This window comes from Panthera onca, chromosome F1 (genome assembly GCF_046562875.1).
Source record: "Panthera onca isolate mPanOnc1 chromosome F1, mPanOnc1 haplotype 2, whole genome shotgun sequence".
NCBI classification, from domain to species: domain Eukaryota; kingdom Metazoa; phylum Chordata; class Mammalia; order Carnivora; family Felidae; genus Panthera; species Panthera onca.
This window is the reverse complement of record NC_138355.1, coordinates 45,595,736-46,149,343: the sequence shown is the minus strand read 5'-3', so window position 1 is coordinate 46,149,343 and position 553,608 is coordinate 45,595,736. Positions and strand designations below refer to the sequence as shown.

The following is a 553,608-nucleotide window of genomic DNA, read 5'->3' as shown; positions in this document are numbered from 1 at the left end:
AACGCAATCGCTTTTTCCCATAAATCTCAGCCAAAGTGCGCTACTAATCTGGAGGCAGAAGACAGTAAATATTGGGGCTACCAAGATACGGAGCCGAGTGATAACAACTCCATCCGAGTGTCTACTGTGTGCTTACTATGGATATGATGCTTTTTGCCCATCCAGCAGCCTAGACCAATGGTTGTTAGGGGATGGTCCTGGGACCAGCAGCACCAGCAGCACCTGGAAACTCGACAGAAATGCAAATTCTTGGAAACCCAGCAAGACCTACGGAATCAAAAATAGTGAGTCCAGAAGTCGGTTTTAATAAGCCCTCCAGGTAATTCTAACGCAAGCGAACATCTGAGACCCATTCATTGGTTTAGATTGTGGCGAAGGGGTCACTGAGTCTGTGAGTCACAGTGATGATCCCTAAAGTGTTTTACAGTTTTCCAATCGCTTTTACACCTATCACGCCATGCTAGCCTCACTTCAGTCCTACCAGGCTATGAGTTTCCTGACTCTGTTCTGTCCTTTTTCCCATTCCAACCACTCATTTTCATGTGTATCCTGGAAGAGCCCAAGTTGTTAAGAATTTACTTCAGTCAGGCAGCTACTTTCTAAACTAGGCAGCTCCGTTTTTAGAAGATAGGAATTTAGGATGGGCTGGGAATGCAGAACCACCCTCTACATCCACTACACGGTATCAGGCACAACGCAGAAAAACAAAGCTTTACTGGTACTCTGCTGTTAGTATTTTCAATGGTGAGGGAAAGACAGAATGCCAGTGAAGAACGAGGCAGGACCAGACAGAACCAGTGGGAGCAGATTCCCCTGGTGCTGAATGTCAGGCAGAATAGTCTACTGCCCTCTACCAGACTCCTGGCTAGCCCTAGAGAAATGCAGGGACCCCTACCAATTGAATCGTGTCTCATTTCTCTCCTAGGTCGAAGTTGGCCTTAACTTTGATTTTTTTTTTTTTTAATTATCAGACATACATAGCATGATGGTCAAATTTCCTATTTGTGGCCATATTTAGCGAGGTGTAATGCAGGTCAATAAAAAGGAGCCCTGTGTTTAATGAAATCAGCTAATGCCATACGTTCCATTTGGGAGAAGCAATGTAGGATGGTGGTTAAGAGCTTAGACTCTGTGGCCAGACTGGTTGAAAGCAAATCCTGGCTCCGCTCTCCGCTCACATGTGACTGGGGGCCAGTTATCTAGCCCCTTTATGCCCCAGGTTCCTGATTTGGAAGTGAGGATAATGACAGCACTTATCTTATAGGGTGTTGGGTAGTAAATGTAAAGCAGTTAGACATTGCCTGGCGCAGAGTGAGGGCCATGGCTATTATCAGAGAGGTCATCCAGTTTCCAAAGCGTTACACATTCCACTCCAATGGTTCTAACCTTGGGAGTTCAAATGCTTCTCACCCAGTCCAACTTTCTCTGTGTTCATACTCATAGAACAAATACACTACTGCCAAAGAAATATGGGTGGGAGGTCTGTGTAGAGACCTGTGTTACATACAACTGCCAGTTTGAAGCCGATGGCAAATTTTCAGTAGCCAGAGTAAATTCTTGAGTACCTAAGATAAACAGAACTTGAAAGGAGTTGGATTGAGATTCTTTTGAAAGGATGGATCGTTCTTGTGCTCTAGGCTTCTTTGGAAAAATATAGGCACATAGGATGTCTTGATGTTCAAGAGAAGACAAAAATGTGCAGATTTGCGATGTAGGAGATTATGTTTGGTATGCAAGAGTAGATTTTCCATTTTTCTTTGACACCGCTGCTTAATTACAAATAATAGATAACATGGTGTCTCAGGAAGAACGCGGGTCTTGGTGTTAGACTGTCCATGTGAGAATTCCAGTTCTGTTACTCCCTGTGTATTCTTGGGCAACCAACTCACTTAACCTCTCTCACCCTTGGTTTTGTCATCTATAAACAGGCGCTAATAAGATCTATTCCCACCTGGTTATCCTAAGGATTAAAAATAGATAATGCACGTGAAAACATTCAATACATAGATGTTCTCAGTAAACCTGAATAAAACAAAAATAATTAACAGATTTATCTAAGCCCCCAGTCTGCCGCATGAAAAAAAGAATTATCTCACTAAGCTTAATGCTTTTTGTGAAAGGAAATCCCAGTTAGGCTAATGAAAGGGGGGTGGGGGGTCTCCTGGTAGTATCCTATAGACTAAACCAGTAAATATATAAACAAGAAGGATAAAGATCAGGGTTATGGAACGCTGCTCCCATGTCAACAGCCAGCTCAATTATCTTGATAAACTGATGAAGCTTTAACTATAGAGGATAAGGTGCCAAGATCAACAGGTAAGCATAGAGTAAGGTTTTTCTTTTCTTTTTCCAAAAGGCTACTCTTTTTGCCATTAGCAAGGGGCTTGCAGATTATCCAAGAAAATTCTGTTTCCTACTCCATAGGAATTCTTTAAAAAACATTTTAAACATCAAATGGGTAATACTTGTCAGCTGTTTTAAGCTTTAACGCATAAGAAGAGCGCTTAGCTTAGGAAGTAAAAGTACTCTCTACTGAGACCAGATATAATAATTTTCATCACTGTATTTCGATACCAACATCATTATAAATATTCCTTTGTTAATGTCATTTTCCTCTCTTCCTTTTAGAGATTTCCACTGCCACTCAATGCTCCCTTGAAAAAAAATTGGGTTCCGTTGGGTTAGGAGAAGTAAACTATGCAAATAATCGTCAGGGAGATTGGCTGGATCGCCGAAGACGTCACAATCCCACCACCTAAATACAGGCTTTTTATTGGCTGTTCTAAGAGGCAGCCGGACCGGGCAGGCTCTGTCTGCATCTCTTGTGAGTTGGAGAGAGCTCTGAGTCTATACCAAATTTTATTGTTTTTTTTTTCTTAAAATGTACTCAGAATCATTATCTACATATTGTTACATTCTCCGTGTTATTCCATATGGAAATATGTCTTAAGCAAATATTTTAAGTGACTACTTCCCATTCTATCAAGTGACTATATCGTAGTTTACTTAACCGCTATCTATCTTATTCTGGGATACTTAGTTGTTTCCATTTTTTTTTTTTTTTTTTTTGCCTTTAGAGATAAAACTGTAATTACTATTTTCATTCAAAATTGTATATGTTCTTTCCTCCATAGCATAGAGTCTCTGATCCCTAACTGGCTGTTTTAAAAGAGTAGAACCAAACACATTGCCACTCTGCGACCCTGTCTCTCACAGCATCCCCAAAACCTGCATGGGAGATCCCAATGTTCAGCTCATTCCCTGGATTTGTCAATCTCCTAATCTGTGTTACAAAAAGGTGGAAGTTCCTACATCTCATTTTCAGGTAGGATGCATATTCTTCATTCTGGGTGCTTGTTGCTCTGTAGTAATGAGAGGAAAGTCGCAATAATCATGACTATGAACAGAGGAGGTTTGTGAAGTGCAAACTTAAACCCTGATTGTACTGCTCTGGGTGAACGCCTGGGACTGGTAAAATGGCTGCCTTGTGTCCCTTTCCATCTCTGTAGGGAATCCATACAAACCTCTGCACGAGCTGTTACTTAAAGCTGAAAAGGCCAGCCCTTAAAAAAAAATAATGATAAAAATGACAGAAGAGAAAAAAGGGAAAAAGAGAAAATATCAGCTTTGGTCAAAGAGAATCAGTTTATTATTTTACACCTGAAGATAGATATCTATGGCAGTTACATCGATTATTCTACGTGGTACTTTTAGATATGATAATAAGAGCAAGGAGTTACCATTGAAAGAGAACTCAGGTGTTTGGGCGTTTTGCTAGGAACCTTGTGAATGCTGTCTTAATCCCCACAACAGCCCTGCAAGGTAAATGTTATTCCCACTGTACAGGTAAGGAAACAGGCTCAGGGAGATTCTCGCACTTTCATAGGCCTGAAATCTGCCCCCTGCTCTGTCCGACTCTTACCGTAAAAAAGCGTCATAGCTCACCCTTCACAGCCCTAATTTTCTGAGCCACTCCTGTGGTAAAGAATTTACCAGTGAGTACCAGTCCACTGTTAAATATATCTGCATTCACTCAAAGAAATTTATGAAACACATTTCATGTACAAAGGCTTTACAAGATGCTCATGGAAGATAGAGAACAATAAAAGACACTGGCCTCGGCCTTTGGACTTAAAGTCCAGTTGGGGAAATAAAAGGCACAAACAAAACGTGAAACAACAAAAGATTGAAATGGTGCTGTCTGTCAGCATTCCGGGGGGGGAGGGGGGGGGGTGGAGATGATTAATTAAGTACCTGAGCAAAGGGGAGAGAGAGGTCTCTACAAGGGATTGAAAAGAACTCTGAGGTAGAGGTATTTACACACATTTATCCATATCATGGGTGTTAAAAGAATACAGGGGCACCTGAGTGGCTCAGTCGGTTAAGCGTCCAACTTCGGCTCAGGTCATGATCTCACAGTTTGTGGATTCAAGCCCCACATCAGGCTCTGTGCTGACAGCTCAGAGCCTGGAGCCTGCTTTAGATTCTGTGTCTCCTCTCTCTGCCCCTCCCCTGCGTGCGCTCTGTCTGTTCTCTCTCAAAAATAAACATTAAAAAAATTTTTTTAAAGAATACAATGTTACTTTATGATGATTCATTCGGAAATCTTGAAGTAGGTAAAAACTATATAACTCATCTTGAAAATAGAATCATTCAATATTTGGATCTCTTTAGTTTTACATCTGCATGTTATAGAGTTTTTATGGCATCGTAGTGATGGGAAAAACATTTTTGTCTTTTCATTCTCGGAGACCATAGGCTAGTGATTCCCAAAAAGTATGGTGCATTGGGGCGCCTGGGTGGCTCAGTTGGGTAAGCGGTGGACTTCGGCTCAGGTCACGATCTGGCGATCTCACGGTTTAAGGGTTCCAGCCCCCCATTGGTCTCAGCTGTCAGTACAGACGCCAATCAGATCCTCTCTGTTCTGCCCCTCCCCTGCTCGTGTTCTCTCTCTCTCTCTCTAAAATAAATAAACATTTAAAAAAAAAATCTTAAAAAAAAAAAAAAGTATGGTCCATGGATTACCAGCGACAGAAAACACCTCGGAATTTAGTTATGTACGCAGCTCCCCAGGCCCTACACCACATGGACGGAGACAAAATTTCCAGGGGTGTGGAGCTTGAAACGTGCACTTGAAACAAGGCTCTGGGGTGATTCTTACGCACATTGAAGTTTGAGAACCACTGATGTAGGGCAAGACTTGGTGGGTCACATGTATCATAATTTTTAATTCAATAAACATGTAGATCTATTTCAAATCGGAAAATCTGGAACGCTTCACGAATCTGTGCGTCATCCTTGCGCAGGGGCCGCGTGAATCTTCCCTGTATCGTTTCAATTGTAGTCTCTGTGCTGCCAAAGCGAGCGCAGTTGATCACATTTTTTGATAGATTTGTGAATTCATAATATCTGCTGTTTATTGAGCGCTTACTATTTGCCTGTCAAAAACTCTCATTTAGGCTAAAGACAAACTTTGTAGGTGAGTTCGTAACCTCCGTTTCACAGATGGGAAACTGAGGCTCAAAGAGAATGAGAACTTGGCCAAGGTCACCTGACTAGGAAGAGCTAGCCCAACCGGTTCTGCTTGCCTTCAGTGACTATCCCTCTCCCACAATGCCCACTGCACTGTTGCCTAGGCTATGCTATGGCCACCACACTTATTAATAACAGCAACAGCTATCATTTGAGGGCCTTTCATGTGCCATATAATTTCAGCTTAAACCTTTCTGTAAGTTCAAATGGTACTTTGCCAAGTAAGTTGACTAAGATGCAGAGATATTAGTATATCTCTCAAAATTACTGTCCACCCGTTGAAACAGGGCTTTCTTATTCTGGTATGACTTTTTCCCATGTTCACTTCCTCTTGACTGTTTGTAAAATCGTTTTTGGCTCTGTCAGGACTTCCTTTCCTTGGTGTAATATATCCTGACCCTTTGCAGCTAGTTTGGAATGGCAAACCAAGAGTTGAAGTGTAGGCTCTCTTTCTAACAGCTCCCACACTTTTTCCCAGCACAGGAACGGAGAGCTACAGTCTGAATCAAGGGGGAAGTGTCAGTTGCTTGGAAAAAACCTGATCTTGTGACTGCAAAAAGAAAAACACAACTTAATCAAGGAAGCCTTTCCTGGGGAGGGGGAATCACACTACCCCATGTGAGATCTTATTCTGGATTATGTCATAGATCATTTTCAGGGAGTTTCATATGGCCCCAGGACATCCCCAAGCAGACAGAGGGACAAAGGGCTGTTTTCATTGATGAATCCATCCGGGCTTGCCTTATGCCTCTCACAGGGTTCTGGTGGAGGAAGATAATATTCTCTTTCAAGATGCAATGACTTAGTACAATTCAGTAATATAAATAGCTAAAAATATATAAATGTCTGCACCCTTTCACCCAGTAATACCCTCCTGGAAAATAATTCAAAAGAAGAAAACAAAGCAACAACACAACAGAAAATATATAAAGGAGCATTGTTTATTGCAGTGGAAAACCTGAAAGGACCTACATGCCCAAGATTAGGAAGTGGGTGAATAACAATGGTGTAAGAATGTAATGGAATGTTATGATGCTATTGAAAGAGATATGTATGATAAGTATATAGAAACACAAAAAGCCTTTTTGAAATAACCTAAAATGAAAGCATTAGAATGAAAAATTGTCTTGAGCTAGAATAAGAGCTCCGGAGTCAGGCAAACATGTGTTATTAGGTATATGGACTTAGACAAACTGCTTAACCTGAGTCTCAGTTTCCACATTTAAAGATTATAAAGATATAAAGATATAAAGATAAAGATTAAAGTATCCGTCTTTCAGGGCACCTGAGTGGCTTAGCCGGTTAAACATCCGGCTCATGATTTTGGCTCAGGTCATGACCTCACAGTTTGTGGTTTCCAGCCCTGAGTTGGGCTCTATGCTGATAGCATGGAGCCTGCCTGGGATTCCCTCTCTCTTTGCCCCTCCCATGCTCATGTGCGCACGCACTCTCTCTCTCAAAATAAATAAACAAAAACTTTAAAAATAAATAAATAAATAAATAAATAAATAAATAAATAAATAAAATCCATCCTTCCAGATTTATTATAAGAATTAAAGATGATATAAACTATATGGATAAAATTTGGGTAAACCACGGATAAAGATAGGAAGGGAGTGCTAAGAAAGAATTGTAAGTTTTATGCTAGGATCGTGGACTATTGAAAATTTCATCAGAAATGTACTTATTTTTATGTCTTAAATGTAATACAATTTTTCCCTTCTCTTCCTCCGTACCCTTTTTTTTTAAAGTTTATTTATTTATTTTGAGAGAGAGAGAGATAGCGAGCAAGCAGGAGAAGGGCAGAGAGAGAAGGAGAGAGAGAATCCCAAGCAGGCTCCACGCTGTCAGTGCAGAGCCTGATTCGGGGCTTGAACTCACAAACTGTGAGATCATGACCTGAACTGAAACCAAGAGTCAGACGTTTAACCGACTGAGCCGCCCAGGCGACCCTCTTCCCCCATGCCCTTAAAAAACTGCATATGCCCTGTGTAGGAAGTGTGTGTACGTCTCATCAGGAAACTTGCCTAAGTGGATTCCTAAGTCCTATTTGGATAAGGGTCCTGATTCCTCTGGAATCAGCTCTAGGAAAATGATAGGAACCTTAAACACTGACATACAGAAAGGTGGCTCAACTAGGTTCCAGGACCTGTTTTCCAAGCACTTAGAGGTTTATGTGACACTTGATAGATACTGGTCTCTGTCTCTACAATTTGGGGGTGGAGAAGGTTCTCGTGACCGGGATGCCTTCATCCACCTTTGCTTCAGAATGCTACTTCCCACCTCCATTAAACCACTTTCCCTGCAGAGCTAGATTCATGAGCCAGGGGGTAGCAGGAGGATGATATGAAAGAAATATTTTCTTTTGGCTAATATATACTGAGGACCCTCTTTGTATGAGGCATTGTGTTCGGCACATGTAAATACCTACTAAGCCAGTTGGAATATGTCTAGAACCCAGAAAACCTTCTAGGAAACCTCTATCAGGATAATGTTGACATAGAAAAGGTATTTCATGTGGATTTCCATCTATCCATCTTCATCCAAGATTAGCGGAGAGACACAAGAATAAAACTTGTGGCGACGTTTTATTCTGGCCAAGTAAGGAAACTAACCAAAAATAGATTCCACTGAAAATGTCAGGCAACGGGGTGCAAAAAGGGTGAAAAGCCATTTAGACTTGAAAAAGCAATAGCAATCTTCTAATCTTACTGATGAGAAATGAATTGTGGCAAAACTATGTCTGAGGCTGCTTCTAGTAAGCTTTGGGTCAGTTACTTCAGTTACTCTAAAAAAATTCTGGAAATTTTGCTCTACTTGGCAGTAAAACAAAGATGATTTCTACCCGGGGTTATACCAAATTCTTTTTAATTGATTGTTTTTCCTCCCCATGTTCTGCCTCCCAACAGCCAGGGATGCCACTGATGAAATATTCAGCATTGGAATGATATTTGATGTATAATTAAATAGGATACATTTAGCAGTTCAGTTTTATAGACCTTTCATGTTCAGGTTAATAAATCTTCACAGAAGGAATCTCACAAACAAGACCAAAATATTTTTGGGAATGCTATCCTCCTTGGAAAAATACAGAATACTGAACGTAATTACTGTATATAGGAAAGAAAACATTTATCAAGCACTTTTATGTGCCAGGCAAGGTACTAAGTGCTTTACACATTATTTAATTTAATCTTCATGACCCTGTGAGATAGGTATTATTAGCTCTGCTATACAGATGAAATAACTGAGGCTCCAAGCAGTTAAGTAATTTGCTTAAGGTCACAAAGTATGTATGAGCATATCCAGGGCTGGAACTTAGGTCAGATTCTGACTCTCGTGTTTTTCCTTAAATTTTTACAGGAGTTCATTTCCAAAGCGCTTTCATTTACCATGGCTCATTCCATCCTCCCACCAACACAGTGATGTTGAACACAATCATAGGATTCTCTCTTTTAACAAAAGTCACAGAGACAGGGTCAGAACCAAGGCTTACAGCAATCATAACCTCAGTGAATTTCTATTGAGTGCCTTCTATGTGCTGGTCTCTGTATTAAGCATTTTTAATAGTTTTTCCCATTTTAATCTTCATAATCTTTTGAGGTGGGCACTATTATTATCCCATTTGATGGATGAGAAAACCAAGACTCAGAAGGGCCAATCTCTTGCCCAAGTTTATACAGTAGCCAGTCAGGACAAGAATTTAGGTTTGTAATAATGATAACACAATTGATAAAAGCAGTTGCCATTTATTGAGCTCTTCTCCTGTGTTAGATGTTGCTTAGAAATTTTTTTTAACCCTACATGCTTTGAGATTTACAATTGGCATTGCTCCTTTAAAAAAAATATTTTTAAGTAATCTCTATACCCAGTGTGGGACTTGAACTTAAAACCCCGAGACTGAGAGCCACATGATCTACCTACTAAACCAGCCAGGTGCCCCTGGCATTGCTCTTTTAATGCTCACCATTTTCAGATAAGGAAAGAAGACCGAAAGAAAATAAGTTAATGTCTCCAAAGCATACAAATGGGAAGGGGTAGAGCTAGGATTTGAATGCAGGTCTCTTTGACTCTTAGACCTATGTCCTTAACCATGAGACTTTGCTCACTCCTGTTCTGTCTCTATACACCCTTGCTACCCAAAGTATGGTCCCCGGACCAGCAGCATTGGCATCCCCTGGGAACTTGTTATAAAGGTGGCACCCCAAGCCATGCCCCAGACCTACTGAATCAGAGATGTATTTTAACAAGATACCTGCATGATTCTTGTGCCTGTTAAACTTTGAGAAGCACTGCTCTGCAGCACTGTCAGCATCTCACACACGCACACACACACACACACACACACACACGTACGTGGGGGAGGGGCAGAGAGAGAGAGGGGAACAGAGGATCCATCCGAAGTGGGCTTGGTGATGGCAGCAGTGAGTAATCTCTACACCCAACACGAGGCTTGAACTCACAGCCCCAAGATCAAGAGTCCCGTGCTCTACTGACTGAGCCAGGGGGCACCCCCAAAATTCTTGGATTTGTGATTGTGATTTTATGTTGCACAATAGAAAACAGTTATTCTTTCTCTTAGTAAACTCGTTCCTCATTCACGCTGCAGAAATAAATGTTACTTTTGGTGTTCTGCAAAAGTGCCTGATTCCCACCTACATTAACATAAGGATCTAGACTCTGGAATCTCAGGGCACCTGGCTGGCTCGGTCAGGAGAGAGCATGCGGCTCTTGATCTCAGGCTCATGAATTTAAGCCCATATTGGGCATGGAGCCTACTTAAAAGAAATAAAAAGAATCAAAATAACTAAATAATATAAAAATACATAAACTTAAAAAAAAAAAGACTTTGGAATCTCTCTAGAAATCAAATCATCTAACCGAGAGGAACTTGTCTTGGTTCCAAGAGGAACTTGTTCTTACTGGATAGTAGAAACACGAGTGGTTTTATGTTCTCCTTTGTGCTTTCCCGAATATTTAAAAATATCTAGAGTGAACATGCATTCATTCAGCAAATATCACTTAGTAGGAACACCTACTAAGTGACAGGCACTGTTCTAGGTGCTGGAGATAGAGCAGTGAATAAGCCAGAAAAAAAAATCTGTGTTCTAGATTGGTGGTGGCCAGAGGCAGGGCAGGGGGATGGGGCAACGTAGGTGAAGGGAGTCAAAAGGTATAAACTTCCAATTGTAAAACAAAGAAGTCATGGCGATGTCACCTACAGCATGCTGACTAGAGGTAAAAGTACTGTATTGCATATTTGAAAGTTGCTAAGAGAGTAAGTCCTGAAACTTCTCATCACAAGAAAAAATTCCATAACTAGGTATGGTGATGGATGTTAACCAGACTTATAGTGATGATCATTTTGCAATATACACAAATATTGAATCATTATGTTGTGTACCTGTAACTAATAAATTTCAATGTCAGTTAATTTCAATTGAAAAAATCTTGGGGTGCCTGGGTGGCTCAGTTGGTTAAGCATCTGACTTCGGCTCAGGTCATGATCTCATGGTTAGTGAGTTCGAGCCCTGCATCGGGCTCTTTGCTAACAGCTTGGAACCTGGAGCCTGCTTCGGATTTTGTGCCTCCCTCTCTCTCTTCCCCTCCCCTCCCCTCCTTGTGCTCTGTCTCTCTGTTACTCAAAAATAAATAAACATTAAAAAAAAAATCTCAGGGGGCCTGGATGGTTCAGTTGGTTGAGCATCCAACTCTTGGTTTGGGCTCAGGTCATGATCTCACGGTTTGTGGGTTCAAGCCCCGCATCAGGCGCTGTGCTGACAGTGTGGAGCCTGCTTGAGATTCTCCCCTACCCCTCAAAGTAAATAAAGTTAAAAAAAAAAACCTCTGTCCTGATGTCAGTATCTTTTGGTTTTTCCTCTTGGTATAGTCAGATTCCTTGAAGAACACAAGTCACGTTTCCTCTCTGGAAGGTAAATGTCCGGTAGCCAGAGATCTAGGAATTGAATGGAAGAAGAGGGCTGGGAATCTTAGCATCCTATATCCATAAATCCACTTAATCTCCTTATTTATACGGAGACTCCTATTCAACCATCTCTGGAGAAGAAATACTTCAGTCTCCTTTTAGAAGAAGGAGGGCAGCAGTTGAAGAAGGGAGCAGTAACCTGGAGATCTTAAATAGCTTTAAAAATTCTTATTTTGACCCATGCCCAGAGTACACCCTGTAGACGGCCCGCTTTTCTAGATCCCCACAGTGGGCGGCACGGGGACCTACTGTGAGTGATCAAGTGTGGAGACTTGAGGGAGTCTGCAGTATAAATCAGGTGGGGTCTCAGTTTGGTTCCATTTTGGATTTAGGATTCAGGTTCTCCAGGTTGGCAACTTAGTTAATGCTTGCGCATCTGCTTTCCAGCTTCTACTTTTCTTTGTTTTTGTTTGTCCTACTGACTCCACTCATTATTGTGGGTTCATGCTTTAAAAATCCCGTCAGTGGGGAGCCTGGGTGGCTCAGTCGGTTGGGCGTCCGACTTCAGCTCAGGTCATGATCCCGTGGTCCGTGAGTTCGAGCCCCACGTTCGGCTCTGTGCTGACAGCTCAGAGCCTGGAGCCTGTTTCAGATTCTGTGTCTCCTTCTCTCTCTGACCTTCCCCCATTTATGCTCTGTCTCTCTCTGTCTCAAAAATGAATAAACGTTAAAAAAAAAAAATTAAAAAAAAAATCCCATAACTGGGGCACCTTGGGTGGCTCAGTCAGTTAAGGGTCTGACCCTTGGTTTCAGCTCAGGTCATGCTCTCACAGTTTGTGGGTTGGAGTCCTGTGTCATGCTCTGTGCTGACAGCGTGGAGCCTGCTGGGGATCCTCTTTCCCTCTCTGACCCTCCCCAGATTGCTCTCACTCTGTCAAAATAAATAACAAAAATTAAAATAAAAAAAAATTTAAAAAAATCCCATTCCTGTCATTTTAGTGGTGTTCTAGGAGAGAACAAAAACGGATCTATGTGTTCATCCTCATTAACTGTTTAACTTTCATCACTTAAAAAAAAATGTTTATCGGGGCACCTGGGTGGCTCAGTCGGTTGAGCGACCGACTTCGGCTCAGGTCATCATCTCACAGTTCGTGAGTTCGAGCCCCGCGTCGGGCTCTGTGCTGACAGCTCGGAGCCTGGAGCCTGCTTCGGATTCTGCGTCTCCCTCTCTGTCTCTGCTCCTCCCCTGCTCACACGCTGTCGCTCTCTAAAAAATAAATAAAGTTTTTTAAAAATTGTTTTTAAAATCTTTATTTATTTTTGAGAGAGGTGTGTGAGTGAGCAAGGGAGGGGCAGGCTCAAACCCAGGAACTGATGAACTCATGAACCCATGAACCATGAGACCATGACCTGAGCAGAAGTTGGATGCTTAAGTGACTAAGCCACCCAGGCACTCCAACTCAGTTTTAAGGAACATTTTCCTATCCTAACTTGAATCCTCTCTTGACACCATTTAAACTTTCATTCTCTCCCAGTTGTCCTTGGAACTGGATGTTTGAGTAAAATATGTACTTTCACATGTAGCTGACTGTGATTTAGGAAGAGTTCATGTTATCCTCATATTTAAGATTTTAAGTAGCAGGAAACAAACAAAATGATCACTTTCCTCAGCAGATCAAAAATAGAGATGAGACATACACATATGCAAATTGTGAAATTATGTATGTTAAATTATGTAGAAGCTTTGTGATGGCAGTATTGTTTGTAATACCAAAAGACTGCCAAAAACCTAAAGGCCTATCAATAGAGGACTTGTTAAAGAAAACATACCAATCCATATGGTAGCATATTTATACAGTTAAAAAGAATGGGGCAGATCTTTATATTTTGGTACAGGAGGGCCTGGAAGGGCAGAATAGAGTAAGTATACTGTGCTATCATCTGGGTTTTTGTTTTTTTTTTAATTTGTTTTTAACGTTTATTTATTATTGAGAGACAGAGAGACACAGAATGTGAGCAGGGGAGGGGCAGAGAGAGAGGGAGACACAGAATCCGAAGCAGGCTCCAGGCTCCGAGCTGTCAGCGCAGAGCCCGACGCGGGGCTCGAACTCACAAACTGCGAGATCATGACCTGAGATGAAGTTGGTCACCCAACCAACTGAGCCACCCAGGCGCCCCCATCTGAGTTTAAAGACACATACCTACACCTCCAAAAGGGCTGCCTCCTGGGAGGCGAACTAGGTGACTAGGAGACAGGCTAGAAGAAAGACTTAGTTTTCCCTTGTATAACCTTTGTAGCATTTGAATTTATACTACAGGCTTATATTACTTATTTTTTAAAATTTTAATGTTTATTTATTTTTGAGAGAGAGAGAGAGAGAGAGAGAGAGAGAGAGAGTCGGGGAGGGGCAGAGAGAGAGGGAGACACAAAATCTGAAGCAGGCTCCAGGCTCTGAGCTGTCAGCACAGGGCCTGATGCAAGGCTCAAACACACACTGTGTGAGATCATGACCTGAGCAGAAGTCGTAAGTTTAACCGACTGAGCCACTGAGGCGCCCCATTCTTTTAAAAATAAAGTACTGACAGGGGCGCCTGGGTGGCTCAGTTGGTTGAGCGTCTGACTCCTGGTTTGGGCTTAGATCATGATCTCACAGTTTCGTGGGTTCAAGCCCCGAGTCAGGCTCTGTACTGGCAGCATGGAACCTGCTTGAGATTCTCTCTCTCTTCCCCTCTCTGCCCCTCCCCAATTTGCCCTGTCTCTGTCTCTCTCAAAATAATAAATAAACTTAAAAATAAAATAAACTAGGGGCGCCTGGGTGGCGCAGTCGGTTAAGCGTCCGACTTCAGCCAGGTCACGATCTCACGGTCCGTGAGTTCGAGCCCTGCGTCAGGCTCTGGGCTGATGGCTCAGAGCCTGGAGCCTGTTTCCGATTCTGTGTCTCCCTCTCTCTCTGTCCCTCCCCCGTTCATGCTCTGTCTCTCTCTGTCCCAAAAATAAATAAACGTTGAAAAAAAAATTTAAAAAAAAAAAAAAATAAAATAAAATAAACTACTAATGAATAGTTTTTTAAAGAATGAACTCCATGGCCTTTACCTAACATAATGCTCTCCCTCACGACTTCCACCTTTCCAAATGTTACTTCTTTAAGATAGTTATTAATTCCCAAATCCCTTTCTGGACAACTCTAGCCCGAGTACTCTCTTATCTGATCCTCTTTGTTAGAAACTATTGTGCGTGGAGGAATGCCTGGGTGGCCCAGCCGGTTGAATGTCTGACTTCAGCTCAGGTCATGATCTCAGAGTATGTGAGTTTCAACCCCGCATAGGGCTCACTGCTCTCAGTGCAGAACCTGCTTTTGATTCTCTGTGCCCCCCTCTCTCTGCCCCTCCCCTGCTCGTATTCTCTGTCTCTCAAAAGTGAAGAAACATTAAAAAAAAAATGAAATGATTGTATGTGGCAAAATTTTCACACACTGATTTGCTACCTCGCTGCTGCTGCTTCTTTGAAGTAGTATCAGCCATCTTGTGTTAAACGTTCCGTTTTGTATTTTCATTTGTGTTTTACTGAGTCTTTTAGAGGTTGCATGGGGGTCTTGCAAAAAATGAGGAGTGGCTGGTGGAGAATATGTAAGTAAAAGGGAAGGAGCGCAAAAGAGTCTGAGGCTCTCTCCAGACCTGTAGTCCTTCACACCCACCTACCAAGCAGAGATTCATGCGAACCAGTGACCCCTTTTCATAAAATACTAAAAGCCCCCTCACATTTTAACATTGAATTAACCCAATTATCATGACATCACTCTGCTAAGAGCCCTTGCACTCAAGGGATGAGAGGTTGGGAGACAGAAGCAAACATTTTGAAGCAAGATCAACAAGCCTAGACCCTTATTTCATAGATCCCAAGACAAGACGCTGGAGGCATTCAAACTCAAACTCAAGTCTCCTCTTAAATGCAGTTGAACTACACGATCCAGCAGAGGTCTGGCCTGGGTGAAAGAGGGGGATCTTTGCACAGCAAGAAAGACAGGAAAACTCTGTGCCTGGAGAAGAGGGGAAGAGAAAGCAGGAGGTGAAAAGGAGGTGATTGTGAAGTTCTGTCTCCTCTGTAATTGTGTCCAGGGCTCTGTGGCAGTCTGTGGCAATAAAAGTCTCTATTAGCAGAAGCCAAGTTGAGATAATCAGAACTGGTTTGGAACTGCAAACCTCAACTTCCCCTAACCCAGCCCAGTCCCTTTACTTCCAGAAACCAATGGACTTCGGTTTAAAGCTCTTTAACGACCCTTTCACATCCCCCTTTTCCACACCTGGAGAGAAAGAGGGCGCAATATAAACAAGAACCGTTTCCCTATTTTTAGGGTATTTTCAGTCGATTCCCCAGTTTCTACTGTATCCGGAAAGTGAGAACCGTTTAGGGTAGCCATGGAGACATCGTTGGCCTCAGTCTTGTTTCCTTCCTTCTCTCTGCTATTGAAATGTTTTGCTCTGATTTCACGAAGACACCCCACTTCTGCTGACGCGGGATTCTGCAGCCTCCTCTCTCTCCTCTCTATGCAGGGCGCGGGAACCCGTTTTGAAACGAGGGGAGCGTGTGCGCACAAAAACGGGCGAGGTTCCACCGGGAGTCAGCCCCGTCCACGGTCTCCAGGTTTCGGAGCCCGCCCAGACTACAAATCCCAGGAGATCCCGCGCAGGGCCTGCGCGCTCCAGTGATCCTTCCCTCACTCTGCCGGAGAGTGGAGATAAAGGTTCCGTTAGCGGCGCACTGCGGGTTGGTTTGTTTTCAACGGCGGTGACGGAGGTCGGAAGCCCGGCCGACTGCAGGCGGGGGCGTCAGGGGGTGGATTCCTCCTCCCCGAAGCACTGGGGGGCGGGGAGGAGGGAAGCGGGGCCGGCGGGCCGGGGACCGAGCCGCCAGGACAGAACGGGCCGGGGCGATGGAGGGCGACGGGGTGCCGTGGGCGAGCGAGCCCGTCTCGGGTCCCGGCCCGGGCGGCGGCGGAATGATCCGCGAGCTGTGCCGGGGCTTCGGCCGCTACCGCCGCTACCTGGGCCGGCTGCGGCAGAACCTGCGCGAAACCCAGAAGTTCTTCCGCGACATCAAGTGCTCCCACAACCACAGTTGTCCCTCCTCCCCCACGGGCGACGACGGCGGGGCCGAGCGCGGCCCTGCCGGCGACGTCGCCGAGACCGGGCTGCAGGCGGGTAAGGAGGGCAGCCGCGGCGGAGGCAGGGCTGGAGGAGCAAGTCGGAGGGCGGACCGCACCCCTGTCCCTGCAAAACAAGCCGGGAAGGGGCGCGAAGTGGGAGAGGGGCGGCGTGTCCGGGTCCCCGGGCCTGGGCCGGCCGGATCCGCGAGGCCGTGGGCGGGCATCCCCCGGGGCGGGGGTGGGCGAGGGGCGCTCGGAGGCCGGCGGGAGTGCCAGGAGCGCGCTCCAGCACAACTGGCCGTGCGCAGGGGCGGGGAGTGGGGGTGGGAGGGGGTGGGCGGCTGAGGTCGGAGACCCGCCTAGGGATGGAGGAGTGTGGACGCCCGGAGGAAGGGCAGCAGGCAGGGTGCCCCAGGAGCCCGAGGAGTCCAGGGAACTGTAGTGGATTGTGTATGTGTGTGTGGTGTATGTGTGCGTGCTTACGTGAAATGCTTTTGCACGAAAACTGAAGAAGTAAGGGGTGTACTGTAAATGGGGCTGGGGTCGCTAAAGGAAATCCCTATCTGACGTGCCAGGGTGCCTGAGGGGTTGCTCGTGCTTATGGCGAAGAAATTGGGGAAGAGATCGGGTTGTTGTTTGGTCCTGAGACTTCGTGACTTGATTCTCCCTGGGATGTGCTAGAGTCCCTAAAGCATTTAAAATCGTGCAGGGCCTTTGATCTTTCCCAATTTCTTGCTTCCTCTTCAACTGCTTTTTGGTGGCGATCCGGAGGGTTTGTTAAGTAGCGCGTCTAATTAGGAAATAGGTGGGAAGGGAGAAGGGACTGGCATCCCATGTGGACAGGTACCCTGGGGACAGCACAGCAAGTAAGACAGTGGGTTTAATTTAGTGATTCTCAAACTTAAGTGTGTACTCAAACCAAATTAGCCTTAAAAATGTCTCATGCTCTACCCCACAGATGGGGACGGTCTCGTGGGTGGGTCCTGAGAATCTAAACATAAAACGCTGCGGGGATTCTGTTGCAAGTGGTCTACAGACACACCTGTGGAAGCACAAATGTAGATGCTAATAGCGAATTTGAACATGAGGCTCAGACCAGAATGAATTGTTGAGCTCTTCAGAGTTTGTGCGTTGGGTTCTGTGTTTCCGAAGTTGCCATGTTTCATATCCTCCAGTTGTCTGAGACTCCAGAAATGGCGATGAAAGAAAGTAAGATAATAAGAATCTGATCTGGTCCTAAATAATATTCTTCCACTTAGTGAGCTTGGAAGTAATACAACGGGGAGGAAAGCACGGTAGCTTTTCTGGAGTGGTGGTTTGACATCGTCAGCCCAGAGATTTGCCGTTCTGAAAATGGACCTATAGAGGCTGTCAGAAAATTGGCAAGAAGGGCTAATGTTTTCAGAGATGATCCTCAGAATGTGTACTTTAACCCTCTCCCATAGCAGTGCTTTCCAGCAGCTTTCCTGCTCCCAGGTTTTTCTTAGAGCTTACCTAAAAGAGTCCTCTGTCGCTGTTATTTGATAACAATTGTTTATTTTAGAATCACTACCGAAGGAGAGAAAAAAACCATCAGGGAGTAGATTCATCGCAGAGAGATGGAGGTTTTCAAGGCACCTTGACAGGCTCTTGTTTTTATTCTTTAAAAAGCCAAGTTAAGAAAGACAAACGTACCCTTTGAATTTTGCCTCACTGGCTTTTCTAGTTGACTGCACCACGAACTAATCTTTGCGTACTGTATTTTTTTCAAAAAATTTTTAATGTTTATTTCTGAGACAGAGAGAGACAGAACACGAACAGGGGAGGGGCAGAGAAAGAGGGAGACGCAGAATCCGAAGCAGGCTCCAGGCTCCGAGCTGTCAGCACAGAGCCCGACGCGGGGCTTGAACTCACAAACTGTGAGATTGTGACCTGAGCCAAAGTCAGTCGCTCAACCGACTGAACCACCCAGGCGCCCCTTTGCATATTGTATTTAACTCTCTTCACCCTCTGGAGTCTATTCATCTGAAACAAAAACCAGGGTAGGGTGCAGATGACTGGACTGGGAACAGTTTGGTTTTGTTCCAGAAAGTGCTCCCATTCCCATCCCTATGGAGAGTTTTATCGTTGGAGGTGAAAATGAGCATCAGGGAAGATCATTGAGGTGGCGCCTAACTCTGTATGTTTTGGGAATGGCCATTTTCCCAGTTGTTTAGGTAATTGTGTTAGAAAGTAGACTTAAAACCTTACTCCTTAAAAAGACAACTACCTCTTGTGTCCTCCTTTTACGGGCTATCGTTACAAGGTCAAGTCCACTCAGAGACTGTCTCAACTTTCTTTTGTGAATGTTGGTTTCTGAATAGGAACTTGGAATATCAAGAGAAGGAACACTGAACGTTTTTTTTTTTTTTTATTTACTTTATTTCACCCATCCCTCCACCCACCTCCCCTCTGGCAACCACCAATTCTGTTTCTCTCTCTCTCTCTCTCTTTTTTTTTTTTTTTGCTTATTTTTTGTTTGTTTGTTTGTTTCTTAAATTCCACACATGAGTGAAAGGAACACTCAATTTGTAACTTAACAAACCTCTGGAAGGTTTTAATCATCATTTCAGAGTGGAAGTGTGCTTTTAGTTAGGATGTAGTGTTGTATTTGAGCAACTGAAGATCATCTAGTAACTCTAAATTTTTATTATTTCACTTTTAAATCACAGAGGAGATGGGAAGAATGCCAAAATACTGCTTTCTTATTAATTTTGACAGTTTTGTATTTATTGGGGGGTGGCAGGTTAGAGGGTTATGTAATGGACATGATATTTCAGAAGCTAAAACGTAGGTGGGATTGAACTCTTAAAATAGGAATAGCTTGGCCCATACAGAGCAAACAGAATTGCAAGTGAAATTTCTTTGATTCCATTCCTCCCCTGCTGCCCAAATCATTGGCCTTCTTTTCACTTAAGTCTAGGGGATGAGAGTCCTTTTATCTGTTGACTTTCCTCTGTCAGAGGCTTTAGAAGTAACGACATGAAGGCTTTGAGAACTTCTTTGAAAAAAGGCAGAATGGAGTGTCACAAAGTAGCAGGGGGAAATTTTTCGTGTTTTGTGATCCAAAGAGTGCTTCGCTGTTGCAACATATCATAGAGGTATGAATTTTAAGAAATTGGAATGACTCAAATGTGTCTGGTTGGAATGCCCTCTTCTGTGCCGCATTCCTCCAGTCCTGCTTCCGCATCACCGCTGTGCTGTGTCAGTTTCCTCGTTGTTGGAGCCGCTGGTTACAACAGCGGTGCTCGCCTCTAGGGTTGTTGGGAGTTAATGCACGTGTTCAGAACGGTGCCTTATAAGGTGTTGTGTAAGTATTAGCTGTTATTATTCAATAAACATTTAGTACTTACCTCTAGGCTTGTTGGGAGTTAATATATGTTAATAGTTGTGTTTAGAACAGTGCCTGGCACCTTGCTGTGTATGTGTTCCACAGTAATATTATTCAATTATTATTCAATAAACATTTAAGTACCTGGGGAACAAAGAATCAGATAAAGATATTGACATTGGCCTTAGGTTAGTGGGAATCAGTCTTTCCCTTCTATACTTTTCTCCTGAGAAAGAAAAAAAAGAATTGTAATTATTATCATTACGGTGCACCTGTTATTTGTTTATGCTGGATGAGGGATGAAAAGAGCTAGGAGTCCTGAAGTCAGTCCTCTAGAAAGGTACAGCCTATCTTCAGCCATATACATATGCAACGCCCAAAGCAGAAAAATGGCACAAAGGTAAGGTATGGCTGGATTATAGGCATTTTATGTGAGTTACAATTCTTAGATTTAAAAAAAAAAATTTTTTTAACGTTTATTAATTCGAGAGAGAGAGAGAGAGCGCAAGCGGGACAGGAGCAGAGAGAGAGGGAGTCGCAGGATCTGAAGCAGGCTCCAGGCTCTGGGCTGTCAGCACGGAGCCTGACATGGGCCTCGAACCCATGAACCACAGGATCGTGACCTGAGCTGAAGTCGGACGCTTAACTGGCTGAGCCACCCAGGCGCCCCCCCAGTTCTTAGATTTTTATAGCTCTTTGCCTTTGGTTAGCAAACAGCTTAGTTTCTTCAACATTCTTCTCCCTCTTTTTTTTACACCTAGTATAAACTGGCTGCCAGTATTTAAAAGAAGAGGAAAAGCACTATGTATTTATTTGAAAGAGACATTTTTCTTGGACTCCTTAGACAGAAGTTGGTATAGGTAATAAAGTTCAAGTGGCAGAGTGACATCTGGGAAAGAGACAGAAAATTGGGCGAGAGGAGATTCCTTATAGCCTAGTTTCATGTGGCTGCCTCCTTCGTGGGGCTGAGCAGCGGGGAGAAGTCGGGTTGTGGGGTGAAACAGTGAGAGACGGGGACAGGGGTGTGCTTTCCAGTAGTTTTCCCTGGTCTGTTTTAGAAGAGCTGCCTCAGCTTTTCAGTACATCCTCAGCAGACATGGTGTTGTAATTGTGGTTCTTACTTATTACTTTTATTAGCCCAAGTGTAATGAAAACTTTCACTTTCTCTCACAAGTTTCTTCCTAGATGGAGGCATCACATAGTGGTCGAGAAGCAGGTACCAGCATTTCCATCAGACCTGGTTTCCTATTGTAGTTCAGCCTCCGATTCACTGTGTGACTTGGGCTTTGAGTCTTGGTTTCTTCATATGTAAAATGGTAGTGATATAAAATGCTGTCTATTGTATGAGTCCATCTATGGGAAATGCCCAGAATAGGCCAGTCTGTAAAGATGGGAAGTATAGTGTGATTGCCAGTGGGTGAGGAGAGAGGAGGATTGAGTGACTGCTAACGGGTATGGGATTTGTTTTTGAAGAATGAAAAAGTTCTGGAACTAGATAGTGGTGATGGGTGCACAGCTTTGTGAATATGCTAAAAATACTGAATTATACCCTCTAAAGGGGTGAATTCGTACAAATACATACATACATAAAATGGGAGTGGTCATGTCTACCTCCCAAAGTTGTTGTGACAACTAGAGATAAATACTCTAAAGCACTTAGCACAGTCATATGGTTCGTGTTAAATCTACACGGCTGTTTGTGTGTACGTATGTAGTTTGAGCTGGAGCCGGATTCAACCCCACGTCTCTACCTACACTCCCAGTCAGTTCTGCTTCTGTGACTCGTCCCTTACTCTTCCGACCTGCCCGTGAGAATATAAAATGCACCCTGGCAGTGGAGAGATTTTGTTCTACATGAGTCATAACCCAGGCTCCGTAGCTTGCCATGGAGCTATAATTGACTTCAGTGGGAGACCTTATCTGATTGAATTGAGTGTAATGTGACCCTACCTCCTCTAGCCTCGTATTCCAGTTTCCAGCCCCTGACATTTAGGGTCCCAGGCTCCAGTTTGCTGATTTTGCTACCTCCGGTTCCCTGGGGGGAGCCTGGGAAGAAGTGGCTTCTCCCAAACACAGTAATAACTCTTTGCACCTTTTCCCTCTACAGCCTTTCCCTTCCTAAGCTTCCTTTCCTAGGGTAATCTGTTTCCCATGGCACAGGGCAGCTCACTATTAGAAAGGGTCGGATAATTCTGCCTGCCTTTAAAAGAAAAGACATGATTACCTTCACGATTTGCAATATGTGTAGTTTAGTCTTAACTGTCATTACTGATTTCAGTATACTTAGCTCTTCAGCCTTGCAAGTGGTTTTTTAATGTTTATGTATTTTTGAGAGAGAGAGAGAGCGTGCATGAGCAAGGCGGGTGGGGGGGGAGGCAGGTTGCTGGTGCAGAGAGAGAGGGAGACACAGAATCCGAATAGGCTCCAGGCTCTGAGCTGTCAGCACAGAGCCCGATGCGGGGCTCCAACTCGTGAACCTCGAGATCATGACCTGTCGGACCAGTCGGACGCCCAACTGACTGAGCCACCCAAGCGCCCTGCAAGTGGTTTTTAAAGAAAGCATGGATTTAAACAAAAATCCATTCTGGTCTTTAAATTTTGTTTTGCTCTGTCTGCTTTCCCAGCACCTCCTCTTTCTTAATGCTTTTATTCTCTGTCTCACTTCCTGCATTAAATGTACTTCTCAAAAACAATCTTTTGAAAATAAAACCTCAAAACATATGTTGTCGAAGTAAAGGGGAATATGAATTTCCCCTTGTACCTGTTGCTCAATTCCTGTAGACTCTGGACATACAGAACATGTTCTGTTTGCTTCTGGGATTGCTACAGGTATCTTTGTTTTATCCCGTTTACTAGATTGGGGGGTAAAGACTGTGTTTTATTCATGTTTGTACCCCCTGCAAAGCCCGCCATAATGCTTTATATATAACAGGCAGATAAATACCTGTTAAATATTTCCCCGGATGGTAGATATTGGAATGCTGCTTTTTCCACTTCAGAAGGGCATTTCCCACACCCTCCCCACCCCCCATGAAAGACAGGGATTTTTGTCGATTTGCCCACATTTTACTAGCCGGGCCCCTAGAAAAGAACAATGATGCGTTTGAGACATGACTGATGAGGCTAGGTTGCATTCTGTGCTGATACTCAAATGATTTTCATGCCCCAAAGATGGAGTTGCATACAGTCCCAGTAGGCCAGAGCTTCACCATGATAAGGGAAGTAAATCCTCAATATTCATTCACTCAACAAATCTTTATTAACGCCTGACTCAGTACTGGGCACAGGACATACAATGGTGAACCACAGACCCACTAATTGATGCTGTTTCAAGTTGACGTTATGCAAGGAGGGATTAGTGTTTCCTCGCGTTCCCTCCAGAGGATTTTCTACAAATTGGTTACCTACTTAACTATTAGCTGTCTGTGAGGGCTTGGGCTAAGGCGTATGGGAAGTTGTAAGATTAAACGACATTGACAGAAAAAGGAGTTGAGATGCTTTGCTAATTCTGACAGAGTTCAGGATAATTAGCCCCGACCTGCCTTTGATGGAGTAATTATAATTGTGTTGTTTGTGTGGCTCAAAAGCAGAATGCATTGGGGCGCCTGGGTGGCTCAGTCGGTTGAGCGTCTGACTTTTGATCCCAGCTCAGGTCTTGATCTCAGGGTCGTGAGTTCAAGCTCCACATTAGGCTCTGCGCTGGGCATGAAGCCTACTTAAAACAACAACAACAACAACAACAAAAAAAAACTGCATTGGCAAAAGTTATCGTTAGAGCGTCTTTTGCCTTCATATCTTTTCTCAGACTTCCTCAGAGGGAAGCCAGCGTGAAGAATACGAGATACGTGGGTACATGAGGTTCTCTCCACATGTGTCAAGACCTAAGGGGAATTTGCTCCTTAACGTCTCATAGGAAAATAGTTCATCTCTAAGGATGAAGACTTCTGCTTCTTCTGTGGTCCAGGGAGTCTGATGGTGTTGTTCCTAGCAAGGGTACAGAGGGTGAGTCCATGTGGAAGATGCAGTTTTTCTTTCTGGATTCTCTCAGAGGTCTGACCGGAGTCCCCTGAAGGATTTCTAGTCTAAGTATAGGCCACCCGATGCTTGAAAATTGATTTAATTCTTTGCCAAAAGGAGAATCGATGTAGCAGCGGTGGAGATATGTGCCCCTTGCTTAGAGCCATCAGTCAGCCTCTCTGGGAAAGTCCCCTTCTAGATGGTACTCCCAAGTCCAAACCCAAACTCTCTGAAGGAAAGTTGGTCAGAGCATGGGGACTCATTAGTATGGCCTGTGGGCCCCTGGCTGAAGTGCCCATCACGTGTGGTGCCTTTTTGTGTCCTCTTTAGCAGGTGGCGTGAATGGTTTGGACCGACTCCCCGGCCTTGTGCCATGCGCTGTGGGAAGCTTTAGACCACAACTCTCTTTGGAGTTGGGCTTTGTAACGTGCTTCCGTTCCCTGGGGTGGTGTTCGCTGGGCAGGAAGATGGGAAATAGGACTTGAGGATTGTTTTGCTTTTCACTTGTCTAACTAGTCATGCCTCAAAGCTGTCCTGAGGAATGATGATAGGTTATGTACCCGTAACAGCTTTTGATTAAACACACACACACTCACAAAACACACTTGCTTTATTTATTATTTTTTATTTATTTATTTTTTGATTTATTTGTTTATTTATTTATTTTAATTTATGGAATTTATTGTCAGATTGGTTTCCATACGACACCTGGTGCTCATCCCAATTTTTAAATTTATTTTTGAGAGAGAGACAGAACGTGAGCAGGGGAGGGGCAGAGAGAGGGGGAGACACAGAATCCGAAGCAGGCTCCAGGCTCTGAGCTGTCAGCACACAACCCGATGCAGGGCTCGAACTCACGAACCGTGAGATCATGACCTGAGCTGAAGTTGGACGCTTAACAAAATGAGCCACCCAGGTGCCCCACCTCTTTTTATTTTTTAATGTTTTACTTACTTTTTGAGAGAGAGAGCGCAAGCTGGGGAGGGGCACAGAGCGAGGAGCGGGATAGAGGATCCAAAGCTGGCTCTGACAGCACAGAGCCGGATGCAGGGCTGGAACTCACGAACCATGAGATCATAACCCGAGCCAAAGTTGGACGCTCAACTGACTGAGCCACCCAGGTGCCCCTCACTTCTTTTTTAAAGGTGCTTTTATCCCTTTTCTTTGTTCAAATGTAAAGAAAAAGAACAAAACAGTCCAACTTCAGCTTCATCAGATTAAGAACTTTAGTGCCTTATTTATGCTGGACATATTTTATAGCTTAGTGTTTTTTACCCTTTCCATTCTATATATGGGGAGAGAATTACATTTCCCAGGGGTTTTTTTTGTTTGTTTGTTTGTTTTTAAATCAAGCCAAACTTTCCAGAGCAAAGACTAAGGCCCTGTCATAAATGCAGCTAGATTCAAGACTAATTTGAATAAAAGCTCACTCTTCATTTAAATTAGAGGGACAGTATCTGAACCAATATGGAGTTGATTTTTTGAAGAATATTCTGTACAGCATACCCTAGCCTTAACTTTTAATATTTTGGAGATATGCAGGGGTGAGGAGGAATGTGTGGGGAGGGAGACCGGCCAGGAGGAGAGAAGACATTCTTATTCTTTCAGCATACAACACCCCACTGGGGGATCTCCGTCTCTCCTGATTGAGAAACTGGCCTGCTCGGCTGCCTCTCGTTCCGTGGGCAGAAATGGAGTGGTTCTGTGGCTCAAACTTGGAAGAGAGTTTGTAACTGTGGGACACAAGTGGTTACAGAAGAAGGACACCTGTACTCCAGAAGAGGTGGAGAGGTGGTCCCTACTGCCGAGCAGTCAGAAGGGACCCCTGCAGGCAGTGCAAGGTCATGCCTCTCTGTGCGGCTCTTGTTCAGTGAACTGGATGGTTACCCGTAACTTTCAGAGGTGTGTCCTATCCTGGAGCATCTTTGTCGGTACTGCTTAGTCTTGAGGATTTCGGTTCTAAATCTGATCCTGCACAGCTTACTTAGATTAATGCCTTGAACTCCCCTGACTCAGGGCAAAAGTAAGGGATAGTGAAAAAACTGTTACTGCTTTAATTCTGTTATTACTGTATTTGATGTGTGTGTGTGTGTGTGTATGTGTGTGTGTTTTACCTATTGGGTGGTGGTTGTTGCTGTTGTTGTTGTTTTTCTGGTAAAATTCTGTCTCTCCATCTCCTTCCTGTGAGATCCAGAGCTGGATACAGTTTGCTAGGTATCCTTCTGGCCCATTTAAACAAAATTACTTTGAAATAATTTTAAATTTACATAAATGTTGCCGGAACAGTACAAAGAGCTTCTTGTACCCACTTTGTGCAGATTCCCCAGTTGTTAAAGTATTGCTTTTGTGTTTGCTCATGTTCTCTTTCTCCCTCACTCTCTTTCTCTATTGTATCTACTCTTTGTCTGAACCTTTTGAAAGCAAACTGTAGACAGGTTGTTTTCTCTCCTCTAACACTCCAGTGTGCCGTTCTCCCAGCCAAGGACGTGCTTAGCGTGTAACTCCTCAAGTCAGGAAGTTAACTGACTCAGCGCTACCATCCAGCGCTCAGACCTCGCCCGCGGTTTGCCAACTGTCCCAAGAACCACGCTTTTTGTTTCTGATTCAGGATCCTATCCAGGAACACGTATTGCATTAGTTGTCATGTCCCTTGAGACTCCCTCAACGTGGAACAGTTCCTCGACCTTTCCTTGGCATTTATGTCGACAGGTTTAAAGAGTAGGTTTTATATTCTATAGGATGACCCTCAACCAGGATCTGTTTTGTCCTCATGACTAGACTCTGGTCCTGAGCTTTTAGCAGGACGGGGCGTGGAAACGATGGAATGTGCATCGCGTCAGGGGTACCTGATGTCAGCCCCCCATATCTGGAGATGTTAAGCTTGGTCACTGGTCATGTTGGTGTCCTCTGGGTCTTTCCACCTTAAAGTCACCATTTTTTTTTTCCCCTTTGCAGTTGGTTAGTCTTTTGCGGGAGGTGTTCTAAGATTTCGCTGAGAATCTTGTTTCTGAAAACACCTCCCTCCACCGGACCTTAGCATGCACTGACAGCTCCCTCCTGCCTCGGTGCTGGTGTGTGTGTGTGTGTGTGTGTGTGTGTGTGTGTGTGTGGTTTTCACAGCCGTCATCCCTTCTGGCCATCATCCCTTCTGTATTTTGTAGTTGGTATTCTTGTAGTAAGGGAGAGTTTTCCTTTTCTTTTTTTGCTTAGCTGTTTCAATCAGTGTGGACTTGGACTTGGGATTTTTTTTTTCCAATAGATTATGATCTCTTATCATTTAAGAGATTTTTTTATGCCTAATGGACCTTGATTTGGTCAGTGAACCCCGCCCCCTCCCCCCTCTCCCCCCCCTTCCCTTTGAGCTGGTTCCTGTGTCCTTTTGACTCATTCCCACCATGGACTCATTCTTGATGATTACTAGGTGTGGGAGGCTGGCTCCCAAATGACAGAAGCTAAGCCCTCTGTGAAGTTTGGGGTTGGCCTCCTTGGAGGAACTGCTTCCATCTCTGCATCCCATAAATTACAGCTTTAGCTGCCTGCTGCCTGTCCCTTCCCTCCGCAGGGTGACAGCCTCAGGAGCAGTTTTGCCCAGAGGGAAACTTGTCAGCAGGCTGCTAAGTGTGGGCTCTTCATTTCACAGCTCCCAGGGAATATAAGCTTCTGGGGGGATGCCATCTCCCTCTTCCCAGGTGCCAGGACAATCTTCTTCTTAAAAGTGGTTAGAGTGACACCTGGGTGGCTCAGTCAGTTAACTGTCCGACTTTGGCTCAGGTCATGATCTCATGGCTCATGAGCTCAAGACCCACATCCGGCTCTCTGCTGACAGGTTGGAGCCTGGAGCCTGCTTTGGATGCTGTCTCCACCTCTCTCTGCCCCTCCCCTGGTCATGTACTCAAAAATAAACAAACATGAAAAAAAAGAAAAAAAGAAAAAATCTTGTCAGAGAGACCTCAACGTGGTCTCTAGGTAGGATAACTTACTGACGTTTCTGCCAGCCTGACTTTTCAGCTTTCAACAAGAGCTTTGGCTGCTCGAGAACATTTCAATCTCTCATCTCCAAAAACCATTTTCTCCAGCCTCAATGTACTTGTGCCGTTTGGTCTTGAAGATTCTGAGACCAGACTACCTAGGCGTACGTTTTCCTTAAATTCTCCTGTGTTCCTAATGTCTCCTCTGTAATTCAGAATCCTTTAAATTGAGCTGAAGGTCAGAGCTTGTTTGGGAGTGATAAATGAATGTGTCATGACAGAATTCTTTCTCTCCGCTCCTGGGATTTTTGTAGCCCAATACCTTGGCGCTTGTACTAGAATTTATGGTAGTGGAAAACTGTATAACATTCATTTCTCAACTTAGCATTTGTCCTTTGCTCTTGGCACTCGCAGTTCCTAAGAAATAAAAACGCCTCACTGCTTGTTTGTGGAAATGCAGATTTGGATCCACTGATTGCCTCAGCAGGTTATTAAATCCTCCCATAAAATCCCGTGTATGTCATTCACTTTTGGAGACGACTGTAAGTTCGATGCTGAAAGTGAGGTAAAAACACTTTACCCAGCGGAGGGAGATCCTTGGGTACCAGGAGCAAGGATTGCAGTAGTAACTATTGAGACCTGAATTCACTCTAAAGCCCCGCCAACCCCGCCAATTGCAACCTTGGTGGCGATTATAGTATTGCAATTGTGAGTTGCAATAGTATAAGGTGAAGGTAGAGCCCATTTCGCCTCCTCCATGTAGTGCCTTCCCTACCTTGGCCATGGACTGCCCCTTTCCCTGGCCTTCGCTAACCTCTTGAGTGTATATTAGTGATGGGAATGGAAGACAGGCAAGGAGCGAGTATTGACCTAGATCCCTTGCCATTACTCCAAAAACAATTCAAATAAAGTGTCTATCCTAATGGGTCACTAGAGACGTAAAAAGGTCATTAGCATTTCTTCCCTCCAGTTCTCCCTTTTTATCATCGTCCAAAACTGAAACATAAAGGATAATAATCCAAACGGATAAGAGGAGCATGACAAATTTTTCTGAAAAGCACCTACCTTTTCTTTTAGAAAAGGGGCTCTAGAGACCTCCGGCATAATAACAACTCTCTTTAAAAGCGTGTACCAACCAGCTAGTGGTAACACTGCGTTGTTACTGTGTTGTTTTTCCCCCACGGGCTTTATTCCTCCTGATTTGGGGCAGTTTTCAGAGAGACTCTGTCAGTCCTCTTTAAATCGGGGTCCTGCAATCACCAAATTGTGTTTGGCCCCAAACTGGGAAAAATGTAGTGGGTGTGGGGGAGGAAAAATTTCTCCTCTGTCTTTCTGGAGTCTTCAGCCAGGCCTAGGAATTAAACCGATGTTTGATGGGTACACAAGAGAAAAACGCACACATTTTATTACATTTTACATGTACATGAGAGTCCCCACAAGAGCTGAAGGGCCAAAGAAACAGAGCTGAGCATATATAGACTGAATTGGACAAAAAGAAGTAAATTATGAAAACGTGACAAGGCAGAGGAGCTCGGGCTAGAGCAGTTAGTGGTAGATAAGGGTTAGGCTAACAAGGCTTATTTGTACCGATTTTTCTTGGCCTTGACTCCAGGTCTCTGGTGATAAGAACGTTGCTTTCCTTCTGGTATAGCGAGTTCATCCTCCAGATGGGGGTTTTATCTCCTGCTTTCAGGAAGAAAAAGGGGAGGTCACAGCGCCCTTCTTATAGTGCCGTGTGTCAAATGCCTTGAGCTCAAAACACCCTTATGTCAAAGTGGCACATTTGGGGATGGCATATTCCACCATCCGTCAAGGTCACTGTCTATTACCAGGTGTTGAGCTGACCCCCTGAGACGTAGGTCCAGCTCCTGGACCGTCCTGTGTACCATCTCTCGTCTGCTTAGATAAATGGAGAAACGTGGGCTCTGTTTTGTTTTGTTTTTTACGCTACTGGTTCCTCATCTATAAATGGGGATAATAATGGTCCTTGTCTGGTAGAATTGTGGGCATTAAACATGATGAAGTAAATAAAGAGATGTACTTAGAAAGGGCTTAGTAAGTGTTACTGTGGGGGAGGAAAGTAATTTTTCCTCTGCTCTAGTGGGTTCTTGGCCGAGACACCCCTGAGATAAAAAGACACATAAACAGGAGAAGAGCAAACACCTTAAATGTGTATACCTCCCGTGTATACCGTGTATAACGTGTATACCTCCCATGTACGTGGGAGGGAGCAAGGAAAAACTCTCCAAAAAGGCCCACGCCACCACCCTAAACATCATCTCCAGCTACAGACAAAAGACGTTGGGGGTGGGGAGTCCGTCCTGGGAGGTCACCGAGAGAAGCACTGTGAACGGGGTAAACGTTTGTTCTGCATTAAGATAAGAGTTTCTAGAGATGTAGACTCATCTCTGTCTTCCTGGTACAGAGAGGGAGCCGCCCTTGCGAATGGAGATTTCCCTCCTACGGCTGTAAATGTAAATGTTTCTTACAAAAGGGTAACTTGTACTCAGTTTTCAGAGAGCTTCACCTGTGTCTGCTGTTTATTTTTAAATAGCCGGCTTAAAATAAATGCCAGAGAGGCATATTTTGGGGTGGTCTGTTTTGCTCCCCATTCACTGTCGCAAACAAATAAACCAAATGGGTTGCTACTGTAGGTCCTCTCCTCGTCCTCCTTCCAGGTGGAAACCTTTGTTTAGAAGGAACCCTAACCAAGACGATCTGTATTTAAGAGGCATCGAGAGAAGAAGTAAGAGCCTTGGCTTGCACTTAAGACAATTTCATTCGAATTTGCCTGCAGCTAGCGTTGGCAGGGTTAATGTGCTCCCGCTGAGAAGTCCTGCTGGTCCCTTCTGGCAGCCCCATATGCAGATGCTGTTATATTAATTACAAAAGAGAACCCGATTAACTCAGAAGTCCTTTAAGTGTCAGTGAGACAGCTGCTCCCGCTCTGAAGCCGGTTTTCTTCCTCCTTCCTTCGCTGCTAAAAATGCACTCTCCATAGATCCTCGGAACCCCTGGCTAGTTTAGTCAACTTTTTGATCTGCAGTTCTCTTAGTCCAGGGAGAGCCTGCCTGATTCAATTCACAGATAAAACAACCAGACCAACCACCCATCCCCCTCAGTGGGTCTTCTTTGACCCGTTAAAACCTGATGGCGCCCTGGAATTTTTGGAGCTGGAAAGGATGTTGGAGATGATGTCATGCGGCTCTTTGAGTTCACAGATGAGATATCCAAGGCCGAGGAAACTCAAGCGAATTGCCAAAGTCACCGAGCTAGTGAGCGGCGGAGCCTGGGATACACTCCTCCCTCCGGAGCCCTTTGCCGAGAGAGGCGGGTTGTGAAATGATCTAGGGTTGACTTTGTTTCTGTCCGTGCCCTTGTTCAAATGTGGTACACCTGTGTCAGCGATCAATGAAAAAGCTAAAGAGTAGTGGCAGAAGCAAAGGGCTTGAATAGTGACGCGTTGAAAAACAGATGGCGAGACCCACATGGAAGATTTTTCTTCAGTCCACTAGTTGCACGGAGAGCCCAGCAGAGTGCCTGGAAACACATATTAGAACTGGGCTCAGCACCAGCCCCCTCTCCCACTGCAATGGTCTATGGTGGTTTGACCCTAGCTGGTTTATTTGTGGTGGCTGTTTGTGTCACTACAGAGATTGGGGAGGAGGGTGATAATTTGGGTCAGATGATTAACGGGGTGTGTCTCCTGTGGTTTTGGCTGATGGAGCATGTTTTACTGGCTCTCCTATAGTTGGCCCTTTGTCTCAGAGGTTTTGTGATCTCTCCCTCTGGTCCTGAAAAGTGATGAGTTGGTTTTAGTTCAGCCATTTGGTTGGTTTTATCCACTCTCCACGCTCATTTAGGTTTATTTTTTTTTTTTATTATGTGTCAACTTTTGTTGTAGGAGTTACGAAGGTTGTCCGTGTGGACTTTCACCTGGACACCTATCTATGAATCCGAGCAGCACTGGGGAAAGAGGAAGGGATAGAAAGTGTGGGTGAGAGGGACTCTAGCTGGCGAATCTATCCTTCTCACGGCTCAGACGGACACCACTGGAGCTAAATTCTGTGAGGTGAACGGGTCGGCCTTATTCTGTTGTCCAGGTCCAGTCTCCATGTTGACATGAAGGTTTTTAGGAATAACAGTTGCCCCTAAACTATTCACCATGGTACTAGACTTTTCTGAGTACTTGCTGGAGCTGCTTACAGCTTTCTGAAGATAATTCTCCCACAATAAATAGATTCTTTTTTTTTTTTTTAATTTTTTTTTTCAACGTTTTTTATTTATTTTTGGGACAGAGAGAGACAGAGCATGAACGGGGGAGGGGCAGAGAGAGAGGGAGACACAGAATCCGAAACAGGCTCCAGGCTCCGAGCCATCAGCCCAGAGCCTGACGCGGGGCTCGAACTCACGGACCGCGAGATCGTGACCTGGCTGAAGTCGGATGCTTAACCGACTGCGCCACCCAGGCACCCCCACAATAAATAGATTCTTACACCGAGCAAGCAAGTGCATAAGCCAGAGTACTTAACGAGGAGTCAGTCACTGTGCTGGGTGTTGAGGATACAGAGAAGAATATGGCCCTTCCTGCTTATGATCACTATAAACAGATAACTAGAATTGACCATGATAAGTGTTGTTTAGATAAAACAAGATAGGAAGGGACTCAGGACTAGCCCATTGCTACTTGCTAGGTGGTCACACAAACAATTGACCAAGGCCCCCTCCTCTCCTCTCCCTTTCTCTCCCCACCTCTCCCTTCCTTTCCCCTCCTCTCCCCCTCTTCTCCCCTCTTCTCCCCTCTTCTCCCCTCCCTTCCCCTCCTCTCATCTCCCCTCCCCTCCTTTTCCCTCCTCTCTCTTCCTCTCTCCTCCCCTCCCTCCTCTCCTCTCTCCTCCTTTCCCCTTCTGTCCTCTCTTCTCCCCTTTCCCCTCTTTCCTCTCCCCTTTCTCCTTTCCTTTCCTTTCCTTTCCTTTCCTTTCCTTTCCTTTCCTTTCCTTTCCTTTCCTTTTTATTTTTAGGTAATCTCTACACCAGCATGGGGTTCAGACTCACAACCCCAAGATCAAGAGTCACATGCTCTACCGACTGAGCCAGCCAGGCACCCCTTCCCCTTGCTTTTAGATTGTGGATCAAAAAGACTAGACCCCTTGCTGGTATGTTACTCTTGTGCTTGGTAAATACCTTGCACACAATTAGGCACTCTGTCACCACTCCTTTCTTTCTCAAAGCAACCCAGCTCTTTCCCAGGAGAGTAGATTTCCCTGTCTCGGAGTCCCGTGTTGCTGATGTACACGTGCAGGCTGGACTTACAGTCAGTCCAGCAGGTGCTGGTCTTAGAGACACGCATGAAAGGAGGGGCCTAATGAGACGCACAGAGGGGTCTGGGTAAAAGCAGACTTCTTGAAACCTTTTGGTGGTGCCATTTGTGGAAGAGAAGGAGGTTTGAGGATTTGTAATGGGACAGGTACATTCCGAAGTAGAAGTGCTTCTTAAACAAATTAGACCTCCCTTACATGAACAAAGTAAACAGCTCATGGATGGTTCAACAGCTCATGGTGAGATGACTGAAGTGAATCCCTTTCAACATTTCAGTGAAGGTGTGTGTGGCTGCCCAGAGACCAGCCTTCTTACAGCCTAAGAACCCAGGGTCCGGGCCTTTCTGAACAAACGCAGGGGCTGCCTGAATCCTAGGCAGGAGCGGGCACCAGCACCCGAGTCGGGAATGATTGCATTCAGAGTCTGAGTGTTTCAGGTCGATGAATTTCTGGTTCCTTTTCCCAGGCAGAGGTCTCTCATACTTTAGGAACATAAACCGAAGTCTCGCCATCCATAAACCGAAGGAATGTGATTTGGTCAGGCGATATTGATCTTAACTGAGCACCCGAAATTTTAAGAGAACAGATGACTTGGCAGCTGGGATGCCGTCACCCGCCATCAGAGAGACGAACTGGAAAAGATTCTGGAGCTTCGGCAAACTTGAATAACATTGCATTTTGATATATGTATATGTAAAGATTAGCTCACACATTTAGTTATAAAATATGTCATAAATGAGGAAGATAAGCTAACACTGCAGATGGTGGAGACATTTAAAAGGGCCTTACGTTCAAGTGTTCGGTCTTCTGTCACAAAGGTTTTCATTTTCACATGTTCAGGTACAGTTTCTCCTTGGGTTCCCATCCTGATTAGTGTAATCCTTTCTGGCTCTGTCATGTCAGTGATCTTGTGATTGTGGTTGAGTCCTTGTATACTCCTTGACCCTCCACTGGATGTAAAAGGAAGGGGAAGGGATCGGGTCACTGCCACCTTTCTAGGTAGAGATGCCTGCTCTGGGGACAAACCACGGAGGGGACTTCTGTTTGATATTTGAGGAGCCTGTTCTGATTGAGATGTTTTCCTGATGTCTTGTCCAACCAAGGGCTTCTGAGATACTTCTTCCCTAGGGCCCGGCCGTCCTGACTGGGTCTCTGTGCGAGTCTCTGTCTACCCCTCCTCACTGTGTCTCTGTACTCTCCTTCTCACCCTCTCCCTCCCCAACCAGGCCAGCTGAGCTGCATTGCCTTTCCAGCTAAGGAAGAGAAGTACCTCCAGCAGATTGTGGACTGCCTGCCCTGCATCTTGATCCTCGGCCAGGACTGTAATGTCAAGTGTCAGCTGTTGAACCTGCTGCTGGGGGTGCGGGTGCTTCCCGCCAGGCTGGGCAGCGAGGAGAACTGTAAGCTTCGGCGCCTCCGCTTCACCTATGGGACTCAGACTCGGGTCAGCCTGGCACTCCCGGGCCAGTACGAACTAGTGCACACGCTGGTTGCTCACCAGGGCAACTGGGAGACCATCCCTGAGGAGGACCTGGAGGTCCAAGAGGACGGTGAGGACGCTGCCCATGTTTTAGCCGAACTGGAGGTGACGATGCACCATGCCCTCTTACAGGTACCCGTCTCGTATTCCTTCAGTGGTGCGCGCACGCGCGCGCGCACGCACGCGCACACACACACACACACACACACACACACACACACACCGGCTTTTCCTGTAGTTGAGCTCTCTCAGAAAGTAGTTTGGCCCTCTATAGTCTGGGCTCTGAGCATCAGCCAATAGAGCACATAACCTGGAAAGTTGAAAGCCAAGGCCACAGCAGTGCCCATCCCTGCCTCTGCTACCCTGCTGCAAGCCCCTGCACAATGTACTTTTCTCCTTGCCCCCCTGTCTCCTTTTCTGCCACAGAAGGAATGGGCTACTTGCACCTCAGGCTTTCACAGAATAACCATGGTCAGGGCTAGAAATCCTTTTTCATTTCTCAGCTGGAAGGTGTTGCCAGAATCCCTTTCTAAAAGGAACGATAAGGTAATAGATTATTCACGCTCTTATTAGAGCCGAGGCCAAGTGAAGAATCTTGTGAGTTTTTCCGTAGACCTGGCCATTATGTACTAAGTGGGACAGGCCACGTCTCCTACTTTCTAAGGAGCTCGGGAACCCGAGAGCAGGTCTGGCTCAGTGTAAGGAGATACGGAGATCCCGTCATCTGAAGAACGTCTTTGCTTCTCTTTTGAAGTGAACTCCCGAGAGAGGGCTACACCTCTTGGAGCATCTTCCGACAGATCATATTGACTATCTGGTATTCCTGTCTCCACTTAGGAAGGACTCAGCTCTTGTGCTGGCTTCCTCTGCTACCCTCTAGCTAGGACTGGGCTGACTGATTAGACCGAGTGAGGCTCGGCAAAGAAGGTGACTCTGTCAGGGGTCAGGAGTGGGTAAGATTAAAAGAATGCAGACCTGCTCAGAAAGGAAAGGCTAGTCTAGCAGGACTAGGACAAGTGCCGGAAAGGAAGGGCTAGTCTAGCAGGACTAGGAAATTTGCTGCTGCTTTCTCGTAGCCTCCTTACCTACCCCTGTTCTAAAACGCCTGATCTTCTAGTCAATGAATGAGTCCTTTGGTTGTGACCATGGCCTCTGAGACTTCAGAAGTAGAAAGTGTCATCTCATTTTCTTCCAGAGACCAGATTTCTTTTATCTTGATAAATGCTAGAGGGGCTGTGTGCACAAGCCAGCGTTTTCTCTGAGCTGAGTTTCGGCAGCGGCTTTCCTCTGTTTTCACACGGAGAGCTCACGATCCTTAGCTCCAGGGTTGCCGAGAGGGTTCTTGGAGGACCCTGATGGTAGCTCTGACGGTAATCCTTGTTTATTGACCGAGGCTGCTCAGTTGACCCGCGAACCTTCTTCACAGTTCACGAATACTTGAGCCATACACAGTCTTTCTGTGATATACTGGCCTGGTCTGGTTCTTTCAGGTTCCAGTGGCTCAGTGGTTTTCAGACTTTCTCAGAATTTCTTAGAATCTCATTCATTGGGGTCACCTGGCTGGCTCAGTCAATAGAGGATGCTACTCTTGATCTTAGGGTTGTGAGTTTGAGCCTCACATTGAGTGTAGACATTACTTAAAATATACGTGAAGGATTTCATTCACCGTAAGAAATAACATTTTAGGGGCGCCTGGGTGGCTCAGTCAGTTGGGTGTCCGACTTCGGCTCAGGTCATGATCTTGTGGTTCGTGGGTTCCAGCCCTGCATCTGGCTCTGTGCTGACAGATCAGAGCCTGCAGCCTGCTTCGGATTCTGTCTCCAGCTCTCTCCCCAGCTTGTGCTCTGTCTCTCTGTCTCTAAAATAAATAAACATTAAAAAAAATAATAAAAAAAAGAAATAACATTTTATATCAAGACCTAGTACATATATGTGTGTGTATGTGTGTGTGTGTGTGTGTATGTATACACGTATACATATTGACATAAAATTTCATGAAAGAATACTTTTACTTTTTGCAAAACACACTGTTATCTTCTCTATTTGATTTCATCTAGCAAAAATGATGACAGAAACCTACTAAACTTGATGTTGTGAGGTGCTACATTATGACCTGCAGCTTAAAAAATACCGTTAGATGGCTGGTATAACTGCTGTCTGCTGGGCCGTGATTCTCTTCCTGTTCTTGTCTTCTTTTTTATTTATTTTCTTAATGTTTATTTTTGAGACAGAGAGAGAGAGAGAGAGTGAGCAGGGGAGGGGCAGAGGGAGAGGGAGACACAGAATCCGAAGCAGGTTCCAGGCTCTGAGCTGTCAGCACAAAGCCAGATGTGGGGCTCAACTCACAAACCCTTGAGATCATGACCTGAGCTGAAGTCGGACGCTTAACCGACTGAGCCACCCAGGCGCCCCCCTGTTCTTGCCTTTTAAAAAACAATCTGGGAATGTGAGCAAAGCCATGTGCGGGAGAGGCACGTCCTTTGATTGATTTCTCTGGATCCCTTCATCTTATTGGCTTTAATTTTTAATGCTCATTTACTTTTGTGCCATGAATTGAAGTACTTCAAGCGAGCACTGGACAGGAAAGTGAGAGCCGTTCCCCAGGTGCACGTCTGAGCACTCATCTTCCTGAGAAGAGCCCCCCTTGCCCGCCCCCGCGGTGTGCTGAGAACTCAACTGAGGTACCGGCAGAGGAGGTCACTTGGTTGGGAAGTCGAGCCACCAGATCAGCTTCTCTCTCTGCACAACAGAAATATGGATTTTCTTTCTTGAGGAATATTCTTCACCAGTCTTGAGGAATTCTCTAGGCTCTTGTGCTCTGTTTCATGTGGTTTGTGAGGCTTCCTTAGCCAGTGTTTCTCCGGATCTGCTTTCGTCTCCAGTGGTTTTGATGTAGAAATAGCAACGGACCCCAACGGTTCTACGTTTGGAACCCCTTGATGCTGTGCCTCAGAGAAGCCTTAGTTGCCTTTGTGGAGCTCCGGCCTGCTCCGCCGCTGTGGTCGGATTCCTGTCTTCATTAAATTCACGGGCCTCAGTGCCGGGAGCTTGCTGCCGGGAGCAGTTCACAGCCACCTTGAAGATTTTTGTGCCAGTGAAAAAGATTTTTCTTTTGTTTAGCTCTGGTTATTTTTGGGACCAGTGAGTTAGCTCTAAACAGCCCTTCCATTTGGTTTTGCAGAGGGTGATAAAGAAAGGAAGCACTTAGCTCAAGGAAACCAAGATTGAATTAGGGGAAATGAGATGTTCATTTTCAACTGTCAATTTATCAAAGCAGAATTTCCCCCTACCCTTGTATACAATGGTCATTCTTCTAGTATGGTACTTTAAAGCTCTCATAAATTAGCCGTTTTTAGTTTGTTCCAGAATATGCTGACCCACACGGCCCCTTAGTGTTTGGTATTCCCAGCTTTGTAGCTCTGGGTCCCCTGAGATTCACAGTTCATAATTCAGCAGCAGAGGAACAGAGTCAAGCCGTTAGTTTCTGTAACCTCGTTTAGTGTTAAAACATAGTCCTTTCCAGTTGGCGACGTATTTCACCATTCGCCACGCTCACTGGATCTGTCTCCACGTACAGACTTCCCCTTCCCCACCCTTACCCCCTCTCTGGCACGTACACTACCACCTTCTCTTACAAGTCCAGTGGAACATGGGTGTTTGCTTCAGAGTTTCCTCAGTCTGGAGTGTGTGTGTGTATTTTTCCTGTGAACACCTATGAGAAAAGGAGTAGAAAGGAGCTGAAATGATTCAACTTTCTGAGTCTGAGCCGGGACTCCTGCAGCCTGGCTGTGGCGTTTCACTTACGGTGGCACTTACAGAACTGACAGTTATTCTGCTGGCCTGTGTGTCCCCACCCTTTGGATGAATGTACCTGTCACCTGGCAGCCAGACTGCCACACGCTGACATGGCCATTGGCTCAGGGTGATGTCTGGTAGGGTATCTTTCAGGGAACTGAGGTAGACTAATGTTTCTAGGCAAGCTCTAATGAGTTGCAAGTAGACCTTTTTTTTTTCCTCACTACTTTTAACTCTAACCAGTTGGAGTCATAAAGTTTTCTCTTTATAACCCTCAGCCAGCAGCTAGCAATGGGCATAACCTATTAAAAATTTTTTTTTTAATGTTTATTTATTTTTGAGAGAGAGAGTGTGAGCAGGGGAGGGACAGACAGAGAGAGAGACACGGAATCTGAAGCAGGCTCCAGGCTCCTAGCAAAATTTTAACGTCCAAATTTACGAAACAGTGTTGCTGGAAAATCAGCTTCTCTCAAATTTTTGTCTAGTCATTGGCGTTTATGATGGTGCCTTATAAAACTCAACTTGTTGTGTGTTGCTTCCCTTTGGTTAGACACCATATCTTCTCCTGAATGTCTTTAGGTGGAAAAATAGCGGTGAATTGGTAAAAAGTCACAAAGAAAGCCGGGTGAAGGTCCTGAGGGCAAGAAGATACCTTTTAGGACTAGGAGATAGTATGTGGAATTAGGTTAAAAAATGGCCATTCCAAGGCAAAAGACCCAAAGTTGGGGTTAATACGTATGAGGGAGAGAATGATACTCTAGAGAGAGAATCACAGTAAGGAAACCATGATTTTATGGGGCAAAGAGAAAGGAGAACTAAAGTGTCATGTTAATAAAGGGTATCGAGGTTCAGGCAGATGCGAAAGTATAAACTCCTTCCAGACTGTGAGCCTGTACTCGTCCTATTTAGCTTGTCTCGTGCCTTTCCCCTACACACGCTGACATATGTAGTGGGCCGTAGCCATCCAACACGTGTGGCTCTCAGCCAAGAGACCCGCAGACACCTACTGCAGGTTAATTTACCTGGTAAGGGTACGGGTGGTTTAGAGGCAGGTTGGCTTTTTGTGGGTTTTTTTGGTTTTTTTCCATGCTCTTGAAAAAGGAAAAAGAACGGCTTGAGTCTGAGGCTGTGTTTTCTCAGATCACCACCAGCGCTTCAATTTGCGGCCTTCCAGGGTTAGCTCTTAGGGAGAAAATCTGCCAGAGATTATAGTCTTCATCTTCCTCTTTCACCTGTTTTCCAGGATCACGTCTACCTCTTTCTTCGGCCCGGAGGCTTCCCTCTGTGTTTTCACCAAGAGCTCTGCGTGTTTCACTTTGAGTCGAGGATGGTTGGGGTGGGGATTTCAGAGACTCAGAGGCCGAAAGTACTGTCAGCAGACAGTTGGGGTTATTAAAAATACTCTTTTTGACTTCTTTCCTTGGCATCTCAGTTGAGTCCCTGAGGATTGTCTCACGGCAGAGCCTTTGCTTGGTAGGATATACTTTTTAACCCGGGAACTAGGATTGTTAGGATCCCTAAAGTCACCTTGTCCATCCCTTATCCTTCTTTCAGAACTTCCCCAACGTCAGCCCGGACGGTTCCCGACACACAGTGGACCTTCGGTAACTGCTTAAACATGCTCTCTGTAGTCTGTCGGACCTGGATTTATGTGCTGGCTTTGTCAGTTAACTGTGTGGCTGTTCTGGTTCCCTCGTTGGCAAGGGGGTGGGGGTGACAGTCCGTGTCTTTGAGGACTGGTGTGAGGCCTAAATGAGAGGGTGTGTGTCAAGCACTTAGCACAGTGTCTGGCACACCGTCAGTCCGTCCCCTCCTCCCTGGGTGTCCTAATCAGTGTCCTCGAGAAGAGAATTTCCCTCCCCGTCAGTTACCAGTCCTTTCCCTGACAGCCATGTTGGCACTCCTTCCTCTTGTCCAACCTAAGTCACTCTGGTTCCAGCTTACTTACAGTTATTATCCTGCTCTAGTTAGAGACAAAGTTCTTCATAAGTCATTATGAAATACTTCTGTAATGAAAGAAGAGAAAGATATTGTTAAAAGGTAAATAATACAAAGGGTAAAGTTACAAAGTTAGAAGTGAAAGGTTTCCCTTCCTTCTTCTCTCTTCCTCTTGCTACTACTTTGTCTCTCTGCTTTGATGAATGTAGTGACAAGACAATAAAGCTTCCGATTCCTGTTGTTTGTTTATTATTTGAGAGAGAGAGAGAGAGCAAGCCTGAGCAGGGGAGAGGGGCAGAGAGAGAGAGAGAGAGAGAGAGAGAGTCTTAAGCAGGCTTCAAGCTCAGGACAAAGCCTGATGTGTGGCTCAGTCCCACAACCCTGGGATCATGACCTGAGCCAAAAACAAGAGTCAGGCACTCGACTGACTGAGCCACCCAGGTGCCCCCAGATTCCTGCTTTTATCTGTATCTATGGTACTGGATGTTTGGATCACTGTTGAATACAGCTGCAAGGCAGATTGCACAGAGGCTACTCAGTATATCTTCAGCAAGGCATTTTCTATAATGTAGCAAGGATAGAGAGATATTTTCCTTAATATGTAATTGACATGTAAGAGTGATCGTTCTTGGAACCATATAAAGATGAAGAGGAATCATCCTGTGTGAAAACAAACAGGAAAAATCTCTCAACAGTCCTGTGAGAATGGTGGGGGAGGAGAACGGATGGTAAAGGTAGATAGAACACAGGGACAGGGATTGAGGTCGAGGCCACGTCGGTTGTGTACTTCTTTTCTGTGTGATGTGAACCTGAGGTCAGAACTGTAGAGAAAGCAAAGACATCTGCGACCTACCTGAGTATATGGCTGTCTTCTGTTTGAACCATCAGTTAATATACTCCTCCTCGGCCAGAACTGAGTTTCCGTGATGTGCCATGAACCATAGATTAAGGAGTCTTCCCCAGTAAGAGCCAGTGTTCTTAGGAAGTGGTCAGGCTTCTTCAGTGATTGAGCGATTTCTTCTTGGCATTTAAGATAATGTCATTTTACATCAAAGATAAAACCTAAGAGGTCACTTCTGGTGTTTGCAGGGTAGCAACCTCCTTTCTGTTCATTCTCTTAATGTTGTCAAGAAAAGTGATGGTGAATATACCAACTTCTGCAGATTCTGTAGATTTGTGCAGAATGCATTCTACAAGAGAAATCTCTTTAGGAATTCACTGTGACTCACAGTGGGAATTATGGGATACTCTTATGATTCCCTGAGATTCTTTTCCCCTGATCGAGTTAGGAGCAAAATGCTCACTTACTCACTGCTTTATTCTTAGAGTAGAGGCAAACAGCAACTGCAGATAAATGTGTGGGATACGGGTTGAAAGACAGCAGATTTCACACATGATTACTGAAGAGTAGTGAAGGCATCATTTGTTCATCCATCCATTCCACGTTTGTTTATTGGATGCTCACGAAGCGCCAGGCACTGATTGAGGTGCTAGGAAGGAAGACAGCTTCCAGGGAACAGCCCGAGATCAGACCTCCCTCTCACGTGGCCATAATAGGGCCCGGAACAGGTCTGGTTCCTCCTCTCTGTATTAATTATTACTTTTTTCACTCCCTGTCTCCGGGAGACAGTGCTGGCTTCCCTTTTTGTTTATAACTGTCAGGGATGAGTCATCCCTTCACCGTAAGTGTCACAGAATCACATAGCACGTTCTAGACTAGTATGTGCTTCTGCCAGGACGTCAGGCCGCAGCTCTTCTTTGCCTGTCTTCTAGCAGCCACGATGGCGCAGCGAGACCAACGGGGCGAGGTTGCTCACTGGGGAATCGAGGAGCAGGAGCACAGTACTTGGTTTCTATCCATTTTCATTTCATACATCTATTTAGGAGCGGACACCTTCTTTCTAGGTGCCAGCGTACCGGGCAGCACCTACCATTAGAAAGCCCAGAATCCATTAAAAAAAAAAAAAAAAAGAATTTGCACCTCTGAGCACACAAAGTCAGCGCTCTCCTAAGAAGGATTTTGGTTGTGCAGATGGACTCCGCGGCTTTCGGTTTTCTTGCATATACAAAATGGACATTGAAAAAAAATTTTCTTTACGTTTCTTATTTTTGAGAGACAGAGAAAGACAGAGAGACAGAGCATGAGCAGGAGAGGGTCAGAGAGAGAGGGAGACACAGAATCCAAAGCAGGCTCCGGGCTCCGAGCTGTCAACCCAGGGCCCGACACAGGGCTTGAACTCACGAACTGTGAGATCATGACCCGAGCTGAAGTCAGACACTTAACCGACTGAGCCACCCAGGCACCCCCAAAATGGACATTTCAAATAGACACTGATTTTAGAATTTTAAGAAAACCCTTGAAATAAGCAAGCAAAGAAAATGATTCCTGAAAGCTTAGAAGACTTTCTAAAGAACTCCTACTTTACGCTTTCTTCTCATAATATTCCTATAATAAGTGTGATTGGATTATAGCTTTAAAAATGTATATGTTTAAGAAAGGTTTGTAAGTTTAAAATATTTATTTGAAAAAACATATTCACCTATAATTCTCTACCTTATTATAACTTTTCATTCCTTGGGATTCTCTTCTCGTCATTATTAAATTATTATGTATTATAATGCTGGCATTCAGGCAATTATGTCTTCTGCTCTCAGCCTTACAAGTTCTTACCCACTCTTTGAATATGCCCTCACGAAGTGATTCATGCTGTAGCAGTGTGACTCAGGGTAGTGAAAGGGGGTTTGTTTGGAACAGTGGGATGAGTGTCAGACTAGTCTACCAACCAGAAGACATTTCCTGCATTTCGAGGCATAGATGAAACAGCAGATTTCTTTTTGGCCTAGGCTTAGATGGAAAGTAGGTGGATTTTTAGTGTTTGCTCAAATCATAATTGGTGAGATGCTAAAAGCACTTTTAGCTTTAGGGAGTTCACAGCGGCCAGCCAGATAACAGTTATGTGACCCATCTGTGAATTAAACTTACTAGTTATTTACTGGGGAAGATGAGACCTTGTGCTTTTCTGGAGATGGGAGATCTCTCTCTCTCTCTCTCTCTCTCTCTCTCTCTCTCTCACACACACACACACACACACACACACACACACACACACACAGATACACACACAGACACACACACACACACACAGAGTACAAGAGACAATAGGCTGGCATTTTCTAGTCCTTTCCTACTTAAAAGGTCCCAGGTTTTTATTTAAAAATGTTTTTCATCAAAAATGCCTGCTGCTCAGTCAGGTAAGGAATAAAAACAGAATATCAATCTGAAAGAAAATAAACAACTGCATATCTTTTACATTTCAAATGAAGTAAATTTGCAACATCTGACAAATGTTAAGGGCACAAATGAGCAGATTCGCGCTGACTTCTTTTATAACTCTGTCAAATGTGCTAGAATTCTGTGGAGGATTGATTTGGAATTGCAGATCCCTGAAGACATCGGGAGTTAGTGTGCCTGCAGCGGTGATATGGGCATGAGTCTCCGGGTTGACCCTTAGGTCTGGGATGCCGGGCAGAGTAGACAGTTTCAAAGATAGAGAAAAGCAGCATGTGCAGTGGATGGAAATATATGCTCTTAACTGCCTCAGGATCCTCAGGAAAGAAGCAGAGCACAGGGGCACCTGGGTGGCTCAGTCGGTTAAGTGTCTGACTCTTGATTTCGACTGGGGTCATGAGTTCGAACCCCGAATTGGACTCTGCTGACACTGGAGCCCGCTTGAGATAGTCTCTCGCCCCTCGCCCCTCCCCCACTCGCACGCACGCACGCACATATGTGCGCATGCTGTCTCTTTCTCTCAATATAAATAAATTAAAAAAAAAAAGTAGAACACAAAACAAAAACTGTTGGCTAGGAAAGGACCTGTAGACGTTTGTTTCTAAACCAAAGCTCGTGCTTGAAACTCACTTTAAGATCTTGGGTATATCCGTTATGACTGGGTTCAATCACATGTAACAGACAATCTGAAAAACGGGCTTGCTTAAACAAGATAGAGGTTAATTTTTTTTCCCTCGTGAAAGAAGTCTGAAGCTAGGCTGGTGTGGCGGCTCTGCGGTCGCCAGGGACCCAAGCCCCCTGTTTCTTTTTGCTCCATCATCCTCAGTGCTGGCTTCTACCCTCAGGTTTGCCTTAGGGCTGCGGGGCTGACGTCATCTTGCCACTGGCAAGAAGGCTGAGGCCAGAGAGCGTGCTTCCTGGGAGGGTCAAACCCCCTCTAAAGAGTTCTCCCAAAAGCCCCGCCCCGTTATTGGCCACCTTGTCTGTAAAGACCATTGCCTTCCCAATAATGCAGAGGCTAAATACTGGATAGGCAAACCTCAGTCTTGTTGTACCAAGTGATCATGAGAATGAAGGTATTACCAAGACTTAGGTGGCTAAGACTTTGAGATACCTGCAGACTTTTAGAATAGGACAGTAACAATGTTGGCCAAACCTGGTTTTTAGTTTGCTGCTTGATTGACTCAACAATATTGAGGCCCATGTGTTAGGCACTGGAGTTACAATAGCGAACAAGGTGGACATGGTCCCTGCCCTCAAAGGGTTGACAGGCTAATAGGGAAAATGGGTTTTCAAAAAATAAAGTATAAATGTGTTGAACATTAAGGAAAGGAGAAGTAGAGAGTGCTTGGGATTATGTTCGAGGAAGGACTCTCTAGGGCATGACATGAGTACACAGGCAGGTTGGAAGCCCGCTTGGGAGTTGGTCTGGGAGTTAGCTGGCTCTGAAAGGTTGGGCAAGTGCAATGAGCGAGGACTGGAGTGGGAGGAAAGTTCCAGACAGCCTCACTCCTGAGCTGATAATTTCCACAGCACTTCTTTCTCCTTCCATTACTTGTGTTACTCCTTCATCGGAGGGTATCTATAGGTGTTTCCAAACAACGAGGGAAGCCAGGAACTAAATTCTTTTTTTCTGAAGTGGCTGAAGAGACGGCCATCCTTTCTACTGACTGCTTTCTCTCTCTAGACAAGTGCCTGTCTGCACAGGCTGCACCAGGGAGTGTTGGTAACCCAGGAAGGAGTTGGACAAATGATGGGGGCGTACCGAAGTCCCATTGGCCCATCACAGATCTGGACTTTGGTCTCAGTGTGGGACTCAGGGGAGGCAAGGATTGGTTCTGACCCTGAAGTGCTGATATGACCCCCCCCCCCCTTCCCCTTCTAGGAAGTGGACATTGTGGTAGCACCGTGCCAAGGCCTCCGGCCTGCAGTGGATGTTCTGGGTGACTTGGTGAACGATTTCTTGCCTGTGATAACCTATGCACTCCACAAAGATGAACTCTCTGAGAGGGATGAGCGAGAGCTTCAGGAAATCCGAAAGTATTTCTCCTTTCCCGTATTCTTTTTCAAAGTGCCGAAGCTGGGCTCGGAGATCATTGCCTCCTCTACCAGAAGACTGGAGAATGAAAGGTCACCGCTCCATCACCAGCTGATTGGCCTGGGCTATCTGAGCAGCAGTCACTGTAACTGTGGGGCTCCTGGCCAAGACACTAAAGCTCAGAGCATGTTGGTGGAACAAAGTGAGAAACTGAGACACTTGAGCACGTTTTCTCACCAGGTGCTACAGACCCGCCTGGTGGACGCGGCCAAGGCCCTGAATCTGGTGCACTGCCGCTCCCTTGACATCTTTATTAACCAGGCCTTTGACATGCAGCGGGACCTGCAGATTACTCCCAAACGTCTGGAGTATACTCGAAAAAAGGAAAATGAGTTGTATGAATCGTTGATGAATATTGCCAACCGAAAGCAGGAGGAAATGAAGGACATGATTGTCGAGACGCTGAACACCATGAAGGAGGAACTTCTGGATGATGCTGCCAACATGGAATTTAAAGGTAGGTCCTAGAGAGCTGGGCGTGGGCTACTGGGACCAGAGGATTCTTTAACCCTTTGCTAACCTGAAATTGAGCCAATTAATTCTGAGGGCCAAAGGAAACTCAGGAGGATCTCATCTACCCAACCGTCATTAGCAGGAGCCCACCTTAAATCATTTAGCCAGAGTGGCCTCCCTTGTTCTCAGAGGCCTTCCTGGAAGATTCCGCTGTCATTCCTTCCCAGGACTGGCAGTCCAGCTTCTGGTAAGTTCATCCTAATAGTGCTCTTTAATCTCCAGTTTGTGTCTGTATCCCCTTGACCTTGATGGAGCTGGAGAAGAGCTCCAACTGGAGAAGAATGTTAGTGGAGAAGAATTCTTCTGGAGAAGAATGTTACTAAGTCATGCTTTAACCTTGGCTTTAACCTTCGGCATGGCCCATGCTTCCTTATTGGTCCTTTCTGTGTGTGTCGTGATCTCATTTTCTTTCCAGGCTGCTCCCGAAACCCAGCTCAGGAGGATTTCCCAAAGTCCTGTTTTCAGCTTTTCTGGAAGCCCCATTCTTCATGGATGGCTGTTAAGAAAATTGGGGCACGGTGATGGGTCAGGTCTTTTGGGGCTGACGTTTAGGTGTGGCTGACCTTGCATACTGACTGGTCTGTGGACCTCCCTGCAGGAACGTGAGCCCTACCACCTGTTCATTAAAGGGAAGTCCTTTGCAAGTTACCCTTTGGGTTCTCAGTCCCGGCTGTACATCCAAATCTGCTGGGAGGCTCTTTGAAAATATAAATGTTCGATACCACCGCAGAGCACTGCAGACCGATTAATCAGAATTCCTTTTCTTTTCTTTTTCTTTCTTTCTTTATTTTTGAGAGAGCAGGCGTACGTGAAAGGGGAAGGGTCAGAGAGAGAGAGGGGGAGAGGATCCAGGGAGGCTCTGTGCTGTCAGCACAGAGACCGACTCAAGGCTCGAACCTATGAAGTGCAGGATCATGACCTGAGTCGAGACAAGAGTCGGACACTTAACTGCCTGAGCCATCCAGGCACCCCAATCAGAATTTCTTATGTGAGAGCTAGCATCAGTTTTTTTTCTTTTCTTTTCCTTTCTTTTCTTTTTCCTTTTCTTTTTTTTTTTCCAGTCTCCCTGCGGATTCTGTACATTGCCATCTTCTTGATGAGGGAACTGAGGCTCAGGCAGGTTAAGTAATTTGCTCAAGGTCACATAGCTACTGAAGAGTAAGGGCAGAATTTGAATCTAACGGTCTTATTTCTGAGTTAATTTCCTTGCTTTCCTGCTTCTTAATCTGTTTCTGGCTGCTGCCGCCACCGTCGTCCTCATAACCGGCTCCCAAGGCTCAGCCTGGTCTCCGGCTCTTTGCTTTCCCTCGTCCTGCATCCGGTCTGCCGCCGGGTCCTGACGAGTCTTCGTCCCTGTTTCATATCTACCTTTGCTTTTCTGCTGCCTCTTCTTTAGTCTGCCTGAACTACTGTTACCTGTTGCTCCCCCGGACATCTTTCTCTCCTTTCTCCAGTTCATCTTTCGCGGCTCCCTGTTCCTACAGACTAAGTTTAGACTTATGAGCCTAGTGTTAAAGATCTTCCAAAGTCTGACCGACTTTCCTCTTCCTCTTTCCCAATGTGCACCTTCCTGTAATTTCTATTTCAGTTGGTCTCAACTGCTTGCTGTCCTCCATATGCTTCCTTTACTTTTTCTTTGCTCCTGTTCTGCCCTAAACCCAAAATGTCTTTTATTTGGGAATTTCCAAATCCTACCTAGCCTTCAAGGCCTCTTCTAGATAACATTTTCACATCTCTTACAGCAGATAACACAGAGTCTGTGGATGGTACCTCTTCAGAGCCCGAATGAGCGTGCGAATGATGGTATACGGCCGTGTCACGCTTATACAAAGGACATAGAGTTGACTCTAGCAAACACAGGTGCCTTATCTCTTACAGGTCTTTCTAAAGATGAGCAAAGATACGTCTTTGGTGAATTCCCCCGTAGGGAGGACTTGCAGTGGAGATGCTAGGAGGGCTTCTGACTCACCGAAACAAAGCTGGCACATCAGTGCCAGTGGCACAGAGCCCTTGGTAAAGGTGGGCAGACCGTGAAATATTTGACTGTATATTAGGTGCCAAGTACACCAAGTTTGGTGCCTGGGAAGCGGTGGTTAGTTCAACAGACGCAGGGGGAACTGGGAGCGTGTAGATCAGACGTCTGGCTCTGTTAACTGCATGATGGATTTGTGAAGCCACTTCCGTACTCGGCTGTGTGTTAGACGAGACTTGCATGGCTACTACTTAACCTTGTTCTAAGTTCTTCCTGGAGACCCTTGATGCAATAAGTAAATTTAGAAGAGGCCAGAAGATTTACCAGCTGGCCTGGGGAACCAGATTTCTGGTACCGTTTTTTTGTTCTGTTTCATTTTGTTTTGTTTTGTTTAAATAAAGGTAATGCAGGTATGCTGGCTATATGGCATACACACTTCAGAAAAGACTTTTGGGGTACCTGGGTGGCTCAGTCAGTTAAGCGTCTGACTCCGGCCCAGGTCATGATCTCACGGTTCGTGGGTTTGATCCCCACGTCGAGCTGTGTGCTGACAGCTCGGAGCCTGGAGCCTGCTTCAGATTCTGTCTCTGTATCTCTGCCCCTCTCCCACTCGTTCTCTCTCTCTCTCTCTCTCTCTGTCTCTCCCTGTCTCTCTCAAATATAAATAAACATTTGAAAAATGTATTAAAGAAAAGCCTTTTTTTTTTTTTAAAGGTAATACCTACATACATAGAATAGTTAGGTCAAAGGGAATGTAGGTGATTTTGTTGATTTGTTGGTTAGCTTAAAATTCTGATAGATTAAAAACAATTTTTTTTGTTAGATGTTATGGGATCTCCTCCAAAAGAGGTAGCACCGATTTAAATTCCCACAGTAGACATGAGAGTGCCTTTTTAGGAGTGGAGTTTTTGCAGGTAACTTGTCTTCTCTTAAGTTCCGTCCTCTGGCTGGCAAAACAGATTTCTGATTCTGGGAGGTAGCTGGATGGTGACAGTGTTCCAGTTTTACTTTTTACTTATCTAGCAATTGATCAGTGCTGAATCTCCGACTCTCGGGTTTTTCCAGGAACTAGGCAGTGTGAAAGGTTACAAAGGTTTTGCAGTCCCTGAGCTTTGGGTTCAAATGCTAGCTGTATTACTTCCTAACCGTACCGTACCCTTCCGGGTGCCGCCTTTGTCCTTTCTTTGAGACTGTCTCCCAACCCGTAAAATGTGACCAATAATACTCACCTGACAGGGGCGCCTGGGAGGCTCAGGCAGCTGAGTGCCCGACTTCGGCTCAGGTCACGATCTCACGGTTTGTTGAGTTCTAGCCCCACATCGGGCTCGCTGCTGTCAGCGCAGGGCCCGCTTCTGATCATCTGTCTCCCTCTCTCTCTGTCCCTCCCCCTCTCATGCCCTCTCAAAAATAAAACATTAAAAAAAAAATACCCACCTGACAAGGTTATTGTGAGGATTAAATTCGATTGCATATATAAAATACTTAGTATGGTGCCTGTCAAATGGTCTGCACTCAATAAATGATCCTCCTCCTATAAATGCGACATGAAAGCTGACAAAAATCAATGGGCTCGTTCTAGACACAGATGCTTTTTCTCAGTATTCTTAGATGCCTAAGTAGTAGAGGATCGCATGGCCCCGGATCATACTGAAGGTCAGAGCTCGTCAGCCAGCCGTGTCTTTTACAGCCATCGTGCTGGTAGCTCCTCGGCTTTGGTTGGGGGAGGCCCTTATTCTCAGTGCCTGCCCCTTCCTCTCACAGCCCACTGGCTTCTTTCTCTGCCTCCATAGATGTCATTGTCCCTGAGAACGGAGAGCCAGTGGGCACCAGAGAAATCAAATGCTGCATCCGACAGATACAGGAGCTCATCATCTCCCGGCTTAATCAGGCTGTGGCGAACAAGCTGATCAGCTCAGTGGATTACCTGCGCGAGAGCTTCGTCGGCACCCTGGAACGGTGCCTGCAGAGCCTGGAGAAGTCCCAGGATGTCTCAGTTCACATCACCAGTAATTATCTCAAACAGGTACTCGCAGAATGGCCAAGATACCGTGTCACAGGTGACGCACAAAGCAGACACCACACAGAAACCCAGCCTCAAGTTAGCCCGGAGTTGCCCTTTCACCCCTCTGCCCATCCCCTTTGAATTATATTGAACTTTTCCGTCACATGAGCACTGCCTGTCAGAGGGGCTTGTGAGCTGCACAGTCGCAGTTCGGGTGATGAGCTAGAAGGTGAAGAGGGAAGGAAAGGGGCCCAGAGAGCCGCAGAACCGATGATGCACCTGCGTCGACTCTGCACTCGTATCGATGGGTCTATTTGGGAACCTTGAAACTGGACCCTGCCTTAAGTAAATACTATTTATCACATTTTCTAATCAGCCCCTCTGCTCAGGGCGTATTGACTTTGGTTTGTGTGTTCTCTTCCAGATCTTAAATGCCGCCTATCACGTCGAAGTTACGTTTCACTCAGGGTCCTCGGTTACAAGGATGCTGTGGGAGCAAATCAAACAGGTGGGGCTTGCTTAGAGAAACATTCTCTGGCCCTGGTTGGCTCAGAACCTTAGTCACCAATAGCAGCTGATGTCTAGGATCTTCTGTTGGTGTAGGTAGGTGGCCGTTTGCCCCGATTTGCCTGTCCAAGACAGTTCTGGTTTATGCCAGCTCTGAGATAATTAGGAACGGAGCCACTTTAACGCTTGAGAATGGTGCGTTTAAATATTTTATGCAGCCGTAAGACTCTCCTTCACTAGCTTCTTCAGATTCCTTTCTCCCCAGCCGAAATGTTTTCTCAGAATCTTAAGCCTGGCTTTCCTGCCAGAGGCCATTTGTGTGGTTTCTTTTCTGGAATTTGATGTGGCTCTTATTCCATACTGAGTTCAGAAAGGGAATTCCGGGCGCCCCCGGCGCTGACTGTATGTAGTGAGGGTTTGTGAGCCCGTAGACTAGGCCTAGTGTTCTTTGATGCTTTCCTTTGGTCTGAGCCCTGATTATGAGGTAGATGGAATGGGAGAGGAATCTTGGCCTTCACGTGGCTGCTTTCTTACTAGCCTGCTCCTAACGAGTGGGTAGCCCAGAGGGGAAGGGCGTTGGCTCTTTCTGGTGGCTCCTGTCCCTACCCTTGCATGTTCTTCCTCTCTTCTTCCCCGCAGATCATCCAGCGTATCACGTGGGTGAGCCCACCCGCCATCACACTGGAATGGAAGAGGAAGGTGGCCCAGGAAGCCATCGAGAGCCTCAGTGCCTCTAAATTGGCCAAGAGCATTTGCAGCCAGTTCCGGACCCGGCTCAACAGTTCTCACGAGGCTTTTGCAGCCTCCTTGCGGCAGGTGCGTATGTCGGAAGAGAGAGAAGAGCCTTACCTGTCGAGCAATATTTTGCCCACTGCTCTGCGTGTAATTTTTCTAAAATCATCAGTGTATCTTCTTCCTATATGTTAAAGGATAATATCATGTTATAGGAAGTTTCATCAGTACATTTTTCACGTGGAGATCTTTCTAACTCTTGGGAACATGAAGGGAACTCGGTTAATTTCTCCCCATTTCACCGAGTGAGGAATGAAAATCAAGGGGTAGGAATTTTATTTATTTAGTATTTTAGAAATGAGTCACAGAGGAGGATGACTTTGTAGCTTTCACACTGGTTCACAGTTATGTGACATGTGCTTGTCCCCTCAGAGTGTGCGCGTGTGTGTGTGTGTGCACGCGTGCACATGTGTGTACGTGTGTATAGAGGGGAGGGTGTGGAGATGGCGCATCCAGGAGGCAAAGTGGTTATTTATCGAGAGCTCACTGGATGCCAGTGTCGGAGCTGTGTTCTGCACAGCTTGGGTAACTCTCTCAGTTGTCCTCAGCAGGTAGATATTATTGTCCCCATATAATAGGTGAGGAAGCCAAACTAGGGACTTGGAAAGTCACGTGTCTTCTTTCTGTTTCTCTTCCAGCTAGAAGCTGGCCACTCAGGTCGGTTGGAGAAAACAGAAGATCTCTGGTTGAAGGTTCGCAAGGATCATGCCCCCCGCCTGGCTCGCCTTTCTCTGGAAAGCCGTTCTTTACAGGATGTCTTGCTACATCGTGAGTCCCTGTCTTTCCCAAGTAAATTGGGAGAAGTTTCTGGATACCTGGCGTTCGCATGTTCTACCTCTAACGCTGTTTCCTTGCAAAGCTACCTAAGCACCCACTGATGGGTTTTTGAAACCCTAAAGTCTGTTTGGTCCCACTATTTGTTACAGAATCCATTTCTTTTTTTTTTTTCTTTTTTTTTTTTTTAACGTTTATTTATTTTTGAGACAGAGGGAGACAGAGCATGAACGGGGGAGGGTCAGAGAGAGAGGGAGACACAGAATCTGAAACAGGCTCCAGGCTCTGAGCGGTCAGCACAGAACCTGACGCGGGGCTCGAACTCACGGACCGCGAGATCATGACCTGAGCTGAAGTCGGACGCTTAACCGACTGAGCCACCCAGGCGCCCCTGGTCCCGCTATTTGTATAGTTCAGGTGACATGACAGGTTTATTTAAATCAAACCAGTTAGGGGGCACCTAGGTGGCTCAGTCGGTTAAGCGTCTGACTTTGGCTCAGGTCATGATCTCACAGTTGGTGGGTTCGAGCCCCACGTCAGGCTCTGTGCTGACAGCTCAGAGCCTGGAGCCTGCTTCAGATCCTGTGTCTCCCTCTCTCTGTGCCCCTCCCCCCCTTTCAAAAATAAATAAACATTAAAAAAACAAATAAATCGGACCAGTTAGGGTACTTTCTACTAGTTTCCAGTACTGTCAGAATTACAACTTCCTACTTTTAGGTCTGTGTCTAAGAATCCTTTTTTTTTTCCTTTTTTCTTAAACAAGGTATATATTTTCTTCATAGGCAGTCTTTAAGGTTTTATTTTTAAGTAACCTCTACACTCAACGTGGGGCTCGAACCCACAACCCCAAGAGCAAGAGGCAGGCTCCCATTCCTCCTGCCTCATCCCTGTCTCTGTTTTTCATAGGTAAACCTAAACTGGGTCAGGAACTGGGCCGGGGCCAGTACGGTGTGGTGTACCTGTGTGACAACTGGGGAGGACACTTCCCGTGTGCCCTCAAGTCGGTCGTCCCTCCGGATGAGAAGCACTGGAATGACCTGGCTTTGGAGTTTCACTACATGAGGTGGGTTCTCCTGTCGTTCATCCCTGTGGGAAAAGATCCAGAGAAGAAGCCGGAAGCCGACACGACTTTTGTACCAAGAGCTGCAGCGTCCCTGGTCTCTCCATTCCTGTGCCCCAGGGTGTCGTGGACAGTATTTCTGGGTTTGTTCCAGTCACGTGCTCTCTGCCAGGCCTTCAGTGGCTTTGCTTGCCCTCTCCCCGCCATCCTGATTTCTCACAGACTCCGTCTCCCGTTGGACTTCTTCCTTAGTCCTTGCGGCCCGTCCGTCTCTAGATTCCGTGACGCTTTGTCCTCGCTGGAGGCCGTTGTCTTTCCCTTTCCTCTGTACCGAGGGCCGGTCCCCCTGGACCTGGACTGAGGGTGGTCCCTGGGGTATCCTTTCCCCCGTGGCGGCACGCTGTGCAGGGTGAGACCGGAGCACGGCAGCCGCGGCCTCTCTCGTTCCCACCAGGTCTCTGCCGAAGCACGAGCGCTTGGTGGACCTCCACGGCTCAGTCATCGACTACGGCTACGGCGGCGGCTCCAGCATCGCCGTGCTGCTCATCATGGAGAGGCTGCACCGGGACCTCTACACCGGGCTGAAGGTGAGGCGGGGCGAGGGCGTGACCGCGCAGCCGGAGCCACGGGGTCCTCCCCGGCCTGTCATCCCTCCTTGTTTGTCCGGGCCTTCTAGCTTTCACGACACGTTGTTGGAATAGTCAAGCTTGATTACCCCAATCCGGAAAAACCTCACAGACTTCTCAGAGTCTGATTTTCGGCCCAGAACGCTGCCGGTTCGCCACCGTCACCTCTGGTGATGGTGGTACAAACCTAGACTACGCGGAGGAGCAGAAAAGCATCCTAGAACTTTGCTGTTCTTCCTCCTTTTTTCGCTCTCGAGGGATGAGCCACTTTTTGTCGTTTAACCAGCCAGTATTTATCAGTGACTCCTTTTTGTCCAAGAGCCTGTATTAAGCACCAGAAGGGGATATCAGGAGGTGCGATTGCCAGGGGCCCCCGGCTGGCTCGGTCAGTGGCGCGTGTGACTCTTGATCTCGGGGTCAGGAGTTCAAGCCCCACTTCAGGTGGAGAGCTCACTTTAAAAAAAAAAAAAAAAGTCTAATTGTCAAAAGCTTCTAAGAGACTTGTAGTCAGTGAGTATGTCATGAGGATTTGAGTTTGGTAAATATACCTTGATGGGTAAAATTTGGTAGAAGGAAGAGGCCACACTAGGGGGAAGGAGGAGCGTAATGCCCTCCACCTGAAGGACACTGGTCGTGTTGGAGCAGCTGTCTGGGACTAGAAGAGCGTGATGTGCAAAGACATGTTGAGAACAAATTGTAGAACACCAGAATTAAGAATTTCCATACAGGGGCGCCTGGGTGGCTCAGTCAGTTGAGCGGCCGACTTCGGCTCAGGTCACGATCTCACGGTTCGTGGGTTTGAGCCCCGCGTCGGGCTCTGTGCTGACAGCTCAGAGCCCGGAGCCTGTTTCAGATTCTGTGTCTCCGTCTGTCTATGCCCCTCCCCCACTCATGCTCTGTCTCCCTCTGTCTCAAAAATAAATAAACATTAAAAAAAATTTTTTTTTAAAAAAGAATTTCCATAGAATTCAAATCGCAGTCTAGACCCTGAAAAGCTGTTGAAAGATTTTGAGTGAAGAGGAGATACGGTCAGTCGGATGCTCAGTTTCCCTCGCCCAAAGCAGCAAGGGAAGTAGAGACGCTCGTTTCTCTGGTCCCTACACTGGGGCTCAGTGGGGCTGGGGGAAGCTAACCCCAGCGCATGTGGGTAGGTCCCTTCTCACAGATGCCTCTCATGCCAGTTTATGTGGACGCTTCTGGATATAAGACAGGAATCTCTAGAAATGATCGCAGGAGCCGTGGAAACTCAATAGGGTCGAGAAAATGACTCTCCCGGTGGCTCTCCCTCTTCATTTCAGAGGAGTTAAGCTCAGCACTGTCTGATGCTTTCCCACAAGAGGGCTAGAGAACTGAATCTCAGCTTCTGGATGAGTGATGTAATGTCCTCTGGAATTCAGGAGACCCTAAGTTGGAGGCCCGGTACAAGTAAGATGTGTGAGTTTGGTATTTGAATCTGTAAAGCCAAACCTGGGCCAATGAGGCTTACAATGCAGCAGAAGTCATTCTGCCTGAGAAACCTAGAAACACCTTTTTTGTAAAAAATATGTTTTTATTTTCTCACTTAAAAAAATGTTTAAGTCATCTCTCTGCCGAACGTGGGGCTCAAACTCATGACCCTGAGACTAGCAGTCACGTGCTCCGCTGACCTAGCAGCCACGCACCCTGAGACCCAGAAGTACTCTGGGTCTCAAGGGCAGTTCCAGAGTTTGTTGGGGGTAGGGGATGGAAATGAACTCATGCGTTCAGTTGTTGGACTGTGCCTCTTGTAGTCCTGTTTGGGGCAACCCCTCAGCCTCCTCCTCCTAACTTCTTTCCTCTTCCCTTCTTCCCATCTACTCTCTGCGCTTGTCCTGTGTGCCCTGGTGCAGGCCGACTCTCAGTGCCCCGCAGAAGGAACTCTTAGTTGGTTTAAGCAAGTTGGACTGAGGAGTTGTCTTGTTAGTGACACGTGAGCCCTTTTGTCTCCCCAAGGCTGGGCTGACGCTGGAGACACGTCTACAGATAGCCCTAGATGTGGTGGAAGGAATCCGCTTTCTGCACAGCCAGGGACTTGTCCACCGTGATATCAAGCTAAAAAATGTCCTGGTGAGTAGAGCTGTTTCCCCGAGATAACGCCCCGCCTCCGTGGGTTAAGTGACCTTGGGAGGGTCCCCACGAATGTGAGTTTGATCATAGGAAGAGGCTGCCGGAAAAACAGTGGATCGATGGGATCTCAGACATAATGCTTGGGGAGCGTGAAGCCGCATCATAGACTGAGCGTACGTTGCTTAAGGCTTTTCCTCCGAACACTGTTGAAAAACTTCAGACTTACAGAAGAGAAAAGAGTGGTACAACGACCACATATGGTTCACCCGGATTCATATTCTCTTTCTTCTGGGTTAGTCTCTCTCTGTTCCTCAGTCTCGCACACACGTACGCACACTCTTTGTTCAAGTATATGAAAGTAAGTTGCAGATAACACGTTCCTAAGTACTTGAGCTTGTATCTCCTAAAAAGGACATTCTTCTGTGTAATTAAAATGCCATTATCACACCAAAGAAATTTAACATTGTATAATGCTGTTAGTTAACATATTAACATTTCCCAGTTGTCCCAAATATGTTTAGTTACCCGAATACGGTCATTTGTTTGTGTGTTTGATCCAGGGTTCGCTCCAAGGGTCGTACAGCGTACTTTGTTGTCATGTTTTTTATCCTCCTTTAATCTGGAATAGTCTTTCTGCTCTTTTGTGCTTTTGTGACGATGCGTTCGAGGCTTCCAGGTCTTGTTATTGCTTAGGGTTTGATCACAGGTGCTGGATGAGGGCTGAGATGGGTAAATGCATCTTAAAGGTAAGGTGGTTATGTTCCGTTATCTCAATTGTAGAGACTCCTCTGACATATTTTCTTGACACTGTGTTGCATTATCATTGAGGTGTTTCTGGCAACAGGTACATATAGAGAGATGACAGCAGTTTGGGGGGAAGGGAAAGATCGTCCTAAAATCATAGGCCGAAACCTAAGAGACTTATCTGTAGTCAAATGAGACGTAGATTTATTCTCTTGGGCCTTTGGGAAAGGAAACTGCAGGGAATTCAGGAAACTCTCCTCAGCTCACCAGAGGACCTCAGCCTTCTTACTTAGCAACTTTCTGCCCCGGGGTCTGGAGGTCAGAGAAGAATAATCTGGAACCAAAATCCTTTCCTCCGTGTCCTTCACTTATTCGTTCTTCCTAGACTTACTAAGTTCCTGCTATGTGCCAGGCAGTGTGCTAAGTGCTAGGTATACAAAGACGAAAAGGCAGCCCCTGCCCTTAGGTTGCTTACAGTCTGGGGGGAAGATGGGAATGGGAACGAGTCTGGAGACAGGGAGGCAGGAAGCAGGATTGAGGAAGCGCTCCTGGGAAGTAGACACCCGCTTCAGAGCTTGAGTGTGCCCCTGAGCTTGAGTGTGCACCTGAGCGTTACGTGCAGGGTCAGACGCAGGCTGACTCTTGCCCTGCTTTGTTGGCAGCTGGACAAGCAGAACCGTGCCAAGATCACTGACTTAGGGTTCTGCAAGCCAGAGGCCATGATGTCAGGCAGCATTGTGGGGACACCAATCCATATGGCCCCTGAACTTTTCACAGGTAAGCTGCAGGGCGGGAGTGGGCCTCAGCAGGGCTCCATGCTTTAATGAGTTCTACCTCTTGCTTAAGTAGTATCCACAAGTAACTACCGGCCGGTCTGGGGCGGGCAAGGGAGAGCCAGGGGAGGGGAAACCTAAAGACAGGTAGGGGGAAGGTGAGGAGGTGAAGGGGTGAGAAGGAGAAGCGTAACCAGGAGTCACCAGGTCTGCTTTTGGACGTTTCTCTGGGCTATTCGTGCCGTGGTTGCCATAATCAACCGGTTAGTTGATCATAAAGTCCTGACTGAATAACTTCTGTACATCAGGAGTTGGCCCTGATCATCAATGAACTCGCTGATGACAGAGATCTATTAAGAGAGGTAAAACAATTAGGAAGCAGCATCAGACTGTGTGACCAGGTGCTAATTCGGGTGCTACGTGATGTGATGCTGGTGTTCAGACAGGTGGTAAGTGAAGGTTGAAATGTTTGATAGTTTTATGGTAGGAGATTTGGGGTAGGACTTGAGTCAAGTCCGGGAAAATTGGTATGTGGGCAGGGCATTGCTATTAAGCATGTTCTTGGAGCTAGGCAGTGCGAGTACGGTTTTTCATATATTTTGTTCCATTTAATCCTCACAGCAAGTCTGTGCTGCCGCTGATGCATTTTTGTGCCCGTGTCACGGGTAAAGTTAAGTCCAGACCGGTGAACATCAGAAAGCCACCCCACAATGCTGAGCTAGAAATGATGGAGCTGGGATTGGAATCTAGGTCTTTCTGGCTCTAGAATCTAACCGGGTGTCTGGAAGGAGAGAACATTCTGGAGGCTGGGGAAAGGGAAGTATGAGGAAAATTGCCTGACAGGGGACAAATCCCTGTGGGGAGTAAAAGCAAACAAGGTTGGAGATGAAACACACCGAGCTTGAAATCCACACCGAGGAAGAAAGTCTCGTTGTGGAAGAAATACCGGAACTTGAGCTTTTGGGGCGCTCACGTGGCTCAGTCTGTTAGGCGTCTGACCTAGGCTCAGGTCATGACCTCACGATTTGCGAGTTCAAGCCCCACATAGGACTCTCTGCTGTCAGCACAAAGCCTGCTTTGGATCCTCTGTCCCTCTTCTCTCTTCCCCTCCCCACTTGCTCTCTCTCTCTCTGTCTCTCTCAAAAATAATTTTAAAAATTTGAAAAAAAGAACTGTGCAGGCGGGGGATGAGGACACGTTCACGGAAGGTCAGCTTAGCAACGGGAGGTGGAGGGGCTTTGCGGGGCGAGAACCAAGGCAGGCAGACCAGGGGTTTGGGTCTCCAGGATCAGGCTGGTAGCAGCACTGACACAAAAAAGCCGTGCCAGATTCAGGATCAGTTCACGGGAGGAACGGGTGGGATTTTGTGGTTAACTAGGTGTTGATGGTGAACAGCAAAGGATGACCAGACGAGGACTCGAGAGTTTGAGCCTGAGGGGTTGGGGGGGGGGGTCGTGTCTGTGCCAGGGAAGAGGGGACGGTCCCGGCAGGCCCCTCATCAGCGTGGGGAAGAGTTAAAATGAGCCGTGTACGTGGCCTGCTCTCGTTGGCCTCACACACTGGTCCGGCCCCGGTCCTTCCCTGAGTGATGGGCATGAGGGTGGGGGTGAGTGGGACCCACGGCGGACTCAGCACACAGTCGTTTTCTTTCTCGAGATTCACTTCTTGGAACATTTCTCTCCCCCCCCACGGTTGTTTTCTTTTGGCTGCTTGGTATTTCACTTCCCTTGATTCTCTGCAGTCCATCCTGTTGCTGTCAGAAGAATCTTTCTGAAATAGGTTCTTCGTGTCACCTCCTGCCCTAAAACCTAAAGGACCTCATGCTGCCCATTGAATCCAGACTTTTCTGTCTTTTAAAAATCTTTATATTCTGAGGTGCCTGGGTGGCTTAGTCGGTTATGTGTCCAATTCTTGATTTAGGCTCAGGTCATGATCTCATGAGTTCGAGCCCTATATTGGGCTCTGTGCTGACAGTGCAGAGCCTGCTTGGGATTCTCTCTCTCTCTCTCTCTCTCTCTCTCTTTCTCTGCCCCTCTCCCTTCTCTCTCTCTCTCTCTCAGAAAGAAAACAATAAACTAAAAAAATCTTTACATTCTAAGGGCGCCTGGGCGGCTCAGTTGGTTAAGCGTCCTGACCCTCTTGATTTCAGCTCAGGTCATGATCTCACAGTTCGTGAGTTTGAGCCCCCACATCAGGCTCCTGCACGCCTGCTTGGGATTCTCTCTCTCTCTGTCTCTGTCTCTCCCTCTGCCCCTCCCCACCAACCCCCCTCAAAAATAAATTAACTATTTTTAAAAAATTTAAAAATCTTTACATTCTGGTTCCAATCTGCTCACCCACCTGTGTTTCCCAAGCTTATTTCCCCAATCCGACCCGTCAGGATGGGTCTTCTTGGCTGTTCAATCAAAATCAGAGGCCTGTCCTCCTTCTCCTTTGTCAGGCTCTGGTCTTGGCCATCCTGGTGTCTCGCATCGCCCTTCCTGTGCTGTGGTTTTGGGTAGAAGATGGGCGTTGTCAGCGGTCCTGCCTACCGGGGTTGCTGTGGGAGATCATGGCTGTTAAAAGCTTTAGACAAAAAGGCGTGATGACCTCTGCAGACCCAGTTATAGGGGCACAGCTGATCTCTCGCCCCGGCTCACTGCTGTCGCCCTTTCTTGCTGTAGGGAAGTACGACAACTCCGTCGATGTCTACGCCTTTGGCATCCTCTTCTGGTATATCTGCTCGGGCTCTGTCAAGCTCCCCGAAGCATTTGAGAGGTGTGCCAGCAAAGACCATCTCTGGAACAATGTGCGAAGAGGTAAGAGCCACAAGCCCTACCCTGTCCCGACCCCGCCCCGGCCCCCATCGAGGGGAGACTGAGACCAGGCCCTGCAGCCGGGCCTCCTGTCACCCGCTCCGGCCGTCGCACCGCAGGGCCACGTACCGTCAGGGAATCCGGGGAAGACACCGAGGTCGCCCCTTTGCTTTCAGGTAGCATTGCGCTGAACCGTGTCAAGGCTTTTTTTCTTTAAAATTTCCAATTCTTCTACTTCCTATGCCAGTGCGTTCCAGTGTTCTGTCACCGTTACTGTCAGGTTCTAACCTAGGTGTCTGCAGTCGATGCCAGAACTCCTGAGCCCCACGTGGGCCATCGGTCTGCAAGCCGGTCAGGCCTCGTGGTGGCACCGGCCCCGTCGCTGACTCTGGTCTTCTTTCCACGCGCCTGTCTCCAGGGGCCCGGCCGGAGCGTCTGCCCGTGTTCGACGAGGAGTGCTGGCAGCTGATGGAGGCCTGCTGGGACGGCGACCCTTCCCAGAGGCCCCTCCTGGGCATCGTGCAGCCCATGCTCCGGGGCATCATGGACCGGCTGTGCGCGTCCGCTTCGGAGCAGCCGAACCGGGGACTGGATGACTCTACTTGAAAGCAAAGACCTTTCTCTTTTACTCTGTTTCTTTCCTTCCCCTCACCTGTTGGCCGTGGGAAGAATTGGACGTTTATTCAGAGAGCTCCCGAGGGAACTGATGCCCGCTGGGCAACTTGAGACCTTCCCAGGCAGAGGCGCCTGCCAGGTAGCGAGGAGCTCGCTGGCCACTGGGGCGCGTTCAGCGGCTCACCGGTGCCCCACACTATCCCGTCCGCACAAGATCGTGAGGGACACATAAACACTGAAGAATGCAGCGTTCCAGCCCCAGAACTGAAAAGGAGGCAAATGTCACCATCGTCTGCTCACTGTATGTTGCTAAGACAAGTGGGGCACTGCGGTGGTGACAGTACTAAAAATTAGAATTTTTGTAATTTCGGCTCTAGCTAGGAACAGTTTGGTTCTATCCAGTCGTCAGGACCCCTGGAAAATATGAACTTGGTTCTGGGATTGTAAGAACACCGGAACAAAAAAATAACTTCCCACTACCTGCAGCCGGAGATCTCAGGTCGCAGCAGCCAGAGGCCCCGGTGAGGGAGCTAGAAACGGAGCTGTCTGCTCCTTATGGTGCCAGCGTGTTTACATTTATGGGACCGAATATCCCTGACTTCTGGGGGAGGCTTTCATGGGTTACATCACCAAGAGGCTGCATAAAGGCGAAAAAAATGAAATGTGTGTGTATGCATATGTGTATATATACATATGCGATTGGATTTTGAGTTACTGGCAACCCCAGGACCCAATCTCTTTTTCTTCCCTTCATTCTTGACTTTTTTCCCCCCCTTTGGGTTTCAACATGGGGAAGGTCCAGTTAACATGGTACCTGGAGATGAGTGTCTGAGTAACATTGACCCATGTGGAGTATCTGGTGAGACCTGAGAAGGGGCAGTGATCTGGAGGCCGTGAACTTCCACGCAAACCTACTAGAAAGATACCACATTGTTTCTAAAACTTAAAAGAATCAAAAACTCTCATTTTTGTGTTTGAACCTAACACACTGATGTTTTTAAACTTGGGTCAGTGAGCTTTTTCACCAAGATCTCTTTCGCAATTCGTCCCTTCTTTTTACCTTGTTTTGAATACAAGGCAAGAAGACAAGCACCAGATGAAAAAGAAGAATGCTCTTTGTAGCTCTGTGTGTGCTCCTCGCCCTGTGTGTTATCCTCTGGGGCGGTTCCCCTCCCTTGCAGTTGGGACACACACAGTGTGAGCATTTGTCAGGAGGTGTACACAGTAAGAAATTCTGAAGGGGAACAATTTAAATATCGGTGCCTCTCAGATCTTGACTTCGAGCCTCTCTCCACCAAAATGGTCCTCTAGATTTAGAAAACCAGGCGGGTGAAGGAAGAGGCAGTGGAGGTGAGGAGCCTCTGTCGCATCTGCCTAGTCCCCAAGCACTGTGGTCTGTCCCTTGTGCCTGACCTCCAGCTCTGTGAAGCAGGTCCCTGAGTAGATGTGTAAGAAAATGGGCGGACTCGCTGCTGGAATTTTGTAGGGTTGTTTCCGAGAGAATGACCATCTCTTAAACATTAACGGAGTAGAAATGGAATCTAAAGTTCAGTTTTAACTCTTTGGCTATCCCGAGCTCGGATTATGATACGTTTGAGCACAGTAACCCTCTAAGCACTTGGAGCCCTTCAGAGACTCCACATAGTGCTAAAAACTTTTCTACTTGCAAACGATAAAGTGAGACACCCAGTATCTTTGGGTTCTGTGAGCGCCAGCCAGCCTTGTGTTGGTAGAATGTTCGGTAGGTCTCTTAACACCTATTTATAGCTTTACTTCTTCAAATCATCACTCCGTTCTTGTCACGTTAACTCGTTTGTCCTTCTGGAAACAATGATGGGGCTTCCAGGAAGCCAGATTTCAAGTTTAAAAAGGAGAGGTGAGTAGTGTCTACCTGCCGGAAAAACAGTCTCAGTGTCTGTTCTGTATGAGATTTCATAAAGGACTTCTGTGCTTCCCTTTTGCAGCCGGTCTTCCTTTACTCTAGCTGGGATCAGGAATCTGTGCTTCCGTGCTGAAGTCATTTTCCTAACATTCTTCCAAAGTCTTAGTTCTCACCCCCATTCACAGGGAGGGAGGGTCGCTTATCTTCCACCCAGTGTCCCTTGTCAGCTCTCAGACACCAGTTTCCTAGCAGATTTTTTTGCCTGAGTGAGGAGGAAGGAGGATGGGAGGGACCAGTGCTAAGTAAGACGGTAGTTGCGTTAACAATTCATTAAAAAAAAAAAAAAAAAAAAAAGTATTCTGAGGAAAGGTGCAAAATATTCCTGAAAATCTCCAGGCCAGCCAAAGTCCACATATAGATATTTGGAGGTGTTATTTAAACACTCAGCAGGCTGAGTGCAGGAGTGCATATATATAACACACTGCATACTTTGCTTTTGTTTTATAACATTGTCCGCTAATTTTGGATCCTTTGTTCCTTGGCACCCGTTGTTACTACGGTGATGGGATGCCATGAAATGTACTGTACTGTATATTACTTGGGAAGACACTAGGTATTCAAAGAAGTCTGGGGGGCACTTGGGCTATAGAGGGCTCGACAAGACCAAAGTCCTAACGATTTTCCCTCCTAGATTTGGTTGTATGTGCTCCCGAGCGGCGAGGTGAGATTGTGGCTGGGGAGGAGGACGGACGGGATGGAAGAATGACCCTCACTGTGTTCTGTCCTTCTAATCACTTCATCAGGGCGGTTTACCCCAGCCCGAAAATGATCACCTGGCCATTTTTAATGTGCTTGAAGTCCGGTCCCTTACGTGACTTCAGAACCGAGTGAGGGACCTTCTTGCAGAGCAATCAGAAAAATAGATGAAGCCCGGAGCCCCGCAGTGGCTGACACTGTGCCCAGGGAGCTGGCAGCGAGGGCAGTCTGGCATGACTTGAGGAATGCTCGCCTGGGTGAGGTTTCCACAGGCACGCGGCTCGCGGGTTGAGCGAGCCTTCCACTTCTCTGGGAAAGAGGGCAGTGTTGGTTCTTTCCGGACCAAAGAGAATCACTTATGACTCCATCAGTTTCAAGGGAACAGAGCCCAGACAGCAGCTTCTCCTGATTTTTTAACACTAAAGTTCAGGGAAACGTTGAAGGAAAGGCTATTATTAACTACGACAGATGGAAACGGGAACGGTAGAACTCTCCACCAGTCCCTGTCGGCATTTGGATGCATCTTTACCTGAGCTGCCAAAGAGGGGCCAGAAGTCTTTCCCTGATGAGAGAAGAGGTTGGGGTGGCAGGGCTCCAAAGTGATAACTGCACTGCATGACACTTTATTATTATTATTATTATTGGCTTAGTATTTAGCACTGAGAAGCCAGGAGGGATCGGTGATGACAGTAGCCCATGGGGAGTAGAGATTCCCTCTGGCCTTGCTCTGGAGAGAAGGCACGCCTGGTCTCCCATCTGGCTAACCAGGGAGACTCCAGCCAGAGTCCATACTGCTTCAGAGCGGGATGAATGGCCCTTGACGAGTCCTTTGCCAAAAGACTAGTTGCTTCTTTGAGTTTTCAAAGCTTGATTTTTGGATTTGCTGGATCAAGTAACCCACTTTTTGTTTAAAACAACAACAAAAAAAGTGGATTGCTCCTTCTAACTCGGGGGGGAGTGGTTAGGGCCAGTGCTGCGGCAAAGTGGATAAGGGGGGGGGGGGTAACCTTCAGAAACTCGTATCGCACTCTCCTTTGGGGGTTGCAAGTAGCACTACTGTTCCTAAAAGGGTTTTATGTTTAACTACATCCGCTTTGTCAACATCCAGTCCAGTTGAGAGGAGCGTAGAGACCATGTGAGTACCTGGCGTTGGGGGAGGCCACCTGACTCGGAGGGCTGAAAAGAAAATTGGTCTGGATGGCTTGTTGTCTTTTACCTTTATGTAATATTTTTATTTGTTTCAAAAGGACTAATGTCTATTACAGTGTTAATAAAAGCATAACGTACTGAGTGTGTAGAATGAAAGTGCAATAACCAGAGGACGTTACGTTGGCCCAAACCCAGTCCTTCTCCTCTCCCTTCTTGTGCTGCCTCGATCCGGAACATGGCACACAGGACCGCGTTGTGTTTTTACAAGACGTGACTTTGGGTTAAATCTTCGTCCAGTGTAACTTTGAGCGGTCAGGTTTGGTTTTATAGAGTATCCTGTATACTTGTTGGGATGTACAGATACCACATGTGCTGTATAATAAAGATCACATTCACGTTTTAGTTGACATCTCCTGGGCTTTGTTTTCCCTTCCCTCCCCAGGTTAGGAAGACGCCCCCTATTCGTTCCGTTTCCACTGGGACCTCGGCAGTCAGAGGCCTTTCGGTGTGCCTTGGAGAGCGACGGAACGTCTTACTGCCCCAGGCACGTTGCTCTGGACTTCTGGGTGCCTGGCCTTACGGCTACCAGAGGGTGGGGCAGGCGGATGGGAGGTAGGACAGCAGAGAAGATTGGGATGAAGTCGAGTGATAGCAATTCACTTTTCAGAGCCTCTTCCTGGATTCACAGCCTTTTCCCCAACTTCTTTTCAGCACGAACTTGCAGCGCGCTGAGCCCAGGCGTGGGCCCGGCTCCTCTTTATTTCACTGTGAGAGAATGGAATCTATATGCTGGTGTATCTGCATTTGGAATATTTGAATTTCCTTTTTAAAAGGTTAAAAAAATTTTTTTAAGTTTATTTGAGAGAGAGCAAGAGGGAGAGAGAGATTGTGGGAGGGGCAGAGAAAGAGCGAGAGCGAGAGAGAGAGAGGGAAAATCCCAAGTAGGCTCCACGCTGCCAGTGCATAGCCTAACGTGGGACTTGAACCCATGAACCGTGAGATCATGGCCTGAGCCGAAACCAAGAGTCAGATGCTCAACTGACTGAACACCCCCCCACCCCCGCCCAGGCGCCCCAGGCTATTTGAATTTTTTATTTAGGCTCACCCCACTGTTCAGAGCTGCTTGCCCAATACGCCCCGTCATAGACCCCTAGCAGCAGAGTGGCACCACCTGTAGTCACCACGGAATGTCAGCCAGCAGCTTGCGGGTGTGTTTGGTGGGGTTTGGGGTTACCGGATTGCACTTGTGCGGCTGCGTCACTTTTTGCTACAACTGCCTGTGATGTGACAGCAACACGAGTTTGGCCAGGAGGTGGCAGCACACCCTAAAATACAGTTGACATGTTTGTGATGGACTCCGGGTGCCAGGGTTGGAGCTGAAGTTCAATCTGGATGGTTCTCAGCCAGGCCCTACACAGTAGACGTTTCTTGCAGATAAGCCTCTTAGGCTGAAGAAACTTTCCACTAGCTCCAGCCACCCTCACAGTAAATGCCTCCCATCTTATATGTACATACTCTCTGTTCTAGTATAAAGTTCAGCACGACTGAGTTTGCTTCACTTTTTCTCTTCCCATGATTACTCTGCAGAAAACAGCTCGTGTTTTGCGCATTTTTAGAGTGGGCGTGGTTTCCCAACAACACATCCCTCCTCAGGCTTTTTCCCTTGAGTAGGGCTACCGGGGTGGCCTTCCTGGCCCTGTGTTTGGGTGGAGTTCAGAGGGGAGGGAGGGGCCGCCAAGTTTCTGAACATTGTTAAATTCAATTTCACAATTTTTGCCTTCAGCAGGATCCCAAGGAGTCCACAAAGTAATAACTGAACAACCTCCTTTCAAGTGCAGTTATGATTGGCTATGAACTGGTTGAGGCCTTTTAGGGCCCTCCTAGGGATGGGCTATTCCTCACTATACCCTAAAGGTAGCATTTCAAATCAGTGGAAAACCAGACTATTTTATAAAACTGGCTATCCACTTGAGAAAAAAAAAAAACACGCAAAAGAAAAAAGATCTAAATGTAAAAAAAGAAAACTATAAAGGAACAAGTATTTCTATATGCTAGGCACTATTCTAAATGCTTTACATATATAAACTCACTTAATCCCCACCACCACAACCCCATTTTACTAATGAGAAAATTAAGGCACAGAGAGATTAACCAGGGTTATGCAACTGATAAATGCCAGAGCTGGGATTTGGACCTAAGAGGTCCAGCTCCAGAATTTCTCCTTCTACAACTAACCACTACACCATGCTGCCCCTGGGGGAAAATGCATGTAAATACGTTCATGTATAGTTTGGGGGCAGGGAGAACTTTCTTGAGTGTGATCAGGAAACTAGCAGCCATAAAGAAAAAACATAGAAATTATAAAGAATGTATATGCAGCCAAAGACACCAAAATCAAAATTTAAGATAAATCACTAATTTGGAGAGAATGATTGCGGTATATAACTGATAATCGTTATGTTCATATTTTTTTTTTTTTGAGAATGCACAGGGGAGGGGCAGAGGGACAGGGCGAGAGAGAATCTTAAGCAGGCTCTACACTCAGTGCATAGCCTGATGTGGAGCTTGATCTCACAACTGTGAGATGATCTGAGCCGAAATCAATAGTTGGATGCTTAACTGAGCAAGCCACCCAGGCACCCGTAAAATGTTCATATTTCTAATACATGAAGAAATCAAGAAATAAAAAAATCTACAAGCAAATTGACTAATGCATTTGTTATTACTGTCATTTAAAAATTTATTTTGTGTGTGCGTGTTTATTTTTGAGAGAGAGGGAGAGAAGGGAGGGGAGGGGTAGAGAGAAAGGGAGACAGAGGATCCAAAGCAGGCTCTGAGCTGTCAACACAGAGCCTGACACGGGGCTTGAACTCACAAACCGTGAGATCCTGACCTGAGCCGAAGTTGGACACTTAACCGACTGAGCCACCTGAGCCTGGGCTAATACATTTTTGAAAAAGATGTGCACCCTTGAGGGGCCTGGGTGGCTCAGTCGGTTAAGTGTCTGACTTTGGCCCAGGTCATGATCTTGTGATCCATGAGTTCGAGCCCCGTGTCGGGCTCTGTGCTGACGGCTCGGAGCCTGGAGCCTGCTTCAGATTCTGTGTCTCCCTCTCTCTCTCTCTCTGCCCCTCCCCCACCTGTGCTCTGTCTCTCTCTCTCTCTCTCAAAAACAAATACACATTAAAACAAGTTTAAAAAAAAAAAAAGTAACTTCGTATGACTCCCGTTTTTTGGTAAAAATGCCTTCCGTCTCCCATAATCCCAAATTAAATAGAGATCTAGTCCATCTCTGTTTCTATATGCACAGAAAAAATTTGTGAGGATACATACACATATCAAACTGATAACAGTGGTTTTCCTAGGGAGAGAACTCCAGCTTTAGTGTATTGCATTTCTGTTACTGTGTGAACATCGGTTTTTCTTGCAATTTAAGAAAGTGAATGGCGAGTACCTGGGTGGCTCTGTCAGTTGAGTGAGCGTCCGACTTCAGCTCAGGTCATAATTTCGTGGCTTGTGAGTTTGAGCCTCACGTCGGGCTTGCTGCTGTCAGCCTGTCAGTGCACAGCCCACTTTGGATCCTCTGTCCCCTTCTCTCTGCCCCTCCCCCGCTTGTGCTCTCTCAAAATTAAATAAATATTAAACAGACAAAGTGAATGAAATGGCTAATTCAAGGGAAAGGAAATAGGTATTGGAAGGTATCACAGGCGCACAGAGAATCGGTGGATAGGATCCGTGGTAGATCTCCAGGCGACCACCAAGGGCTTCACTCCCTCACGAGGTGACAGGAAGAATGTCCTCACTGGGCTCAGCACAGGCCTCGGGCCCATCGCTTAGCTGTCTTGGCTCTCAGCCCCGTCCTGGCCACATGTGACGAGGAACTCAAGCAAGGGCGCCACACTCTTTGTACCTGGACCGGGAGAAAGATTCAGCAAGCCTGTGGCTGGCCCTCCTCACGCTTTACCCTCCTCACCCTTCCCTTATTCACTCTTTTCCTCTTGTTCACCCCTCTTCTCTCACTCCTGCTCCAAGTGGTCTTCAAGAAGCCAAAGTAGAGGGAGAAGAAAAATCTCCAGGAGAAGGAAAGGTGGCATAGGCTAGCAATCTACTGTGTTTCAGTGACTATGCCCAAGGGGGGGCTGGCTTCCAGGAGCAGAAACCCTGTGACAGTAGACCTGTTTCATTTATTTGCGTCTAATGTTTATTTATTTATTTTGAGAGAGAGAGACATGAGGAGGGAGGGACAAAAAGAAAGGGAGAGAGAATCCCAAGTAGGCCGTGTGCGGTCAGCAAAGAGCCCAACACGACCATGAAGTCATGACCTGAGCCAAAACCAAGAGTCAGATGCAACCGACTGAGCCACCCCGGCACCCTGGTGAGCCTGTTAAAGAAAAAAAATTTGGGGTGCCTGGGTGGCTCAGTTGGTTAAGCGTCTGATTCTTGGTTTCGGCTCGGGTCATGATCTCACTGTTTCGTGAGTTCAAGCTGTGCATTGGGCTCTGCACTGGTGGCATGGAGCCTGCTTGGAATTCTCTGTCAACCTCTCTCTCTGCCCCTTCGCACTCGTGCTGTTTCTCTAAAAATAAATAAGTAAATAAAAGATGGGGTGCCTGGGTGGCTCAGTCTGTTGAGCTGCCAACTCTTGATTTCGGCTCAGGTCACGATCTCACGGTTCGTGGGTTTGAGCCCCGTGTTGGGCTCCGTGCTGACAGTGCAGAGCCTGTTTAGGATTCTCTCTCTCTCCCCCTCTCTGCCCCTCCCCTGTTTGTGCTCTCTCTCTCTCTCTCTCCCTTCCTCTCAAAACAAATAAATAAAACTTAAAAAAAAAAGTCAATTGCTTTCCTATATACCAGCAATAAACAAGTAGAATTTGAAATTAAAAGACATAATACAATTTAAATTAGCACCCCAAAAATTAAATACTAAGGTATAAATCTAACAGGAGTATGTATAAGATCTCTGTGAGGAAAACTACAAAACTCTGATGAAAGAAATCAAAGTAGAACTAAATAAGTGGAGAGATATTCATACTGATGGATAGGCAGAGTCAGAATCGTCATGATCAGTTCTTCCCAACTTGCTTTGCAGTTTCAATGCAATCCCAACAAAAATCCTAATAAGTCATTTTGTGGCTAGCCACAAATGAACTGTAACGTTTATATGGAGAGGCAAAAGACCCAGAATAGCTAACACAATATTGAAGGAAAAGAACAAAGTCAGAGGATTGACATCATGTGACTTACGATAAGGCTCTGATCACAGTTCATGAGTTCAAGCCCCACATCAGGCTCGGCACTGACAGTGCGGAGCCTGCTTGAGATTCTCTCTCTCCCCCTCTCTCTGCCCCTCCTCCACTTGCTCTCTCTCTCTCTCTCTCTCTCTCAAAAATAAATAAAATCTTATAAAAGCTACACTAATCAAGACAGTGTAGTATTGGTGAAAGAATAAACAGACCCACATAAATACGGTCAGCTGATTTTTGGCAAAGGAGCAAAGGCAATACAGTGGAGAAAGAATGTCTTTTCAACAAGTGGTATTGCAGTAACTGGACATCCACATGCAAAGAAAAGAACCTAGGGGCGCCTGGCTGGCTCAGTCAGTAGAGAATGCAACTCTTGATCTCGGGGTTGTGAGTTTCAGCCCCATACTGGGCGTAGAGCTTACTTCAATGAAAATGAATCTACACACAGACCTCATACCTTTCATAAAAGTTAACCCCAAATGGACCACAAAATCAAATGTAAAATGCAAAACTACAAAGTTCCTAGAAGTGGGGTACCTGGGTGGCTCAGTTGATTGAGTGTCTGACTCTTGATTTCAGCTCAGGTCATGTCTTGTGGTTCGAGCATCAGGTTCTACATTGACAGTGTGGCGCCTGCTTGGGATTCTCTCTCTCCTTCTCTCTCTGCCCCTCCCTACCTCTGTCTCTCTCTCTCAAAATAAATAAAATTTCAAAAACTAAAAAAAAAAAAGTTCCTAGAAGTTAAAATAGGAAAAATGCAGATGACTTTGCACATGAAGGTCTTTTAGATCCAATACCAGGCATGATCTAAAAAAGAATTGATAAACTAGGCTTTGTCAAAATTAAAATGTGAAAAACTCCGTCAAGAGAATGAAAAGACAAGCCACAGACTGGGAGGAAATGTTTGCAAAAGACAAATCTGGTAAAGGACACCTATCCAAAATATATAAAGAACTCTTAACACTCAATAGAAAACAATCTGATTTAAAAATAGGCAGAAGATCTGAACAGACACCTCACCAAAGAAGATATATAGATGGCAAATGAGCACAGGAAAAGATGCTCCACATAATATGTCATCAGGGAAATGCAAATTAAAACAAGAGATACCACTATGCACCTATTAGATTGGCCAAAATCCAGAAAACTGACAATACCACAAGCTAATGAGGAACTTTTCATTGTTGGTGAGAATGAAAACTGGAAGACAGTTTGGTGGTTTCGTAGAAAACTAAACATATTCTTACCATACAAACCAGTGATCATACTCCTTGGCATTTATCCAAAGGAAGTGAAAAGTATATCCACACAAAAACCTGCACATGAATGTCTTGGGGAGCTTTGTTTCTGATCGCCAAACTTAGAAGCAACCAAGATCTCCTTCAGTAGGTGAACAGATAAATAAATGTTGCTGGTGCATCCAGACAATGGAATATTATTTGGTGCTGAAAAGAAATGAGCTGTCACGCCATGAAAAGACAAGGAGGAAACTTAAATGCATTTTGCTAAGTAAAAGAAGCCAATCTGAAGAGGCGACATATTGGATGATTCCAACTATACGACATTCTCGAAAAGGCAAAAAACAAAACAAAAAACAAACTAACTAACTAAAACCCCCACAAAACTACGGAAACCATAAAAGGATCACTGGATGCCAGGGGTTGGGGGGTATGCAGGATAAGTAGGCACAGCCCAGAGGATTTTTAAGGCAGTGAAATTACACTGTATGACACTATAATGGTGGTTATATGTCATTATGTATTTGTCAAAACCCACAGAATATACAACAAACAGCAAGAGTGAACCGTGATATAAACTAAGAACTTTGGGTGATAATGACATGTCATTGTATGTTCATCAAATGTAACAAACATACCCCTCTGGTGGAGGCCATTGATAATGGGGGGGACTATGCATGTGTGGGGGCCGGTGGTAAAGCTCTGTATCTTCTGCTCAGTACTGCCATCAACCGAAAACTGCCCTAAAACATAAAGTGTATTTGGGGCACCTGGGTGGCTCAGTCGGTTAAGTTCTGACTTCGGCTCAGGTCATACCTCACCGCTTGTGAGTTGGAGCCCTGTATCGGGCTTTATTGACAGCATGCAGCCTGCTTCAGATTCTGCGTCTCCTTTTCTCTCTCTGTCCCTCCCCTGCTTACGTCCTCTCAAAAATCAATAAACATGAAAAAAAAAATGTTAAAAAAATAAAGGCATTCACTCTTGCCTTAAAAAATATTTAGGGGCACCTGGGTGGCTCAGTTGGTTGAACATCTGACTTCGGCTCAGGTCATGATCTCACAATTCATGGGTTCGAGCCCCTCGTCAGGCTCTGTGCTGACCGCTCGGAGCCTGGAGCCTGCTTCAGATTCTGTGTCTCCCTCTCTCTCTGCCCCTCTCCCTCTCACGCTCTGTCTCTCTCAAAAATAAATTAACATTAAAAATAAATAAATAAATAAATAAATATTTAAACTAGGAATAAAAAAAGAATTGCTAACATTGCTGAAATGATTAACATCATTTTATGATGTTAATGTGATATCAATGGTGAAACCTGATAAAGATCCTGTGAAAACTATATAAACCAATCCCAATTAAAGATGCAAATTCTCTAACTAAAAATTCAGCCATATTTCAAAAGAACAATTGATAACCAAGAGAGATTTATTTAAAGAGAACAAAATTGTCCTCTATCAGGAATTAATCAACATATTACATTATATAAACATATTTGTTTGAGAAGTTAATCAACCATTCCCATAAAAAGTCTATGTAATGGGAAGCCTGGCTGTCTCCGTCAGTAGACCATGAGACTCTTGATCTCTGGGTCATGAGTTTGAGCTCCACATTGGGCGCAGAGTTTACTTAAAAAAATAAAAATGAAAGAAGTGCTTAGCGTGTTCGTGTGACAAGAAAGTGCCAATGTGGCTGGAGAAGGAGTTTCAGGATATGAGAAGTAGCAGGTCAAATTAGCTGTGTATCATTGCTACATTTCATTCATAGTTCATCACGGGAGTTTATCGTAATGTATCCATTCCAGAGTCCAAGTTATTTGGGTTGTTTCCCATGTTTTGTTATTATGAACAACACTGCTATGAACATGCTTGTACATCTCTCTTGATGCACTTGTGCAACAGTTTTTCCTCAATATATATATAAAAGTAGAATTTCCTGGTCATAATACATACAAAACTTCATTTTCACTACATAATGATAAATTGTTTTCCAATGTGGATGTACCCATTCACACTCTTGAGAGAATTCTCTCACAAGACTTTGGAGTGCTCTTTTTTTGCCAACTTTGTGGTTGTAAAATATCTCATTGTGGCTTTAATTTGCATTTTCCTGATTATTGAGGAGATTGGGCACCTTTTTTTTTTTTTTTTTTAATGTTTACTTATTTTGAGAGAGAAAGAGAGTGTGAGCAGTGGACGGGCAGAGAGAGAGGGAAACAGATAATCCCAAGCAGTCCCCATGCTCAGAGGGAGCCTGACGTGGGACTTGATTTCACAACTGTGAGATCATGACCTGAGCCGAAATCAAGAGTCTGCCTCTCAACCGACTGAGCCACCCAGGCACTTTCCTCCAACTTAAACAAACAAACAAAAAAACTGGCTCAAGCTCACAACCCTGAGAATAAGAGTTTCATGAAGATCCTTTTCATATGTTCTTTTGGGTGGTGTCTCCTTTTTTGTTGTTGTTGTTTTGTGTCGTCACAGAGCCTGACGTGTGGCTCGATCCCACAAACTGTGAGATCATGACCTGAGCCGAAATCGAGTCAGATGCTTAATCAACTGAGTCACCTAGGATCCCCTCTCCTTTTCTTCTTATTTTTTTAATGTTTATTTATTTTTGAGAGAGAGAGAGCAAGCAGGGGAGAGGCAGAGAGAGGGGGACAGAGGATCTGAAGCAGGATCTGTGCTGACAGCAGACAGCCTGATGTGGGGCTCGGAATCATCAACCATGAGATCATGACCTGAGCCAAAGTCAGTAGCTTAATTGATTAAGCCAAACAGACGCCCACCCTCTCCTATGTAAAAAAAAAAAAAAAAAAAAAAAAAAAAAAATGGATTTGTAGGGCGCTTGGCTGACTGGGTCAGTAGAGCATGTGACTCTTGATCTTGAGGTCATGAGTTCAAGCCTTGCATTGGGCGTGGAGCTTAAAAAAATGGATTCGTATATCTTTATGTATTCTGGACATGAGCCCTTTCAAGTTCTCTGGATGAATAAGCTTCTAAAAGAGAACATCTCAGTTTCTGGGAGCACCACAACAGAAGTCTCCACACCCCCTAGCAGATGAGATGAACACCCTCAGTATTTGGATTCTGGCCTGGGATGAGCTAGACTTTGGATTCTGTTTATAGAATTTACAGAATAGATTCTGTTTATCCACTGAGGGTGGAGATATTGGGGAATAAACTCTTCTTCCATCCCACTGTACAGATTTATTGCCAAATAGTACAGTTGCTTTCTTTCCTTGAAGTGCCCAGAGCTTGAAGTCTGACTTGTATAACAAGTCGTCTTAAGTTTCCCTTACAAAAAAGGTAAAATTAGAGGGTATAGAAGGAAAAATGGGTAAATGGGGGGAAAAACTACAGTGAAAATGGCACTAGGGGCTTTATCTAATGTTTTTTAAAGGGCTTGAATTTGAAATTCATCAAGTATATTAGCATCCAGTCCAGTAAAGATGATGAAAATGATTCCACTGGCTTGGAGAGTCAGAGAATTGCGAGGAAACAACTTGCTATCTTCACATAATGTTTTTTATTGTTATTGTTACCTTTTCCTTTAGGCAGTGTTTTCCTTTGTTTTTTCAAAGGAACAACTGTGGCTTTTCTTTATTTAAAGCAACTTTGAATGATTTTTTTGGTTTTAGAAATGGTTTTTAAATCTTTTCAGTTTGAAAGTGTTCCCTCCCAACACAAATGGGGTCTGAGCATTCTCGGGGCGTGGAATTAGTTAGGACCTCTGTAATCAAAAAATGCTTTGGGACAGCACAAGCAAAAAAGCTTATCTTCTATAAAGGCCCAGGGATATTTCACAGAAGGAGAGGACGTAATGCAGCATGTTCTCAGGAACAAATTGGATGCAGAAAGTGTTATCTTTGACTTGCTTCTGAACCTCTGCTTTATTATTCAATCTGAAGCCAACCAGCATGGTTTCCATCTTTTAGATGCCAATAGCCCTCTCATTCATATCTGCTCTCTTCAAGAGATGTGCCACACTATGGGGGCCACTTAGTCCTCATTCCAAATTCTTGGGAAAGGAGTCTAATTGGGTCCTGCTTGGGTCAGGGGCTTATCCACAGAGCAATCAACTGTGGCCTGGGGTGAATAGGGTGCATCATGTGAATGAGGCTTCTCTTTCTGCTAACTTACGGTTGACAAGTGGAGGCGCACTGAACTTGCTACCTCATTTGTGGGGCCCTGTGCAAAATGAACATACAGGGCTCCCTTGTTAAAAAATTATCAAGGAGGGGCGCCTGGGTGGCTCCGTCGGCTAAGCGTCCGACTTCGGCTCAGGTCATGATCTCGCGGTCTGTGAGTTCGAGTCCCACATCGGGCTCTGTGCTGACAGCTCAGAGCCTGGACCTGTTTCGGATTCTGTGTCTCCCTCTCTCTCTCTGACCCTCCCCCGTTCATGCTCTGTCTCTCTCTTTCTCAAAAATAAACGTTAAAAAAAATTTAAAAAATAAAATAAAAAAAAAAAAAAAAATTATCAAGGATTTCAAGGTGCCTGGGTGGCTCGTTGGTTAATGATCCGACTCTTGGTTTCAGCTCAGGTCATGATCTCACGGTTTTGTGAGTTCGAGCCCCGCATCGGGCTCCATGCTGACAGTGTGGAACCTGCTTGGAATCCTCGGTCTCCCTCTCTCTCTCTGCCCCTTCCCCACTTGTGCTGTCTTTGTCTCTCTCAAAATAAATAAATAAACTTAAAAAAAAATATTAAGGATTTCAAGATTGCAACAGTAGAACATTAAACCAAGGGTGGAGCCCTTCCAAGTGTAGGGCCCTGGGTGACTGTGCAGGTCTCCTGCCAAGAAACTGCTCCATGTTCTGGACCTGGAGGAAGAGCCTCCAAAAGGAATTGTCAAAACTTGAAATCAGTGATGCTTGTTTTTGGAATTCATAACTTAGACGAGTGTTATGTTTTCCACCTTTCCCCCCTACTTCTTATCCCCTCCTCAGATCCAGTAACTTTATGTGGAATTGCTTCTTGAGTGTGAATAAGTTGGCTTTTTAAGTCTTTTGTCTCTTCCTTTCTATTATTAGGCAATGATCTTCTAGAAGGTTGTACAAAGTGTGCATTTGACTTGGTGAGTCATCTTCATAAGAGCTGATGAAGGAGTTAATGTCCTTTTTTTAAAAAAAAAAAAAACTTTTTATATTGAATTATTTTAGACTTACAGAAAAATTGCAAAAACAGTCTTGAGAGTTTTCATATATCCCCCCATCTTCCCCTAATGTTAACATCTTACATAACTATAGTACAATAATCAGAACCAAAAAGATTAATGTTGCTACAATACTCCTAACTAAAGACCTTTCTTGAATTTGACTAGGTTTTTTGCTACTGTCTTTCTCTTCTGCTAGGCTCCCGACCAGATCCCACATGGCATTTAGTTATTTCTTAGTCTCATGCAGTCTTTGAAAGCTCTTTTGACTGTCTTTCCTGACGCTGACTTTTTTGAAGAGTATTGATCAGTTATTCTGTCAAATGTCCTGCAATTTGAGTTTTCCTGATGTTTTCTCTTGATGAGGCAGAACACTGCGGGTAATAATGTGTCCTCAATGCATCCTATCAGGTTCATGATGTTGCTTTGTCTTATTACTGGTGATGTTGACATGATTAAGGTGGTTTCTGCCAGGTTTCCCACTGTAAAACTACTATCCTTCCCTTTGTAGTTAATACGTATCCTGCAGGAAATATTCTGAGACTATTCAAATTGTGTTTCTCTTCAAACTTCTCCCTACTCGTTTTAGCACTCATCAATGGAGCTTGTGTGCAATAATTACAGTGTTTAGCTAATGAAGATATTTTCTGCAGTTCTTTTTCGTCTCTAGCCTTGTGGTACCCAACCTAGGGCTCCACTAGTTGCTTTCTTCCCATTCTTCTTTTTTTTTTTTTTTTTTCCCATCCTTCTCAGTGTAGCTATGTTTTTGACTTATAATGGGTTCATTTTTTAGTATTTCTTATTCCATTTGGGCTCTCTCCGCATCCCAGTTGGTTTTAGTTATGTCATTATTTTGGGGGTATGTGAGACACTACCACTGCTCTAAGAGGCACAGCTATATGAATATATACTCTGAGTATCACTACCTCCTCATTCCTGCTACCCCATTTCATTTACTCCCTTTGTCCATCTTTCTCCCACCTATCCTCTATAGGTAGCCACTTGCCTTGGTTTCCGATTTATCTTTCCTGTACTGCATTTCTTTTGCACAAACGAACAAATGTGCTCTGTTTTTTTATATTCCTTTCTTTCTCGGGGCAGCATTTGTGCTTTGCATTTTTCACTTAGCAATATGTCTTGGCAACTGCTTTATATCAATTCGTAGAGTTCTTCCTCATGTACTAATTTTTAAAAAAGTTTTTTCATTTATTTTGAGAGACAGAGCAAGGGCAGGGGAGGGGCAGAGAGAGAGGGAAGGAGGGAGGATCCCAAGCAGGCTCCACACTCAGCATGGAGCTCATCACAGGGCTCGATCACACGATTGTGAGATCGTGACCTGAGCCCAAATCAAGAGTCAAATGGGTGGGGCGCCTGGGTGGCTCAGTGCGTGGAGTGTCCAACTCTTGGTTTTGATTCAGGCCATGATCCCAAGGTCATGGGATCTAGCCCTGTGTCAGGCTCTGCGCAGGTGTGGAGTCTGCTTAAGATTCTCTCCCTCTCTCTCTCTCTCTCTCTCCCTCTTCCCCTCTACCTGCTCTCGTTCTCTCTCTGTTAAAAAAAAAAAGTCAGACTCCTAACCCACTAAGCCACCCCTTCCTCATTTTTTTAATAGCTGCTGAGTATGCTATTGTGTAATGTACCACAAATGTACAAATACTTAGATTGTTTCCAAATTTTTGCAATTACAAATAATACTGCAATAAATCACCTTGTGTATATGCCTTTTTTGTTTTAATTAATTAAATTTCCTTCTAATCCTTCTTGTCTCCGGGGAACTGAGAGCTGTGTTGATGTTACTATTTCATGTTTTCTTTCTTAGCTCTGCCTATCTTTGAAGTCTGTAATCTCTCACAATAAGCATGGATTGTGGTCGAGTACATTTTCTGAGAAAGTCCTCACTCCCTGACTAGGCCAATAATTTGGGGGGCACCCCCAGTCTTATACTACAGTAATGGTTCTCAATCCTGTCTGAACATGAGAATCTCTAAGAATCTTCTAAATATATCAATGCCTAAGAATGCTCTAGGCAGATTTTGCAATTAACGCAGAATCTCTGGGTGTGGGACTGAGGCACCTGTATTATTCTGAGGTGCCCCAGAAATTCCAATGTGCAGCTAAGGTTGAGAACCACTGGGTTAAATCCTTGGAATGTTACAAAAATCTCCTGGCCTTCACCATATTCCGTGATTTGATCCTTGCTGACTGGGAGGTGCTCCGCTCAGAAAATTCCTGATACTTACCTGTAGGAGACGTAAATACCAGCTGGCTTAATTTAGGGAGAATCTGTAAAAGTATTTAATGAGATGGAAGTTCACCCTAGTCAAGAATTTTTTTTTTTTTTCTCATATGAAGTCTGAATGACAGCTAAAAGTTGCTTCAAGCCAAGAAGGAAAATTGTTAAATTTCCTTTTCTCCCCTTCAACATACAAATCTGGGTACCTTCCTTTGTAGTTGGTCTATTAATACACTTCAACTAACACTTGTAAAACAGAGTCCACCAATTATGCTGTTTTTCATCAAATCAGAGCAACCGTGACTTGTAAAACACAGTTATCTTATGTAGCACCGAGAAAGAAAAAACCCCACTGCTAAATAATTATGAGGTATAATTAAATGTAAGAGATTTTTAAATGTGGGGAGCCACATTTAATATACGCATATTAGAATTGATGAAGTGCGGTCGATCTTTGGCCTAAACCTCTTCTGTGAACTCCAACTCAGTATGGTCACTTGAATTTCTCACAGGCCTAACATGCCCCAGTCTGGACTCCCCATCTATCTTGGCCAAAGCTGTTCCTTTTCCTGCATTGTCTGCTCTGTCAAACGGAGCACCCCCTGCCCCCCCCCCCAACTAGAAACACAGAAGTCATGTCAGACTCCTGACCTTCTTCGCTTTCCAAATACAAAAGACCTTTCCATTGTCAGTTCTGTCTCCTACCCCTCTCTTGAACGCATTGCCTTCCTCTTTCCCTCTTTCCTGGCTTTGAGTCGGGTCTTCCTCGTCTCTCCACAGGATCACTGCAGTGACCTCCTACCTGCTTTCCACTTCGCGAATCAATCCTACTCCACAATATCCTCGTTTTCCTTCTCAAACATCAATCCGATCATATTATTCTTCCCTTAAATTATCCTCCAAGACAAATACGCCATTCAAAGAACAAGCAAAGTGAATGAACAGGCCACCCTACAGAAGAAACTAACACACATTTATGCATGTGAAAAGTTCATCACGAAATAAATGTCACAATGACATCTCCCCGCTTATCCAATTGGCAGAATTTGAGAGAACTGGTAACGAATGATTGTAAGAGTGTCTGCACACTTACTTACCGTTGTTGGCAGTATAATATTTTACATGGCATTTTGGCAACGTTTTCGATACGAGAAGGAACGCAAACTGCCTAACATCTCTGAGCCTCAATCACTGTATTTGGTCCAATGGGGCTGAGACCTCCCTTAAGGGCCTCAAGGAAGGGAGGTAATTCAGCGGAAAGGGATTTGTAAATAATAATAGCTAAAATTTACTGGGCGCTTGCCGTTTGAAGCGCTTCATCTGTGTTAGCTCATTTAATCTTCACGATAACCCTGTAGGTACTAGCATTATCATCACCCCCAATTTTACATAGAAGAAAACTGAAGCACAGAGAATAAAACGTTGCCCAAGGGGCGGGGTTAGTAAGGGGTGGAGCTAGGATTATCGGCATTAAATCTAGAGGGTGATCTAGCTCGAGTCCTGTTTTTACAGTAAGCCTACACCACTCTTTTCCTTCTGATAACCCACAGAACCCACAGTTGAAATCTGTTGATAAAAGAATTTGTTCTTCGTTAGCAACCATCAACTGGCCTTCTCTAATTGCTTTGTGTATCTCACCACAGTCCTGCCGGATAGAGCTCGTGAGAACTCAGCCCACCTCTCATTCCAATTCATTTTCAGTGTCCTGGTCAACGCTGGGTACACGGTAAAGCCTGAGACAGAGGCCTAACAAAAGCTATCGTACATTTCTGTGGGACCAATGGCGTATCTTTGCAAATAGGAAGTAATTTTCCCGAGACTGAAACATACACAAACGACCACGCGCCTCGGGGACTATAGCTCCGCTCCACATCCGTGCACCACAGCCGACCTTTCCCGCTTTCCTACATCCGTCGGACTTTGCCCGGAACCTTTCTTGAGGGCATCGGAAGCAGCCGGCCGGGACAACGCGGCTGAACACACAACACAGGAAGGACTAGTAGTCTAGCTATATGCCTGAAATTTCTCGTTCGCCTACATGATTCGGGCGAAAACGGCCACAAATTACTGCACTTCTTAAAGTACTAAGTGACGATAGCTTTTTCGCTCCTTAGTCACTATCATACTCAAGTGATTCCGAGTTAGTTCTTCTTTTTGATTAGGCGTATGTATGGACAGCTCATTTGAAACGAACAAGGAAGGCGGGGGAAGAAAGCGGAAGCCGCGGGGTCTTCTAAACCAGAAAGTCTCCGGAGCCTGCGCTAAGCTATTTGCGGCGGCCCCCACTTACACGCACATCTCAGAAAGCAGGCGGTGGGGGGAAAAGGCGTCGTTCCTGGAGCTGAGACCAGGCGGCCAGAGTCCTCAGGGATGAACCTCGAGTTGCTGGGTGAGGAGGGCTGTGGTTGCGTTTTAGAAAACCCTTTGGTTTTGGAAAGGAGGGAACCTGGTCGGGAGGGACTCAGGCTGCAACCTTAGGGACATAGTTCTGCTGTGGATCATTGGGCGCTCCTATTATGGAGCAGCAGCGGGAGGAGGCAGCCCAGCTTCTGCCTGAGCAGAATGCATTGCCTTTCCCGAGGCTACTTTCAGATCAGTTGTGGAGCGGCAGGGACAGTTTGTGACTTCGATTTGATCACAGGGATCGAAGGTGCTGAAGTAGCCCAGAGCAGGCAGGACCAGAGTTATTGGAAAATAAGGAATCTAAGGATGTGAGGCTTAGGTGAAGCTTTGAAGACTTGTCAGGGGTTTGGGTGCTTGGACAAGTTAGATTGTTTTGTAGAAACACGGGATGCCCAAGGAGAGGAACTTGAAGATCTAGTTGAAGTCTCTTATTCGGCAGGTGAAAAAAGTCTTAGACAGTAGTGATTGGAGGGCACTGAGTAAATGGCATAGTTGGCACTGGAATCCAGTTATCTTGGCTTCCCATTTAAGCTCCTTAACTACCAGGGACAGTGTGTAAAACACTGAGAGCTACAGAGGCATTTGTCTTTTGTCACCCTCTCTTTGGGTGATTTTTACCCCTTACCCAAGTTGTTTAAAAACCGTGGGTCCTTTCTTCTAGGATTTCATTTGGGGTTTAGCATGATAGCCGAGGGATGTCTGAAGTTTTCCAGAAGTCCTAAATGACTTTCTGTAAAGTTTCTCTTAAAAAAAAAATTCAGAAGCTGTACTGGATGTTTAAAGGGCCCCCAAGATTTTTCAGAAATAGTTTTTACCTTTAAGGAGCTTTTTGTTAAGCAGGGAGATTAAGGTGATTATGTAAATAGCCATAATATATTACAGAATGCAGGCAGGCCTTTAAGAGTCATTAAGTCTAAGAACACTTAGAAGAGCGAGTGAATATCTTTGGGGCAGGGGAAGAAAGGTAGCCAGGAACAAAGAAACCTCTGGAGGAGTTGGAGTTTTGAGTGGACATTTAAGATTGGTAAAATATTGACAGACTGAAGTGTGAAGATACGTGGAGGAGTGCTTGTTAGGAATGTGCTAAGACATCAGTGAGAGAACACCTAAAGAATGTTCCTGCTTGGCCAGGTTGTGTGTACTGTGAATAAAGAGAAGGCCAAGAGATGGGGTTGCTGCCATCTGTTTTGTGGAAGCTCTTGAATGCCCAGCTGAAAAGTCTGTGCTTTTTAAGGAAGGTAGGGCAGATGCATTGAAGGGTTTTTGACCTGGTAAGTAACTTAATCAGAGCTATGCTCTTTCTTTTCTTTTCTTTTCATTTCTTCTTTCTTTCTCTCCTCTCCTTCTCTCCTTCCTTTCCTTTTCTTTTTCTTCCTTCCTTCCTTCCTTCCTTTCCGTCTTTCTTTATCTGACAGCAACGTGTTGTTGAGCCTTGGATGGTGTGAAAACAGTTTGGAGGGCCAGAGTAAATGAGTGATAAAGAAGGTCTGAGCTAGGAAATGGAACAAAAAGACACTGAGGAGGTAGAGTTGACAGAATCTGAAAATTGCTTGCATGTGGTGGCAGTGCTGGTGGTGAGGAACAGTCAAGTGAAAATGATGGGAGCCAATGACGGCATTACTGGCAAACATTTAAGGAAATTGGGAAGAGACAACATTGAGGGTGGATCTGGGGTTCAGGAGATAGGTTTAGATTTACGAGAGTGATCTGTAATTTTCCTACAGGTGGGCTTATTGAAACCTTGTGAGTAGTTGACAAGACTAAGGGAGAAGGTGGGAGGGGCAGAAAAAGAAAACTGCTGAGGGCAGAATCTTGGACAATGACCTATATTCAGGGGTTATGAGGAGGAATAAATGATAGATTAAGAGTTACATAGTACTTACTATGAGTTCGGCATCTATATTTTTTAAAGATTTATTTATTTTTGACAGAGAGCAAGTGGAGAAGAGGCGGGGGGGGGGGGGGTGGGTGGGACGGAAGATCCAAAGCGGGTTTTGCGCTGACAGCAGAGAGCTTGATGTGGGGCTTGAACTCACAAGCTGTGAGATCATGACCTGAGCCGAAGTCGGATGCTCAAACGACTGAGCCACCCAGGCACCCAGAGCTAGCGTAGTTTTGAGTGCTTCCGTATGTTTGTCCTTGTCCAGGTGGAAGAGGATACAGGTTGGTTGGTTTGCTGTCCAAAGCCTGCTGTAGAACACTTGAGACTGAGAAAGGCCTGCTCTGTATAGTCCTAGGCAGTCCTGCAGCACCTTGAGCAGAAATCAAATCACCATCATTTTAGGAAGGTGTGGGAGGTGGGGTGGAGGCTAAAAGTCGACCCTTGTTTTTAAAAACTTAAGGATGGGGGGCTCCTGGGTTGTTCAGTTGGTTAAACGCCGGACTCTTGATTTTGGCTCAGGTCATGATCTCAGTTTTGTGAGGTCGAGCCCTGCATTGGGCTCTGCGCGCTGACTGTGCAGAGCCTGCTTGGGATTCTCTGTCTCTGTCTCCCTCTCTCTAGCTCTCTGCCCCTCCCCCGCTCATGCTCCCTCTGTGTCACTCAAAATAAATAATAAAATAAAAAAAGTAAAAAAGAAATTTAAGGATGGAGGAAAGGTGTTAGATAGGCTAGTACGTTGAAAGAGATAGCAGAATCACAGTAAAGGTTTTTTTTTGAATGATACAGGAGATTCGTGACAGTGAAACTTAGGAATATTTAGCATTGGAAGGTTAGACAATTTAAAGGAAGGCTGATCCAGAAGATACACATTGCTATGGAAGTGACTGAGTTTTAAAGGAGAAAGTTCACGATTGCAGCTAAAAAGCAGAAAGGAACAGAAGTGATGTGACTGTGGGAGCATGCAAAAGAATAGCTGGCCGGATAAAGGAAAGGAATAATGTGTTCTTAATTTGAACAGGCAAGGTACTGATTTTACTTCTGCAATCACTTAAAAAAAAATTTTAACGTTGATTTATTTTTGAGAGAGACAGAGACAGAATGCGAGTGGGTTAGGGGCAGAGAGAGGGAGACACAGTGTCCGAAGCAGGCTCCTGGCTCCGAGCTGTCAGCATAGAGCCCGACGCGGGGCTCGAACTCACCGAGCTGTGAGATCATGACCTGAGCCGAAGACGGACGCTCAACCGACTGAGCCACCCAGGCGCCCCTACTTCTGCAATCACTTTTGAGCCCTTGCTGCGTATGAGACAGTATGCACTTGGAGATACAAAGTTAAAATACGTGTTTTTCAAGCTTATTTTTATAACTCACAGTAAGAAATGTATTTTCTATCACAACCTATCATATATACAAATATATATGTTTCTCAAAATAATATTTTTTTAAAGATTTTTTAAATGTTTATTTTTGAGAGAGAGAGAGCGCGCGCACGTGAGAATGAGCAGGGGGGGAGGGGGGTGCAGAGAGAGAGGGGGACAGAGGATCCAAAGCAGGCTCTGCACGCTGACAGCAGTGAGACTAATGTGGGGCTCGAACTTGAACCGCGAGATCATGACCTGAACCGAAGTCTGACGCTCTACTGACTGAGTCAGCCAGGCACCCCTCTCAAAATTGTGCTTAATCCTTGTCACGCTCAATGTCCTCTTTCATTTTCTGTTCTAAAGTTTTAAAAAACTTGTTGGGTGTCACTAAATTGATTTATCCATTTGTGGTGGATTGAGTCCTACTGTTTGAAAAACATTGAAATAAGATACACCAGGTGGAGGTGTGCACAAAGCAAACTGTATTTGCGGCAAATAAGGAGATCACGGGGAGTGACTTCCAAAGCTACGACTCTGAACAAGGATGCATGGCTCCCTCTTTATAGGGTTAGGATGAATTTTTTGGTGGGAAGCCGTATCATCTCATGTAGAGGCGGGCATAAGCCTACGGGGCACGTTGGGGAAACATACCTGTACACGCACTGCTGTGCAAATGAGGCTTGTGTTCCTCCTTGAGCAGAGATTTTTAGTATTACAGTGAGTAATTACAGTATTACAACTTTAGTTGGAGGTCCCTCCGTGGGCCTTCTACACAGGCACTAGCCAGGGGTTCCTCTCTAACCCGTCGGGGCCCTGTCTCTTGAGGGGTGGTTTCGGTTTCCAGTTGCCTGAGTGAAGAGATCACCCGGAAAGAAGAACTTAAGGAAAAATGTGGGACGTAGGTTGGTGAGTACAAGCAGGTGGGCAGTAAAGGTCAGGTCTTGGGGCCTGGCCGGTGACCGTAGTTGTCACTTAGTAGTGAACAGAGAGGGCCTCATGACAATATGTAAAAGACCTTAGTACAGAGTCTGACACCTGAGCCTTCGGTAAGTGGGAGCTGCTGATGCAGGTTTGAGCTCTTCAAAGAATGATGAGCCAGCAGGGGCGTAAGTCTGGAAAGCTCGCTGAGATTCTTTAATTTCTTGCTTTTCCAATGAACAAATACAGCACCTACTTACCACAGCAGTGGAGACAGTACAGACATGCGTACGGAAAGAATCGTCTTTCTCCCCTTCCCCAAATGGTAACTGTCTAGTGATTATCCTTTTCTAGCTTATTCCTTGCTCATACAGACATTTAAACACATTTGTTAGGGCTTTGTTTCAGCTTTTTTACAGAAATAGAACCTTTTTATACACAGTATTTGAAACTTTCTTCACTTATCACTATAGGATATTATTCCTACACATTAGGAGATACTAGATCCGATGGTTTTTAATGTGTTCATGTAGATACACATTCATGATAAGTAATTTTAATTGTGAAATTTACATGCTTTTTTTTTTTTTTTTAAAAGAAAGTGGTCTTTTTTCCTTGCCTCCTCCTTTTTGTTGATAATCCCACATATTTCCTTCCATATTTTTCTCTATGTTTATGTATACTTTGTGTGTGTGTGTGGATGCACATGGTAAAAAACAATGAGATTATATAATGTACACTTTGTGGTTTGCCTTTTTTTCTACTTAGTAACACCAATGCAGATTTCTCTAAGATATTTGTGTAATTTATTAGTATATTTGAATACAGCATATTTTATTCATCCATTACGCTATTAATGTGCATTTACCTTATTTCCAGTTTGGGGAGGTTTTCTTTGGTTTTTGGCCACCTAGAAAACAATACTTTAAAGTATCTGTACTTTGTCCCATTGTTGTGTTTACATCTGTGGAGATTAGATTTCCGACTGTAGGATTGCTGAGATGAAGACTGTATATGTTTTGCATTTTTTTTTTAATGTTTATTTATTTTTGAGAGAACACGAGCGAGGGAGGGGCAGAGAGAGAGGGGGACTGGATCTGAAATGGGCTCTGCAAAGCGGGCTCAGCGCTGACAGCAGCGAGCCCCATGCAGGGTTCGAACTCACGAACCGTGAGATCATGACCTGAGCCGAAGTCCTGCTCAACTGACTGAACCACCCAGGTGCCCCTGGGTGGTGGTTTTTTTTTTTTTAATTTCTTTTTTTAACGTTTATTTATTTTTGAGACAGAGAGAGAGCGTGAACGGGGGAGGGGCAGAGAGAGAGGGAGACACAGAATCGGAAGCAGGCTCCAGGCTCTGAGCCATCAGCCCAGAGCCCGATGACGGGCTCGAACCCACGGACCGCGAGATCGTGACCTGAGCTGAAGGCGGACGCCCAACCGACTGAGCCACCCAGGCGCCCCTAGTTGAACTGGTTTTAATATTGCACCTTTTGGAATGAGAATCGTCCATGTTTTTGATAGATTTTTATCGTTTATTGTAGTCTTCTGTTCCTTTTATTAGAAACGATTACGGAGTTTTAGATGATTTCAGCATCTAGTGATAGGATTGTATGGCTGGTAGAAACATTCTTCACTAAGGCAGTACATCAGAGTTCATTATGCCGTGGAGGTGTTTGGGTGCTGTAGCCCTACCCCTGGTCCTTTTCCCCTCTCCTATACCATAATGCCTTCTTAAGCGGTACAGTAACACTCCAGATGCTTTGTCTTTAGGGTTTGATTATAATTGTAAATGCTGCTAGAAGTTGCGATTCAAGTCTGCAGAATCTAAAGGTGAAATGCTATGTACCATTTATGTTGAGAAAATTGTTGTTTTCTTTTTAGTACTATCACCATGAAGCTGTGGTATCAGTTATGTTGGTTTTATAAAAAAAACTGATATTTTTTTTTTTTCCTGCACGGAAATAGCTTGCATAACGTGGTAATTATCTGCTGCTTGGGATTTAGGAGAAACTGGTCACAAAATCCTTAAGGGTCTGCTGTGTCGTCCCCCCCCCCCCCCCCCCCCACACACACACACACACTTTTAATGGTATGTCTTTAATAGGCTTTCAATGTGTTCTCTACTTACTGATCCAGTCAAGGATTTTTCTTCTGTAATCAGTTTTGTCAGATTTGGAAATGGTGCGTTTTGCTATAGAAGTCACTCGTGTTTTTTGTATCAAGTGTGTTATGAAGTTCCATCTCTGACTGGGGTTTTGTTTCTTTTTGGCATCCACGTCTCTGGGCATCTTTTTCCCTCCTGCGTGGTCTTTAAAACCTAAGAAATCTGATCATGACATTAAATGGTAGGTGGTGGCAAGATGGAGCATATGACAGGGGTCTTGAGCATTCTGTGAGGAAAGGGCCTTGTGCTCCTATAATCCTGCCTGACAGCCGTCTTGCTCAGGCCCCCCAACAAAACTGCCCCGGATTAGCCTCGTCTTTTTTATATGTCACTTTCTCGTTGTGCTCCTTTAAACTCCTTATTGTTATTCTGTTAACTAGGATGATCCTCAAAAAAGAAAAACCCACCCGAGAAACATAAACCGGAAATACAAAACCAGTAGTCTGTGTTGAGAGGTAATCAGACATTAAAATGATCCCTGGATTCTGGACTTTCTCAGAATCTTCTATGTGGTTTTCCCTTATCACAACACAGAAGGTCACACTCTGCTCCTTCCAGAGTACTTTATATTCCCAGATTGTGGTTTTTTGTTTGTGTTGTTTTTAATTTTTGGATAAATACTTTTTTTTTGGTTTGTTTCTCACCCATGTGAATATAGATCTATCTTACTGATTTGGAAAGATGTATAGGTTACATTGTTAAGGAAGCAAGTCCCATCGTATGTGTCATGTTTTATTTAAAAAACAGCTGTAAATATATGAATGCTTATACAAATATATGCTTATAGATTTGCTTATACAAATAAGCATATAGAAACATATGGAAACTTGTACCTTGCTGAGTGGGTTGCAGGGAGGAAACTACCATTTTTTAATTACGCATTGCTGTATTACTTACACGTATTAGTTTGGTAACTTGAGAAAAGTTCTTTCAAAAACCTCTTGATCTGGTTTCATCATTTCAGTTCACCCTTTTCTTTCATAATTGAATGCAGTCAGCCACCGTAAATGTGGCTCACATTAGATAATCAAGATAATTACCTTCTGGGGACATTTACCTTCAGTTTCATCCCTCTCAGTGTTCTTTACTGTAGGGCCTGTGTTTTGATTAGCTTTACTGTTTTCACTCTTTGGTTTTCAATTTTTATAAAGGACAGAATGTAATAGAACTGGTTTCCAAACTTTTTTTTTTCTTTTCTTTGTCAAAGCACTGGGCTTCTTTTTTTTAAAAATGAAATCTTACTTGAGTGCCCTGTGAAACAACTTTCGTGGACCTGTAGTTCTCAGAGTATAGTTTAAGAGCCACCATAATGAAATACTTAGGTAATTGTATAAGTAAATACCGACAAAGACGGTGTTGCTGTGGATGTGAAAATTCGGAGAAGCAGGCAGTAATCATTGCCATCCTCTGTAGCTCGAAACATTTGTTATTCCCATGTGGATGCAGCATTTCATACAGGAAAAGCATTCAGGGGTATTGGCACCCAAATGTTGTATGCTTAAGAACTTCATATAGAGAATTGCATCTTTAATCAACTACCAGATTATGTTACAACGTGAATGTCATTCTTAGGAAGGTAAATGGTCACTGCTGGTTGGCTGCTATTAATGAGGCTTTAGAGAGTTCATTGGATAGGAGACGTGAGACTGGATTTTTTAGTTTGTAGTTAAAAATAACCATGATAACCCCATTACCAATAAACCCCATTATGTTTATAGGTAACATTTTTATGAAAAATAACGATTTTCTAAAAAAAAAAAAAAAATAGAATAATAGCATGGTTTTACAATTTTACAAATTGTCTTTAATGCTTGCCTAAGTAGAAGTTGGCAGAATTCTCGCATCTGCTTTTGCATTCACTCTGTTGCAATATCACTGATTGGGGGGCCTCAGGACAAGTCATCTGTAAATGTAAGCGATATTGAGAGTAAAGAGTCAAATGCCATCTTGGTTTGATAATGAAAATAAGTGTGACCCCCTGAAGTCCCGGGCCCGTCCAGGCAGTTCCCCGTCCACGCTTTGCGAACCACTGCATCCACCAGCCCTAAGCGGGGGCGGGGGGAGGGGTCCCTCCACGTGTTGCACATGCTCCATGAACTCTTTCTTTGCTTTGTTGCAGAGTCCTTTGGGCAGAATTATCCAGAGGTAAGAGTATAGTATTACTGTGAATTTAGGAATATGGTAACTGGCTAGCTTTTGTGTTTGGGTGGAAAATGTAGTTTGATCCCCTCACCCCCCCCCCCCCCGCCTTTTTTTTGGACAGCATTAAGTGTGGTGGTACCTCTTTTGCTATAATAAGGAACTCGGTGCTTTATTTCGCGGAGAGGGGAAATAGGCAATATTGGTGGAAAACCTCACCATAATGTTGTAAATCTTAAATAGTTCATTTCCCAGTAAATTAAAAAAAAAAATACTTGGAAGGATTTTTCATAAACTGTACCATCACCTGTACATAGATTTTTTTCTGTGTTTTTCTATTTTGAATCAGTGTTTTTGCATAGTAATAACGTGTGTGCTCTAAGTGTGCTTTACACTTTTTTAAATGTAAAAATGTTTTGTAATACTTGGAATGTGTTTCAGTATAGTCACTATGGTTTTAGTCATTATTTTAGTCATCATAGTCATTATTTAAAATTTTTTTTTTTTTAACATTCATTTATTTTTGAGACAGAGACAGAGCATGAACGGGGGAGGGGCAGAGAGAGAGGGAGACACAGAATCGGAAACAGGCTCCAGACTCTGAGCCATCAGCCCAGAGCCTGACGCGGGGCTCGAACTCACGGACCGCGAGATCATGACCTGAGCCGAAGTCGGACGCTTAACCGACTGAGCCACCCAGGCGCCCCCATAGTCATTATTTTAAATGGCTTGATAGGAGTATAAAATAACGTATGTGACTTTCCTAATGTTGCACAGGCAGGCTGTTCTAGTGATTTTGTTTTACATTATTTTTCTTGAAATAAACCTCAAGAACTATGATAACTGGGTCAGTACCATGGCTCCTTTAACGAATCTTGTTATATTTTGCCTAATTGCCCCTCACAGTGTGCACAGAGTTATACTGGTAATGTATGAGATTTATTACATCTGTTTCTAAACATTCTCTGTTAGCTCTTATAAATATTTCCTTGTTCTGTCTAGCTTAATAAGCGTAAGAACACATACAGAGATTATTTTGGTATGTGTCGTAATGTAAATTAAACAGAAGCATCACAGATGAGAGAGAACCTTGAAGAAATAATTTGGCTATTATTGGGTATTATTGTGTATATTCTTGTATTTGCTTTAATTTCTAGGAAGCCGATGGAACTTTGGATTGTATCAGCATGGCCCTGACTTGCACCTTTAACAGGTGGGGCACACTACTTGCAGTTGGCTGTAACGATGGCCGAATTGTCATCTGGGATTTCTTGACGAGAGGCATCGCTAAAATAATTAGTGCACACATCCATCCTGTCTGCTCTTTATGGTAAGGAATTTTAACATGATATGTGGAATACGACTTGAATTAGGTGGACGGATGCCAGCTGTGTAATTGCCAATCTCATTTTACTAGATATTTTAATATTTAGAGTTTTAAGTATTCATTCATTAGTAGTACCGTTTCTCCTAGTGTCTGTAGACCTTGAACCCGTGCTGTCCTCGAAGCACCTTTGTGGGGGAGAAATTCACTGTACTTGTGGATCCAAATCAGGCCCTGTCTGAGACTATTTCAGGACTGAGATGAGATATTTACACATGGCAGCTGTAGTCCTGTTTTTGTGATATTGACCTTTTGTTTAGAATAGAAAATCTTGTGAGGAGGGAACCTTGGAAATCCTCTACTGCAGCTTTGTCCAGGTCCTTGAGTTCCAGGAGTTCCACTGATCACTGTCTGTTCCTTCACTGAATTGTAGTTCAGCTTTTCTGTCAAATAGATTGAGCTAAAATCTAATATAAATAAATGCCCATTGATTTCTTTCTTCCCCTCGGAGACTACTGTATCTGCTTTGGAAGGTTTTGTTGTAGGGCACCTCTTCTTCTAACGGAACTTGGGACCCAAAACAGTACCCCATCAGATCTTTTTTTTTTTTTTTTTTTTTTTTTTTTAACGTTTATTTATTTTTGAGACAGAGAGAGACAGAGCATGAACGGGGGAGGGTCAGAGAGAGAGAGGGAGACACAGAATCTGAAACAGGCTCCAGGCTCTGAGCTGTCAGCACAGAGCCTGACGCGGGGCTTGAACTCAGGAACCGTGAGATCGTGACCTGAGCTGAAGTCGGACGCTCAACTGACTGAGCCACCCAGGCACCCCAAGTACCTCATCAGATCTAATGGAACTGTGACATATTTCCTTTTGTGTAAATGGAAGTGGCAATGACATTGTAAGGCCCTGGATGTGGGGAGGCCTGAACCCCAGTCTAGATTTGACGGCTAATGAACTAGCTTTGGCCAAAACTTGTCTCTACTATGCAGAATGAGAGGACCAGCCTGGATGATCCATTAGAGCTTTTCCATTTCCTTTGCATTTCGTATTTTTCTGTTGTTGTGTTTTTGCAATATTGAAATAAATGCGAATGTTTTTAATAGCTTGATTAAAATCTATATAATTCACATACTATACAGTTCACTCAAAGTGTACAATTCACTGGTATTCTTTTTCTTTTAAAGTTTATCTGTTTATTTTGAGAGAGAGTGGGTGAATGAGCAGGGGAGGGGCAGAGAGAGAGAATCCCAATCGGGCTCCATGCTGTCACTGCAGAGCCTGATGCAGTACTTGAACTCAAGAGCCGTGAGATCCTGACCTGAACTGAAACCGAGTCAAGACACCCAACTGACTGAGCCACCTGGGCGCCCCCAATTCACTGGTTTTGTATATATTCACAGAGTTGTGCAGCCTCATCCCAATCTTAGCACTCCTACCTGTTAAAAAATATACATATATTTTTATTGTAAAATAATATATAATCATGTAGAACATTACGGAAAATATAGCAAAACAGAAAGAATTTGTGTCTCCCATAGTACTCTGTTACCCAAGTATTACTACTGTAAAGATTTTATTATGTTTCTATAGTTTTTTTTAAGTATATTTATTTTGAGAGAGAGAGAGTGTGTGTGCACGAGTTGGGGAGGGGCAGAAAGAGCAGGAAAGAGAGAATCCCTAGCAGGTTCTGCGCTGTCAGCGCAGAGCCTGATGCGGGGCTTGAACCCACGAACCAGGAGATCACTACCTGAGCCAGAATCAAGGGTCAGATGCTTAAGCGACTGAGCCACCCAGGAACCCCACTATATATGGTTTTTGGAGAACAGAATTTGTAATTGTAATGTATTCTATTTTATATTTTGCTTTTTTCCTCCCTAATCCCGTCCAGACAATTTCCTGCTTACATAGCCTCTAAACACTTTTTTATGGCTATATATGTTCTCATTGATGAACTGTAATTTATTTAACAATTCTTTGGTTCTCTGCTACATGTTTAGTGAATGTCTTTGTGCATAAACTTTTTCACTTATATATTCATTCATTCAGCAAACACTGAACATGAATTACGTACCACGTGCAAGTACTGAAGCTTCATGGGTCCTATACAAGAACTGTTTTTGAGATTTAGGGGAGGCAAAGGAGGAAATGACCCATGTACTGAGAACAGTGGTCAGGAAAGGCTTCCTAGGTGAGATAATTTCTAACTTCAAACCTGTAAGATAAGTAGGTATTTGCCAGTTGTAGTCCAAGCAGAGGACGCTGCACAGGCACAGGTACATCAGCTTCAGACAAACGCAGGACGATGGGGAGCTGTAGGTAGTTCAGGATGGCTGGATTGTGGTGCGGGGGATGGGGTACGGCAAGAGCCAGTAAACAGATCCCCAAAGAGGACTCTGTGTGCCATACTGTGAGTTTGAACTTCACCTTGTAGGTAACTGTGAAGTCATTAAGATATTGTAGGAAAGAAAATGACACGATGAGCTTTTTATTTAAAAAAAAAAAAAAAATCTGTAAAAAAAATTAAAATGAATTTAAAAACCTCTCTAAATAAGCACGTGGAAAGGGATGCCTGGGTGGCTTGGTTGATTAAGTGTCTGGCTCTTGATTTCAGCTCAGGTCATGATCTCGTGGTTCATGAGTTCGAGCCCCACATTGGGCCCTGCGCTGACAGTGCGGAGCCTACTTGGGATTCTGTCTTCCTCTCCCTCTGTCCCTCCCCTGCTGGCTCTGTCTTTCTCAAAATAAATAAAAACAAGGTTAAAAAAAAAAGAATAAAATAGCCCATGGAAAAGAGATTGAAGGGGACAGAGAATGTAGATAAGCAAAGCCCAGGGATCCAGGCTAGAGATGATGAGCACGGTTGTGGTAGGACCGGAGCTGAGTGCTGCCGATGGAGAATGGACAGAAATAAGAGTCCTAGTCCTTAGCAGACAACGGAGAATGAGGGAAGTGGGAGATTAAAAGGATCCTCAGATTTCTGGCTTGGATGAAGATATTCATGGGGAGGGGGAAACGGTAGTTTGACATCATGGTTGCGTGTCTCCTATTATTTTATTGCAAATAACTTGTTTTATGAGTACCTTCCTGTGAGATGGTAAGTGCTGTGATTTATGAACCTTGTCTGCCGTTTTACTGCTATGTTCCCAGCTTCTGGTTGTTTTTTTTCCCCCCCAGCTTCCGATTTTGTACCACCTTGTGGAATTTGGAATTGTAGAATATATTGTTGTTGGGTTTTTTTTTTTTTTTTTTTAATGGGAGACCCTCTCTTACGTTTCACTTGTTTATAGTTTAATTTTAAATTAAAGATTTTTAGTTAATGATTAATTTTAAATTAATTTTAAAAATGGGATCCCCCTCTAATTTAACAGAAATACAAGGTTGCTGTGGGGGGAAAAAAGGATATTATAATACAAAAGGGTTTAAAGAAAAAATGGAAGAACTGGCACTCAGTTCTGTAGTCAGATCGTGCTATAAGGCTCACAAGAGCAACAATAAAAGCTGTCCCTTGTTTCTCCCCATGCCAGCCCTCTGTGCTTTCATTTTTTTGTCTATTTCTTCTGATACTTATCTTCATATTTCTAATTAACATGTATCTTTGTCTTGGCTTGTTAATTTCAGAAATTATCCACTGACATGCTGTTACAGTATTTGCAAGTTTAGCTCACTCTCTTTCCCTTCACTGAAATGGGGTGGATCGCTGGTTTTTTTGTTAGGAACCCTCAACAAAAGAGCGTCTTCAAACCTCTTCTTTTTTTATGTTCACGTTCTCTGAAAGGATCCTCTGCTGGTCTTTCTGAGGGGTTAGACTGCAGGTGTTCTAGATCTGGTGGGAGAGAGTCCTTTTGTATGCAGACATGCTCTTGATCCCTTTATATTCACTTCCTTATTTTACCCCAGCCTTCCCTGTCCCCTTCAGTCCCAGGTCTGGGAATACATTCATCTTGTCTCTGACACAAATAATTGTTAATGGTTTTTGAGCACTCGTCATGTGCTAGTCATTGAGCTAAGAACTGTATATATACTGATCTTAATTCTGTCAACAGTCTTCTGCCAGGTAGATAATATTGCTCCCATGTTATAGGCGAGGAAATTGAAGCTGAGAGGATGTAGAACTTGACTAAGATCACACAGCGAGAATGTGTAATGTGTAGGCTTCAGGTTAAGTCTGACTGTTGAACCTGCGTTCTTAACCACAGAGGTATATTGCCTGCTAAGTTCCTCGGTAGCAGCGTCTCTTCTTTGCAAAATTTGGATAAATACTGGTTTGGGGTTTCTTTGTCCCTTCTGTTTTTCTTTCTTCTTTGTTTTTTAAATTTTATTTATTTATATATGTACATATGTATGTCCCTTCTGTTTTTCATTTGTTCCCCCCGCCCCCCGCCGCCACCTTCCTGTGGGTTTCTCGAACATTTTTTAGAATTCCACTTTATCTGCAGTAGTCCCCCTTACCTGTGGTTTCCCTTTACGTGGTTTCAGTTACCTGTGGTCAACCGCAGTTAGGAAGCAGATGATTCTTCCTGACATACTGTCAGAAGGGCAGTAGCAACCTAATGCTACATCACGGCGCCTACATCGTTTTCACTTCCTCCCCTCACACAGGCGTTTTATCATCTCAGATCATCACAAGAAGAGTGGGTAGAGTACATTAAGAGATTTCAAGAGGGGGAGACCACATTCACGTACTTTCCATTACAGTATATTGTTAAGATGGTTCTATTTTATTATTAGTTATTGTTAATCTCTTAACTGTGCCTAATTTATAAATCAGACTTTATCGTGGCTGTGTATGTATAGGAAAGCACAGTATATGTGGCATTCGATACTATTAATGGTTTCAGGCATCCATTGCAGGGTCTTTGTATCTGCCATGGAAAAGAGGGAACCGCTGTAGGGGTGCCTGGGCGGCTCAGTTGGTTAAGCGTCTGACTTTGGCTCAGGTCACGATCTTATGGTTTATGAGTTCAAGCCCCTCATTGGAATCTGTGCTGACAGTGTGGAGGCTGCTTGTGATTCTCTGTCTCTCTCCGCTGCTCCCCTGCTCTTGCTCTCCTCTTTCTCTCTCAAAAATGAATGGATAAACTTTATTAAAAAATAACAAAGTGGGAACTGCTGCAGGATATTTGTGTAACCTGAGTGGATACTAGGTATTATGTTGTGTACACCTGATTTATCACCATCCACTGGCTGTTGACATCTTCCCAGTTCAAGTGAAGTGTCGAAACCTTACCTCTGTTTACCCTCTTTCATGTATAATTGTTGTAAATATTTCCTCTGTATGCTTTGAGACCCACATAAGACAGTGTTACAATTTTTGCCGCAAATATCAAAGCTAAAGAGAAAAAAATGGATGTTATAAACCTATATTTTTACTCTCTTCATTGTTCTTTTTCCCTCGTGATCGAAGATTCCTTCTTTTACCATTTCCTTTCCATTTAGAGAACTTCCTTGAATCATCCTTTTAGGGTAGATCTTCTGGTGACAAATGTTTTGATTCCCTCTTTGTTCCTGAGGGATATTTTTGCTGGTAATAGAATCTGGGTTGGCGGTATTTTTCTTCCAGCACTTGCAAAATGTGTTCCTTCTACTTTTTTCCAGGGTTTCTGATGAGAAATCTTCTGTCATGTGAATTGTTCCCATAGGTAAAATGTCCTTTCTCTCTTGCTGCTTTCAGGATTGTTTTTTCTTTGTCTTTAGGTTTCTGAAGTTTGTCTCTTTGTCTTGGAGTTGATTTCTTTGAGCTCACCCTGTTTGATGTTTGTTTGCTCAGCTTCTTGAATCTGTAGGTTTTATATCTCCTGCCAAATTTGAGAAAATGTCAGCCATTATTTCTTTTTTTTTTTTTAATTTTTTTTAACGTTTATTCATTTTTTTGAGAGAGACAGAGTGAGAGCAGGGGAGGGACAGAGAGAGAGGCAGACGCAGAATCCGAAGCAGGCTTCAGGCTCTGAGCTGTCAGCACAGAACCTGATGTGGGGCTCAAATTCACGAACTGTGAGATCATGACCTGAGCTGAAGTCAGATGTTTAATCGACCGAGCCACCCAAGCGCCCCAGCCATTATTTCTTTAATACTTTGAAGCCCCCTTCTTTCTTCTCTTCTTTTAGGACTCTGATGGTGTGGATAGTAGATCTTTTATTGTAGTTCCACAAATCCCTGAAGCTCTGTTCATTTTTTAGTCTCTATTTTCTCTAATTCAGATTGGCTAGTTATTATTCTGTCTTTCAGTTAATGGATTCTTTCCTCTTTTTTCTCCATTGGCTGCTGAACCCGTCTATTGGGTTTTTTATTTTAGTTGTGTGTTTCACTTCTAAAATTCCCATTTCGGAGGCACCTGTGTGGCTCAGTCAGTTGAGTGTCCAACTTTGGTCAAGGTCATGAGCTCATGGTTCATGAGTATGAGCCCCACGTCGAGCTCGCTGCTGTCAGTACAGAGCCCGCTTTGTATCCTCTGTCCTCTCTGCCCCTCCCCTACTTGTGTGCATGTGTGTGTGTGTGCACGGGTGCGCGCTTGCTCTCTCTCAAAAACAAACAATTTTTTTAAATAAAAAAAAAAAAAAAAACTTCCTATTTCAGCTCTTCTTCTCTATATCTTTTATTTCTTTGCTGAGACATTCTGGGTTTTTTTTGTTTGTTTGTTTGTTTTAAGCATTTTCATAATGGCTTGTTACAACATATTTATGATGACTATTAAAATTCTTGTCAGATAATTCTAACATGTGTGTCTTCTCTGTGTTAGCATCTGTTGATTGTCTTTTGTCATTCAAGTTGAGCTGTTTTTTGTTCTTGGGTCGATAGTGATTTTCATTTGAAACTTGAACATTTTGGGTATTGTGTTTTGAGATTGTAGAGGTTATTTAAATCTTGTGTTTTAGCTGGCCGCCTCTGACACTATACCAGCAGAGAAGAGAGGGTGCCATCTTGTTAACTGCCAGATGGGTTAGAAATCCAGGCTTCTCATCTGGCATCATTATGCTGGGTGGGGTTGGAAGTTCAGCCTCTCCACTGGCCTCCTAGGCTGATTCCATCCTGGCTGGGAAGCATAGGAGTGTCTTGTTCCTCCTGTTCCCCATGTGGCCTCCACTTACACTGTAGTGGGAATCCTCATTACAGGCTGGTGGGTATGGAAATCTGGCGGCCCACTGAGCTTTATCTCACACCAACACAGTTAGTGGGGAAGGGTGCCTTGCTATACCCAGGCAAGAGTGGAGGTCTAGATTCTATTTAGACCTCGTTGACTGGGATGGAGGTGGGGCTGCAGTTTTTCGAATGGTGATTGCCGGGATAATTATTGCCTAAAACTTTTCTGTCTCTCTGGGCTGTCCTTTCCTGGTCCTTTGGCTCATGAAAGCACACTCTTCTTGAGGCTTTATTTGTGTGATTCCATTGGTGTTACTGGGTATTGGCTTCTCCATCACTCGGTCTGGGATATATAAGGCAAAATAAAATCCAGGGAACTTTCTGTTGTGTCATTCCTCATATCTTGTAGTCTCTAGCCAGTCTGTCTTTTCTCTTTCTCTGCCTTTCAGAGTCTTTTTGTTTGTTTTATGTGTATTGTCCAGGGCGTTTAGCTATACTTAGCAGGAGGAATTCATTCCTTTTTTAGTTATTTTAAATAACAGATACTTATTTTTACTGTTTTGTTTACACTGTGATGGTGCTGTTTCTGAGACAACCTCAGAAAGCTCAGATACTCCCTGCTCTCCCCCAAGGGGGGGAAAATACTTGTTATGTCAACACTTAAGGGCTAGCAAATTGTAGACTCTTCTAAAACATTTGAGTTTTTATTTCCTGGAGTCACTTGTAGTGTTATCTTGAGCTATGAAGAGCTTTGGTTACTACATATAAAGATGTCATGTAGACGTTCTTATTTATTGCTTAGTTGGGAAAGCTTGTTGTGGATTTGAGTGCATGCTAAAAAAGGAAATATTTTTGACCCCCGCAGCTAGGGTGGTGTGTGTGACTCTGCATTTTTATCCATGAGAGCGCTACAGTGTACTTTAACTTAGAATATGTGCTAAATTCTTTTTTTTTTCCCCCCTCCAGCTGGAGTCGAGATGGTCATAAGCTCGTGAGTGCTTCTACTGATAACATAGTGTCACAGTGGGATGTCCTTTCAGGCGACTGTGACCAGAGGTTTCGGTTCCCTTCACCCATCTTAAAAGTCCAGTACCATCCACGAGATCAGTATGTTAATCTGCGCTGTTCTTTCCTGGGGCAGGGTCTGATTCTGTATGGACTAGCTCCAGGCTCATGACAATTTCAGTTTAAGGTTTTAGGAGGCAAAAGTACACATCTCTTCAAACCTTCTACATAAAATAATGTTTCTGTCTAGGTTGGCTCTCCTGAATAGATTTTAAGGAGAGTGAGTGCTCTATAATTAAAAACTGGCCAATATTAAGACGTTGGAAGCAGGCAGAGGTAGGAATAAGTATAATAACTGGTCCTTGACCTGGAGCTTTCCACGCCTCCCATCCCTCCCTACCCCTGCCAGTTATTTGAATTTCTTTTGACGGAAATAGTTCAGTATTCCAACTACATTTAAGAAAAAGAGTTACCCACCATTCCATTACCCAAACATAACTGTTTTCATTTTTCTGGGTTCTCTATTAGTCAAGGTCTCTTTAAGTATAAAGCTTGTTATATCATGCTTTATAGCTCACAAGGCACTTACGTGCGTATGAGATATACGTAAATGTGTATTTTTACATGGTTTTAGTTAGTTTGTTAGTTACTTTGTTGCATACATATTTCTACTAGTTTGCTACCACTTCATATTTAATTTTAATGATTACATCCTGTTGCTGTATTCAGTTGTTTTTGTTTCCCTGTTATTAGACACTTAGATTTTAGGCCTTTCCGCGTTTGAAATTTGCTTGGGCTGGGAGAGTTGATGAAGGTAGTGACAGGCATCAGGGAAAAGGGCAAGAGAATTAGCCTTCTGATACCAAAGCAACAGCCAATGTACTATTCATATTTTTAAACAGGAACAAGGTTCTCGTGTGTCCCATGAAATCTGCTCCTGTCATGTTGACCCTTTCAGATTCCAAGCATGTTGTTCTGCCGGTAGACGATGACTCCGATTTGAACGTGGTTGCATCTTTTGATAGGCGAGGGGAGTATATCTATACAGGAAATGCAAAAGGAAAGGTAAGCCTGGAAGTTAGTGAAATAAGCATCAGTCGTTCATATTTACTTGTTTTGCTTCCTTTGACGTTTCTTTTATCCCTGGACTACGCATGTCTCCTGCTGATGGCAAATGTAGCCTGTTTTCCTCTCATGCCTTCATAATAATTTCTGTTCTTTTGATTTAGCGTGGTGAGGGATTAATTCAGCCTTAGGAAGGGGTGGAAGGGCCTTTTGCTGGATGCTAGTAATGAGGGGATGTTACTCAATTATAAAAGTTAAAAGTCATAGCATAAAGTAGAATACATCTGTTGAAAATGTTTTAATGCCTGGTTCTGTAAATCTTGTATAATTCAGGCCAGCTTAACGTAGGGTTTTGTGAAGTAGAAGTCAGGTTTAGCTGGGCTTTCAGGTCCCTTTTAAAAACTTAGAGTTTGTTGGGGCGCCTGGGTGGCTCAGTCGGTTAAGCGGCCGACTTCGGCTCAGGTCATGATCTCGCGGTCCGTGAGTTCGAGCCCCGCGTCGGGCTCTGTGCTGACAGCTCAGAGCCTGGAGCCTGTTTCAGATTCTGTGTCTCCCTCTCTCTGACCCTCCCCCGTTCATGCTCTGTCTCTCTCTGTCTCAAAAATAAATAAACGTTAAAAAAAAAAAACTTAAAAAATAAAATAAAATAAAAGCTTAGAGTTTGTAGTTCCATTAGGAAACTTGATTTTTTTTTTTTAATGTTTGTTTATTTTTGAGAGAGAGAGCGAGCACGGGAGGGGCATAGAGAGGAAGAGAGAGAGAATCTCAAGCAGGCTCCACACTGTCAGCACAGAGCCCGTTACGGGGCTCAGACTCATGAACCATGAGATCATGACCTGAGCTGAAGTCAAGAGCTGGACGCTTAACTGACTGAGCCACCCAAGTGCCCCTAGGCAGTGTGTGTGTGTGTGTGTGTGTGTGTGTGTGTGTGTGTGTGTGTGAGAGAGACAGAGAGAGAGAGAGAGAGAGCGCGCGCGAGAGGGAGATTGATATTGGGGCATACAGGCTAGTGTAATTTCATGACTGTCTTAGAAAGTGGCCACTTTTGGAAATTATGGTAAACTACACACAACATAAATTACAACATAAAACTTACCATCTTACCCATTCTTAAGTGTACAGTTGAGTCATATTAAGGACATTGACGCTACTATGTACCGATCACCACCACGTATCTCCAGAGCCTTTTTCATCTTGCAGAACTGAAACGCCACTTGTTTACCAAGGACTTCTGTTCCTTGCTCCTTCTCCAGCCCCTGGCAGCCATCACCCTACTTTCTGTCCCTCTAGATTTGGCCACGCTAGGTACCTCCTGTAAGTGGACTCATACAATATTTGTCTTTTGTGCCTGGCTTATATCACTTAACCTGATGGCCTGAAGTTATATCACTTAGCCTGATGGCCTGACGATTCCTTCATGCACAGCGCAGGCCAGAATTCCCCTCCTTCTCGTGGCTTCGTATGTATGCCCCACCTCTTGTGTTCCCACTCGTGTGTTGATGGATACTTTGGTGGCTTCCACCTTTTGACTATTGTGAATAACACTAAGCATTCTATTTTAAGAAAAGGTTAAGACACAGTCCTTTATTTGAAGAATTAAAAGGCGGTACCCGTTAATCAGGTTGAATACATGAGAACAGAAATGATAATATTTCTACCCAGCTTTAGAAATAGAAGCCAGATCTAATTACTTGAAGTTACCAGAATGCTTAACTTTCTTTTTTCCCTTTGAACTTTAGATTTTGGTCCTAAAAACAGATTCTCAGGATCTTGTTGCTTCCTTCAGAGTAACAACTGGAACAAGCAATACCACAGCTATTAAGTCAATAGAGTTTGCCCGGAAGGGGAGGTGAGACCTTGTCTTTTTAGGGACAGTTTTAAAAGTGAGTAGAATGTAAACATACATTGAGATTCACAGTTTTTGTGTCTATTATGCGTACATTTTTAAGAAAGTTTACTTAAAAAGTAATCAAACTGTCAGTATCTGGTTCTTAAGTCCATAAAGTGTTCCACATTGAACCAGCAGTCACTTCTTCTTTCTCTGGAGGTTGTCGGGCAGTCCTTTTACAGAAAAGATATCTGGGTGGTATGTGCTTAGACCTACAGTGTCTGGCACATGGTAAGCACTGGGCAAAGTCAGCTCTTCTAATAATCAGAATTGATGTCACAGAATTCACATAGTAATTGAACATACATTCTATTTACATAAAGTCTGTTTACCTTTTTAATGTCAGGTGTTTTTCTGGTAAGTTTGGTTACCCAGCTAGAAGTACGTAGGTCACAGAAACGACAAGAATCAGGTTGTCAGTGTCAGGAAGAGAGGTGACAGTCCTCCTGTTTTGTGTAGGACCATTCGTGTGTACTTTGAGGACATTGATGTTCAGTATTCTCTTGAATTAAGAAAAGGTTGGTTAAATCTGTAAGAAGGTAGTGAGATAACTTCTGTGTTAGATTTCCAGCGTCACTATAGTAAAAATTTGAACATTTTAAGATGACAGATTTAGTTTATTAACTCATTAGGAAGAATACGTTATGTACAAAACAGGCCAGGAAAATGAAGTATTCACATACATCTATCAGTTGGTGAATTCAGCAAGCTGGTTTCAGTTTAGAGGTCTTGGATTTCAGTCAAACACTGAAGATTAGTTGGTGCATATAGGGTTCAGGGATACACGCAGAGTATACAACATATTTTCACTTCAAATTGTATTTTGGTTTGGAAGGTGATAGGTAAATACATAACTACTCTAGCCTATCACTGAGTCTCTTCTCAGTTTATTAGTTGTCTTATGGTACTGTTCTAAGTAACGGTTAGTAACGGAAAATGTTAACAGAAGCAGATTTCTGACCTTCGGTGTTGATATTTTTATCCTTTCTCTAGTTGCTTTTTAATTAACACAGCAGATCGGATAATCCGGGTTTATGATGGCAGAGAAATCTTAACTTGCGGAAGAGATGGAGAGCCCGAACCTATGCAGAAATTACAGGACTTGGTAAATAGGTACGTCTCACAACCTGGGAGACCACGGGATAGTTCATAACCTGGGCTCAGCTTCTGGTTCTCCTTGGGTACTTTCTTTGTCCTTCAGAACCCCGTGGAAGAAATGTTGTTTCTCTGGGGATGGAGAATACATAGTGGCCGGTTCAGCCCGGCAGCACGCCTTGTACATCTGGGAGAAGAGCATTGGCAACCTGGTGAAGATTCTCCATGGCACGAGAGGAGAGCTCCTCTTGGATGTAGCTGTGAGTAAAAGGAGAGGTTGCTGTCGTCACTGACGTGCAACACATCATCTCGGATCCATTCTTAGAGCCGATTTTTCTTTCCTTCCTTAAATTTAGTGGCATCCTGTTCGACCCATCATAGCATCCATTTCAAGTGGAGTGGTATCTATCTGGGCACAAAATCAAGTAGTAAGTCTTTTTCTGGTTTAATTGCTTTGAAGCTAGACACCCTTTCTTTATATCCAAGAACCTTACAGTTAGTAAGCTAAAAATGACCTGTTTAATTTCTTTTGCATGTACTTCTTGTAACTTAATTAAGTATAGATGCAGTTTTGCTTTATTTTGGTGGGAGAGATTTAGCCCAAAGCTGATTTACTAGCTCTGTTTTCAGGGAGAAAGCCTGTTGTATTTTTCTGTTACTCACCTGAGAGAGAGTTCTCTTTTGCTCTTCTTACTTTCAGCTCAGTTAGTTTCTGTTTTACTTCCCAGTTTTATTTTGAATACCTTTACTTTGTAATTTGCATACCCCTAAGAAAATGTTAACGTTTTACCTGATCATTTCATCCTAAGAAGATTAAAGATGACAGTTCTTATGGAAGAACTGTGGTTAATAAGAGAATGTTTAAGATCGAAATACCTTAAGATAATAAAACCTTACAGATGCCTGATTTTTATTATCTGCCAGGTTTGGTCTCCGAGTTCTGCGTCTCTTACATCCTCCGATCTTTCACTTATATCAGTAACGTGTAGCTCATAGACTGCTGCTGTCTCATGTGGTTAAGTAGTGTATTTTGTCTGTGGCATAGGAAAATTGGAGTGCATTTGCCCCAGACTTCAAGGAGTTGGATGAAAATGTAGAATATGAGGAAAGGGAATCAGAGTTTGATATTGAAGATGAAGATAAGAGTGAGCCTGAGCAGACGGGTAAGATTTCTTGACTGCAGTCTCTCTTTCTTCAAGCTCACGCAGTTTTTTGTTTTTTGTTTTTTTAATTTTTTTTAAATGTTTTTATTTATTTTTGAGACAGAGAGAGACAGAGCATGAGCAGGGGAGGGGCAGAGAGAGAGGGAGACACAGAATCCAAAGCAGGCTCCAGGCTCTGAGCTATCAACACAGAGCCTGACGCAGGGCTTGAACTCACGGACTGTGAGATCATGACCTGAGCCGAAGTCGGATGCCCAACCGACTGAGCCACCCAGGCGCCCCAAGCTCACACAGTTTTGACAGTGTTTCAAGAGTCTTTCGGTGGTAGGCACTGACGGAGGGCTTCCATGGGCATTTTTCATTTTTCCTAGGGTTCCACAGCACTCCTGCCATTTCTGTGTGTGTTTCCTGATTAATTGCACATGGTTAAATGAGGATTTACATGCGGCACGTAGCAGTGCTCGGCATGGGGGTGGAAATTCAGCATGTGTTTGTTGAATGATTAAGTATACTGAACTATTTGGTTTTCCTTTTTTGTTTCTCTGGAATTTTAGTGTATGGATATCATTAGGCTGCAAGTAAAAAGCAGTTTTATACTTCTTCTCATACCTCCACTGTGTTTTTCTCCTGCAGGGGCTGATGCTGCAGAGGATGAGGAAGTGGATGTCACCAGTGTGGACCCTATTGCTGCCTTCTGTAGCAGGTGAGCCACCTCTGCACGTGAGACCTCAGGGTGCTGCTGCTCCTGCTCCCCCTCCTCCTGGCTGTTCTGTCAGCCTTCGTTCATTAGTTCAAAATGATAATGTCTTTGGTGTACAAGAAATCCCGTCCCTGTTCCCCTGATAGAGAATCTTAAGAAAAACTGAAATAATTCATTTATGCTGTTTATTTTTATGACTGATTTTATTATCGGTATAGTCAGATTTCCCTTAACTCATCTTGGCTTTCTTAAAGTTCTAGATCCATACCTGTTGCTTATGGTTAATATAGGTGATTCTGCCCTAGAGGAAGGGTTCATGGTTTAAGCAACTGTCTCCTCTTTTTTCCAATCCCTTGGCTGATCCTGTTCCAAATAGTGATGAAGAGCTGGAAGATTCAAAGGCTCTATTATATTTACCCATTGCCCCTGAGGTAGAAGATCCGGAAGAAAATCCTTATGGCCCCCCACCGGATGCGGTCCAAACCTCCCTGATGGATGAAGGGGCTAGTTCAGAGAAGAAGAGGCAGTCTTCAGCAGATGGGTCCCAGCCACCTAAGAAGAAACCCAAAACAACCAATATAGAACTTCAAGGAGTACCCAATGATGGTAAGAGCTGCATCTTGCCCCTGTTGCCGAACAGACATCACTGTTTCCTCTCCAGCACAGTCTGGTCATTTCCTATTTGAGGGATTTTACCTTGAAGGAAATTTCCCATGAGTCTTTCCCTTTCCTTTCCTTTCCTTTCCTTTCTTTTTCTTTTTAATCGCGTCTTCCAGCTTGGTAATGATTTCATCTTCTTTTGCTTCTCTTTTAAATCAGAGAAATTATGCCTTCTAGTACTTGGCCTAAGTGACAGCTTTCCGTCTCCTGACATCTGGCTCAGAGTGCTTCATTACACCATTCTTCTCTTTCCCTGTGGAGTGGTGTCACTAGGTGGTAAAGTACTAGTCAGGCCTGGATAATCTTTGCATTGTTCCTGCCTACCTTTGCAGTCGGACTCCAGAAGCCTTTATCATCGCCTCTTGGGATAGGACGGGGGATAGGTTGGATGGTGCGTGCGTGTGTTTACTCCCGAATGCCATCCGTTCTCTTCTAGCTAAGCACACACGAGTGACTTGTGCAGCCGTGCGTCTCCCTAGGGTGGAGTATGCCTGCTTGCTCCAGGCAGTGTGGTGTTTGTTGATCACTGCTGAGTTGTGCATCAACTCTGCAAGTTGTTTCACTGTTTCTGCTTTACAAAGGAGAAACTTTTAGGCTTTGAGAGGTCAAGGGGCTTGCCCAAGGTCTCGGGCAGTGGTGTAGTCAGTATCGTTGCCCTGGTCTGTCTGGTTCCAATGTCCAATTCCCCTCCTGCTCTCACAGGCCAGTGTGCCCGTGTGCATCCCTGGCCTGGCGCATGCGATATGTCGTCAGTGTGTTTTTCAGCTACCTGGCTGGTGTAGAGCTGCCATGGGATGAACCATACAGGCCATCTGTGCTCTTTGGTCAAGCAACTATTTCCCATTTAGCGGCCACACTCTTCTGTAGTTTTAGAATCACTGAGAGCAAACTTTCCTCCTTGTATTAATGGATCTGGGACCCGAGAGCAACACTCTGCTCCCGGGTAGTCACAGCGTGCGGCGCGTGTCTGGTTGGGGTGCTGGGATGGGCGGCGTGTGGATCCCTTTCCGTGCCTCTCTGTCCTTTTACAGAAGTCCATCCACTACTGGGTGTGAAGGGGGATGGCAAATCCAAGAAGAAGCAAGCAGGCCGGCCTAAAGGATCAAAAGGTAAAGAGAAAGATTCTCCATTTAAACCGAAACTCTACAAAGGGGACAGAGGTTTACCTCTGGAAGGATCAGCGAAGGGTAAAGTGCAGGCGGAGCTCAGCCAGCCGTTGACAGGTAAGGACACACTGGGAGCGCTGTCTGGCTTGCTTCGTGGCCTTGCTTTGTACAGCCCCTGACTCCGTTTAACTGCAGCGTTCTTTCCCTCCTCTCCTTTTCCCAGTGGCAGACATTCTCTGAGTTTCAGGCTGCTGCCAAGGGCAGGCAAAACCAGATTTGGCTTAATTCAGTGGCTCTTAACCTTGGGTCTGTAAATAGGTTTCAGGGGATCTATATTCCCCTGATATTACATGCAAAACATTGTGTGAATATTTTTGTGGGAAAGATGGCCATAGCTTTCATCAGATTCCTGTAGGAATCCGTGAGCCCCGAAAGGGTAAGAACCCCTGGTTTAATTCATTTCTTTGCCTGTGTTCGCTTCCAGGTTTTTGTTTTGTTTTGCCTGAAATGAAAGAGCCAGACAGATAACCAGAAGTGTATAAAGCTTGCTTTATGCAGCCCTAGCTGTTTGTAGCGTTTTGTCTTTCTTTAAACTGTTCACATCCCAGAGGCGGGGGTTCTCTCTCTCTCCGTAGTCCAGAAGCAGTGACAGAGCTGTCAGTAGTCCCGTCACGTTGAGGAGGAAGGTGAGATGGTTTTCCAAATAGGATGAGATTACCACAAGAGACCGCAACCGTATCTGTGTAGCTTCTTAACTCCTAAGCCTTTGAAACTTACTGAGTTTTCTCACTTTGCTTGAGGGAGGAAATTTTGGGGGGGATGGAGAACAATCTTAATTTCCTGTCAAATACTTGTGAATGCAGGCCAAATGGTCTCTTGTTTGGAAAATAGTAATCAAATTAGAGTCCATTTCTATTCAGACATGACTGGGTTTTGGAAAACGTATGTATGAGCTTCCTTCCAGGAAGCCTAGCTTCCCTGTGGCTAGGTCAGGAGACTCAGAGGCAGGGCTGATAAAGTGTCAGGGGTTGTATTCAGATTTTATTCCTCAGACTTAAAAATTTAAAAAAAAATTGTTTTTTAACGTTTATTCATTTTTTGAGAGACAGAGACAGAGGGTGAGTGGGGGAGAGGCAGAGGGAGAGGGAGACACAGAATCCGAAGCGGGCTCCAGGCTCCGACCGGTCCGCACAGAGCCCGACGCGGGGCTCGAACTCACAAACCGCGAGATCATGACCCGAGCCGAAGTCGGATGCTTAACTGCCTGGTGCGTCAGGCACCCGCCCCATCCTCTGGCTTTAAAATTTTAACTCCAGCGTGTGACCCCAGCTGTGCTGGCGTGACACGCTGCTACAACGTGGAACAGAGTTCGTTGTTTGAGTTACACCTTCAGTCAGTTGATCGTGATGAACATGAGTTCTCTTCCGTAGAGAAGCTGAAGCAGACTCAATTACTCACTTTGAGTATTCCGCCTCACGCGCTGGATTTAGATGTTCCGTTTTCACAGCCAGCGCGTGGCACTTACAGCAGCATTGTTTCCCCAACAGCGCTATTTATGTTGTTCACCGGGGATCGGTTACCACCTCTACATTCAGTCCACTGAAGGCTCTCTCTGTATGTGTTTTAAAATAGCCGGGATGAGTTTCATGGCCATTGCCAACAAAGATTGCAGGCCAGTAATTGATTCATGTAAATACAAACGATCCTTCTATAGCCTAGTTCTGGTACAAGCTGTGGCCACTACAGAAACACACGGTTTACCTTTAAATAGATTTCTCTGGCCTAACGAGCTGAAATGCTTGAGGCTGATGTAAAATGTGGCCAGACATACGGACTTGATTGAAATACTCTAGGACCTAGTCTCCTAGCTTCTTCAAAACCTGCCAGTAATGAATCATTTGCTTTTTAATAGTCAGTGTATGGCAAATAAACCACTTAAAAGTTTTTGAAAATTCACATTTCCCTTTCTATAACTCAGTGATTTCAACTTTTAATTATAGTTGATCTGATCACTAGCAGTGAGGTAAATATCCCTGGCCTTTCTTCAGTTGGGTTTCTGTCACAGACCCCGTGAACCACTGTTAGATTTGACAGCATAGAGTACAATAGCAGTGTTGTTTCTCAGATGGACTTGCAAAATGTCTAAACGAGAGTCAAAATCAAATGTCAAAAAGTTTGGTCAGCCATTTTTATTTCCTAAAATTCTCAAAACTTCTCAAAATACTGAATACGGTTTGCAATGACATTTTCAAGTATGTGTGTAATACATGCTTCAGTAGTAGAAGTTAGTGTTTCGAAGCTCCTGGCAAGAATGGATACCATTATCTAGAGCCTATTAGAAGTTAATTCCTACTCACTGTGCTGACAAGGTTAAATTAGGTAGTGACCTCATTAAAGGCTAGAACTTGTATCTCGGAATAGCGGGGGGCTGTAAACCGGACTTTTATTTTCTACATTATTTTTAGTAGGTGCTCGGGTTGATCAGCCTTAAATAGAGGCAGCTGTTCTAACAGCTTCATCCTTAAAATTTTTTTTTTATGTTTATTTATTTTTGAGAGAGAGACAAGAGCGTGAACGGGGGAGGGGCAGAGAGAGAGGGAGACACAGAATCCGAAGCGGGCTCCAGGCTCCGAGCTGTCAGCACCGAGCCCGATGTGGGGCTCGAACTCGTGAACCTCGAGATCATGACCTGAGCCTGAGTCGGACGCTCAACTGTCTGAGCCACCCAGGTGCCCCATTACAGCTTTATCCTTTAGAAGGACTAGAGGGGACTTCCACGCCAGGGGGATGATAGGTCTTTTGACATCACGCAGACAGAACTACTGCTCAGATGATGCAAACACTGCACCGGCCTCTCATGACTGTGCAGCTCACACTTCCCCGCGTAAACTACATTTCCTTCCTCCCGTTTTCGCCTTTCTTCTCTGGCCCCGTTCCTTGACTTTTTCCTGAATGGAAATCTCCCAAACCGCAATGGCCAGATGAAACCAGAGAATGCTGAGGAGCAGGATTTAGAAAACCTCAAAGGCGGCCATTGTGGTTTGCTCCCAAGACCTCCTCAGAAGGCTGCACCCAAATTCACGGACTGGCTGCGGTGTGGTTTGGGTCTTTATGGAGGCTGCGCATCTGGGGGAGAATGGGGACAACTCCATTAGGCCTCTTGAGTTTCAGGACAGCCTGTTGGATCTTTTGTGTGGGATTCTGAGGTAAAACCTCTTTGGCATTCGAGTTTTGTGTTCTTCCGTGCCTCAGAGATGTTCCATAAAAAGCGATGTGCGGTCATTGTAGATTTTCAGGAGATACTAAGATACGAAACCTGATCCAGATGCCTGAGGTTGAAGCATCTTCAAAAATCAATTCAGTGGGAGGATTGTATTTGCAGAGCCAAGCTTTGCGGATCTCCCCTCTCCCCCAGTGCCCTACTTTTGCATCAGAGCCAAATTGTTTGAAAGGATTACAGGTGCAGGCTGTGTTGCTGCTCAAGGTAGATAAATGGCCACTGTTTGTTAAAATGTGCAGTTGACCGGTTACTGATGAAGCTATTCGATAAGCCCTAACTGGGCCTGATAAAGCTGATAGCCTGTTGTGTGTTGCAACAGGAGATTATGCATTTTGAGGGAAGATTAGAAGACACATAGACCTGTATAGGAATGATCTGGCCATCTCGAACTTGGGCCTACAGAAAATTCTTCCCTGTCAAACAGCTCATTGGTGTTAAATAGCTTCAGTGGACCCACATCCGTGAAGACATGCCTTCCGTGATGAATGAGGACCCGTCAGCGAAGCTTACTTAGCAATGGTAGCCCTGAGTGAGCTTTGGACTTTTTGGAAAGGCCAGATCCCCATCATCGACGCCATCTCTGTGATTTCCCCTAAGGTACCTTATTAGATTCTCTCCAGAGTACAGCCCTCAGAACAGAAACTTGAGATTGAGCAGAACCACCAGGGCCCTTGTTGCTGTGTGACTGCTCAAAGACCGCCCAAGAACTAGGGCTTCTCGGCAGTAAACAGAATCCGTAGCCAAGTGTGACAGAGTTGTGGCACGTCGCACACATGGTCTAAAGGCCTCTTGTAATGGTGGGCACGAAGAAGTTGGTATGTACCTAGGGCTCGTGGGGGTGGCGAAGGCCAAAGCGAGCATTGGCGCTGCTTCTGGGGGCACACGGGCACCATGTCGATTTCCCTGCGTGTTGCCACACCGCTGTCCCAGGCCTCTGAGCCACCTCCTGAATCCGATTGTTTTGAATGCTTGGTAGGGGGTGAGGTTTTTTTTCCCACTTCGTCTCTCTCTCTCTCTCTCTCTCTCTCTCTCTCTCTTTTAAGGTTTATTTACTTATTTTTGAGAGAGAGAGGGAGAATCCCAAGCAGGCTCGTCACTGTCAGTGCAGAGCCTGATACGAGGCTCTATCTCCGGAACCGTGAGATCATGACATGAGCCGAAGTTAAGAGTCAGACACTTAACCAACTGAGCCACCCAGACTCCCTATCCCACCTCTTCTCTCTCTTTTTTTTAAATGATCAGTCTTTTAAAGGCTGATATATGAACTCCTGCTAAAATCAGACAGTACTTGGATATTCTTTCTTATTCTTTGTGATCTTATTAGCGGACTAAGGTAACGTTTGAAAGTTAATATCCAGTTTTTCTTAGACTGCCTTGGCTTTGGCTGCCACTGGGAGGTACCAGTGACAGCTGTTCATCATGAGCTCAGTTTCTGTGAATTTTCTGTTCTTGGCGATTCCTTTATGTTGCAGCAAAATAATACAGATCCTTGGGGCAGATTTTTAAATAGCCTGGAGCTCTTCTCATACTGTTTCTCTATTTTATCTTGCTCATAGTATTATTGCTTACTGTGGTTTTGGGTTGTTACCTGATACCTCAACAAGCCTTTGTGTGTGACTTTTTTTTTTAATTTTTGTTTTAATGTTTTTATTTATTTTTGACATAGAGAGCACGCGCGCATGAGCAGGGGAGGGGCAGAGAGAGAGAGAAAGGGAGACACAGAATCTGAAGCAGGCTTCAGGCCCCGAGCTGTCAGCACAGAGCCCGACACGGGGCTCGAACTCACGGACTGCGAGATCATGACCTGAGCCGAAGTCGGACATTCAACCGACTGAGCCACCCAGGCGCCCTGGTTTTTTTTTGTTTTTTGGTCTGTCCACATAAATGAGGACGATACAGAAACATTAACTGACCTCAGATAATCAGGGTAATGTACCTCATTAGTCATCTGGAGTGCCCATTATTAATACTATTGATTTATGATCAAACCGGTTTTTCCTGTCGTGATTAAGGCTTAAAATGTTAATGCTGTGTTCATTTTTAAATGGCTAAAAGTAGATTGTTCAGGGTACCTATGGGAACAATCAGTGAAGCTGGCCTTAATGTGATAAAGGCATGGTATTGAGTCCTGTGCAGTACATTCTTCTGCTGCAAGCATTTTTTTTTTTTTTTAAATCAAGAAGTTTTTACGTTTTACGTTGAGAGATCTGAAAAGTGCCAGATAAACTTTTTATCTTACTGAACTGTATAAAGTTGAAATTTGATTTTTAACAACGTAGCATCCAGGAGAGTTTATATCTCATAATTGCTCGTTTGTCCTGAGGCAGTTGGGGCTATATTTTTATTGCCGGTTTTCATCCGTGCTTGAACTTTTACTTTAAAAGTCAGGTTAAAAGCAAAGTTTATAAATGGGTACTTTTCTTTCATAACTTGGACATTGTTTTTTAACCATTTTATACCTTCAAGTGGCATGTCCTCCCCCCCCCCCCCCCACATTCCAGATGACATCTGGGAGGATTTTCTTCACCTTGTTCTCTTCTTACACTTCCTAGTTAATATTTCACAGCAGCCCATTTAAGGATATCCCTCAGAGGTTGAACAGCTTCTGTGGAATAATCAGGGAAGTGTTCGTTTGATTTTACTATTCAGGATTTTATTTATTGATCGGTTGTTGGTGCATAGAAATGCCGACAGTAGGTTTCATTCACGTTTCACCATATTGGGTTCTAAGGTGATGAGAATGTCAGTCAAGGAACAGGGGTGCTTGAACGACGGTCTGTTGCTCATTGTTAACCACTTAGTGACTGATTAGTCTAATATAGGAAGGATGAAAAGGTGTAGCACCCTAGAATTTCCTTTCCTCAACTTACTGCGCTTTTTGGATTGTAAAGCATTTGCTTAACCAGGTTAGAAAACGGTTAGCAGCTTAGCAAATGTGTAGAACTCTGATCATTTTGCTTTTATTCCCCTTTGGGGCAGTGCTGAGGAAAGTATTGGGGTGGGGGTTTGGGATTTGGATTTTTCGTTGCTTCAGTAAAGGGTAAATGCGATTCGGAGTCGGTTTTCACTTAAAGGGGGAATTCTTAGCCCACGTGTGCGTGTCAGCCGTCATCCGGCATCCGTCAGTACTTGTGTGCTTGCAGGCTACCGGGCGAAGTTGATGCTAAAAGAAATCTTTTTGTGTCTAATCTCTTTAGCAGGGGGAGCAATCTCAGAACTGTTATGAAGACCCTTGAAGTTCTTCGTTCTTCCCCCACTTTGCCATCATGTGGCCTCTGGACACTGTGGTCAGTCATTTGAGATTGACTTTAATTTAACACAAAGGCCTCTACCTCCGACCTAGGAGGTGGAAGGAGCGAATCGTATGTTTGAATGAAGAAGTGAATTATGGAAGAAGAGTATACGGCCCTTCCCTTCCAAGCAGAAGTCCAAATAGGCTCTCAGGAATGAGGATTCGTGAAGATATCAAGCAGGAGTTTTGACTCATTCAAGCTTCAATGCTTAGTTCTGTTGCTGGACAAAAGAGACCAGTGTTGCTCCTCTTAACTGTTGTACCCGGGATCATTTTGACCTGACATTTCCTGTCTCCTGTTAGCCTTTCATCCTCCATGCATGTCCTCGAGTGGCTTATTCTTATCTGAAGTTTTGCAGCCGGTGTCCTAGAAAAACTTCTGTTGCGTATTCTGTCTTCCATTTTTAAACTCCCTCTCTCGCCACATACCTCCTCTATTTCCATTTTGCGTACAGAGGAGGGGCAGAAAAGAAAGTGCTTGAAAGAGTTCGTTTTCAGAAAGGGAAGAAAGATAAGAAAGGCCCCCTCTTCTTAACATACCCCATTTTGCTCAAGAAGCTGGGCTGTAAGAGGGTCAAGGCTTTTCTTTGTTTTCCTGGCATTGCATGGTTTCCTCCAGTGGTGGTTCATTCTCACTAATCATGGTTTTTGAAAATAGCTAGTCTCATCCGTCTGCAGCAAAGAATCGTCCGTAGTTTACACTGCTTCGCCTGCACTGGCTTACGGAGAGGGGAACAGACCAAGGGGTCTCTCGACAAGCTGCGTTTTTATTGGGGTGGGGGATCTATGCAAACGACTGAAGTCAGACCGTCCGAAATCAAAGCAGCAGTGACAACATAGTTCAAATCAAAGATCAAGGAGAAAAAAAAATTTTTTTTTATCATTGCCTGTGGATAGCCGTCCTTCCCATCGGTCATTACGTTTCTCCCTTCTTGTATTCCCGCTCCTTCTCCCTGCCACCTGTTGTCAGTCTCTTCCTTTCTGTGAAAGGTTGCTTAGCTTTTGAAGAAAATTTTTTACTTTCTGCTTTTTGCTTTTGCTGTTCTTTGTATAAAAAGTAGCAAATTGGATGGACGCATCCATGAGGTGTTTGAAATTCTCTGTAAACCCAGAGTCCAGAGACCAGGTGTGGAGAGGGCTGGCTGGCCCGGCAGGAGGCGCTTACCCTGGGTGGCCAGCTCCGTGGTTTTCTCAAAGGAGAGTGTCAGCACTGTGCTTCTTGTGAGCTCCACCAGCCGCTGGGTGCTTCTGTAGCCGGCCGGACAAGTTGATTATCTTTTGGATTTTAAGAGCGCAATCAAAGTAGACATACATCAGGAAGAGCCTCTTTCTCCCACTCCATCTTTTAGAACCAGAACATTCAGTAGTTGAAGTAAGAGCGCCCCCTGAGTCAATTGCAAAATGTCTGTAGTTTTAGATGCCACCACTTTTTTCCCCTCAGATGTTTGTGAATTTCATTTTGTATTTCACATCAGACCGGTGGTTGAGGTTGGCGAGTGGCTCTTTAGACACGTGTTTTGTTGACCTTGTTTCCATTCCATTTCTCTGTGTGCTGTGCACCGTCACAAGCTGTGTGACAACGGAAGGCTCTGCCCCACTTCCTGGACGAAGTAACGCGGTACCCTCTGCTCGTGCACTGGGACGTTTATGCCGTGTCCACCTCCTAAGCCGGCTGCTGAGAAAATCAGCTTCAGCCCTGTCAGGTCGTCTCTGGCAGCCGTTCCTAATAATTATTTATGCTTTGGAATTTCTTTCAGCTCCTGGAACTTTCTCTCCAGTTTGATTTTCTCAGTGTGTACAACATATGCATATTCTCTTCTCTTTTGTCATTCCTCCCCTCCCCCATTTCGTTTTTTAATGTTCCATAGTTTTGTACAAGATGAGACTTAGCCTTGGGTACTTCTTGCTGAAGCTTTAATGCTTTGTAAATAAAAGCGGATGTTTATTAAAGAACAGGTGTAGATGTTTGTTTGTAGACACTGATCGCTTCCGAAACTCACCAGCCACTTTGATTTGTAGGACCAAAAATGCAGTTTACTGTTGCTGATGTTCGATCTTTCTGTGTGGAGATGCAGACCTGGGAGGGGTACGGCGGTGGTCGCGGAGTCTGGAGTTCGGCCTCTAGACGAGATTATAAACAAACAGTTGAAGAAGAGAGTTGGTATTAAATCGCAAAGATTGTCTAGGAATGATCTCTCCAAATTTTTTTAACTCTAAGTGTGTGTGAGTGCTTGATAGAGGCCTCAGTGCCGGGAGATATTCTGGATGTTACAGAAATGCATGCGAGGGCATTCCCTCCTTCCAGGCATCTTTCTTAAAGCATAAATACCATTGAATCCCTCTTTACTAGACTTAAAAAATCTAGACTAAATAAAACTCATTGAAATAGCTTTCAAACCCATAAAGTCAGTTTAAGTCTTTGATTTTAATCATTGTCAAATTGTCAAATTTTAGCAGTGTCTACTGCTAATTTTTTCTGTCCTGTGACTAAGAATCCGTCTTTGACATCATAGCTGTTTCATAGCAACCTTGACCTGAGTGAATGATGAGCTCCTCTGGTCTGTAAAGGGAGGGAGTAGGCCAAGAAGCAGGCAGGATTAGGTGTCTTCTTTCCTAGAAGACACCTTCAGTGCCCTTGGGAAGGAAGCATGGTAGAATGGGAGAGAGGAGCCATACTGGGCATATTCCGCTCTCCCCTCCCCCTGCCCTTGCTGATAAACATTTGGATTCTCAAAGGGTGGCTTGGTCCTTGTCTTCATGAATTCTCATTTCTTTCTTTTCTTTTTTATTTTTTTTTTAATGTTTTTTTTTTTTTTTTTTTTTTTTGAGAGAGAGACCGAGCACAAGCAGGGGAGGGGCAGAGAGAGAGGGAGACACAGAATCGGAAGCAGGCTCCAGGCTCTGAGCTGTCAGCACAGAGCCCGACACGAGGCTTGAACTCATGAACTGTGAGATCATGACCTGAGCTAAAATTGGAAGCTTAACTGACTGAGCCCCCCGGGCGTCCCCATGAATTCTCATTTCTATTTAAAATTTCTTACACGTGAACAGTGTTTCGCACTTTACAAAGTGTTTTCGTGTACAGTTTATCATTTGATGCCCAAGGTGACCTTCCTGAAGTCGGCAAGGAGGTCTTAATTTACAAAGGAGCAAATAGAAATCGAAATTGAGGAAGGATCAGTCAGCTGCATCCCAGTCCAGAGTTCTTAATCCTTTTTTTACAGAAGGTTTAGGAGACTTTAAAATCAATAAGAACTTAATGCAACATAATTTTTTTTTTTTTTTGACTTGGTATTTGATCTCTTACTTGGTCAGATTTAACTGAGGTTTTGAAGCTCGTTAATTTGGATCCCACACCTTGGAGAGGAGGAGCAGGGGTAAGGAAGAATGTAGCTTCACTACGCATTTGACGTCATTTGGAAATTCGCTTCAGCTCCTGAAGTCTCTTCCCGAGAGGGTGGATTTAAATTCATTACAAGGGCCTGAGAAGAACGGAGACTGGTGAAATAGTCACTAACAAGAGCAAGTAAAGCAGCGAAGTTGTGACTTTTTTTCCTGCCTCGTGGCCTCGCCCCTTTGCAAGGACTGGACTTGTGTTTTATTGAGTTGCAGTGTTTCGCCGACAGTGGGTGCTGCGCCCTGTCTTGTGACACTGAACGCTATCTCGTGTCAAAGGAAGTAAGCTGTGATATCATAGAGGATTCACTTGGAACTCTGCGGGGTGCTGGCTGATGGTGATGAGATGCCCACCGAGACATGAAGATTTCAGCTGCTGGTCTCATCCTCGGGAGCCTGGTGTTAGCCTTCTCTCTGCCTTTGGTGGTGACTTTGCCAAAAACACTGGCCATCCCTAAGAAGCTGCAAGAAGCCGTGGGGAAGGTCATTGTCAATGCCACAACCTGTACTGTCACCTGTGGCCTTGGCTACAAGGAAGAGACAGTCTGCGAGGTGGGCCCTGATGGTGTGAGAAGAGAGTGTAAATCTCAGCGCTTAGAATGTCTGACCAACTGGATCTGTGGAATGCTCCATTTCACCATTCCCAAAGGGAAGGGATTTGAGCTCAGCTGTCTGAGTTCAGACATCCTGGAGATTGGGCAGGAAGCATTCCGGTTCACCTGGAGACTTGCTCGGGGTATCATCTCTACTGATGATGAGATCTTCAAACCCTTCCGAGCCAGTACCTACTTTGTGAGGTTTCCCTCTGTTCAGGAGTACGACTCTGGGACATACCGGTGTGATGTGCAGCTGTTAAAAAACCTGAGACCTGTCAAGAGACTCTATTTTGGGCTGCGGGTCCTTCCCCCTGACTTGGTGAACCTGAATTTCCATCAATCCCTTACCGAGAATCAGAAGTTAGTTGATAAGGGCCTGGAAGTGAATCTAGACAACCAGTCCGAGCCTCGCCGCCCACGGTGGAAGAAGAAGGTGGCTGTAGCCTTGGGAATAGGAGTTGTCGGTGGAGTGGCTGGTGGTGTATTGATGGCCATTGCTCTGGGCTTTGGGCTGAGGGTGGTCTATAGAAGTGCTGGCCTTGAGTCCTTAAAAGCCCTGAAGGACTGGCTGCCCAGGACCCTGGACTGGCTGTTTAGGAAGCCAAGCTAGCTCTTCAAAGGATTGTCTGGCTGAGTGATTGTGGCTCAGCCAGGGGGGAGGGCTTCCACTGCCAAAAGTGAGTGGGGCCGGGGGACAGGGGCAACACCATGGTAGCGTGATGGGCAGTGCTCTGCCTCTCCGTGTCCCGGGTGGATCTCTTCCTGATCTTTCCTGCCCACGTGGCACCTGGGAAGCCTGAGTGTAGGCCCCTCCCCTGTCCCCGGGAAGAAGATTCTGTCTTCAAGCTCGCAGTCATTATCTTTCACAATTTGAGGCCTCTCTACCTCCATCCCTTCTTCTGGGTGGTATAATCACATAAAGGATATATTAATAGCTTGTCTAGTGGAAACCTGTTTTTCCTCTTCAATAAAAATAATTCACAGTGGCTGTGTATCGACTTGACCTTCTCTGCTCTTTAGTAAAAATCTCCTGCATATGTGTAAGTTGTCCCATAATCAACCTAGCTCTCCTCTTTCTTAGATTTCTTAGACATTGAGCACATCACTTTGGAGGAGGGCATATGCCCATGTGTGGCCAAGCCAAGGCGATTAGTAATGGCATCTGACCCGGGTATGTAACAGTCACTCAATACATTGCTCCTTCTCTACGCCCCCGGTGAGCCCTCTGTGTTCAGTGTTAAAGACTCCTGGTAAAACGCTGGACCCTTCACCTGGTAGGTTTCCCCTGAACAAGTTCCTTGGCTTGCCTCCTGCTCCTGTTGTTCTAGCTCTTGCAGTGCCCTGACGTGTGTGTTCCTGGAAAGGTCAAGTGTGTTGGTTTCTTCCAGCAGCCAAGGCTGTCCAAGGAGGCACTAAGACCTTCCTACCTCCGTAGGAAATAAATCCTAAGACCCTCAGAGGCCATTGAGGCAGTGTGAGGTAATTGGCTGATGTCAGGAAAGAGGCTCAGCCACCCCCTGAGCTCATTCCGAGAGAATTAGAGCATTTCTTCTCCTCACTTTTCTCTAGCTGCAGACATGGTAGCAGATAGGAAGACTTGGACTAGTGGTTCTCTTCTCTAGCTATGTGTCTGAATCACCTGGATAAACTTTTGAAACATAAGATTCCTGAGCCCCAACCCTGAGGATGCTAACTCAGTTAAAATCATGGCTAATGGCTCATTACCATTCTATTAAAAACAATTTCAGGGGCACCTGGCCGGCTCAGTCGATAGAGCGTGTGACTCTTGGTCTCCGGGTCATGAGTTTGAGTCCCACGGTTTAGCTTAATTAAAAGAAAAACATTAAAAAATAATTTCCACGCCATAGAAAAGTGGAAAGAAAAGTTTGATGACAACCCGTAGATCCTCTGCTTAGATTCACCAACTGTGAATGTATTGCTACATATATCTTTCTGAATAGATGCTGATTTTACTGAACACTTGGAAGTTAGGCACAGACATTGTGACCCTTTACTCCTAGATCGTGTTTGCATCTGCTAATAAAGATTCTTCTGTACAACTGCAACATCTTCACACCTAAGAAAGTGAACAATTCCCTAATCTTGCGTATGGTTGTTACTACTCTGTCTTGCCCAACTTCTAAAATCTGATAGCCTTTTAACGTTTGATCCAGGATCGAATGAAGGTCCACATATTACCTTTGGTTGTTTCTCTTAAGTCTAGTTTTACAACAGACCTCCTGGGTTTTTTGTTGCTGTTTTGCATGACGTTGATCTTATTGAAAAGTCTAGCTGGGCCGATCGTCCTGGATAGTGCCCCACAGTCCGGGTTTGTCGTCATTGTCACATGACCGGATTGCGGAGGAATGGATCTTCAACATTTTTTGATGACAGCTCCACACAAATGATGTCCACTGCTCACCACAGGTGCACGGTGTCGGGTGATTCGTTACCGATACGATACGCGTGACGATTTGGTTAAGGTGGTGACTGCCCGGTCTCTCCAAAGGTGTATTTTTTTTTTTCCTCTTGTAATCACTTATTTGTGGGACAATACTTTGTGATGATCTGGTTTCCTAAAAGCCATTAATGCCTTGGAATCCATTCACGATCCTTGCTTATTACCTGCTGGGAACTGCAGAGTCTTTAATGTGCCCTTGCTGTACTTATTAGGCTGCATTTTTCTGTAAAGAAGAGCTACTCTTTATTTTTGAGCTCTCCGTGGATTCTCTTTTTTAGTGCATTATATATAATCCATTAATGTCTCATTTCTGGTGTTTAAATCGTCCCCAATTTTGGCCAGTGGGAGTCTCTTCGCTCGTCCTTTTATTGTGGTCCCATTTGACCCGGAGCATGTCCTTGCTTTCTAGAACCACAAAATGCCTCAGATCCACATTTGGACTTTGCTTTCTCCGAGGGATTCTGGTTTCCTTTTGGTGTGGGCAACAGTATTTAGAAGCCAAGGTCTGGTCTGGGTGCTAAATGCACTCACCGCCACTCACCTAAGAACTCTTAGGTTCTTCCATTGCCCCAGATACACATAAATCTTAGGAGTTCAGAGCATCTCTGCTTTTCAGAAGCTTTATAGGTAATTCTGGTGGAGAGCGAACATTGAAGACCACTGGTGTAGGCCCACGCAAAGTCTACAATTTACTGTAGACTTATTTTGAAAAGATCTTAAATCTTCCACACCCCCTTTCCCCCATTCTCTCTACCTCAGAGGGAACGGGCTCCGGAAGACCTGGGTTGTGCTTCTGTTTCTGCCCTTGACTGTAGCTGAGCGGGTGGACTGACCCACCTGTGTGTGGGGGGGGGGGGCAGGTGAGCGCGGTCCTGCCAGTAAAACTGCTGGAAGCCGTGAAGGGCTGGACATGAGTTAGAGAAGGTTTCTAATGAAGCACCTTCGTTTGGCTCTGGACAGTGTGTTCAAGCCCTCAGGAGAGCGCCTGCTATCCTTGGAAAGACCATAAAACAGGATCTTTAATGAACTCCGTGTGATGTTGCTGAGGGGGGAGGAGGGCTCAAGGGGCACGTTGCCCATTGTACAGATGGAGAGCCAGACCCAAGAAGAGTCAAGTGGCCCGTGCGGCCCCTGTTGCAAGCCACTAGTCGAGCATGGGATGGAATATTGTGCAGCTCTAGGCTCATGGCCTTCTGTGCTTTGGGCTCTTGAATGTTGACTCAGAGGATGGGAAGGGATTGAACAGGGAAGAGGAAAGGGAAAAACAAACCCCAAACGCCTCCAAGGTGTTATTAAAGACCGGAACTCAGTTCAGTTTACTGAATCCCGTGCATGTAGTCCGCCTCTGGAGGGATGGTCAGGGCCATGCCGACTGACCGAAATTTAGGTTCCAGGCTGGCCGGTGCTCCCAGCAGCCCCTCTGGATGCAGAGTGGAAGAAGGGATTAGCCTATCGCACAGCTGTCCGCGCCGGCCCCTCCTGGGGGCTCAGGGGGCCCTGGGCGCATCGCTAAGCGCAGAGGAGCAGGGCCTCCGCTTGCCCCCGTCTCCCTCTTCTCTGGGGAAGGCGGTGGGGCGCAGTCAGCACGGAGCCCTTCCGCTCTGTATGGAAAGACTCGAACGCGGGGCTGTGCCAGTGGGTCTCTGTGCACGTCTCAGAGCTAATGGAAGCTCGGCAAGTGTTTGTTGAACGCAGGGGAGAATATTGCAGCTGCAAAATGTTGAGTAGGAATTCAGATTTTCTTGGCTGCTGAGAGCAGAGACTGGCGGCAACCTTGCTGGTTGGCGGCCACTATAACCCTGCAGGGAGAAGATTTCCCTTTGGTACCGTTGAGTCTGGAACTGTCAAATGTCTTAGAAATCAGGGAAGCCCAAAGCAATACCGTCATGAGCAGTGTTTGCTGCCCCGTGTTAGGTAAAGCCAGCGCGGCCGGCAAGATGCCTGCTTGCACTCTGCTTAGGCCATTTTTTTTTTTTTTTAATGTTTTATTTATTTTTGAGACAGAGTGCAAGTGGGGGAGGGGCAGAGAGAGAGGGAGACACAGAATCGGAAACAGGCTCCAGGCTCTGAGCTGTCAGCACAGAGCCCGGTGCGGGGCTCGAACCCACGAACCGTGAGATCATGACCTGAGCCGAAGTCGGACGCTTAACCGACTGAGCCACCCAGGCGCCCCTGCTTAGGCCTGTCTTAAAGCCCCTTGGCCCAGTTCTTCCCCCTCCCAGGCCTGCGTGAAGCAGGAGGGGCTGTGTCTTGTTCCTTCCTTCGAGCTGACTGTGTGAGGGGGAAGGCATCAGCCACAAGACTGGGGTTCGAGAGCAGGACAGGAGGCGTGCTTCGGCCCGACAATAAAAACACCCACGGCAGGTGCCAGCTGCCTCAGCAGGTTGAGAAATCATCTTTATTTAAGAACTGCCTGCTACCAGAGTCAATAAATAACTACCATTACAAGAAGTACAAGAGAGACAAACGATAGGCCAGTGGAAGTGGTTCCATTTCGACAAAATCGGGGTCAAGTTGGGGGTCCAAAGAAGCCCCAGCCCTCGCCCGGCTGTGAGACTAAGCTATGCAGGCCCTGGATGGGGCTGGGTAAGTTGCAGTCTAGGGGCCAAGGCAGGGTGCACCCCAGCTAAGGACACTCGGCTTCCTGGGCCTCGGGGCAAAGTTATCTGACCTATTTTTTTCCTCCCCAGCTTCCCTTTATTATCCTGCCTTCCTAAAGTCTATGACCCTATATACAGCTACCGGGCACCTCTCTCTATGGAGCTTTTAGAAGTCCCTTAAAAATGCCCACCTCGTCCCTCACACCACCCCAGGAGCCTCTCTGGCAACCTCGTTCATCCCAGGATGAAGCCCAGGGTCGGTCTGACCCGGGGAAATGGGGCACCACACTTGAGCCTCAAAACCAGGTTTGAGGAGAAGTCTAGCCCTCCCACCAACCCGGAGATGCCCGGCCAGCCGTCCCACATCTGAGCCAGGAAGAGAAAAGGGAGTCCTCTGGGCAGGGGGGAGATCAAGGGAGTAAAGCATCCTCAGCCAGCTTGGGTTCTTGCCCCGAGGGGACTAGATGGCCCCGGTGCTGTCTTCCACTCTTCCCCGAAAGAGTGCCTGAGGTGAGCCTTCCCCCCTGGTGACACGGCTTGCACTACCCCTGCGGGAAGAGGCTGCAGCAAAAAGGGGCTGCAAGACTCCTCCGGTGCTGATCTAAACCTCAGCCCTGGAAGGACATCCAGCAGCATGTCCTCACACCCCCAGACTCCACCTCACCTAGACCCCAGGCCAACAGCTGTCAGAATTCCTCCAAGGTCCCTAGAAAAGGAAGAAGCCTCTTGACCACTCACCTTCGGGCCTCATTGCAGAAGCTCTTCCCGGTGTCTAATCTCAGATTTCCTGTTATTTTATCAAAAGGGAAAAAAAAGCCCCTCCTCATGGCCTTTCTGTTCCGTGGCCCGTCTGTACCATTTGATGGCCTGGCTGGGCCGCGAGACCCATCTGGAGACAGCTCCTGTCCCCCTGAGGGTGAGGTATACGTCGAGAGCAACGGGGACCGAGTAGCCAAGACCCGGGGCAAAGGGACCTGTAGGCTGAGCCGAAATATACGCAGGACAGAGAGACACTGTCCCCCTTGGCCCCGAAGCAGTGCCTGCAGGCGGGCTCTGTCCCTAGTCCTCAAGGCACTTACCGGCCACTCAGCTGTGGGGTAAAGTACTTGTTTGTGGCCGGCTGTCTTCCTTGTCGCTGCCGCCGAGGCCGAGGCTTGGCGTGTGAGAGGGGAGAGATCCCAAATCGAGCACTGAGCACAGCAGGAGTGAGACGCAGCCCATCGGAGCAGAGATGAAAACGAGAGGCCCCTCGGGCAGGAAGGGCCTCTCTTGCCTGCATGCAAGCTCCCGTATGATAAGCCACCTCAACAGGAGGCTAGTCTATTCGATAAGCTTGCACGTCCTCAGGTCCCCTACTGTCTTACTAAACCTTACTCCGTACTCTGCCTGAGGTCTCGGGTGCAGGAGCCTGAGTCTTAACATATAGCTCTGCTTCTTCCCGACAAGTCTGATTAGGTTTTCCTGGGCTGGGTTTCCTAGGTTTTCCAGAGGGTCTCCTTTCCTCCCCTTTGCTAACGGGCCTCATTAGAACTAAGACTCTTGGTCATGAGTGCCTTTGGACTCAAGCAAGTTTAGGGACTGCAGTCTCCGGCTGTACCCGTGAGGTCCTGGGCCAGACCAGCTCATCCCTCTGGCCCCAGCATCTAGACACCTGTCCTCCTGTTTCCCCTGCTGCAGCCCAAGGCAGTGAGGAAAGACTCAGCTAAACCTTGGAGGAAGGTTTCTTCCCCTCGGCGTCCCCCTTCTGATAGAGCTGAGGACAGGCCCGCTCAGAGCCACAGGGGGCCAGGAAGGGTGCTAGACCGCGTGGGGTCTCCGTGTTCAGAATGTGGTCATTTAGCTGAGCCCGCAGCACCTTGCACGGGGGTGGGGGAGATGGATAGGGGCAGGGGAGGAGGGTTTGGTCAACGGCTCCAGGGAGGCAGTCCTGGGCCGGGGGTGGGGTGGCGGGTGTAGCAGTAACCCGGAGAAGTGGTGTCGAGCTGACGTTTTAAAAAAATTGTAGCGGGTAAACATCAACATAAGCCTGCCCAGGAAAAGAGAGCAGGACTTAAAAGTTAAAAACCCATAACAAAATAGAGCTCTAACTGTAAACTACAGAAGCCTGGCTCTGGGGTCCTTGGCGGGCCTATCTCCGACAAGATGCCTGTCCCACTGCTCTATTGTGTGAAGGGCCACCTCTCACAGCACGGGCTCTGGGGCTTCCTGGCTGTGCCAGCACTGCTGCCTGGATTCATGAGATTCCTGTCCTTGCTTTGGTGCCTTTTCTTGGAGCAAGGGGAAGGGCGGCAGAGGGCGGAGGGCCCAGCAGAAGCCAGACTCGAGAAGCGAAGGATCGCTATCTCCTGGCGTCGGCCGGCGCCTTGGCCCGGGACCCAGCTGTGCCAATCACCCCACCCGAACCTCTTGAAGCAGGATTTTCATAGCCCACTGCCCTTCTTACCACCTTCTTAACCAGGCAGTAGCCATTCAGCACTGCCCCCTTCGTCGGGACGGACAGCCTGGGTAGGAAGGTCAGACAGGCTGTGTGACCTCGGGAAGTCCCTAACCCCTCCGTTTCCTCATCTGTAAAGTGAGGGGCTTGGGCGAGTTGGGCTCAGAAGCCTCCTCCAGCTCTGATGTCCTGTGACTGGTAATGTACCCAGAGCCCCTGCTAGGATGCCCCTAAATTTATTAGCGCCTTTTTCTTCAGAGGAAATGAAAACGAGCAGTCGGAGGCAGCCTGGGGGACAGGTCCTGCCAGGTGGTCCAGGGTATTCCTGGGAGCAACCAGGGCCACATGTATCCTTTGCCCTTCTCAGAAGACTCTCGGCTCCAGAATACCCAGAACCGATGCGGCCTTACCGTCCCAGGCTTGAGCGAGTCAGTGCTGGAGAGTGGCGGCCTGGGGCCTGCGGGCTGAGCTGGAGGAAGTGGATGGGCACACAAGTCTTGTCTCCTGTCTCCTGTCCACACCCTCGAGGGGCCGTGCAGGATGGGTCTTGGTGGGGTGGGGGACCTCCCCGAGATAAGCCCTTTAGTCACTCAGCCACCCGTCGTGGCTTCTGTCACTCCGGGGGTGATAGGGTCAGGTTGGCAGTGTTGGCTGAGAGGGCAACGTCACCTGCATTGGGACTGTGCCTTCGGGCCAAGCCTGGTGCCCCTTTCTACCAGGTGTCTCCGCTCCTCAAACCCTTTTGGCTCTTACCCCCGACACTCTGGAATATCATCCCCTAAAGTTCAGGCTCCTGGCCTCGGACTTTGGGGCACTGGTTTTCTGCCACCTGCATAGGTAGCAGGGGCCCCTAGGGAGTCATCAAGGGCAATGTCAGGGTCCAGCCGTGCTGCCCCTCGAGGAAGTAGGGGAGTTCTTTGTCCCGGGTTTGGCCCTATCCTTAGGCCGAGGAATGTTGATGTCTGTGTTTCATCCTACTGCAGGGCATTTGCGTCCAGTGTTCCCACCGGGCCCCACACCCCGCTGTCAGGGGACAGAGTCCGTCTGTGGTACCAGAGCGCCCTCTCCCCCGATGTGCAGACACACATTTCAAACCCCCTTCTTCCCCTGGGCCTGTTGCTTCCATCCAGGTGCCCCAGAGGACCCAGGCATAGCGTTCGGTATCATCATGAAAGTTGCTGCCTGGTGTCTTTTGACTTAAAGAAAAAAAAAAATCCTTGCGCGGGTTCTATCCTGTGGCAGAATATGAAATATCCTACCTCCTATGAAAAGGGCACTGTTTAAAATAGGTATTGAAAACCAGCCATTCTCAGGCACAGTGTTGAGCCACCTTGGCATCAGAAAGGGACCAGGGCCAGCTGGCTGCGTCCATCAGAGGTGGGTGTCCGGCTGTGGCAGAGAGGGAGGGGCGCCACGATCAGAGCTCCAGGTAGCCTATGAGGACCAGCATTGCCACGGACGGGGAGAGGATGGCACCGGGACGCGGGGCCGGGCGGATTGCGGAGTTCTCCACCATCATGCTTGTGCCTGAAACCAGCAGGTGGAAGAGTGGGGCTGTGTCCAGTGGGCTCGGGGCCGGCCTGCCCCCACCCCACCCTCAGGACAGGATCCAGACCTTTGCTAAGGAGACTCAGGGTGGGCCACTTCAGGGCCTGGAGGTGTTCTCAGGCCTATTCCTACAGCATGTTGTAAGACCTTTGCTTCTGCGGTCTTCAGACTGGCCCTGCACCCCATGAAAGGAACACCCTCCTCTGTGACCTTCAGGGATGTTGGGGCTGGGGGCCTGGCAAGGATGGTTCTAGCACCTGTTACACTTGGTTCCTGCCTACCTTCCCCTTTCCCCCGGGGTTCTGGCTGGGGTTGGTCTGGGTGGGAATGAGTCCTTCATCAGGCATCTAGACGGACCCTGTTACTCCTGGGGGATAAGGTTTGGGGGAGAGACAGCACCTCCATTCCTCACGATGTGGACTTCGGCCGGGATCCCGTCCCCTCCAGGTCCCGTGGTCCGAATCTGTACTAGGGCGTGGCCGATGTCTTCAGGAACTGCGATTTCTATCCAGTTCTTGCTGGTGAGGTGAAGCGTGGGAGTTGGGTGTAAGTCATTCTGGTAGAGCATCTGTGGGGAGGAGGTTAGCCAGGGGGGCTTTACTTACACCCGCTGATTCTTCTCTCTACCCCAGCTCTGGGCACTGGGAGGAGCCCAGCTGGTCCTGGTCCTCGCCTTTCCTGTTTCCCATTGACCAGGGCCTGGCTCTCGAACAAGCTCCTCACTGATGGGAGGAAAGCTTGCAAGCCGCTGAGCCGTCTTTGCAGACTCCCCAGGCTGGAAGGGCCCTCGGACTTCACCTGGTGCGTCAGCACTCCCTTGAACCCTGCCTTCCCGCAGTCACGCCTTCTGCCCCCTCTCTTACGTCTCTGCTAAAGCTCTGCGTGTATTTTGTGGCTCTGACCGTCACAAACTCTGCTTATGTCAGACTCAGAGCCCTCTTGCTATTGTGTCCACTGGAATACAGATGCACCATTCCCTACCATTCACTCCCTGGCTGATCCCTTCCTTACCTTATAGCCAGTGACCGCAGACTCATTTCGGAGAGGAACCACAGGGTCCCACTTGATACTAAGACTCGAGCTTGAGAAAGTCCAAGAGATGTTGCCAGGAGGCCGCTGTGGAGCTGCCGGAGGAGGCAGAAAGTTGGGAAAGGTTCCAAATGATTCTTCACCAGCCATCCCTTTGCCTTAGCCAGCCTTTTTCTAAGTGTCCGGCCCCAACAGGACTTACACCCAGAACCTTCTATCACAGCTGCCTAAGAAACAAACCACATGAAAATCCAAAGGCTGGAGAAGGGAGAGGTGCTTCAGAGGTCAATGAATTCTACTCTCTCTTTCCGTTTGTCTTGCTGCCTTGTTTCTGTCCAGCCCGGGGTTTGTGGGCTAGAGCATTTGTCTCTATCGCCGGGGAAAGAGTGGTCCTAGGGCCACCCCCACCCCAGCAGACAGACTCACGGGGCTTCATGGTTGTGGCATTGGCAGAAGGGCTCGCGGGCCCGGTGCCTGCCCTGTTGTAGGCCCGCACGGTCACATGGTACTTGGTGTTGGGGTGCAGGCCGGTGACTCGGGCACTGGTGTCCAGCCCTGCTGTCCTCACTCGGTCAGCGGCTGCTTCCTTGTCCCCGGCTTTCCAGTAGCGGATCTGAAGGGGGCAGGGGTACCTTAGGGTCAGCAGTCGAGCCCAAAACCTCAGGGTTACCGTGACCCTAGCCCTGGCCACCTACGTTCTGTTCCTCTCCTGCTGACTCTGATCCCTGTGGCTCAGTCTAGGGTCTCAGAACCTGGGCTCTGATCATGAGCTCCAAGGTAGCAGGGACAAGTGTGAGTCGCGGCTGCCTTCTTGGTGCCCAGCAAGAGCCCCGTCCAAGGGAAGCGCCCAACACGTGGGAGGAATGAGGCGGTGAGTGGCCCAGGTGATGCGTGGGGATGGGCACGGACTGTACCTAGTGATGGCCCGTGGGAGCCCAACCCCACTTAATTATCTCAGGGAATCTCAGGGGTGGTGGGGGGTACTGTGCTAAAGAGTATGAAGTGCAGGGGCGCCTGGGTGGCTCAGTCGGTTAAGCGTCCAACTTCAGCTCAGGTCATGATCTCAAGGTTTGTGAGTTCGAGCCCTGCATCGGGCTCTGTGCTGCAGCAGCACCCGAGTCCCTGCCTGACCCTTCTCCCTTATGCAGTGACATTTCTTGCCTGTCCTTCTTCCCTTCCTGTTGCTCCCTCTTATTCTCTGTCCACCCCACAAGGTGCCCCAGTGTGGAGTCACTGGGGGCTCAGAGCTCATTCCAGAAACTGCTGGGCCCACAGTTCCCAGGGACGGGGTGACAGGCAGGCACAGAGAGGGGGCCGTGCTATTCCCTGCAGGCTGAGAATGCGAGGCTAGCCGGGCTTTGGCATGAAAGGGGCAGGCCGTGTCCCTTCCAGAACCTTCCATCTCCTCCCCTGGGCTCGCACAGCTTCCAGTGCTGGCTCTAGGCAAGCACTTAACTTCAAGGCCGTCCACGGGCCAGTCTTTCGCGCTGGACATCAGCCAGGGGGGCTCGGTTGGCTAAGGCTGCGCGGCCAGGGTGGCATAGACTGTGTCAGTGAATGAGTGACCCCAGGAGGAATGACCAGTGAGCTGTGAGGGGCCCCCGGCCCCCCCTTCCTCCCCAGGCCCCAGGACAGTGCTCACCTCGTACCCCAGGAGGATGCCATTCATGTCTTGCTGCACGGGTTCCCAGGTCACGTTCATCTCTGAGGATGAGACCCCCTTGGCCCAGACCTTGGTAGGGGCCACCCTGGGCTCTGGGGATCGATACAGAATGGGTTTGGATCCCCCAGGCCTCCCTGTTTCCTACAGAGAATCTGCCAACCAGGACTGCCCTTGCTTAGGGATTTTGAGAGCCCGGGCCCAGAATGAAGCCGCGTGGGGGTTCTCACAGCGACCTCCAGGCCCACTTCTCTTTGCAGAGCCTCCCTCCTCCTTCTCCCAGGCCTGAGGGGGACACGAGGGAGTGAGGGATGAGGCCAGGTGCCCTTCTCCCCCCTGGTGTGGAATCGAGGTGGGGTGTGAGCAGCACGCTCCCTCCCCCCACCCCACGGCCCGGCAGCTGTGGATGGGGCGGCCCACCTTCCTCAGCGGAGTGCACCAACGTGGTGAGGCTCTCGGGCCCATCCCCGCGGCGGTTGTAGCTGCGGATCTTGACCTCGAAGGGCGTGTAGGGCTGGACGCTGTCATTGCTGTAGACGAAGTGCCGGGCGTCGGCGCCAGGCACCCGGGCGGTCTGCCAGGTGGTGCTGCCCTGCCTGCGGAAGGACAGCAGGTAGCCGAAGCCGTCTCCGTTCTGGTACTCCCGCGACATGGGCTGGGGGGCGAGAGCGTGTGGCATGGGCGAGGGGCCGCAGTGGGTGCGTTTCCCTGCCCATCCTCCGGCCCCACCCAGCCTTCGCCAAGAGGGGTGGCCCCGGGACTCGTGTGCCTTGGCGGTTTTCATCCTGCGGTGGGTGCGAGGGGAAGGGACAGGACGTGGCCTGCTCTGAGTTGGGATTGCACGGTGGCGCTGTCTGGGTCCTCTCTACACGCTGCTCCAATCTGGACATGAGTCAGGATGGGTGGGGGGCAGGACTGTCTCTGTCCTCTGTCCCTGCAGCTTACCGTCCAGTTGACGATGAGCTCTCCGGGGGCTCCACCCCCTCCGCTGAGTCCTGAGGGTGCCACTGAGGGGGCTGTCGGGGCCAAGGGACACAGATGTGGCTTGTTAATGGGCAGTGAGGGGGCAGAGGCCCAGAGCCTGTGCCTGTGAAGCAGACTAGGACGGGGACATCCCTATCCCTTCAGATTGGCTCTAATTTTGTCTTCCAACAGGCCCTCTGGATGTGGAGTCAAGGCAGACCCGACATCAAATCCCACCTCTGCCACTTACTAGCTGTGTTTCCCTGGGCAATTCACTTAACCTCTCTGAGCCTCTGAATCCCCGCTCCGTAAGATGAGGATAATAGTGTTTCTCTCAAAGGTCTGTAAGGAGAATACAATCAGACAGGACAATGGCGAGCTCGTTTGCCTGTCCACACTCCGTAATAGTAGATGCTCTATCAATGATCTGTCTTCTCTCCTGTCGGCTTCAACTAAATAACAGACAACCCCAGTTTGCTTTAAAATAAGGGGAATAAATAACCGAGAACTGCAGTTAATGCAAACAAATATTTCTTTGGGGTTGCAAAGTGTCTGATTAGGATTTTGCTTTTCATGGCAGGTTTAATTCCCTAATTGTCTCTAGTACTCAACATGGCTGATATTAAAATAAGACCCTTTAATTAGATCACGAATCTTGGCAGGGGGTAACTTGGCTGAGGGTCAAACATTTCTGCAGAGAATCCAGCAGTGGGAAACTTATCCCTGGATTCTGATGACGGCAGTTCCTGGCCTTGTAAGGGGTGCTTCAACACGCGGCCCCTGTGATCCTGTGAGGTGGGCATAGCACCCTTTTCAAGTGGAAAGACCAAGGCTCAGAGCAATTAAGTGACTTGCCTAAGGTCACACAGCTAATAAGTGGCACGGTTCAAATTTGAACTCAGCTCTTCTGATTTCAAAGCCCATCATCTTTCTTTTGCCTCCTCCTTGTCTTTTGATCACCAACTGGGATACCAGAATGGAGACCACGCCCTACCCTGCATTTGATTCTCTAAGAAGTTCGATCAAAGAAGGTGCTCCTTCTAGAATTCCTTACTCAAGAGAGGTACCAGTTCAAAATGTTGACTGACTGGACGAGAGTCGGCCTGGGGCACGTGGGAAACCATGTTTAAGGGACACAAAAAGACACCCTTACTGCATGTCAAGGGTGGGAGGCCTGGGTTGGGCGGGCAAGGTCCTGATTCCACGTTGCCAGTCTGAGGACCCCAGGTCTTCTGGACCTTCATCTGTGAACGTCTCAGAGGGTGGGGGATGTGTGCCTCTCCTGAGTTCTCTCCCTTGCCTTCTCCGCTCAGCTGGGTTCTGACACCCACCTGCTTTTCAGGGAGCTTGTGGGAAGATTGTCCATTCCACCTGCTCCCCAAGAAACTGTCTAAAGGACTTAGAGACACTGACTGCTTCCCTACACACACACACACACACACACACACACACACACACACCCCTTCCTCATTAACGGATTTCAGCGGCTCATGCACTACTAGGGAGGATATCTGCTCATCACCCCATGGTCCTCAGTTCAAGTTCGGGCTCTGCCAGTGTGACACTTTCCTTCTCCAGACTTTGATTTTTTCCATAAAAAAATACTTAAACCTTTTATTTTAAGATAACTGTAGATTCACATGCAGTTGTAAGGTTGGCCCAATTTTTTTACTTCTATTTTTTTAAAATGTTTATTTATTTATTTTGAGAGAGAGAGAGAGAGAGGGAGCAGGGGAGGGGCAGAGGGAGAGGGAGAGAGAGAATCCCAAGCAGGCTCTGTGCTGTCAGCAAAGAGCCCAATGTGGGGCTCAATCCCATGAACTATGAGATCATGACCTGAGCCGAAATCAAGAGTCGGATGCCACCCAGGTGCCCCAGGTTGGCTCATTTTTTAAAATGAGGGATTTGGGGTGCCTGGGTGGTGCAGTCGGTTAAGCACCCGACTCTTGATTTGGGCTCAGGTCACGATCTTACGGTTGTGAGATCGAGCCCCACATCAGGTGCCGAACTAGGAGCCTGTTTGGGATTCTCTCCCTCCCTCCCTCCTTCCCTCTCTCTCTCTCTGTGCCTCTCCTCCCTGTCTCTCAAAATAAATAAACATTTTTAAAAAAGTAAAATGCAAGGAGGGGTTTGGACTAGAAGGTTCTTGCAGGGCTCACAGGCCCAGGCGATGGGCCAGGGCCCAGTGCGTTGGGCAGTGCAGTTGCCCTGCCTAGCCTCATGTCCCTTTCTCGTTTCTTTTGTTAGAGTCCGAAGCCTGGTGAGGAGGGTTGGAACTCCGCGTGATTGTCGCCCGCCTGGGGCTCTCTAAGGAGGGCTTGGGTCTGTGCCCTGACGTTGCCTGTCTTTGGGACACCTCGGGCTCTGACCTGCTTCCTTGGTCCGGATTTTGCTGGAGGGCCCACTGGGTTCCCCAGTGCCCAGGATGTTGCTGGCTAAGACCCGGAACTCGTAGTCCATCCAGGGTGTGAGGCCCAGCACCTGGGCGGTCTCGGCATTGCCCTCGATGTTGGCGGGATCTGCAAGGCACCCGGAGTCAGTGTGCCCGCACTCGTTAGTTAGTCCGGACAGGAAGGGCAGGGACTGGGACCGACTCACCTCATTGTATTCATGATGGTGCCTGCCATACACTTAGTGCTCAACACCTCTTTTGGAAACAATGGGAAAACTAGTAGACTCCCCTGCCTGGGAGCCTTTGTTGATGCTGGGTGCATCAGTGGGGGCCCCAGTAATGATCTGCCAATGCTCCAAGGACACAGACTGAGCGCCTCCCTTCTCCAGTTCTCTTCCCCTCTCTTGCCGTCCACGTGACCACCTCCCCCAATGGCCCAGGAGCTCCCTGCAGTCAGAGGACCTCAGATTGTCCCTCTTTGAAGTTCCAGGCTCAGCCAGGCCTCATCAGCAACGATCTAGGTGGAGCCTCACACTTACTGGTCCGAACCTGCTTCCACTTCCCTGCAGGTGGAGTGCGAGCTTGCAGGGTGTACTTGGCAATGGGGCTGTGGTTGTCAAAGCCTCGGCTCCAGCTGAGCTGGACGGTGGTGTCGCCAATGTTCCTCACCACCACACCTCCTGGGGGACCCGGTGGACCTGCCCCAAAGAGAGCACACTGGGTCAGAATTGGGCGGCCTCAAAATTTGGGCCAGTCTCCTCCAGGCTGGCTTGGGCTGGTGCAGTACCAAGAGGCGGCAGCAGAGGGCGCAGCAAACACACATGGGGACAAGGAAGGCCCCCCCCCCCCTCCCCCGCAGTGCGTTGCAGGGGTGGGGGGGGGGGGGTGTAAGGTGGGAAAAATGTGTTCAAGGCTGGAGGGGCTCACAGAGGCCTTCACATAGAGATGTGTACAGATTTCCCAGCACTGGGCTTTGAGAACTTCTGGCCTCAGCAAAGTCCTTCAGTCTTGGGAAGTGGATTTTTAAAATTCACTTAGGACCTTTGAAGACCATGGGATCAGCTGGAACTTCTCTCAGAAGCCCTTCCCCCCGCAGCTTTTGGGGAGAGGAGGGGAGTTAGGGAGCGAAGGTCAGAATAGCCCAGGTGGCCTCTGAAGGAGTCGGGCTAGGGGTGGGGTGGGAAATGCCATCACCTCGGACCAGGACCGTGGCCTCCTTGGACGCACTGTCCACCACCGTCTGGGCCATGCACGTGTACTTCCCGCCGTGGCGCAGCTGGGCATTCAGGATGGTCAGATCCCCAACCGTCTCCTTCTGCACGTGGGGGACAGGAAGTGGGGGGTGCAGGTCAGGGGAAGGAGCCCCTGGCTAGCGCAGCAAGCTGTGAGCCACGAGGCAGGGCTCGGAGTCCCCTGCTCCATTATATCCACGGACCCCCCACCCCCCCCGCCCAGGATCTCAGAGTCTCTGCTCGGTGGGTGGAGTCAGCTTCTCCCCACTTAGGACCCCGGGACTAAGCAACAGTTTATAACTGAGGACAGTCAACCATGGTCCGAGTTAATGATGTCACTTGCCCTGGGCTCAGGATAACAGGAACCGTAGTGGGGAGGGAGTCTTGCTGGGCGCCTGGCATTTCAGGTTTGTCCCTAACCCTCTCCTAAATGCACAGCCTTCGAGTGGAATGCTGGGAACTGCCCGTCTAAGGGAGGGCGTTTCTTCCGAATCCAAGGGTAAGCTTGCCATGTATGGTGTTCCTGAGGGAATGGGGAAAGGCTTTGGGGGTGCTCATGGTCAAGGACATCTTGGGTCCTCTGTCCAGAAGGAGGGAGGAGCCATGGGTTGTCTGGCCTCAGGCCTTACCACACTGGCCCTCCGGTAGTGACCCCCAGGCTTATCCACGTCGATGGGGAAGTCATCCAGGGTCCAGATGAAGGTGAGGTCCATGGTGGGGTCGTGGGAGGCGTGGCACTGCAGGGTCAGGCTGTCCCCCAAGTTGACATCAGCACTCGAGGGGGCCAAAGTGATCTTGGTTGCATCTGCCAAACAAAAGAAGGCCCCGGGGTGGATGGGGGAGGAAAGAGGCCCAGGCAGGGGGAGGGGGGCAGGGTGAGAGGGTGTGTCCTAAACCCCAGGAGAGAGAAGAGGCAGCATGGCCAACAGGATCTTGACCTCCCAGCAGCCCCACCAGTGTGTGAAAGGGAGGCAGGAGTAGATTCTGGATGGCGGTGGGGAGGTGGTCCCAAATGAGGTCCAATCCTGGGGTAGCCTCCAAGCCAAACCCAAACGCAAATGAAGGTGGGAACATAAGAGCAGGGTGTCGAGGAGGGACTGGGACCCTGTGGTGGCTGAGCCACCCACCCTCCTCCAAGCCACACCCCTCACCTCGCACAGACAGAATGCCCGTGCTGTTGGCTTTGCCCATGAAATTCTCAGCAAAGCAGGTGTATTTGCCTTCATCTGACCGACTGATGTTTCTTATGATCAAGGTGCCATCTGGAGTTACGGTCACTCTGCAGCAAGGAGAAAGCAGATCTGGCCAACCTAGGGTCACCCTGCAGCCGTCACGGGAAGGGGACTCGCCTTCGTGGTGGACGGGGAGAGGCAGGAATTGCTGCGGGTAGAGTGGGGTTTGTACCTGCTGCTGTTGACCAGAATCTCGGTGCCTTTGCTCCAGAGCACCACAGCCTTCGGGGCCGCCCGGGGCTGGCAGGGGATAACGATCTCTCCCCCGCGGGCCGCGGGGATCAGACGCTTTACGGGGTTCAGCCTGAAGTCGGGGGCCAGTGCTAGAAGGAAAGGGGGGTGCCCTGCAGTCACCCAGGGAATCACAGCAGTACCCGTTGCCCTTGATGAAGATGTCAGCTGACTGCATGCTGAGCGTTTTACCTACCCTCCAAGGCCAGTCCAAAATACACTCAGGATCCAGCCCTTCCTGTCACCCCTACCCCCCACTGCCACCACGCTGGTCCAAGCCACCAAGTCCCCTGCCAAACTATTGAAAACCCCCCTAGGAGGTCTTCCTGTTTTTACATTTTCTTTCTACAGTCTCCTGCTCCAGCCAGCAGCCTGGCATGTCTTTTAAGAAACTTAAATTTTGTTTTTCTACATTTATTTATTTTTGAGAAACAGAGAGAGACAGCATGAGCAGGAGAGGGGCAGAGAGAGACGGAGACACAGAATCAGAATCCGAAGCAGGCTCCAGGCTCCGAGCTGTCAGCACAGAGCCCGACGTGGGGCTCGAACCCACGAACCGTGAGATCATGACCTGAGCCGAAGTCAGACGCTTAATCGACTGAGCCACCCAGGCGCCCCTCTTGTAAGAAACTTAAACATGCACTCAGGATGAAGTCCAACGAGGGCTCACAAATACGACCCTGCCTCTCCCCTCACATCCCATGCCGCTCTCCCTCATTTATCATGCTCCAATCACCTGGGCCATTTTCTGCCCTTTGAGGATGCCAAGATTTTTCCTGCCCCAGGACCTTTGCACTTGCCATACGTTTTGTTTAAAAATCCCTCAGATCTTCACATGGCTGGCTCCTTGTTAACGCTCAGGTCACACCCCAAATGCGTGACTTCCCCAAAGAGGTCTCACCTGACCATGCCATCTAATGGGCCCACCTCACTCCTACCACTCTGCTAGATTTTTAAAAAATGTTTATTTATTTTGGAGGGAGAAAGAGAGTAAGGGACGGGCAGAGAGAGGGGAACAGAGGATCCAAGGGGGGGGCTCTGCGGTGACAGCAGAGAGCCTAACGTGGGGCTCGAACGCATGAAACGTTAGATCATGACCTGACCTGAAATCGGATACTTAACCGACTGAGCCACTCAGGCATCCCTAGGTTTTCTTTATACTGTGTTTTTGATGGCTGTCCAAAATCGTCTTATGTAATTATTCGATTTTGTGATCATCCCTCTGTCTCCACTGCATTGTAAAATGCTTGAAGGAAGAGACCTTATTCATGTTCACTCCTTAGGAGGTGTTGAATAAATACGGTTGCATGAACAAATAAATGAATGAGTCATAGTTAAGCTCACTCCAACTTGATGAGGTAGGTATCATTACATCCATTTTGCAGATGAGAAAACTGAGGCCCCACGAGCTCAAGTCACACAACAAAGAACCCTAGCACCAGCTGGCATCTCCAGGGCACCTGTTATGTGATGGCCAGGTCCTCTCTGCTTTACCTCGCTCTCATTTAGTCCTCTAAACGGCAGTATGAGGGCAGGACTGTTATGGCCCTCATTTTATGAATCAAGAAATTGAGACACAAAGAGATTAAATTGCCAAAGAGATTAAACCAGCTGAAGGGACTGGTTTAAACACACATCAGATCGACTCGGTTTCCAATGACTTTGGCCACCTCTTTTTCACTGCAGCCAACACTTTCCTTAACTGTGCCAGACCTGGAACAAGTAAGAGACTCTGTCTTCTGGAAGCTCTCAATCTAGCATCTCATCTCCTTCCTTAAATCCCTGTCTTCTACTCAGATGCCACTGGAAAACTAAGGGGAGCCGCCAGCATGTGTTTGTGTGTTTAGAAATGCCGCAGCTCAGGGGCACCTGGGTGGCTCAGTCAGTTGAGCGTCTGACTCTTGATTTTGGCTCAGGTCATGATCTCACGGTTCATGGAATCAAGCCCTACATCGGGCTCTGCGCTGACAGCGTGGGGCCTGCTTGGGATTCTCTCTCTCTCTTCCCTCCCCAACCCCCCCCCCCCAAATAAATAAACTTTAAAAAAAAAAAAAACAAAGGAAACTGCTGGAACTCAGAACTCCTCTAGCCCCCGCCTATGTGTCCTTGCTGATGTCCCCTGCCTCCCCGGGCCCTGTACCTTGCACGGCCAGCTCCGCGCTGGCGTAGATGGTGCCGTGCTTGTTCTCTGCCACGCACTGGTACATGCCCGAGTCTTCCAGACTCAGCTTGGAGAAGCGCAGGTCCCCAGCCAGCACCTCTACACGGTTCTGTGCAGAAGGGGGCAGAGTAGGGGCATCAGGGCCACTGAAGGACCGGGGTGGAGGGGCAGGTGCAGCAGAGATGCTAGACCGCCCCTCGCCCGCCGAGGGGCTCACAGGCCCTGTCTCATCTCGGGGCCTCCTGGAATCCTAGGACTGAGATCCGCCAGGCCCCCCTGTATGTCAGCCCACTGAAGCCAGAGGGACGAGGTGACCTCCTTGGGACCACACGGTGATTTTGTGACTGGGTTGTGCCTGGATCCAGGTCTCTGGACCCTCTAGTCAGGCCTCCATCCGGTTGACCCGCCTGTGGCCATGTGAATCTGGGAGGGAAAGAAGCACCTGGAGCCGACCACCCAAAGTGCCCTAATTGTCCCAGAGAGGCTGCCAGTGGTGGAGCAGGGTTGTGGGGAGCGGGCAGTCTAGAAGGCGAGGGGACCAGGTGAACAGAGGACGGCGGTTGGTGTGGGGGAAGTCCCAGGGCGTCTACCTGGGAGGTCAGAGGCTCCCCATTCCGCAGCCAGCGCACCGTGGGCCGGGGCTTGCCGGCCGCCGCACAGCCCCAACGGAGGTTGGAACCGATGTCAGCCTCCATGTCTGAGATCACCTTGAGCCACTCGGGCTGAGCTGTGGGGAGCAAGGGAGAGAAAGGCCGGGGGTGAGCTGGGACGAGCCTCCCTCTCACCGAGGACCAGGATTGCAGGGCTGCAGTTCCGGTGATGGACAGCAGAGGGCGCCATCAGCACCCCGGGAAGGGCTTTAGGGGGTGTGAGAAGCAGGCCGAAGAAAGCCCGCACTTTGTGTCTGTGCCAGTGGCTGTTTGAGCAACTTGGATCATTCTAAAGCCTTCCATTGCTTCCCGCAACCCTGCCTGAAGCCCTAGCTTCTTCTCTCCCCACCCCCAGTGCAACCCTAGGGCAAGAAGGCTTAAGCAAGGGGCCACCCAGTCCCCTCCCTGACTTTTGGATCTGCTTCCTCAGGGATGATAAGAGTGAAGTCGGGGGGGGGGGGGGACAGGGGGCCCCAGCCCTGTACCCTGCACGATGATGCGGCCCTGGACGGTGTCGCGGCCCTTGGAGTTCTCCGCCTCACACTCATAGGTGCCCTCATCCTCGAAGGCGACGCTCGGTATCTGCAGGGTGGGCTCGGCTGTGGCCCACTGGGGGGACAAGGAGCCGTCCACTTTACGCCACTTGATCTGAGGGACAGGGCTGGTGGGGAAGACAGAGCCAGAGCGGGTTTGCTGTGCTAAGTAGGCTCCCCTGTGTCTGCAGCTTCTCACACACAGATCCTCCCCTGAGGTGCCGGGCAGGTGGGGGGTGTGGACAAGGGCCTGGGAGGGGACAGAGGGAGAGAGGCAAGGGGGAAGGGAGGGGCCTCTTCCGGACTGGCCCAGAGCACAGGTGGGAAAGTGGCAAGAAGTAGGGCACCTCTCTCCTCTCCTCTCCCCTGCAACGATTGGGACCCCGGTGAACTTGGTCTTCCGTGCGGTCTGTACCCTGAAGCTGGCTTGCTCTCCCCACCCCCACCCTGCACTGGCCACCATGCCTCTTCTGGGACTGCCCTCCTCAGCGGTGGCCTGTAGCCTGGGATTTGAGGGGGTCCCCTCCCGCCTCTCCCCAACAAGGCCTTGCCTCTGCTTTTCAAGAGAGCCGTGGTCATTAGCAATCTGTAAATACTAAAACGACTTGAGTATCAGTGACTCTTAAAGGGTTCAGTTATGAACCTTCCATGTGCTTTAAATATGAATTTTCTGGAAGTCCAATAACTTTTCACAAAGCAGGGGGCATCCTGGGTAACCACAGGAGGTATAAGGGAAGAGGGGACCAATGTACAAATCACATTAATTGTTCTACAGGCATCTATTTGAATACCTCCTATTTGCTTAGCCCTGTTCCAGTGAATCCTTTTTCTAGGAGAGAGGGATTTCTATCACAATTGTTAAAAAGATAACTCTTGGGGCGCCTGGTTGGCTCAGTCGGTTAAGCAGCCGACTTCGGCTCAGGTCACGATCTCGCGGTCCGTGAGTTCGAGCCCCGCATTGGGCTCTGTGCTGACAGCTCGGACCCCGGAGCCTGTTTCAGATTCTGTGTCTCCCTCTCTGACCCTCCCCCGTTCATGCTCTGTCTCTCTCTGTCTCAAAAATAAATAAACGTTAAAAAAAAAAATTTATATATATAAAAAAAAAAGATAACTCTTGCCATCCATAGAATACTTGCTAAATGCCAGGCCCTGTGCTAAGCACTTCACATAGAGGTACTACCATTATTACCGTGTACAAATAAGGACACAGAGGCACAGAGAGGTTAAGGGTTTACCCATTGTCTCCCAGCCAGCAAGTGACAGAGCTGGGGGTTGAACCCGGGAGGCCAGACTGGGGTTCGTACCCAGTGCTACCTGCCTCCGGCCTGGGTGTTGCATAAGCGGCCTGAGCTTGGCAGACATTGCTGGGAGGACCCACTATGTGTCAGGCCCCTGGTGTGCATGACGCCCCACTCAGAGACAGAGTGCTGAGTGAGTGGTGGTCACCACCCACTGGGATCTCTGCTCGACCCTGCGAAGGGTCTGCTACAAAGATAGCAGAACAGGAGCCCGCCTGCCCTCTCCCCGGGGTCACCCGTGCCCCTGAGGGGGCTCTGACACGCTGCGCCCTGGCCTGCTCCCTCCCTCCTCCGCCACTCACTTCCCAAAGGCGAAGCACTCCAGGGTGACCTGCTGTCCTACCAGCGCGTAGGTCTCTGCCGGGAACCGGGCCTTGATGCTGGGTGCAAAGAGCCTGGTGTCTGGGGAGAGAGGGAGTTTGCAGATCGGATGCAAATGAGGCGGGCTTGAGGCTCGCGCGCTCAGGGTCTCAGCACAGCTCAGAGGCGACTCCTTCTTGACCTCGGTTCCCCATGGGGGCCTGGCCAAGGGTCTGAGGCTTTGCAGCCGGGGGACCGAGGGGTCCGGGCCCCAGACCCCAGGCTTCGCAAGCCATCCTTCGCCACCTCCAGGGGAGAACCCTCTTTCCCAATATCTGCTGACCCTTTCAGCTCTCTCCTCCCCGCCGTGCCCACCGACCCTGACCTTCAGCAGCCAGGTTGAGTTGAGCGAACTTGCTGAAGACGCTCTTGGTGGAGAAGTCCATGTGGCTGGTGGCCAGGCAGGAGTAGTTGCCCAGGTCTGAGGCGTTGGTCCGGGCAATGTACAGGTTCCCCGTGGTCTGGGACACGAAGTGACGCCCGTCCGTCGGGATGAAGTTGGGGAACTCGTTGAGGAGCCAGCGGTAGGACAGGCCTAAATAGGACGTGGGGGGCTGGGGTTGAGGAAACCGCGGGGCTCTGGGCTGACGGGGCAGCTGTGGGGGGAGGCCCTCAGCATGCTGGGGGGGGATCTCTAGACCTAGTCCTGAGAGCCCCGTTCTCGGAGCTGGTGCTGAGGGGAGACCCAGAAGGAAGATGTGACTTGACTTTACTCCTGCCCTTGGGGTGCTCCCAGTCTGAAGGAGGAGGCAGGGCACAGAGCTAGCGAATGACAGACTCATTTTGAGTCAGACACAAAATCATTTTGAGTTGGGGACCCAGGGATCGGTGCTTCCAAGGGTCACTCACCGCCTTTTCCTCCCCTGCTGAGTGGTTGAAGCCCCTCTTGTGCCCTATGTCTAACCTCGGGCCAGGGTCCCGACTCACCTGGGTAGTGGGCAGGTGGGTTACAGGGCAACATCACCCCCCAGCCTTCGTGGGTTTTCACTGGGTCTCTCTCCTCCTTGGAGAACTCCTGCAGAACTGGAGATAAAGATCCGGTGCTCGGGCACCGTCCTCCAAGCCTGGGGGCCTCCCCCAGTCCAGCCTCCGTGGGAAGCAGTCACCTGCCCTTTCTAGACACTTTCCCCAGCTCCCTATTCCCCTCCCCCGGAGCATCCTGGCACCCCCGCGGGTCTCACAGCCGAAGCGGAGCACAGCCTCCCTGCTGACGATGGTGCCCACTGGGTTGGAGGCCAGGCACTGGTAGACGCCGGCGTCCTGTGCCTTGGTGGGGTTCATGATGACCAGGTTGCCCCCTACCAGCTGGTGGCGGGAACCTGGCACCAACTTCATCTCGGTACCATTCATCTTCCACCTGCAAGCGGGGGCAGAGGAGGAGACCATCCTGAGTGGCTGGACCCTGCCTGGTGCCAGGGCTGGTGTGAGGAACAACGTCACGGCTGCCCAGGGCGCCCCCCCCTTCCCCGGCGCCCACCGTCGGGGTCTCACCTATAGGTGGCTGGAGGGCTGGCCCGGGCACGGCACGCCAGCGTCACCTTCTCCTCAGTGGATTCCTCCGGGAACAGCAGACCGAGGGGCTGATCTTCAAAGACTGGCCCGAAAGTGGCCGGGGATCCCCGGGCTGAACTCCAAGCTGTAGGTGGGGGAACAGCACCAGAGGCCTGAGGGCCTGGGGCCCAGTAGGGCAGTGCCGTGCAGTAGAACTTTCTGCAGTGATGGAAGCTTCCGTTTTCTGCCCTGACCAATACGGTAGCCATCAGCCGCCTGCTGTCAAGCCCTTGAGATGTGGCTGGTGCAGCTGAGGAACCCAATTTTAAATTTGACTTAATTTTAGTTAATTAAAACTTGAATTTCAGCTGGTTGGGCAGGTTCCGGCTGGCCAAGTTAGTCGAGTCAATCACCCGTCCTACACTCGGGTATTAAGCACCTGTTGTGTACCTGGCACTGGGCTAGGCTGTGTGGCAAAGGTGACTAAGACACAGCCCCTCTTCCTCAAGGGACCTGCATTCTGGGGACGGAGACACTAAAGACGGGACAAGGTGGTGAGGACCATAAAAGCAGTGGGAGTTCTAGATGCAGGGGCCCTCAGGGTGGGACCCGCTGGCCTGCAGGGTGTGAGATGCATGGGAAACCACTGGTTAAGGAGGCGGAGAGAGAACGTGCGTCCCTGAAGCCTAATGTCCCTTCCAGCCAGTGATCTGGCTCTTGGCCTCTTATTAGCTGTTACAGACCCCTTCTGAGCCTCAACAGCATGACCTGTGAAATGGAAAGAATGCGAACTCACCTCCCAGGGCCTGGAGGAGGGTTCAGTCTGGCACAGGGTGTGTGCTCTGAAAATGTCTGCCGGACCCAAGCCATGGGGCAGGGGGAGCTTAGGGGGAGAAGGAAGGCTTCACGGTGGTGGAGGGGGTGCAGGTTGCTTTGGGGGCATTTTTCTACGAGTGAGGTGTGATAATCCAAGAAAGAAAGGCCCGGGAAAGGGAATGACTTGTTCACGGCCACAAGGCAAGTCTGTGGCACACGCGGGTCTAGATCCCGGCCTCCTGAATTTGCTGAGCAAATGAAGTTTTCATGCCTGGCCCCTTCCCAGGGCGGATGCCTCTTTCTTTATGCACCAGGGCAGGGGACACTGAGGCACAGAGGCCGGCGTTTCACACCTGTCTTCCTTCCCACAGGGGTGGGGAGTGGGCTCTCTTTGCTGACTCATGGGGCCAGCCATGCCTTGCCTTTGTGGTATCAGGCAGGGGCCAGGCCACCCCTAATTGCCTCCTACCCCCACAATCCAGCTGATTTCAGGCCCTCCTTGGTGGGTCGTGGGGGCTGGGATCCCCATTAACCAATTAGTGCCTCCTGTCCCAGCGCATCCAGCTGTCAGCCCTGTTCCAGGGGTGGGGGGGGGGTGCACCCCCGTGCCACAGCTGAGGCCCAGCCCTGGCCCCTGGGGAATGAGGGCAGCTGTTAAGCAGCTCTCAGAATGAGGAAGGAGGCCGGGCTCCCTGAAATGGCACCCCCCCTCCCCCTCCCCCTCCCCACCACCCATCACTATCCCTCCCTGCCGCCATGGGGCCTTGGAGGCAGCTATGGCGCCCGCAGCATCTCAGTTGGAGAGCCCAGCTTAATCCCAAGTTAATGATGGTGGTGGAGGGGAGGGACCCCTGCCCCAGCTGGGGCTGCCAGGATGGGAGGGAAAGGAGGGGTGACGGGGGCAGCTAGGCTGCTGGGAACCACCTTATATGATAACAGCTTCCAGTAGCTCTGTGGGCATGGCAGGGGGTGGCTGAATGGGCCTGGGGCACACTGATGCTTTAAGACGGGCTTTCTTCCCGAAAAACCTTTGTCCTCTGCACTCAGCCATGCCCACACCCTCATCCACATATGTACATTTCCACACCTCTCACTTGCACACCCTTCCTCACACGCACACACACATCACATATATACACGTACCTCTCTAAGCTACTCCAGTGGACAGATACGTGTTCCCATGCGCATCCGGCTACACACGTATATGTACGTGCTTATGTATATATATCCATATACCCATAATAATAAAAGCAGGTGCTCTTTATCGAGTGCTTGCTCTGTATCGGATCCCACGCTCCATATTTCTTGCGCATAACCTCTTTACAAGACAGCTATTGCCACTTCCTTATTTAACTAATGTGGAAACTGAGATTTAGGAAAGTTAAATAACTTCTCCAAATCACACAGCGAGAAGGAGCAGATCCATGGATCTGGACCCTGGCCAGCCTCACCCACAGCCAGCCATCCTTAACCACAGTGTCCGTGATTCTTGACCCCGCTTCCCCATCGGAACCATCAGAGGCTCTGGCCCATCCCAGAGGTGCCGAATCACAGCGCGTCGCGGGCCCTGGGAAGGGCAGCTGGGGTCGAGAGCCATCACACTTGCTGTGAGGCTTTCCACGCGCATTCGTCATCCCCCCAGATGTCGCACCCGGTCCACACAACAACCCGCTGACATTGCCACCCTCTGAAACATCCACAATCACAGTCTCGTTCACCCCACACCTTCCTCTGAGGCTGCGCTCACACCCACCCACACAAGGCCACCCCTCCTTGCTGCCCGTGTCCCTCATCCTCTCTGATTCTCTCTTCTCTGATTCCCTGTTCTGGCAACGCTGCCCCCGCCCCGCCCGTCCCCGGTGAACATGGGCATCGGGAAGCTTGTAGAAGGGGCCGGAGAGATGAAAATGTAGGGGGGCTTCCTCGCTGCCTTTCCTTGTCAGGGTGCCAGGGACCCAAGGCTGCTTCTCCAGGGCAGCTTAGCCAGGCGAGCCCAGAGCCGAGACACCTTTCTGGGAGGGCCGAGAACAGGCGATGGGGTGTTCCACTCGTGTCTCTGGAGCTCGTGGGTGTGGCAGACCAGGTCCCCTCTCCTTGGGCTTTCCTGCATCTCTGGGTCTGAGAGCCCCGCGGCTGCCCACACCGCCTGCCTCAGATGCCGAGGTCCCGGCACTCTTTCCCGAGGGAGGGCGGTGCTGAGGACCCCAGGCTCCCCTCCACTGCTCTCTCTGGGGTGGCTGTCCCCTGTTCTGCGCAGCCTGGACTCCCCACCCCAGCAGCTCCTCTGGCCTGGTGGGCCCCGGGCACAGGTAGCTAGGCCTGAGAGTGGGGTTGCTGGAAGGCCCCCTCCAGCCTCTGGGTCAGCTTTATTTCCTAGCAGCCTCACTGACTTGGGTGCAGGACTGGGAGGCAGTTAGGACGGAATGAGAACGTCTGAAAGTGTGCCAGTGGCGTCCTCCCCTGATGAGACAGAGGACCTAGAACGTGCTGGCTGCAGCCTTGCAGGGGGTGTGGGGTGGGGAGTCAGAGGCTGCTACAACTCCGGAAGGGTGGTGGGGGATGGGTCCTTTTTCTCCCATGGGGGCCTTTAAGGAGAAAAGAAGCATCTATTGATCTGGGCTGGGGGTCAGGACAGAGAGGCCAAGCGGTGGTCTCAGCAGGTCCCTCCAGGTCCCTCCGTGCAGCAGCAGGGGGCTGGGGGACCTCCCTCCAGCTCTTGGACAGGCTTGGTCTCTGGTACCTCCTTCTTGGTACACTCTCCAGAGTGGGATCTGGGCCCACACTGCCCTCTTCTGCCAGCCCCCCTCCTCCCCTCTCCCTGCCTTGCAGCACCCTTGGCATGGGATCCTTTGCTTGGGTCCCTTTGGGCAAAAGGCCACCCCCCTGCTGTGCCTCATTTCTCCTCACATCCTGTTCCACACTAGGTCCGTTGGCCAGGCTGCAGCTCGGCCCTGGGGAGCCCTCCTAGAGGTTCGTGATACTGATCCCCATCTCCTCAAGTCAGAGGATGCTAGAGCAGCAGTGCCATCCAATAGAACTTTCTGTGATGATGGAAACGTTCTATAATCTGTGCTATCCAATATGTGGCTTGTATAACTGAAGGACTCATTTTAAATTTTAATTTAATCCCAGTCTAATAGTTTCATGTGGCTACCATATTGGACAGCGCGACTCCTCAGAGGCAGCGGCTCCGGGCTGATATCACGGAGATCCAGATGTGCCGTGATCTTGCTGTGTGGGCCCAAGGCAAGCCACTTACCCTCTCTGGATCCTGCTTCTTCCACCTACATTATGGCGCGACTCATTCCTTCTAACCTCAGGGGGAAGGTAAGATCCACAAATGGGGACATTTAAGCAAAGGAAGGGGCCTCAGAAATCGAAGTGCCGCGGCAACGCAGGGTCAGTAATTTCTGAAGTCATCGCTACAATAATAGCAGTGATATAACGAGATGATCACCCTGCTGGACTTTGGAGCCCAGATGAGGCCTCTTACCTGGAGAGGAGACAAGGGCCACAGTGACTAGCAGCAGCAGCAGCAGGTGTGACTTCCTCCTGGTGGGTGTCCCCATGGTGAGCATTCTGGGCAGAGATGGGGAGCTGAGGAGGGGATCCTCAGCTCGGGGAGGGGAGAGTCCAGCTGGAGGCTGAGAAGGACCTGGGGAGGCAGAGGATGGGGAGGCCTCTGAGTCGGGGAGCGCCCCTCCTGCCTCCTGGGTCTGCACTGTTTTCACCCAGGCCTGGAATTGCATTCATCCTCCCCAGGGTTGGGGGGGGGAGGGGAGAGGGGGGAGGGAGGGAGGGGGAAGGGGCTTGGCTGTTAGCTAGGAGCTCTTCCCAGACTGAGTGCCTAGTACTGGCCCCCTGGGAGTCTGGCTCTGCCCTGTATATGCCCTCCCCCCACCTCCCCTGCAGCCGGCAGGGGTTGGCTCAGGAAGTGAAATCAGTGGCTAATTGGAGGCGAGAACCCAGCTGCCCCTCACCCCTTAAGAGATCTTGTTGTGGGGTCCGGAAGACAACAGGGCGGGGCCTGGGGGTGGGGGTGGGGAACACCTTCCAGCATTTGGGGCCCAATTTCCCCAGCCCCTGCCCCCTCAGCTGCCTGGGTAGGGGGCGATAAGCCCCTCTGGAGCCTTCTTTGTTTTATTTTTTGAATGTTTTTTAATTTATTTTGAGAGAGAGGGAGAGAGAGAGAAAGCTGTCATCGCAGAGCCTGATGTGGGGCTTGATTACACGAACCATGAGATGATGACCTGAGCTGAAATCAAGAGTCAGACTCAGACTCTTGGCCCGCTGAGCCCCCCAGACACCCCCTTCCTTGTTTTTCTAGCAGCGACTGGTTCATTCCCACCCTCTCACCTGGGTCCCCGGGTGAGGCACTTATGTTGTGTGTACCATGAAGCCATGACCTTGGCCCCCATCAGCAGTTCTCCCCAACTAGGTGGGCTAATGGGCCCCCACAGGCCTTCTGGGATGAAAGAGTTACTGAAGCTCCCAGAGGGTTAAAACTGTTCCCTGGGGCGGGGGGCACCCAGAGCAAGTCAGAGCTCCCCCTCCATCGGCAGGGGAGATGGGGCCTCATCCTGAGAGGGGCGGGCAGGGCCAGCCTTTCCGTCTGCTCCCCATCTCCAGGCTGACATTCTGAGGTCTGGGTGGGAAGTGTGGAATCTCAGGGGTCTGCTTTCTGGTTATAGAGGGAGACTGGGTCACTGGGCCCCCAGGGCTCCCTGTCAGAGCTGCTCCAGGGAGCGGGTAACCCAGATGCACATTCTACTTCTCTGCCCTGTGGCTTTCTAGAATCCTGAGGAGGAGGAGGAGGAGGAGGAGGAGGAGTAGGAGGAGGGGACTGGGACTAGGGGACAGCCTGGCTGGGGGGATCTTCCACTACCTGGTGGCAAGACCCACACCATCTCTGGGTCCGAGTGTCCTCATCTGTAAAATGGGTGCTCTAAGGTCCCTTGTAGCTCTGAGACTGCAATGCTGCCTGACTGAGAGTGCAGGGTGGCCAATGGAATGCTGTCCCCTGGATGGGGGTGGGGGGAGGTCGGGGGAAGAAGGCAGGCTACGGGCTCCCGGGGACCAGGGCAAGGTCTGAAGACCAATGCCAAGTTCAGGATCTCCCTGTCTCACTTCTATTCCTTTGGAAAGAAAGGGCTCCCAAACCCTTTTAAACTTCAACATCCGGCCACCCACATCCTTTCTCTGCCTCCTGAACAGCTAGAGCTGTCTCCTGAAGGAGCTGGGGGAGGGGAGAGAGAGAGAGGGAACCGGCGCTGGGGTTGGTGGGGGGAGGGTCGGCAGGGAGGCCACTGGCTGAAAGCTGGGTGTCTGTCGGTGGGGGTGGAGGTAGGGAATGGTGTTTCAACACGTGGCACTCCCTCCTCGGCCCCAACCCCGGCCTCATATCCACTTCCCTTTGTGGGGAAGCCACCGGGTGTCACCTCTCCCCGACCATGCACCCTTCTCTGTCCTGGCCACTTTCACTTCCGGACTTGAACCCGGCAATTCTGCCCTTGCCGGGAAGCCCCTCGGATGCCCCCACGTGCACATGGTTAGATGTCAGCTCTGCTCTTGACTAGACCCTTGGAGCCCACCTGTGGAGGTGTGTCTGCCTCCGATTGGAAGTTTGTGAGCTCCCCCAGGGCAGGCACCGGCTTCTTCATCTCGGTGTCCCCGGTGCCTAGCAAAGCGCCCTGTTACTTGTGTGTCCCGTTCAGCTGGTGGAGAACAGCTGCTATATCCCCCTGCGGCCAGTGGCGGCACGAGGTCGCACATCGAGCTCACCAGAGAGCCCGTCCCCGTTGCTCCAGTTTTCAGTGCCCCCGCAAGGGCAGGCCCGGGGGCACACCCACACACGCCCTCACACTCTCTCTCATGTGTTCGCTCACACCCTTTCTGTCTCACACACTCTCACATGTGCACACACACTCTGCCTCTTACATACTGCCTCATACACTTTTACACACTTCACACACTCCCACCCCCTTCCCCACCCGTCTTCACATACACACTCATGTATCTTTACACACACACACACACACACACACACACAGCCTCGGGTCTCTAGGGTCAGCAGGGTGTTTAGTCATGGAAGAATCTAGAAGTATGGCTCTGGATACTGTACAAACGCAGGGAGCTGTCCTCCTGACGGGGAGCCCCTGGGGCACTGTGAGCCATCGCAGGCTTTGGAATCCACAGGCCGGAGCCAATGATACTGCTTTGTCTCCTCACAGCTTTGTGAGCCTGGACAAGTTACTCCTGGTGGAAGGGCCGGTTTCTCCACGGAACACTTATTTTACGGGGCTGTTCGGAATGTTCCGAGAGGCAATGGCGCGCCCTGCAGGAAGTCTCTGGCTATTTGGACTTGCCTTGGGGCCACGGTTTGGCTGGGGGAAGGGAGAGAGGAGAATAGGGCTCCAGATCCCTTCCCCACTTAGCCAGAGCAGCTCCTCTGGAATCTGCTTCACCTCCTGGAAGTTCCCTTTAAACAGAGGGTTCTGCAGCTCCAAAAAGTTTGAAAACGCCTGGTGGTGCTCCCGCACCACGTCCTGAAGTCTGGCTCAGAGAAGGTGCTCGATCATTGTTTGCTTCCTGCCCTTTGTCTGCCTGCCAGTCCTGGGAGCTCAGTGAGGGGGCAGGGTGCGGACTCGGGGAGGAGCTTCGGCTCCAGGCGCTTACCCTGAGTGTGCCAGAGCAAAGCAGAAACAGATGACCAGGGAGCTGGGGCTGGGGCTGGAGACTTCGGGGCAGGTGCCCACCAGCAGTGCTGGAGAGAGAGAGTGTGAGTGTGTGTGCACGTGCGCGCACACACATATGTGACGTTTATTTGCATCCATGTGCTGTGTCTGTCTGTATGCCCCTGCGTATATGTGTGGTCTGGTCTTTATGTGTCTGTGTATATGCACGTGTCTGTGTCTGTTTATGAGTTATGTCTAGTCTGTGTGTGTGTGTGTGTGTGTCCCCACCCAGCACAGGGCTTGATGACCCAGTTCCTGCCTTGTTTCTCTGAGATCCACCAGGAGGATCACTCCCCCTGGAGCACTCGTCACCCACAGTGGTCAGAATATGTTATCACTTACCATAGGCATACATCATGAATAACACAATCCCACTGCTCATTGCACAGTTTAGTTTAATCCAGACTTTTATCAGTCACCTTGGGCTAAAGGGCCCTGGGCACCCTCTGGGGACTGAGACCTGTAGGCTCAAGAGACAGGGGTTGGAGAGGGGTTGGGATCAGTGTGCTCCTGGAGTGGCCTTTGGGGAGCACTAGAGACCAGTCAGCCCAATCAGATGTACCTTGAGCTCCGCTGTGTGCCAAGGCCTTGTGCGAACACACACACACACACACACACACACACACACACACACAGCCTGGGTCACACACACCAGGCACTGTGCTAAGCACTGGTGAGAAAGTAATGAAAACACTGCCTTTTGCAGAACCTTCTGACCCACTAAGTGTGACCCAGTTGTCTCCCTATACCATCTGCCCTATGGCACATTCTAGAATGCCCAGGGTGGAGGGTGCCTTTTTGTCAGGAGCAAGGCAGGAGTGGAGCTATGCCAGGCCCAGAGCCGGCCCTTGGAGCCCTGAGCCAGCCAAGCCTGGCCCAGGCCAGCTGCCCTGGTGCAGGGGTGCAGGCTGGCACCGGCGGGCATGGGCTGGCACAGGCGGGCACAGGCTGTCACCATCAGGGGCTGGTCCCGTGAAGCACCGGCACATGGGGGAATGGACTGCTTGGGGGTTCAGGGGCACAAAGGAGGCAGGCTGAATTGCTGGGTGTGGGGAGACAAAGGGCCTGGGGGACAGTGACAAGAAGGAAGGGTGTGAGTAGGACTCTGGCACATGACAGGGTTTTCTGAGCTGAGGACCCCTGCACAGAACCAGTCAGAAAATGAAATATACACTCTGTCTAAATGCTACACCTTGGGACCCCCAGATCCTGGCCCTGACTCTGCCTCTCTTTCCCCCTGGATAATAGAGATTTAAGTGTTGAGGGATTTGGCGACTTTTATATGGGTGGTGGTGGGGAAGGGGGAGTTTGGAGCCCAGTTGAGGGCAGAGACTAAGTGACTTATGAGCCAACAGGCACTGCAGAAGCCCTTCAGGTCCCTGCCCTCCTCTGTCCTGCAGCTCAGTACGGTGGTTAACACTGCCAACCGGCCTGGCCCTTACTAACCAGTGAAACCCTAGTATTTAACTAACTAGTAGAACCCTAGCTCTAACATTCATTACTTAACCTCTCCAAGCCTCAGTCTTCCTCTGCAAAATGGGCTTAAGCAGGGACCCTTGGGAGGTCAGCAGCATTCCCCGCCCATAGTAAGTACTCAGAAAAGATCGGATCTTACCACGGACAGTCCTCACAGAACCTCTAGCACGGGCTCCAGCACACGTGTCCCTAGACTCTGCCTGAGTCAGACTCGCTCCCACACAGTCATGACATTCGGGCTGCGCTCGCAAGTGTTTAGGACACTGACAGACTCCCACAGTCTCCCTGGGCCGGCGCCCTCTTCCCCTCTGCCCCACAGGGGCAGCAGGCTCGGGGAAGCCCCAGCAAGCAGGCCACCCCAGACGAGGGCACCCAGAGTCACATCCAGATAGCATGTGCTCAGGAGAGCACCTGAGCCGGTGCTCCCAGCTGGTACCTCTCCTCAACCACCCCCAGCTCCTGCCTGCGGGGTCCAGGATGGGAGCGGGACTCTGTCTGGGAAGGGGACTGCCACCTGGGACAGGACCATTGTCCTCCAGGAAGGCCTGAAACACTCTTCACCTCTCTGGAGGGACAGGAGTCTGCAGTGACCTGGTGGGGCCACATGCCAGGTGGGTCAGGAGGGCTGTGGTGGGAAAGGCTGGTGCGCTGAGCTGGAGGAGGTCCTTAGGACAGATTTGGGCAGGATAGGAGCCTCCTCAGTCCCCAGGGGGGGACAGGGACTGGGTGGGGACAGGGAGCTGGGTCTCTCCCCAGGCCCCTCTGTGTGCTCCCTCCCTTTCCACCCCTCAGTTTTCTCTGCAGGCTCCTGGTACTAGCAGCTGGTTCTGAGGCCCCAGCCTGTTCCCTCTGGGGAGAGCTGTAACCCCAGGCTAACGTTTGTTTGAGCTTCCCACAACGAGAGTCTGGCCCCTCGTCCCCTTCATCTGCCACCTGGATTCTCTGGCGCTCCTGCCCTGGCCTTCTCCACCGGAGAGACTCCTCGAAGTGGGGAGTGGACAGAAAGGGGAGCCCTGCGTCCTCCTGGGAGGAGCTCAGGATAAGGGGCAAGCCGTACCCAGACCCAAGTTTTCCCCACTTGCCTGCCAGCGTGGAGTGGGGCAGATTGAGTGAAGGCTTTGGAAGGACCATCCCTTTCTGAGAGGCCAGGAGTAAGGATGAGTGTTTCCACTCGGTTCTAGAGAACCACATTAGGAAGAAATGAGCAGCCCAATCTCCATATGTCCCCTGATCTCTGCAGAGAAGAGACTCACCCCCCACTCCCAATTCCCTGACACTTTCCTAACTTCCCTGCAGGCTGCTTCAGAGCCAAGCCTGGTGGGGGTGGGTTCAAACCCCTTCCTCCCCACAGGCTAGTTTCCGCTCTGGGCCCCAGATTAACTGTGCCTCCTGGGCTTCGCTGCAGGAAGGCCGCCCTCCAGCCAGAGGCGGGATGGGGGGCCTAGTGATCTAGGAGGCCGGCAGGCATTGAGAGGATGTGGGCTGGAGCTGGAGGAGACCCAGCCTGTTCCTGTATCCAGATGGGTGAGGGGGGGTGGGGAGTGGAGGGATGGGCTGAGGGGGTGCTCATTAGATGAGAAGCATGCTGAGGTGTGCCTGGGCCTGTCCTGGGATGGAACGTGGTCAGCTTGGGGGGAGGACATCACATCCTCCCTTTGCATCCTTCGCATCCTCTTTAGGGGAAACTGGAAACATGGGCTCATTTTGTAGCAAGAGAACTCATGAAACTAAAGGAAGAATTTCTTTACTCCAAGATGATTACCCTCAGGGCACAGAACCCATGGAAACTCCCATGAATGTTCCAGGTTAGTAACCCGCTCGCCCTCCCCCCTACCACGGCCTGCGAGGTGAGTGGGGGAGGTTGGTCCAGATTAGGGTGGTTCAGAAAAATGAGAGGTGACTGGTCTGCAGGAGGGAATGAAGAAGAGCCATCCCCCTGTTACCATTTGAAAGAGCATAACCTGGGGCCAGAAGGAATTTACGGGGGCCCTCCAGCCCCACCTCCGCCTCCAGTCAGGACTGTCTGACCGTGGACCAGACCCCAGTTCCCAGAGCCTCCTAAGAGTCACTGGAGAGGACATTGCCCTACCTCCTCATGGCTCCTCTTCCTGGTTAGGAGGTGCCTTGAGCAGTCTAACTTCAGTCCTTCCTGCTTCACTGGAATATCCTTTGCTCTGGTCCTTCTTTCCCTTTGTATCACTCACCTCTTGTTCAACCCCCTGGTTCTGCCCTAGGAATCTCTCCCACCCACTCTAGGATTTAGAGATTGTCTTTGAGATATGCTTTCTCACACCCACTTGGCTTGAGGATGTCTCTGGGGGCGGGGGTAGGACACATACATACCTCCTTCAACCCACTCCAAACGTATTGCTTCCCTCATGGCCTCAGAGTCAGAGAGGATGCCTTGAGGGCACCCCCTTCTGTGTGCTCGCTCCTGAGGACTAAGTTTGGTCAGTCAGAGACCATATGTACAAGCATCCCACTGAACACAGAGGCCCATCCTACGTGCGTCTCTAGTTGAACAACAGCTGGCAGAGAAGGTGCTGGAGTGGAGTTGCACAAGTCGTGAAACCTGGCAGGGGCAATGGTGTGGAGGTAGGTTGAGGGCTGAGGCTGGAGGAGTGAACTTGGCCAGGGAAGGGAGTGTGAGGGAAGAGCATGGCCAAGTGGGTAGAAGAAGATGAATGGGAAGTGAGAGAGTGGTGGAGAGAGCAGGGGACCCATCTCCTCTGTGCGCCTGCCTCTGCTTCCCTCACCAGAAGGGCAGGTGAAACTTGGGTGACTTTGATGCCCCCTTTGCATCCATCTCACCTCCCGTCTCCGTCTCCCTCTTGCTGGCTGAGGTCTCCTAACAGATCCCGTGGGAAATTAGGAATAACATTGACCTTGTGGCAAAAGCCTTGCTTGAGTGATTTTGCAGCCTGGCTAGAAAGGGGTTAACTGATGAGGCACCCTGGGGAGAGGCTTGGCTGTTGTCTTCTCCAGGGGCAGAACTCCCTCCTCCCAAGGTCAGAGGTCAGGGCACCATTTCCCTGCTCCACCCCCAGGAGCCGGGGTCCCATCAGCCTCTCCCACAGGTGGCCCACTGCTGCCCTTGATCTCCAGTGGCCTCCCCGGTCTCTCTGAGTGTGAATGGGAGGCTAAGTGGACAGAGGGTCTCTCGGGCCAGAGGGTTGGGAGGTGAGGTTGGGGCTGCTGCCCAGAAGGAGATCAGGAGCTCACTGAGGGGATTGGGTTATTTGGGCCTCTCAGACCGGCTCTGAACAGAGGGAAAAAGATGCTGTCTGGGCTGGGAAGGGAGTTGGGGGCAGGGAGGTGTTGGGGGGGGTTGGGGGGGGGGTGGTCAGGCTGAAAGGAAGGGCGGTAGGGTCTGACCAGTCACAGAGAGGGGGGAATGTTAAGGGCAGGTACTTTGGGGCCCCGGACAACCTGCTCTTCTCAAGGGGCGACCCCACCTCAGTCTGCCTGGATTCCCACACCCCCAGACAACCTTGACTGACAGCTTTTCCTCCTGGGACGTAGGCTCAGCCCCAGTGGTGTGCAGCTACAGGGTCCCAGCTTTGTCCCCATGTAACACCAGGACTGTCCCCTTCCACAGGCACTGTGTCACCTGCCCCCTTTCTTGTTTCCCATATGTGGGAATCCTTTCTGGAAAAGGCAACAGTATTCAGCCCTGGACACTGGCTGGGGCTGCTTCCCCGACCTCCGATGGGTGGTGTAAGCCCCATGGTGCTGGGCAGGATTGCCCTCTCTTTCCGGCCCCCCTAAACTGAGCCCTCTCTTTCCAGACCCCCTAAACTGAGCTCTCTCCCCTTCTACCCTTTCCCTGAGTGAAAGCCAAACTTGATTCCAACCCTTCCCTCCCACCAGTGAGGAGGAGGGGAGGGATCTGAGGAAAAGAAGATTGGTGTGGGGAGGGGGGGAGGGAAGAAAAGGAATTTCAGCCCCGGTGGTCCAGGCTTCTCACCCTTTGGGATGTGACTTGCCTCGGTTTCTCCTCCCTAAGTCCCCGCTCCTGGACAGGCCTCTGCCCAAACTTGAGTTCCACTCTCCCCGCTCTCTTCCACAGCCTCCCCTTCTAACTGAAGCAACACTTTGCAAAGAGGTCACCCTGCAGAAGCACACTCAGGGCCACCTCAAGTCTGGGCAGTCAGGCTCCTTTTCACCCCGGGACTTCTGGGGGGAAGGCCGGAGTCTGGGGCTTGGCCTCGTGGACTATCTGGCCCTGGACCCGGGCCCCGGGCAGGCCCCGGGGCCGCTGCCCTCTCCGTAGGCAGGTGTTGCTACAGGCTGGAATTCTTTGACACTGCTGGGGTCCAGCCTCCCGGTCAGGCTCGGCCTGCCAGGGCCCTGTAGGATGCCACCCACGTAGACAGGGTGGAGGGGACCTCCCGTCCGGTGGCCACCAAGGGGCTGGGGTGAGAAGTCAGAGGGGCCCCCCAGCCGGCTGGGGCTCCTGCTCTGCCCCTGCCCCCTCCCAAGTTGCAAGAAATCGGAGCCGCAGCCCCTGCCCCGGGAGCACCGGGAAGCCTCCCCCCCCACCCCCCCCCCCCCCAGGCTGGAGGAGACAAAAGCGGTTGGCACCTACCTGGGGTGGAAGAAGGGTGTTGGCTGGGGCAGGTGGATGCTGCCCGGGGCGGTGAGCCAGAGCCGGGCCGGCCGCCGGCCCCCTGGGCCGCCCTCCTCTCCTCCCCGGCTCGCCTCAGCCTCAGCCGCTCGCTGCTGTCCTGGTGCGGCGGTGGCGGCCGCGGTGGCGGTGGCGGGCGAGGGCGCTTGTGTGTGTGCGCGCCCGGAGCCACTGCAGCATCTCTGCATCAAGATGTGCTCCTCCCTCTCCCAGGCTCCGCTCACTGGCTGGCTCCGGTCCTCAGCCAACGCTCGGGGGCCCTGGAGATGGCTTCCTTCTGCCCCCCTCCCACCCCCTTCCCGTCCCCACCCTTCTGGCTTTACCTCATTTGCTGTCATTTAAGGACCAGGGAGCAAGCCGGGGCGCCCGCGTCTTCCATAATGCATGGGCCTCCTGGCCGCGGGGCGCTGTCTGGCCAGCCGGCCCCTGCCCCCCCATCGCTGCCCAGCGCAGAGCTGAAGGGGCCGAGACGGGTGCGGTGGGGAGGGCAGAGAGAGTGGCTCTTGCCCCTCAAACCTTGGACACCCGCGGAGGCCAGCTCTTTGCTTCCCCCAGAAGTCCCTCGCTGGGCTGCGGGAAGACATCCAAATCAGAAATCTCCAGCTTGCTGTGCGGGGCAAGTGGGGTAGAGGGGATCCTCCTTTGCCCGACCCTATGTCCCATCTGTATTGTTCCCCTCGCTTATAAAAGTAGCGGGGCTCTGTCAAAATAGCCAAACGTTAGAGGAAATTCAAGAATAGATAGTGAAGGGGCCCCTGGGGGGCTGAGTCGGTTGGGCCGTTCGACTTGGGCTCAGGTCATGATCTCGCAGTTCACGGGTTCGAGCTCCGCGTCTGGCTCTGGGCTGACAGCTCGGAGCCTGGAACCTGCTTCGGATTCTGTCTCCCTGTCTGTCTGCTCCTCCCCTGCTCGTGCTGTCTCTGTGTGTCTGTCTGTCTGTCTCTCTGTCTCAAAAATAAATAAACGTGAAGAAAAATTAAAATAGTGAAAGTCCCTTAACAAATCTGAGTTACATGCCCCCAGGCTTATTATTTTCATGTATATAATGACATGGGCTATTAGTATTACTTTATGAAAACGGGATCGCACAATACAGCATGATTTGCAAACTATTTTTAAACTATATAATAGATTTGGGACACCTTTCCACATCAATACTTACGGATCCAGGCCCGTTTTTAACCAACCAGCAGTGTGATGTCACGAAAAGCTCACTGGATGGGGGGGGGGGGGTCTGAATGTCTGAAGGGTAGTCTGGGCTCTGCTACTGATTGGCTGTGTGTGCTTGGCTAAGTGTCCTGCCCTCTCTGAGCCTCACTGGTAATCTGAAGGGGTTAAAGACGGCCAAGTTTCCTGCCGCCTCCGAGATGCTAGGTGCTCATCCAGGTCAGTGGCACATCTCTTCTGCTCTGTTCTTGTCACGTGGGGGGTGTGCCCAGGAAGGCGGGGGCCTGGAGGTGGAGGGACGGCCATCTGCAGCAGCCTCCAGCGCTGTCAGGCTGTCACTGTTGTCTCACTCGCCCCTCTGCTCCACCTGCTGTCCGGCTCACATAGGCAAGACCAGGGAGCGGTCCAGATGCTGAAACAGCTGGGAGGGCCAGGCCAGCCTCGGACGTTGAGCCGGCCATACCTGTCCAGCCTGGAGCGCAGCTCCGTGTCTTCCGGAGTGGAGGGGGGCCGTGGGGGCTCGGGACAGACCTGGGCTCAATGAGAGGACATAAAATGGGGGAGGTTCTACTGCCCAGACTCCGAGGCCAGAATGCCTGCCCAGGTCCCATCTGCTCCCCCCTCCCGTCCTTCTGTTCCGCTCCAAGGGGCTTTCCCGGCCCAAGAGCCTGTCTTCTTTGTTCCTGACGGAGAGCCATCTCATGGTGCTTCTTATCCAAGATGTTTCTTGCATCCTTCCCTTTCCTGCCTCTGTCCATACTGTCCTTGTCTGTCTGTCTGTCTGTCTGTCTCCCTAGGGTTGGCATGTCAGCCCTGAGCTTCTGAGGTGAGCCTTGCCCCCTGATGCTATCTGGGTCAGCTCAGGCTCTGAAGGGAGGGCTTCAAGTTCTCTCTAGGCAGAAAACGGCTGCCAAGAGAGGAGCTGGCATGTCGGCGGCCGTGGGGCTGACGGGCCAGGGGATTGGCTGACTCAGGGGCCAAGGGTCTGGAAATGCTTGCAAAGATTGCTTTCGATTGAGACAGCTATCCTTGTGACTCTATTTTCGGACAGCTGCTGCCCTTGCCTCGGGGGCTGGGTGCTTGGAGAGGGCACAGGTTCCCTCCCAATCAGATCAGCACAGGTGACTTGAGTCTCAAATTCTCTGATCCCTCTGTAACCTGCCTGCCCTGCCCCAGGTGGGTTCCGACAGCCACAGTGAGAGGACTCACCGAGTACTTACAGACAAGAGCACTTACTAAGCCTGGATCTCTGTGGGGACACGATTCCCAGTTTCATCTTCTTGCCCGTCTGGAGCTCTCAGCGGAGCCTGGTACAGATGGATTCGGGGGGTTACCGGGGATCCTCACTACCAGCTCCTAAGGTGCTCCTGTTCCCGAGGAGAGAGCGGGGTGGACATTTGGGGGTCCAGGCTGAGTTTTGCCTGGGGGGTCAATTTGGTAACAACTCGAGTATTTCATAATATTATTATTAACTATTATGTAAGTTCTTCGCAACAATTCGAGTGTCTCCAACGGGCCGGGATCTGTGCTAAGGGCTTCCACTTGACGTATCCCCCCCACAGGGTTCGTGTCATTATTGTGGTTCTCACCTTACAGAAGATGCTCAGAGAGATTAGGGAACTTGCTCAAAGTGAACAGTGAACAAGCAGAGAAGCAGAGGCTGCCTGGTGCGGTTCCGGCCCCCCTGGTTTCATCACTATGCTGTGTGCGCCAGCCACCGGCTACTCCCCTTCCAGGGCTGGTGGGGGGGCTGGTCAAAGCAGGGGGCAGGACAATTTGCCTGCCAGATCCTGGAAGCCTCACTACAAGTCACTTGACTCTAGGGGGCACCTCTCTCCTCTGTGGCTAACCAATGTGTCTTCATGGAGTCGGGAGCAGGACACCGCATCCCTCAGTAGAGTCCCCACAGACCACCCCCCCCCAGACCGGGCAAAGCAGGACCCGCCAAAGACGATCAGGTGGCTCATCAAATGAGTCACTAATTTGCCTGTAAACACCCTGGGAGAGGGCGCCCCCAGGAGGCATCTTGAGGGCCACCCAACCCTTCCCAGACCATCTGCTCTTCCCTTTGCAGCTCCACCAGATCGATAGGGGATAGTGGAGTCTATGCATCTCCGAATGGTCAAGGAAGGGCTGGGGCCCCGGCCCAGGGCGCAAGTGGGGAGGGAGCTGGGACCCGCCAGAGCCCCTGGGGCTCTGATGGTGCTGAGGTCTTATGTTTTCCTGGCCTCTCCAGCCACCCGCACCTTTACCTCTGGCTTCAGACTCCAGACCGTTTCCCGGAGCTCTCAGGAGACCATGTGTTTACAGAGTGGCATCCCTGCCTGCAGGAGTGGGGGGGTTCCGGAGCCACAGGGTGTGGTCTGTCTTCAATGTACCCGTGCTTTTCTGCAAGCGGTCTACTAGCGGTAACAGACTTGACCACGCACAGCTCTGGGGGAGGGTGACAAGGCAGTTTGGACAGAGTTCTGAATCAGACCGGCTTGACATGCAGTCCTGCTGTGTACAAGCCCTGTGGTCATGGGCAGGCCACCCACCACCTCGGAGCCCCAAGTTCTTCATCTGGAAAATGGGGATTAAGACACTAACCTCACTGAGCTGCCACGAGCCTTGAATTACGCATGAGGTATCTGGCATGGTGCCACGCACACAGTAGGTGCTCAATGAATGTCATGACTTCCCTTTGTGCCTCTCGGGGATTCAGCCTCCCCATCTGTAACACAAGGGTGTGCACCTGTGGGGCTGAGCCCTTCTCTGCTGCGATGGGTGGGGTGGCCCTGGATTTGCCCTCAAGAGAACGGGACTCTGTCTCAGCTCTGTCACTCTTAGCCACATGACATTGAGCAGATCGCTGAAGGACACTTAACTGTCTGAGAATCCACTTCCTCATCGATAAAATGGGAATAATCCTATTCCTACTTAGGATGATGGTGTGGACATGTGGATTCAACATAATGATTTTTATTCTTATTTTAGAGAGAGAGCACAGGAGTGGCGAAGAGGGGCAGAGGGAGAGAGAGAAAATCTGAAGCTCAGTGAGGAACCCAATGCAGGACTCGATCCCTGCACCCCAACATAATGATTTTTTTTAATGTTTATTTATTACTTTTGAGAGAGAGAGAACACGAGCAAGGGAGGCACAGAGAGAGGTACAGAGGATCTGAAGCAGGCTCTTTGCTGACAGCAGGGAGCCTAATGAGGGGCTTCAACTCACAAACTATGAGATCATGACCTGAGCTGAAGTCGGACTCTTAGCCGACTGAGCCACCCAGGTGCCCCCCGTAATGATTTTTTAAAGTGCTTTTTGGGGGCACCTGGGTGGCTCAGTCGGTTGAGCACCTGACTCTTGATTTTGGCTCAGGTTGGGATCCCAGGGTTGTGAGATCAAGCCCTGCGTCAGGTTTTGCACGAATAGCGTGGTGCCTGCTTGGGATTCTCTCCCTCTCTCTTTGCCCCTCCCCCGCTTGTGTGTGTGCACGTGTGTGTGCACATGTGTGTACTCTCTCTCTCTCTCTCTCTGTCTCTCAAAATAAATAAATAAACCTAAAAACTTTTTTGGGGGGCGCCTGGGTGGCTCAGTCGGTTGGGCATCCGACTTCCGCTCAGGTCACGATCTCTCCGTTCGTGGGTTCAAGCCCTGCCTCAGGCTCTGTGCTGACAGCTTAGAGCCTGGAGCCTGCTTCCAATGCTGTGTGTCTCTCTCTCTGCCCCTCCCCTGTTCATGCTCTCTCTCTCTCTCTCTCAAAAATGAATAAAAACGTTAAAAATTTTTTTTAAATTTAAAGAAAAATAAAAGTACTTTTTGTGTGGCCAAGTGCCACACAAAATACTGATTATTGTTCCCTTGATTGCGCAGTGACCGAAGGTAGGGATGATCTCGTGGCTGTCTCCAGTTGGCCCCCGCCCTCCCCCTCAGCACAGCGCCTGGTGCCTGGTGGAGACCACAAGTCCTTGCACGCTAGGTTGACGGCAGTTCAGATGCCAGGGAGAGAGGGTGCTGGGAGGGGGTGAAGGTTTGGTAGGGAGGGAGGGATGTGAGCCTCTGGAATTGGGCCTGCGTACGCAGAAGAGGTGAGGCGTGCGTTCCTGGCACGGGGGTGTCGGGACTGGAAAGAACGTGATTTGTGAGGGGCCAGGAGGAGCCACGTGAAACTGAGCAGGGGGAGCTGGTTGGGGAATCTCAATAGTCTGTCTACATTTGCCTTCCTAATTTTGCTTGAGGGCCAGAAGGGGTCTGCGGCCTGGAGGGGCCTAATTATTCTCTTAGCCATTTCGACCCAGGGCTCTTGGAGCTTCTTTTTCAGGCTTATAATAGACGATGCTAATGTCCTTATTAATATTTAATAGTAATAATGCTAATAATGCCCTGCATTTATGTGGTTTCTCCAAGGAGCTCAAGGAACCCTGAGTTCTTTTTTCTAATGAAACAATTTGGCCAATGTGGAGGGTGGGGGGTGGGTGGGGGCAGTGGAGAGAGACTGAGTCATGGAGAAAATGAAACACAGAAAGGTCAGACGGTGGGGCCAAGGTCACAGAGCGGTGGGGGTGGAACCGGGGGTAGGATTGGGTGCTTGAGCTCCCTGCCTGGATGGAGCTCTGCCCTCAAGTCCGCCGGGGCATTGGGGTCTGAGAAGGACATACCTGGTGGGGGCATCTTTTGGTCCTGACAAGACCAACTGTCCCTGGATGGGGGCAGCTGTGACTTTGGACATGGGCTGGGATGGACATGGGCTAATGGACAGCCACGGAGCATGGGAACCGGGGCAGGTGAGGACATGGGGAGCCCTTAGCCAGACTCTGCTGGCCTCCCGCAGCCTCAAGCCAAACCCTTGTTTTCCAGGATCCCTGGATATCTGATGCCTAACCTCTTGGGAGTGTCTCCAGTCGACCCATGTCAGTGCACAGACCCTCTCTCTGCTCAGCCTGCTTGTGCTCCCTGGGCTGTCTTTATATTCCCCACCATCATTTGTTAGAGCCAAAAAACACACCCCAAATCTGCAGTTATGCAAAAAAAGTAGCCCATTAGAATTTTGAGGCTGTGGTCTCTCACTGCCCAGGGAGCTGCATTTACGTAAGACCAGTGAGCAGGGCCCTCTTGAAAGAGACAGTGCAGAGCAGAGCGGAAGGCAATGGGCTTTGGAGTCAGACAAATACTAATGCCAGTTCCACCCAATCTATTGATTGGCCGAGTGACCTTACGTTTCCCCAGGTCTCTATTTTCTCATCTGTAAAATGGAGGCGAGGCCATCTGTCTTAAAGGGTTGTATGGACCAGATGCAGTGACATGTGGGTTTGTTGGACTGCAGGAGAGGGGGCAGTGGGAGGTTCTAGCACCCTCACAGGGTGTGTCCGGGGTGGGGGATGCCAAAAATGGTGTCCTGATCTGGCCGTTCCTGAGACGTGACCTCAGCGAGTCTCTGCTGGCTAGCCCCCCTCCGTTTCTGCCCGTTTCTGAGTTGTCTTCTTTAGCCATTGATTCTGTGACCCACGTGATAGCTGAAGTTCTTTTCTGCTTAAAAAAAAATTTTTTTTAACGTTTATTTATTTTTGACAGAGAGAGAGAGACAGAGCATGAGCGGGGGAGGGGCAGAGAGGGAGACACCGAATCGGAAGCAGGCTCCAGGCTCTGAGCTCTCAGCACAGAGCCTGACGTGGGGGTTGAACCCACAAGCTGAGAGATGATGACCTGAGCCGCAGTCAGACGCTTAACTGACTGAGCCAGTTCTTTTCTGCTTGCGACGGCCAAAGTCTGCATCTGCTGCCTGCAACCGAGAACCTAGATTGATTTAGGACTTAAAGCTCCTAGCACAGTGAGTGCCTGGAAGAAAAGAAGTGTTCAATAAATGATACAAACTGTTAGAAAATTGTATTCATCCATCCATCTATACAAACATACATACATCTCTCCATGTCTCCATCCATCCATCTCTCCGTCCATCCATCTCTCCATCCATCCATCCATCCATCCATCCATCCATTTAACAAGCAAATATTGAGTATCTCTTGTATACTCAATACACTAACCACTGTATCAAGTGCCAGGGATACTGAGGAGAATAGGACAGACACAGACTCTTGAGATGCCCACAATGCAATGGTGGGAGGACATGTAAAAATAATCAAAATATAATCCCGTAAGAGCTGTCGCTCAAATTTGCACAAAATATCATGGAGGGTAGTGAGGAGCTTAGTGAGGCTCAGGCACAGAGAAGGTATTCTGAGTCCTGAAGGAGGTCTCTGAACCCACCAGGTGTATGCAGCGCGGGCTGGGAGGAGGGAGGGAGGGTGTGGTTCCAGGAAGTAGTAAGAGCCTGTACAAAGGCAGCAGCTGAACGTGGAGAGCTTGGGGAGGGAGGGAGTCTCATGACCTCGCTTGACGTTTCAAGAAAGGAAGGAGGAGGCAGGCAGGGTGGGCCAGTCCAGTCCATGAAGAGCCTTAAGAGCCCTGCAGAGGCTTTATCAAAGAGCAGTCAGGAACTATCGGAGCGGTCTGAGCAAGCAAGAGGCAGGCTGAGACATGTACTTTGGGGTGGCAGGGAGGATAGAATACACAGAACAGGTGCAGACCTGGAGGCAGGGAGGCCAGCCAGTCAGGCATGGTCAGAGGAGAGGTGATGAGGACCTAGAAGGATCCTTGAGCATGGGGCTTAGACCTGTGCCAGCCAGCCAGAAGTCCTCACTTGGATGCCAGTGGGCCTCTCACATCCCAACCCCTGCCCCCCCCCCCCATTCCCCTTGACGGTCAGTTTCATGTGTCAACTTGGCGAGGCTATAGTAATTTAATTAAACACTGATCTACGTATTGCTGTGAAGGTATTTTCTGGATGTGGTTAACATCTGCAAAACCTTAAAGAGATTACCCTCCATAACGTAGGTGGGCCTCATCCAATCAGTTGAAGGGTCTTAAAAGCACAACTGAGGGTTTCCTGAGGAAAAAGACATTCTGCCCTCCACCAGCTGCATCAGCACTTGCCTGGGTTTCTAGCTTTCCTGCTCCTCTACAGAAAACAGAACCAGCCCCCACAATTGTATAAGTCACTTCCTTGAAATTAATCATATGTATGTGTCTGTCTGTGCATATGTACACACACATACCCATAGCCTACTAGGTCTGTTTCTCGGGCGAACCCTGATTGATACACCTCCCCCTGTCCACCTGCTACTCCTCTTGGGTTCCCTGCCCCCGTGAATCGCACCCTCCGGACCTTCACATCCTCACCACCAACCCTGTGTCCTGCCAACCATCCGGGCCTGCCGCTCCTGCCCCTCCTGCTTCTACCCCACGCCTCCCTCCCACAGTCTTAGCTCTGACCCTCACAGTCTCCATCTGAATTCTGGCCATCTCATCCACACCAGGCTTCATTTCCAGTCTCAGCCCCTCCTACCCACCCTCCAGACTGCAGTCAGAGCGAGCTCCCTGAAATGCAAATCAGAACCTGTCACTCTCCTGCTAAAAATCCTTCAGCTTCTCCTGCCTCCAGGTTGATGCCAGGGTCCGTCCTATGACACAGATCATCGTATCTGCCCCTCCCTTTAGCTTTGCCTTTTTCTCTTGCCTTGCGCAGTTCACTCTTGCCACATTGCTCTGCCTGCCCTTTCTGGAAGGGGCTAGACTCTCTCGTTTCACCCTTTTAGGACTGTTCCTGGTTTGTAACAGTCATCTTTCTCCCTTGGGGATGCCTGTTTAAATCCTCCTTGCTCTCAAGAATTGGCCCAGTGATCACCGACTCTTTCTCAGGCACTGACCAGCCCTGACCCTTTGTGGAGGGCATGCCTCTCCCTGCTCTGTCCAGGATGGGTGTCTCCACCCTGGGTCTCATAGCTCTACTCTCAGCAGAGCATCTGGTGTGCAATATATGCTTGTTAAGTGAATTGATGAGTGGGACATCCATTCCTCTGCGGTTCCTCTGGGGTAGGGGTGGAGGAGACCGTGTTGGGGCACAGTTGGCCCCTTCTCCTCTTAGTCCTGGGTGCCCAGGAGGCAGGGCAAATACCAGCCCATTTAGTGCAAGTTCCTTTGAACAGATGCAGCACCGCCCTGGAGCCTGGGGAGCCTGAGCTACGTTCAGCCCCCCAGCCACCCCCTCAGCCAGATGTCGCCGTGCAAGGCACAGTCACATGTGCTGGCCCAGTCTGAAGGCCTGTGGCAGGAGCTGTCTCCAGGGCCAGAGAACGAGCCTGAGGTGCCGGGCCTCTGCCTGGAGAGGCTGCGAGGTGGGTGCAGACCTTCCTGGGAGACTGAGGTACGGGGCTGGCTTTGTGGGTAAATGAATTAATTTATTAATTAAAATAATTTTAATAATTATTTCTTATTAATATTTTTTGAAGAAATGCCTAGCATTCTCATTTTGCATGAGGCCCTGCAAATTCTGTAGTCAGTCCTGCTGAGTTTAGTGGGGTCGCCCCACTAAAAACAGTACCCGGAGTTATTGGGCCAAAGGGACTGGGGGTGGCTGACTCCCTCCACCTCCTCAGAGGACCAGGACCCCATTCCAAACTTCAGCTTCTGCCCTGGGCTTTGTTAATTTCGTAGGGGCAGGTCAGCAGGAACTTTGGGGTTTTGATTCCTTGGAGATCCACGAAGCCAGGAGCATGGTCCCTTGTGCTAAAAAATGAATGCGTTTTACAAATTCATTTTTTATTTACTTATTTATTTTTAACGTTTATTTATTTATTTTGAGAGAGAGAGAGTGTGTGTGTGTGTGCATGTGCATGTGAGTGGAGGAGGGGCAGAGAGAGAGAGAGAATCCCAAGCAGGCTCCGTGCTGTCAGCACAGAGCCAGACGCGGGGCTCGATCTCACAAACCATGAAATCATGGCCCGAGGTGAAATTCAGAGTCAGAAGCTTCAAGGACTGAGCCATCCAGGTGCCCCACGTTATACATTTTTAAGTGGTTGAAAAAATAAAAAGAAGACTATCTGATGACCCATGAAAATAATATGAAATTCAAATTTCAGTGTTCATAAATAAAGACTTACTGGAACGTGGCCACACGTGTTCATTTATGGACTGTCTGGCCGCTTTCAACTTAAACCGACAGTTGAGTCCTCGCAAACGGAGGTTTGCCAAACGTAGCCAAGCCATCCCTTAGTCACCCGGAGCCTGGTGGAGATGGCAGTCACTGGCCCTCAGATGTCAGGCTTCTTTTTTGCCTTAGCTCCGTGGTTCTCCACCAGGGGACCTCTGGCAATGCCCGGAGACATTTTTGGTCCTCATGACAGGGTGCTTGGGGGTGGAATGTCGGCTTCTTGCATCGATGGGGAGGTCAGGGATACGGCTAAACACCCTGTAATGGAATTAACCGGCAGGAGCAAGGTTGTCAGCGGGAACGAGGTTGGCAATCTCCGTGTGGAAGCTCAGGACGCCGACGCGGCGGATTCCTGGTGGGCCTTCTGGGCTGAAGAACTGGCCAGAACTCCCACTGCCCTGCAACTGAGCGCCCAAAGACTGCATGTATAGGGTGTGTGTGGCGGCGGGGAGGACAAGGAGGAAGACCAAGAGAAAGGCTTTGCCTTCCTTGGCCCCTCGAAGCTCCTAAAGCTGTCAGGGCCCCAGGCGGTCCTCAAACGGAGGCCTGGCCTCTTTCCTGAAGTCCCCCGAGGACAGACAGGCGCTCCTCTGCTTGGGCAGGTGAGCCCCGTCCTGGCAGGGGCTGGATGGTTACGGAGGCTGCCAGACAAGCCCGGAGGGAGGGGGTACAGAGAGGCATTGGAGGTGCTTCCAGGGGACTAGGTGAGTGAACAGGGTGACGGGGAGTGCGAGGTGTCGGTAGCCTCGGGGAAGGGGTTGGCACTGCTCCCCCCCTGGCCTTCTGCAGAGTGACAGGAACAGATGCGGTGACTGTCAAATGAGATGCTCCTGGCACTTTGGGAAATTGCAGAATGAACAAAAGGAGGGTCACTGTCAGGAAACACAAGCAGGGGCGCAGTGTGTACAGCTGGGCTGGCCTCTGGGGACTCCCTTTTCTTGAAGGGCAGGGAGCAGGGGTCCCCGGCCTGGCCTCTGGGCTGCTGGTGGGTTGGGAAAGGGCGGGCAGGCCCCAGGGGCAGGACGGGTGCGGGTTAGAGCCAGGGCCAGGGTCAGGCTGCACATGGCCTGGAGTCTGGTAAGTGGCAGGGCTGTCTGGAGGTCATCTCATCTCTCCTCCGGCCGCTGGGTCCAGCCCCGGCAGATGGCACCTTGCCAGCTGAGGATCCAAGCAGAGGGGCTCTCAGCAGGAATGACAATTCACCAGCTGTTACTTGCGAAGCCCCCGGGGGAAGCAGCCGGGTTCTCTCGGAAACTCCACGGACAAAGAGGCATGTGTCTGAGGGTCTACGGGAGCCGCGCCTTCTCTGGGTCGACGGTGGGCAGCGGGAGTGGCTGGAACAGCCGTGGCCTCATCCCTGAGGCTTACCTGGCCTGCCTGGAGAGGCCGGAGGCTAAGATTGGCACTGTGTGGCCAGCAGTGACTGAGGAGGTAGGGCAGGTTAGAGGCAGGAGGCTCGGACTCCGTGCTCCTAAAACCTATTAAAAGAACAGGAAAAGAGGGGTGCCTGGGTGGCTCAGTCGGCTAAGCGTCTGACTTCGGCTCAGGTCATGGTCTTGCGGTTCGTGGGTTCGGGCCCCACCCTAGGCTCTGGGCTGACAGCCTGGAGCCTGCTTTGGATTCTGTGTCTCCCTCTCTCTCCTCCCTTCCTCTACTCGCACATGCTCTCTCTCAAAAATAAACATTAAAAAAATAAAAAAAAAAAAAAGAACAGGAAAAGAGAAGGGCACTAAGCAATTTCCCAAGTGGGGATGGTTTTAACTGCATTGTGGAGCTAATTTAGACCCGAAGAAAACTCTTTCTAAGACCGAGGTGTGGGAGGCCAGACAAGTGACAGAGAAGCTGTGGAATCTTTCCCAGGTGTCAGGGACTTGCCTGCTTGGTCTGGTGGCCAGGGTTGGCTGAAGTTCCCCCAGCCAGATGGTCCTGGGGCCCAGCTTTGTCCTCGCTTGGCACACCCTCTTCTCCCTTGCCCCTGGAGCTGTAGCAGCTGAAGTATAGACGGGAGACTAGGGGCAGGGAAGCTGGGGACTCCTGACATTCTAAAGGCATTGGTTCAGAGAGGCTCCCCCACCCCCACCCCGCCCCCAACAGGAAAAGCCTGCCCTGTCCATCCGGGAAGTGAGCTGGCCATCAACTGATGGCCAGCCGTGACTGGAGGGCGAAGGACAGCAGACAGATGCAAGGGGTCGCGCCCTTCATTTGCTGGAGTGCCATCCTTCTCCCTGTCAAAGATCTGGGTGTGGGGGGAGCCAGCCGACAGATGCACCACGGAGGAGGGGGGGGGGCCTGCTCTTCCCTCTTCCTTGCTGGTTTCCCGGAGCCTGCTGCATTGTTAGCTGGTGCCCCCGGGGGACAGACTTCAGATGGATGGAAGCGGGTGTGTGTTTTGTTTTGTGGGGTGGGGGGGAAGTCTCTGAGCCAAGAACCTATTTGGCTAATGAAGTCGTAATTACTCCCAGCTCACTAATAGGATGAAAGCAAGGGAGGGGGGCTCCGTTAAAAGCCACTGATGGACCCAAACGAGAGGGTGCCTGACAGCTCTGAAGAGGCACTAGAGGGTCGGAAATGGAGGGGCGCCTGGGTGGCTCAGTTGGTTGAGCGTCCAGCTGCGGCTCAGATCACGATCTCTCGGTCTCTGAGTTCGAGCCCTGAGTTGGGCTCTGTGCTGACGGCTCGGAGCCGGGAGCCTGCTTCGGATTCTTTGTCCCCCTCTCTCTCTGCCCCTCCCTCACTCATCCTCTCTCTCTCTCTCTCTCTCTCTCTGTCTCAGAAATAAGTAAACATCAAACAAAATTTTTTAGAAATGGAGAGGAGTGGGAGTCAGGGTTGGGGGAGGGAGGAAAGCAGGTGCAGAGGCTCTGCCTTGGTTTATGGTTTGCCTATTTTTCGGAACTAAGGTTATACCTATGTGGTCCTCAGTTTAGGATAGGACGAGATTCCCCAGAATGACCACACTGCTTCTTCCGGCCCCCAGCTTCCTCAGAGTGGCCTAGCTCCCAGCTGTCTGCTTCAGTGGGGGGCTAGAGGGCCCCAGAAGAGTCTAGGGCATCTGAAGATCTCAAGCTACTTCTTTTTTTAAAAAAAATCTGTTTGAAGTTTATTTATTTTGAGAGAGAAAGAGAGAGCGTGTGAGCATGTGTCAGTGGGGGAGGGGCAGAGAGAGAGAGAGAGAGAGAGAGAGAGAATCCCAAGCAGGCCCCAAGCTGTCAGCACAGAGCCTGACTTGGGACTTGAACCCACGAACTGTGAGATCATGACCTGAGCTGAAATCAAGAGTCAGAGGCATAACCGATTGAGCCACACAGGTGCCCCTCGAACTATTTCTATTGGCTTTGGAATGGCTATATTTGTCAGTTTGTGTATTTCACCCCACCCTGGGAAAAACTCTCAGCCCTTTCCGATACAGTCCGGCCATAATTTGAAATGGGAACCTGCTTTCCCCAAGGAGGCATTAGCTACCGTGGAAGGGAGGGCCGGCGCATTCTCTGCGTCTGGGGGGTGGGTGGGTGGGGAGCCAGTTTGGGATTTACATCTGATGTGGGGGTCTGTGGAATGAGGGGATGGACCGGGGCTCACACCAGCCCTGACGTTCTGTAGGTCTAGGCGTGTGCACGTAACTGAGAAGGGACTGGGCCTCCTCCTGCTCAAGACTGTCCCTGTGGCCCCCGTGCCTGCACCGTCCAGACCTCCCCAGCAGTTAGCCAGCAGCCTTGACTCTCCCGGCTACACCAGGGCACGGCACTGTGGACAACATGGAAGGAGGCCCAGGTGGCTTTAAGGAAGGACTTTATTTTGTTTTTTATGGAAGTTGCTGCTGGGCCTGGGGGTGGAGAAGGAGGGTAGATTTTAGCCCTTCTGGACCTCCAAGAAGATTACAGGGATGGGTTTTGCCAAATTCCCCTTCCCCGAAGAGAAATGCTGCTGGTGTTGAGAAGGAGGGAGCCGTGTGGCCTGGAAGAGGTGCTTTTTCTTGCCCTAAGCTTGGGAGTTGGGCTCCTGAATCCGGGGGAGAATGTCTTCTGGGGAGTGACTAGCCCCCTGACCCAGTCCCACTGGGATCAGGGCTGTGAATGCTCACCCGGGGGTGGGGGCATTGGCGGAGTCCTGTCATTCTCTCTTAGGACAAAGCCGGGCTGTCTGGATGTCTGGCCTCATCCTCTTCTGCCACATGGATTGCCTGGTGGGTAGAGGGTCGTGCTGTGTCTTAACAGCCAGATGGGAGCTATAGAAGGAGCAGGAGGGAGGGTGGGTGGTGGAAGATGGACAGTCCTTTCCGATAAATGAGAGTGGGCTCCTAGACTTTAAAAAGAGACAAGAGCACTTAGGGGACTTAGGGAAAGTTAATTAATGGGGCTGTAGAATGAACCTCTAGCTCTAAACGCTCATCACCGACCCTTACATCCAGCCACTTGGAACCTGGCAAACTTGCTTTTAGGATGACAAACACTGCCTGCCCCCGTGCCCCTTGTCAATACCACACAGACTAAACCACGAGCTGGGCAGTAAATACAGTAATGCAGCTGGCTTGAATGCAAATGAGGCCTGCTTCCTGTGCAAGGGACCACTGGGTCCTAAGGACCAGCAGACCACCCACTGCGTGGGAGAGGCAGGTCTGGGCACCACAGATGTATAAGCAGGCATGAGTATCGGAGCCTGCCTGGAAGGACGGGGAGGACTTTTGTAGGAAGATGAGGATAGGGAGAACATTCTAATATGCAGAAGGGGAAAGCGGAAGGGGGTTCATTCATTTATTTAAATTAAAAAAAAATTTTAACGTTTATTTATTATTGAGAGAGAGAGACAGAGCATGAGCGTGGGAGGGGCAGAGTGAGGGGGAGACATAGAATCCAAAACAGGCTCCAGGCTCCGAGCTGTCGGCACAGAGCCCGAAGTGGGGCTCGAACCCACCAACTGTGACATCATGACCCGAGCCGAAGTCGAATGCTTAACCGAATGAGCCACCCAGGCGCCCCTCATTTATTCAAATTTAACAAATTGTTATAGAGCACCTATTAGGCATCAGGCACTCTTCTGAGAACTTTCCACATTTTTTGAATGTTTATTTAGTTTTAAGGGAGAGAGTGTACAAGCTGGGGAGAGGCAGAGAGAGGGGGGACAGAGGATTTGAAGCAGGCTCTGCGCTGACAGCAGTGAGCCCAGTGTGGGGCTTGAACCCACAAACTGGGAGATCCTGACCTGAGCTGAAGTCCGCTGCTCAACCTACAACCACCCAGGCCCTTTCTACATTTTAACTGATTTCATCCTTACGCCAACCTATGAGAGAGCTACAGTTACAATCCTTGTTTTGTAGGCGAAGAAACTAAGGCAAAGAGAGGTTATGTAACTTGCCTGAGGTCACACAGCTACACCTGAGCCCTGGCTCTTCTCTTCCTCATGCTCAAGGCTGACTTGGAACAGGATGAGTGCCTTTGGCTTCACTGGCCCCTCATCACATGACCACTGAGCTGCGCGGCCCCCACAACCCTGTCCTGGGCTCTCCTGGGCCGTCTTGGGGTGGAGTCGGGAGCCTGTATGTGCTACCACGTCAGAGCCAAGCAGTGAGGGGCAAATCGTTGAAAGCCGAGAGGCGGCTGATGGGGCACGATGCCTTTGACGCACAGAAGCCGGGCCCAATTCTTCACAGAGATGCCCATTCATACCCGAGTGGGGCGGTAAAGGTGGAGGTTTTAGAATCAGAGAGACCTGGCAGTTAGTTCTGGCTTTGTCATTTACCCCGGGGCAAATATTAGCTCTGTGCAGCCAAAGCTTCCTCTTGCATAACAGGATATAACGCTACCTGCCTCAGCGCCTCAGCAAGCTGGCGAGAGGGTCACAAGGGAGAGTTTGCATAAAGTGCACATCACTCTCCCCGCACAGACGGCGGGCGTCAATGTCATTAGTTACTCTTGTCCTCTGAAGTCACTTAATGTAAATGTATTGTGACCCAAATGCCATCTGGTGCCCTCTTGCCTCTTTGACATCAATGAAAATGGATCAGTTCCCCGCCAATGCCACGGTCTGTGAAAGTCAGAGGCTCTCCCACAATGTTTGCTAATTCTTGGGGGTTGGTGTTCTGCCCCCTATGTTGTCCTGTGTCTCTGCTTCCCCCTGCATCGATTTGGATGTAGAATTCATCAACTTTGCGAGTTTTTATAAAAGATCCGCTCACGCGGAGCCAATTCACCAATGGGGTACACTTGACTGACAATTCGGGGGTGGGGGGAGGGGCCGCATCCCAGAGTACCCGGCCTTGTCACTGTCCCGCTAATCTAGTGGTCCTCAGACATTAGCTTGCATCAGAATCACCTGCAGTGTTGGTTAAAACACAGCTTCCAGACCTTCTGATACAGTTGATCGGGGTGGGGTTCAAGAATTTACATTTCTCTAAGTTCCCAGGAGACTGTGATGCTGCTGATGTGGGGACTATACTTAGAGACCACGAATCTTACCTCTGCCTGGCTCTCCTCCTCATCTGCCCCCCCCCACCCTTGCCCTGGAGCTCCAAAAACTACCCCCTCTAATCATGCAGGACTCTCCTGCTGTCTACCTGCAAATTCCCTTCCCAGATGGGTCCCGGGTCTTCTGACGAATAGCATTCAGCCGTGTTAGAGGGCAAGTGTGATTTTAAATATATACTAAGTAATTTCGTTTGTTTCGGAGGGACCGTTCCCCCGTCTACACAAAGCCGTGCTTCTCTGCCTGGGGTCCGGGGCTAATCAGCAGCAAGTTCAGGGGCGGGGGTGGGGGTGGTAGTGGAGGTTGGGCCGCAGCTGTGGCTCCAAATTGCTCTGAGCCCCACTGCCTGGTCCGCGCTCCAGCAGGAACTGACATCAAACAAATGGGCTCTGATGCATTAAGTGGGGGGGGGGGGGGGGGTGAAATGGCCCTCCCCTACCTTCCTCCACCTAATACGGTTTTGAGCAGTCGTGGCTGCCTTGATGAGAGCTGCCATAATGAATTCCCAGATTCCATCCCTTTGGGGGCAGCTGGCCAAGATGGGGTAGAGCCTTCGCTCTTAATGAAGATGGGAAGATGACTGGTCCCCTCCCACTGGGTCGGATAATCCAGCTCCAGGCTGGAGATTAGCATTTCTAATGGGCTGGGAGGCACAGCCTCCAGGAGACAGGGATGAGGGATGACAGATATTCTGGGAATCCCTTGGGCCCGGAGGGGAGACGGCCGCTTTGTTTGGCCCCAGCTGAATTGAGGTTGGCTTTCTTCAAATAAGACCCTCTCCATTTCTGTCACCTTGAGTCAGGGGGCTCCTGCTCCAAAACCGGCCAGTGGACTGCCCCCTTCCCCCAAAATGTCATGTCCAAGTCCAGTATCCAAACATCCCGTCTCCAAAGAGGATGACACCGGTCTGGAACTCACCTGGCCACTTCTTTCAAAGGAACAGCTGTCTTCATCGTTCGTCCGTTCACTCATTCATTCACATTCGTTCATTTTGTCCGTGCTGGGTGCCAGGCACTTGCCTCTGGATGCACAGATGACAAAACGTCTCAAACTCAGGATGTTCACAGTGTAGTGAAAGAAACAATACGTGTATGCAGACCCTCTGGGAGAGATATAAAATAGTGCTCTGGGGGCAGAGCGAGGAGGTCTAAACCAGACTGGCAGCCGCACGTGTGTGTGTGTGTGTGTGTGTGTGTGTGTGTGCGCACGCGCACGTTCGGGCTACGTTGGATAGCGGGAAGACTTCCTGAGGCAGTGCTACCTGGGCTGATTGTTAAAGATGTGTGACCCAGCACAGAGGCCACTGCCTGCCTTCAAGGAGCCCGGGAGGGAGAGATGATCTATACGGAGAAAGGAGATGGGCGGGGTTTGGAAGAGGAGGGAGGAAAGAGCCTGGAATCAGGAGTTGCAAGGGCCCGTTGTGAGCATTACTTCAGTGATTACGAATTATCCAGAAGAAGGGGCATGTGGAAGGTCGGGAGGAGGATGTATCAAACAGACTCACCTTTGGGCCATCATTCATTTGTTGAACCCACATTTATTGAGCCCTTTGTCCTGGATGCTATAACATTGAATTTTTTTTAAAGTAAACTCTAGTCCCAACGTTGGGCTCGAACTCACCACTCTGAGGTGAAGAGCCTCATGCTCTACCAACTGAGCCAGCCAGATGCCTCTATAACATTGCTTACTTGACCGTCTCTTAACGATAGTCTGAGCTTCTCGAGGACCCGAACTCTATCCTACTTACCTTACAGCATTAACTGGCACAGAGTTATTAATAGTTGCTTTTGAGTGGACTCGAATTACCAAAGCAGGGAAGTGTGAGAAACCATCGTATGTTAGGGGGAGCAGAAAACAGATTGAAATGGCCAGAAATTGGGGCATATGTGGAGGAGTGGTGAAAAATGAGGCTGCAGAAGGAAGGGTCAGATCACAAAAGGTCTAACATGCCAAGCCAAGGCGTTAATATTCTATCCCCTTATAGGGGCACCTGGGTGGCTCAGTCTGTTAAACATCTGACTTTGGCTCAGGTCATGATCTCACAGTTTGTGGGTTTGAGCCCCTTGTCGGGCTTTGTGCTGACTGCTCAGAGCTGGAGCCTGCTTCGGATTCTGTATCTCCCTTTCTGTGCCCCTCCCCCGCTCATGCTGTCACTCTCTGTCTCTTAAAAAAATGAACAAACATTTAAAAAATTTTTAAAAGATGGGAATGCAAGCTGGTGTAGCCACTCTGGAAAACAGTATAGAGGTTCCTCAAAAAACTAAAAATAGAACAGCCCTACGACCCAGCAATTGCACTATAAGGCATTTATCCATGGGATATAGGTGTGCTGTTTCAAAGGGACACATGCACCCCATGTTTATAGCAGCACTATCGACAATAGCCAAAGTATGGAAAGAGCCCAAATGTCCATCGATGGATGAATAAAGAAGATGTGGTATATATATATATATATATATATATATATATATATATATATATATAATGGAGTATTACTCGGCAATCAGAAAGAATGAAATCTTGCCATTTGCAACCATGTGGATGGAACTGGAGGGTATTATGCTAAGTGAAATTAGTCAGAGAAAGACAAATATCATATGACTTCACTCATATGAGGACTTTAAGAGACAAAACAGATGAACGTAAGGGAAGGGAAACAAAAATCATATAAAAACAGGGAGGGGGACAAAACACAAGAGACTCTTAAATATGGAGAACAAACAGAGGGTTACTGGAGGGGTTTTGGGAGGGGGGATGGGCTCAATGGGGAAGGGGCATTATGGAATCTACTCCTGAAATCATTGTTGCACTATATGCTAACTAATTTGGATGTAAATTTTAAAAAATAAAAAAAATAAAATTAAAAAAAAAGAAATAAAGACCTGAAGAAGTTTAAAAAAAATAAAATTCATTAAGTGTTTAAAAAATTTTTTAAAAAGATTCTATCCCATTGTAACAGACTGAAGGTGTTGTAGCCAACTTGAAGATTTTAAGAAAGAAGTGACGTGATCAGATTTGTATTTTAAAAGATCCTTTGGGCTGTAGTTTCCAGCGGGGAGGAGGTAACAGGAGTGTCAAGGACACTGTCGATTCAAGATGAGGCTTGGACTACTGGTGGGACAGTATACATGGACATGGGCACATTTCAGAGCTGGCTTGTGAAATTGAGAGCAATGACGAAAGTTCTTTCTCGTATTCTAAGGAGTGAACAGGGAGGTTCAGGAGGAGTAAGACCTGGAATCTGCCCTTATTTTATTCATTCCCCTGTGAGTGTTTTCACTCTTCCTTCCTCCCTCCCTCCCTTCCTTCCTTCCTTCCTTCCTCCCTCCCTCCTTTCCTTCCTTCCTTCCTTTCTTCCTTCCTCCCTCCCTCCCTCCCTTCTCTTTCTTTCTTTCTTTCTTCTTTCTTTCTTCTTTTTTCTTTCTCTTTCTTTCTTTCTGTCTTTCCTTCCTTCCTTCCTCTCCAGCTACTTTCAGGGAAGTGCTTTTTTTGCATGATCCTGATTCACTGCACTCTCCCCCTTTCGCTGTCCTCTCTCCACAAAAACAGCTCCCCACCCTCCTTGGCTCTTCTCTCCCAGAGTTCTGTGGCTCAAGTTATGCAAAGTGTTGTGTTGATCCTCAGATCAATTTCCTAGGTGTTCAAAAACGTTTCGGTGTTGATGTAGCTGGATTTCAGGGACGAGACAAGCTCAGGGTCTCCATGCTCCTCTGCCATCTTTGCAAATAATCAGCCCTCATTTTAATCTAATGAGACAATAACCCCGCAAGTCACCGTCTGTTCTGAGGACTGGTGAAAGGACAGTAAACACAGGTGGGATGGAGAGTTACTTGGTTGTTCTTTATCCAGAGGAGCTGGACTTGTAGACCATCAGTTATCTTTCTACACTACCAGAGCCACCTCCCAGCCCCGCCCACTCTCTAGCCCCCACACCACGCCAAGGAGAGGGAGTTCCAATGTCTGGGGGTCCCTTGCCATTCATCCTGCGGGTGATGGGCGGAGGGCCACTCCTCAGTGAGAATTAGCACAACTCCCGGCCGGAGAATCAAGAAAGGGGGCGTAGCTGTTGAGCAGTGCCCCTTGACCAACACAGCCCTCTCTGCTTCTTTCCCTCCCCATTAGCTTGTTGATTGAGGTTCCTCTGAGTCTACTGACATTTGTGGTTTGTTGTAGGCAGTATTATTCATTATTTCAACAATATTACATATGCTGGTATTCTCCCATCTAAGGGCAGAGACACAGAAACCTTCACTACTCCCCTTCTCCCAGCATCCCCAACATGGCACTTCTTTTTTTATTTAATTTTTTTAAGTTTATTTTTTATTTTGAGAGAGAAAGAGAGAGGGAGTGAGAGAATGAACAGGGGAGGGGCAGAGAGAGAGAGAGAGAGAGAGAGAATCCCAAGCAGGCTCTGTGCTGTTAGCACAGAGCCCCATGTGTGGTTCGATCTCATGAACCATGAGATCATGACCTGAGCCAAAATCAGGAGTCTGGAGCTTAAATGACTCAGCCGCCCAGGCACCCCCACAACGTGGCACTTCTTTCTTTTTTTAATTTTTATTTATTTATTTTTGAGAGAGACAGAGTGTGAATGGGGGAGGGGCAGAGAGAAAGAGGGAGACACAGAATCCGGAGAAGGTTCCAGGCTCTGAGCTGTCACCATAGAGCCCGACGCCGGGCTTGAACCCACAAACTGTGAGATCGTGACCTCAGCCGAAGTCGGACGCTCAACCGACCGAACCACCCAGGTGCCCCTTTATTCCAACATGGCTCTTCTTAAATGGTGCGTAAGCACACTACGGTCGTATTGAACCAGGGTATCTCCATGGCTGTACGCATCGCCACATGAGTCACTGTACATTTAAAGCTCAAATTGTGCCAACAAGTCTTCCAGGGTAAGACCAACTTCAAGATGGGGGCTGGTGTAGCAGATTCCCTAAGTGTGTGCTGTCTGGTGTCCATGGAAAACCCTTTTGATTCACTCTGTTGTTAATGCCAACACCCCTCTCCCTCTTTCCATTAAGTGTAGAAAATGAACAAATCGTCTGGCCAGAGTCCATTTTGAACAACTTTTATTATACGTTTAGTGTTCTCTATACAAAAGAAATCAGTTGTTTTTTTTTTACAGTGATTCAAAAAAAAATTCTGAATAATTTGGCCTTTTCATTGTTCATGCAGTCAGTTTATAAGTCCACGTATTAGATGGTCCTCCACGGCCCGGAAGTCTTCCCTGCTGAAGGTCACGCGTGACACCCTCAGATTCGCATCTGTCGCTGACAATGTTGGTTAATGCAAAATAACTCGCGAAAAGGAAAGAACATGATGTGAGAGGGGTTAAAACAAGGTCTGCCATGGAGAGTTAAATATTTAACCAATGGAAAAAAGATCAATTTGCAGGTGTGCGGGTACGCGGGAAGGCATGGGATCGTTGGGAAAATATATGCCCACCGAAAGGAACAACTTGGAATGGTTGTGGGAGGGGGCGTGTGCTGGGAGAGGCGGGGCAAAAGGTCCTCTGGGGCCAGCGCGGGTTGGGGGGGCGGGACCAGGACAGAAGGCGGCCACGTCACGTCACAGGCGACTGATGCTCAGCTCAGGAGGAGTGTGAGTTGGCAAAGAGCTGGGAGCTGGGCAGAGGGACAACACTGACTGAGGACGTCGAATTTGGAGATCAGAACAAAAGAACAGGGGCAGGGCCATCCAATCGGCATCGTTTTTGAAAAAGAAACAGAGTAGGGCACAAAAGTCTGGATTTCTTCTCCCAGATTTTTGTGTTTATTGCTTCACTGAAGTCTTTACATGTGCTGAACTCCGGCCCAGCGGATCCCTCAGCACCCCGTGGCCGAGAGCCGGGCGGAGAGAGTGCCCGAGGGACACAGGATGCTGCGGGCCCCAAGTGTCCTGAAACAAGAGATAACCACTCTAGAGTACAGTCTAGACTTCACAGTGACAAACGCCAGTCAGCTCGTCACTCTCTCCTGGCCTGGGTCGGGCCTTAACGGCGCAGCTGGCTTCACCACAGGCTGCCACAGACTGACTGATCTTGGCCTCAGAAAAATCCTTTGTGTCTTTCATTTTGGGAGGTGTACGGGCAATGCAGAAGTGATAAGAGGTACGGAGAGCGAACCAGCGGGACGGATGTTAAGTTACACCTCTATTTCCAAGGAGGCAGCTGCGGTGAGATGAAGGAACCCTGGACAAGGAGTCAGAAGGCCTGAGTTCAAGCCCTACCCTCACCCTGATTTACCAGCCATGTGACCTTAGGCCAGCGCCTTCCCGTCCCTGGATTTTAGCGTCCTTGTCTGTACAATGAGTCATTCCCATTAGATCAGCTCTGTGATTCCTTTGCATGCTGAAATCTGAAGCTACCAAAACTACTCACCTCGGGACCTACTTCGTTGCCACCCTCATCATTCCAGAACTTCTATTTAATGCTAACATGTTGATAGAGGTGCGCTGATTTGGGGTGTGGCTTGAGACACTGTCTGGTGGGGTCTTGTGGCTTCCCGGCATGGTTGTCCTTTCCTGCTGATCCTTCTCTGAACCTGTCTCAGGAAGGCTGCTCTCAACAAGGGGGAGAAGGAAGTGTGCTGGCCTGGCTTGGGCTGAACGGGCCAGCGACAGCTGGAAGGTTGGTCTAAACTCCCATGGGATGGACCCTGCCTGGTGTAAGGGATGGGGCTGTCCAGGAGGTCGGCTCTGCCTAGGGCACGCACGGTCTACTCCTGACATTTCAAGGTTTTTCATTCATTCATTTGACTCCTCTGATTTTTTTTTTTTTTTAATCAGGGACCTCCCTACATGTTTCTCCTAAGCCACCATGCAAAGCTCCGCCAGGTGATTTCTTCCTAGCAGAGCTGTGTGTGTTCGGCAGGGGCTGCAGGAGTGGTGAGCACAAGGTGTCACCAAGGGGGAGCAGGCCCTGTGCCAGCCTCCAGTGCCCTCCCACTGAGAAGTGACTCTCTGGCACCGGCCCTGCTGACCGAGAGCCTGGGGAGCCCCACCTCTTCTGTGTTAGTGAAGCAGCCTTGCAAAGACTGAGGCAAAATGTTCCACTGCTTCCGTCCTGTGGGCTGTTTGTGACTCTCTGTGGCTTGGATCTGGTCCTGCAAGGGGCTCCAGGAGCCTTAAAGAGCCGCTGCCCATACTGCTTCTGGGGAAGGTGCCCTCTCCTTTGGGTCAGACCCCTTCTCAATTCTGCCTGCAGGAATCACCCAAACGGGGTCCAACCTGGGCGGCCCCCCTCCCCCTGCCCTGAGCGTCGATCGTACCCACACTTCACATCTCATCTCAAGCGGGCCAGGGTGTGAACTCACGCTAAGGCAATGTCATAATCCATAGCGTTCCCTCTGAAAGTGCCACCTTGCTCTGTGCGCGAGCCAGGTGTGGGCATGCCCAGGCGTGGCTGCTGGGTGTGCGCAGGGCAGGCGGTCCCTCAGCTGGACAATCCACAAAAGGACTCAGATCTGTTTCCGGCCCTTTTCTCAGGCTGTGTTCAGGGCGACTACGAAAGCCGTATCCGGCCCAGGTTGCAGATACCCCATGCAGGGTGAACGGTGTTGGCACTGGCTGCTTCTTGGACAGGTGGACACTTCTCCAGACGTTGGGACTTGCCAGGAGGGGGGTGGACCAGATGCCTCCAACCTCCCAGGGCAAAGACAAATGGAACGGGAAAAAGCTAGTCTGGTTTTCCCTTAACCTAACCTTAACCATCTCCTCAAAGCAAGGTAAGGAAAGGTGGGTCCCCTTCACCAGAACCCAGGCGAGGTGGGAGGCAGCTGTCTCCCGGCCCTGCAACGTGCCTCCTCCGGCACTGGCCGCCCTGCCCCTTCAGGTGGGCCCTTGCCCCTTGGTGGGGACAGGTATTTAAAGGCGGGACTAAATATGGGAGACGGCGGCACCAAAATTACAGACAAGTCGAGCAACTTGCCCCCAAGGGCAGCTCAAAGAGGCTCGGGAAGCGGTACTGGTCCTGAACCCCACCCTGTGGTCTCTGACCATCCTGGTCCTGAGGTCTACGTGGTCCCCAAGGCCATGCGCTCTCTCTGAAGCTTCTCCCTTTGAGCCTGGAGCCGCTAGTGGCTTAAGCATTCGTCATGCTCCAGATCAGTGCCCACTGTGGACTGTCAGCCCTGTGAGGCGGGCGCCGCCCCCGACTATTCACCATGGTACCTTCTCCAGGTCTCGGAGCCCAGCTCAGACTGAATGTTCGAGACTACCTGGAGCCCACGAACGGACACTCGGACACTCGAGGAAGGCCACAGCTCCTGTGGCTGAGCACAGCAGGTGGGACGGCAGCTCAGGCGGTGGGACTTCTAGAGTGGCTGCAAGATGACCCACACTTCCCCCGCCCCCCACCCCCAACAGCCAGGCAGGCGGAAGCACCGTGGAAGCACTGCCTCGTGGTTGGTACGTTTGCAGGTGGTCGCTCGAGAGCCCCGGCTGGCAGGGAGTGCTGGGCCACACTGCCTTCCTGCTGAGCTGGGTGGGCTCCACTCTGGGCTCCCTCTTCCCGCGAGGGCTGCTCCCTAACCCTGCAATCCACACGCCTCAGTATCTCTGCCTGGGGAGAACGGGTTCCCCGGGCTCAGGCTGGCTCTTGCCTGCCGGGAGGGCTGTGATGCGGGCCGCGTTCAGTATCCCCAGCACGACAGCCTCTCAACGCGGCTGCTGGCCCTGCCTTCCTACGCGGAGGGGGATGGCTCAGAGCTGGCGGGACACAAACGAGGAGCGGACAGCTAAGGAATCCTCTCTCCCCAAGACCCCGTGGCAGCACAAGCCCTTCTGCGGTCACCGGCTGTGCGGCAGTCACGGGACATCGCACGGTCCTCCCGCCCTACAGGCCTGCTTTCGGTGCAGTGAGTTCACTGGTGTGTGTGGTAACATGGAATGAGGGCCTGAGAAACGGGCTAGTCTGCTCAGATCCAGAGTGTTTTCTGGAAAGGCTTGTCTTTGAATTCAGTTCGCAGGCACTCTTCCCTGACGTTCCCTTGAGGGACTCTGGGCAGACGCTGCAGGCATGCCCCGCTGTATCCAGGCAGGTGACAGAGGAAAGCCAGGGGAGGGGGCCCCTGAGCTCACTCCTAGCCCCCCGTTATTCACCCTGTCCCCTTTCACCACGAGAGGGCTGCCCCCCGGGCTCCTAGGCTGCAAGCCTGGCCACGGCCTGGGCCAAAGGACAGTGACTTGCCCTCGGGTTCAAATAGCATAATTGGCTCAGCTCTAGGCTATGATTTCTCACCTGCGGACAGAGTGTGTGTGTCTATGGGCTTGACCCTCACTGACTGCTTATTAAGTGATGCAAGCAGTGCTAATACCTTTGTGGCTTGAACGTGTGGCAGACGATGGTTTAATAAGTTCTCTGAAGGACACAGCCCTGTTCCTGCCCAGGCTGCCCCCCCACCCCCGGCAAGCAGCTGGAGGCTCTAATCTGACGCTGTGCGTGTGGCCATTCCTAGGGGTCAGCCTCACCCTCCCGAAACCGACTCTAGCAGCAGCCACAGCTACCGGGCTGCTCTTAGGCTCAAGATCTCTCTCTGAGGCTAGGTACCTTTGGTTTCAAAAACGGATTAGGTGGGGAGGACGAAGGCAGAGCCTTCGGTCTCTGAGAACTGCGGTCCGCGAGGGTCTCCATCTGGGGCCACGGGTGGCAGGGCACGTGTCGAGCGGCTGCTTCTGGTTCTGCTGTGACGCTCGCATAGGCCGCCCCGGTCTCCTTGAGACAGACGTTGCTGGAGGCTTCAAGGCTTGCAGGGAGGGGCTGGGAACCTGGGAACTGCAGGGCCGGAATCAGAGCTGCGTAAGGCATATGAAGGGCGCGGAGTCCCCAGGCCAGGCTCTACAGCACTGTCAGCGCGGTGTTCCCGCGGGCTCTCCTGATATGTAAATACCCCAAGGAAAGGACACACACTGGTTCAGTCTCAGGGGCAGCCGGGCCCCATCCACGCACCGTGTAAAACACCGGTTTCAGCATCGTACAGAATTGAGCGAGATGCTATCTGCTAGAGGCGAAAGGGGGAGCACCACCTGTCACCCCCAAACACACCAGCAAAGCTTTTGCGTCACGTGGTCCCATCTCTGTGAGGACAGCGGTGGAGATCCCCGACCAGGTGGTGGGGGGGGCGCCCTCTGCCCTCCACGCAGCGGGCCAGGTCCCCTCTCCCACATCCTGGGTTTCACTGATGGGGAAGAAGGAGGTCGAAACCCAGTCCTTTTCTTCTCTCTGGAGGTGAGCCCAGCTCCCCAGGGACCGGACGCCCGATTTTCTTCTGCTTGAGGTACACGGTCACTGGAGTTGAAGTCTTTCCCATCAGCGCCCAGTCCTGTTCCTCAAACTCCTTCTTCAGAGTCAGTGCGGTTCTTGTCTTGGACGCTCTGGAGGAAGGGGCAGGGTGAGAGCAAGGAGCAAGAGGTAAGCCCACCTCCCGAGTGACCCAGAGCGAGGCGGGGCGGCCTGCCCACTCTCTCCCTGCCAAAAATACTGTCATTTTCCAGAAAGGAGCCAAGCCCAGCTCAGCAACTGACAAGGCCAAGGCGAACGGGTTGGGGGCAAGGGGAGGCATATGGCGAGAAAGGCATCCTTCGGAAATACATTGGCCCAGTGGTGGTTTGAATACTACAGCTTTTCTGTCTGTTCTTTTACAGATCGATCCTTCTGCCTCTCTGGGGGAGAATCCACTCATTCTTTCCTCATCCAGGGACATTTGTTCACCAGGAAAAGAAAATGGAGACGCTGGGTCTGGGCAGAGGGTGGGGAGATGCACAAAGCAAAAACAAAGACAACGCAAAGGGCCGTAACCAACAGAAACTGGTGAGTGTGTATGCCAAGGTCAAGGGCGGGCAGCGGGGGTGGGAGGCTCAAGGTGGCTGTGAAGCTGAGCAAAGGACTGGGGTCCCTCCAGCTGAGCTTAGCCAGGACTCTAGCTCTCCCACATGGTGGCACCTCGGGGGTGCAGGGGGGGTCAGCGGGAGGGGGCTTGTGGTTGGCTGGGTGGTCACTGGTCCTCACAGCTTGGCAGACCCCCACGTGGTACCCTTGTCCCTGAAGGTGGTGGTGGCTGTGTGGTAGGTCTGTAGTGGCTTCATCTCCCCCTCTCCCCTCCTCCCACTTGCAAAGTAGTGGCTGTGCCCTGGGCGGAGGGGCTCCATCAGGCCAGAGAATAGATGGCGTTGACAGGTGACGTGGCCTCCGAACTTTCGTTGCCCTCTGTCTCCTCCTTGTCCTTTTTGACCGTGTACTGGCCGATGAAGGAGCCGTCCTCGTTGAACTGCCCCTCGCCACCCTCGCCATAGTCCACCAGGCTGTCGTCACTCTCCTGCTGCTTGATGGTGCCGTCCAGGGACGTCTGGCTGCCCTGCAGGGGCTTGTTGTCCTCGTCACTGGCCAGAGAGAGACAGAGAATCAGGGCCTGGCCCAGCCCGGTGGGGCTGAACCCAGGCGGGGCGGAACAGGGCCGCTGGCCTCTTGCCAAGCCTATGTACTACACAGCTCAGGGAGGGTAGGACCTCAGAGGTCATCAGTCAACTCCCCCCGGCCCTCCCCTGCCTGGCTGGTTGACAGAAGGGAGCCCGAGGCCTGGAGAGGACAGGCGTCTTCCCCAAGCTGAGCCGACAAGTTGGTGCAGAGCTGGGCCTGGAGCCCACACTTCTTTTCTCTTTCTTTCTTTCTTTCTTTCTTTTTTTTTTTTTCTGGGGATTATGATTTTAATTTTTTATGGAGCCCACACTTCTGGACTCCTGGTCTCTTCAGGAGGCTGCGCTACTCTCTGGGGTAGGAGTGGGCAGAGGACAGCCACCCCAGAGCGAGGAGAGTCGCGTGCTTGTCAGACCAGGCAGGGCCAGAAGGGTCAAGGAGCTGGGGCCCCAGTCGCATGTGCGTCACTGCGTGGCTCTGTGGTCTTGGGAAAGCCTTTGCTCTCACTGGGCCTTAGTCTCTCCATCAAGAGGGGCTGAACCAGCTTTGACTCTCTGTGATCTGTGTGGCTCTGTCTAGAAAGGCTCTGTCCTTGACAAGAAAGCAACGGGCCGGGGCCACTGAGAAACAAACTTCTCCCTGCCTCTGCCCTTCTCGTCTTGGTGTGGTTTCTGTCGGCTCTCTGGTTTACCAGCGAGCAGGTGCTCTTGCCTGGGGGCAAGCGAAAGAGGGTGCAACGCGGGGAGGGGCACGCACACGAGCGTGTGTCGCCAGCAACTTGAGACAAAGCCCGGCGAGTCTCAAGGGGTCCTGCCCAGCCTCCTTGGAGGCCCCCGGGTCCTGCCCCTCAGCCCCTCCTGGGCAAGGGGAGCTGGCAGGCTGGGGGCTAAAGCGGCATCTCTACCTGCTGGGATGCCTGCTGTGCCCCGCCCCCCCCGGAAGTGAGACACCCCCAGCAGCCAGTGTCTGCTCAAGCGCCACATCCCCTCCCTTGGCTGCAAAACTCTCTGCCCTTTTGGCTCGGAGGGGGGAACAGGTGCTGCTGGCTGCACTTCCGAGGGGAGACGGCCCCCCCGCAGGAGGCAGCCGGGCCACCAGCGGGAATCTGGGTCCCGGCAGGCGGGACCACAGCGGTGCCAGGCGGTATGGGCAGACACACAACGTCCCCTCCCTGGCCCCCGGGCCACGCTTAGCCCTTTCTGGACGTGTGTGGAAACAACCGGCTGAGTTGCCATTAAGGTCGGCACTGCGTGTTGGCTTCTAACAGCAGTGCTGGGCAGGGACAGCTGTCAGGGGAGGGTCTGGAGCCAGAGCCTGAACTGGGTGTTAGTAGATGGAAAGCTATTAGCCCGCTCCCTCTTGTGCCCCATTAACTCCGCCTGCGTTCTCTGATGGCAGCGCTACGGGAGAGGCAGGCCTAGTGAGGCAAGCAGGTCTCTAGGGCTAACCTGAGTCTCGATGGGGAGTGGGGCTCACGTTTTGAAATGAGCAGCTTCTAATTACTGGGTTCTTGGTCCATTCACCGACCTTCTTCGCATGTACTCCTTCCCAGGAGCGTGGGGATTGTGTCTATGTGCTTCTAGGGGATTCCAGGGACCTAAGCCAAATGCGGCCAATGGCCCAGCTCGGGTGGGAGGCAGAGGGAGGGGTCCTTGGTGTGTCAGATTCTTGTGGAGAATGAGGATCTCAATCTGGGAAGAAAGACCTCTTCTACGGGAAGCTCGAAAAGAACCAGAATGACAGCGGGGGGGGGGGGGGGGGCCTAGACACCTGTCCGCCCATCTTCCCCGAGACCCTGGAGAAACAGGTGGGCACACAAGGCAGAGAGAAGCAGACCCACCAGAGAGGTGCTTCACTGCTGAGCCCAAACCGAGGCGCGTGTGTGCGTGGTGTGTGGGCCCGTGGATGCATCTGTGTGCGTATATCCAGCCTCAGTGTGGGTGGGCCAGGGGAGCGGGTGGGGAGAAGGCAGGTGTTCTTGCCCAACAGCTTTGGTGTCTGGGGGAGGAGAGGTGCCTGAGGAAGCAGCTTCTCATAGCACAGGTTGCCTGGCCCTGAATACGAGGAGGGCCTCACCCCTCTTCTATGGCTACACTGAGGGTCTGGGGGAGGGAAGTTCCATGTCCTTCAGAACTGATGGCCAGGGAATAGCTCTCAGCCCCTGGGGAAGATGGGCCCCAGCAGGGGTGCTGAGGACAGTCAGGAGAGGGGCCTCTCGTGTTTGCCCTTTTAAGAGGCTCTTGGAGATGTCGGGACTGGATGGATGGACGTACGTAAGCGTCCCGATGGACTCCTGGGTGGGCAGTGTCTTTGCCACCCGTTGAGCTGACTCTGCCTGTCCGGCTGCTGCTGAGCACAGTGGCGGAGGCCGAGGATAGGATAAGGAGAGGTCAGGGGAAGGCGGGGTGATGTCACCCCAGGGAGTAACAGGGTGGGGGTGGGGAAGCAGGGCTCCGATCAGAGCATTTCTTTCCGCCCACCTTGGTCTGGGAATGAGACTCCAGGACCCGCCCAGCATCTTTCCTTAACTCAACATACATTTGCCATCAAAAGGGAGATTACAACTTTGTTATGCCCGATATGAAGGCCCATCCAGGTCTGAGGGGGGTTGTGATGTTGTCCACTAGCAGTAGCTGGAAGTCGGGCCCCTGGCTTCTCCAGCTGTGCCACCAGCTCACTGGGTGGCAGATGTGGGTGGGCGTCCTGGGCAGGTCACTTCCCTGCCTGGGCCTCAGTCCTCTGATTTGAGACGGGCACTGGCCAGAGGCCTCTCCAAGGCCTGTTCTGGGCTAGAGCCCAGAGATATCATTCAAGTTCATGAGGAAAAGGTCTAGAACCTCCCCACCCGCCACATCCAACACTACCCCTCATTTCTCACGGAGTTGAGCTCTCAAGACAACGTCCATTCCCTGGGCGGTTGTCTACAGGTTCAGGGTGGGGGTGTGGGCAGAGAGAAAGCCAACAGCTCGTTTCGTAGCAAGGGGGTTCCCAGCATGTGCTCTCACAGTAAAAAGGTGAAAACATACAAATAAGGAGCTCGAAAAAATCTGAGTTGTGCAGCTGAATGAATGAAATGCTGTTCCTCAAATCAGCGTCGGTCTTGCCTTCAAGGTCAGCCGTGTCTGGCACAATCAGGACGAGCAGAGGCCGTCCGAGAGGCAGAAGTGACAGACCAATGGATGACAAGGGGGAAGTGAGGACAGCCGCCTACCCGACGCGAGGGTGACCAGGATCAAACAGATCACGCACCTGTAGTCAAAGGAGCCATCCTCTTCCTTGGGGTCTTCAGGGCCAAGGGGAACATCCTTCTTTTCTCGCACTTGGTCGGTAAGAGAAGCAAAGACACAGACACGATGATTAGGCCTCTGCTCCTTGGGACCCTGACTGCACGGTCAAGGCACCGCCTCTGGGCTCAGCAACACTCTCCCTCTCAACGAGGCGCCATCAATGCCTCCCTCGTCCTTCCCTGGTTTCACCGGGTGTCAAGTTCATGGCGCCACTGCTTCCTCATGGCTGCGGTTTCTGCACATCTCCACTGGCAGCTGAAATGTCCTCCCACCTGGCTCCCCACCACCTCTCCGTGAGGTTGGCCACAAACACCCAATGGATGCGACCCTCTCTTGGTCTGCCCTCTCTTATCATAATTTGCGTCTGTCTCTTAAAAGCCCCTAGAAGAGTGCCCTGGGCAGAGGGCAGAGGGCCCTATGCTCTGTACGCACCTTCAGAATGGAAAATGCTTTCACATCTGTGACCTCACTTGTTTGTGCCACTCCCTGTCCCTATACCTCCTGTGTGATTTTGTACACACCCCTCCAAGGCCCTGTTTCATGCTGTGACGTTCCTTCTGTGCCCAATGCAGTGTGTTGAGGGACAGATCATCTTTCTTCTGGTGTCCTGAGCACTCAGCACAGAGCCTGGCACACAATGGACACTTACACGGATGGCTCTTTATGTGTCCTTCCTGAGGTACAGGGCAGGAGAATCGCCCCATTTAAGGAGAGGGAAACTGAGCCCTTGGAAAATGAAGAACATGTCACGTAACTAATTAGTAACTGAATAAAGTCTAGAGTGAAAGCTAGAGCCCAGGCCTCATGGTTCACTCATCTTTCTACTGGACCAGGGCCCTACCCTGTATCTGGAGGGAAGGCAGTAAGCCTTGAGAGCTTTCTGGAATGGAACACTTTCTACACGGGCAAAGGAAGGCTCAGAGTTTATCTGATGAGTGGGGGGTTGGGGGTGAGCTCAGTAAGGCCGTTCTACTCCCTGACTCTAGAGCTTTCTCTCTTATAGAAGAAAAACAATCCCAACGCAGCACAACCAAGTGAAAGAAAACATCATTTGCCAATGAAGAATTAGAATTTCCTGCCCTTCCTCACAGACGTGTGCCTCACTTCAAGGAGATTCTTTAGAATCCTGGGGTCTGAGGGAATGTGGGCAGGGGAAGGAAATAAAAGAATCTTTTCTCTGAGTTGAGTTTTAGGGGGCCCCCGGAGGAGGACTTGTTTAGAGGCCGGGAGAGGCAGGCATTTGGGGAGCACGGGCTGTGCTTTAGGGGGCAGGGAGTAATTTCATTTTGCAGACCAGCAGGATTTTCACTCTCTGGGTCATCCATTATCCTGTCTCCTGTCATCCTACCCACCCCCTCACAGACAGATGGCTTTCTTGCCCCTGTTTGAAAAACAATCAATATTTCCAGAAGCAAGAATGCCAGAGGTCCTTGTCCTTGACCTTGGTTTGTCTGGGCTGGTGGTTCTTGAGGCCCCCAGAAGAGAAATGGCGCTTTGGGACTCTCTGGGAAGCCCAAAGCTCCTTCAGGACCGAGGGAGTCTGAATCACGCAAGCCACCCCTCAGCCTCTGCCTGCCCTTCACGCAGGAGCTCCTGAGCCTCTGTTGGGGTATCTGTCATTACAGCCCAGTGACCGAGAGCCTCACGGGTGTGCTTCTTCCCTCCAGACCCTCCCCTCTCCATTCTCTCTCTCACAGAGAAAATGCCTTTCTTCCTTCCTCCTTCCTTGGGACACAGGATCCTAATGGGATTCAGGTTGAAACAAGTCCATTTGCTAAGCAGATGGATGGTGTGCCAAGGGGAGGGAAGGTCATTCTTAATAGGAGCTAGCGTTCCTTCTAGTCCCTCTTTGGAGCTGCCTGGACCACGCCGTCCGCCCACCTCGGGCGAGCTTAATTAACTCGACTGCTCTCCGGCACCTCTCAGATGCACAGACCAGGCAGGAGGACTGTACGTCCGAGCTCGGCAGGGGTTGGGCTCACGGGGAGAACAGAAACCCCCCGGACCCGGCAGGGGACCCGGCGGCTCCCAGGAAAGCCTGCCAGCACCACCCCCCCAAGCCCACTCGCCTGTTACATCTTACCTGGGTACTTGCCGCCTCGACTCCTCTTGATGAAACAGACAATGAGCAGGATCAGTACCAGGAGGGCGATGGCGCACATGAGCCCGATGAACCAGCCCTGGGTGGCGATGTCCGCCTGGTTGTTGGTGTAAGCTGGTGGGGGAGGGAGGGCCGGAAGCAAACACGTGAATGATTTCCCACGGGAGAAGGTGAGGAGGGGAAGGTGAGGGAAGAACGGCTACTTCACGTCGATGTTCCTCCTGGAGCCTTACGCTACCACCTAGCAGCCCTCTGGCCCAAACTACCCCACAACAGGGACAAAGAGAAAATAATTAAAGAGCCAAGGTCGGAAGGTCAGAAAAGAGGCACAGGAAAGGGGGTAGAGGGAGCAGAATAAGCAGCAGAAGGCTGAACAGGTCCTTCAGGAAGGGAAAGTGTCCTAAGGACGGGGCATGGCGTTCTTGCAACCCAGACGGCTGGTCACAGCCCGGTGGGGACTGAGGGAAGGCCGGGATCGGCCCCGGAGGTGCGATTCCCCACGGACGAGCTTGGGGTGAGGAAACGGGACTCTGCTACCCACCAGGGAACGGGGGCCATGGTTAACATGGCAAAAACCTGTCGGAAGAACACCTTCGCAGGCCTGCACAGGCACAGAATGGCATCCTTTCCCACCAACCTGGCCCCAAAGCCAACCGGGCTTCTGGGCAGTGGGTCTGGGCAGGGTGTGGCTCCAGGATGCCCTTGCCTTCCCATGCTCCCCCAACTGGATCGGGCGCTCCCTGACAGCAGAGACAATCCCCGTTCGGGTACCCGGATGGGCTGGCGGCACGGCGGGGGCCGGGGCCGTGCCTTCAGCGTCCAGCCACTTGCAAGCCATTTCCAACGCGTGGAGGTCCCCCCCGCCCCCGCCACCAATCCCCATGACAATGAGTCCCTCTCTGTCCCTTCCCAGTGCTCGTGAAGACATGTCCCCGTGTGGGCTGACCCCTTCACAATCCAAGGGGCACTTGGGTGGGCCAAGAGGACAGCAGCTCAGGTGTCCTCTGTAGGTATTCTGGATGACCCAACGGTTGGCATGAGGGTTTGGGAAGGGGTGTGGCGTGGGCAAAACCCACTCACCCTACTCCTTTCTGTGGATTAGAGAACAGCAGCGGCTCCCAGCCTGCCACAGAAACCGAGACTTGGGAGGAGCGGCAGGATCCAAGCAACTGAGCCAACTCAAAGTAGCCCCGGGACCAGCCTGGTGAGCCGAGGGGCGTCTCACAGAGCCAGGTGACAGCAGGGTCCCAGAGAGCCCATGGAGCCCCGGGCCAAGGCACGGGACCTCCTCCTGGGGACGAGCACGAGGAACAGAGGGGTGACCAGGAGCCCTCATGCTCCAGGGTCTCCATCACATGCTTTTTTGTGGGGGAGGGGTCTGGGTGCGATCCTACCCTTTGCTCTTCCTGGGCACAGAAACTGTCTTTAGAGCCTTCTCTGTGCCTGGGCAAGGGAATGCACCAAGAAGAGGGTGGACAAATGGGGCAGACTGACAAATAAATGCTTTCGTGCTCTCTGTGCTCTGGCTGCCCTGGCGTGATTACCCGATCTGTGTATGTTGTGCGGGGATGGCCCATCCCTCCCACCCCTACCCCTGCAGGCTGTTCCATGAAAGGCTGCTAGAGAGATCCTCCCCAAGCCCCTCAGAGGAGCAAACCATTTCCTTGCTTCAACCCTCCAATGCTTCCCATTGTTACTGGGTGAAAAGCTAGATTTCTGTCCTGTCCTGGCAGGCCCCACCCGAGCTGGCCCCGGACATTTCTCCAGTCCGGTCTTCTACCCTCACTCCTCTAGCCGCACTGGCCACTCATGTCCCTACCTCAGGGCCTTGGCATCTGCCGCTCTTTCTTCAGACGGCTGCCTCGGCAAATGTCACCTCCTCTTAGAAAGGCCTTCCCAGACCTTCACAGCTAAAGCCAAAGCCCCCTCCCCCAACCAGCCACTCGGGTTTCTCTCTCTCACAGCACCTGTTCCCACCGGATACGGTCCCACTATCACAGTGCACACAGAAGCACCTCCTGTGGGCTAGTCACGGCTCTGAGTACGTCTCCACCCAGCACCTAATTCGACCCTCACCATCCCATCAGGTAGGCTTTATTAGCTCTATTTTACCGATGAGAAAACTAAGGCACAGAGATTTTACGTGATTTGCTCAAGGCAAAGAGCTCGTAAGCTACGTGTTCCTCGACTAGGCCTTTGCTGCTGCCTGCCCATCTCTCCATCCCCCTCTCATCATCCTCCCACACTGCTCCTCCCTCTCCGCGCTGCCCCACGCTACCCTCTCCCTGGGTGGGCGGCTTCCCCCCTTCCACTCGGGTGACCACCGAAACCTCAGAGTCTCCACAGCTGTCCCTTCCTCCATGGCACTGGTGGCAGCTCTCCCTTCCTGGGTGGCTCAGTCCTAGAAGGACGTCAAGCCCTCCAGCATCGTCCTCTTTGCTGCCTCCTCCCTTCTGCTCTTAAATACAGGGAAGCTCCCAGCATCTTAAAAGAAAAACCCTAGAGGCAGCCGCCAGTCTTTTCAGCTCTAGCGCAGGCACTGTCCTTTTACAGGTGAACTCCTTCACCTTGCACGGTCTCCAGTTCCTGTCACCATTTTTCTCCGATCCCGACGGGAAAACCTCAAGCCCCTCTCTACTCAGTGTTTCAACTGCTATCGTGGAGTGGGTCTTTCCCCAAACCACCTCTACAGCCTTGGCTCCTCCCCTCACCTGTCCTCCGGTCCTGACTTTCCAACGGGGCGATCCCTTTGTTCACCTCGCATTGTCCCTCCAGCCAGTTCTGCAGCTGTAAGCCCAGTGTTCCCAGCTAACATCTTCCCAACATCTCCTCCAGTGCTCTGTTTTCTTGACACATCGTGTATTATGCTCCCGGGACACCTTTGTCATGCCTGGCCTTCCGGGCACTTGGTTCTTCCCCTCCCCCCCACACACACCCATGCCCTTCTTGCTCTCTACCTTTCCACATTCCACCCCGCCTTCCCGAATCTCCCACTCCTCTGGCTTACAGCAATCTCAGAATTCACCCCTGTCTACTTCACGAAATGTAATACTCAGTTGCTCTGTTTCCTGGGTCCTGATTTCCAACTATACTGTTAAAGGCTTGAGAACAGGGGAGTCTTTGAGCCCCCCCTAGGGCTTAGCACGATGCTGGTCACATAACAAGTAGGCGGTGAACACTTATGAATGATCAGTTTAATCCTAATTTAATATGGTTAGCTTGGGATACCGACCGGGGTCACTGGGAAATTGGCTTGGCCGTGCGCCACACCCCGAGTCTGGATGGTGGCTCCTGTCCTTTGCAGAGCATTTGGTTCGTAGGTGTGCAGTGACCTGTTTGCTCCCCTACCACCTTCATGATGCTTGTTCTGATATACCCCCACAAGCCACCTCCACGAGCCTCTTGGGAGAGAAGCTCACAATTCCAGGGAGAGTGGCCACACGGGCAAAGAATTTTCTGTGAGGTTTGGACACAGAAGCCTGTTCAAATCCAAGTGGGTTTTGTAACTATGAGGAGTGCTGGATGTTAATTAAATTTTTTGTGGAGGTCATTTTGCAATATATACATATATCCTATCATTATATTGTACGCCTGAAACGAATACGATGTTATATGCCAACGATATCTCAGAAAGAACCCAAACCCAAACCAAGTGGGATCTGAGGTAAGGTGGGTTCAACTGGACCCCATCAAAATGATTTAGTTTCTCAAGTACCGAGAGCAATTTAGGACCAGATGAGCTCACGGAGGACGTGACCCGACGGAGTGGGCTCTGAGAGACGGAAGGCACTGTAGGGAGGTTTCAGGGTATTACATTTGGCCGCCGACACCATTCTTAATCGATCTGTTCAACGTGTTTCAAGATTCCTAATGGACACAGTAATGACAACGTTCAAAGACCAGGGTGCGCTTACACTCACCACCTTCCGCTGGAACAGGGAGCCAGAACAGCACCTGCTCATCCGGCCCACGACGTCTGGCCAACTCAGGTCCAAGTGCCTCTGACTCTAGACCAGAGGCCATATTTTGTGTGCCTTCCACACCACACCCTACAAGACCGCTCAGAAATAGGCCATTCGTCCGCAAGACAGTTCTCACGACTCAAAAGCCAGTCACTCAACGTCCGCAGAAGAATTACATTTCACAAACAGGGGGAGGTGAGCAAACAGAACAGGGGCAGACTTCCTTCAAATGCACTTAGGCTTAGCTGCTCTTACTTGAGGACCATCCGATGCCTCTGTATCACCACCGTGCCCCATCCCGGGTTTCTTCCAAACACAGCAGAAAACTGACCACAGTGAGGTCCCCTAATGTGCCTCCTCCCGCTTTCCTGAGGTCTGAGGCAGTCTGCTGTCTGGCCCACTGTCAGCACCTGCGTACTGCCACCTCGCCCCACCCTGCTGACCCCAGCCGACCCCAGGACAGAAGAGTTCGTGAGCCCCTTAGAGTCCAGGGCTATGTGTGTGTGGCCCCTTGGGTCTCTTTGGCTTTAAAAGCTTCAAGGAGGTGATTAACTTTCCATGTGGGATCTTTCCGGTGAGGGTCAGGGAACCAGTTAGCATTCCTCGTGGTTTCCTTCTATTTCCCCCCTGAACCACTGCTGCGTGTCTGGGTCTGTGGACTAAAGTGATGGCCTGTGGTCACCTAAATGACCAGTGGTCGGACCCAGAGATGCTCATAAACTCTTGCTTTGATGAGACCCTGGGACCTAGGGAATCGTGTGAAGTTGGCTTTGGACTCCACCCGCAGGATACACAGCGTGCGTTTTCGAAGGATCCGGACACACACAGGCACACACAAACTTGAGAAAAGGAACATATTTCCTTTCCCCGTGTGGTTTGCACATAGTAATTTCTAGCCAGCCAGTGAGGTAAGCGAACAATATGTACTCAGAGCTCGGGTCACAAACCCGCCCACCCCGGCGTGCACCCGGAGGAGTCTGGGAAAACTCACTCTGAAAGCAATCTATCAGGATCAGTCTCTCCAGACCAACCACAGGAAAAGAGAGAAGAACACTGAGTCAATGTTCAGAAGTGTATTATTATCCATCATCTTTTTTTTTTCTCCCCGTACCGCACGTTTGATACCTAGAGGCAGACTGGGACATCCCTGAGGGCGGGGACTGGCCCTTTTCTCTCTGGTTCTTTCTCTTCAGCCCTCACTCTCAGCCCCAGGACTTAGTCCCGGGAGAAGTCTAGAAGCAGACTGCACTGGCTTTCGTAGCCTTCCCTAGGAGGCGGCTCCAGGCTCGAATCTTATCTGTGCCTCCTGCCTCTGTGCTGGACTCAAGTTGATAATGAAACAAAGTTAAACGCACGCGCCGATGAGCAACAGCTTGAGACCCCGCCTGGGTCGGGCAGAGCCCAGCCACCTGCTCTACTTGGTCAACTGTCCAGTTCCCTTGCCTGGCTCCCAAGCTGGCCTGGCCCCTCGCTCAGACATCCTGCCTGAGTTGGCTGGGCTAGCCTCAAGCAGGCAGCCGGACTCAGACTCCCTGAGTCTTGACAGCATGAACTTGGGCAGGATAGGCCGGAGGCATGGAGAGGAGGTTGGAACGTCCAGACCAGGAGGGACCAGGCTAGAAGGGGTGGAGTGAGACATTTATACAATTGGGTGGTGAATCTCAAGATGCAGGCTACCAGGATCAGCCTGGCCACAGGAAGAGTAATGAATAACGGAGTCGACATTCATACGGTCATATGAATCATTGTGTGTTTCTCCCCACCCCCGCCATGCTCATATCTCCTAACTTGCACCTGATTAGGACATCCTGGGGGCAGGACCTGGTCCCTTTCTCTCTTTGGTTCTTTCCCCCACCCCCACCCTTTGCCTCAGGGCTTAGCACGGCCACCGGCCCCGCTGACCGTGAAGATACACACAAACAGATGAGCAGGTGGCCTCAAGTCTCCAGACTGCCTGCCCGCCCAGACCTCATACCATTTACTGAGCCCCTAGTGGCCTGTTCATTTGGCACACTGAGGTTGCTTCTCTAGCTACAGCCGAAGTCCCTTTCGAGCCAGGACTATCCTCCCCCCGGAGAGCTCCTTCCTCTTCCCCAGCATGACAGAAAGTCAACTACTTTTAAGCCATGGCAAACTGGGGACAAAAAAACTAAACCAGGATAAAGCCCCGAACAATTCGTGTCACACACTTTGGAACTTTTTTTTTTTTTTTTAAACAGATGACAGTGGCAGGGCAGTGACACACATGCCGATGCTGGGAAGATTTCTGGGTCAAGACCCTTGGGTGGCCCTATCCCTTAATTCCACGTCCTGTGCGCACAGGGCAGGCTGCTCTGCACTCCGGCAGCCCCCAGACCCTCTCGCAGCGCCCACGATCGCACACACACCAAGCCCTCGTGTAGCTGGCACAGCCGGGGGCCAGGCGGCCTCCTCTGTCCTCGTTTCTTTCTGACTCCCCACGCGTCACCACAGGGTCAGAAGGGCACTTTCCGCTTCCGCTGTGCATGCACTCTGGCTCCTCCTGGCTTTCTGGGAGCTGCGGACTAAGAGCTGAGACACGCCATGCAAGGTGGGGAATGGGTGGGATGAGTCTTCTTTCCAAGGAGAAGAGACAAGCAGGAAGCTGAGATGGAATGAAATGCCCCATGCTTGCAGGGGACGGCCAGGCCAGATCCCCTCTCACCTGTACTGGTCATAAAGGTGATGACGGTACTGCTGATGCCCTCGTTGTCCCGGGAATAAACGCGCAACGTGTATGTCATCCCGGGATAGAGGTCTGTCAGCTGTATAGGCTGGGTCTGGGCCTTAACAGGGACAGTTTTTTTCGTATGGTTGCCTGGGGAACAGAAACCTCAGTCAGCCTAGGGCCAGGCAGGAGGAGCCGGGGAGGCAGTGCTTAGGGTCCTGGTCACCTGTCAAAGGCAGAAGCGTGGGGGATGGGGTCGGGCCATCGCGCAGACTAGGAGGTCACCAGGCAGCGCCACCAGCCTTTCCAACGTGACGCCGACTCTCCTACGTGACGGCCCTTCAGCCAACGGCACTATTCTTTCTCAAGCCTTCTTCCCCCACTACAGCCTTGGCACTAAACGTGATGACCTACTTCCTGCTCCTACAGAGCAGGTCAGTCAATGCTCTGTTATCCTGGGGGTGACAAACTTCCCGCGTGGGAGCTTTCTGGCGAGGCTCGGAGAGCCAGTTAGCACCCCTCATGGTAACCGGAGGGGAGGCAGGACTCCAGTCCTTGGCTCTCACTGCCGGTTTCACCTCTCATTTCTTGCTGTGTGGAGAATCCACACCTCAGGAGAAGGGAGCGCCCTTGTTATCGGGGTGTAGGGCGAACGGTGGTTATAGGAAGCTGAAATAGTAAGGGCCAAACTAGGGATGAGAGTCGGTGGATGTGAACCCTTCCGACCACGGAGAACTAAGACTTGGCTTTGCTCGTCCCTTAGAGATCTTCTGGCTGGGTTAGCTGGTTTAGTCGCTAGACAACAACATGGTGGGGCTGAGTCCTCAGGAACAGGGGCCTTCTCTCAAAGAAGGAGATACGTTGACCACCCCCTACAGCGTAATGAATATGACCCTTGATCCCAAGATCCAATAAAGAGTGAACAGCTCAGCTCAAGCCACCAGCTCTCTGCGACAAGCGACCCTGGTCTGTGCCTTGGACCGTAGGGCACTGGCATCCCTCTGTGAGCAAAACACCGTGGTACCCAAAGTCTGAACTGAACTAGTGAAGAAACCAGAAACCAGACACTAGTGGATTCTGAGTTAAGGAAAGCCACACAGAGTGAGCTTTGGCTCTTATGGGGGCTATTCGGAACCCTCATCCTGGGCAGGAAACGGACGAAGGGCCCCACTACCCGGGTCCTCCCCAGCACATGCAACCCTAGACCTCCACTAATGGCTTCGGAAGCCCTCTTCCTTCTCCTTCGACTGCTGTTCCCACCCCACTGCCGCCTGAGTGCGTATCGATTTCATTAAGTCATAATTAAGCCGGGCTAACAGGCCCCTCTGAGCCTGGGGGAGTTCACAGGATCTCTTTAATGGCGTCTACGCTACCCACCGCAGCTGCCGCCGTGCCCCGCTCAGCAATGCTTACTGTCGATGTACTCAACCACAAAGTCAGTTCCGGGCCCGAAATTGTGCTTCCAGGTGATGTTGGCCCATTTACTGTTGGGGAGGACCGTGACGTTCCATATGGACTGCCTGTCGGGGGCTGGTGGGCAGGTTAGAAGAGGGGTTAGTGATGAGGAGACAGGCAGCTCCGGAGACACACGCGTGCACACACACATGCACACACACACATACACACGCGTGCGCGGCTCGGAAGGGGAAGACTCAGAAGTGGCTGTGCGGGGGGCCCGACAGCGCTCCAAGCTGCAGCCTTGGTGGCCAGGCCAGAGGTCGCCATCCAGGTACGAGCGGGCGCAGACAGGAGGACCTGTATGTGAGGGAGAGCTGGAAACTGTGTGTCCACACAGATGGGGGTAGGAATGAAAGAGGGGGTCTTGATCCATGCCATGGGAGGCTCAGACCTGGGCTCTTTCCCTTTTTTGATCCTTTGTCATGGGTTGGAATGGTGCAGTAAAACCCGGACGCTGGGCAAAGCTCCCCTGGCCATCCTACAGACAGAGGGGCAAAGAGGTACCAGCCTCTCTCCCTTCAGCTACAGACACTCTACAGGAAGGACAGCAGGATCTTTAGAAACCCCTCAAGAGTCGTGATGTGTAGAAAGTTCAGGACCAAACGTGGGAAAGCCTTACAGGGCTCCTGAACCGGGAGGACGGTAACGCAGACAGGTGATTCGGGAGTCCCTGGGTCAGCAAGATCCTGGATTGTCTGGAACATGGCCTCAGATTAAGGGGACTTGGGGTCAACAACCCCAGGGTCCCAAGTAGAGACAGTATGAGCCCCTCCTCTCCCTCTCATGGGCTAGATGGGAACCAAAGAAGAGAACTCCTTCTTGACCCCCAATCCCCAGCGTTTGAGACACCAGAAGAATCCAATTTTTTTGGCTCCTCGGCACTAAATTGTCTCTCAGGCTTGATCTCCATGCAGTACGGAAGACATTAATTATCTAGTTCCTATGAGCTGGGAGCCACTTTATCAAAGCCACCGCACTGTCTGAAACCATAGCCTGTGGACAGGAGAGTGGCACTAATCTTCAAACGTAATCATTTTTCAAGAGTCCCAGCAGTCTGATTACCCCATTTCCCGGCAAAGATTTAATGGTGGAGTACTAGCATGAAGCCTTGTATTTCAAAGACTTTACAAGTGTGGCTCCTGTATATTTTATTAGCATGCAAGGGGGCACTGTCACTAACTCACTTGTCAAATATAAATGAATAGAGTACATTGGTGATGCATTTATTCATTATCCGTTTGACATGTGACTGAGTCTGCAGGGCTGGGGAAGCGATAAAAGAGCTCCTGGTCTTTACTTCAAAGGGGGTGCCTTCTCTACTACAACCTTGTCAGTTGCGGGGGGTGCCTTCTCACTACAACCTTGTCAGTTGCGGGTTGCCCCAGGTGAACGATTCATGTCAGGTGAGGGGCCAAGAAAGAGATTCCACTGATGGCACCACAGGGCATTCTCCATGGGGAGGGCAGAAGATAGGCTTCTTTACTTATCTGCCAGGTGTTTCCATTGTACTGGCGGCTTTAAGCCACCCCAAATCCCAGCTCCTTGGAATCTCACGACTCTTGCTAGTGGGAATGAATTATGAGAACTCATGATTTGGGAACTTGAGCTTCTTCTTCCTCAGCTCTGGGGCCTGGAAATAGCCAGAGAATTTGGGTTTACACAGTTTGGCCACCAATACAACACTGACCCAAATCTGACTCTCGTAAAGGGCGTGGAGACTGGGGCATGACTGGAGCAGAATGACACAGAGGTGGGAGCTGGGGGAAGGCAGTGCCACTGCTAAAGAACTGAAAAGCTCAGAGAGGAAGACCAAGAAGGAGAGCTATCAATTACTATAAAGCACAAAATGCGTGAGAGGAAGCATGGATTGTTCTGCGGGCTCCCAGAAAGGGAGAATTAGGGGGTATCCCCTGAAATCTGAAAGAGACAAGTTAAGGCCAAATAAAAAGCCCCGTTTCACCCTAAAGGAAAGGAAATTTAGGAAACATTTGGTCCTAAGATATAAGACATGAAAAAGCTGAAAGATGGTTAAAAAAATCATGGCTGGCAGAACCACTCTCCTGTACTGAGGGAAGTGAGGATGTTTGCGGGGTGTCCCCAGGCTCTAAAGATAAACTCAGGGGCACAGGCAGGTCCTCTGCAGCGTCTTGGGCAGTTAGAAGTCGCGTGTGAGCATCAATGGGGCTAGTCCTATGTGGCAGCAAGGCCGATCTTTCCAGAGGGCAGTGACTCTGCTGGGAGGCAAGGTCCAGTCCCCTTCTTCCTTCTCTGTGCATCTGTTCTGTGACCTCCAAGCATTCACGGGGACACAGGGCCCTGCTATCACGCAAAGATGCCTCATCGTGGCCCCAAAGAACACCCGACACCAAACTACCGGTGGGAGCTTCTGATGGCCTGCCAGGCTTCTCCTCAGCCAACTTCTTCCTAAAGTCCGTATTGTTTCAATTCTGGATATTGTATCTTTAAAGCAAATCCATGCCTTCAAGGCCTGAGGAACACCGTGTCCCCGATGTATCACTCGCCTCCCCTTTGGGCTCACGTAATTGAATTAAAGACAACACTCACACGGTGCATTAAGCCTCCACCCTCATTCAGGTGCTGAGCCGTGAGGCCTCGGAAGGTAAAGGGACTTGCCCAGGACGCAGAGGGGTCTACAGTCCTACAGCTGCTGGCGGAGGGCTCTGGATGCCTCCTGCGTCCCCTGCCAGCTGCATCACACTGATTTTATAGCTGGCCCGTGGGCTCTGTGAACTAGAGGCCCTCCCCTGGATGGTAATGAAAGAGTGTTTGATGCTTGGTTCTTAGAGGGACGGCTAAATCGCCCAGGGGTTCTCCTCATGCTGGAAGGACAGAGCTTCCTGGCCTGGCTGCACACGGGACAGCACATTTTCTGGGCTCAGCAGGCCAGCCCTGGAATCAATTCTTAAGGCTGCGATTCTCCCTTCGGGTGTGCATCTAGGGGCGTGGGCGTTATGGGGCTCCCTGGCAAGGCTCTTTCCCGGAAGCTCTTCTTTTAAAAAAAGGGGGCGGGGGGCGGCCGGAAGCGTGCTTTGTTGGGAGACGATGTGAGCGAAGTCAGGGTTCGGGGAACAGAGCTGCCCGGCAGGGCTGGCCGCTCTCCACGCCTCAGCCTTCTATGTCGCAGGGCTGAATGCGACACGGCCGGGGCAGGAATCCCTCTCAGGCCAACTATCCGGGCTCAGGCCCGCGTCCTCTCTCCCTTCCAGGGTGCTCAGCCCTAAGCTGCTGCTTAGCGTGGAGGTGGAGGCGGCCCTCCCATCCGGGACCCGGGGACCCTGCCTGAGGAGCGTGGCCCGCTGTGAACACAGATCTGAGGCTAGAATGGGGACGTGGAGAGCCGCCCACGGATGGGCCGAGGTGCTCCGTGCCCCCGGACTACCAGACTGAGAATCCTCGCCACGTGTGCCTTCAAAGTGGAAACAAAGGGCGGTGGTGGCCAACGGCATCCCAGACCCGCCCCCCCCACGCGGGGAGCCTCCCGCGGAGGGATCGGGGCGCAGGGACAGTGGGCAGTACCGGATTCGGGCATCTTAGTCCCGGAGGTGGTGGCGGGAGGCCTCTCCGTGGTGGCGGCGGCGGCGGCAGTGGTTGTAGTTGTGGCGGCGGTGGTGGTGGTGGTGGTGGTGGCGATGGTGGTAGGTGCGACACCTGGGATGGTGGGGACTGTGGTGGCTTCGGTGGTGGCAGCGGTGGCAGTAGCGTCAGTACTGCTCACAGCGCCCGTCGCACCCACCGGAGTCGGGGGCAACGTGGGAGGAGCTGGGAGGGAAATGTAAAACAGCCGAGTCCGGTTGGTTCGGGCGTCCCCGGCCTGGCCTCGCGGCCCCCGCGTGCAAGGCAGGCAGCCCGGTGGGGAGACGGGGCTCGGTACCCGGGAGCCCCCGCAAGCGTGACGGACCGGGTCAGAGGATCACGGGGAGAGGACACAGCCATGGGCGAGGAAGAGAATGAAGCCCCGTGCGTGTTTCATTTTCTTCGCATGGTCTGTGTGGCTCAAAGCGCCCAGCATGCACCCGGCCGAGGGTGAGGGTGAGGGTGGTGATGGGAAAGGACCCGCACCGAGTCACTCCGGCCCCAGGCACGGTTTGGGGTCCCAGGCCAGCGCCACCCAGACACAGGCCAGGCAGCAGCCCTGGAGCTCCAGCCTTGGAGGGGGGCAGGTGGCCGGCTGTGTCCCGCAGCAGCACCCCGACGGCTCCCATTCCCAACCATCCGCTCCCAAATTCCCCTTTCTCATGGCTGCTCGAGTTCTGACACCCCCAAACCCAACCAGAGAGAGAACAATCCCCACTCTGTAGGTCGGCCTCCCAGCGTGGCCCGCGTCTCCTGTCTCACTGTCCACCCCTCCCCAGGCACTCAGCTCTAGTCCATGGCCCTGCCTCTCCTCCCTTCTTCTCTGCCCAGTGATAGTCCTCCCGAACGTGTAGTAACTCCTCTCTTCCCAGCACATTTGGGTTTCCCCTTCACGTCAGGACGTGGGAGGGACACTAATGCTGCCACAGCATAGTCTGTGCTTGGTAGATGGAGAAATCCCAGGACGCAAGCGAGATACATTTGTGGGTTTCTTTTTTGCATAAATCTGCAGGGGATTGCTTCAGATCTCTGCTCACTCTCACACCTTCGTCTCCCATCCGAAGCTACCCTCGACGCTGGTCAGCCCCAGGGGATTAGGTCTGTCTGTGTGACATCGCTTCCATAGGCTTGCTTTCCTTCTACAGGAGGATCATGGCAGCTACCAAAGGGCTGTCCTGTGACCCTCTCGTTCCAATATTGCCAAAGCCGAGGTGTGAGAATGATGGGGGCAAATCAGAGACAGAGCCCCGTCTCCTCTTGCCATCTCTTGTAATCTGATCAGGGTCGACTTTATGGGGCAGAACGCAGGGATGTTAAGATACGAGACACTTGTAACTCCAGAGGAATAGCGACATCCCAGGCCTATCTCTAAATCTCTAGAAGTTTAGGAAGAAAATAAGCTCACTGCCCGGGATGGGGCCAGGGCAGGGAGGGAGCCAGAGAGACAAGTGACAGGGAGCTTTTCTCAGGGGAGAATGAAGACACCCTAGGCCTTTTCAACAAGAGTCTGACCAACAAAAGCCCTTTCATTCCCCTGGGTGTCCAATATTACAAGTCCCCATAGAGAAGGAGGGGCTGTTCTGGGATCCCAACTGCTTCCCTATTTGCAAGATCAGAGGCAGTGCCGGACCCTGAGGCTGCTGACAGCAGAAGTCACATTGGGTGGCCAAGTATGTCCCATGCATTCCAAAGATTCCTGGGCAGGGTCAAAGCAGGCAGTGCTATATTCCCTATACCTCCTGACTCACACATCAGGAAGGATGTGGGATGGGGACCATTCTCCCTCCCCACTGTTGAAGCAGGTCCAAGGTGGCCCCAGGCCTAGAAAGCTCAGTGCTATAAAAACTCAGCATGAGGGAATTCACCGATCACACTCACCAAGACCTACAGACAGACACACGGAAAAGCCCGAGAGATCCACAAGGCCAAGGTCAGCTCTCTCCCAGAGCTGGCCCCTTGCAGGTCTTGTGCCATGGACACACATGGACTTTTCCTGCTGCTCTGTGCTGCAGGAAGGAAACCTGAGAGGCTGTCTTGCCCATCGGGGCAGGTCTTTCTCTGATCTGCTTCCTCCTCAACAGGGTATTTTCTAATAATTTCTGGCAAATACAGTGTTTGCAGGGCCCCCCTTTTCTATGACCACTTAAAAGGCACCATCAATAAACTTTGGGAAGACGCTCCTTTTGAGTTAAACTTATCCCACTCTGTGTAGTGCAGACCTGGGCAGTGGTGTTGCATTTCCGGGGCCCCCTGGATCAATGTCATTTCCCCCCAAAGCTGTACACACTCATGTGCCCCTTAGTTCTTATGAAGTGGAGACACACACTACATCCCACAGGCCCACAGCTAGGCTCGCACGCACCTCCCCGGGCCGTCCCCCGAGCAGCTTTAGAGACAGAGACGCTAAGAGAGGCTAGGTGAGGGCCCTGCTGGTCAGAGACAAGAACAGGAAATGACTTTGAGGATGCTGCACTGTCTTGTCCCTGTCCTCCAATGGCTCCTTCCACCAAGCGTGACCAGAAGGAAGCATTACTGGCGAAGGCCACCTAAATGCTTTTCCTTCAGCTCAGCGGCAGCAGCCTCGGGTTATTAGGGAGAGGGGGACAAGAGGCAAGGAGTGGCCTCCCAGGCGCCCTCCCAGAGGGTGCCCGTCATTGGAGTCACCATGGAGGAGGCAGCCCCAGCTGGCTGAGGTCACAGCTGGCAAATCAGTGTTCTCTCTGGCCCACTCATTAGCTGCATCTATTGTCCCATGGCCGGACAGGGCCAGACAGACAGGGAGGGCAGAGGCGAAAAGGAAAGGCTCTGGGTCAGGTGAGTGAGTGGTTGGAGGCTCCTACAGGCGCGAGGGGAAGGCAGGTTTTCACGGGGAAACCGTCCAGCGCTCAGGTCAAAGGGGATCTAGAGGATTTCGTCCCCTGGGGTGGGGTTCGGGTAGAGGACAGAGGGGCTTAGAGACAGAGTGGCCCACAGGCTGGACAGGCATGCTGCTGGGCTAAGAGGGCATCTCTAGTTACAGCAGGAATTATGGGCTGGAGAACCATGATTCTGTGCACTATGTCCGTCAGTGATCGGTGGAGAGCACCAGCCTTGACCCCAGAACCTGTCACGGGGCTGCCCACCAAACATTTGCAGCTCTAAGTCACAGACGAGGACAGCAGTTTCCAGACATTCCAAGGTGGAGGGTTCAGTCCAAACATGTCCACATGGCGCGTGGACTACCCTGGCCAAATCACAGATGGCCAGGGCAGATGGGCAGCAATCCTTAGAGACCACAGGCACAGGTGCACGAGAGGGGTTATTTTCACGGGGTAAGGTATGAACAGATCAGCCTGGGGTAAAAACAAAACAAAAACAAAACAAACAACCACCCAGGTTTGGGGAAGATGAGAGGGAAGGGAGCAGTGGGCTGGATAACAGGCCCGTGTCAAAAATGTGGAACCTGGGCTCCATTGCTTGGCACCTGCAGATTGTGCAGAAGGTTCTTATGAATTTAAAGCTGAGAACAGCTGGTGCCATCAGCATATCTCATTTACAAAGAAGCGCAATGTGCCTCTACCAGCATGTCATGTGAAGCTGGAGTCCAGGAAACACATTTGACAGAGGGACAGAGCCCCTGAGCTCATTGTGCATGCCACGGTGGGCTTGGATCTTTTCTAAACGGGAAGCGGAAAGTGGGGGGTTTGGAACGATCGCTGTCCCTTGCAGGGGCCACTCGTGAGAGGGGCAGTCCAGAGTGGCACGGTGCTCACTGAGCAAGGCAGACCCCATGCTACCAGACCCGTCTGCCTTGGGTCCCAGGGTGCCAGATGGTGGTGGTGCAGGGTGGGGGGGGGGGGCGGCTGGGAGCTCTGACCCACGAGCTTCAAGCTAATTCTCTTGGTGCCTCGAGTCTCCCCTTCTATGTTCGCTAAGCCTGCTAGGCCACCCCGAGCACCTGCTAGAATAGTTCCAGAAGAGACCCGTGTGCAAACTTGAGTCAGAACGTCAGGACAATGCCCAGAGTACAAGGATGGCCTTCTCCACGGTCCCCGGGCCCAGGACCTCTCTCGACTTCCTATTCCAGAGGAGGAGTTCTGACCCTGTGCGGAGGCCCTGGGACCCACCAGCTTGGCTGATGACGGGGAGCGGGGAGGAGGGGCCTGGGGGAGGGAGGGATGATGGCGGCACACCACCCACAGGTCTGGCAAAACAAACAAACGGAAGGAAGCGGGTGTGCAACAGAAATAGAATCAACCTAAAACGGGGGTGGGGGATAAATGAGTCAAGGGGGGGAGGCAAGCAAACTAGGTAACCCTCCATAAGCCAACCCTCAGATTCCTCACCTGCTTCTCCATTCCTCCCCTTAAGAGCTTAAGGAGGCTCTAGTGACCCCCTGCCCCACAGCCTTTGCTCTGCCAGGGTGAGCCTTGTCCTCAGCTTCTGAGGAGGGCGGGGGGAAGGAACCCTGGGGTCCCCTGCCTAGCTTCTCCAGCTTGCGGACAGGCCTTCTGTGGTGGTGACGCGCCCTCTGGTGTCCTCGAACCCACAACATGAGGGCTTGAGAGGAGCCATGTGGTTAGCAGGTCATTTCCTAAGCCGGGACCTGCCTGCCCACTCCTCCCTTCTGCTGTGCCTTTACCTCCCGGACCCTGAGAGTGGAGGCTGTTCTTAATGCTGAAGAATCTGAGAAGCTGGGTTTCTAAGGGGCGAGGAAACAATCAGCCCGTGGTGCCCGCTAAGACGCCAGGTCCTGGAGCACCTGGCCCTATCCAAGGACAAGCTCACTCGTCGTCGCTGACCAGAACCCATGGTAGATGGCAGGGCTGGTGCCGGGCCCCCATGCAGCATGCGTGGTCGGCATGCACAGCGTGCTCACCCGTAGGTCACCCTTTCAGGGGATGGCAGCCTGACCAGCAGACGGGGGCCAGCTGCTCTCATTCATGGTGCAGCATTCCTTCGAGGGGCACAGCTGGCCACCCAAGGGCTGTGGACCCTCTCTCTGCGTTCTGAGATGTCAAGCCTAGGCGAGGGCCCAGGTGGGTCAGGGGAAGTAATCGCTCAGCTTCTAAGAGACCTGCAGGTGCAGAGACTGGGTCTGGAGCTTCTGTGTGTGTGTGTGTGTGTGTGTGTGTGTGGCCCTTCCTGAGCCATCCCAGGAGGCCAAGAGTAAGTGAAGGGAAGAGGGGGTGTTTGACCTCCTCCGACCCCTCCCCCACACACATCCTCCTTGCCGGTCTGGCTTCCCAACCACTGAAAGGGTGAGCGGGGAGCATGCCTTCATCCCGAGCCTCTCCCTCCTTCTCCACCCTGGCTGGGCTGGGCTCCGCCTGCACCGTCCCATGCCATGCCCATTACCTCTGCTGCTGGTACGGTACCTGCGGTTGGAGTAGCTTCAGAACACAGCGCCCAAGATGGCCAGAGAGAGGGAGAAAGGATGAGAGAGGGAAGACAAAACAGAGCACAGGTGAAACCACGGGACAAGCAAGCAGAGGAGCGTCTGGCTCAAACCTGACCCAGACAGTGTGGCCAGGTGCTGGCTACTGCCCCGAGGATGCCAGCTGGTGTCCAGGGCTCATGTTCAACTTCCCTGGGGCCTGGTATGTTCCTACAGAAAATTTCCACCGGGATCTGGGAGACCTTTCTAATACACTCTGATTCCACCTCCACTCCAAGACTATCATCTAGGAGGTGGCCGCAGGGACAGTCTCGAGTGGTTTGTTCCCAGCTCTTTCCTCCAGGGTGCATCCTTCCCTGGCTCGGCTGATCTTTATGAGGCAGGCTGGGTGCCCCTTCCATCATGCCAAGAATTGAGGGCATAAGGCGTAGGTGGCAGAGCAGGCCACCAACCCCCGTAGAAAGGACGGTTCCTGTAGATCTTTGGGGGAAGATGGTGTATAGTGTTGGGGTGGATGGAGGAGGGGCGAGCCTATTTCGCGAACCCTCCCCCACACCGTCTCAGCCTTGGAAGGCCGGGAACCGTAAGGCCGGGGAACCGTCACAGATTGTGGCCCTCAGGCCCGGCTCCTGTCCTGAGGGTCTGCTATCCTAGTTTTTTCCCAACAGCTGTATTTTATGAAATAAGAAACCCAACTGTGGATTGAGAGCCCTAAAAGGAATTCCTGAATTTACTGCAAATCCCTAAATTGAGAAGAAAGTCTCTCTTTGTCCTCTTGTCCCCTGGGGCTGCAGAACTTATCCTGTGGTGGTCGCTAGGGCTGGACAATGGGGCTTTGTTTATCTGATGTTCTGCATTGGGCTGGAAACGGGGAGGTTACAAGAGGCTCTCTTTATGTCTCTCGTTATAGAATTAAGCAATCAGGAAAGTGCACTCTCCCGTCTGGCCAGGCCTTTGGGAAGAAGACTACATCAGCCACTTGCCCAAAGTCCCCCAGCCCGAATAAACTGCCTGAGTGCCCAGAGGGTTTGACGAGCACACTAGGAGGGGGACTTATAGGGTGGCTCACTCCTGGTTTACAAGACCACAGAGGGACACAGGAAGGATTGTCAGCCTTTCTCCAGCTTGTCTGTCCCCTCTCCCGCCTGCCTCAGCACTGGCCTGCTGGCCCTGGGGGTGGGGCTGGGGAGGAATGCAGGGCTGCTGGGAAGCTAAAGTGAGGGCCCAGGGCAAGGCAGGCAGCAGGCCTGGGCCAGCGACGGAAGCAGAGGCTCTGCTGGGGTGGGAGAGGGTACTCAGGAGGTCCCATCTGGGCCAGGGGCAGGCCGTCGGACCTCAGCCTGCTGGGGTAAGCACCAGACAGGGTAACCTGTTGTCTGCTTCACTGCCTCTCCTGTGAAGTGTTGCCTTGCAGGACTCACCCCTCCTCTGCACAGCCACCGACTTGAGAACAGCAATCAGATATCCTTGTGGCTGTCTCCCCTCCTAGGCGGTAGCCCTAGTTTTTGGCACAGTGTCTCACACCTCAGGTGCTCAGGAAATGGCTGTTGAATACCCTACTGTGCCTCTGGAGAGGCAGGGGGTCCCCTCCTTCTGGAGAGGGTCTGCCAACATCAAGGTTTCTGCAGCCTGGCATCCCTGAGGTTCCGGGAGCCGGCACGGGCACAGGTGGGCCTGGAGCCCCCTCTAGTGGACGTCTCAGGCAGGCGCACTCTGCCGCTGGAAGACGCCAGGTGCCAGGAGCTGAGAGCATTTGTGCCTCAAGAAGCTGGCTTGGCCAGTGGCTGTCTCCCAACGCCGCCCCCCCCCCCCCCCCCCCCCCCCCGCCCAAGGACCTGACAACTCACTCGGCTCAGGCTGCAAGCAGGCCCTCTTCCTTATTCCCCCAGAGAAGGCAAGGTGACAGATGTTAAGTAGCTGAGAAAATCAAGACAGAGTTGGGATCAGGTCTGACTACAACCATCTAAGAAGATGTGAGTTTTCCAGATACCTGGCCAGCACCTACCTCTCAGTATATGAGACGGGCTCTCTTGTATCCTACTGGGGGCTGGAGGACCCGCTGCCCTGTTTTCTTTCCATCCCAGGAGGCTGTCAGGTCAGGGTGTTTCTCTAGGCATCTGAATTAGCTGGGACCTTTCATCCCCAAGGCCGCCGTAATGCACCTACCTTCGTTCGGGGGTGCTGGTGACTCCTCTGTGGCTGCTTCCCCAGAGCCCACCTGCGTCCTGGCACTGAGGGTAAAGCGGTAGCGCGACACGGGGTCTGCTCTTTGCATCGTGAACTTGGTCTGATTGGGAGAGAAGTTTTCCACTATCTGCTTTCCTAATTTGGTTCCATTAACTGGGGAGAGATAGGTAAGTGGAATTGAACTTCAGCAACATTGACCGTGGTGGGTTGTACAGTCTGCAGCTGGGAGAAGAAAGCCTTCCCGACTCTGCTGGAGAGGGCACATGTGGGACCTGCCCTGAAACCTTAATGACCCGGGGGGTAGGGGATTTGGGTTTAAGGGCAGAGCGGTGGGCAAGACCCCTCCGTCTCTCCCTCCGATGACACGCCAGGGTTAATGCTTTTTCACTGATCTCATTATCTCCAGCTCACTGCAAAGTTATGTGGCTGATGCTGAAAGATTTAGTTTATAATCCCCAGGCCTTTTCAACAAGGACAAAACTTGAGTTCCTTTCTTCCTTTCAAACAGAACTAGGGCACAACCAACTAGAGCTTTTGATCATTAATGCCTCCTTTGTAAAAGGCCTATTCACTATACCTCAAAGGGGGACGGTCAGGTCCAGAGATCGATTCAGAACCGCACAGAAGCACACAGTTGGCTATTAAAATTGTCAACCGCACCACACCTGGCCCTCTGAGCTTCCCAATGCGGTACAACATCACCTACTTTAGAAGGCTTACAGCTTTTCAAATGTGATGACACCCCTGTCCTTGCATGGTGACACTGAGATCTTAAGGTCAGGTCTTCCCTACTCAGGCTCTTGACGGAGTCGCTCTATATACAGCTGCCTTAACATAAATGACACCTTGTTTGGTGTCCCCAAGGGTCGTGTGGATTCCCTTGCATGTAGTCTGCCCCATCGGAGGAGGTCAAAACTGCCTCTCCTAGACTTACTGCTGGGTGTTGGAGACCCTAAGATCCCTGAGGGGCCGACTTGCACCCCTCATTAGACCAGGAGCTCCCTCGGTCTCGCCTGCCTCTCCTAATCCCATGGGGAACTTCTCCCAGGTGCCTCTATCCCTCTGCAGTGCCCTTTGCACCCATAGGCTTCCTGCCTCGATTCCTTCGTGAGTTGGTGAGAATGGGGTTTCCGATTCCCAGATTAAGAGAAAAAAAGGGCGGAACGTACAGGCCACGTATTTGAGAGTATATCCGATCAGGATCCCATTGGGGTGTTCTGGATGATCCCATTCCAGGTTGATTGTCTCCAGGTTGGGCTGCCGGACTCGGAAACGCCTGGGGGCACTGGGTACTTGGGGAAGGAGGAGAGGGCAGGGGAGATGAGGGGGAGGAGGGAGGCAGGATGAGGAAGCACACAAAAACAAAGCACAAGCATGAAGGTGTTGACCTCTGGGTAACCCCCAGGCAGGATAACTGTCACGCCGGAACCCATCAGAACCACAAGGGGGCCAAAGCCCACCGCCCCATCCAGGATGCTGCTTCCCCCAGTTTAGGACAAGCATGGCTCAGACTCGGTTTAAGCGGGGAAGAAGTCAGTCGAGTTTTCCTTTAGCAACTACTGTGGATCCGGCACACGTTAGGCTCTGCTCCTGCAAAGATACCTTCCAGCTGGCAGGGGACCAACCACAGCTGTTTGGCACAGAGGCTGTGGTTCCTAGGCTTCAGACAAGGATGCTCACCGCTGGGTGCCAGCAGCAGGCAGGCTCCGAGCCGGCAATGCGGGGTGCACGGGTGAGGAGAAAGAAACCCAAGATGGGATCCACGGACAGGGCACCAGGAGCGGGAGGGACGCGGAGAGGCCGAAGATGAAGAGAAAATGAGGGGCTGGGACAGATAGGAATAAAGAAAACAAGAGAGAAGAACGAAGAAGGAGGAAGAGAAGAAAAATGGGGGGAAAGCAGTTAAAAGGGAGGGGGAGAAATGGAAGAGGGCAAAGCAAATGCCCAGCCGATAAGCTTCGCAGGCATCTGCCTCCCAGGAGCAGGCGGACCGTGAACCAGCATCAGGGCGCCCCCTGCGGGGCCACTGTGCACACAGACCAGCTATCCCGATGGAAACTTCTGGATTTACAGTGCCGAGAGAGCTCTGAAGGTCCTGGGTGCTTCCGGCGGTCAGGGTGACCGTGCTTCGGCCTCTGGAGGTGGGGGTAGCCCAGGCTCCCCCAGCACCTTTGCGGGGGTCAGTCTACCAGCCTGTCTGGAATGCGGTCAGCAGATGGCACAGCTCTTCTCTTGAGACACAATGTCCTGTCAGGGCAGGCCACCCTGGAGGTGCTGGCGTGCTGTGGGAATGGCAAGAGCTGCTCGGCTCGCGGGACATCAGCTTCTCGGGGTCGTGCAGAGGTCGCCTTGTAATGTCCGGCCAAGTCACTTGGGGGCTGCTCCAGGCCCGCCTGGACGTGCTACCCTGGTCCTGCCCCACCCCGAAGAGCTGTGGGTCACACCTACCTCCTTCCGGGGTGGTGAATTCCTTGGTTTCACTGCGAGGCCCATCGCCTCTCCCATTGACCACAACCATCTCCAGCTTGTAGTTACTGTAGGGGAAGAGGCGGGACACCACGCCACGGGGGCGGTCACCGGGGAAGCTGGCTTGCTGCCTCTTCTGAGACACCCACAGGTTCTTCAACAAGCTGCTCTCCCTCCAGTAGTAGGCCTTCGGGACAGAGGCAGGCCGGTGAGGGGACGGTCAGGTGGAGCGGGTTAGTTGTTAGTGCCGATGGTAGTGACCGGTCTTCCCTTTGCTTGCCACGGGCTCCGAATCCCGAATGCCCTCATCAGTCCCCCTAGGGCTGGGGGAGCGGCCTTAGAAGCCCTGTTCATCAGCCACTAGCGAGTAAGAGTTGATGCGAAACAAGAAATGGGTGTTTCGGGCTCAATCGTTTTCTGAGCCACATCGCCTCTCTGGGTTAGGCAGGTTGGCCAAAGTTACTGATGGCGATGGTCCATTATGAGACTTATTTCCAAGCTGGGAACAAGTTGCTCAGGGAGTCCATGCTGGAACCACAAATATGAGCCCAGGGTCCCGGCATGGAAAGCTCTCTTCTGTGCTCAAAGACCACATCACCTTGAGTTGGATTAGTATGGTTTAGATCGGCAGGAAGCAGAAGTTGAAAAGTAACAGGTTACCCCCAGAAGTCTGAATATGAGAGCTGATTTAATCCTTTGAAGCCAAACGTTTTCTTTTAATATTGTTTGAAGACCTTTAGAATGGGATAGACACGTGTCCAAGTCAGGGGACGCCAGGCTGTTAAGAGCTTGGACGGGATGGCCTTCAGAAGGTGGTAAGTGTTATAAGTAGAGTCGAGAGAGTTTGGGACACAAGGAACAGTTAGCAGTAGGTAAGAAGGCCCAGGTCAGGCTGCCACACCAGCGTCACTTGGGCCTCCAATGGCAAAGGAAGGAGGAAATCCACACTTAAGAAGGGGGCCCAATGGGAGCTTAGCCAAGAAAGCTTCCAGGCAAGTAGGTAAAGAGTGCAAGTCAAATGCTGGGGAAGAGCTCATTGAAGTGTATATATCCTCTTGCCTCCTTCCCCTACCTACCAAATTCATGTCCGCAGAAGAGACTGATTCCCTCCATTCTGCCCCCAGTTGTCCATCAGCCAACTCTCAATGACCTCTAAGTCACAGAACGTGAACTGTCCCATGCCTACAGCCTCCTTCGCTTCCCAGGCAACTTTTAAATAAAGTAAGGGAGAGCCTGGCAGAGCCTGGGTTTTCTCTCCCGTTTCCGCACCTCGGCCTACCCTTTCTAAGAGGAGAGACCAGTGAGCAGAAATTGCTCACAGGCAGGGAGACCAGGAGAAGCCGAGGGCCTTCATAATCCATATGCTGGATGATCCCGAGTTGGCTGAGGCAACAGGGAAGGTCTTTGGTGGCTCTCCCTGTTAGCTGGGGTTTCATGAAAGCAGGCTGGGTGAGGCAAGCAGCCCAGCGGGGGCCATTCGGAGAGGGGAGGAGTGTAGCTCAGGGGTGCCTCAACACTGCTCCTAAGATACATGTGTGCCTGCTCACACATGTACGAGAAGCGTAACGTGCTACGCAGGGCCAACCCCGACCCACCACCCTTCCCGTGATTTTCTGCCGAGCAGAACCGTCAGCACATTTCTTGCAGGCCACACCTGGTAATTTTTTCCTGGGTGTATTTTTGAACCGCTAACACTAGACATCATCTTCGTGAATCAACTCTGGATCTAAAAACTATCCCTAGGACCCCTTCCAAGGATCTCATGGCCTGCGTCTGCTACCCCCTTGCCCTGGTTAGCAAGCTGGGTGGTTAGGCGGGGCTGAGAGCGGGTTTCCTCACTCGGTACTCTCTGAGTTGGCCCTGCACCGTGTCGGGATAGACGCGGTTCCACTGAAGGCTGATGGCTGTGCTGTTCAGGACTCGGATTTTAACGTCAGTGGGCGCAGCCCTGGGATCTGCAATGTGTTGGGACAGAGAACTGGTTATACAAGCAGGGCTGCCCCCTGGACTCTAGGGTCCCCTCGGACTTGTTCTCTGCCGGCCTGTGCCTCTACCCCACTCTAGACTGGGTACTCCATGAGGGCAGGGGCTATGACTGCTCCATGAGGCTGCACTTGCGGGAGTGGGGGAAAGGCCAGGGCAAAAGGGTGGCCATCTTGGTGGGAGGGATCTACTTACATGTTTAGAAGGCAATTATTTGCTACTCTCAGATGCTGGGAGCACCCATTTGCCCCTTCATCCCATGTGCTACCCTTCCCCACCCTGCTCTGTGTCCCAGCAGGCTACCCTCTCCGTACCGTGTCAGCTGGTCCCCTTGTTCCCGGGCTTCTGGAAGGGTTTGTTCAATAGGAGAGCTCAATAGGAGACCCCAGGGCAGGAGGAGAGGGAGGGTGGGTACCTAGTCCCCTGCCTGCCTCTCTGCGGGGCTCAGGTTGACGGTGGTGTACTTTTCTATCCAAGGGCAGTCCTGGTTGTGGGGACTCACCTGTCCCCTGACCCTTCAAGGCTCAGAGTGTTATACTGGGGTTCCACTGTTGCTAGCCCAGCGGGCAGCATGGTTCCTGAACCCTGTCCTCACATTAGAGACAGTCCCCTTTGAGTGATATTTGTTTCCTACCAGGACCCTGCAGGAGACATCACCCATAGACGAAGATGCCCTAACCTAGTTCAGGACGGGATTCTGACCCTTGAGTACCTGAAGAAGACAACCCACCCCTCCCTCATGACTGATTCTTGCCTCCATTTTCTGCACTGTGCTGCCAAAGCTGTTCTGCCCCCGCCCCCCCCCCCCCCCCCCCGCACCTCCTCCAGCAGAGCACAGCCCTCGGGGGTGGGCAGGTGCAATGGAAACTGTGGGCAGGTCCATGAAGTTCACGACTAGACCCTGCTTAGTCCATACTCACCAGCCAGTAGTTCCTGCCAGTGTCCTGTCTGGAAGTGTCTGCCACCACAAAGACGAGGAGCAGGATGGACAGAGAGCCTGCTGATACCCTCCACGTATTCCCAAGTGGGTCCAGGAAAGTGGGGCCCGGGGCCCAACCCTCACTTCTTTCCATCTGACTGCGACACACAACACTGGCTCGACTCTTGACCCCAGTATTGGCCCTTGCAACTCCCCAAGACTCTCCTCTTCCCTTCCTTCTGGTCACCCCGTCCACCTACGTGATCTTTTCTGGGATCAGACGCAGACCCATGAGGGCATGGATCGCCCTGACTGGGAGGGGCGCCACCAACCCCCCTGCTTTGCTCAGCAGCCTACTGAATTGACGTGCTGTGGACAAGGAGGCCACTGCTGTCTTAAAAGCCAGGCATATACTTCCATGTACATGCCCAGAAACTTGTTGGTTCACTGAGGCTAGCCTCCAAAGAACTTCTCTTTGTAAGCCACACTGGGGATGCCAGCAGGTGGCTGGTCTGGATCATTCCAGACTAAGTCTCTGGAGACCGTCTGCATTTCTTGAGGTCTCCCCTGGGGAGCCAAGAAGGAGTCTGGCCTGGGGCCCTGCTTCCTGCGGAGGAGTCTAATTATGGCTCTTTGGGAGGGAGAGTCCCGAAGTCCTGGCACTAGCAAGGCTTGGCAGTAAGGTAGATTCGAAGGCCCGGCTTCTATTTTCCAGCTTGATATCTGCTATTGTGTAATAATGGCAAGGTTGTTCCCTCACAAGGCCTCAGGGTTCACATCCATAAAATGGGAGCATTGGACCACGTGATGATGCTCAAGAATTCTAACTAGCATTTGTGTGATGACATTTCTGCTCCTGACATTTACAAGGGGCCTGTTGCCCGAGTTCACCATAGGGGATTTCTCTTTCCGGGGAACCGACTGTCCTCCCAGGATGTTCTCGGAAGGCCCCATGACCCGCCCTGAGGTTCCTGGTCTGTGAGGCTGGCCTTGCGCAGCCAGGCTGGGAGGGTCCTTGCTAGCGGATGAGGGAGGGTACTCACAATCTTCCCCGGAGTAGCCGATGACAGTGTCTGGCTCAGGGCCCTTCCCAAAGTCATTTTCAGCCTGGACCCGGATCTCATAGGGTACGTAGACAGGCGTCTGCCCCACCACGTAGCGGGAGCCCCACACCGTGACGTTGTTCCACGTCTCTCGGGTTTCTCTCCGCCGCCACTTGACGATGTAGCGCAGATTGGGGCCAAAGGCAGAGGTGGCATTCATGGGCTGAGCGGGGAGAAATTGAAGGCAAGGGTGGAGCCCAGACCCGCCCACTGCCTGCGCCCTCCTTCTGTGCCAGGCACTCTGCCCCCATCTGCACAGCACTGGCTCCCTCGCAGCCCTGGGAGGGTGTGCCACCCCCACACTGAGTCCCCAACAGCCAGAGTCCTATGAATTCAGCTGCATGTAGATTTTCTGTGACAGGCTTCGCCCAAGACCTAGTCACTCTGACTCCCAGAGCCACCCGCATCTGCAAGTGCACAGGGAGCCAAAGTTGCAGTTTCAACAGGACTCTCCTGTGACGGATCAGTAAGAACAAAACAAGGAAACAACATGATACTCTCTAAAGTCGGAGAGGGATGAGTTGTGGTTTAGCCACAGCATGCCTGCTGCCACTGGACTCAAAATTCCAGAACTGACTTGGGTTCTACCAAATCCATGTGTGACCATCCTGTCGTTCCCAGCAGCTAACGGTGGGTGCGACACTCTTCTCTGTTCCCTGAGGGCATGGTCCAGGAATCGGTCCCCTGGGAGCCCACACTACAGAGCTGTAGACCAAGAGCCAGTCCTTGCAAGGTCCTGAAGATGAGCCCAGTGTCTTGAATCTGGGCTCAGCCCAGCTGCCAGGGCTGCTGTGAGGCCGAGCCCTCAGAACGATGGGGACGGCCGTCATCCCCAACGCTGTTATCTCCCTGCTTCTGTTACTCATGGTGGCAGCACAGAAATGTTAATATTTCAGTGGCTGAACGTGCACCTCGCAGACTTGGAAGTGGTTTGCAGCAAAAGTCATTTGGAGACCACGTATCCCAATTTTGGTTGGGAAAATATAGTCGGTGAGCCAAAATGAAGATGGGATTTTTTTCAACCCTGGCCTGGAGGGAAGCTTTTATTTCATCTAGTTCATTCCTGGACCAAAAGGAAGCCTGCACTGAAAGAACCTCGGATACTGGTCTTCCTTCTACCCCCAACCAGCTCCAGTGGGAAGGCCCCAGAACACGCCAAAGCTAGGTATACACGTTTAGGCTAAATCTTTTCTAGAATCCAACCTAAACCCCTCCTTCTTCTAGAGAGTAGTCCATTTTATGTCTGCTGGTACTCTCTCTGATTTTGCCAGACGAGCTGTCTATGTTCCTTGGTCACCCCTGCTCCTTCCTCCTGTCTTAAATCTTGCTTTTAGACATGTTCCTGTTTGCTTTCTGGATGTCCGGTGCAGAGAGTGGCCTTGGGTTCGCAGGGGTGTCGAGAGCAAGGGCTTCCAGGTGCTCAAGGCCAAGAGAGCAGGCCCATCAAGACGGGGGACTGGGAGGGACCCTTACCGTCCACGTGATCTCCATGTTGTTCTTTCTGGTCCCTTCTCCCTTCACGTCGGCGGGATTGGACTCAGGGGCTGGAACCCAAATGGATGCAAAGTTCAAGTCCAATTCGCTTCACCAGAGCACAGTGAGCCACCAAACTCTCTCCCTCCCACCCGACCCGTCCCTTCTGTGTTCTGTCTTTTCTCAGCATCTCTCCACGCTCTAGCCCACAGGTAACTGAACCCGCTCCGCTGTTTTCTCATGTGTATGACGTGCCTTCCTAGCTAAGACTTAACCCCCTGCCCCTACAAGCAGCACTAATTTCTTTTGAATTTTAATCCCTCGCCAGACGGCATTTATCATAAGGCTTTCCATACTTTGGATGGTCCAGACAGCTAACTCAATGTGGATTATCCCCTTCGTGGATTATCTACTAAGTTTAATACCAGACTGGTTTATCCCCGGCATTTAACATTTTGGGGGAGCAGCCCCATGCTCAATGAGCTGGTGTGTTTTCAGAAATCTAAACACGACCCCAAGTGGGATAGGAAAAGAAATCTGACATAACACCGGATTACGTATTTCTACTGCAAATCTCTGCCCTTGCACTTCCCTTTAAGGCAGATCACCAAGAATTATTAAGGATGTTAGTAATAATAAGACATCACAGCCAACATTTGCTGTGTGCTCACTAGATGCCAGGCATCATGGGAAGTACCCAAACCGCATTTTCAAATGAAACCCCCGTGAGGGAGGAGGTGCCGCTATTCCCCTGATGAAGAGGTCGAACCTCGGAGACGTCAAATAACCCGCCCACGTTCGTTCCTGCGGCCAGAAACTGGGGGAACTCCGTTTGACCTCAGGGCACCTGGTTTCAGCGCCCGGTCCGTCCGCCCTCGGGTACTCACGCGCCCCGCTGGTTCGGTAGCGCTCGGAGGGGAGGCTGGGGTGGCTGCTGCCCACCTCGTTGATGGCAATGACCCGGAACTGGTAGTTGACGTATGGGGACAGCTGGAGGACGGCGGAGTTGACGCTGCCCGGGAACTTGGAATGGTCATGCCAGACCCCCGGCTGGAACTGGTCCTCTTCGAACTGGACGACGTAGTCTGAGGGGGCAAGGAAGACGGCGCTGTTTGGGAGCTGAGCTAGCAGAGTTCTTCTGCCAAGTACTCCCTCGTGGTTTCCGCTAGTCTCTATCATCTCCCTTGGGTGGGCAAAGGCACGCACCAGGTTCCTCCCAAGACACCGAAAGGGGAACCGAGGCCTCCGTGTGCTCTGGGAACAGCCCAGGGCACGTGTCAAGTGGAATAGAAGCAGGACCAGAGACCCGGTCAAAGCCTCCGGCTGCTACCAGAGACCAGGCTGCCATCCCTCCCTCGCTTCTGGATCAGAGCGCGGGGCCCCTGGCTGACCTGTGATGGGGCTGTTGTTATCGTCCCCTGGGATCCACGTCAGCCTCACGCTCCTCTCGGCCAGGTCGGTGAGCTCCAGGTCCCGGGGTCGGTCCGGCCGTCCTGGCAGTAGAGGAAGAACACAGCACGCAGGACTCCCCAGTTAGAGGCGTCCCGTCCTTGTGCTGGCCCCAGCCCTGGACACTGTCCTATGACAGGTCCCTGATGGGCTGTGGTCACCGCCAGCAGGAATCGACCCTGGCCTGCCCCATTCCCTCAGGGGGCCAAGGTAGAACAAAGAGGAGACTCCAAATTCCACCCCCACCCCAAAAGCATCAAAGGATGTAGGGCACAGAGAGAACTGGGACCGACCTATCCCATTTCTGTGGATACTCTTAGGTGCAAGTGTTTGGCGAATGCTGCCCTTTTCACGAGACCCATGCTTGTGACCCTTGGGAAAGCTGGCGAGGAAGTGTGGGGTTTTGTCTCCTTTTCTCTGGATAATTACCTTCTACTCTGCCAAGGCTTTGAGGGGGCAGGGGTCTGGGAGGGTGTCTGGAGTGCTGAGTGAGGCAGACCGGTTAGGCGCAGGGGAGGGACAAAGGCAGAGGACCGGGCCAGGGAGGAGACAGGGACTTAGCCTAGAAGTTTCAGTGGTGGACAGCAGGACAGAAACGTCCCGCAAACATCCAAACAGGGGTGGGGGAGGCACCTTTGGGGGCTCCAGTCTCACCGGATTTCCTCAGTGGGTGTGAGGGCCATCCTGGCCCGGGGGTAAAGCTACCTCACCCCGGACCGGTGTGGTACGCATGCCGTTTCCCCACCCTGGCTCCTCGACCCAGTTATTTCTAGATTCTGGCTGGTTGCTGGGAGGATCCGGAAGGTGAGTCACCCGAGCCCACGTTCGTGTTTGTGTGCACACGTGTAAATGCAGAGTGTGAATAGGTACATAGCAGCCGATGTGGAGAGGCCGCGAACGAGATGGGCCTACAGAGAACTTGAAGCGGGTGGGCCCTCCCGACAGCAGCCTACACGCTTCTGCGGCCAAAGCTGTGGGGACAGAACGGGCCACCACCGGGAAGCGGTGAGCGTGGCCACAAGTAGGGGATGGGGTGGAACAACAGCCTCACCTGCGAAAAGCGTGGGAAGCCCGGAGTAGGGCTGCGGCGGGGCTGGGAGGTGCGGGCGGGACCCTGGGAAGTGGGGAGCGTTACCCACTTGCCTACGCACCGCACAGCCTGTCCTGTAGCACCTTCCTCCTCGGGCTCCACCCTCCCTGCTACCTAGAGAAGGTTCTGGCGAGGGTCCCGTGATTAGTACGAATTACCTTTGGGCAGGGCAGCCAAACGGTTAGTTGGAGTGGCCTGATCAGCTGCAAAGGTAAGACGGGTTATCCAGGTTAGCAGGTTATCCAGGGTTACAGGTGTTCCAGAAGGATGGGAATAGGCGGCCGAGGCTTGAACAGCTGCCCCGGGCTGAGGTGTTCAAGGCACAGCTTCACCTGCCCTTCCACGGAGACCCCCCCCCCCCCCCCCGCCATGTCTTATAGAGGTCGTCTTGTTTCTTCCACGGCTGGCGTGGGGGCAGGGGGACTCGTCTCCTTCCCATCCCAGTGCCACCGTGTGCCTAGAACCACCGTCCCGGCAGCTGTGTACCACCACCGCAGAAGAGGCAGGGTGTACCAACAGCAGGGGCAATGGGACGCCCACAAAGAGGACAGAGGTGATGAGGCGACACCAGGGGATGTGCCTCCCTGGATGGGAAAGGCTACCTTCCTCTGGGGTTAGGATGGCTTAGTATTTACAGTCTGGCCCGGACACAGGGCAGGACGTGATGGAATCATTTTGCTAAGTGCACCGCGTCCTGTGAAATCCCCTCAAGAAACCGGAGGTGGGAGGGGGAGGGAGGCTGGCAGAGGGCGTTCCCAGAATAAAGTCAAAATTCAGTCTCGCTTCAACGATGGACTGTTTTCACTGGCGTAGCGGTAGAGAGGCAGCTGTGAAGTCGGTAAAAATGATCACGAGAAGAACCCCCTGTCCACCTTCCCTCTCTCGCTCAGGAACCCTTCAGCTGAGGATTTGGGCGAGTTAATGGTTCCACTCAGGAGGTACGGTGTCCAGCCCAGCACGTTCTGAAAGGAGCAGCTTCCTAACCCTCAGATCAAATGGCAGGAGACCACCGTGCCTGACCAGCCCGCTGACCACAGGCAGGGCCCTGGGAGCCGTCCAAGGCCCACAGCTTCTCTGGCCTCGGGAAGGGGTGGCGGGGGCGGGGGGGCGGGGGTCAGAGCACGTGTGAGCGCTGGCAGTTACCTAGCACAGTAAGGTAGGCCTTGGCCAAGTCTTGGTCCAGCTCAGTGCTGGCAACGCACGTGTAACTCCCCTGGTCTCGCTCAGCCACACCAAAGATGGTCAGGGAGTCGTCCTCCTTCTTCATCCTGCAAGGGCACCAGGGAGGGGTCGGGAGGAGGGCGAGCGGGCAGACAGTGGGGGGCTGGGGGGAGCCCCGGGCACTGTCTGCTTTCTCCCTGGAGCGGGGGGGTGGCAAGTCAGAGAGGGGAGCGTCACAGGCCGGCCTGGGCAGCCACAGCCCCTCCCAGGCGACAGGAGGCCCCCCTCTCAATGCTGCGAGAGAGGCACGGTCCTCACTGTCACCTGGCGCCCTGAGGTGCCTGACGGAGGGGGAAGGGGAAGTGGGTGAAGCGGGAGCGGCCCTGACCCACGTTCCTTGCGCTCGAATGCCCCAGTGGCCATATCGTCTGTGTCTTTCCTGTGCTGCGCTCCCCTCCCAAATTAGGACACAGTTAGGTCCACGCCTCAACAGGCGGGCTGGTATCCCTCCTCTTCCCCTACTTCTGGCTCTCACTTCAGCCCAGGCCAGTCTAGCACCCAGGCTCAGGCCAGGCGCCCTGGGCTCCTCTGAGCTCTCTCCTGCTGAGGGAGGTGGGCACCACGGAGCAGGGCGGGCTGGTGGAGCTCTGAGTATCCACTGAGTGCACGGATGCCTGCGCCCGTCTGCAGGGTACACCCCTGGAGGAGCGAGATGATCGTGGAAACCGCTGTTCCCCACGCGCGACCTCAGGGCTCTGCACAAACACCCCCGGGGATGTTAGAGGGTACAACAAAGAGCCCCGTGGAGGAAGGCTTGGACCAGCCATTCCCAACATGGACTGCACATTAGAGACCCCCATGGGGACTTTTAGACACTATCAATGCTTCCCCTTCCCCTACATCACTTAAATCCGGACGCGGGAGGCTGGGGTGGTCTGGTAAGAGTCCAAGTTGCCTGCGGGCTCGGAGGCCCCACGGGCGCTCTGGTGGCCGGCGACTCGGGCTTGCCCTGCCCTCTGCTGGAGAACAGGGGCACTGCAAGCAGGTCTGAGGACGTTGCCGCCAGCCTTGCCGAGACTTGCAGGGAGGAGGAGAGCATAGGGAGGAGGAAAAGGGGGGAGGAGAGAGTGGAAGAGAGGAGGGAAGAGAGAAAGGAGTGGGAAAAGGAGGAGAGGGAGAAGGAAGAGGAGGGGAGGGAGGGGAGAGGCAGAGAGCTGGGGGGAGAGGGAAAGAGGGACCCGGGGTTGGGGAGTCACTAATGCTGCCACGCCCCTCTGCACGCACGACACAGGTTCCCTGTCCCTGGGTTCCTCAGTGCGTCGCCAAGAGCAAGGGGGAAGGAAATGGTCCCAGACTCGTGGCAGGGAGAGAGAGGGAAGGAGCAGAAACCTGTTTCCGATGTAAAGGGGCTCGTCATCCTTCAGCCAGGAGACCGTGAGCTTCAGGGAGGGGTCGTGCTTCACCCGACACTCCAGCTGCACCGTGGTGCCCCTTTTGGCGACCTGGTCCTCGGGCATCCGGTAGATCCTGGTGGGGTCTGTGGAGAAGCCGAGGGAGGTCGTCACTGGCGTGGCCTCTGCCCACCACCCCACGTGGCCTCACCGTGTGACGCGCGTGACCTCAAGGTTAGACCGACCACGGAAGGTGGCAGAAGGTCACATTCAGTTATATGAATGAGTGATTCCAAGTAGTAAACAATCCCCAAGTCCTTTCTATCCGGCTTGGGAATAGATGATGCACTTTCTGGGGTGTAGTGGGGTGTTGGTGGGGTCTCAGGCTTCCCTCTTTAATTCCACATGGACCAGGCTGAGAATGGCTCGGTGTTCCCAGCACCCAGGCCAGCTGGAAACCCTCGAGGACACACAGACGCACAGGGAGGGTCCCATCAGGGATCAGACATTACGTGTGGTGCATTTTCAAAGGGAACAGCGCACGGGAATCGCTTTGCGGTGATGGCTTCCTCGCCTGCCCCCACACCGCCCTCTACCTACCAACCCTCTCTTTTACCTTTGACCTCCAGGCGGACCTGGTTTTCAGCTTTGCCCAGGATGTTGGTGGCGACGCAGGTGTAGATGCCTTGGTCCTCTTTGCGGATCATCTTGATTTCCAGGCTGCCGTTCTCATAGACATGGTAGTTGCCACCATCCAGGTTGCTGCCTTGCCCGTTCTTAAACCTCACAACAGAGCAGCACAACACGAAGCATACTGAGAGGACTGGCCCAAGGGAGTGGGGTGGCAACCTCTCGAGAGGCTGTGCGGGCAGCCTGGAGCCTGAGCCCCGCAGGGTCCACCTCCAACCACTGGGCGACCCTGGCAAGTTTTCTTCTCTGCACAATAAAGGAGGGCACCTGGGTGGCTCAGTCGGTTAAGTGTCCAACTTTTATTTTGTTTAACGTTAATTTATTTTTGAGAGACAGAGACAGAGCATGAGTGGGAGAGGGGCAGAGAGAGAGGGAGACACAGAATCGGAAGAAGGCTCCAGGCTCCGAGCTGTCAGCACAGAACCCGATGCGGGGCTTGAACTCACGGATCATAAAAATCATGATCTGAACCGAAGTCGGACGCCTAACCGACTGAGCCACCCAGGCGCCCCAAGTGTCCGACTCTTGATTTCGGCTCAGGTCATGATCTCATGGTTCATGAGTTTGAGCCTTGCATCGGGCTCTGTGCTATCAGCAGAGCCTGCTTGGGATTTTCTTTCTCTCTCCCTTTGCTCCTCCCCCACTCTCACTCTCTCTCTCTCTCTCTGTCTCTAAAACTAACTAAATAAAAAATAAACGAGGGGGCTGACCTCAGTGATCTGCCAACTTCCTCCTGGCTTCCACCCTTTAATGTTCCCAGGTCTTACTGAATACCTAATGTGGACCTGATGGGAACGGGCACCATAAGATAGGACCCCAGGGGGGACGCCTGGTCTCCTAAAACTTACCATCGGAGTGTGGGGATGGGAGACCCAAAGAACGGGCAGTCCAGCCGCGTCCGGTTGTACAGGATCACCCTAATGAGCTGGTTCCGGGGTGACAGCATCCGAGGGGGCACATCTGCAAGTCCCGGAGAACGGGTCTTGGCTGGGGGGGGCCAGCTTTTCCAGCTACCAGCCCCCCAGTTCTTCTAGGTGCCTCGGTGGCATAGCAGCTCTCCAATCCCCAACATCCCTTCCCCCGTCAAACCTCCTCCTTTAAGAAGCCTCTCAGGGTTGGGTGAGGAAGGAGGAGGGTCACCCATCTACCCTCAGCCTATGCTACATCTAGTCCGGCTTCTGCAAAGGGCCTCCCCAGATTATCCAGCAGGTTCTATAACTCCCCCTCCACAACCCCAAGGCATCTCCCGGTCGCCTCTGCCCTCTCCCTGCTCTGGGAGGGACACCAACGGATTCAGAACCATTTCCTACCCCCAGGACACTGAGAACGCAGGCAGAACTGGCCTGGATAGTGGAAGGGGTGAGACAGGTCCCTCCCCGTCATCTGGAGGGGGAAAGGGCCCCAAACCGACTTCTAACAGGGAACTAATTGTCCACACATCCAGATCCATGGGTCCGACGTCCCTCATCCTCCCCAGAAAATTCATCTTCAGTGTCCATGCTTCTCCCATCCCGCCGCTCTCTTACCCCACCCAGCCTGGCTGACCTCTGGAGAAGAACACCCAGGGAGGCTGCACTGAGGGCGAGCGGAGGGGTGCACTCACCCAGCACACTGACGAAGGCGTTAGCCAGCAGGTAGCCGTGCTCGTTGGACGTGTTGCACTGGTACACAGCCCTGCTGCTGATCTGGGTGTCCCGGAAGATGATGGTGTCCCCAGCCACCTCGCGGTTTGGGTTGGGTGGTGCCGCTTCAGATAGGAAAGACGGTCCACGTGAGCAACAGGAGGGGCAGGGTGGAGGTACTTGGGGCTCTGGCCAGGGCCCCCTAGGACGACCGGGGTGCTGTGGAAGAAGCACCAGAAGTCCCGGCTTCCGGCTCGACTGCTGCCTAGCTGTGTGACTTTGGGCCCATCATAAACCCACTGGGGTTTGTCCCTCAGTCTGTCCCATGGGACTGTGAATCCCTGTTCCTCCTATTCCGCAGCTGGGCAGACGTGGTTGACAGCATAAGCCGCGGCAACAGAAAGGGGTTTGAATTCTAACCGCATCACCTGCCGGCTTTATTCAGTTGCTGAAGCTCCAGCATCCTTGTGTGCGGGATGGGGATGATATGTCACCCTGAGGGGCTCTCAGGACGGTGACCTGAGATGTTATGCACGCATAAACTCATCAGCAGAGGCCTGGCACACACAGATTATGATGGTCGTTATTATCTTAATCCAATGTGTGCACACCCAAATGTTTTGAAAAGGACAAAGGAAAGTACAACCGGATGGGACCTACCACCTTCCCATCCTCTCAGCAGAGCATTCTTCAAACATTCCGAGTTAAACCCATAAGCCAATGCCTGTTGAAACTGAATGAGTCCCTAGGTTTGCCAAAGCTTCCTGATCATCCCAAGAAACGTATCCTAAACCGAGAGAGAACATTTGCTCCCACGGTTCTTCTAGTACGGCTGGCTTGTGATGCAGACAGCCAGGGCTGAGGAGTGGCTGTGGGGTCTCAGTCCTGCTCACATGTCAGTCTGGGACTGGGACAAACCAATAAATCTTTCTGGGCCTCATTTCCCTTCTCTGTCAAACGGGGGAGAATTACTCCCATCCTACTCTGAGGAGCTTATTAAGAGAATGATAATAAACATTTAAAAAAAGGGGGGGTGCCAAGTGGCTCAGTCGGTTAAGCATCCGACTTCAGCTCAGGTCATGATCTCGCGGTCTGTGAGTTCGAGCCCCGCATCAGGCTCTGTGCTGACAGCTCAGAGCCTGGAGCCTGCTTCAGATTCTGTGTCTCGCTCTCTCTCTGTCCCTCCCCTGTTCATGCTCTGTCTCTCTCTGTCTCAAAAATAAATTAAAAAACATTTAAAAAATTTAAAAAATTTAAAAAAAGAGAATGATAATGAGCTGTATGAATAGTGTTCTAGAAGTGTAAAGAATTGCCACTTTCCCAGCTTTTGCTAGAAGGTGACTTTCTGCTCTAAGATTCCTGGGCTGGACCGGGTGCCTTGGCTTGGATGGTCTGTGAACCCATCCAGCATCGCTCAGACCCACAGCAGCAGTGGGCCGAGGGCCACCCCAGGTCTGGCCCCTCAGGCGCCACTCCACAGATAGCAAGTGTCAGCCCGGAACTGGGGAATCAGCAGGAGGTAAATGAAGACACGGTCAGCATCCTTATCACCCGTCCCCAAGTCCCCACTCAGCAAAAAGGCACAAAGAAGTCAACGCCAGCAACTCCAATGCCTCCTTCCCTGACAATTCTCATGGAGCCCACTTTCCTCTCAGTCACTCCCCTTAAGTGACCGGTGACCTTTCCAGGCTCAGTTGCAAGTCCTGGGCTCTGCATTTATTTAATGGTGCTGTGAAGTCCGGTGCCTTTGTCTGCCCTGTTCCCAAAGTGCTGTCAGGACACAACAGCAGAGGGCAGGTGGCGTCCGTGTCTCTGCTTGTGCCCAGTGGAAGGACACTGACGGGTGGGGGAGGAGGAAGGTATGTGCTCAGCACCGGACGGTGCGGGCATGCTGCACTCTCACGGAGATCCACAAGGACATTTTCTAATGTGAACGCAACTGGCGAGAATATGACGGGAAAACTCGACCAACAGCCCCATCTGGAAGGGGCCCTGGAATCACCTACTCCAGCCATCGGGCAGGATGCAATTTCCCCAAATCTGGGCATACTCATTAACTGTGCTGGCGCATCTCTGCTGTCATGGGGAGGTTCTTCCTCACATCCAACCTGCTTCTCATTTCGCCCTCAGCAGAGAGCGGGGTCTGGGGAACTACCGACAGGTTTCCTGTCCTCTCGCACAAAGGTGAGGCAGATTTCCTGTCTCTTGAGATGTCCACAGGGATGGGACGCTCCAGAAGCAGCAGCCAAGGGGCTGTTCTTTGACTTCACTTCTGGGACCACTGGGGCTGGCCCAGAGGGATGGGGATCTGGAGCCTCAGCAGAGACAGGAGAGACAGCGGAGTCGGGTGAGACCACGGCTCGTTACTTACATTGCAAAGGTTCCCCGTTTACCATCCACTGGACGGTGGGCTTGGGGTTCCCATTGGCTCGACACACCAGTCTCCCGTCCTCACCAGGAGCCAGGATAAGGTTCTTGGGTTCGTCCAGCCAGTAGGGAGCAGCTGGAAGACAAACACAGTGCAGGCAGGGTGGTTAGTCGGCATGGGGCAGGCCGAAGACACCAGACCGGCTCCCTCTAGGAAGGCAGGAGCCCCTGGGTGCCAGCTCCAGGCCCTCACCACCTGCCCAGGGCTCATCCTCATGGGATGACTCAGTCCAGCCTGCCTTTGGCTGGCTTGGAGCCACAGATGCCACCCGGTCTATTTTGAGTTCGCAGAACAATAGTTCTAAACTGGGGCCGCTCGTTAGAATCCTCTGAAGAGCTTTTAACAAACACGGACACTGGCCTGTCGGAGACCTATTAAGTCAGAATCCTCAGGGGAGGAGGCTTGGGCAGCAAATGCTTTTAGAGCCCCACAGGTGTTCATGATGTGCACCCAAGGGCTCGAGCCAGGGAGGGTGGTCAAGTGCGCACGGGGCTGGCCCCTCTGGGTTTCTATGGCTATCGCTGCAAGATCTGACCATTTAGAAAAGACCTCGTATTTATTCTTTTAGACACTGGGCTCTGGTAGGGCAGCGCTGGCTAGCCCTTCTAATTGTGGACATGTGGACTTTTTTCTGAGAGGTTCCTTTGCATCGGATTGTCAAAGATCTTGATGCCCCCAACAAGGCCAAGAACCCTCGGTCCGAGTGTCGTGCTGAGACCAAAGTCACAGGATCAGCTGACCACATGCTACGGAAGTTCTTGTACTATTGGCATCAGACCTCACCGTCCCCACCGTCCTTTCGGCCCCGGGCTGAGAGGCGACTGGTGCACCCTACCCACTTGTGGCGGGGACCCAGAAAGGCACGTGCTTTACTGCCCGCGATAGCTCAGGGGGGCCATCCGCGCTCGGGGGAGAGGGACGTGATTTTTTTAAAAAACAATTTGGGTCGTGATAATTCCCCATTTGTAAAAAGAACCACACACAAGTACACAGACAGCACAGGGCCAAACGACACGCCGTGAATTAAAATGCAAAAGTAAAGAAAGACAAGGCTCTGGGTGAAATCCAAATGGACCATGGAGGTATATTCTTGTGGAGGGAGCCCTGGGCACAACAGAGAGGTGGGTGATGGTCAGGGTGGGTCTCTTTCCCTTAGTACCCACCGTGTACACACACACACACACTCTCTCTCTCTCTCTCTCTCTCTCTCTCTCTCACATCCACGGGGTGACACCGTCCCTGGCAGGTCACTTACCACGAACCAGAGTGTTGCTGGGTCTCCCCTGCTCACCCGGCCCGCCCCCCAGAGGGAAGGGTGGTCGTGGCATGTAGGGCTGGCAAAATCAGCATAATGAGAAATACACACAACGTACCCTTTACTCTCACCGAGATCGTGTGCCGGATGCTGCCCATCTTGTTGGAGGCCAGGCAGAAATACTCTCCAGAGTCCTCCTCGGAGACGTTGGTGATGCGCAGAGCCTTGTTAAAGTTCTCAAACTTGGCCTTGTCTGATGGGAGGTCCCCACCTTTCTTGTACCACGCGATATCTGGTGTTGGGCTGGGAGAGGGACCAAGCGGGAAACACAGACTCATCACCAGCTGCGGCCCTGCTGTTCTTCTACAGAGTCTGGGACACCCAGGTGACCTTAAAGTGGACTTGGGCCCAGAAGGACGCGTGTCCTATGAGAGCCGACCTCTCCCATACAGAGGGGACGCTCGGCTGCAGAGCACTGAGGGACTTACGTAAAGTCACGTGAGGTTCTAACACACGTCCAGGATGCCTACCCATCTCCCTTCCCCATTACCCATGAAGGAAACAGCCAGAACGGGATGGAGAGGACGATGTTTTGCCCCCCAAACCGTGGCAAGAACAGAGCGTGCACAAACCCCCACCCGTGTCCTCCCGGAGGGTGGCCAGAGGTGGGGGTGCGAGCTGTACGTACACCCCAGAGGCGATGCACTCCAGCACGAGGTCCATGCCACGCAGTACCATCTGACTGCTCGCCGTGCCCTGGGGGTACATGAAGCTGGGGGTCCTTTCTGCAACTCCTCGGGCTGAAACAGGATAGAAGGAGCTCTCATGAGCCTCCTGCCCAGAGGGTGGACCCAGCTAGGCCAAAGCGGTCAGGCTAGAAAGAAGTGTCATCACGCCCCCTGCTTACTCCCTTACCCTCAGAGGCACCAAGCCCCGGACCCTCCCAGCTGAACCCCCCCCCCCCCCCCCAGGGGCCGGGGCATCATTAAGAGAGGTGTGTTAGGAAGCGCGGGGCTCCTCGGCCCCACTGGCACATGTGTGTGAGCACATCTAAGTTCTGAAAGGCTTTGGCAAGAGGAGCCCGGCTTCCTCCCTTGTTAGGAAAACCCCTCCTTCCCGGGAAAGGAGGAGGGGGCTGCCCGGGCAGTGAGCAGTTTATTCCTGGAGCATCTTGTGTTGGGACCCCAGAGGCCAATGCAGTGGCCACCACCGGGAGGCCGTCTCAGCAGCAGCGGATGAACGAGAAGACCTGTATTGGGCCACAGGACAGACAACCTGCTCTTTGCGACCCTGGAGACAAGGAGCTGGGATGAAGCCACAGAGACCCAGATGAACAGTCAGAGATGCAGGAAGCATTATTAATGGCTTAGCAAAGACATGGAGAGAATGAATGAGCAGAGATGACAGGAAATCACTCTGGGGCCAAGACCATTCTGCTTCTTCGCTAATGACTCTGGAAGGGGGCTGGGAGGAGGGTGTTAATTGGATGTGAGAGACTGGGGGAGGGGGAGTGGGGAGTGGCAGCCAAGATGGGGGAGGTGATCTACAATTCAACTAGGCGGGAGCAGCCATCAGTGACGTGCATGTGGGTTTGGAAGGCCTGGTGGCTCGCGGAGATCGACACGGCCAGGATGGCCGTTTGGCTGTGGACGGGGTCATGCAAGTCCGGGCACACCCCCAGCACAGCGGACCCCACCTTACCTGTGCCTCACCTCTCCCCGGGAGCTCTGGGCACAGTAAGACGGAAGGGAGAAGAGCAAGGGTTTTCCCACCAGGAGCCCCAAAGCAAAGGGAAGCTGGAGGAGGCACCCCTGCCCAGAGGTGTAGGGGTCTTAGACTCAGCTGGAGAGGTGAGAGGAAGAAGGCAGGCAGAGCTGCCAGGGGCCGGGAGCCCTCAGAGATGCCTGGAAGGGGAACAAGGGCATCTTCCCGGCGGGGGCTGTGAACGGGTGCTGGCAGCGAGGACAGAGTGGCGGGGGAACCCTGTCTCCGCGACACCGGTGTCTCCTAAAGGAGCTTGTTGGACAGGCTGGTGCCCGGCTGGGTCAGCAGGGCTCCCGTCTTAGAGGCACTCAACTTCTCTCCATTAGCCATCGGGGAGTGCATTTCCTAGAGCTGGTGTCTATTTTATGCTTTTGTCAGGGGAAGAAATGATGAGAGTTAGTTAGGCGGCTGGCACAACATGTGGCACACAGCGAGCGTTCAGTCGGTGTTTGTGGGATGGATGGATTCGAGGGGAGAAGGGAACAGACAAGAAGGCAACAGTTTACCCCGCGTGTTATCTCTCTTTCTGCAGAGGTCCTCATTTGTCCCACCGGCACACACATATACAACAGTGGCTACTGAACGGGTTAATCCATTATGGGGTTAATTGGTTACCGTCTGTAACTCTTGTGGCAGCCAGCTCTCAGTCCCAAGGAAGCCTGATACAAAGCAGCAGCTTCCTCCCACCCGTTATCGTGGAATCACCCAAACAGTCAAGACAACACAAGGTCAAGGGAACTATGAGGAGAAGGAGCTTTCAGGGCAGGTGGCTCTGGTGTGAGGTTGATGAGTCTGTTGAGTGCGGGGAACCCCCGGACTACGTGGGAGAGCCAGCTCAGTTGGCATACTCCTTCCACGCAGGGACAAAATCTGCAGAAACCAGCCCGAGACCCTGTGGACATTTAATTCACACCATAGCACGCAGCACCACAAGCACACTTGGCCAGCAAAGCAGTAAGTATGGGACGGAGGAGAAATGAACAGAGTCTCGCTGTGGGGACCTTGACAATGCTGGGAGCTGTGACTATAAAAAGGTTATAGCAATACTCCCGTTCGTAGGATGTGGGCTAGCAACCACAGAATTATCCCAAAGGAGGAGAAGCTACTGGGAAACAAGCCAAGGTTCAAAAAATATAGGGAAGAACATTCTAAAAGTCAGAGGCAATAATCAGGGCCACCATTTGGTGAGCATTCATGACGGGCCAAGCCCGGGCTAACAGCTCTCTCTAGACGTCATAGTCATAGTCATGTTCATCCTCACAACAAACCTGGGGGGGACCACCTCCATTTGCACCAGAGGGAACTGAGGTTCAATGGAGTCCACAGACTTGGCAAGGTCACAAGTCAGTTGTGTTTTGGATTCTGGACCATTTGGCACCAAAGTGTGTGCTCTGACACTATACTGTATCGCCTCTTTAAAGATGGATATCCCATCTGTCCCTGCTTCTGACAGCCAGCTTTGGGAGTATCTTTCTTACTCAAACCAAAGAAAACTGAAATCCAAGGGCAAAAGAGGTGAGGGAGAAAGACATTTTTGTCTTAGCGAGCTGCCCTGATGAACCTCTTCCACTATGTTTTCCTTAAATATCGTTCCCATTGTCTTAGCTAAGAGGCCATCCCTCCTCAGTGGCCATTAAATAAAGTCAAGCCCAACGTGGAAAAGAAGCTGGGAATGAGGAGGCTCCAAAGGCATCTCAACTGGATTCTTAAGGCCACGGAAGGCTTGAAGAGGAGTCAGGGTGACACACGGTATCATGAAGGGTTGAGAAGGCTGGACCCAAAGAAGAGGTTATGAAAAACTGGTCAGCTGCAGCAGGTGCCAATTTATGATAGGATAAATGATAATTTATGAAGGATAAGCCAGCTGGTGGCTTTGGGGGCCACTGCTCCCAAGGGAAGATGGCTAATTTCTTTCCCTGGAGAAGTAGACTCAGGAAGAGTCTCCAAGACAAAGGTGATTACTCTATAGGACCCTAAATGGTAGAGGATGACTGTCTCCTAGGGTATCATAGGATCTCACCCACCCTCATTGAGGTGGGGATTCAGATGATGCTTCTCTTATTCTCCCTGTTCTTCAGGGTTGGGGTCAGATCAAATACCTGATCAAACTCAGAACCCAGATGCCAAAGCTCATGTCGGTGGATTCAGGAAGAGCTTCCCACATGGGCCCCTCTGACCTCTAGCCCAAGGACAGTCCATCCTTTCCTACTCTCCCAGGCTGTGGTTCAAGAACAGGCTCGTGGGTTTCTAGGGGAATCTGGCCGGGGGGACACCTCAAGAGATGATACTGCCTTGGCCACCTTGGCTTTAAAGGGCCAATGAAAAAATGTTTTGGTCAACTCCTGTGAGAGGAAAGGTCAAGACTGCTGACAATCTGAGTTGCCCCCCTCCGTCAAGTACTGTGGGTTAGCAGAAGGGAGTTCAATGCATCGGATGTATCTAAGAACCTCTGCCAGAAACAGCTTTTAGGGGCAGCTGGATCTCACATTTGCTGCTTTCAATTCTCGGAATTAAGGACTCATGAGGTTGGATCCGTGGTATCTCATCCACCTCTCTGGCCCCAGGAACAGCTGACCAAACAATCCCAGAAGACAAAAAAAATCTCTTTATCTAGTAACATTTGATACCTTCCACTGCCAGGAAATCTCTTCCATAAGTATAACCCAAATCCCTTATGCAATAGTTGGAGTTTTTGTGTGTGTGTGTGTTTTTTTTAAAGCAGGCTTCATGCCCAGCACAGAGCCCAGTGCTGAGCCCAAAGCGAGGGCTTGAACTCACAACTATGAGATCAAGACCTGAGCTGAGATCAAGAATCGGATGCTTAATGGACTGAGCCACCCAGGCACCCCAGTTGAAGCTTTTTTTTTATTCAGTTCTCAGCACAGCTGAAGATCTGAATAGCTTTTGTTCTTCTAGTCTGCCTTCAAGTTCCTCCCTCCATAGTACTTTCTTCCCACACTTGGGCTAGCCTTTCTTCCTTTGGCTTCTCTTCAGGTTCTCTATGTCCATCTTAACTTGAGTCAACACTAAACCATTCCCTTCAGTACCAGTAATGTGCTAACACGTACTAATCATTGACGTGTCTGACACCGTGCTGGGAACCATACGCACGTTACCCTGGTTAACATTCATGACAATTCTCTGGGGCCTGTAACATACCCATTTTACAGATGAGGAGATTAAATGACTTGCCTGAGGTCACTCAGTGGTACCTCCCGGAGTCTGTGTTTAATTCAAGGAAGGCTGTCTACCTTCGAGTGCATACTCTTCTCTTGCCTGGGTGAATTCCAAGTGGCAAGCTACAATCTCAGACCAGCTCCCCCCTGCCACCGAGCAGGTCATTGGACATTTGGCGTATGTTCAGAGGGTACCAAACCATTGTAGAAATCACTAGAACAAAATGCCGTTATGGGGGGCCAAGCAGACAGATGCGCTGGGCATTTTTCATTGCATTGTCTCTTTGTCCAACTCTGCACTCAGGAAGGACTTCATCTTCCTTCCTTTTCACTTTCTATTTCTTTTTAGAAGCATTCAACCTAGCTGTCCTTTGTTCACCATGTGCCTCACTTTGACTTTACACCTCTTCCAGCTGGCTTCATCCTTGGGCCAACCCCATTCATTCTACCTTGGATTGAGGAGAAGGCGGTCCATCTCCATTGTGAGTTCTTGTGAGCTTTGCTTCGTTTCATAGCCCTGGATGGTTCTTACAACTCCCACTCATTCACCTGTAATCACATCTACCACTAGTCACCAAATTTAAGTGGCTGGAATCAGTCAAACTTATCCCATTGATAAAACAATGCCTCCCTGAATAGTTTATCTTACACAAAGCAAGCAGTTTGGACCAGATGGTCTCTAAGGGACCTTCTGGCTCTGATACACTCTAGCTTCGAGAATCCTTCCATAATAGATTATCTGAAATCCAATTTAGAGAAAGGCACATTCCACACCAGTGCTCTGGGGCTCTTGACACCACGGTAGTTGGCCCCATTATTTTGAAAACAAACAATGCCCAGAATCCAACAAAGGTCCCCTGCTTCCTTGGGCAGTAACTCTCTTTGGCAGAATCTCAGTGTGGTTCTACCTGTTTGATGCCAAGTTAGAGCCTTTGCCTCTCTCCCCGGCTCACACTCCCCCTTCCCACCCCCCACTCCAGACCCCAATCATTGTTTATATTAGCACATCACAATGCAGACACTTCCTATCTATTTGAGCCCACAATGACCCCCCTGGGGACCTACAGCCTCAGCTTCCAAGGCGTAATGGATGATGGGGGCCAGCTGCCTCGCCAAAGCCAGTAAATGATGTTTCCTCTGGCTGCTCAAGGGAAACAAGACATTCTTGAGCCATGGTGGGGGGTGGGGGCTCAGGTGTGGAAATAGCTAATGACTCTACTAATCAGCTTGAGCGACCGGTTGTGGGCTACGTCAGAAATATGCCTCATGGAAAGTGTCCCATGACTTGCAAGCGTGTGGGTGGGTGGGCACCCACCCATTTGTGCACACTGCTGGAGGAGGCAAGAGACCCAGGCAATAGAGCCACGGATGATGGTCCATCTTCCTTTATACTTACCTTAAAAGAGAACTCAGCAGTGAACTCTCACTCATATTTGCCAGATGGATTTTAAAGACACACGGAGCCTGTGACACGGCACCCCCAGTAACTAAGGCTAGATTGCAGAGCAGGCAATTCACATCCAGACGCGTAGGAGCTAACTAAATGTACCACAAAGCTTTCCGTGTACTGTAAACCACTAGGAGGAACCAGACTTCCGTCTCCTCCTCAACGTGCGTGCGGACGCATCTGTCCTCAGATGCTCTCCATCCATCCGCCACTGATTCCTAAGATTCTACTGAGTCCTCCCAGAAGCTCTTCTGAAGTCCTACCCTGGTCTGACCAACTGTCAGCCCTGCCACCCGGCGTGAGTTAATGACACGGTATCAGTCGAGTTAGGCAAACTGGGGTTAGGACAGGCAAGGTTACTCCCAAGGTTACCGCGGCGACTCACCACTGTATATGTCAGGGTGGTTTCTTAAGGACGAGTCATTATAGGGGTTGTCTGCAATAAACAAAAGAAGGTGAGCAAACAGGAGGCCACGGAGAGCTCACGGAGGCATAAACGGGGAGAGAACAACAGAAACGCAAAGCCACGAAAACAACCGGTGGTTTTTTTTTTTTGGCAAAGGAAAGACACGGCAAATTTGAAAAGGAAATGTGCCTGGTGAAGAACAAGCAACATAAAACAGCCCAAAAAAGGGAAGAAAAGGTTAAATCCTGCAAAAGAAGGCAATAATAAGATAAGTTTCTTTTTAATGAAAGAAATTAGGCTTGACCTTTAATGGCTTGATCCTATGTTTCCAATCAAATGAGATAAGGATTAGTGGAATCCCGCAGCGGTCTTTTGAACAACTTCCCATCAAAATCCTCAGTGCCCAGGGCTCTGGATCAGGCCAGCTCTTGGGGGGGGGGGGGGTGGTAGCGCAGAGCCCTCCTTGAGAAGGTAAGGTACAGTGGTGGGAGCTCAGTGAGAGAAGACAGTCCAAGAGATACAGTTCATCAACAGAGAGAGAGAGAGTGAGATAGAGAGACAGAGAGAGAGGGACACAGGGGCCCTTGGCCGCTCCCGGTGATCACGGGCTGCCAGCGAGAAGCACCCGGCCTCCCCAGCCCACCTGACCAGCGGGCACCACCCTGGTCTCTGAGATGTCACTGCTGGCAGAAGGCCTCCTTCTACTCCAGGGAGGCAGAGAGAGCCAGGCTGCGGTTCAGATTTTCGGAAGCGAAAGGGAGCCTGGGACAGGAGAGAGAGGGTATGGGCTAGGAGTTTTACACTTGGATGGGAGAAACCCGCTGACCAAGCTAGAGATTCAGAGCTCCTAGACTGGCTGGGGCTGAAGTCATCCCTTCAGCAGGAGGTCGGCGGCTTTGGTTCCGACGTTAGGTAATTAAGACCCTTGGGCATTTAATCCTCCGTGAAAGACATTTTGGAACAGGGCACTGAAGCATGCCAAGGCTGTGCTTTTCATTCTACCGCCATCCCCGTCCAGCTACTGGGTTCAAGTTTTGATGGTACCAACAGGGGGTGGGGTGGGGGGTACAGCCGACTGGAAGCCAAGCAGACAGCCCTGAGAAGCCAGGGACAGAGTCCAACCGCCCGAGGGAGGCAAGGCGCTGTGCCAGAATATTTGCATATTTGAAGACAGATCAAATCGTGTTACAACCGATTATAGAGGCTGTGAACACTCTTCGCTGGGACCGTATTGCATCGCTTCCCAAATCTGCTTAACATCCACTAGGGGAGATGTGCGATATTCAGAACTATCCCTTAAGATGGGGCATGTTGAAAAGTCCGAGCCAGTCTGGAGAGTCGGCTTGGGTTCACCCGGAGCTAAGGGTGGGATTCAGCCTGCCGCGGAATGAAGAGGCAGGGTGGCAGAGGGGAGGAGGGGCTGAGGCTGCCTTGGGAGGGGACGGTCCTCCTCTGGCTTGGGAGGACAGGGGCACACAGCTAAAAGGGCCCTGGCTTCATGCTCCTAGGCTCCCATGCGACCAAGGTGAAACAGAACCCACCTCTTTGCAGAGAAGTGATACGAGCTTGGAACTAACCTCACGGTTTGTGGATTCTGCAGCACAGCTGAGAAATTCAGGGAGGCTTTCTGACTCCTAAGAGTGTCACTTAGATTAGAAGTGACATTAGAAGGAAGCAGGCTTAGTGCTTCACTGTCTGCTTCAGCAGAGAAGCCTCCTCCTTCACCACGGTCACCTCTTATTGTGGCAGAAGGCACCCAAAGGGACCTGTTCCGGTGTGGGCAAAGTAGGACACGCACATCTTTGTGAGCCCGACTCTGCTGTTTGTCTTTGACCGCAACCCAAAACAAATTTGAAAAATGATTTCAGATCACCCAGTGTTTTGTATTAGATACCTTTTCCCCCTTCCTTTTACGTAAGTAGTGCAAACTCAGGCATGATGAGATTGGTTTCTTCCCCCACGGGGCAAACGGTGGTGGAGGGGCATGGTGAGAAGAGACTTTGAAGCTGTCCTAGCATGGCTATTTTGCCTCCCACCCCCAGACCTGGTTCTGGCGGTACAAGAAAGAGCCTATGTCCTTTCCAGGCAGGAAAGCAGAGAGAGCACAACTGTGCTATTTTAAGCAACTGTGCCCAATTCTGGGCTGGCGCAGATGCCCAGAACTTGCTCCCAGCCAAAGCTGCCCCTGGGAGAACTCCAGGAAGCAGACGGGGTTCTGTTCTCATCACCTGGGGGGTTCTCGGCATTCGGAGGAAAGAGTTTTCAGTGGCGAAGGGGACCCCAAAATGAAGCAGAAATAAATATCCTTTTCTTCCTCGGGTACAGAAAAGGATGTTTCTGGAAAGTCGAACTTCTAAATGTTGAGAATCTCTAGCTGCCTCATTCCACAGAGGAAGACGCTTTACCGTTTCCATCTCCCTGCGTGCACCCCACATGACACTGAGGACCACAGAAGGTCACCTGACTCACTCCCCCAACAGGAGGCTGACTTTCAGCATCGCACCGGGCAAGCAGAAAGGAATCCAGGTGACGGCACCGAAGGCCGTCCGGGGACTGGCTCGGTGAGCATCTTGCCCTCACTGCCCAGCACTGCCGGCCGCATCCTGGCTCCAGAGGCCACTCCGAGGTCCTGGGCAGACCACACTGTCCTCCTCAGCTCAGCCAGCTGGCAGCTGATTGCTCCTGACGTGCACTGAGACACTTCAGGCAGCCCAACTTTCTTCTCTAAGGGTCCCCTCTGGGCCTGGGTCCGGAATAAGAAAGCCAGCGAGGGGCAGCAAGCAGAATGAAGCTGGGTCATCCTGCCAGGAGCACGCGGGGCTTTTCCTGGGGTTTCTGGCCATCCTATTGGTTAGCAAATTATGGGCAGCGTGACACCAACTTTAGAACAGTGCGTCGGGAGCTGCAGAAGCGGGGGAGATGGGCTGGAGGAGGGTTCAATGGGGTCCAGAGAGAAAGAAGATGAGGGAGGAGAAAAGAAGAAAGGAAGAAGGACGGAGGAAGAGAGTGAGAAAGCAGAGAAGGAAATGAAGAGAAAAAAAAAAAAAAAAGAAGAAGGGAAAAAACTTCCATACAGGAGAAGGGGAGCAGGAAGAAAGCTGTTCCTTGGGGGTCCACCCCGATGCCCAGCGGACACGGAGTGTGGGGCTGGGGGCTCTCAGTACCACCTGCTTCCATCACTGGCAGGGACCGCTGAGGAAAGACGACAGTATGAGGGGGCCAGGCCCCCAGCTGTCGTGAGTGAGGAGTGAGCTCCCCCGGCCTCTCCCCGCGCCCTTCTGGGAGGTGTGTGGGCTCTGGGGTTCGGGCTGTTTTCCCCCACCTGCGGCAGCTGCCGGTGCCTATGTGATGCCATTTGCCTGGCCTCCCCCAAAACCACCACCGTCCACGGTGTGGAAAACGGCATTCACAGCTGAGTCCGACAGACTGAGGTCTCCTCTCGAGAAGGCCTGTTACAAACCCACGCTGCAAACTACCACGGCCACTTTGAACCCAATGCCCTAAAGCAGGCTGAGGACTTGAAGCCAGAGCTCCAGGCCGGCGGGTCCCCGGCAAGAAGTATCTCTGTGAACTGACTAGGTTTCCTCCTCCGTGGAGGGCCACCCGTGCTAAGCGGATCGGGAAATGCCGACTCCCCTTGGCACCAGCCAAACGGCGTCGGGAAATAAAAACGGCAACAAATAAAACCAGAACATAAGTCTGCAACTTGCAAACGCAGTCATTCCAGGCGGTCCAGCGTATACGTGTTACAGAATCAAGCACAATTCATGGCGGTGTCCCTACTCATTTGGCTATTCTGTACTATGGCTTTATTCTAGAAGTACAGACAACCATACAACGGCTAGACATAAAAGAAATACTCAAGCTGCGTGCACGAGAGAGATGCCAGATGGCCACTCGAAGCAGTGCTTCTCCGATGCCGCTGTGTGTCCAGGGCACCTAGAGAGCTAATGGAGAACACGGAGGCCGGGACCGTGGAGGCAGGTTAGGGCTGAGCCTGGGATGGTTGCCCAGTTGGCCAGGTGACTCGGACTGACACCGAAGCTTGAGAGGCACTGACTTAGAGTGGGACCAAGTTTAACCCAAGGCTTCAGAATGAAGAGATGTCGTTTCAAGTGGCTCGAGTGGCTGAGGCACAATGAGCCGGGAGGATTCCCTGGTCAGTCTCGGGGACAAGGCTTCCCCCAGACCCAGGTGCCTGGGGCTCCATGAGCTCAGTGGGCTTGTGCCCCTGGCTCCTGGCCCCCGGCAGGGACCTGCACTTACTGGTGAGGACCTTGAGGGTGAACGCGTTCTTCTGCTGGATGGTGTGGGTAAAGTGGAAGCGGGCATTGCAGCTGTAGTCTGTCTGCATATCTTGCAACATCACGTTAGAGAAATACAGGTCTCCGTTGTGGCCCTGGGAGACGCGCTTGTCTTGGGTGATGGGCTCCATGGCTATTAGGAAGCAGAGGTACAGAGGGGGGTTAGCAGTAATGGTAACAGTAATACAATCATGATAGTTCTGGCAATCGAGGACCAACAGGGCGCCCGGTGGGTCAGGAATTCAACGTTATTTGGTCTAATCCTCTCAACTCTGAGGCAAGGCTTATTCGCATTTTACAGATAAGAGAGCGGTGGATTTAATGATGTGTCTGGGTGGATTTAATGTGTCCTGCGTTGCAAAAGCAGTGACGGAAGGGCAGGATTCAGATTCACACCGGTCTGCCCACCACACCCATGCTCTATGGCCATACTTTTCCGCCTCCTGTTCATGCCAGAAAAACTCTGGCCCCGAGCCAGAGGGAGGGATTTGCTTCCCAAATCAAGAGTCAAATTCACTCGTTTTCTATCTGAAGCTCTTACTCCCACCAGCACTACCAATTATAATCTCGAGATACATACTAATCAATGATATGCACCATCAATTATAGGGTGTTTCCTAATTTCAGTGATGGTTAACACATGAAAATGGTGCTTTTTAGAATTAGTGACATCCTGGGAGTGGCTGAGGAGGCTGACTACATTATCTATGATTTTTGAAGCATTAGACGTAAATTCAAACTCTTTCCTACCCTGCCCCCCCCCACAATTGTTTATTAAGTCACTATTTCTTTTTGTTTTGAAGTTTATTTATTTTGAGAGAGAGAGCACACGCGAGCAGCAGGGGGACAGAGAGAGAGGGAGAGAGAATCCCTGTCGGTGCGGAGCCTGACTAGGGGCTCAATCTCATGAACCGTGAGACCAGGACCGGAGCCAAAATCAAGAGCGGGAAACTCAACTAACTGAGCTGCCCAGGAGCCCCTGAAGACGCTACTTCTTAAGGCTCAAAGTTAATGATGCCAACCCTTCAACGATGGGCTGGTCGGTTCTGCAAATCATTTACCCAAGATTTACTGTAGGCCTACTGTGTGCCAGGCACTGTGCCAAGTATTGAAAGGCTGGGGAGGCAGAGGGAGCCAGATCAGGAAGGGAAAGAAGTCTGGACTTCATCCGAGGTGATGGAGGAGACAGTGAAGGGCTCAGAGAATACAAATGAAACTATCAGATTCATTTTTGGGAAGACCAAGGAGGCCAGTTATGGCTGATTATGGCAACCCAGGGAAATGCGGATGGTGGCCTGTGTTGGACAGATGCCAGCAAGGGTCACGAGATCTGCTCGGGAGGCAGCATGGACATAAGCTGGTGACGGGAGTGATGCAGGGGATGAGAGGGTCTGAGCTGTTAGCTAACTAACCAACCCTCCAGCCCGTGGCCGGGCAGCCTTCCCCAGGCGTATGCACCATGGTGATGTAGCGAGAGAATGAATGAGGGCAAAGCCCTCTGTCTGCAAAACAATGCGCAACTCTGCCTCCTCGACAGGCAGCCTCTTTCAGAAGCAGGCCGCTAAAAACTCGGGGATGGACGGAAGATGCATGATAAGCAGGCAAGCAGGCAGATCTATACATTGAGTGATGGATGGACAGACAGGGGAGCAGGTACGGAAGGAGGCGGAGGGGAAGCCGGGAAGACACAGACAGCGGCGCTCCAGTCGCCTTTATAACTCACGTCCCCACTTATTTTGGTTGAAAATGTGGGAAGAAACAGGTCCAGAGTGGTGAAGAGTCGCAGTCCAAAACAGAACCGAACAAGCTCTCGACGATACTCTGTCCCTCTGCAAACACCGTCTCCCTATTGCTCCTTTATCAAAGGTTACATCCCTGTGCCTGGCTGTGTCCCAGTAAATCCAGACCGACCAGAGATTGAACCACGAGGCTTTCTGTCAACTCACCATCATCACAAATATTACTGAGCACTTTACTGTGCATCTGGCTCTGTTATAAGCATTTTGGCTGTATGACCTCATTTATCCTAACAATGGTCCTATTAAAGAGGGACAGCGATTAGCCCTATTTCTTCCAGAAGAGGAAACTGAGGCCCAGAGATGTTAAGCAACTTGCTATCAGCAGTCAGGCTAGGAAATTAGCCTGAGCGGCCTCTCACCGTGTTCTCAGCCACGTGGCCCCTTTACACCGGCTTCTCACAAGTGAAGGCCTTCCAGCCTTGGGCAAGCCCTTCCCATTTCACACACCCACCCCCCTCCTTAAGATTAAAGTAGAAATCAAACGCCCCCCAAGACTTACAGCTGCTCATCCAGAAGATGACTGGGGACGGAAGTCCGGGTGGGGGGTTGCACTGGAGGGTCAAGGGAGCACCTTCTTGAACCACGACAGGGTCTAGGTTTTCCTTGGGCCACAGGGGAGATTCTGGGGAGAGTCAGACAGAGGCGGGTGAAATGAGGGGGATGGCTGGGGCCGAGGCAAGGAGGAGGTTAGAGGCAGAAGTGCAAGGGGGAGAAGGACAAGGGGAGATGGGAGAACAAGGGAGTGGGGAGAGAGCCCCCGTGGGTCTAGGCGAGGTACAGTGAGAGAACAGAGGCCATTTGTCTAAATAAATACACAGCTTCAAAGGCTCCTCTCCTTCCTCTCCTCCTTTGCCCAGAAGGCAGGTGAAGTTGCTCAAGACTGGTTTGGTAGCCTCCTCTCCCAGGAATCTTTCTGAGTAGGGGGAGGTGCGCTCCTCCTCAGAGGCAAACAGCAAGCAAGACTTGCAGGGCACCAAGGCAGCCAAGGGCAGGGGCGGCCTTTCTGGAATGACCCTCCATGCTCCCCCGCCATTTCCCCAGAAGCAGGGCATGCCGGTCCCCCCTCTGCCCATGCTACTCACTGGACACCTGCAGGCGGATCCTATTGGACAGGGCCGTGCCAAATTTGTTCCGGGCAAAGCACTGGTATTCCCCCTCATATTCCTCGGGCCGCCCCCCACTGCGGAAGTCAATCACCAGGGTCCCGGATCTCCTCCTCATTGACACCCGGGGGTCCTTGGCGATGTTGAAGAACCTGCTGTTGCGAGTCCAGTGGAAGCTGTGTATGATGGGGGCGGGGGACGGGCGCGGAGGGGAGAGGCAGGACCACAAAGAGAAACAGGGTGAGCTCCGGGCTCCAGGTGAGAGCCTCGGGGCTCTGGTCCCTGACCCTGTCCCATAACCGCACCTCCATACCAGTGGGTCCCACCCTGGTTGAGCGGCAGAACTGACTGGGAAGCCTGATAAAATGCAGAGTCCTAGGTGGCAGTCAGATGACCGTGTGGGGGGCATGTCCCTGACATTAGCGCTCTTACCCAGCCAAGGCTGGGAGTCATGGCTGGAAGTGGTAGATACCCACATAGCCACCGGGGGACAATGTTCTTTGCGGGAGCAGGCAGGGACTTTTAGTTTTTATTTATTTTATTATTATTTTTAAAGAATACTTATTTCTTTTTGAGACAGAAAGAGAGAGGGCGTGTGTGAAAGTGGTGGGGTGGGGCGGAGAGGCAGAGAGAGAGGGAGAAGGAGGCAATCCCAAGCAGGCTCCACACCATCCACTCGGGGCCTGACTCGGAGCTTGATCCCATGAACCATGAGATCGTGACCTGAGCCAAAAGCAAGAGTCAGATGCTTAACCGACTGAGCCACCCAGGTGTCCCTAGGCGGGGAGTTTGATTTTTTGTAATATTTCACCCAGGCCAAGCACATCGGGGAGCTGGCTCTACCTCTCCTGTCTCATTCGATAACCAACTCTAAAGCCAAAGCCAAAGAGCAATGGCCCGGGTTATCCACGCTCCTGCTCATGGGTGCAGAAGACAGCAGTGGCCGCACCTTCTAGCCCAGGAGGGCCAGCTTTGAAAGAACAAGCAGCCCTCACAAAACTGAGCCCAGAGGGGAAGACGCTAGAATCTCCCTCTCCTTCTGGGGGGGTGGGGATGTGTGCACAGCTGTCCAGAACATAACTTAAAAGAAGCAGGAGTGGCTGCTCAGTGTCTCAGAATCACTGTTACTGCAAAGGAACCGTGGGGGGCAAAGACCAAACTTCAGAAGTAAGGCCATCCATGCCCTGCCTGACCCTGCAGGGTGACCCTGTTCCTTCCACCCTGGGTGAGAGAGAGGCCTTGCTCGTTCTCAGGCTCACGCAGACCAGGTGGGGGGTGGGCAGAAGAAGGCTGCCATATACCCAAGGCTCTGTCCTGCCTCATTTTCCCTGACAGACACCTGCACGGGGTCCTGTCATGTTTGGTCTGAATCAGGCACGAGGCTCTGGAACAGTCCAGCCTGTGGAGGCTGCTCTGAAGACGGGGGACCAATAGCAGAACATCTCTGAATCTCCAGGGTTTTCTGTCTGCTGGAGACAAACCTGGCCTGGGGGTGGGGGTGGGGGGTGGGGGCAGTGCAGTCAGAGGCCTGGGTTTAAATCTAAGCTCTGCCCTTTTCAATCTGGGAGACCTTGGCAAAGGGGCGTAATATCTCCGTGCTTCTGTTTCATGTCCTCTTCTGGAGGACGGGGGTTCTTCTCTGAAGGGCAGGGGTGTGGTCTCAATGCCCTCTTTGCGGGGCCCCTTGGATTTACCTGCCAGCGCACTCACCTGGGGGCCGGGTTCCCCTTTGCTTCACACTCAATCAAGATGTTATCACGGGGATCCACGATGTGGTCCTTCACTGACTGCTTGGTGATGGTCGGGGGCTGGGACACTGCAACAGCACAAACAGGGAGCGGTCAGGGTTGCGGGGACCTGCCGGGGGCCCCGGGCTCGGGGAATGGCTGAAATTAACATCTTCAGGAGCCATAGGACAAGCAGGCAAACGGGTGGCGGGCAGTGCCTCCTTTTGGGGACCCAGCTCCTTAAATGGGGCCGCAGGAAAGGGGGTTATGCCAAAGACTGAGCCTAAGAAGAATCCCTCGAAGATCTCATGGGATCCCTACGAGAAACTTTTGTTTTACCCATTCTTCTATCCCAACACTCAGTATGATGCCTTGTGCACAAGAGTTCTTGATATATGTTTGTCGAATGAATAAAGGAACCCAGCGCAGGTCACATTCCAGAGCCTAGTAGCCATGATGGTTCTGAGCCCTGGAGGGTCAACAGACGGCCGAACTGTGGGGAGGCTGAAGCTCACAGGTTCAAGTTCCCAGGGCCTGGGCCCAAAGAACCAGCTCCTCTCACGCTTGGTCCCCACCTCCAGTGTTCTCCCCGGTGCTCCTTGCCAGCTACCTGAGGGTGGGGAGTGGAGGCCCTTCTTACCCACCTGCTCCTCTGCCCTTCCCAGCAACAGGAATCTCCGGGTGGATGGCTGCGTCCCCGTGTGGTAAGGGACCGCACTACAGGGCCCTGGTGTCAAGAAACCCCCAGCAGGCAGGGTGGAGAGGCGGCTGATCCCCCCCCATCTTCTCACTTGGCCTTCTCCCACCCTCCCTGCTGCCCTCCTACCTCCCAGAGGCACAGGTGCACAGAGGCGCCCAGGGGACTTACGCTCATTCTGAATGCTTGCTGTTAGTTCCGATGGGTTAGCATTGTGAGGGGGAGAAAAGAAGACAGAGGTTATAGGTTATCGTACACGACTACTCGCCCAGGGGTCCTCACGCCCCAGCCTGCTGGGAGAGTAGGGCTGCAGCGCTCGGTGGGAGAGCCACCCAGAGGTGGGGATGGACTCAGCGAGCACTTCACAGAGGCGACATTTCCACGGGGAGCTCAAACCAAGCAGTTGAGCAGAAAGACCGGCTTCTCATCAAGTGGTGTTGCCGGGAAAGCCCAACTATCGAACGGGACGATGCTGCTGGAAAGAGGCTGGGCTCTAAAGATGCCGTCCACCCTCTCTGGACGCCATTGAGGAAAGCGGGCCCCCTGGCCAATGGTGCCCGGGCGAGGCTGAGGCTGAGAAGCCTGGCAGCAGCAGATCTGAACCAGCGCTATGAGGCAAAGCCCACACGGTCCACAGGCCTCGCTCCTTCCGCTGCACCTTCTTCTCTGTCCCACATGCAAGCACCTTCTTGCCTATCCTTTGGAAAATTCTAGGGACCGATGAATCACCGCGGCTCTGCTCATGGCAGAAATACGCTGCCCTACGGAAATCCCTCTTCCAAACAAGTGCAGGGATGAAACAGAGCCCACCACTCCTTTCTGTGCTTTTTACGAAAAGGATAAAGAGGCAGGTAGCAAAGGTCTGCACACCTGAGATGTGCGGGTGCTCGTGTACAGGTGTGTGCATGTTTGAGGTCGGGCTTCTCAAACCTGACAAGTGTATGAATCACCCAGGCTGGCGGGGGGTGGGGGGGTGGGTCTGGTTAAAATGCAGATTCTGATTTAGCAGACCCTGCGTTTCTGACAAGCTGGTGGTCTGTGTACCAAGCTTCGAACGGCAGGATCTTTGATGGTCACGTGCTTCCTGGGGAGGAGGTCTTGGTTAAAATTCGCAGAAAGGAGAACATGTGTTTCTGTAACTTCGTAAGATGTCCCTTCTTTATGGTTCTATCGTGAAGTAACAGGCTGTGCGTATGTCACGCTGGTGCAGATATCAGATACGTGTTGGTGCTGTGGGCTGACTTCTTCAGAGTGGGTGCTTCCCCGGGAAGCAAAGGCTGCGGGGGAGCCAAGGTGACCTTGAAGCTTTCTGACTCAGCCGCAGTGAGTTGTGGAAGAAGAGTCCAGGGGCCCAGAGAAGGGCGGTGTGCAGCAGGCAGGGCTAAGGCAGGACCAAGAGGTTCCGGAAGAGTCACGAGAGAGAAGACAGACATGGGAGAGGAAAGGTGGAGTGTGGCAGGAACGAGTCCCCTGCGATCCACACTGTTGGTACATGAAAGTCTTGAGTAAGACCCACGAAAAGGTTCAAAACAATTCTTTCAAGTGGGCCAGGGTTGTGTGTCTGCTGGGGCACTGAAATATTTTATCTGCTTTGCCATTTGCCTGGGTGCAGCCTCGGCAGGAAACAAAAAGGAATGAAAAGTCTGGGGAAAAGCAGAAATCTGTGGTTTCTGAACACGTGCCCCCGGGAACTCCCCATGATGGCATCTTCACCCATATAAGATCTTCCTGCCAGGGGCCCAAGAAAGATAGTTCTGGAAAGCCAGTGTGGTTGGGCATGGAGGAGGAGGAGGGGAGAACGGGCCATTTTCAGGAGAAGTAGGCCCTTTGACCACTAGCCCAGGCCTGCGGTTTCTTCATCTCAAGACACAGTTGATGTCTCTTGGGTCCTCACACACAGTGGAGGGCTCTGTCCTTGTCCTGGCAGGGGTTTTGCTTTGCCCACATGGCCTTCAAGCCTCTCTTTTATAAAATCAAAGGTTGGCTCAATGGAAAGAGCCCTAAGACATTATCCAGGGAATCTCAGATTCTTAGAAGGGAAGTCACGTAGCAAATTTGCTGCAGAACTGGAATAAGGACCAGTTCTCCTGTAGTCTGGTCCAAAGCTCCTTTCACAGATCCGTCCTTGGCCAGAGAGGTGGGTGGGCCAAGTGGGGCCCCAACACTCTCTCCTCCTTGACATTCTGGACAAAGGAGAGTAAGGAGGGAGGTCTTGGGGGGAGTGGAGACCCTCAGAGCTGGCTGGATGCTGTCCCCAGCCCCACACTGAAATCAGGCCAGGGGCCTCTTGAGAGTCTAATTCCCTAAGGAGGTAATGACATCTGCAACCGTCATTGTGCCACCAAGGAATTTATTACAGAGACACAACCAAACCAGAGGACAAGCCACCATAGGGAGATGACTGTGAGGACCGCGTGCCTGGGGACAAGGGCAGCCTACTTAGTCCTGTGACAACCCCCCCCCCCCAAACCCTCTGTTACACCACCTGCCCTTCTCTCCATCTATAGAACTTGCTGGTGATGTCAAGTGGAAAATGAGTTTGCTCTTCTGTCTTCCAAGGGGGAGGAAAAGTCTTCCAATGAGCTCTGCAGGGGGTAAGGCAGGTGCCTGCCCCATCTGCAAGGTTCCTTTATACATGCACTTCTTCTCTTTCCCTGGCTGGTATTTACAGTCCCTGGCACCCAACCCATCCCTGAAGGGTGTGTGTGTGTGTGTGTGTGTGTGTGTGTGTGTGTGTGTATTGAGGTCGTCCTGCAGCACTATTTGGGATGACAGTGAGGAAGAAATGTTCCTCCCACCCCGCCGTCTCCTCTGTGGGCTCCTAGGAGAAAAATGCCCAGTCCCTTGACGTGGAGAGGGGGACAGAGGGGCGAGCTGCCAGCAGACTCACTTTTTGGCAAACCCACTCTTGTTGATGAGGCGACCCTTTGCTTTCTTCAAAGGTCACGCTGTTCTCCTTGGGGCTGGTGAGGGGGGTGAGGCGGGTGCGTGTGACTCTGTTGGCACAGCGGCGGGAGCTGGAGGCCGGGGCTTCAATGAGGGATTGTGTAGCCGCCGGGGGCTATTCCAGGAAGCCTGCTGGGCCCAAACTCCCCAGAGCAGAAGCAGTGCCCCGGTCCTCAAGGCACAGATAATGCCCCCTGAAGGGGCAAGCGAGCGGAAGGGCACCCCTGACAGGGCAGCCTCTAGCCAGAGCCCCCGCAGCCTCTCCCAGAAGAGTGCCTGGCCTTCACTTCTCCCACATCTGGGCTCTTATGAATAACGCTGCAGTGAACGTGGGGTGTAGGCATCTCTCTCTTACCTTTTGTGACAACACGGATAGGCCCTGAGGACCTTACGCTGAGTGAAATTAAGTCAGAGAAAGATCCGGTATGTTCTCACTCTATGTAGAATCTAAAAACTTCACACTCAAAGAAACAAAGTAGAATGGTGGTTGCCAAGGGCTGCGAGGGGGGCGGGAAAGTGGGGAGATGCTGGTCAAGGCATACAAAGTTCCAGCTCTAAGATGGGTATGTTCTGGGGACCTAACGTACGGCCTGCAACTGTAGTTAACAGAACTATATCATACACCTGAGAGTTGTTGAGAGAGCAGATCTTCAAAGTTGCCACCCCATACACACAAAAGGTAATTATGGACGTGTAAACTAACCCATGGGGTCATCATTGCGTAATGTATACGTGTAGCAAATCATCAAGTTGTACACCTTAAACTTACATATGTTGTATGTCAATAAATACCTCAATGACTCTGGGGGGAGAGGAGTAAGAACGTACGGTCTTTCCCCAGCCCCTCCCACCGGGCCACGGCCTAGGGTGAAGAAGGAAGGGTGGGCTCAGGTAACTTGGGGGGCACCTGTTATGCTGGGCCCAGCAAGAGGGGAAAACCTGGCTGAAGAGGACCTCTTCCCTGGGCAACTGGGTCCCCTCTGAAGGGCTGGCCTTCTCTTGTCTTGCATTCATCTTCTGTAGGCTTATTCTGGACATGTCACCAGGGCCACTGAGCCTGCAGCCGGCAGGGAGGTATAGGGCATAGGAGGCATGCTTCGGGCAGGCATGATGAGTTTCCTGTTGTGCGGCGGCCCGGGGCACCAGGCCTGGTGTCACAAAAGACCTCACCTCCTCATTCAGAGAGGTGCTGTAGTCATGCGCTGGCCCTGCCACTTATGAGCTGGAGGGAACGGCTTTATTTCTCTGCACCTCGGTTTTCTAACCTGTCAGCGAAAGATGAGACTCAGAGGAGATGCTTCTAAAGCACTTAGCTTTCAGCCAGACATGTGGCAGCTGCTACTCTGGTGAGTTCCAAGAACTAAAAGCAGGTGGGATTAGCAGAGGGAGGGGTGGGACATACCGAGTGCCAACCTGGTCATCAAGTTGTACCTCTTACAAGGAAAGGTCTATGTTTGCTTCAATGCATTTCCGGAAGTAGGGGACACTCGAGGCCCTCCTCACGGACACTGAGGTGGGGAGATGGTGGGGGGGGAGGTCAGGGCACTTGTGGCTCTTTGCCCCACACGCGGTACTCTGGAGAGACTGACTGCTAGCTCACCTGCCCATGGCTCTGGTAGAGCTTTAGAAATCCAGATTCCTAACAAAGATGTCAAAGCCGTCTATTTATAAGTTCTTCTTGAAGGAACCCCTCACCCACTAGCCCCAGGGATCAAAGTGGCAAGTGAATGAGTGAGGAGAAGCAGCAGAAGGGAAATGAGCCTTCACCACTTCTTTGATAACCCAATTTCCTCTGTATCCCTCTGCTCTCCAGGGCCTTGGCCTTATCGTGCTCCTTATTAGACTGTCTGCCTGGGATTGTTAATGAGAGACTCTTCCTTGAGCTATCAGTGGAGATGGTCTCCACGGGAACAGTTCATGTCATGACCCCCCCCCCCCCCATTCAGTGAACACACACACGCACACACACACGTGCATGCACACACACATACATGCACTTGGGGCTATTGGGAAGGCAACAGGGCCTTGCCCGTCTTGTTTCTGGGTCCTTATAGTTTCTGCTGGCCTTCTCTTACCCAGAAGTGGCCACTCCTCTGGGCAGTTATTATTTGTAGGGTTGAGTGGGGAGGGGGGCGCTGAAGTATGTGTAATTCTTCTCCAAGCTATGCTGACTCCCGGCCCCAGGGTCTGGCTTTGGAGAGCTCAGTGGGCACTTCTTGGAGCCTGTATCCCTCTCCCAGCCCTCCTTAGACATCTGTCACCTGGACAGAGCCCAAGTCAGCATCGGCATCATGTGGATCCCATCTATTTCTGGAACCAGGACACAGGGGACAGAGGTGGTATGCCCACATCAGAGCACTGGAATGCCAAGACATTCCGGTGGAGGTGTCAGAATGGCGGCAAAGGGGGGTACGCAGCTAAATGCAGGGCCATGGAGCATGGCTGCCAGTCATTGAGCCACTTACGAACGTAGCAACAGATATGGCCGCAAGAGACATGGCTGTCAGCATCCCAAACCCCTTATTTTATGATTCTGATGGCCAAATAATGCCCCCACCGTGGGAAACAGAATGATACAGATTTTACTTTCCAACTTCGCCATGGGCGAGGCAAAAACACACAGAGGGAATCAGCGCCTGGGTTTTGGACCCTGGCGTTAAAATGGAGCTCTACTTTAATGTTTCATTTAGCCCCAGCCTTCTGCGAAATAATTCCCTTCCCAACCCTCCCCAGGCCATCCATCCTGATTAGTCCAGCCGCGAGGGCCTAGGATCCAGCTCAGATATTAGGAAGGCAAATGAGAACTATCCATTGCACTTGGTCCTTGGAAACTCCATTTTGATGGGCAAGTCAAGACTGCAGAGATCGGAGGGAGGAGAGTGGAGGGAAGAACTCCTGAGTGCCACACTGACTTTCAAATCTGCCACCTCCAGCCCTGCTCGGCAGGCTCCAGGCAGCCCCAGCATCAGCTCAGCCACAGTCCTCAGAGATCGTGCCGCGCAATTCGTCTCACATTCCCAAACGCGGATCTGCTTCCGTCAATTCTTTGCAGGGAAACCCAGCTCTGCATCCAGAATCACTTCCCCTCTCCCCAGCCTCTTCCAAAGTTGCTCTTCACTCCCCGCCGACCTCCCATCCCCTCCCAACTCCTCTGCCCCAAATCAGGAGAATCAAAGAGGATGGGGCAGGACTCACGATCCATAGGAATCTCGATGGCCCCGCTGAGGCTGAGGAGGCAGAGCAGGAAGGCTGCGTGGACCCAGGGCGGCGGCTGCTGCTGCCTGGCCATCCTCAGTACTGGGCCCCGCTCCCTGCTCCCCGGCCCGCGGGGTCTTGCTGCCTCCAGCAGCTCTAACTGGGCCTCTCGGACAGAGTTCAGCTGTGGAAAGAAATACAATGCCAAGTGAGTTTTTCTTGAACTTGTGGTCTGTTCTAGCAATCCTCCGGGGCCTGAAGGACTCCAGGGTCCTGTTGGTCACAGACCAGTGTTCTAGAATAGGATTTCTTAACCTTGATGGACATGTGGGACCCACAATTCTCTGTGTGGGGAACTGCCTTGGGTATTATTGCAGGATGTTTCGCAGCATCCCTGGCCTCTATCCACTAGATGCCAGTAGAACCCACTCCTGCCTCCAATCGAAAATGTCTCTAGACATTGCCAACTGTCCCCTGGAGGACAAAACCGCTCCCGGTTGAGAACCACTGTTCTAGAAGGAAGGGCAACTCTGCTTGGAATAATCCTGGAAACAAACACTGTCCCACTGGTCCAGCACCTAGAAGATGCCATGCACTAGGCCAGTGAGAAACACATGAATCTCATAGCTTCTAGGAACCCTATGTGTTGTATGGGCCTGGGTTTGAGTGAGTCTGGGGTAGGGCACAGAGAAAAGATCACACTGATGTCCTCTGATCCAGGGGCAGAGTGAAGGCAGCTGCACTGAGGGTTAGGGGTTAGACAGGTGGAAGCTGGTTACTCATTGGACTTTTTTTTTAAGTGAATTTCTGCAGATATTTTGTGCACAAAGGTATGGTGGCCCTGATGTTGTCCCTTTAGAGATAATGGCGGTGCTGAGACTATGACCCAGAAGAAGGGGCTTCCAGGGGGTTGGTAGAATGAGCGATATTATGACCACCCAATGCTCACATCCTCAAGCACAAGAAATCATTCTAAGGCCTGCAAGGGGAAGGATTAAAAATGGCTGCCCAAGGGGCCTGGGAGGAGTCCTTAAGAGATAAACCCTTTTCCCCTCCTCCTGAGAGAGAAAAGCAAGAATGGCTAAGGTGGGTGGGGGGGCGAATGAAATAGATAAAGGGGATAAGAGTACACTTATCGTGATGAGCACCGAGTCATGTGTAGAACTGTTGTCATTATATTGTGCATCTGAAACTAATACGACACTGTATGTTAACTATACTTGGAAAAAAAAAAAAATGAGATACAGTGCTTTAAGACTGCCACCGTTTCCAGAACATAGGATCTTAAAACTTGGTCCAGTTTGCTGTTCTGCCATGGGGGCCAAGTCAAAGAGGATGGCTGGAGGCAGCTCCCCCAGGATGCTTCTCTCACCTGTACACCACCACCAGCTCCCATCTGTCCTGACTGAGGCTGTCGGGCACAGGAGCAGGGCTCCAGGGCTTGCTCCTGGGAGACAAGGTTATGCTTCTGAAGACCCGGGGGATGAGGACCCTCCCCTGTGCCAGGATGTGGGGCGGGCTAAAGGATTCTGATTCAGATTTCAGCAGTTTCTGTCCTGGACGCTGGGCCCAGCAGCAGCCCCCAACCTCACGTGTTTCTGGACCCCATCTACTTCCTTCCCGCTGCTTCCACCTTGGTTTCAGTCACCATCAGTTCATGGCAGCGACCACAGCAGCTTCCTGAGTGGTCTCCCCACCTCCACTCTTTTTTTCTTTTTTTTTAAGATTTTGTTTTTGAGTAATCTCTACACCCAACGTGGGGCTCAAACTTATAACCCCGAGGTCAAGAGTCGCATGCTCTACCAAATGAGGCAGCCGGGTGTCCCTCCCCACTTCTACTCTTACCCCTCCGACTCATTCTTCACCCATCACCAGAGGTGTCATTTTCTAAAGTGTGGATACAAATATGCCAGGCCCCAGTCAACTCACTAGCTCACAGATGCCTGACTGTGAAATCCTCCCTAATGGAGTCCCCTCTCCAACCTCCCCTCTCATCACCCTCCCTCTGTGTTCCAGCAAGTACTGGTCATCTCCTAGGTCCCATCATGTGTCGTGCTCTGTGACTTCTACACAGATTAGCTTCTGTCTAGAACATGCTTTGAATCTGCCCTCTCACGATTTTTGCCAAGTGTGACTTGTGTGTGCCTCGTCTGTACTCCTGAACACCATTTGTGGCCCCCTTGTCAAGCACTTGTCACTTCGTATTCATTGTGTTCTTTCCAAAAGCCACTCATCTGTACCCTCTATTAAAAAAGGAAGGCTCCATAGGGAAGGTGCCTCATTTTGTTTATTCCTAGAATCTAATATGGCAGGCACTCAAAAATATGTGATGGATGGATGAAAAAATGAGCAAATAAATGGCTGACTGAATGAAATAAACCACTTAGATCACATGTTTTTGTTTTGTTTTTGTTGTTTAAACTCGGGTCTCCCCAGAAAACCAGCAGGCGGCTCAGGGGAACACATGCTTTGGACCTGGATGGCATACTGTGGAGGCTCCCCTCCAGTGGAGGAAAAAACTCCCTCCCTCCCTAGGCACTGCACTTGGGCCAGAGATCAATCAGCTAGAAGAGGGTCAGGGGAGTAGAAATCTCTGAAGGAGGAAAATCTGGGTGGACGGCGTCACAGCACGTCTTTGGTTCTTCCTCCAAAGATGGTCTTTATACAGACAAAGGAAGGGTCTGCTAACTCCCCTCCTTGGGTCGTACATCTCCAAAGACCAGACTCAGGCTATCAGGCTGACACCTTGTACTGAGAGAACCAGCATGGGGTGAGGCTCAGCATTCCTTCACGTAGGACAGTGGGGATGGTTTGGCTCCCGTCTTGGCTTCATGACTGCCATGTTTTGTTCAGGAGCTGTCCGGCAACAGGAAGTGATGGGCAGGAGAAGGGTATCTTGTTCTGGGAATCTTGATGGGCATAAGAAGCCAGAGCTATTCACTAACTAGAAACACACTGGCAGGAAACCAAAAAAAGCCCAATTATTTGGGGTGCCTTTAACTCACAATTTTAAAACACGGTAGAGAAAGTTCTTAGAGATAATCTGGTAGCTGTTTGATAATTCTCTCTCCCTCTTCTCTCTGGAATCCATTTTTTCCCAGTAAAATCTTAAAAGAGGAAGAGACTTTTAAGATCATTTTGCTTTATGAAATCCCCTTACTTTTCAAATGAGAAAACAAGAGCCCAGCGAGGGGAAGTGATTTGCTCAAGGTCACACAGCTGGTTAGGGGCAAAGCCAGGAAAAGAACCCAGATCTCCTGACTCCTCACCCAATTTCCCATCTCTCCATATGCAGGAAAGTTCCAGAGTAAAGTTGCTATTTAAAAAAGAAATGCTCTGGATCCTGTGTCCCTCCTGCCCTTGCCCCTCCCCTGCTCATGTGCTCATGCACGCTCTCTCTCTCTCAAAACAAAAACAAAAACAGAAACATTTTAATATAAAGTCAATGCATCTTTTTTTAAAAATATTTATTTATTTTTGAGAGAGAGAGACAGAAGGTGAGCAGGGGAGAGGCAGAGAGAGAGGGAGACACAGAATCCAAAGCAGGCTCCAAGCTCCGAGCTGTGAGCACAGAGCCCGATGTGGGGCTTGAACCCATGAGCTGTGAGATCATGACCTGAGCCAAAGTCGGACACCCAACCAACTAAGCCACCCAGGCGCCCCCAAAACAAAAGCATTTTAAATAAAAAAATAAATAAATGTGGGTGCCTGGGTGGCTCAGTTGGTTGAGTGTCTGACTTCGGCTCAGATCATGATCTCATGATCTCAAGCCCTGCATCAGGCTCTGCTCTCAGTGTGGAACCTGCTTCAGATCCTCTGTCCCCCTCTTTCTCTGCCCCTCCCTTGCTTGTGTGCCCTCTCTCTCTCTCAAAAATAAATAAAACATTTAAAAATTAATCAATTAATTAATTTTAAAAATGTAGTTTCTTTAAAAAAGTAAACAGAGATTTATCATCTGACCCCATATTTCTACTTCTAGGTATATGCCCCAAAGAGTTAAAGACCAGTACTCAAACAAGTCCCTGTGTGCACATGTTCATAGTAGCATCATTCATAACAGCCAGAAGGTAGAAACAGCCCAAATGTCCATCAACAGATGAATACGTAAGCAAAATCACAGTACGGACATTGCACGAACTATCACTTGGCCACAGAAGGCAGGTGCTGACACCTGCTACAACGTGGAGGGAACCTGAGATGGTTATGCTCGCTGAGAGGAGCAAGACACAAAAGGTCACATACAGAATCATCTCATTTATATTGAAGATCCCAAATAGGTAAGTCCATACAGACAGAACACAGGTTGGTGCTTACCAGAGGCAGAGGGGAAGGGGGAACGGGAAGTAACGGGTATGGGGTTTCCTTTCGGGGTGATGATAATGTCGGGATGAGGAAGGGATTCCACTGGAGTAGAATAAGAACTACTCGATTGAGGTGATGGCTGTGCATGCTGTGAATGTCCTAAATGCCACCGAATTGTTCACTACAAATTGGTTCACTTTCTGATATGCCAATTTTACCTCGATAACAAAGAAACGTAAGTTTCGGTGTCTTTAATGTGCTCATAAAGATAAACGGCAGAAGAGGAGGAGGTGGGTTATTCCACATGGGCATATAGGCACCTTCAGCTCCCGGAGCCTGGTCCGCTCAGCCTGGAGGAGAGGCACACGGCTTGTAATCCTTCCCGTACATTCTGAAGGACTCTCCACCCATGTCTAAGGAACAGGAGTGTTAACTGGTGTCCGGGCATGTGGATTCTAGTGTTGCACTCAAAGAAGTCAAGGCAGAGTGAGGAGGGAGATGTCCTGCCTGCAGGTACCCCCACATCACCAAGGGTTACAGTTTTCCTATCCCGATAACCAGGTAGGAAAGGCCAAGGGCAGGGATGTCTAACTGAAGGCAGGTAAGTGCATGCTTCTAATCAAATCTTATTTCTTACGCTATCTTGCTGTGTGGCCCAGTCACAAAGTATCTCAGGTTCCTCTCCCATTAGGGGTAGGTAGAGAATGACATCACTCAGGGGCAGGTGTGGGGGTGGGTGGAGAATGCCATCTAACTACAGAGCGTCCTGGGGAGAAATAGGGAAAATCCCATATCTGGTGAGAGGGCAGATGGGGGCTGCAGGAGAGGGGCCGTGATGACTGTCTTGGAATGCTGGGAGAAGGTGTGGAATTTTTCCGTTTGGCTCCACGAGGGAAAAAACTAGAATCGAATGGGAGAAGGTTCCAGAGAGGCAGCTGCTGCTCTGCGATGTTAAGGAAGAATAATCTGATAAATGTAGCCATCTTACAGTACCATCCATGAAAGTAAACACTCTACCCACACATACTACCGATACAATGTGTCCGAAAGATCCTTTTACATCAAATCAAACAGGTTAGAGGTGGATCGTAAGGATGTAAAATACATGAAAAGGAGGGCTATTGCAGGAGGAGAGAGTGAGGAAAAGAACAAAAACAAAACCACAAGAGAAATCTTGTGTGGGCTGATGGTGTACTACTATACGCTGCGGAAGACGATTAATTCGATGCTTGCACTTCTGAAATCCTCCCCCTGCCCTGCAACCCCTGTGTGAAAAAAGACGAAAAGAGAGAGGGAACAGAGTTACCCACACATGGAATGTTCTGCCTGGTGAAGTACTGAGCTCACTGTTTCATAAAGAATCCAAGGAGCATTTGGCCAGGTGCTGTGCTGACAATGTACCCACACGGGAAGGAGCTGGATGCTTCTCAGAAACTCCTGGGCACTATTTAAATACACAGATTCCTGGACCCTCAAACTTCTAGGCAGGGGCCAAATCGGGCCTGCAGATTTAAAAAACTGGTTTGTTTTTTTTTTTGAATTTGAATGTCCTTAGAAATTCTGTTATCTTATGTGGGATGCTTCCTTCACTTAGGTAACCTCCCTGAACCGAAGCTTTAAAGTTTCCGGAACTTTAAATTTGCAAGCCTTGTGGGAGATTCAGATTCAAAATGTCTGAGACGGGGCCCAGGAAGGGTGTGGGAGTCGGGTGATGGTCAGCCATTGGTGCGGACTGCTGGACACGACAGCCTCTCTTGGTCAAGTTCGAGAGCATGGTCTGTGCGGCATGACTGTCTTGAGTTTGAGGGGTGGGGGTTACGGGCAAGTCCTGAACCTTCAGACCTCTGTATTTCTCATCTGAAAAACTCACACAGGACTATTCCAGAGGGCTTCTGGGATGACTTAATACACAATTCCTACTTAAAGCCCTTGGCAAAGCACAGGGCCCAGAGTGACGCTCAGTACGTGTTAGCTGCTGCCCCGGGGCGGGCTTTGAGTTCGCAGGATGAAGGAAACATCCCGGTTACCTACGTGACGTTACTGGTAACAGCGGCTACTAGTAATAATTATCCACCCGCAATCAGTGTGCTTTCCAATTTTTCCTTCTTTCTGGATCCTGGTTTGCTTTCTTTCCCCAGACTGGGGAGCCCCTGGGGTTGGCACCACAAGCTGTCCCCGGCAGACGGTTGAGAGGCCCATGGCTCCCACAAGCTGTCATCACCGGGAGCCCCCCACATTCCCGCAGCCCCGTTCTGGGCGGGGCTGTGCCAGTGGTCACAACACATCTGTGATGATGGGAGGAAAGACTGGCGGGGCTGAAACGTGGCTCAGCTGCCAGTTCCATGTCTCCGAGAGCAGAAACCACCCCCCCCCCCCCCCCCCCCCGCCGGGACTGTTGGGTGGCAGTCGGCAGGCCACTCATTCATTTACCAGATCTGGCAGCAGGTGCTGCTTTAGAGAATATAACACAAGGATGAGAGATAAGGTCTCTCTGCTCTGGTGGAGCCTTCTTTCCAGTGAGGGAGACAGGAAATCGGCAGTGAACAAAAACAAATCAGGTAGCAGTAGGTCCAGTGAAGAAAACACAATCCGACCCGCACACTCGGGCGTCTGCGGCGTCTCATCCATAATCACCGGAATATGGAGGCGACCTACATGCCCTTCATCCTTCAGTAGGTGAACGGATGCATAAACTGTGGTGCATCCACACGACGGAGTACTATTCAGCGCTAAAAAGAAATGAGCTATCAAGCCACGAGAAGACACGGAGGAAGCTTAAATGCGTATCACTAAGTGAAAGAAGCCATGGGAAGGCTGCGTACAGTATGATTCTATGTCCCTAGGTGACATTCTGGAAAAGGCAAAGCTATGGAGGTGGTAAAAAGATCAGTGGTCGCCAGAGGTTGGGGGGGGGGGGGGGGAGAAGGAATGAATAGATGGAGCACAGAGGATTTTCAGGGCATCAAACTCCTCTGTATGAGACGATGATGGTGGGCCCATGTCATTACACATTCGTCTAAACCCACAGAAGGACAGCACTGGGAGTGAACCCTCATGTCAGCTACGGACTGTGGGTGATTAGGATGTGTCAGGGTGAGTTCATCACTTGTTACAACTGCACCTCTCCGGTGGGGGGTGGTGCTAATGAGGGAGGCTGTGCGTGTGTGGGGGTAGGGGGTGTACGGGAAATCTCGATACCTCCCAGCTTGATTTTGCTGTAAATCTAAAAGTTCTCTAAAAAAAAATCAAGTCAATAAATAAAGAAAAAGAAGAAGAAAAGAAACCCCAATAGGCTGATGGGGTAAAGGGAAGTGAATGGTCAAAGAAGGCCTCTGTGAGAAGGGGACATTTGACGGAGACCTAAATGGCAAGGACGAGCCAACTTTATAAAGGTGGGTCAGGAAAACATCCGGGGCCAGGGGAACCGCTTGTGCAAAGACCCTGTGGCAGGAAGTAGATGGGTAGGTGAAATCAACCAGTGTGGCCAGCTCTGAGGATGAAAGTAAGGAATTTAAATTCCATTCTAAACACGCCAGGAGGCTACTGCAGGGTTCTAAGTGGTGGTTGACCTGATGAGAGCTGTTCTCAAAGGCCACCCTGGCTGCTCTTTGGAGGGCGGCATCTAGACAGGTGGCAGTGGAGGCAGGGAGACCCTCCGGGGTGAGGCCAGCGTCTTCACTTTCCAACCCAGAAACTTCACCACTGTTTCAATGAAACCACCCAATGCAGCCAGCCTCGCGGCCACCCCGGGGTTTCACACCAAGTATTCAGGGTAAGGAGGGTACACCTGAAAGATTTCTCAAGAACCTTTTAGTGCCAGGTTTTTGCATTGGGTCAGAGGAGCCTGGTGGTTTCTTTGGAAGTGCCAGGGACCTTCTCCAAGGGAGGAGAGCATTTGGAGAGGGAGGAACAAGCGGGACTTCGGCCCCCACCCCCACTCCACTCTCACCGGGGCTGCTTCAAAGTCCCTGTTTGTTGATATTGGGTTTTGCATGAGGTCTTATTTGAAGAAAGGACTCCGTCAGTAAAACAAAGAACTGGAAATCCTTGTGCAGCAGTCTGACTCTCCAAATGCAGAAAACCCCGAACCCATCGGCGACAATGCGTGGGTGCAACAGCCAGGCGCGGCTGGGAGGAAGGACGTGGCAAGCCGTCAGGTGTCCCAAGGCTCGCATCTTTTGCGTTGAGGTCTGCGGTGCTCTCTGGGCTCAGGGGGCTTCCTGGGACTGCTTCACGATCCCCAGTCCCCCAGGGGGCAGTGGGGGGGGTGTCTCCGTGTGTAACACGAGGATAATCTAACACCGCGGAAGGCAGAGGGGAAAGACCTGATTCTTCATGCCACCGTTGGTGTCGCTGACGGGGCATTCCCTGAAGCCAGCCCTAACTGTGCATCTTCCAACTGCATATATATTTATATTACAAATTCCCTTTAATTTTGAAGCCGGCTGGAGTCGAGTATTCTACCACGTGCAGCTGACAGCGCGCTGTCACGGTCAGAAATGCCCGTGGGACGTTAGCTGGATGCCTACGCTTCCCATGGCCTCCACTTTCTGCGTAAAAAGGGTCCCTCCCTCCTCCTGCCGGCGTCTGCTGGACCCAGGCCCACCCCTCCGCAGAGACCCGCCCTTGACCATCCGCTGTCCGCTCCACATGCTCCTGAATCTCCCAACTCTTCTCCAGGCCTCAGCAGAGAAACACCTTCAAGTTTCTCTCCTAACAAAAACAAAAGATTATTCTCTGGATCCCACAGCCTCCCTACATACACCTGATTTGTTTTTTTTCCTTCTCTCTCTTCTCATGAAAGTTTGTTTAGAGAGTGGACTATGGCTTCTGCTTTTATTTCCTGAGTTCTCTTTCCCTCCTCCAACCAGACTCTGGAACGCTCCCTCCAGACCTCCCGTTGGCCTCCCGACGGCCGACTCTAGCGTCCTTAGTCTTTATCTCGCCAGACCTCTTGGAGGCGGCATCGGCTTCCGTCAACCACTCCATCCATCCCTCCTCACATTCTTTTCTCCTTGGCCTCTGAACCACCACTTCCGGCCTCCTCTTCTCTCTGGCCCTTCAAACTTCCGCAGCAGCAGTGATCACCTTGCCAGATCCTCTCCTTCTGCCACGGGCTCGTCGTGTTTCCACTGGGGTCCTGCTCCTCTGTCTCTCTTCCCTGTCTCTGTTGATGGCCCCCACCCAACTTGCCCGAGCCAGACACCTGGGAATCACCCTGAAATCCCACCGCTGCTTACACCTCACACGAGGCACCGAGGCCCTCTCGGTGTCTCTCACCCCCTTTCCCTTTCCCGTGCTCCCACCCTCTTACCTTTGATCTATGTCATGCCTCGTGGACTACTGCAGTAACCCCCCCAGCTGGTATCTTTCCAGGTCATTCTCCATGTTGCTTTTACAGTGATTTTTCTAAACCCCTGTCTGAGGCTGTCAGTGCTCGGCTGAAAACGCTTCCATATCGCCCCATCAATCTACACGGTCAGACTCAAACTCTTGCGTGCAGCAAGGCTCCAGGAGATCAGACTCCTGCAGGGCTCTCAGACCCCCTCCAAATGCTAAATGCCCCGTAACTGACACACCATTTACAATGTCCACATTTTACATGTGCCATCCTCGGTGGCTGGAAAGGCCTTCCCTCCTTGTCACGTGATTAATTCCTACTCCGTCTGCAACATTGCACCACTCAGGCATCTTCTGCTTCGTGAATAATTCCTTGTGCTCCCCCACCCCCACCCCCGCCCCACTGCTTGCCTCCATTTCTACTTCACCTTACACCTGCCTCTCTGGGGCACTTAGCACACCGGTAAAACTTTAAATTAAGGGTCGGAGACTTCCTCTGTAAAGGTCCAGATCGTAGGTATTTTCCGCTTTATGAGACATACAGCCTCTGTCACAACTGCTGAACTTTACTGTTGTAGTGAGAGGGCCACCATGGCCAATAAGTGAGCGAATGGGCATAGCTATGTTCCAATAAAACTTAATTTACAAAAACAGGCAGCGGGCTGGAATTGGCTGGGGGCGGGGAGGAGGGGGGGGGGTCGCAGTTTGCTCACCACTAGCTTAACTCGTCTCTCCTCTTTGTGGCATTTTTGAGGCTTAGCCCATGCCCTGATCATTCTTGTGTCCGGTGTATGCCTGGAAGGGGATATTTACGGAGTAGAAGACCCAAGTAAAGTCCTCAATCCTGCCACTTACTTTTTTTTTTTTTTAATAAATTACTTGTTTTCCGAGCTTTTAAAAAAAATTTCAACCATGGAAATAGATATTCCTGCTTTGGCTGCTTCCAGTGGTTGTGGTTGGAAACGCAGATGGATAAAGCATAGGAACATGAGACACCACACCAATTAAGCTGCTCTCACTATGCTTATCGTGTTCCTTCCTGGTGACCTCAAGCTGACTCCGACCCACGCAAGACTTTTCTTTGGGTATTGGGTAAACTCGGGTCCGAGAGAGGGCCTGTGACCTGCCCATCAGGGGGCTGGTCTGGGCTCAGTCCCAGGCCACTCTCTGCATAGCATCTGTCGCCTCTGGGACCCAAGATTCCTCCCCAGGGTGAGGTTCCTCAGACCACACCTCCTTTGCCTGCCACTCCACGCATCTTTCTCCCAGATTCCAGATGCCTCTGCACCCAGTGTGAGAGAGTGTGCGTGCAACAGGCAGATGGCTTCAGAGTGGCCAAGGACCACTGAGATTTGAGGATATTTTCTGAGTTAGGGTCACCAGGAGCTGATGACTGACCGGTAGTGGGTGGTGAGAAGAAGGACGGCATGAAGGTTCCTAGGTCGGGAAACTGGATGAGGATAATGCTAAGGATCGGTATCAGAAATACAGAACAGGGAATGAATCTGTTCGTGGTCGGGCACAAGGAGAACGAGCTTGGAACCGAATATGTTCAGTTGGACGCCTCCGAGCCATGAACAGAGCAGTCCTGCAGGTACTTGGAGGCTGGGCTCCTGATTAATGCCTTGGGACGTACCGACAGATGAGTGCTATGAGGCCACATGCTAGCAATTAGTGCCTGGAATAAATAATAAAACGACGAGAACAATACGACCCACACCAGCTAAGGAACACATTCAGACATCACTGCCACAGGATGTTGTGAGGGAGCAGAGATAATGAAAGCCCAACAGAGCCTACGTAAAACTCCACCATTGTGCATCAGATTTAAAAAAAAAAAAAAAAGGCAGCAGGCTTATTAACTATAGCTGTCCGGAAGCAACCTCTTCAGCAGTCAGAGAGAGAAGCTGAAACACAAGAGGAAATAAAGGCACATCGAAGTAAGGAGTGGGGCAGGGCCAGGCGTGTGGGGCCCGAAAGAGCTCAGAGGTGTCCCACGCTGGGCCGGAGGGCTCACGCAGACAGGCAGGAAGCCCTTCTTAGCTGGGACCCCAGACTCAGAGCTAAGGTATTTCTCAGCTCGTCTGCTCCCCATACAAACGCGTAACAGTCACAGCTGACTTGTACATAAATATAAACCAGCGTCTCGGGTTATCACTATGATAATAACCACATTCCCGCTCACCTACTGCCTTCTTACTTATAGAACAAAGAGCCAGCATCCTGCCCATGCTCACCCTCTATCCTGTCTGTTCTCGGCAGGAAAACTGGTCGAGGAGCCGGCCTAAGAGGCACAATCTGCGCTCCGTGGGCAGCTCTCACGCTAATCGCAGCCTCTGCTCCAGCCAAACAGGCACCTTCGGCGACCTTGACCTTTGCTCCCACTTCACCCAGGCCACAATGCTACTCCCTCACTTCTCTCCAGTGCAGCCCCCCTTCTTTACCAAGGCCCCCGAGTGGCAACCCCTTCCTGACACCAGCCCTGCTTTTGCCCTGAAAATAGGCTGCATTTCCCTTGTGTTTCCCGATGCGCCACCAAACTCTGTTCCAGCAGTCATTGCTTCCTGCCCGTGGGATTCCCATGTCTGTCTCCTGCATCGAACTCTCAGCTTCTTTTTTTTTTTTTTAAATGTTTTTATTTATTTTTGAGACAGACAGAGACAGAGCATGAGCAGGGGAGGGGCAGAGAGAGAGGGAGACACAGAATCTGAAACAGGCTCCAGGCTCCGAGCCGTCAGCACAGAGCCCGACGCGGGGTTCGAACTCACAGACCGTGAGATCATGACCTGAGCTGAAGTCGGACGCTTGACTGACTGAGCCACCCAGGTGCCCCCGAACTCTCAGCTTCTTGAGCTCAGAGCCCATGTCTTTCCTCCCTCCATAGGAAGACAGTACAAAAAATATGTGTGGGATGAGTAGCTGACCAGATACTTCCTATTACTGGGAGACAGTTATCCCATCGGCAAATCCACATATGACAAATCCTTGGCGAATATCAACAGGATGAAACCATTGTTAAGATATAAGTCTGATAATGAAAATAACCACAGTAACCCAAGAAGGGCATCTCACCAGCATCCTCTCGGCCCACACTCTCATCTCCTTTTTTCTGAAATCTTCCCCCTCCCCGTTCTCAGAGCTTTCTGTCCGATCTGTCAGGGTTACGCTGTTTTCTTTACCCCACAGACAGGCCCTCAGAATCTAGGGGCTCAGCTGTGCCAGGCACTAGTCGCAAAACTGCTGTCCCTTCCACTCCCAGCCTAACTGCCCCCTCAGCCCTGAGGGCGTCAGCACAGCTGCCAGGGTTCTGAGGTCCACCTGCAGCGGAGGGACTGCTGTGGGTGCTACAGGGGACCCTCCTCACCGCCCCCCCCTCCTGCCCTCTGATCCCCACCGCCACCTCCCTTCCATCTCTCTCCTGCCAAGGAATAAACGATTCAACAGATGGTGACCTGAGCCTGCTCCGCTCCCTCTGCTCACAGGCATCTAAAGGCCAGGGGGTGGGTTTCCTAGGAAACTGGAAATGCCCCCTGCTGCCGATCATCAGCCTGTCCCAAAGAGCCAGAGCGCCAAGCAAGTAGGAGAGAGACAGAGGGATCTCTGGAGGAAGACAAGAGTTGAAGGGGAAGCAGCAGGGAGGAGCTCCCTGGCTGCCGCTTCTGGGAGCACCTGCCAAAAGATTACATCTCCCCACGTCCCCCTCCTCACCCCCACGGAATGACCGCATGTTTCAGCATCTAGAAGAAAGCATCTGCCCACACAATCCTCCCACCTCCCGCTCTGAAGGGCTGTCTGTAACTACACCGAACCCTCTGGGGCACCGGGGCTTGACAGCCTAAGAAAGCACTCACCAGCCTGCTTCTTCTAGATGCTGGCCTCTCCCCACGCCCAGGGGGAGAGAGACCCAGTTTCCTCGCAGCCGCAGCCGTGTGGGGTCGAACCAGTTGTCTTGTGGGATTTTCCAATAGCCAAGAAAGCCTAGTATATGGGATTCGACTCCCCCCTTCTCCCACCTCCCTTCCCAGGGTTGGAGGGGGGTGGTCTCCATCTGCTCGGTGGCTGTCTCAGCCTTGGCTCCCTTTCATTGTCAGGGGGAGAGATCTGGGAGGAGTGAGGGGCTGTGTGTTTAACCGTTGATAGTGATCCACTTGGTGACAGGGACAGGGGCGCCCAGCAGACCCGGCCCCTCCTCTCCCTGCCTCAGCTAAGTTCACAGAGGCCACAGGTCTCAGGGGGAATGGGGGGTGGGGGGAACAACAGTATCAGGTGACCCTTGATTCCTGCCTGGGGAGGGGGCCGAGGGGGACACCTGGGTTTAAGGTTAGGGATTTGGATGAAAACAGCTGTTTCCTGCTCAACACCCAGAACTGATCTGTAGATTGAAACCCGAACCACTTGGCTATTTATTAAATCGGGAGCGAGGGAGGGAGGGAGGGAGGGAATGGGAGAGAAGAAAGGGGGAAGAGGACTTTCCCTCCAGGTGACCGCCGTGAATGTCTGCTGAATACCCAGTCTTCGCACCAGGCTCCGTAGGGGCACGCGGCACTTACAGGGCACCCTGGTACTCATACGCCTCCGGGCAGGCCGGGGCCCCCAAAGAAGCTGCACCCACCAAGAGAGTGTAGCTCCTTCCAGGGTGGGGAGGCGCTGACATCTGCCTGTCATGGCATAAGTGGCTGGGTCACTAACGCCATGGGGCTTGGACACGGAGACCTGCGGTGTTCTCTTTCGTAACTGCACGGTGAGCGTCCACCCCATAGCCTTTGACCATCTACTCGTAAAAGACTTTTCTAGGTTGTTCTTCCTTATTTTTGTTTTCCCATCACAACAATGCCACAGTGAACATCCTCGTACATGGAGCCTGACACTTGGAGGAAGAGGGGTTGCTGTATCGTCTCATCTCTTTGACTCCAGGCCAACTGGAGCCTGGCACGTCTCAGCCTGGCCTGGCAAGGGAGCCCAAAGTATACAGGTGGCCTGGTCCAGAGCCCAGCCCTGCTGACAGCTCCCATATGGGCCAGCGGTTGCTGGTCACACTGGGAAGAACCTGCCAGTACTATAATCCAGCCAGCTGTCTGAAGTTCTCGGGGGCTGTGCGTTTTCTCCCCCTTATTGTTGTCGCTTCTTGGTTCGTCCTCTGAGAGGCAGGACTAGGAAACACGCATGGAATGGAACAGTCTCTCCAGCGTCGCCAGCGTAGCTGAGGGCTGGCGGATCTAACATGCTGGCTTGAATAAGGTTTGTGGCTATTTGTGACTTCCTACGATTCAGGCTCCACTCACTGGCCCTGCGTGTGATTAACTGAGCTCTGACCAGTCTCCTTCTGTATAAAGACTACCTATAAAGGAAACGGAAGTTAACACGTAGGGTGTGCGGACTGCCTCCACCTCAGAGCCATCAGCATAAACCAAACTGACACCAGGAAAGATGGCCTCGGAGGACCCCCTTGGAGAGGAATCCTGGCACCTCCAGGAAGGAGGAAGGAGCCCCCACCTCCCTACCACTCAGCATCCTAGCTTCTCCCTGTCTGGCTCCCTGTCTTTTACCCTCAGGGAGAAAGTTTCACAGCAATTAGACGCACATCTTTCTTCACAGCTGGAGAGAGAGGATGGGGAGGCTCCCACCCCCTCTCCGAGTGGGTGGGGAAGACATCCAGGATGGCAGCAGCTGCCTCCCTGGGGCCTGCCATTAAAGGAAAGTGGCTCAGCGCAAGGCTGGAGGGGAAGTGATCATAATCCTCTGTGACAGGCCTCCAAGGGTGGGGCCCAAGATTTGGGTAAGGTAAGAAGGAGGGACCCAGGAGGGAGAAGAGATGAACACTGAAGGTAAAAGGTCAGAGAAGGAGGCTTGCATTTAGTATGACAAGACCCAGGGTCACAGAGGTGAGTCACAGAGTTGTCACGCGACCCAGTAACGCCACTCCTGGGTATGGACCAGAGAGTACTGAAGACACACATCCACATGAAATCTGTACAGGAACGTTCACGGTAGCATAATTGATAATGGCCAGAAAGTGGAATGATTCAAATGTCCCTCACCCAATGGGTGGCTACATAAAATGTGGCACATCCATACAACGCGGTATTGTTCAGCCATAAAAAGGAGCGAGGCACCGAGGCATGTTACAATATGGATGCACCTCGAGGACATCATAATGAGTGAAAGATGCCAGTCGCAGAAGACTACACATTGTATAATCCCATGAATATAAAAAGTCCAGAGTCGGTATATCCATAGAGGTAGAAAGTAGATTAGTATTGTCTAGGGCTAGAGAAGGACCAGAGTGGAGGGAGGGGGAGGGATCCCTAATGGGTAGGGGTTTTGTGGGGGTTGGAGGGCAAAGGCAATGAAAATGTTCTAAAACTAATTTTGGTGATGAGTGCTCAACTCTGTGACTATATTACAAATCACTGAGCTGTATACTTTAAATAGGCAAATTGTATGGTATAGGAAATATATCTCAATAAAGCTGTTATTTAAACTATCAGTAAGAGAAAAGAATTACAGGGGTACCTGGGTGGCTCAGTCGGTTGAGCACCCGACTTTGACTCAGGCCGTGATCTCACGGTTGGTGAGTTCAAGCCCTGCATCAGACTCTCTGCTGTCAGCACAGAGCCTGCTTTGGATCCTGTGGATCTAACATGGGTCCCCTCCTCCACACACACTCTCTCTCTCTCTCTCTCTCTCTCTCTCAAAAATAAATAAACATTAAAAGAAGAAAATAAAATACTTTAAAAAATAAAGAAAAAAGAATTACATAAGGACTGGGAAGGCTCTTGTTACAAAACTGTGATATTTTAAAAAGGAAAGTTAATGATAAAATTGACAAACACAGTTTCAAATGTTCAAAGGGATTTAATGAACTAAGTTTCTTAATGGGATCAAACACGTTTGTCAAAATTTACGAGATTTATGAAGAAAACTGTAACATTTGTCAGTTGAAAAGTTTAAGGAAGAATTCGGCTTGGGGATTGAGAATTTTAACATCATGGATATTGATTTAAAACAAAAGATGGTGGGGCGCCTGGGTGGCTCAGTCGGTTGGGCGTCTGACTTCAGCTCAGGTCACGATCTCACGGTACGTGAGTTTGGGCCCCGCGTCGGGCTCTGGGCTGATGGCTCAGAGCCTGGAGCCTGCTTCCAATTCTGTGTCTCCCTCTCTCTCTGCCCCTGCCCCATTCATGCTCTGTCTCTCTCTGTCTCAAAAATAAATTAAAAAAAAAAAAACGTTAAAAAAAAAAAACAACAAAAGACGGAAGGCTAAGTTTTCGTATGCCACCTTCGGGAGTCACAGTTTTGTTCCTAACTCCATAGAAAACTGCAAAATGCTGTACAGAGGGAATGTCGCGGAGAGAACAGGTAGGAAACCCCATCCCTTTCAGAAGCTTTCCTAAGGGAAGACAGCTGTGCAAAACCTCAGCCATCTTCCTTTCAAATGTAGCTTCCTACCCCAGGCTCTGAGCAGTGGGCTCCCAGGCTCCTTGAGTGGGGTGTTCCATTTGAAGCCCAGGCCACTGTCCACACGAGGACCTACCATCTGGACCCATCTGCTCCCAACGTCAGTCATGTTAAGCTGCTTACCCCGCCCTCTATTTGTGGGATTCTAAGCCTGGTTTCAACAGACCAAGGTTCCGAAGCCATTTGAAAACCACAGACTGAACTCAAGCAGGAAGAAAAGAGGGACAAGATTATAGGAAAGCTTGTTTGGGGTGCAGGAAAGAGGGAGGACCTTCAGTCCCTTAATCAGACTGTGAGCTTTCTGAGGGTGAGGGCGGTGGCTTCTAGGTCTTTCCTGCATCCTTCACAGGAATAAACTCCAGCTCAAAACAGAACAGGGCTGGGCTTAATCAATAGAGGTGAACGATGAACTAGCTCGGAAACCATGCAGACCAGGGAAAACACACTAGAAATGGATTCAGAGATGGGGCTTCAAGAGAACGTATGTGTAATTCCTCTGGCACGTGGAAAGGGCATGAACTTGGAGCCACACACCTGGGCTTCAGTGCCACCTCGGCTGTCCACAGGCTGCGTGATCTTTTTTAAGTTTATTTATTTATTTTGAGAGAGACAGAGAGGCAGAGGGAGCGCGCACAAGCAGGGGAGGGGCAGAGAGAGAGGGAGAGAGAGAATCCCAAGCAGGCTCCTTGCTGTAAGCACAGAAGCCTAACGTGGGGCTTGATCCCACGATCCGTGAGATCATGACCCGAGCCAAAATCCAGAGGCGGACTCTTCACTTTAGACTTAGCCACCCAGGTGCCCGCTGCTGCATGGTCTTCAGCAATGTGTTTACTCTCTCTTAGAGCCTAAGTTTTCTTGTCTTTAAGAGTGGGATGAATACACTTAATAAAAGGTTGTTTCCATGATTAGTTCTTTTTTAATTTTTTTAATGTTTGGTTATTATTGAGAGAGAGAGAGAGACAGAGTGAGAGCAGGGGAGGGACAGAGAGAGGGAGACAGAGAATCTGCAGCAGGCTCAGTGCTGATAGCTCAGAGCCTGACGCAGGGCTCAAACCCACGAACCACGAGATCAGGAAGTGAGCCAAGGTCAGATGCTCAACCGACTGAGCTACCCAGGCTCCCCTCAGTGATTATTAATTCAATGAACTGTTGTGAGTTAATTCATTTTAAATCAATTAACGGGCTAAGTTATATGTATAGCATCTAAACCAAGGCCTGGCACAAACCCAGCATTCAAAGTCACTGGTCCTTTCTCCCTTTTTCCCAAGTTATGGCCAGTGTATTGCATCGCTACATAGCTTTGGGCAGGTTGGGCTTTGGAATACGGAAGTCTACTTTGTAGATGTATGAAATGCACACCAATGCCTGTGCAACTAGCCTTGGCTCTGTGGCCAAGGAGTTAATATCAATCTTAAAGCTAACATATGGTGATGTGCACAGTAGTTGCCTGCTTCAGACCAGAGGGCAAAGGAGGCTCCTGCAAGATCCCAGGCTAGCCAAAGCAGCGGTGGGCCCCTTTCTTTCCTGCCTCTGCTGGGGTCTTCTGATCCCAAGCCCTTCCTCTACCCCTTATTCGTATCAGCTTCATCCACCAATGCCCCATGGCCAATGGGTCAGCCCCAGAGAGGGAGCCATGTCAGTTCTACGGAGGTAACTTCCAACCCGCTATCCATATTGGCGTAGCAGCTGAGATTCCAAGGACAGCACACACCCAGCTGCGTTTTAAAAATTCCCGTTGGGCTGCTAAAGGGGCACAGGGAGGAAAGGGCTAAGACAGCAGGAGGGAGTGGCATCTGTCCCCCCTGTCTCCCTCCAGCCCCCTCCATTTACATCCCAGACAGACATCAGTCTGGATCCAACTGCCACCCCGGCAGGCTCCTGCAGGCCGGGGGTGTGAAAATGCAGGAGCCTGGAGGAGGGAGGTGGCACAGACAAGGGAAGGTTGTTGCCTGCGTTGGAAGATGCACCACGTGTCTGCGAGTCTGCTGCAAAGCGCTGGCAGCTACAATGCTTACACGAAAGATCGGCTCCAGCGGTGCAGAGGAAAGCTTTGTGTCTTGTGCCCTGAGAAGTGCGTGCATCAGCACGTAGAAGGGGCTCCCTTTGCTACAGATGTGGTCCTCTTATGAGAAATAGAAACTCAGAAGCGACTTGGTGTCTCCAACTCAACAGCCCAGCTTCTGCTGAACAGGTGGGTTTAGCGGGGCAGCAGAAAAGGCTGAGGAATGGAGAAGAGAACGCATCATTTCGGCAGAAATGGTGTAGACAGCTATTAGGGGAATAGCTTTGACCTACCTCACTGCTGCTACCACGTCTCCACACCTAGCCTGTAGATCTCAGCGCCCCCAGGAGAAGGGGGCTAAGCATGGGCACTGCCTCAGGGGCCTGGGATTGGTCTTGGGGCAAAACAGTTCCTAATGAAGACCCATGGCCCCTCGCGATCACCCACATGGTGTCCTGAGCCCATGCTGTCCGAGGTGGCCTGTTATCGTGTTTCTGGAGAGAGGAGGCTCGGGCAGAAGGGCTTAGGAGTGTGAGTGCAATTAACCGAACGGATCCATCTGGGAAACTGAAGGCCTGGAGAACCGAGGGGTTTCTCTGTCTTGCGTCAGAGGGCAGGTGTCCGTTCTGAGCGCCTGGTGGGGACCCGGAGGTGGAGCGCGGGGTGGGGGAGAGGAGGGAGGGGAGCGAAGAGTCTGAGTGGGGAAGGTGCCTCACGTGGGGAGGGAGGAGTGTGCTGGCAGCAGATGCCTGGGGCAGCTCCAGATGGCAGTGGCCTCAGAACAAAAGGGGAAGAGCCAGAGGGAAGGAAGACCCAGAAACAGAGGACTTGCCCCATGAGGCTTCCGCAAACAGATTCCCCCCTGGAACCTGGCTGGAGGCGGGCTGAGAAGAGGCTACCCAGAGTTTCGGGGAACACTTGGAACAGGCCACCCCAAACCCAGCTGTGTGGGTCCCACGGCTGGACTGCCCAGATTCAAATTCAAAGTGCTGCTGGCACTTTCTTAGACGTGCAGCTTTGGGTACAGGCCTGAAACTTCCCGTATTTCTGTCACTGATAAAATGTGAATGATAATAGGCCCTATTTCGTAGGTTTGTTGTGAGGATAAAATGGAAAATGCACGTCAAGTACACAGCACAGTGCCCGGTGCATATAGGGAGTACTCAGAGCGCTGACTATTATAATGACGATTATCGTCACCCCCTAAAAAAGCTGGACCAGCTCTCCTGTTCTCAGAACTTACTGTTCCCTCAACAGCCATATGTGCCTGCTCACATGTATTCTCTGCACTCTTTTCTTTTCTTTTCTTTTCTTTTCTTTTCTTTTCTTTTCTTTTTTTTAAGGTTTCTCTATGTGGCTGCAAGTCCTTTGACCCTTTGACCCCTCGTGCTGTGCAGGTACCTCTGCCTGGAGGCCACAGTGCGGTGTCACGGCAAGAAACAGCCCGTAATTCTGGGCAACTAAATTCTAGAATAGGCTAATACATTTTGTGGACCCCTGGAGAAATAACTTCTTGAGCCTCAGTTTACTCATCAACCAAATGGCATGAGGACACCAGCCTTGCTCGCACCCCTGACTTGTCATGAAAGTTGAATGGCATAATGAAACGGACACACTATAAAAATAAAGCTTGGAACCAGTGTTAGGGATTGCTGATCCGATTGGAAGTGTTCCGACGTGCGAGCTAGCACAGGTTTGCTCGGCATCAGGCAGCGCTGCGCGCCTCAGGGCGAGACTGGGGCTGCTAGCCAGATGTGCTGTCGGGCTGCGAAGTTGCTATCACCTGACAAGGGAGGGGCTCCTCAGGCGGGGGTCTGGGGGGGCCACCTACGGTGCCCAGGGAGGGTGGTGACGGGCTTTGGGGGGCACAGGGGGGAGACTGCATGCAGAGAGGGGGCACGGTAACACAACAGACGACCTCCGGGTTCTGTCGCAAACCTGGGGGTCTGTTCCCGTGCTGTGTTACCTATCTTTACATGCTCATGAAAATAGCTTGGTATATACCACTTTTGCAATCAGTGTCCTCCAAATACAGTAAAACAAAAGAATGGCACCTCCCCCACCCCCAGTGTCAAGCAGTACGTTCAAGTTCGATACTTAGTAACAATGATCCATTGAAAAGCCCCGCATGGTCATTTGGAATTCCCAAGCGGTCCCTGAAACCTGACAGTGTCGGAAGCCAGTTGTGGCCCCCAAAAGGCCCACACAGAAACTACTTTGATAAGACAAGCATATCTGAGCTCTGTTGATAGGATAAATAATAGTAACTTTCATTTACTGAACACCTGTTACATGCCAGGCATTGCGCAGGGCTCTTTATACACTTAATCTTTACAAGACGTTCATTACCGTCCCCATTGTATAAACTCAGGCCTAGAGCAGTTAGAAACGTTCCTAAAGTCACCGAGCAAGTGGAGCTGGATTGTGTCCAGATCTGGAATCCATGTCAGCAATGCTCTACTCCCACCTTTTGACCCACTCCCTGCATTCCCCTCCCCGCTCTGCTCTAGCCCCATCTCCAACTCCTGGGAGAACAGAAGACGTCTGGAAAGAGGGCTGGAGAAAGACAAAATGCCATGAGACAGAGGTGCCCAAAGCCAAGAACGAGGAAACCTTTCCCTGTTCAGACCTCTGGGTTGCTAGCTTGTGATCTGTCACCAATAACTCCTCGGTTAAAACTGTAGCCCTCTCTTCCCGCATTTCTTCCCCTGCCACCCCAGCCTGAGACTAAAACAGGAGCCGTGGGGCAGCAGGAAATTCTAGCCGAGAATGGAACAATGCAGGCCGTGCATACAGGGTCTGCGTCAGTGATGTCGGCCGCGGGTTGGCTTACTGCGCCGTGGACAGCTGTCCATCTGCCAGGGCCCAATTCCCCGCCCAGAGGAGGGGTTCCCAGACTGCCCCCCATATGCTGAAGCTGTCATTCAGGAGGCTCCCAGGTTGTAGAGGCCAGGCTAAGGGGGAGGGTTGGGGGTCACAAAGCTGTTTCCCAATCTTTCAATTCAGGTGGACAGTTGGGACAATGACAAGACTAATGTCGCTGACTGCATCTGCTGGACAAAAGGAGTAAATGCTTCCCCAGTGCCAGCCTCCTTGCAAAGGAGAGCCTGGAGGTCTGACTCTGTGGCCGACTCTAGGGAGAAGGAAGGGTATGTCCTTTCACAAGACTTTGGGGGCCAAAGAACCTTGGCTCATCAGAGAGAAGGGGCAGGAGGCAAGATTCTCCCCCCACCCCCACCTCTCAGTCTTATGCACCAGCCCGAGTGCTCACACACTCACCGTCTCTGCCTCATTCAGCCTCCTTCTTGCAAAACCAGAGGCTCTCTTCCAGCCCACAGCAGGAAGGAAAACTCCAGGGTCCCAAATTGCACATAAGTCAATCAACCTGTCACAAAGCAAGCACAAAGAAGAGCCCCAGGGTCACTCTAGGAAAGGAAGAGAAAAGGCTTTGTGGTTTGCAGCCTGTTCATTCACTGGGAAATTACATCTTTGTCCACAACCATTTGGAAAGTTTTGCATAGCACAATGACATCTTTGTTTAAAGAGATTCAAGGTGCTGTGCAAGAAATGACAGTGATTCTGCAAGGTGCCTAAACGTGTCAGACTTTGGTGGTCTCTCTCATTCCTAAGATCGTTATTAGTGAGTGCCCTGACATCGAGATCTAATTGCGGATTCCCCATCACCTAAAGGAGTTAAGCTGTATCTTGGAGAATTTCTCTTGTACCTATGGGGGAATTTACACATAATTATCTCATTAATTGTCTTAACTTAGGAGAACTACTGTGTTTTTCTTCCCCACCTACAGGTAACCAAACTGAGCTCACCATAAATAAATCTATAGCATGTAGAAGTGAGAGCTAATTTTAGGGTCAGGGGACGTGAATTTGAAGTTCTAGTTTGTTATGACATTTAGGGTAGATCATTTCCCTGCATGTGTCTCATTTTCTTCACCTGTAAAGTGGGGAGAAGGTACTGTAGAGTGAGTCAGACCACCAGGCCATTAGTTAGAATTTGCAAGTTCAAGCCCAGTGCCAGTCCCGCTGGGCAACCATTTAACCTTTCTCCGTGCAGATGACACATCTCACTTAATCACTTCCTTTAACATTAAAAATGTGTCTGCAGGAAATGATAAAATCCACCTTTGTAGAAGGGAATGTGGCAACATCTATCAGACTACACATGCACTCAGTCACTCTTTGACCTGCAATCCCAGTTCTAGAAATCCATTTGAAATATATCCTGTATACCTATGTTGTGATCTCTACTAGCAAGTGAAGAAAAACATGATAGGAAAAAGTGTGCTTAATATGGTATAATTTATTCAAGAAAGGGGCAGGAATGCACAGGCAAATATGTATTCACTTATTTTTTTAAAAAGATAATAAAAGGATAAAGCGTAAAATAAAAATTAAAAGACCTACCGGGTAGGGGCGGGGGATTGAAGTGGACAGGACAGGGACAGAAACTGGGCTTTGAATAGAACTTATTTTGTGGATTTACTTTGGAACACGTAAATACCTGACACACTTATAAAAGCACAATTACTGTTTCTAAAAGAAATGCCTAAAATTAAAATAAAATCCACAAATGAGTTTATGTGTCCAGTTGGTTGGCCCTACACACACAGAAACTAAAACACAGTAATTTGACTCTATATCCTTGGAAAGACACGGCTAAGAATAAAAAGAACTGCCTCTTTCCTATGCCATCCCAACCCTAAACTGTTTTCAATAATCATATTACTGATGTTACTGTTACTCTGAGACTTTTGTAATATATCGTGGGATAGGTCAAATGAATAATAATACTGATATTGCTGAGAAAAAAGGTGTTCTTCTTGAAAGGTGCTACAGATGTAAGATTGAGAGATCAAGTAAAAAGTCTGTAGCCCTGACTGTGAACTGGAGTATCAATATGAACTTCATATGTTTTATCTGTACATATGTGTACACACACACACACTCACACACACACACACAAACCCACACACTCCCTAGCCTTGTTCACTGTAATACCTAGAAACAAGGATCATCCCAGTAAGATTGAGCACCCCTGGTGATCTGTTTAGGAACTCTAAACACTATCCCCCCACAAAGAAATCAGGCTTCTTTGAAGAAACATCTGAGGCAGTAAATGTACAAGATGAGTCTAGAACATCTCGTCAAACCAAAAAAAGCAAATTCAGTGTCACAGACTATAAGAATCATGCCAAAAGGACTCAAAAGTCAACTAGAATAAGGTTTCCTTGGTCAAGCTGAATAGCAGTAAGGATCATATCTGCAATAGATTGAAACATAACAAATATGTTATGAATCCCTAAGAATAACTTTTAAAACTCCACACAACCCATCTTGAGGATGTTAGGGAAATACTTCATTATTGTGAAAACAGGTCAATAAAGCAAAAGAAAAAAGGGTGGATAGAGGTATAGCTGACACAAGACTGGCCTTGTACTGGTGACTGTTGCAGATAATGATGAGTACATCAGGTTCATTATATTAATCTCTTCCTTTGCAAAACATTTAAAAAAACAATTTTTGTTAATTTTTTAAAAAATGTTTTTATTTGTTTTTGAGATATATAGAGAGAAACAGAGTGCAAGTGAGGGGAGGGGCAGAGAGAGAGGGAGACACAGAATCTGAAGCAGGCTCCAGGCTTTGAGCTGTCAGCACAGAGTCCCATGTGGGGCTAGATCCCATGAACTGTGAGATCATGACCTGAGCTAAAGTCAGAAGCTTAACTGACTAAGCCACCCAGGCACCCCAAAATAAAAATAAATTTTAAATGTTAGATTGAGAAACAAGAAATCATTAGAATGCTAATTCTTGAAATCCTTTGGAACTATAGTCATTTAATCCTAACAACAATCCAGTCTGATGACAAAGGATGCAAATATTATTATCCCCATTTTACACTGGAGGAAATAGGTGTAATAAGCCCATTGAGTCAGTATTCAAACCCACATGTTCATATCCCAAAGGCCCACTATCCCACACCTGCCTCTTTAATACCCCCATTTGTATATCTGGGTTAATAAAACTTTCCTTGCCTGCATGAGGGCACTGGGAGGGCTGCTATGAGATAATGTATAGGAAAGCACTTGAAAACCAAATCCTTGTACAAATATTTTACTGTTATTTGAAAATTAGGGATCACATTGGCCTTATGAGTATCACATTGCTGTGAGTATCAAATGAGAGCTGTGATTTAAAGAGAGATGGACAGATATAAAGACAGACAGATAACCTTAAAGATGAGGAGGTTATAATCACTACCAATGTTTTTATTTATCATCATTGTTCACAGGACTTCAGGGTTAAGTGAGAAGGGAGCCTTGGAATCCATGATGAAGACTCTCCACCTGACCCAGGGGTAGGAAGTTTCCAGGATGGACACCTGATGCTCTGGGGAGGAACCATGATCAACAAAGACACTTGATGTCCAACAGGCTGCAAGAAGAGTGGCTCTCAGTCACAGATGGGTGGGGACCACTCCCAGGTTGCTGGGCACTGCCTCCAGATTCCAGAAGGCCAGACACCTTCTGGGTTCATCTGAATGAGGCCTGCATTACAGGGGGCCACAGTGGGCAGTGGAATGTGTTCCCCAGCGACAAGAAGAAGGCAGAGTATGTCCAACTGATGACCAGAAGGAATGTCTGCCAGCTCCCAAACTGTTATCTCCTGGCATTCCTACCTTAATGTCTGCCTGGGGAGTGTTTACAGATTTCTTCTTAACAAATGTTTATTCTCAGATTGTCCTGCCCTCAGTCACAAAATAAAAGTGGGTCTGGGGAATCTCCAACACTTTCTTGCCTTAGAATCTTATAATTGTGTAAGTGTGTATTTCTGAAGACATATAAAATCGAAATTTTCCTGAGTCTTGGTTCATGCCCCTTCTCCCCCTGGATATTTAGTCTGTGCACAGGGAATAAAGACTTATTCTGTCTCTGTCACTATTTCTGATCATGACCTGAGCCGAAACCGAGAGTAGGATGCTTAACCAAATGAGCCACCCAGAAGTCCCTAAGCTAAGCATTTAAAAAATTATTTTACTTTTTTTTTTAATATGTAATCCCTTCACATGATATGAAACTCACAAGATACAAAAGAGTATATAATAAAATATATATAAGTATATGAGTATATATAAGTAAATTCCCCTTCGAACCCCAATCCCCAGCCTCCCAGTTCTACTCAGCCCCTTTCCCTGGCCACCCACTGTTACCAGTTTCTTGTGTATCCTTCCAGAAGCTGGTGGTATATGCATAGCTATACCTTTTTTAAAAAATTACAACATATGATACATATTTTTCATCTACCTTGTTTTTCTCAGTTAGAAAACATCTTATATATCTTTCTGTATTAGCTCATGTAAAACTGCTTTTAGCAGTGGCATAGTATCCTATTGTATGAACATATCCTAATTATTTGCTCCATCCTTTACTCTCAGACAGTTAGGATATTTGTGATCATTGGATGCAAAAAATTGCTGCAGTACAGATCCTTGGATATATGTGATTTCTCACACTTGCAAGAATATTTTTGGGATAAGTTCTTGGATGCAGAATTTCTGGGTCAAAGAAAATTTGGCCAAACTGCTCTCCATGAAGGCTGAGACAAGCACTCCCACCAGCAATATTTGAGTTTCTGTTTCCCACTTCTCCAATATGGCGTATTACTAGGTTTTTTTTTGGTCTTTGACAATCTAATGCACTGAGATTGGTGTCTCTTTTGTGGTTCTCTTATTAGAGTGAGGTTGAGTATTTTCCTTTTCTTTATTTTTACTTTTTTAATATTTATTTATTTTGGGGGTGAGGAGGGGCAGGAAGAGAAAGAGGGAGAGGGAATCCCAAGCAGGCTCCATGCCATCAGCACAGAGCCCAACACAGAGCTCAAACCCATGAACTGTGAGATCATGACCCAAGCCAAAGCCAAGAGTTGGACACTTAACCCACTGAGCCACCCAGGTGTCCCTCCTTTTCTTTAATTGTTCCTATTCTTTGCCCATTTCTCTACCAGGCAGTTGGTTTATTCTTAGCAATTTGAGGGAACTTTTTATTTACTAGGAAAATTACCTCTTTATCTGTAAGAGGAGCTTGAAATTGTCCACACCATTATTTTTATCCTGACTTTATTTGTGCACTAAATACAGACATTAGAGAAGAAAAAAAGTTTCAAGTCAATAATGGAAGGTCCCACATCAAGAAAGTAGAAAGAGAGGACCAAATAAACCCAAAGTAAGTGGAAGGAAGGAAGGAAGAAAAAACAGAAATCAATGAACTAGAAAGCAAAACCAATATAGAAAATCAATGACATGAGCTGGTTCTTTTTTTTTTTTTTTTTTTTTTTAACATGAGTGAGTTCTTTGAAAAGATCAATATAATTGACAAACCTCTAACAAAACTGAAGAAGAGAAAAAAAAGATGACACAATTGCTAATATCAGAAATGAAAAAGGAGAGGTCATTAAAGACCTTCCAAACATCAAAAGGAAAATAAACAAACACTATCAACAACTCTACACAAATAAATTTAAAAACAGTAGAAATGGACCAATTCCTTGAAAATGCAAACAACCACAACTCCCAATATGTAACAGATAATTAAATGGCTTTATAATAATTAAAGAAGTTGAATTCACAATTTAAAAACTCCCAAAAAAGAAATTTTCAGGCTTAGACTGCTTCACTGAAATATTCTAACAAACTTTTAAAGAAGAATCAACACCAATTTTAGAAAAATCTCTTCCATACTATAGGAGACAACACTTCCCAATTCATTTTATGAAGCTATATTACTCTGATACCAAAATCAGACAAAGACAGGAAAAAAGAAAAGAAAAAGAAAATTCAAGATCAATAATACCTCTCATGAATATAGATACAAAAATCCTTTAAAAATGTTAGCAAATAGGGGCACCTGGGTGGCTCAGTCGGTTGAGTATCTGACTTTGGCTCAGGTCATGATCTCACAGCTCATGAGTTCAAGCCCCACATCGGGCTCTATGCTGACAGCTTGGAGCTGACAGCAGCCTGGAGCCTGCTTCAGATTCTGTGTCTCCCTCTCTCTCTCTGCTCCTCCCCCACTATCTATCTATCTCTCTCTCTCTCTCTCTCTCTCTCTCTCTCTGTCCCAAAATAAAAAAAAACATCAAAGAAATTAAAAAAAAATATTAGCAAATAGAATTTAGCATTGTATAAAAAGAATTGTAACTATGACCAGGTAGTTCATTCCAGGGATGCAAGGCTGGTTTAATATTCTAAAATCAGTCAAAGTAATGTACCATATTAACAAGTTAAGGAAGAAAAATCACATGATCCTATCAATCAATGCAGGAAAAGCATTTGACAAAATTTACCACCCATCATGATTTAAAAAAAACTCTCAGAAAAAAAATTGAGAGAAAATTCCTCAACTTGATTTTTAAAAATCTACAAAACATCCACAGCTAACATTATACTTAATGGTGAAAGACGGAATGCTTTCCCCCTAACACTGGAGACAAAGCAAAGATGTCCACTTTCACCACTCTTATTCAACATAGCACCTGAAGGTCTAGCAAGTGGAATAAAGCAAGAAAAGACAGTCAAGGGAATACAGGGCAGAAAGGACGAAATAAAACTATTTCTATGTGCAAACAACACAATGGTCTATGTAGAAAACCCCAAGGAATCTACAAAAAACAAAGCAAACAACAACAACAACAACAAAAAACCATTTGGAACTAACAAATGGAATCATCAACACTTTAGGATACAAACCAAGCATTTAAAAACCAACTGTAGGGGTGCCTGGGTGGCTCAGTCGGTTAAGTGTCCGACTTCAGCTCAGGTCATGATCTCACGGTCCATGAGTTCGAGCCCCGTGTCGCGCTCTGTGCTGACCACTCAGAGCCTGGAGCCTGTTTTGGATTCTGTGTCTCCCTCTCTCTCTGACCCTCCCCCATTCAGGCTCTGTCTCTCTCTGTCTCAAAAATAAATAAACGTTAAAAAAAAAATTTTTTTTAAAACCAACTGTATTCTACATACAAGCAATGAACATATAGGAAAATTAAAAATACAATACCATTTACAGTCCCTCAAAGAATGAAATACTTAGGTATAAAATGAACAAAACATGTACAATATTTGTATGCAGAAAAGTACGCTACACTTACCAAAAAAATCAAAATCTAAACAGAGAGACAGGACATGATGCTCATGGATTAGAAGACTCAACACGATAAATATGTGAATTCTTCCCAAATTGATATACTGGCTCAATGCGATCTCTATCAAAATCCCAGCAAGATTTTTAGTAGATACAGACAGATTGTTATAAAATGTATATGGAAATACAAAGGGACTAGAATAGCTAACACAATCTTGAAAAAGAAGAAACACATGGGAGGGACCCATCCACCCAACTGAAAGACTCATTATATAAATCCAGCACTACTGCTAAAGGAACAGCCACATGGATCAACGGAACAAAATAGAGAACCCAGAAGTAGACCCACACAAATGTGCTCAACTGCTTTTTGTCAAAGATGCAAAAGCAATAGGGGAATGGAGGGAAAGACAGCCTTTTCAACAAATGGTGCTGGAGTAACTGGACATCCATAGGACAAAAAAAAGAAAAAAGAAAGAAAAAAAAAAAAGAATCTCATCCCAAGTCCTTATACAAAATGGACTCAAAATGGATGGTGGACTTAAATGTAAAATGCAAACCTGTTAAAACTTGTAGAATTAAAGCAGGAGAAAATCTTTGAGATCTAGGGATACACAAACAGTTCTTAGGCTTGATGCCAAAAACATGATCCATAAAATAAAAAAGACGATAATCAGGACTTCACCAAAATTAAAAACTTTGCTCTGCAAAAGAGGATTAAGAGTGGGAGAAATCACACATATGACAAAAAACTAGTTCTAGAATATATAAAGAACTTCCAAAACTCAGCAGCAAAGATGCAAACAATCCAACTGGAACACGGCCAAAAGACATTTCACTGAAGTAGATACTCGGATGGCAAATAAGCACTTGCAAAGGAGTTCAACATCACTAGCCACTAGTGGAATGCAAATGAAGCACACAATGAAAAGGGGGGGAAATGAGCCATCACTACAGACCTATCAGAATGGCTAAAATAAAAAAATGATGGCAACACCAAACACTGGTAAAATGTGGAAAAACTAGATCCCTCATATATTGCTGGTGGAAATGTAAAATGGTACATCTGAGTTACAATATAGTTTGGCAGTTTCTTAAGAAATTAGACCTAACTGTAAGATGACACAGCAAGTTCACTTCCGGGCATTTATCCCCAGGAAATAAAGACTTTATGTTCACACAAAAACCTGTACAGCAATGCATATAGCAGTTTTATTCATAATACCCCCATATGGAAACAACACAGGTATCCTTCAATGGGTGAATGGTTAAACTTGTGGTATAGTACAGTGGAATACTACACAGCAACAAAAAGGGAAGAATTATTGATACGTGTGGTAACTTAGATAAATCTCCAGATAATTATGCTGGATGAAAGAAGCCAATCACAATATTGTGATTCCATTTATATAACATTCTGGAAATGACAAAAATTATAGAAATGGAGAATAGATTAGTGGTTGCCGCAAGTTAAGGAAGGTAGGTTGTGTTGGGAGGAGATGGGTGTGGCTTTAAAATGTCAACAAGAGGGATCCTTGCTGTGATGGAAATAGTTTTGATCTTGACCATATATTATCAGTAACCTGGCTGTTAGGTTGTGCTACAGTTTTGTAAACTACTGGGGGGAGCTGAGCAAAGTATATGAGGGATCTATTTGTATGATTTGCTACAACTGCCAATGAATCTATAATTGTTTCAAAATAAAAAGTTTAATTAAAAGTAGCTTTCAGTTGAGGGCGCCTCGGTAGCTCAATCAGTTAAGCGTCTGACTCTTGGTTTTGGCTCAGGTCATGATCTCACAGTTTGTGGGTTCAAGCTCCACGTCAAGCTCTGCCCTGGCAGCTCAGAGCCTGTTTGGGATCTCTCTCTCTCTCTCTCTCTCTCTCTCTCTCTCTGCCCCTCCCCTGCTCATGCTCTCTCTCTCTCTCTCTCACACACACACACACACTAAATAAATAAACTTAAAAAAATAGTTTGATTCTCTTTGTATTCTGTATAAATAACTGTATCATCTATAAGCAATCATAACATCTCTTTCTTTCCAATTTTAATACTTCATTTCTTTCTCTTGGCAGATTAAATTTGATGTTAGTCAATGCAAAAACAAATTAGGAAGAAAAACCTACTACCACATAAATTAATACAAACTGGACAGAAATAATTTTTTTAACATATTCTCTTATGGGCTTGCATGGATTACAGAATTTTGACAGTATTTCTAAAAACTCAAAACACTTTCCCAGATGTATTTAAAAGTTATTTCTCCTCAAAATAAATTGCCCAGGGCTGAGCATCATGAGTGTTCAACAATGACATTTCCAAGAAAAGAGATTCGCTAACTTTCCTTGATAACTTGCTTCAGTGAGTGGATCTCACATTCCAAAGGTGCAAAAAAATCCAGCTAAAATCGGACACTGTTATTTCAGTACAGCTGGACCTGTGTTCTGAAGCCAAAAGAGGTTCTCTAACTAAGGAAGATGGGCATTTGCTCTGGAAAGTTCAAGATAGATGTGAGCGCTCGCAACCACAGATCCAGCAAAATTAGACCAGTCCAAACACAACAGCAAACAATGTGGAGAATCAGTCTCTTCAGAAGGTCCCCCAGGTGATTGCTGGTGGTGGTGGAGAATTCAGCCTCAAGTGCGTCTCCACAGCTATGCCTGCCCCCGAGTCAGCAGGAAAAATGACCAGGAGGGCTAGGTGGCCCTGCACGGCCATTGGAAAGACACTGGTAGGAGAATAAAGGACAAACCACAAGTTGGGGAAAAAATGTTTAAAAAACACAAATCTGATAAAGGGCTGGTCACACAATATGCAAAGAATTCTCAACTGAATAATTAGAAAACAAATAAACCAATAAAAACAGGCAAAGGGTCTAAACAGACACTTCCGCCAACGAAGATGTATTTTTGGCAAATCCACACACAGAGAGATACTCATCATCTTTAGTCAACAGCGAAATGCAAACTAAAACCACAACGAGATACCATTTTATACCTGTCAGAAGAGCTCAGTAAACAAAAAAGTTCATAATACCAAGTCCTGGTGAGGATGCGAAGCAAATGGAACTTGCATATTGCTGATGGGAATAAAAAATGGTACATCACTTTAGAAAACAGTTTGGCGGTTGTTTAGAAAGTTAAACACACAGCTAATATATGAACAAGTAATCCCACTCTTAGGTATTTATCCAAGAGGAATAAAAATATATGTCTACATAAAAACATACATGTGGATATTTATAGTAAATTTATTCAGAATTGCCAAAAACTAGACACAAGCCAAATATCTGTCAACGGGTGAGGGGATAAACAAACTGTAGTATATAATGCAACAGAGTAGTACTTATCAATAAACAAACATGATCTACTGATACATGTAGCGAGTTAGAGCCATCTCAAATGCAATGTGTTAAGTAAAAGAAGTCAGTCTCAAAAGGCTACATACTGTATGTTTCATTTGTGTGATATTCTAGAAAATGCAAACTGGGGGCGCCTGGGTGGCTTGGTCGGTTAAGCGTCCGACTTCAGCTCAGGTCATGATCTCACGGTCCGTGAGTTCGTCGGGCTCTGTGCTGACAGCTCGGAGCCTGGAGCCTGTTTCACATTCTGTGTCTCCCTCTCTCTCTCTGCCCCTCCCCCACTGCACTCTGTCTCTCTCTGTCTCAAAAATAAATAAACGTTAAAAAAAATTTTTTTTAATTAAAAGAAAAAGAAAATGCAAACTGGAGGGACATAATAAGGACTGGGGTCAGTGGGGAGAGGATTAACCAAAAAGGGGTACATGAGAACTTCTTGGAATGATGGAGAGGCTCTATATCTGGATGAGGATGGTTATTACATAACTATATGTGTTTGCAAAATTCATAAGGCTCTACACCTAACACAGGTGAATTTTATTCTATGTAAGTTATACCTTAATAAACTTCACTTGGAAAAAATTTTAAGGTACATGAAAAGACAAGACCCAGGCGGAGATACTGGGTATGCACACACCTGACAAAAGATTACCATCAAGAATATATATAAAAAGCTTCTGTAAGCAAATAAGAGAATAGCAAACCAACAGAATTAAGGCAGGAGACAAACTGGAATATATGTGGCTAATAAACATATTGGTGATCTGGGAAATGCAAATCAAGAACATAATGAGATACCAATTTATACTCAGTTAGCAAAAATTACTAAGTCTAACCATATCAAGTGTTGAAAGACGTCGAAGATTTCTTATACATTGCTAAGGATACAACCGCTTTGGGAAACGTTTTACATTACCTCCTAAAATTGAACATTTACCAACTATGATTTAGCAAATCTACTCCTAGCTGTGTACCCACAAGACACTCTTGTACATGCACAGAAATGTTCCTCGCAGCCCTATTCATCATAGCAGAAACCTAGCAAGAGCCCAAAAGCTCATCAATGGAGAAATGGACAATTAAACTGCAGTAGAATCAAACAATGAAATATTATGCAGCAGGCGAAATAAGAGTGCTATGCAGTAAAACTATATAAGAAGCAAAGAGGAAAAGAAAAAAACAGGATTCAAGATAGCAATTACTATAATTCAAAAACAAAACAAACACCCTGACTCAACAATGGGCAAAGGGGGGCGCCTGGGTGGGTCGGTTGGTTGAGCATCCAACTTCGGCTCAGGTCATGATCTCACGGTTTGTGGATTCAAGCCCCGCATCTGGCTCTGTGCTGACAGCTCAGAGCCTGGAGCCTGCTTCGGATTCTGCATCTCCCTCTTCTCTCTGCCCCTCCACAGTTCATACTCTGTCTCTCACTTTCTCAAAAATAAATAAACATTAATTTTTTTTTTAATGGGCAGAAGACTTGAGTAGACATTTCTCCAAAGATATACAAGTGGCCAACAAGCATACGAAAAGAGGCTCAACCTCACGAATCATTAGGGAAATAGAAATCAAAACTACAATGAGATACCACCTCATACCCATTAGGATGGCTACTATTAAAAAACAAAAACAAAACAGAAAATAGCAAGTGTTGGTGAGGATGTGGAAAACTGGAACCCTTCCACATTGCTGGTGGGAATGTAAAATGGGGCAGCCTCTATGGAAAACAGCACGGCAGTTCTTAAAAAAACTAAAAATAGAATTACCATATGATTCAGCAATCCCATTTCTGGGTGTATATCGAAAAGCACTGGAAGCAGTGTCTCAAAGAGGTATTTGTACGTCTATATTCGTCCCAGCATTATTCACAACAGCCAAAACGTGGAAGTAATCCACGTGTCCAGGGATGGATGAGTGGATACACAAAATGTGGCATACCAATACCACGGAATATTACTCAGCCACAAAAAGGAGGAAATTCTAACATGGGCTACAACATGGATAACCTTTGAGGACATTATGCTAAGTGAAATAAGCCAGTCACAAAAGGACAACTACCGAATGATCCCACTTCGATGAGGTACCTCGTGTGGTCAGATTCATGGAGACAGAAGTAGGAATGGTGGTTGTTCAGGGCTGGACGAGGGGGGAATAGGGTGTAGTTGTTTAATGGGTATGAAGTTTCAGCTTTGCAAGATGAACAGAGTTCTGGAGATCAGTTTCACAACAAAGGGAATGTACTTAACACTACTGAGCGGTACACTTAAAAATGGTTAAGATGGCAAGTGTTCTGTCATGAATATTTTATCACAATTAAAAGTGTAAAAAATTTGTTAAGTAATGATTACTTCTGGTAGGAGGGAGGTAGAGAAGATGGGTTGGTGGTGGTGGTAGTGGAATCTGAAGCTTAGATATTTGCTAATCATGAAAGTTCTATCTTTTGTTGTGGGTATGGGTTTACAGGTACTCACTATATAGATAAATAAATGGATGGATGGACAGGAGAAAGTTGGGAAGGAGAGAAGAAAAGGTGATGGAGGGGAGGGGAGGGGAGGGAAAGAACAGGAATAAAAGAGAAAAAAAAACCAGCAGGACATGCAGGACTGATGATAAGAGTGAGTCCTGAACCAAAGATTACGGCTAACCCAAGGCTGTGCACCTGAGGTCCAAAATAAAAGAAAGTTTGTTCTGATGGGTCAAAGGAATCTTAGATTATCTACAATGAAAGGGATCTCAGAAATCTCTAACTGAAGCCCATCGTCCAATGTGATGAGAAAAGTAATACAGAGATACGTGAGAAATGTGAACGAAGCTCAGAGATGTTTCAGTGCTCTCTCTAAGGTCACACGGCCATGTATATTCTAACCCTTTTGCAGTTATGTTTGGCAACAAAAGGCAGCAGAGACAAGGGAAAGGTAAGAACATTCACTCCTAGAGCAACCATCCCTCTTAGTCCTTAAAACATTCCTCTAAGAAAGGCATTATTAGTATTCTACACATTAGAAACCTGAAGCCTGGTGATGTTAAATGCCTCATCTAGGGGTTCTCGATTGGTGAGTGGCACAGCCGAAACTCTAAACCATGTCAGTGTCCCCAAGGCCCACGCTCTTTGATGCCATGCTGAAATCCACTTCACAGCAATACAACAAAATTTCAACCACTGCTTTGTGAATGGCCATGTGGAAGACGCAAGGGTGAACAAACCACACACCTCTTTGTGATTATCTCAGAATCCTTGTTGTTATTCCCAAGGGGAAAAAAAAGGAGAGTGGTCATAACTGGTTTACATATGCAATATGTCTTGGCTTTAAAATATACAATTAATCAGAGACAAATTTGTACTGATAACATGACCTGCCCAGAGTAATATTTTGCTTTATGACACATCTCTTCCTAAGAAAGATAAGGCAGGTAAGCCATAGCAGCTGGACCCCCAGTCCCATGACTAGGACCTACACAGAAATGATCCAGTGAAAGAGAACTTCTGCTTCAGATGGAACAAACAGTCTTGGGAAACAGACAGGAGGAGCCAAGGGGAGCACCCAACAAAGGATGAATCACAGATGTGGGAAACACCTGTGATTTTAGACGATGCTTTCATTCCCAACCAGCCCTCAATTACATCCTCCACAGAACAAGCTAACAAATGGATAGGGGGCTATGACGCAGAAGTCATTGTCAACAGAGGCATTAATGTCATACCTGCCCAGCCACAAGCACACGGGGAGAGGAAGGACGCTCAAACCAAGATCGCTCTGTACTTAGGGCCAAGGGGCAGGAGCGTGGGACACAAGGCAATTGGACACAAGGCAAATTTCTATTGCCACCTTATTTCTCATAGATACAACCTGGTAAAATCTCTTTTAAAAAGATTGTGGTAAAATATACAATACAAAAAATTTACCATTCTAACCATTTTAAGTGTACGTTTGTAGAATTAAGTACATTCACACCGTTAAGCAACCATCACCACCAGCCAACCAAAGAATTTTTTATCTTCCCAAACTGGAACTCCATATCTATTTGGCAATAAATCTACCCCCCTCTCCTTAGCACTTACAAATAAATAACTCTTAAGTACTTGCGATGAAGTATTAAATTTAGTCAAAAACAGTGGGTGGACTGCAGAATCAGCTAGTCAAATTAGCTGTAAGTTCACAGAAGCAAAGACACCACCCCGGTCCTCTAAGACTTTATCAACATGATGGGCCAGTGATATTCTCGATTCCTTGTATTTAGTTGGCTAAACCCACAACTCTGGTTAAATCCAGCTCTCCACCTATTCTGTGCCTACACCCACGCGATGGACGTGGCCGAGGAAATACACACCTCCACGCTGTCTGGCCTCACTTTGGATTCACGTTCTCTAATCTCCAGTGGGCATCTGATAATCAAATGGATCGCCCCCTCATCTGCCCTCCAAATGGCAATTCGTACCTTCCCCTTTCTTCTTGAACCCCCACTTCTCCCTCCCCATTCTTTTTCTTTTGTCTTAATTTTCATTATGAAGTATAATGAAGCTCCATGTGCACACCAGCCAACCTCAACAATTACTGACCCCAGGCCAACCACACATCATCTGCATACCCTGCCCCATGTCTCCACTGGATTATTTTGAGGTAAAACCCTGTCATTGCATAATTTCATCTATGACACTTCAGCATCTATCTCTAAGGGCTGACGCTTTTATGAAACAGAACCTCACTAACATCACAACTCCAAAATTAGCGATAATTTTTTATCATCAAATATCCATTCAGTGCCCAGATTTCCAATGGCCTCACAAGGATCTTGGTTTTTTGTTTTTGTTTTTTGCTGTTTGTTTGAATCCAAATTCAAATAAGGTCCTAAGGTCCTAACTGATAACATTAGTTCATATGTGTTTTATGTCTCTTTTAAATCTATCTGTTTCGTATCTTTTTTTCCCCCTTACACTTTAATTTTTTTTGTTTTTTTTCTTTTTTTGAGAGAGAGAGCGCACACACGCAAGGGAGGAGCAGAGAGAGGGAGAGAGAGAGAGAGAGAGAGAGAGAGAGAGAGAGAGAGAGAGAGAGAGAGAGAGAGAGAGAGAATCTTAAGCGGGCTGCACACACAGCACAGAGCTGACTCGGGGCCTGATCTCACAACCTTGGGATCATGACCAGAGCCAAAATCAAGAGTTGGACACTCAACCGACTGAGCCACCCAGGCACCCCCCCCAACTGTATTTTTTAAATAAAAAAATGCTTTCCCATCCTTTTGTCCTTGGCTGATGGCCATGTTTATTCTTTGATAAAAAACAGAAGCAACAAAGGGAACTTTGACCGGTGCCAGCCCCCCACTGACGGCCTCCCTGCTTCTGTGCTCCTATGTTCCAGCCTCTCTCCTGCTCCTGGGGGTGAACTATCTGGGCTTGGGACCCCATCCCCTCTCACCTACTTGGCGACAAAGCTGCAGCAATTCTTCTCTTCCTCCTGCCTCATCGAATTTTCCTTGCTCACTGGATCTTTCCCACCAGCTTACAAACTTTGCTGTGATTTCTCCCAATCTCAAGAGCCTTGACTTGTCCCCACTCTCCTCTCTGGCAACTGCCCTGTTTCTCTTCCCTTTACAGGATAACTCCTTACAAGACCTGCCCACTTTTAGGTCCTCCAATTTCTCTTCTCCAAATTTCTCTGAAACCCAGTCCAATCAAGATTCCAACCCCCACCCCCACCCCACTCACTCAAGGTCTTATCAAGGTCTTCTCAAGGTCACCTCAACAGTTTAAGTCCAATGGCAAATAAGTCCCTAGTTCTCATCTTTCTTGACCTAACACAAGTGGTCACTCTGTCTTTCTGGAAACGCTTCTTCCCCTTGGCATTGAGAACAACACAGTCTGGAACAGTACAATCTCCACAATCTCCTCCTTACTGCTTCCTTATTATCAATGTCCTTATCAGTGTATTCCTATTAATCAGTCTCTGGTGCTGGTTCCTCCTCTTCTTCCCAACTTCTGTTAGAGGGCTATGTCCTAGGATCTCTTCCCTTGTTAAGCTCTCTGCCTTGGTGACCTCATGGAGTCTCATAGCATTAAATACCGTCTATATGCTGGAAACTCCCAATTTCAAGCCTCTAGCCTGGAATCCTTCCACTGAACTTTGGACCCACATATCTAACTGCCTACCTGGCATCTCTCTTTCCCCGACAACATGTCATTCGAGTTAATGATTACCCTTCTTCCAGGCATTCATGATAAACCTTTAGCATCATCTGTGACTCCTCTCCCTCCCTCTCACCTCACACCTGAGCTGTCAGCAAATCCTATTGCCTATTCCTCTCCTTCTTTTCCCCTGGTCCATAGCACCATTCTTGCCTGCCATCTTCTTTTTCTACCTCACTTCTTTGTTCCATTGCCTTTTTCTCAGTAAGTGACTGCCTAGTCACACTATCTAAAATTGAAGACCATTTTGCCCCAACACTCCCTATCCCCCTTATACCTGCTTTATTTTATAACTCATTCATACTTGCTACCTCCTAATATACCACATATTTCTTTCCCTTGTTTATCACCTGTCTTTCCTCATTAAAATGTAAGCTCCTTGACATGCAGGGATTTTATCTACTTCCTGCTTTATCTCTGACTTCCAGAACTGTGCCCAGCCCATAGAAGGGGTCCAAAAATATTTGTTCAACAAATTAACATATTTATACATGGAGCTAAAGTAAAAAGTGTTTCTTCTACGCAGAGTTCCCAGATTCCTTTGAACCTCCCCAGCACTTAGAATATGAAACACAGCAGTTAATATTATGTATTACTGCCACATTCTTACTCTTCTCTCGCCTACTAAACTCTGAGTTTCTTTGAGTCTGAGACCTGGCTCCGTATCTATCCTTCCTCCCCCTCAGCCCTGGCACAAAATTGATCATCAATTAGCTGTTCCTACTGCTCAGGCTCTTGGGTCCGAGTAAACTCAATATTTATTTTGGATACCTCTATCTTTTATACTTTAATGAACTTTTTTGTTTTCAGATATATATATATTTTTCAATATTATCAACACCACAACAAGGTGAGGAGAAAAGGGAAGGGTATCCATTTTCCCTTCACTGGTGATTAAATACTTTAAAAATTTCGGGATGTCCGGGTGGCTCAGTCGATTAAGGGTCCGGCCTCAGCTCAGGTCATGATCTCACAGTTCCCGAGTTTAAGCCCTGCGTTGGGCTCTGTGCTGACAGCCCAGAGCCTGGAGCCTGCTTCCAATTCTGGGTCTCCCTCTCTCTCTCAAAAATAAATAAACATTAAAAAATTATAATGCTTTAAAAGTTTCAAAGCACTTCAACATATTCACTTCAACTGGTCTTCATAACTACCCAGCATGGAAAGTATCATCATCATCATTTCCACCTTACAGGTAAGAAACCTGAAGCTCACATGATTATTAAAAATCCTTTATCTGAGGGCAAATAGAATGACCTCGTCCAATGTCATCCTTGGAGTAGGAGAGCTAGTAATTGAACCTGGGTCTCATGATTTCAGTTCATGTGGTCTTGTCTGTCCACCATGCTTCCCTAGTTTAATACCAATGGGAACATAGTGGTCCTGGTAGCAGAGAACAGGAATGGAGGAGAACTTGATGCTCAAGGAGATATGGAAGTCATTTGTGGGACAAAAGCAAGAACCTCCTGTTTAATCCAACATCTTGTTCAGTAAATCTCAAGCTCTTCTTCTTTCTTGCCTGCTGTCAGCAGTCATGGTCTCCAGGGGAGGTGTTGGGGAGGAAGGGCAAGGAGACAGAAGGATCCCCTTTTTGCCAAGACCAGGAAAATATGCCACACGCTAGACAGTGTTCTAGAGCATAAGCTGGAAGGCACAGCTGTTCTCTAGAGGTGGGAACTGGCAAATGTGTCACCCACTACTGGTGCCACGGGCCGTGGCAATGCAGGGGAGTGTGAACTGTGAGCAAAGTTGGCGTTCGGGTGAGGGGAGGGGGGAGCGATGGCCTGAGTGTGGCCCAGCTACCTGTCTCAGCTTCAGGAGTTACCTCCTTCTCTCCTGCCAGGATTGCAAGTAACAGCCTAAAATAAACCCTGGGCAGAGAGAACCCATTTAATTAAGAGGAGCATGATCGGGGACATCACTGTCTTCATTGACTTCTACTTTTGCAGATGTGATGAGCACGTGTTGCTTTTGTAGCTGGCCAGGAAAAAGCAAGAAGAAGCAAACTGTCATCTTCCAAAGTCCTGATGGCAGCGTGGAATCAGGAGTGCTGTGGTGTTTTTTTGTTTTTTGGTTTTTTTTTTACAGCTTTGGAAACTTTGATGATTGTGCTGCCTTCTGTGTCTCCCATCAGCCTGGAGGCTCCCTGGGGCAGGTGTGTTTCTCCCCTTCAGTCTGGACTTCATGAAGACAGGAGCTGTGCCTCCCCCAGCACACTTGCAGCTCTCTGAAGTCAGGGACTGTGCCTTTCCCATTAGACTGGAAGTTCCCCAAAGTTAAAGGTCATACCTCCCAATAGCTTTGGAAGCCCCTGAGCCCCAGGGCTCCTACCTCCTCTTTTAACCTCCCCTACACCAAGGACAGGGATCTGCTTTCATTCTTCACTGGCAGTGGCTGGATTGGTCAATGTGACCTCTTAGAAATAAGCGAGACACTTGAGACCTGGTGGGTCTCCTGGGAAGAGATCCTCTGAGCTGGTGCCAATGCCAAACCTCACATATCTGGATTGCAGAGCACACAGACTGTGCCTGGTCTCTCTTTCCCTTCCTGCCTTCTGGCCACGTGGGCACTGATGCCCCCACCACGAGCAGACAGAAAGGAGGGAAGCTAGGGCTTGCTCAGCCTAGCAGCACAAGGGAAGGAAATAACCCTGGTTTAGTCATATTGCACTTCACTCTGACAATTCACCAATTCAAGCTTCCTCTCACAGTCTAATGGCAGGAAAAGTAAAAAGGTTCTTTTTGAAAGAACCATCTATTTGTTCAGATAACAAGAGTTATCTGTATGATGTATGGCGTCTCCGTTTGTACTGTATCTCCTAAGAAACTTGTACCCTGTCTCCCTCCGTCCTAAAGGAGGGAAAAAAAATCTGTGCTCAAATGGCATTTATATCTTTTCTGACTTCATGAGTTTTCTTATTTTATTCCGAATGTAATCATCTTGTTTTATGGGAGCCATTTTATTATAAGATCATTCAATCTTAAATACTACAGAGATGCTTTAAAATTATATTACATTTCATCTTCTTAATGACCTGAGAAGACAAAATCATGGAGGGGATCAGAAAACGGGCTTTGGAATTAGAGACCCAGATATAAATTCCAGCTCTTATTAGTTTACCAATGAGCTACCAGCTGTGTGGTCTTGGGCCAATTACTGAACCTGTCTGAGCTCTGGTTTATTTCCTCATCTATAAATTGGGGACAGTATTTGTCTTCAGTCCACTCACTCTGGATTTAAATTCTTTACACTGGTTTACAAGGCTTCCCCCAGCTGGCCCTCAGCTCTGACATACTGTGCTTCACACCCCAGCACGCACAGGCTGCTCCCTCTGCCTGAGATGTGCTCCACCTCACCTTCCACCTGTTATCTTCTCTTCTGCTGGGTCCTCATCATTTCTTAGCTTAAAAGTCACCTCCTAGGGCGCGTGGTTGGCTCAGTCGGTTAAGCATCCGGCTTTGGCTCAGGTCCTGGTCTCGAGGTCTGTGAGTTCGAGCCCCGCATCGGGCTCTGAGCTGTCGGCACAGCTTCGGATTCGTGTCTCCCTGCTTCGGATTCATGTCTCCCTCTCTTTCTGCCCTTCCCGTGAGCTTTCTCCATCTCTCTTTCTCTCTTTCAAAAATTGTTTTAAAAAGTCACTTCCTCAGAGAGCCTTCTTTGATTTGCTCTCCCAGAGCAAGCTGAATCCCGGACTGCTGGCAGTGCCTCTCAAACATCTTTGCACACACAAATGTATCACCCACTGATCTTGTTAAAATGCAGCATGTCTTGGTGGGCAGGGGGGGCTACATTCTCCCAACAAGCTCCAGGTGATCTGATGCAGCTGGGAGGAGCACCCTTGAGAGTGTGGCAAAGCACCCACACACACTTGTTTAATGCAATCGGTCTTTCCTGCTAGACTAAGTCCCCTCCCCAGGCCTTGGCATAGTGCCTGGATAAGAAGCACTCAAGAAATGCTTGACGATTGCACTCGGCAACACCTGTAATGTTTCTAGCCCAGTTTCTGGTCAGAGTAAAAGACATTCAATAAATAATATCAGCCATTTATAATAATATCGGGTACTGACTATAGTATGTCCTTTACTTCTTCTTCCACCCCGACAGGCAAGGATTCCTACAAGGGTCCTGGACACAAAACCAAGTCCTACAAAGTGTTGAATGGATGCCTAAAGGAGCAAAGGAAAGAGAGACCCTGGTCCGTGGCCCTTTATGAGCATCCAACATACGTAGAATGGCACAATGAATGCATCGTCAGCCTTTCATATAAACCCAAACCCTCCCTTCTACCAATTCCTACTTGTGGTTAGGAGCACAGAGTTTAAACACAAACAACAGATACCAAAGAGTTACTGAGAAATCCCCAGAGCAAACAAGCAAGTGACAGCCCAGGAAGGAGGGTATTGTTTTAAAAATTATTTCCTTAGTCCTCAAAGAACTGGAACAAAGCAGGATTGTGCTGGCTGCCTCCCCTGCAAGAATTCACATTCTAGGCCTGACTAAATGCCAGTCTAAATGCTTCTCAGAATACAATTACTAAACCCACGGAGCAGCAGTCCCAGCGGGGGGTGCGATGCTCCCCTACCACCAACTCTGCTGCAACTTCAGGCAATAAGCCTCAGTTCTCTGCATTCAGCTTTTCCAATGACCCCACCCCAGCTCCCCCGCCTCCATTTTGTTCCTTTTGGCCCACTCCTTGCTGCCTCCTTCAGGCCAGGGAGTGGGCAGAGCTGTGTGCAGTTCAGAAGCTTCTACACAACACAAAAATCTCAAGGAAACCAGTGCATCAGGCCATTTCCCGGCAACTTATCTCGTTTGCAGAACCAATTCCCTTCATTCTCAACCTCCTACGGATTAGGGAGGAAAGTGGAAACCCAGAGAAGGCTCTCCAAGGCTCTGAACCTACAAGTAGGTAATTATGGGGTTCGAGGGGTCAGCTACGTAAAGGGGGTTGGAAACATCAACCCTCAGATTAAAATGTGGCATCTTAAATATTTAAAAAATGAGTAAGTCTGTGAATGCTAGTTTGAAAATGCAGCTGTGAAGAAAATGTTGTAAGGAAATTGAATTAAAGCCAAAACAACCAGTATTTACTGAGAAAGAGACTTGGAGGGGGGCAGTAAATAGAAACAAATAAGATATGACATTGCCCTTTATGCTTTACAATCCTGTTAGGAGGTGGATAAAATATATAGGACGTAGTGAGTAACAATGTAGCATTTAAGCAATGCCTCGAGGCTACAATATCAGAGGTATAACCTGGAAGTAAACATCTAAAAGCCAAATGAACAAGGCAAGTGTTTCTGTTCATTGTCAGTCCATTTAGGAAGACATCTTTTTTTTTTTTTTTTTTTTTTAATTTTTTTCAACGTTTTTTATTTATTTTTGGGACAGAGAGACACAGAGCATGAACGGGGGAGGGGCAGAGAGAGAGGGAGACACAGAATCGGAAACAGGCTCCAGGCTCCGAGCCATCAGCCCAGAGCCTGACGCGGGGCTCGAACTCACGGACCGCAAGATCGTGACCTGGCTGAAGTCGGACGCTTAACCGACTGCGCCACCCAGGCGCCCCATTTAGGAAGACATCTTAAAGCCCACTACCGTCAGCTGACATTCTGTCTCAGCCACTCCAGCCACATTCAGTGTCACCAGCAAAACTCAGGATGAATGAATAAAGGCAGTGAGAGTGGATGTGCCATCAGGCAGCACCCAAAGAGCAAAGATACAGGGGCAGCAGTGTTCGGAGTCCCGAGGTACAACAGCAAAAGCACACCGAGAGTGCAGACAAAGAAGAAACTGCAGGAGGTTTATGGGCAAGGGTGGGGGCTGACAGGAGATGGGATGAGGCTGTTGGGCAAGGTGTTAGTTAGTCTAAGTCTTGGATGCTGGAGAAAGGGGCAGAGATGGATTAAGTCAAGAGGAAAAGGCACAGGTCATTTGGTAATGGGTTGTGTCTTGAGCAACAGTTCAAGGCTGGTCTCCAGGGCTTGAAGGATGCCAATCTGAATGGAGAGGAAAGTTCACGTAGAAGAGTAGTGGGAGAGGAGCTGGAAAGAATGTGGAAAGCTCAAAATGCTGGGTTAGAGGTTTTTTGTTTTGTTTTTTAATTATGCAAGTCACACGGAATACATTCTTGCAGTAAAAGTCTCAAACAATGCACATGACATTAAGGAATGCCTCACCCAAGTACCCTGTACAGAGGCAACAACACTGTTGTTGCTGGCTGGGTATCTATCCTTTTATCAGATTCAGACTTCATGTCACAGGCAATGGGGACTCTCTGGAACTTTCCGAGCCAGAGATTGCATCCAAATTGCACACAGTCAGCAGACGTAAGTAGGTACTTCTGGAGTGGTGTAAGGTACAAGGTGGAAGACAGTGAATGGGGGTAGGAAAAAGGAGAGTGAGCATGCCAGCATCGAGGTTGACAGATGGGAACTAGACCAAGGGAGACTGATCAGAGACAAGAGGACAGGCGGTAGGAGATTTTAAAAAGGAGGGGCTGAATGGGAGACCAGGAGTACAGAAGACAAGGTCCATCACAAACACAACAAAGATGATAGGAATGCAGGATTTTCTAAGTTGGGGGTAGCTGCACCAACCAAGATGGTGAAGGAACTGGTTCCACTATCAGTTTAGAACCCAGAGGGCTGGTTCAGTATCCCAAGCAGAAAAGTCCTCCAAGGAGTAACAGAGTCCAACAACAGGTGGTAGGCAGGAGGATTGGCTCAGATTTTAAGATCTGACCTGTTATCTGCCTCAGTGGTGAGATAACTGTTCTTGATACGTAAGTACTCAATAAATGTTGAACTGAATGTTTCTTTTTTTTTTAGTTTTTTTTAACGTTTATTTATTTTTGAGACAGAGAGAGACAGAGCATGAATGGGGGAGGGTCAGAGAGAGGGAGACACAGAATCTGAAACAGGCTCCAGGCTCCAAGCTGTCAGCACAGAGCCCGACGCGGGGCTCGAACTCACGGACCGCGAGATCATGACCTGAGCCGAAGTTGGCCGCTCAACCGACTGAGCCACCCAGGCACCCCTGAACTGAATGTTTCTAAACCTAAGTCACAAGGACCAAAATATGAGTAAGGAAGACACCACTGATTTCCTTCCAACAGCCATTCCCTCCTTCTTCTCTAGTTTATGGGGCACCATTTTTTTTTTCTGGTGGTACCATGCCCAGGGAAGGTGGATCTTGCTCCAGCTCCAAGGGATGAGCCATGATTTGGTTAAGCCACACATGGTAATACCATTCCCCTTTGCTAGTAGTTGGGTTTAGGGATGGACATATGGCCAAGTTGGCTGATGAGGCATAAGAGGAAGTCAGCTGGGGAAACTTCTGATGAAGATTTTTATCTCTGTCAAAGATACAGCAGAGGCCTGACATTTTATTCCTACCAAGAACTTGACTATTTTAGGACATGCTGCTTGGAATTATGGCAGCCATCTCAAAACCATGAGGTGATAAATGTAGGAACTGAGAGTTGACAAAGTAAAGATACCAAAGTGTAAAAAAAAAAAAAAAAAAGCACAGGTCATTGACAATCAAAGTCCTGCTCCAAATTGCGAAACCACCTACCTCCAGACTATTTATTAGGGGAGGTCATCCCGTGTCATTTTACCTAAGCCTCTGCTATCTGGGCATTCTGATCACAACCACCTGAAGGCAGGCAAATGGTAATTGGTGAGATAATCTTTAGCTTTCCCTAAGACCTTGAAATGTTTAATTGGGCAACAAAGTTCTTGCTGTCTCCTGGACTTAGTGAACAAGAGAAAGGAAAGGGGGAGAAGCTGGACAGGGCAGGGGAAAAGCCTAAAATTGCTGAAGCAGCCTAGGAAGTAGTAAAGTCAATTCAGCTCAAATCAGTGCATGCAACTCAATTTAATTTCACAAACATTAATTGTGTGTCTTCTAAAAGCCCTTTGGGGAATTAAAAAAATGAACAACACATAGCTCACTACATTCCAGGAATCTCTCTCCCTTTCGTTAGCAATTGTAGGTTAAGTCCCAGGCCCTACTGCTAGATCACTTCTTGGTCCTCTTCAAAGGTTCTGTTTCCTTTCCCTGTTTCCATTTCCCAGGGTCTGACTCTTGGTGATATTGTCTTCTGAGTCTCCACAGCCCCCCTCAAGAGTCTTATCTCCACCAATGGTTTCAACCTCCTGCTGCTACTCAGTCATGATTCCTTTACTGATTTCTCATGTTCTTCCTTCTCACCCAAGATTAATTTCTAGTTATGTACTGATCTTCTCCACTTGGACCTCCCATAGGTACCTTAAAAACAACATAAGGGGACCTGAGTGGCTCAGCTGGTTAAGCATCCAACTCTTGATATTGGCTCAGGTCATGATCTCACAGTAGTGAGATTGAACCCTACGTCAGGCTCCGTGCTGAGTACAGATCCTGCTTGGGATTCTCTCTCTCCCTGCCCCTACCCTGCTTGCATGCCTGCGCTCGCTCTCTCTCTCTCTCTCTCTCTCTCTCTCTCTGAAAATAAATAAAGGTTAGGAAGAACCCCAACATAATTAAACCAGACCTATGATCTTCTCCACTAACCTCCTCCTCTTCCTTATAGTCACATTACCAGTAAACAACACCTCATCCAACAGGTTCTCCTGGCCAGACTTGAGAATCAGACTCCTCTCTCTCCAAGCCTCCCACACCCAATTTCTATCAATTTTAACTCCGAAGTATCTAATTACTCTGTCCCTTCCTATTCATGTTTCCTGCTGTGCTTTAATTCAAGTCTCAACCAGATCACTACAAAACGTGATAATTGTTTTCCTGCTGCCTAACGTTTGTCTTTGAGCTTCTGGCAAGGTGTAGGCCACGGTTTTGCTTTGCTGTAGCCATGGAAGCTGCAGGCTCCCTTAGGACCTCAGAGCATTTGGGTCAAAAGGCTAGGCGGATGTGCTGTAGCCCAGCCAGCTCACTGATGGTCAGTAATCACATGGTCTCTTCTTTTCATTCTTGGTTCCAGGTTGCTTTGGGGGCCCTGCTCCCAGCCTTGTCCCATCTGGGCAGGTCAGGTGAGTGAACATCAGCTGATTACGGCAGGACATCACACTGTAGGACTCTGAGCTACTGCATCTGCTTCCAGTGCTTGGGACTGAGTATAAAATGTTGGGCTGCCTGTGGCATGAAGGCATGACATGTGATTGGGCTAGGGAAGAGCCCTGGGGTGTCTAGAAAGAGGAAAGCACCTAAGCTGGAGAAGCAGATGGTCCATGGAGAAGGCAGGGACTCAACCAAGTGTCACTGAAGGGCATGAGCAACTTAGACAGGGCTGGATGGCAGGAATCCTGGGTTCCGGTTCTTACAAAGTCATTTACCTCTCTGGGCTTTTGTTTCCCTTCTTCCCAAAAGAGAGGTTTTGCAAAACAAGACTCTGCATCACAGCCCAGGCTCCCCAAGCTTAAGTGATTCTGGATCCTTCTTCCACCAGAAGTTCAAGGAAGGAAGAGGTTAACTATTCCAGAGGGTAAAGAAGGCTGACTGTAGCTGAGCAAGAGGGGAAAGGCAGGAACATATATCTACTTCATTAGTTATATGCGTAAACTGAAATGTGTGTCATGAATCCATGTGTAATGCAACTACATATTTCTTTCATATGGTGCAATGCTGTCTAAGAGAAATATAATAACACAAGCCAGATATGTAATTTTTAATTTTCTAATAGTTGTATTAAAAAACTAAAAAACAGTTGAATAGAAACAGGTAAAATTAATTTTAATGTACTTTATTTAACCCAATATTCAAAATATTATTTCAACATGTAGTCAATATATAAATATTATTAAATGAGATGGTTTACGTTAGACATAGTTATGAAGTCTTCAAAATCCACTGCGTGCGTAGTTTACATTTATAGCACATCTCAGAAGAGGCCAGCCACATTCAAGTGCTCAATGAGCCTCTTGTAGCTAGTTGCTACCGTCTCGAACAGCACAGCCCTGGACCAATCAGCTGACAGCAGCACATGCCAGACGAGTGAGGCTATATTAGATCATCCAACTCCATATGGGCCACCAAGTGACTGTAGCCACATGAGTGACTCCAGGCATGACCATCAGAAGAATGTCCCAATTGAGCCTGGCTGAAATTGCTGACCCACAGAACTGAGAACAAATGCTATGGTTGTTGTTTTAAGTTTGGGGATGGCTTGTTACACAGCAGTAGCTAACTGACACAGTAGCAAGCGATGCTGTTACTTTTACTGAAGAACCCAGTCATAAGAGTTCAAGGAAGCAAGGAGTTAACTATTCAAGAGGGTAGAGAAGGCCACTGTAGCTGAGCAAAAGCAACTTTCCCAGGTAGTAGGTGTCAGAGAATTCACTTTATTCAAAATCTTTCCATTTTTACCAACCTCGAGCTACCTTCTTATGCTTATATACTGCTTACTATGGGGTTCAATTATTTATTCAAATAAAAAAAAGTATGACAAGCCTATACCAATACAAGGCACATGCTGGGGCTCAGTAGTAACAGAGGACCGCACAGAATCTCTTTCCCTTGGCTAGGTCAGGTGCAGGGCTTCATGGAGGCCAGGACTGCAGAAGAAAATGGTTTCCCCGTGGACTGGGTGAGTCCGAACAGAGGTTTGGCCACGGCAGAGTAAGTGGCAGCTGTAGCTGTTTACCTGGGCGTCTCTGGTCTTCATATCCATCTCCCATAGGGAAACTAATAATGCTTCTGGGCTACTCCTGCCCCAACCTCCCACCCCATTCTACACCCCACACTTTTGCCACTATTGAAAGAAAATCTTTCTTGCCTCCTGTCCACAATGGTGTGCAGGTTATGTGGTCAAGTGGCTCTCAGCCACATCTATTTCCAGGGCCGTTGGCCTTTTCTTCCAGTCCCAGACACTACTGTAGTGACCGGCTCTGTGAGAGCTACCCGCTTCACATGGGTACCACCAACAGTGCCTAGACTAATTCCCATTTCCTATGACTCTTGCTTCCATCCCTAGGGCTTCTTACTGGCACTGGGGAGTGAGACAATGCAAGGCCACTCAGGGAGCCCAGCCATGTGCCACCCAGAAAGGCAGAGGCAGAGACAAGCCTTCCACCATTGGCAGAGGGTAGCCCTTCCTCTCCCAATAGACTGTCTTGAGGAGCAGTCAGTTTTTACAGACCTGAAAGACTGAGCCACTGGTTGGGCTTGATCCAGAGAGGTGATCAGATCAATAACGTATCTTCACGTCCTCACCCTCTTTCCCTGCATCTCTCACTTTTTCCTTTACTTCTGCTCTCTGAGATTATGCTCCCTAACAAGGTTGTAGCACATAAGCCCTTGCCTTTGGCTCTGGGTTCTAGGGATTCCCGGCTAAAACGCCAAGTTATTGAGAATCTTGTCTGGGAGGAGATCTTTATGTTCTACCCTGAGGTATGACTCAAGGCACCTTATGTCTAGCTGCTTCAGTGGGGACCCAAAATTCTTTGGCTCTCAGCTGAGGTAATACCTTCTCTGCCCACCCCACTATGCTCGCCCAAGATGGCCTGGCCCATTACCATGGCACCAGGGGATGCAGACGCACTGTCATTCTCCTTATATTCACGTCTTGGAAAAGGCCCCCCACTTTCCAAAGATACAGACACCATCTTGTAAGTACTTTTACTTAAGATATTTAAAACGCTTCACTTCTCCCCCACTCCTGGTATTACATCATGTCTAGTCAGGAGCAAGAGTTTGAGATTCACAGGCTCCCTTTATTCACCTAGAACATGATAGGGTTGTCTGCCCAAGGCCTGCCCTGTATTGCTGCCTATATTTTCATGCAGAGCAGTCTGGTCTCCTCAAGCACTCTGGAGGCTCTGAGATGTCACACGCCAGGTGTCACACAGCTATGACTGCTGGGCTGCTCCCAGCACAAGTACCTAAATGCTCAACAAACAGCACCTGAATTAATAGATGGGGGAAGGGAGGGATGTTACCAGGCAGGTATCTCACGGCCTCTGTCTGAGGGGATTTAAAGCACTGAACAACTCTTCTCGGAGGTCTACTGCCCAGAGAATCAGCCACATTTGCCTGTGTGCTCTGCCTCTCCCTAAGCAGATGTATACAGACAGCTCTCAGAGATGGGGGAGGCCCACAGAGACTTTGCTGGTCTCATCTGAAGATTCTGCAACAGCCTACAGGAAATAAACATTCTCTCATTTTTACACACAGAGCAGCAGGAAAGAGTACTCAGCTCCCGGAGGGGAACTGCTTTTTTAAAGCAGCAGCAAGATGCTGAGATAAGGTGGGGTCTGGTTCCAATTAGCACCAAGCATTGACGTTAACAGACCAATTTGTCCTCTGAAGACCCGATGATGGCTCCCAGCAGCCAGACAGATATCACCAATAACCACCCAGTATATTTACCTTCCCTGGTTGATTGTTCCTGGGACCTGGGCACTCTTACAAGCCCCCATTCCCACCCGAGGGAAGGAAACAAGGGTACTACACACTTGGGGGTGGATGTCTGGATTACCTCCTTCCAAGAAAATGGCCTGGAGGAAGAGAAACATGAAGTCCCGGATCTGACAAGCCGGTTGCCAATGTGTAGAGACAGGTCAGTAAAAGTGAACTGTTAACCATCAAATTCCATACAAAATCAATAAAAAGGATGTTATTCTTGGCCAATAAGGATTCCATGGGTTAACTACCAGATCTGCTTCATTTTCTCTCTGTTAATTTGGATAATGGGGCACGAGAACTAGACCAAAAGAGTAATTTCTGATGACATCAATAATGGGCGTCTTGTTGTTTTAAAAAACATTTTTAAGTGACCTAGTCACTCCGTAAGTGAACCGGGCACAGTGGAAGTGAGAAATTGACCCACTTTCAGGAATCCACTTTGCTTGCTTGCTATTGCTTCATTGATAGAAGGATTCTGTCAATCAACCAGGAAGAGAATGCTGTGTAGTCTTGATTTTCCTTAAACTTAAAAATACCGTGATTTTGGTTTTGAAGTTTCACAACATCCTCTCGAGTCAGCTGAAGAGACATTTGGGTTTTTGCAGACTTGGGCTAGAACCAAGTTGACAAGCCTGGAGCCTGTTCCTTCTTCTTCAGCCCCCAGCGCCCTGCTGATTCCAAGAGTCTCTAGATCCCCCAGATGAGGGGGGATCCCGAGGAAGACGCGTTCTCCAACCCTCAAGCTGGCACCTATTCAGAAGCAGAAGGCACTAGACTTCCCAACTGCCCTCTCTATTTCCGGGGCAACGTGAGGCTCCCCGGAGGTGGTGTAGCCCCAGACACAGGTGAGTGGTGGCAAAAACCAAGCAAAGTAGTTGCTATTTTGTGCAAAACGCCCAGCCTGAGAACCCTGCCTGACCGCATTCCAGCCCGTCTGTCACACTCATCCATTAATTCTGTAAGTATTTCTTCATCTCTACTGTGTGTGAGGTCTTTCCCCGCTATCCCCTGGCATGCTGCCTTCCAGAGAGGACAGTCCTATTCCATCCAGAGAATGGACGGGGCAGTGTGATAGGGTTGGACCCATTCGTTCCCGACTTCGTTCTGCAATGCAGTGGGAATGGTCTGAGGCTGGTGAGCTTTGGTGAACTGGAATACAAACAGATAAATGCCCAAAGACAAACACGAACGGACACTGGTGACAGTGACATCAGAGCAGAGTCCAGGAGAAGAAGAGAGACAACTGAAAGGCTACCTGCAGCCTCTGGCAGTAAATTGTGAATAACAGGGTTGCTCTGTCCCCAGGCCTCAGGGCAGCCGATCACCTCCCAATGCCAACAACACAGGGGCGAGAGCCGAGGACTATTCAGACTCTGTGAACCACAAATTTGTCCATAGCAGATCCTTAAGCTCCCAGAAGCATAAGCAAAGCAGGTTCCTCAGAAAATTAAACACAGAATTGCTGTTTGATCCAGCAACTCCACTCCTGGGTATATACCCAAAAGAACTGAAGGCAGGGACTCAAACAGATATTTGCACGCCCACGTTCACGGCAGTATTATTCACAATAACCAAAAAGTGGAGGCAGCCCAAGTGTCCGTCAACAGACGAATGGATAGACAAAATGAGGTACGTACATACGACAGAATATTGTTCAGTACTCTTTTAAGTTTGTTTGTTTGTTTGTTTCGAGAGAGAGAGACAGAGGGAGAGGGAATCCCAAGCAGGCTCCGCACTGTAGCACTGAGCCTGGGGTTCAACCCCATGACCATGAGATCATTACCTGAGCTAAAATCAAGAGCTGAACGCTTACCCAACAGAGCCACCCACGAGCCCTGAATGTTATTCAGTTTTAAAAAGGGCGAAGGGGCGCCTGGGTGGCTCCGTCGGTTAAGCATCCGACTTCAGCTCAGGTCATGATCTCGCGGTTTGTGAGTTTGAGCCCCGCGCTGGGCTCTGGGCTGACAGCTCGGAGCCTGGAGCCTGCTTTGGATTCTGTGTCTCCCTCTTTCTCTGCCCCTTACCTGCTTGTGCTCTGTCTCTATCAAAAATAAATAAATGTAAAAAAAAATTTTTTAAATAAATAAATAAATAAAAAAGACAGAGGGGCGCCTGGGTGGCTCTGTCGGTTAAGCATCCAACTTCAGCTCAGATGATGATCTCGTGGCTCATGAGTTTGAGCCCCGCATTGGGTGAGCCCTGCTTCCTCTCTCTCCCTTTCTCTCCCTCTCTGCCCCTTTTGGGATTCTCTCTCTCTCTCTCTCTGCCCCTTCTTTCTGCCCTTCACTCACTTGAGCCCTGTCTCTCAAATAAATACATACATACATACTAAAGAATAAATAAATAATAAAATCTAAAAGCTAAGGAATTCTGATATGTGGTACAACACAGAGGAACCTTGAAGACGTTACACTAAATGAAATGAGCCAGTCATAAGAGGATAAATTCTGTATGATTCCACTTCTCTGAGGTGCCTGGAGTGGTTAAATTCAGAGATAGGAAGTAGAACCGTGGTTACTGGGGGGCGGGGGGGGCGTGGATCTGGGGAGTTACTCTTTAATGGGGACAGAGTTTCGGGTTGGGAAGGTGAAAAAGTTCTGGAGATGGATGGTGTTGATGGCCGCACGATGTGTGTGTACTTCACATTAAAGAACTGCACGATTACAGGTTGTGTAGGTTTTATCACAATAAAGAAGGCAAACTAGACACAAGCTATTTCTGTGGTGAGATGAAAACTCATGACTTGGTGGTACTAAAGGGGATGACAGGCCAGATCATTTGAAATTAAGAAGGTTCTGTGAAGTCCTCAAAGCCGATGGTCATGTTAACCAGTCTCCAACCAGGAGAGTCTAGTTTGAGAAGCACCAGACAGGGCATATAGGATGCCTGGATTCCACTGTCAGCTGTGTAACTAGACTAGTTACAGAGCCCCTGGCAAGGGAGGCACTTCTCCCCGTACCTCAGTTTTTCATCAATCTGTACAACAAGGGTGTTGGATTCGATCACCAAAACCCCTTCAGTTAGGCCAGGGGAGTATACTAAAAATGGAGTATATTGGGGCACCTGGGTGGCTCAGTCGGTTAAGTGGCCGACTTCAGCTCAGGTCATGATCTCGCGGTCCGTGAGTTGGAGCCCCGCGTCGGGCTCTGTGCTGACAGTTTGGAGCCTGGAGCCTGTTTCAGATTCTGTGTCTCCCTCTCTCTGACCCTCTCCCGTTCATGCTCTGTCTCTCTCTGTCTCAAAAATAAATAAACGTTAAAAAAAAATTAAAAAAAAAATGGAGTATATTAACAAAGCAAATTGAAAAGCTCCCTAGACATACCAAATCAGAAGACGTGTGAGAGCCCAGAAGTCTGGGTGTGAACAAGCCGAGATAGTTCTGAGAACCACTGAGGCAGGACATTTTACGTTTTTATGACAGATACTGATCCGGACAAGCCACATCGTTAAGAAAATAAAAAGCACAAACACCCAAACATAAAACAAACGCATTAGGAAATGAACAGGAATAAAGAGGATAATCACTTTTGTAAAACATGAGGTGTAAACAGAAAGGAGCAAGTTCATTTTTCAAAAGTCAGAATTAATGTGTCCAAAGGAGTGCTGTCCTTAAAATCACAAGAGGCGACCACCTGCGTTCTCAGGAGGTTGTTCCTGCTCAAAAAATTCTTAAAACTTTACACGGCGGGGGGGGGGGGGGCCTGGGTGGCTCAGTCGGTTGGGCATCCGACTTCAGCTCAGGTCATGATCTCTCATGTTCGTGAGTTCGAGCCCCACGTCGGGCTCTGTGTTGACAGCTCAGAGCCTGGAGCCTGCTTTGGATTCTGTGTCTCCTTCTTTCTCTGCCCCTCACCTGCTTGTGCTCTGTCTCTCTCTCCCTCAAAAATAAACACTAAAAATTAAAAAAAAACCACAAAAACCACTTTACTTGGAATTGACTTCCGAGTCCACTTAAAGCACAAAAAAATCAGCCTCCTTTGTTTGGAACTAAAAGTATCTGCATTCAGTTCGATCATATCCTTATTGGCATGACATATGTACACTACATGACTTACTGTCCTGATGAGGAAATCAGCTTCCTCTAGAAGGAAGAAGACTGGCCCTACATTGAGGATATTGAAAGTATGTGCCCCAGCTCCAAGGCAAATTCCAAAGCAGAGCTCAAACGTGTTTCGGATAATGGCAGAATTGCACGTTTGGCATCCCGGAGTGCCCATCTGGGAAGGGGCGACGCTCACGTTCTCCAAGCTCAGAGCTGAGAGCTGGAGCTGGGGACCCCCCCGGTCAGCACTCGCCCGTCAGAGAGCGGGGCCAGCGGGGGCCATTTCACAGGTGAAGCCGCTAAGGCCAGAGGGGCCCAAGGATTTGCCTACAGCTGTCACACAAACAGGTGGAACCAGATGTGAGCTTTCCTAGAGAATCCTGAACAGGCTAACTGCCTTTGAACCCACTGGTAAAATTGGGGCTGGACAAGAATGATAGGCCCGGCCCACCAGGCTGTGATGTCAAATCAGAAGAGGAGGCTCCAGGCCAGCCACTTTCTTCATCGAACAAAAGACTCTTTTGAATTTACTGAATATTTTGGCACCAGCCCTGGTCAGTTCTTTCTCCTTCGGTGGGTTGAAAAATATTCCTAGCATCCCACAGAGTCCAGTGAGAGCGGAGCGGGTGGAAGATTCTTCCTCTGTCGGGCCACGCAGACGCTCTCGTCTTTGAGAAGGAGGCTCCGGTGGTCTCTGCCCCCAGGAGGGCAAGGTGACTGTGAACATTCCCCAGGCTACTGGCCGCCCGGCCGTGGACTTCCTCCTTGAAGCCCACTGTGTTATTCTCAAGTGTTCACTTAGGGAGAAAAGGGTGGGGAGAGATACTAAAAGTGGAATATTACTTTGCATACATATATCAAGCTTTACAAGACCTTGAAAGTCACCTTCTTCCCCGACAGGTTTCTCCCCAACACCCTTATTTAGTCGAAATATCCCCATTTTAGATTTAGGTCTATGTTTTGCATGGTCCTCTCTTTTACGTATCCTTCTCTTTCTAGTGAGACCAATGCCCAATGGCTGGTGTGTGTGATTCTGTTTATTTTCTTTTTCAAAATATTTATTCATTTTTGAGAGAGAGAGAGCACAAGTGGGGGAAGGACAGAGAGAGGGGGACAGAGGATCCTAAGCTGGCTCTGTGCTGACAACAGTGGGCCCAGCGTGGGACTTGAACTCCTGAACGGTCAGATCATGACCTGAGCTGAAGTCGGACACTCAACTGACTGAGCCACCCAGGCGCCCCAATTCCCTCTATCTTCTATAACATCCAGCACTGTGTTGGGCACAGTGCAGGCACTCAGCCATCATGTGGTGAGGACCACGGTGCTGAGTTACGTTATCACGAATACCTACTAGGGGCTGGGCACACGGATAACTACTCTACTGATATCTCAGGATCTCCGTGAGTCGTCATCACAGCGTGGTCTGCGAGGTGCTTTTAACTCTACTTTTTAGATAAGGAAACTGAGGCTCAGAAGGGTTGAGTAGCCTGTTCGAGGTTAGGGGGAGGGGCTTGGGTGCCAGTCTGTCTCCTGGGCTCCCAAACCAGAGCTCTTCACACTCAGACATCACTCACTCCCTCCTCAAGGTCCCAAATTAAGGAGGTAGAACAGGCCTTCAGCATCTTCTACGTCAGGCATCCTCCCTGCCCCAGCCCCCTTCTGCTTGCCTCCGCACAGTCCCATCCTCCAGGCTGGGGACGGGGCAGGAGGAAGGGGCCTGAGAACCCAGAGGGTGATTTCGGGAACGAGCACCACGATGAGTGACCCTGGAAACACTTAGGGCAGATGGGAGGGAAGCTGGCGGACAGAGAAGGGTAGAGCCCTGCCGGGCACGGACCCCTCCCCTCCGTCTCAGGGCCACGCTCTACACACACTTCACCTCCACCGCTGGGCATCCTGTGCCCGTGCCTTCCACCGCTCCCAACGGGGTGAGGAAGCCACATCACAGCCACGTGTCCAAGGAGAACAAGTGTCACTCCAGCAGACAGCGGGATATGTTTAACCTCCCAAAGCAGACCTTAATACTTCCGCGCGCAGTGTAGAAACCAAGGTGCTGAGACCCTGTGGCACGTATCTCACGGCCACCTGGGCCCCCGACACAAACAGGAGGTGGCAGAAACAGCACGGAGCGAGTCCGGGTCCCAGCTCTCCGGTTACTCTGGGCCTCAGGCACCTCATCCCTACAGCAAGGAGGTCACTGCGTGGTCTGTGAAGGGCGTCCCAAAGGCTCAGGTCTAGAGTTCGGTGACCAGGCTGCAGACAGTGGAGAGCTGATTCCGGAGATAGGGCCTTATCCTGGCACACTCCCTGGGAACTTGACCCTGCTCCCCCTCAACCACAGGCAGACTCTGACAGTCTTCCAAGGAAAATGCTGACCTCTGGCCTGGTTGATTCCCAGTTAAACAAAGGACCGCAAGCTGGTGAGCCCAGGACTGTCGTCCGAGGGCTGGGTCATCTTCCACCTGCCAGCTGACTCTTGCACAGACTCCACACCCCAGCTGCACAGGCCACGGCGGGGGGTGGGGCGGTGTTCTCTGGGGGGCCGTCATGCCAACAAGACTTCAGTGAGACGTAAGTGATGGGGAGGGGGCCAGAGAGCAGGGTTTACGGGTCATCGCTCCAGTGCAGTCCCAGCCCCGCACGGCTGTCACTCAAATCCAGGCTTTCGGGGCACGAAAGCTGGTTCACCTGGCTCTGTCCAAGCTGAGACTCCACGCAGATAAGTAGATATGCTGGGATCCAATGGCCCGTGGGGGCTGGCCCCATATGGCCTCCTACCATGATAAACCAGACCCTGAAAGCAAGTCAATGCCTTTCTGTCCTGTACAAGGACCTGCCCTTGTCGGGGCACCTGGCGGCTCAGCCAGCTAAATGTCCGACTCTTGATTTCAGTTCAGGTCATGATCTCACAAACTGTGGGCCTGCATCGGGCTCTACCCTGTCAGCACAGAGCCTGCTTGGGATTCTCTCTCTCCTCTCTCTCTGACCCTTCCCCCACTCACATGATCTCTCTCTCTCTCAAAATAAATTAACTTAAAAAAAAAAAAAAAAGGCCTGCCCCTTTCTTTCAACTTGCCGCTCAAGGTCTACTTTCCAGAAAGTTCTCCCGAGGGCACCTCCAATGCTCCCTACCCCACAAGCTGTACGTACATGATTTCCAGGACCTACACACGGGTCCTCCAAAGGTAACAAAAATCCCCCAACTTCCATGATTATAGCTAAGTAACTCCTGGGGTGTCTATACCCCATGTGAGAGATACTGTCTTAGGAAACCAAAATCTAATTTTAAGAAGATGTCTTTCAATCACAAATTAGAATCGCAAGTGAGAAGTTTTATCTTTACAAGTGGTAGAATAATATAAAAGCGGTTGTCAACATTCTCAGAAAATTCAGTGCGAACCCTGAGCTACCCAGTTTGTCACTCATTCATCCAATATTTATTGAGTACCTCCCAGGTGCCAGGTGATACTCTTAGCCATGGGACCCAGTGCTAAACAAGGCATTGTCCCTGCACTGGAGGAGTTGACTGTCCAGCGGGGGAGGCAGGCAATGAAACAGTAGACTAGTAGATGGCACAAGTGCGGTGAAGAAAAGTAAAGCAGGCAGAGAGGCTAAGTGAGGGATGTGGGAAGCCCGGAGGGGCTGCTTGCCACAGGGTGGTCGGGAAATGACACCACAGCAGAGGTCTGAGTAAATAAGGTGGCACAGGGAGGGAGCTGGGAGGTGATGGAGAAAGACAGGCCCCAAACAAGGCAATAGCAAGGAAGGGCCCCGCTGCACGAGCCAGCCAGGGTCTCAGGAAGACCCCAGGGCCCAGCGTGGCAGAAGTGGGGGGAGCCTCGGGGAGGGGCGGCCGTAGGGAGTCCCGAGGGGCAGGAAGGGCCCCCGTACGCACCCCGGACACCTGCGAGGCGTCTGACTTCATGGCAAGTGTGAAGTGACAGGTTTCTTCACCCCTGTCTCTGTCCACTCCCCTGAGTCCTTCGTGTACCTCTGGTTGTCCCCACCAAACGGGAAGCTCACGGAGGGCAGGGGCAGTGTCTCTCCCCTCATACCAGGAGTGCCCAGATGGCACAAACTATGCTCCTCCTACCTTCCCTGCAGCCTCCAGAATAGAGCCCCACTCGCAGTGACGCTCCACTGGGTAGCGCCTCTAATCCAGAAATGTGCTCCCGGGTCTGGGGGGCTATGAGCGTTAGCTCTTCCAGGCCTCCAAAATCAGGAGGAAAAGGAGAGGACTGAGCATCCAGCACCAATGGACAGGTCCCCCATGTGTCACCTAAAGCCCAGTGACTCTGCACAGGTGTGGCCCACCTCAGGTACACCGCCCCTCCCAGGGCGGGCCACCTGGGGTCCTCGAGGCCCAGGCACCACTCAGGCGAGGCTGGTCCCCCCGTCCCTCACACCGTGGCTCCACAGTGGGGACAGAGCAGACACCAGGCCTCACAGCACTGCAACAAACAGCTCCATGCCTCCAACTCTGCACTGCCCCAGGGGAGCCCCAGTGGCCCGTATCCATAGCAACCATCAGCTATGAGTTGCAGTCCCCCGAGGACGGGCAGGCAGCCGCCCTCTGTGCTGGCCTGTTCTGAAAGGACAGACACGTTTGTCTCACCAGTTTGGGACGCCCGCCATTCCTGAAAGAGGTGTCTTCATCCATTTTCATGTCCCCTCTCTCTGTCACCAAGGTCCAAATGGACACGGTGCATTGATCTGAAGACAGGATTTTCTCTGGGGTTCTATATGAGGCTGATCCTGCCTCAATCTTGCTTTTCAATGACCTGGGAACCCAGGGTGGGGACCACGAGGGAACAAGACCAAAATGACATAACCGGAAGGAACTCGAAACGTTCCTTCCTCCTGCTTCTGGTCCAGATGGTGCCTCACACCTGATCTCACCGTAGAAAAATCTGTCTTTAGTTTTGAAAATAAATTAAAAAATTAAAATAAAAAAATCAGACTGCTAATAATAAACACTTCTCTTTTCTCTCAGTTTCTTTAAGGAGAGCCCAGCCCTCACATCTCTTTTCGGGCAGGCAGACAGAGCCTTCTAAGTTTACCTTAACCCTGCAGGTTATGGCTTACACGTGGGCAGGGCTGAAGAGCTGCCTGGGGTGAGTGGAAAGAGGTTCATAGGTTGTCTTTTAAAATAAAACATTGACTAGGGTGCCTGGGTAGCTCAGTCAGTTAAGCGTCTGATTCCGGATTTCGGTTAAGGTCATGATCTCAAGGTTTGTAGGTTCGAGCCCCACGTCCAGGTTCTGTGCTGACAGTGTGGAGCCTGCTTGGGATTCTCTCTCCCCCCGCCGCCGCCCCCCCCCCCCCGCCTCTCCCCTGCTCTCTCTCTCTCTCTAAATAAAAAAATAAACTTAAAAAATTGTTAGATAAATCATTTACTGCCCCCTGCTAGAGACACTAGCCAAGCTAATCATAGAAAATACGTTCAAACTCACAAAGCAGGCTTCCATGCAGAAACTGGGCACACGGAGCCGGCCTCACCCCAGAAGGACAGGGATGGCACCACCAGCTGCTCCTGTGACCGGGGGCCCCACTCGCCCCGAGAACCCCAAATCACCTGATCGCTGGACAGGGTCAGCCCAGATCCGAAACTGCTCCTCTCCTCTCCTTAAAACTACCTCTTTCCGTCCCACCAGCTTGAAAGACACCAAACCTTTTTAAATAAAACTCAAACTCTTCATCCCTTGCCACAGCCTCAGGAAAGAACTCTTTCTCACGTTCCAGTCTTCACTCCTCCCCTCCTCCCAAAGAACTGCCCTGTCTTTGAAATAAAAATCAATCCCACAGTCCTCTATAAAGTCCAGAGGGAAAATGTGCCATTTGGCTGCCCTCAATCCTATGAGGAAGCACATCTGGCGGGGTTTTACAGAAGCACATTCCTGCAGCCTAAGAGACAGTCCCGGCCCCCTCGGCCCTCTCCTGACCTTGGGTCTTCCCCTGCCTATACTCACGGTGCACAGACAGGGCAACATGAAGCCCCGCTTTCCTCATCCGTAAAATGGACGTGATTGTACCCATCTTACAGATCGCTTGGGGTGGGGTGGGGGGTCTAAGTGAGACAATGTACATAAAGTACTTTGGCAGCATCTGGCACATACAAGTGTTGGTTGTTACCAGTCCTTATTTTTGTGGACCACAAACTTTTTGAGAGCAGATACCAAGGTTTCCTGGTTGGGTCTGCTGCATCTAGCACAGTGCCTGGCACACTGTGGATATTCATTAAATAAAAAGGGAAAATGTTTGCTAAATAAATCTAGCTGAAGAGGCTCTAGGCTTATTTCCCACCAGTCCCTGTTCCACCGCAAGACAGCTTTGGCTTAGCATTGTTCTCCTAAGGGGACAGTTATCCTCACATAACCTTCTCTCTTGCCGCTCAGGAGAATTCCAATAAAATCAAACAGTAGGAGGAAAATGCTCTAAGAAAGGGAAGCCTCTCTGCATACCACCCTGCCAGGTCCCGCCAGGCCTCTCAAAAGATGTGCCCTCCTCCCCCTGCCTCCTGGACGGTGTTCAGTAACCAGCTGAATAATGAACCATCAGAGGGGATTCCAACCGGTGGCAATTAACACTCTTCCAGCTGGGAAGAGATTTAGCTCTGCGATTCCCAGACCTGCCGAGTCCCCTTCTCTCTTCCAGAAAACACCAACTGCTGCCATATCACTTGGGAGGACCCCACGGATCAAAAAGAAGAACCTGATTGATGAAACAAGACAGGCCAAGTGTCCATAATTATTGAAGCTGGGAGATGGGTATATGGGGATTCATGATAGTGTTCTCTACTTTTGTATATTCTGAAAAACAACCCAAAACCTTAATTAATAATTCCATATTTTACCAAAACTAGGGCAAGGAAGCCTAAAGGACTGCTCTTTTCAAATCATAGGGGAAACTCCAGGCTTGGATTTCCATTGTAAAGAAAACGTCCAGGAAATTTCTGTGGCTCATTTTCATCTGAAAGACCAGGGAGGTATTTAGGTGGTGTATAGAAAGAGTGTTGGCCTCAGTGAGCCTGGGCAAGTGACTTAACTTCTCGGAGCCTCTCCTCAGCTTCCTTACCCTTAAAACTCTGGTTGTGACCTATCTCATAGGACAGCCCTATAAAAGGATATAAAGCAAGCAGTACCTTGGTAGCACCTTGAACGGTACCTAAGAGCACAGGTATCTGATAGCACATAATAGATACTTGACAAAATTTAGTTTCTTTTCTCTCCTTGAAGAAACAAAGATGTTCTACTGTATTCTTATATTAAGAAGCTTAACGGACTCAAACTCCAAAAGTCTGGCAGGGGCCAAGAGTAACTAAAACACACTGAAAAAGAAAGCTTCTAGAAAAAAGAACTCAAAATTCCATTGCCTGGAAAACCTAAGTGCCCACTACCCATCAAACACTGAAGTATTTGAAGGGTACCATGCCACAGGCACCAACTTAGAGGAGACAGGGTACCAGGCTAGGGGAGCATGAATGCACACCACTCTGGGCCTTGGGCAGCAGTGAATTTAAGCAGGAGGAGCTGCTAGGAGGGGCTGCTGAGCATTTAAATACCATAATGACTCAAACCGATATTTGTATACAAACGTTCATAATAGCAGCATTATTCACAACAGCCAACAGGCAGAAACAACTCAGATGTCCATTGACAGATGAATGGATAAACAAAATGTGGTCTACCTATACAATGAAATGTTATTCTGCTTTAAAAAGGAATGGAATTCTGACACTTGCTACAACATGGATGAATCTGGAAGACGTTATGCTAAGTGATCCAAGGCAGGCATGCAAACACTACATGATCCTACTTATATGACATACCTAGAGCAGTGGGATTCCTAGACACAGAAAGTAGAATGATGGCTGCCAGGTGCCAGGAGGAGTGGGGCAGGGGGAGTTAATGGGTATGGAATTTCAGTTTGGGAAGATGATAGTTCTGGAGATGGATGGTGGTGATGGTTGCACAATGATGAAAATGTATCTAATGCCACTGAACTGTACAACCAAAAATGCTGACAATGGTAAACTTTGGCATGCAGATTATAAAAAGGTTCTTAAGCTGAAAACAATCAAGACCCAGAAGACTCTGGAAGAAACATTGATCTCTGCCTCCTACATATACACAACTGCCTAAAAGAATTTAGTTTCTTTTCTCTCCTTGAAGAAACAAAGATGTTCCAGGAGAAGCTCTATCACCACAGACAACTACGTTATGATATAAACTAGATAGGGGAGACAGGGAGGAACTTAGTAAGGCCTGATTGATCAAAGTCTTCCATGTCCCATTGTTTCTGAGTGGCACAGCAAACATTTGTTTACCAAACTCTTTTTTCATCTTCCTGTGAATTGCATTCCTTCCCTTTGAAGTCCCAGACCCCTACCCCTTCTCCTTATATATTTGCCTGACTGTCTTTGGATTTTCACGTCTGTGTGGATTCCCTATATGTATGAAATTAAATTTGATGTTCTCCTGTTACTCTCTTTCATCTCAATTTAATTCTCATTTCAGCTAGAAGAATCTTGACGGACATGGAAAAATTTCTTCCTCCCCAACAGTGTATTTTACCACAGAGAAATAATGATGATGATGATGATGATGATGATGATGATGATGATGATAAGAATAAGAATAAGAAGAAAAGAAAAAATACCATAACGACAGCATCTTGGCTTTAGTTTTTATCCATTTTCCCCAAGAGATAAAAGCACCCTTAAAATATCCTTAAAACATGCTCACTTGCAGAGATGATGGGATCCCAGAAGGGTTATGCAAAATTGCAGCAAATCCTTAGCACTGTGTCCTTCTCTACCAGGTTGGCACTGGGTCTTGCCACTATGTAAGAATCAGTGTCATGTGCTACCCTTCCCTCCTGCCCCAGGAGAGGGGAAGCTGCAGACCTGAGCACAAGGAGAAGGGTGTGGTGTGGTCAGCCCCCGTCCCCAAGACAGCCAACAAGCCAGGCTCCTTATTTGTCCTCCAACACATCCTTGCCAGGCAGGACACACACAGGCTGGACCTGAAGTCTGCTTCCTCTCCTTCCTTGACTCTCAATTCATTTAAAAGAACCCCTGAGTTTCAGGGGAGCAGCTTTCACACCCACCTAGATGCAAAGAATGGCAGCGACAGTGGTAACAAAGCCTGTGGCAGGAGAGAGGCCAGCTCAGTTGCCTGTCTACCGCCACATTACCCAGGCTTTCCCTCTCAGAACCCCACATCCATTTCTCATGGTTGAAAGTCATCCCCCACATCTTGAGTTCTGCATCCACAGCCCAGAATTCCCCCAAACCTCCTCTCCCTACCATTTCCCTGGAGTCAGTGCCAAAGCAGAGGGAAGAGAGTGATCTTTCTCCTGCCACAGACCCAAGGCAGCAGTGGGCTAAAGGGCTCAAGAGGGACAGAGAGGGTGCAGAGATGGGAGATCCCCTGGCAGGGGCCACGCCTGTGCAGGAGTCTCAAATAACTTATTCTCCCCTGAGGCTTATCTATCCCTAGCAGCAACAAAGACCATATTGCACACACATGGATATCCAGAACAGGCAAATCAATCTATAGTGACAGAAAGCTGCTCTGTGGTTGCCTGGGGCCAGCAGCTGGGGGGGGAGACTGCCTGCAGATGGGATGAGGGCATTTTCAGGGGTGATGAAATATTCTATAACTTGATTGGAATGGTGGTTACATGGGTATATGCATATGTCAATCTCATCTGACTATACCCTAACAATGAGTACATTTTATTGAATGCAAATTATACCCCAATACAGTTGAATTTAAGAGTGAAAAAATTAAAAAACCTAAGAGCTCGGGTACAAGAGTCACATGCTTTAGTAGTAATTTAGAAGGCAGATCTTAAAGGCTTACGCAGGAAGACAATGCATCCCAAATGACCGTGCATTTACCAGGCGATTCTATGATTCTACGCTGAGTCTAAAGGGCCTGAAGACCCCTCCTCCCTCCACCTCTCCCCACCAACCCCCAGAATTTCACATTCAGGCAAACAAAGACCCCATCAGACCTCTCCTCAGGCTGCTGAAAGTTGAGTTCCAAACGCTCCTCAGAACTGGTTAATCACATCCTGTCTTGGGTAGAGATTTGTGTGTGTGTTGGGGGTGGGGGGGAACAGGGCAGCTGGCACCTACCATTGGCTCTTGGGGTATGTTTAGGCCCATTACCATGTCACTTACAACGTCTTCCTCTACAAAGAGCCCCCAGCAGGGGAGCTGAGGGGCATGGGGAGGGAGAGAGCCCTGAGAACAGCCCAGAGCCTGGAGATTGGAGGCAGTTACTGCTATGGCTTGTGCAGGTTTCTGGCCCTCAGGCCTCTGGCGCATCTGCAAACAGTTTGCAGAATGTTCCCTCACAGACTGTTTTTAGGGAGGAAAAGCACTTTAACTTTCTAATACTGTATTATTCAGGTACTTCCAGATTCCTTATTCTGTTTTTTATTCCTCTTCTCCCAGCAAAACACAGTGTTTCCCAGCATGTGTGGTTTGTGGGAAGCTGATGGCTTCAGCAGTGTGGCCGCATTGCTGGCCCACCCTGGAGGCTGATAGACAGTGGTTCAAGGTCGGGGGGGATGTCCCTTTTTCCCTTCAGAGGTCCACAACCAGGGAATGGGAGTTAGGAGGAAGGGACATGAGGAGGACACTTGGATTTGTTCAGAGTCAGAAATCCAGCTCCAGGGTAGTCAAAATTCAGATGTGTCTTCATACATTAACATGTCCTGTCCAACCCACCTTCCTCTTGAGGATACGTGGTTCTAGGAAAAACAGAACCACACTCAGATCCCGGCTCTCCCACTTAATCACTGTGTGACCGAAGGCAAGTCACTTAACCTCTTTGTTTTCCCTTCTACAGGTAGAATGGGGATTGTGGTATCTGACTCATCAGGTTGTCCATGAGACTGCATGAGGAGATACATCAAAAGCACAGGGCAGTGACTGGGGCGGCCAGAAAGCATTGTATCACCCTCCTCACTTAACTCCCTCATGCTGACCCTGCTCAGTCTGGAGCCAAGTGGAAAGTTACCTCTCCTTTTCAAAAATGACCATCAATGTGGGGCTGACTCTATCACAGGGCCCTGCTTTAAGCTTCCTATGCCAGAGGAGCAGTATGCAGCATTCGCCCGGAGATGAGAATGTGGGTCCTTAAGAACTTTTAAATATCAACAGATGTTTGCTTTAGTCGTGCAAAGTGTCCCTGAATCCCCGAGAAGTAGAAACTGGGCGACGTTCAGCCCAGGGACAGGGGAGAGGTGGGAAAAGGAGAAGGATGCTGGCAGAGAAAGGAAAGGGTCTGGGGCAGATGCAATCAGGACAAGGGGCCGAAGAGGCGGAGAGAAGAAGGTGGATGCGGGACGGTGGGCTGGATGTGCAGTGCTTGGAAGCAGGGCCCTGGAGAGCCCATCACGGGGCAGAAGGGAGGGCAGAATAAAACCATGATTCAATCCCAGGCCCCCGAAACAGCTGGTAACGGCCGAGCTGTGGGGAAGACGTGCGAAGTCAGAAACAGGAAATAAACCAGAAGTGGACTCTTATCTCTGTAGACCCAAAATAAATGGCGATGAAGGCAGCCCAGGGAGCAGGGGTCCTGGACCCTGAGCACGGGCCTAGCACTGGCTCCTCCAGCTAAAGGGAATGGCAGTGGGACGCAGCCAGAGGACCGCTGGGTTATTTAACCTGAGTCAAGGTGAGGAGCAGAACTCCTAGTGCTTGGTGAGGCCACCTCCCCCACGCAGGCCCGGGACCCGGTGTAAGACAGTGCGGGGCTGGGTGGGAGAGAGACCGAAATGGCTGTACGGCCCTGGATAGAGGGGTCTTCCTCCCTCCTCCTGTGCTAAATGACTTCATGGATTAGTTCATTTACCTTCACAGAGTCCAAGAAACAGGTGCTATTAATGTCACACTTGACAGATGAGGAAACTGGGAGGTCAACCCGCCAGGGGTAGAACTTGGACAGGAGCCCAGGAAGCCCGACACTGGAACCCATGTGTCTGACCACTCCCACACACCACCTCCAGGTGCTGGTGCACTCGCTCCTCACTGCACAAATCAAGGGAGAAGAGACAGGACTCCCACCCCCGCACGTCCTTCTCTGAGGCTGCCCCCATGGTGCAGATCAGGGTGACAGAGGGCAAGAAATGGGGTGAGTGGCCCTGCAGGCGCCTGGCTGAAGGAGCCCCCATCCCACCCAGATGGCTTGTCAATTCCACCTCAGCTCGGAGAGCCCCCAGCAGCGGTCCCTAAGCACACGTGAACTATAGATGCTTACATCCTATGGAAGGGGTGTGGTTCCAGGAACGGAGCCCTAGCAAAGCCATGGATTTCTTTCTGGGTGAACAAGACACGTCTGACCTAAAGACCAAAATGAAAAGCCTATTAACCAACAGGCTGCTCCAGAGACGCCTCTCTTGGCATCTCTTGGCTTCCTCTCCCTACCTGGTGAATGCTCAGCAACCTCCCCCCTGCCAGCCCTTTTTCCAGGTGCCAAATCCCAGCTGGGTGCTTGGCGTGCCCGGAGGCTGCTGATTGGTCACACCCTATGCTACTGATGCGTGGTCCAGCATCTCTCATGGACAGGCCCCTGACAGAAAATCCCTGGCGTGGTCATCAATTCAGAGTCCAGGCTGCAGGATGGCCCCCTCCTGAAGTGCTAGATGCTCCTCAAAGATCTCCAAGGAAGATTCCACACGACCCCTCTGCTATTGGGAAGTCCTTTTTTTTTGCATTTGATCTCAGTCCGTCTTGTTTTCCAAAACAAAGCATGTGGCTGCCTTCTACTGGGAGGCAGCCCAGCCCAAGGGCTCAAGAGAGCAGGGGCTTGAGCCGGGATAGACCACTGGCTTGGTCATGGACAATGGGACACTGGGCAACACGCTTAACTTCTCTGGGTCTCGGTTTCCTCAATTCTAAAAGGACAGCAGCACAGATTGTTTGTTGGGAGGTTGCAGGAGACAACAGATGTCACGTACTCGGAGAAGTGCCTGTCCCAGGATAAGTTCTCAGGGAGTAGTCGCCTGTTACAGTTACAGTTGCCAATGGCTTGCCCATCCCTGGGAAAGGCCACCTTGCCTACCCCTCCTGGTACACAGCGGGTATGTCTTCTCGAGACGGGAGTCGCCATGGCATGACTCAGCCTGCCTGCCTCTCTGAGGAAGGTCCTTGTCCCTGTTCCTGGATCATCCAGGAACCTCCTGCAGCAACTGACAACCATAAAACAGTCAGTAGGAACCCCCCAAAATCTTGGTGGAAGACGCCAGGTCATTCCTCCAGGCCAGGTGCCCAGCCGGGCGGACTGTAGTTGGGTTGACCGTGCACACTCCCACTCCTGACCTCCAGAGGTGTCTCCAGCTCTGGTGCCCTCTCTTAGTACAACAGCATCCAGGCTGGCACATAAATCACAGAACAGTGCTCCTAGGAGCACGCAGATGCTTCTAAAAATAGTCACCGCCTCTTCAGACCGTGGGAGGGGAAGGGAAGTGACTGTCCACAGTGTCTGCAGGCGTGGAGAGCCCAAGTTGGAGCTACAATTCCCTGCAGGGCCACCTCCTCACCCCACAGCCCTGCGACCAGGATCAGGGCAGGCCATCCAGGGATGCAGTGCGCTCAAGGAAGCCTGCATTGTTTGCTTTGTGCACTCGGGTAAGGGAGGGGCCTGCACAGCTCCGAGACCCTGACACTGCCCTAGGGAAAGGTCTGGCCTGCCTTTGGGGAGATTTTCCCTTTCCGGTTTGAGCCTCCAATAACCTAGAATCATCCCATTCTGGCTCTAATGCAGCCTCAAACCTTCCTGGGTTAAGTAAGGTCACAGAATCCTCAATTCAAACAAAAAGTTCAAGTCACTGAGTCCGAGCCCTGCCCCAAGGAGCCGTGTATCCATGAGGAGGGCAAGAGAGACAGTCCCTGCCACCGGCCTCCTTCTCCCTCCCAACTCCCAACCAAACTAGCACGCAGTCCTTCGAGTTGGTTTGAGAAGGAAATGTTTCCTAAATCAGGGGAGCTCCGGGCCAGAGCCACTTACAAAAGCCAAAGGGAGCACCATTAGCTCCTGACAGAGTCGGGTGACCCACGTCTGCCCCGGGCCCTGCTTTCCTCTTGTTTTGGCTCAACTCTAAGTGAAGGGGGACCGGGATTCCCTGAATCAGAACCTGCTCGGCATCCCTAGAAGCTGGCGGAAAGCAAAACCGCTTGGTCTCCCTCCTTCCCAACCAGCAGCTTCTGCGTTCCTGGGCTGAGATCCAGAGACGCCAAGACTGAGACGGACAGGCTCGGCCGGAGGGAGAGGGCTGTTTTGGGACGGTGGGGCCCAGAGCCAAGGGCTGGGGGAGAGAAAGGGAGGGGCTCAGGAAGGCTAACCCAGAGGGACAGGTCACAGAGGTAATACGGGCTTTGCAATCAGAGGCACAGCCCGAGTCCCCCCTCCGCCAAATGCTCTTCAGCACCTCACCTTCCCAGACACCTGTCACTCCTCAGGCCGAAGCTCCCTTGCGCAGCCTTGTCCCTTGCCGCTCTGCCCTGAAACTGCAGCTAATCCCTCATTATCGCTTCTCCCCCTTCTGGCCTGCTCGCTTCATGTTCCACATGCTAACACCAGGCCGGTCTGCTTCTTGCACGAAGACCTTGCACACAAACACAACTCCAGCATCGTCAGGAAATGAGGAACCGTCCTAGAACAGGCCACTCTGGAGACTTTGAAGGGCACAGCAGAAGGACTCACCCGGAAGGAGGAACGGGGTGGGGCAGGAGGCCAGGAGCAGGGGGGAACGGACTACCCCACCTGTCTCCTGAACGAGTCGAGCTCCGGTTCATCCAGTGTCGTCTCAGTCTCCCTCCATGGGGACAGGTGGGGATGGAAAGCTAGGCGTTTCTTAGACCCCAGGCCATTCCAGTGGGCAGATGGAGGCCTGAGCAAAATCCCAGCTGGACCCTGGGTGCTGGTCTCAGAGCAGACGCAGCAGCCCTGCCCTGGGTGGAATCAAAATAATTCCTGGTTTCCCTGCTCCTTGCCACCTCCCACTTGCCACCTCCCCAGCCCTCCGTGGCAGAAACAGGGCTTTATTATCTCAAGCCCACCGCGTCCTCTGAAAGTGCTGTGAATGGAATCCCACACAATACACTCGTTTATTAATAACCACTCAGCCCCCCGCCCCCACCACGGCTTGCTCATTCGCTCCCCGCCGGGTCCCCCTCATGCATAATGGAGGAGTTATGTGGCCCATGGCACAAGCCAGGCTGTGCTGCTCAGGCTCTGAAGGGATAGACCGAGAGAAGTACCAGGCTGGGCCAGGCTCCCCGAGGCAGGGGTGGGAGGAGGAGCAGAGCCCCCAGTTAAGACGAGGAGATGTAATGTTTTGTGGGTGGTATCGGCCCCCCCCATATGCATGCCCTACCCCAACCCAAGCCGGGATGACAGCAGGTCATGTAACATTTATTCAACACCCACCCCGCCCATCCAAGGCCCCGCAGAGGACCAGGGCTCTCTCAAGGTCAACATCAGCCCACTCGTCCACTTCTGCTCTAGGGCCTCAGGACAAACTTCTCTCTCTTCTGCTCAACAGCCCATCACTACATTTGACTGCAGCCATGTACCCTCCATCCAACACTCCAAGTCTTGTCCAGACCGCACATCTCCAGTCCTGCCGGCTGCCCCCCATGCAGCTGCTTCCATCCCTGCACTGTCCTGTTCCCCTTGTGATGCCACACTTCTGACGGTCAGCCTTTCTTTTTTAAAAAAATTTTTTTTACGTTTATTTATTTTTGAGAGACAGAAGCAGACAGAGTACGAGTGGGGGAGGAGCAGAGAGAGAGGGAGACACAGAATCCGAAGGAGGCTCCAGGCTCTGAGCTGTCAGCACAGAGCCCGACGCGGGGCTCGAACTCACAGACCGTGAGATCATGACCTGAGCCAAAGTCATACGCTTAATTGACTGAGCCACCCAGGCATCTCTCAGGCTTTCTCTTAAAGTGTAAAGGCCAGCCCCCCCCCCCCCATCCTGATGGTAAGAGTGTGCCTTGCTAACATTCTTCTGGAGAGAAATCTGGAAATGGATCTAAAAGTCTAAAAATGTTTATGCCTTGTTTCATAAATTCTACTTCTGAGAGTAGATCTTCGGTAAATAATCATGGATAACCAGAATATAAAAGTGAGTCACACAAATGTTGATCAAAATATTGTTTATAATGGTAAAAAGTCAGAAACCGTGTAAACAGCCATCACCAGGGGAAATGATAAACTGGCATGTCCATGGTTTGGCAGGAAGTAGCATGTGACAATAAGGGTTCTAGAGCCAGAGGCCTGGGTTCAAAATCTGGCTTTGCCATTTACTGGCTGTGTTACCTTGGACAAGTTAGTTAGCCTCTCTGTGCCTCACTCTTTTTATTTGTATAATTGGGTTAATGATAGTATCAATCTCAAGTAACAAAATTCGATGAATGATAGTTCGGGACACATATGACAAATACCAAAAAAAAAAAAAAAGAAAGAAAGTTGGATTCTTACTACTATCATAAGCCAGGAAATATTACATAGTTATTAAAATGATGAGATAATGTAGAATACTATTTTATTTTATTTTTTCATATAATTTACTGTCAAGTTGGCTAACATGCAGTAGTTTTGGGGGTAGATTCCCGTGATTCATCGCTTACATACGACACCCAGTGCTCATCCCAACAAGTACCCTCCTCAATGCAGAATACTATTTTAATGATATGAAAGACTATTAAGTGAAAAGAGCAGATTGCAAAAACACAGTAAGAATGGCTTTTTGGGTGGCGAAATTATGGATAATTTGCGTTTCTTCCTTTGCGCTTGTTTATATTTTCTAAATTTTCTGCAAAGAACACAAGCTACTTTCATTAATAGGCAAAGGTATCTTAACAGTATGGTGCAATCGCCCGCGCACAAGACAGCCCTGGTTCCGCATGCTGCCGTTCCTCTGGGGAAGCTCACCTTGCAGTGAGTGCCTCTCTGACCATCGAGTCCCATTACTGCCTCATACTGAGCTTTAAGTCAACAGTGTAGCCCCCTGGCCCCAGCTCCCTCCTGCCCCACAGCCTGGCCCCAGACTGGCCTTTTCCCGGGGGGGCTACTGTTGAGCCATTTCTCATCCTTATAATGAACTCGGGCTAGTGGAGTTTGTAAGAATGTGGGAAGGGGAGCTGAGAAAGACACAACCAAAGTGGAAGGTGTTGGCCCTTAGGTTCAGAGTCAGAAGAGGGGAGCACCCCAGGCTGGGCGGGGGGCAGAGGGAGCCCATTTTCCATATCAGCAGGGTAGACGGGGTTAAGGGAGAGACCAGATTTGTCCCACACTGAAGAGGAACAAAAGGAGGTTAGATTCTGAGGATCAGGCAATCATCCAAATGGGGGGTGCCCAGTGGGTAGGGCTGTCCCATTGCTTTGGAGTTCTCCTGGTTTCTGGAGGCTTCTTTGGAGGCAGCCATACTGGCCAATCCCTCAGAGCCAGCTGTGTCACAGCCTCCTTCTCAACCAAAGGCGACGCCCCCTCCCCCGCCCACCGAGTGCAGAATGGGGAGTGGGAAGGGGGTGGCAGCCAGAAGGAAGGAAGGCAGTAGGGAGCCGGGGGAGCTGCTCAGGCTGGCCGGCCTGAATGTGGGTCACATTTGCAGAGGACAGCCCACACCAGGACAGGATGGCTGGGGCCGTGGAAACAGCTGGTGTGCCTGCAGGAGAGCTCCATCCCATCCCAGGTCCCAGGCGGGGCTCCCCACCCCCACGCCCCGCAGGCTCACCCCCCTGCCACCCGCTGCCCTCCCCTGAGAGGACACGTGTGCCAAGCCCAGTCCGCCCGCTCTTCCACACCAGAAGAGATCAGCAATAAAATGATCTGGGGGACGGCTGACCTTGCCAGAGTGTGGCCAAGGGACTGCCTACAGGGACAGGCTGGGTGAACCTGGGGCCCTCAAACTGCAGTCGTTAGCTGACTGCTGACTGACTGTGCCGGCTAAGGGTCTAGTTTCCTCTCTGGGTGCCTCATGATCACTTCCTGGGATGGAAAGTGAATTCCATCACAACAGGAAATTTGCAGTCGTGAAGTATTTCGTCTGAAGGATCTGAGCAGCACTGCGGGTGGCCCCTGTCAGAGGAGCTGTGGAAATCCCAGCGGGAGAGCCCCTCTGTGGGCCCACCCGGCGCTGAGACCCCAGGATCACACGGGGCTGGCAGTGGCCGTCCAGAAGGAAGCCATTCAGCAGTGAGCTGGGAGGACACAGTGAGGAACCCCCACAGCAGCACGGCCCGAGCCCGCACCCACTTGAGTCTGTGTCTGCCTCTGCTGTGGTGTGACTGCTTCGTGGGTGTGTCTGTGCTTGTGCCTTTGAGCATGCGTTTGGGAGTCCGCGGGGAAGCACACAACCTCTGCGCCCCTGGGAACCTCTTCAGTTCCCTGAGCCTGAACACTTCAGTTCCCAAGTGTGTGGCCCAGTGAGTGGGAGCAGTCTGCTTGGCTGTGTATGTGTAACTAAAAGTGTTTCACGGTATGGATAAGTCTACCTGCTTGGCTTGGTGGGTATATGTGTATGTCTGTCCCATAGTGTGTGTCTTGTATGTGTGACTTATATTATTAGTGTGGTTTGATATGTGCGGGTACCTGTGTTAGTGTATCTACAGGTGTTCCAGGACATGTACGTGGTGTTGAATGCAGGTGTCCTTCAGTTTTCAGGATAGTATCTTCTGTCTATGTGAATGTGAGTGTGTGTGTGTGTGTGTGTGTGTGTGTGTGTGTGTGTGTTCAGTAAGTCTCATATATGGACATGTGTTTTGATGTGTGGGTGTCTTGCATGTGTTTGTCCTGGTTCCTATATGTATGTTTGGAAGTGTGTATGTCTCCTTTGATGTGTGAACTGTATCTGTGTTTCTGCACATGTGTGTGCATGTGTGTGCAGAAGCAGAAGCAGAAGAGGATGGGGCAATCCCGTGGTCTCCCTGCATTACCAGAATGTTCTCTGGTCAGGAACGACACTGAATGACTCATCCCCAGGCAAACCCTGCAGGGGCTCCCTGTTTCTGCAGAATAAAATTCACCTCCCCCAGGCTGATATCTAGGAAACTCCTTGTCAGCATCCAGTAATCTGACTACACTTGCTTTTCTCCAAATGCCTGGAAGAGCCCACCTCTACCTCTGCTTTTTATGTTTCTTTTCCTGGCGTTCCCTCTTTTCATTTCTGCTCAACAAAATCCTACTCATCCTCTAAGGTCCACTGTCAATGCCACCTCCTCCAGGAAGCCAGTTCAGCCCTTTGGCTGGACAAGAACATTTCGGCCTCTGGTTTCCAAAGCACATTATGTATACCCCTCGCTAGGCACAGATCTTGCCCTCCTTTATTACAATGATACGTGCAAGTATTTCCTCCCCTATTGGACGATGAACAACACATAGGGGCTTCATCTTGACCTTTGCAGTTCCCAAGGTGCCCGGTTCCACGTCTGGTACACAGAGGCCTGCAGTAAATGTTTACTGAAATATATGACTTGAGTTTGGCTACCCGGCAAGCTGAAAAAGGAAGACAGCAATCACTGCCCTGGGTAAACTGGGTAAACACAAGCCCCGGTCTGAGAGCCTGCAGGGCTAGGAACAGCCATTTACCCTCCTTGGACTCAGGCTGCGTCTGAAGGAGCTTCTTCTAGGAGCCAAAGAAGGTCAGATGGAACAGCTCTGCTAGCTTCTTCATTCTTGGGAGGCAGTTACCTAAGCACCGATCTCTCTCAGGAACTAGGCACAGCTCCAGAAGCTTCATCCACACTGGCATTCATATGGCTGACTGCTGCAGCCAGGACAGAGTCCAGTTACCAATTTTCCTTTGGCAATTCTACACGCACATTCCAAATTCCAATGTTCTCTCCTGTAGGCTGAGCTTTGGTGCTGGAAAGATGCAGCCCACCAGCCAGATCTCCGGGCTCTGGAGCTGAGGCGGCTGGCTGCTGCTGCTGCTGCTGGGGCAGGAAGCAAGCAGCACTTTCCAACACTTGGTGCCAGCAGAAGGAGCACCTGAACAAAGATGGGTATGCCTATACGGTCCTTGAAAAATGCAGCAATGTGTGACTCATAATCTGGGGGCAACCCACCAGAAAGGCTAAAATCTTACAGAAGAACTGACATTGCCAAATGTTGATAAAAGATGTACAGCTGGAATTCCCAGGGATTGCTGGTACAAGAATATATTGGCATGATCACTTTGTAAAATAGACACTGGGTATTAAAGCTGAACATACTTATATCCTATGGCACAGCGGCATCTCTGGGTATTCACCCAACAGAAATCAGTACTTATATCCATGAAAACATATACCCAAAAGTGATTATACTGAAATATATACAGAATTGCAAGAGTCCCTGAATAGCCAGAACTACCCTGAAAAAGAACAACAAATCAGAGACTCGTATTTCCTGATTCCAAAACTTACTATAAAACGATAGCCGTCAAATCAGTGTGGTCCTGGCATAAGGACAGACACACAGACCAATGGAATAGAATTGAGAGTCCCATACATCTATGACCAACTGGTTTTTGACAAGAGTGCCTGGTCCACTCAATGGGGAAAGGACAGTTTCTTTAACAAATGGTGCTGGGGGAGCTGGATTTCTACATGTGGAAGAATGAAGTTGGACCCCTAATTAGAAGCGCTAAAACCATGAAACTCTTAGAAGAAAAAAAGAGATAAATCTACATGACCTTGGGTTTGATAACAGATTCTTACATGTGACACCAAAAGGTCAAGCAACAAGAGAAAAAACAGATAAATTGGACTTCATCAAAATGTAAACCTGTGCATCAATGGACATTATCAAGACAATGGAAAGACAACCTGCAGAATGGAAGAAAATATTCGCAAATCATACATCTGGTAAAGAATACCTAAAACTCAACAACGAGAAGACTAACAACCCAACTTAAAAACAGGCAAAAGACTTGAGTAAACATTGCTCCAAAGAAGATGTACAAATAGCCAGGAGGCAAGTTTGGCAGTTCCTTAAAAAGCTAAACATAAAATTACCGTATGAGCCAGTAATTCTACTCCTAAATATGCACCCCAAAGGATGGAAAACAGGGACTCAAACACATGCTTACAGACCAATGTTCATCACCGCATTATTCACACTAGGCAAAGGGTGAAAACAACCCAAGTGTCCACGGATGGATGAGCGGGTAAACAAAATATGGTACATCCATACAATAGAATAGTATTCGGCCATAAAAAGGAATGGCTCTCTGGTACACGCGCCACAATATTGATGAATCCTGAAAACATCATGCTAAGTGAAATAATCCAGACACAAAGGGACAAAGCTCATATGATTCCATTTATAGGACGTATCCAGTATCATCAAATTCATACAGACAGAAAGCAAATTAGAGGTTACCAGGGGCTGGGGAACAGGTAATGAAGGGTTGTGCTTAATGGTGACAGAGTTTCTACTTGGGGTGATGGAAAAGTATGGAAATCGAGAGTGGTGATGTTTGGATAACATGGTGAAAACACTAAATACCACTGAATTGGACACTTAAAATTGTTCAAATGGCAGGTTGTGTGTGTGTGTGTGTGTGTGTGTGTGTACACATATTCAGTTCAATTTATTTATATATTTATTTATTTACTGCAATGAAATATTTTTTGAAAATCACTGCAGCATCTTGCTCTGCTTTGCTGTCAAATTCATCAATATCTGACCCCAAATAAGTGATTGTGGAGATAAATGAGACAAAGACGTGAAATAGGTTTCAGAAGTGCTATTTTCCCAGACGGGATATTCTTTAAACCTTGGAGTGAGAGGGGATCTATTCTTGGCTCTGAAATTCCACTGATCTTATCCACTTCTGGGGCCCAGTTGTAAAGTGGGGACAGTGACACTCGCCTCCAACCTGTCTCTGAAATCTAAGAGCCAGACTAGGCTGCCCTGACCGCCCACCTTCCCTCCAGGCCTCTCTCAGATGTCTTCAGTTCCACTCCTTTCACTGCTGACTCCACCTTTTTGAATGAGGAGGAAAAACACCACAACCCAGTAGGTCAAAGAGTCCCAGGACATTGGCCTAGGGGCTGTGCCCAAAGCTTCTTTGCCAGACTTCCAAAGCTGGCTACAATATTTAACCTTCAAAGGGAAGCCCTGGGTTGTGCAGGTCACAGCAAGAGACATGGCTATTTAAAAATTTTAAAACTCAACTCACCAAAGACACTAGTTCACCTATACTTCTCACCAGCCTCCCTCCTCCTCACTGTCCCCAGAGATGGAGAATGGCCCCCTCCTAGCCACACTGATGGCAGTAAAAACCTGTCTTCTAATGCTTAGGAAGATGGGGATGCTATTCTAAGCCTTTGGGTTCCCCCACTGACCTTTCGCTTCCCCAGCAGCTTGGCAATACCATTTTATGTTAACCATCCCACCACACTCCCAGGCTATAATTTGAACTTCATCTTCTTAAAACTCCTAAAATGCGTATCTTTCTTTGATTTCCTGGAGGTGTACATAAGTCAATAACCATTCACGTCATCTTTTTATTGTATGCCCATAAAGCCTTCTGACTGATCATTTAAATGAACACACCAGAATTCATACATTTAAATGAGCATCGCCTCTTTCAAAGACATCCCCTCGGGAGGCTACATCCATATTCCAATACTGCTCCCGCCCATGCTTAGAACATTTCTGAAGCTTCTCTTTTAGAAGTGCTTTCAAAGCCTATAGCATATTCTTTTGATGGGCCCCCATGGTGGCAAATTTCTATCCTATGAGGATAGATTTGATTTTATTTTTCTTAAGTTGAAAGATCAGGCCAAGAATGAAAACGATGGTGGGTGATGCAGACGGGAATACTGTATCATGTCAAAAGCAAAGAATGCTTATCAAGGAAAGATCTCTGAAGACTGTGCCCGGGGAGGATGAAACAAGGTTTTCTGAGCACTGGCTCCATGACAGGAACAAATGTACAGCCCCCAAACGGTGTGGCTTTGGAGGGCAGCACATGCATGGGTCACAAGATCTGGTAACATCATTAAAGACAGTTGCCGCCACTAAATTGCTTTGTTGTGTCCACTCATGTCACTGTGTCTTGACCAGGGGTTAGGAACTAGAAAGTTTCCGAAAGTAGCTGCTAAAGGCCATAGCCTAGAGTGGGCATAGGGAGGACGGCCCCCTCTCTCAAAGGAAGATCAAGTCTGGCATGTGCCAAGAAGGGGGCGAAGTCTGGCAGTTCCTCCGTAAGCTAGACATTGAATTATCATGAGGCCCAGAAATCCCAATCCTAGGTCTACACTTAAAAGAAATGAAAACAGGGGCGCCTGGGTGGCTCAGTCGGTTGGGCGTCCGACTTCGGCTCAGGTCATGATCTCGCGGTCTGTGAGTTCAAGCCCCGCGTCAGGCTCTGGGCTGACAGCTCAGAGCCTGGAGCCTGTTTCGGATTCTGTGTCTCCCTCCGTCTCTGACCCTCCCCTGCTCATGCTCTGTCTCTCTCTGTCTCAAAAATAAATAAATGTTAAAAAAAAAAATTAAAAGAAATGACAACACGTGTTCGACCAACAACTTGTCCGCAAATGTTCATAACAGCACTCTTCACAAGAAACAACCCAAACATCCATCAGCAGATGATGGACACGCGGAAAGACCACCCATTATATGACTCCATTTATATGAAATGTCCAGAAAAGGCAAGTTGGTAGAGTTAGAACAGAATAGGCTAGTGGTTGCTCGGGGCTGGGGGGGGGGGGGGGAGGGAGCATGGGGAGTGACTGCTTAATTGGTAGGGGGTTTCCTTTGAGGGTGATAAAAGTGCTCTGGAACCAGACAGTGATGATGATGCATGGCACGGTGAATGTATTAAATGCCACTGAATTGTACACTTTAAAATGATTAAAATGGCAAATTTTTATGCTATGCGTATTTTATTACAAAAAAAAAAAAGAAAAAGAAAAAAGCCGCGGGCAGTTTCCATGCTAATCCCTGGCAGGAAAGTGGGGGGTGGTAGGCGGAGGGCAGGGGTCCCAGCCCTGGTTGGGAGTGCGCTCAGGCAGCAGTGTTGAGACCTTCCCAGGTAGAAGAACAGAAAGGGAGGTGCAGGGACACTGGCCCTCAAACCAGGGACAATCAGCCATGTGCCCTGGCCCTTCACCACAGCAGTACACTCAACCCTGTGACAGCCCCTTCCCAATGAGGACTCGAGAGAGCCATGTGTGGAAAAAGATGCCCCGTGCGAAGAGGCAGGGACAGTTCCCGACATAGAGCCAGCAAAGGACATTTCTAATACAGCCGGTTTTCCTGTCGACTCTAATCTCTGCCTACAGCATCATGACCATCTGATTAGGACACCACTGCCATCTCCTCCGGGCCATCAGGGCTGTGAGCCTCTGGGCTGGGGAGGGGGCAGGGAAGGAGTGTCCTTTCCCTGGAGATAAAGCTCTTCTCTCCACCAGCAGCTGCTTGTCGTGCGGGCAACCCGGGCCACACTCCTCCGCAGGCCACCACCCCGCCTTCCGCAACTCCCCAAGAAGGCTCACAGATGCTCCCCAGGCACGTCTGCAGCTCTGGCTTGAGGCTTTATCAGGAAACTCACACCCCAGCCAGGCAGCTGAGGCTGGTCTCCAACCACCCAGCCCCCTTGGCAGCCTCCAGCTTAGGGGTATGTTTTCCTAATCTCTGTGCATGAGGATTTACAAATTCGGAGAACAGAGAAGACTCTTGGCAGCAATTACAAGACTAATAACATTAAGTCTTAAATGGTTATTACAGACCCAGATCCCTTATTAGTCATGACAGCCAGTGAATCAGGGGAACGGTGAATTGTAATGCGTATGAAAAATAACTTTAAAAATTCAACGGTCTCAATCACTGAGGCTCCGTGCAGCTGGTGGACGTAAGACTCAGTCCCTGGGAAAGACCGGGACAGCCCCCAGAGGGAGCCTGCATGGTGTGAGGGCCTGCTCCTGACTCCCCGGGGCCTCCTTCAGACCTCTCTTTCATTCATTACACAACAAAGCGCGCGTATGCACAGTGCACCTACTGTGTGGCACCTTGGGGCTTATGGTGGGGAGGGCAGACTTTCTGGCCAGCAGCGTGCTCCTGGCGTCTTCCTGTCCACCGAGGCCAGAAGGAAGGAAGGAAGGAAGGAAGGATCAACCGCTGTAGCCAAAGACGGCAGAGCCAAGAATGACTCACCCCGGGGGTGGGGGGGTGGGGGTGGTAAGGCTGGGGAAGGCCCTGTCCGGCTGCCCTGCTTGGGCGCATCTCTCTGGGGAAGCAGGCACCTAGCGCGGCGAGGGTGGTGAGAAGGCAATGCATTGAACCTGTTAGCAGAGGTCGAGAGGCGGCATAAAACAGGCTCCGAGCAATAGCACTCAGAGCGCTTGCACGGAGGCAAGAGGCCTGGTGGCTGGGAAGCGAGGGAGACGACCCTTCGAGGGAGTCAGGCTACGGCCCTGGTCATCTGTCTGGGGCCACACAGGGCTGGGGAAGGACCGCTGTCGAGAGCCCAGGGTCCCGACGCCGAGAGCGGGCACAGTGGTGTCATCCCAGGCGCGGGCAGCCTCCAGTCCACAAAAAAGCTCCCGAGACACACAAGAAAAGCGAGGGGGAGGGAGAGACGAGCCGGGGGAGGGGAGGCAGCTCTGAGAGGCAACTGTCAGGCCGACCAGCCCGCCCGTTGCCATGACAACGCCCTCCTGCGTGGCATCCAGGAATAAATTATTGATTGTGGACACTGCTTTCCCGCCTCCCCGAAGCCCCCAGTGCCCTCTTCGCTGCCACCATTTCTCTCCCCTCCTCCACCTGTTCTGCATGTGCCTGAAAGCTGGTCTCTCTGAAACCAAACAGGAGCCCAGAAGAACCACAAGTGCCCCCCCAGCCCCCCATCTCCTCCCAGCCTCTCTGCCTCCCTCGCCATCATGCACCCTTGCTGCCCTACCCCCGCTATGGGCAGAACCGTGCCCACACCCAACTCATACATTAAAGCCCTAGCTCCCAGTGCCTCAGAATGTGGCTGAGTTTGGAGACAGGGTATTTTAAAGAAGTAATTAAGGTAAGTGAGGTCACTAGGGTTGGCCCGAATCCAACACGACTGGTGTCCTTATAAGCAGAGAAGATTTGGACACAGATGAGTAGAGGGAGGACCGTGGGAGGACACAGGGAGAGGACGGCCATCTACAAGCCGAGGAGAGGAGCTTCAGAAGAAACCAACCCTGCTGATACTTTGACCTCTGACTTCCAGCCTCCAGAACTGTGAGGAAATAGATCTCCGTTGTTTCAGGCCCCAGTCTGTGGCACTTTGTTATGGCAGCCCTAGCCAACTAATTAATCGCCACCCCAAGAAGGACCCTCTTAAAGCCAGCTGTCGGTTTGGGGGTGCCCAAAGGGGCCGGAGAACTCTGAGATCACCTGTGTTCACACAATGGGCTTCAGGGGTCTGGAGCTGGTGGACAGGGCATGTGAGAGGGAGGACAGCCCAGCCACAAACCAGCCAGCAGACCTGGAGCTGGGAAGCCAGGGCAGGTGGGGCAGGACGCTGCAGCTGTCCCGGCTTCCTCCACTCAGGATGACCAGAGCAGACTCATCCAACCTCTCAGGGTCCAACCCCTACCCTCAGGGAACCCGCGGCTGAATGAAGGTAGAACCAGTGCGAGCCACGGAATGGGAAGGGCTCGAAGCAGCTAAGGCTGCTGGCCCAAGGTGGGTGGACTTCAGGGCCTGTTTCGAATAACAGAAAGCACCTGCTGTAGTGAGTCCGGTATGTAAAACTGTGAGGGGGGGATCTTTCAGTCACAAGATAAGCACTGGGGGAGGAAGCGGAGAAACGGGAACCCTAGTGCCTCGCTGGTGGGGATGTAAGGGGTGCAGCTACAGAGGGTGTTCCTACAGCCCGGCGGTTCCTCCACAATTGAAACAGAGATACCATACGACCCTGCAATTCCACTCCTAGGGATATACCCAGAAAGACGGAAAACAAGTAACTCAAATTAAGTACACGCGCACATGTTCGCAGTAGCACTATTCACAATAGCCAAAAGGTGGAAACAACCCCAAAGTCCGTCAGTGGATGAACGGATGAAACAAATTGTGATACCTCCATACAACAGAATATTATTCAGCCGCAAAAAGGAATGAAGTCCTGACACCTGCTACAACATGGATTAGTGAAAACCAAGTGAAAGAAGCCAGACACAAAAGGCTCCACAGTGTATGAGTTCTTTAACACGAAATGCCCAGAACAGGCAAATCCATACACACAGCAGGTCAATGGTTGCCAGGGGGTCGGGGAAGGGGAAAGGGGGAGCGAGGGTTTGATGGATATGGGGTCTGGGGTGATGAAAAAGTATTGAAACTAGAGAGAGGTGGTGGCGGCACAACACTGTGTATCTACCAAACGTCACTGAATTGTTCACTTTAAAATGGTTAATCTTAGGGGCGCCTGGGTGGCTCAGTCAGTTAAGCGTCCGACTTCGGCTCAGGTCATGATCTCGCGGTTTGTGAGTTCGAGCCCTGCGTCAGGCTCTGTGCTGACAGCTCGGAGCCTGGAGCCTGCTTCGGATGCTGTGTCTCCCTCTCTCTCTGCCCCTCCCCTGCTGGCACTCTGTCTCTCTCTGTCTCAAAAATAAATAAATATTAACCCATTTTTCAATGGTTAATCTTATGACATGCAAATTGCACCTGAATCATTTTTTTAAGTTAAGCATTAGGTGTATGGGAGATCATTCCAGGCTCTCTACCTTTGTGTATGTTTGACAGACATTTACACACACACACACACACACACACACACACACACACACACACTCTTCTCATCTCTCCTTGGCACTTTTGTGACCACCCCTGCCAGGACTGGTCTCCTCCTTGTCTAGCAGCCCGCACTGATGTCCTTGAAGCCCAGCTTTGTCTGTGGAGCTCTGTCTGCACCAGCTCAAGGTAGCTCTCCCACCCTGACTCCCCGCTGCTAACATTTTCTGTCTCTATGTTCACTTTTTTTCCCCTCTGTTGTCCAACACTCTGACTTTTAACTGATTCTTCCAAATGGACTAGAAGTCCTTGAGGAGAAAGGCCACCACTTTTCATTTTTATTACAAGCAGGGAGCCAGAGTGTCAGCCTATTGTCGCCAAACAGACCAGAGCCATTTATTGGCGGTGTGGAGAAGGGCAAGATACTTTCATCCCTCTGAGCTTCTGTTTCCCCCATGCAAACAGAAAATAATAATTACAGTGTCCTCGTCGTGTCCTTGTGAAGGTGAACAAGACAAACATACATGAAAGGCCCAACAGAAATGGTCTTTAGCAAATACCCTCCTTCTACTCCTCCCTCCTGAAGATTCGTTCATGGCCAGTCCCAGACATGCACGGTTTCCATTCCGGCTGCCTCACTGGCCGGTCCCATAGTAGCTGCCGCGTGGCCAGTCATGTCAGCAAGTGGAGGCTCCGGGCCTCACGGCAGTCGGGCTGGGGCCCCGGGCAGCGAAGGCTGGAGGGCCAGGGAGATAGCGTGCTCCCAAGCAAGGCCGGGTTAGAACTGTGTCTCTCTGGCCTCTTTCCTTCCAGTTTTGAGTGTAACTAGGTTTGATTCAGAGCCTGGGATTCAACCCTCCACGGTCAGGTATCACTCCGGCTCCCCTGACTCAACAGAGACACCTCACCCTGCAGTTAGAAGCCTCCTCCCCAAGCCTCCTTATTCCTAAAAATCTCTCTCCTTCTTCTCCATATGTCAAAATATTGATCCTTTAAGGCCCACCTCAAAGCCTGCCTCTTCCACAAAGCCTTCCCCAAGGACTCCAGTCAATAATGGCCTTTCTCCCTCCTAATCCCATTACTGTCCAGCGACTCCCAGTTATACTCAGTTATGTCCGAGCACAGAATAGCGTTCCTGAGTCTTTTTCTGCAGGTGTAGATCTTACTCCTACAATGAAATTATAAACTTGAGGAAGGGGCTCAGTTTCCTACACATGCTTTATCTGCCCTCTGCTAATGCGGAGCTAGGACAGCCCATTGCTGGAGTCAGGAGGACATCCAACAGGTCGCTCCTAAACCAAATGTAGGTTGTAGATTATCTGGGGTTTGGGCTTTCTGTAGCATTGCTCCCATCTGTTAAGGTGGTCATAAGCAGCGAGCCAGGCTGCAAGGAAGAGGCACGGAGGAGGTGTCCACTGACAGCGCAGAGAAGGCTTTGGCCCGGGTGAGGCCTCAGGTGTGTCCCGAGCCCAAGTCCAAGGGCCCTTCCTCCAGACCAGGCCATCCGTGACTCCTTCAAAAGTTGCTGCCTCCTCTCCCCCAAACATGTAACTAAAATTCTGATGCCACTTAAGACACACCGGGCTCTATTCCTCACTCACTCACTGAGCCTGAGTCCCAGAGGCCTTCATCCAGGCTCCCGGAGTCCTCACAGGGCTGTAAGGAAGCACACAGGAGGCCCTGCAGGTACAAGAACGCTGCACACTGTAAAGCGTGAGATAACGTAACACACTATCGGTAATGCACGTGCTCGACAGCTGTTGGATGAGCTGGGTGAACGTGCCTTGCATGCCAACCCGCTAGAATGCCTTCTCAGAAGGCGGTGGGTCTGAGGCGGTAGTGGAAAAGAGCTTCTCACCAAGGACTTCATCAGGGGACTGAACAGCTCCTGCTCAGACAGGGTTGGGAGGGGACCCTGGCGGAGAAAAGACCAGGGCTTCTGGCTAAACACACCATCACCCGATGATCCCCTGCCAAGACAGAGGTGCAGAAATGCTCCCGGGCCGGGCAGGTCTGTGCTAAACTGGGACTGTGGCTCCTTGTGTGGCTGAGATGAAGGAGCGTCGAGGGGAGGGCTGTCTGGCCTGGAACCACTCCTAAGGATGGCAGAGTGAAAGGAGACACTCGTCCTGAGGAGCAGCAACCGGAAGGTTAATCCCAGAGTGGCATACACCCACCTGTCCGAGGATCCCCTCCCTCCTCGAACTGCAAGCCTGCTGGGAATCAGTATGCTGTCCCTCACTGCAGGTAATTAGGTCAGCTTAGAGGATTTCCCAGGTCAGGAGGAGGGTGGGAGGCGGCAGCTCAACCAGGCTCCAGTGTCTCGGTCAAGCTCCCACATGTGGAGCTGGCCCCCTCCCCCAAGACAGACACTCAACTGCTGTGTGAAATGTCGGCCACAAAATGAAGGGACCTGGCGTGGGGTAAATGGAGGAAAGCGGGCTGCCCACACACAGGCCCCGACTCACAGGTCCCCTGGATGAGCCCACCTCCCAAGGAAGGGAATGAACGAGAGGACTCTAAGGATTTTGGCTCTTGCTGAGTCTATGAAGAGGTCAGACAGAAAGGCTAGAGGGTGGGAGCAGGGAATGGTCAGCCTAATGGCAGTCAGTGAACCATCTAGCTGCAAGATTATGCTCATGGTCTAGTCTAGGTTTGAGAGACAGTCAGGAAGCCTGCCCAGAGCCCCTAGAAAGGAAGAGCAGAGAAGCCAATCAGCTCTCCTGCAGCCCACCTCTCTCCAGCCCTTCCCCCGTCCCTCAGGTGGGCTCCCCACTGGCAGCAGAGATCAGTGTGCCTGGCAGACTCCCCTCACCCCATAGTGGGAGCAGCAAGCAGAGAGGGTGTGTCCCGAGAAGCCCAGCTGAGAAACTCATTCACACCCTCGCCATGGGGATTCCCTTTCCTCTTCGCACTCTCCAAGTGGGCAAGCCAAGAGCATCAGAGACTTCTCTCAACTTGCCAGTGAGATATGGAGGGGCTGGCACGGGTTTGACACAATACCAGGAGGTATGGGCTGTACGGACAGTTGTATTCGGGATACGCACATACACAGCCAATGTCTCCCCTAGACAGGAACAGAATACAAAGAAGTGGCTCAGGGTTACACACCCTATGCTTCCGTTGGCCTCATCTTAACTGCACCCTCAAAATGGTAGGGGAGCCAGTTCCTGAGCCCTGCTATAGACAGGTGCAGAAGGAAGGTCTTGGCAAGGGCTCCAGGAGGCGAGTCAAGCCTAAATGGAGTAAATGGGACAATGGGACGTGCACACACACGCACACACGCACACATAGGAAATGACCAAAGTTGAAAAGGATTAACATAAAAATATAAGCTAATGTGATTATGGGGAACTAAAAGCAATCAATTATCTGCAGCAAATGTTCGGACCAAGGCCAGCTTATTTTCTGAGCCTGAGTGCCTTCTAGGCTACCCACCTCTGCTGTGAACTCTGAGTATATAAAAGCATTTGTTTTCAGCCTCAACAAAAGACAAACCAGGAAGGTTAATCTGTGTAAAAATAAATATCGCTCCTAAACCAAATGTAGGTTGTAGATTATCTGGGGTTTGGGCTTTCTGTAGCATTGCTCCCATCTGTTAAGGTGGTCATAAGCAGCGAGCCAGGCTGCAAGGAAGAGGCACGGAGGAGGTGTCCACTGACAGCGCAGAGAAGGCTTTGGCCCGGGTGAGGCCTCAGGTGTGTCCCGAGCCCAAGTCCAAGGGCCCTTCCTCCAGACCAGGCCATCCGTGACTCTTCCAAAGGCTGCTGCCTCCTCTCCCCCAAACATGTAACCAAAATCTGATGCCATTTAAGACACACCAGCTAGCTCACCAGACAAGGCCAGTGAGCGTCCCCACAGTGCCACAGCAGGGTTCCTGGGAGTCCTAGGACCAGGCCCCAAACTCATCTGTCCACAGACTGACCTCTAGCAAAGACAACTTGCAGCTGGCAAGAGAGAAAAGGGTGTAAGGTCCACCTGGCTGACCTGGTTTCTGAGCCTCCCTGGCAGGCCCCACCCATGGAGGCCAACAGAGCAGGCCATCACCCCAGCAATGAAGTCAACCGGCCTCAGCTTAAACATACCCGAAAACCCAGAACTCAATCCTCAAGGGGCTTCTCACTCCCCTTTCTATTCGGGGGCAGTGCTAAGAGACCAGGTGATGTCTAATGTCCCTTCCCACTCTACGATCTGGTGACTCTAATGGTTAGACAGTTTTCGGGTAAACTGGACAGAAGGCTGCTCTCTGATTACAGTTCTGACATCTGGACTTTCAAAGAACGTGTCTAATCCCATTTCCAACAACAGCGGGCAGGGAAGGGGGCACACTGTGTCCCCCACCCTCAGCCAAATTATTACACTCTCCTGTTCTTCATCATGGTTTTCAGAGCCTGCACTATTCTAGAACCCTAGTGTGTCAGAGCCAGAAGGAATCTCAGAGATTGTTCTTGCTAATGCTTTCCATCCTTTAGCTTGTAATCACCCTAAGGAAATGTTAACATTATTTGGTTATTTTTGCATGTTCTGAAGTTTAAAATATGCCATTTTAGGTCAGCTTGTTATTATAATGTTGTCCTTTCTTTCTTTTTTAATTTGAGAGAGAGAGGGAGAGAGAAAGCAAGTGAGTGTGAGCAGGGGAGGAGCAGAGGGAGAGACAGAATCCTAAGCAGGCTCCTGATGTGGGGCTCGATCCCACGACCTCAATCCCATGACCCTGGGATCACGACCTGAGCTGAAATCAAGAGTTGGACGCTCAACTGACTGAGCCACCCATGCTTCCATTACTATAAATTTTATAACATGTCGTTTTAATTTTTTTTAACGTTTATTTATTTTTGAGACAGAGAGAGACAGAGCATGAATGGGGGAGGGTCACAGAGAGAGGGAGACACAGAATCTGAAACAGGCTCCAGGCTCTGAGCTGTCAGCACAGAGCCCGACGCGGGGCTCGAACCCACGGACCGTGAGATCATGACCTGAGCCGAAGTCGGACGCTTAACCGACCAAGCCACCCAGGCGCCCCTAACATGTCATTTTAATACAATCTTTAATGATGGCTATCACATGCACAAATTCAACTTTCCCCCTCATTTCGCAGGTGGCACAGATTGTCCAATTTAGTTCGGATTAACTAGAGAAGAAGCAGCATGATTTGTTAACACATTTGTAGATGTCGCATTATATTATGTCAGCCCTGGGGGATCAAATTCCATTAAAATAATTTAATCAAATGTTGAGGTATAAAAATAGACCAGCACTGGCGCGCCGGGGTGGCTCAGTCGGTAAAGCGTCCGACTTCCGCTCGGGTCATGATCTCGCAGTCTGTGAGTTCGAGCCCCGCATCGGGCTCTGTGCTGACAACTCAGAGCCTGGAGCCTGCTTCGGATTCTGTGTCTCCCCTTCTCTCTGTCCCTCCCATGCTCATTCTCTGTCTCTCTCTCTGTCTCTCAATAATAAATGTTAAAAAAAAAAATTAAAAAAAAAAGTCAAACGCTGCTCTCCCATCCTGAAGTTGGAAATTCTTATCCTTGGTCCTCTGTAAGTTTTAAATTTTCTTTCTCAAAGAGAGAAGCCTTCAGACTGATTTACATGCACTTCTCTGTTACCGGTGTAGACAGTGTTTATTTTCAGTGAATGAAAATCTACTTCCAGTATAATTATCACTTTTTTGAATACTGGAAACATCTTGATGTGCTATATAAAAACTCTGGTCCGGTGAATACAATCTGGTAACCATAATGATCAGACAAATTTGCAGGATTATTATTATCGTCATCATCGTGCTCCTCATTAACTCTGTAAGGTTCCATATGTCTCCCATCTCCATTCATGGCTCATCACGGATAAACTAAACAATAGATGGCTAAGACGAAAAGCAAATTAAAACCCAGAGGCCAAACCCACCCCTGCAGTCAGTCGGCGGCTGTGTTTGGCACATAGCGTACCACCCAATCTCCTGGAACGCGTCACACTTCACACGCTAGGACAGCCCCAATCTGTTTCATAGTAAGGAGGGGAAAATGGAATAAAGGTGTTAATCAGTTGAGCTGGAGTCAGGTGCCATTTTAGCCCCTGGAGAGCCCCCAGAGCTTTAGAATCACAGGCTGGGAGAGGAGTTTTGTTTAACCGTCACCTCACTTGGGGCCGCACTGGATTTTCTAATGAAGAAACTGAGGCCTGGAGAGAAAGGCTGGGTGGAGGTCACCTGGCAAGTGCGAACAGAGCAAGGGTTGGTATCGGGGGGCCTGAGCGCCCTCCTCTCACTGTGCACCGGAGCCCATTCAAGGGTAAGGCAAGGTCAAGGGACCAGACAGGACGAGATGGGAAAAGGGCCCTAGAACTCAGACTGTGTCCTGTTTGCCTGGTTACCCCACCCAGTGCCAGGCCCAGCTCTTTCCCCACGGGAGATACACAGTAAATGTTTATCGGATGAATATATGGATGCAGTTGTAGCAGGGTCAGGGTTTGTGTTCTCAGTGCCCCCCCGTCCCAAGTCGTACACTGCCTGCTCTTGTCCCCCGCTTTCCATAAAGTCGGGACAGTTTCAGTCTTGTCAGGAAAACTGTCCCTTACCATGCAGCTGCTGGAAATTCCCAGAGAACAGGTGACCAGGATATGGACAATATGTCTGGAGCACTGGGCTGGGCATCCAGAGACCTGGGTATGATCCCAGCTCTGAAACCAAACAGTATTAAGACCATTATTATTTTCCCTCAGGCCCTGTCCCAGTCCGTTTGGGCTGCTATAACTCAGCGCCAGACTAGGTGGCTTGGAAACAAGAGAAATTTATTTCTCACGGTTCTGGAGGCTGAGAGTCCAAGATCAGGTGCCAGCGTGATCAGCTTCTGCGAGGGCCTTCTTCTCGGCTGCAGACTGCTGACTTCTCACTGTGTCCTCACTTGCTGGAAGGGGTGACCTGGCCCTCTGGGGTCTCCTTTGTAATTGCAATTATCCCATGAACGAGGCCTCTGCCCACATGACCTGCTCACCTCCCAGAGGCCTCGCCTTCTAACGCCTCACCTCAGGCATTAGATTTTCAACACACAAATTTTGCAGGGATGTACACATTCAGACCGTAGCAGGCCCCTGCTTACAAAAGTGACTGGATTCAGCCGTTCTCCGGGTGTGGGCCCTGAACCGGCAAGAGTGGCATCACCTGGGAATTGTCAGAAATGCGTATTCTTGGGCCCACCCCACACCTCCCGACTCAGAAACCGTGAAGGTGGGGCCCAGCCACCTGTGTTCTAGCAAGCCCTCCAGGGGACTCTGATGCAGGCTGAAGTCTGAGCATCACAGACTAGCCCGTCTTTAAGGTCCATTGCAGCTCTGACAGTTTCTGGCCCAGCCAGCACAAGGAGGTGAGCACGACAACAGCAAACACCTGCTGAGCTTTTGCAGCACCAAACGCTCCCCTGAGCGCTTCACATCAAAGAATTCCATGCCTAGCAGATCTCAGTAGGGAGGCTCAGACACATATGTGGCCAGGAATGAGGCCGTATCTTCCCAGCCCTGGCTGCCACCCTCCGAGCCTCGTTTATAGGCCCAGAATAGAAGCCTAAGAAGCAGGCTGGAGGCAGACACCAGTTCAGATGTGTGCAAACACACAGCATTTCCCCCGGCCAACTGGTCTCCCTGGGGACATGCCTGCCCCCAGGCACTCCAGGACTCTCATCCCAACGTGTCAGACCGGACTTTTGTGTTTTAAACAATGCAGGCTGTTCAATAAATAATGGCCTGCATGGTGTTATCACTGATTATCTGGCTTATTAGCAGTCAGGGCAAGAGTGATAGTGTTTCTCAGTTGTAGGTGAAGGATCAGAAGGGGGTCTGTAGCCTGGCAGCAGTGAAACATCCTAGGAGGGCCACAGACCCTCCGTGAGCCCCTGTCTGTATCCTCCCCAACCCCTACAGCCAACGTTAGCAACACCCTCAAGTCAGAACAAGATTAACTGAAAACGCACCCATAAAATCTTAATGGTTGCCATTTCCAAATGATCAGGCTTTCTTGTTTGCGGAGTTTTTGTTTGTTTGTTTTCAATTTTACAACTTTTACCTTTATCACCAGAAAACTAATGTTTAAGAAATAAAAAGTCCATCAATTGACGAATGGATAAAGAAATTGTGGTTTATACACACAAGGGAATTGTACGTGGCAATGAGAAAGAATGAAATATGGCCTTTTGTAGCAATGTGGATGGAACTGGAGACTGTTACGCTAAGTGAACTAAGTCATACAAAGAGAGATACCATACGTTTTCACTCTTATGTGGATCCTGAGAAACTTAAGAGAAGACCATGGGGGAGGGGAAGGAAAAAAAAAGTTAGAGAGGGAGAGAGCCAAACCATAAGAGACTCTTAAAAACTGAGAACAAACTGAGGGCCGATGGGGGGTGGGAGGGAGGGGAAAGTGGGTGATGGGCATTGAGAAGGGCACCTGCTGGGATGAGCACTGGGTGTCGTATGGAAACCAATTTGACAATATATTTCATATAAAAAAAAATAAATAAAAAGTATAGTAAAGTGTACTTTACTATATGCTTTACTTTAATAAAAATTACCAAAAAAGTAATGGCAAAGGGGATTGCCTCCAACTCACTGAGTCCCTGGCGACCTTCTAAGGGGTAGTGCTAGGTGTTAGTTCCTGGCCAAAAGCGGGTGGCAAGGAGAGGATGAATTCTCCAGGATAAATTCTTCCCTCCAAGTCTCAGTGTGTCCCTCTAGGAAATGGGGAAATTATCACTGTGTCCAGTGCGTTCTTGGGAAGACAAAGGCAGAGCCAGAGGTGGGTCCCCCAGACCCCAAACTGCCCTCCACCCCATCTCTGAATTTATGTTATCAGCATCCTAACTGTGACTAACAGCTGAATTCCTCTGCCTCTAGAGATCCTGTGAGCTTTCACCTCAAAACAGGACAAACAGACGATCCTGAAAACTGCCCCCGCTCCTTGCTCCCCATGCCTACTGTCTATAGGGAAAGAAGCAAAATATAAAGTGGCTTGTCTTCAAGTGGAAATGGAGGTACATCGAACATGGGGCTAGAAGGAGTCACTCGTAACCTACAGGGTTTGCAGGATTTTCTAGAAAGAATGGGTAGAAGGGAGTGGAGAGTGGCAGGAGGGAGTCAAGTCCTCTACAAACCCCGGAATTCCTAAGAGCACCAGTGGGTGAGGAGACATAAAGGAAAGGAGGCTGGTGGATTCTCAGGGAAAGGGCCAGCTGGGACGCCCCCCTGCCTCTGCAGCCCAGAGCAAGTCAGCAGCCCCATGGTAAAAAGAGAATTCGGTCTGGCCCTCCTTCCTCCATACTGTCTCACACTGTCATCTCTGGTAAATGACTGGTGGGGCGTGGGGCAGCAAAGTTATTCTACAAGAAGACAGGTGGTGAGAAATTCCTGGGTAACAGCTGGGAGGCTGGGTTCTGCCCCTGGCTTGCCATTGGGTTGTTGCACAGCTTTGAGTGAGGCCCTTCCTTGGGTTTCATTTCCTCCTATGAAAAATGAGGGACCTGACATAACGAGGTCCCAAAGTCTCCCCAAACTCAGACTTCTAAGAATCTCATGAGATACTAAAGGGCTTCCTCATAACCCAGGAATCTATTAGCTTCTCATATCTGTGCATTTCTTACTCCAACAGGAGGGAATAGGGCCTCTACTCAGAGTTATAGTGGAGTTTGTGGCTGCGAAGGATCTTCTCAGTGTTCACGATAGCACGGACGTTGATGAAATCTGATTGGAATCAGAAGGATCTGAGTTGAAGCCCTAACTGCACAGTATACTAGCTGAGAGACCTCAGGAAAAAGCCGCTCAAGTACATGGGCTTCACGTTCCTGTAAAACAAGGCTACTGAAAATACGTCATAAGTGAAGTGAAGTGTTAAAAGCCCACAGCACGTTGCCTAGTATATAGTCGGCTCTGACTGTCTGGTAGCTGCCATTATCCTAGCCTCACTCTTCTTTACTGTTCTGGCTATGACAATAACCAGGGATGGGAGAGGTCAGGGCCACACATGCTTCGAACACAGCACACCTCCTGTCCTCCCGCTGCTGGTCAGGCTGCTAGCCATGGTCCACTTACACACATCTGCAAGAAGAAAACCACGGGGGCTCCTAAGAGACAGCTACATATCTGTCCTGGTTCTTTCAACCCAGAACCAGGTGCCACTGGAGAAAGAGGTCTCTTACTATTTCAGGAAGCTTTACACCTTCCTTTCCCCATCTTCTCTTTCACACACACACTCACACACACACACACACACACACGCACACACACGCACACACACACACACACACACACACAGAGTCAGGGGTCTTCCATCGGTACCATGGAGAATTCTATGACAGACTGGGGCAAAGGTTGAGCAGGTGCCAGCTACCCAGCTGTGCCTGACTATAGGGCTCAGAGCAGCCTGCACAAAACAAATAGAAAATGAACAAGCAAGCTAGCCAGCAGCCACACAACCAGTGATGATGCAAGAAGACAATGGGCTCTTCCCAGGCCTGGCCACCAAGTCCCGTGGCTGTTGAGACTAGGACTTGAAACCCAGCCAGAGCTGGCAGGGTACAGTGATGGTCACATGGTATTCTGGACCAACGCTGCTTGAACTGGAAGAGGTCTTGTGTTGGATGGATGGCTCTCCATCCCCCACCCAGGGATCCAGGGCTGCCTTATGCTAGACACCAGCTGAGACCTGAGTCACAGGAGAAGTCCAGGAGAAAGCTAGACTAGGAATCCATAGGCCAAGAGTCAGGAGGTGGATACATGGCCTTGACTCTGCCCTGATTCATGCTTCTTCCTCAACTGATCACCCAACTCTCTGCTTCGATTTCCTCACCTGGAAATGATATATTCCTGGTCGGTGTGGCCAGGGGTATGATAAGGATACAGTTAGATCAGAGGAAGACAAGGGGACCAAAATGAATTATGAGAAATGAACTCACATTCCCAGGCCTCAGATATGCATCTCACATCTACTTCTGTTTTGCTGATTAACCTTGTGTTCGCTTCCTCACCATCTCTGAGCCTCAGAAAAGTCACCCTTCCTCCCTGCTACCCATTGGCCCTGTGGGCGTGGCCAGCATGAAAATTAGGAAATTTGGTCTTGAGGATAACAAGACAGTCCATTTCTTCCCAATTTCTGCTCCCCCCACTCCACTTTTGGAGGCACTCCCTAACAAGCTTGCTGGAGCAGAGGAAGAGTAAGAACTCCATCTTTCGAAGTTCTGCTCCAAATCTCCTCCTTGAAATTGTCCAGGTTGCCATAGAGTAAATGAACTCCCTCTGCTAAACTGCAAGAGCTCTGTGGTCAGAACCAGCCATCTGCATCTATCCTCTATGACTTGTGCAGTTAGCTATGTTCACCAGGCACAGGTGTGTGCTTCGTCAACTAGAATGCCAAGTGCAACCAAGGTACCAGCAAAGACTGCCGCTTCTTCTCCCTATAATTCTCACGGTACCTGGCACACAACTGAGCACCTTTCTGAGGTTCAAAAATATTTTCTATCGTTCACGCAAGGCGTTAGGGCTACCAGAATAAGGCAGGGCACGAAGCTAATATAAGGAAGGAGGGGGAGGTATCAAGAACTCACTTTCATGGGCCACTTCTTACTTGGCAGGTGCTGGGCAAAGGTGCATTATCTAATTTCATTCTAACAACTCCATGCAGGGAAAGCACCACTTAACTCCCCAGTTTACAGATGAAAAGTTGGGAAGATTTAAGTCATTTGCCAAAGGTCATACAACTAGTGAACAAAGAACCTGATTTCTTGTGCTATTTTCCCCTTCTAAGAGCAAACGCATGCCCTTGGACATTCCACAATGGGATTTGGGAAAAACAAACCTGGGGAAGGAAGAAAGGGGAGGAGGCAGACAATTGACCAGGAGCAAACATACTCAAGCCAGCAGAGTATCTTTAGCCACCTCTGAGTGTTCCTTGGCCCGTTTTGGTCTATCTCTGACATGCCAGCATCTGGGCAGGCCCCAGATGATGTCACAAGCCCATTGAGAAACAAGGCATTCTTGCTCTCAGAAGCCCCAGCTGCAACTTCTTGGGGTGCCATTTACAAGCTCTCTCTTTATTTCTCAAGGTTTAAGAACACAAACAACCCAGAGGATATGTTCAGACAGAGTTTTCCCAATCTGACTCAGAATGGGGCCAGCACCTGATCTAGACCCTGAACTCGCTCTCACACCAGCTTTCTAGAACCTTCCTGTAAGGCCCAGGCACACAGCCTTCATAGTCTTTTGAGTGAAAAGACCCCAGATCTCTGCAGTTGGTTGGGGGCATTTCATGGTGTTACAACAAGGCATCATTGGTAGCCAGCCTTCCAGGTGACAGGGGATTCATTTTTAGCCTAGGCCTAACTGAGAATCTTTATTCCTACCAAACAGGCAGCGTGCTGACCACGCAGAACCACAGACAGGAAGCATGGTTCTCAGACACAGAAAACCCTGGGGACACTCAAAGAGAAAAGAGAGAGAGAAAAAGCCCAAATGGCTTAAAAAATAAATGAGGATTACGCAGAAAAAATATCGAAGCAACACAGTGGACATACACTCTGTACTTAAAACTAAACTCTGGACAATTCACAGAGCTTAAGAAAGTTTTGGGTGTTGTAATACTGGCCCTGATACAGGAAAGTAACATCCCAGCACAGAATTTCATGGAATACATAAGAGAGAAATCAGCCAAATTAGAGCACAGCAAGAGGATGAATGTGGACCAGACATGAACAGAAAGTTGCATCTCAGTGAGGAGCATGAGATATTTATACCCAAAGCCCACCATGACATATTTGTAGTGCCTGTGAAGTCATGCTGGGTTTCCTATCTAGTTTTCCCAGTATGGAATCAGTCTCAGCCAATACCTGATAATGCCCCTGAGTTAAAGAACGCTTCCAGGAATACACAGACAAGCACTTGGAGGAGGTGGATCCCTCTGTAGCTGGTCGAACCATGCGAATCAGCCCCCCTCTACCCTCTTTTTTGAACAACTTAGACTGACTTCTGCCAGGATGCATCCTTGTTATCATGGCAACTTCTAGCTGAAGCTAGAGAGGTGAGCAGGAAGACAGCAGGCACGGGACCTCCTCTCCGTGCTGATGCCATTGGAGGAGATGGGTCCCCCTACCCCCCGCCCCAGGATGGGAGCACTAGCACCAGGTGATGAAAATATCCTGTTGACATTACACCTGTGGATAGGAGAAGCTCATGGGGTTGTCCCCCCTTTTGTGTTTCCATTTTCTTTTAGTACCAGAATGAAAGGTAAACTTAGGCAGGCAAAACAGAGGAGAGCTGGGTTTGGTGGCTCTATCAAGCAGGGCGGGGACCATGAGGGCAGATGGTGATTCTTCTACAAGAGAAGATGTCACACAGCCTCTGCTTTGGGGCCTGAGGCAGATTCCGAGCAGTGACTCTACAGTGCAGCGTTGGCCAAGACTCAGAAGGCTCCGGTGCCATCGACTAAAACATTCCCTCATAGAAGACTGGATTTTCTGGGATACCCAGGCTCTTATCTCACCCTTCAAAACAAGTGACCCACAGACAAGGAAGCTCCTCAAACCAAGGCACCATCAGCCTGTGCTGGAACCCAGAGCTGCCTGTGGGGGTAATGAGCCAGGATTAGGAGCCTCTGGAATCAGATCCAATCCCAGCTCTGCGACACAGAGCTGTCCCGCTTGGGGCAAGCTGGTTCCCATTCGGAGCCCCCATTTTCTCAGTGTAATCAGGATCATAACACCTGGTCCAAGGGCTGTGATGAATCAATGAGATGACAAAAGCCAAACATCCAACACAGTCCCTGACACAGAGTGGGTGACCAGTCAATGGCACTTCCCTGAGCTCCCTTGCTGTTCTGTAGACAGAGGCACACATGGTGGGACCTGAAAGGATCTGCCAGAGCAAGAGTTGGAACCAATACCTATAGCTTAGTTTCACCACTTTAAAAAATGAATTCTTACACAATCACTTGTCTGCATAACACTAGTGTTTACAGAGCCCTTTTTCCTACGTTATTTTCTATTTAAATAGCCCTGTCAGCTAGGCATTATTATTCTCATTTTACAACTGAGAAAATCAAAGCTAAGGAAGGTTAAATAACTTGTCCTAGTCCCTTTGGTCTTCAGATCCTTAATCCAGTGCCCTTTCTGCCATTCCACACTGGAATAATCATCCATTCAATATAGATTTCCCAAAAGTGTACTCGGTTCCAGGCATGGTTCCAGGACTGGGTGCCCACTTTGACTTGTCACTCCAAGAGTAGAAATGGCCTGCTCTAAGCCAGCCACATTCTTTGATCCCTCATGGCTGATGGTACATCCATGGGAACCGTGGCCAGAGTGATATATGGTGATACATCCTGCTGTAACCGGCTGAGTCGACCACCCACATGCTGACTGGTAATCTTCTATAAGACATTCTCTGCCCTTGAGGCATTTACAGTCTCTTGGGCTAAGGAAGGCACAGCCAGGTGAAAAGCATATCAGAGGGAGGGAAAAAACCATCCAGAAAACCAATGGTTCTCAGCCTCAGCTGTATATCAGAATCACTTAGGGGCCTTTTAAGACATTCTGGTGCCTTGATCCAACTCTCAGAGATTATGAATTATTTGGCTGTAGAGTGGGTCCCCGCCACAGCATATCTGAAAATCTCCCCACGTGAGACGAACATGTTTCCAGGTTGAGAATCCACATATAGGGCCCTGCCAATCAGAGTGTGGTTTGCTGACGGGCAGTATTGGCATTACCTGAGGGTTGGAAAGGAATGCAGACACTGGGGCCCAATCCAGACCTAATCATTCTGCCTCTGCCCTTAAACAAGACCCCACGTGACTTGTGTGCTCACAGAGGATGCAAAAGCACAGGCTCTTTCCAGTGAGTCAACCAGAGAAGTGCCTCCCGCCCCAGCCCCAGCCCCAGCTGGGAGATATAGCCCACCTGCTCCCTGCCAGGCAGTGCACACTCCTTGAGGGTAAAGCAGGGGGGCTCAAGTGACTATAGGGAGCCATGCCACCAAGCTCTGCTTTTCTTGTTTCCCCCAGAGCCGCACCTGGGCCTGCATCATGGGGCTCCGTGTACAAGAGCTGCAGGAGTCCCAACAAACCCTTTTCTGTGGCTAGAAGGAAGTCTGAGAGCTAGACACTGTCACCATTTCAGTGACCAGAAGAAAAAGGAATTTCTTCCCCTTCCACACATCACTCTCCCCCTTCCTGAGGGCTCTTTAAGGAAGAGGCGAGTTCAGGACAACACTGCCTCAGCCCAGCCCCAGTGAGACAGCGAGCTGCCCTACCAACCATAAAGGCAGCACTGTCCCTGCAGGCATGGAGGTGGCTGGTACCAGCTACGCTTCATGAAGAAGGGAATCCTCGAGAGAAGGCCAGACAAAGACACACACAAAATCTGGGCCCTGCCAGCATCCTGCAACCCACTCCCAGCTTCGTATCCCTGCTACCACTTCTGTCTTTGTTGCTGTCTATTAGTTGTGTGTCTGTGTGTTGTTTTCACACGTGCCTGCCTTTGCTTTCTCATTAGACTGAGAGCTGCCATCCTGCTCCTCCTTTGTCGCTGCCCACAGTACCAAGTACAGAGACTTACGCCCAGCAGGGGCTCAATAAATATTATTTGTATTCATGTGCACACATTTTCTAGGAGTCAAACCCATAGCTCCGGGCTAAAACAAAGAACTCCTCACTAGCAGGCGTTTATTAAGGATTACTATCAGCACATTGACATTCTGTGGGAGAATACAAGAAAACTCTAAGGCACGTCTTCAAAAAGCATGCACTCTGGTTTAGGAAATCAGATTTATACGTGCTAAGCCTAAGACCAGAGACCCAAGGGAATGAAGCATGTTTATAAGGCTAGGCATGTCTATGGACACCAGCATGTGCCAAAACAATGGGTATTTTCTACTCCAGTCTTCTGACAGGTTATTCTTACTTACTTACTGATTGGCATTTTTAAGCATTTTTTCCCTCTGGTCCCTCTACCACTCATCCATACTCCCCATCCTGGGCCATGTTCACTAAAGTAGACAAACAGGATGTAAAGATGCCTAGAGTTAGAAGGGGAGATGGATTAAGACCAGAAACTTCTCTCTGCTAGATGCCCACAAACATCCAACACAATAATATATCATCTGTTTGCCACCTCACCCCACAGCCATACACACTGCATTGCTTGCCCGTTCAAGGCTCCAAAAAGTCTCGGACAAGGTCCCTGGGACCCCAGCCAGAATATAAGGAACATGCTCTCTGCTCTTAACAGGAAAACCACAGTACATCATGTATAGTTGTTCTCACTGTGATGATAAGAAAGCCAGGGAAAAACTCTAGCCAGAAACAGACTTCCAGTCAGATTTAGCATGGAGCTTTCCCAGCAATGTATCAAACTCACCCACATTCAAAAGTCCACTTTGCTCCATGTCTAAAAGGTTAGGTATGACAGACCAGTAACAAGGGTTATTTTTTTAATGTTTATTTTCTTTGAGAGAGAGAGAGAAAGAGAGAGCACAGATGAGTGAGGGAGAGGCAGAGAAAGAGGGAGACGGGGGTTCCAAAGCAGGCTCCATGCTGTCAGTGCAGAGCCCGATGTGGGGCTTGAACCCACAAACCATGAGATCATGCCCTGAGCTGAAGACACCCAAGGGTTCTTTATTTTTTAATGTTTATTTATTTATTTTTGAGAGACACAGAGAAAGAGAGAGGCAGAGAGAGAGGGAGAGAGAGGAAGCCCAAGCAGGCTCCACACTGTCAGTGCAGAGTCTCATATGGGGCTCAGTCTCACGAATGGTGAGATCATGACCAGAGCCGAAATCAAGAGCTGGATGTTCAACCAACTGAGTCACCCAGGCACCCCTCAAAGGTTCTGACTCTAGAACTGTGCAGCCCAATACAGTAGCCCACTAGTCACACAAGGTCTTTAAAATTAAATTAAATTAAAAATTCAGTTCTCACATTAGCCACATTTGAAGTGCTCATGAGCCACATGTGTCTAGACTACCATGTTGGAGAGGGCAGATATAGATAGAACATTTCTATCATTACAGAAAGCTCTACTGGACAGCACTAATATCAAGCATTTAAATGTTTCATTTGAACTAATGAGTAGGGTACTCTGGGAACTTCTGTTGCTCTCTCCATGTTTGCTGGAGAGGTTTTAGGTACTCTGAGATGTTGAGTAGAGGGAGTGAATTTTCACAATGAAAGAAGAAATGTCCTGAGATTCTCATGTAAACACAAAGACTCTAAAGCAAAATTTACAAGGCTACAAATTGGGTCATTTTAGCATGCATATGTGCACACACGTGGTCTTTCTTTAAGAAGGCTGTTACTAGCTCCCCCAATCCATACTTTTGCTTTCATTACAAGGACTGCGAAGTCACACTACCTAGTCCTAGCCAGAAGTGTTTTCTAGATCCCTTTGGGTTACTCTAAACATTCTCTGTCTTTACCTTCTAACCTGGCATCACTGGGGAGAAAAATCTTTCAGAGGGCAGGTCAGCACCCTGGACAGCAGCAAGCTCCCTGCCAGCACCCAAGAAAAATTCCAGCATTCCCCTTTTCTCAAACATCCCTTCAGAAGAACAACCTCCCAGACACCACCCCAGACATTGAGCAAACTCAGTCAAGAAGCTTCAAATACTCCTCACTAATTCCCAGACAAAGTCCAACTACTCAGTCAGAGTCAAGATTCTCTGCAGTCTGGCCCCAGCCCATCCCTGCAGCTATAATTTCCACTGCTCCAGCCTGGCCAGTTCAATGCCTGACCAAAGCTTTCCTCCTGTAAACCTCTGATTATGCCCCCTTCCCCCACCAGAAAGGCCCATTTCCTTACCTCTACCTATTCAAATCCTACTTATCTAGGTCCATCACTAGAGCCCCAAACCAGCCTCCGCTTCTCTTCAAAACCTTACCAAAGGACTTAGTCTATATTAATTTTCTCTCTTCTCTGATATCCCAAAGCATTATTGGTTTAGACAATGCTTTAGGGAGCTTAATTACTTATTGTCTTGCAAAATTACTGGGTTTATATGTCGTTTTTAAAGTTCCTGGTGGTCCAGTATATGGAAGAACTACCTCTGCCAGCAACTAGCCATGTAGCCACAAGCAAAATATGTAACCCTTCTGAGTCTGTTTCTTGATCAGTAAAATAATGATCTTGGACTAAACCATCTCTAAAATTCTATGAGATTAGGGATTCTTTCAAAACAAGAAGCCATCTGGAAGTGTGCTATGCAAACAGTAGAGCCTTTGAAGACTGACTGCAGGTGCCACAAATACATATATATATATATATATATATATATATATATGTGTATATATATATAAACAATGCACAGCAGGGCTTGAGTCAGTCAGAGAACTCTGGTTCCACTCCCAGCATGTGTCCCAAAGCCTTCAATTCCACCCAGTGTGTGATGACGATCAGAAAGAGATCTAATCTCTGTCCTCACCTACATCAGCATAGGAAAATTGCCTGTGGCCTCAAAGGCATTTTCCTTCACAAAGAACATGTTGCCACCACCGTGTGGAAAAACACCACACAATGGGTAATGTAACAATGTCTCTCATACAAACACACACGTATAGATCAACCAACACCTGACAGCAGTATTAGCTTCACCACTAATTATGCATAAGCCCAGACAGACTCTGGAAAAGAACAAAAGACATAATCTTTGATGATGCCCCAAAATAAAACTCCAGCTAGTCTCACAGGTAGAAGTTCCAAGGGGGACAGAGAAGTGCTTAAAATTTCACCTCAATATTATATGTCCTGACAAAATGATATTATAATACCTCCTGGTGTTTAAAATCTGATTCTCAAAGCATTCAGCTTATGGATCGACACACAATAAGATATGAGGATGGTTCATCCTCTTTTGTACCTGGAGAAATTAAGGCCCAGAAATGTTTAACAACTTTTGTGTTGCAAAATAAAAATCAAACTACAATCTGAAGGTAGCTGGGAAAATTTCACTAACATAGGCAACATGCACACACAAGCACAGGCACACACGCACATACACACTCTCAGGGAACTCTTCGTAATATAAAGAGACAACTTCTGAAACTCACTGAGCCCGGAACTGGAAGATTCCACTGACTGCTTGCAAAAAATGCTATTGCCAGAGCAAATTGGCCAGCATCAGTAAAGAAGGAGGGAACTCTCACCGGGAAAAGTCCTTGGAATTGTTCTGCCAGCCATTCACTCTCATCCCAGAAAATCACAAGATCAGAAAACAAAACTTAGCATCTGGTCAATCCACCCCCATTAGCCTAAACTCGATCCAGGACAGCGAGCTCAGCACAAAGACCATCCTGTTTCAGGCCCTTCCCCGAGCCGGCCATCCTAAGTTTTCAGAGAAGGAAAGCAGGGAGACTCCAATACAACCAGGTTAGAAGGGTAAAGACGCCAGCACACAGGGTCCTCTACAATTACATCTCAGTATACTGCTCCAGACATAGCCCTCACTAATGAATTCAATGCACCTACCGCCCAAGCCATGCCATTTATTCATCCTGACTCAAAGATCTGCTGCACATTTCTATTCTTACTCCAGGAGCTCCGATTATTAAGTCTTCAAGTCTTGGTATCTCAAGACCTCAAGTACTTCCTCTTGCAAGGGACTTTTCCAGATCACCCAAGCCCAATATCATCTCCTGCCAACTGTCTGGAATCAGCAGATGTTTCTTATATTTGAACATACATCTCCTTTCTACTTTAGGATGGAGACAGGGTCTCCTGAACCTCCCCATTGCTCTAGAAGATGGCGCAGTACTCTACATACACACAGCAGGTGCCCAACAAATATTGGGTGAGAATGATGACAACGACAGGACTTTCTCCAGAGGTTCATCTGCCACTGAAGGGCAGAGCTAGGTGTGAAGTTACATACATGGGACTGGGTGGGCCCAACAGAAACAGCCCAAAAGGAAGTCCACATGACAGACAATAGCTCACACAGCCTTCCTCCAACTTTGGGTGCCAGGGGACTTTCCTCGCTCTGGGACTGAGTGGGAAATCTTCCTTCCTACCCCTGAGCCGCTGATCCCAGGCTGTTTATCTCGTTAACTCTGTTTATTGTGATCCTGGTAAGAGGTTCCGAAGCCCTCCAAGCCCCTCTCTAATTAAATTCATTAGAACAGATTGGGGCTTTCTTTCTGCATCTCAGAAAAATTAACAACACGATTAGCATCATAATGACGGGGAGAGGGGCTGCCAGGGAGGCCTTTCAGGAGGGGCTGGCCCAGCCTGGGAGTGTGGAGGAGCAGGTGAAGGAGGAGAAGACAGATGCTCAGGCACCTGCTTCCCAGAGAAGGGAGCTGCAGGAGCGAGGAGGGGCTGACAACAGCCTAAGGGGATGAGCCCACCACACCCCAGGCCCTCTAACTTTTTCAAGGCATGACAATTGGGAGAAGAAGGGCAGGGCAAGAAATTAATCACTGACATAAATTCCAGAGACATGAGCTTCCGGGACAAGAGACTTCGAGCAATCTTCTAGTTTTCCAGAGAGAAAGAAACACACGTAAGCTCTGCTAATGATGGGGCCGGAAGTAAAACATAAGCCCCTCTTTTCATGATGCTGTTCTTTTCCTATGAGATTTTACTGCAAGGACCTGGAGAGAAGAGGCCAGATGAGGCAGGTCACTTCTTTCCCAGAGAACCTGAACCCATCAAGTTTTCGTTTATACAGGCTGGTGGGTTCCCTCATCTAGAATACTCTCCTCTTCTACCAATTCTTTAAGGTTCAAGCTAGTAGTTGATGAGTGTTTGTTACCAGCCAGGTACTCTGCTGGGGCCTTCACTGCCTTATCATATTTAATCCTCGTAACAGCTCTGCAAGGTTCATATTGATATCCCCAGGATCCAGATGGGGAAACGGCAGCTCCTCACCCAGTAAATGGAAGAGACAAGGTGTGGACGTAAGTCTGTCTGACCTCAAAGGCTGATAGTTTCTATTATGCTGATCACCTCCCTGACTCCAATAGCCAGACTGAGGGATCACTCCTTCCTCTGAAGTTTTACCATCCAGAGTCTGAAGACTTCAATATATACTGTCTTGCCTTATTCCCATCATCTGTTTCCATTTATGTCATCTGCTTTCCCTATTTGAAAGCAGAAACCTTTCTGTTTCTGTATCCTTCAGAAGGACACAGTAGGTACCAAAATGTGCATGCTAACTGAGCCTTTCTAACAGATTTTCCTAGAGAGCCTGGGGCAAGTGGAATAAAACATCCCAGTTTTTTATTTTTCCTCAGGGGTAGGGGGAGCTTAGCATAATACATAGGAGAGGTGCATGGGCTTTGATGTCAAACAAATATAGGTTTAAATTCTAGCTCTGCAATTTCCCTGCTCTACAATCTTAAATAACAACGTTTCCGAGCCTGCTTTCTTATCTGTAAAACCAGGATCCTAATGATACTTCTTTTAGTAGGTAAACCCTTATGAAGATTAAACAAAAATGATGCTATAATGCACACAATAGAGTGCCTAGCACATAGCAAGCAATCTCTAACGATGGCTATTATATTATGACACTTGTATTTTTCTTGGCTTGCCTCAAGACCTAAGGAAAGGAGGGTGGCTCAAGAGTTCTTGAGTTGGCTGGCACAATCTGACTGGAGCCCCAGGTCAGCAAAGCTTTAGAAGTGCCTAGTCAAGTGCGCAGCATAGCCATTAGCTCCCAAAGGCCACCCGACCCCACCCCCACCACTGCAGTCCCAAGGACCAGGCTATATGCATCCAACATCTGTCCTTGCAGCTAGGTGCAGGCTCTAGCTGGGTATTTTGAGTAAATGCTCAAAAGTTTGACATCAAGATGCTCTGGCCGAAGTAAAGGTACAATCACTCAGGTCTTACTGCCCACCGTGACCCCTCAGCCATGCTCCTACAATGCTAGGAACTCATCCAACCTCTGTTACAGCATTTCTTGTACTGAATTTTTATTTGTTTTCATTTCTGTCTCCCCAACTCAACCTATACACCCAACACCTAGCACAGTTCCTGGGATATATTCAAAGACTCAGGACACACTAATGAAATGAACTAAATTAGGTGTGTGGGAAAGAAGGATGCTCCTCAGACAGATAAGGCTGAGGGTCTCTATCCTTACATTCCTTCCCAGTTCAACTATGATGTCCATGGTGACCTGTGCTCAAGGGTATCACTTCAAAAACCTCCCCTCCCCCACCCGGACTTCTCTGGTGACTCCTAACTGACTCTGACCTCCCCAGAACTCCAAAACCCTTCCCCACATATGACAGCTTGCAGTGTTTCTACTTCTCTTATTTCCGACCATGCATTTTTACACGTACTTGCTATTTCCCCATCAGAGAGGAGCTCCCAGAGAGCAGACACTGGGCCTCTTTTCCTCTGACTCCCTCTAAACATTCTAAGCATACCCAGACCACCCTTTGCCCCTAAAACACAAGGGCTTAGGAGATGGACATGGGAGAGCTGAGTAGCCTTGATCTTGTCCCAGAGTGCCTTCTGGGTGCCCCTCATCAGGCTAAAGCAGAACCCAGTGAGGTTCGGCTGCACAAGGAACATCTCTCTTCCCCCTAAAGCCAGGGATCTGTTAACATCTTTCATCTCACCTCCTCCTCCACCCTTTTCTCCTCACAGTCGACTTCAGGGCCAGCCCTGACCTACCATTCCGGGTAATATCATTCAGCCCTCCTCATGGTTCTGGAGGAGAGGAAGCTGATGCCACTGGAGTGAAAGATCCGCTGTCCAACATCCTTGTCCAGATGTTCTCGCTCAAGCTTATCTATGGTATTTGTCTGCTTGCTTGTCTCTCTTTCCATGACACTGAGAGCTCTGGGACATCAGACCCTGTCTCACTCTTCATCTCTACAATCCCGCACAGAGCACAGCAGCACACTGCAAGGGTTCATTAGTATTTGCTAAATAAATAAGTACGTAGTCGACCTTACATTCCTCTCACTTCCCTCTCCTCACAGCCTCCAGGCCAAACCAACTGAGCACTGAACTTCTCTGCCTTCTCCCCTTCTGGTTTCCTAAGGATTTTTCCCCCTAAAGATTAAGTGATGATCCTCACATCCCAGTTCTTGGATGGTCTTGGAGCAAAGTGGTGCGAAGGGAAGGGAACAAGTCACAACAACAACAGCGTAATGGGGGCTTGGAATTCTGTCCCTCAGTCACTGCAGACACAGGACCCTCTTCTGCACCTCCCCCTCAGATATCCAAGCCAGAACTCCCCTACCCCAGATATCAGCCACTGGCTCAATGTGCCCCTGAAAGCAGCAGCCCAGGAAGCCAATCTGCTTCAGCCCACAGGGAGCTAGCTACGTCTTGCTCTAGCTCTCCGGGAGCCAGCTCCTCTTTCTACGTGCCTCAGTTTATCTCTGTGCAGCCTCTGCGATGCCAGACAAGGATGAGGGGTGAGATTCGTTGCACAAAACTAGAAAGTATGTACATTGTTATCAGAATCCCCATCCCCACCCCCCACACCCCCACTGAACCTGAGCCCCAATCAAGCATTTCAACGTCAGAACCTGAATCCAATCAGCTCTCCACAACAGCTCCAGGTGATGCCTCCTCCCCCGACCTGGAAATGCCTAGGGAAGCTTCCTGCCCCGCCCCCTATGATGGGAGGGGGCACAGAAAGGTGACGAAGTGGAGGACAGCCATCCCCTAGCTGTATGCACCCCCTCCCTTGCCAGGCAGTGCCTCAGTCCCATACAGAGTTGTTGCTCATGAGCTGAAGTCCAAACACTTGGTTTTCTAAAGTGAGGGATCCTTATGGCGACGGGACAGAACCCAACAGCAATGCGCTCTCAGCCTCCAGTTTAAGCCTTGGGGATTTAGCTGATGTCCCCAAGACAGGAACCAAGACAGGAACTGGGCTGTCATTCCCTGTTTCAGGGGGGCAACCACAATTTGTAGGGTTAAATGTGAACGAGTGTCTTTCCTTATTTGTGTTATTCTCATTCTTTCTCTGTATCTACACACACACACACACACACACGCACACACACATATTTCCAGCTGAATCCAAAGAGGGAGATATTAATCCCTCAGGAGTGCCAACTCAAGAAAGAAAGAAAGAAAGAAAGAAAGAAAGAAAGAAAGAAAGAAAAGAAAAGCAATCAGTTTCCCAACACACACACAAAGAAGTGTCAACTCAGTCAAAACAAAAGGTTAGAATGACACTCCCCCCCCCCCAATTTCTTTCAATTCCTCCTGCAGTGCAATCCCACCAGATCGAATCATCCCCAAACCAGAGGAGAGGATAGGTCTCTGCCTTCCTTCTTCTCCCTGCCCCTGACTCCCACAGCTGGTATGGCCCCTATGCCCAGGGGCTTCCACTCTCCATACATTATCCCTGGGCTTCTCCTTATGTCTCAAGTTCAGTGGCTTCTGAACCTGCCCGTCTCTAGCCCCAAACAAACAATTCAACTCCTGCCCAACCTGTCTCAAAAGCCTGTCTGCCCTTGCTGGAGATTTGCTTGGGCCCCAGCAGGGCTCACCACAGTTCCAAGGGTAGATAAGACATTCCAGGGCCTCATCCCAGGGAGACAGACGGGCTGGAAAGGGGCACTTGTCATCCATTCCTCTAGACTGAGGGAGGAGGCATCTCTGTCCAACACACACACACACACACACACACACACACACACAGCACAGTGCCAAATGCCAAGGAAGGAATCAGGAGCAGAACCTGGCTCAGGGCAGGAGAGGGGCTGCCATGGGGACCAGAGTCTAGGTGATTCAGCACTCCGCCCTCTCTCAGCCCAGCCCATGGGCCACACTCATGACAGCTCCTGATGCCAAAGTGCTGACTTGGAGGCTGAGGAAGAATTCTTTCTAAAATCCAAAATTCTGCAATGCTCCAGTGAGGCTCCTCATCCAGGCCTTTCCATCCCAGGGCTCAGAACAAGACCAGGAAGAGGCCCTCAGCCATTCCCTTGGACCCTGCCTCTTGCCCAACCTAGATTCCCTATGCTTAGCACTCCCCCCACCCCCCCACCCCCCAGTCCATCTAGGAAACAAACCTGAACAGCCAGGGGAAGAGGGTGGCTGAGGAGGAACACAAGAGGCCTACGAACCCTCAGCATCCTTCACCCCCAAGCCATGAATTGAGTCAAACATGCAGAAAGGGGTTATAAGAGGATTCCGCAACAGAGACTACATCGGGCCTTCAGAGCCCTAGGCCTCCCCAAGCAGGAAGGAGGGCCCCAAGGCAGGTGATGGGGACTCAGTACAAGCTGTGGGGCTACATACAGCACCAGGAAAGGCAAGAAAGAAAGGTGATGGGTGGCAGACCGGCTAACAGCCAAGGGGGAAAGCTGGGGTTCTTGAGAGGGACTATGTATGGTGCAGGAGGAAACCAAGAGGCAGCTGGGAAAAGGCTGGGACAGGGTGTGCAGGGGGACCTGGGGAAGATAGAAACTGAGGGAGCAGATGGAGAGACAGGAACCCGGAGTGATGCGGGTAGGAGGTGGGGACGAAGCCAGGGGAGGCCAAGGAGAGGGGCTGATGCGAGGGGTAGGAAAGATGGACGGGATGGGGTCATACCAAGTGGGGTGTGGAGGTAAACAGGTATAAGGTCAGGGCTGTGGATGAGGCAGGGACGGAAGGGAAGGGGAAAGAGGTCGAGGATGCAGAAAGGGGGAGGGGATGCGGCCAATGAGACAGAAAGGCTGTTGGGGTGGGCAGGGGGGTGGGAGCTGAACGGGGGTGGGTGCAGATATCCACAGAACAGGATGGATTCAGGGCAGGTGACGGTGTGGAGACGAGAAAGGACGGGGATGTGAGCAGAGGGGGATGGGGACAGGTCGGGGGATGGAGACGGACAGAGGAGGGCGGGAACGAGGGGGTGTCGCTAGCTGGGTTTCCATGACCCCCGTTCTACCCCACCCCCATCTCTCCGGTATCCGCGCTCGCCTACCTCCGAGGGCTCGGGTGCCGGCCCCGGGCGCAGTCGGTGCTGTCCGCCGCCGGCGCCGCCACTTCCCCCGCGTCCCCTGCAGCGCCTCTCACCGCCAGCCGCCGCATTAGGGCAGAGACCAGCCCGTGCGCGTCCCCGGACGGCCGGCGCGCCCCCGACACCCTGCGTGCGCGCCCTCGCGCCCCTCCCTTCGCGCGCCGAGCGGGGACCTGGACGGAGGAGGAGGCAAGATGCTCGGGGCCCCGCCTGGAGCGTCGCGGAGCGATTCGCAGGGCCCTTGCCGGTGAAAAAAAAAAAAAAAAAAAAAAAAAAAATGCCCACTGGCATTGAAAATGATCATAATTGAAGCCCCCACGGTATCACGTTTTGTCCTGTATATGCCCCCTCCACCATCGGGCTGTGACTTCTTGGAAGCGGAAATGGGCCTGAGAGCCTGTGTTCCCAGGGAGACTTGCTTGTGGTAGCCTCTCCAGGGACGTTAGTTGATAGAAGGATTGTTGAATCCCGAAATGAGGACGTGAGAAAGTTGTGACTCCTTCCGGGGGTTGCGTGGTCGTTTAAAAATAGGAGATTGTGTCCTGCCCTCTGGGGGCTCAGGCCCTGTCCCAGTCTTGAGATAGGGTGGAAGAAGTCCGATGACTGCAAGGCCCAAGATCTCAGTGTTCGTCCAGGTGCCATGACTAATTCTCTCACAAGCGCAGGGCACTTCCTCACTGTCCTCCACCGAACAATGAAAAGTTGATTGGATGATCCCTTCGGGTCCCTTCTGGGGCCGACAGGGAGAACGTGTCGGACACAGGCGGAGACGTGAGCACAGCTATTACCTGAAACAGTGGACAGATCTGAACTGAGGAATCATAGAACCTTAGTTTTGGTAGCTTCCAGTCCCGTCCCCCAACCTGAACCACAGTTCCCTCCACAGACACCCTCTGAGGTCTCATTCGAGGCCACATGCAGCTGCCTTTTCTGCTCCCACGGCTCCTGCCCTGTCACTACCTTCACTGCACTGTCCCCACCTACCTGCCTGTCTCCTCTCCAGCTTGTGGGAGGTGGGAGAGCAGGAAGTCATCCTGTTCCCCATGCTTTCCCAGCCCTAGCACAGACTAGGTGCTCCATAAATGCTTGCAGAAAGGATGAGTGACCACTAATGGTAGATGGAATCCTCCAGGCAACCGACAAAATGTTGAACTCTTCAGTTGGCTGCTTTGAGATCTGCAACCAGAGCTATTGGGTAAAGACAATGGGAAACGGAGGAAGGTCCAAAGGGCGGGGCCTCAAAGCGTAGCTGCCCACGGGCATCAGGGACCCTGGGCAAACGTTTCTGCAGGGCCCCTGTGTATACACACAATTTGATTTCACTCAAAATTGTTTCTCAGGACTCTTCTGGCAGACTGGCCTCATGTAATCCTGTGAATGAAGTAGTCTACCTCCTGGAGCTGGGCCTGACCACAAGGCCCTGGGATGACCCTGGGGCAGCCAGACCTAGAGCTTCTGGGGGGCTGGCCAACCTGGGGCTTCTGGTCAACCCCTGTGTGGCGAGGGAGAGAATGTACAGGGTTGGAAAATTCTCCGAAGGGGAGAATCTGGAAACTGAGGCGCCCCATCCAGATGACACTACTGACCCCAGTCGGTCCCAGGCACTGGAGGGACACTTAGGAAACTTGGAGGAAGGTGCTTCAAAGCACCAGGGCCCCTCAGGCCTGCACCTAGGACAGGATCCCCCCTTACCTTCCCTACCGGAAGTGTCCACATGGCTGGCTCAGTGGGAGAAAGAAGATAATTTTCCTTTTCTAAGCACTCAATTTCTTGTATATATCAGTCACTTGCTTTTTACAGTGCTAGCAGGTAGATATTTTATAGGCCGTATTGCATAGTGGCTGTGGGATCAGCCCTAGAGGTAGCTGGCTAGGGTTCAGACCCCACCTCCGCCACATCAGATCTGGGTCAACTTGGGCAATTTGCTGATTTTCCTTTTATTTCTTTAAAAAATATAATTAAAGTTGGGCGCCTGGGTGGCTCAGTCGGTTGAGCGCCCGACTTCAGCTCAGGTCATGATCTCGCGGTCCGTGAGTTCGAGCCCCACGTCGGGCTCTGTGCTGACAGCTCGGAGCCTCGAGCCTGTTTCGGCTTCCGTGTCTCCCCCTTTCTCTGCCCCTCCCCCGCGCATGCTCTGTCTCTCTCTCACTGTCTCACAAATAAATAAACGTAAAAAAAATTTTTTTATGAAAAATATATATATATAATTAAAGCTATACAAGCATGTAGCTGAATCAGAGTCAAATTATTCTATGAGATTTCTTTCTTTCTTTCTTTTTTAACTAGGCAAAGAACTTTATTAATGTTGTTTCAAACTTTATTCCCAGGCTTCTTCAGCTTAATTAGCTGCGAAGAATGAATTGTATATAAGCAAAAACTGAAAAGAGCTGCAGTGTCCAAGGGTCTTGGGCTTAAAAAATATTCGAGATCCAGATTTTATCAGATCCATGAACAAAATTTGTAAAAAGCAGTCATCGTATACAATAGCAGCTCCCAGTAACTTCTTCAAGTTTTATCTTCTTCAGAAGTTGACTCCATTCAGTGTGCTTCATTCTTGGAAGCTTCATCCAAATTCTCCACGAGATCTGGACCTTCATCATCATTATCCTCTCCAGTAGCAAGTGGTGCCTTTCCATCCACAGATTGTTTGGGCAGAGCTTCAGCCCAAAGATATTTAAAGCCTCATTTGAGATACTGGGGAGCATTTCTGTCAGCTGCTTTGTCTCAGCATGGCCTGTGATGGTGAAAGTATCTGCTTCCAGGGATGCCTACACTTTAGGGTTGTTAAAGTGGATCACTATTCCTTGGTTTGAGAACCAACTCAAACCAAGAACTTGTGGCTCAGTCAGGTAAGCATCTGACTCTTGATTTTCAGCTCAAGTCATGATTCAGGGTTTGTGAGTTCGAGCCCCACGTCAGGCTCTGCAACAGTGCAGAGCCTGTTTGGGATTCTCTCTCTCCCTCTCTCTCTGCCCCTCCCCTGCTCACGCTTTCTCTTTCTCTCTCTCAAAATAAATAAACATTTTTAAAAAATCATTTAAAAAGGTATTCATTATGACTACTCAAATCCTATTCACAACTGACCTTTTCATTTCCTGCAAACTTTTTATGTTTTCTGGACTTAAGAATTATCGTGTTTTGTTTACTTGTCTTACATACAGCAATTACAATTCAACACTAAATTCTCCATCAATTGTCTATATCCATATGTTCAGAACTTTCAGAGAGTCTATCAATTTTATCTACTTGAAGATTCTCTCTAGAGCCTTCTGACAAGTTCCAGTCTCTCTTGGTTTCTCTATTCCCACTATACAGCTATTGATATCTTCAAGCCTCAGTTTCTTCATCTGTAAAACAGGGATAATTATATTACCTCATAGAGGTGTTGTGAGGATAAGCAAAATAGTTCATGTAGCACAGTGTTTGTCATATAATAAACACTTAATAAATATTTCCTTATTATGATTCGAGAGGAGAAAACCAAAGCTCCAAGTAACCTGCCCAAGTAATGGTTCAAAGCCCAGATGTGTCTGAAAGCTCCTACTTAAAACTGTTTTGCTATTTTTTTTTCTTTTTTTTTTTAACGTTTTATTTATTTTTGAGACAGAGCATGAACGGGGGAGGGGCAGAGGGAGAGGGAGACACAGAATCGGAAGCAGGCTCCAGGCTCTGAGCCATCAGCCCAGAGCCCGACGCGGGGCTCGAACTCACGGACTGTGGGATCGTGACCTGAGCTGAAGTCGGCCGCTTAACCGACTGAGCCACCCAGGCGCCCCAAAACTGTTTTGCTATTTTAGGGCAGGCCCTAAAAATCTTAGACTTACAAAGTTAGAATCTTCCAGTATGGTCAGTTGAAGAAACATAGGATTTTCCAAGAAAGTCCTGGCCGACCAGCAGGGTGAACATGGTCAGATCACCGAACCCCTCTAAGACATATTTCCTCCTATGGAAAGTGGGGATAAAGTGAGCGCCAAGGAGATAAGGCACTTTGTAAACTAAATGCTCTGCACAAATGTTAGTTACTGCCCAACTTTCTCTTCCTTTGCTTCATTTTTTTAGCAGCTGAGAAAACTAAGTCCGTGCAAGATCACGCAGATAGAAATCATGCAGTGATTCGGTGGTTGAGACGGAACTGGAGCTCATATCTCATGGTCTTAGTGTAAAGAAATTAAGTCCAGGCCTGATGGGCATCCAAGGCTGCCAGATGCCCAGACAGGATAGAAGCAGGTGTTTCCTTGGCCTCCGTGTCCCCAGCCACTGGCCTGTCCTGACCAGGGGAGGGACACCACCTGCCGGTGATGGACTCTGGGGACAGAGACAGGCCTGGATCTGGTGCAGGCTGTTCTACTAGTGTGTCAGGAACAAAGCTACTCAGTGCCAAGGGCAGACAGTGGTTGCTTTTTTCTTTCCAGACATTCATCTGGCCTTCCTGCTTCCTCTTCTTCCCTGGGTTTGTATTTTTGAGTTCTGGCTGAAACTCTAGCGGGCATGGACTCTGTTGACCCTGGCCTTGAAACCCCACTCGCTGTGTCCTCTCTCATGGTGAATGGTAGGTCACCAATGACTTTCACATTCCCCAGCGTCTCATTGCTCCCAAGCAATGGCACAAGCCTTGCCTAACCCTGGACTCAGGCCAAGAGAAAGCCCCCATGCACTGAATCTCAGATGCAGTGGGACACTGGGCACGGGCAGGGATGATGAAAGACAAGGGACAGGACTGGGCCGCAGCAGTGTCTGTTATGCCCTCCAAGCCACCCTCCTGCACATGCTGCTTCATGCCTTTTGGGTAGAGGTGCAAGAATGCAGCCTGCAGAAACACTGACACAAGTCACAAAGATGCATGTGCATCGGGATGTTGTGCAGCCCACGCAGACGGCAATGATCCAGTATGCTTGTGCAATGGAGAAGTATGGAGCCATTTTTAAAAAGTAACACACACACACACACACACACACACACACACACCCTTTTAAAAGAACAGCTTAGTAACAACACGTAGGGTAGTACCCTTTTCTGGGGGTAAAAATAAAAGCAAATTGGTATAAGGGGTGGAAGAAGAGGAAAGAGGGAATGATGCCCTGGGCCGATTTAGGAGATGAGAACCTGGAGGAAACCAGGAGGGACCTAATTTTTGTTGAACCCTTTCATATACCAGCTCTCCTTTTACATCTGTCATATCACTTAGTCCTCACAATAGCCCAATAAGATTGGTGGTCATTGTCTCCAGTTTGCTGATAAAGAAATAGAGGCCCAGTGAGGTTAGTAAAATTTCAACATCACACAGATGAGATGTGGCAAAAGCTTAACCTTGCCCAAAGGGAAGTCTAGCCTAGCCGTTTGGTTTCTGGGATGTCATCTCTGAACCCTTGGGATATGCTAATAAAAGTGTCTTTACCTGGGGGCCTGAGGCCACACTCAAGAGTCTATGCTAACAATGTGATTTGTGGTGGGGGCTTTGGGCATGTATCAACTCAGCCTCCAGAGAGGCTAGAAACTAAGTGTAGCTACATGGGTGTAGCTTGGTTAGTCTTGGTAAAGACTCTGGACACTAAGGCTTGGGTGAGCTTCCTTGGTTGGCAACACTGTGCATATCGCCAGACATCTTTCCTGGAATGTACTGCTGTCTACACATCTCGGGGGGCAGACAACTGGAAACTCCGCAGTGGAGCCCTCCTGAATGCTGTCCCATGCACCTCTCCTCTGGGCTGACTTTAATCTGTATCCTTTTGCTGCAATAAAGCATAACTGTGGGTACTCTAGCTTCCAGTGAGTTCTGTATGTCCCACTAGATAATTATTGAACCTGAGCATGGTCTTGAAGAAGCCCAAGCCTGCGATCACTGTCAGAAATGAGGGTGGTCTTGAGGGTTTCTCCCTAACTTTGAAGACGGTAAGGGGTGTATTGGGATTTGCTCAAAGATCTCAGAGACTCCAGTGTGTGGCCTCTTCCCAGTTCATTCTTCTCTCACACTGATCCACCGTGGACAAGTGCCGAAGGGAAGAAATTCTGGCACCATGAGGAAGAACGAGAACAGAGTGATGGCCACACTCAGCGATAGCAATGTGGTTGAATGAGGACATAGAAAAGCAAGCTGAGTAGCATGCTCAGAGGGAAAATAGAAGGAACACATTTTAGAAAGTCCCAGGAATCTCTGACCCTCACGACACAAGATGGCAAGAAAGCAGGTGCAGAGAAAGCTGAAGGGAGAAGCTACCAGAAGCCCCAGTTTCTTATAGGTCCTCCAAGAAGCTAGGATCCCTGATAGACAAGACTCTTCCCTTGTCTCCCACCCAGCACCTCCTCCCTGCTCACTGTAGGCCAGGAGAGAAGATCACATTTCAATTTATACACAGAATTAAGGGAAGGAGGGAAGGAACCAGGAGACTAGCTTTGATCCTTCTCCCTTTTGGCCATTCCACAGCGCTGGTGGTCCTCCTCAGTGGCAGGTACAGAGACCTCATGTTTCCACAATCCCTTTATTGCCCCCACATCCAGCACATTCTTAAGTACCTAGCCTTTTCTGCCCCCACCCAGTTCCAGGCTTGAGAGCATCTTTCCACCTGCTTTCCCACTTCCTACTTTGGAATTAAAAAATAAAAAATAGGGGCACTGGGTGGCTCAGTGGGTTAAGCATCCGACTCTTGATTTGGGCTCAGGTCATGATCTCACTGTCATGAGATCTGGCCCTCCGTTAGGCTCTGGGCTGAGCATAGAGCTTGCTTGGGATTCTCTTTCTCTCTCTCTCTCTCTCTCTCTCTCTCTCTCTCTTTCTCTCTGTCTCCCTCTGCCCTCTCCCCCACTCTTGTTTTCTCTCTCTTTAAAAAAAATTAAATTAAATAAATAAAAATAATATCTCCCTTGGATTAGCTTCCTGCCCAATAGTGCTGAGGGCAGAACTGAGCCTCTGAGATCACTTGAGAAGACATACACACATTCAAGCTGTCGGCTCCCAGATGCAGAGCCCTTCCCAAGTACATGGAATTAGTCTCCGACCCCAGGCAGGGGAAACTCCATTCCCAGTAGACTGGGCAGTGAACGAGGAGGCAGGTGGGGAGGAGGAGAGGCCCTGGAACAGCAGGTAACCAGCCTGCCTTTAGGCACATCTTAGCCCTGTCCCTGCTCTGAGGGCAAGGCCGAGTGAAGCCACTCTGGTTCCTGCTTTTACACAGGGCATATTTCCCCCTGTACAGACTATCTGCAATGATCACTTGGGGCAAATTTCACCTGCATCGATGTATTAGAGAGGTAAGGATTTTTTGAAGCTATTCTCTTCTGCACCTGTCTACCAGTAATAGTAGGGAAAGCAGACAACATTTCTCTCTCCTACTTCCTGCCAGCCAACTGGCAAGAAGACAGCCTCAGGTTCAGACTCTTTCTCTCTCTAAATGTATGAAACCTCGGGTTTTTTTTTTAATGTTTATTTTTTTTTCAGAGGGGGGAAGGGCAGAGAGGGGGGCGGTGGAGGATCTCAAGCAGGCTCCGTGCTGACAGCAGAAAGCCCGATACAAGGCTCAGACTCACAAACCATGAGATCATGACATGAGCAGAAGTCGGGCGCTTAACCAACTGAGCCACACAGGTTTTCCAGAGGCCTTTAGGAACTAATCTTCGCGGCAGGTTGCTTCCTGATCTTGTCCCCAGACGGGAGAATGAACACAATCCCTCCCCAGCTGGGAATCTTGGCATTCAGAAAACCCCTGTCAAAAAAGCTTTTCCTTTTGCAGTTGTCTTGCAAACTTATTTGTGTGAGGGTCTCCAGAGTGCCCAGGCACTGCTAACCCCAAAGGTATCTGCGTCATCATGATCAAACGGGTAAGATATTAAACAACTTCTCTTCCTGAACCCTCTCGCTCATTTTTGTGGTGTACTCCTATTTTAAGATCCAGCTTAAACGTCACTCCTGTGGGAAAAACCCCGTTCTTCTGCTGGACCCAGCCTCTCATCCGGGCAGCAGTGAGCGCACCCCCAAAAGTGCTCCTCCCCGGCACTTAACACGCAGTGTTTCCTTATAAGCGTACCTCCCCTGCTAGACTGGAAGTTTCCTCAGAGCAGGGAATCCTGTGTCCACAGAACCTAGCACAGCACACTGCTCAGGGCTGAAGCTCCGTAAATAGTTGTTTGAATGGGTGAATGAATGTACGAATCAAAGCAGAGCTGTTACGAACACAGATCGTACTGTGTAATGAGGGCAGCCACCAGCCGCATGTGACCATTTAAATTTAAATGAACTAAAATAAAAAACTGTTCAGCGTGTGTCATTCAGAGGACCTCCCTCAATGCGGTGCTGTGCTACTTGTTGGCCAAAGAATCACACAGATATTTATAGTGTAAGACAGACGTGCGACGATCTAGCAACTATAAAGAACGCCCCCTTGAATAAATAGGGTCTGAATGAAATAGATTATGATTAGGCATTGTCAAATATATAACAATTAAACCGACCAAAGGAAAAAATAGAGAGAGAGGTTTGGTTGTCCTTACAGCCTGAAAACGAATGTGTTTCCTCACTTACATTTGAAATAGACGTTACTTTGCCTACGGGCTACGATTTTACTCTCCCGAGGGAACTACACCTCCAAGTGGTTAAGAGTGCCTCCTTCTGCACGGGACCAGACTCAGCAGGCTGGGGAACGGCAGAGGAGGCTTTGCTTGACTCTTTGTAGCAAGCCAGGGGCCCTGTGCCCCAGACACCAGGCTCCTCTGTTTCTGCCCCATCCCCCACCCCGCCCCTCCCCCCCAGCACAATTCCCGCTGGCAGCCAGCGCCGGGAGCCAGGAGGTAGCAGCTGAGAACCTGGCCTGTGAGCCAGGCCACCCCCAATTAGTTTATCTTATTAATGCCAATTTATTAGCACAGAACCCCTGGGAGGTGAGCAGGAGGATGTTTTAAATAAGCATCTGCATTTCCTGTCTGTAAGCTTTACACCTGAGCTCAGTGCTAGACGGGTGGCCTCCTGCCTCCCTACTTCCTCTGGACGGGTGGACCCAGGAGAGTGGATCTGCCTGGACAGAGGGGATAGTGTGTGCTTCTAAACACAAGAAGATTTGTCACAGCTTCATAAGTGTTTGTGCAGGCGTCCTTTTAAGGGTTCTCTAAGAACTCATCTACAACAAAGAATTTGTCTGTTAAATAACAATGGCTTTATAAATACAATAGCCTTAATCATTAAATCTTACTCCTCAGGGCTCCAAAGGGACTAACTCCTTCGGTTCTTTAAGGGTTAGGAGCTGGGGAAAATGCTATCTTCCTGCTAGGGTTTTCCTGGCTTGGAAAGAGTCTTCTCATTCACCCCCTCTTTGAAGCCGGGGCCCATATAAGCAGTACCACACCCTATCAGACACACGAGCGCGTTTTCAGTGAATTGATAGTCATAATTTAACATTGTTCCAAGCACCTGAGAAATTTTCACAGGCCATGAGCTCTTTTGGCTTCAGAGGGACGAAGTGTCACAACCAGGTAGATCCTACCTGCGAAGGTGTGTGCTTGGTAGAGGAGAAGAGCCACCCCCCACCCCAACCTCCCTCCATAGTGTTTCCTCCCTTACTAACACCCAGCTTTAAAATTCCCAGAAGAAACACCCACCCCTCTCCTGGCTGCAGAGAGAACCTTCTCTTAAGCAGGCCATTGTGTGCATATTTTTGTGGGCTGGGGGGAGAACGAGTTGCTCTGAAGCCACAATGCGCTCCCTGGTAAATGTTTAATAATTGGTTCGCTGAGAAAAAAGAGAAGCCCTGATTTGTGGCGTTTTCCAACTCCGTCTTTGAACACGGGGGTGAGAAAAGATGTGTAGTAGTTCACTATTACATAATATTTCCACGGGACCAATACAGTGGAGGCAAATGACCTCAAGATCACAGCACTAAAATGAGTTTCGAATTATTTTTTACCATTGCGTTTAATACCGTCATTTAATTGTAAGCTTACATAATTTAATTTTGTCCCAATGGCTGTGTTTTACCACCAGCTTGCCGAGATCCTTAAAGACTCGGCAGTCGGCTCTCGTGAACCGTCTGGGCTGGCCTCCCGGCACGCTACCACCCTGCAGCCACTTAGCCACACTTCTGCGACCCCACTGTTGTCACTTCCCGGCTTAGAATTTCTATTTCCTGGCTCCCACCGCAACCTCAGTGAGGTCAGCGTGTTATGCCTGTTTTATACGGTGGATACTGGAAATAACTGCGCATACCCACCCCCGCCACCGTGATGATGGCAGCAATGACGAAGGCTCCTGCCTGTGTCCTCTGGAGGCCAGCTCTGGCTGACGGGAGCACCTCTCCCTGAGATGCCTGCAGGTTATGGTGGCCAACAGCTCATACAGGCTCCAAAGCCCGGCCCCTTCCTCAGGGAGGGCTCTGCTGTGGTGGGAGTTACACCCAGAGCATCTGTGGATGAGGCCAAGGTCGTCGCCTGAGACACAGCCTGGTTTGGCAACTTCCTCTTCAGCATGCTTCCCACATTCCCTTCCTCCGAGAGCCCTCCCCCCACGTACGCACGTCATAGGCATCTGAATTCCTGTCTCAGGCTCTGCTTCTAGGCCACTTGGCCAAAGACATGAAGCCTCAGAGGGACTTCCCTGATGTCCCACAGTGACCAAGGCAAAACGAACCCAAGACTCCTGATTCCTAACAAAGTGTTCTTACAGTCATCCCACAGCTGCTGCTTCTACTTTAATTAAGACTCCTCAGCGACTATGAAAAGACTGACGCCCAAACACCCTAGTGTGGCATTCAGGGCCCTAGCACTTTGCCCCCCCTCCACCCTTCTCTTCCAGCCTTGCATCCTAGGATTCTCTCTGCTTATACCTGTGACTTCAACCACAGCCAACTGCCTTCTGTCCCTCAAACCTGCCCTGGGTTTCTTGTGTCTGAACTTTTGATTCTGTTGTTTCTTCTTCAAGACAAATAAATGTACATGTCGTAAATGCCTACTGCATTCAGGGCATTGTACTCGAGAACAGCAGTCTTCAAAATGGAGTATATCTGGGGCGCCTGGGTGGCTCAGTCAGTTAAGTGTCCAACTTCAGCCCAGGTCATCTCATGGTTTGTAGTTCGATCCCTGCATCGGGCTCTGTGCTGATGGCTCATGCTGACAGCTCAGAGCCTGGAGCCTGCTTCAGATTCTGTGTCTCCCTCTCTCTCTGCCTCTCCCCTACTCTCACTCTGTCTGTCTGTCTGTCTGTCTCTCTCAAAAATAAATAAACATTAAAAAATTTTAAAAACAAAAAAAAACAGAGTATATCTACCCTTGTAGGTAGCAGAAGACTTCAAGAAGTATGTGCACAAGCCTAGTTTTAGGGGAACTGGTATCTAGGTCCTCAAATTCCATATTTGCACTTTCTTAAAATTGTCTAAGAAGGGGCCTGCCTTCAAAATAGTCCTCCTCCCACCTTGCAAAAGAAAGGAAAGTCTCCCTTTTACTATGGTGCATTGAAAGGGAGGTTTCAAAATATCAGTTTTGGGGAAGGCTCCCTTAGTGATTAGTCAAGGCATGATTACCCTTAGGGTGTTTTAGAGCAGTGAGAAACCATGGTAAGAACCCGCAGTCAGGCAAGGTTGGTCTGGGCTTTGGTGCCAGGCAAAAGGGTTGCAGCCTCAGTGGGTGCAGGAGGAAACAGGGCCGGTTGGCACTGAACACCCAGCTGCAGGGATTTGGGCTGGAGCTGCTCTGGGGTCAACTTTTCTCTGCCTCCATGCTCTATAACATGGGGTCATCAGTACTGTATGAAGGGTTCTAGAACATGGTATATCTCTAGGGATCATCGTTCTTTTGCTCGGATCTGATCGGGATAGACAAGGGATGCGGGAAGTTTAGTAACCTAGCAAGAAAGTGATTTTATGCATTTTCATATTAAAGTAATAAGAGCTAACACAGTAGTGCTTACTGGGTGCCTGTCCGTGGTCTAAGAACTTGATTTCTATTAAATGCATGGAATCATTACATCAAGGCTGTGAGGAAACCAAGGCTGAGAACCGAGCAAAGTACCTTGTCCAGGGTCCCAGCTGGCAAACCGAAGAGCCAGATGCAAACCCTTGTGCTATGGCTCCAAAGCCTCTGCCTTTTTTATTTTTAAGGTTTTTTTTTTAATATTTATTTATTTTTGAGAGAGACAGAGACGGAGCACGAGAGAGAGGGAGACAGAGAATTCGAAGCAGGCTCCAGGCTCCAAGCTGTCAGCTCAGAGCCTGACGCAGGGCCTGAACCTAGAAACCACAAGATCATGACCTGAGCCGAAGTCAGACTGAGCCCCCCAGGTACCCTCTTTTTTATAAACTTTATTTATTTATTTATTTATTTATTTAGAGCGTGCAAGTGGGGGAGGGGCAGAGAAAGAGGGAGAGAGAAAGAATCCCAAGCAGGCTCCTTGCTGTCGGTGCTGAGCCCGACCAGGGGCTCAAACTGTGAGGTCGCGACTTGAGCCAAAATCAAGAGTCAGACGCTAAACCGACTGACCCACCCAGGCGCCCCCAGAGCCTGTGCCTTTAACCCAAAGTAGAAGTTTTCAAGCAAATGCAGACTTGTTTTAAAGCAGAAAGCAAAAGCTGATGCTTATTTCAGCTAAAACTTCAGGTTTTTAGCTTTTTGTGAGCTGCTTCTTTTCCTAAAGGTGGGGTGGTGTGGGGACGTGGTCACTTTGCTATGACCTAAGGGTGGTAAGGCACAAAGGTTTTTTCATCCTTCTGGTGTCCATTCTGCCGGGTGTGGAATAAGATGAGGGAACAAATGGAGGAGGGATTAAGGATGTCTTGAGAAAGAATAAGGACAGACCCCAATCGGGAGAATGCCATCTGCATTTGGTGAAGTTAATTTCCCTCTGTTTTCCGGCTCATTAGAGACATTGAGGGCGGGGGGGGGGGGGGGGGGATCAAGCTGGGGCACCTGCTGCAGTCACCACCTGGGCTATCTCACCACCTGGGCTGTGGTTGTTCTGGAAAAACCCTCCACCAATGAGAGTGCTGTATCTGTGCTATGCAGGGATCAGCTGGGGCGACCACGGAAAGAGACAAAGGGACAGGAAAGCCCCTAGAATGATGGGGGAAGGGGCAGGGATCACAGCGAAAGTGGAGCCGGTGGTCAAGCCTGAGTTGCTTTGGTGAAAAGGAGAGAAGTGGGTTATGTTTAATGTGAAGGGAAAAGAGCATTTCTCTATGCTATGCCAATTGAAAACATGCTTATAAAGAAATAGAGGCAGGGAACTCAGAAAAGTATGAGTGCATGTGTTCCTCCACATTCTATGTTTTTACTGTTTATTTATTTATTTTGAGAGCATGTGCATGCATGCGGGGGAGGGGCAGAGAGAGAGAGAGAGAGAGAGAGAAAGACAGAGAATCCCAAGCAGGCTCCATGCTGTCAGCACAGAGCCCAACATGGGGCTTGAACTCATGAACCTTGAGATCGTGACCTGAGCCAAAATCAAGAGCCCAAGAGCTGGATGCTTAACTGACTGAGCCACCCAGGAACCCCTACATTCTATTTAAGGCTATGTTTTAGAGAAGTTATAGGTTCAAAATCGAGAGGAAAATACAGAGATTTCTCATAACCGCCCTGTTCCACCCATACACAGCCTCACCCGTTATCACCACCCCACCAGAGGGGTGCTTTTGTTATAAATGAGGAAACTACACTAAGTCTATAGACGCAGAGTCTACAGTTTACATTTCCGTTCCCTCATGGTGTTGTAGATTTGTATGGATTTGAACAAATGTATAATGATATGTGTCCATCACGACGGTATCTGACAGAGTGTCTTCACTGTCCCCCAAATCCTCTGTGCTCCACCAGTTTATCCCACTCCCACTGCACCCCTTGGCAACCACTGACCTTTTCACCATCTCCGCAGTTTTGCCTTTTCCAGAATGTCATATAGTTGGAACCACACAGTACGTAGCCTTCTTAGCTTGGCTAGCTCCACTCAGCGACTCACGTTTGAGTTTCCTCCATGCCTTTTCATGCCTTCCCAGCTCATTTCTTTCTAGTGCTGAATAACATTCCGTCGGGTGGCTGGACCACAGTTTGTCCATTCGCCTACCAAAGGCCATCTCGGTTCCTTCCAAGTTTTGGCAATTATGACTAAGTCTGCTATAAACGTCTGCGTGGAAGTTTATGTACGGACGCGCATTTCCGCTCCTTTGGGTAAATACCAAGAAGCACAGTTGCTGGATCATATGATAAGAGTAGGTTCAGTCTTCTAAGAAACCGCCACCGGTCTTCCAAAGTGGCTGCACCATTTTGCATTCCCACCAGCGGCGAGTGAGGGTCCCTCTTGTTCCACATCGTCCCCCGCACCTGGCGTTTAGTGGTTTGGTGACAGCATTCTGGATTTGGGTTACTCTAGTAGGGAGGGAGTGGTATCTCATTGTTGATTTAATTTGCGTTTCCCCGATGACACATGATGTGGAGCATTCATTCTGTGTTCCAAACTTTCTTCAAGTTGTTTCTTTGCTAACGACAAAATAACGACAAAATGTTTCTTTTCTAAGGAAAGTGGAGACTCAGGAAACATCCGCAAAAATTGTTACTTCTGTCCAGCACTAGCGAGGACAGAACCCTCTGGAAATGTCCTTCCTGAAGCTTCTCAGACTGAGACTGTGCTTGCTCTTTCCTGTGCCTTTCTCCGGGACTGGGCCCCGCTCTGAACCCTCTGGCTAAAGTTTGGACCTTGTTGCCCACCTCTTGGCCTGGACTCTGCGTGTCCTCACCCTGGATTTCCCATTCCTGGGTTGCCCCCAGCTGCTGGGAGAATTGTTCCCTCCTGTCAGACCCTGACCTGACTCGGGCACTGACAGCTGGACAGAGGCTCAGGGTCACAGCCCAGCAGCTGCAACAAGGACTGTCTTGCTTTGCAGGTCAATGCAGTCCGATTGTCCCCCTTGGCCGCCGTTGTCAAAGTTGGTCATACCATATCCCAGATTATATCATGATGCTCTGGAAGGTTCCCCAGCCAAGCTGGGTCCAGTGCTCTGCAACAGGAGAAGTTCAAAGACTGCCTCACATAAAAATGCTGGTGCTCTTACATTTGTGTCTCCGTGGTCATGCAGGGGCTCTTTATGGGGAGTTCTGGCTTCACCATGGCCATGAACTTCAAATCTCTGGAATTCCTGCTGGACAAAAAGGACTTGAAGAAATACAAGTGCACAATCTCTTATCAGAAGCCCTAGGGAGAGTAAAAACCCTTAGGCCAGATGTGTTTTAGAATTCAGAATTGTTTCAATTTTAGAAAGATAATTTGGTGCAGATACTGTATATAACAACCCCAGTGACGTCTGGAGCAGCATGCTGTAAGTCAAACCACGTCGATACTTCTGCAGTGAAGTGTATGAATAGTCACACTAAGCGAGATGAATTCATTGCCTTAGGACAGTTCAGGTCAGGTTTTGCTACCAAATGATTTCAGGTTAAATTAGGTGCTGCTACCATATAAATTATGGAAAAAAATCATTTCATAAAGCTTTTTGAGTAAGTTAAAGATTTCCCATATATTCTTTATATATTTCATAAGCACCTTGAGAACAGGAATGGTGTCTTATCTTTTTATCCCTAATGCCTACCCCAGTTCCTGGCACACACTGGACACTTCATAAATGCTAAAGGAATAGGCAAAATGTCCTTTGGTTTACCAGATTACTTCCTCGTGGGTAACCCAAGGGCAAGGAAGCCCTTCCTGGAATGACTTGTGACCAATTCTTGGTTGGACATCCCAGACAAATCTGCAGGGCTCCCAACTGTCCCCTCAAATTCCCATGGGGTCGCAAAGGTTTACTAAACATTTTTCCTCTTCTTTGTCTGAAAGCAAGCAAGAGCTAAAAGCCTCAAACTGAGAGAGAAACTTCTACAGAGGGCCATTTGAGGAAGCAGCAGAACATGTGAGAAAGAGCCCTGGGTGGAAGCTGTAAGACGTAGGCTTTGCACACAGGCCTATCATTCCCTGGGTGTCTGACTGTTGCTACGTCTGGATCTGTTTGCTGCCTGCTAGAAAAGTAATCCCCAAACTTGCCAATCATCATAATCACCCAGGAAGCTTTAAAAAAATACAGGTTCTGATTCTGTAGGTCTGGGGTGGAGGGCAGAAATCTTACCTTTAAAAAAATTTTTTCAGGGGCACCTGGGTGGCTCAGTCAGTTAAGTGTCCGACTTCGGCTCAGGTCATGATCTCACGGTTTGTGAGTTTGAGCCCCCCCATCGGGTTCTGTGCTGAGAGCGCAGAGCCTGGAGTCTCTGTGTCTCCCTCTCTCTCTGCCCCTCCTCTGCTCACACTCTGTCTCTCTCTCTGTCTCTGTCTGTCTCTCAAAAATAAATAAATATTAAAAATTTTTTTTTAATTTAAAAAGTATTTTCAGAATTTTCAAGATAGTGATAGGTAATAGAGGAATATAGCTATGTTTGTGATAGAATAAATACTTAGAAATATAGGTATTATGCTTCATGCATTTTAATGTTAGATTTTACTTTATTGGCAACAAGGGAGAAGGTCAGAATGAACTAGATTTTAATACTAGTATTAATAATAATACAGTAAAACCTTGGATTGTGAGTAACTTCTGTGAGTGTTCCACAAGATGAGCAAACATTTCTAATAAATTTTAAATTTATTTTAAATTTAAATAAAACGAGCAATGTCTTGCAATACGAGTAGTAGGTGACGCTGAATGTCACATGATCACAACTGAGCCAATGGTTCTTCTCTTGCGTGCACTGCTGGATTGTGGGTTATTCTCTCCCACGCTCAGACGCTCGGTCTCAGGCCGTGGTGTTCGGCAGAAATCAGTGATGTTTCACAATGTTGGAAGGTGCCCACAACTGGCACTTGTGTATTTTTCATCACTTCAAAGCACCTATGGACAGTCCTTTGCTTTTTCCTACAAGAGTGAGCCTAGGAATGTTTTGCTTCACTCTAGGTCAAGCTGCCTGCAGATACAGACCCTTTCCTCTGCTGCCTTATTGCCAGTTACATTAAATACAGTATATGACAAGAGTTTATTAATACTGTACTGTAGTCAACATCTGTGCGAGCATATACAATGGCCCCCATGCAGAAAAAGATTCCATTGAGCCAACAGATATCAGTGATTCTGTTAGTGAAAGTCATCCTACACAATAACCCCCTTCTCTCCTGTCTCTCTTACACCAGCCACGGAGGTTTACAAAGGTAAGTGCAGGTTAATTTGTTTATTTTTCTTTATATTTTGTTCTTTTGTATTTCTTTATTTTGTAGTATATTACAGTATTGTCATTATTTTTATATGAATATTTTTGGGTTGTGGAACGAATCATCTGAGTTTCCGTTATTTCTTATGGGGAAATTTGCTTTGATATACAAGTGCTTTGGATGACAAGCATGTTTCCGGAACGAATCATGCTTGCAAACCAAGGCTTTACTGTACTACCACTGACTTTTTAAAACAGTTAATAGGGCTGGTTTTTTGTTTTTTTTTTTTCATGTGTAACTACTCATTTATTTATTGTTTTTTAATTTTTTTTTTTTTTTTTTTTTTTTTTTTAGGGAGAGAGAGTGAGTGGGGGCTGGGCAGTGCAGAAGGGGTAGAGGGAGAGGAAGAGAGAGAATCTTAAGCAGGCTCCATGCCCGGTGTGGAGCTCGATGTTGGGCCTGATCTCACAACCCTGAGATCATGACCTGAGCCGAAATCAAGAGTCAGACTCCCAACCAACTGAGCCACCCAGGCATCCCATTTTTAAATTTTTTAAAGATTTTATTTTTAAAGTGATCTCTATACCTAACTTGGGGCTCGAACCCACAGCCCTGAGACCACGAGTCACATATTCCATTGACAGAGCTAGGCAGAAGCCCTTATTGTTTTCTAATTTTTAGAATTGAAATATATTTTATATGTAACATTATATTAGTTTCAGGTGTGTAACATAATTATTATATATAATAACATATATATATAACAAATACATATAGATTGCAAAATGATCACTTCATCACCATAGATAAATATTTTTCAAATATGTTACAAAATATTTTTCTTGGGATAAGAACTTTTATGATCTACCAACCTGCGAAGTTCAAATATATAAGAAAGTATTATTAACTTCAGTCACTATGTTGTACATTACATCGCCAGGACTTATTTATTTTGTAATTGGAAGCTTGTACATCTTTTTTTTTTAATGTTTATTTATTTTTGAGAGAGAGACAGAGCACGAGCAGGGGAGAGGCAGAGAGACACAGAATCTGAAGCAGGCTCCAGGCTCTGAACTGTCAGCACAGAGCCCAACACGGGATTCGAACTCATGAGCTGTAAGATCATGATCTGAGCTGAAGTTGGACACTCAACCAACGGAGCCACCCAGGTGCCCTGGAAGCTTGTACCTCTTGACCACATTTGCCCATTTCTCCCACCCTCCCATGTCGTGCATCTAGCAACCACCAATTTGTTTTCTCTATCAGTGTTTTTGTTTCCTGTTTTTCGTGATTTGAGTTTCCACACGTAAGTGAGATCATATAGTATTTATCTTTCTGTCTGACTTAGTTCCTCAGCATAACACCCTCAAGGTCTATCCATGTTGTTGCAAATGGCAGGATTTCCTTTCTTTTTATGGTGAATAATATTCTATTAAATACAGACACCACATTTTCTTTATCCATTCATCCACTGATGGGCACTTAGTTTCCATATCCTGGCGATTGTAGGTAAGGCTGCAGTGAACACGGGGCTGCAGATACCTTTTCAAATTAGCTTTCCATTTCCTTCAGATAAATACCCAGAAGTGGGATTGCTGGATCACATAGTAGCTCTATTTTTAATTTTTTGAGGAACTGCCATACTGTTTTCCACAGCAGCTGCATCAGTTTACGTTTCCACCAACAGTGCACGAGGGTTCCTTTTTCTCCACATCCTCACCAACACTTGTTAATTTCTTGTCTTTTTGGTACGGCCATTCAAACACGTATGAGGTGATATTTCATTGTGATTTGACTTGCATTTCCCTGGTGATTAGTGATGTTGAGCACCATTTCATGTACCTGTTGGCCATCTATATATCTTTTGGAAAGCTGTCTGGAAGATCCCCTGCCCATTAAAAACATTCTCTTTAATGTTTATTTATTTACTTTTGAGAGACAGAGAGAGAGCACAAGTGGGGGAGAGACAGAGAGAGAGAGGGAGACACAGAATCCGAAGCAGGCACCAGGCTCTGAGCTATCAGCACAGAGCCCAATGCGGGGCTTGAACCCACGAACCATGAGACCATGACCTGAGCTGAAGTCAGACGCTTAACCAACTGAGCCATCCAGGTGCCCCTCCTCTGCCCATTTTTATTTTTTATTTTTTATTTATTTATTTATTTATTTTTTTATTTTTGGGACAGAGAGAGACAGAGCATGAACGGGGGAGGGGCAGAGAGAGAGGGAGACACAGAATTGGAAACAGGCTCCAGGCTCCGAGCCATCAGCCCAGAGCCTGACGCGGGGCTCGAACTCACGGACCGCGAGATCGTGACCTGGCTGAAGTCGGACGCTTAACCGACTGCGCCACCCAGGCGCCCCTGCCCATTTTTAAATCAAATTGTTTGGGGTTTTTGTTATCGAGTTGTATGAGTTCTTTATATATTTTGGATATTAACCCCTTATCAGATATGTGATATCTGATGAGAAATCTGTACCTTAAAAAAAGCTCCTGGGGTGCCTAGGAAACTGTCGGTTGAGCATATGACTTCAGCTCAGGTCATGATCTTGCCGTTCATGAGTTTGAGCCCGGCATTGGGCTTGCTGCTGTCAGTGTGGAGCTTGCTTTGGATCCTCTGTCTCCTTCTCTCTCCGCCCTTCCCCTGCTCACAAAAATAAAAATAAACATTAAAAAAATAAAAATTAAATTCAAGAAAAACCTCCTTATATGACAGTAATACCATAAAAAGAAGGGAGAAAGGATGAAATAGAGCTACGGGAGAGTAACATTTCTGTATATCACTGGGATTAAGCTAGTATAAGTCCGAAGCTGATTCTCATGAGTTAAGATGTATATGGTAAGGCCTAGGGTAACCATTAAAATAATAGCTAAAAAAATCAGTGAAAAATCATGAAAAAATTAAAATACTACATCAGACAGATTCATGAAACATAGAGAAAATGAAACGTAAAATGACAGATGGAACTCCAACAATATTAATGAACCATTAAACACGAGTAGATCGAACAATCTCAATAAAGATAGAGATTGTCGGAATGGATAAAAAAAAAACCCCACACAATCCAGCTATATTCTGGTTACAGGAGGCCCACTTCATATTGAAAGGTACAAACGGACGGAAGGTGGAAGAAAGGAAACAGACACATCATGCAAACAGCAATCACGTGAAAGCTAGAACGGGCAGAGTGATATGAGGCAAAATAGATCTTTTATTAATTTTAGTAATTTTTTTTATTTTGAAAAGATATTTGTTTTGGGAAGAGAGAGTGCATGTGCGCACGTGCACGTGTGAAGGCAGGAAGGGGCAGAGAGAGAGAGAGGGAGACAGAGGATCCAAAGTGGGCTCCAAGCTGATGGTGGAAAGCCGAACTCATGAACCGTGAGATCATGACCTGAGCTGAAGTTGGACGCTTAACTGACTGAGCCACCCAGGTGCTTCAGATATATATTTATATTTGTTAATGTTTACTTATTTATATTTGAGAGAGAGACAGAGAAAGAGAGAGAGAGAGAGAGAGAGAGAGAGAGACAATCTAAAGCAGGCTCCATGCTGTCCACAGAGTCCGATATGGGGCTCAAACTCATGAACTGTGACATCATGAGGGGAGCTGACATCAGATGCTTAACTGATGGAGCCACCCAGACGCCTCTCAGACAAAATAGATCTTAAAATAAAAAATGTTAACAGACATCAAGTAGGATACTTCATAATGACAAAAGGGTCAATCCATCAGGAAGACATAACAATTATAAACATATATGCACCTGATGACAGAGCACCAAATACATGAAGCAAAATCCAACAAAAACGAAGAAACAGACAAGTCAACAATCTGGAGACTACTGAAGATCTCCATACCCCGCTTTCAAGAATAGCTAGAACTAGACAGAAGACCAACTAGGACATGAAAACTTCAACAGCACTATAAACCAACTAGACCTGACATGCATCTATGGAACTCTCTCGCCAACAACGGAATATACTTTCTTCTCCAGTGCACACAGAGCACTCTCCAGGATAGACCATATGCTAGACCATAAAACAAGCCTCAACTGCACTCTTGGGCATTTATGTCAGAGAAACTATACGATAGCATGCTCACACAACAACCTGGATGTGAACACTCGCGGCAACTTTGTTTGTGATAACAAAAAACCTGAAGCAGCCCAGAGGTCCTTCAACAGATGAATGATGAAACAAACTGTATTTTTACCGTGATCATTCAAAGTATTGTTTTTGTTATTGAAAATCACTTGAAAATCTCACCACCCAGAAACAATTCCTGCTGCCACACTAGTGACCCCCCGCCACCAACATCCCACATGAACACACATCCTGCACACAAAGAGGGATGTGTATACCTCCAGCATTTCCCCACCCCCCCACCCCCCACCGAGCAATGATTCTCAAAAGGAAGCTGTCGCTCGCAGAGGGGCACATCACAGTCCACTGGGCGTGAGGGCTTGGGGAAGGCTGTGTGGTGTGACAAACTCCCCAGGTGATGCTGAATGTCCACGCTTCTTAGGGAGGCACCCCACCTTCACCCCACTACAAAGAGAATCTCTGAACACTGAACACAAATGGCTCATTGAACACATATTCTTTTGTACACTTCCTTTTCCACACTCTGCACCACTATGCCTCAATGGTTGCACAGTACACATTTTTTGTTGCAGCAGAAGTTAAAAACAAATTCCACGTTGATGTTATTTAATATTTTCCACTAAAGATCTATCATTTTGTAGCAAGCATCTTTATATATATAATTGGCACCTTGCATTAAACTCCTACTGGTGCAATTTCTGGATCGGTGGGCTTGAATATTAAAAATTTTTGAAAACATAATGAGAAAATACTTTTCAGGAAGATTGCACAGATTGGTATTTCCATCAAGCGCTCATTCAACAAATATTGCATCGGGCATTATTCGGTCATAAGCATATCCCCTACACCCTTGAACCTTTGTAAGTAAGTAAATTCCACGGGTTTTTGGTAAAATACTGCCCTCAAGCCTCTGACTTCAAGCGAACATGCAGACGGTATTCACTTACCTCCTAGGTTAAAGCACCTGTCCTGTCGGGAACCTACCACACCCTTTTTCAACCAGCCAGTCTGTTTGCTTCTCTTTGCTGCCGCCTTGCGCTGGGAAAGGGGAAGTTCATCTGGGAGGATCTGAGACATACCAGCTGACAACCCTTGACTTCAGCGGCAGGAAGGAGCCCACGGTCAGATCCTGGTAGTCTGTCCTAAATGGATCAGGGCCACAAAGAGTGAGGCCTCCGGGCTTCAGTGCAAAGAGAGCCCTGGGACAGGGCCCAGAGGAGGCCCTGGAGTGATGGCAGAAGAGCCCAGAGAATTCTAGAACTGGATCTAGAACGGGATCTACCCCTGATTTGCTATTAAGCAAGCTTGTTCTTTCTCTGCCCTCCGTTTCTTCTCTGAAATGAGGGGTTGCCTTAAGCCGGTGTTTTTGCAAACTGCAGGTGATAACCCATTAACAAGCTGTGAATTCTACTTATTGAGTGTGGCAAGCTTTTTTGTTATTTATTTGTGGGGGGAGGAGCAAAGAGAGAGAGAGAGAGAGAGAGAGAGAGAGAGAGAGAATCCCAAGTAGGCTCTGCACTATCATCACAGACCCGGAGGCGGGGCCTGATCTCACGGCACACCTGAGATCGTGATCTGAGCAGAAATCAGGTGTCTGTGGCTTCACCCACTGAACCAACCAGGAGCCCCTGCTTTTGTTTTTAATGGAAAAGGCAGAATAGAAAATCATGGAAATGTCAGCAGTTAGTTGTAACACACATCTTACTGAAGGGGCTCGGTCAATGAGCTTTGAGGACGACATCCTTAGGGGATCCCAGAGTTCTCCCAAGCTGGAGCTTTCCGTTCTACTTGGGACCAGGGGCAGGGACGCTGTTGGCGTGACTGCTGGCCCCACTATTGGAGGAAGTGTTGGTGCCGTGCTGACACCTTCCCCTTCTCGGCTGCTCTGAGATGACCGGAAGCCCGGCTCTAAAGCAGATGACTGCTGAGAGTTTCCCATGCGGCCCCAAGGCAAAAACGACAGCAGACCACACTCTTGAGTCAGCATCCTCTCACAGCAGCTCTTCTCGGGCCTCCCAGTTTCGGGCTGACTGTGCAGATATAGACGCCACTGACCCGGCTTCTAGAAGCTTGCTCTATTTTTCAATACCTCGAGGAAACTGCAGAGGGCAGTGAGAACCTACGAATCCGGGATCGGGAGGGAACGGCAGGGCAGGAGGCCCTGGGTGCTCTGACTCGCCCCCCCCCCCTTCTCTGACTCGGCCCCCCTCTGAGTTCCAGAAGGCCGGTGTGGGAGGGGGAGATTGTTTAACTTGCCCGCGAGCTTCTGATCCTGCCAGGTTGCGGGTGGGTCCTGCGGTGAGATAAAGCTCTCCGGCGGCCGCAGAGGGCAGGAGCTGCCACTAGGGGGCAGCAGAACACTGGTGTTGGAAATGTGGGGGGCTGGCTTCAAGGCTGGGGACGGGAGCGGTAGGAGAGGTTCCAAAGGGGCCAAAAGCAAAGAGCCTGCAGAGCAGAGTGACCTTGCTTGCGCGCTCTCTCTCATTCTCTCTCTCTCTCTCTCTCTCTCTCTCTCTCTCTCTCTCTCTCCCTCTGTCTCTCAGAGGCCTCAGGAGCGGGGGAGACTCAGACCTGCAAGATAGACGCCCACCGGGGGTGTGCCGGATCTGGCTCAGCCAGGCTCACCACAGCCCACGGTTAAATTTTCAAAACGTTCACAAGCCAGTTGTTAAACATAGCCGTCTTTAAAAACTTCCAATGCAATAAGTTATATTCAAAAGAAAAGTAGTAAACACTCAAGACGCATCACTTTCTGTCATACTGCAATCTGTTACGTTCTTCAGGCGACTTGCATTTATTCTGTGCGGTAAAAACGCCTTACAGCATTGGGCTGTTGCACGCGGTGCCTTCCCGCTGCCAGCCTGAACTGTCTCCGTGGGAGATTTATATCATGGAAATCAGCAAACACTACAAATCAGGGCGGCTTCTTCTCTGGGAGAGCCAGTTGTCAAGCATTTACCAGCACACCACTGGGGCCACTATCTCCACCCAGTTCCTGGGTCCCTTCCGGGCCCCCTCTCCTGCCACAGTCCACCCCTCCCGCCACGGGCTGTGTCTGAGCGACTCCTCTCAGGAGGTAGGGAGATGCCAGAGGAGGGAGGCTGTGACCTTTCCTGCCCGCCAGTGAGATTGTGAGACGACTTAATGACCTTACAGGGACAAGCAGACAACAGAGAACTTACAACCTTGACTGGAGTTTAGAAGGAGAAAGCTGGGGCAGAGCAACAAACACACTTCTCCATCCTCCTCCCCACCCCTCCCCCCTGCCGTGGGGGGAGCAGGTGAGGAAGAGGAGACGGTCAGTCTGAAGAAAGGACACATGAAAGAAAGCCGTCTAGCGAAAATTCGAAGGGCTGGCATGTGAGTGACAGTTCTGACTTGATCCATCTAGATCCAGGATATAAAACTAGGGCCAAGAAATACAGATATGACTTACTATGAAAGAGAGTGTCAGCCAGAGCCTTCAAAGATGTAATGAGATGGCTCAATCGTGCTTCTCCCTCCCTAGGGAATGGACTGCGTAGGACAGAATTTAAGAATCATACAAGAGGTCAGCTATAACTTGCTACTCGTATGTGGTCCGCAGACGAGCATCATGGCATCTCTTGGGGCCGTGCTGGAAACGCAAGCTGTCAGGCCCCACTCAGACCTACTGAATCAGAACCCGCATCTTAACAAGATGACTTGTCCCCGTGCTGGGGAGGACCGGATATAAACCACCTTGTTACGTGAGAAAACCAAAGCCGTTCCTAACATCAAAATTTGCTCTGGGCCATTAATCAAACATTTATATCTTTTTAAATGTTTATTTATTTATTTTGAGAGAGAAAGAGAGGAAGAGGAAAGGCAGAGAGAGAGGGAGAGAGAGTCCCAAGCAGGTTCCACACTATCAGTGTGGAGACCAACTCAGGGCTCAGTCCCACAAACTGAGATCACGACCAGGGCCAAAGTCAAGAGTCAGAAGCTTAACCAACGGCGCCACCGAACAATCAAATATTTAAAAATAAAATGAGGGGCGCCTGGCTGGCTCAGTTGGTGGAGTAAGGGACTCTTGATCTTGGGGTTGTGGGGTTGAGCCCCACACTGAGTGTAGAGATTACTTAAAAGTCAAATCTAGAGGGGCGCCTGGGTGGCTCAGTCGGTTAAGCGGCCGACTTCGGCTCAGGTCATGATCTCGCGGTCCGTGAGTTCAAGCCCCGTGTCGGGCTCTGTGCTGACCGCTCGGAGCCTGGACCCTGTTTCAGATTCTGTGTCCCCCTCTCGCTGACCCTCCCCTGTTCATGCTCTGCCTCTCCCTGTCTCAAAAATAAATAAAAATGTTTAAAAAAAAGTCAAATCTAGAAAGAAGAGAGAAGAAAAAGAAAGAGAAAGAGAGAGAAAGGAAAGTCTTCGAGTACCAGAAGAATATATGGGAACATATTTTTCTAATCTTGAAGTGTCTAAGATCTAAGCATGTCCCAAACTTAGAAGTCATTAAGGAAAGTACTGATAGGCTCAGACATATAAAAGCCACATGTTTCTATGACCAAAAAAACCCCACAACACTATAAAAAGGTAAAAACACAAATGACAGATGGGGAAAGTATTTGCAACATCATAAACAAGAGGTTACTTTAAAGCTTATTTATTTTGAGAAAGAGAGATACAATGAGCAGGGGAGGGGCAGAGACAGGGAGAGAGAGAATCTCAAGCAGGTTCCGTACAGTGTGGAGCCAGATGTAGGACTTGAACCCATGGTCATGAACCGTGAGATCATGACCTGAGCTGAAATCAGGAGTAGGATGTTTAACCAATTGAGCCACCTAGGCGCCCAAAACAAGAGGTTGCTTTAATAAATAAAAAGTTCTTGGGATGCCTGGGTGGCTCAGTCAGTTAAGTGTCTGACTTTGGCTCAGCTCATGATCTCGAGGTTCTAAGTTCGAGCCCCACAGCGGACTTTCTGCTGTCAGCACAGAGCCCTCTTCAGATTCTCTGTCTCCCTCTTTCTCTGCCCCTCCCCCACTTGCTCATGCCCTCTCTCTCTCTCTCTCCTAAAAATAAACGAACATTAAACATTTTTCAATAAAGAGTTCTTACAAATGAAAAAGGAAAGACCAAGAATTTCACAGCAAAAAAAAAAAAAAAGGAGAAAGGACGTAAACATTTCGTAGCAAAAGAAATGCAAATGCAATGCCTTTTTTAAACAGGTGAAAGTATGCTCAATGTAACTCATGCAGAATGCACATTAGCACTGTGATGAGATACCATTACTTGGGTTGACAAAGATCGAGGGAGTTTCGCATTGTGGTGAGAAGGAAACAGACACTCTCATACGATGGCACCTCTGTGGTGGACGATTAGTAATCTGTCAAATTTAAAATGTACATACGTCTTGACCAGCTAGTCCTTTAGACACACATGGGTCAAATGACATATATTCAAGACTATTATTTAAATACAAGTTACCATAGCAAAAGATTGGAAATAACCTGAGCATTCATATAGATCTGGTTAAGTCAATTGGTCGCATGCATGCGAAAGAGTGCAATGAAGCCACCAAAAATAATAAGGCAACTCTGTAGGATCTGAAATGGACCTTCCACATAGGTAACACCTGTCTTTACTTCTCACTCAGCTTGACACTGGCACTTGGTCCTGGGTGGCTAGAGGCCTTGGTCCCTTTCTTTAAAATTTTTTCTTTTTTACATTTTTTTATTTTTGAGAGACAGAGAGAGACAGAGCACAAGTCAGGGAGGGCAGACAGAGAAGGAGACAGAGAATCCCAAGCAGGATCCAGGCTCTGAGCTGTCAGCACAGAGCCCGACGCGGGGCTCGAACTCACAAATCGTGAGATCATGACCTGATCCAAAGTCAGACGCCTAACCGACTGAGCCACCCAGGCGCCCCAGAGACCTGGTCGCTTTCTATGCTGCAAGGACTGTGGTCCTTTCCTGCCATCGAAATAGAAAACCAGCAGAGAGGGCAGCCTGCAGCTGGCCTCAGTCCTGGGAGTTCAGATCCTGCTCCTTCTCTCACTACTGCAGCCATGCTTCTCGGCTCCACCTCCCCTGCGCCCTGGAAAACACGTGCAAATGCACCCGGGTTTCTCTGTGACTGCGTTTCAACTCCACCCCTGCCTTGACCATTGAAATGTGTGTCCCGAAGCTTCTTGCATTTTCTCTGGTGAATTTCACAAGCTCAGGGAAGCTTTCACCAAATCTTGATGAAGTGTCTATCATGTGTTGGACACTGCGGTGGGCACTCCGAATTCAAAGCTAGTTCAGCAGTACGCAGCTCCTACTCTCAAGGAGTGTACAGCCTCTTGGGGAAAATAGTCACATGAGCAAAATGAACATCATGTTGTTAGCACAGTGATAGGGAGATGCCCGGGGTGTTATGAGGACGCAGAGGAAGGAAGTTGCCCTGGTCGTGGGGTGGGTGAAAAGAGGGACATTTTCCTGGTCGAGAAGGTTCTATGGCCCAGCCTTAATGACACATGAGAGTCTGGGGTGTCCCGCTCAGCTTTTACAGCTAGTTAGGGCTTTTGTCCTTCATAGTCCTCATCACCCTTTCTCCCTTTCCTCCTCCGCAGAGGAGCTGTCCGAAGTAGGGGAAAGGGTCAGATGGAGGGAAGTTTGATGCTGGTGGGACTGTGGTTCAGACTCTAAGACACTGCTGGGAGAGGTGGTGCCTGAGGGTGTAGGTTTGGAAGGGGACAAAATTAATCTGGGGTGATTAAACCTTGCCTTATCAAGGGTCCTACTGGGATTTATCCTACTCCCTTCCAGGGAACACTCCCCTCTCGAGTTTAGGCTCTGCCTCGGTGGATGCTCCCAAACAAGGGCCCAGGGGGCAGGTGCACTCCAGGCTGGGGGCGCAGGCCTGAGCTGACCATTCCCCTGTCCCTCTCTTGTGCTCTGTTTCCCACCACACCTCACATCTTCTGCCCCTCAGAGTCCGAGAGGTGATATACCTTCTGTCCCAGGGTGCTTAGCAGGCCCGCCATGCTGAGGGCATTAGCTGGCCAGCCATGGGAGGGAGTGATCCCACATGTGTATGAGCTCTTGGCAACCTCATTTGAAGTCCTTGAAGTATGTGCATTTCCTGACATGTGGGCTTTGTGCTGGGGATGTTGGGGGTGACGTTACTGGGGGTCTTTCGGAGGTTGGAGGCAGTCATCTAGGACTTCCTCCCTGGACTCACCTCTGGAGAAAATCTGGAAGCCCATGGGGGAGGGAGTGAGAACCCTCTATTCGGCCCTCTCAGAGCAGCAGGTGAGGAGTACTTCAGAGCCCTCTGATTAGGGACCCATTCATTTTGAGGCTGGGCCTTGCAGAGCCAGGGAGGGGCTTCCTGAGTAAATACCTTCAAAGGCTGATTGATTCTCAGTGCCCAGAGCCCAAGGTGGCAGCTTCCAGCTGACCTTCCCTTCAAATTTAGATCCTGGGGCTGCCGCAGTGAAGGGCAAGCTCCCGGAACGCTCAGAGAGGCCAAGAGGCTCCTCTCTGCTGCCTGCATCCTCCACTCTCTGTCCAGGACCCCTCCCCAGATAAAAGTCTTCTTGTGCAAAAAGCTCCCTTCTGAAGCGCTGGAAATCCTATAAGCCGACTGCATTAGCTACATGTCATAAATATTTATGCTCCTGCTGACGTGTGTCAGACTGTATGTGTGTGTGCAGGGTAGGGCCTGCTGACAGGCACAGAGAAGGCGGGTTTCAGGTCAGGGACAGGAAGAATGCTCTACCCCAGAGCACCGTCTGGGGCTCCAACATGTGCTGAACTTGGGCGTCTAGACTGGACCACGCGGAGATGGGGTGGCCACCATCAGGGATACTGTAAGAAGAATTCTTAATAGGGCAGGAAGGAGAAAACTACAACCCCCTCAGCCCCCTCCAGGCCCAGCTTCTGTGATTCTGTAGAACATAAATGGTGTGACTTAGTGAGTTACACATGGAGGGAGGCCCGGGCTTCACGCTCCAGGTGCCTGGCTTTCACAGAGGCCATCTCGTTCCACCCTCCACAATGCCCAGAGGGTCATCCCCACCATTTCCCACCGCACAGCGGAGGAGAACGAGGCCCAGAAAGGTGATGTGGCTCATCTGTGAGCCACACAGCTGCTGCTCAAATTCAAGTTCTTGGCTCCAAGACCACAGCTCTTTTCTCTGCGATGCGACTACCTTGCCCAGTCGACCCCTTACAGCACAGACTTTGGCCACGTCACCATGCTGTCTGCAGGGAGCTTGCCACTCATCCCGGCCACCTGCTATAGGGGGGGCTTTGAAGATGGGTTGGGGGCACTGTGAGTTGTGTGCACCGCAGAGGCACCTGGAAGGAGGCTCACCCGATCTGACGCCCCAACTGGGAACACGAGGGGTGGGAGGGCGGCACGGCCGGACCGGATGTTCACCTGTAGTGGTCAACTGGAGCCCCATATGGAGGGCCCAAATATGGTCCAGACGGGGCCAGGAGCAATCCTCTCTTGTCTCTCTGCAGTAGGATAGCTCAGGGCAACATGAAGAGGTGACTTGGGGGTACTTCAGAGCCCCAATAGGTCCTTCAAAGCCCAATCCCCCAATAAGCAGAATTCAGTGTTGGGCTGGGGCCACTGGCATGAGCTCACGAAACCCACTGTATGCACCTCTTCTTAGCTCTGCCTTCAAGGACTTCACACTGGTAGCACGAAACGGGCTGTGGTGGGGATGTTCACCCTGTGGACATCGCATCACAATGAACCAAGGCAGCCCATCCCCCGGCTGGTGGTTAGCCACTGACCAGCACATCACTGCATGTGAGAACAAAGTCCAGCAAAGCTTTAAGAGAAATTCCCGATGATCAACCTTAAGTACCTTCTGGGAAGAAATCCGGACCTACTGGTATAGTTACTTGTTTTCATAGCGCCCTGCGCTTTTTGTCCAAAATGCATCTACATATGTCTGTATTAAAATGAAGTTTATATTTAAAATAAATTACATATTTTACTTACATACATATAAATATTTATATGATTTTTTTAAAACTTGCAAATCTGTCCTCTCACTAGTCTGCGGGCTCCATGAAGGCAGACGCTGTGCTTACTTTGCTCACTGGCATAACCCCAGCATCCAGCTTTAGGTGTTTAAGAAATACCTGTTGAATGAATGAATGAATGAATGAGCACCCAACTCCTGCCCTGCCCCTGCCACCATCCATTGAGCGTCCCCTACTTTAGAACCAGAAGGCCTTGGTGGAGACTGATTCCACCTCTTTGTCTCTTGACCTCGAACGGTTTGCTGAACCTCTGGGGGTTTCCATATGTCATGCTGTCGACCCGTGAAATGGAGCAGGAAGCTGTCCTGCCTCCCACATGGGCTGTTGTGAGGAGTAAGTAGAACCATGCGTCTGAGCTGCCTCAGTGTGTGACACAGAGGAGGTGCTCAGCAAACAGCGACTGGACAGGCATTGGCCTTATGTCCTCTCCCACCTCTCCCCAGGGCTGACCCTCAGATGTGGCCAGGGCTGTCTCCACCATGTACCCTGCCCACACTGTGCCCTTCCCTTCCCTCCCTGCCCTGGATAGCCTTCCTCCACATCGCCACCAACCCAGCTCTGCACATCCCTGAAGGTCCCACCTTTTCCTTGGTGGCTTCTCTGACAACTTCTGTCCTCCCTCATCTCCTCCTCTGAAAAGTCTTAATAATATTTTTGAAGTGACCGTCCAGTCCTTGCTTGATTACGCCCTGTCTTGATCTCGTTACCTACAGTCCAGGAGTCCTGAAGACAGGCACGAGTCATCTAGTTCTGAACTCGTAGGCAGTGCATACACCTGCGAAGAAAGCAAATGGAGGTGCTGGGCTCTCCCCAGGGCCCTCTGGAGGGGACCCTTCCCCTACCAGGCGTTGGGCCAGGGCAGGATAGCGGCTCAAAGAGGCTGGGGGAGGCAAAAACAAGTATAAGGCCACATAATAAGGCTGTGCAATGAGAAAGAATGAAATCTGGCCTTTTGTAGCAACATGGATGGAACTGGAGAGTGTTATGCCAAGTGCAATAAGTCATACAGAGAAAGACAGACACCATATGCTCTCACTCTTATGTGGATCCTGAGAAACTTAACAGAAGACCATGGGGGAGGGGAAGGGGAAAAAAAAAGGTTAGAGAGGGAGAGAGCCAAACCATAAGAGGCTCTTAAAAACTGAGAATAAACTGAGGGTTGATGGGGGGTGGGAGGGAGGGGAGAGTGGGTGATGGGCATGGAGGAGGGCACCTGTTGGGATGAGCACTGGGTGTTGTATGGAAACCAATTTGACAATAAATTTCATATTAAAAAAAAAAAGGCTGTGCAAAGGTACGCACTGGGTTTTGGAAGCACAGATGAAGTTGATAATTAAGTCTGTATTGGGTGAAAGGGGTAGAAATTGGATGGGAGAGAAAGGGGAAGGAAGAAGGGAGGGAGAGAGGAAGGAAATCTTCATCCCAGGCAGAAAAAGGAAGTTTGATGGAGAGAAAAGGCCGTTTTCTCACCTTTGCCTCTTGCAGATTCAAAGGGGACAAAGCATCTTTGTCCCTGATTGATGGGTTAGCAAAATTCGCCTCCTATACAGCTGCAGCCCAGGCTGAGGCGAGGCTGGTGAGAGGTTCCTTCGATCTGGCCCCTGCAAGCCTTTCCCTCTCCCTATTGGAAAATGTCATGGAAAGATGCCCCCCAGGACCTGATCTGCCCAGCATTGGATGGGGTGCACCCTAGCCAGAAAGCTATGTGCCGAGGTGTGGCAGCTCAGGGGTCTTGCTCTCTTGGAGTGGCCTCCCTGCCCCCGGGGCACTCTCAGCCCTCTTGAAGGGACTGACTTGATGGCCCTTAAGAGTCTGGAGGGCCCCAACAGACTAGATGGGGGCAAGTGGCAGCTCCCACATAGCCCTGCCTTTTCCCTTGGAGCCAAAAAGGGACACTGGAGGCTGGATCCAGCAGGGGGGGTGTGGGGAGTGGGTAGGGGAGGGAGCAGGAAGCACGTGGTGTAATGGGAAGCTCTCAGGGTCTAGAGTTCATAGTCCTGGGTTCAAATCCTTGCTGATCTATTTGCCGGCTGTGTGACCCTGGGACAGTCACTTCCCCTCTCTAAACTTAGGGTCTTCAGGGTGCCTGGGTGGCTCCGTCGGTTAAGCGTCCGACTTTGGCTCAGGTCATGATCTCACGGGCTGTGGGTTCGAGCCCCGCGTCGGGCTCTGTGCTGACAGCTCGGAGCCTGGAGCCTGTTTCAGATTCTGTGTCTCCCTCTCTCTCTGACCCTCCCCCGTTCATGCTCTGTCTCTCTCTGTCTCAAAAATAAATAAACATTAAAAAAAATTTTTTTAAAAATAAATAAACTTAGGGTCTTCATCAAGAAAGGGCTGTATGGTTACATTTTACCAAGGAGTTGGGAGGTTAAATGAGAGGCTGTCCGTGAAGGGGCCTGGCACACAACACCGGGCTCCTTGCACACTCAGCAAATGTCTGTTTATTCTTGCCCAGGGAGGGCACTGCTCACTGCCTGTGACCCGCTAGCCCATCCTTCGATCTCCGCCAGCATTCTAAAAATTTTTTTAATGTTTACTTATTTTTGAGAGAGAGAGCGTGAGCAGGGGAGGGGCAGAGAGAGAGGGAGACACAAAATCCAAAGCAGGCTCTAGGCTCGGAGCTGTCAGCACAGAGCCCGACGCGGGGCTTGAACTCAGGAACCTCGAGATCATGACCTGAGCCGAAGTCAGACGTTCAAGCGACGGAGCCACCCAGGTGCCCCTCTGCAAAGCGAGGTTGCTGGGGTCTAGCCCTGAAGGTGTGTCAGAGCAGGAGAGACACCCCATAAGTCTGGGCTGTCAGGTGCCACATTGCTTTGAGGGGGTGGGGGGGCGGGGATGGACACCTTTGCCCTGGGCAGGCCCTCCCAGCCAATGGCATTCAGAAAGCTTTGGGCGTGTTTGCCTAGGAAGCTGCCCGGCCTGCCAGCTGGAGCCAACAGGTCCACACTGGATGTGCTGAGGGGCCCGGGGCCTCCTGGCCTGCAGCACCGGCCCCGGAACGGACACAGCCCTGAGAGAAAGTGTGGTAGGCAGGGAGGTGTGAGGGATCAGGGGGCCGCGGGGGACCCAGAGAAGCTAGCCTCTCGTCCACACCCCCAGAAGGTGGGGGGGACAGCCAACAGCAGCACCTGGAGTCCCGCCCTCTCGGGCCCTCAGCAGGGCTCCCTCTGGAAGGCCTAGCACAGTCACACCTGTCACAGGATGCCTGCTCCTGCTGCCACCAACCCAGGATCTGGGCAGCCACCAGGCCAGGAAATTTTAATTCCGAACACGGAAAATCTACAGGTTGGTTATCTAATCTATCCACGAGGCAAGTGAAAGCCAGGGGGGCTGAGTGACTGTCCCAGGTACATAAGCTGGCTGGTGGCAGAGCTGCGGTGGGTGACAGCCAGCTGCCTCTGCCTCGTGCCCTGGGGGAGGGGGCGCCGGTTCAGGAAGCTGCCCATCCCCCAGAGCAGCCCTCACCCAGGCCACACCCACTGCAGGCTCGGAAGTGGGGCCAGACACACTGACACTGACACTGTCCAACCAGGAATGTGCTCCCCGCCCCCCCACCGGGCCTCCTCGGTGCCAGCTGTGAGGACGGTAGGTGGTGGGTGTTTACCTGTGTGGCCCAAACACCTCATACAGTGTCTACGTACACAGGAGGTGTTCAATGAACATTCCATAAACAAACGAGTGGCTCTGATGGCTCGGCTCCCTGAAGGAAACAGGAGACACACTCCGACCAGGGGAATTTGAGGAAGGTTGAATAGAGGGGCTATTTGCAAAGGCAGGGCGGGCTATGGGGAGACCACGGGGTGGTACCCCGGCACCGGCACGGTGGGGCCATGACACCCCCTAGCCTAGAAGGGGCAAAAGGGGACCATGTGGGGTGCTGCCTGGAGAGGAGCCGTGCCTTTGGTTAAGGAATGCAGCCAGGCTGCGGCTGGCCCCCAGGGAGGGGCTGGGACCAGTGCCCCCCGTGCTTCTCCTGCTCTCTGACCCTCTGCTGGGGCTCCCCTTGGCCGAGTTCGAAGCTTCATGGGGGCAGAGATCTCAGTACAGAAGGGCAGAGGGGCAACTGGAAGAAATCCAGTGCTGAACGAAGGGTTCCCCATCCCAGCCAACCCAAACCTGGCCCGTCCCGGGGACACTGGCCGAGTCTTTTTCTTTTCCCTTCCTGCTCCCGTGACCCCAGTGGGAGACCCAGGTTCTCCTGCTTATTGAGGAGACAGGCTCGCTCAGCTGCTCCCTCTCCCTGGCCGGGTTCGGGAAGGCCGCCCCCTGCCCCCCGTTTTCACTCTTAGTATCTACAAGCCTCCCCTCCTCCTCCCTTCTAGAACTAGCCTACCCTTCAGTCAGGGTTTCACAAGCTGAGCACGGTGGACATTTGGGACTGGATCATTCTTGTTGTGGGGCTGCTTCGTAGGAGGCCTAGCAGCTTCTATGGCCTCGACCCACTAGATGCCCACGCTGCCCCCCAGCCCCCAGTTGTGACAACCGAAAACATCCCCAGATATGGCCAAGTGCCCCTTGGGAGGCAAAATCGGCTCCTGTTGAGAACCAGTGCCTTAAATGGACTCTTCCTAGGGCAGACACCTGGGCCCGCCCCTGCCTTTTATACTGAAAATGAAAACACTCCGTTTCCTTGTTTCCTGGGTACTCATCAGAGCTCTCAGCCTTAAATCCAGTCAGTTACACAATTAGCACGCACAAACACAGCCGTTTGCAAGAAGCAGCAGGCTGTAATTTTTGGAAAAGAGATACATAAGAATATATACATATACAATGGGAAGCTGTTTAAATACAGATAGGATGTATTTATTTATCCCCACCTTGTTTCAAAATGGATTTAAGGCACTTAAAGTAAATTAAAACAAGTGAAGGGAAATGAGACAAAGGGATAATAAGAGTGTGCATTTTCGATGGAGGTTCGTAACCAAACATATACAATGAAGGATTGTGCGCTTGCTAAAGATGGGCCATAAATTTAGCTCCATACTCTTGGTATCCAAGTCAGAAAGGGAAGCGGGACCAGCTGTAGTATCGGCGGGGAGCTTTTCATCACCCGGACCCTCGGAGCTCAGCCGGCCTGATGCCTGCTTTCCCACAGTGACCGGTCTCTGGGCCCCAGCACCTGCCCCAGGCAGCATGCGGTCAGATTAGCAGTCTTAACTGTGGCAGGTGATCCGGCAGGCTGGGGTTCGGCCTTGAACCTCCCTTGGTGGGAACTGGCTGAGATGCCCAGGCCATGCCCAGAATTGTTTCGGGAGCCGAAGGGGTGAGCAGAGAGCGCTGTCCTTCTGGTGGCCTCCAGGAATGGAATGGAGCGCTGTGCTCGGGCTTTTTCTCCTTCTTTCTGGGTTTTACGGTGTCTCTTAAGCATACAGTTGTCTCACTTTGGGACTGAGGACATGATACCCATTTTACAGATAAAAGTAATAACTAATATTTATTGAGCACTTAGTACAGACCAGGCCCACCATTAAGTGCTTCACGCATGTCATCTCGATCTCGGCAATAACCCGACGAGGCAGGCACAGGTGAGAAAACTGAAGTTTACAGATAGGAAACAGAGTCTTCTAAAAAGTGAAGCAACTAACCCATATCCCATAGCTAGTAAATAATGGAGCAGGGGCTGAAATCCAGTGTTACCTGGATGTCCATGCATGACTCCTCTGCCTCTAGTGGGGAAGCTGGAGGTCATAGAAGAAAAGGAGTCAAGAGGAACAAAATCATCATACGGGGTCCCGGGCGGTATTTCTTCCACTTCAGGGAGTCCCTGCCTCTGTGCTCAGGGAGAAGAAAGAATTTGCTTTGTAAGATGAAGACCGATCTTGTCTTTAATTAACACTTAGATATATTGTTCCTTATGGAGGCCTGCATTAATTTTGATTTTCAAAACTATTGCATTAAAATATTGTTCATCTCAGTTCCTCTTTGGCCGTCCCCGAAAGTTTGCACGCCAGACGTGAGGGCCTTGCTCACTTGTCCCTAGTCACAGCTTCCAGAGAGCCTAACACTGACTGTACTCCTGGCTTTCTGCTCACTCCTCAGCCACGCCTTCCTCGTCATGTGAGAGGAAATAGCCTTGCCCCACCCCCACCCCCACCCCCAGCCCCCAACCCCAGCCCCCGACCCCGCCTCCTGACAATCAGGGCGGATTTAAGAACCAAGAGGGGGAGGAGGCTGGGAAAGCAAATCCCACGGAGCTGGGGTTTTTTTTCCCAATGATGATACCAAAACCTCCCAGGTTTCACAGCCTCCACCCTGCCCCACCAGCCAGGATTATCATCCCATTTTACAGAGTGGGGTGGGGCGGGCACTGAGAGGCAAGGGCAAAGTGTCTCATTGGGGGGTCACACAACCTGGGTAGGTTCTTGGTCCCAGGCTAAGCCCACCGCCCCACCCTGCTTCTCGGTCCTGGGCTCCTCAGGAGCACGGGCCAGGTGGCTCCCGTCCCTGACCACTCCCCTCTCCGGGAGTCTGAAAGATGTCTCTGTGCGTTGCTGTGAAAACCGATCCAATCCAACCTGTAGGAACAGCAAATGAACTCTATGGAGAGAACATAAGATGTTGTCTGAGTTAATAAGATAACAATTTAATATGCTTCTCTCCCCTACCCCCGGTCTATGTCTTAAACAAGCTAGCAAGTGTTCACAGTTTGCCTTTAAGTAATTTAGAGAAGGCATTTGAAATTCCCATCTGCCCTGCTCCCCGACCAGCGATGTTTCTTGTCACAGGCTAACAGCATTTAAAATATTTACAGCCCTTGCTTTGCCCTGGGGGTATATCAGAATAAATCATTGTTACCACCAATAAATCAAAAATTAATCTCCAGAAAGCTCGATACCTGTCCTATCCCTCACATAACAAGTAGCAGAATCTATCCAAGGGACTTGGCATCAACCGAATCCGCGTTCCCGGAGCAGCTCCCGGGAGGAGGTGAATTATAGGCAAAGGGAAAAAGGCTCCACACTGCCCCCTGGTGGAGCTGCTCCGGGACCCACGCCAGCAGAGCCCTCACTGACAGTGACCCCTGCCTCCGCATCCCTGATTTCATACCAAATCCTCCCAGGCACCACAGTCCCCTTTCATCCTGGGAGGGTACCTCCTCCTTTGCCATTTTTCCTCCTCATTATTTTTTGTCCTGCGTTTAGATGTCCCTCCTCTCATATTCTCAGTCCTTTTTTCTCTTACCCAACTCTTTGCTTAACCTCCATTGATCCTTTTCTCTTTCTTTCCCTCTCCCTTCCTTTGAAAGTTCCCTCCCTTCTCTTCCTTCCATGTTTCTCTTGCTTTGGAATTCAGGGCAGAAGAGTTAGAAATCTAACATGTGTGTTATGTGCCACGTACTGAGCTAGGCAATTTGCACATCTTAGTTAATCCCCAAACAGCCCTACCTGGCTATCCCCGTTTTACAGGTGTGGAAACTGAGGCTCAGAGAAGTTAAATAACTGATAAACTTGCATAAGCTGATGAGCGGTAGACTCAGCCCACACTCCTAACCACCACGGACATTCTCAGGAGATTGGTCAAGGAGTTTGGAAGTTATGTTGAGTGCAATTTAGATCCACTGAGATTTTTAATGAAGAAAGTGACATTGTAAAAAAAAAAAAAAAGGTGACATTGCAAAAAATTTTAAACCTCTGGTTCAGAAATACTTATCTGTGAAAAAACAGGCAGAAAATGCTTTCATCGGTTAATCCTGGATGGGAGTGGGTAATGCAACTATTTATTGTTATTATGCATTCCCAGTGTCCTTTTCTGTATAGAAGAAGTATTTCATAAATTTTTTAAGTTAGCAAAAAATATATTCTTGGGGCTGTGTGGAAAATGAAGGGTCCTGAGGTTCTGGATGTGAATTAGGGAATGATACAGAAGTACAGGACAGATATGGTAGCTTGAACAGAGGCCATAGCAGCAGTGACAAAGGGAACTAGATGCTTTGGAAAGATATTAGAGAAGTGGGCGGGGCATGGGAAATGAGGCTAACCCCCAGGTTTCTTTGGCTGGATGGCAGTGAGTTGGGTGCCTGGAAAGCAGTGGGAAGTGATGGTGCCCGATGGAGAGAGCTCAGAGATAGTTGTCCGGCTGGGTTTGGAGCTACACTGGAGGGTAGCCCTGGGGGGACGTTGGAGAAGATGTGACCACTTCAGAAGGGACTGTGGCATGAGCCAAGGCCCACAGGTGGACCCTTCAAGAACTAAGGTCTATTATCTTCCTACGTCTCAGTGGCCAGAGGGGCCACAGAGGGGCCAGAGATGTAGAAAGATGATCAGGAATTTGTGTTCTCATGGAAGCCAGAGGAGTGAGTTTCAGGAAGGGATTGGGAGGAACAGAAAGTGTGTGCAGCGTCTACATCCGGCTAGTGCCTCTTGCGTGAACATCTGACTCTTCCTTTCCCCATCTTCTGGTGCTAGAACCTCTCTGTTAGCATCACGTACAGCCTCAGCCTCCCTAAACTGTATGAAGGAAGATACAAAAAGAAGCCACACGGCCCCCCTCCTCCAGCAGCACAAGGTCTGCATGGGGTGGACCGAGGTCCCGACCAGGGGGTAAGAATGCAGGCAAGGCATGGACAGGCCTTTCCTCTGTTGGGCCCTTCTCTTTCCCTCTATATGACCAGAGCCTCAATAAATGTGGGATTGAATTTTTCTTTTCTTTTTTTTTCTTTTTCCTCTGCTTTTTTCCCACCCAAACTTCTACTACTTTCGTAGACTTTCTACATGCCTCCTGCTAATGAGGTTCTTTCCCAACTTGTTATTATCTCTGTAACTACCTGAATCTAGAGAATTTATACTTGCCATGACTATAAAATAACACATGCTCTTTGCAGAGATTTGGAAAAGGCAGAAAATTGGAAAGAAAATGAAACCCACCCATGATTCCGCCACCCAAAGATAACCACCGCTAACTAACATCTTGGTACATTTCATTCCATTTTTTCCCCTGTACCTGTATGTATATTTTATAAAGTTTTCATAAATGCACCATAATCAGAATGTATTATGTAGGAGAGGTCTTACTGCGACAATAAAGACTCAAAAATTTGCCAGGGCTTAACACATTAGAAGTTTATTTGTTGCTCATGAAGCAATCTTGGCCAATTATTCAGGTTTGCAGGGCAGCTTTGCTCCACAAAGACATTCAAAGACCTGAGCTCCTTCTGTTTTATGGGTCCACTATCTCCTTAGGGCCTCATTATGTCCCATCCAGTTCTCACAAAGGGAAAGAGCACAGGAAGGAGGCACAACCACTCTTCAAAAGCCCTGGCTCAAAGGGGATGCCCCCTTCTGCTCACAGTCCATTGGTGATAACTTAGTCATGTGTGCTCACCTGACAGCAGAGGAGGCTGGGTAATGTAGTCCAGCCATACCCCTGGCTACAGCCCCCTTTATGTTAAAGGAGACAATGAAGGGTCGCCTAGGTGGCTCAGCTGGTTAAGTGCCCAACTCTTGGTTTTGGCTCAGGTCAAGATCTCACGGCTCATGAGTTCTAACCCCACTTTGGGCTCTGCGCTGTCAGTGTGGAGCCTACTTGGGATTCTCTCCCTCTCCCTCTCTGCCCCTCCCTTACTCTCTCACACACACTCTCTCAAAATAAATAAATAAACTTAAAAAAAAAGAATGACAATGGATTTTGGTAGACAGCTAGGGACTTAGGCAATGTATCCTGTGACAATTATGTCCTGTGATATTTCCCTAAGCTTCCCCCATCTGACCTGTTTGCTATAACACCTTGCTCTCCCAAATCTCATTTAGTTTACACATGCATTCATGCCCCTTTGCAGGTGCTGTCCCAGAGCTTAGAGCTCCTTTACCAGCCCTAAGCCCCCTAAGCTGCCTTGGGTGTTACTCCGCTGTACTCCCACATCATACTGTGGTGATAGATGACTCAGTGGTCTCGACAGGCAGACCATGAACTTCTTGAATGCATCATCTGACACCCGCCCAGAAATCAGTAATTCATATTGTTGAATTCTATTGCACAATAATACTCAGTATACTTGCTAAGCAAGATAGGGAATAGGAAGGGAAAAAGAGTGTTGGTGCTGATCAAGAAAGATAAGCCCAGGAGTCCACTCGATGGAGCCCATGGGAAGAGAGTGGTGTGGTGCAGAAGTACAGGGCTGGGCTGAGGGAAGTACCATAACTCAAGAGTGGAGATCAGGTAAAGGGCAGTCTCACCAAACATCTTCCACAGGTAACTCCTTATCAATCATTTTTAAGGTAAAGTGTTGATGGGATGATTATTTGGACAGTAACACAAAGACAGTAGAGGAAACCAAGAGGAAGCAAGGCTCCAAAACACCAAGAGAAGGTAGTCAAAGGGCTTCCCAGTCCCCCCCAATCTACTGGACAGACCCTACCTCCATCCAGGTCTGGCTTTCTAGCCCTGCCCTTGCAAACAGGGGTGGTAAAATCTGTAGGCTCTTGCTTCCCTAGATGTTAGAACCTGGCTGTGCCTCTGGGTCCACGAGTCTGCCAGGGATTTCCCAGTGCAGTGGTGGGGTGCCTGGATGATTTCAGCTCCAGTTATGATCCCAGAGTCTTGGGATAGAGAATGGAGCCTACTTGAGATTCTCTCTTTCCCTCCCTCTGCCTTCTCCCCCACTCATGCTCTCTCTCTCTCTCGCTCTAAAATTTAAAAAAGCGTGGGGGGGGGGTGCCTGGGTGGCTCAGTCAGTTAGACATCCAACTCTTGATTTCAGCTCAGGTCATGATCTCATAGTTCATGGATTCTAGCACCACACCAGGCTCTACATTGACAGTGTGGAGCCTGCTTGGGATTCTCTCTTTCCCTCTCTCTGTCCCTCCCCGCTTGTGCGCTCTATCTCTCAAAATAAATAAATAAGCATTAAAAAATAAAAAGTAAATTAAATTTTTAAAAAAGAGGCCTTGGGTTTCAGAAGATGTAGATACAGCAAGTATAGGGCTGGGCTTGTACTGTTGAAAACTGTTCTTTCAAAGTGCTTGGCTGTGAAGAGGAAAAGGATTCATTCAAAAGCTCAAAAGGGATATGAGTTTAACAAAGGGCTTTTGGAGGTGGTAGGAGAGGTGGTGGTTGTCTTGTTTTTGTTTAGTTGGATTTTACAGTTATTGGAGAGACTTAAGCATATGTATATGATGAAGGGAAGGAGCCAGCCAAGGTTGAAATTATAAGACAGATCATTGGACGCCATCAAAATTTAAGTTTTTTTAAATGTTTCTTTATTTTTGATAGAGTAGGGAGGGGCAGAGAAAGAGACACACACACACAGAATCCAAAGTAAGCTCCAGGCTTTGATCTGTGCACACAGAGCCTGACGCAGGGCTTGAAATCACGAAACGTGAAATCATGACTTGAGCCAAAGTCAGACACTCAGAATATGTGGAAGGTCTACCAATTTCGTATCCTTATGAACACTTAGTATCGTCAATCTTTTTAATTTTGGCCATTTTAGTGAGTGTGTAGTGGTGCCTTGTTGTGGTTTTAATTTTTACTTCTCTGATGACTAAAGATGTTGAACATCTTTTCATGTGCTTGTTGGCCATTTGTATATTCTTCTGTGAAGTGTCCATTCAAACTTTTTGCCCATTTTTTGTTTCTGTTGCTATTGGGTATAATGCTCTTATAACTCCTAAAAATATTTGTATATCTTGGGCGCCTGGGTGGCTCAGTCAGTTAAGCGTCTGACTTTGGCTCAGGTCATCATCTTGTCATTTGTGAGTTCGAGCCCTGTGTCGTGCTCTGTGCTGACAGCTCAGAGCCTGGAGCCCACTTCAGATTCTGTGTCTCCCTCTCTCTCTGCCCCTCCCCTGCTTGCATTCTGTCTTTCTATCTCTCAAAAATAAATAAATATTAGGGGCATGGGTGGCTCAGTCGGTTGGTTAAGTATCTGACTTCGGCTCAGGTCATGATCTCACGGTTTGTGAGTTTGAGCCTCACGTCGGTCTCTGTGCTGATGGCTTCGGAGCCTGAAGCCTGCTGTGGATTCTGTGTCTCCCTCTCTCTCTGCCCCTCCCCTGCTCATGCTCTGTCTCTCTCTCAAAAATAAATAAACATTAAATAATAAAATAAATAAGTAAATAAACATTAAAATATATATAAAATATATGTATATCTTTATATGGAAATATTATATATGTAGATATATACACACATATATATTTGTCTTTTTGTTTCTTAACAGTGTCTTTTAAAGAGCACAAACTTTAAATTTAGATGGAGTCCAGGGGCGCCTGGGTGGCTCAGTCAGTTGAGTGTCCCACTCTTGACCTCAGATTGGGTCTTGATCTCAGGGTGAACTTGAGTTCAAGCCCCAGTTTGGGGTCCATGCTGGGCATGGAGTCTACTTGAAATAAGAAAAAAAAAAGACAGAGGGAGGGCTAATCTTGAACAAAACATGATAGACTTTTTCCTCTGAGCTGTATCTGGAAGAAAGAAAGTGACAGTGCAGGAGAACAGAGAAGTTTGGGGGGAGTATGTGTAAGGGGGGAGGGGCCGGTAGTTGGGGGGAGTGAGAAGTCTCTTAGCACCACAGTGGAACATAGCCTTGTAATTTCAACAGCCCCAAAGCTCTATCTCCCATAAGGAAGACTATCATGGCCAGTATTTTTTGTAGTTGCAAAGGTTGGCCATATGGGATTCAAAGGTGATGCTGATACTACATAGTGAACCCAGGAGGTCAGGCTGCAAGCCTGGGTTTACATCTCCTCTCATGTTACATTTGCATAAAACCATTTCACAGTTACAAGGGAAACATCAGGTCCTATGAACCATCCAGGAGTGTTCGAGATCTCAGGAAGCTTCTGACCAAACATTATCATGCAGCTGGAAGTGCAGACTTTTGTTGTTGTTGTTTGCCTTGGGTTTTAGGGAAAAAGAGACAGCCCAGCGAAGTCTTACACATGTTATTTGGAAGTATTGTGACAGCCAAGAAATTGGGCTGGTGTCAGAAGAAACCACAGTGGCTGTTTCCTTTTTATTATTTTTTAAAAAGCAATTTTGATCTTTCAAGCCCTGAGAGGAAAAAAGTTTACTAAATATACCTCTGTGGGGGTGTGTGTTGATTCAAGCATTTATCTTGTCTTTGACCCCAGAAGATACATTCCTCTGCCCCAGGCCTCCTCACCCTCTGCCTTCACACAAGCCTCTTCCACCTTGGGCCCCCCTCCCCAGGCTCCTAACAGCTGTGGGATAAGGGGCGAAGGTTGGAGCACTTTCTGGAGAAGGTAGACCAGCTCCTCATCTTGCCATGTCTGCCTTATGATGACAAAGGGCAGAAATGTCTTGAATGTATGGCTTATGTAATGAAAAGTCTAGGGATGGGCTGGCTGTGGTTATGGTTGCATTCAGGGCTCAACGCCTGTCACAGGAGCATGGTTTTGGTCATCTCTGTTGCCTTCCTCTAGGTTGGCTTTGGTCTTGGCCCCCTTTGGAGAAATCTGGCAACAAAAGCTGTACCCCCCATTCCTCTCAGGCTGTCATTCCTCTAACGAGGAATGCTAGGAACTGACTTTTCTTGGCTCCTTTTGGCCTGACTTGGGTCATACGTCCATCTTGAACCAATCATTGTCAATGCAATAGGCTGGCTTGCTGAGGACCTCAACCCAAAACAGGTGCACTGAGAGGAGTGGAAGAAAGGCTCCCCCAAAGCAATGTGGCAGGAGAACTAATCCGTGCAAGAAAATGAGTGATAGGAGGCCCAAACAACCCATGTCAACCACAATTAGGAGCGTTAAGCAGGTTCTTCAAGGCTGACTATCTGGCTCAGGCTACCTAGAAGAGGAAGCAAAAGTCAGTGGATTTCCTAATTCCTACAGGGCTTGAAAAAGCATGGCAGCAGCAAATGTGGTACCACCAGCACTCAGAAAGATCGGGAAGGGATTCCTGAGACCAGCTTTCAAAGCCGTCCATGCTTTGGCCCCAGCCTTTCTCTCCACTTCTCTTCAACCATCTACTCCAGCCTGACTAATCTCATTTAGCATGATATAAAAACTCCAGTTCAAATGGCCTGGGTTAAAGCTGAAGCCCCACCACTTACTACTATTTGTATAACCTTGAGCAAGTCTGCTTCCTCTCCTGTAGAATGGAGATCATAGTACATACCTTACTGACACTAAGTTAAAGGGAGGAAAAGAGATTCTTCAGGTAAATTTAACCCCCAGAGGGCTGGTAATCCTCCTTTGGCCCTCCTCTCTCAGATCTGTCACAAGCCCTTCTTTACCCTGCTCAAGGCCCAGAATATGCATCCCTGTTTTGCACTCTGCATCAGCTAGACTCCTTTGTCCTCTGGCTTCCAATTGCGTTTGACAGTGAGGCTCGAATTGTTTCTTACCTGCCCCTTCCCTGCACTTGGATCACATGTCTGGCCTTGGCTGTGATCCTCCGTGGACTGCAACTCCCTCCACATGTTCCCTCCTCCATGACTCCACCTTCCGTTTTTTCTTTTGTTGACATTATGTGTTTCCATTGTCTTTTCAGCCTTGGATAGTGATGGCTTTCCACCATTGCTATGTCCTGCATTTCTTAGCATCTCTCATGTGGTCCTTTAACCCTGCTCATACATCTGTCATGCCTCTTCATTAAGATATCCTTATCTATACCACCTGGCATAGGTGTTCTTTCCTCAGACCCTGACGAATACAATAGTTGGTAACAGGAATGGTTCCAGGAAACAACCTTCATTTTTTTTAAAAATTATTTTATTTATTTATTTTATTTTATTTGAGAAAGAGAGAGAGAGAGAGAGAGAGAGAGAGAGAGAGAGAGAGAGAGAATCTTAAGCAGGCTCCATGCTCAGCACAGAGCCCAATGCAGGGTTCAGTGCCACAACCCTGGGATCATGACCTGAGCCAAAATCGAGAGTTGGGCGTTCAACTCAGGTGCTCCCAGGAAACAACTTCAAAATCAGATTCTGGCACCAGGTTTCTCATTTATATAATGAATGCATAAATGACCTTGATGTTGGGGGAAATGGGGCACTGGTAATATATGGCATAAAGTGGCACTAAGATTATTCAAATCATCACTGATAGTGACATAGGATGGAGACCCAGTGGAAGACGAGGTTTTAAGTGATCAAGTGACCACTTCACATGATTACTATGACAACAGTGGTAATTACAAGAACTGCTGACATCATCTGACTATTCTGGAGAGTATGTGAGTGTGTGTCTGTGTGTGTGTGTGTGTGTGAGAAAGAGAGAGAGACAGAGAGACAGAGAGAAAGAGAGAGAGAGAGGAGCTTGGAGCTTTGAACTTCCAACTCAAGACACAAGTGTAGAACCAGAAAGGTTCTATGGAGGCCTTAAAGGAATCCCTTATTGCATGCAGCTTCAGAGGAGACATAGCTGTGCATTAGGCCTAAAGTCTAATTATGTGAGTTGAAGATTTGCAAGGCCTATGAGATGTACAACCTTACCAAGCTCCTATGCTAATGCTAGGGTACTGGCCATGAACGAGTTGAATGCTAAGGTTTGGATGAGGATATTGGAATGACACAAATGAAACTAGAGATTGACCAACCACTAGTCCCCCTGAAACTCCATTGCTAGAGAAAGCAGTCCCTTGCATAAAGACTTCCCTATGGTCTTACACAGTGCAGTTGCCTTGTAAGAGGTATACCTATTATCCTGTAGACCTAGCCCCACCTTATCTCATTGCCTCAAGGCTCGTAATGAGAGTCATATCTCACCACAGCCCAAAGAAAAATGTGAAAGATCTTCCCCAGGAAGAGACAGTTATACTCCAAAGGAATTGCAGTATCTTTTCATTTGTACTGTCAGGAACCTTGGGAACATGTATATGCAAATAGACTCCAAGAGTATTAGGCCAAGAAAGATGAAATATAGTTGGATTGGATCAAATTTGTCAATAGGGGTGAATCTACCTGGGATTCAAGATGTAGCTCAAGCAGTTGGGAGTGGCCTTAATAGTTTGCTTGGTTGAGTAATTAAATCCTAGGTTTAATAGTGCCACGGGGCACCTGGGTGGCTCAGTCAGCTGAGGATCTGGCTCTTGATTTCAGCTCAGGTCGTGACCCCAGAGTCGTGGAATTGAGCCCTTCATCAGCCTCTGTGCTGAGTGTGGAGCCTGCTTCAGATTCTCTCTCTCAGAGTCCCCGGGGGGCTCAGTCTGTTGAGCGCTCAACTCTTGATTTTGGCTCAGGTAGTGATCCCAAGGTTGTGCAATCACACCCCGTGTGTTCTTGAGATTCTCTCTCTCTCTCCCTTTGTTCCTCTCCCCCACTCACCCCCCCTTTCTCTCTCTCTCTCTCAAAAAAAAATATGTATATATAGCACCTTATATCTAATGAAGCTGATAATGCCAGAACTTCCCTAGCATTATAAAAGGAATCCAAAGCTTAGGGTGATGGGAAATTGAAATATACCTATTATATGTAACCCACTTCATCTCTTTTCTACAGGCCCAGAGGATACTCCCATTACAAAAACACTAAAAAGTTCATCAGTAAGAACACCAGCATCCTTGAGAAGCTCTGTATGCCTGTTCTCTATAGGTCAGAGATAACAGTGAATGATGCCGCCATTGAATTGATATCTCTAATACTAATTGTAAAAATTGGAATCCCCAGTGACAGACTGTCAGAGACAAGGTGGGCTCAATTACTATAATAAGCCACAGGATAGAATGATAATCAGATTGCTCCACGTGGATTTATGGTGGTGGCTAATTGATCATAGGATGGAAAGGAAAAACACAGATGTGCAACTTAACTATGATATTGCTTAATCCATATCTGCCACAATCCAATAAATATAATGTGAGCTGCATTTGTAAGTTTAAATTTTCTAGTAGCCACCTATTTAAAAAGTAAAAAGAAACCATGATAATAGTTTTAAATGTTTGATTTAACTCGTGTCACTTTAACATGTAATCAATATAAAGCATTTCTGATGTGATATTTGACTTTTTTGGGGGGTACTGTCTTTGAAATCCAGAGTATATTTCGCATGCGAGCATGGCTCAATCAGGACTAGCCACGTTCCAAGGGCTCAATAACCACATATGACTAGTAGCTACCACATTAGACAGCATGGAACTATATAATGAGAAAATTATTGTTGTGTCAGGTAGAAACCTGATTCAAGAGGCCAGAGTGATAGTTTCTACTTTTCCACCCAGTTTGCTGAGATAAGGTAGTGCACAAACTCAGAGCCCTTTGACTGAGGAAGTGGTCAGGTCCCTTTAAGGAAGAAGCCTGAAAAGTGACTATGAGTAAATTCTGTGCATTTCTTCAAAGTTTCCCAAGAGGTGCCTGAGGGGTCATTTGCTGGGGTGACTGAGCACAAGAGAAAAAAAAACACATAGACCTTGGATACTAGCTCTCAACTGATACTAATTTCTGAGGACCCTAAAACCACCATGGTCCATCAATCAGAGTGGAGATCTATGAAGCTCTGGTGTTGTATGAAATCTTGGCTTGAACTGTCTTACAATTATTCTACCAGACCCATGTAACAGACATAAATGACAACTGGAACCACATTGGTTCCCTGATCCATGAAATGAGAACCACTAGGGGAGCAAGGCCAAGAGGAAGTCGCTGGAAAGCCAACAGCACCCATCCTCCTACCTGCCAGAAGACAACGAAAAGGCAATACCACATTCCCCAGGGGTACTCCAGTGATTAGACTCACCGTCAAAGCTGTGAAAGATGGCGAGAGGATGGTTCCAATCATATCCCTGCTCAATACCTATTTGGTCAGGGAAAATGCCATACAGGTTATGGAGAGTAACTACGGATTGTGCTACACACAGGTAGGTAGTTGCTGCTGATGTAGTATCTTTACTAGAGCAAGGGCACCTGGGGTACAGCCAGTGACTTGACAAATTATTTTTTCTCTCTCTCTTAACTAGTAAGAACAATCAGCAGCAGCCTGCTTTCACCTGGCTGGCATGGTTGGTATACAATCATGGTCTTCAGGGTTATGTCAACTCTCCTGCTTTCATATACTCCAAAGGAGCTTTTATATCTCACAGCACTTCACGCTGGCCCATTATATTGATGACATCACATCACTTGGACCCCGCGAGCAGGATGCAGCCAGAACCTTGAAGCCTCTCTAAGGTACAGGCATGACAGAGGATTGGGAGAAAAACCTCACCAAATTTAGAAGCCTGACACATTGATGAAATGCCTAGGAACCCAGTGGTCTCAAATATCTTGGAATAGCCCTTCCAAAGTTAAAGTTAAATCTCTCTACTCTGCACGATGCACCACAAAGAAAAAGACCCAGGGCTTGGTGGGTCTCTTTGAAATTTAAAAGCAATATTTGGGCATTCTACTCTGGCCCGTTTGCTCAGCAACTCATAAGGCTGTCATTTTAGGGTGAGTCCCAGAGCAATAGGGGACTGGGTACCAAGCCCAGGCTGTGGTTGCTCTGCCACTTAGGCGGACCCAGAAATTTCAGTGACACTAGAAGTGTCTGGACATTTAATCAACGGGTACCAAGTACTGATGTGACCTAAGCTGTTCATTATGAACTGAGTGTTATCCACCAAATCATAAAGTTAGGCATGTGTGAAATCACTCCATCATCTTACGGAGGTGGTGGAGACCTGCGTAGGCACAGGTGAATTGAGACTCCCGTGGCATCCACTTCTGCTGTTTTACCATCTCTTCCTCAACCCATATAAATGGTCTCATGGGAACTTCCCCCTGTTAACAGAAGAAGGAAAAACTATAGGCCTGGTTTATAGATAAGTCTGTTTGCATGCTGGCACCAGCCAGAAGTGAATGTCTGGTGCATTACAGGGATGGCCCTGAAAGACAGTGATAAAGAAAATTCTCCCAGAAACTTGGACAAAATGTCTGATTCACTTGGAAAGAAAATGGGCTGAAGTGCAAATCTATATGGTCTCATGGACAGTGGCTGACACTTTCGTTTGATTGGTCAGGGACTTTGGAAAAGACTGAGAGTGGAAAATTGGTATGACAAAGACAGCTGAGGAAGAGAGATGTGGATGGAACTCTTAGATTGAATGAACACTGTGAAGATATTTATAACTTAAGGGAATGATCACCAGAGACCACTCACTGCACAGAAAGCTTCCAAAAATAAGGTAGACAAGTTGACCCACCTTGTGGCTATGTTCAACTTCCTTTCTCAGACACCCTGCTGTTTGCTCCATGGGCCCACGTATAGAGAGGCCACAGTGGCAGAACTGGTCACAACAATGGGGACTTCCCCTCGCTACAATTACTCTGGAGATCACCACTGTGAGTGCCCACTTTGTCATCAGCAGAGGGCAACACGGGGCCCTGGAAAGGGTACTAATCCTTTGCGACCCAGCCTATCCCTAATTTTATTGATTTCCTACCACCTTGGAGGGGGCAATGCTTTGACTTCATGGGAATAGATATATATTCTGCATGCAGATTTACCTTCTTTGCCTGAAACTCTTCTGCCAAAGCTATCATCAGGGGACCCACAGAATCCCTTATTCATGGTCTTGGTATCTTATACAACATTGCCTCTGACAAAGGGACTCACATTAATACAAAACTTGTGCAGTGATAGGCTCATGCCTATGGAATTCTGTGATTCTACCATGTACCTCATCACCTGCAGGCAGCTGGTCTAATAAAGGAGTGAAATGGCCAAGAGAGGCTCACTCATGATTCTAGAGGGGTGACAACACCCTGAGAGATTGAGGTTTTATCTAGTAAGACGCCATATATGCTTTGAGTCTGTGGCCAAATGATGGTGCCTTTTCTCTCAAAGCCAAAATATGAAGACCCAAAAATCAAATGAAAGAGGCAGAAATGATACCTCTCGTGATTACATTTGTACATTTAAAATACATGCATAAAAATGTACATTTATAAATTACATTTATAAAATTTATAGATACATTTCTAAATACATTAATAAAATTTTTTCTTGATGTGCACATTCTCTTGGGGTTGGCAGGTTCTGAGGTCTTAGTTTCCAAGGGAGGAAACACTTCCACAAGGGAAGATACATGGCCATGTTTCCAATGAATTATTAAATCGGAAGCTGACGCTCCCCCCTGCCCCCAGCCATTTGGGGCTTCTCTTGTCACTAAACCGACAAGCAGGCGAGTTTCCATAACTAGCTAGCTAAGGTGATTGGTTCCAGTTACCAAGAAGAAATTAGGCTGTTGCTATACCCCAAGATCACTGTTGTTTTCAGGGCCCCATGGGGAGAGGCTCTAGAATGCTGCCACCAGGACCTTGCCAGTGGCAGAGGGGAACCTCCAGCTGGCCCAGGCTAGAGGGCCATGGCTGGGCTTCATTCTTCATCCTTCTCCAGCCCTAGTGAGTGAGAAGACAGGGATTGTGGAGTCCAATCCAATTCCACAAACATTTACTGGAGAGCTTTTGGCAGTAACAGTGCAGCATAACTGACTAACCAGAGCGTTCATGAACATTCATGAAACGAATTGTTCTGGTAAATTGAGCTTTCTAAGTAACGAAGTTTTATTCTGGAAACTGTTGTTCAATATCTTTCTGGAATGTCTGCTTCTACTTTCTCCCCACCATAAGTGCAGCTTGGTAAGCACGGTTGATGCTTTCTTTGATGAACAGGGATTTTAAAGGCCCTCAAGGTGATTTTTTCCAGAAGACCAAGTCTCAAGGTGATAATGTAGATAAAGAAAGGGAAGGTGATGGGGCTGAATGAACTGCACAGGACTGAAGTTACTTTATCACAAGATAAATTCCTGATATCAGCCTGATTTGCCATCATTTGCCTTCTGGAAGAAGAGTTCTGAAGGAGCTCTGGTTAGTAGGAAGCTTCTGGGAGCCGAGGATTTATTGTTGTAATGATCATGGCTGTTAACCTGTGATGCTCGTGTTTACATGGCATGCTATATTTTCATCCTCTCTCATATTTATGCTCACATTTGAATCTGACATTGGCCCTTCGAGGTGGCAAGGGCATGTTTTGTTATTCTCACCGAACCTTTGGAACAACTGAGGCACAGATAGGGTAGTGGTAGACTAGGGCCCAAATACCTAGACCTGTTCCTCTCCATTTATTTGGTTTTTGTCCTGGAATATTTTCTTAGGGTAGATAATGGGAAGAAGATGACATTTTCATGGATCTTGAAGGAAATGAAAAAAAGAAGAAGAAAACTCGATGTGGGGGGTCACATTGCAATGAAACGCTGGATAGAATGAGAAGAGTAGATGGGCGGTCGAGGGATTTCTCCCCCAATTCCTGTGAGTGGAACTAAAAAGGGCATGTCCCCGCCACATGGTCAGAGCCCAGGCAGCGCAGCACAAGGGCCATTCTCCTCCCACGGGGTAGTCTCCTGCCGTAACCCTGACATTCTCTGCCAGATCTCGGGCATCTACCTTGGGGAAAAAATCAGGGGATGCCTCCACCTTGGGACAAGGGTTCTGCCCGAGGGGATGTGCTTTTGCTTCTCTCTTCTTCCCCAAAAGGAGGGGTACTGCCCTTCTGGGCTGACGACGTGGCTCTTCATAGAACAGCAACCAGAGATACAGAGTGAGGAGTGGGTAGTTAGGGGCCTGGGTTCAAAGTCCTGGCAATACAGCCGTGGGCAAATCAAATGAGCTTTCTCCCGCATGCTGTGCTGATTTCCCGTGCACATAGGAGGGGACAATATCCAGGTCCCTCTTGAATTCTAAGGCCATTCTGGAAGTAAACAAGATCGTATAGAAAGAAGGACGTTCTGTTCTTTTTATAAACAGGAGAACTAATGACCAAGTCACTCTCGGAGACCCAGGGCACAGGCCGTCTGCAGATTTCAGAGGCTGCCTCCTGGTTTCCCGAGATTTCTGCCCCTGACTGCATCTGACTGTGTGTTACCTCATGCATTTCTGCCTCAGGTCTAACTGGGGTTGGGGATGAGGTGCACGTGAACGTCTGACTGTGACCTGAACGAACATAAGGAGTCACTGTTTTCTCCGCACATCAGTTTTTACAACTGTAGAATGGAGGCGGGGTGGTAGGGGTGGGGCGGTCCATTCTAGTAGATGATTTCTAAAGCGCTTTATGGTCCAACAGTTCAATGGATTGAAAACCGTCTCCCTAAAGAGGAACTTGCGTGTTGGGGGCCATGCCTGTGACAAGCCAAGGGCCAGGTGGGCACAGAAGAGTGGGCAGGACGTTTAGGAAGAGCAAGATGTGTGGAGAAGGGAAAGGACTCGGACTCCCAAACAGGTGAGAAAGGCCCAGAACAAAGAACGAAGAACGCACTGTCCACTGCAGGGTAGCATCAGGAATGAGGCGACTCCATCAGAAGGGCCTCGGCCTTGGACTTCAGGCATCTGTGCATCACACTGGTGCTGGCCTCCCTGCGAACAACAGGTAGACGTGTCACGTGCTTGTGCACGTGCTCCAGTGGGGTTTCGTGTACCGGGAGAGCCTGGCTGCCTCCTCTCTCTGAGTCCAGTGAAACCAAGATGGAGTTACCGATGCCTCTGAGGACGGTGAAGGCAGAACATCACAGCCCGGGCAGCCCAGGGCCAGATGCTGAGTTAACACGGCTGGAGACATTACATCTGAACAGGGTAGAAAAGACGGTCAGAGTCCGTTAGCACAACGGGCTCAAAGAACAAGGGCGGTTGGTAGCCCTGTAGAAAGGAAGCCTTGGGGTGCACCCCTTACACGCATGCCCTTCCCGGGCACTTCACCCAGGGTCTGTCAGGCCTAAGAGTTTTGCTGTTAGGTTGATCTGCTCTGAGGAGGAAGGTGGGGGGGGGGGGTGGATGGGGTAAAGGAGGCATACATTCCTGAGGACGAAGCCACCTGCGGCTCTGCACTCCGCCCCCTCCTGTCTCTGAAATTTCAACAGGAAGCCTGCGCGGGGTGAGGTCTTTGGCAGGCACAGAGGGGATCAAGGGCGAGCCCCTCTGGCTCCCCGGAAGAACTAGGCCAGTGTCTCAAAGCGTGAGCGGAGAACCTTTCCTATCCGAATAACGTGGCATGCTCATTTAAAAGGGCGTATTCCTGGCCCTCTGTACCACTGAATTTGAATCTTTGGGGGCACGGACATTATTTTTTTAGCAAGCTACTCGGAATAATTCCTATGCCCCATAGTGTTAAAAACCATATGCTCTCTTTGAAGGCTGGGACCACTGTCCGTGTCTGGCAAACTAAACACTCAGTAAAAATGTGTTGAAAGACGGAATGCATAAATGAATGTGGGGGCGAGGGGCAGAAGGCTCATTCTCAGTGAGCCAGGAAGTAGCAGAGGTGACTAGAACGAGGGCCAGGGTTTATGGGACCCGGAAATGGGTTCAAAGGGTTCCAGCAGGGCCACATTCTCCTACAATGCTATGCAGCACTTTGTACTTTACAAAGCTTTCGTCTTCCTTCCCGTTTGAGTCCTGATGAAAAAACCCCCTAAGCTAGACATCACGCTTGTTAACGAATTTTACACGTGAAAAAAAAAATATTGAGGTTCAGAGACTTATTCATCATTTGCCCAATATCATGCAGCTAATAGGGGACAGAGACGTGACGGGTCCTTTGACAAAGAGCTCCAGGCCAGACCATCATACAGTGTCTTGGCTGCTACCATCCTCATCAAGGACAGGATGAGGACATTGGACTTGAATGACACCACCATGAGCTGCATGTTCACGTGTTAGGGCAGACTGGTGACGGTGAGGGCCGTGCAGGACAGGGGGAGGGGGCAGAGCTGACATTTACTGAGCAGCTACTGTGTGCCATAGCCATCCACTTCCTATGTATTATCTCACGTAATGCTCACAACCACACTGCAAAGATTTCATTGCCCCATTTTATAATATAACAGGCAAATGAGGATCAGAAAGGAAGACAGGTCAATAACTTGTCCATGATATTGGCCACAAAGCCAGGAAGTGGCAAGGCCATGTTTTGAACTCAAGTCTGACCAAATTCAAAAGCCCATTTACTAAGCCTCTCTTTGTCACCTTTTTTCCCCTTCTTACCTACCATTGGATCCAGGATTTAAAAAAAAATTTTTTTTTAACATTTTCTTATTTTAAAGAGATAGAGACAGAGCACAAGCCAGGGAGGGGCAGAAAGTGAGGGAGACACAGAATCTGAAGCAGGCTCCAGGCTCAGGGCTGTCAGCACAGAGCTCGACAGGGGGCTCGAACTCACGGACCTGAGATCATGACCTGGATCGAAGTCGGATGCTCAACTGACTGAGCCACCCAGGTGTCCCTGGATCCAGGATTTTAAAATTTGTTTTTCTTTTTTTCTTTGACTGGTTAGGTAGTCATGCATTCTATTTTTCTTTTCCTTTTAGAAATTACACTTCATTTTAAAAATACTTTTATATTGAATTATGTATCTTTAACATTTTTTTAAAGTTTATTTTTATTTATTTTGAGAGAGAGATAGAGAGCAAGCAGGGGAGAGACAGAGAGAAAGGGAGACAGAATCCCAAGCAGGCTTTACGCTGTCAGCGCAGAGCCCGATGTGGGCTCGAACTCACAAACCATGAGATCATGACATGAACTGAAATCAAGAATTGCATGCGTAACCAACTGAGCCACCCAGGTGCTCCTACCTTTAACATTTTAACATACGTACTTAACAAAGTCTAACATGATTTTCTCTACCTTTCTCCTGAGCTGTACAAGGTCTTTACAATGCTGTACATCTGATTTCTCCCACCCATTTTTCCAGCTACTGCTATCTATTGGGTTGAGCTACATGAAACCGTCAATATTTAACAAGTATTAACCTATAAAAATGGTAATTCATGCAAACAATGCTTTTGATAAAACATTTGTGTTACATCTTATATTTAAACTCCCCCAAATTGGCCAGTTAAAATATTTGACACTTGGATTTACCAACATATAAACCAATTTCCTTACTCACTATTGGTTTTTTTGTTTTGCTTTTTATTTATTTTATTTAGTTGTTAAGTGGTCTCCACACCAATGTGGACTTAAACATGGGGCTTAAACTCATGACCCTGAGATCAAGGCCTGAGCTGGGATCAAGAGTTGGACACTTAGTGGGGTGCCTGGGTGGCTCAGTCCGTTAAGCGTCCAACTCCAGCTCGGGTCATGATCTCGGGGTCATGGGTTCGAGCCCCGCCTCGGGCTCTGTGCTGACAGCTCAGAGCCTGGAGCCTGTTTCAGATTCTGTGTCTCCCTCTCTCTCTGCCCCTCCCCCGCTCGTGTGCTCGCTCTCTTTCTCTCTCTCTCTCAAAAATAAATAAATACTAAAAAAACCTTAAAAAAAGAGTCAGACACTTAGCCAACTGAGCCAACCAGGAGCCCCTTGTTTTGCTTTTTAAATACAGAATGTATTTATTTAGTCACAAAACCCCACAGAAACAGTGGGAATCAGCCAAGTAAATATCGTACCGGACAGAACTGAACAAATCTGTGCTAAAGCAACACACCCTGTCTTCTCTCTCTTCTTTCTGAAGAGGCTTTGGTTCCATGGCCTCTTCCACCAAAGCTAAACAATCTCTGGGACACATGGTCGGAAAATTCCATAAGAACATCGCTGCCTCTTCCCCACAATTTGATGCTCGCAATTTGTCTGGATTTGACCTTCGGTAAGACATTTTTACTGCTCAGAATCTGTTTTCACTTAAGTGAAACTAAGGTTTGGGTCTGAATCTAAGAATCTCAGCCAAGGGTTTACAGAAGAGTCACCTGAGTTGTTTCAGTGTTACTGTTAGTTGTTAGGACGCCCTTCTTCCTTATGTTCAGTTTCATTAAAAGGGTTTTTTTTTCAGGGTAGGTCTATGAGTAGTAATCTCAGTCTTTGAATGTCTAAAAGCATTTTTATTTCACATTCTTCTTACGTGACAGTTGAGCTAGTATAGAACTCAAGGCTGACAAGTTTCTTATCCTAAGCATCTTGTCTCTTCCTCTTTCATGACTCTTGTTAAAGGTATGTCCAACCTCCTCCTTGTACCCTTTTTACCTCTTAGGTTGGTTTTCATCTCTTTATCTCTCCAAACTGCATCCTAGGGAATCACCTCAGATCCAGCTTTTTAAAAATTCACTAATTCTCGGGGTGCCTGGGTGGCTCAGTCGGTTAAGCATCCGACTTTGGCTCAGGTCATGATCTTGCAGTTTGTGAGTTCAAGCTCCGCATTGGGCTCTGTGCTGACAGCTCAGAGCCTGGAGCCTGCTTCAGATTCTGTGTCTCCCTCTCTCTCTGCCCCTCCCCTGTTCATGCTCTGTCTCTTAATAATAAATAAACGTTAAAAAAATAAATTAAAAAAATTCACTAATTCTCTTGTGCACCTGGGTAGTTCAGTCATAATCCCAGGGTTGTGGGACTGAGCCCCACGTCAGGCTCTCCACTGACAGCATGGAGCCTGCTTAGGATTCTCTTTCTCCCTCTCTCTCTCTGCCCTCCCCCTTGCTCACTCTTTCTCTCACTCTCAAAATAAATAAACATTAAAAAAAAATTTCTCTTTTTTTTTTAAACATTTATTTATTTTTGAGAGACAAAGAGAGGCAGAGCATGAGTGGGGGAGGGGAAGAGAGAGAGGGAGACACAGAATCCGAAGCAGGCTCCAGGCTCTGAGCTGTCAACACAGAGCCCAGCGGGGGGCTCAAACTCACGAACTCTGAGATCGTGACCTGAGCTGAAATCAGATGCTTAACTGACCGAGCCACTCAGGCGCCCCACATTAAGAAAATATTTTTTAAAATTTTACTAATTCTCTTCTTGGCCTTGAAAAGGCTATTATTCAAGCTTCAGTTCAATTGTTAAGCTTGACTATATTTTTATTTCTGGATTTTTCTAGATTCTTTTCGACAATTGCATTTTTTGTTATATGGTCTTATGCATATCAACTCAATGTTTAGTCCATCTTTAATATTTTTAAAAATAAAAGTACTTATCAAAGTTTCTTTCAAATTGTTTTATTTTATCCAGATATTGAGGTACAAGTTTCTTTGACTTGATGTATCTAACTATCCTTTATGATGATTGTTTTCTTATGTGCTTATTCTCTTTGACTGTGAGCCTCTCGTCCGTGGGAGTCAATTCCCATGGGATTGCCATGTGCCCTGGGCTGTGGACACATCCTTCCTCACAGGGCATCACGACAATCCCACAGGTGTCAGTTTCTGGCTTGTTTTCATGTTAATTTCTCACCTGAGGCCCCTGTACCTTGTGACAGGGAACTTAGACCCGAAACCTGTCAAATTATTTTGGGATGCCAATTGCTTGAGAGCAACTCTTTGTACACCCATAGTCAGAGTGGACATCAACCTTTCCTCATGAGTTTCTGAGGTGGCTAGTGAAGTTCTCCTTATCTTGTTTCATGGATAGACCAACTCTTCATAATCCCTACCTTTATGACAGCTCAAAATTCTACTCCATGGGGCCTATAGCCCAGACTCCTCTCCCCAGACAGGTAACAGAATTCCATCCCCCAGCTGATTTTATAATTCCAGGAGCCATTTTGGTTTGGCACCTGTTAACCACCTTGACCTTGAGTCTCCTCTTGGTTAATCTAGCCCTGGGGATTTTTTCTCCCTTAACATGGAGCTCGGCTACGTTTTAAATTTTTCTTTCAAGTGTTATATTCTAAATTTCTATATAGAAATTACAACGCACAGCTCCTTCTTCAGTGTGAGGAGAGGCTCACTTAACTCATGTTCTGTTTTGTTTGATGGCTGTTCAGAAGGAATAAAGGCCCGATTCCCTTAGAAGTCAGACGGATGAAATGAAGGTTTCTCTCACCGGAAGGAAGGAACCCTAGTGAGCAACTTAGAAGGAGCCAAGGGAAGATACTGGCAAGGGTACCTCTTTTAGAAAGAAGTTCAGAGCTACTTGGGGTGGGGGGGAGGGGAGTTCAAAATGGAGCCCATCTCTGAGGCTTGGAGCTCTGAACAAAGAGGCAGAGGTGCTGAGGAGATAATTACCAGTGGTAATCTAAGCAGCAACAGCATACAAGCTGCATCAGGCCTGTGAAAAGGCCTGAGGCTGCCTGGAGGTGGGAAAAAAGACAAGCAAGAAAATGTTCAGAGAAAGGGAATTTATAACAGTTTTGTTAATGACAAAGCATTCAATTTGTACTGCGGAGGTTTTATTTCGTTTAACTCTTCGCTGACTGGAGTATTCCACAGCTTCTAAGGACAGGTTCCATGCCACTAGCTGAGTGAATAACAGGTTTTAAAATGGAAAACAAGAGAACGTATCCAGCGCTGTGTTCTTTTTCCCATCATCCGGGCCCGAAGCGGTCCAGCCGCCGCTCCGGTGCTCACCTTAATCAGGTGACACCGATCACATGGGGGTCAGTCTCTAGGAATCTGTAGGAATCAAAGAGCATCCACCTGCCTTTAAAGCTGCTCGGCCCCGCGAATGGTGGGAATACCTCAGAGCCCACGACGGAGAAGTACGTCAGTGGCAGCGGAGTCTGCCTAACATGAACCAGGGGGGAGGCGGCAGATTTGCAGCTACTTAATGCTAAGAGGGAACTGAGCTATTTTTTTTTCTAAATTTTTTTAACGTTTATTTATTTTTGAGACAGAGAGAGACACAGCATGAACGGGGGAGGGGCAGAGAGAGAGGGAGACACAGAATCGGAAGCAGGCTCCAGGCTCTGAGCCATCAGCCCAGAGCCCGACGCAGGGCTCGAACTCGCAGACCGCGAGATCGTGACCTGAAGTCGGACGCTTAACCGACTGAGCCACCCAGGCGCCCCGGAACTGAGCTATTTCAGCAGATACCGAAAGAGTCCAGGATAGGGACGAACCCAACCCCGCCCTCGCATCCCCTCCCCCGCTTCCCCCCGCCCCGCCCGAACAGTGGCAGTGACTGAGGTCTCTAAGGGAGCTAATGACCATGAATTCTGTTCTTACCCTGTTTGTATACTCCAATCACCACAGCCTAAGCAGCCTGATTATGGGAACTACGTAAATCCCGGGGACACAAATATCCCCAAGGAGAAGGGGTGTGGGAGGAGAGAGGCATGGGGAGCAAAGGGTCCTCACCCACGGACTTAAAGCAGGCGGGAAAAGAGAAGATGCTGGTGGGAGAACGGAAAGAATGGCAGAAGCTCTGCCCTGGGGTGGGGGTGGGGAGGGATCGCTTCTCTTTGTGCCGGAACCTCACGCGTTGAACCGGCGTGACGCCTGGACTCCGGGAATGGCGAAGGCGAGAAATTCCGGGATTCTGTTCTGGCCCTGATAATGTTAGTGGTGACAGCACACATCTCTTGTGGCTAGGCTGTGGGCCTAGCACACTCCAAAGCACTTTGTAGACAACTCACTTAGTCCTCACAACAGCCTTGCGAGTTAGGTAACCTGAGGCACCTCCCCAAGGTCACGCAGACAGTAAGTGAGGGAGCCGGGAGTCCAATCTTGGCAGACCGACCCGGGTGCCCATGCTCTGAAACAGGAGGCTCAGGTGCACTTATATATGGAGATACCTATCAGCACATAACGACAATAATATCAGCACTGACAGTAGAAACTGCTCCCAAGCCCTTGCTGTGTCCCAGGCGCTGTACCAAGCATTTCAGATACATGATCACATTTAACCCTTAGGACAGCGCCGTGAGAAAGGTGAGAATATTACTCCGGTTTTCAAATGAGACAAGGGACAGTCTTACTGGTTTAGCAGCGGGGAACAGCTCACCCAGTTAATGAGTGGCGGTGCTGGGGCCCTGGCTTGTGTCTAGAATACAAGAGACTGTCAGGAAAGAAGGGTGAAGTGAGAGACCTATTCAAGGGTCAGGAAAAACAGCTTCATTGATCTGGTGAAAAGAGGTTCACTCCACACATTAAACACGGGCACAGAAGGCTATACTACCCCTTCCCAAATTACTTCCGGAAGATGGTAGAAGGCACGGAAGATGGCTCTTTCTCCAAGCATTATTTCCTTTCGCTAAGAACAGTTTGGGGATAAACTACAGAGCCCAGTTCTGCAATCTAAGCCAAATCCCATCCACACCTGTTTTTTTTTTTTTTAATGTTTTTATTTATTTTGGAGACAGAGAGACAGAGTATGAACAGGGGAGGGGCAGAGAGAGGGAGACACAGAATCCGAAGCAGGCTCCAGGCTCTGAGCTGTCTGCACAGAGCCCGACGCAGGGCTCGAACTCACGGACCGTGAGATCGTGACCTGAGCTGAAGTCAGACGCTTAACCGACTGAGCCACCCAGGCGCCTGGATCCACACCTGTTTTTGCAACACAGCCGTGGCCACACATTTACATGCCATGAGTAGTTACAGTGCAGACCATGTGACCCATGCACCTGCAATTTTTACCATCTGGCCCTTTGCAGAAAACGTTTGCTGTTCTCTGCCATAGAGATCAAAACTAAAGGGGTCTGTTAGTGGACTGGATGTGTAAAGAGCAGGAAAGGGAGGAATCCAGAGTGACTTTTAGGTTTGGGGCACTCAACAATTCACCTCTCTTTTATTGATCTCCACCTGCACGTACCAAGGATTCAAACATGCAAGGATAACCTCAGAGAAACGCACACAAATGCAAATGACAGACGGAAATAAAACTGAGATGAGCCTACAAAAGCGGTCTTAGTACCGCATCCGTGAAGTCTGAAGACAGCAGCGATTTCATTTTTACCTGTTTTCTCAGATGCCTAAGCCAATGTGACGGGATCTTCCTCCCTCCGCTCCGGAAGGTTGTGAAAAACGAAGCTGACTTGATCAATCAGGAAAAGGTAGGGGATTCACTCGTTCATTCATTCATTCATCGTCAATTTTGAGCGCCCGCTCTGTGTCAGGCACTGTGCCGGCTGCTGAGGACCAAGCAGGTCCCTGCCCTCATGGAGCTTTCTTAATTGTACCCAGAGGGCAGGAGAGGGGGGAGAAAGGGAGAAGGGGGGAAGATTTGGGATGATGAGGGGGTGCGCGTCAGATGGTTTCTGTTCTCCCAGTAAAGAGGTCAAAGAGCCCGGATGAGAGGCTTAAGGGGAGAAGAGTTGTCAGATGGCATCTCCTGCGGGGGGAAAGTTCCCCCCAGAAAAGAAACAAAGGGGAATCGCCTGGCAGAATTGTGCCAATCGGAAGGGTGAAGTCATGCATTTAAAGTAAAAGCAGGCTCAGCGTTAAGGTGTTCTTCCAGCAACACTGCGAGGCTCAGGTGATGCACAAAACTGGACGAGCATGGACGGGGACAGGACAGGAGACAGCCTCACCGCGGGGAGAGCCGTTAGAAAATGCAGGAGTGTGACGTCTCTCATGAAGTGTAAGCATTTGTTAACTGGACTGAGGTCACGGGTCTTGATATTGGAAGTATTGATCAAGTCCAGGTCTGCTGAATAAAAAACTCTGCTTCCTTGTGGAAATCTGAAGACCTTATCTCTCACTGACAGGCACTAATGATTCTCATGCTGCTAGGACACTTCAGTTCAAAGAGATGATTAGCGTTGTCAATTAGGCCCGGATGCATCGATTTCCTCATTAGCCTTTGGTGTGCATTGTGGCCTCTTCTGTTAGGCTCTGGAGGCGCAGGCTGCCCCCCACACTGGGTGAGGTCCTCCGTCAAGGAGACGCTCGGCCAAACCATTTCCTATTTGCAAATGGACATTTGCTAATTTTTTCAATGTAAAACCAAGACCTTTTGTGTGAGTATAGATCCACTCTTTCTTCCGTGAGTCATATCCATAAGTCATCGGCAAAGATTTCTATCCTACCCAAGGTCCTGAAAACAGTTGTGTAGCAAACGGAATGCAGGGCCGTTGGGATTATAATTCTCCTCCCCAACCCCACCCTTGTTAATCTTTTACAGACAAGTCAACCACTTCTAGAAAGCTGTTTCCTTCCTTCCTTCCTTCCTTCCTTCCTTCCTTTCTTCCTTCCTCCCTCTCTCTCTCTCCCTCTTTCTTTCTTTCTTTCTTTCTTCCTCCTTCCTTCCTTCCTTCCTCTCTCTCCCTTTCTTTCTTTCTTCCTCCTTCCTTCCTTCCTTCCTTCCTTCCTTCCTTCCTCTCTCTCCCTTTCTTTCTTTCTTTCTTTCTTTCTTTCTTTCTTTCTTCCTCCTTCCTTCCGTCCTTCCTTCCTTCCTTCCTTCCTCTCTCTCCCTTTCTTTCTTTCTTTCTTTCTTTCTTTCTTTCTTTCTCCTTCCTTCCTTCCTTCCTTTCTTCCTTTCTCCCTCTCTCTCTCTCCCTCTTTCTTTCTTTCTTTCTTTCTTTCTTTCTTTCTTCCTCCTTCCTTTCTTCCTTCCAAGTTGCCTTTATGGGCTCTTTCCAAAGTATTCAAATTAATTTTCATAGAAACAACTACTTTTGGGGGGGGGGGGAGTGTTCATATTTCATCAGGTTACATGATATTTAACGAAAAGCATGGGATTGCAAAAGAGTACAACTGGTGGGGACAGATTTGGGCCCAAACACAGCTGGCTCTAGTAAGCAGGTAAGGTGATAGGTAGGAGACGGTGAGGGGGCTGGGGAGAGGCCACCTGGGTGGGCAGAAGCCATGTGTCTTTCCTGAGAGTCCGCAGGGCTGGTTAAGAGGTTGGTTAAGAGGTCCGTAGGGTCCTAGACAGAGGGAGATTGATGGCGGACTCTGTCGAGATCTGAGCCATCCATGTTGATGCTTGAGTGCAGCACAGTCCTTTCTTTAGGCCTGGACCTGCCCCTTTTCCTGATCATCTTTCTACAAAATGGCCTTGGGTGAGGGAGGGGGATTCATTAAGTGTCTGGTGTATAGGAGGAGTTTATCAGATTACCTTTCTTCTCATATTGAGAGCCGGCAGTGCTCAGGTGTAGAAACACGGCTTTTCCTAACTGACCAGTGTTTGTCCAGGTGCACCCTTTAGGAGTTGCTGTGAGTGAGAAGCCTGCCTCCCTACCCCCAAAGCCGAGCCGGCTTCCTGGGTGTGGAGTCTGGGGGCCCCGTGCCAACCACTGGAGGCCACAGGGCTCAGGGAGAAGGGCTTCCTTCCTCCCCAGCCTCCACCGCTCTGCGGGAGGACATGGGAGTTGGGGGCCTGGGCGGTGGCGCTCGGGCAGATAAGAGACTACTGGCCCCCATCACCGCTGCCAACCTTGACTGCAGCTGCTGCCAGAACTGGAGACCGAGCTGACCATATTCTGCATGACCCTGGTACCCTGGCATTAATAAAGGGGGTTGGCAGCATGGGAGTTCTGGATAAACAGAGCAGGTGGATCCCTGGCTCCCACTGCCAGGATTCTGGTGATGTGAACCTGCCATAAGAGTGGGGGCAGTGAGCTTGAATGCTGCTTCCCTGCAAAGGAAACTCAGACCTCTGGCCTCAGCGTTTCGGAGAACCCCATCCTTGTGGCAGGAAATTAAGAGATATCCCGGTATCGTGGAGGCAGCACGGACATAATTCCAGGGGCCGGAACATGTGGGATGTGGGAAAATGTTAGGATTAAGCAGGTTAGCTTCAGAGTCAGTCAGGCTGGATTAGAATCACAGTGGTTGAATGACCGTGGGCTACTTCTGCAGCATAACCTTTTGGACCTGGGTCTCAGTCTCCTCATCAGTAAAATGGGGGAATGCATACCTACCATGGTGCATTGGGAGGAGGATGAAGAGACGTATGAATACTCAGCACACTGCTGGCTTGTTGGAAGTTTCCCATAAACGCCAGCTTCCTAGAACACCACGAGGGAGATGCTACAGTGTGGAGAGGTGGGCTGTATAGGTCAGACCTCTCTCAGAACCCTCCCCGCCACTGCCTGTGTCTCACCAGGGGGGCCGGAAGTCAAATTGCTCGCCCTCTCCTGGCCCCAAGTGTCCCTTCCCATACCGCAGAAGGTGCCTTCCAGTGAGGAGGTTACAAACCTTGACAGCAAGAGTGACTTCTATTTGGGGGCCTCTTAGATACTGGTGTTGCCTTAAGTAGAGGCATTTCTGAGACAACATCAGAGCCACCTGGCATTTGGGGATTTCTGTATTAGATGTCAGGATCCCCCAGTGACAACCTAACCCGATGTGGTTTTCCACTGTTACCTTTAAATTCCTGGACGCTTCAGGGTAAGGTTCATAGTCCCCCCCTGCCAATTCCACCTCTGGCTTTCTTCATCCCAGGATCCGTAAGACCTAAGCCCTAGGTTGTGGTTGTAAACTATTTTTGCCAATTCTCTGATACCCCTCCCTTCCCCTCCCCTTGACTGTGTAACTCAATTCTAAAGAATAGAATGGGGTGGAAAGATGCTGGTCCTGAGGCTAGGTCATCCAAAAGTAGCTTCTGCCTGGCTCTTTCCCCTGGTTATCTCACTCTGGGGGAAGCCGGTGGCCCCCATGAGGGCAGTCAAGCATCCGCAGAAGAGATCCACAAGGACAGGAACTGAGGCTCCTTGACAAAGGCCAGGACCATCTTGCTAGTCATATGGGGGGGGGGGGGTGCTGCCTCAGAAGTGGCCTCCAACTCCAGTTCGAGTCAAGCCTTCAGATGATTGTGGCTCCAGCCGATGTCCTGACAGCAACCTCAGCTGCCTGGCCTCGTCTCTTCCAGATTCCTGACCCATAGATAATGAGTTTAGTATTTTTGTTTTCATTACGAGTGGCTTTTGTTATTGCATTAAGGCTTAAAACTGCTGGGGTGCCTGGGTGACTCAGTCGGTTGAACGTCCAACTCTTTTTTTTTTTTTTTTTTAACATGTATTCATTTTTGAGAGACAGAGCGCCAGCGGGGGAGGGGCCGAGAGAGAGGGAGACACAGAATCCGAAGCAGGCTCCGGGCTCTGAGCTGTCAGCACAGAGCCCGATGCGGGGCTCGAACTCGCAAACCATGAGATGATGACCTGAGCCGAAGTCAGAGGCTTAACTGACTGAACCACCCAGGCACCCCAAGCATCCAACTCTTGATTTCATCTTGGGTCATGATCCAGGGGTCACGCGATTGAGCCCCACATTGGGCTCCATGCTGAGCATGGAGTTTGCTTAAGATTCTGTCTCTCTGGGGCCCCTGGGTGGCTCAGCTGGTTCAGCGTCCAACTTCGGCTCAGGTCATGATCTCACGGTTTGTGGGTTCAGGCCCTGCATCGGGCTCTGTGCTGACAGCTCAGAGCCTGGAGCCTGCTTCGGATTCTGTGTCTCCCTCTCTCTCTGCCCCCCCCCCCCCCCGCCGCTCATGTTCTCTCTGTCTCTCAAAAACAAATAAACATTTAAAAAATTTAAAAAAAAGATTCTCTTTCTCTGTCTGCCCCTCTCCCTGGTTCACAGGTGCTCATGCTCTCTAAATAAATAAATGAAAAAATGAATAAATAGAGACTTAAAACTACTATGTTTGGGAGTAAATAAATATACAACAAGATAGCAAACACACCCCATCTCCCTGGAGTTAAATGTCGCGTGAACCCCCTGCTTCCATTGTGCTGGTGGAAGTCTGTCTGACGTCCCAGATGAAGGCAGCAGGGACTGGCAGGCCAGGAGCAGTACTCTGAGGACAAAGCACTTTGGCTCCTGGAGAAAAGCTGGCCCAGCCTCTTGTCCCCGTCTTCTCAAACGAGGCGGAAGGCCCTGGGACCCGGAGCATGAAAGTGGAGCTTCTAGAGCGTAGGCCTGGTTTCCAGAAGGGATGAGCACTGGGACACCCATGTTTGTGTCCTTCTCGCCTCATCTGAGAAACAACCCGGGCCCGCCCCACCCCGGTCTTGGCAAACTCACTTACGCAGAGTCAAGGTTTGTTCAGTGAAGGTAACCAGGTAACGAGTAAGCGGGGCGCTCAGGGCCCTAAACAGACACCTGGGTTCCTCTTCTTCCTCTCCCTCTCCCCGGATAGTGGGCTTCTCCAGGGTTCTGTCTGCAGTGGGTGGCGATGGGGGTGAGGTGCAGGCAAGCACATTCCTGAAAAGCGCCTCTGTCCATTTTTCAAGGTAACATTCTGGCGTGGCAATCGCAGACCGACGGCAGTTGGGTAGGAGAGAGGGCAGTGCGAGCACAGCCCGGAGAGATGGGATGTGGGCAGACAGTGGTCAGAAGACGCCATCTTTCTTACGCACTTGCCCTCCACCATCCCCGCCCCCACGCAAGCACTGCTCAGATCGGAATCTGAATACACCTCTTTCCCCTCCCCGCTTCTCACTGTACCTGTGACACCGAGGGACCTCAAACTCCCACTGCTCCAAACACTCCTGTGTTCTGATGACTCTCGGAAGACATCATCGAGCCCAGTTCCCCACTGAGGTGCAGATCCCATGCGTCCAAGCAGCAACTGATATGTCAGTCAAGTCTGTCCACAGTTTGGTCTGAGCCTCGTCTACAACCTAACCTTAAACCTCTGTGTTGGAGCACACCTATTGGAGCTTATCTATTTTTCCTTGTGGCAGAGGCTACAAGTTGCCAATTAAAAGGGTTCTGACCCCAATTCCAGTGTGTGTGTGTGTGTGTGTGCGCGTGTGTGTGCGCGTGTGTAGGGGGCGGGTGAGTTTTCCCACACCACCAGGCCATTCTCCAACACCAGCTAGGTGTTCTACAATTCAAGTCAGTTTTGACACTATCCACTGGATCCCACCTGTTCAGGGTTCGTACAAGACTGCCCCCCACCCTTTCAGATGCCGGTTATAAATAAATCTAGGTGGTCACCTGGGCTTCCGACCACCAGCTACAGATTGGAGGTTCCGACGACCCCCGACTTAGGTTCACTTAATTGGCTAGAGCCGCTCCCAGAACTCACACACATACAAAGCACTGAGCCTTACTAGGTTGTCGGTTTATTACAAAAGGTTTTAACTCAGTAACAGCCAGGTGGAAGAGACGCTTATTGCAAAGTACGTAAGAAGGTCTGGGGCTTCTGTGTCCTCCCTGAGTACCCCGGTGTCTCCACACCCGCATGAGTGCATCGCACACCTCTCCGAACCCAGTCCTTCCGCTTTTTGTGGAGGCTTCGCTACAGAGGCATGATTGATTAAATTGCTGGCCTTTAGCAACTGAGCTCAGTCTCCAGCCCTTCTTTTCTTCCTGGAAGTCAGGGGGTGGGACTGAAAGGTCCCACCTTCTAATCCCCCCTCCCTGCATCAAGCCCTAGCCTTTGTTACCTATGGGCCGTTCTGAAATCACCTCCTTAACAAAAGACAGTTTTATCATCCTTATCACAGGAAATTCCAAGGGTTTAAGGAGCTCTGTAGCCAAAAGGGCACCTAATATATATTTCTTATTATAAATCATGATATCATGCCGATCAAAATCCATATCTCTTACCCTTTCTTTCTAATAGCACCCAGCTATACTCTGGTTTCTCTTCAGATCGCATAAATCTTTCGCCTTTTACTAATAGAACCCAGCTAAAAGATCATGGCTTCAAGCCTCCCTTGCAACTATAGGAGGCCAAGTGACTAAGTTCAGGCCGGTGACATATTAGCACAAGTGATGTGTTGGGAATTCTGGAAAGCTATTTATAGGAAGATGAGTAAGCTGGAGGGAGAGGTCTTTGTCCTCCTCCCCTTTCTTATTTCAGCTTCCTAGAACTGGGATGTGATGGCTGGAGCATCAGCAGCCATTCTGGATCATGAGGTGACCTTGAGAAGGAAAGCCAAGTGCTAAGGATGGTGGAACAGAAAAATAGAATATTAAAATATATATGGCCCCATTATGCATCTGGTTCTGTTCAGAACACATTTCCAACTGAAGTAACGTACTCCTCACGGCAATTCTATGGGACAGGCATTTTTATTATCCTCATTTGACAGCTGAGAAAACAGAGGAAAGAGGTAACATCCTCATTCCTCTTGGCCTGAGAAAGAATTAAAACCCAGACAGTGTGACTCTGGAGTCCCTGCTCTAAGCATCTGCCTTGCACTACCTGGGTTCCTGACGACCGCCGAGCTGCCTCATCAGCCCCGGGCTGCCTGGCTCTGCACTTTTTTCGTGGGAGAGAGAAAGAAACCTCAAGCTCGGTTAAGCCCCTGCTATTTTGAGTTTTCTCTTGTCAGCTGCCAAGCCGGTGCCTACCTGATACATTCTCCAAATTGATTTTCATGCCTCCAGGCACTTGTTCAAACTGTTCCTTCTGCCTGAAATGCCCTTTCCCTTGTACACTCCTCTGTTAGCACACCTCTTATGCAGAACAACATCAATTACTTGTTTACCCATCTGCCTCCCAGCTGGAGGGTCACCTTCCAGAGCGTGAGGACGCTGTTTTAGAATATTCGATACCGTCAGAACTTAGCCTAGCATGTGCCTTAGTCTGGCACATAATAAGTGGTCAATAAATGTTTCCTGAGTTTAGTCAAATTGGGAAATAAATGCCAGTCCTGGACAAAAGCAGGATAAAACAATGTGACATCAGAGACGTTGGGATTCACTACTCTCCTCTCCTCCGCCCTTGACCAGTACTGTGCCAGATCTTCTCCCTTGCTTATTGATTCTTCAGCCAAGTTTGTCTTTTATTCCACAGTGAAATGAAACTTACTTTAATGAGCGCTTTGTGTATGACGAGCACTTTGCATATTATTTGAGTCTCTACGACACTGAGAAGTTACAGATGATGACAGTTTGTTCAGAGAGGTCAGGTGATGCTCCCAAGGTCACAGAGCTGGTAAGAGGCAGATTGAGTTGAACCCAGGACTACCTTATGTCATAGGCTCATATTCTTATCAATGACAGCCCATTGTTTACAACATGTCACATGACATCAAGAGCACTAACCGAGGATTCCACGGGCCTCATTTCTAATCAAGCCTCTGCTCTCTGTTTGGACCTCAGTTTCTTCAGCTATAAATTGTGGGTGATCTCCGAGGACCCTTCCGGCTCTAATGGTGGATTTTATGACTTAAATGCAAAGTTTAGGTGATCAAGAGTCTTTCTTATATAGGAAAGCAAAGAGGGCAAAACGTACAGAAAGGGAGCAACTGGAAGGCTCTGGTCTAAAGGCAAGCCTAGTGTTAATTCTGCTAGACATTTACTCTTCTGGGCCTGCCTGGATCCAGGAGTCATCAAGCCCATCCCCCGCCTCCTATCATATCTGACACAGTCACCTATCTGAGCCAGTGAAATGACAGCAAGAAGGACATTTGATGGGAGAAGCCTGAGTCTATAAATAGATGCCTTTCATCGGAGTCACTGGGGATGGAGGAGGTTGTCCAGACAGGAAGTTGTGGGCTCCCATGGACCTGTGTGCATTGACATTCACCAGGAAACTCCCACTGCGTCAGGGATTCCAGGGAGGCTGTCACCTCGGGAGTCTGAGAGACGTAGAGTGAGTGTGAACAAATACAGTGTGTGCTCTTGGAGGAACCAGAGTGCCAGAAAATTCCCCGAGGGCCCTCCAGGAGCCACAGAATGCTAAAGGCAAACAGCCTGGAAGACTGGCTGCCCACTGCTCTTTCAGATCCACAGCACGGAGCAGCACATCCCTGGGGCCCCCATCCCCACTTGGGGGTCCACCCAAGGCCACGACCCTTCTACTCAGAGTCTGGAGTTCAAATCCAGCTTCGACACCACCTGTCATGTGAATTTAACATTTTCATTTGTTCTTTTTCAAATTGCTATTTATTATACAAACAATCAAATAAGATGATGCTTCTACTCAAACACAACAACTCTAGCTTGCCACACATATCAGATAATAACCAAAGCTGACAGTTGGATGGCTTATAAATCACGCTTACACCCATTACCTCACTGGGGCTTCCCTTCAGCCCTAAGGTGTAAGAATTGTGTTGAAGCATATGAAATGGCTGATATTCAATTGTTTCTGACCTACAAAAATGGCACTTTCCCACGGTTGACTTAATATGTCTGCTATCATCTTCATTTCACTAATGAGGAAACTTGAGGCTTTTACTCACTATGTGACTTGTCCATGGGTTTTTAGTAAACAGCGGAACGGGGTCTGTATCTCTGATTCTGATTCCTGACGTTGTTTATTCATCCCACGAGTATTTATTGCGAGCCTCCTATATGCCAGGCGCCTGCTGGGTGCAGAGGGGAATGTGTCCTCGCCTTGTCTGTTTGGGCATGTGTACAGGCACAAGGGAGCACGGGGAAAAGAGCATCAAATGGCAGTAATTACTTAGCACATGCTGAACACTCACTCTGCCAGGCCCGATTCTGTTTTGTATTTCCGCTTCTGTATTCTTTACTTATGTATTTATGTTTTATTATGTGCAAACATAATTATTATTACTAATACTTCTAGATTGAGTAATATAGCCTTGCCCACTTTACAGGTAAGGAAATTGAGGCAGAGGAAGGCTAAGTAACGTGCCCAAGGTTAAGTGACAGCTAGGATTGCATCCCAAGCAGTGTGGCTCCAGAGTCTGTGATAGGAGCCAGGCTGAATCTGCCTGGGGGACACCTGGGCGGGAGGGGGCCCCTGAGCTGGGACCCGGAGGATGAATAGAGCAGAGTCCTCCTGAGCAAAAGGAAGAACACACAGGGGTACCTGGAGCCTGAGGTACAAAAGCCTGAGATAGAAAGGCATGCTCTGGGGAATCAGCCTGAAGCACCAAATGTTAGGGAAGGAAGTGGTAAGAGACGAGGCTGGAAAAACAGGCAAGAGGCAGGCTATGTAAAAAGTTTATATTTTAGGGGTGCCTGGGTGGCTCAGTCTGTTAAGCGTCCAGGTCATGATCTCACGGTCATGATCTCACGGTTCTTGGGTTCGAGCCCCGTGTCCAGCTTTGTGCTGACAGCTCAGAGCCTGGAAGCTGCTTCGGATTCTGTGTCTCCCTCTCTCTCTGCCCCTCCTCCACTCACACTGTCTCTCTCTGTCTCTCAAAAATAAATAAATGTTTAAAAAAATTTTTTTAAAGAGTTCATATTTTATCTTGTAAGCAATGGGGGCAGGGGTGGTTAGAATTCTTGTCAGGGGAAAGACATGATCAGATCAGCCCTGCTGCAAGATAGAATGGAAGACGGAGTGGGGGCATAGTGGAGGTGGGAGGGAGACAAGGGGGTTTTGTCATTTGGGGGTAGGGGTCCACTCGCAGACCCCCTTCTCAAAGCTCCTTTGTCTCTAATTCTTCTATCTGATTCCTTCCAAATCCCTGGCCATCAGGCCAAACCATTCACTGTTACTCATAAATCACTTCAGATGCTAAACTTAGACCATCTCTTCTTTTGAGAAGAGTGGTCAAAATATACTGTTGAATGTGCTGTCCCTAGGAGGATTTGCCTGCTCTGCTGTCCTTCAAGGCTGGTTCTGAGGCCATTTCTGATGCCACCGCAGCCCCTTACTGGGCGATGCCAGTGTATTGTCCAGAGCCACTTGTAAATCAGGCCCCAATTTCTCCTCCTGCAGACAGCAGGTCATAGGGAACGCTCCATGAGGTCACAGGTATGTGCCGAGAGTGGGGTGACTGACAGCATAACAGGAGCAAGTGTGTTGGGAGTGCAAGCCACGAGCAACTTGCTTGTGTCTTCAGGCCCCGCTTGACCCAGGCTTAACCATGCTGCTTCCGCCTGATGGCACGGTGGTGCTGGGCACACCCTTCCTTCTTGGCTTATTGATCAGATCATACCCAGTTCATGATGAGATATGTGGGCTCCATGGTCATCTGGAATCCCCTGCTCCGGTCTTCAGTCTGTGAGGTCTAGTAGAAAGTCAAGAGCTGTTTCTCACATGAATAATTACTGAGCAAAGAGGTGAGATCATTGTTGCAAAAAACCTCAGAGGCCCTCACTGTGATTCTCCCATTGGTGCTCTCAGGTGGCTCCATGCAGAATCCTGATCTACCACACACAGTGATCACCGTTGGATCTTCTGGGTCATGGGAGGCATAAGACACAGCTGCTTACATTGCAACCTGGATCCACAACAGAATCTTCTCTGGCTCTTGGCCCGTCTTAAAGCTGGAAGCTGTTGACATCTGCATTAATCTCTGCAACTCCCTCAGGGCAGTATGAGGACTTGAGAGACTCCCATTTGTCCTTTCCACAGCAATAGCCCTTATTCCACGCACGGATCAGGAGCCAGGGTAGGGATTCTGCCAGTTGCTAAGGTTATCTATTCTAATTGTTTAGTCAGGAACTGAGAAAATAACCATGGGATAGGCTAAGAGACCCATTGGGTCTACCATGAGATAGAGTCAGGTGAAAATGCATTTATCACCTGGCTCCCAAAAGACTCACATTGACCAATGGATAAAGTAGTGTTCTGGGCCCCCAAGAATTAATGTTATACCAGAGCCAGTGTCCAATAATCCTTGAAAGATCAGGGTAATCCAGTTACCTTGGTCAACACATGGTTTACCCTGGTAAGTGGCCACAAATCCTTTAGGAAAGGCTAGAAGATTCACAGTGCATTTTATGGTGTTATTGCAAGAACTTCCCCCAAGAGTACTTGACCTTCTCTTTGTTCAAGAGTTTCCATGTCTGTGATCCGACTTAGGAAAGGGAAAGAAGGGAGGGGCCATGATCCTCCATTATAGCTCTAATCGGGCCTCTGCTAAAGTTGTCCACAATCATACAACCAGGCAAAGAGGAGCAAGAAGGAAGCGGGCAAACATCTCCCTTCTTCACTGGGTCAGGCTGCTGTCTTCATTCCTTCCTACTGGTTGTTGCTGCTTCTCCAGCAGGTCATCAAGCCCCTTGTAGGGCAGGCATCGAATGCTGGGGTCTGTCCCATATGTGAACTCTTGGGGGGAGGGGGGCGCTGTGGGGACCTGCACTGTACATTTCCCTGACCAGCAGACTGACTCTGCCTTGCCTTGTTTTCCCCACCACCCCTCAACTCTCACCAAATGTTCTCAACCCTCAGCCTCTAGCTGCTGGGATGACCTTGGTGGGCCTGCAGTCCTTGGGTGGAGTCACTGACAGCTCAAGCCCAGGTCCCTTCTGCTATGCCCAACCAACTTTTCAGAAAATGGGTCTTTACCATACTAAATGATAGGAGTATAGGCTAACTGCCCTCCATTCTCTCCCTCAATACACACACCTCATCCCACCACCTTTGCCAAGGCCTCCTTCCCCTTGTTCAGATCAGCTGAGCAGACATCCGATCAGGACATGAAATGGCAGTCTTCTCTGCTTCTCTCTTTACCGGTGATTCTCTTAGAGCAGCCCCTCTCCTTTCCTTACCCATAAGGGTGTGAAGGGAGGGAGTAGCTTCTTATCATGAACATTGTACTGCCCCACTCTGCAAAAAGCTAACAGATCTCTCTCGGGGATCACCACATACTGTGGGGGCAGGGGGGGGTGTTGGTGGTGATGGTATCCCTCAGTATACCTTGCACAGAAGGCTGATGACTCTGGATTTAGAATGTGTTATCTTTGGCATCTTCTATTTTAGCCTTTGGCTTTAACCATAATCCAGGGCAACTGAACATGTCCCGTTAGACATCTTGGCAAATACATATTTCTCAAGACAGTGGGGGAAAGACATGTCTTGTGGGTCTTCTCAGAGGAAGTGTCTGGGTCTCACATACATCCATGTCCACATTTCTATCCCCCAAATTCTATGCATTCTTTCCTTATGTTCCAGGAATTTCTGCCTCCTCAACTCCATTTAGTGGGAACCATCCTGGAGTCCATGCTTCAATCAACCAAACACAGAATTCAAACTTAGAATTAGTGACTTAGGCTAGGACATCCAATCAAGAACCTTCAGATTCAGACAACCTCATACTGTATTCTTTTTTCTTTAGCCTTATTGTCTCATAATTCATTCTCACGTGAATGCCCCAGACTTTTGGTGATTCAAATTAATAATATCATGCCATACTTGTGGTGTGTACCTCTTCTCCAACGTTTGAATATGAAATTAGCTACAACTGCCACCACCCAGCATGCTGGGGTCTGCCCATTATCATTTTTTTCAGTCTGGAGGTAATAAGGATAGTGAGTGACTCCTCCGCTTGCAAAGTAACCACATAAAGTGGATCCACGGAGGTCACCACACAAGGCAGGAACAGCTGCATCAGACAAGGGGGAGGAGCTGCTTCTCCGGCAAGAAAGACTCAGTGGGGGGTGAGAGGTTCAGGGTACACTGAGCTCCCCAGATCTTCCCAGGTATCTTCATCCCAGCTGTTGGGGCCCCGCTTTTTTCCTGGTCTGTGCCCTATCTTTCACATTAGAAATGTAGAGAAGCTATGATTTTTAACGAAACTTCTGATTTGACACCTATAGGATTAAGTGCTATGATTGGTCCTGCAACTGAGCTAGAAGAAAACCTTTCAGTAAGGTCATCGAAAGTCCCTGGGTTTTTGTCCAGGCCTTGGGCTGAAATTTGTGAATTTGAGTTTTCCTTCCTTTCTGAGGCATCCCAGTGCAGGCAGAAGCAACCCTACAGACAGACACCCCTTCCACCTCTTCCCCCCACACTTCCCACCCTTGAATTCCTTTCCTCTTCACACCCTCCCCTGCCTTACGTTGGGTTCTTCTGAAAGCAGGCTCGAGACTCAGACTTGGGTGAGGGCTGTTTATCCAGAGTTTCCATCTGGAAGCAAAAGAATGAGATGGGAAAGGAAGAAAAGTCAACTAAGGAGGCCGGGTTTTGCTGTTAATGATGGTGGGCTCTCTTCCACGGGGGCTTCTAAAGCACGTTGTTGAAGGTGCCTCCATATTGTCCTCGGAAGGAAAGGAACGGGATTGCTTATCCACCGGCTCTCGTCCCCTTTTCGGATTTGCCCTCAGGAAGGTTAATTTCTCCCACACTTGGGGGTTGGCTGCACTGACGGTGGATGGCTGAGTGTTCTTCGCGGCTCTGCAGAGAGCCTTGAGGAAGAAAACAGGGAGATGCTGACACACGGTTGAGTGTGGCCATCCCACAGCTGCACTGAAACCAGGACAGCAGGGGTGTTCTGCAGGCACCAAGAGCATCTGCTGAGGAGCCCTCATACCATTGCCTGCAGTGGGTGCTTCAGGGGACGAGGGACCCATGGGTCCAGGGACCACGGGTAATAACTTAAGGAGCTGTTTTGGCAATTGATCCATGGGCCGCTAGAGTTCCTGGCTGGATTTCCACTGCCTTCAGCTCCAACCAGACAGATAAGAAATCCTGATACCCCCTCACTTCTCTGAAGGTCTGTTTCCTGCCACCACTTAAGGCACCAATTTCTGTATTTGTTAGGGTTCCTGATTGTAAATATTAGAACTGACTTAGACTGATATAATTTGAAAAGGGGATTTATTGATAAAAACAGTAGTAATTCATTTTTAAAATGCTGGGGGAGGGGCGCCTGGGTGGCTCAGTCGGTTGAGCGGCCGACTTCGGCTCAGGTCATGATCTCGCGGTCCGTGAGTTCTAGCCCCACGTCGGGCTCTGTGCTGACAGCTCAGAGCCTGGAGCCTGTTTCGGATTCTGTGTCTCCCTCTCTCTGACCCTCCCCCGTTCATGCTCTGTCTCTCTTTGTCTCAAAAATAAGTAAACGTTAAAAAAAATAAAAAATAAAATAAAATAAAATGCTGGGGGAAAAAAAGGAGAGTCATGTTCAAACCTGGCAGGAAAGAAAGCAACCAGACCTCAGCCAAGCCAGCCCGCCATTCAGAATTTACTGAGGGTCTCCTGGGTACAGGCTGGGGGATGCTGTATTGTGAGCTTGGGTAAACACATTCAGGAAGAGTTGAATAACCCAACCATTGAGTAAAAGGACAGTTCTATTGGTCTGGAGTCCTCAGGGAAGGAGACATGCCAGCTGGACAGGTAAGGCATGAGAAATCGCCAAGGTTGTGGTCACCGGAAGACACCCTGCACTCACCATAGCTGTGGGTACTGGGGAGGGTTCCTCTTGCTTCTTGGACCTCAGGACATAAGCCCTTCCTTCCCGTATTCTCATAGACCTCTGTTCTAGGGAAGGTTATTAGAATTAATAAGCTCAGGCATTCAGACTGTAAATCTACTTTGCTATGGGGAAAGAAAATCTTTAAAATGTATACACATTAAATCCAGTGGAGTAATTTATAGGTACCTAGCCTGATCATTGAATCCGGCTTGGCAACCACATAAGTCTGATTTGTGCAGGTTTAACTTTTAATGGCTCCTTGCTCCCGGAAGGCCTCCTTTCTTCACTAATAGGGACTGCAAGAGACTGTAGACCCTAGACTCTAGCACTTGAGTCCTATGTGCATGCTTAATCTTGCCTCAACCTTAGGGACTCATTCTGGCCTCAGTCACAATGAGTTTAAAGAGCCTTACCTACGTCAGGACCTCAGGCATACATTACCCAGTCCTGCCCTAACCTAACTGTTGGGCCTTACCTAGGCCCCAATATCTGCCTAGAAAACTTGGTAAGAATCCAGGTCCTCCAAAGCCAAGACCCAGCCTTACTCCCATCCATCTTCCCAGGATTTTTCATTCCATCATTCTTTCCAAAAATCTTGCCCAGAACCCAGCCTGCTGCCAGTTCCCCCTTGACACTGACCATCTACTCATTTGGCTTTCTCATGGTTCCTGCTCATAGCACTCCTCCTACTCCCTACCAGGGTCCAACACTGCTGGGTTTCTCTCTTTTGCCCTTTGAAGGCTTCCTTAAGACCACCAGCCCCACCATCACACATGCCCATCCCCGCAAGCTCTGAGCACACTGCCTGACTAGATTTCCCTGACTGCTTACAGCAGGGCCTGCCTGCCCACCCCGAGTGAGTAGGACTGGTTTTTCTCTCCTGACCACTCCTGGTCTGCCCCTTTTTACTGTTTCCTGAGTTCTAGACTACCATTTATAACACATTTTATTTCTTTCCTTGAACCTGCCTGCTTATAATTTGTGCCAGCCCCAGATAATGGTTCTTTTGTGCTAGTTTCCAGGAATGAACAATCCATTGATTTCAGGTAAAAGCTGTTCTCTCTACAAAAGAATGGCTTCAATCAACTTGTTTATTCCTATGAGAAAACAACCTTTCTCTTATCTGTACGTTATTACATTTTGTTCATTCACTTAACTCATATTTATTGAGCAGTACTATATGCCAGGCACTCTGTTAAGAGCTAAGAATAGAGAGACAATTAATGCATAGTTCTTACCCTCAAAGGGCTCTCAGTCTAGAGGAATAAAAAGTCCTATATATATATTTAAAAAATACAAAGGAACATAGTAAGTGGTATTTTATTTGAAGCATGAGCAAGATCTGATTAATTTTTTAAATTATTTTTATTATTGTAGGGGATATTTGACTAGGGTCATATATGCAGAAAAGATGGGAACTGGGCCTAGGAAGCCTTGAATATGCCTAGGTCTCAACCTGCTGGACAGCACCCAGAGGGCAGGCGTGGTGAAGCAGCTATTGGATGCAGACAGGCATTTGGGAAGGGAGCTGAGAAGGTTCCAGAAGTGAATGGAAGTGAGAACATTAACTAAGTAAAACTCATCGATCCAGGATGTCAGTCAATCATCATTGTTTAGCAAATGAACTCTCTGCCAGCGAATCACTCTATATCTTAGAAATGCACTTTGTATTATTGGAAACTAAACTCAAGGGGGGCCAAGAAGTTAAGGAAATATAAGTCAGCTAATTCCCCTATGTCTTTATAGGGAGTACAGGATGACACATGTTGTTGGGTCAGGCCAAAATGATATGCACCATCTTATGTGATACGGACCAGAAGAATTAACAACAAATAATGGGTAAAAGATGGGCTTCAATAAAAACAAAAATTTTAAAACCCACCCTTCTCTTTTTTTAAAATCAAGAACTTTTTTGAATGAGAGGAAGTTTGTATAACATAAAATTAATCATTTTAAAGTTAACAATTCAGTGGCATTTAGTACACTCATGATGTTGTGCAACCTCTACCTCTGTCTACTTCCAAAAATATTTTCATCACTCCCAAAGGAGACCCTGTACACATAAACACTCTCTACTCTGCTCCTCTACTCCTCAACAACCACTCATCTGCTTTCTATATCTATGGACTCTTCTATCTGGACATTTCACATAAATGGAATCATGCAATATGTGACCTTCTATGTCTGGTTTCTTTTAGTTAGCACAATGTTTTTGAAGTTCGCCCACGCTGTAACTGAAGTCCTTATAAGGACTTCATTCCTTCTTATGGCTAATACCCCATTGTACGTATATAGCACAGTTTGTCTATCCATTCATTCCATCAAGGGGTGTTTGCGTTGTTTCCGCTTTTTGGCTACTGTGAATAGTACTACTATGAATATATGTGTATAAGTATTTGTTGGAGTACTGTTTTTAAATGCTTTGGTCTACATCAAGGAGTAGAATTGTGGGGCCATACGGTAATTCCATGCTTCACTTTTTGAAGAATCAGCCATTGATTCTTAACCAGGAAATGCTGTATACCAGCCAGAAACCATAGAGAAAAATGACCATAGGACTCTAAAATCCTATACATGGGGGGATTTGGGAAGATACTCTTGGCTGATGATCAAACCCAATTCTTTGTCTTCCTGGACACACAGCTAGACTATAGTTCCCACTCTCTCTCAGAACCTGGTGAGGCCATGTGTCTGTCCGTGCCAGTAGAATATGACCAGAAGTAATGTGTGGCGATTCCAGGTCTGGCTTGTAAAAACCACCACAGGCAATCTTCCGTGCTCTTTGCTCTTCATCAGGCTCTACGCAGACAAGATGGCGGCCTTAGAGGACACATATCAAAGATAGAAGAACCACCAGATGGAAGCACCCTAAGTTCCAGAATTACCACTTGGAGGACAATTGCTACCAGTTAGGAATATTTGTTTTAGACTTAAAATGAGTGAAAACAAACTTTTATTGTGTTAAGTCATGAGAGTTTATGAGTACTCCATGATGGCTGCTAGCATTACCTTATCCTTACCCTAAAAGGTGAACGAGAAGGCCACACCTTGCTCAGACAGCCATGATGCTTGAGCCTTGTGTGAGGAATCGAGGGTTAAGAAGAGCCCAGAAGGCCAGGGCAGCTGGAGACTGGGGTAGATTTGGGCCCACCGTTTGGGGCTTTCCCAGAGAGAAGTTCAGGACCTGGTCTCTGGAAAGCTTACACCGGACAGCAGCAGGATAGGCCGGAACCATGACTAGCTGTGGTGTCCTTAAAGTAAGGAGAGAAATGAGGCCTCTGTACCTAGAAAAGTGTTTCAATCAGAAAAAAAAAAGTGAACTAAAAAAAAAAGTGCTTCTGTGACTAGACTGAATAGATTTGATCTTCCTTAGATTCAGAAGTCTGTTGATGTTCATCTGTTTTTATGCTTTGTTGCTTCCTTTGATAATTTTCCATCTGTCTTCTCTTCGTTTCTTAAGAAAGTTCCATAGGAAAATTCCAAATCAAACTCTGATAGGGCAGTCACGACAAATTTAGGGCAGCATGGTGAGGAGAAAGAGCTCCTCTAGAGGCCAGGTGAGATAGTGTAGGGATTAATGTTTCTTAATCCGGGTATCTTGGTATGTGAAACAGGTAATTGTTTCGTGTGCAAGACTATCCCCAATTCTGACTATCAGAATTGTCAGCATCCTTGGCCCTGCCCATTAAAGAGCAGTAGAGTGCCAGTCGTGACAATCAAAGCTCCTGCAGACACTTCCAAACACACCTAGGCAGGGCAGGACCCTAATCCCCGGGTTGAGAACCATTGAATGAGGGGTAGAAAAACCAGGTGAAAGGCGATTTACAGATCTGAGGGAGACTTATCAGGGACCCCTGAAAATGTCCCTGCCTTCTTCATAGCAGGTTTCCTCTCGAGAACCTTTTAAAGACTCTCTCCCTCTTAAGTCTTTTTACTGACTACCTATTCCCTAGACCTCTCTATCCCCCTTTTTCCTTTGTCCCCTAACCTGTTCCTCCCACTCTCCAGTGTGGATCAAGATTTTCTGATTTTAATTGTCTCAAAGATGCTTTTTCCCCCCACCGCTTCCAGCCTCAGACCTCAGACCTTCCTGCTGGCTTGTTATTAGGACCACATACTTTAGTGTGTGTATAAAGCCCATCTTATTGCCTCTGTTGATCTGGGCATCCAAGACCCTCCAGGTTAGGAGAACAACATCAACAAAGGTCGGTGTCAGGAGGAAGTCTAGAGTGATGGAAAGAATGACAGACATTTTGGCAGTAGGCTTTGGAGTATACTAAGAAAGACGGTGGGAGAGCCAGGCTGGAGGCAAATAATCCAGTCTTCACTTGGATGATGTGTAGGAGGAAAATGCCCAACCATTTTTGGTAGAGCTGTGAGGTGTAGGGCTTTCAAGATGGGGACACCATAGGAGATCTGAATCCCTGGGGGTCTGAGGCAGGAGGGAACTGAGCACATAGGACAATGCCAGATGAAAGAGATGAGGGTATCTTCTTGTCTTTAATTCTGGGAACCCCCTAGTTAGAATCAGATGCCTGTCATGACAGTGAATGAGAGGAGACACTCTTTGAGAAGGAGCCCTTGAGAACTGGCAAAGAATGGAGCTCAATAATTGAACTCAATAATTGAACTCAAGGTTATTAGGTCATTGGCTAGGGTTCCCCCTGACACACAAAAATCCCTCACACAAAAAGGTCCTCTCTCCCAGTACAGAACAATAAATCATACTGAATGCATTTACTGATGAATTCAATCAGGCAATTTGTCTATCTCCCAATTACCATTTTCTCTTCATTGTAGTATGCATCTATCTCCCTGCTTCCCCTACATACATTTGAACATTTCTGAAATAGAGATGTGTCTTAAAATAGAGTGCATGTGTGTTGTAAAGTTTCTTTCTTTTTTGAAGCAGCTATTAAATCAATGGTGCATCTTATAATCAATGGTATATTAGAATCGAGGAAATAAGGTAATTACCAAAATTGATCTCCCATTTTGATGTAGTATAGACAAGATTATTCACTGGGCACCTGGAAACACCTGTGCTTACTCTTGCATGGAAAACTGTTTGTAGACAGCTTCAGCGGGATCTGCACGCACACGCGCGCACGCACACACACACACACACACACGCTTCTATGGTGCTGGCTGGCTATGGGTTTGGATGTCATCATATCCTTAGGGAACCCAGAGAAATACACAAGATGTGCTAAATCCCACCCCCTCTTGGAAATGTCATGAACAAATTGCTTTTGGCTCACTCTGTGGCTGACTGTGCTGCTGATTGGTCTCAGTGAGGGGCAAGGACTCTGTTCCTGGCAGGAGACAAGACCTGGCCAATGAGATTCAGGCAGGCGGATTTGATGGTTGCTACCAATACAGAAGTATCCTGAAAGCTGAGGCGCCCCCCCATCTGGCACACCAGCCCTGGTCCCCTTGGGGGCCCAACCACTCTACAGAAGCCCCCATTGTTTAACCATCTGTTCTCACTCCCTGACATGGCATGGTTATCTTCCCTCTTCCTAGAAGAAAGGAGGGATGTGGGTAATGGGGTGATCAAGGCTTGTCATGAGGAGAACAAGATGATGGATCACCATTAAACCTCATCAGCTAGGCCAAGGCAGTGGAGAATGTGAACAAGTGGTTTGACAAGGCAGCAGGCCTCTGCTGGAGATTTCAAGAACTTTCCATCAGCCAGAGTCAAGAGCTATGATGAAGCACATGCTAAAAGAGATGGGAAGTTACTCAATTCTCCAAACCTTTAAGTCTCTAAGCCTTACATGGGCTTCAGAGTAGGTTCCCTGCCCCAGAGCTGCCCTCCTTGGAAGAAGTGGTACCCAGTGAACAAGGACCCACTCTTCTCAATCTGAGGCCTCAGGGATTCTTAAGGAACCTAGGATCAGGCTATGTTGACATAAAGAATGTCCTTCCTGGCACCATCCCACAATGGCCTCTCTGGCTAGGACCAACCTAAATTTTGTGGCCGTGGAAATTTCCTGGACAGAGCATTTTGCCTCTACCTGGTTGCCTTTGAGGGGTGTCTTTAGGGTGGAATGGGGTGGAATGGGATAAGGAATAAGCTTTGATCACGATCCAGACCTGCATGCTTGGTTCTTTCCCTCCTACCAAGGGAGAGGAAAACTGATCCAGTGGACCAAATGCAGCAGCCACTGGCAGGGAAGCAGTGGCAGCCCCACTGAAGGATCATCCCTACCCTCACTGCATACTGTCTGCAGAAAAACCCTGAGGAGATTGATCAGGCAGTGTCTATGCATTGTAATTTCACTTAATGCTATTAAGGGGGCAGTTTGGGCCATTTGCTAGAAAGGGCTGGCAAGGTTCCAGAATCCTTGGCTAATGAATCTCAAGTATTAATCCCATTAGTCTTCTACTGTCTGCCACTTCTAACTGGGTCCCTCCCTCTCCCCCCAATCTTCCTTTCCCTGGAGGAAGCTCCCTGATGCCTGAGGCTCATGGCATGTTCCTGTTAACAAGGACTGGGTTGGCCTTGCTCACCAGGCTAGTTTTACCACAAATTGAAAGAGCAGCTTGGGCAGTCACTCATATAGGTTGACGGGGGCAATTTCCTCAGGAGAATCATAGAGTCTCAGTTTGATGACCTCCAAGAAGTCATGGAATTCTCCCTTTTTTCCCTTTATATCAGTGATTAACAATCTTTAGGGCACTCACACACGTGCACACACACACACACACACAAACACAATCACCTCAATATCTGCATTTCTAAGAGACATGTTTTACATTCTTATGCAGGTGGTTCATGGACCATACCTTTAGAGACCTGTTTAATAGCATCTCCGATGGATGGTGTCTGCTCTCTGATTGGATAGCTCTGCAAGTCTAATCCTTATCTCATATGATCACTCTTCTTGTATTTGGACCTAGGCCCCGTAAGTCCACGGGGCATAGGACAAGAGTAACAGCTATAGAGTGACACAAATGTGAGATCACATTCCAGTTCTGCTACATACCTCCTATGTGATTTAGGGCACACAACAGGCTATACGGATGGTTGGGGCCCCCACTACTGGCTATTATAGGTTCTGGGCAGGAGTGAAGCTGCAGGGTAATTTTAGTCTGTATCCTACTCTGAATCTTGTAATTTGGGACAAACATAAATAAGTCTGTTTCCTCATTTATGAAATGGAAAATATAATGCACTGGGGACTTCTGCTTCTGGGATGATGGAATAGACATAATTTCCCCTGTTCTTCCTGCTAAGTACATCTAAAAATGCTGGATGTTACATATAACACAAACCTAAGAAAACTCTGAAAGGTAGAGAGCCAAAGGCTAGGGACTGGCTAAGGACCTCAGTACCTGTGCAATGACAAGGTAGTGAGGTCCTTGGGTTTTCTTTTTGCCCCATCCATCCCAGTCATAGAAGAAGCCAGCAACCCAGAAAAACCAATAGGAACATAAAAACAAAACAAACAAACAAACAAACAAAAACTTAGCAAAAGCCTAGTTAAGCCAAAGGACCAGGAAAGAGGACATCTAGCAAGACAGAAAATTTTAAGACAATAACTATTCCACTCCAGCTAATCCCCACAGAGAAAACTGTGGTCCTATCTCCACCATTGCCAGCAAAGATTAAATAGGAAGCTTACGCACGCTTCCACCCTCACAAAAGTAAATGAGGTTCCTAACATACCTGCCAGGATGTTGTCAGAGAAGCCCAAGTAGTGAGACGGGACTTTCATCCCTAATGGCTGGAAACAAGATACCACCCACCATGGTGTTAGTGGAGATCACATGGGAAGCTTGGACTTCCCACCCCCACCCAGAAGTAATGAGGCTTTCTTCCCCTTCTCCACTGGAGTGGTATTGGAGGAGAACTAATGAAAAGTCAGGACTTCCACTGTCAATGAGTGGAAACAAAACCTCCTCACCACTGTGTGGAGATGGATGTGATGTGGGGCCCAGAGTCAGGAAAGAATTCTTGAGAAGTTTTTGGTGCAAAAGGTGGTTTTATTAAAACATGGGGACAGGACCCATGGACAGAAAGAGCTGCATGGGGATTGCAAGGAACAGTCGATTACATACTTTTAAGTTAGTGGGGGTTAGGGATAGCCTAAGTCTCTAAGGAATTTGGAAGCAAGGCGTCCAGCAGTTTGAGAAGCTAGTTGCTGTTAAGGTAAGGTTATTTACTACTGTTTAGTAAAACATTAGTCATGAGACCCTTCAGACGTATATCAGTGGGCCATATGTTTGAAGGATGATTGTTAACATATATCTTGGCAGGGGAATTAGAGATAAAGAAAGTTTCCAAAGGGATTTTTATTTTTATTTATTTTAATGTTTCCTTATTTATTTTGAGAGAGAGACCGAGAGCATGAGTGGAGGATGGACAGAGAGAGAGAGAGAGACAGAATCCAAAGCAGGCTCCAGGCACCGAGCTCTCAGCACAGAGCCCAGCACAGGGCTCGAACCCACGAACCTGTGAGATCATGACCTGAGCTGAAGTTGGATGCTTAACTGACTGAGCCACCCAGGTGTCCCCAAAGGGACTTTTATATATTAAAGAAGACTTACAGGATCCTGGAGGTCTGGCTAATGCCAAGCTAAGATTGCTTTTTGCCTCTAGCAAAGCATTAATATTCCTTGAGGAAGGTCACTTTGTCTGTCTCAAGAACTTGTCAGTGGGCTGCAAGTTGGAAGGAAATTTACATTTGCAAAAAATGTTCTCCACATAAGAGACCATATGTGAAGGGGAATTCCCACCCCTGACCAGTAGCAATGAGGAACATTCCTCCTTGGCTGTCAGCAGCAGCTGAGTGGGGAACCAGACTTCTGCCTTCATCTGATAAGGTGGTTATCCCATGCTCACCCCATTCCCCTACCAGAGTTTTGTCTGAGAAAGCCAGATAAAATAGAAGGTTTAAATAAGATGTGGAATCTCATAACATTAAAAAAAAAAGTATATCCAGGTTTCAATAAGTCATTTGTCATACCAAGAACCAGGAAGATCTCAAACTAAATGAAAATAAAAAGACAATCAATAGATGCCAAAACCAAAATGACAAAGATGTTACAATTATCTGACAAAGATTTTAAAGCACTCATGATAAAATGCTTCAACAAGGAGTTATTGAAACAAGTGAGGAAAAGTCTCAGCAAAGATATAGAAGGTATAAAGGAGAACCGAGTGGAAATTTTATGATTTGACAATACAATACTCAACATAAAAAGCTCAGCAGATGGGCTCAACAATAGAATGAAGGAAGCAGAAAAAAAGAATCAGTGTACTTGAAGATACAACAATAGAAATTACCAAATTTAAATAACTGAGGGAAAATAGACTGAAAATAAATTAACAGAGCCTCAGGAATCTGTGGGACTGTAACAAAAGCTCTAGAGTCCATGTCTTCAGGGTCCCATGAGAAGAAAAAGAGGGCAGGGCTGAAATAACACCTGAAGAAATAATGGCTGAAAACCCCCAAGTTTGACAAAAGATATAAACCTATAGAGTAAACCACAAACAGTGTAAACAAATACAAAAATCCATACCAAAACACATCATAATTATGCTTCTGAAATCTAAAGACAAAAATCTGGACACGGTTCAGAGAAAAATGGCACTACCTATAGGAGAAAAATAATTTCAATGACAGTGGATTCCTCATCAGAAGTTATGGAGGCCAGAGTAAAGTGACACAACATTTTTCAAGAAGTGAAAGAAAAGAACTGTTAACCTTACAATGGTATAGTCAACAAAATATTCACCAAGAATGAAGGGAATATGAGCTATTCTCAGATGAAGAAAAACTACAGAATTTGTCACTAGTAGTTCTCACCTAAAAGAATGGCTAAAGGACATTTTTGAAACAGAACAGTAGTTATAAAAGAAGGAATCTTGGAATATCAGGAAGGAAAAAGAAAAATAGAGTAAACATATGCGTAAATATGATAAACTTTCCTTCTTGACCTTCTTGAGTTTTCTAAATTATATTTGATAGTTGAAGGGAATATTATGACACAGTCTGATGTGGTTCTAAATGTTTGTAGAGGAAGGGGCTCCTGGGTGACTCAGTTGGTTAAGTGTCTGATTCTTGATTTCAGCTCAGGTCATGCTCTCAAGGTTTCATGCGTTCATGGCTTGAACACTGACCATGCAGAGTCTGCTTGAGATTCTCTCTCTCCCTCTCTCTCTGTCCCTCCCCTGCTCATGCTTTCTCTGTCTCTCTCAAAATAAATAAATAAACTTAAAAAATAAATGTTTGTAGAAGAAATTTATAAGAAAATTGTATCGCAAGTAAGGAGGGTAAAGGGACATAAAAGATAGTAAGGTTTCTCTACTATCTTCTAACTGAAAAAATGGCATCCATAAACTGTGGTAAGTTATTAAGTATAATGTAATGCTAGAGCAACCACTGAAAATGCTTTGCAAAGGGATACATTCAAAAACACTATTACTAAATCAAAATGATGTTCTAAAACATGTTTAAGTAGTACACAGAAAGTCAAGAAAAAGAATACAGAGAAATAAAAACAGAGAGACCAAACAGAAAACAGAAATAAAATGGCAGGCTTAAGCTGTACCGTATCAATAATTACATTTAATGTAAATGGCTTAAATACACAAATTAAAAGATAGAGATTGGCAGAGTGGATTAAAAAAGCAACCAACTATATGATATCTATAAGATATTCATTGCAAATTTAACAATATAGTCAGGTTGAAGATAAAAAGATGGGAGAATATACATCATGGAAATAGTAAATCAAAGGAAAGCAGATGTGGCTATATCAATATCAAATAAAATTACCAGAGACAAAGAGGGACATTACATAATGATAAAAAGGTCAGTCCATCAAGGAGACACAGCAATTCTAAATGTGCACACACCAAACAACAGAGTTTCAAAATATATAAAGCAAAACCTGATAGAGCTGTGGAGAAACAGACAAACCATAATTATAGTTGAAGATGTCAACATTTCTCTCTCAACAATGGATAGAACAATTACACAAAAATCAGCAAGAATATATGGCCTAGAGATTTCTTTGGGAGAATGTTTTAATTATGAACTTAATTTCTTTAATACAGAGCTATTCAAATTATCTATTTCATATTGGGTGAACTGTGATAGTTTGTGTTTTCCAGGAAGTGGTCTGTTTTTTCTATGTTGTCAAATGTGTGTGTAGAGCTGTTCATAGCATTCCCTTCTTATCCTTTTGATGTCTGTGGGTTTTCAGGGTTATCATCTGCTTCATTCCTGATATTGATAGTTTGTGTTGTCTCTCTTTTTTTGTCAGTCTTTCCAGGGGTTTGTCAATTTAACTGATCTTTTCAAAGAACCAGCTCATTGATTTTCTCTATGGTTTTACTGTTTTCAATTTTATTAATTTCTACTGTTATCTTTATTATTTCCTTTCTCCTGCTTGCTTTGGGCTTATTTCATTTCTCTTTTTCTCAGTTTTTGAAGTGAGACCTTAGATTATTGATTTGAGAATTCTTTCGTTGGGAGTCCAGAGCCTGTAAAAACTGGCAACGGGGGCCCCAACTATCTACAGGATGTGAGGGAGAGGGACTGACTGCACCTCAATGAGAATATTTCCAAAGGATGTAGAATCATCTTCTTTAAAAAGGAGGTAATAATTTTCATCAAAACATGACAGACTGATTATAACACTTACCTGAGTTTCTTTCCAATATCTCACTAAAGTTAGAATAAAATAATTTAAAGTCATAAACCCTCAAGTTCAAAGAGGATAAGAGTGAAAGATAAAAAAGATATGTTTAAAAAATTATTGTAACTTGAAAAGTTGGTGTGCAAATGATAACTGACTTAGCAGACCAGAAAAACTGAACCTTAGGAAAGTTATTAAGAAGAGCCAATTAGCACTCCAGAGCCTTGGAAAGGTTTTAGTATTGGAGGCACCTATAGTCTCTAAAGTGGGAGCTACAGGGTGGGACTGAAATAGGAGGATTTGTTGAAGGCCATTATAAGAAATATTTAGATTCTCTAGAGCCAATCCTTTACCCTGTAACTATGTACCTACCCCAATCCCACCTTAGCAAATGATGGAGGTTTATTCTCTCAAGAGACTGGGAAGAGGGGCTCTGTACTTAGGAATACCAACATGAGCCAAGCATGAGTAAAGGAGGATTTAATAAAAGTTTGTATCCCAAAATATGAGTCCCCTGCCCACCTAGCCCTCCTCTTCCCCTACTTGGTTCCCAGAACATTGGCAAACAGTCCTACACTTATGTCCCACCCCTAGGCAGGAGATTAAAGAATCGTTTCTGGTGGAAAAGAGAAAAAAAAAAGAAACTTATATTTGATCCTCTCTTCATTCCCCACAAAAAGGCAGAAAACAATGAAACAACTGTAAATTCCAGGTAAAACATAAAATTGTCCAAAAGATAAAATTGTTTTATTGTATCCCCCAGATCAGCAATGAATTACATTTCCATGACCATAACATCACAAACACTGAACACTGGTAGAGGAGACAGATCCTGAGTGCAATCTGGGTTACAGCCTCGTTGGCGTGTGAATACTTCACATGTCACCATTGTTTCCAACCTGAGTTCCTGAAGCCCTCCTCTAGAGCCCATGTTTGGCTGGGCTGCACCAAGGAAAGCCTCCACTGTCATCCAGCAGACAATCTAATTTGTCTCTCCTCATCTAGTCTTTAGACATCTGATGTTGTCAATTTTTGTATAATTTTTTTCCTTTAAGCTTTGTGTCCTTTAGTCTTATACATACCATTGATTAAAATATTGGAAAAGTCAAGGCCAAGGAAGAAGCCTGTTGTACACCTCCGTGATGATGAGAATCGTCACTCCTTCTGGCTGCTATGCCAACAAGGCCTCTACCTAATGTACTATCATCTGATTTATTCCTCTAGTTTGTCCATGAAGATAGTTATAGCAGCCTTTATCCACTTCCTGCTAAAACCAAGAAGCCCTGTGCTGATCAGGTCCTATCTATGTCTAGGACAGGGCAGGAAAGAGTGGGCCTCAGAGGCAGGGGTGAGCAAGGGGTTCTGGAAGCCACACCAAGTGTATGGAGATGGAACTTTTAATTGCCCCAGGAGATGCCCCCAAGAAGGGAAGAAAACAGAGCTGTGAGGACAACCCAGACCATGAGCCTATTGAGATAGATGTGTTTGTTTACCTGCTTATCAAATCTTTCCCTCTATGATTAGAGAGAACTCCACAGATATCCTGAAAGGCTTGGCACCTAAAAATGGAGACAACTAAAAGTGGAGAGGGGACAGAGAATTAGGAGAGGGGGCTCCTCACACACTCTGTCAGCTCCCTCCATGTAGTACCTGGTCTTCTCACATGTAGGAAGGTCATCTTGTGAGTTGTGTAATGTGTTAGTTACTCTCTCAGAAATACTAATTATGTTCAAGCCATAGGAAGGGGACAATGCTTAACCCATACAACTGAATTCAAGCAAGAAAAGAATTTGGGAGCATTTCAACCCAGACCGCAAGGTGTCACATCACTCTACTTTTAGTGCAACACAGGCACCACTCCTGTGTGAGTCCCCCGCATACATTGCCATTGTACTTATCACAATGTGTTTGCAGATATTTGTTTACATGTGTCTCACATCTACTAGACTGTCAGCAGCTTGGTTGAAGCACATACTGAGCTATTCATCTTTGCCTTCCCAGGGCCCAGCACGCACCTGTACACTTGTACAATGAAGGCTGGCCCTGGGGGTCCTGGATGGGGCTAGGGTGGCATCATTCCAACCTCGCCTCCCTTCTCTATTTAACCCAAGTCAGTAAGCTCAGTGATTAGCATATAGTAGGTGCCCAATAAATATTTGTTGAACAAATGAAAGTGAAATATCTGCCTGCCTATGAGGAAGTCTAAGGACAACCCTTTTAGGGGAACTTTGCACTGTTCATTCCTGCCCTCAACCAATCAAAGTCAACGAAAGTCCATTACACCATAGACTTCCCCCAGGATGACAACAATCAACATGGGTCAGAAAGGTTCCCATTAATCTAAAGAATGAAGAGCTGCTTTGAAAAAGTCCTCAGCAGCCTCTGGTGGGGAAGGCAACATGTTCTCCTCATACTTGCTAACAGTTCTGATATTTGGCACATACCGCTGGGGTACCTATTATGCGCCAGGCCCTGGGGGTAGAGCAGTGAACACATAGTTAGATATCCTGCCTTCATCAAGCTTATGTCCTTTCTTAGGGAAGCAGACAAGGCAAACGAATACATAATATGCTGGATGGTGGTGGGGGTCACGAAGAAAATAAAGCAGGGGAAGGGACCGAATGTTGGGGCCGGGGTGCAGTGTTGAGTAGAGGGATCGAGGAAGATCTCCATGAGAGGAACCATCTGACCTGAGGCTGATTCAGTCATTCACTCACGTGGATGTCAACATGAGCTGCCCACGCCCCCTGCTCCCCTCCACTGCAGGCTGCTTCTCCGACAGGCCAGACCCTCTCACCTCAGGGCCTTTGCTCTAGTCGTTTCCATGGCCTGCAAAAGCTACTCCTTCACCTCTTCAGGATTTTGCTTCCCTGTCACCTGTGAGGCCTTCCCTGAGCACCCTGTTTGAAATTGCTGCACTTTCCCCTCCCCGTTCCCTTTGCTCTGCCCTATTTTTTTTTTCTCTGCACCTCTTAGCCCTTCAAGTTCCCTCCCTAGTGCGGGAAGTCCTATGGCTTTGGTTCACTAATGTGCCCCAAGCACCTGGAATAATGGCCGGCACAAGGCAAGCGTGTAGAAGTGCCTCAAACGTGCACCCTTTCATTCAACCCTGAAACACACTGTACCAGGTACTGCACCTTATGGGCAACAAGACCCTTTATAGGGGCGCCTGGGTGGCTCAGTCGGTTGAGTGTCCAACTCTTGATTTCAGCTCAGGTCGTGATCCCAGGGCTGTGGGATCAAGTCCCGCATTGAGCTCGGTGCTGATCGTGGAGCCTGCTTAAGATTCTCTCTCTCCCTCCCTCCCTCTCTCTCTTTCCCTCTGTCCCTCTCCCCTGCTCACAAGCTCTCTCTCTCTCTCTCTCTCTCTCTCTCTCTCTCTCTCTCCCTAAGAGAAAAAGAAAAAACAAACAAACAAAACCCTTTATCATGATGTGCAGTGCTGGAAACCCAATCCCTACTTCCCCCGGGACTGTTTCTGTCTGAAGCCAGTAGGGGATGAAGCGCTTGCCTTCTCTCCAGGCTCCACTTCCCTACCAGCTCCCCCTCCACCCCCCACCCCTACCCTCTCCTCCACCAGGGCACAGGGCATGGGAGCTTTCTCAGATCAGAAACCTGAAGTGGGACCCGGTGAGGGTGGTCGTGACCGAAGACCTGGGGCAAGTCAAAGGAGGGCTGGGATCCCAGGGCTGGGGGCCTGCAGAGGGACTGGGTCCACGAGGGTGGGCTGGAGATGCGGCCGAAAGGCACAGAACCCCCTGCGGAGGCCCAGGGAGGGGAAGCCCTGGCTCTATGGACTCCCTCAGGGATTCTGTGATGAGCCTGCAACCAATCCCGCTGTCAACTCTAAGGCTCTGGGTGTTCTCAGCAGTGCATCTGGGAGAATTAACTGCCTGAATGCTTAATGACAGACACGGGGTGTAGACGTGTGTGTGTGTGTGTGTGTGTGTGTGTGTGTGTGTGTGTGACTGAGCACTAACGCCTACCAGGCCAGGTGGCCCGAGTGCTGTGGCCACTCAAAGCCGACACAGTCACTTTCTCCAGGAATCTCCAGTCACTTCACTGCCAACAAGTGTTCCCTGGGGCTGGTCGGAGTTAAGTCCAGGGCAGTGCATTTCTTCCTTGCTTCCTCTGCTTCTGAGCTATGAAATTATCCATTGAGCAAATCAATAATTCATCAGATTATCCACATTTAGTCTAAATTAGATCTCATTGCCCCCAGCTAGACTTTGAAGTCTTGCCCCACCTGACTCCACCACCTAGCCTGCCGTCCAGGAGAGACCAGCCAGCTCGCTCCCGTGCTGGACCCTTTCTCCCCGTTGCATGCTCCCCACACTGCTGTCCCCTGCCCCCAAAGTCTTAGCCCAGTCTGATCCCCTGTCCAGAAACCCGCCCTTCTCTCTCCATTGTAATCCAGCATGGTCTTCACGGTCTCGTCCTAAACCCAATCTTTGCCCTGAGCTTCCCTGGCCTTCTGCAGCAGACGGGAATAGCCTACAATTAGAAGCACACAACTTTGCATTTATAATTGCACTCCGTTGGTTTCATGTTTGCAGACTCTGTCTTCCCCCACTTGTTGTTAAGCAACATAAGGGCAGGACACTACAAGAGACCCCCTTATACCCCCTCACAACACCGAGCAAGCACATTCAATGAGTACTTGTTGAATTGTATAAACCTGCTTCCGCCCTTCTTTCCAACTGTCTCTTTCTCTTAATCCAAACTGCCTTCAGCCCCTCTGCCCTCCATCCCACTTCTCCCTGCAGTGCTCAGGGATTAGACAACCCAGGGTATATATAGGATCAAACTTCGAGTTTTAGAAGATCATGCTGGTTGCAAGCCCACCGAAGAGATTGGAAATGGGGCCAGAGCAGATACAGGCCAGGGGCCGTGGTGGCAGATGAGGGATGGTGGGAGTTGACAGAGATGGAAAGGGACGGATACAAGATATAGTCACCATCCAGTTTCCAAAGCGATTTGCATCTACTATGCCCTTTGAGCTTTGTCTCTCTCAACAACCGTGAGAGATACGGAGTGCATAGAATTATTATCTCTGTGTAGGGAATGGAACTGAGGCTAGGAGGGGCGGAGTCCATCGCCCAAATGCGCATGGCCGACTAGGACAGGCTTGGGACTCACCTCCAGTCCTCAGACATCACATCCGGGGCTCTTTCCTGTCTCTGGTGACGGGACTCACACTGGAGCTGCCATAGGAAGGTGGGTGTTAAGCTCCAGAATCCTGACTCGGCTACCTGCCTGAGGCTATTTACACAGCTCCAATTGATTTGTTGTAACCTGTAATTATTTCCGCTGAATTTTTTTCACGCTCCATTTGTTTTCTACTCTCCAGCAGACACACTACAGGAAAAGGCAGCCCAGGAGATAAGTGAGAGCAGGAGAACCTGCCTTCAGTTCTGGGATCGAAGGGGAGGGGGCTGAAGCTTGCTCCCCCTCACCTCCCCTTGGCTCCTTTTCCCCAGGCCCTCTCCTGCCCCACTCACAGGAGGTGGGAACTCTTGAGCCACATCTCAGACCTCAGTGGTTCCCAGGTCTGTCTCCGACCAGAAACTGCCAGAAAAGGAAGAACCTCTCCAGAGCTGCTCACCACACCCCCTGCCATGTGGCCAGCTCCTATTAGCACATCTCTCAAGACACTGCACGGATGGGTTGTTAATTTTCTAAATTAAATGTGACTATGAGATGCCACTTACCTAGCTGGTGGGACATCCCACTATGGTTGGAGTAACCCCCTCCCCTCTCCGAGGCGGTTTGAGTGTTCGGGATAGTTACTGAATTCAAGAAGCTTGGAGAAAACCTTCTGCCCTTTGTCAGAACCTGTAGGGTCCCTTCAAGGAGGTGGAGGCTGCTCACAGAGTTCAGTCCTTCCATGCCTACTTGACCATGGGCCCCTAGACCCTGTAGGAGGTCCAGTCTTGTCCTGGGTAGCTGTGTAGATGTGGAGGGCTAGTCTCCACCACTCAGAGAAACTGCCCCTTCCCTCACTCCTCTTTCCTCCCTGGGTTCAAACCACCCCCAGTTCCAAAACAAGCAGCAGCCTCCCGCCTTCCCCGTGGACCCTACTCTTCCTTTGGTATGGTCAGTTCTCTTTTGTTTTTTAAAATTAGAGTGGAGACACAGAGAAGCCGTTAATGCTTTCCAGGAATGAGAAGAGCCTAAACCTCTGTGCTCAGTGCTTGGGTGACCTTCCCAGAGTAGAGCTGGGGTGAAGTGGGAAATAACTCTATGCTTTCGTGACATTCCCATATCCAGGACAATAGGCACAGTTAATTTCTCAGTCTCCTTATCCTACCACACTGGCAGTTACCAGGTAATTCACCGGCACAATTTTGTGATCCTCACTGCGAGTATCTCAAGATAGTTATTATTAACCACGTTTGACATATGAAGAGGTTCAAAGAAATTGAAAACAAAAATTTGCCAGAAGACACACAACTATTACGTGATGGGGCGGGGGCTCAAACCAGGCCTGACCGGAAGCTATGTCTATCGCACCAGCCACCCCTGGTGGAGCTGGGTTCTCCCCACCAAAGGTGTTTGCATTATCAAAGCCTTGGAAAGGCCAAAGAAAGAAATGTCCAAGTAAAGTCTTTAGGGGTCAGTGTAGTGGGGAGCTCTTTCCTAGAGGCAGCTCCCAAAGCCTCTCAAATTTATACCAGGTCAAAAAGTAAATAAGAAGGATGAATAAATACTGGGCTCTAACGATAAGAGGCTGAAGTGTTTAGAGGTTAAATGCACTGATGTCCACGACTTACACTAAAATGGAGCAAAAACATAAGAATAGACTGATGGCTGGATAGATGGGCAGATAAAGCCAAGAGAGCAAAATATCAGTTATGGAAACCCAGTGGTGGGCATAAGGGTGTCCACTCTGCAGTTCTTTAAACTCTTCCGGGTGTTGAAATTTTTCATGATAATGGAGGGAAAATAAATCACATGGGTGGTCACACCCACCTCCTGGTGCACATCACCATGGTTCCTGAGTGCTTGGTCATTAGTCACTGAGTTCGTCCTAGGGAAAAGTCCTGGATTAGACACTTGGGAATATAAGATAATAAACAGATAGGCAGTCCCTGCTTTGTGAGAAATGTAGGCTACCTGAAAGAAAATAGGACAGAGTCATAAAATCAAGTTGTAAAGACTGTGGGCTCTTTATTTCCTGCCCTAAAGGAAGGAGAGCAGGGTTACAAATCGCCTATAACAAACTTTGTCAAAAGCCTCTCCTTGTGGGACTCTGCTGGGAAGGACACCTACGGTTAAAGACCAAGAAACGGGCAGGAGGGGAAGGTGACCCACAAGCCCCCGGGGATTACAGAGGATCCCACGGTGGAGAACTGATTTTTAAATTTTTACATGGTTAGAAGTAAAATCACAAGAAGAATAAAATTTTGTGACACGTGAAAATTACATGAAATTCAAGTTTCGTTGTTCATAAGTAAAGTTGATCGGAACATAGCTGCTCTTGATATTTTTTTATGCATTGTCCATGGCTGCTTTCAACCTGCAACCACAGTATCGGGTAGTTACAGTAGAGACCACATAACCCACAACACCCGCACCCTTCTTTTTTTTTCATGGGTGGTGATTTTCTTTCTTTTTTTCTTTTTAAGTTTATTTATTCATTTTGAGAGAGGGAGAGCATAAGAGCAGGGGAGAGACAGACAGAAAGGGCGAGAGAGAATCCCAAGCAGGCTCCACACTGCCAGCGCAGAGCCCAACGTGGGGCTTGATCCCACAAACCACGAGGTCATGTCTTGAGCCGAAATCAAGAGTTGGCCGCTCAACCAGCTGAGCCACCCAGGCACCCCGAAAGCCCAAACTCTTTACTCTCTAGCTCTTTGCAGAGGAAGTGTGCTGATCTGGTGTGAAATGGCCCACCGATAACTTCACTGCTCAGTCGATCTCACTTCACAGAGTTACTATAAGAATTCATACGATTTAGGTTTGGTAAGCTGTAAGGTTACTTCTCTCAATACCATTCCTGCAAAGGAGGGAGAATCTGGATGGAATGTCTTATATGATAGATGGCAAAACTGAGGTTAAAAGAGGGAGAGAAAACCGGCATGCAGAAATCAATGCTGGGGCACCTGGGTGGCTCAGCAGGTTAAGCATCCAACTCATGATTTCAGCTCAGGTCATGATCTCACGGTTCATGAGTTCAAGCCCCACATTGAGCTCCTCGCTGCCAGTGCAGAGCCTGCTGGGGATTCTCTCTCTCCCTCTCTCTGCCCCTCCTCCACTCCCATTCACTTTTTTTTCTCTCCCTCTCTCTCAAAATAAATAAAAATAAACCTGAAAACAAAGAGTGGGATACCTGGGTGGCTCAGTCGGTTAAGCATCTGACTCTTGGTTTCGGCTCAGGTCATGATCTCGCAGTTTGTGAATTCGAGCCCCGTGTCGGGCTCTGTGTTGACAGCTCAGAGCCTGGAGTCTGCTTCAGATTCTGTGAATCCCTCCCTCTCTGCCTCTCCCTGATCATGCACTGTCTTTGTCTCTCTCTCCTTCTCAAAAATAAAATAAAAACATTAAAAAAATGAAGAAATAAAATAATAAAGAAATCAATGCCCCTCCTTTACCCACAAGGCTCCCGTAGCAGGGGCCTCAACTACGTACCTCTGCCAATTTGGGCATGTGCAGTCCTTCTATCTGAGCAGGACTAACTGGGGAGGACCAGGCATTTTTTTCAGGAATTCTGTGAGACAGTTGTTAAGCTACAGCCATTATTAAAAAGTAAATTATGTAAAGTTAACAATTAAATAAATTTTAAAAGCAAAGGTCAGAAATTCTCAAAATTCATCACTTCCTAATCCTTTCACTACATTGTATCATTACCTGTGCTCTTGAGGTTGTTTATGTCTGTTGTATCTGTGTGATGACAATACAATGTAACAGTGTGCCTCTGTGCCTCCCTTCCTGGCCACCCATTCAGCCACACTGCATTTGGTGTCTTCAACATGGCTATCGTGGGAGTTGACACCTTGGCAATTGGCAAGCCCTACAGATCAGGCACTCCCCTCACCTCAAAGCTGGTGGTTAAACACTTGCCTGCACAGTCCAGGGACCGGAGCTTCTGGTCACAGGAGACCCGCCAAGGGGGAGAGTGAGCAGATGAGTGAAGAAAAACAAGGCACAGGGCAGACATCACGTATAGAGGAAAAGGAGTGTCGCGACCACTTTTTTTTCTTGTTCTAAGAGGTCTTTGAACCAGAAGAGGAGTATCTGGGGACTAAGCCTCCAGTACTTTTCCTGAGGAGCCCTAGAGCCTTAGTGTCTGCAACCATTCTGTGATCCATTATTTTGTCACACCCCAGGATGGTGAGGCCCGAAAGAACCAGGCTGCATGGGGGGCAGTGATGTTAAGAGAAGGGAATGCGAAAACTTTTTCACTGAGGTGTAACTGACACGTAACATGACCACCATTACAAAATGGTGACCATTGACGGCTGGATTCACACCCAGGCCGTGCTGAAGTTGGTTCTTTTCGAAGAACAGAACTGGAACTTGGTCTCTTGACTCTAGACACAATTTGAAATTTACAGGAGCCATTTTTAAAGGAATTTTTACTGTAGTTTCCTGAAAGCATGCTGGGCACTGTGAAATGAATTCAGTGAACATGGTTCTTGTCGTGTATAGTCTGGCTTACAGTTTAAGACTGAAAGATGGACACAGGCAGAAAGGGGGTGTGGGCCTAGGTGGTGGTATATGAACAGACTTTGCTTTCTCTGATTGGTGATCGTAAGTATAAGCTTGCTGTAGGGAAGGCATGGGCTTGAGAAACCTGGATTGAAATCCTCTCTTGGCTGTTCATTAGCTCTGTGACCTTGGGGGAGCTACTCAGCCTCTGAAGACCTCAGATTGCCTGACAGTCAAACGGGACAGTAACATTCATTTAACAATGATGCTAATGAGATGTTCGTAAAGTACTTAGTATATAGTACCTGGAGCATACCAGATGTTCAAATAATAATACACTATTACTTAGTGTATTACAGCGAGTGCAAGGTACCCTGGGTAGGCAGAGCCAGAAACACGTGAACTGGGGAAGAAAGTAATTCACTCTCTGGTGTTGGTCACAGTTACAGCAAAAATTCGTCATCTTTGGGGTGACTGGGGGGCTCAGTCGGTTAAGCGTCCGACTTCGGCTCAGGTCATGATCTCACGGTCTGTGAGTTCGGGCCCCGCGTCGGGCTCTGCGCTGACAGCCTGGAGCCTGTTTCGGATTCTGTGTCTCCCTCGCTGTCTGCCCCTCCCCCACTGTGCTCGCTCTCTCACTCTCGCTCTCTCTCTCAAAAATAAATAAATAAACATTACAAAAATTCCTCATCTTTGCCTTTCTCCTTATAACATACAGACGGAGAGCCTGACAGACAAAGCAGAGTTGACTAGTGGGCATTCGTATTTTTTCAGTGAAGATTTGTACTTCCCGCCATGTTCTAGACCAGAGGGCTCTCATGATGCACAAGCAAAGGCTAGTAGAGATGCCCCAGCCCAGACTGACTCTGGATTCTCTAGGTTTGCATCTCTTTCGGGTCTCCCACCTTCTTCTAGGAAAGGCTGGAATACCCAAAATGTCCCTGATTTTGAGGAGGAGAGGGAGGGATGGGAAGAGGCTGGCATGTGCTGACTCACCTGGTGGCTCTCCAGAGCCCTGGTGAGGAGTAGGGGTGACCCACGGGGGTCTCTTCCCTTGATGGCCCTTCCAGAGTTGGCACGCACCCATTCCGGGCTCACGGAGGCTCATTCCCTCAGGACAATTGCTGCGGGGCCGCTGCTCTGGGCTCGGAGCCAGGAGACTCTGGCGTTCAACCCAGTCGCAGCCGAGTGCAGAGAACTACAGACAGGACAAGTGCTGCATGTCAATGACAGCAGGGAGGTGGGAAACGCTCCCCTCTCTGCTAGTCTCCACGTACACACCGGCCCAGCCTGTGAGAGCCTGTGGGGGAGAGTGTGGGTGCCTCGGCGTGCACACATGGGGCGTGAGCAGGCATCAGAGGGACCAGGTCTGGGCAGGAGCTGTCATGCCCCGGGGAAAATGGAAGAGGCACGTATGTTTGTGTGCATGTGAATGTGTTTGTGGCATTTGAGTGCGTGCTGCGTGTTGTGAGAAGGGTGGGTGGGTGTGAATGTGTGTGTGAGCTGTACACATCCAAGACGTAAATAGATGGCAGAGAGGCTGACGCCATAAGCCACAGACAAAAACTCTGCAGATGAACGCTCTCAGCAGGAGCCTGGCTATGTCGCCCGTGTATGCCATTGACATGGATGTCTGGTCTAGGGTTCTGTGTGCTTACAGGCGTGTCCGAGCACCTGGGTGAGTGTCGCACATATGTGAACATGAGGTTCCGTATGCGCGTGCCGGCATGTGATGTGGGCATGTGCGTAGGTCTGGATGTGCTTCTGGCCAAGGTTGGGGACAATGACGCAACTCTTACTTTCCTATAGGCCTGGGATTCTAGCTACCATTTCTCCATCCCGAGTGAAACCTTGAAGGTCTAAGTATATCACATCAGGCTTTGACCTCCAACTGCATCCACTCGCTGCTCACAGCCAAGCCACCCAGGGACACCTCCCCGATGGGTCTCTCTTCTGCCAGACGGTCCAGAAGGCAGTCTCTCGTAGTCTCCTCTCATTCTGTCCCACAGCGAACCGGGCCCGTGGCTGAAACCGAACAGTCCACCCTGGCTCCGCTTTGCAGAACGTCATCACAGATGTCCCAGTTTCCCACCCAGGGCCTAGAGGGGCTGGTTGGAAGGCCCAGATGATTTCCTCACTACCCTGTCATCTGTTGAAAGCTGCTTGCTCTAACAGGCCCCCTCTGCTCTGGGGCTGACACTCCTTCTTTGCTCATTTCTCTCCGCTTTTGTCTAATGAGGTACAGGAGGCTGCTGAACCTGACAATAGAATTACCTGGGACGCTAGATTCTGTCAATCTCCATTAGGAGTCCAGGGAGGGAGCAGTCAAAGCACAGGGACACCTTGGTGCTGTTATTGCAACAGGGCTCCCTGCGAGAGCAAACAAAACAAGCTTTCTCCCAGACGCTTACCCTGGGCCAGTGAGTCAACCTGGCTTCCAGCCCAGACTGCAGCATCTACCTCACCGGGCAGCCGGGACGTCGGAGAGAAATTGCACGTCACTTCGGAGGGTACTTGGACGTCAGCTGGGCTCTCACCCTTCCCCAGAAGGGCTGCCTGAAGTTGGCTCAACCACCCTTCCCCACCGTTGTGACTTGTGCCAAGTCCAAGGCCTTCCTGTAAGTTCCCGGGTGACTTTCTGTAGCCTCCAGTTCTATCAACTGCCCCAGCAAATTAATACAACCGAAGAAGGGAGTCACGGGAACCTCTGATTTCTAGCCAGTCCGTCAGAAGCACAGGTAACAATCTGGACTTGTGATTGGCACCTGAAGGGAAGGGGCAGGGGAGTCTTGCGAGAATGGCTAAAATTTTTTTAAAAACTCGGACAAAACCAAGTGGCGGGAAGATTATAGAACAAGAGAAGCTCTCCCACACTCCCAGCAAGACCGCTGATGGACCGGCTACTTTGGGAAACAGTCTGGCGGCTTCCTATAAGTTAAATATACATCTCCCGTATGACCCTACGATCCCGCCTTTCTTTGCTCAAGAGAAACAGAAACTCACGTTCACACAAAAACCAGTTGATGCGTGTTTGTAGCAACTTTATTCAACCCCCCCCCAAAACTGGAGCCGCCCACACATTCTTTAACCAGCAAGTTCATAAACAAAGTGTAGGGCTGCGAGGGAGTGGAATAGTACTCAGCAGTCGACAGGAACAAGCCACTGACTGACACACAATGTGGAGGAGTCTTAAATGCGTGTTGCTAAGTGAAAGAAGCCAGATCTAGACAGCTATTGTTGTGCGATTCCACTGATATGACATTCTGGAAAAGGCACAACTCCAGGGAGAGCAAATAGACTAGTGGTTGCCAGGGTTAGGGATGCAGAGAGGGGCTGACTACAAAGGAGCAGGACAAGGGAATTTGGGGAGTAAGGGAATTGCTCTGTATCATGTCTGTGCGGGTGGATACACGACTCTGCATTTGTCAAGACCTATTACCTTCTATACCACAAAGAGTGAATTTTACTGTATGCAAATTTTTAAAAATCACCAGAATGTTGGGAGGACCCACGATGGAATAGAAACTAAGAGATAAACCAAACTGCATTATAAATAAATCCTCTTGGGGCGCCTGGGTGGCTCAGCCGGTAGGCTGACTCTGACTCTTCATTTCAGCTCAGGTCATGATCTCAAGGTTTGTGGGTTCGAGCCCTGCATCAGGCTCTGCACTGACGGTGCAGAACCTGCTTGGGATTCTCTCTTTCTCTCTCTCTCAAAATAATAATAATAATAATAATAATAATATGAATCCTATTACCCACACTGAAGGGGATGGGAAAGAAAAGAACCAAGTAACTTTGGAAAAATAGTTTTGACTGGGCACCATCGGACCAAAGACAAAAAGAACTGTACCCAGGTTCTGTAGTCTAGTTAGTAAATTTGCTTCCCACAGGGTATGGGTTAGCCGTCCTGAAACTATGCTGTGTGTGTATACTCGGGTTTAAAAACCAACTAAATTTAGTTGGTTCTCTTTATTCACAGTAGTTGTGGTCTATAAATCCCTGCAAACACTGAATTAGCAAATACTGAACCACCGCTCCTAGGGGAAATACAGGGTTAGGTCCCTGTGAACCCCTGGCCACAATGTTGGCCTGGCCAACAACTCGAGCCTGGGAAGCGTTGTCCTCCGTGTCAATCAATGTATCAATCAATGTATAATCTTGTTGTACATGTGTTTCTGTTCAAAGACACCTTAATTTAACATATATTGTTGATTCATTAACATTGAACCCACAGCCAACAGCACTATAACTCATGCCTGAACAAGGCTTATCTAAACACGTATTTCCTACACAAGACACATCACAGCTTTCTTGAGGCTAGAAACAGCAGACAGCACCCCAGCACCACACTTGGGGGCCATTTGAAACAGTGAAATCACCACCACAAAGCACAAAGGTGTGGGAAATGTGGCAGTAAATAGACCATGAAACAGGCACTTATTTAGAGTATGAAAGTCAGAACAAGAAGGCAGAGGGCTCCTCCTTTGACCTCACCTGGGAACGTGCACCTTGGGCAACTCAAACTTTTCATGTTCTGCACATTTCTGTGAATGATCACCCAAGCACCCTGAGTGTTGATTTCAGTCACATAAACAAATTTTAGTGAGTAGACAAATTTGCAAATACAGAATCCACAGATAACAAGGATCAGCTATACTTTGCAGATGCAGATAGTAAGAGACGGATGAGGGGGTATCATCAACCCAACCATCCCCTGAGGTCAGTTCTGTTTCCTGAGTGCCCTCAACTTTCTGGAGGTGGCTGGAAGGGCCCTTGGACCCCAAGCATCGTCCCCTCCTTTTATAGGGGAGTAGACTGAGGCCCGGGGAGGGGAAGGGACTCATCCAGCCTCTGTCCTATCTCTATTTCCCACAGTGACACTGGGCTGCCTCTGTTCACATCTCCAGGACCTGAGGCCCTGAGAGTTTTGCAGGAGTGGGGGTAGAAGGGATAGGATGCTTGAAACCTAGCCTTCAGGTTACCCAGTTTACCTCTCCTATTCCACCAATCTGCCAGAAAGACTTTTTAATTTTTTTTAATGTTTATTTTTGAGAGAGAGAGACAGAGTGTGAGCAGGGGAGGGGCAGAGAGAGAGGGAGACACAGAATCCGAAGCAGGCTCCAGGCTGTGAGCTGTCAGCACAGAGCCCGACGCGAAGCTCGAACTCATGAACTGTGAGATGGTGACCTGAGCCGAAGTCAGACGCTTGACCAACTGAGCCACCCAGGTGCCCCCAGAAAGACTTTTTAAGCCGCTTTGCCTTGGGGCTCAGTCTCAGACCTTTCCTAGCCACCAGCAAACACTCCCAAAACATCTCCTCTGTTCTCATGATTATAAATGCCATCTATATGCAAATTTGTATCTCCAGCCTAGACCTCTTCTCCTGAACTCCAGCCTCCAATTTCTAACTTCTTGACATCTCCACCGGGATACTTAGCAGGCATCTCAAACCTAACATCTCCAAACCAGAACTCTTATCTCTCTCTTTGCTTTTATCTGCATTCTTTCCCATCTCGGTCAAGGGTACCCCCAATTGCTCAGGCTGAAACCTTGGCCGTCATCCCTGAATCCTTTCTTTGTCTCATATTCTCCATCCAATCCGGCAACCGATTCCATTGGCTCCAAGACATGCCCCACCACATTCACTGCTACCACCCAGGCCCTCTGACTCCTGCATTTGCCTCCTGAGCTGGGTTTCCTGCTTCTGGCCTTGCTCTGGCCCGTCTACCAAACAGCGGCTGGAATTAATTGTCCTTATGAAAAATCTGGGCATGTCACTGCTCTTCTCAAGCCCTCCAATGTCCTCTCTCTCACTCAGAATAATATCCAAGACCCATAGATGATGCCCAAGGTCTCCCTGAGCCTTGATCTCTCCTCCCACACTCCCCTGGCTCCCCCAGCTCCAGCCACAGGGATCCTGGCTGTTCCCAAAGCCTGGATGTGCCCCAGCAGAGCCTGTGCTCAGTACCCTTCCCTTTGCCTGGGAAACCTCCCAGACAGCAGGTCTGTAGGTCTTGAACCCTTCCCCCATCCCGGGTCCAGACACACGGAAGATCTGGGTCGGAAACCTTTACCTCTGGGCAGGGGGAGGCCCCAAGTCCATTTGATTCTTGGTCTGTTGTCCCTCCTGTCCTGCCACCTGCTAGCCACCCTCTGTTCCGTTCTGTTTATTCTTTTTCCACTTCAAGGTTGGATTTCCATCTCTTCTCCCCACTTTTGGAAAGTGTCCCTAATCACTGGAGAATCTAATTACCACTCCTTCTAAGAGAGCTCTCAGTCTCTGTTATGCAAATGTGGCTATAATTGTGTCAAGCAGGTTTTGGTGGCGTTTTATCTTTCCTCCACCCGCATCTTCCCCCCCTCCCCAACTTCAAACTGAAGTTTGCAGTTCTCATTTTTTTATTGTGAAGGTCCCTGAGGTCCCCAGCTCCCCCTAACCATGGAAATCACCTTGATTACCCACTCCGGATCCCAGGACCCACAATAGGCCCGCCTCAGGGCAAACAGAAGGAAAAATTAAACAGCCTTTAGTGGAATTTGTTTTATTTCTTTGGAGATGCAAATCAGAAGGTTCCAGATGAGCTCTGGGAGTGTTCGTGTGGGGCGGGAGGAAGTTGGCTCAGGGGATGGGAGCAGAGACTGTGGGGGAGGGGGGAGAGGCGACAGGTCCCTCTGCAGCAGAGGGCCTGTGCAGATTTGATGCAGGGTGGGGGCAGGGGAGTGGGAAACAGCTCCAACCCCCAAATCCCAAACTGTTGTATTTTATCTTGTCTCTGAGCAGGGGCTATTGGGAAACTCCTGTCCCTTTCACGGACAGCCTTGGCCACAGAGTGTGTGCTTCCCGGGACCCATAAGAGGGTCACTGCTCCTGGAATGGTCTCCGGGCCTGCTTCCTCAGATGCCATCTCTCCTGGTGGCTAGAAGGCCATGGGGATAATGCAGTTTGGAGAAGGTAGTCAGGGAAGGGCTCTGATACAGGCACATTTGGGCAGAGCTCTGCAGAAAGCGAGCTGGACGTCCAGGCCTGACTCCACCTGGCCACCTGCCTCTTCTGCCTGTCTGGACCCAGGACTGAAAGTGTTTAAACTGGGGTCTGAGGATCTACCCTAAATTTTGTGCACAATTGACCTCTCCAAGGTCCAGCAATGCACCTGTGAAATGGGGTCTGGAGGGCGAGTTGGTGATCACATGAGAGACACCATGTAAGAACGAACGGAGGTTAAACGCGAGGGCAGTATGCTCATTTGAAAGACACCTTCCCACCTTTCCAGCCACTGTGTGGCTTCCAGTCGGGCACAAAGTTGACTCCGTGCGCGAGGATGTAGTCTTTGTTGTAGCTGAGAAGGCAGTTCGCCCTGGAAGGGGAGGAGCTTGGCACGCCCGGCCTGCATCACTGCAGACAGTGTGAGCAAAGATGGCGGGGTGGAAGGCCTCGGGGTGTTAGGGACCACGGTCTTAGATCCGGCTCTCACCCCCTCCCTCCCAATCCCCGCTTTCTCCCCTGAAGAAAGCATGCATCATGGGGGTCACCTTGAATGTACATTTGTGCATACATAAAACTCATTTGCAAATGTGGATCCCTTATCAGTAGTAACAGGTAATTTGCATTATATACCTCCAACTGACTGGATTATGAGCTCCTTGATGAGAGGGACCAGATTTTTATTATGTTTGTTATCTTTTTAATTCCTGGCATTTGGCCCATAGTGGGTGATCAGGAAATGTTTAATGCATCACAAACCATTTTTGACTGTCCCTTCTTCCCCTGTGCTGTGACATCGGCCAAAGGCAGGAGACTCTTTGAAACCAGCAATCTTAACTTAGGTCTATAACAGGCATGACTCAGCAAAGGATTAAGGGATTTAGGGGACGTAATCCTTCACACGTGACTCCCGGGCAACGTTAGGCTACTGGAACCAAGGCCCCCAGTTTCCAAGAAGAGAATGATGGCAATCCCTTCTCTAAAAAGGAACAAATTCATCTCTACCTCACCTCTCATCCGGACCCCAACATTAGAAACTAATTGCTATGATTAGAGAAGAATGAGTCAACAATTGTTCTTTCACAAGGTTATGCGTGTGTGTGTTTTCGTTTAAGTTGTGGGTATGGAAGTATTTCTGCAAGTCAAGTACTAGCTGAAGCTAAGAGTTTGTGTTCAGCGGGTTGCCATGGTAACCCATCAGCTTCCTTTGCTTCTCTCTCTCCCCCTCCTCCGTTATGGAGAGACTCTTTTTTCAAACAAGGAGGGCCAAGATTAGTGAGAGAGAAGGGGTCATGGTCCACACCAGCTTCACCTCAACGGCTCCCAGACCCCGCAGCTGAAGACGGGTTGCTGTAAAACCCGTGTGCCTGTCTGCCTGCAGCCAGGCTCAAGCTGGTACATGGACGGATGGGCTCTCTGCTCCAAGGTCACCCCTACCCCCAGATTCCTGTTCAGCCCCCGCCCCACCCCGACAACCAGGCTGATGCTGTAGACACAGCTGTGCCCAGGGACTTAATTACACACTTGGGATTCTGTTCTCTCCAAGACCAGGTATCAGTTTTTAAAAGAGAAGGGCGGCCAGGGATTGGAAGAAAGACAGGAGCTGGGGAGAGGCAAAAATGATGAGGAAGAATGATAGACAGAGAGCTGGAAAAAGAGCACAAAAACCTTTTGACCTTTTTGCTATTTTGAGCCAACAACAGTCCCCAGAGATCACAGGAGGAGTGTAACAAGACAAGGACTCAGGCTCAGAACCAGTGCAGCCTTAGCCCAGACATTTCCCGGTGTGCAGGTTACTCACTTGATGGCACAAGGCAGAGGGATCCTTTATATATAAAGGATCCCACGCTTTTCTCTTGATATTTTCTTATATAGTTACCTTCTCAGGGCAAGGGGACAGATCCAAAGCATCGTAGACTTGAGGTTCTGTTTCGACTCGATCGCTGCTCTCATGCTATCACATGTATTAATTAACTCATTTCGTCCCTACAAAAAGCCACTGATGTAGATGCTATTAAAAGCCCCCATTTTAGAGGCACCTGGGTGGCTCAGTCGGTGAAGCATTTCAACTCTTGATTTTGGCCCAGGTCATGGTCTCGAGGTTGTGGGATCTAGCCCTGTGTGTCAGGCTCCACAGTTGCTGAGCATGGAGACTGCTTGGAATTCTCTCTCTCCCTCTCCTTCTGCCCCTAACCCCCCATGTGCACGCACATTCTCTCTCAAAAATAGATAAATAGGGGCGCCTGGGCGGCTCGGTCGGTTAAGCGTCCGACTTCGGCTCAGGTCGTGATCTCGAGGGTTCATGAGCTCAAGCCCCGAGTCGGGCTCTGCGCTGACCACTCGGAGCCCGGAGCCCGCTTTGGATTCTGTGTCTCCCTCTCTCTCTGCCCCTCCCCTGCCCGTGCTCCGTCTCTCTCTGCCTCAAGAATAAATAAACACTAAAAAATAAATAACTAAACTTAAAAAAAAATTTTTTTAAAGCCTCCATTTTATGGAAAGGGAAATACAGGCACAAAATGGTTACAGAAATTGTCCAAGGTCACACAGCAAGCCAGTAGCAGAGCCAACGAGATTCAGACTCCAGGGTTTATGCTGGTGACCTCCGCGCTAACATGGCTCAGGAGAACTCAAGAGAACACCTTATCAAACCATCTCACTTTACCCAGAGTCAGGAAGGGACTTGCTCAAGGTCGCCCGGCTTTTATGAGCAGCATCCCGGGACAAGGGCCCAAATAATGAAGCCCGAGCGGATCCCTCCCCTCTGAGAGAGTCACCTGGGACAAAGCTCTTCCCTCCAGTCCCAGCTGCCTCCCCCTCCCGAGCTTCACAGTCCTTGCTGCCTTTGAGGTGCCCCTCCCCAGATGCCCCTGCCAGCCCTGCCTAAGGCTCACCTCCTGGGTGAACGGGGGGGGGGGGGCGGGGGGGGGGAGGCTCTGCCCAGCAGTCCTGCGAAGAGTGACAGCATCGCCCACAACCCTGTCATCTCTGCTCGCTCATCCCTGTCAGCCGCCTCCCAGCTCCCAGCTGTCTGTCAGCAGCTGCTCCGGGATATAAATAATCCGCCGTTGGCAGAGGCGCCCTGGCAGAGAGGGGCGGGGGCGGGGGGAGGAGACAGAGTGCGGTGGTGACGGGCAGGGAAGAAACTCAGGGGTATCCTGCAGGCTCAGGCCTCAGGGCTCAGATACGCTGAGCTGCCACTAGGAGGTGCCAGTCGAGGCCCCAAAGACGACGGGGAGTTTGGGTTTAGCAGGAGGCCGCAGGGCAGAGGACCGGAGCAGGCCGGCCCTGACACGTGCTTGAGGCCTTCCTTCCTTCCTTCCATCTTTGGGGTGCCTGGTGCAGGTGACCCCATTCTTCCCTCCCTCACGCGGTTGTTGAGGAGTCTACAGGGGGCTCCTCTCCCCCCGCTATTTACACGCTGTAAAGATGCTAATTCTGTAAAGAGAAGGGGGGCCCCCTGAGGCCTGATGAAAGCACAGAGTGGGGCAGAAGCAAGAATGGAGAAGAGGTTTGGGCAAGACGGGGAGGACCAGAGAGTGATTTAAAATTCAGCGAACATTTATCAGGCCTCGGGCACATGTTGGGTGCTTCCTCACGTATCACCTCATTTCCTTGTCTCTGTGATCCCAGGGCTGGGCATTATCTCTATTTCCCAGATAAGGACCGGGAGGAGCGATAAGGAGAACCAAGGATAGGCAGGCCTGGAAGAAACTTTCTGGAGCATCAGGTTCAGTGTCCACATTCTGCTGAGGAGACACGAAGAAGTTGGTGACAAGCCTAGAGACGCGCGGCAGCCATGACAGGACCTGGCAGCCGGGCGGCGCGGGCCTCCCTCCCTCAGGCTGTGTGGTTGACAGCAGGGGGACACCGCCACAGGTCACCTGAGGAAAGTCAAGTGCTCGGCCCCTGCGTGATAATGTTAGGGGAAGGGGCTCCCATGTGGAAACATTTAACAGAACTATTCTATGGCTCAACAATGGCTGCCTTTCTAATATCTCTCGGCGGGGAGTGATGGTTCTCGCACTCTCGTGGGCACCAGAACCGCCTGGAGGGGTGCGACAATAGTGTGGAGCCCCGCCCTGGAGTTTCTGAATCAGTAGGTGTTTTGTTTGTTTATATTTTTTTATTTTCTGTAGACGATGTTGTTTTGACATCTTAAAAACTTCTCTGGTTGGGGAGAGAGACTGCCCTCCTGAGAGGAACCAATTCTCAGAGGTAGAAAAGAGTTGGGGGGAGCACACCTTTGACGTGCAAACTAATCCCAAGCCACCCTTCCTCTGCCTGCTCCCAGACGCTCCGGCCCAGGGCTAGGTAGCGGGCACTCAGGGCCCACCCCTCCTGCTTAGAGCTCGCCAAAATTATTCACACCAGCCAATGGCAACCTGTTGACTCTGCCCTGCCTTGCCCTCCCCTCAGGAACCCCAAGAAAGACCGTGGGCTGGCGTCTCCCCCTTGCTCCTGCTCTTCCTGCCTCCTGACAACACTGGTGTGGCCCCGTGTGGCCCTGAACGGTGTGCTTCCTGTTTCTGGAAGCTGTGAGTATAAGAAACTTTGTTTTCCTGAGCTTCTCCTTCATCTCTTCCTGTGGCTGCATCCGACCGAACGTCACATAAAAGAACACAATGTAGGAGGTGTGGGGTGAGGCCCGAGAACTTGAATTCTAACAAGTCCCCGGGTGACGCTCATGCTGCCGGCCCGGGAGCCCCACTTTGAGGACCACTGGTAAAGGTGGCTCCAGAGTAGCCTGGGAGGAAGAGACACGTTTGCGTGGGGCCCAAGGAGCCTCTTGAAAGGAAAAGGGTCAAGACGTCAATCTCTTACTCAGATTCAGTAAGTCCTGACTTTAAACACCACTGGTGGGAATAGACACCAAGGGCCCCCAAGGGAAAGGAGAATCTAGCCCTATGCAGGGTGGTCCCTGGACGGACAGCATCAGCGTGGAGTGGGGGCTCATTAGAAATGCACATTCTTAAGCTCCATCCAAAACCTGCTTGGTCAGAATCTCTAGAGGCGTGGCCCCAGATCTGTACTCAAACAAGCTTTGCAGGTGATTATACCATACAGTCAAATTTGGGACACACTGACCTAGACCATTTGGCCTTCATACTGATGAAGTTTTGGGGTGGTGGTGAGGTGCTCCGGAGCTGACGGCCAAGAAAGAATTGTTGAAGATGTCTTTGGTGCAAAAATGTGATTTTCTTAAAGCACGGGGACAGGACTCGCGGACAGGAAGAGTTGCACTGGGGTCGTGATGGGTAACTCATTATATACCCTCGGGGTCAGGGATGGAGTAAGTCTCTATGGAATTTTGGAAGCAAGGCTTCCAGGACCTTGAGGGGCTAGCTGTTGCTAGGGAAACGCCATTTATCACCATTTAATAAAACCTCAGTCATGAGACCCTTTAGTTGTATATCGGGGGCCATAACCTTGGAGTAAGATTGCCACATAGATCTTGGCCGAGTTGAGATAAAGGAAGTAGACTTACAGGATCCTCAAGGTTGGGATGACTCTAAGCTAAGGTTCTCTTTTGCCCCCAGCAAAGTGTCATCATCGAGGCAGCTGAGCTCCTAGAGGGAGGTCACTCTGCGGTTTCACGGACTTGTCAGTGGGCTACAGGCAGTAAGGGAATTTAGTTTTTCATTTGCCTTAGTTTCCCACATCACCATAGCAAGCACTTAAACCCCTTTCCTTTGTTCTTGGGTAGCCAGGAGTGTCCGAGGAATACCACACATGTTCCACGCGAGGCCTGTATTTTTTGCCCTCAGCTTGCCCCAAGCTCCCTCATCACTACTGGGGTCTAAAATATCTCAGTGGCAGAGTGGCTGGTTCTGGCACAGAGTGTGGCTGTGGCTAGAAACTCTCCTAGACCCAGCTACTTAGCCGGCAATCTTTGGCAACAGTGGCTGATCCTGTGGGTAGATATTCATGTGCAGTATGCCCGGGGCCCAAGACCAGAACCCTCCTAGGTGGGTCTGTGCAGGAATCTGACCAGCAACCGAAAGCTCAGCACGCTGTGTGCGACCAATGGTGACCATTGTATCATTAGCAAGGACAGGAGCGTGGGCTGGTCAGGCCCTCCAAGTATCTGCTCGCAGGCCCCTTCCCACCTGCACAAGGGCTAGGCCTTTTCTAACAAGTACAAGGGTGGGAGTTGGGGAAGAAGAGAGGAACGTTGAGAAAGAAATGCTGGGCTTCTCGCTAAATCGGGCAGATGGATGCTTAAAGGATTAACTTAAGGATGAAAAACAGCTGACCTGATTTGTACCCTGAGCTGATAAAGCACATCACACCAGCTATCTTTTGATAATTTCATATTTTCTTTATGCTTCTGATAGAGAGAGTTGGTTACTGGGACTTGCAACGAGATCTAATGGTAACCCAAGGGCAAGGGCTAAGAACTGTGGTCTTTGGAAGCATGGCGCATGGCCCAGCGTCTTTAGCTTGCTCCGCCCTGAAGGATGCCCATTGCCAAGCAGCTGAAAAGTATTCCCTGAAGTCCTCCTGCACCAGCCCAGAAGATAAACGCTCACGCCACACCTGCCCTCAAAGGCCATTGCCATTTCTCCCAGCGCCCCCTGCTGGACACTATATGTACCTCTGTCAGAGCCCGTACAAGTCCTACCAAATCCCCAAGGGCGGAGGTCACCCTGCCTCTCCTTCTCTCTAGACTCAGCACCTTGCATGGTGAACAAGACAGATGCTACCCAAGTGGAGTTTATACTCAGATGCAATTTTTATGAAGTTATCCAAGTAAATGATTAAACCCTGGATGATGAGCCCTAAATGCCTGATATTTGACCAATTAAACTACCAAGACTTTAGCACCTAATCTACTTAAGAAACGCTCCTGCTCTGAGGAGCTCCCAATTTGATGGGGGAACCCAGCTCTCACCCCCGGAGAGTTCCAATCTGGTAGAGGTGACACATCCCTTGCCCTTAAGAAGTTCCCAGAATGATGGATAAATATATTAGTCATGACACTGCTTCCTGCCATTTATGGGTCCCTTTTCATGCTGTGGGAATGGCGGCCCTGGAAGCCCAAGGCTAAATTGCCCTACAGATCACAGTCCGGAGGAAGAGCCCACGTCCTAAGATCAGATCTCAGAGAAGGTACTTTGTGGCCTGACCAAGGCGCCCCTGCCACCCACCCCCCCCCCCAACCTTGGGCAGAGGGAGCAGGGTGAAGGAGGGACGGGCTAGTGGGCTGGGCCAATAGAATGGGTTTGCCATAGGGAAGAGTTCTGGTACAGGGGTGGGGGGAGGGTGGCAAGTTGTGCCGGATACACTGCCGAGGAGGCTGGACCCACACATCTAGCCCAGAACGTAGCTGTGGACGTGTAAGACAGAAGCAACTGCAAATCAATACTCCAGAGTGCATTCAAATGCTGAGAGGGATCCTGGCACTTGAGGTCAGGTGGAGCTAAACAGGGAAAACTTATAGGGGGTGGTGAATCTTCACGGGGAATTGGAAATCAGAGGGCAACAGGTCTTGGAGGGACAGAGGAGACGGAGGGCTCCTTTCAGGTGCCCCAGGGACAGGGATGGGGTGTGTTGAGGGGATACTTGGAAACCTAAGGCTTTATCATTCCCACGATCCTGGCCCAGGGCCCTTGGGCCCTCTGCTCCCAGTTACAGTGTGGGCCACCAGCCCCATCAGTGGCTGGGACCAGCTCTTGAGAACCTACAGTCTCAGAAGGACTGAGGAGAAATGTGCACAGCCTTACTCCTTCCAGAGGGACAGACAGGGGAGGGACATTTAAGTCCCATGGAAATTAGGAATAATGGGGGGGTGGGGAGGGAAATTGAGAACGATGGAGAGACAGAGACAGAGAGAGGTTTTTAGCCTGTGAAAGGAGCAGAGCATGGGGTGGAGAGAGAACAGGGGCAGCCCTCACTGTTGTCATGGCAACACAGACAAATCCAACTGTGCCCATAAACACCAGTGTGTGAGTCTTTTTCTAAGCCGAAGCTCCAGGACAGAAAGGAACGGGGGCCAGCAGAGCCTGGGTTATGGGGATCACCCCCACAGAGCTTGCACCTAGCATGGCTGGGCACTGTACAGGGGCCCAGGGCCCCCCCCCCAACAGGAGCAGGAATGGGGGATCCTTTCAGAGGTCACCTCTCCCTTGGAGCAGAGGAAAACCTCGGATGCAAAGGGCCTGATCTAATAGAAATGAAACTAATGATTATGCACACAGTTTGCGCACTGGGACCGGTGGGGCTGTGGGGAGGGGGTTCCCGTCAGGAGGGCAAAAAGTTGGCACAGCTCTGCCCACCTATATCCCACACAGCTGCAGGGGCTCATCTCCAGGACCGGCACCCCGGTGAGGCCACATTCTCCCTGGGATGGGGCACTGGGCTCCAGATGGATCCTAGAATGGCAGATCCCTCCAGCTGGAGAAGGGGTGACCCGGGAGGAGTCTCCACTGGCCACCAGGGAAGCTGCGTTCCCCACCTTGGCCCCCTTCCTTTTTATCCTCTGGCTCCCCTGCTCTCTGCACAACTTCCCTTTCAGCTTTTCCCTTCTTTCCTGCCTGCCCTTCCTCTCTGCCCACCTACCATGCTTTTGGCTCCTCCTCCTCTTCCCTTCTCTGCTTCAGTCTGCCTCTTGTTCCCCAGGTCCTCCCCCCACCCCACCTGCCTTCTCTATTTAAATCGATACCAAAGCCAGAGGAGTAGGTGGAAAAATACGGTGCTGGGGACAGCAGGGAGGAAGGAAGTCTTCAGTGGTAGGCTTTTTGCTTTCTGCCACAGTAGAACCACAGCAGAGATCCCGAGAGGCATTACCATGGGGATGTAGGTCACCCACGCAACCCTGGCACTCACAGCCCGCACCCCAACCCAACACTGTCCCTCCCTGACCAGGAGACAAGGAAGGAGAGAGGGACCACATCCCAGCCCCATCTGGTAGGCCACACTATAGCTCATTGTGATTCTAGACCCAGGGGGAAACTGGAACTTTCCTAAGTGTGGTTCATCTTGGGTCCAGCCCCCCACTGAAATCCTAGGTATTCTGCATGTGTTGAAGCCACCCGAGAGCCCCACGGATGGAGTCGTGTACTGATGTACCCAGGAGGCAGGGAGGAGGGCTGGGTCCCTGCTCCGGGGGGGAGAGGGGGGTCCCTGCTCTGGGAAGCTCCCAGAGTTGCTGGAACACATATGCCAGGCCTGTGTGTCGGATGGCCCGACACCTGGGGCTGGGAGGGAGGACACGGGTTGTCCCAAATGTCTGGTGTGGACACGTCGGTTGAGAAAACTTCCTCCGGAACGGAAGCTGAAGTGCAGTAATAAAGAAGGCCCTTTGAGTCCCATTCTGCTAAAGTTGTAAACCCACCCAGTGAGATAGGAGCCGTTACGAAGGGCCCATAAACTCATTTCCTGAAGCTTACGGACTCTTATCTTTGGGGGGCAACTACTCACCAATGAGCCTCTCCCCAACTGGGGTAGGCACACCAGGCATAGGCTAGCCAAAGAGTGTCCCAGGATGTCACCCTGCCCCCCCCCCAGAGGAGCTGTTGACCCCAGAAGACCCCACCCCCGCCCCACAATGGATCCAGATTTATATCCAGAGTCACCCAAGTGTCTCCTGGATCCTAGAGTGTGGGCTGTGGGAGGTAAGGAGTGGGGCTGTCACCCCAAGAGCTTTTACTCCTGGTCCAGGGTCCCACACTAGGGGGAAACGCGGATTCTGGGTCCCCCGAGGGCCTATGGTTGGGTGTTAACGACCAGTCAGCACGTGGAGCTGCATGTGTGTGTGCCTGTGTGTGTAAAGTGACTGAACACACACACACACACACACACACACACACAGAAGAGAGAGGATCTGACCAGCAGGCACCAGTGATGAGCACGCACACCCAGTACGGCCTGTGGAGTACTTGGCTTCCTCCTGGTGCCCACCAGCTCACAGCTGCTGCTCACAGTGGTTGTTGTGGTTGTTACCAAATTCGAGACACGCTACCGCATTCTGACTTTTCAGCGCCCTCTCTCATCTAGTATCTCACTTGTTCCTCACAGCAATTTCACAGGGATCACTTTCCCAACTCCCAAGATGAACAGCTCTGAATTCAGAGAGGTTGAGTGACTTGCCCAGGGTCACACAGCTTATTGGATTTGACAGAGTACTTCCCAGATGTTTCCAGTGGGTCAGCAATGTCTTCTTTTTCACATTGCTTTGTAGCTCATTGGCCTAACATTGGCCTAACACAGCCCGGGGAATTTGCCCCTCTAAGACCTCCTGGGCTTGGGCCAGGATGGGAGGCGTGTGGGCAGCAGCCCTACAAGATGAGGCAATAAGTAAAAAAGTAAAATGCCCTGAAAGACGGCAGCGCCCACAAGACTTGTGACCCGCACGTCAATGTCACTGCGTGTGCCCACGTCCACATCGTCTGGGCGCCCTCTCCCTGGCTGCCCTGGATGTCCTCTCCCTGCCTAGCAGCCTCCTTACGTCCAGGCCTGCTCCCAGAGCAGAACCCCCGATCTAGAAGAGGGAGAAGCCCTCGTGCCTGCGCTCCAAGCTCTGCGCATGTGGGCAGGATACACACACACACACACACACACACACAATGATTGACACAGGCAAAGAAAACAAACAAATGCAGAGGAATCAGCCAGCTGCGGAAGCTTTACACAGCCATGCCAGGGGGTGGATGGAATGAGCAGAGACGCATCACGAAGGGTGCTGGGTCCAAACATCTGTGTTCTGTGTTCGGGAGCTAACTCTCAGGCCAAGCTCTGGTGGGTACAAGAGTCCTGAGCCCCCTCCACGTACGGTCTCCAAAGAGCACTCCTGGGAGGCAGGGGGGTGGGGGGAGGATGCTTAGACCCCACAGGCTCTGACCCAGGTCCTGAAGCTCCCTTTGGGCCTGGAGCAGGAAGGTGAAGTGGCAAGGGGCCAGGGCAGAGAGGAGGCGCTTCCATAGAGGGCTGGGCCCAGAAAACCAGCCCTGTCCTGGGGCAGCCACAAAGCTGCACCGACACCCATCCTCGGTTCTGTTGGGTCCTTGCATGAAAACAACCGGCCCCCAGAACCAGCTGGGAGGGAGAAGCCACGGCACAAAGGGGGAAACAGAGGACACGTGGATCAGGTCACACCGAAATGACAGCCAGGCCCCTCCTTGCAGCTCTTCCTCCCTGCTGGCCTCATTTGAGAGCTTCTGGAGGTTGATTTAAATCAAGCTTTAAAAAAAAAAAAAAATCCCTACCTTGTATCCCCTGGTTTATGTTCCCCAGGCTCCAGTTTCCTGCTTGTAATTTGGACCGCACCGAAAAGATATAAACATCTCTCCGTTTGAAGAGCCCCTGAGGAACCGACAGTGGCTCCCTGGCCGTTCCGTGATCAGGGAAAGCGCTGGAGGTCGGAGATGCCAGCCCTCCCGGCCCTGCCTGCCCCGGGGCCTGGGGGTGCTGGCAGAGGGTGGGGTGCAGGCCTGCCTGGGGAGAGCGCGGGGAGACGCGGAGGGAGGCTCCCGTCCGTGCTTCCTGCGCCACGGCTGCTTCTGCAGTTTACAGCCGGCCACCTAATTTATAAGCTGTTTTTACTGCTGTTGTCAAACGGCCACAAACCAAAGAAATAAAGTAGCCAAAGGAACAGTGTCTTCCCTCTGCCTGGGCCCTCCCAGCCTGTCTGCTGGGTCAGGGCCTCTGTCTAAGGCGCTGAGGAGCCCAGGTCCTCTGGGACAGACCCTCCCAAGCGACTCCCTTGGGCCCGGTCAGGGCAGGGAAACCAGAGCTGGCTCACGGCTGCACAGAGCACCTCAGTGAGGGCTCCCCAGCCCCCCGCGGAGAAACGAGGACAGGCCCAAACCTCGCTGCCTCCTGGCTGAGCATATGTGGAAACTGCTCCCCGGCCCTTTATGCGGCTACCTGGTCAGCTACTCCCTGGTGCCGAGGGGACTGGGGCCAAGGATGATGTCTGGCAGAAAGAAGGGGGTGATAATGTCATCACCCTGCAGCCGCGTGCTATCCCCAGGGGACAGCCCAGCCATCGCTGTGCCTGCCCACGCCCTCGTGGTCCATAACAGACGGCCCCCAGATTAGCCCTCGATTGTATGCTGCTGTTCCCTTGTGGGGGATCGTGTCTTCTATGAAATGATGACAGCTCTGGGGCCCCCTTCTTGTCACTTCTGGGCAGGGCCCGGGGCAGGAAGGCGGTGGATATGTATGTGAGAAAGGAAGCAACATGATTCGGGGAGGGAACGCGGGCAAGAGCACACGAAGGAGGCAGCCAACGGGTGTATGTAAGGGGGCCCCCGGGGAGGAGTTGGTCCCACTCTGGACCCTCCCACTGGACTCCGGAGAGGAAGGTAGGGGGAGCTGGTTATTTCTGACAGCCTCTCCTCTCTGGGGGGCCTCGAACACGTCAAGTGTTTGGTTAGACGTTGAGGGCCTCAGACGGTCTCTTCTGCAGGTCAACGAAGAGATGTCAAGGCCTCTCGTTAATTGCACACAGGAGCACGGAGAGGAGGGACCGCCTCTCCCGGGGCGTCCAGGAGCGTGTCACAGAGCTGAGCTTCAAAGGCTGAGTTTCCTGGCTGGAGGAGGGCCCAGAGCGATTTCAAGCCGTGGAAAGCTGGGTAGGTCATGGCAACTCAGTTGCTGAATCCTGTTTGTTCTGGTTCCGCACAGATAACCAGCTCCAGCCACAGCTCTGAGTCAAGACCACCCTCTCTCACCGCCACCCGAACCACAAGCTCACCTATAGACCCATTCAGAAATCCCTCCGGTAGAAGTGCCACCCTAAGCGACGCTGCTGTCCGCATTCTTTAACCCAGACACAGACCGACCAGAAGGAGACAGACCTCCTCCTTCTCCCTCTTGCCCAGGCCAGGCTCCCTCCGCTGGTTCGACTGCACTTGGTTCCCATCTCCATCCATCACACCCCTCACTCTTTTTTTTAATAACTTCTTTTTTTAACATTTATTTATTATCTTTGTGAGAGAGAGGGCACCAGCAAGGGAGGGGCAGAGAGAGGGAGAGACACAGAATCTGAAGCAGGGTCCAGGCTCCAAACTGTCAGCACAGAGTCTGACGCAGGGCTTGAACCCACAGACCTGAGCCGAAGTCAGTCGCTTAACTGACTAAGCCACCCAGGCGCCCTCATACCCCTCACTCTTAACCAGCATCCTCCTTTCCACTCACCCCCAAAGCTCAGCTAGTCTATCGCTCAGCTAGTCTAACAAGCAGTGTGGGCATCCTCTATGTGGGAACAATGGGAGACACCGGGGAGGGAACCTTGACTGATTTCTCATCTCTGCCCTTGACGAGCTCACAGTTGGGGAGAAAGTCCCAGCATGAGAGTCGGGGTAAAGTCAAAGGCCACCTAGCCTGACCACCTCATTGTAAGGAAGCTGGGAAAGATCACAGAGCAAGCCAGTGGCAGGGCAAGGGCTAGAATTGTATCGTAAGATATATAGATCTGGAATCAGACGGACCAGGGCTTGAGTCCCGGTTCTGCCATTTTTCTAGCTGTGTGACCTTTGAAAAGTTACCCGATATGTCTGAACCTTGGTCTATTTGTGTTTCAAACAAGGAGAACCAATGCGTTGCTTACAGAGTTCTCATAAAGGTCAGAGTAAGATGAGGTGCAGGGCAGGACAACTGAATGAATTCAGCAGATGGTAGCGTGTAGGAGCAAAAGTCCAGCAGAAGAAGGAATAAGAGTAATGACAACTTAACGTGACTGTGGGACTCCACACGTGCTTTCTCCCACCCACCCTCTGGAGGAAGCACTTTGGCCTTTTAGTACAGTTGAAGAAAATGACACCCCAAGAAAATGAGTAACTTGCCCAAGGTTGCCTGGGTACTGGGGTGGGGACGAGGGGGCAAAGCACTAACAAACGTCCCACCCTGCAGTCCTGCCAGTGGCACCCCTGGCTCCTCTGCCTCATATGCAGTTCCTCTGACTCTCAGGCCAGACTCATTTAGTGATCCCCTGAGGTTTACAAAGTACCCCGGGGATAGGAAGAAAATAAGGTGAAACCCTTGCCCTCTAGGAACTTAGAGTTTGGGAAGAAAGGACACAAATATGAAAAGAAAATGACAGCCCAAATCAATGCCCAATAATTCCCATGTGAGTTCTGACCCAGGAGGGATCACAGTGGGTTGGAATAATCGGGGAAGGCTTCACAGAGGAGGCAGGATTCCAGATAGGCCTTGAAGGATGGTAGGGATAGGTAGGGACAGACATTCTGGAAGGTAGAAATGGAATATACAAAGCCCCAGAGGCAGGACTAGTCTCCAGTATGGAGAGGGCACATCAAGTCCCACCCTTTTGTATCATCCTTTCATTCACTCGTTCATTTCTTTATTCATTCATCCATTCAATAAATCTTTCTCGAGCACCTACTATCTGCCAGGCATTGTGCTAAACCCTGGGCATAGGGAGATGAAAAGTGTGGACACTGCTCTCAAATAACTCAGTCTAGTTGGCAAGACCAACTAGACGATGTGGAAATATTCAGGTAGACAAGCGTGGGGGCCAGGGGATCCAGAGGAGGGCGCGCCATCCGTTATTGTGCGGCCAGGCAAGGTTTTCTATGGCAAATGCTGTCTAAGCTGAAACATGAGGGACACAAACATGGAATGATTTTTTTAAGTTTATTCATTTATTTTCGAAAGAGAGAGAGTATGTGGATGCAAGAGTGGGAGGAGGGGCAGAGAGAGAGAGAGGGAGAGAGAGAATCCGGAGCAGGCTCCTCACCATCATGGTTCTTTCAGAACCCCCCCCCCCCATCCTGGACACCCCCTAGGCCAGGGAGCGCTAAGTATCCCATGACGACTGCAGAGTGGAGCCTCAGATCACCAGGAGCACATCATGAGTTCAGAGAGCTGGCCCCGAAATAAAGCAACCGTATACCTGCAAGTCCTGGGGTAATTGAATTCAGGATCCTCCTTAAACTTGAAGGTGAAGCTGATTAGGCTTAGGATAATCAAATAAACAAAATAAGTTTATAGTCCTACTGCACAGGGTAGATAATCCACTTAGAATACAATACCCCAAGAGGAGGCATAGGCTGGAAATACATAGAGCTCCCAGATGAGATTATAGTGATTCTGGGAAAATGGCTTCATTGTAGGTTAGAAGGAGAACTAAAGTATTTCAGCTACGTTCCTGATATTTGAGAACGCCAAGAGGATCTGGCCCTTCCAAACCTACCCTGAGCGTCAGGCCCGAGATCAAAGGGAGACCCGGGGTTGACACAGAGTGGTAACAAAATCTGCAGCTGCTTTTTTTTTTGTAACAAAAACAAAAACCAGGAAATGAACACTGGTACCATCCACAGACCTCATGCAGATTTCAAAGGTTTCACGTGCACTCATATGCGCGCACATGTATGTGGTTCTAGGCAATTTTATCGTATGTGTCCCTTCCTGTAACCACCACCATAATCAAGACACGGGAACAGAGGTCCCTGGTGCTATCCCTTTATAATCCCACCATACTCCGCTTCTCTTTTTTAACCACCCCAAACTCTGGCAACCACTAATGTGTTCTCCATCTGTATAATTCTATCACTTTGAGAATGTCATATAAATGGAATCATGCAGTATGTGACCTTTTGAAATTGGCTTTTTTCACTCAACAGAATGCCCTTGAGATCCATCCAGATTGCTTCATGTATCAAGAGTTCGTTCCCTTTTTTTGTTGCCGGGTCTTATTCTGTGGCAAGGATGGACCACAGTTTGTCTGGTCATTCACCCAGTGAAGGACATTTGGGCTGTTTCCAATTCAGGGCTATTACAAATAAAACGACTATGGGCGTTTCTGTACAAGATTTTAAGTGGACATAAGTTTTTATTTCACTGGGACACATGCCTAGCTAAGGGAGTACAGGATCATATCGTAAGTATATGCTTAGTTTTTAAGAAACAGCAGCTGGGGGCAAATGGACAGAGACGCATCGGGAAGAGCAGGCTGGGAAGGGAACGTATACTTACTGCCCTAAAAAGACGAAGGTTGCCGGGGACCCGCCAGGAAATGGCCACAGGCAACTGGAAGGAAGAGCTATCTGAGCTCCAAAGCTATGCAAAGCAATCCAGGGAGAACTCAGAAACAGACTGTGAGCAGCAGAGTGATACTGGCCTCCAATAACCCCCTTAACCATGCTAGAATGATGGGTTGACCAGAATGATTTTCAAGCCATAATCACGTGCTGGTAAGTCAGGGCCCTGTACACAAAGAGCACAATCAGAGAGCTTAATTGTTCACCAAGGAGTTGTGTGGTCCAGACGCAGCCACTCCTGATCACAGAGGCTCTCAGGTGGAGGCCCCTGGACCATTCACTGTCTCTCTCAACAGACATTAGCTGAGGTCCTACTATGTGCATAGCACTGTGCTAGGCTTCTGACTATACCTAAAAGAATCTGGTATCTGAACAAGCAGCAAGCATCTAGAGGCAAAACCTAAGTCCTGCAAAACAAGAGGATGTTGAGGGCTGTCCCAGGGCAGGCACAAAGAAAATGAACATCTCCACCAGCTGGAGCTTCTGAAAAGGGCAGATTCTAGAACATGCAGATGAGGAACAATGGCTAACACTCACTGGACACCTTGTCAGGCACCCGTATACTGTGCCAAGCACTAGAACATAATTTTTTTTTAATGTTTATTTATTTTTTTGAGAGAGAGAGACAGAGAGGGAGGGAGGGGCCAAGAGAGGGAGACACAGAATCTGAAGCAGGCTCCAGGCTCCGAGCTGTCAGCACAGAGCCCGACACGGGGCTCAAACTCACCAACTTCGAGATCTTGGCCTGAGCTGAAGTCGGACGCTCAACTGACTGAGCCACCCAGGCGCCCCACTAGATAATAATTTAATACTATAAGACTCATGCAACAGATACTTCTTGAATTTCCTACTATGTGCCAGAATGACCAAGGAAGACACTGATTTCACAGGATGGGGAAAAGGACAAGAGACAAAAATGTCCTAGGATGGTCCCAGGTTGGCAGAGTCAATGCTCTTCTGACTTCCTGTACTAGATATCTGGGCAATGATTCGGTGATTCTCCAATAGGGAGGTGCAGGGAAGTTTAACCTCCGGTTTGGAACTTCAATAGAGATTGAAAGGCATGTTCGAAATGACACTATAATTCTACATTTGGAAAATAACCATCGTTTTACTTTTATAGTAAAAACTAGAGTAAGTCAGCCTTAATAAAATGGTTTTAGCTAGAGCAGAGACGCAGAAAAATGATAATTCTCAAAGAGGGCAAAGTTCTGGGACAAGACACAGCAGAATCTCTGAAGGTGTGTGTGCTATTTTTATGCTCATCACAAAGAGAGTGTGAGCGGAAAAAAAAAAAAACCACACCCCCAGCGTTGTACCAGGGGTTTTCATCCCCACGCTGGCCCTACCCACCTTCTTACACGAAAGACCCTCTCTCAACCAAAGTTAGAAAGCAGGAGCTTTGCAGCACCAGTCGGGGGCCTTAGGCGCCTCCTGCCCCATCTTTCTTTGATTAACAGTCTCTTTCCTCCAAGAAACCTTTTGTCAATGTCAAGCTGTTCCCCCTTTTCTCTAAGGTTGTCCAAGGAAGAAAGGCGTTCTCGTGCTAGAAACTGACTGGACTCAGCCCTGACTGAAAAATCCACTCTGTTGGTGAATTGGTCAGAGGGTCTGCCTGGATGGTACAGGCCCCACACGCCCAGCGTTCCCTTCGGGAAATCCGGCAGTTGGCAGGGGGAGAGCGGGTAGTGGGAGACGATAGGGTCTCCGACCCGAGGCACCCCCTAAACATCGTCTGGCAGCCCCTAGAATGTTGTAAACCTCAATCAGTGGAAAAGGAGCCAGATCAGCTTCTTCTCTTGGCCCTTAAGAAAAAAAAAAAGATACATTCCAGATAATTTCACCGCGATGAAAGAGGAAAAGCCGCTGAAGTAGCAAAGGAAATAAATTAACGCCATCTCAGCTAAAATCACACACAATTAAAACCTGGATCTGAATGTACTTTTCCTGTGCAGAGAGAGCATCTTGAAAATGACGTGCATTAGTCATCCACTCCAGCCACCCAACTCAGTGTGTGGGGACACCATCTCTGACATTGCAAGGGGGAGGAGAAGGACAGGAGCTGGGGGCCTGACCCCAGCCCTGAGGGTTCTGTCCTGCCATCTGGAGGCTGAAAATTCCACTCCTCTGTGACCAAGGCATCCAGGGTGAAAGCCACCCAACAGAGGCAGGAGCCTGGGGTCTGTGAAGGGATTTGGACCGGGAGCTACTTGTACAAAAGCCCACGGAAGTGGCCCAAGCTCCTGGATTCTCTGCCACGAGTCCTTGCCTGCAAGGAGCCCGGTATTTCGGGGGCCGCCTCCTCATGTCTCCCCTTCAGGAAGATCAGTCCCCCTCAGCTCAGGGACACATGCCATGACTTTATTTCCTCAGCTCTCTTCTTCCTCCCGCTTCTCTTTTTCCTCTCCTTCTAATTTTTCTTCTTCCAGAAAAGAAAAGAAAACCCCAGCAAAGGAGAGGAGTTTATAGTGCCTGAAGAAAAGCACACAAAAGAGACTTCATGAACCAAAAGGCCCCGGGGTCCCCACACACAGAGGCTGGTGCCCAGTGACAGGCTGTTCATCATCGCCTCAGGGGTCAGACGGGAAGAAACGTGATTCGTGGCAGAAGGGGCTGTAAGGATAAAACATAAGGATGAAATTTCTGAAAGTGAACATGTTAAACCCTTTGACAAGTGGTGCCTGGGGAGTGTGGGATCTCTTTTCCAGGAGAGGCAGGGGGGGATATGGAGGGAGAAGAAAGGCAAAATAAAACCAAACAAATCCAGTGGACTTCCACCAGAGAATCTGGGCCGGCTCCTCGCCGGGAGCCCAGCCTCCGAGGGCCTCATAAGGACTAAGTGAGACATCACAGCGAACACTCACGGCCCAGAATCAGGAGCTCGGTGTCAATTTTACCCAAGCTGCTAACACGCAGGAAGGCTCCTCGGGACAGGAGAATGGACAAACCTGACCTCCGCCTGAAGAACCGCTTAATCTTTCTCCCTCGGTCCATTGTAAGGCCTGGCAGTCAGCACTTAGGGCCCAGGGAGCTCGCTTTAGGCTGCCTTGCAGGGCTGGGACTAAGGTGAGGCGGGGAAGCACCCAGAGCCAAAATGTGTAAAGGTACCCACTCTCGGGACCCTGCAAGTGCAAGGTCAGCTCCTGAGAGTGCGTGCTTCCCTAAATTTTGCATCCTAGGCGCCAGCTTGCCTCGTTCTAGTTCTAGAAAGCTGTTCAGTCTTCTGCCCTTGCTGTTCGATGTGTTTCTAGACCCGAAGGATATAACAGTAGGTGATGAAGCTACAATCCCAAGGGGGTCATCTGGACTCATTAGTTTTTACCAATTCACTTCTCCCTAAACCCATAGAGGTGAGATGAAAAGGACAAAGTCAGACAGAGCCGAAATCACCCAATCAATAGTGCTGCTTGATCCAGGGAACAACTCAGACACTTACCGCTGGCCTAAAAACTGCTAGGTGGGGACCCCCACCCAGAGGCCAAGGGCCGGGAAGGGCAGGGAGGATATATGGGAGGATTCTGATAAGGGAAGTCTGCCAGGAGCAAGGTCTTACTGGGCACTCTGGGAAAACAGTAATGATTGATCAGTTCCTTGGGGGAGTTTATAATTTAATCGGGAAGGCGGGGTACTTCTCGGTACAAGTACCGAGTAACTTCTCAGACAAGGTGCAAATGATTGGAAATAAACATAAAGTGGCATAAACCAAGACTATTCCTGCGGAAGGGAAACAGTGGAGGGATCAGAATCAGGAGTGATGGGAGAAAGCTTCTGGAAGAAGTGGAATTTTCTCCATGGTTTATTAATAGCATTCTTCAAAGGGTGATCCTTAGACCCACTTGGGGAGCTCTAAAAAATGCAGTTCAGGAGCCCCACTTCAGCCCTACTAGGTGAGATCCAGGAAATACGTTTTAATCAGTTCCCCAGGTGGTTCTTTTGCACACACAGCTTCAGAGGCATGAGTTTAGAAAGCAAAAATAGACCCAGGTGCTGGCTGCTGGGACAGACCTTAGGAATGATTTTTGGAGAGCCCTGTGAGCTCTAAGATCTATGCTGGAATTAGTCCAAATATTGGAAGTAAAACCATAAAGACTTCCTTCTCTGTGAGAAAATAAGAAGGAAAAGAGAGGGGTCAGAGACAGTACAAAGAGAAAAGGACAGGATTCAGATACATGGAGTCCCAGTTTCTTTGCCCTGTGAACCACTTCTGAAATGAAATGTTCAGAAATGAATAGAGTCTGATTGGAAAAGAAGACAACAGAAGTAATGCCAAGTAAAAAGGCTGGATTTGAGTGAATACTTTATTCTTAACATGTGAGATACCCCACGTGTATCTTATTTGCAGGCTTTGGGACGAAAAAGCCAAGATTTGATAAAGACCCATGGTAAGAAATACACTGAATGCCATAACTCGGTACACACATACGCTTACATGAAATGAACAAAAGTATTAATGAAAGACATTCCTTCCTATCCCATTTCATTTTTTTAAAACTAGTTCGTATGGGGTGCCTGGGTGGCTCAGTCGGTTGAGCATCTGACTTCGGCTCAGGTGACGATCTCACCGTTCATGAGTTTGAGCCCCGCGTCAGGCTCTGTGCTGACAGCTCAGAGCCTGGAGCCTGCTTCGGATTCTGTGTCTCCCTCTCTCTCTGCCCCTCCCCCGCTCATACTCTGTCTCTCTCTCTGTCAAAAGTAAATAAACATTAAAAAAAAAAATTTTTTTAACACGTTCTCATTGTAACCCGCTAATGGGTCCCCACCTGTAGTTTGAAAACCACTGAACTGGACAGGAGGTGGGAAATGAACGCTTAGATACAAAGTCTTCTGACAGCCCGTGGGTCATGGTGACGTGGGTCAAAAGTCAAATGAAAATGGGGGCGCCTGGGTAGCTCAGTCGGTCGAGGATCCGACTTCAGCTCAGGTCATGATCACACAGCTCGTGAGTTCGGGCCTTGCGTTGGGTTCTGTGCTGACAGTTCAGAGCCTGAAGCCTGCTTCGGACTCTGTCTCTCTCTCATTCTCTCTCTCTCTCTCTCTCTCTCTCTCTCTCTCTCTCTCTGCCCCTAACTCACTTGCATTCCGTCTCTGTCTCAAAAATAAATAAATGTTTAAAAAAAAAAAGTCAGATGAAAATGTGTTGGACCTCCCTGATGCTAACCTCTCAGGATACCTAACCATTTCCCGCTCCTGCCTTCAAGTATCTTCTCAAAAATGTACTCCTCCAGAAAGATCATTCCAGATCACCCTCATCCAACTTCAAGCACCCCAAGCCCTCTTAAATGTCTCCCACACATGGTGTGTGTGTGGGCGGTCCTTGACTCACACACATGCACTTCAGAATCAGCCAGGTGCGCCCAGATGATGCTGCCTGGTTGGTCTCTTTTCAGAGGTGCGGGTGGGGGGAAGGGGGGTACAAAACCCTGTCCCTCAGCTTCGGACCTCTGAGAGTCTCCCTCCTGCCTTACAGGTTCCATATGGAGGGAAGGGGGAGTCTCTCTGATCCTCTCCACCGCTCCCTCCTGCCCCCCAAAATAACAATTCTCCTGGGGATCTTTTGTATACGTTAAGTTAAACAGAATGGGATTTGGTTACCATATTGCCCAGTTTAGCTGTTTTGTATACTCGGATGCAATTTTACTGAGCACAAGTGTATCATTTACAGTTGATTAAATATGGTGTTTATGGTATTTATACTTATTCCTATAAAAAGTTGGGCACCGGGACCTTGATGAGGAATGTAATTTCCATTATCACATTGTTTCTGGGCAAAAACAGATTCAACCTCCATCATTTTTACCTGCAGTGCCTTTTCCAGGAATCTGTGGAATCCCTGCTGTTCCACACAGCTCTGCCATCTGCATTGTCCTCCTGCCCTTCTGGTTTTCTGTGTTCCAAGGGTATCTGTGGATCCTGGGAGCTCCCTGAAGGCAGGGGCCAGGGAGGAGCCAGGGTTCGTGGGGGCCTCTCAAGAAAAAGAACAAATACAAAATTCAGTCTAATGGTGATATTTCTTTAGAACTAGAGAGATCACAGCAAAGTACACAAGCCTGGGAAACTCAGATCTCTTTCTACTGATATCTCTTCATTCAGTGGACCAGAAATGCTTACATAAAAATGCTTCCTATTTGCAAAATGGCCTCCTCTCCCCACCTAGAACACTCTACAACTCCCAGCTTTCATTGCCCGCCCCCCCCCCCCCCCCCGTCATCCCACAGGTGAGCAACCCTAAAGTTTAAGCTTCATCAGCTTCCCCAAGAACCTGCTTCTGGTAGAGACCCTCTGCTCCCCTTTCAACTGTTCCCCAACAGCCAGAACAGGGCTCTGTACTTGCTGAGCTCAAGCAGGGAGCGGTCAGAAAGCAACGGGCACCTCCGGCCTGTGTGTCCCAAAACAGGGCTCCTCCACTGACCTGAATCAGAATCACCCGGAGAGCTTGCCAAAATGCAGATTTCAAGAACTGCAGAATCAGACTCCAAGGAGGACCAGTGGGTCTGCATTTGCACACATGCTGTAGGTGAAGCTTAAGCCTAAGGGCTGCTGCTCTGAGCCACACTCTCTCCCTACTCGGGCCGCTGGTGGGGCAACAGGCCTCTGGGACTCCAAAGGCCCCGCCCAGGGTCTCCTGAGGTGGGGGCTGGGCAGAGGCTGTCTACAGAAGCAGAGCTCCCACTGAAGGAGGTGCATCACATCGCCAGCCTTCCTGCCCTGACTCGGCTCATCTGCCAGGCTCCAGGAGGAGCCCTCCAGTCCTCACTGCCCCCATGCCACCCAGCTCAGTGTCTGACCCCTACTTTAAGAGCCCAGGGAGATGAACCGAGGATCGCTTGCAGAGGCGTGTGCACAGCATCCTTCTTCAGAGACACTGGTGTCACAGAGCCCCAGCCTTCCTGGCAGGGAGCTATGCATGGCTAAGCTTAGAGATTAAACTTACAGGGCGCAAGGTCAGTAACAGGGCCATTAAATCCTCGGGAGTAATTACCTAAGAGCTTCCAAATGTCGGAACCGAGTCCCCATCTTTTCCCAGCAAAGCGTCTGGCTCAGCGTGGCCACCATGGGAGCCCGGTTGAGAGAGAGAGAGAGACACACTGCCATTTACCGAGGTATGCTCCCTGCCAGGCACGTGTAACCCCTGTTACATCTCACAACAGTCCTAGGAGGATGACTTAGTACCCTCATTGCTACCCCCATCTTGAAGAAATGTTGCCGGGTAGCAGTTCGGCGTTTGGACCTCGCCGTCCGATCGCCCTGGGTTTCGAGCTCCGCTCTATCACTACGAGTTATGCAAATGCGAAATGTGTGTTTCCCCCTGGCTCCAGAGTCCTCGGGGTGGTGAAATTTTCAATGAGCTAATGCACAAATGCGCCTAGCCTCGTGGCTTACGTGTTGGTATTCACCAAGCACCAACTGCTATTACTTGAATTAGCATTGTGACACGGGAAGGAATTAGAGCTCAGAGAGGTGAAGCATTTTTCCGGAAGCGACACAAAGGAAGTGATAAATAGTTTCAAACCTCTGGCTTCAAAACCTGTGCTCTTGCCTCGGTCCCACTGAGTCCATGAAATTTAGAGTCCACTCAGGAGAACGTTGCCTCAATCTCTGCTTTACTCACCATGTGTCTCACAGGGTCTGTTGCTCAGGACCCAGCCACTTGGCAAACATTCCTTGCTTTCACCCTATCTATTCCTCTTTCCTTTTTTTTTTTTTAACGTTTATTTATTTTGGAAAGAGACAGAGAGAGAGCACGAATGGGGGAGGAGCAGAGAGAGAGGGGGGGACAGAGGATCCGAAGTGGGCTCTGCAGGAGCCCAATGGGGGGCTCGAACTCACAAACTGTGAGATGGTGACCTGAGCTGAAGTGGGGTGCTTAACCGACTGAGCCACCCAGGTGCCCCCCACCCTATCTATTCTCAGTAATCAGTTACTGAGCGTCTACTTTAAGGTACTAGTCCTGACTTGACACTGTACAGGACAGTCTCAGTCCCCCAGAGGCACACGGTCTGGTTGGGAGCTGAAACACACATGACAGATATTTCGGGGGGTGGGAGGGGTGGACACAGGATTGAGCGCTCAGGCCACTGAGAGGGTAAAGGGCAGGTAACATCTCCTTTTCACGGTCAATCTGTGAATACACTGACACTGGCCCTCCGGAGGGTGAGGTGGCCCTGCTGAATTGCCATGGGACCCAAACACTCATGCTCAAAAGTCTGGAGTCAGGTTTTCACCTCTTGACTCAATGACTCTGACTCAGCGTCAGAGTTCTGCCAGATCTTCCTGACAAAGGCCCGTGGTCTTTACTGTCCATGCTCACGGCTCCCTCCCAACCACTCGCCACTGGCCTCCTCACTGGTCTCCCATCTCCCTGCCTCTTTCGTCCCAAATGCACTGCTCAGCCTGGCAATTCAGGTTCATCAGCTGCCCCCACTCTGCATGCGGATCTCCGAGATGGTGCTACAGCCAGGGCAGCGTGTGTTTCAAGAAGAGGGTTCAAATTCTGCCTGTAGACCTTCCCCTGAGGCTCCATTCTCCTGTCTGTTAAATGGGGAGGGGAAAATGAGAGAAATATGTGAACAGGCCTGGCATCTAATAGTAGCTCTATAAATCGCCTCTTGCCACCTACCCTCCACACAATGCATTCTACTCTGCCTGGCTCCACTTTCCTGCCTTTGCTGGTCCCCGTTTTCTCTGCCACTTCAAATCTTGCCCCGCCATCCGGACTCACCTTGAGTCTCAACTCCCCGATAAAACCCTCTGTGAATAATCCTAGCCAATAATGGCTTTCTCATTCTGTATTTCTATGACACTTCCATTGCCTTGAGATGTTAAAATTTGTTTCATATACCTCCAACTCATCCTCCTAAGCTCCTTGAGACCATTATGCCCCACAGCAGGGGTGGAGGGTGGAGGCATGGGGGTGGTTTAGGAGGTATAATGGGAATGTAATATGTTCTCATTGGATATACGAAGGTGAGAACCCGCTCCGTGCTTACAGAACACACAGACCTTCAAGCAGACTTTATCAAAGCCTCCAGGCATGGAGTTACCACTGGCTGTGCCCTTGGAATCTAAGACAGAACCAGAAAGCTCTGTCAATGTTCCATCCGGAGCTCAGCTCACAGGAGGCATTGAGCTCGCTCAAGCCCTGAATGAAGGAAGGCAGACTGGATGGCTGTCACTTCTGGCAGGACTCCCTATACCTTGGGGTCCCCCTCACCCACCCCCCTATGATGTGTTCTGTACACTCTGGTCAAAACCCATCATGGAGCTGAGCTTGTGTGCATTCTGAGTGATCCAGGCTGAAGGCCCCACCAGGGCAAGGGCCTTAAGCGGTTGGCTCCAGCAGGAGGCCCACTCTCCTAAGCCCTGATTTCAGTGGTAGTGATCCAGCTTTTCTAAGGCACCAGGCAGGAGCCCAGCACCCACCTGCAGCATGGATCAGCCCTGCTCTCCTTTTCCCAGTGCTCATAGCACAGTCCCCAGAATGGGCATCCCCCAAAGCCGAGCCCCTGAGGGGACTTGCCAGTTCCTGCCTCACACCTATGTAGATTGACATCCTTCACTTAGGGTCATGATGGGGTCTTCCAGAATGCCAGAACTGCCCAGCTCTGGAAGGGCATGAGAACTGGTGGGGGAGGGGGGAGGGAGGGGACAGGTATCTCACTTCATTCTTTAGCATGAGAGGTGCCTGTGCCCAGGAACGCGTTCTTACCCACCACTGCATTCCTTAGTCCGCTGTTAACTTCGGGAGGGTAGTAAAAAATGTGGCCTTCGGAGCGCTATGCCCGTGAGATGCACCTGTCCTCTAAAAGCTGCCGAATTTCCCTTCTGTCCTCCTGGCCTTTGCAAGAGGCTGAGGCAGTGTCAGAAGAGCCACCCCATGTGCTCGCTTCGGCAGCACATATACTAGAAGAGCCACCCCTTTCCCCCTCAGATCCAGGCGCCGCGTCCCCTTCTTCCAGCCAAGCCTAGAGACCACGACCGGCCCCAGAGACTCCAGCCTTAGCATCGGCCCCACCCTACTCCTCCCTCCCGGGTGTGCGTGTGCGTTAGGGAGAGGGGGCCTCTGGCCACTCAGGAGTTAAACTGCCAGCGGGACTGGAGGGGGGTGGGGGGTGGCGTGGCTTGCAGACGGGGAGGAGGCGACCGGAGCGGGCCGCGGAGGTTGGGGGAGCGGCGGCGAAGCGGGCGAGCAGGTTGAGCGCGAAGCCGGGAGGAGGGGCGCGCGGAGGGGCCGGGGCGCGCGAGGGCCTGCTCTGTGCACTTGCGGCCGCGCGGCGCGGAGGGAGCGCCCGCCTGTCGCCCGCCAGCCACCGGCCACGACGCGCAGGGCGGCGCGGAGCCCGGGGCGCGGACGGTGCGGGCGGGGGCGGCGAGGACGGCGAGCCTGCCACCGCGCTCTCCCGGCTCGGGCCCAGGACCGCTCCCCGGACAACTCCGCGGCGGGGAAGGCGCCCGCGACCCTGCCCGGCCTGTGGAGGCGGCGGCGCGGAGGGAGGGCGCGCCCCGGCCTCCCCCAGCCCAGCCCGGGCCGAAGCCGGAGCCGAACGGGGCGCGGCGGCGCGGGCGGCGGACGGCGGCCCCGGGAGCCCGGACGGCGCCCGCGGGTGAGTGTGCGGCCCCGGGTTGAGCCCCGGGCGGCGCGGGGGGGGGGGGGGGGGGGACCGTCGGCGTGGCGGCGGGGGACGCGGCGGGGGAGCGCCGGGCCCGGGTCCCCGCCGCCCGGTTTCCCCGCCGGGCCGGGCCGGGCGGGGGCTGGGGGAGGGGCGGGCCGCGGGGACGCCGGCTGGGGACTCGGGGAGGGAGGCGGCCGCCGGGGCAGACGGAAGCGGGGCTCGAGAATGTGAAGAAGGCGGCCGACCGCGCGGGCAGCACCCGAAGCGGCGGGGGAGGGAGCGGCTGGGCCTTGATCCCCCAGGGGGGCCTTCATCGCCCCCGGGGAGGCCCGGGCCGCCCCAAACTGTTGCGTGGCAGAGCGGCGCCCGGAGATGTCGGGGAGCGGAGCGGTGGCCGAGGGGATAGGGAAGGCGGGACAGGGGCCGACTGGCGGGGTGGAAGCTCTCCGGGGCCGCGGGGACTTCCCCTTCCTTGGAGCTCGGGTGTCCGTGCGGAGGGACAAGGTGGCCTTGGTGTGTCTGTTCGAAGTATCTGGAACCAGGAGCCAGGCTTCTCCCGGGCCGGCAGGGGTCTGTCCGCAGCCTGGGATGGGACATTTGCGGTGGGGGATGGGCCGGGCTTGGGCCCAGCCTGGGGGCTCTGGGAGTGGGAAGCGGAATCGGAAGGACAGCTCTGGGCCCACCGCAGCACCCAGGAGACAGGAGGGGTTGGCCAGCCACAGGTGGTCCGTCTGTCCTGCAGGCGAAGGGCGGCGCAGGCTCTGATGCCCAGCCAGCGAGGAGCCGCTGGTTGCGTGGGGGGGGAAGATGGGGGGACTGACCTCCATTCAGGGCTGAGCTGAGAAACGAAAGAGGTGCAGGAGACCTGGGCACTGGGGGTGGGCCCTAGGGGTATTGCTGTGCTCCCCCTATGTCCCTGTTCTTCCTCCCCCGCCGAAGGAGCAGGAAGGAAAATGTCAGCTGGGCTTTGTGCTCTCTTCCTCAGGCTGCCGCAGCTCCCATCTGTTGGAGCCAACGCAGCTTCTAATTGGACGACTGGCAGGGTCGGAGGGGGTGGGCCGGACACAGCATTCAGTGGCCAGCGATGGACGGTGGGGCCGCAGCTTGAGGCCCCCAGGTGGTGGGGTCTAGACAGAACATCTGCCCCAGGTCAGAGGAAGAGAAGTGGCTCCCCACCAGCTCTGTCCCCATCACTGAGATTTGGGTCTTTCCATGCACCCGGACCAACAGCAGACTCCCTCTTCCCTGCCAGCCTGGGATGGGCCCTGGGCCCCCCCCCCCCATGTCTTCTTCCTGAGTGAGAAAGTCAGGATCCGTTTCCACTGCCCCCTCCTTCTTAAAGGTCCCACCAGCAAAGACCACTGGGCATGGGGTGATCAAGGGCCGTGTATAGGGCACTGAGGCCCCCCTTGCCTGTGGGCCCTGTTGTTGTTAGAAAAAAGTCCGATGTAGGTGGCCTGACCCACTTTCTCGGCTGGCCAGGTGCCCTTATGTGGGGAAGGTGGAAAGAGAAGGGCACAGCTAGGGGTCTGAGCCTTCCAGGCCCTTTTCCTGCCCCTGGGCTGGCTCACACTGAGTCTCCTCCTTCCTGCCTAGGGGGTCCCTCCGGACCTGGATGGGACCTCATTATCTGGAAGGGATGGAACTCAGGCCTCAGTGCCCTGCCAGGGGCCTGGTGGACACCCGGTATTAAGAGCATCCCCAAATCGACCCACTCGCTGGCACAGCCTAACCGGAAAGATACGGCAGAGGCAGTGGGAACCAGGGGTCTGCTGAGACAGCAGGCTTCCTCTGTAACTGTCCACACTTGCTCCCTACTTCCATTCTTTCTCCCTGTGCCTCCCTCCCTCCTCCTCTTTCTCTCCTCCCCTTCACTCTCTTTCCTCTACCCGCATCTCCATCCCCCTGTCTCCCTTTCTGTCCCCCTGCTCTCCAGGACCTCTCCCTCCCTCCATCCCTGATCTCTGTCTCCACCTTTGCCCCCCTTCTCTTCTGAAAACTGCAGCATAAACCACAAGGCAGGCATGTGCGCTCCCCAACATCCTGAAGGGGGGGACACATGCACTGTTGACTTTGCTGTATTCCTTTTGCAGAGGAGGAGCCACGGCTGGCAGGCCGGGCAGCTGCATTTCCCTGGCATGCCCCCTGTAACCCTACCATTTGCCCTTCTAACCGCCCCCCCCATCTTTTTATTTGAAAGAAAAAGAAAATCCATTGCTTTAAAAAATAAATGATTCAATAATTTGTTGAGCACCTACTATGTACCTGGTACTATTTTAAGAGCTGAGGATACAGCAATGAAACAAACCTCTACGTCGAGGTCTCTGGTGGCTCAGTTAAGTGTCTGACTCTTGGTTTTGACTCAGGTCATGATCTCACGGTTTGGGAGTTCGAGCCCCGCATCAGGTTCTACACTGACAGTGCGGAGCCTGCTTGGGATTCTGTCTCTCTTCCTCTCTCTGCCCCTTCCCTGCTCATGCTGTCTCTGCCACTCTTAAAATAAATAAATACACTTTCGACAAACCTCCATGTCTCAGGGCAGAACCGAACTTGTATTTGGACTTCCCACCTGATTAGTTCTGCATCCACCAGGCTTTTTCAAAGACCCACTGCTTGGGGGAAAGGGGCGGGGGGGGGGGGAGGGAGACAATTCTAGTGAATTGTCATCATCACAGTGAGTGGGTGACCTCTAGCATGAGAGGCCCGTCTCCACAACCTACCATTTACCACAAAGCTTACAGACCAGGATCATCCTGTCCTTAAGACATTTCTGATCTGAAAGGCTGGGCCCGTTCGTATCTCACCATTTATCTGAGAGGTGGAGGAGAAGGCCACTGTTTTAGACCGAGAAGGGAGAAAGAACCAAACGTGTTATTTGGCACATACCAAGCACCAATCCATCAAGACCTTTACAAAAACTATCCCATTCAATGCTCCTGACCTTCTAAGGTCTAGATTATCATCCCCTTCTTCATAGCTAGGATATTGAGGACCACAGAGAATAAACCACTGGCCCCAGGTCATATAGGTCTCTTTTAAAATCACTGATTGTCTGCAGTTCCTTTGGTCTTTATGATGTCTGTGACATCCGGTCACTTGCACAGTTATCCGAAGTTACATCGTAACCAAGTTTTTCAGAAGCATGCCTCCTCTTCTCAGTAAGAGTATTCGAATATATAAGGATTCGCTGAATGGTTGCATGAATAAACTGTCTCAAGTGATCAGGCGAGACTGTTTGGAGGAGTTGGGACCCTGAGTGAGGGGGCAGGGAGAGCAGTGGATCTTCCTTGTCCCATACAGATCCGTGACTAGCTGTAGGTAGGCAACTAACCACCCCCCCCCACACCTGCACCCCCACTCTGCATCCAGGTAGAATTGATGGGAAGTTGCTGTTTTCATTCAGGGTCAAGGTGTAGAGGCTTGGTGCACAGCCAGTGTAATGAGTCAATATCACTGGGCTCTCAGCCTCCTTGGGCCAGCCTGGGCTCCAACGCCAAGAATGGGGGGAGGCGGCTTTGAAGCATGCAAGAGCTACTGGGAAGAACAGTGAGTGGGGGCTGGATGGGGCAGGACAGGGAGAGAGTGACCAAGGAACAAACGAGGAGAAGCACAAAGGCAGAAGATAAACTAAGAAACAAAAAAACAGAAGGCAAACGATAAGACAGAAGCAGACAAGGCTGCGGTGGGAAGGAGAATGGGGGGGGGGGGCGTGCCTTTATCTTACACTTCCCTGAGGGGCTCGCTTTCTCTGTCCTGCAGCTCAGAGGCTGGAATATTCACCAGCTTAGCCTGAAGCAGGCATTTGCTTATGCAGTCAGCCCATCTTTTCTAAGCGCCTACCACAGTACCTGCGCTGGGTGCTAGGCACGGAGACGAATTAGATGTCACCCCCGCCTTCCAGGAATTCACAGGAAGACTGTAGAGTCTGGAGCCGCCCAGCTGGGGCTCAAATCCAGGCTCCCCCGCTTCTAGCTGGGTGACACTGGGCATGTCATCTAACCTCTCTGCGCCTCGGTTTTCTCATATATAAACAGGATAATCATAGCACCTACTTCATAGAGTTGTCATGGTGGTTAAATGAGTGGTACATGTAACGGGTCAGAACAGGGCAGGGCACAGGAAATGCTGTGTGCTGAAGTGGGCGGTCAGTCCTAGCAATAATGATGCCAGTGCTATAACACAGGGACGGGCAGTTAAAGCGGTGGCCGTCTCTGCCCGCAGGTCAGGAAATGGTTCTCAGAGGACGTGACATTTGGGGCAAGGCTTGAGTCCACCAGGCACAGGTGGTGGGTCTGGGGACCGTGGTGCCGAGGGCATCTGGGACCCCGGAGGTGGGTATGAAAAGGTGTCGTGCTGTATGCGTGTCGCCTCCTATGGATATCAGGAACACCTTGGACGTGTCCCTCCTTAGCCTCTTTGTTTCCAGGGCTCAGAGCTGAGCTCCCAAGCTGGCAGGTTGCCCAGAACAGCCCCACACGTTTCAGCCTAGAACTGTTGGCCTTTGGGCAAGGGATCTGGCGCGTCCCTGCTGGGACTGGTCTCAGGACCATGGTCCCTCAGATGTTCAGATGGCCTGAGGGAGCTGCCTTTTAGCGGGTGAGCTGAACCAGGTTTGGTTTAGAATTCTGTTTCTCTCTGTACATTTCTTCCACCCACACTTTCCCTGCTGATCAGCATTCGATGGACTTGGCGTCCTGAGATGAAGAGCAGAGAAGGCAGAGGGCTCCTGGGGTGACGACTGTTTCCCAGCCTCTACCTCTCATACTGAAATGGCACACTAATGACAGCAACCAGCATTTCTTGAGCACTTACTGTGTGCCAGGCACCGTGCCAAGGGCTTTACCTACGTTATCCTACTAAATCCTCCAAAACACCCCCATTAGGTAGGTTCTTTTATTGTCTCTATTTATTTATTTACTTTTTAAATGTTTCTTTATTTTTGAGAGGAGGGAGGGGCAGGGGGGTGGGGTGGGACAGAGGATCCAAAGCAGGCTCTGCCCTGACAGTAGCGAGCCCTGTGAGGGGCTCGAACTCACGAAACACAAGGTCACGACCTGAGCTGAAGTCCGACGCTCAACCACGACCTGAGCTGAAGTCCGATGCTCAACCGACAGAGCCACCCAGGCACGCCCGTCTCTAAACTCAAGGAAACCAAGACTCAGGTTCAGTAACTTGCTCAAGGACAAAGAGCTAGATAAAACAAAGGAGTTCTCTCTGACCCGAGGGCTCCTGCCCCTTATCCACTCTCAGAATCCAGTGCCCTTTGGTCCCGGAAGGTTCTCAGGGGGCATCTAGCCCATTCCCCTCCCTCCCTAGGGTGAGAAGCTCCCAAATCCTGCCCAAGCTAGGAACTGCCTGTCCCCTTTGGGGGACCTTCAGAGAGGGTCTTCTCTTTTCTTGCCTCTGTAGGTCACAGCTCTTTGAGAGCCAACATTGGTTCTCTCTGTTTCAGCTAAGTGCCTCCAGGCCACACGGAGCCAGTGGCCTTAGGGAAGGGGGACCCTAACAGCCGGTCCTCACGGCCACAGGAGTGGGAACCAATATGAGGGTGACTTCTGGGAGATGTGAGGGTGGGGTGCAGACCCCAGATTAGGTGGGGATGGTTTGGAAATACCAGCAGGGTGCCTCTAAGTAGGGAGGCTCATGTGTCTTGGGAGGAACAAGTACAATCACTCATCTTTACAAACATCTCACAAGGCGGATCCTTCAGGAAAAAAAACACATGTAAGGAGGGGCAACAGTGTTAGACAGCCAGCATGGGTCCCCCAGGAAAAGTGGGTCTGTCTTACCTGACCCTTTCTTTTTTAAAGAAAAGAGGGGAAGAGAGAAGAAAGCAGGAAAGGTTATGTTCCTCTATAAAGTGAACATTCAAAGGCAGGTGATGAAACGTCTCTCTTTGGCCTGGGAGGGCAGAGGTGGGATGTCCAGGAGAGAGAGACCCCAGAGGGGCAGCTGGTGGGCAAGCTAGAAATTTAAAAGCTGTGCATAAAGGGAGGGGAGGCACTTGGCCTTGCCTGGCAGCCCCTGGCCCATCTTCTACTTCCGGACAGACCTCCCGGTGGGATGAAGCTCACACAGCTTCAGGCCTCTGAACTTCAGAAGGTGCTTCGCCAGAGTTAGTCCAGGAGTAGAATGCTGGAATCCCACTTCAAGAGGGGACATCCAGAATTTTCCTGCCCGTCGTCCATCTCTGAGCACAACTGTGCCTGAGCCATCTCAGACGCAGGGTGGGACTGGGGTCTCTTCATTCAGCAAGTAGTTATCCCAGGCTCTGGGAGTACAGGCAACAGTGAGCAACCAGGGATCTCTGCCCTTGAGGAGCTTATACTTTATGGTCTGGGGAATATGGTAAAAAGAATTGTATGTTTGAGAGTGGCAAGTGCTGAAAAAAGAAAAGAAGGAAGGAAGGGAGGGAGGAAGGAAAGAAGGAAGGAGGCGGGGTAGGAGAGTCTGCGTTAGGAAGAGGAGAGTTCGTAATTTTGTACATCGCGGGCCCGAGGTGACCTTGCTGAGAATGTGAGTAAAGAGGAAGTGGAAGCAAGATGGGAAGGTCACGCCAGGCAGAGGGAACAGCAGGTGCGGGGCTCAGAGGTAGGGCCGTGCCTGGTGGGTTTGGGCGACATTAGGAGGCCACACCTCGGAGAGCCCTGGGGGTGGAACGAACAGTTTCTTCTTTCCTCAGACCAAGATGGGGAGGCTTTGCAGAGTTTAGGGCAGGGGTGACATGACCCGGTCTTTTAAAACCTGAGGTTTCAGCCATCCATTTCAGCATTTCACTGGGTGGCTAGTCAGGAGGTTGTCCAGCCATCGAAGCCAAGCTAGTCAGTCCATCAGAACTTACCCACTAAGTCCCTTTTTCGTGGGTACTGTCTCCCGAGCAGTGTGGGCTGTGGTGTGGGGCAGGGCGGGGAGGCGGGGGGGGGGGGGTGTAGAATGTAAAGAAACAAAAGACGCAGTCTTTACTGTTAAAGAAACCTACCAGTCAGCTGGGGAGGCAAAACTTACACTCACAAGAAATAACGAGGGAATAATACCAGACAGTTATTTAAAACCAAGTGCTAAACTGTGTGATTTCGACTATAAATGTTATCAGAAGTGTGAGCTGTGTGTGGGAGGGTATAGGGGACGCTTCCTCCAGGAGGTGCGGCTGACTTGGGCCTGGAAAAGGGGGTAGGCTGTGGCTCTGCGGGGGGGGGGGGGCCCTCCTGTGGGGAACTTACAGCTGGGGAGTGGGAGGGGGAGAAGGGGGGGCCAAGCAGGGTGGGGCGCAGCCAGGATAGAAGCTCCCCCAGGCAGCTTGGTCCCCGGTACAGGCCTTTCCCCACCATCCCGGGACAGGAGAGCAGCCTTCCGGAGAATGAAAACCGGGCCGCACGGCTCTTGCCCTCTCCTACGGAGGGCCAGCATCGCGGTCCCGTGAAGCCCTCTTGCTTTGAGAAGGTCCCGTTTCCAGCTCTCCAGCGGTTCTCATACATCTGCGCTCTCCTGGTCTGCCACGATCCGCCAGCCTCCTCCCAACACCTCCCCCCCCCAACAGCCCCCAATCTCTCCACCCCTGCCCCATCGAACTCCATTTTTTCACCCAGCCTGCAGCTGGCTTCTTTGCTTCTTTCCTCTCACCGCCTGGTCTCCTGTTTGATGGGTTACTCCTAGAACATTCCAGTTAGTTTCAGTTAGGATGAACTGGAAGTCAAGTTGAGCCAAAAGGAGCAAACGTTCGCCCGTGAGGGGCGTCTGCCCTCGCCCTGGAGAGAGGCTGCCTGGGTCTCGGCAGTTTGGGCTCACTCCCGATGTGTGCAGAGAGTTTGCCCTGGAGTGGAGTGGGATCCGTTGGTAGTGCCCTTGCGTACTGGAGACACAGGCGGACCCTCTGCCCCACTCCCCCCGCCCCCCATTCCCCGGGGCAGCAGGGCAAAGAGCAGGAGCCAAGGGTCCCATGGGCAAAGCGGTCTGCTCAGCAGCCTTCTCCCCCTCCTCTGGGCCGTGGGCAGCCCGGGGAAGGGGGAGAGCCCACCAGCGCTGCCCCAGAGGCTCCTGGCACAATGACCTGGAAGATGCAGGCCTGAACCCAAGGCTCCTCGTGCCTCACCGTCCAGAGGAGCCGGGATCAGCCAGAGCTAGGTTAGAGTCCCTCCCTAACTGCAGGCCCTTGGACATTTGACTTAACCTGTCTGAGCCTCCATAAATCTGGGTCAATAATGCCCACTTCATAGGGTCGTTAATACCAAGAGCTAACCTCGTCGGGTGCTTGGGGAGAGCCGAAAACTCTACTGCCTTCAGCTCATTTCATCCACAGAGCGCCGTGGGTTACGTATTATTTCCCCCCATTTTGCAGTTGAGGAGACCGAGCTGGGAAACGTTAAAGTAACACAGCCAGGAGATGTCAGAGCCAGAATTCAGCCCCAAACCTTTCTGACTCCAGAGCCCTGGATCTCAACCGCCGTGTTAAACGAGCTAATCTATGTAAAGTGCCCTCCACAAAGCAGAAGCTGGATAAATGTGAGTTCCTCTTCTCCTCAATTTCCCCAGCGCCACTCCTCCAAAGAATAGCTCTCCCTACCACATCACATTTCTTTTCCAGCACCCCCTGGGACATATGACAGAGGGAACAACGAGAATGAGCTGTCGGCTTGTACCAAGGGAAAAAATAAGGCTGAGAGAGGGTGAGGAATTTGCATAAAATCTTAAAACACCAGGGCTGTGATTAATACCCAGGGCACCTTTCTCATAAGAGTTTTGTTGTTTAGCCCCACTGGGTCCCGGGCGGTCAGCAGAGGGTGCCTTGCAGACATAAGAACAGAGGCCGTGCTGCAAGGGAGGAGAATGAGAGGCCACCGTGTCCCCCAGGGGCCGTCAAAGCCTGTCCCACCTCCAAATGCTGGAGTATTTCATTCTGGGCCCGGAAGGGTGCTAGTAGGAAGATTGTAAGACATATGCTTTCTGAACTCGGGTACCGTTTCCAGAGTTTGTTATAAAAAATCTGGGGACTTCTCTGGACAAATCTAGGAAGAAGACAGACAGTATTGAAGGTCAAGGTGTGGGAAGCAAGGACGCCATCTCAACTTTACGACTATTAAACCGGTATACCTCCTGGACCAGGTGTAGCGCCAAGAGAGGGAGGTGGGTAATGGGGAGCAAAGAAGAACAAGGTCACGGCCTCAGGGAACTTTTCAGTCTGATGGGAGAGACTATTTGCGTGCATGTGCGGACACGCATGCACGCACGGTTCTATCTGACCTTACCCGGACATAAAAATAGGAGCAGAGGACTGCAGACTAGTCTGAATATATGGGCGCCTATGGAATGGCGAGGAGAGAATTGAGGCAGGTGGGTTCCCCGAAACGTCCCTCCTTTTTTCCTTCCCGGATACTCCTTTTCCGGTGGACACGGAGACCCAGGTCTCTGCACACCCCAGCAGGACAGCCCAAGTCTGCCAACATTCACCCTCAGGGCAGTCGACAGACCTCCTCTGAACTTGCTTGCGGGGATCCCCCAGGGAGAAAAAAGCATCCAAGTCCTAACACTTTAAAACTGCTGGCAACTGAGAGAGTCTTCTGGCCATTGGCTTGCACACATTTATAGAAATTGGTACATTTTTCTTCAGAACGATTGTACAGCTGATCCCTTGAACAGTACAGGTTTGAACTACGCAGGTCAACTTGTACATGGATTCTTTTCCCCCATAAATATATCAGAAAAAATATATGCATTGGAAAAACTTTATTTTGTAAGTAAATATGAATTTCTCTTTCACATTGTTTTCATTTTTGACATGTGGCATTAGTAACACGCATAACATCTGCACATCTACAGTGTTTTGTATCATGTATTATGTATTGATATAGGTCCTGACCGATGATTCATCTTACAAACAGATGACAGAAACTTTTAATGTCAATAAACACAGCACAACGCTGTAAGTGTATTCTCTCTTCCTCTTGATTTTCTTTAAATTTTTTTAATGTTCATTTATTTTTGAGAGAGAGAGAGACAGAGTGCAAGTGGGAGAGGAGGAGAGAGAGAGGGAGACACAGAATCTGAAGCAGGCTGCAGGCTCTGAGCTGTCAGCACGGAGCCCGACGCGGGGCTCGAACTCACGGACTGTGACATCATGACCTGAGCCGAAGTCGGACGCTTAACCTACTGAGCCACCCAGGCGCCCCCGCTTTTGATTTTCTTAACATTTTCTTTCCTCTAGCTTTATTGTAAGAATGCAGTATGTAATCATAGAGCATGTGAAATATGTGTTAATCAACAGTTTTACGTTAGCAGAAAGGCTTCTGGAAGGTCAACACGAGGCTATTAACAATTAAGTGTTCGAGTTTGGGGGGAGTCAAAGGTTATACGTGGATTTTTAACTGTGCGTGGTGGGGGAGGGGGCGTCGGTGCGTTGAATTCTGTGTTGTCCAAGGGTCAATGAGATATGTGTGGTTGGCAGGATTAATGGTCTCCCAAAGGTGTTCACCTACGACTCCCCAGAACCTATGAATTTGCCATGTTATGTGGCACAGGGTCTTAAGGTTGCCATCAGCTGACCTTCAAATAAAGAGGTTATCCTGAATTACTCAGGGAGGTCCCGTGTAGTCAATCACAACCGTCCTTTAAATGTGGGAGAGGGAGGCAGAAGTCATTGTTAGAGCAATGAGATGGGGCAAAGACTTGACAAGACCTTCATCCTGAGAACATGGAAGGGGCCATGAGCCAAGGAATGTAGGCAGCTCCAGAAGCTGGAAAAGGCAAGGAAGCCGATTCTCCCGAGAGCCTCCAGAAGGAGCACGGACCCGCTGACGCTCTGATTTTAGCCTGGTGAGACCCAATTTGAACTTCTGACCGTCTGAACCGTAAGATAATAAATGTGTTGTTTTAAGCCACTAAATCTGTGGTAATATGTTACGGCAGCCACAGGAAATTAATATGAGGCTGCTGTAGGTGGAGCAAAGCCAGTGGACCAGAGCCCCACGGGCTCAGCCTCCTCCTGACCCATAGCCCCAGAGGAACCGCTTCACAACTCACACGCTCTGGACAGCTCGGTGGGAGACACACTGGTGAAACGCAATCCGGTTATTTTCCGGACGATGAAACTGAGGCCCCGGAGAAGGGCCTCTGTCAGAGGTCACACCGAGTTAGCGGAACCGCACAAACTGCGATCCAGGGCCTGCGCCCGTCTTGTCAGAAATCTCGGGCACTTACACACATTCCCTCATCCACTCATCCATTTGCAACAAACGTACGTGTGTGTGTTCACCTGCAAAGACGCGGTGCTGTGCTAAGCACTGGGCAGAAGCAAAAGCAAGTTCCAAGCTCCGGAAGGTGGGAGAGCGTTGCCCGAGTGCTGATCCTGCCCTCGGCTCCTCCCTGAACTCAGTTTCTTCCAAACCCAGGCCTTCCGCACAGGGTGCTTAGGGCCCTAGGGCCGGTCCCCAACTGGTCCGATCACAGGCACCTCCTCAGGTAGAGGTGCAGCTCTGTGAAGGGAGGGGCCCGGCCCCCCAGGCCCAGGCTCACCTGCCCTCCTGCAGCCCTGCAGCATCTGTCGACCTGACGCTCTTCGGGGGCGCAGGGCTGGGCCCTGAGGAGGGGACCAACGCCCGGAATCAGCACCCTGATAGCATAACGTTATCTCCTCCCTGCAAGGCCCTCCCAGCTCTCCCCACAGCACACCTGAGCCACAGGCCGGCCCCCAGGGCTGCCGGCTCCTGGTATCAGTCTCCATGGCAACCCCGCATTTGCCGTTCTGGTTTCTAATGACTTATTGGCAAGTGTGGTAATTTGCAGAGCTTGGCAGGCAGAGCTGGGGGGGGGGGGGGCTGGTGAGGAGGTTGGGGGCAGCAAGAGGGACGCAGCGGTGGGGCGGGGGTTGGGGATTGGGATGGAGACAGAGGCACACTTTCCTTCCCGCCCCACCCTTCCTATTCCCTGCTGACTAACATCTGGAGTAAGGGAGCTGCTTCTGGTCCAGGGCCTCCCCCCCAACCCCCAGGAGCATCCGTTCTCTCCAGGCCCCTGAGAGGGAGACAGATGGACAGACAGATGTGGAGCACAGCTGCTCACCTGTCAGGCAGAGGCAGGCAGGCAGGGGTGGGGGACAACAGCCGTGTTCATCCCCAGCAGGTCAGACCGCTTGTGTTTCCTGATGCTCTCCTGCCTGCTCCCCAGGCCCCATAGCCTCTCTGCCTCACGGGAAGGGAAGCAGGGAAGGTCTGTCCTCAGGACGAGTCCTGGCAGCTCCCCGGCCCTTCGTACGCTCAGAGGACCAAGCTGGATGAAATGCCAGCTTGCATAGGTAGTGGGCGAACCAGCCAAACAATCAAAGGGGGAGAGATGGGGTGGGGGTTGGGGGGTGACTGGCTTCACTTTTCTTCAGCAGAACTTACCCAGCCTCAAAACTACTTCCCCAGGGGAAGGCAGTAGGGAGCCTCTGACCACGTTGCTGCAACAACCTTCCTGCACACTTCTCTGCCTCCCCCCGCCCTTCTGTCTCTGTCCATTCTGTTCTGTTTGTATACCATTAGAGGCAGCCTGGTGGGCCGCAAAGAGCACCGTCTTTAAAGTTGGCTGGCCCTGGGTTAGGATCCTGTGGCCCCTGCTTCCCAGCTGTATGACCTTGGACATGTTTCTTAACCTCTCTTTGAGCCTTGGTTTGCTTCTCTGTAAAATGGGGTTAAAATACCCATCGCGCAGGTTGTGAAAAGGAAACCCACTCATACCTGTAAAATGCTCGGCACATAGTAAGCCCCAGTAAATACGAAAGAATTTTAAAAGTGATCTTTTGTCCACCCAAACAAATAAGAGCGATGTGATCAATAATTTAAAAAATTCCAGTGGCCTCAGTAGGGTTTTCTTTTTTAAATATTTGAGAATAGTCTTCATTTATTCAGTAAATATTTATAGAGTATCTACTGTGTGCAAAGTACCGGGTCAAGTGCTGGGTCTTCCCTGATAATTTACGATGAGGGTGGAATTAGGCTGCGTGTACACTCTCTACGCCTATAGCCTCTGACAGGAGATGGAAGGAGAGGGAGGCCAGGGAGAGCGGGCCAAGATCAGCCACATAAGTGGACCTTCCGTGGATCTCTGAGACGTGGCGGCCCCAAGGGAAACGTGTGCCTTGTAAAGGCTCCATCTGAGTCCTGTGCAGCGAGACCTGCTGCCCGACTCCCCAGAAACAGTGAGTCTGTTTTGGGAACTGGAAAGTGGGTGAAGGAGCCAGTGGGTGGCTGCTCCCCTATTTTCATAAGCCCCTGCTGAGGCTTGAGGGGGCCGCCAGGGACCACTCAGCCACTGGAGACAAGAGCGGCAGACGCACTTGCCCTCACCGGGGCACCTGAGCGGATCACGGATCCCTCAGCTTGGGCTGGGAGGGAGGCGAGGGGAGCAGGGGGGGAGCCGGGGGACTTGGCTTCCACCTCTGCCAGCAGATGGACTTATGCCTGCAGCGGGAGTCTGTCTGTTCTTCTATCAGCCTCCCTGCAGTTCCCTCCGAGACCGAGCAGCAGAGATGCGCAAAACGGAACGTCAGACGGCCGGGGCCCTGGAGGGTGTCTGGCCCACGCTTCCCCCACCTTCTCGTTCACCTTATAGCACGCACACACAGCGATGATGGCTCCGGGACTCTGACCGAGGGCTAAGGGGGGCGGTCAACATCTCAGCACACCCAAACCCATTCCTGTGGCCCCCTAACATAAGTTGGGGAGGTCTAGTCAAGCCAGTTCCCCCAGCCTATTTTTATTGATGAGAAATCGGAGGCCCAGGGAGGTCACATAGCATGTTAGTCTCATCGGGACTGCATATAAATCTCCCAGCTTTCTGACCCTGTGCTGTTTCTATTACCTCTTCTAAAGACTCCTTCCATTTTCTTTCCTGGAGAACATGCTTCAGATGGCAAGGGAATAGAATTTCTCTAAGAGACCATGATTCCCCAAATCTCATAAAATCAGGCTACATCCCCCCCCACACACACACCGTCATCACCAGCCACCCTCCTATTTCAGCGAACCCTTTGGCATCCACCCATAGACATCCTCCCCTTTCCGAGCCCATCTGCTGTCCTGGGTGAGACCAGTGATTCCAGGGGCCGCTCTTACTACGCCCAGACCCATCAGCCCTTCCCACCTCAGCCAGTCGCCTGCAAAGCTGCCATCACCTATTAGAGCATCCTGCTTTCTGGTCACCACCTCTGGTCTCCCAGCCTGCTTGTCCGATGACTCGCCCACAACCATTCTGTAACCCCATTGGGATTTTCGGTCCACTGGCACCTCTCCTTTCTCTCCAGATATAGCCTTCCTCCGCCTTCCCTTCCCTGATTCCAGATGCATTCCATCTTCCATCATTTTAGGAACCTCCCCCTCCAATATCCTAAACTCTCTTGACCCTCTGTCTTTTTATTACCCCAGTCTGGCGAAGTCCCAGTTCTGGATCAATTACTCTCTGCTGCTTTCTGCCCGCATCCAGATAACTCCACCCTCTAGAAAAAGGCACAAACTAAGGCAGATCGGTACCTCCAGAAATTCACCATCACCAACCCACCTTATTCTCCAGAAGCACCTGGTGTTCCCACCACATTCCCCTGGTTGTCCCTCTCCTGACTCCCCACGAGGCCCGTGGCCCACCTTCTTCCCCAAACCTCTACCTTCGCCCTCACTCTCCGCAGAGGACCTCACCTTCCTCTTCACAGAGAAACACAAGGCCTCGGGCAGGACCCCTCAGCTCGTCACACCAGACCCCCAGACACACCTGCCTCAGTGCCTGTCTTCCCTCCTTCCCTCCTGTGTCAGCGGAGGAGGCCACTCGTCCCCCAAGCTGGGTTCTTGATCCTGTTCTCCGGTCTCCTTGGGATCATCCTTCCCACCATGCTCAAGCTTCTCCCATCTTCAACAACAAAAGCAAAAGCCTTCCTCGGGGCCCAGCTCTGCTCCCTCGCACCTTGTCTCCTTTCTCCTGCCGAGCCAGGTCTCCAGGTCTCCCGGGAGAGTTGACCGCCCTGGCGCGCCTCTCTCCTCTCGCTGATGTCTGCACCTCCCACTTCTCCCCCTGCCCCGCTCCAGCCCGGCTCCCTCCCCCGTCCTGCTCTCCAGAGCGCTCTACCAGGGAATAGTTTTTAGTTCTCAGAAGCATCTTTCACTCCCTTCTGACACATTCCTTTCCCTTGGCTTCCCTGGCCCCATATTCCTGGCTTTTCTGCTCACTTCCAAGTCATCTTGCTGACTCATCCTTCCCTTCTCCATCTCTAAACGTTGGCGTTCCGTCTGGTCTGGTTCAAGGCACTCTCTTCCGGCTAGACACTTGTCCCTAGGCCATCTCATGAAAGGCGTCTGTTAACAGCCACGTGCAGGTGGCACCCAGGAGTACGCCCCCAGCCTGCATCCTTTCGTCTCCGTTCACATCCTTAACATCCACCCGTCCAGCTGACGAAGTTGGGTGTCCCGAGAAACCTCAGACTTGGCATATCGAAAGACAGTCTTGATTCTCGTCCTAAATCTCTCACTGCCTTCTCCGCCCCCTGCCGGCTCCCCTCCAGTGTTAGAGAATGGCACCTCCTGCAGCCAGTTGGATACGCGGGGAGTCACTGTCCAGCTTCCCCACACCCCCGCCCTGCACCCCTTGGTGTCCAGTCCCTCACCAGGTGGCTGTCTGATCCCCGGGTAGCACCCAGACCCCGCCACACAGGGGTCTTCACAGCTTCCACTTTACCCCAACCTGCACCACTGGGGTCACCTTGTGACTGGTATGCCTGCATCTACCCTCACACTTCAAGTCCCATCTCGGAATAGCGACCGCAGTGACCTTTAAGGGATACAGATCTGATCTGAGCACAATCTCCCATACTCTCAAAACACTTCAGTGTTTTCAGTGGTACCAGTGCCCCCTCCTGCTCTGCACCCCGCACATTGGATTCTTTCAGTTCTTGGACTGCTGGCCTCTTTTTCGCCTCTTGGCCTTTACACCTGCTGTTCTTTGGCCCTTAGTCACTCTCTCCGCCTCATATTCGTCCTCCCATCTTTCAGATATCAGCCCAGATAGCCCTTCCTTAGAAAAGTTTCCCCAGGGTACCTCGAGAATCTTCTCAGGCCCGTGTTAGACACTCTCATCATGTCCTGTAGGCTTCCTTCATAAGATGCATCATGTTATCTAATTATAATTGTTTACTAGATAAATGTCTGTCTTTGCCAGTAGACTGTGGCGCCATGAGAGCCAGGGCCCTATCTGTTCAGTCCACCATTGTAGCACTGGTTCCTGGCACGTATGAGGCGTTCAGAGAACATTTGGGGGGTGAATTCCTTAGTGAAAGGTCTTTAGATACAAAATGGATCTCATGGGAAAAGCCAGAGGGAAAAGCAACCCCAAGTGAGGCATTGGTAGACCAGCTGACCAGGCCTGGCCCTCCTCTTCCTCTCTCTCCTCCTTTCCCTTCTCTGCCCTCGCCTCCCTAAAGACTCTGCCCGGATTCAAAGGGGATTTACTCCGATTTTCCAAGCAGAGGTACAGGCCCCTCTTCACCAATAGTTCTTTCAGCAGCAATGGCCATAATCTCTCATACCTGAACAGTTCTTTACAGCCTAAAAGCTCTTCCACGTATGTTGTGGTGTCTGAGTTTTCTATGTCTTTTGAGCCACACTCCAGCTTCCTGTGTGTTACGGACCCTTGGTTCACAGTGGGGGGACCTGTAGCTCAGGAAGGCTTGGCGGCTTTCCCACAGTCGGGGCTGGTCAGTGAGAAGGTGGACTTGAACCCGGTGCTTGTGGCCTCAAAAGAGGATGCTGCGGGTTCTGGCTTATCCGCAGCAGTGGTACCAAGGAAAAGTCCACGAAAAGCAAAAACCCACGTGGTGTGGGAAGAAGAGGGTGGGTCTGGAGGGTGGCGCGCAGTCTGGTTTTCAGGAGTCTGACCTCCTGTGTGATTAAGGCCAGTCCGGGTTGGCTTTGCGGTGCCCGTGCTGGGCCCCTCACTCCCTCAGATACTTACAGTTCGTCATTCAGTGCTGGGATAGACTCAGCGGTCCAGCTCTCTCTGGGGTCCCCGGAGCCGGAGTGCCCGGGGAATCCACACAGTAAAGAGCCAGGGTGGTTGAGGCTGGTGGGGGACAGTGGCTCCTCACCCCTGCCTCCCCAAGGACAAAGTCTGGGCTCTGGAGGGATACACGGCCTCCTTGGCTTGACCTATGCCTCCTTTCCAGCTTCTTTTCCTGCTTCCGTCCGCCTCCCAAATGCTCAGGTAAAACCAACTGCCCCTGGTTCCGCAGCCATCCCGTGCCACCCATGCCTCCAGGTTTTGCTTGGACTGTTCCTTCTGCCTGGGTGCCCTTCATATTCTCCTCGCCTGGCTGATTCTTGCCATGCCTCGATACTTGGCTGTAATGATATCTTTTCCAGGAAACCTTCCCCCAAGCCCGCAGAACTCCTCCCATGTGGTAGGCACACTCAGCACATCCTGTTAAAGATCTCTCTTTGCTGTGTCTTCCTCTTCTGCCGAAAAGGAAGCTCCTCAAGGACAGAGACTGTGACTTATCCACATTGCGACTCCAGTGCCCGGCGTATCGTAGTAACAACAACAATATGTAATAATGGCTTACGATGTGCTAGACGCTATATTAAGTGCTTTATATTAACTCAGGGAACCTCAAAAATAGCCTTATGCTGTAGGTACTATATCCGATTTAAACACACACACACACACTTTTAGGGAACCTGGGTGGCTCAGTCGGTTAAGCATCTAGCTTCAACTCAGGTCATGATCTCATGCTTCATGAGTTTGAGCCCCACATTGGGTGAGCTCGAGCCCTCCTTCGGGTGAGCTCCGTTCCCTCTCTCTCTCTCTGCCCTTTGTGGGATTCTCTCTCTCTCTCTCTCCCTCTCTCTGCCCCTCACTCACTTGTGCCCTGTCTCTCTCAAAAAAACAAAAAAATAAAAATAAATGTCTTATTTTCAGATATGTATAGATTCACTAGAACTGCAAAGAAATGTACAGGGAGGTCCTGAGTTCTCTTCATCCAGCCCTTCCCATGTTAACAGCATACATAGCTAGCGTGCAATATCAAAACCAGGAAGCTGACATTGATATAATGAGCTCATCCAAATTTCACCGGTCATATATGCGTTCGTTCGTGTGCGTGTAGCTTTGTGTAACCAGCACCACAATCAAGATTACTTACCTGTCCGAGGCTCCTTGTGCCAACATTTCTAACCACACCCGCTCATCCCTAACCCCTGGCATCTGCCCCCTGCCCCCATGGCTACGATCATCTCACAAATGTTACCTAAATGGATTCGCACTGTCTATAATCTTTTGCTTTGGGCTTTTTTTTTTCTTTTACCATCCGTATAATTTCCTTGAGGTTCATCCACGTTGTTGCCTATGTCGAGAATGTGTTCCTTTTTGTTGCCCAGCAGTATTCTGTGATAGGGATGTGCCATAGTTTAACCATTCACGCACCGCAGTATGTGTGCATTACCCCATTCAAGTGAGAAAACGAACTTGCCCGGGGTTGCACCGCTAGGAAGTGGCACTCAGTATACATTTAGTAACAGGCACCTAATAGATGTTTATTGTACCAAGCTCAGCTCAAGGAGGACACTTCACGTTCTTCTCTGGTGTTTTACACAGGGTGGGTGCTCAAGAGATGCTTGCCAGTGAGGCTATGAATGAGACGGCGTCTATATTTACATGGGTGCAGCCACGCCTAACCTATCCCTGTGCCTAGACATTCACAAGAGAGAACCAGGTCCCTCTCAATGTCTTACGTAACTGCACTTTCAGTTTCTCTTGGAGTATCAGAAAAGGAAAATTGGGACAGTAAATATGGTCATACACAGGGCTGGCACTTAATTGCCTAAAATGCCCAAAGCCATTGGTTCCAAATTAATATGTGCCATATTTGCATGGTAGTTTGCATCTAATTTGCAGGTTGCTCATTTTAGCACAACGCGGAGAAACCCTTACAACTCCTGCTTCTTGTCGCCGCTGCCCTCTTAGCTGCTCCCGGGTCAGGCTGTGCCACTACAGCCTGCAGAAACAGTGGGTCGGGTCTTGAACTCACCCACCCGAGGCTGAAGAGTCCGCCGGGCCATTTTCTCCTGTAGAAGAGGAGCCGCATTATTGCCACTCGGCAGGGGCCTCCGGAGGCTTAATTAAGGAGGATTTGTGGAGCTGTTGGAAGTCCTCAGCCTCAGGTGTGGAGAGCCAAATGCGATTAAGTGATTGGAAGGGAACCACAAGTCAGACCAGTCTCGCTCTTGGGCACAGCGCCCGGGAGATGGGCTTGCTTGAGCACCTCTGCCCTCCCTCGGTTGGGAGAGGTGAGGTGCCAGAGAGCCAGCCCCGGGCTCCAGCGACAGGGAGACATCGGAGATCAGCGGGGTCTCCAGGGCGAGACTTTCACAGAGGGTGTTGGGAAACGTGTCCCAGGGCCTCCAGGGGAACCTGTGGTTTTATTCCAACCAAGGCCTTACCAAGGGCCTGGGGTTAGAGGGACAGATAAAAAGGGTAGGTCCGGGTAGGTCCTGCCCTCAAGGAACTGCTAATGGGTTGACCTCTGCTCAAAGCAATGAAGAATAATTAAATGCGGGAACTAAATTGTACAGGCCCTAAAGCTGATGGTAATGGGTGGAAACAAGAGACCGAGTTAATTGGAGGACATGTCCTGGAGGAGGTGAGACACACGCGTACCCCCCCCCCGGCCCCCCACAAGCCTGAGCTGAAGAATAAGCCTGGGAACGTGCTTCCCAGTGGTGCTAAACCAGTGACCCTGGCTCCAGGAGAAAGTGTTGGCCGAAAGCAAATACGGAGCTAGCGTGGAGTTCACCAAGGGGCATGAAACAAGGCTTCGGAGTAATATTGACCTTGCGGCAGGCGATTCGGGATGGTGTCCTCAGACCCCTGGGAACGCATGACCCCTCTCTGTTGTCAGAGGCACTTCAGAGGAAGAGCTGGAGGAAGGGAGGATAGTTGGGAGTAGTTGGGGAGGCAGAACAGTCTGTTGGGGGGAAAGGGCACGTTAGGCAGTGGGGCCAATACTGGGGAGAGGGTATGTGTGATCGGAGACCCATGTCCTAAGGAACTCAGGTGGAGGTTCGGCGCTTTAGGGCACTGAATGGGGAGGAGCTACCCCTGAGACGGTGACTGGGATAGAGGTAGAGCTGCTGGGATGGGGGGAGTGGGGAGATGCTGCACAGAGGCCGTAAGGAGAGGCAGCCACGGAAGAGTGGGGAGAGGCTGGTCCCGGAGGGAAGGTGAGCGCTGGGAGCACCGAAGCCGGGAAGAAAGCTCCCAAAAGGAAGGGTTTTAGCCACGCTGGGTGATTCTGGCCAGAGCCCCAGAGCCCCAGAGCCCACCGACCCCTGAGAAAACGCTGCTGGATGATGGCGCATGGCCGCGTGGCCGGGAGAGGGAGGAGGCTGTGTGTTTCGAGGGAGTAACAGACAGAAGGGGCATTCTGATGGTTGTTCTCAAAGGTGGAGAGAGGATACATGAAGGACTAGGTTTCCTGAGGAGGGGGGAAGGGAAGAGAGTGGTGTTCACAGGGAGGAAACCTCTCTCCCAAGTCAGAGGGCAGCGAGAGAGAGTGGGCCGCGAGGGGGCCGGCAAAGGGGGTCACGCCCGCCACAGGCACAGGCCCCCTGAGGTGAGCAAGGTCATCTCTGCGGAGCAGGGTGCGGAAGGAAGGAAGCACAGCGAGCAGCAGGTGTAGACAAGGGCTCTGCAGAGTGCGCCAGGGCGGCAGCAGGAGAGGAATGAACGGATTGCAGCAGAGGGGGCGGGTGAAGCCGGAATCATGAATCTATAATAGGGCTGGTCTGTCGGCTTCCGTACTTCTCCCTGCGATGCTTTGGGAGGAGAGAGATGGGGGCAGGGAGAACTGAGACAGGGGCAGCGGTGGCCTCAGTTTCCCAGGCTGCCCAGCCTTCTGCAGAGAGACCCTCCCAGCCTGGCCTCTTCCTGTGAACGACCCAGCGAGGAGGTCCGTTCGCCCGGCCTTGTCGCCTGGGGAACTCTGCACTTTGCAGAGCTTGAGGCCATTTCTACTTGGCCCGACTTATCAGTGGGCCCGGTTCTAAAAGAGCCGCATTTGCCCTCCCCTGCTCTCTCTGCCCTGTTCTCATTTTTCTCCCCTCCTTGCTCTGGAGGCCGAAGCTTAATAGCCTGCAAGAGGGTCAGACGGGGAAGATGAATGCCGGCTGGAGGGGGGACTGCCCGGGCCTCTCCGTGAGGGAGGTGATGGAAGGCGGGGAACAGACAACAGATAATCCAAGGAGACAAACAGGCACAGGGAAGAGCTTGCAGGATAATCCGAACGGTATTTCCACTCGTGCTTGGTATGTGCTGTGGTGACCTCAGTGCCTCCGATCTGCTGGTCTAATTACGTCTGGCTTGGAGAACGCTGGTTGCATTTCCCAGAGTAGAGGCAGTGAGGAGAAACCGGGATGGGCAAAAAATGTTTGTTGGAAAGCCACCAAGTGAATAATCCTCAAGTGCAAGCTCAAGCAGGATGGAGGGTCTGTGATGGCTGCCGTCCTAAGACTTGAGGCACCAGAGCAGTCCAGATGCTGGCAGGTTCCTGATCAACGTATTCCTCACACCTTGTGTGTTGACCCCTTCGTGGCCATGTTAACCAGGGAGAATGGCTGGCAAATCCCTTAGGAGGAATGTCAGGGCAGCGGTCCAGTAGGGCATCCCTGTCCCTACCTGTACCTTGCTGACATGCCCCAAGTCCACAGGCTGATGCCTCTGGATGCTCTTCGCTGGAGGAACTATGAAGACCCCCAGGGACTGCTGCCCTCCCCTCCCCTCCCCCCCCCACCCCCAACATTGGTTGATGCTTCCTTTGCACGTTTGCTATCCATTAGTGTGTGGTCCAAATGAAGGCCGGAAAGGGCCTCCGAGGGAAAGCACATAAGATTGAAGGAATATCCAGGCTCTGGAAATGATCCATTTGAGGAAACATGGGTTCTGGTTTCCGCTCCGGCCTCAGTGTCCTGTCTAATCTTGAGTAGCTCACCAAAGCTTTCGGGGCCTCCGTGTCCCTGCTGATGTCATCTTTCCATCTCAGTCCCTTGAGCGGGGAGGTTAGTAGAACCGGTTTCCAGTCGTCATGAAACCAAGCTGTGCTGTGCCCTAGGCAGTGGCACCCCTAGTTCCTCCCAGACTTATGACGGGGCTGGACTGTTTCTTAGGGTCCAGACAAGGGACTGTGGCTAATCTAGAGCCACCTGACCTGTGTCTAAGGCCTTCCTCCCAGCTACTTACCAGTTGTTTGACCTTGAAGTTATTCTTTACCTCAAGGTCAACTTTTTATCCATAAGACTTATACCCTAACACCAAGATGTTTGGGGAAATAAGATAACATGTGAGAAAGCATTGTGCAAATTCTCAAATGTGCTGTCACAGTTAGAGGTTGAGAGGGAGAGGTGGCAGGGAACAGGGAAAGATCAAGGGCTTGAGTCGTACAGAGTTCACAGGCCAGCTATTTGAGAGTTTGTGGCCTTGGACGAGTTGGCGAATGTGTCCTAGTCTTCATTGCATCTTTAATAAGGTGGACGTAAGTAAGCCGGGTCGGGGAATTATCGCGAGGTCCAGATGACATGGTGTTTGTAAAGGGTCAGACGTATAGTAAGTGCTCCCAAAATGTTCCTCCCTGCCCTGTATCTCATCCCTCCCAGGCCTTCAAGTCAAGGTCGACTCAGAAGACGTCATTTGCATACATTTTCAGACGTTCAGCCTGTCCTGGCATTTAGCTGTGGAAATGCCACACTGTCGGCACCTTCCCCAGGGTCTCCTCTTTAAGCCCGTGTCTTCAGTCTTTGGGTTTCTTCTTTCTGTCCAAGGGCCATCCCGTGGTGCTCCACTTCTGCTTCCCCAGCCAGCAGCAGGCTGCTCCGTGATGTTTGCCAGGGTGCCCAGGGGACAGAAGTGCTGGAGAGGGCTCCTTGTCAGAACAATTCTTTTTCCCTGATGAGGGGGCCCACTCCCTGTCCTGATCCTTCTTCGCCCAGAGAGCTGCCCCACATTTCCCACTACTGCTTCCTCTATGCTGGAATGTGGCCAACCTCTAACCCTCCCTGCCAAGGGCATCTGGGAGTCCTTAAGCACCCCGCCACCCCTCATGGCTCCCAGCAGGATGGCACTTAGGCCATTTGACTGGGCACATGTCCAAGCCCCTGTAGTCTTGTTTGTGGACCGCGTGTCTCAAAAATCACCCTTGGGGAGGACAGGGATGTTATTAACAACGTACATTCCCAGACAGCACCCCAGACCAACTAAATAGATTCCAGAGCGTCCAGAAATCTGTATTTTAAATAAGTCCCCGTGTGATTCGTATGCACAGTAAAATTTGAAAGCCGTTGGTGTCTTTTTTTCCTCTCTCATTTTTATTGAGGTGGGACTCCTACAGTGAAACACACAAATCATTAGGTGTGCAACTTGATGAATTTGTCCACAGGGTTCGTGATGCCCCCCAGGTTACCCCAGCCCAGATGGAGATGCAGAACCCTTCCAGCTCCCCCGAAGGCTCCCTTACGTGGCCTGGAGACGTGGCCACTATTCAGAGTTCCAGCGACATGGGCTAGTCTCGCTGTTTTCAAATTTCATATGATTGGAGCATTGGCTTCTTTCAATGTTATGTCAATACTCCTTACTCTTAAAGGCCCAGACAACTCCTCCTCCATTCCCTGCACTTGCCCTTTCCCCCAAGATAGGTAGGTAGACAGGCAGGCAGATAGGAACAAATGAAAAAAGAAAGAAAGGAAACAGAGTCTTCTAGGTCCTGACCTTAAACCCCTCTGTTGCAGCTTCCTCTCTGTCCTCCCCTCTTCGAGCCTTGTGGAAGTCACGTTCGGTCACCGGCCTTCAAGCCTTAGTGCTCTTGGAGGCTCAGGACCTGTCACTCTGCGGCCGCGGAGGACCTGGCCGCCCATTCCCCTGCCGATCTCTCCATCAGCTGCCGGGACCACTCATTTGTTGTGTGTGGACTGCCAGAGAGTCCAAGCACATTCCAGATGAAATTGGCCAATTTAAGCTACAAATGAAAAGACAAATGAGATGGAAATTGCACAGAACAAGCCTACTTCTCATCAGTAGGTATCAGTCCTGACATGCTGAGCCGAGCAACTTCTTTAGGCTTTTCCCTGCAGCTGAGGTCAGAAAGGCTTTCCCAGCCTCGGTGAACCCCAACCCCTTCGCATCTGGCCAGGGCCAGGCAGAGGAGCAGCCCAGGAAGCTTTGAGGGGAAGCTAGCAGGGGGGAGGCGAGGGGAGGGGTAGGAGGGGACAGGCAGAGGACCCAAAGCAGATACGGAAACAGGACAGTACAAAAAGAGGATTCGGTCATTCCAAAAAGAAGGGGGAAAAAAAACGTTTTGAGCACCTAGTATGTGCAGGCCCTGTGCTGAGTGTTCAGATTACAACAACAGACAAAGCTTGCCCTTAAGGGGCTCCCAGCCCAGGGGAAGGAGAGAGAGAAAAGACGTGAGGAGGAGAGAAAAAGCGAGAAGAGAAGGAAACAAGGGAGGAGCAGCTGGAGGGTGTGCAGGACATCGATGAGCACACACAGCTGGAAAGGAGGAGTGAGAGCATCCCCACCCCCACCCCCACCCCAGGCAAGCCAAGGCCATCTCAAGACCAGGGATGTCCTGGAACAGAAGGGTACAAAGTCCTGGACCAGGGAAGGCCAACCACGAGGGAAGCCTGGCCAGAAAGCCTCACCGACAGCTGATCGGTTCTTGGTGAAGTGTGGAGGAGTGTGGCTGGCAGGGAGTGAGCTCACCCATCCAGACAACCAATGAGTAAAAAATTCAGATGGGGGCGTATTGCCTATTGTGTAAAGAGGAGTGAAAAACCCAGGAGTTCTCAATCCCTGGAAACTCGTGCACTTTCTGAGTCCAAGTTGTTGCAGAGAGGCAGGGACTACGAATTTGTTTTCATATGGATCCAAGCTAAATACGATTTTTGCAATAATAATAATAATAATGGCAAACACTTATAAAGCACTTACAATGAGCCAGGCTGTTCTAAGCACTTACCATGTATTAGTTCATTTGCATAGTAAATATGCGGGGGGAGGGGGAATACTAATACATTTCAAAGCCAAGCAAGAATGACTTTTGGACTCTCTGTCTCCTCCCCACCGCAGCCCAACACACACACTGTGAAAGCTGACCACTGAAAAGCTCTGAGCCCAATCTCCCTTGCTGGGGTGACATGACGCAGAAGTCCTGGGGGGGGGGGGGGGCTAGATTTGGAAACAGCTCCAGGAACGCTTGAATGAGTCCAGATCGTGGGCCAGACCGGCTCACTCTCTCCCTGTCCTTGTCCTCATCCTCTAAGTTGAAGTGCTCCAAGACAGGCCCCACGCTAGGTGCTCAGGTAGAAAGGGACCCAGGAGATGCCCTGAAGATGATGGCTGGTCATTGGGGGGAGCGTGGCCCCCTGTCTGCCCATTACCAGAGCCAGAATCCACATGCATCATGCCATTGTGGATGTCACTAAGCCTGACTGCCATCAGAGAGCTAGTTTCCATAGTGACAGAGGTACACTAGACCCTTTACATCCCGAGGGAGACATCATAGCCCTTCCTGGATCCACGGAGTGGAGACTGCCACGTAATTTTCCCCATCAAACACAGCCAAGGAGGACGGAGAACTGCACGGGGGACGTGGCTAGCGAGGGCAGAGTCATCGAGCTCCGCTTGCCGGGACGTTTCCCTGGACGGGTCTCTGGCACATGCCGCTCAGCACCGCGCACCGCTCCGTATCAGATGGGGTTTGCTTGTTGCAGGAAAGATCACTTTATGATAAACCAGACAGCGCCAACTGTCTGCTGCTTTTCGAGCCACACAGCCACGAGGGACTTCGGTTACACATGGTAGGCCCAACATCTCCATGTTCCACTCTGCTGCCACGCCAAAATAAGGGTGAGGGAGTGGGAAAGTTACAGAAGCCCCCAAGGGCAAGGGAGAGAACGAAAGCAATCAGCAATGCCTATACCGCTTCGGAAGTTGAGAAGCTCACTGACTCGGGTTGATAGAGAAAAACCTGGAGACCCCGGAGGCACCAACGAGAAATGGGCAGATTCTTTTTTTTTTTTTTTTGAAATGTTTACTCATTATTTTTGAGAGAGTAAGAGAGAGTGTGCACCCCTCCTGAGCAGGGGAGGGGCAGAGAGAAAGGGGGGCAGAGGATCCGAAGGGCTCCACGCTGACAAGACAGACCCCGAGATGGGGCTCGAACTCCTGAACTGCGAGGTCATGATCTGAGCCAAAGTCAGATGCTTAGTCGACTGAGCCACTCAGCCACCCCAGAAATGGGCAGATTCTTGCTATAGAGCCACAGAAAGGCTCAGACATTGGTGACATGTGAAAATAGGGTAGGGAGTACGGCCAAAAACAGGAAAGCGATCCCCCACAGGAGGTGAGGTGATATATGGAAAAGTGGGGATTTCCTGGAAGTTTGCAAACCAGATGGAGACACCCCCCACCCTTTTTCTCCTGTTGGCTTTAGGAATGCTGGTGGCTGGGCAAATGGCCACATCTGGGGGCTCCACCGACCCCTCCCCATGGTGAGACCAGCAGTTAACAAGCTGTGCCGATGCACACAGAGCTCCCAGTCAGCTTTTAAACGCCTTGCTCGTAAATATGAGCCAACAGCCAGGGATTACTAGAGTTTTGAGAAGAGCATCAAATATAAAAAGAAACATAAGCCAAAGTAAAGGGAAAACAACCCGAAGAGGCAAGTACTATGCAAGGCACAAAAGAAAACATAAAAACCACCACCACCCATTTGGGACGCCTGGGTGGCTCAGTCGGTTGAGCATCCGACTTCGGATCAGGTCACAATCTCGTGGTCCATGAGTTCAAGCCCCGCGTTGGGATCTATGCTGACAGCTCAGAGCCTGGAGACTGTCTCAGATTCTGTGTCTCCCTCTCTCTCTGCCCCTCCCCCACTCATGCTCTGCCTCTCTCTCTCTCTCTGTCAAAAATAAACATTAAAAAAAGTTTTTTAGGGGCGCCTGGGTGGCTCAGTCGGTTGAGAGACTGACTTCGACTCAGGTCATGATCTCATGGTTTGTGAGTTCGAGCCCCGCGTCGGGCTCTGTGCTGGCAGCTCGGAGCCTGGAGCCTGCTTCGGATTCTGTGTCTCCCTCTCTCTCTGCCCCTCCCTCACTCATGCTCTGTCTCTCTCTGTCTCAGAAATAAATAAACATTAAAAAAAAATTTTTTTTTAAAAAAAGAGCATTTAAAAACCACCACCACCCCTGACATCCTCAGAAAGATGAGGGTGCCCACAGAACACACAGCGGCCTTTTTAAAAATTTGAGATAGAATTCACATAGCATAAAATTCACCCTTTTAATATATACAATGTAGTGGTTTTTCATCTACAAGGTTGTGCACCCATCACCACCATCTAATTCCAGAACATCTTCATCATCCCCAAAAGAAACCTCATACCCATACAATAGTCACTTCCTCCTTCTTTCCTTCCCCAGCCCCAGGCAAGCACTGATCTCCCTTCTGTCTCTATGCTGGGCCTCCCTATTCTAGACACTTCGTAAGCGGAAGCATACGATACGTGACCTTTGTGACTGGCTTCTTCCACTCCACACGCTGTTTTCAAGGTTCATTCATACGGTAGCAGGTAGCTGGGCTTCCTTCCCTTTTAGGGCTGAGGAAACACTGCACTGTATAGATATTTCACATTTTATTCATTTATCACACGATGGACATTTTGGGTGATTTTTGTTTTTTAAGGAAAATGCAGAGAATAAGAATGAGCTCTTATAAAGTGAACTTACATACTCCGCTTCCTTAAATGAAAATGATCACTCTCCAAATTGCAAGGATCCCCGAGGTGCCCCACAATTGATGAAAAGAGACCCTTCGTGTCTTCGTGAGACGCATTTCAAAATTTCAGAACATCGGGGATAAAGGGAAGAGTCTACAAGTCTCTAGAAAGAGACCGGCTCTAGGGTAGCGGCCGACTTCCCAGCAGTCCCCTGTTGAGATCATGGAAAACTGCCTTCAAACATGCAAGGGAAAGTTGCTTTTAGTCTAAAGTTATATTTCCAGTCAATCTATCAATTAATTAGGGAGAGCAAATGAAGACATTTTCAAACATGCACATTTTCAAGAAACGTCTTTTTCAACGGTACCTTAAGGATGTGCCCCACCGACATGAGAAAAACGACACGAAACCCAGGGAGAGACACCGACGGTAGGAAGACTTACCACCAGAGGGAAGAGCAGGAAGGAATATGCACCAACATAACAGTGGTTAGCCTGAGGAGGTGGAAAAGGAGATTGTTTAAATTTCCCCCATATGTTTTTCCATATTTCCAGATCCGTGAGGGTCTATCTGCTCTGCTAGGCTGAGAACAGCCCCAGGACAGAGCTGGGACTTGTTCATCTCGTTTATCCCCAGCACCTGGCAGAGAACAGGCACAGAATCAATGCTTCAGTTGAATGTATGGAGGGAGGGAGGAGGGAAAAAGAAAAACTAGGAAGGAGAAATCCCCCACCAAATGTAGACCGGAAACTGAATGGGACCAGGGTCGGGATGCCATAACGTTTTTATAGACCTTCTGGCTGGGAAATCAGGTTGGCTAGAGAACAAGGAAGGTGACCAGCCTCGGGCGTCCCTGCTGTAAATAATCCCCCCCCCCACCCACCAACATGGAACTTCACAGTTGAGAGGGACCAGCTTTCCTGTGGCCAAGTACTTTTACTGGCCTCGTCAGAATCAGAAGCCCAGAGTTCCAGTGTGTGACCTCCTACCCGTCTCTTCCCTGCTCTGGGCCTCAGTTTCTTCCATTGAAAAACAAGGACACAAAATGAAATGGGTGTGAGGTGCCTTCCAGCTCTGACCTGAGACCCTGCAACATCCCGGGCAACGGACGACCAGCTCACCTTGCTTAGGCGCAGAAGCTGCCCAAGGCGCGGGCCCCCACGTGAGGGTAGAGACGGGGGGGGGGGGGGGGGGGGACTCCACCTCCCAGCCACCTCCTTCCACCCGTGCCCGCAGCTTCTGAAATGGGTGCAGGTGCGGAACAGCCTTGGGCCAGTTTTTTCCCCCAGGAGGCAGACACTGGCCTGGGACAGCAAGTACGCGGCCAGCCGCCAAATCAGAATCGCCTGCTTCGGAACTAGTCCCAGTTCCATCGGCAGGTTTCTGGGCTCAGGGGCCAGAGGACTGGGATGGGTATTTGCATGTGAACAAGCGCTCCTGGTGACCCTTGGGCATGTTGACTTGAGAACTGGTGGATCACGGGGGCTGGGATTTGGGAGAGGAGGTTCAGCGCTCATAATCGAAATAACTACCAATGCATCCAGCACCTACTCCACGTGGGGCACTTTTTGACATCTCTAATCTTTACAACAACCACCCCGTAAAGTAGGTATTATTACTCTAATTGTACAGAAGAGAAAACCGAGACCCAGAGCAATTAACTGGCCAGACATCACACCGCTAAGCAGACAAAGAGCCAACATTTTTAACTCTGGTCCTTCTTCGCCCCTTCTACCGCACAAGCCTGGCTCTTTGCTTAGGGCCTAAACGGCTGTTTCCTGCCTGCCTCCGGTGTTTGGAGGTGCCCTGCTGAACTGGGAGGGGAGGGGGGCTCATGCAGAGGAGGAGCGGAGGGCACAAGGGGCCCGCTGCCCATCACTGCTTTGCCCTGTCCCTCTGCCTCTCAGGCCAGTCTCAGGCTCCCAGGAGCCATTTGGACAGGGCGTGAAGTATCTGCAACTTCCGTCTTCCCCCCCTTCCCAGCTTCCTATCGTCTCCCTAATTAAAGACGCCCGGAATAATTCCCCCTGCTGTGTGCTGCTGGCAGTGTGCCCACAGCCCTCCGGGAAGGCAGCTGCGGCACCTGGTACCCTCGCACCGTGGAGACACCTGGGCACCCGCAGGGGACACCTGGGGAAAGGGGACAGAGCAGGGGAGAGAGGAAGCAGCCCCGGGCTGGGGTAGGGGAGGCGGAGGTAATGAGTAAGCCCTACATTTGGGAGGAGGGAGGTGCCAAGAGTTCTCACCCCTCCCATCCCCACCCCCCACCCCCACCCCTGCACCTTAGGCAGAATTACCCAGTCCCCATTCTAAAGAGTTTTCTGAGAGTTTCCGTCAGCCCTGTCGCCTGCTCGTGTATCCGACAGCGCCTCGGTCAGGATGCTTTCTGAGAAGCCCCCACCCCAGAGCCTTGGCCTTGGCCCTGGCCGTTCCCTCTGCCTGACAGTGACCAACCACTTGGCTTGCCCGGGACAGAAGGGGTTTGGGGGGGATTCAGGACTTAAGCGCTAATGCCGGGAAATAGGGATGAATTAGTCACCGTGCCCCACCTCCTCCTCATTCAGGTCTCAGGCCGCGTGTCCCCTCCCCAAAGAGGCTTCCCTGGCCCCTCGGAGGAAAATGGCACCAAGCCACGCCCCCCTGACTCCTTGTTGAGTGACGGGACTCGTTTTCTGTTGCTGCCACGGACTTCGCGTACACTTAGCCGCTTGGAACAGCACCCACATGGCGGCCCACAGTTCTGTGGGTCAGAAGCCCATCAGGGCTGGCTTGGCTGGTTTCCCTCTGCTCCGGGTGTCAAAAGGCCAAAATCAAGGTGTCGGCGGCTCTGGAGAGAATCTGCTTCTGAGTTCGCTCGGGTGGGCATCTTTGGAGGGCCATCCTCCTTTCCATGTTCCTTCAGAGCCCTTGGCACCATCTGACGTCATATTTACTTACATGCTGATTCTCCATTCATTGTCCATCCTCCTCCCCTATCCTAAGCTCCACGAGGGAAAGGATCGTGTCTCTATTCACTACGGTGTCCCTAACCGTCCCTAAACAGTGCCTGGCGCGCAGTAGGTTACTGGTGTCGGTTGAATGAATGAATGTTACAAGGGCTGCTGAATGCTCAGTAGAAATGAGAACTTCTGGCAACATCCAAGGAGGCTTCCCAGAGCTCACCCCTCAGCTGGTCAGATCACAGGCGGTCCGGCAGGGAGTCACCCGAAGGCTAGAGCGCCCCCTCCTGGCAGCTGCGCTGGAGCCCTGAGCCCGGCTGGCTTCCGCTCTACCTTCTGACCTGCCGCTTCCCCACCCTGCCCTTCTGACTTATTCTCCCCTTCTCCCACCCAGCACCCCCAGATCCTCGGTGTCCCTGCCTGAGGGTCCTAAAGGGCAGACACCTGAGGCCTGGTGAAGTGGTGGAGGACCGGTCCAGGAGGAGGCAGAGACTGCTATGCCTCCGCTGGGTTCAAAGCCAATCCACCTGGGACTTCAAACAATTAATTTCCCCAATCTGCAAAACGATCAGCTTCGGAGGGAAAACAATTAGCCCAGTGCAAATTGTAATTGTCATCTCACTCCTGATTTTAATTTGGACTAATGAGGGCTAAGTGAGCCAGTCTTCCCACTGCCCTGTGGCCCTGGGCCCTCACCCGCCAGGGGCATTTAACCCTCAGCTGCCCACCTCGCACGAGTGGCTGAGGGACGCTTGCAGGCTGGCACGGGGCCGTGGCTGGGCTGAGCAGGAGAAAGCAGGTGCCGGCAGGAGGGAGGGAAGAAGAGAGTGCCTCCGGCCCACAGGGGAGCTGCCTGTTTACAAGGCCCCCAGGCAATCAAAGTTTTATTGAACAGAATTGACTACTGGCTCGCTCCTCTGTCACAGCCAGTTAACTCTGGCTGCGCAGTCTCCGGGGACCTGCTTCCAGGAGCATCTGGCTGCCTCCCCTGGGCCAGGGCGCCTCTGCCCGGCCCTGTTCTTCCTCACCCACCCCGCTGCTCTTCGTAGAGGGGCTGGAGAGGGCTCTCGGGCCCACCACCCGCTGGTCACGGGGGTCGGTCTAACGCCAACTCCCACTGAACACGCCAAGGCCTAGAGAGGGAAGGGACCTGTGCTAGGTCACACAGGGGTCCGTCATGCTTTGTTATTATTACTGAATGGTGTCCTCTGTCCTCAGACACTTCTTTCCTCTGTGGCCCCAGGCTTGGCAGCCAGCGTAATGCCCGGGGTACTGCAGATACAGGAGAGAAGGAAGAATGCCAGGGCCCGAGTCCTCGTCTGTGTTCTTCTACCACGCCCCTCCCCCCACTTAGCCTCGGCTCCGGTTAGGTGGGTTCGATTCATTCATTCACGCATCACTCGTTCATTGCTGCAGCCGTGGGCGGGGCGGGGGGGGCATACTAGGTGCCGGGACACAGAGACAAGTAAGGCCCATTCCTGTCCTGTAGGACCTCACAGTCTAGTGGTTCAGCCCTGGGCCCCAAACCCTCAGTGGGTGGCTCGTCCGTGACCCCAGATCCCGAGTGGCGGCAGATAAAGGAATCAACCCTGGCTTCTGGCTTCTGGCTTCTGCCCCTGGCTGCGGAGCCACCCTCAGCTCACCCACATCTTTGAGTCGCTGCTGCTTGTAAGTCTGGAGTCAGGAATCCTGAGCTCTTGTCCCGGCTTCCCCACCAATTTGCCATGTGACCTTGCGCACATCCCTTCCCCGGGCTCTCCCGTCTGGAAGCCAGGGCCCCGGGTTCCTCAGCTTCCGCCTCTGGATTCTGTGACTCTGGCGCAACCTCATCCCGGTTCCATGTGCTGGTGTCTGGTCCCGGCCTGCCACCGCCGCTGGGTCACCTGGAGGCCCTGAGCCTCCTGTGCCTCATCTGCAAAGCGGGGAAGGTGGCGACCAGCTGTCTGCGTGGTGAGGTCTCCCTGCAGGTGAAAGTGTTTACAAAGCGGCGGACAAGCGGCAGGTGCCCACGGACCCCACGACTAGGAGAGTGTTATTACTGTGCCCCGGTGGTCCCTACCTCTCAGACGCCACCCTTCACCCCAGTGGAGGCAAGTGGGCCGGTGGAAGGTACACGAAACGGGGAAGCGGGAGAGGAAGGGCTTCTCCCTCTCTCGGCCTCGGCTTCCCGGGGCCGCTGGGCTGGATCATGTCTCTGGCTCCTAACCCTGACGAGCCCAGTTCTGCAGTGGAGACCCCTCCAACAGCGAGGGCAGCCTGCGAGAGCTCACAGCCTCGTCGGTGTCCTGCCTGGGCCCCTCTTGCTGTCTCCTGAAGGAAGGCTGCCCTTCCCCAACATTCTCCTCCTCTTGGCATTTTCTCCATCATCTCTTCCCTCCCCCCTGTGGGCCCCCAGCCCGTTTCCCTTCCCCACTGCTTGTCTGGCCTTTGGTGACTTTAGCTGGGCCGCCTGCCTGGAATCTCTTTCCTCCCTACACTGCCCTCACACCCACGTCTGCTCCGGCGGAGGCCGCATCTGCCTCCCACCTCTCCTGGGCCTGGCCCGAGGGAAGGGAGGTCGGGTCCACAGCCTCGGTACCCGTTCCCGTCAGAGGAGGCTTAGAACCCATCATCAGACGCTCGTCTCTTGTCACCAAAGAACAGGAACCAGCCCCTCCAGCATGGCTTCCTCCTCATGGCAGGACATTCTCACGGCAACCCCTGTTGCTGCAGCGTGAGACGTGACCCCAGGTGTTCGAGTGTCTCCCCCTCCCCTCAGAACGCATACCTGGTCTTTCACTTCTGCTCAGATATCTCATGCCCGTCGGCCGATGGGGTCTGCGGAAATACAGCCTGCCCCGTGGAGAAGCGGGTGTCCTGCTGGGGGTGGGGAGGTGAGGGCAGACCTGGGATCTCCATCTGTGGTTATCAAGGGCTACCTGGGGAAGCATGCAGGCCCCTGGGTTTCACCTCCAGAGAGGCCAATTCTGAGAGACTGGGGTGGATTCCAGGAATCTTCGTGATGAACAGGCACTCTGGCCGGATGATTGTGGCTCGGAAAGATCTTGGACCACCGTCTGTGAAACATCGGTCTGGATCCACCAGGCAGAGCTCTTGTCGCCTGCTCTTATTTTTTTGTAAGTTAATTTAATTTGAGAGAGAGAGTGCAGGAGTGGGAGAGGCAGGGGAAGGCGCAGAGAGAGGGGGGGACCGAGGATCTGAAGCGGACTCTGTGCTGACAGCTGAGAGCCCGATGCAGGGCGCGAACTGACGAACCGGACGGTGAAATCATGACCTGAGCAGAAGGCTGACGCGTAACCGACTGAGCCACCCAGGCGCCCCTTGTCTCCTGTCTTTAAGGCCCTGGAGTTTAGGGGCAGAGAGAGGAACCATCAGCTCCCTGCTCCCGTCTTGTCAGGGGCCTCAAGGAGCGACTGACCCTAGGTTTCTAGGCTGCTCTCAGCACCCTCTTCCTGCCTGGGTGGCCCCTGGCAATCCTGACCTGCACCCCCGCTGCACTGGCTGAGGAGTGGGAGCCGCAGGAGAGGGGAGGGGCTGCTTGGGGGGCGGCAGCTGGGAGCAGGGACGATCTCTGTAGGAAAGATATTTCTCTCCCCGGGGATAAGGCAATGCTGCGGTGTCCCAGCGAAAGGTTTTAAGGCCCCTCTCACCTTTGCGGACATACTTTGTGATCCAAGCACTTTGAATTCTTCACCTGGGCTCACTCAGCTGGTCACAGCCCCAGGCGTCACATGTCACATACGGATGCTATGGAAGCTTCAGCATAGCCCCTCACAGGTTCCAGACCCCAGCCCAGAGAGCAGCGGTGTCTTTGTCATTAAGGCACAAGCACATCTTGTCACCCTAGGGCCCACGGGAGCACCAATGCTGCACCCCCCATCCTCAGGCCATTACGGCTGCTTGCCCCTCAGAATGACCCAGGTGGGGGGCGCCGGGGTGGCTCAGTTGGTTAAGCGTCGACTTCAGCTCAGGTCATGATCTCGCGGTCCATGAGTTCGAGCCCCGCGTCGGGCTCTGTGCTGACAACTCAGAGCCTGGAGCCTGCTTCGGCTTCTGTGTCTCCCTCTCTCTCTCTGCCCCTCCCTCACTCGTGTTCTGTCTCTCAAAAATAAATAAAGAGTAAAAAGTAACAGGTGAGGGGCGCCTGGGTGACTCAGTCTGTTGAGCATCCAGCTCTTGATTTCAGCTCAGGTCATGATCCCAGGGTGGTGGGATCAGCCCCGAGCCAGGCTCTGAACTAAGCATGGAGCCTGCTTAAGATATTCTCTCTCTCTCTCTCTCTCTCTCTCTCTCTCTCCCTCCTTTGCCCCTCTCCCCTGCTCCCTCTCTCTCTCTCTCTCTCAAATAAAAATAAAAGTAACAGCTAAAATTAATAATGCTAGTTGGCCCAATATATCCCCCAACTTATCACTGCAACATTTAATCAGCATAACAAACTTATTAATGAGATATTCCGCAGCCTTTGTCCATATTAAATCTTCTCAAGCTGGTGTTCATTTGCATGTGCAACGCATCTGAGTTTGGCCACATTTCAAATGCTGGGTGGCCATATATGGGCTACCATATTGGACAGGGTGACTCAGCATAAAATCCGGAGCCATCTTCTCTGGCCTCTGCCTCCCCTGACTTCCTGCTGTCCTCAGGAAGCAGCCCTTCCCTTCCTCTGGGCTCTTTCCGGGTTGTGCTCCTCTCCCCTTCCCTCTCACCTGCCCATCTTCCAGTCCACCTCTCTCTCTCTCTCTCTCTCTCTCTCTCTCTCTCATCCCCTCTGTCTCCTTAGCTCTCTCCTGGAGAAGGCCTTATTGTCAGACAAGAAACCTTTAAATAGGTGAGACAAAGGTGACAAATGTTCCTCATTTACATTCAGGTTCTATCTGGCATTTTTGGCCCCGGTGAATGACACCTCTATCAAAACATCTCATTTGGAAATGTCAGAGTGGCCTTTGATAAGTCATCAGTCACCCTGATGGCGGCTGACAGGCGGTAGCGGTGTGGTGGTATCTAATACGCTGTGGAATGCGTCTTCCGCAGTTGCGTAGTATTTTATTTATCCAACATGGCACGAAATCCCTCCTGAAGGAAAGAAACCGTTAACCTTGCCACACTAGGCTCCCCGAAGCTTCTTTTCCCTTCACTCTCCAGCCTCCCTTCCCGCCCTGAGGCAGAATCTTCCAGTCACCGCAAGCCACACTCTCAGGCACCTCCTCTCCCGCTCTGACAGGAGTCAAGCCAACCACCCTCGCGGTGCCCCTTCGGGAAGCCGTAGAAGGCGCACGCCCGGCCCTGAACCCAGGTGCTTGGGGTCGCCTGTGACTCTCACCTGGATCGTGAACCCGGGAGGAAACCCAGCCTCCTCTGCAGACAGCCTCCTCTTCCTGAATGTGATTGCCCGTCATCCCCCTTCCCTTCCCCGTCTCCCTCCCGCCCTGCCCCAGCTCCTCCAGCCCTCCGGAGCCTGGCCCAGAGCCTGCCTGTGGCTGCCGAGAAAGCATAGAAATGTGCCGAGGTTTTTCCGATCACGTATTTCTGATCAAAAATAAAGGCCACTCAAGTCCTTGATGGGCGGGGCTCGTTCAGTCCAAGCAGCCGGCTCCTGGCTCCTTCCCGCATTTCACCCTTGTGTCTGGAGTCCCCCTCTTTTCTCACCCCGGAGCGCTTCCTCCTCCCCTTCCCGCGGTTCCTCCCCACACTTTGGGGGTTGAGGCTTGGGCCAAGTAGTGCAAGTAACAGATTTGGTGGGTTAGAAACGGGTGGCATAAAGGCTCCTGGCTTGTCCCTGAGCTAGAGGAAGAAACCGCTATGTTAAAATAGCCACAGGCCACGGAAGCGTCTAGACGGTTACCTTGTAAACATAAACCCCAGCATGAGATGCGCTGACCCGCATCCAGACGTGTTGGATGTCTGTCCAAAACCATTTTGGCAACTGATTCAAACCATCCTCCGACGATTCTCTTTGTCTTCGTCATCAGTGAAGAAGAAATACCCCATGCGCGCGCGCACACGCACACACTCACACGATTTTTCAGCGTGAGCCTTTCCCCGTTCCTGCTTCCTCCGGGTGCTGTGTGATGATTTCTGCAGAAGACAGCATCTCGTAACGAAAAGAATGCTCGCTCTGGAGCTGAACCAGCCCGCTCCGATTTGAGCTCTTCGGGCGCGGTTCTTTGCCAGGAAGCCGCTTCTGAGCCTCGGCGTTCTCATCTGTGAGATGGGCCAAGGGTGCCAGTCTCATAGAGCTAGACCCACCACTACCAGCGGTCACCACCCCCCTTCCTCATCCCTCCCCGCCCTCTCCCTCTCCCTGTGCAGCTGTGGGGGGGAGCAGGTTCCTGGCTGGCTGGCAGAACCCTCTGCCCTCGCCTCGGGCCTTGGATTAGCCACGTGTGGAATCCAAATGGGATGGACACATCAGCCTCTGTCGCCCGCCTACACATCTAGTCTGGACATGGGGTCAGGCCCTACTTCAGCAGGACCCACGTGAGCCACCCCTGAGGGGGGACTGCCACCTTCATAGAAAGCCTTCTGTTAAGGGGGACCCCGCTGCCAGCCACGGGCAAGCACACCATTTGTTAGTTTACCTCCCGCCACGTTTATTGAGCACCGACCGCTTGTGGGACTCTGTGCGAGGCGAAGGCAGAGCCGGGATGACGCAGGCCCAGCCTGTGCTCTGGAGAAGCTCGGACTGGGGAGGCAGAGGATCACTCCGTGGCTCCCGCCGGACTAGGGTGGGTGCTGTGAGAGCAAGAGGAGGGCGAGAACGCGCCACAAAGGAGAGGACAATTGAGCTGGCGCTCGGAGGGTATTTAAGAGCTCCTCAAGCAGAGAATGGAAGGACGTTCCAAAACAACAAGTTCAAAGTCCTGAAAGCACAAAAGCGAACAGCCAGTGCCTACACAGCTTGGGGAAAGAGAAGAGGAGGGGAGGGCCTGGAGAGGTGAGCAGGGATGCGACTGGGGTGGGGGGGGGGCGCCGCTGCTGGAGTAGCCAAGGGCCCTGCCCTTCAATGGAGGGGAGCAGTGACCTCTCTCATCGCAAGACAAAAGATGTGTGTGATACAGACAGAAAGCCCAGATGGCAGCTGTGGGATGTCAGGACCGAGCTCCGTGAGGGACACTTCATGGAGGAGGAGGGGCCCCAGGTGAGCCATGAAGGCTCAGAAGATTCCGGTCCGTGTGGAGAAAGCGGCTTCCGATCCCCATTCACATGCCACTAAGCAGCCGTGTCCCCGGGGGGGGCCCCCTTTCCTCTGATACCGTAGCGACGCAGCAGACGGACGGAGAGTGCGGGGCTCCGCCCGTGCCTGCTGGCGGAGAGAACTCCCGTATCGAGCGCCTTCTCTGTGCCCACACTGTGCCAGATTGGCCGTATTGCGTCGTTTAATCCTCAGAATAACCCCGTGAGGTATCATTCCCATTTTGCAGCTACACAAACTGACAGAGAGGTTAAAGAATTCGTTCAAGGTCACACAGCTAGTAAGAGACTGAAGTCGGGATATGAACTCAGGTCTTTCATGTTCTAAAAGCTTTGTTCTTTCCGCCCCCCCGCTGTACAGAGCATTTGGATCCCAGCTTCCTGAACCTGATCTCCTTTTAGCCCCGGGGGTTCTGGAGGAATTTATATGACACTGATGCTGCCTTCATCATTAGAAGGCTGTCACTAGGGTGACAGGGAACAGTAGATATGGAGCTGTCACAATGAGAAAAATGAGGTGATGGGGAAGGCACTTCATCACTGCTTCTGGATTAGAGGCAGCCACCGCTCTGCCTGGCAGAAGACTCTGTCGTCGTTCTGCTTCGGTTGCACCCCCCGAACCCGTCCTAGCCCCCCATCTTCAAGCAGATGGAATCCAGGCCTCAACCCCACCTCCCCCCCCCCCCCGATTCCGAAAGACGAAATAACCTTTATGGAAAGGTTGGCCAGCCCACCATCTTCAGAACGGCCCAAGGAGGAGGGCAGTGCTTCTGAACACTTTGGGGGTCACAGACCCCCCTGAGAACCTGAAGCAGGCGGTGCCCTTCTCTCCGTGTGCACACACACGCTCACACGCACGTGTGTCTGCACAGAGCTGGAGGCATTTCCACGCTCTTCAGCCCATCTGTGGACTCCAGAGGCTCGGTGGGTGTTCTTTCTGGAGATGCTGGGGGAATAGATTCATGATAAACATAGTTCCTGACCGTGTTTCCCCTACTCACCCTCTTCTTGGTCCTGCGGTGTTTGGAGAAATAAAGGAAACGGAACTCAGGGCCAGTAACTGCTTTCGTGAGTGTGGCTGGGGGAGGTGGAAGTCAGTGGCCTCATGAGCGCTCTGGCTTCTCTGCGTATTTGGATCGCTTGAGGGTCTTTGCATCCGCCAGGGAGCACACGGCCTGCCTGGGCCATCCGTGGTGGGCCCCCGTCTGAAAATCGGTCAGGCTCCCCCCCACTCAGGATGCCGGCCCTCAGAATCCTGGGAGCTCCACCTTGCACTGAACTCACTGAAAAATGCTTTGGAGAAAAGCCCGCTCCCGCAGGGTCCCGCCGCCCCGGCCGCCCCTGGGAGCTCCTGTCCCTCCCTGGCTGGAAACACGTGCGCTCTTAATAAAGCTGCCTCATCGCCTGTTTAAACTAGACATTTGGTGCGTAATGACTCCTGGCTGGGACCAGAGAAAGCCATCAGCCGTCCTCTGCAGGGAGCAGACCTGCCGGACGTGTCCCGGCTGGCGGCAGGTGCATGGAGGCAGTCCTCCCCAAGGCAGAGTTGGCTGGGGGGGGGGCGGAGGGGGGGAGGCCGGGGGAGCCCCGGGGTTGATGGGGGAGCTTTTAGAAGTCGGGCAAAGACGGCTGACACCTTGCTCCCTCCCTTCCCCTTCTCTGCTGCTCCTGGGCACAAGGTGATCCCAGAACGGGAGGGGACGCAGCAGGGAGGCCCCGGATCATTCCCCAGCCCTGCCATGGCACTCATGGGGCAGGGCAGTCTCGTGTGCACCTGCCCCGGCCTCCCAGCTGGAGGAGTCAGATACCGTGGGCAATACTGAGGCTTCCGGGCCCTGGGGTGTGGCTACAAAGCCAGCAGACTTGCTGTTTGCCCAGAGTTCTGAGGTCTGGGGAGACAGGCTCTGGAGAAACATAAGCTACTGCTGTGTTAATTATTATTATTTTTATCATTATTACAGAGGAGCATGCTCCCCTGTCCGTTCCCTGGGGAAATGGCTGTGGAAACAAGTTGCCAACACCTAGGCCTTGTGCCCAGGGGAGCGAGCCCTGGCAAAGCACAGCCTCCGGATCCTCCCCCGCCACCCCGCCAAGCGGGTTCACCTAGCTGGGCACCCGCCTCCCTGCCCGCCACCTCCCCCAGTACACACGCACCTTGTGCACGTGCTCACACATGCGCACACACACACAGTGCTCCAGCACAGGGAAGGGCATGTAGCCCCCGGAACTCTTGTTCTTACCTCCTCACCGGAAGGAAACTCGTAAAGCTACACGTAGCAGAGCCACGTGAAGGTCCGCGGGGCTGCGAGGGAGCCTGGCAGTTGAGGGCTGAGCCTCACACAGCGCTGGACTTGAATCACGGCCTCCACATGTACTAGCTGTGTGATCTTGGGCAGGTTGCTTACCTTCTCTGAGCCCCCATTTCCCTTTCACTCTTCCGGGCTGGTTGTGTGGACTAAGTAAGAAGTAAGCTTTGTAAAAGGCCCCGCACACGGTAAGCATTCAATAAATGGTTCGTATTGAAATTCGAGGCGGACATTCTTGTCGCCATGTGACAGAGGAGAAGAAACAGGGCTCAGCGAGATTGTCCCAAAGTTGGTACATGGTGGAGCTGGGATTAGAACCTCTAGGGGAGCCTGGGTGGCTCAGTCGGTTGGGCGTCTGACTTCGGCTCAGGTCATGATCTCGCGGTCCGTGGGTTCGAGCCCCGCGTCAGGCTCTGTGCTGACAGCTCAGAGCCTGGAGCCTGCTTTGGATTCTGTGTCTCCCTCTCTCCCCTCCCCTGCTCACGTTCTGTTTCTCTCTCTCTCTCTCTCTCTCAAAAATACATAAAGATTAAAAAAAAGAAGAGGAAGAATCTCTGAATTTCTACCCAGACTGGGTCTCTTACTGCCAGACCCTTCAGAGGCTGATTTTTCCCTGGCTGACTTGGTGGCAGTTTGGGACTGGGGTCCCTTGAATTGGCCCTTTGGCTTCTCCCATGCAGCCAGCTCTGTCCACCACCAGGGAGAACCCCACACACATGGCCACCTTTCCAGGGACTTCTCAAAGGGGTCCCCTGGGGGGCGCACGCGCGGCTCGGTCGGTTAAGTGTCCAACTCTTGGTTTCGGCTCAGGTCACATCTCACAGTTTGTGAGTTCGAGCCCCACCATCGGGCTCTGTGCTGACGGTGCGGAGCCTGCTTGGGATTCTCTCCCTCTTTATCTACCCCTCCTCCACTCGTGCTGTCTCTCAAAATAAATTAATTAATTTAAAAAAAGGGGGGGGGGTGTCGCCTGGGATAGCTCCCGCAACCCGTGGCTCAGTCTCTGCTGGGTAGAGTGAGACAGTGGGGGACAGGGAGGGGAGACCCCGGAGCTGGGTGGAAAACTGAGGGTCTGGCAGGGGCAGGGAGAGGATGGTGATGGATGGAGAGTAAGGGTGGAGGAGGGGCAGAGATGGGAGAGCCGAGAAAAGAGGTGGGGCAGGGGAAGGGGACACAAGCCTCACAGCCGCCTCCGGGGACCGGCGTGATTCGCTGCAGCTCCTGAGGGCCCCTTCCGAGATGAGACACCCCACATTCACAAAGCCCGTCTTCCTATCAGACAATAACACATCTTTAAGCTTGGTGGCAAATCCAGCTATTAAATTTACTTGTCAGATATAATGTGATGGTGAATTTATGGTGTATGGATTGTATCTCAAAGCTGCTACTAACGTATATAATCATATAATACGTACGTGCAAATGCACATATACACACACACGTACGTGTTCGAGTTTTAGCTAGATACACATTGCTAAGAGCACTGGTTCTTGCCCTTCCCTGGCTGTAGGACCTTGGGAAAGAGGCTTAATTTCTTTTAACCTCAGTTTCGGCATCTGCATAGTGGGCATGGTAGTTAGTTATTATGAGGATTAAGAGATAACGAGGGGCAAAAGTCCCTGGCAGCCTTAATGAACTTAGCTCGTTTTTTGGGTTTTTTTTTTTTTGCGTCTGTTTTAGCTACACAAGGCATATGTCGTTGCCCCCGTTTTAGAGCTGAGGAGACTGAGCCCAGGAGAGAGCGCAGGTCTGGAGGTCAGGCACCCTGTGGTATCATCTCTGCGGTGCCGTGCGCAGGGCGGGACTCAGGAAATGTTTGCACGGGAAGAGACGATTCGCCCCTTGCTGGCACCGCTCCTGAGCCCGGGCTCTCCCCCTCAGCCCGGCTGACCACTTGGGGAGGCTGAGGAGGCCCCAGTGGCCCAGGGGCCTACTGGAGCCCTGGAAGACAGTGGGCCTCTCCTGAGCGGCTTGGGGTCATGCTGGACTCCCCATGCTTGCTCACACGAGAGGGACTCCCGTAGGTGAGGAGCTGAGGAGGCCCGCCAGAGGAGGGCGCTGTCAGGATGGGATCCTTCCGTGGGCTCACAGAATTCCAGAGAACCTCCCCCAGGCCTGGGAGCGGGAGCCTGGTGGCAGGCCCCTACAGGCAGGCCCCAAGCCCTGCTCCACTAAGGGCAGATTGGGTGTCCTGCCGTTCTTGGCAGGTCATGCCTGTTAACGTTTCCACCTGTCTCTTGCCCAGGAAGTTCTTCTCCACAGCCAGCCGCAGCATCCTCGGGTAGTTCGTCTGGTTTTCTGACCTTTGGTCCTAGACAGAGATGGGCGGCCAGGAAGAGTGATCGGACCCCCTGGGCACGTCAGTGGGTTCCCGGGGCCCGGGTGGAGACTTTCATGAGACACCTTCGCACATTCTGGACCTACTGGGGTTAGGAGGCCAGGGTCCTGGCACCACCACTCCCACCCAACTTTACCCTGGAATTGTTTTCCTGGCGGGGTGGCTGGAGTGGAACCCACCCTTTAGGTTGAAATAGGAGAGGACAACCCCCAGCTTTGAGAGGTATCTGGGGTCATGTTTTGGACCCTGGCCTCTGCAGTCAGCCTATCTGGCTGTGCTTCTCCACCACGCATTCTACTCACAAGATCTTGGGCAAGCTGCTTAGCGTCCGTAAAGCCTCAGTTTCCCTGGGTATAAAATGGGAATGCCGGCAGTTCCTACTCCAAGGGTGTGGGAGGATTCACTGAGATAATGCCCGGGAAGCACAGAGCTGGTGTCCACAGCGTGAGGCGTGTGCTGTGTGGATCCTGAAGCCAGGGCCCGAGGCCCGGCCCCGAGGTGCTCTCCGAAAGGCGACACACAGGGTCAGAGCTGCTGATCATGGTCCCCAGACTGCTGCCTGCAGACCTAGGCCCAGGCCCAAGCTGGGGGGAGTGGCAGTCGCAGCCGGGGTCCCCCTACGCTCAGTGAATGCTTTCATGAAGCAGAAGGGAGGCCAGAAAAAGCAGAGAAGAGAAAAGAAAACCCCAGCAAATTCTCTGCCTCCCCCAGCTCTGCAGCTCCTGGGGGATCTGAGCTGCATAATACAATGGGATTTAATAAAATGCCTTTAACTCACAAAGTTTGTCTGCTGCCAGCTCCTTAATTAAATTGCCTAATGCTGCTTTGCGACGGCAGCACAAACTCCCGTGTTTAAAGGGCACGGTGTTGCCATGGCACTCTCCCCCCCTCCCCACACACCCACACACACACACACACACACACACACACACACACGGGGCCAGCGGGGCCGTGGAGGAGCATACAGATGAGGCGCGGGGTCAGCCCTGCCCGCGGTGTCCTCCCCACCACACACACACATACACACACACACGCACTGCAATAGACTCTGGTCTGGTTTTCCTGGGAAAGCATTGAATCCTTGCTAAGAATGCTGAGCCAGGGCTTCACAAAGGGGACACTCAGGGGCATTTGAGCAGAGCAGAGCCAGCCGGCAGGGCCAGGGTGGGTCCCAGGCAAGCCCTGGGAGGCCCGGGGGCAGCCTGGCCTCTCCCCAGCCGCTCGCTCCTGCTGCAAGCGGCCTCCTCTGTCTCCCCCGGTGCCCTATACAAACACACTTTGCTGTGTGTGCCGTGACCTAAGAAGGATGGAGAAGCGCTGGGCGAGAGCCTGATTGGTTTGATGAGAACCGGAGGGGCTGGCAGGGTTGGGGGGGGCGTGGGCACGGGGCGGGGATTATGTTCTTTCACACGAGGAGGGTGGAGGAGAGAGAAACATCCCTGCTTATGGATTTTTCCGTCAGATACAGTGGTTCTCAGTCATGGCTTCACATTTAAACCACTTGGGGATTTTTTTCCCCAATATTTCATTACGAAAAATTTGAAATATCCAGCAAAGTTGAAGGAATTCCACAGCAAACAACCATATACCCACCACCTAGATTCTACCCTTAGCCTTTTCCTTGACTTGCTCTCACCTCCCTCTCCCTATCAAGCCATCTCATTTTTGGTGCATTTCAAAGTAAATTGCAGACGTCAGTACCCTTTTTCCTAAATACTTCAGTATCAATGACAATGGAGTTCAATCCTGTTCTACAGCATTTTTTTTTCTTTCGATGTAAGATTTACGTATAGAGAAATCCTGGAGAGTTCTTTTTAACATTTGACTTTTGAGAGACAGAGACAGAGCGTGAGCAGGCGAAGGGCAGAGAGAGAGGGAGAGAGACACAGAATCTGAAGCGGGCTCCAGGCTCTGAGCTGTCAGCACAGAGCCCGACGCGGGGCTTGAACTTCTGAACCGCGAGATCTTGAACTGAAGTCGGACACTCAACCGACTGAGTCACCCAGGCGCCCCGAGAGGTTTTTTTTTTTTTTAATACCATGGCTGCATGGCACCACCAGTGACCGATTTCATTGGCCTGGAGTCACATGTAGGTATCAGAATATTTTAAAGGATCCCTCTATGGCTCTGTGGGGTGCAGCCAGAGTTGAAAATCCCAGGGATAATAAGATGCAAAGGGTTGTCCTTTTTAGTTCCCCCAAGCAAAACGTGCAGGTCTCCTGGCCGCACCTTGGCCTGTCCCCTGCGGATTCCCTTCCCCTGGTGCTCCCCATGTGAACCTCGTACAACCACGTTCGTGCTTCTTTTGGGGGGTACCTGTGTGTGCATGTGAATCCACTCCTTCTCGTGTTAGGATCACGGGCGTCTCACCGTCTGATGTGTACTTCCAGTGGCGAAGGCCACACCCGTTTCAGATTCTGTACATGTGACAGTGACGAAAGCGTGCAGGTTTCCATGTGACGAGTGGGGCACTTCCGATGTGGCAGCGGACGGAGGAGGCGATGGTGTCCGGGGATGGCAGCGAGTGTGGCAAGGGTGAGGCTGGTGATACCGGCGGAGAGGGTAGGCTGCAGGTGGGGAACCGCCATGGTGACGCGGCGGTGACCGTCCTCATGGTGATGCTGCTGGTCACCTGTGCTGTGAGGGTGGTGTGCAGACAGACGCGCATTCCCCACGCTAATACCGTCTGAGAAGAATGTCGCTCACCACGTGACCAGAAGGTTGGTCCCCCCGTTTGAGGACCCCGCTGCCGCAAGGGGCAGCTCCTTCCAAGATTCAGAGAAGCTACCTGTGAACCTTATCCGCCCCCCCCGAGACCTGGAAGAGGCCCCGACAGAGCGACAGCGGCTCCACGCTCGGCCGCCCTGTCCTGCTGCACTTCAACAAGACACAGCTCTGGTATGAAGTACCAGTGGGTCATTAGGAACGTTTATTTAAGATGAACAGTCCTGGGAGCCAGCCCGGTTGGGATGCCAGCCATCTCATGATCGATAGAGATTTTATTTGCCGCCTCCATGGTTTCCCGTTCCTTTCCTGCCCGGTACGCTCGAGGGAAGACAGAGGAAAAGCGCTCTGGGTCCCTCTCCCTTGACCCAGGCGGGAAGGGCAGAGGGCAAAAAGCCCCCAGAACACTCCTGATCTCCTGCTACAGCCCTTAGCCAGCATGTCTCTGAGCTGTCCCGGGCTACTGGGTTTCAGAGAGATTTTCAAGGCTGAGAATGAGGTTGGGCTCTCAAGAGACACTGCCCTTGTAAAATATATACATTAACGAGTATATATTTGCCTGGAAAACGCCTATAAAATAACGTTGTCCAACCCTTTCTCATCTTACAGATGAGAAAACCAGGGCCAAGTGGGCAGCAAATAAAATAGTGTTGAGAGTGACAATAAAAATACCCCTCGTGCATATAATATCTCTACCGATGCAGACCTCTCACACCTGGGATCTGACTCGGGTTTTTGACCAGGCCAGCGAGCTGCTAGGGACTCCTGAGCCCCTTCCCAGAATCTTCCCGCCGCCGCCGAGCCTAGGTGACGTTTGTGTTAGCCCCGGCGGCTCAGAGCGTGCCTTTCACACTCATGTGTTCATCTCATCTGCACCGCATCTCTGCACAAAAGACGGAAGGTACTGGTCTTACCCCTATTTGGCAGAGGAGAAAGCAGGGGCTCATAGAAGTGAAGCCAAGCTTGCATGGTTAGTAAATGTCAGAGCGGGAACTAGAATCCAAGAGCCCTGTATCAGTTTGCTGGGACTACCATCTCGAAGTATCACAAACTGAGTGGCTTAAAAACAATAGAAATGTATCGCCTCCGTTCCGGAGGCCCGAAGTCTGGAATCAAGGTGCGGCAGGGCCGTGCTCCCTCCGAAACCCCTCGGGGAGCACTCCTAGCTGTCGGTGCCCGCTGGCTGTCGTTGGAGGTCCTCGGCTTGTAGCTGCCGGGCTTCAGTCCTTGTCTGCGTCATCACGTGGAATTCTCCCTGTGCCTCTTTGTGTCCAAACTCCCCTCCTCTTATACGGACACCAGACATTGGAGAAGGGCCCACCCTAATCCAGTATGACCTTACCTTGTATAATCTTAACTTGATTACACCTGCAAAGACCCTATTTCCAGATTAAGGTCACCTTCACAGGTATTGGGTGTTAGGACTTAAATATACATTTTGGGGGCCACAGTTCAACCCCGCAATGGCCCTTGTCCCAAGCCAGTGGCCTTCTATAGCATGCTCTTGGCCTCCTATGCTCCACCCCACCCCCTCTCTCTTCCCCATGCTCCCCCGAGGACAAGGGGCTCCCCTCCCCTGCAGTGGAGGAAGTGGGGCTGGCCGGGAGCACTGTTCGTCTTCTGCTCTTCCCAAATCATTACAAGTTACTAAGGTAGAATCATGAAATATAGGTGGGCTTTTTATCTTTTTTATTCCCAGACAGTAAAAATCACTAAGACTTGTTCTTAATTAGTTTAATTTTGAAGCTTCTAAATATTGATTTAACCTACACTCCTTTGTACTTGCCGCAGTCACTGAATTATGCCTGTTATCGATCACAGATGGAAGCGTTTCCATCCACTGGGCTCTGGGGGCGTCTGGGAGCCCTCGGTCCCCTAGCAGGTGCACTGGGCTCAGAAGGCATGAACAGGCCTGGAGGAGAGGGTGCCTGTGCCCGATTGGAAAGGGCCTTCCCTTGAAGGACAGCTGCTCAGCATAGGCCAGGGGCCGGTTTCTTTCTGATAACGTTGGCTCAGGCCAGGGGAAGTTGAATGAGAAGTCACTGGAAATCCCATTCCATTCTGAGCCCTAGCTGAACTGGGCAGGGGCAGGTAGAGGAGGAGGAGGAGGAGGATGTGAGGTCGGGGTTCAGAGCACAGGTTTTAGAGAAGCGTTTAGGCTTTGGCACCAGCCGGAACCTCGTCTGAGTCCTGTCACCACCAGCTGGATGTTCTTGAGCGACGAACCTACCCTCTCACATCGGTGAAGGGACTCGTAACCCCTGTCATTTCAGTGCACACTCACATCAGGCCTCCGGCATGTTCTCTCCTGTAGGCTATGCCCCTGCTGCCCTCGGTATATACTTCCATGACCACTTTTGTCATGCTTTAGTAGATTGGGTGTTTTGTTGTTTTTTTTTAATCTGTGACCCTCAGCCTGCCCTTGCATCCTGAACCCTTCCCAGTGCCAACATACAGTTGGGGCTCTATTAATGCTCATTGGGTAAAGAGTTTCCCTGTGGCCAAGACAGAAGGGGTGAGGGGGTCTGGAATACCGCGGTCCTAACCATCAACAGAGTGATAAGCTCAGCATCGTCATGGCCGTAGCTGAGCGTTCCCAGCCCTATGTACGGAGTTCTGATCTCAGCTGGAGGGACCTTCGAGATGATCTCGCCCAGGGATTCTCCAACAAGAGCATCCATCAGAATCACCCAGCGGAGGGCTTGCTCATCGCTGGGTTACGAGGCCCCACTCCCTGAGCTCGTGACTCTGGAGGCATTCTCGGGGTGGGGTCACCTGCATCCCAAGTGATGCTGCCATGGCTGGTCCGGGGACCGCGGTTTTAGAGCCGCTGTTCCAGCCCAGCTGCCTCATTTCACGGGGAGGAGCCCGAGAAGTAAGAGGGAAGAGAGAAGGAAGGGGGCATAACCCCAGGTCTGTCCCCAGGCCGAGACCGGAACCCAGCCCTGTCCTGTCCTGCGTCGTCTACCACCGGCTCCCATGGCTGGCCTCCGCTTCCCCCGCTGGGCCTTCGAGAAGCTGGGTGAGGGGTGGGGAAGGTTGGACGGAGTTTCTGAGAAGTGCTCTTTGCAGGCCCACCGTGAGCTGCTGAGGGCCAGGCCGGTGGCACCGGGGAGGGGAACCCGGCGAAGGGATGGTCAGGGCAGGCCCGGAGGGGGTGGCAAGGACTGACAGGCCGTCCTCGCTGCAGTTCGGGGAGGAAACCACCTCCACCGGGGCCTCAGCTGCAGCCATATATCTCCCAGGCTGCCTGAGACAGCTGACAGAGGGAGAAGGCAGCGAGGCCCGCCGGGCACCGGGGCTCCTTCCGCCGCGTGATTTATCTCCGAGCTTCGTCTGGCAAACCTGCTGATGAAACGGGTCTCCTTTTCTCTCCGCCTCATCAATTTTCATTCTGATTTCATTTTCCTTTTCCGTTAGAAGGGGTTTGGCCTTTCTCCTCGTTTAACTGGTCTGCTCCCCATTCACTCTGCCTGCCTTTCTCCTCAGCCGCCCCGGGGCCCCAGGCCCTCTCCCGGCCAGGCATCTCCCCTGACCCCCCCCCCAGCGTGCCCTGGGGTTCCCTCCGTCCGCACCCCAACACTATGGAGAGAGAAACCTCCTCACCTAGCTCCCCATTCACGTCAGACGGCGCTGCTTCCCTCCGTTCCTTCCAGGGCCACAAAGCCACAGCGCCGTGCTGGGACAGCTCGCGATCCGAGGGAAGGGACGAACATCGAACATCGTATTGGGCGTGGGTTCTCAGAGGATGGTGGGGGGAGCGAGGGATGGATTAATTTGTAGGAGAGGCCGCTGTCAGGGAAGACCTTGGGGATGGGAAGGAAGGCCCAAGGTGCGCAAGTGACGAACGGGACTTCTGGGCAAAGACCCTGCACGTGCAAAGGCCCAGGGGCAGGAAAGAGCATTGCTTGCCTCTCTCTGAAATCTTCCCCCTCTTCACCCTGCCCTTGCGCCTGGCTCCCAGGGACCTACTGTGTTTGAAGAGACGTCCTGGGACACTGGCTGTGGGAGGGAGCCTTTCCAGAACTGTGCAGGGTCTGCCCACCATGCCCACTTGATCATAGGAGGGCCAAGGGGAGCTCCAGGGCAGGAGGCTGGAGAGGCTTGTGGGTCAGCAGCCAGGCTTGGCTGCCCCCACCCCCTGACTTGGGACTGTGGCCGGTGTGGAATGTTTCAGGCTGAAACATCTAAACTCTGCTGCAGGAGGGGCCCTCTCCTGCCTTCCAGGGAGCACCTGGGGGAAACAGAGGCACTGCTCACCTAAGCCAGGAGGAGCCACCTTGTTTCCTGAGTGCAAGTTGTGTCAGACATCAGTGACCTGTAAATGAGCTGAGTTCCGCAACTGTCCTGGAGACTAGAAACAGGACCACAGTTGGAGGGTAGCTGGCTGCATAAGGAGGGACCGGCAGCCCGCGGTGGTAGGGTCCCTAGGAGAAGGTGCCTGCCTTCAAGGCCACACGACCACTGACGGGGGCAGTCCAGTGCTGGCTTGGTGCAAAGGTGGCCTAGAAGCCAGGGACTGGGCCTCAAACAAACTAAAAAGGAAGGGGGCGCTACTCAACACCAGGTGCTTTACAGACATCATCTTTCTCAGGTTCCCCCATGAGCTAGGCTACCGCTCCATGTCCCGAGGGAGAACCCGAGTGACGACGCACGAGGTCACACAGCCAGCACCAGGACTCAGGCACAGAGCTGCCTCTAGCGCCTACCCCTGCACCTCTAGCCCGAGCTCTCACGGGATTTGATGGGGTCCGTGGGACTTCCCGAGGAGGGGCCTGGAGAGCTCTAGAAGGGTGAAGACCATCGTCGAATGGTCTTCAGGTCGAATCCAGAGGCAGAAGCCTGAGTCAGAGAGCAGTGCGTTCTTCCCCCCCCCCCACCCCGCCCCGAGGGAAGGCCCAAGCCAGGGGCAGGGGTGCAAACCTAAGGGAGACGGGCCCTGGGAGCGAGTGTGGTCTCCTTGCGGGTGGCAAGAAAGGAGGCAGAAGGGCCTGAGCCCAGACTCTGAGCTGCCTGGTCTCCGGGAGCTGGGAAGCAAGCTCTGCCCCACCTGCCCTTCCGCGCCTTCCTTTCCCTCCTGCCCTCCCGCTCGCTGTCCTTCCACAGATGTTTCCTGAGCTCCTACTGTGTGCCAGACCGTGGGAGGGACCGGCGACTCGAGCACAGTTCCTTCTCCTGAGGGGCTCACGGTCCTGGTGGGAGAGACAGGCCAACAACCAGCCGGCTCATGATGGAGGGAGGCTGGGGCACCGTGGGAGCCGGGACAGGGGGAGAGGGGTCCGGGCCGGCTACCTGCGGGTGGGCAGATGATCGGCAGGACCTGGCAGCCGGGCGGGGGCAGACTCGGCCGGCGCTGCCCCCCACCCACAGCCTCCTGCGTGCAGTGCCCCCAGACAGCGGTGGCTGTGCCCTACCTCCTGGCGCCCTCCCCTGCTAATTAAGAAGGAAGGAGGCAGGCTCCCTTCCGGACCCCAGAATTCTAGCACCCTCTGCCCAGGCCAGCCGGGACTTCTGCTTGGGACAAGGAAGGCCCTGTCCTCTGGGGCAAGGAGGGGATTTTACTGAACGCTGACTCCTCACATCACAGAGGCAGGTAGGGCAAGGATGGAGGAGGGAACCCTCATCCTTTCCCCAGGAGATACCTTACCGCTTCCCTCCCTGCTCCCCAGGCCCCCACCACCGGACTCTCAGATGTCGGCTTGTGGCACCAGAGCCGTGGAAACAGAAAGGGCTGGCGAATGACACCCTGGGTTCCAGGCCGGGCTTTCCGCACTCTAGCTGCGGACCCTTGGTCTGACCCCCTAGCTCCGAGCCGGAGCCTTCTGGTCTGTGAAGCAGCCACCTCTCAGGTCGTGGGGAGCAAATAGAAATCCTGGCACAGAGAAGGGGCTCGGGAATGTCCCGTCTATCTCCTGAGACTCTCCTTTATGTCACCGGTCCAGTGGCGTCAGAGCGGAGGGGACTCACCTTACCAAAGAGAGATGTTCAGTAGAATAATGGTTTTCAAGCTTTGATCACTGTGACCCAAGGGCAAAAACTGCATGGTTTTTGCCTCATGCTCTTGTCTGTACCCAAGTGTGAATGTGTGTGCATAAAACTTCTCAAAACGGTGCTGAGTCTGGCTACCGTCAATGCGCTCTGGCGTTTTCTGTTGTATTTCATTTTTTTGAAATGCAGATTGTGACCCACTTTAAGTTGTTTTTATGACCCACTGACGGGTTGCCATTCACCGTTCACGCAGCACACCTCCTGCCCCTACCGGGAAAGCGTGCGCTGTGCCACGCCCCAAGGACACGCAGATCAATAACAAAGCACCCTTTCCTCCAGCAGCTCACAGACGGACAGTAAGGAAGGTGCTGTCGGGGAGGAGGAGGTCTGTCCCAAGAGTCTCGGGGACTGCGAGGCGGTGGGAGAGCCCACCCTTCTTGGAGGGAATCGTGGACAGTATCACAGAGGAGGGAGCATTTGGGACGGGCCTCTGTGGCTGAGGTTGAAGCTGGAGGAGGGCTGTGCAGAGTGGAGGGGTCCGAGGCGTGGCAGGAACTAGCAAGTCCTGTTTGGTGGGAGCATGGGGTGGCCGGGAAGGAGAAGGCTGCTGGGAGGGAGGTGAGGAGGCGGCCCCAGGAGAGGCTATCCTAAGGGCCAAGATAAGAAACGAAAGGGGGAGGTAAGTGCAGGCACCGTGGCGGGCGTGGGAGGTGGGAGAGGGACAGGTCAAGGTGGCAGAGATGTCCAGCCTCGGAGACTGCTGGGCGGCGGTGCCGGAGGACAGAGATGGGGCGGCCGGAGCGAAAGCAGGCTTGGTGGGAGACATGGGGTGTGGGACAAGTCGAGGCGAAGAGGCTCTGAGGCAGCCAGGTGGAGGGGTCCGGGGGCAGCTAGCCGCAGGTCTGGGCCTCTCCTTCCTGGCCACGCCCACGTTTGTCCTCTTGCCTGGTGCCCCACACTCCGAAGAGAAGACCCAGGAGTCTGGGGGTGGAAAGGAGGCAATAGCGCCACCCCGGGGGGTGGCCAAAACCCAGCAGGGCTTTGGGTGAAGGAGGTCCGGTGAGAGGCACAGGGCTGTGTGGGGCCAGGAGGTCATTCCCGCCCTCTTTCCGCCTTCAGCACATGGCACTCACAGACCCAGCCCCAAGGAGCCCCCCCGGAGAGGGGGACCCGAGGTGTAGAGCGATTTCCAGATATGGGAATTGTGAAAGAACAAAGGGGGATTAAGAGGAACCAGCCTTCCCGCCTTCCTGGAGATGGCCGGTCCCGCGAGACACCCCGAGAAGTGTCGCCCACTTTGAGGCAGGAAGATGAAGTGAGGGAATTTCAAGCGTCAAGCTCTGGGGGTCCCTAAAGCCAGAGTCAACTGTTTCCAGAGTCCCCGGTCCCGAGTTGTGATGGAGAAGGAAGAGGAATTCTGGGTTTAAAAGATGAAACTGATTGATGGTGACGGAAGTCAGGACAATGGTTAAGTCCAGGTGGGGGCTGGATATTGACTGACCGGGAGGGCCACACGGGAACCTTCTGGAGGGCTGGAAACATTTACGTCTTGTCCCGGGTGGTGGCCTTCTGGGTACCTACTCACGGAGAAACTCATCGAGCCGTGCGCTTGGGACGAGGGCCATGTAGTCACTCTCCTGTACATTTGTCACACTTCAGAATATTTTTCTTTATCACAAGAGGTGAGAGATGAGAAGTAGGTGGTAAGATGGAAGGAGAGGCAGGGGTGAGGGGGGGCGAATGAAGGGAACGCAGCGCTTCCTGCACCGGGACTCCCGCACTCCTCCCCGCGGCCCTGCGAGGAGGCTGTTACCCCCACTCCCCAGCTCAGGCACTGGCTCCCAAGGCTGCCTGCCTGGCCCAAGGTCACACGGCAGAGCCAGGCTCCAACTCTGATGGCAGAGCCCGGGCCTCCCGCTCCACCGCTCCTCCTTTGCATAAGTTATTTATGGAATTCAGACTCTGCAAGACTAGATAAACGCGGAGGTCTCCTCCGGCTCTGAGGTCCTGCTTGTCTGCGATTAAATGAGAGGTGGGAGTGAGGGGCAGGGCTCCCCTCCCAGGAGGAGCAGGAGGCCAGGTGCGCAGATGGAGGGCTGGCCTCCCTCCCTCTGCACCCCTCCCACCCCGCGCTTATCTGCCGGTGAGGAGGCCGGAGTTTATCAACGCTACACTCAATTACGCTGCCCATCTGTCTCCGCAGCTCAGGGGGACCTGACTCTGAAGCAGCGAAGGCCAGGCCATCGATCACCACCGCCGCTGCTCCTTCCGGACCCTTGGCTCCAGCTCCGGAGGCTGGGTGGAGGCAGCCCCGGAGGGAAAGGGAGAGAGGGGAGGGCAGGGCGAGAGTCCACATCCACCGACCTCCTGGGGGAGCCCCCTGTAGGAGCAGCCAGACGACAGAGAAGGAGGGAAGGAGCAGCCGCAGACACAGCTTCTCCCAAAGTCTTCATTAGGAGCTCTGCCAAGGGCCCGAGTTTAACAGGAAATGTAAGGGACCAGCGCCACCCTGGAGTGGATGGCCCTGCTTCCCTGACTGTGGCCCCAGGGCTTTCAGTCTCCTGTCACTGCAGGCCAAGGCTGACAGACAGCCCCCAGCCCCCAATCAGAGGGCAGGCCGAGGTCCACGTGCAGCCCGCTGGCTCCGTTTGTCCGTTTGCGGTGCCGGCCCAGCCACACTCACACAGGAGCAATGTCTTCCCTCTGCTGTCCCCCAAGTCGGGGGCGGGGGTCGCTGTAGCCCCAAATCAAGGAATGGTGTGTGCGAGGGGGGCCCATCAGGTGGCTGTAGGGGCGGAGGAGCTGAGGACCCAGGTCATCTCTGAAGGCACACGGGGCCAGCCCCGTGCTCTGCTCCCGTAAGGCCGGCCTGGATCCGCCAGGCGACAAGCCTTGGCTGGGCTGGTGGCCCAGGTTGTGGAGTCCGAGGCCTAGGTTTGAATCCCAACCCCGCCACGTGGACGTTTGCGCAACCTCTGACGAGTCATGTGACCCGTCGGAGCCTCAGTTGCTTCCCTTGCAGGATGAGACTACAAAATCCCTCCTCTGCCCACGCGCGGGCTTGATGGGGGGGGGGGGGCTCCCCACTGGCGTCCATCTACAAGGCCCCTCCGCGTGCTCGGCCCTGTGCCTGGTGCCGTGGGGGCACAGAAAGCGTGTGCGGCATGGCCCCCGCCACGAGGAGCTTGAAATCCAGGTGGGGAAAATGTCCACGCAGTTGTGTGAACTCCTGCTCACCCCGGAGATCACAGATAGAAGACAATTAGCTTTCTCCGCAGCTCCCGGCAGAAACTGCTAATCAGCCTGCACGGGTGGGCAGGTGCAAGACAGCCTGAGACGGCGATGGCAGGTGAGTGGGCAGCTCTGCCTTCCTCCCTGGAAGGGGCTGTGCGCTCAGCCGCGAGGGGGAGGACTCGTCTGGGCCTTTGCCAAGCCTTGGGATCAGAGGTGCGGCCGAACGTGAGTCATTGAGCCACCGCCTCCCTCTGGGCGCCGAACGCCCGCCCTGGGCTCCTGGCGGGGGAGCAGGTGCACTGCCTCACCCACCCAGCCAGAGGGGCTGCTGCGTGGGGTGGAGGAAAAGGTTTTGAATTCAGTCTTAAGTGGTTCCTTCATCCCCGCCATGCAGCTGAGCCTCCGCAGAACGGAGGTGTTAGAGCCAAGGTGGTGGAGGAGAGACCCCTGCGGCTCAGATCGCGTCTGAAGGCCAAGGGGGAGGCCCGGCCCGGCCCGGCCTGGCGGGAGACCCCTCTCCACTCACTGCAGGCTTCTCTGCCCTTCGGGACTGTCCTGCGCTCTTCTAATCGTTTTGCGGTTTTCAGCCCTGCCGGAGTGGAGGAGGTTAATGTCGTGACGTGTTATCTATTTCTGTTCCTCGCTCCCCCATGCCACCCGGAGGCAACGGTGGGCCACGGTGGGCAAGCCCAGTAGGGGCTCGTGGAGGACCTGGACGCACTTTCTGTTCCCCCTGAGAAGTCCTACCGCTGGAGAGCCTCCCAGCCCTGGGGGAGGACCGGAGCCGAGAGGCAACTGACATTTATTGAGCTCTTTCTGGGTGCGCCCCACTTGGCTCCCTTAATCCTAATGGCAACCTCATGTTAGACGGAAGGAACAGAGGCTCTGAGAAGCCGATCCGTTTTCCCAGCGTGCTCTGGCAGGAGGTGGGAAGTCAGAGTAGGATCTCTTCGCCTGTGGGCTCTGCTCTCTCTCGTGCCGGGTCGAGGCAGGAGGCAAGGGCCTCTGGGATGTATACGTGTGACAGGACCACGGGCCTAGGTCCCGTTCGGTGACAGGGCCGTCCCGGGACTCAGCTCGTTCCTGCCTCCTCTCCACCCACACAGTACACCGCAGAGTCCCCTGCCCTCTTCCTGCCCCCCAGTCACTAGCTTGGGCGGCCAGGTTCCCTGGGCTCCCGCTGCACGTGTATGCGGGCGTGCGTGCGTGTGCGCACGTGTGTTTGTTTGCTCTGAGTTTTACGTGTCAGTGCACACACACCCCCACGCAAAACCTCTGTGCATTTTAAGTCATGGTTGTTTTCCCACCTTCAGAAATAGCTGCAGAGGAAGGTGGGAGGTAGTCAAATGTAAACAGGCATACCACTCTCCTGCTCAGGGGAGGGACGGTGCCTCCAGCCGCTCCCCTCCCCAGCATCCTGGAAGCAGGGGGAGGTGGGCGAAGAGCCCCTCTGGCCAGGTGAGCGGCACCTGCCTGGAAGGTGGTAGAACACATCGTCCCGGGACACGAGAAGGGGCACCCGGCCCGCGGCCGGACCTGAGGACAAAGAAACGGGGTGTAAATGGCACAACCCCAGAACTTGGGTGGATTCCCGTCTCCTGCCGCCTACCAGCTACGTGTCTTCAGCGAAGTTCTTTAACCTCGAAGAACCTCAATTTTTTCACGCGCAAACTAGGGGTATTATATTAATGCTTGTCGGCTCGTTTTGACGGTTAAATGAAATAAGATATTCAGAGTCTGTGGAGTCCTGGCAAATCTCAGGTGACGAGTAAGTGTTGGTGTGCTTCCCTCATAACCCGCGGTTGGAAAACTACCCAGATTGGACTTCTAGTCGTGAGGGGACCGGGCCCAGGAAGGCCCCCTGGTTTTTCCCCCATGTTCGTTGTAAACCAAGGCTGGATTTGCCTCCAGGGTGATTCAGCCTGGCCTTGGGGTCTGTGGGAGCCTGGATTGCCCATACCTAGGAGGTGGGAAACAGTGGCTTAGATTCTACGCCGTGGGGTCGGGGGCGGGGTGAGCGACCTCCTGGGGGAAGGGGCTCTGGGGCCACAGAGATTGATTCGTAGAGTACACATTCACTGAGCACCTGCTGTGTGCTCTAAGCCCAATGATGACCAAGACAGGTCCCCAGCTGGGGAGACATTTCCATGTGGTGTGGTCCAGGCTATGACAGAAGGGAGCATGGGGCACTGTAAGAGCGTAAGGTGGGCCCCTTAGCCAGCCGGGAGTTGGGGAGGGGGATGGGAGAAGCTTCTGTAGGAGGTGACTGACCTTAAGTAGAGGCTTGGAGAACCACTAGGACTTGTCTAGGAGGCCATGAGGAGACACGAGAAGGGGGGCACGTCAGGGTAACTTCAACTCAAAAGTGTTGCTGTGCATAGTTGGTAAGTGGGAGGCAGGAGGCAAGGGCCTCTGGGATGTATACGTGTGACAGGACGTCATAGAAGGAGAGGCGAACAGCAAGAGAACAGCAAGAGAAGCCAGGAGATCGGCCAGGGACAGGTCCTGTAAGGTCTTACCTGCAGGGCTGAGGAGCTCAGACCCAGGCTTCCTAACCCCACCACCTTCCTCCAGGGAGCTCAGTCAGGCTGTCGGCAGGTCCTGCCTCCGGGAGGGAAAGTTGGCAAAAACCAAAGGCATACACTAGGAGAGCCTATGCAGACCCCAGGCTGGAGCACCAACTTCCCCAGCCTGTCTGGGTATAGGGTCAGGGACCATTGCCTTTCTACTTCCAGAGTCCTGAGAGCCCACGCTGGAATTTCGAATCTGTACTATTTCCACAACCACCGCCGTCCCCTCCACACACACACACACACACACACACACACACACACACACTGCTCAGAGGGATGCCTGGAAACTTTACCCAGTGAGCCAAAGAGGGCAAGGGAGATGTGAGAAGGTAAGAGAATCTACTCCACATCTCTCGGCTCAGAAGGACTGTGGAGATGACGGTCGTTCTAGCATCTCCTCTCCTCCACACACGTGCACGTACACCCCTTCCCAAGTTCTCCCGGAAGCTTCCCAGTTCAATCTCTCCCCCCTTCCCTGAAGACTCACAGTTGCTCCCTCCCCCAGCGGATGGTAGAAAAGGACACCCAAGCCTCAGGGCTGTAGGACGGAACCCAGGAGCCCTGGCTGTCCCCGTCTCTCCGTTCCTTTGCCCTCTGGAGTCAAGCAGGGGTGACACGGGAGGAGGGAGTAGATTCTGCTTCTCTGCCACCTCCTGACTATGCATCCTTTTCTTCCAGGGCTGCCCCGATGGGGCGTGGCAAGGAATGAGCAGGCCCCGCCCCAGCGGACAAGGATGGAGAGCCGTACCCAGGAGGGCAAGAAGCGATGCCCACCCATCCCCACGTAGAATGACCGTCCCGGGAGGGCGGTTCCCCAGGCCCTGGCAAGGCTGCTGACCCTCGGCCGGCGAACCGCTAAGAGTAGGACTCCAGACTCTCCTTGCGGATGGTTCCCTACCCTGCGGCTCCATCATGAGGCTCCTCGTGGCGCCCCTTTTGCTGGCGTGGGTGGCCGGTGCCGCCGCCGCCGTGCCCGTGGTACCCTGGCGTGTGCCCTGCCCCCCTCAGTGCGCCTGCCAGATCCGGCCCTGGTATACGCCCCGGTCATCCTACCGTGAGGCCACCACCGTGGACTGCAATGACCTGTTCCTGACGGCGGTGCCCCCCGGGCTGCCCGCGGGCACGCAGACCTTATTGCTGCAGAGCAACAGCATCGTCCGCGTGGACCAGAGTGAGCTCAACTACCTGGCCAACCTCACAGAGCTGGACCTGTCCCAGAACAGCTTTTCGGACGCTCGGGACTGTGATTTGCGCGCCCTGCCCCAGCTGCTGAGCCTGCACCTGGAGGAGAACCAGCTGAGCCGGCTGGAGGACCACAGCTTTGCGGGGCTCGCCAGCCTGCAGGAGCTCTATCTCAACCACAACCAGCTCTACCGCATCGCCCCCAGGGCCTTTGCCGGCCTCGGCAACCTGCTGAGGCTGCACCTCAACTCCAACCTGCTGAGGGCCGTTGACGGCCGCTGGTTTGAGATGCTGCCCAACCTGGAGATCCTCATGATCGGCGGCAACAAGGTAGACGCCATCCTGGACATGAACTTCCGGCCCCTGGCCAACCTGCGCAGCCTGGTGCTGGCAGGCATGAACCTTCGGGAGATCTCCGACTACGCCCTGGAGGGGCTGCAAAGCCTGGAGAGCCTCTCCTTCTATGACAACCAGCTGGCCCAGGTGCCCAGGCGGGCCTTGGAGCAGGTGCCCGGGCTCAAGTTCTTAGACCTGAACAAGAACCCGCTCCAGCGGGTGGGGCCTGGGGACTTTGCCAACATGCTGCACCTCAAGGAGCTGGGTCTCAACAACATGGAGGAGCTGGTTTCCATCGACAAGTTCGCCCTGGTCAACCTCCCCGAGCTGACCAAGCTGGACATCACCAACAACCCCCGGCTGTCCTTCATCCACCCCCGCGCCTTCCACCACCTGCCCCAGATGGAGACCCTCATGCTCAACAACAACGCTCTCAGTGCCTTGCACCAGCAGACGGTGGAGTCCCTGCCCAACCTGCAGGAGGTGGGTCTCCATGGCAACCCCATCCGCTGTGATTGCGTCATCCGCTGGGCCAATGCCACGGGCACCCGCGTCCGCTTCATCGAGCCGCAGTCCACCCTGTGCGCCGAGCCGCCCGACCTCCAGCGCCGCCCAGTCCGTGAGGTGCCCTTCCGGGAGATGACGGACCACTGCCTGCCCCTCATCTCCCCCCGCAGCTTCCCCCCCAGCCTCCAGGTGGCCAGCGGAGAGAGCCTGGTGCTACACTGCCGGGCACTGGCTGAACCGGAACCCGAGATCTACTGGGTCACGCCAGCCGGGGTTCGACTGACGCCTGCCCGTGCTGGCAGGAAGTACCGGGTGTACCCCGAGGGGACCCTGGAGCTGCGGAGGGTGACGGCAGAAGAGACAGGGCTGTATACCTGTGTGGCCCAGAACCTGGTGGGGGCTGACAGTAAGACGGTTAACGTGGTCGTCGGCCGGGCTCCCCCGCAGCCGGGCCGGGACAAGGGATGGGGGCTGGAGCTCCGGGTGCAGGAGACCCACCCTTACCATATCCTGCTGTCTTGGGTCCCCCCACCCAACACAGTCTCTACCAACCTCACCTGGTCCAGCGCCTCCTCCCCCAGGGGCCAGGGGGCCCCTGCTCTGGCCCGCCTGCCGAGGGGAACCCACAGCTACAACATCACCCGCCTCCTTCAGGCCACGGAGTACTGGGCCTGCCTGCAAGTGGCCTTTGCCGATGCCCACACCCAGCTGGCATGTGTATGGACCAGGACTAAAGAGGCCGCTCCTTGCCGCAGAGCCTTAGGGGACCGACCAGGGCTCATAGCCATCCTGGCTCTGGCTGTCCTCCTGCTGGCAGCCGGGCTAGCCGCCCACCTTGGCGGTGGCCAGCCCAGGCAGGGGGCGGGTGGGCGGCCTCTCCTTCCAGCCTGGGCTTTCTGGGGCTGGGGGAGTGCCCCCTCCATTCGAGTGGTATCCGTGCCCCTTGTCTTGCCCTGGAACCCTGGAAGGAAGCTGTCCCGGTCTTCGGAAGGGGAAACACCATCACCACTATTGCTACAAAATTCCTGAAGCTCGGCCCGCTCTCAGCAGTAGACAAATAACGAGGACTACTTTTTACCAAAAGGGAAGCGATCTGGGTCAGATGCCCTGCCAGGAAAGTGACATGGACCCACGTGCTTGAGGCCTGGCAGCTGGACCAAGACAGACGGGCTTTGTAGCCTCAGGGGGGCACTCCCACCGCCTCCAAAAAGTTGCCCTTACCTTCCGGGAGCCTGTCCGCTGACATTCTGACGAGCATCTCCAAGGGACAGGAGGGACTCTGGCGAGAGCCTCCTCCCACCCCCCCCTAGTTGTCTGTGTGCCCAGAGGCTCCTGGGCTTCTGCTTGGATGTCCCCTGCCTGTGTCCCCAGGCCCTTGGCCCACAGGATGCGCCCCCTCCTCTTCTCTTTCTTTGCACAGTCTCAGTTGCTTGCTCTTTCCCCTCCTGGGCAAGGGCTGAGGGAGGCCTCTCCTCCCCACCATGGGGTGACCGCTCCCAAAGTGGGTCCCTGGTCGGATCTGAAGGACATCTGGGGAGAGGGATGCCCAGGAACGCCTGATCTTGGCAGCCGGTTTGGCACTCTGAGGTTGACTTTCTATAGGCAATTTTGTACCTTTGTGGAGAAACGTGTCACCTCCCCACAACCCAGTTCACTCTTTTCTCCTGTTTTGTAAAAAATAAAAATAAACAAGAATAACGATAGTAAGGGGGGAAAGGAAACCAAGGGAGGATAATCTTTGAATACTAAGTGTAACTGAAAAGCTCTGTGCTCTGGAATCTCTTCACACCCAGGGGGTGGTTGGAGGGAGGGGCTGGGAAGGGACTGGAGGGGAGAGGGAGATGGTGACAGAGGGCACAGGTGTTCCCTGTAGGTCTGAATTCGGGCCTGCTGGGGGGGGGGGGCGGTTGGGGGAGGCTGACAGGAGAAGGAGGAACCACAGGAGGCAAGGAGAGGGTGGGAGAGAAAAATGGAGGAAAGCACAGAGAGAGAGAGAGAGGGGGGGGGAGAGAGTGGAAATTTCCATCACCAAACATTGTCACCCCTTCTCCTTCCCTGATAAGCAATTAACATGCCAGTGCATAGGAAGCACTTGCCGGCCTATTTCTAATTAAACAAACCCAAGAGGCAGAGACATGCAGAGAATTGCAAATCATCAAGACAGCAAGAACTTTGGCTCACTGGGGCAGAAGGGGGAGTGAGGTGATAGAGGATTTGGGGAGGGGAAGGCTGTGGGAGAAAGAAATTGCTGCATGGATCTTTCCGGTCCATTTCGGTATCATTTGCCATGAGCCTGGTTTGGTTTGCGGTATTTTTTGGTGTTTTTTTTTTTGTTTTTTGGTTTTTTTTTGCTTTTTTGTTTTTTAAGACAGATTGACTTGTTAGGACCAAATGCGAAGAGGGGTCTCTGTCGGAAAGGCAATAGAGCCCAGGGGAGGGGGCTGCCGTGCCCGGTCAAGGGGGCCGCTCCAGAGCAGAGGCCACTGGCCACAGCTTTGGTTTTGGAAACGGGCAGAGACGGCCCTGGGTTTCCTGAGACTGAAGAAGCAGCATGGGAACCTGAATCCCCCTGTGCTACAGACCCAGAGGGCAGACTCATCGCGGGTTGGCTCCAAGCCGCCATGGGGATTGCAAACGTATACGCAGGTGGAAGCCGGGCCAGGAGACGGAGCATCGGGCCCCACAGAACCTAGAAGGAGGACACTCACCCCAAGCCAGAAGGCAGCGCTCCTCTCTGAGTCTCGGGACCACACTTGGAGAACCACGGAGTCCGGCCTGCGGGGGCTAGAAGGTTTCTCTCCCTCCGCTGCCAGCCCCAGTGTGTTTATGGGTAGCGGTAAAGGTTCTGGTCCCAGGAGAGTCAGAAAAGAGGCAGGAGGATGGTGCCTCTGGCCCCCTCCCCTCCACTGGTGGACTGCTCAGCCCCCATCACGAAATGACCACCCTCTGCCCTGATTCGTGCATGTTTTTTCCCATGGGCCAGTTATGTGCTATTTAGGGGAGGGGGCTGGGAAAGCAGAGATCTGACACACTGGCTCCCCCTCCCCTTTGGGCACCCATGGCCGACATTGCCAACGCCTCACAGTGTCCCTACGTGAGGAGCTCTGGGGTCACCTCAGCTACTCCGGGCAGCCCTACCCACTGGCTGGAAATGGCCTGTGGGATCTAGCTGGTTTTCTCCATCGGTGAGGGTTGTTCCAGAGCTCTGTGGGGAAGACGTGGGGCAGGGCCAGTGCTGAGCATGGAAAACGGGAGTTGGAAATCATCACCTGTCCTTTCCTCTAGGACAGCAGGCGCTCACTGCCTTCCTTGACAGGCCCACGTGGCAAGGAGAGTCAAGGTGCTATTCCCTTGAATAAGGCCCCAGAGCCCTGTGAGGCCTGGGGAGCCCTGCAGCCCCGTCCCATTGCTACCTCCGCTGCCACCCCTAGAACATTCCTGTGAGCCCTGGGCCTGGTCATAGCAACTCAAAGAGTGGACATCCGCACAGCTGGGGGCCCAGGGCCTTGGGGGGGGTTGGGGCTTGGAGGTGGAAGAACCCGCTTTGCTTTCGCATGGACTCCGCAGTTACAGACAGGAACCCTGTGGGAATCATACAAGCCGTGGGTCCCCAGGAAAGGGGATGAGAGTCAGGATCCTGGCCTCAGGCATCCAGGCTCTCGAGGCAAAGCCGCCTCCCCGTTGCCACGGGGCTTATACCCTTGACAATGAATCCCTCCTTCTTGGGGGGAGAAACAGTCACAGGGGTTTAACCTGTCTCTCCTCTGAATCCCAGTCCTAAACGTGGTGGCCATCCTGGAGAAATTAGGCGAGGTGGAAGAGGATGGAGCGAGTGACCTCCTTTCTGTCACAGAGATGCCACTAGAGGGACATCCGTAGCCAGTTGGGGACAGGGAGGAAGAGGCACCTTGCGGGTTGCTGTGTCCTAGAAGAGCTAGAAACCGAGCAAATGAGAGTGAGCAGCCTCTCCCCTGGCACAGAGAGCCAGGTGCATGGCTCGGGTGTGTTTTGCCTGGCGGGGGGGACAGCGCGACCGTGCCCTGGAGGTCTATTTAGACAGCCTAACTGGCCGTCCCAGCTTCTACACTAGACCGAGCCTGTGGGCAACTGAACATGCTGGGTCTAAAACCAACAAAACAGCTATTAAACCTGGTCTCTCCTATACATTTAAGATTGCCCTTTTTTTTTTAACCCTAAATAGAAAGCAATATTTATTTCCCCTTAAATTTTAAGGTGTTACGTAGGGCCTATCATCATTTCCATCTATTGAGACGATTTCAAAACCCAGCCCAATTGTTGAGCGTAGTAGCTCTCCCTCCCTAGGGCATGCCACTGAGAGGTCCCCTTGCCTTCCACGTGCTCGTCCACGGAGCCAGGACACGGTTCTGTGGCTCACCGTGGCAGCCTTCCCATCTCCTTGACAGGCTCTATCAGTCAATACGTCTGGGATGGCCACTCGGCCAACTGCAGACAGCTTAAGCATGCTATCTTGCAGCCCACATTTCTGCATTCTCCCCCAGATGCACTTTGTGGGAGGCTGTGTGAAATGCAGAGATAGCGAGCTGGAGGCATTCCTCAGAGCTCTCGGTCCGGTCCCGGCATCAGAGAAGTAAACGCGGTTGGCTGAGCTAGGGTAGGTGACCAAGTAGAATTTCATTGGTCTCAGCATTGAAAGTCCTTTGTTTCAGGAACTCTCCCAGTCCTGGACAAACTGGGATGGTTGGTCACCCTAGTTGAGCAGCCTCTTTCTAATGGTGCCCTCTTCCTTCCTTCCCTCCCCACCCTCCCTCCCAATCAACAAATAGTTAATGAACGTAATGGTCTGCGCGGCTGTAGGAAATGGGGACGTAGATACAGACCTCTGAGCCCGTGGACCTGGCTTTTCTAGTGAGAAGGGAGAGTTGATGAGCAGGACACATAAGTAAGAATATGTAGTCTTGTAGAATGGTAACGAGTACTATGGAGAAAAAATAAGTCAGGGAAGAGGAGGAGTGGATATGTAGAGCCTTACACGGGGTGTTCAGGGAAGGCCTCACTGAGAAGTTGACATCTGAGCAAAGCCTTGGGGGGAGCGAACCAGGCAGTTATCTGGGGGAAGAGAGATTCAGACAGAGAGAATAACAAAGGTGCAGGCCAAGAGCAAGGAGGTCAGTGTGGCCACAGCAAGAGAGGAAAGGGAAGGGCAACCGTGACGGGGGTTTGTGTCGGGCCTTGTCAGCCACTGGAAGGACTTGGGCTTTTCCTCCAGTTAGAGGGGGAGCCACAGCAGGGTCCTGGGAAGACGTGGCATGGTTGAACTTGAGGGGATGCCTCCTGGTTGAGAACAGCATGGGGGCAGGGCTGGCAGAAGGCAGAAGCAGAGAGGCCAGGTGGGCGTCTGCAATAATCACCTCCGGGTACTCATCACTTCTAGAACATTGCCAGGGATGGGCAC

At 50.0% G+C, this 553,608-nt stretch overlaps 6 protein-coding genes, 2 long non-coding RNA genes, 1 other non-coding gene and 1 pseudogene across 31 annotated transcripts; 4 read left to right on the top strand and 6 right to left on the bottom strand.

The window, feature by feature from the left end:
• Window positions 1-5,261: 5,261 nt before the first annotated feature.
• On the bottom strand, window positions 5,262-5,368 carry LOC132687019 (U6 spliceosomal RNA). The gene has a single exon (XR_009613960.1). It is a non-coding gene; the product is annotated as a U6 spliceosomal RNA (small nuclear RNA).
• Window positions 5,369-16,268: 10,900 nt separating this feature from the next.
• On the top strand, window positions 16,269-65,301 carry DSTYK (dual serine/threonine and tyrosine protein kinase). Of its 2 annotated transcripts, XM_060644252.3 has the most exons (13): window positions 16,269-16,657; window positions 34,481-34,866; window positions 45,642-46,311; window positions 50,130-50,362; window positions 50,766-50,849; window positions 51,488-51,664; window positions 52,279-52,408; window positions 53,321-53,477; window positions 53,929-54,061; window positions 56,072-56,185; window positions 57,592-57,706; window positions 60,366-60,500; window positions 60,916-65,301. In XM_060644252.3, exons 1-13 carry the CDS (start codon window positions 16,390-16,392, stop codon window positions 61,101-61,103), a joined length of 2,790 nt encoding a protein of 929 aa, XP_060500235.3. In that variant the 5' UTR covers window positions 16,269-16,389; the 3' UTR covers window positions 61,104-65,301. The 2 variants fall into 2 exon arrangements, with proteins under 2 accessions (XP_060500235.3, XP_060500237.1); XM_060644254.3 differs by lacking the exon at window positions 57,592-57,706 and having other exon boundaries at window positions 60,916-61,110.
• Window positions 29,306-41,642, bottom strand: LOC132686451 (uncharacterized). The gene is made up of 3 exons (XR_009613672.3): window positions 41,321-41,642; window positions 40,478-40,535; window positions 29,306-29,619 (listed from the first exon to the last, which is right to left on the bottom strand). It is a non-coding gene; the product is annotated as an uncharacterized LOC132686451 (long non-coding RNA).
• A 129-nt stretch (window positions 65,302-65,430) lies between the features above and the next one.
• LOC132686449 (uncharacterized) lies at window positions 65,431-80,717 on the bottom strand. Of its 2 annotated transcripts, XR_009613671.3 has the most exons (4): window positions 80,595-80,717; window positions 79,567-79,661; window positions 68,354-68,809; window positions 65,431-65,664 (listed from the first exon to the last, which is right to left on the bottom strand). It is a non-coding gene; the product is annotated as an uncharacterized LOC132686449 (long non-coding RNA). The 2 variants fall into 2 exon arrangements; XR_013553328.2 differs by lacking the exon at window positions 68,354-68,809 and having other exon boundaries at window positions 80,595-80,711.
• A 275-nt stretch (window positions 80,718-80,992) lies between these two features.
• Window positions 80,993-117,049, top strand: RBBP5 (RB binding protein 5, histone lysine methyltransferase complex subunit). Of its 2 annotated transcripts, none has more exons than XM_060644257.3 (14): window positions 80,993-81,153; window positions 89,611-89,636; window positions 90,788-90,960; window positions 99,001-99,141; window positions 99,942-100,104; window positions 101,844-101,953; window positions 102,986-103,105; window positions 103,194-103,347; window positions 103,444-103,515; window positions 104,133-104,250; window positions 104,884-104,953; window positions 105,327-105,556; window positions 106,642-106,719; window positions 113,194-117,049. In XM_060644257.3, exons 1-14 carry the CDS (start codon window positions 81,135-81,137, stop codon window positions 113,220-113,222), a joined length of 1,503 nt encoding a protein of 500 aa, XP_060500240.1. In that variant the 5' UTR covers window positions 80,993-81,134; the 3' UTR covers window positions 113,223-117,049. The 2 variants fall into 2 exon arrangements, with proteins under 2 accessions (XP_060500240.1, XP_060500239.1); XM_060644256.3 differs by having other exon boundaries at window positions 106,642-106,833.
• TMEM81 (transmembrane protein 81) lies at window positions 117,045-119,407 on the top strand. Its single transcript, XM_060644258.3, has one exon. The coding sequence runs from the start codon at window positions 117,045-117,047 to the stop codon at window positions 117,888-117,890; it is 846 nt and encodes a 281-aa protein (XP_060500241.1). The 3' UTR covers window positions 117,891-119,407.
• A 6,633-nt stretch (window positions 119,408-126,040) lies between these two features.
• On the bottom strand, window positions 126,041-155,389 carry CNTN2 (contactin 2). The gene is made up of 23 exons (XM_060644251.3): window positions 155,170-155,389; window positions 145,865-146,026; window positions 141,556-141,700; window positions 141,246-141,421; window positions 140,992-141,087; window positions 140,390-140,599; window positions 140,007-140,106; window positions 138,359-138,534; window positions 137,814-137,950; window positions 137,203-137,332; window positions 135,004-135,154; window positions 134,751-134,878; window positions 134,229-134,404; window positions 133,562-133,682; window positions 132,907-133,065; window positions 132,345-132,494; window positions 129,958-130,028; window positions 129,433-129,667; window positions 128,995-129,107; window positions 127,779-127,965; window positions 127,335-127,447; window positions 126,723-126,891; window positions 126,041-126,302 (listed from the first exon to the last, which is right to left on the bottom strand). Exons 2-23 carry the CDS (start codon window positions 145,947-145,949, stop codon window positions 126,193-126,195), a joined length of 3,138 nt encoding a protein of 1,045 aa, XP_060500234.1. The 5' UTR covers window positions 145,950-146,026; window positions 155,170-155,389; the 3' UTR covers window positions 126,041-126,192.
• Window positions 155,390-176,918: 21,529 nt separating this feature from the next.
• NFASC (neurofascin) lies at window positions 176,919-358,545 on the bottom strand. 19 transcript variants are annotated; one of them, XM_060644232.3, is made up of 33 exons: window positions 358,377-358,545; window positions 271,904-272,009; window positions 249,523-249,706; window positions 243,553-243,570; window positions 242,668-242,773; window positions 240,937-241,133; window positions 240,354-240,476; window positions 238,018-238,188; window positions 233,731-233,781; window positions 227,647-227,758; window positions 227,077-227,261; window positions 225,647-225,778; window positions 223,257-223,400; window positions 222,502-222,613; window positions 221,580-221,746; window positions 220,962-221,109; window positions 219,555-219,679; window positions 218,570-218,614; window positions 217,264-217,365; window positions 216,760-216,957; window positions 215,873-215,943; window positions 214,340-214,562; window positions 212,234-212,349; window positions 210,377-210,581; window positions 209,098-209,220; window positions 207,908-208,081; window positions 205,722-205,736; window positions 200,308-200,550; window positions 196,726-196,842; window positions 195,310-195,462; window positions 188,647-188,778; window positions 186,526-186,595; window positions 176,919-183,242 (listed from the first exon to the last, which is right to left on the bottom strand). In XM_060644232.3, exons 1-33 carry the CDS (start codon window positions 358,481-358,483, stop codon window positions 183,011-183,013), a joined length of 4,407 nt encoding a protein of 1,468 aa, XP_060500215.2. In that variant the 5' UTR covers window positions 358,484-358,545; the 3' UTR covers window positions 176,919-183,010. The 19 variants fall into 19 exon arrangements, with proteins under 19 accessions (XP_060500215.2, XP_060500216.1, XP_060500221.1 ...); XM_060644233.3 differs by lacking the exon at window positions 358,377-358,545 and adding an exon at window positions 319,470-319,786; XM_060644238.3 differs by lacking the exon at window positions 358,377-358,545 and adding an exon at window positions 319,530-319,786.
• Window positions 358,546-360,817: 2,272 nt separating this feature from the next.
• LOC145713340 (transcription factor BTF3 pseudogene) lies at window positions 360,818-412,240 on the bottom strand (annotated as a pseudogene).
• Window positions 412,241-488,593: 76,353 nt separating this feature from the next.
• Window positions 488,594-549,936, top strand: LRRN2 (leucine rich repeat neuronal 2). Of its 2 annotated transcripts, XM_060644230.3 has the most exons (3): window positions 488,594-489,078; window positions 497,423-497,586; window positions 546,828-549,936. In XM_060644230.3, exon 3 carries the CDS (start codon window positions 547,062-547,064, stop codon window positions 549,201-549,203), a length of 2,142 nt encoding a protein of 713 aa, XP_060500213.2. In that variant the 5' UTR covers window positions 488,594-489,078; window positions 497,423-497,586; window positions 546,828-547,061; the 3' UTR covers window positions 549,204-549,936. The 2 variants fall into 2 exon arrangements, with proteins under 2 accessions (XP_060500213.2, XP_060500212.2); XM_060644229.3 differs by lacking the exon at window positions 497,423-497,586.
• Window positions 549,937-553,608: the final 3,672 nt, after the last annotated feature.

What these genes read in the sequence shown, in the direction of transcription:
- DSTYK (XM_060644252.3), top strand. Translation starts at nt 16,390, where the DNA reads ATGGAGGGCGACGGGGTGCCGTGGGCGAGCGAGCCCGTCTCGGGTCCC. An exon ending in ACAGGATGTCTTGCTACATC is followed by an intron (nt 52,409 to 53,320) that starts GTGAGTCCCTGT and finishes TGTTTTTCATAG; the next exon opens with GTAAACCTAAACTGGGTCAG. An exon ending in GGCCCCTGAACTTTTCACAG is followed by an intron (nt 57,707 to 60,365) that starts GTAAGCTGCAGG and finishes TTCTTGCTGTAG; the next exon opens with GGAAGTACGACAACTCCGTC.
- RBBP5 (XM_060644256.3), top strand. An exon ending in CATCCTGTCTGCTCTTTATG is followed by an intron (nt 90,961 to 99,000) that starts GTAAGGAATTTT and finishes TCCCCCCTCCAG; the next exon opens with CTGGAGTCGAGATGGTCATA. An exon ending in GCTCAGCCAGCCGTTGACAG is followed by an intron (nt 106,834 to 113,193) that starts GTAAGGACACAC and finishes TAATCTCTTTAG; the next exon opens with CAGGGGGAGCAATCTCAGAA.
- TMEM81 (XM_060644258.3), top strand. Translation starts at nt 117,045, where the DNA reads ATGAAGATTTCAGCTGCTGGTCTCATCCTCGGGAGCCTGGTGTTAGCC.
- CNTN2 (XM_060644251.3), bottom strand. Translation starts at nt 145,949, where the DNA reads ATGCTCACCATGGGGACACCCACCAGGAGGAAGTCACACCTGCTGCTG. An exon ending in GGGAGCCTCTGACCTCCCAG is followed by an intron (nt 137,333 to 137,813) that starts GTAGACGCCCTG and finishes CCTTCTGCACAG; the next exon opens with AACCGTGTAGAGGTGCTGGC. An exon ending in AATCCGGACCAAGGAAGCAG is followed by an intron (nt 130,029 to 132,344) that starts GTCAGAGCCCGA and finishes TGGCCCCGACAG; the next exon opens with CCCCCTCAGTGGCACCCTCA.
- NFASC (XM_060644232.3), bottom strand. Translation starts at nt 358,483, where the DNA reads ATGCGGCGGCTGGCGGTGAGAGGCGCTGCAGGGGACGCGGGGGAAGTG. An exon ending in CCACCCTGACATATACAGTG is followed by an intron (nt 227,759 to 233,730) that starts GTGAGTCGCCGC and finishes ATCCTGTTTCAG; the next exon opens with CCCGAGGAGTTGCAGAAAGG. An exon ending in GCCAACTCAGAGAGTACCGA is followed by an intron (nt 210,582 to 212,233) that starts GTGAGGAAACCC and finishes TCTGTCCCGAAG; the next exon opens with GCCTACTACTGGAGGGAGAG.
- LRRN2 (XM_060644229.3), top strand. Translation starts at nt 547,062, where the DNA reads ATGAGGCTCCTCGTGGCGCCCCTTTTGCTGGCGTGGGTGGCCGGTGCC.